The following is a 576,716-nucleotide window of genomic DNA, read 5'->3' as shown; positions in this document are numbered from 1 at the left end:
GAAGCAGGACTTATCTCCACCAGGATGTGAAATTTCTCATGGATGCGACCATGAAACAAGAGCCTGAGCTGTTGTTAAGGCAATGGAGTCCTTGTAATTAAAGGTTTGCATTTTCCTTGCAGATCTGGTTTGTCACTGGACTTCAGCACACAGAAACAATTATTTACATGTCCCATACAATTCCTTTTCAGCAGTAGATCATGGATCTGGGCCAAAGGGCAATGTACCAAATTTTGTCAGCCAGAGTTCAGTGCATATCTGCACTTCACCTTTCAGATAGCTATTTCTTTCACTTCCTCAAAAGGAAACATTGTCATTTACATCCCCTCCTACACCATTTTGTGTCTCTTCTGTTCACTTTGAGCCATGAAAGCAGCCAAATGTTATGATAGCAGAACTTGCCCAGAAGGGATACTTTGGTCATGAAGCTCTGGTGGATGTGGTCCCTTAGGTTAATACCTTCCTTTTTCATTCAGTATGTGTCTGGAAACCTACTGGCATGGGCTGGCCTATAATAGAGTAGCTACTCTGTTTCTTCAACTGGTCTCCTTTCTGCACTCATATAGAAATTCAGAAACAGCTTTGTACACTTCATTTTGGACTACAGCCCCATCCTCCTTTACTTTTAGAGACTTCTGCATTGTAATTTGAATATAGAATGCACAGTTAATTACTGTATAAATTAAGCACACAGAAATCAAGATGTGATGATCTGTATTATCAAATCAGGTATAAGATTAACAGCTATTATAAACCAAATAGAATATGTAGATAACTCTTACCATTTCAGTGTCTCATTTATAGAACCATTGATTCTCTGGGATGCAGTGAACATACAAATGGAGAACAAGTCGCTCATACTAAAAATTCAGTCCCATCCTTTGTCTTCTTTTCCATCAGACTGCTGCCTAAATAGACCAGAAATTTCCCATGGTTTATGACAATCTGGTATTTTATGCCTTATTTTTTGTCATTTCTTTTGCTTAACTAAATAGATTTTTTAGTAACAGTCGTTGCTAGGGGAAAAAAAAAAGACATTAAAAAAAGGTCATACAAAAATTTTAATTTTATTAACAATTTTTATATTACTATAGTGTCTGTCTCTCTTTTCTCTCCCTGAAGCAAAATAACAGCAAAATTAGTAAGGTTGATGTCATATCCCATCCCCAGCAGGACCACAAAGTCTGTGGTCAGCCTTTTTACATAAATACTCCTCAGGCTTCTGCTCAGACCACTCTCTGGGGAAGCAGGATTTAGGTCCCACATGAAGAAATGAGGATTACATGTAAGACTTCTACTGCCTAGATAATACTGATCATACAGTGTTGCATAAATTGTGGGTATCTTCTCTCCAATAAAGAGCCAAAACTACTTTGTACACTTTTGTCATATATACAAATAGTTTGTGAATAAATGAAACAAGATTTAGGAAGAAATTTGCCATTTGCAGTAAAAAAAGAAAAACTGCAGTTTACAAGCTGCAGCTGTGTCTTGTGTGCCATGCTAGTGAGGCATCTGAGACCAAGGGAAGATGTTTTCTAAGAACAAAGTTAATTATTCAGTAGCAGTTCTTAAAGCAATCAAAAAGAAAGGTGTAAGAGACTTTGGGGTTTTTTTAATACAAAAGAGCTGTTCTTTGAAGTACTGATCAAAGTAAAAAGAAAGACAAATCAATTAGGGATTGTTTTTTTTCAATATTATGCATAGGCTTTTGCTGAGACAGAACGGAGTATTTTCCCAAGCAGTAGCAGTACCCAGCAAGACAAATTATTTTATTAAAAAAAAAAAACGTCCACGTTGCTTGTTTTAGTATTCAGTATTTTTAACTTCGGGAAAATCCTTAAGTGAATTACTAATTTTTATGTTTTTGAAAGATAAGAACCAAGCACTATATGAATTGTTTTTTTTTTTTTATTTAAGTGAAATAAGCATAGCTGTAAGAGTGAAGAAAAAACTAAGCAAAGAAATACACAAAGAAAAGTAAGACAGAAGCAGGAAGCAATGAAAGTAATTAATATTGAGTGTTTGCTTTGTGTCCATGTTGAAGAGCACAAGCCATGAAGCAATATCCCATTTTATGAGGCACTGTGCAATCACAAAGGAAAAGGACAGGGTGTGCTCCAAGTAGTTCACTGTTTAAATATAGCACTGCAGATGACAGACGAGTATTGAGTAATGGAGGAGGACAAGGACAAGCAGTTCTGCACACCTAATGCCTGAGGTGGCTCTACCAAAGGATACTCCAGAGAGACTCATACTAGTGGTTTTGGGGAGCTCCCCTTGGCTGTGCTGGCCACGAGCTCACACTCCAAAGTTTTTGCTGGAAGATATGACAGAAGGGTGGTGGATGGCGAACATCTTTCAGGCCAGAAGAGGGATGATAAGAAGCGCTGGTTTTGAGGAAGGGCTTGTGAGTGAAGATAAGGTTTACGAAACAGAAAAGAAGGAGGCAATGGAGAGGTCCCAAAAACACGGCTGTGAGAGATAGAAATTATTTCTTTGCTCCTGGGTGATAAATGGAGGGCTCTCCCAGTTCAGATGTAACTTCCTCAGGTGAATGAACATCCATTTTCTTGGGGGCATCAAACAACAAGCTTGACAGGAAGTTGAAAGCTTATTGAAAGGAAGCAAATGGCATGAGAACAGCCATGGATTTTGTTTTCTTGACAACATATTTTGTGTCTTTCATTCAAGGTAAAACCTGACATTTCCAATTACCATTCTGTGTATGAGCCCATGACACACGCAAAGATAAAAATAAAACCAAAATACAGGGCTAATACTGTGCCACTCTATTTGCCACCCAAACAAAAGGTGTTTGCAGGATGAGCTGGCCACTGGAGCAGTGTGGGGTGGCCCCCATTTGGGATCCTACTCATACCCCACACTGCTCACAGGTCTAGGAGTGAGCTCACATGCAAAGACAGTAGATTGTCCTTAGAGGACTGCTAAAATGATCACCTCAAAGCTGAAGGCAGGACCTGATCTGCAGTCTACCTGTTGGGCCTGATTCAGAAGTTCTATTTGTGGTGTCTTTCCTCATTAGATTCAGAAGCTATTAAGAAAAATTATCTTTACTCTTGTTACATTTATGGAAATGCAGAGCGTGAAAATTTAGGTAATGTGCCCATGTCCACATGAGAACTGCTGGAAAAGCTGATAAACAGCTCAGTGCTGCCTTACACCCAGTCTCACCTCTAGAAAATGTCCACAGCTGGTTACCACTTCCAAGAGCAGGAATTGGCTGAGCAGTTCTGCCCTGTCTTGTCTTCAAGTTAGATTTGGATTAACATGGTTATGCCAAAAGAAAATGGTGTCTTTGAAAGCATTCTTTGAAAGGAACATGAAGAAAATGCCTTGTACACAAAAAAGGTCTAACTAAATAAAATCATTCAACTGTTTATGTCTGCTTGTCTCCCTTCAGCTGTGATGGAAAAAGAAGACCTCAGCTGGTTAATGTTAAGAGTCCATGAGAAGATCAAAAGAGTAGAGGAAAGGTTTAACTCCAGGAAGGGTCTTCCTACTACCTGTGCTGACATTACTCATGGTTATGTTTGGCTTTGGCTGGTGTAGTGCTGTCTCCTCTCTCTTTGAGATCTGAGGTAATCTGCTCCTTTGCAGTTCAGGTGGGGCAGCCATCCCATGTCCCATCTTGCTGGCTCACCCTGTGACTGCTGAGGTTTGGAAAGGAAGCATCTGCAGGGCATTAGCATCACCTGCTCTAGCTCACAGGTGATCAATCAACACAAGTGATCAATCCCCCACTGATTTAACAGAAAAGGGGTTGCTTCATCTTTCCAGTGCTGGTGTGCAGGAAGACACCTGTTCTCTGATTAAACTGAGCCCAGGGAAGCAGGCAGGCAGGCAGGCAGGCAGGGAGGGAGGAAGGAAGGAAGGAAGGAAAGAAAGAAGGAAGGAAGGAAAGAAAGAACAGGATACAAATATGTTTGCAGCCGCCAGGTTGGCTTACTTTAGCTTACATTCATTTTCAGTTATTTTTAGTTGCATATGCATTCCTGGGTCAGGGGTGTTCCTAAAACAACTTCACTAAGTGCAAAAGGAAGCCCACATTATGAGACGTATCAGAACCCAGTGTCTCCTGCTATGTAAGTTCCCTCTCAGCCTCTCCCTCTGACCCCAACAGTCTAAACCCACAACAAAAGCCATTTCTGGGGCTCCTCTGCCAGTACTGCAGTTTTTCCATGGACAAGGTGGCCCTGGTTTATGGCTCTATGTTCATGTTTCTCTACACACTGTTCACATGGCATTAACAACCTGGATTTATCATGCACTGATAAGCAAAGGTTGAGCCAAGAGCTTCCCTTGGCTCTAGCACCCCTCTGGGTTTGATGCCTGCAGTGATTCTGCATTGCTTTTAAGGTTATCAGAAAATCTCAGGGCTTTCTTCTGCTGTCATTCTTCTAAAGGCTGGCAATATTTCCAAGCTTCAGTTGTACAAAAGCCACCCCCCAAGCCAAGGCTGTTGCAAGGAGATCACATAGCATGTGGAGCGGGTAAAGGGAAGTCTAAAGCAGTGTATCCAAAAGCTAATTAAAGTGGACGTTGGGCATTAATGAGATTGTTTTCAAAACAGCAGTACATTTATTTGTACTTTTATGAAGAATCACCTGTATAAATTGCCTCATTACAAATTATTATGTACCCCTGTTTACATAGCAATATTTTTTCTTAAGAAGGCAATCTGCCTTTGAGCAAACAGATAAAACTCTTCTTTGACTAATTGTAAATCACCCTTCCACCATCCTTCTTTCTCCTGTTGCAGAGATCCTAACTCTGTCCTCTTTGTTATTAATAGATTTTTGCTGACTACTCCCAATGCCACAGAAATCATAGAGATATAAAATCAACTGTAAATTACAAAGTCTCTCCCTCAGCCATAAATGGACAATAATCTATTCATGGTAACCTCTGTGTAAAGTGGCTTTCAGGAGATTTTTTTTTCAGATTCCTCATAATATTTACACATTGAGTGCAGACAAGTATTAAACAGACCTTGCTTCAGTAGTGAGAGCACACCCTGCTGTAAGCCAGTGCCAGTTGAGTCCCACCGTGGGCAGGCTCGGCGTCAGCCAAGGCAGTGAGAGAGGTGACCCCGAGCTCCACTGAGCAGGGAAGGTGCTGTGAGCCAGGGAGCTCAGACCTCCATACCAACACATGGAATGACTGGCCAAGAGATTCTCCCTCTCCAGCCTCCCTGGGTGTGGAGCTTGCAGCTGGGATAAGGGAAGCCCGCAGTAGACTCAGCAAACGGTGGGAAAGCTTCGACACTGGGCACGTGCACTTTACCCGAAGTGGAGCAGCAAAAAACCAAGGCCTCGCACATGGTGAGGGGCTTGGCAGGTTTACAGACCCCTGCACAAAGCAACCCATGGAATGCACCATGCTTGAAGGGCAATAGCTGTGTTGAGGAACATGGCTGGGCCTTGGAGGGATGGTGCAAGATCCCTGGTACTGCCCAGAGGGACTCCTCACCAAGCAGGGCTGCTGGTGTGCTCCTTAGGGATTGGAGCCCAGCACCTCTGTGCTGCTGGGAGCCAACAGCCATGGAGAGGAATGAATCCTGTTTCCCTGCTGAGCAGACTGCCCACTGACTGTGCAAGGGTTTTCAGGGTCTCAGTGCGGAGAGGAAGGCATGGCACAGAGCAAGATCTAGGGTCTTCCTCAATTTCTTCTTTTATGAGGACCACATTTATGCTCAAGCTTGTATGTTTGCTGCCCCAAAAGCACCATGAGCTCAGCAAATTGTAGACTCAAAGAAGTGTTTACGTTGGAAAAGACCTCTAAGATCATTGAGTCCAACTGTTGACCCAGCACTGCTGAGTCCACCTCTAAACCATGTCCCTAAGTGCCATATCTACATGTCTACATGTCTTTTAAACAGCTCCAGCAATGGTAAGTGAACCACTTCTCTGGGTAGCCAGAGCTTGACAACCCTTTTGGTGAAGAAACTTTTCCTAATATCCAATCTCAACCTCTCCTGGCACAACTTGAGGTGATATTCTCTTATCTTGTCACTTGTTACCTGGGAGAAGAGATCAAAACCTACCTTGCTACAACCTCCATTCTGGTAGTTGTAGAGAGTGATAAGGTCTCCCCTGAGCCTCCTTTTCTCCAGGCTGAATACCCCCAACTCCCTGAGCTGCTTCTCATCAGACTTGTGCTTTAGAACAAATGAACCAGTCCTTGCTAGTAAGAGTCTCTCAGAGGGAGACACCAAGCCTCACCAACCAAGTGCTCCTTTAGGCAGTTTCATCTCTTCCAAACACTGCTAACTGCATACTCCAGACATCTTCCAGCATCCACTGGACTCAGTGTGAAAGCTGTGAGAGAGTCCTATGCCTTTCTCAGAGTGGCTGCTCCTGTTTGATCATCCCAAATAATTATGCTTCCTTAAAAAAGATCAGTCCATCTAAAACAAATGTCATGTTTCCCTGGTCTTCAAACTTCACTCAAGTCCCAGGCCACAAAACCATGAACCTTCTCTCTTTATGCCCCAGCAACTCTTCTGTGGACCACCTTTGGCTACCAGCAGGGACGGAAGAATGACCCCTCAACACCACCCTGCAGTGTCTGCTGGTGAAAGATGGAGGAACTTAGTTAACAACCACAGCCTGCACTGGGCAGCCAGTGGGTGTGAACCTGCCATGTCCCTGGAGAGAGAGAACAGCCCAGGCAGGTGACACTCACCAGTCCTACCTGGTGACATTTTGTGCCTTGTACAAAGTGTGATAGGCAAAGAACTCATCAGCCCAGCCCTTGGGGAGTCACCAGAGAGAGGTGGAGTCAAATTCCTGTTGGCAGGAGTGAAATGCAGCTTCTTGGAGTGTGGTCTGTGCTCTCCAGTGAGGAACAGTGAGGCTGCAGCTCCTGCAGCAGAAAATATTTGCCACTGGGTTCCTTGGGCATTCCTTATGAAGACCTATAATTAGATCTTTTTCTTCACATCAGATGCAGAGAATTTTGTTTCTGCTCTTATTTGTTCACCACTAAAAGGAAAAAAATAATAATAATAATAATAAAGGAAATGGGAAAATATAAGCTCTGTTTGGGACCACACTGCTTGGGTTTTTTAGGGATTTTTAAAAATTTTGGTCACTGACCCATAAATCAATTTTCCCTATAGGCTCTATATGCTCCTGAGGGCTATGCATCAGCACCCACCCATCACCTGGATAATGAGATCAACTGCTTAATTGAATCAAATTGACAGAAACATGTTCAGACATAATGGGAAGAGGTTTTGTATGAGGATGCATTACCAAGCCTCTTCCCTGCTTCCTTCCCACTGCAATCCACTGCTCCAGTGGTAATTCTGTAGCTCATGTCCTCACACCCGCCTTGCACTTCCTCTCAGCTTCTCCCCAGCCATTTTTTCCTGGGTTTCTTTCCTTCCCCCCGGGAGCCTAGGAGGCTTTAACAGCCTGCCCAGCTCCACCTCCTCTTCTGCTTGCTGCTTGCTCTCCCTCCTCCCCCTCATCTCCAGGCTTCTCAAAAGCTCAAGGCTTCTGCTTCCAGTATTTTGATTTCCTTTTCTTCCTCTTACAAGCTTCTGTCTCCGTTAGGCATTAAAGCAGCCCGTCCACCTCTTTTTGTAAGAGCAAGAAGTGTTTTTTTCATTTTTCCCTACTCCTCCCTCATCTTCAACAGCCAAGTGTATCCTTCGCTCAATGAGATTTTCTTCCTGTTTTTCTTTCCTTTGTCTTCTTATCGTTGGTGGAGGTGCTACTCTGCTTTCCTTTTATATCTGCTTATTTACATTCTTTTCTCCAGTTAAAATTATCACATTTGCACCAAATTTGAGATCTGTGATTTTCCTTAGTCTCTTCTCCTGAAAGGTTCATTGATATCTCAAAAATTAATATTTTTTCTCCTTCCCCGTTTCTTCATATCTATCAAAAGTACTCTAAAATTTTTGTCATTGCCACTTTTAACCAGGATTTTATTTCTGGCTCCTCCACTGCCTTCTCTGTGCTCAAACAAAGGCCATTCCATGATTGCAGTAATACTTCTGTAAATTCCTGGTAATTATCCTGTTTACTCATCCTTGCTGCTCAGGCTGCGTTTCCTTCTTGTTCAGAATAATTGTACATGTACATCTTCCTCCCCAACTGCTCATCTCCTGTCTTTGACCACAGCTCTCCCCAGTCAAAACCCTGCCCTGGATTTGCCTTTCATGTCATGATCATAGCTGCTGTCCTTGTCTGCAGAGCAGCCTCCATTGCTCTGTGTGCTGCAGCCGCCTGCCAAAGCACAGCCCTGGCACAAAGCTGTGCTCAGGGGTCCAAGGATCCCTTTTTGGTATTACAATGCATTTGTAGACAGCTTAGCATAAACACAGGGAAAACTGTGTTTATATTTTGAGAGAGGGATGTATAGTTAAATCTCTCTTTTATCATACCACATTCTCTTCCATATGTAAATTCAGATAAATGTGGTTTACAGGTTCTTAATTAACACTGAGGTTGAATTTTTGTAGTTTTCTCTTTAGGAATTCAGCTGGAAGATAAATCTTCAGATATCAGAAAGGGAGTGTTAGTTTATATCTCACATCCTTTTATAAACATGGGTTTCACACTGCTTCCTCCAGCTCTCCCAAAGCAGGATACAATACACAGGCTCTGTAACACCAGCAGGCTTAAAGGAGAGCATGGTGGTTTTTAACCTTGGATACCAGAGTCAGACATGCTGCACAGCAGGCAGGGCATGGGCAGCAGTACCTCCACTGCTTCAGGGAGGGCTCCTTCCAGATCTGTGCAGGTGCTCTGGCCTTGTCCTGCATCTGTGGGGACCACAGGTTGAGGTGCAAAGGAAGAATTGGTCTCGTACAGCCGCAGCACCTGGACCCTTCAGGGAGAGTGAGTTGGCAAATCCACAGCCCCAGGCTCCCCAAGGGCTCTGGGGAAAACTGGGGACAAAACCTCCTCTCTTGTGAAGAGAAGACAGGAAAAACTAGGAATTGTATATAAAAATTAATTTCTAACCTGGAAATATCAAAGCAGACAGAATTGTTTTATCTTCCACTAGTAGCAGATGCACCCAGATACAATGCTTCAAGAAGCTACCTGCCACCTCTGAGAGCCTTGGAAATACTAGTAGTAATTAAAAATGTATTTCAACTGTGCCTGCAATTTACAGCTGAATAGCTTTTGAAATATGGGATGAACAACAATAAATGCAGGTTTCCCTGCAGGGAAAGGGTGTCTTCATCAAGGGATGATGAGCACATTTGATGTTTCAGATTCCTTCTTTTAAAATGCCCAGTTGGGAAATTTGCCCAGATTGCTTTGTAAAACCAAAATAGTTCATCCACTTCAGGTAGAATTAATCTAAAATGTACTTGAGTATGAGAATAAAATCTAATTTGGAACAAATATATCTCTCTAACCTTTACAGTAATTCTAAAGAATGAAAATAGATAATAATTAATCTTAATAGTTTAGCCTGCAAAACAGAATCATTACATAATGGAATTTTAAAATATGTATTTTGGAAGCTTATGCATATGCTTACGAAACTACCACTATCCTCAAGACACTGACTATCCCCTCCTCCCCCAGAACTGCCCAAATGCCTTGCACCCACTTAACCAGGGTGCCAGTGCTTTTATCTTGACTGGAACAATGGATCTGCTCCTCCAGGGACCTCTCTATCAAGACTGAGGTCTTGATAACTCCCATAATTCTCAATTTCCCAGCCTCTCTTTATGCTATTTTACTACCACTTCAGCATAGAAAATGAAGCCTGCTGACATCCTGTGTGAAGGAAACACACTGCTGATCAACACTTCAAGAAAGACAAGAGCTACACAGGTGCTTAAGGCAGCCTCTTGGGGTTTAAGTTACACTGTGTCTCTGGAAATTAAAAAAAATAAAAATTCAAAAAGCAAAAATAATCAAAAAATCATACAAATCTAATCTCAAGTGAAATGCAAACAAGTCTTAGATTTTTGTGCATTTAAATTAGGAGGAGACATCCCACTCCCCTACAATGCATCTTGCATTTGAAATTATTTCTGGAACACCTGCCTTGTGGCACAGGCACCAGAGCCCACAAAACATTGCTGACACCCAACAGCAAACAAACACACTGGAACTGTAAAACCAAAAACCACAGCCCTAATGAGCCAGAGGAAGTGAGCACAAAGAAGAAAGGCATCACCAGCATCCCAGACTCCTGCAATGCTGAACAATGCTGTCTTTGTTACCAGTTGCTGTTTCATCCCTCCTTCCACTGGATTCAGAGGGATTCTCAGTAGGAGAACAGAGTTCTGTGCAGAGCAGAACCAAAATCGTCCTCCTTCTTGCCCACGGACCATTGCTGTGCTGTGGTTAAGAGAACAATTAGAACCTGAAGACAATTAAAGACTTGCAAAATGTGCTCAAATTTAGGTCTTGTCTCTAGAAGCAGAAAATTTGCTTATGAAGGAGAAGCACAGCACACCAGGTGAAAAAAACCACAAATAAATCCAGATCCTGAAAATCTTGTGCTTGATTTAAAACATATAAAAACTACAATTGTATTTTATTTTAAGAGGTTGGAAATCACATGCTCCACTGTTCTAAGGGTTAGGCATGCACTTTCCCCTCTCCCTCTTTCAATGGAAATTAAGTTTCATATAATGATAGAGCTCTTGGTGCTGTAATTTGAAAAAGAATCTTTTGAGGTGCAAGATGGTATTATCAGAAGTAGCAACATTACAATCATCCACACAGACCTGCTCACTAAAGTTGCTATTTGGTTCACCGAAAATGCTGAACATCATTATTTCCTTGGATAACCAGAGTTCCTTGTGAGACTTCAAGGAAAGTCTTCCCCCTCCCACCAGTCCCTTGCCACAATTTGGAGTTTGTCAATATATCACAATTTGAGTTTTGAGTTTCTGTGCTGAGATAATATTAAAAAAAATTACCCTCTATTTTTACTAAAATGAGTAAGAATTTCTCCTGGAATGTAATGCAGGCCCTATTTCCAAGAACTGCACTCTTTACCAGAAAGAAGAAAAGACTGATAAGGACTTGCTCCAAGGAGTCTTATCCTTTGCACATCCAATGAAAGGATAAAATACTGAAAATATTTCATATTAGAGCCAAAATTTCCATGAGGTATTTGTTGCCAAGAATACTCAGACTGAGTGCATCCCTTTTATTGTTCTTGGCACAAAGGGCACTTCCATTCTATTGCTATTGTTATTAGAGCAGTCTGAAACAAGACAAAGTTATACCAGGTCTATCTCTATGTTAATTGTCCCCAGCAATGCTGTTGCCATAGCAAGGTTATACATGGATTTCAGTGGGCACACACAAATTGAAACCTATTGGCTTTTGAACTCAGCTCGGCATGTTTTCATGTGCTGTGTCTGCTTTCTGGATTCCTTGCAAACTTCAGGAATTTCACAATCTCATTTTTCTGTACAATCAGTGTTTTTCTGATTGCATAAGAAAATAAGATATTAATTCACTACTTACTTTCTAATAGAGAAAAAAGAGTGAAAACGACAATGCCTACCATTTTGTCAAATGTGAAAAAAAATCCAAAACCTGATTTTTTTTATCCATTTGTAGCATTAATTTCTTTAAACAGTATGTTATTTTCAGAGACTAGGTACACCATGACTTGCAATTAAGATATTTGATTAAGGAGGTGCTACAGTCACCACAAATCAAATCTGTCTTTATACCCACACACATATATCTCTATAGCTATTCATCACCAACTATTTGAGTCAAAACATTTCACACATTACAAGGATTCTACAATGTGTTTTGTTTGTGTGCTGGTATGTGAAATACACACTGAAATTTTTTCGGCTTTCATTATGTGAAAAATTGCTATCTTTTCAACTTTAAAAGATTTTAGAGAGGACTTTTATCCAGCTTATAACTCTTTATAATTAAAAGCTGAAAATATCAAAATAGCAAATGGAAGAATATGCATGGTTAGAATTTAGATGATTGTATGCTTTAAAAATAAAATCTTGACAAGCTCCAAAAGCACTTTTAGGCAATGTGGACTATTAGTATTTCAACTATAGCAAACTGTGAAAATCTTATTGAAAAAATATTTACTAAAAGGTGTTTGCACTCTCTGTTTGGGGTTTGCACTCTCTAGTTCATAAAACAAGAAATTTACTCTTGTTCAACCTTGTGTCCAAGTCTCCCACTGCACAATGATTCATTTTCTCTGAAGTTAAGAAAACAGAAGAATTCTTTCACAAACAAAACCAAACATTAATTCTGAAGATAAATCCTCTTTCTTTGGAACTTAAGTCTGCAGAAAAAGAACACTATCAATTAGAGGTGAGCGGGAGAGCAATGGCTAGTCCCTTCTTCTCCAAGGTTTATGGAGGATATAAACATGGACATGCCATAAATTAAACAAGGTTAGTTTTCACTCCCAGTTTCTGTCATTTTTTTCCTTTTAGATTGGAAACCTTTTTCTCATCTTGCTAAGGGATTCCTGAAATGCAGATCACACCACTGTCTGAGTGCCAAATACAATACTGTCTCATAGGATTATCATCACTGGAGCCTGCCTTTCACCACCCTGAGCACTGGCACATACTGTACTGTTGTGGTTGTTTTCCCGTGGATTTTTTCCCTTGTTCCAAGTTATTGTATCCAAAACCATACTCTTGAAGGGCAGATTTGGCTTTGTCATATCTAGAAATGACTTCCCAGTAAGGCATTACACAGGCAAGGGCCAGCAACCAAGGACACCTTTTCTCCAGTGCTGAGGAATTTGGCCTCGAGCAGAGGGAGATGATGTGCAGCAGCAGCAGTGGGGATCAGACCACAGAGATGGACAAGGACTGGGAATCAAAACAGAAAAGGGTTGTGTTCTTTGACACCACCATCGCATAAATCCATCACGTCTCTATTTTGTTTAAACTGTCTGAGAAGTGTAGTCAAGTGTTTGGGTGACAAATTATGGGGAAGCACTGCTGTAGCTGTGAGCCCTTCCTCACCCCCTCCTTGCTGCACCCCCAAACCTCAGAGCTTGTGCAGTGACCACAGTGGCTTCCCCATGTTTAGCTCAGACATATAATGAGCACTCAATCAGGTGAACATCTCAGCCTCCTTCCTGAGCCACTGCCACCTCTGGGTGTCACACTGTCACTTGTGTGCAAACACAAGCCAATGCATCTCACTGAGAGCCCCTAAATTCATTGCAAGTGTGGAAAAGGAAAAGGCACATACAGCACAATATAAGTATGTAAGGGACGGGGTGACTACAGAGTGACAACCAAGGAGGACGCAAGAGCAATGTATCATTCAGTGATACCTTTTTTGAAGAACAGTCTTTAGGAGTGTGGCAACACCCAGAAAACCTCTTGAACAAGTGTTGCCTCGGCTGGAAGGACTCTGGCAGCTGCAGAACTCAAGACACATAGGGACACGGGTGTCAAAACTTGTGGAAACAGACCCACAGGCTACATTTGATTTTCTCTTTCAGAATCTTCAGAAAGATGGGTCACCAAAACTGCAGTTGCACAGAATGAAATTGAAAATGCCAAAATGTGTGCTTGGTACTGGACAGGATTTTACGAAAAAATGAATAGGATGTGGGATGTGCTGTCTGTATTGCATTATGTATCCTACCACCATTGTCCAGATGGGGGGCAGGCTAGAGGAAAATATATATCCCAACAGCTGTTACTGAATTCCCAGACAACGTAACAGCCTGGAAAATAGTCTAGAGTAGGAGGAAAGCTGTTTTTCTGGGAATGCTTTGTCACCCCAGTATAAACATGTTGGTTAGGGGTAATAAGCAAGGGAATAGATTTAAGGTGAAACCAAAGGGGACTGGAACTGGCAGTTTAAACCAGGAGGGGCTTTGGAGTGCCATCACCACATCACCGTCTGTGGAGCAGACAGGGGTGCTGAGTGGCAGCCCAACTTTAATGCAAATTCTGAGGGTTTTGCTCTGCACAAGGCAAGCAGAGCAATGACTGAATTGAAGCCTTCAGATAAGAAGAAAGGATCCCAAGTGAGAGATACTAAATCACAAAAAATATCCCTTGTTGTCAAGGGTTTGGGATTTAGAGTCTCACTTACTGAATAATTTTGCTTCCAATCTTGAACTAGATGACATGACTTCAGCTGGTGCTAGAAGTGAGGTCAGCAAATATTCAAAACATTTAAGCCTGCACTGTTAAGAAGCAATTTATCCTGTAATGCTGTGTGTCCATGCCATGAGGTGTATCATGTTTGCTTGTCAAGACTAGGGTGGGAGCACATTTGGATGAGTTCAGAGAGGAAAACCCTTCAGGCATCCTGCACCCAGCACACTTCATGATGTGGGCAGACAGCAGAGGCACATGGCAATGAAGAGCCAGGCAAACCTCTGAACACCTCACCAGGCTGCCTCTGAGTCCCCACAGGATTTTTGTAGCAATGTTTGGCACCTTCTGCACAAGAATGAGATGAGCAAAATTTCATATCCAGCATATGGATATGTATGGATGTTTTATGCATGAGTGCAAAATTTTGACAACTAAACTGAATATATCCACAACTCCCAGTAGAAAACTTTGTAGGTTGAAATGGGAATTATGTCACTGCTGTTTTTAAGTCCTACTTTAGTTAAGGTTCTCCATCAGTGCTCAGAAACTCAGAGAATTCCAACAGCTATCTTTAAAACTTTCGGTTTATTAGAAACTATACCTAAGCAACAGGGCTTCAGTTTTCTTGTAGGAGGTATTATGGGAGAAAAGAACTAAAAAGTCTGTGGGAAACCACATATGAGCATATAATCTGCTCAAAACACAACCTTCCAGCTGTTCTCACATCACATTAGATGGAGGGTTTTGGTATTTTCTGGTCTGTGAACTATAAATGTGTCAAAACTTTCTCACAAGATGCCCTATACCCAGTGCTCTATGGATGCAAGCCCAAAGGGGTATGAGTCCTGACAAAATACTTGCCTATTCTGACAGAGGCAGAAAAGCAACAAAAAAAAGATGGACTGGAAAAGCAAAAATTGTTGGTCTTTGTTACTGATAGTTATATCCACAGACCATCTAGGTATATTCAAAGGTATTTGATTTATCATGGAATTGTACTCCTTTGGTTATTTTGTTCTGCTGCTGAACGTTTTTCCCTTGAGAACAGCTCTCTAGAATCTGTCCCTAGAAAACAGCGAGCTATTTTTATCTCTGAGCTAGACAAAATAATTCTGCTGGGGGAAAATAAGGATGGCTGAGAGGCCACTTAACAGAAGGCAGGAGAGATGGGGTTCAAATTGCATATTTGGACAGGCTGTGAGCTCTGCTGTGTATACAGGTACCAGCACAGGGAAATCAGGGTTATGGCTGGTGTCTTGAAAACCCTCAGCACCAGAGACTGCTGAGGGGATAATTCACTGGCCATGCTGTGGTCTGCAAAAGCAGCAAAGAGGAGACTGACCTGTGCAGGAATGTAAAGGACACTGGGTCTTCCCAAACAAACAAGAAATGTTTTTATCCCTTTTATTTTATCCCTTCCTATTCTTTGAAAGCACAGAAATTAGACTAGCAGAAAATGGTTGCCACTAGTAACAAGGTGTTTTAACATGCTGATGGTTTTAATAGTAGTGAGAGCTGTTGAGCACAGTTTTATGGGGACATATATTCTGTCTGGAATAGAGCCACAGCCCTAGCATCAGCTCTGTGGGATTTGGAAAGACAAAAGGAAAGCCCATGCCTTTAGTCACTTCGTGAGACAATTTACATTTATCACCCCCTCCCCCATTGTGAGCTCCATCTCACCAGGAAGGGGAACAAGGAAGGAAGGAAGTGGAGGCTGAAACAGCAAGGGGTGGATGGTGAAGGAATGGTGCTGCAGTCTCTCACAGAGGTACAGCACCAGAGCTACTCACCACCACACACCTGGGGCTGGAAGCTGGTCCACCAGTATAGCTCCCCTGATCCCAGCTGTGCTGGGGAAGAGGACCAAAGACACGTCCCTTGATATGTCCTTGCATGGCTCTTCAGTGAAGGCCAGGGGCCCCAAAGGAGTGACAGAAGAAACATGCCACTCCAAACTCTTCAGGTGCTAAACAGGCAGGGTGCTTTGCTCTCAGCAAAGATTGGTTTGAGCTGTCTGCATTGGAGACACTTGAGCCATGCCAAACCCAGGAATTTGTCTGAATCTTCAAGAGCAAGGCCATAACCTTCCCAGTTTAATGAGGCACCATTCAGCAGCTCGAAGCCTCCCGGTACTGCCACGGGGTTATGTTGCTTCTGGGTACACTGATAGCCCTCTTGAAGCACAGCTAATGGGTTGCATCAGTTTCTCAGTTGCAAGCCCTGGTCTTCTGGGATGCTGACGTCCTCAGAAGAGAACAGTAGGAAAGGGAAAAAATGCAGGAGAACAGAAAAGGCTGGGGAAAGCGGAAGTCAGGGTTTCCATGAAAGAAGATTACATAGGTGACTGAGAAGGAACAAAATAGTCACAAAGAACTGAGGTCTGGCAGCTGCAAGGAAATCTGAAAATGCAGCTGGTCCCTTGTACAGCAGGAGATGCATTTGGGATGTTGCAGTATTAGTAACCACATGCTGAAGTAGGTCACTACATCAACAGCAGTTATTGCCTCTGCACCCAGCTCTGCTATTTGCACTGGCACAAGGAGCAGGCACCAGCGAGTAAGAGGGTGAAACACACTGTCAAACTTATCACACCCTCAGATGCTGTCCTCATCTCCAAGATCAGCCAGCCCTTCCTCTGGGTATGCCTGCACTGTTCATCAGTTCTGGGTCTAAGTTTGTGCTCAAGCCCAGCATCCTCTACCACCCGTGCTGTTTTGTGAATGCTGAACTCCAGACCTGCCTGGAGTGATGAAAGCTTCAGTACTTGCATTACGTTATCACATGCTTCCAAATTTTCCTTTACATAGTCTAGACAGACTGACATCAGCTGGATTGAATTAAAGTGGTCCACCATGAGACATCCTGAAACTTGGGTCTTCCTAAGCACAGCCCAGATGATTTATGTCTGAACTGCAGCTATGAAGATGAAAAGAAAATGGGTGGCTAATATGGTTGAAACTCTTTAACATGTCTTCAAATTCATGTTACAGCTAGCCCCCAAAAAATCATTGGTGTATGTGAGGGAATTTCTGTGCACAAGACACCTAGAGCCAGAAATGGGATGTGGTCTGGGTTCTGCAAACCCATACACTTCACAATGAATTTTCATAAGCATTCCCAGCTTTGATGGGAGTAGTAGAGGTCTGCTTTTTTTACCAAAGATAATCTGCACTTCCCCACAGGTTCTGCCACCTGAGGAATCCTGATCTGACCTCATTACAATTGTTCAAAACTATGCATAGAAAAAGGCAAATTGTGTCTCCTAGCACTGTTCCTGTGTCTTCTCTCTTTCCTATAGCCTTGCTCCCCATAAAAACAAATACAGAAACAAACAAACAAACAAAAAAACCCCAACCAAACAAAAAAAAAAAACTACACCCATCCTAAAACTCTATAACCATGTCAATGAATCCTCTAATACAGATGTTTTTACACATGCAGCAACTCCCTTCTGCTCATGGAATTCTATTCTGGGAAGCTGTCTAGCTTCCATCTTCATGGGCAGGGCTTGCCAGTTGCAGTTCTAACAGGAACCCCCTTTAAGTGGAAACAAGCTCCGATGTTCGGCTCCCATAGCAGCAAAAAGCTGCTTCCCTGCATGACTCTCTCATCTCCTGGGGTGCCTGCTGCCCAGACAGATTCCAGACAGCTGTCTCCAGCCTGCTGCTCCTGTTCACAGGCAGGGTCTGGCTCCCTCCCAAGCCTTGTCTTCTCTGACCCACGACTGCCAGCTCTGGGATTTTATTGCCAGGATCATGGTATTTGTTGTTTTTCTTACTGTCCCTGTTCCTAGACTGAGAAAACTTAATTGTCATTCAAAATTAAAATTAGATTCTGTTCTTCCTGAAGGCAAAGAGAATCTTGAAAAGTATTTTGTGACTTGCAAAGGTTGAAGGTATATATATATAATTTTTAAATATTTCTATTTTTTTGTAAGCCTATCTTGTGATGGTGAAAAGTGAGTAAACTTATTTACATGTTAATTAGCAACACTCCAGACATTAAATATTATTTCCTTGTCTGGCACTCCAGATATTCTGTAGCATTTTGGTAACGCAGGAGCTGCAATTCTGATGTGGTGGTATTTTACATTCTGTGCCCAAGAAAAAGTCCTACACAATGTAGGAAGGCAACAGCCTTGCAGACTCAGGTTTCAGGCCACCTTCTTTCAGGAAAGGAGTGCCTTGGGAGACGGGGAATGCTAAGCATCAGCAGGGAGGACACAGCAATCCTAATATCCTATCATGTGTGCCAGAGTTGTGCCCAACACAAGGACCCTCCTGCCCAGGCAGTGCTCAGCTGACCTGTTCACATGGGCCATGATCCCTTTACGTAGGTACTTACACAGCCCTGCACTAGACGCTGCTAGCAAGAAAAACATGGAGAAAGTAATTAAAAAAACAATTATTTCCAGTGCACATTGATAATATTGTTCTGCATTTTGAAAAATCAAGTTATTCAAATAATGAGGAAAAAAATATAAGTGGCTTTCACCTCCATTATCTTTCCTACCTTTGCCAAAAATGGAAGCTTTCAAATATTTAGTTTAATGAAAGAGTGTTTGCAAAAATAAAAGATGCATTTATAAAAATATCAACAAAATAAATCATGCAAAAACAATAGACTGCTTTGTGCTTCTCTTTTAAATTGAACATTTTTCAAAATTCCATTAGGTTTTGTTTCATTCAAATTGTTTCAAGTCCATGATCCCAGCAATTATGACCTCTTTTTAAAAGGAAAGGGATTTTCACATGCAGTGGAAATATGGAAGAGGAAGATGGATGTGAATAAACAGACTATATAAGTATTAAGCCAAATCAGAGGGATACAAACACCAGGGGATTATTAAGTCACCTGGTGTGATAGAAAGGTTCCCATTAGATACTGGACAATGAAGTGAAATTTATGTGCAGATGGAAGTAATTTATGCACATTTGTTACACAGAAGATCATTATTTATTGCTAATAAATGAGCACATTTTATATATCTAGTCAGTATTCAAATACTTAATATGTTTTAAGAGCACCTAGGGTATATTCTCTGTAGCACAAGTCACTGCACTCAGGAATTCTGTCAAATTACATGGAGCTGCAGTGAAAGGCTGGATCATAAAACAAAGACAGTAGCAAAGTAGATGGAACAATTTTAAAAAAATTAAAATTGACAAAAAATTCTGCCTCTTTCTCCTCTACTTCTTTCCACTTGTCCAGAAATAAGTATTGGGGTGTTTCAGCATCATTAATTTTATCATACAAGATGAGAAGATAAAAAGCTCCAAATGACATTATGGTCATAATGTACAGATTTTACAGTATCAAATACTAGCACTTTCTTTTTTTCATTTTGGATTTCACAGAGTTATAGAATTGCTTGGGTTGGAATGGACCTTAAAGATCATCTGGTTCCAATCCCCCTGTCACAGACAGGGACACCTTTCACTAGACCAAGTTGCTTAAAGCCCTATCCAACCTGTCATTGACCACAGCTCTCAACTGCATCCATCTGTCCAATTCCTTGTTCAGCAAACTGCCCACCCCTTCAAACTCACATCCCTCCAATTAAGAGATAAGGATGTCGTGTGGGACAGTGTCCAAAGCATTACAGAATTCCAGGCAGATGGCATTGCTTGGTCTTCCCTTGACCATTGCAGTCACTCCATCATAGCAGCCACCAGGTTGGTCAGGTGTGATTTGCCCTTAGTGATCTCTCAGATCACCTCTCTGTCTTGCATGTGCCTTAACATTCCACCAGGACCTGCTCTGTGTCTTTCCAGGCACAGAGGAAAGGCTCACCTATCTGTAATTCCCTGGGTCTTCTTTTCTCCCCTTTTTTTTAAATAGGAGTGTTATTTCTTTTTTCCAGTCTCCAGGAACTAAGCCTGACTGCCAAGACTTTTCAAATACGACAGAGAGTGGCTTGGCAATGACATGAGCCAGTGACATCCCTCAGGACCCTGGGATACATTTCAATACAGGAAAATTTGTCCCAGTATTGCATCTAATTAATTCTCTCCCTATTCTTTCTTTTTTTATGAGTAGTTAGGATGTCTTTAAAGGACCACTTCTCAAAACATCTTTTATCTGTACCTACTCATGGAGGATGTTGTTTGACAAGGTAAACCTCTGTAAGTCCCTGCCAACCTGAGTTATTTTGTGTTCCACAGGCACAACTTCCTGAGAAACTGATATATCTTTGGGGGGAAAATAATGTGGGCAGCTCTTAAAAGATCTGAGTTTCTTGAAAGATCTAGGAATGAAAAGCTAACTATTCCTTAGTATAGCCTAAGCTACAAAGTAGTGAGAATTTCTATGAAAAAACACACCTGACATTTACAACCACCACATTAAAGCCCACACATAATCAGCACTGAAGTGTTTCTGTACACTCACAGGATAAGGTTCTCTGTATTTTTTCCTGGGAAAAGTACTTAACTGGAAGGCATTTTATGACTGAGCTGTGTGACCCTTCCTGCTGAAGGCCTCTCAACAGCAGCGGGAACTGCACTTCAGTATTTCTCCCAAGAAAAAAAAATTGGATTTAAGATTTTCTGCCTCTGGTTTCTTCCTCTCTCAAACTGTCACTGTAAAAGAAAAATCAGATACCCATTCTTCTGGAAGAGCTGAATTCCCCTCACAACCTCCCAAGGCTGGTAGTGCTAAGTGGAGATTATACCATGACTTTTTAACATTAGTGGATTTACCATGAAGCAGAAGTCTACAGAAACCTTATTGTAAAGGGGTTTCTGGATGTGATAACCATTAGGAAGTACACAAGGAGGGATTTTAAGAATATATGTTCCAATGGCATTGGACAAATAAAACCTACAACAGAAGCCTCTTTAGGAGAACTGCTTTGGGGTCTGAGTGCATGTGTGCATGAGTACATACATACACTATTATTCATTACAAGCTTACATAATTATATATACACCATCTGTAGAATTTAGCCTTTGCTATAAATATTTGTATACTTAGGAAATCATTGCTATTTGGAACCTTACAATGGAGCTTGGGAAGAACAAAGAGTAAGCACAGGATAGGGGACCATGCCCTAACCCACACTTTCTGCTCTATTTCAAAACTTGCAGCGCTGGTCCAAAACTGTGGCACCAGTTCCCTTTATCATACCCTTAGAGGGGGAAATGTGTTGTGTCAGCTTCCTACACAATCTGATATGCACAGTTAATTCAGAAGTATATGTTCTGTTTTCACCACTTACCTTACAGAGACATGGGATGAGTTCAGTTATAAATGATTTTAACAGTTCTGGGATGTATAAAGTGGATAGTTGTTATTTCAACCACTTGGCCAGAAAGGAAAAAGAAATAACATAGAATCTTCATTTTAAAATGTTTATGAATTCATGGGGAGATGGAAAGAAACTTCTTTTTCAAAAATCCTTTGAAAAGGCATCTTGGATCACACAGACTCAAACACAAAAAACTGTCACACTGGGCTCTTTCAGTTTGGTTTCTTACCTCTCCTCCAGGAAATACCATCCATTTGAAAGCAGCATCTGATATTTTGAGTAATATCCACTGCTGCCAAAATGTGAAGTTAGGATATTATTATGTGTACATGTGAAGGTGCCCTCTCCATCTTCAGAGATCATCCTATAGCAAGGTGGTTTGACATGGGCAAGATGAGCCGATGAACAGGCTGTTCAGTTGCACAAGCAAAGTAACAAGTAATTAGAAATAGTGGATGGCACAGCAAAGGCAAAGTGAAGATTCTGAGGAGGTGGAAGGCAGCAGCCAGCTACACACAAGCCACACATACAAAAATAACACAAAAAACCCCACCCAACCAAACAAACAACCAAAAATCTACCTAAACAACAAAATCCCCACCTGTGTTTCAGAGGAAGAATTTCACCTCCTATCTATTCTGCAGTGATCAATTCTGTCTCTCTCCTCAAAATCAGCATGGGAAGGGAGGATGGGAGCAGGGGCAGGTGCAGAATATCTGCATCGTTGAAGCAGCAATGGGGAGAGAAACCCAGAATAATGAGAGCAGTTCAAGAGACTGGGATTTCCTTTGACACTATCATCTCTTAACTTCAACACTGTCAATGCTAGTCTTCTACAGTCTCAAATAAGGAGGTTGAAAGAAAACCAAAATGGAAGCTTTCTTAAAGCCTAGCAGAAAGTACAGGGACCCAGAGGCTTCTCTGTTTGGCTGCACACCTGTTTGAGTAAAAATGCATGAATGAAGGCCCACTTCTTCCATCTCTTATAATGTTGAGTACTGCTTAGCAGTTTCATGAGGAGCTTTACAATAAATAAATGGATAAATGATTCTGATCTTGGAATCAACCCTGGAAAACATTTTCAGGTCTCTTCACATAAAAAAAATGGTGGCAAGATTACCACCAGTGGTGGGGCTAATTTTATGAAGATATGTAAGTATTAACACTGAGAAGATATATATGTGTGTGTTTTATTTTTACAGTATGGAAAAATGGCTTTGCCTTGATTATGGATAAGATATGTTCCAAAATTCTCCTACATAGTCCTACCACAACATACACTGGATGCCTCATTATAGTTTGGGAATAAACCATCAAGAACACTCCAAGATTTGGAGTGACCACCTGAGCAGGTTCGCTACCACAGAAAACTGTGGGATGGGTTTGCCTCAGTCTTTTTGGTTAAGGCTGTCATGCTCACATAAAAGAAATAGTGAATGAAGAAGCATGGTGCTCCCTAAAAACTGTGATATTCAGGTATCTTTTCTCACTTAGGGAGTATTTATTGTACAAAGTCAAATGGTTCAAACTCTTATAACATGGTCCTCCATAACACAGAACTTCAAAGTTCATCCTGACAAGTGCGACAGAGGGGGCACTAAAATTTGTGTCTTTGAAGTCTAGGATTTCTAGGATGTACCTTCTTTCTTGGTATGAATTGCCTCATTTCCATGAGGTATTTCTAGTCACTCTTGTCAGTTCAGTCCTTTGCTTCCAGATTTCCTGTGTTTATAGACACAAGCAAAACCTTCAACCTTTGTTCATCCCCGAATCACTGGTTTTGACTCACTGATACAAATCAAAATTTTTGTGTTGGTCCATTGGGCCAAAAGGAAATAGAGGCACTTTCTGTGTTACTGGCTTCAGGGGCATGCAAACCTTGGGCTTGAAGTACAGCACTGAGCCAACACATATTACCATAACTCAGTTTTAAACAGTAAGAAGAGCCCAGGACTCTGCCTTGCTGAAGAAGCAGTAAGTGAAAAATTATTTGGGATTGGTGCTGGAATCCTCAAACCAGATTCACTCTGCCTTTTGCTTCTGATAGGCAAGGAAATACAGATTTTCACACAACATTCCCTACTCTTTCAATGCACAATCCAAGTACTGGAATTGCCTTCTGCAAATACAATGATGCTCTACATGAGGTTTGGGCATATTATTTTTGTTGTTTAAAGTTTGTTGGGCATATTTTTGTTGTTTAAAGACCAGCAACAGAGGGTTTAGGGACCAGTTGTACACTTAGATCCTTTTGATGCAAAAACTTTTATGTAACAATAGAATCCAGGAGAACTCCTGCAAGGCACTGCACTCTCATTTTATTAGCTTAGTCCTGAATAATGTATTTGTACAATGACTCAGAGGAAGGCACTGCCTCTTGAACGTAAAGACTACACCAGGCAACATGCTAGACCAATGGTCACCTCAACTGACATCCAGAGCCACTGTCCAACTCTTTTTGGCACTGTGACATTTTGAAGTTCAGTAATCTTTGAGTGACTGGTTGAAAATTCGGATCTGGTAATGGAAATAGCCCATATTATATTCTATAAAGGGAGCTCAAAAGGAAGGGAACCAGCAAGAGGCTAACACAAAATTCCTGTTTAATACGAGACCATCTGCTGACTAAAGCAGACTGGGCATTGTACACTGGATTTATTCTGGGCCTGCATTTTGTCAAGTCTCAGAATCAGCCCCATGTGACAGGATGCTGAAACCACGGAGTTAAATCAAGCAAATCGCACCTCTCAGACTGCTCAGTGTGGGCACAGCAACAGCCACATGGAGTCAGACCAGAGGTTTGTCTAATCCATTACGCTATTCCCCAACACCACACATATAGGTAGAGTACAAAAATACTATCGGCCTTTTTCATAAAATAAACCTATTCTTACCATGTTTAAAATTATCTAACTCAATATTGTGGCAATACTAAACACCTCTTTCCAACCTTCCTCAGATCTGGTCTACAGCTAGAAGGTTGAACAAAAGCCAAACCTGAAATTGGAAGAATTTTCTGCTTGCTTAGGTTCCTCAGATGACCACAGAGAGGTAGGTGGGAATAGCACATTTGAGAAGGAAAAAGATGACGGGAAACTGCACCACAGACAAGCCTGTCCTGGACTGCCACAAACTGCCATGAATACGATCATGAATTAAGCTGTTTTTGTTTCCCTGTGACCTGTTGGCTTTCACACCCCATCCTGTACTCAGAACTTTGGTGAGCTATTTCAGCTCATTACATCGCCAGAAAACCTGACTAAAGATTTCCCATTCTTAATTGACTTCACAAACTGAAATAGCTGAGTTAAGAATCTGTAAATGCAGCTGCCAGAGGAGTTCAGACTCCAGTGAAACTCCAACCCAACTGGCTAACAGGGTATCAACAAAATACACTATACCCCCAATAAAGCTCCCATTTCTGAACCAAGAAGTCAAAGCACAACCAAGAGAAAAATAGGCAAGTCTTACACACAGAGCTGCAAGAGTCACTGAACAGAGTTATAAGCTACTTCATTATATTTTGTTCTTACACAGAACATTTCAGGACGTGCCTCCAAACAAGGCAGTGCAAATTTAATACAGTGTCTCCCATGTTGTACCTCTGGCAGCCTTAACTCTCACCCTTGAAATCTGACCTAGCCTGTCCTGTGCCTGTTTAGGAGTTAAAAATCCGCACGAGCCAAATCCTTAATTTTGTCATCTTTCTACAGAGTCCAAAATACTAAAAAGCCCCTCAATCTAATAGTAGGAGCACTGAAATCACCTATACACTTTAAGAACTAGTAACAATGCACTTGTGTTTCTGAAGCAGCATTTCAAAATTGAAATACCCAGAGCCTCGGCATCTGGTAGCTCTCCAGCTTGCCTTACTGGGTTTTAAATCAACCCAGTTTTGCTTTTACAGTTAAGCAGGTATTATACCCAGAGGAACAGCACAACAATATGCACCCTTGAACTTTCATTTAATTCACTTCTGAATTGCGACGTGGCACTACTGCAGCCATCAGCAGACGGTCTAACATTATGTAAACAATTTCAAAAGCCAAATGGATGTAAAATAGATTAAGCATTAGCTTGGAAGGAGTTTGCAAAGAAAACACTACAAAATATACATGTTTTTAGAAGAAGGTGGCTACTTTAAGTTAACACTAGCTTTTACAAGCAGACTCTACACCGAGACATCAAGATGTCTTACTACCTTTGTTGAAGGCAGTCAACGAGGAGTCAAGAGACATCAGAAATTTTAAATCACCAAACAATTCTATAAGCAAGTTGTAAGGTTGCTCATTCCACCATTAAAACTGGTTAGTCCCATCTGCCAGGATAGTTGGGACTGTAAGATGTGTATTACCCAGCATTTCTTTGCTCTCCCACAAGTATAAAAAAATTAATGTAAAAATAGTCACTTTGTCCCTCACACACACCTTCACTCCTCACACACCAATTGCAAGGCATAAGAGCTAAAAAAAAAAAAAACTTTAATAAATCAATTTAAAGAGAGACTGCCTATCACATAGAATGACTACATGTTATTTTTCAGCCAAAATAATCAAGCTACATCATGAATTTTTCATCAGTCTACAGTGGAACCCATGAATGGTTTATAAAAATAATTATGTGCAAGTAATTATATTAAACTATTATCCATCATTAACCATCTCACAACCACAGGATGATGAGTGCTAGTTTGTTATCGAGATCAAGTCTTACTCTTTTTGCAGAGGCACTTCAGTGTGATATTTGTGTCACACAAGCTACTGACTTCTGGCTGTCAGCACCAATGCTGGATCACAGTTCACCTCCAGACACCTATATATTGCTTTGATAAGCAGGCACATTCTTCTCAAAGCCAGAGCTCACTGACACAGAGCACCTCAGTGGTGGTGCACTTCACCAGGAACCCATCCCTGTGCAGTTTCATTGAACTGAAACACCATTTGTTCTTTGACTTTTATTAAGTTCACTTAGGTTGACGAAATGAGCTTCCCTAAAGTAAACAGGGTTATAAAATATCAGGATGATTCTATCTTTAGGTGCTCCATAGAAACAAATACTTAGTTCAACTAGAAAACTTTAAAAATGACTTTAGATACAAAAGTGTAACAATTATACTGCGCGATACATCTTTATATATCACTAAGCTCGTGAAATTAAAATTAAAAAAGTTTTTGCACCATCAAAAACAGCCACAAGTCCCGAACCTCCATTCTTTACGCATCCTTTATCAGAGTAAACTGAAACTTGGGAATGCTTGGGATTCAAAATACCCTGAGCACATACTAGTGCAACACCACAAAGCATACATAATCCATCAGAAAAGGGGAAGGGGGGAAAGGAAAAAAAAATAGCAAGAATCAGATGGTGCTTTATTATACAAGCATGATAGTAAGTTCCTTTGGAAAATAACTTCTTGGGTGGACTTCTGGACCAGTGAGGTAGCCCAATGGGAGAGAAAAAAAAGTGGAAGTGGAACTTGGTCCCCACGCATGATACCTGCCAGGTGGCCCCACCCCGGGGCCCGGCAGGCCGCCCCCCGTGCGGCGGGGGGCCCGGCGCCGCCCGAGCGGGCCATAAAGTGCAGCAGCAGAACACGATCCAGACAAAAGCAATGTAAACAGGTGACTGATACCGGTCTCTTTGTCCGCACCGCGGCAAAGGTGAGGTGCGGGCAGCGGAGCCCCCGCAGGCTCAGGACGGTGCCACGGGGAAGCGGCGCACCAGCACCACGGGGGACAGGTCCACGCCGAGGATCCGCTGCGCCCGCCGCCGCGCCGCCGCCAGGCTCCGCTGGCTCCACACGTTGCCCCGCACACGGATGGTGGGGAACGCGGTGAGGAGGGGGGTAGCCGCCTTCCAGATCTCCTCCAGCGACTTGCCGCCGAACGGCTCCCAGGCTGCCGCCGCCGGGGTGCCCTGCTCGCCGTCCCCCTGCTCGCCCGACGGCTCCGGCGCCCCTACCGCCTCCTCCTGGGCGCGGGGGCCACCGGCCGCGGGCCGCTGCCTGCCCCGCTCCCTCCTGCGGCGCCGCCGCCGCCGCCGCCGCTTGGCGCTGCCGCCCGCCGCCCCGGCCCGGCGCTTGGCGTCGGCGGCCGGGAGGCGCCGCTTGCCGGCGCGGCGGCGGGGCCGCTCCGAGGGCGACGGCGGGTCTGGGACGACGGCGCGGCAGGAGGAGTATCCGTAGACGTCCTTACTGCGGAGGATGACCGGGGAGAACTCGTGCTTGAGGCTGCAAAGGAAGTTCCACAGCTCCGAGTCGGAGCTCATGAACTCCGTGGACTTGGGCATGAAGAGCTTGAGGGCGTCGCCCAGCGCCTTGGTGCCGGCGAAGGAGACCTGCGAGCGGGAGTACACAACTTTCTCCGCCTCCCCCTCCAGCCCCCAGGCGGCGGCCGCCGGTTCGCCGCCGGCTGCCCCTGCTGCCGCTGCCGCTGCCGCCGCCGCCGCCGCCGTCCCCGACGCCCGAGCTCCCGCGGCCGCCGCCGCGGCGCTCCCCGCCTCTGAGTTCATCTTCCCGGCTCCTCTCTCCAGCGCCGCCCGCTTCCTACTGCGGGTCATGGAGGCAGCGGGACGGTGTGGCGGGACAGACGCCGAGAAGGCAGAGCGGACGCAGCGCCGAAGGCAGGCTCCGGCCGCCGCCGGGCGCCCTCCGGGTGCGAGCCGCGATCGACGTCCGGCGTCCGGCACAAAATGGCGCTTTAAAGTCCCGGGCGGGGCCTGCGCGCGCCCGCCCCGCTGCGCCGCCCATTGGCCCGTTCGAAACGCGTCGGGCGAGCCCGGCCCCGCCCCTCCGGGGGTGGCGGCCGTGAGGGCGCGGGGCCCGGAGCCCCCGGTCCCGGAGCGTGTCCGCAGGCCCGGCCCCGGCGCCGCCCCGGGCCGTGATCCCCGCGTCTCCAGCGGGTGCCCCCTTCCCGCACGGAGGGGAGCGAGGCCCCCGCACGGCGCGGTGAGCGCGTGGCCGCGTCGCGCCTTGCTGGGAGGAGAGGATCCTCGCAGGGCGGCGCAGAAAGGTCGGGTGAAACGTGTTGGCGTAAGGATTTGGTTGGACACTTCGATGGGCAAACCCCTCGAAGGAGTCGCCGTGAAGGAACTGAGTCAAACAACAAAAACGGGCCAACAGACATAATACAGTGAAGTGCTTTACATGATATTAAATACGTCCATCCTGTTTTAGATGGGGTTTTTAGCACGAACCTGTAGCTTCGTCAGTCAACAGCATCATAAGTCACAGAACTGCAGAACACCTGGAGTTGGAAGGAACCTCTGGAGGTGTCTGGTCCAACCTCAGTGCTCAATCATAGCCACCTAAACCAGGTTACCCAGGACTGCATCTTGAATATCTCTGAGGATGGATGCTCCTCACTCTGCTCACCACTGATAGAACATGACAAACCAGAATGAAGCTGCATGAGAGGAAGTTCAGGTGTGATTCTAGAGGGTGGTCAGTCACTGAACAGCCTCCCCACTGAAACGGTCACAGCACCAACCCTTCCAGAGTTCAACAAGCATCTCAACTATGTTCTTTGTTTTATGATTTAGTTTTAGATATTCCTGTGAGGAGCTCACTTGGACTCGATGATCTTTATGGATGCTTCCAACCTCTCTGGGCAGTCTATGCCAGTGCTCAGTTACCCTCAGAGTGAGAAGGTGTTTCCTGGTGTTCGGAGGGAGCCTCCTGTGTTTCAGTTTGTGCCCATTGCCTCTGACTTTGTCAGTGGGCACTGCTGAGAAGAGGCTGGCTCCATCCTCAGTGCACCCTCCCTTCTGGTATCTGTATATCTTGATGAGATTCCCCTTGAGCCTTCTCCTCTCCAGGCTGAACAGGCTCACTCAGCCTTTCCTTACAGCAGAGGTGCTCCAGCCTCTCCGTCATCTTTGCAGCCCTCTGTTGGACTCTTTCCAGTGTATCCATGCCTCTTTTGTATCAAGGAACCCAAAACTGGACAGTGCTTTAGGGGTGGTCTCACCAGCACTGAATAAAGTGGGAGGATCTCTCTCTCAGGCTGCTGGCAGCACTTTGCCTCCTGCAGCCCAGGATAATATTCACCTTCCTTGTGGCAATGGTATGTTGCAGGCTCACGTTCAGCCTGGTATCCACTAAGACCCCAGATCCTTTTCTCCCAAGCTGCTTTCTGTCAACACTGAGATGCTTACCGCATCATTGGCATCGACTTGATATCCCAGCAAAGCAAATCCCAAATGAAGCAGTAAAAACTTGGGTTGGTTGAGTCCTTTGTGAGAGTCACCACCTTGCTGAGTCCACAGCATGGCACTGCTACATTTGCAGCTTTTGGAGCACAATTTTGTCAGTTGTTGAGAAGTCCCTTGTCCCTTTAGGTCATGCTTTCCAATACTTCAGATTGCTGTCACAGACAGAGTGTCTTGTTAGGTTCCTGAATTACTGCAACTAAGCCAGAGCTCTTTCCAGCACCCAAAACAGCAAGACGCCAGCAAGGGCAGAGGTGGTTTAACCTACTCTACAAATCTTATTTGGCATTTGATTAGACCCCTAACTAATTACTTTCTCTCAGCATGGGTAAAGGGAGAGGAATAACATTTTTCTTCATAGACAGTCTTTGTTCTGTAATTAATTTTCCAGATTAGAATAGGGAAATCTTTTATTCTCAACTCATCAAGAACCTAAATTAGAATGTCTAGAAATCCAGTCAAGTAAGAGACAGTAATTCTGCATCAGAAATTATTCCTTACTGCCAGTGGAAATTAACTCATTTTCTTCACAGGATAATTCAACTTGTGTTCACGGGAAACTCAAGAATATTAATCCAAATAGCCATTTAAAGTGGATATTAACAAAGTTATTTTAAATCTTCATGGGGACTGTCTCAAGGTACAGCCATATTCTAAACCAGCTTTGTAAATTACTCATGTTTTAAAAAGAAACCTTTCCCAAAATTATGGTGTTAGAGCCATTTTTAATGGGATCCGTTTCACAGTGTACTTTAGAATGCAGTCATGCAGCCAGATTGCTTTAACTGAGGGAACTGTGCTTCAAACCAGAGAACAAGAGCCTGGAGCTGGAAGGGACAGGCATCTGACAGGCAGCTGTGCTGCTCTTGGTCACACTCTGGCTGTTGGCTCACCACAACTTAGCAGAGGCTCACCACCTGCTGAACTACAGAAGCTGCCCCGGACTCACATGCTTGGTGGAGACAGCTATCATTCTGCAGCTCAACTGACAAATGGGCCCTCGTTAATCTGCAGAAACCCAGTTGCCCATTGGCCATACCATTTTCCCAAAATTACAAACATTTCTGGCATACGACTCAAAAAATTATTGGGGGGGAGGGGAGGAAGCTTCTCAAGCAAGCAGTAAATTAATCAGTACAACTGCAAGTGAAAAGACAGACGAGCACATTTTATCATGTAGTATTATTCATTACTTTTACTTTTTAAATTAATGGGTGGACAACACCCTTTTAAGGCATGGGACACAATCTTACTTTTACAACTTCATTATGAGTTTTCTGCAGCGTAACACTCTTCTACTACCCTACAAAGTTGTCTCAAGAAAGTCTATGGTAATTGCCTATCTTTTAGTAATTTCCAATAGCTCAGTGCAGTAATAACAATGATAATAAAATTAATAATCCTTTGGAAGTGCATAGTTCTTCATTTTAATAATACTGCTTCTTGTAAGCATTATCACTCACAATACTCTTGACTTACGTAAGTAAATATTGCCTTTCCTTAATACATGAATAAAAGGAAGAAGTAGATCAAAATGGCTTGACTAAGATGTGTAGACTCAGTTTTCCATAGATCTTTCAACAGTCGTTATTTTAAAAATACAGGAAATATCCACATTGGAGCAGAGAAGATTTTTAAAAACCCTGTAGTCTTTGTTTCCAATTATTTGTTATAATTTCTTTTCTGTATTGCATTCTTGAGGAGGAAGAGCAAAGTACCAATTGAGAAAGAGGTACACTAATTGCTGCACAATAGGCACTTTATTTTCTTTGACATTTCCTGCATGGTACCAAAAAAAAAAAAACGCAGTGGTAACTGCTAATTATTTTAAATGCTAGCAATCTTATCTGTACAAATGATCACACAGAGTCTTGCTGATGAGCCCTTAAATCCTGTATATTAAGTCACATCATTTCTGCTGATAGGACTTTTCCTTCAACATACTCAAGCTCATCTACCCAGGTTAGCAAGAGCAGTCTTACTGTCCAATGTCTTTAAAGATAAGCACTCTTTCCTAATACCTTTACTTTTGTTCTTGAGAGGTTACATTAACTGCAGCCTGCTTCAGTTAATTTGGTTCCCAAATGCCTATAGCACATTTTCAGGAAAGTTTGCGTGACAGCGATGCAAGCATGACTCCACATCCATTCACAACTAAGCTTCAGATGTTACTCAATAGTCATCAAGTTCCTAGGGCTGAAAAATGCCCAGGCAAGTATTGGCAAAATTCCTGAAAATACTTTCAAAGAGAGACAAAAGCAAATAATTTACAATAATTATTTCTCAGTCAGTTATAAGGGAGAAAAAAAAATCCATGGAATCACTGTCTGTAGAAACCACAGCTGCAGTAAAAAAGGAAAATAGGGTGTTAGGAATCATTATGGAAGGGATAGAAAGAAAAACAGAAGACAGCATTCTGCCGAGTGTGAGTCCATTGTGCCTCCACAAATCTTGAATGCTATGCATTTCTAGTCTTACCATCTCTAAAACAAAATAGCAATGATACAAAGAAGGGCAACTAGCATGAGTAGAAATATGGAACAGCTTCTCTATGAAAAGAGATTAAATAGGCTAAGACTCTTCAGCTTGAAAATGCAGATGGCTGAAGAAGAATATGATAAAGGTTTATACAACTGCGGCAGTACAAAGAAAACAGATAAAAAATTATTATGTCTTATTATGTTCATAATAAGGGGAGCACATGAAGGTATAAAGCAGAAAACTTTAAATGACCAAAAAGATATGTGTTGTTTTTTGTTGTTTTGTTTTTGTTTTTTCCCCCAGATGACTCATAATGAGTTTGTGGAGTTCATTTTTCAGCAAAGTTGTGGATTCCAAAATGGAAAAATATACCCCAGTACATTTGCAGTCATTACAGAGCACACCATTGAAAAGTATTTGACATGACTGGAACAAAAAAATCCATCAGCAGCCCTTGTACATGAAAACTGCGGGCTCAGAAAGGCTGTAAGCCAAAGGCTGGGAAAGAAAGGAAGAATATAACTGGGAAAGCAACTATCAGTGTTTCTATCATTCTCACACTCTTTCTCTAACCTTCCTCGAACAGTCAAGTCCGCTGGACTGGGTGGACCCAGGAGCTGGCCATCAAGGCGGGTTCTACTCTACGGACCTGTCAGAAGACAGAAGAAGGCGTTCCATCAATTAAATGTAGTATTTCTTTCCCAGAAGCTTGCAACAACCACAAGAACACATTTTTGTGCTTAATGGTAACAAAGCATTTGCAGAGAAAGAAACACAGAGGTTACAGTATCCATCAGCAGCTACGAGCCACGCTGGGGCAGAAGCACAGCAAGGAGCCGGAGGTAAGGCGTGTTCCACTGGCTCCGGTCATTACATGCTCATTTTTCGCTTTGTTCATTGCCTCTTTCAAAATGGAGACTGACTGCATGCAGAGGGCAGAAAAGGATATTTTTTTAAATAAGCTTTTCTTTTAATAGAATTAATTGACAATGAGAGAGGAAAACATCTCTAACAAGTTTAAGACTGATACATACACAAAAACCCCATAGCAATTGTAAAAGTAGAAGTACACAAAGGAGCATGCTTTGTGATACAAAAAAACACTCCTGGAAGATTCCTTAGCAGAGACTAATATTTTTCCAACATTCTGGGAAATAGTCTGTATGTGATGCACATAACCATGCAAACTGTACATCAGTCATCATTGCCCTGCTACCCATAAATACTGATAATAGCCTAGCTGTTTGTGTACTACAGCCATGATGGTCTCTTGGTCTATAACATTGACAGGTCTTTGTTTTTTATATCAAAAGTTAAAACTCTTCTTGCTAATCCTGTTTTTATAGAATTTTACTTTTCTCTTATTCCTTTCAGTCCATCTAAGCCATCTGTTAGACCACTTCTGTTGGCTTTGATTACATAATACTCCCAAATCTTCAGTCTTGAAGTAATTCACCGGAGGTTAAGTTTACTGTAGACAAAGTAACAGTACTCTAACCACTGTGTCATCTTTGGAAAGCCAGCGCAGAGTGAGAGAGCCACACTAGATCGTCTTCACCAATTCAGCTGCTAAGGCGAATAATGAAATAGTAGGACATAGTGTGGATAGATGATACAGGGTTTGAAAACTGCACAGGATAGACCAGGGGGAAAAAAAAATCTCCAAAATCCTTATTATTGAGTAAATGCTTCCACGAAATACATTATTTTGGAGTATCTACTCCAATTTCTTTTCTGTTCTTACCTATTTCATTCTAAGACAACTTTCAAATGGAATTTTAGAAGGCAGGTGGAGCTCTGCGGATCTCAGGCTGTAGGGAGTGCCTGGGGCCTTTCCTGAGGCCAGGGCAGTGGGAGGTGCTCTCGTAGCCTGCAGGACATGCTCCGTTGTTAAGAAACTGTCATCGTGAGAAGATGTCACCAGCTGTGCAGCAACATAAGTAAAAAATGGTTTTAAGGACAATTGTACATTCGAGTGAGTTGCATAGAGGTTGTAAAGTCTCCAGTCTCAGCGATGTTCGGAAAGCTGCTGCACACAGTCCTGAGCAGCCCTCACTGCTGTGAACAGTGGGGTCGGACTGGACTAGAGGATTTCAGAGATCCCTGCCGATCTCCACAATTATGTGAATCTATTATTCCTCTGATTGCAAAAAAAAAAAAGGAACTCCTTTTTTTCTATTTTTTTATTTTTTTATTATCTTTTCTGATAGTATAATTTCTGCTGGGACATTCTCCTTCTTCTATTTCTTCAGTCACATTCAGTCTAAATTATGTTTCCTACTGGACATCCTTCAAATGATAATCCTCATTTACAAACCAGATGTAGATTATGCGTTATTTTCCTATACAGGACTGACTGATAGGTTTTCAGTATTATTAAAGGTGTAAAATGGGTCAGTACTGATTCTTAAATATAATTCTAGCATAAGAAATATGCTACTCAAGAACATGGTTCTCACATATCACAGATCATGTCATCTTGTAGTATTGATCACATTGTTTCCTGAGGCACTCTATTTAAAGTACCACCACTGTTAAAACAAGTGTGAATTTCATTCACTTGTCTCAAAGTACACAAATTTTAAAGCCTATTACCAATTATTTTAAAACCTTATTAATTAAATATTATTTCTTGATTCCATGTGTCTGAACACATTAATTCATTATTTTTTTTGTTTTGTGATACCCTCCATTTTCCTTCCTACCAGATTTGTGCATAATCTTATGAGCTGACCAGACAAATTCACTCTAGAACAGAGAGTCACAATTGATTTGGTTTTGTTGTTGTTGTTGTCGTTGAACTTGCCACAGGATACAATGCAATGTTTATATTGGATTTGTGTTTTATGCTGGCCTAGGGAGGACACAATATACCCAGCATAAAGTCCATGAAGAGCAGTTACCTTTCAAAATGCTTTGAGTGAATTAAAGCAAGGGAGTTGATACTAGCTCAGCTTTGTACGTCATATGGATGTGGCTTCATTAAACAGATTGTTACAGCAACTTTACTCTGTCATTGGACCACTTTTTAGTCAGGCTCGTTCTTATTTATTCTCTTTGTCCGAATGAAAATTGCAAAACCTACTGCCCTCTGTGTTTGTTTTAATGGAAAGTGACAGAACCGGGTGTGTGTTATTTTTTTTTTCCATGTAGTCCTTGGCACTTTCACAGGGCAGAGGAGAGAGAGCTTTAGACAATTTAGGTGGAAAAGGTCTTGATCTCTCTGTTTCAGTGAAAGTCGCAAGCAGCCAATTATTATGTAGATTTAGCTGTTAGCATTAACACCTCCTTTTGAATCTCTCTTTTGTTCTCCGAGTTAGGCATGGGCTTCAAAAGCCTGGAAGACTTATCCCCGCCCAGCTCCCTTGCTCCTGGCAAGGGCCCTCTGTCCCCACTGCAGAGGGGTTTGTTTGGTGGTCCCTGTGGTTCGGATGCAGCTCTGGGAGCCAGCACAGACCTGGCGTAGGGAGCGTGGAGTTGCCGCCTTAGCTCCCATCACATGAGCTGAATATCTTTACTACACTGAGATGTCGCCCATCTGCTGGAAGTCTGCCATATTACTTTTTTAGTGGTATCATTTTCTTTTCCTTGAAAGTATTTTTAATGTTATTTAATGTAGGTTCAAAACTCCTTAAGTGTGATTTATATCAACTCCCCCAGATATCCTAAAAATTTATAGTTCCGTAGTACTTGGTTGACAGTATTTCTTACAATAACTTTAAAATTCTTGTGCATTCATGCCAGCACACAATAAATATCAAAACTGGATAATTTGAACACATTAATTATTTTGACCATTTTCGATAACATTGCTACAAAGAAAGAACAAAAATAGATTCAAAATATCTTACGAACTGGGCTTTTAGATTTCACGTTTTATAATCAAAGATTCTCTGTAGCTATAGATACCCTTCATTTCATTACAGGCGCAACGGCAGATACTAGGTTCTGACCCTGCACATGATCTGCATTATTATAAAGGCTCTCCACAAAAGAGGGGAATTCATTCATCCTCGGTGAACCTGCAACGGCTCCAGGTGGATCAGTAGCTTATTTAATAGAATTTTAAGATTATATTTCAGAAATGTAGTGGATTTTTAATGGGTTTGTTGTCACAGAGACATCTACGAACCTTATCAACCAGTAATTGAATTAAATACTTTCCAAAATATACAAGCGACTCAAACTTTCATTGTAAAGTCAAAAAGTTGTCAAAGTTAACAAGTAATCTTTATTTGATCCCCGCTCTCCTCAGCTATCTTTGGAAGGCTCCTCCAAATAAGAAATGGTTTAATCTTTTACTGCTTTAATTAAACCCGTGGTAAGCCATAATGTGGTCACTTACTCCAGTTTGTTTGGTTTATTTTATACAGGCTACTATTCAGTTTAAACTCAGTGAGCCATTGTTGCTCACATTTAGGAGTATCCACATACGGGTTACTATTGGTTTAATTAAAGCCATATAATTATCCAGAATTTTCACTTGTCTATTAGCATTCTCTTACATCTGCATTTTAAGTCCTAAGATTTCCACAGTGAACTCAAAGTCCCAAGGCATTGTCTGGAGGGAGCTGCTTAGTGCTCGGCATTTGCAATTCATGGTCTGAGCCATTCATTTTTCCCTTGCAGGCAGTGAGAACTGCAAATGGCCCATCGCTTTGGAAAAAGTGATCATTATTTGGAAGTGTAAATGAACATGCCAGAGGCTACCCTCAGGTTTTGTCTGAAACAAAGATGGGTGTCTCTGGTTTGTAGCAATGGATTGGACATGTCATAACGAGAAATACCACATTTATCCTCAACATTACATGATACATGCACCAGAATAATCTTCCTTTTCATATTCTTCATATTTTCCATTCATTTTCTAGCTTCTTCCTGATCCAGATTCTTCCTGGTTCTCCCTCCCTGACTGAAAGCTGTATCACTGGAATTCCTGCCCGTTCGCTTCCTGCCGAAATGAGATGGTATTTCCAAAAGCACCACTTCCTCCCACTGACAAATATAGTACAATCTCCTATACAGGTTTGCTTTGCTTTCTGAATGTTCTGTTTTGTTGCACAATGTTTGTAGAATTAAACAATTTAGTTACAAAGTGGAGAAGATGAGATGTAGATCTTAATATGTACAGACCATATACAATAGCAAAGGAAAAATAAATTAGGAGGAAAACAATAGAGAAAACTGGAAGGTTGAGACTCCAGGACTGATGTAACAATTATTGATAATGAGCCATTGCTGAAAATGGTTGCCAGACATAATCTCTATTTGCATATAATTTGAACCAGCACCAAAACAAAAAACAAAGACAACAAAAAAGTCCAGCTCACCAAGACAAAGATTGTAGAATGACTTTCCTCAGTGGCAGGCATTTCCTAGCACACTGTTCTTGTGCCAGGAGAGTTTTAAACATGTGAAGATGGAGAATTTTCCAGTTACACAGAAGTGGAAAGATTAGAAAGGGATTAAAATATTAACAAAGGAAGACAAATGGATTGCAAGAAAATGCCTCACCTGATAGCAAACTGAATCATACATTTTAAATCACTGAATTCTGATGTAGTGTAGCTGTCAGCATGGATATGGGCATTTCATTCACTTATCTCCACTGATTTCACAAAAATGTTATGCTTAGTTTAGATAGGAATCCTCTTGGAATCCTGATTACGGTGAAATTAAATCTATCACAGTTATAGATATATTTTAAGTAAAAAATAATAATTTCCTTACACCAATCTCTTCTTTAAATTAACCTACGGTTACATGACCTCCAGAGCAGAAGTGGAGAGATGTAACAAAAACAAATCGGTCATCGTTAAATCAGTTCATGATTGACTATGCAGCCTTCTCTCCCTCCTTATGGGCTATCTTCCAGTACATTAGCTTTTCCTGTAAGTTACTCACCACTTCATATTTGGGATCAAATCCCTATTTACTTCCACTGCAAACAGCATCTCCAGTTCCTGTTCCAGAGATACACCATTTAGTTACTGCTGGTTAAAAGGTATTATTTTCAGCAGCACGTCATGTGCTGATATTAAAGATGAACAAAGCTAGTGAAACTAGGTCAAAGACTATTCACTGGGAAACCATTTGGATATATAGCTACTGGTTATCTGGCACATCTGTGTTTGACTTTAACTCTATCACTTAACCCACTTGTCTCAAACTGTGGCTAATATAGTGTAGGACTCCCTTAGTATAACTCATTAGCACTGCTGCTTTTTGTAGAGCTCACTAATCAAGCATTGGTAGAAAAACATGAGCCATGGTCTCTCAAAAGTGTTGCAAGCCCTGAGCTGGTGCTTGCTTTAAATTTATCACCAAAATAACTATTCTGAAAATTCCGGTATCTATGGCAGAATAAAGTGTTTAGGAGTTTTGAAAATAACTTCAGGATAAAACTTCTCTTTCCTTTCCAAGCTTAGTTGACATGGAGATATACTTCACCAAGCCCAACAGTTTCTTCATTTAAAATGCAAATCTCTGTAAAGTGACAGGAACAATACTGGGGCCACTTCAGGCAGGCTGCTCCACCAGGAAGGCACGGACCACAGGAGCTGAGGGTTACAACACAGGCAGGAGTACTGCCTCACCCACGGGTGTCAGGAAGCTGTGTCAGTGAGTCCAGATCAGGAGGTCTGGAAGCAGGGTCAGCCTCAGGCCACTGATCAGCCAGGAGGTCTGTCATGATGCATCAGGTCTGAGGCCAAGCCAGGAAGCCAAGTCAAACCAGGGTGGCAAGGTCCAGGCCAGAAGAAGAAGGCTTGAGAGGAAGCGCAGACTCACCTGCAGGCAGAAAAGCTTTAACGTAAAAGCAGCTCCTAAGGGAAGGAGAGGCAGGCCCACTCTTCCTTTTCTTTGCAACAGCAAAGACCAGAAAAGAAGCTGAGCTGGACTCAGACAACCAAATTTTTTTTCAGCTGGGAGAAGCACTGAATAGACTAAATAGACTGAAGGTCCATCTGTGGTAGTGGTCAGCTGTAGAATTGGCTTCATGCTCTTGGTTTTGCTCTGTGGGCCAGTACTCTGAATGAACAAGAAGTTGTGCTCCTAGCTGTCTTCTATATGTTCTCCTCTAACACCCAGGTAAAGAGGCAGAAAAAAGAAAAACCAGCACCACTATGGCTGCAGCACTACAATTCTGTCCCTCTCCCCATCAACAATGTGAGAATTGACATCACCAACTTCTAAACTTTCACCTTTTTATTTTTGGAAGGAGACGTGGACTGTAACTACTGGCACACCCAACACCTTAGTACAGCTACCCCTAAAAGCCATCACCTGAAGAAATAGCTCCTACCATTCCCAAATTTTCCTCTCCATTCCCAAGGGTTGTTGGGGTCCTCCTTATTTCACTACGTGTATCACTACCCTTTTCAACTACTACTTCTGTCTGTCAAGCTAATGCCTGATTTTTTAACACAAACAGCCTCCACTCATCTTTCATTTCCTCTCCTAAAAAGTTCCTCTTGCATGCAGTTCCTTGTGTTCTCAATCCATTTTCATTTTATTCTTTGTCCCCTTTTTCATTTTTCATTCACCTGCTACCAAACCATGTCATTTCTTTCCACCTAGACCTAGAAAAGTTGTGAGTATGAAATTTAACATGGTAAAGAAGCAACTGGATGGTTTCTGTACAAGGATTGAGTGCATAGACTTCTAGTCTGTGAAAAACAGTCTTACAGGAAAGAAAACTGTGGAATGGTTGTCTGCTGTTTCTTGTAATACAAGGTCTAGAAGGCAAAACATCAAATTCTCAGGTGGCAAACAATAGACAACCTTCTATGCAGTGCATAATTGAGCTGTGGAAGTAATTACAATATTCCATGGGTTTCAAAAGCTTACATAGTCAAAAGAATGACTAGACAAATTAATGGTTAAAAATAATTTAACAAGTACTATTAAGAGAAATCCTACCACAGGATCAGGCTTTAGCCTGGATGTGCTAGTGAGAAGCTTGGTTGTCTCCCAGGATTACACCCAGAGGATAGCCTGGAGATGCCAATCCTCCTCCAGGTATATAAGTGGCAGTTGCTGTACTGGCAATGATGAAAATAATAATTAACATTACAGGGCTAGACAAAATTATAGTTCTGAAGGATACTTCAGCGAGGTGGCCTAGTTTGATGGTGGGAAGCATGGTAGAGACAGAGACCCAGAGTTCCCCTATAGCATGTGAAAACTAAACCCTATAAAGAAACTTGTGATATTTGTTTACAAACTTTGAACTTATTAATTTAAAAAGGAATAAATACTGGTAAAAGGCACCTGTCATCACTTATGCAACCCATTAGCAGGCCTCAAAGACTATAATTAGAAAAGGGGGAAAAAGAAGAAAATTGGATTCTTACCATAACCAGTTTTAACTGGGAATATGTTAATATAAGGTGGTACCTGCTGAACAAAGTAGTTTACCATCAGAAAATAGAAACCTATAAGGTTGAGAAAAATATCCAACTTGTCCTATCCTAATGCAGCAAGTGAAGTACACATACTTATTTTAGACATCTGAGTGCAATGCTGAAATGCCCATAGAAAATGCATGAATTTCCAATTAAAGAAAAAAGTGGCAATCTGGTTTCAGACGCTCTGAATTTGTATTTAAAATACACTAAAGCTGATAGTGTGCATGATCCAGGATTGTATTCCTGGATCTCTCCAGGCACTGATGTACATGTGCTCCTCCATTACCTAAGCATTAGGTGTACTGAGGTGACACAAAGGTATTCTGTATCCACTACAAGCAGAAGAAATATTAAATAATCACACTTCACCCAAGACAAAGGAAGATCACCATCAATATAAAACAAAGGGAGAACAAGAGACCTACCATTCTGAAGACATAGATGTCTGTCTCTTCCCTAAATATTTTTTGCCAGAATGAGGGCCAACCGTGGGCTGTACAGATGTTCACTCTGGTTACCTGTGGGAAACACAGGAAGATGCTGGAATCAGGCATCCTGAATGCCAGGACAGACAGATGTGTTCCACACCATCCATCTGTGCACAGTAAACCTCTCTACACTGAGTGTTGCTCTGAAAATAAGGCTACCCTTAGAGAAACTGTGCTTCAGTTAATGCCAAACAGCTGCAATCCAGTTTTGAGTTCAGTGTACATATTTGTAGACAGATGTTAACAGCTGGCTGTCTGCCTGCAAATACTCCAGTAACATCAAGGTTATTTTATTAACACTGAATAACTTAATGAATGGATTTGGTTTTGTGACATGGGGCTGCATGAGCACATGCAAGAAAGCCAAGCCATTGAATCCAAACCACAAACAAGCTACCTGTCATAAAACAAACATCAGACAAACAGTAATAACACAACTGACTGAGAAAGAATGGGAATATGCCCTCATCATTGCACGGTTCTATATTCCTTTACCATAGTCTAAAATGTTCTCATCTGAATTCTTACCATTTTTCACCACAAGGCTGTGAGCACAAGATATTCCCTGTCTGTGTTACATCCCTCCGTAGTTCCTGTGAGTCATCTACTTCCTAGATACCTGTTCTACATCACTGATGCCTTAATCCCAGCTCTGTGTATAGATTTCCTCCTTCTCCTGATAGACACCTTGGAGGTCACTGCAAGCAGCAGCAGCAGCTGAGAAGTCATTGGCTTCACTAGTGTAGTAGGCAGAACCCTCCTGCCTTCGGCCCAGCTCCATGGTCTCCCAGCACTGCAGAGTGGCTGAGTACAGTAAGAACTGTTCCTCCACATGGGACAGCTCATGCTCCCGTGCTGTCCCTGTGTCTAGCATGAACAGACTGAAGGCAGGAGAATGCCCTTGTCGAAAGCCTTTGGCTGAACATTTCAGCAAGTTACACCCACACCAACCAAACCAAGCCAAATGGCAGGTGTTTTCTCTTTCTAAAGGGAAACAACCAGCTTCTCTAGTTTCCTTTCTCTTTCTTTTCCCTAGGAGAAAACAAACTTTACAGCAGGCTTTGCTTTGTTGTAAGTCCACCATGTGGGTGCTGAAGAAACTATTTCCCAGCAGTTCCTTGTGCTGAGTTTCCCAGTGAGTTCCAGCTTTCCCTGATAGAAATAAGTTATTGCACTTGGGATTTCTTCATAACCAGTGAAGGGCCAAAAGCATCTGCAATTTAGCAAATACAATCTCCCATGGCCAGTGACTGAGGACAGGAGGCAGGGAGGGCTGTGCCACAACCAGCTTCAAAGGTGAACAGTTCATCCTTCTACCTATCCCCACAGATTTTCTGGAAATCTTTTAATCCAAGAAGGCTTTTTTGGTGTGGGTGGGGTGGTATTATTCTGAATATATTTTAAACTTATTAATAGAGGTCAAATATTTTAAAATTTTATCTTTCAACTTAGAGATAGATGTTTCTTTAAAAATTCCATTTGCTTCAGAAAAGCTTAGTATTGAAGGTAATTAGTATTGCTGACAGCATACCATTTAACTTCATACTGTTATTCAGAAACTGTGGCTTCTCCTTTTTAAAATATCATTTCCCATAAGTCAGCATGCAGTTCTACTGGTATGCTTTTAATTCTTTTCTTTGAATACAGTATAACTTGATCATCTTCTCATGTTACTGGAAAAGTATTTATAATGGTTTCATAGCCATTTGACTTCTTCTACTGAACTTAATATTTGCTGTATCCCTTTTGCTAATATCTTGACTGGAATATTTACGTCTGAATTTAATATTTTTTCCTGGAGTCTGCTTTCCTGTGACAATAAATCCAAGGATAATTATTATCTTATGAGCTTGAATAGAATCCATCCCATCAGCAATTTGCTGGTTCTCTGAGGGTTTTACTGAGTTTTACCATGCTACACAGTGATATTCTGGCAGATAATATTCTGACATAGATATCCCATTGTGTCTAATAACTGAAGTGACATTATATTTCATTTAAGAATTTTCAAAGACCTTTACCTGAGAAGCTGTGAGGAGAAAGTGGCTGCCCAAAAGCAGATGGTTTAAAGAAAAAGGCTTAGGTTTCCATCTGATGCCCAGCACCACATATGGCTGGCTCAGTATTCCTGGTATCATTCATGCCGAGCTTTGAGCTGTGATGGTTATCTGCAGCACACTGCAGGAGAAACAATAAAGTTGTTATGTTCCTTAAATGTATCCATTTGAGCTCAGAGAGGGGATATTGCAGGGCTTACAGAAATGTTTGACAAAATTATGGCTAGTGCCCTTGCTCCTGTGTACAAGGAAGGGAAACACTGCAGAAAATTAAGTCAGGAAGATGAAAAAAAAAAAATTGAAATTACAAGGAAGTCATCAAGACACACTGGTGGAAGATTATAGAAGTCAGGATGTGTGAACAGCCCCAGCATCAGCAGCCACCCTCTCAAGCAATGCATGTTCCTCAATGACAATTTCAGGCCGACCTTGTGTGTAGGTATTATTGCTCTGAAGATGTCAGAAACCTCACTGGTCCATGTGGCACCCCTGGATAGGTGAGTTTTTCTGGGCGCCCCCAGCCGTAACCCCCAGCAAGGGCAAGTTTGAAAAGTGTTTGGAGACCCCAGCTCCCATGTGAGCTCCTTAATCCAAGCTGTCTGCTCATCTCTGGCAAAGCCTTAGCTCAACACCTGAGGCAGCTCTGGCACAGCACCTTGAGCTCCCCCGTAGAGCCTGTCCTCAGCAAGAGAAGTCCTCCCTTTCCTGCCTTACTCCCCTCTGCCAAGAGTTGGACGTCCAGAACTGGATTTAGATGCTTACATGACATGATTTACATGGTGAGTTGGTGGGATGTGAAAGCTCTGCTAACGCTTGTTTTGGATGACACACATAGTTGACACACAAACAAATCAAAATCATTGTCACCAACTCTCTTCCAGAAACACACAAATACTTTGTATTGCCATACCCTAAGGATCTTTAATTACTTGGATATTAATGGCTGAAAACAGAACTAACCGTGGGTTAGGTTAACGATGGGTTAACGTGGTGGCTGGCATTTGGGTAACTCCGGTGAGTGACATTATTCTCCACAAGCCGTGGGTGAATCAGGGACAGGCGGAGGGAGGCAGAAATCCAGAGCCCTTCCCCCCTGTCACACGGCCGGGACAAAGCCCCCGTGATGCTCCTGCCGGCCCAGCAGGTGTCACCACAGCACCAGGGTCCCTCTGTTCCTGCGCATGACGCAATGCTGCCGCTGCTCGTGCGGCGGTGACGTCACACTCGCGGTCGGTGACGTCACACTCGCGGTCGGTGACGCAGCCATGGGGAGCGGGCAAATGGCACGGGTGGCTCCGGAGAACAAGCGTTTGTAGGAACCACTTGGCTTTGTGCCCTTTGGTCCGGCCACTGCCGCCCTAATCTGTGGCACTGCAGCAGGGCAGTGATGGCTGGGGAGGGTTGGGCACAAGGCACATGCCCAGGAAAGGTCACTCACTTCATGGCCTCGGCACAAAACTGGGGACAAGGGGCATGTCCCTGGGGTCAGCCGCAGGTCAGAGAGGTTAGGTAACACAGCTCGGCTACAGTGATGTCACAGAGGGTTTGTGGTCAGCTGAAAGGCTCATGGCAGCCAGTGTACTCCTCACAGATGTACTCCTCACCTCCAAAGGCTCTTCTAAATCCTCCTCCATGGGCTGAATCTGGACTTGTGTTCAATTTCCTAGCAAGCTTCACTGCCAAAAATTGCACATATATTTCTCCAAGCACATCAAATGCAAGACCTTCCCTTCTCTCTGGCTCCAGGACCTGTGATGGATTTGCTTATCGCAAACTCCACAGCGTTTCAACATACATAATTTGGTTAAATGAGATTATCAGGCTAACTCAGATTCAGACAGCTGGGTTTTTTTCCTAATCACTAGTGAAAAGAATCCTTGCTTTTTGTACTCCTCCTTTCATGGAATTAAGGCTGGAAAACAGGGTAATGCCGAGTTCCTTTGAAATGACTGCCAACACAAACACTACTACCATTGCATGTGCAACCTCTGTGCCCAAAATCAGATCCTTTCTGGACCTTCAGTGTTCTTTGCTCCACACTTTTCACCCCTTAACTACATAGAACCCTAAAATACATTTATTCCTGTGGCACCTCTTGATGGACCATGCATCACCTAAATAATTATTTTTTGCTAAGAATGCCTTTGATAGTCATTGGCCTCCATATATTTTATCTACCATGAGTTTCAGTGAGGTTAGTTCATGGTACTTACATCACTGATACCAGAGCATCTCACAAGCTAAATCTGGGATTTCAGATCAATCAGCTTTTGATGCGCCTTCACTCTTAGCAGATGGACACTGCTCTGAATATCTTGCTGTTTATCCAGGTGAAACTGACTTAACTCAGCCAACACTGTTCTCTCCTGAGCTTTTAACATGCCCAAGTCACACCATGGTCTTCTGGGTTGTTCCCCCTCACTGGCAAACCTCCTGGGTGAAACACTTGACTCCTAAACTCCCAGCAACACCTTTTCAAATGTCCCCTTCATCTACAGCCATTGTGATGCCAATTACTCGAAACAGAGTCAAAAATAATGAAAAGTAAGAATACAAGTATGGTTGCCACATCCAGTGCTTAGCCTGTCAAGATGAAGGAGTCACTAAATCCTTCTGGGGTTAATTTTTTTCACGGAAGTCTAAGAGGTCCCATTCACAGGTGTTGGAGCCCAAGAGACCATGTAGTCCTGTGCCAGCAGGTCACCCTTCCCCAGGGAAGCCCTGTAGCATTGATCCTCATGCATAAGGACCAGCTTCCCACTACATCTGCAGCCACCCCTCTGGGGCAGGCCCTACAGTGTCTGCTATCCCAATACCAGCAACTTTTGTGCCTCAAACCAGCTCTGCTATGTAGTATTTTATAATCACTCTTCTGGAGGGATTTTCAAAATGCAGTCTTCAGAGTCACTCATTCGTTTGGGATTGTTACACATCCCTAGTATCAATAACTCCTCTTTGGTATGGTCTTGCTCTCTTCCTCTGGATATAGCAGGACCTTCTACACATTTATTTTATTTTCTTCTCTTTAATGGAATCCAGGAAGGGTCCAAAGCTAACCTGGAGTATTCCAAATCATCTGAGATCAGAAAGGAAATACCATCCTAGGATCCTCCCATGTGTCCTTCATCTCTATACATTTATTCATGACTACTACACACTTTTAGGGTACTGTTGTACTTTGGAAAGACTGCAGCATCTGTTCGATCCAGGACTAGGTTACCCTCTTCAAGAAGGAAAATCACACCATCTCAGCTAAAACATTTTGTTATTGGAGACACAAGGGAAGAATACTGAGAAAGAACATCAGCTTCTCAGAGAACAATTGCTTCCTGCTGGGATGAAACAACAAGGCTCCTGCATGTCTACTTCATTATGTGAATTTAGGAAGACTTCCCGTACCTTCTGAAATACAACAAGGAAATTCTGAATGTTGTCCATGAAATTATTTTTGTGGGCTATGTCTGTTCAGTAGCTGACAGACAGCTAGGTGAACAATTATAAAGAGATCCAGCTCAACACCCTGCCAGTTTTCAGCCACACAGGTGCTGCAGGGAAGCTGGTCTAACTTGACCAAGATACTAGGAGTCTGTGTTCTACATGCCCTGTATAACATTATCTGGCCAACTGACATATTTTAACTGCAGAAATGGGAGACATTAAAGGTTTCTATCACACCTAAGTAGTGCAGCAGGTATCCAGATGATATGTGAGGTAGTGTGACTCTGAGTCATGGTGCAGAGAACTGACTGCTACATTCCCTTTGAGCTTTGGGGGGCAGAATTGCAGCCAGAAGTGTAGACCAAGGGAGAATAAGGCACATCTTACTTTGTGGAGGGTGTGAAGAGCAGGTTCTGACCAGCACTTTGCAGTGGTTACTGCTTTCCACAAATGACTGGAATACATCCCACCCAAACTGGGCTTAATTACCATATCCTTCCCTGCTGAATGGCTCAGGCTTCAGTCTGTGAAATACTAAAGAGGCTTTGCAAAACTTTGCTGGAGACACCTGGCTTTCCACTGCCAGAAGGAAAGTATGCATTTTATAGATAATGCATATTTGTGATGGTAACCCAGGGAAAACTAAAATACATGGGATGTCTGGCAATACCAGCCGTTTCATCTGGGCTGTGTTTCCATGTCTGTCTTTAACCACCCCTGGCTGACATAGAAAATGGGCAGTCATCTATATAGACCAGACTGATACATGATGAAACATTAATATCCACAGCATAATGCTGTCCTCATTTTGTGTGGAAGGACTGGCACTTCCCATGTGGAAATTTAGTACACAGCTTTTCTCAGCTTTCATTTCTAGCAAATAAATATATGAAGCAAATATATGAAGTTCCAGTACTGAAAGTGGCTTTTACTCATCATGGTTGTGCTTAATGGCAAGGTTTTGATTTGTCTGTAAAGACGGAAACTCTATATTCCAATCTGAGGACAGGTGTTTATTTAGCAAAGTTACCACTGTGATGAGGTACCATCTCCAGTGTATGGAGTGTTGTCACAGATGAAAGCCCAGCATCCCAACAGGATTCCCAGTCTCCTCCTGAAACAGACCTGCCCATAGGCTTCCTGTACAAGAGCATTCATTCAGCATTTTGGAATGCAATGCAGTCCCCAAAACCCCCTCAGATGTGGTGATCTGGACATTCTGCTAAGGCCACCTGTTAAAGTTTAAAGCTGCTGGAGAAGATTAAGGGTATGTTTCCAGACAAGACCAGGCTGGGAAGGAGCTTTCTTTGTAGCAAATTTTGTATTCAACTGAACTCCATGGAACAAACAGATCTCCTTAAATATCTTCTCAGTATTCCTGAGTATTATGACAGCAGCTCAATTAACATGTGGGGTGCCTGAAACTCTGGTAAGAAACATTTCTTTGTCTAAAGGATATGTTGCCTTAATATACAGGGAGAGGCAATGATAATTTAAAGGGAAAGGATTTTACATTATTTATTTATTTACAAGAACAAAAATATAGAAATCTTCTGATAAAAGTCTCCTATATAATGCAAATATACTTACCTCCTCACATACTGAAGGTTGCCCCAACAAATTAATATACAGCTGAGAAAATTTTCAAATATTAAGAGCAATAAATATCAGGACAGGAAGATAGCATGGCAACACAGTTCAGAGAGCTTGTCTAGAGAAACTGCATAATGTATCAGCAAATTTGACTCATTATTTTCTGCATCAGAAACTTTCAGAGGTTGAGGAATGCTTGTCCGTACCTTATACTAAAGAGCACTTAATATAATGCTATTAGACTAGAGGTCTTGTTGGTACTGGGAACTCCTTTTCATTATTTTTCTATTTCTGACCTCTTTCATTTCCTCTGTCATGCCCCAACACCACAAGATGATGCAATATTGCATCACCACCTAATACTGAGACCTCCCTCTGTCAGCAGCCATAAAAACTTGCAAGTTTCTCCACCCCTTAAGAATAATAAGTGATCTTAAAAATCTGTTTACACACACTCTGCTACCACAAGACCACATCTCTCTCTGACAAACCCATACACGTGTGAACAGACAAAAAAAAGGCATTCAAGCCAGTAAGAGGTATTATGTGAGTTTTACATCTCAGCTGATGTGTGTATGCATGTGGTACAGAGGAAACAGCTTGCACTCCCACCCCTGTGCTTTAAATACCTATTCTGAAGTACAACAGCCCAAGTCAGTAAAATGGGAGACAAAGTCTTCAGCAGATGTATCTCAGAAGGTTTCTGAACACCTGCTGTTTCCTGTTTGCAAGCTTAAGGTGTTTGAAGTGAAGAATTTTGTGCAAAATCTCAATCACCAGGAGCACCAATCCATTAGGAGAAAAGGAGAGAGTGGGTATTTCTTGGAGGAAATGGGAAGGAGACAGGAAAGACTCGACTTTTCCTTGTTAGAGATTTCCTGACTCTGCTCTGCCTACAGAGGTTCACAGCAATAATTTCTGGATCAGGCCACAAAGCTTCTTTCACAACCAGATCTTAAAAGATTCCCCTGGACCAAGATACTAGCTGGGAACCAAGCTCATGTATGAAACATCTCAGAGAGGACTTAACTGCCTACAGAGAGATGCAGAAAGAGTCCACCCTTAATTTGCTCTTCTGGATCCCCCTATTTCTCCAAAACATTCTCCTGCTTCCCCAAGCAATGACCCAGAATCAGCACCAGTAGAGCTGTCTTTCCCATGACATAAAGCTGTGAATGGAGGACAGATCTTCAAGCAACACTTATCTGTCAGTTACATCCCTTTCACAAGCAGCTACCATACCTAGAACATTATGCAAAAGCCAAACTAAAATTCAGCTCACTCCTCCTCTGCCTATTGGCAAGTTATAGCAAGAAGAAAAAAAACGTATTTTTGATACCAAAGTTACCATATGATCATGCATATGGACAAATCAATGACAATGATGTTAATAAAACTGATCACATATTTACACGATCAGTTTTCACAGCAGAGCTTTAATATAAAGGCAGTCTGTCAATTTATTTTAAATCCTCTCCTGAATGCATCATAAAGAGTTGACAACCCAATTAGAAAATTCCAGCTTATAAATTCTCCAAGAAAGGAGAAGGCTACCCATCATTCCATCAGGATGGACAATGTATCGTACAATGGGACTTTTCCATTTTCTTTACACAGAACAAAACTGAATGTAGCTTTTGCTGGGTTTAGGCAAGCAGGCTTTGACTTTGTTGTTACAAGGTCTACAAAGCTTCTGCATTTAATTTTTTTTACTCTGCTGGCAATATGGAAAATAAAAACCAACCCAAAGTATTAGATACTATTCCCTAAATTGCAATGAACCCAGTTAGTCAATGATAACAGAACATTAACATCCAACATGTGTCAGTATATAAAGTTGTTCCTGAACATTTAATGTGGCTGTTAATCGCAGTTCCTCTACTAAAAACATAAAAACTGATGTTTGACTGTGCAGAGGATACAAAAGATACCATCTTACATTTTTTTCAACCTCTAAAACTCATGGCAGGAATTTCTTGTCATTTTTTAATTACAGCTGGTAGATAAAGGAAATAATTGCTTTTTGACTGCACCCCACAAGATTATATTAGCAAAGTGATTGCTTCTTTGCATGACAAACTTTGATTAAAACAGCTTCATTTAAATATCAAATAGTGTTCTTCACCTTTGTTCATTAGGCTATGGTATTCCTGACTGTTTTAAAGTTCTATTTTTGCTATGGTAAAATACGCATTCCAATTTATTGTGCAGGCTATTCTTGACTACAAAAAAAAAAAAAACAAACCAACAAACCAACAAACCAAATGATTATTTATGGGAAAGGGTATAAGTCATTTGGAAATGAACAGGAATAAAATAATGTTAAAATGTGTATTTTTAAAGAATATACAACCTATAAGGAGAGGATCCTTGCCTACAGGAAAGTTTATATTACTTGATTTGTCAGAAAAAGCAATAAAAAAATTGAGCTGTATATACATGAGCTCAAGATTAACTGCAAAAATGTAACATTTTATTAACATACTAAACCCTTAAGAGAGCAAGATTTTCAGTTTACCAACCATTCTCATATATAATATGTAGACAATTTATTCTTTCATTACAAATAACAGTACACTGACTTATAGCTATTTAAAAAATGTTATACAATTCTGGCTGAAATCAACATGAAATGTGTCATTTGCTCTGGATGTAAATGATCCCCTCTATAATTGTCTCTTGACAAATGACACTCTTTTTATTCAGCTGCTCAAATCTCCATATGTTTGTGCATCCCCAAATAAAGTCCACGGATTTTAACAAGATTAGTCGCCAAACTGGCTACACTTGTGTTCCCAGAGTGATCCATCTGGGGATCCAGCCAAAAACAACAAAAAAGAACTTCCTATTTTGACAAGGCTTTTAAATGTCTTTTAAAGCATTCAGTAATGCTGTGCAAAGCTGAACTTCTTTGGCAGAAATTACTCATTGTATCAGGCAAAAGCAAACATGAAGTGTCTTCACTGTGTTTCCCTGATTCTGCACACACATCACATGCAAGTTGTTGAAGGTTTTTGCTTTGCTTTCATGTAAAAGGGAACTTGAGGCCAGTACAGTTATTATTATTCCTTACAGATGCAGTTCACTGTAATGTATATTAATTTTGAAACAGAAGTTTCTCTTTTCTGCTTCAGGCTGGTATGATTCTTAACACCATGCAATTGATTTTTTCAGTCAAAAGAATCCATCCATGCTATAACAAAAATTATCCAACTTTTTATAGCATCTGTACATGTAATGTACTAGTTATTTCCTTCTGATATTTTCTTTCTGTGGAAGTTAAGAATGTGTACCTAGAAAAATCATAATAATTTTTAGTCTTTGTGACAACTTCTGTTCTTGTAGAGTGCTCCCTGAAGGTTTAACCTTATGTCAGCATAGCTTTCAGTGTAAGTGCGTGTACTCTGTGCCATAGAGTTCACCTGTGAATCTCATTGCAAGATCTGGGTCAAAAAAAAAAGTGTCTCAAAATAATCACAGAAAGAGTTCTGCTGTTCACTCTGAACAAGAGCTGTGGAGACAGAAACACTCAGCTCCATTCAGAGCCAAACAGACAGCAGCCTGGATGGGGAAAGAGTGGTGAGGGGGAGTTGTTTGTTTGTTTGAATTGAATGTGAATGGATATGCCTGAGCTGCAGTTGGAGTCTGGCACCGTAAGGCTGCCAGATGAATTAATCTTCCTGCTGTGGGCAGCCTTGGCAAGGCCTTAGCTGGAATACTACTATGTCCAGTTTTGAGCAGTGCTTTCCAAAAACAATGTGGCCCAATTGGCAAGAACCTGGAGGCGAGCTACAGGAATCACAGGAGGTCTAAGTAACATGACCTAAAAAGGGAGATCCAGGACTGCCCCGTCTGGAGATGCAAAAATAGTAGAAAAAGTTAACACAGCAAACTAAAACAAGAAAGTACCTGGAGGGAAGACAGGAAGAAACTCCTCAAAATGAATAAGAGGAATAAGAAAAGCAAGATGCTCGGTCTGTAGGAGAAGATACTTAATCAGACAGCATGAAAATCTTCCCTAAGCAGAAGACCACCACGCTGGAGTAGGTTGCCATCTCCAGATGTATTTAAGGGCAGTTTTGACAAACTAATTTGTCTCTGCCCTGAGGTGTGGGGCTGAAGGAGCTGTCAGGCTGGCCGGGCAGGCGAGGGTCGCTGCTGGAGCGCCATGGGCGAGCCGGCCGTGGGGCCCTGGGCAAGGAACACCTCAGGAAGCCGAGCCCAAGGAGGTTTTGCTGCCTGTGCCGACACCAGGACACGTCCTGCGTGCCTTGTGCTGGCGACTAAGCCTCACCGCGGCCGTAGTGCTTTCAGCCCACCAGAGCGGGGTCTGTGCGCGCTCCGGCTGATGCGGCCGGAGGGCCGGGGGGCCTGGGCCGGGTGCCCGAGGCCGCGGCGGGGCCGGGCGGGGCGGGGAGGCCCCGCAGCCGGTTCCCTTTTTGCCCGGCGTGTGATTGGCGGCGGCTTCGGAGCTGCGTCTGCCGCCGGCTATGGAGCCTCCCTGCCGGCCCCCGGCCCGCGCCGCTTCCTGCTGAGGGAAACACCTGTCCGGAGCCGGGGCCGGGGCCGGGGCCGCCGCTGCGGTGAGTAGCTCCGTGCCGGGGGCAGCGGGGATCGCGGCGGATCCCGCCCCGGGCCGGCGCTGCCCGAGGCCCGGGCTCGCAGGTGGCGGCGCGGCTCCTCAGGGCTCCCCCGGCCCCGGCAGTCCCGGCGGGGCGGGCGCGGCGAGGCTCGCCCTCCCGCGGGCGGTGCCGGCCGCCATCTCTGGGCCCGGGCGGTGGGCCGGGGGCGGGAGGGAAGGAAGGAAGGAAGGAGGGAGGGAGGCGGCCCCGGCCCCGGTCCGCTGCTCCGTGAGCGGAGCCCCTTCCCGCAGGGGTGTGCGGCTGGCCGGGGGAGCCCTGCGGTCCCCGCCGCAGCCGGCATTGCTGAACCCCCCGTGCTGCCCCGTCCCTCGTGGCCTTGGTCCCGCCTCACGTCATGGCAGGACATAACAGGAGTTAAGGAGTTTGATGCCAAACCCGCTGAGGAAGTTGTTGGAGTGTTGGATGAAACAATGCGAAGTGAGGGATCAGAGTGGACGGTTCTCCCGAGTTTAAGAGCCGTGAGTCAGCTCTGCTGCAACGCGGCTTTTAAACAATAAGTAACTATTTCCTCGCCCGACACATTGCTTGTGTCTATCTGACACATTAGACCATGAAATCTTTCCACACCACAATCCCTCTGAAATAGTACCTAGAGGCACTCGGGACTTGTTGGCTGCTGGTGTAGATTAGATCACGCAGTTATCATTCAGTTTTGGAAAACCGGGCACAAGTTGACAGGACAGGCAATGTCTAAATAGCGAGTGTGTCCCGGCAGGAACAATAGCAGCGATCTCTGGGTTTTAAAACTCTGCGAAGTGTTGGTTCCAAGGTGGATTACTTTGAGATTACTAATAGATCACTTGTGTAACCCCAGTTAACTAGAACTTTGCCGAAATCCTTACCTAAATTTTCAGAACCAGCTAGGAGTTATTGTTTGTTCCAGGAGCCCTAAATAGATAACTGATACAGAAACTAAAGGTGGTGAAGGCAGGGCATCCTGAAAATGCTGCAGCTGTAATAGCAGTCTGACTCCTCAGCCTCTCGACCAAGCTGTATCTGCTGCTTCATATACTTTTGATGAGGAATGTGACTGCATTACCTGTTAAGTTTACTTGCTGATGGGACCCTGCACTGATTTATTTCCCATGAGATCTAGTAGTTGCTACAGGATCTGACAAAGAAACTGAGCCAAGTGGTATTTTGTTGTTGTGTTCACACTTGAAATGTTAGTGCTGTATCTTACCTGTGAAGTTCAGCACTGGATCGCTGCAGGTGTAGGGAAGATGTACTCCTGTCCAGCAAGTACAAAGTCTTCTCCTGCTACACAACAGTGTGGACAAGTACATGAAGTATGTGTTTGGAAAGCTTCGAGTCTTGTCATTGTAGTTTTGGGGTTGTAAAAATTTGTCTTTCAAGTGAACTTTGTCTAAACCTGTGAACGTAAACTTCAGTGCTGTATTTACATAATGCATGCACGAGGTAATTTTACAGTGGTAGAGAGTGCTTGTTTTCTTGAAAGTTTAGTTGACTGAGAAGGAGTTCACATGAAAGTGAAAAGAATAATTTTAAAATAAGGTCTTCACATGATGGATTAAAACAGAAGCAGGAGCTAATGTAGAATAAGCATGATGGCAACTGGCAGAATTCTAACATAATCTTAACAGAACAGTCAAGATCAACAGCTGTCCTAAATTTTTTATAGCCAAATAAGTAGTACATCATAATACCACACTGTCTTTTTAAAGCACCCTTCAGCCAGTTTTTTCAAATAATTTAATGACTTTATTCATTAGTGTATCTCCTAATCCTACTGTGAATCATGTTTCAGTCTCAGTTATGCTTAACTGTGTTGGCTCCATTCCCTTTCCTTCTCTTCCCTCGCTGCCCAACCACTCCTGCAAGTGTTGAGTTAGATAAAGGAACTGATCCAGCTGAAAATTAACCAAATTTTTTGCTGGTTTTGTTCTGATCAGATTGCTGACCTGAGTGAGAAGATAGAAACACAACTGGAGACAAAGACAAGACTGGTTGCTTGTCTTAGTTGCCTTTTACAGACCCATCTTTTCTTTCTCCATTGGACCCCGTCAGGATTTTTGGAGCAGTGTAGGACAGTTCTTGTAATATAGTGCTATTCAGGGTTGATGAGGCTCATTAAAATTAGAAATAAAACAGAGTGATTTTTTTCCCCCCTTTTTGGGGGGTGTTGTTGCAGTTATTGAAATGTCAACACTGCAAGTAAAGCTTAGGCATGACAAAGGTTTTAGGAACTGAATATGAAATGATTTTTCATTATAAACATCAAAGTTTTATGATTCATGTGCATGAGGAAATGTGTTGGTTTTGCCAACACATGGATTAGCAGGAAATGGATACAATTTGGTGTCACCATAAGAAGGGTGATTGCAGAGACAGATGAGAGACAGCTGTCGCTCCAAGATCTGCTTTCTGAAGCTGAGGAGAAGGGGTTGGAGCAGAACTGGAGATGGAGATTGGATCGGGCTGGACTGGACATGACAGGTGACAGCCCAAATGAATGCAGGAGAAAAGACAGCCTTGTATGGGCAAAGCAGCTACAGAATTACCACAAGAAGTATCAACATTCTGGTACACAAGAAGTACCAACATTTTGTGTTGTGTCTGATGCAGTTTGTGGGGCGAATATCTGAACCCATGAAGGGTTGCTCTGCCTGTCTTTATAAGTGGATGAGAGTGTGAAACAATTGCATTTGCTGAGAAGTATACAGGTTAGTTCTCTGCTGCATGAGGAAGAGATGCTGCCTTTGCTTGTCTTGATGGTCTTGGTCTATGGAGTAGTGGTAGAAGAGCTATTTGTATGTGTATGTGTTTGAAGAATTAATCCTTAGACGCATGATTCGTAGGAGCAGGCTGAGGATGTTTTAGACCAGGAAGCTTTCCTAGATCTGCAGAACCTGATGAAACTGAAATGACTCCAGGTTTACTTAATGGGGCAGCACAATGGCTTTTGCAGGAAGGACTCTTTGCAAAAAAATCGATATAGCCTGTTGGCATGAAAAAAACCTTAATGCTAGTTTCTTATGTCTAAATGAAGAGAAATACATGACTACATTGTATTTTAGAATTGAGATGAGAGAGGAATGCAGTGTGTAGTGCTGAGATGCCACAAAGGCTGTAGCTGGTGAATGCTGACAGGCTGCATGTGAGTGGAGGATGAGTTTTGGGGGTGTCTTGGCCGAGATGGGTAGATTTCATATCAGCAACAAAATGTTCAGGGTAACTTCACCACTACCTTGAGAAAATTAAAATACTATCTTTAAAAGATAGAGGGATCTGGGACAGAGAGTGTTTCCCTCAAACTGAATTCCTGAGAAAAATAGCCTCTAAGAAGAAAAGATCTTAGTTGACAGGCCAAGTAATACTCAGAGAGAGAAGAGCTGTGTCAGTGGTGGAGGGTATTTTCTGCTTTTTAACCTTGTCAGAGTGTTAATCAACCTGGGCATGTTAAAGGCAGGTAAGAGACTGGCAGATGTTTTTTTGCCAATACAGAGTGAGGGATTATTTTTCACATTATTGTTAAAAATGTGTCTTACAAATAGGAAACATGCATATGTTTTAAAAAAAGGGCACTTGACTGTTGATACACAATGTTTCAGTTGTTTCATACTTTTTTCCTCTTTTTCAAGAGTCATCATTTTTGCATGATATCTACCGCTGTAGGATTTGTGCTGCTTGTTGCTCTTCAAAATATCAATATGTCACTGGAAAAGTCATAAGGAAAAAAGATGAAATTAGAGGGTTTTCTGTCTATTCTTTCTGGTTTGTACATGTTTTCCTTAATGTTTTTTTTCCTGTGGGGACAATTTTTTTAGTAAAAGAACAGCACCTCAGGTTGTAGTTAACCAGAAGAATTAGGGGTGATAGTCTATGGCTTAATTTCTTCCTGAATCTAAAGTCGCCATTTCTAGTGGATTTCACTGTGTGTTTGTAATCGTAAATGAACGAGTTAAAGATATTTGGGGTAAGGCTACCCAGTTGTTCTGTGCTGAGGTTACCCTGCAAGATCCTTGGCATATACAATCTCTGTGAGATGCCTGTATGGAGACTGGCTTAAAAATCTCTAGTGAATTAAAGATGGGAGTCCTCAAATGGCTATCACCATGCAAATAAAATTTATGAGACGTTGCATATATTTAGTTGTCATTTATCTACTCTTTGTGTTTAATTCTTTTGTGAAGTAATCTCTCAAAAATATATTTGTTTTAAATACCTTGTAAATTTATTGCCCAGCTTATTCTTTGCTATTTTTAAAAGGCTCTAAACATGTTTTCTGTATGTGTGTGTTAAATTGATATAGAGTGGGTATGTTTTTACTGTTGTAACAGGAAAAACATTCTGACTTCTTTTAAAATGAGCAATCATATATATAATCAACTTGGTTAAAACTTCCTTCCTGGTAAGTGCAGCACTTCCTTTGCATCTGGATATGAGAGCGAGCAAGAAAAGCGGAACAGCTTAAACAAAGAAATATTTTGTGTGAAAGATCTTCCTTTAAAAAAGTAGGAACTACAAAAATTAAACAAATGAATAATCTTCAGCAATTCAGCCTTTGTTTTATAAGCAGGTAATATTTCCTTGTACTTTGTCAGGTGTAGTGGTGGTGTGTCCACAATTGCTGCTTTCTAGAGCTTAAAAGAAGAATTTTAGTTAGCATGCTATGTTGTTTGAGTTTAATCTTTTATATTTTTATCTGCTTTTTTATGATCTGCTAAGGCATCATGACACTGGCTTTACTTTTGTAGAGCAGTTAAAGATTTTATGTGTAGAAAGTTGCTTGGAAAACAAGTTCAGTATGTTGCTGTAACTTGGCTTGTGCAAGTGCACTCAATCAGCACTGAATATTTTCCACTTTAATACTGGTGAATGGAGATAAACTGAGCAACAATATTTTTTGTTTACTGAATGATGATAAGGTAGGCTACTCATGATTAATACTCTTTTACTGGTGTTTTATATGTGATTTGATGCATAGGGTAATAAATCAGCATCAGCTTGGGAGATTTTTCTTCCGTAGCAAACGAATAGTTCATATTGGCAGTGTGTATTTTGAAAGTGGATAGACATTATCAGTCTGGTGAATTGATTTATTTAAAAGAAGCTCATCTAAGGACATTTGCCTTGAATTTAGATGCAAGTTAAATATATCTTCAGAAATAGTCCCTGACTTTTGCATCCTAAGGGCTTTTTTTAGGTTGAAGTCCTGATTACTCATCCCTAAAAAGAGAGGCAGAGGAAACTGGGAATAGGTTCATGTCTGTCCAGACTGCAAATAAATTGTTTGTTTTGTTACAGACTGCATTCTATTCACATACAGTAGTGTGTCTTTTGATTTCTATGAAAACCTACTTATGTTAACATCCGTGGCATCAAAACAGATGAGGCGGTAGACGAATCAGTGCTTGATCAAATAGGAGCAAGAACTAATCAGTATGGAGGTTGCACATTCGAACTGCTTATCCTCAGTAAAATCTGGCCAGGATGTTTTAAACCTCTGTTTTAATGACTTAATCACAGGAGAGTTGGTTGGAAGTTTTTTTATTTATATTTGGTATTGAATTGAATAGATTACATCTGATGTGGTTTATGTAAATCAAGTATTTGGGACCAGAAATTAAGGGGAAGTGGGAAACATAAAAATATACATAGTAACTTAAAAAGTAAGAGTAAAGATAAATGTGAGAAAGTAATCAAGTAATTGTATGTTTTGCTAGATTTCTTCTGGCATGGAGGTGAGGGATCATGAACAGCCCGTTGTAATGAGAGAGGAAAACAAACGAAGGAGAAGAAGAATGAAACCTCATTGTACATCGAGTAGTTTTTCTTCAATGGAGCTGATACCCATTGAGTTCATTTTACCTACAAGCAATAAACATACTAAAGCACCAGAAATTGTATTACTTGAAATAGCTGGCAACTGTACGGTTGAGCAAATGAAGGCACAGATTTGGATGCGTGCAATAGAGATGAGTCAAACCACAGACTTCTACCATGCATTCACCCCAGATCAGTTTATTCTGCAGTATCAGAAGAAAGGGCAGTGGTATGAAATTTATGATAAACATCAAGTATTACAGACATTGGACTGCATACTGTACTGGAAAGTATTACAGAAAAAGGTAGGCAAGATCTATGTTGTCCAGAAACAAAAGCCATCAGAAGACGTCCAGGAATTTCAGCGGCAACTTAATGATTTAATTGGTTATGATGTCACTGATGTAAGCAATGTACATGATGATGAACTCGAATTTACTCGGCGCAGATTAGTCACTCCACGAATGATAGAGGTAGCCTGCAGAGATCCTAAATTATATGCAATGCACCCGTGGACTACATCTAAGCCACTCCCAGAATATTTATTTAAAAAGATCACTAATAATAACATTTTCCTAATCATACATAGGGGAACAACTAGTCAGAAAATTAAAGTGTCGATAGATGACACTCCAGATATGATTCTCCACAGCTTTTTCACAAAAATGGCAAAGAAAAAGTCTTTGATGGACATTCCTGAAGATCATAGTGAACTGGATTTTGTTCTCAGGATTTGTGGCAGAGATGAGTACATTACTGGAGAGACACCGATCAAAGATTTTCACTGGATAAGACAGTGCCTTAAGAATGGGGAAGAAATCCACCTTGTCCTTGACAATCCCCCAGACCCAAATGAAGATGAGGTTCAGAAAGAAGAATGGCCCTTGGTGGATGACTGTACAGGAGTTACAGGATATCATGAACAATTGACAATAGATGGAAAAGATCATGAGAGAGTCTTCACTATATCTTTGTGGGATTGTAATAGGAAATTTAGAGTGAAAATAATTGGCATTGATATCCCAGTTTTACCAAGAAATACTGATCTTACTGTGTTTGTGGAGGCTAACATTCAACATGGGCAGCAGCTCCTTTCACAGAGAAGAACTTCGTCAAAGCCTTTTACTGAGGAGGTTCTGTGGAATATATGGTTGGAGTTTGATATCAAAATCAAGGATTTGCCTAAAGGAGCACTTCTGAATCTTCAGATCTACTGCGGCAAATCACAGGGACCATCAAAGACAAACCTTCAGTCACATGAATCCTCCAACTCTGATGCAAAATGCAAAACCCAGCTTCTCTATTATGTAAATCTTTTGTTGATAGATCACCGTTTCTTGCTACGAAGTGGGGACTATGTGCTCCACATGTGGAAAATTCCAGGTAAGGGGGAGGAACAAGGAAGTATAAATGCAGACAAACTCACATCAGCAACTAACCCGGATAAAGAAAACTCAATGGCTATCTCTATTGTGCTGGACAAATATTGTCACCCAATTGCCTTGCCCAAGCACAGGATATCATCAGACCCCCAGGGGGACAGGACCCGAGCTGAAATGCCCAACCAGCTTCGCAAGCAACTTGAAGAGATCATAGCAACTGACCCACTTAATCCACTTTCTCCTGAGGACAAAGAACTGTTGTGGCACTTTAGATACGAGAGCATAAAGCACCCCAAGGCATATCCTAAGCTGCTTAGCTCCGTGAAATGGGGACAACAAGACATAGTGGCCAAAACATACCAGTTGCTAGCTAAAAGAGAGGCTTGGGATCAGAGCACTTTAGATGTTGGTCTCACAATGCAACTTCTGGACTGTAACTTTTCAGATGAAAATGTCCGAGCAATGGCAGTTCAAAAACTGGAAAGTTTAGAAGATGATGATGTTCTTCATTATCTTTTACAGCTTGTGCAGGTAAGGTGTATTTACATTCCTGAACTCTGACTTCCAGGAATATATTTGCAAACCCCATCATATTGGGTTTGAATCACACAGCACTGAAGAGTTGTTGACTGACTTTACTGATAGTTTAGAATGAGTGTAGATAGAAAGAAAGCAAATGCAGATGTTGACATGGGCAAGGCCTGAAGAAAGATTGGAGGTTAGGTTTTAGGTCAAGAGCACCAGTGTAATTACACAGTGTGTTGCAGCAACTTCAGTCCTATGCTGTTAAGGGAAGCAAATTTGTCTAGAAACTTCCCCCCCCCCCCCCCCCAAATTTTTAAAGTAGCTAAAGAGTTGATAGGACTTCATATTAAGATTAAGTGCTTCTGGGAACTTGGGTATAAAATTGTGGTTCTAATAACAAGGGATCACTGCTGTATCGATTTGAAGCACTTTGTATGCCCATCTACCAGATGAAACACTGGGAAGGTTTATATCAGTTACACAAGAGACTTGGTTTAGTTGCTTTTCTCAACACAGTGCCATCAGTTGGCAGTGGCAAAGTTTCCTCTGGTGTCTGATGTAACCTTGTGTTCTTCCTGGTAAGTACAGCCCCAGGAGCCAGGTGGGTCTGCAGGCCTTCTACACCTGCAGGGCTCTGCTCTGTGTGGAAAGGCTGTCATCCCCTCAGAACACGAAATAGTTTTTTCAAAGAATCAGAGGCCAGCATTCAAAATTAAAAGAAAAAAAAATTAAAAATGGATCTACTACATCTGTAGAAGCCACTTTTTATTTCTGCAGGTTCAGAGGGAGCCCAGAATCTCAGGAAAATAAAGTTAGTATTTCAGATTTTGCTGCACATTAGTAGTGTTTTAAACAAAGCCTTTCAAGCCTTGTCTTTGCTTGTCTGAAGATTAGGCAGAATTTATACTCTTCTGCATTAACCAAAGGAGTCGCTACGGTTACCTCATTGGGCCTCCCACATAGCTGCTGCTATATATATGCTTGGCTTGGGAGCTTTTGCTGTCTACATGTGGCTCAACAATTTTATTCACACTTTTTTTTTTGTATCTAAATTAGGAGTTTGGGGTGATGATGTTGTCAAAATGCCTGAAAAAATAGGGGAAATACTGGAGTTGTTTCCATTTTTTTTAAATAGCTTGTTTTCAGGAAGTACAAATCTGGTGAGTTTTATAAAGAATAAACCTTTCTAACAGTTAAATAAAATATTGTACCATAAAATCATAGCGCCTTAACTTCACTGTCATTTTTAGTAAGAGGTGTTGTAAGAAATCATGAGCTTACCATCCCTGAAAATGAAAAACATGCTAGATTCCAACTTTTACCTCTCTGCTGCTTTCCTTGTCTTTATTTCTTAGCTAACTATGGAACATAAGTGGTCAGCATTCTGCAGCAAAGTTTTGGTATGACAGTGTATTTAAAATCTACGTTTTTCACAGAATGGATGTCAGCCATTCCTCTGCTCCAGTGGACACATCTCTTCTGCAAATGGGTGTAATTTTCAAATGCACACCTTTTATGAAAGCTCTATGGCTTTTTTCACTCTGCACAGGATATTTGCATTTTATCCTCTGTAGAGCTAGAAATCAGCATTTTATTGAGGTTTATTTCAAATAGAGGCAGCCACACCATAAATCAACATATTGAGCTTTCTATAGTATCTGTTCTTCTCTGTACAGTTGATAAAGCATGGATAGTAGAGTTAAAATGCAACAAGCTTATTTTTAAGATAAACACCAGTGGCTGTACTGCATATATATATGGCAGTGAGTACAGATCTTCTTCTGAGTCCACAAGGAAAAGGCACACACAGGGACCTGGTAAAGTGCCAGCAGACATTTTTTAATGGCACAGCTTTTACTGTTGCTGTGCAAAACTTGATATGTGATTTTGTGAAGGAAAAAGGGCTGGGCTTTTAAAAATAAATATCTAAAACATCAGCTCAATAAGGATAGTCATAATACATTTTTAAATATTGTTTTATGTTAAAATATATTTGCAAGTTCAATAAGGAGGTAAAATTTGGAAGTAATGACCAGTTGTTTGGCTGTATTTCAGTTTTAACTTGTTTTTCAAGGTTATGCATACATTAAGCGTAGTGTATACCAGAATGAGATTTTATAACAGGCTTTCTTGGAACTGTAAGAAAATCCATTTGAATTTATGTGATAATTATTGCTTTTGGGCACCTTACTGCAGTGAAAATTAATTTTTATTAAAAACTCCTCATGCTTCATAACCTCATACACAAAGTAAAATGATCTATATATTGTTATATCTGTGAATAGTCATTGTCTTTTGTAAATAAGATGATGTTGTTTGGGGATATAAAACAGTACTGCAGAGACAGTCAAGACAGTTCTTGCAGAATTATGATACAGGAGAAGGGCAAGTCTGGTGCTTGGCTTTTTTGTCTGTCTGGTGCTTGGCTTTCTTGTCTGTCTCTTAGCCAGCAGCTAGAAAGAACGTGTCCTTGTGACATTTTTATAGGTTGCTTCATTCAGGAAGGTTGACTTGATTTTTTTTTTGTCTTTTGATTAAACCCACAGGACGATTTACATTTCAGAAATGGTGATGATATTTTAATAATAAAAATGCAACTGTACTTGTAAGAGTTTATAAAACTATGATTTATTCGATGAATTTAGCAGACCTTTGCTGATGGCTTTGTTGCCTCTTTGCAAGCTGCAGACCGAAGTGATCTTGAAAGAGCCATTGTATTCTGTTGAATAACTATTGCTAGAGGTTTGCATACTTTGTTGCTTCTGAAAGCTGAGCATACTACATGCACCCAGCTCTCTGCGCATCCCTTTGTTTTCCCTTAATCTCCCTACAGGCTGCTTCCTGGCACTCTATTTCCAGAACCTGAAGCCATTCACCAACCCCCTCAGTCCATGACAGGAATTTTGTGACTCTGATTCATAGATTGTATGCTTCTTATTTCTCTTTTGTTGCCATGGGATATAAGTGCATACTTTTTTCCACCATTAATCTGAATACAAACTCTCTATAAGCTTGAATTCCTCAAGCAGCGTGAAAGAAGCTGCTGGAAAAATGACTTGAAGTTGAGAAGTTCCCTGGTACTACCCAGAATCTGGAAGTGTGATGGTTTTCTAACAGTCCAATTCACTTGGTTATTGGGATGGAGGAGAGAATAACAGAAAAAAAATTCCAATGCTGACACTTGAAAACAGTTGTTGACTTTTCCTCCCCCACCCCATTTTTGGCAGTAGCTTGGAAATGTCTGTGGGCTTGGGTGGAGGGGAACAGCTTTTGAAAGAGAAAAAATACATTTGTTTTCACAGTCAGTAAAAAAAAAAAAAAGCTCTGGTGAAGTCTTCCTCTTAATTGTACTTCATTATTGTAGGATGTGTATCAGAGCTTTTATTCTGTCATTCATTTATGGAATAAGGCCAGATAAGTGCTCTGAAATCTGCTCCTGTATGCTGTTTTTTTCTGGGGAACCCAGCAGTGAATCCTGGTGCCCTGTCTGGAAAGTAGCAGATGTTCACTCAAACCAGTATTTTATTATTGAAACATTTTATTAAAGAGCTATTACAAATACATTATTCCATCTGTCAGTAATAATTTCAGACATTCTCAGTATCAGTCATACTGCAGAATGGTTTCTGATCTTACTGGGTTTTGCAAAGAATGATGTTGCTTTGGGCATGTTTTCAGGTTGGACTGTCTGGTTAGGTACTCCACACCTTGCATTGTCACATTAGTAATAAACCTGAAAAGAGCCTGTTGCAAACAAAATGTGCTTCTTGAATCTGACAGAGAAGCCTCAAAGAGACCTGCTTTGTTACACATTTTCTGCTCCTGCAGCAGTATTTTCTTTAGATGTTGTTAGTTAAGTGTAAGCAGTGGGATCTTAAATGTGCTAACAACATGTCTTCTATGTTTGTTTACTCAGGCTGTGAAATTTGAGCCATATCATGACAGCGCATTAGCCAGATTTTTGCTGAAGCGTGGTTTGAGAGTAAGTACTTCAAAATACACCAAAGTTGCACTAAAGTTGCTGGCTTTATTAAAACCCTTTGTCAAGAAGTTAATGCTAATTTGTAGTGTTTTTCTTTACCTGTAGAACAAAAGAATTGGTCACTTCTTGTTTTGGTTCTTGAGAAGCGAAATTGCCCAGTCCATGCACTACCAACAGAGGTTTGCAGTCATCCTTGAAGCCTACCTTAGGGGCTGTGGAAAAGCAATGCTGCACGATTTCATGAAGCAGGTTCAAGTAATTGAATTGCTGCATAAAGTCACAATGGAGATTAAATCAGTTTCTGCAGAAAAGTATGATGTTACTTCTCAAGGTATTTGCTAACAGGCAATTTTTGTTGTTAATATTGTTTTTTGTCTTTGGGTGTGAAAAACTAGGCAGCAAATTGTACTGTCCATTAAGAAAATTTGTGGATAAATTGCTGTCAAAGGGCATCATTTTTGCTTCCTCTAAAACGTGAGCATAAGTTAATGATGATTGAACCAGTAATAGATTTGTTTGCTCATTTCACCTCACAAGGGGAAGAGTATCAATGTTCTAGGCACCCAGTACTTTCCCAAGCTTTGGCTTATCTTCTTGAACCTCATGCCATGAAAGCTCTGGAAACTGGGAAACAGGTAAGTTCTTGTACATTAACTGAATGCCAGTCCTGAAGAAAGACACAAATATCAACTGGAAATTAAAAGTGACACTTTCCAAGAAATACAGCCTTCCTGTACACTCTCACTAGAAGATTTTTGGCAGGAAGGTCAGGGAGGAGTCCAGTGCAGCCTCTGTTATGCCATGGAAGTAGCTGGTGGATCAGGAGTGAATATACAGGGCATGTGTGTGAGGAGTCCTGTGAGACAGATGTGGTATTGTTATTTCCAGGTCTTGCAAGCACTGCTTTGGAAGCTACAGTAGAGTTATGCAATGCCTCTTTACCTCTAGGTTTTGCCTGCCTTTTTTCCCTTCCCTCCCAACTTTCTTAAAAGCTTGTTTATCTGCATTCCTGTTACTAGCTTGGTGTTGGAAGTAAGTGTGAGGAGACATATGACAATATTAAAATTCTAAAAGCTGTAGAGAGACCATCTTTTCCTGCATGTTCAGCCTGGTATGCTCCAGACCAGGAAGTCCTTGGACTGGAAAGCTTTTCCACTCTGGCCATGCAGAAATGACTGTGGTGGTGTTTCAGAAGAGATTTAAAGGAAATATGCATTTATTCTTCAATATACAGTGTAAAATCTGTTATGTTACCACATAGTGTGAGTTAAGGGACTTACTGAATTCCCATATAAAGCACTGTTTCTACACAAGTTCCTAAATTTTTCTTAAAAGATTCTATAACCTAAATGTATTTAGTCAGAATCCTGTATTTTGTAAAAAAACTATAGGACTTTGCAGATGTACATGTCTGTAAGAGCAGTGGATTCCATAATACATTATCTTTGAAGGATATGTGGGCAAAGAAGAAAAGCTTCAAGAGAAAGCAATCATATTAACACCCACCAGGTTTTGAAGTTAAAGAATCTTTGGATGTAATGTACAGCAGAACACTGAAAGATGACTTATATAATTGACATTTTCACTGAATAAGGATTCCTGAAATTGTGGAGTGTCCTAATAATGCTATATCTAATATAATTTATTCTCAGATTATTGAGGATGTAATTTTTTTCTATGGGCATCCTCTACTTCTTGTATTTTTAAAAATGCATATCCTAAAATTTATTCTGTAGGTTATTGCTTCTTTTTTGTCCCAACATTTCTAAGTTCATTGTTGTTCATATTTTCAGTCTGAATGCACTGTCCTTTGTTTCATTTAATTCTGTCATGCAGTCTCATTTTATTCTTGTATATATGTTTCTTCAGTGTTTGTGGATTTTCTGTAAAGAACAAATTCCTTCCTGCTAGGTCCATTCTATTCTAGTAGCAAAGATACTGTCAAACTGTTTCTTTCACTTTTCACTGCAATCTCTTTGTTTATATTTGAAGATAGCAAGTAATAATAAATTAATAAATTCTTAAGATAATAATTTTACATCTTGCATGGGATTATCAGCTTTCATCACCCTCTGAGCTAGATGATTTGTCTCCCAAGAAGGCAGCTGTTTCATCACTTAAAAATGCATAGCACCATGTTCACAAGCCAGATCAACTTGAAAAGTGTTTTAGCAATGCCTTTACTTGTGTTTTAGAGTCAGCTATTCCTAATCTTTTGTAGCTTCAGTTGGTTTGCTTACAGTTTTCAAATTAAGTTACATTGAGGACAACTGTAATAGCAAACTGTAAAAAGCAACTTTCCTAGATATTTGTCCAGGAAATCTATAGTTACATAATAGAAAGCTGTTTCATTATCCAAGTTACTACTTTAGGTGCTTTTGGGGACCAGGGGAGAGTTGTTAGGGTTGGTTGGTTGATTTGGTTTGGTTTTGTGTTGTTGTTCGTTTGGGTTTGAGATTTTTGAGGTGTTTTTTTGAATAGTGTCTGATTTTAAAGTCCACTTGTTAGCTCCTGTATATCACTGTCAGATTTATTTTCCCCCAGAAGAGATACCATGTTAGTTACCAGGCACTGCTAGTAGTTATTTTCTAAAACCCTCTAGGACAGATGTAGTATTTGTGTTCTGTGAGCTGTCAGCCAGTTCTTTTGCCTTGACTTCTGTAATTTGATAGCAGCATTTGAACTGTCCTGATTTTTTGTCTAATGTGCACTAAGAGCCCAAAAAGTCAAAGTGTCCTGGGCTGCATCAAAAATAGCATAGGCAGCAGGTCAAGGGAGATGAGTCTGTACCTCTACATGGCCCCTGTGACACTCCATGTGGAATACTGCATCCAGCTTTGGGCCACTCAGGATGGCAAAGACATGGATCTGCTGAAATGAGTCCAGAGTAGAGTTACAAAAACAATGACAGGGCTGGAGCACCTCTCCTGTGTGGAAAGGCTGATAGTGTTGGTGTTGTTCAGCATGGAGAAGGCTCAGGAGACCTAACATCAGCCTTCCAGTGCTTACAGGGGCTTTGTGATAAAGGTGGGGGGCAAACTTTTTAGTAGGGCCTTTAGTGATAGGACAAAGGTTAATAGTTTTAAACTAAAGGAGGACAGATTCTGACTAAAAAAGGCTTCTTTTTTTTTATGATGAAGGTGTTGGCACACTGGAACAGGTTGCCTAGAATGGTAGAAATGCCCCATGCTTGGAAATATTCAAGGTCAGGTTGGGTGGGGGCTCTGAGCAAGTTGAGTTGAAAATGTCCCTGCTCATTGCAGGGGGGTTGGACTAGATAGCCTTTAAAGGTCCTGTCCCACCCAAACTAATCCATGATTCTGTGATTATGATTCTGTTTTAACTATCCAGGTCCATGTTTAGCTTTATCGGTATGATTTTTTTTTTCTATCTAATTTTTATATCCAGAACTATTTGAACATGTATATACATCCTCTGCTGTGTAGCTACAGTTTCTTTAGGACAGTGTTCAGGTCTTTGTCCTAATGCAGGGTAATAGCCAGTGTATTGCTTATGCTGCTGACACTCACTAGCTGGGATGAACAAAATGCATTGTATATTCTATACTATTCTGAGTTGAAGACTCAGAAGCTTGAGGTTTTATTGATTAAAAGATGGCATTTAGATATGAACATTAAAATTGCTGTTCATATAAATATACAGCAAATTTTCTTCTTACAGGTATCTGAGAATGAGAAGGCTGCACTATGAAACCAGTTTTAGGAGCATAGGAAATTCAGTGTCTCTGTAGTTTGTCTCCTTATGGTTACGGAGTAATTGATTCTGGGAATTCAAAATCCATGAGTCTGTCTTCATTTCTTGTCAGTTAAGAGAGAAAATACTTTTTGGTGTGTTCTACTGTGTTGTTTTTTAAACAAAAGCTGACATTTTAATGTAAACTCTCACTGTGTAGTGTTTCTAATATTGGAGAGAAGGCACTTGACTTCTTTTGACTACTTTTACCTTTAGGTATCTGAAACATCCCTGACCATTGGTAGTGCAAATTAAAGAATTTTCCTCCATTCCTTGAATCAGGAGATCCAGGAGAAAAGCAGTTTAAAATGCCAGCTAAACTGAGCTTTTTAGCCAAAGTATAATGCTCAACAAGTTTGATTACCTGTAACCTTTTTGCCTGCCAGTGTTTGATTTCATTGTGTTTTCTTTCTTGTAATTGCAGTTATTGCACAGCTGAGACAAAAGCTTGAAAAATTACAGGGCAGCAAACTTCCAGAAAGTTTTAGAGTTCCATATGATCCTGGACTAAGAGCAGGAGCATTAGTAGTAAGTATATTCTGACTTTCTACAAATCATTAAAAAAAAATTATTTGCAAGTATGTGTCACTTGGTAAAAAGTTTTGCTAATATGTCAAAGGTCTTATTTTTGTGTGGATACAATGATATTGCATGCACTCTGTAGGTTTTTGTTCCTAGAGCTTTTATTACTTTTCTGAATGTAATGACATGCCACCATGTGCTAAAAAAATTGCAACCCATGAAATTCTAATCATTAAATGGCAATTATACTTTTTCCATTAGTTAAATACAAGTTTAACCAGGTAGCTGACTTCGTTGTTTTTTTTTTTTAATAATTAGATAACTGTATAAAACTTTTATCTGATTAAGGGGCTTTGGGATATTCAGTTTCCATTCTTCCAGTTACTTTCTCTGTCTTACCCTGATTCATACCTGTCACTGAAGTTTGGGTCCAGACCTTCATCATACTGTCAAAAATGTCTACCTCAGCTATTTCTGATTTTTCAGTATCTCTATGTTGGTTTTGTTAGAAATACATTAAGAAACACTTGGGTTTTTCTATATTGCTGCCTTCAGTTTTGTGATAAGATTGCAGGTGTGTATGTTGAGTCAGAGTTAAAAAAGGATTCATAAATCAGCAGATGAGCAGTGAGAGGAAATTGGATCATGCATCTGAAATGCAGTGTGAGGTCTGGGTAAAGAAGCACAGCCAAGATCCTTGGACTCACATGATGTGCAGCAAGGACCCTATAAGGAAAGAACCCCTCAATTTTCTCCTAGCTAAGGACAAACAAATCATCCAATTTAAGGAATTGCCAAATGTTCAGGTATTGTGTAGATATGGCCATGTTTCTGTTAAATAAACCTGTGCCTTGGGAGACAGGCTATGAGCTAGTCTGTCTTCAAGCTGAAGAGAATTAAACACCTCTCAGGTGAGCATGGCTGAAGCACTGTCAGCACAAAATCCAATTCAGACATTCCTTACTCAGAAATAATTTATAACCTCTAAAATACTATTTTCCTGTTTGTATATTCTGGGGTTTTTTTTGGTTTTTTTGGTACAGAAATCATCATCAGCTTGACAGAAAGTAGGTTCTAAAATAAAAGATTTCTCTGGATTTTCTAGTTTTCCTTCACTTAGGAAGTAGTCAGTTCTACCAGGATCTTCCTAGATGAACAAAACAGTAGATCTCTAAAGGAAGATATAAAGCTATGTCCAGAAATTGATGGGTTAGCTTTTTCCAAACATCTTGAATAAAAATGTTTGGTAAAACAAACCAAACTTTCATTTCATGTTTATTCTAACAAGTGCAATTTGTCCATAATCTTCAAAACCTAAAATTTTACAAGTCCAGACCAAATATTAGAAGCAAAATCAGAGTTTCTAATAAGTTCACAGGTTTAAAAACTTCTTTCCTTTTTGAAAGTAAAAACTATTTTGTTTTAGACTACAGAATTTCAGTAGATGAAACACGAATATACTAAAAATACTCCTATATTGTGATTTCTATTTGCTCTCAGTGATATGCACTTGTTTTTTTTAATTTTAGATGGCTTTATTATAAAGCCATATATACATATTTTATTTTTTCATTTATTTATATGTATTATATTTATTATCATTCAACAATGAATCAGGAATTCCAAAATAGAAAGCAAGACATACTAAAGTTGCATTAGCCATAATAACTGGAGAAAACATTTTAAATACTGCAGTTTCAGTACTGAATTTATCAGTATTGAAAATGTAATAAAACTAAATAGGGAATCTATTTTATCCTATGAATGATTGCATTAAATTACTTTCAAAAATGCCATTTCCCCCATGAATTTGAACAATTTACTAAGAGAATTGAATCAAGCAATCTGGAATGTAGTTGCTAGAAGTCAGAAAGGTGGGTGATGTGGTAAATTGCATCAGACAATGATTATGTTCTGGTTTTGCAAAGCACCTGTCAAAGTGCTGTTGTGAAGTACTGTATTTTCCAGTTTTGTCAGAATCTCTGTTCCTGTTTTAAATCTGTCTGAAGCTGATTTGCAAGCTCAATCCAGTTTTGGAGAGTCAAGATAAACTTTTTCCTTTATCATGAACGGTGGTTAAAAGTTGTGCAGGTTCAGGGAGGCTTTGTGGGGCAACTGAACTCCATCCTTTATACGTACTTTCAGTGTGTTGCTTGTGGTATGGCTGAGTGGAAGTTGGTAAACTATTCTGTAGCTGCTGTTAAAGAGGTTTCTTGGGCTGATGTTGGCATACAATGGCTAGCAAGCAGTAAACATATCTTTCACAGATAGAAAAATGTAAAGTAATGGCGTCTAAGAAGAAGCCCCTCTGGCTTGAATTTAAATGTGCAGATCCAACAGCTCTGTCAAATGAAACCATAGGCATCATCTTCAAACATGGAGATGACCTCCGTCAGGACATGCTAATTTTACAGGTATGATAGCTAAAGCTCATAAAGAATAACATGAATATTTTAAAATATTTTAAAATCATTTTACTTTTACAAAGCGTATATCTTGTCTTTTGCTGTTCATATGAAATGCGAGGTCTTTTGTATTTAAAACTCTGTATGGCAAGGCTGGTATCAACACTGGATCATCCTTTTGTACTACAGTTTTTTATGTTACTGTGTTATGGATTAACCCTGGTGGGATGGGAAAAGAGGAAAGGAAGAGTAAGAGCAAGAAAATTTGTGAGTTGAGCTAAAGGTGGTTTAATAAGCAAAGGAGAAGTGGAAGAACAAAGGAAGAAAACGAAACAAGTGGTGCTAAGGCAGTCGCTCACTACATCCCATGGGTGGACCAGTTCCCAGCCAGTCCCTGCACAGAAGATGGTTAACCTACATAACCCCTTCCTTTCTGTTTTATTGCTGAGCATGACATTGTTCAGCATGGAGTATTTCTTTGGTTGGCTCAGGTCATCTGCCTGGTTGTGTCCTCTCCCAGTCTCTTGTGCAGTCCAATCTAGTCCCAGTGTTGCAGGGTGAGAAACAGGCAGCCTTTGGCACTCAGCAGACCCTGTTCAGCTGGGACACTGGAACATCAGTGTATTCCCAGTACTGCTTTGGTCACCCCCTAAACCACAGCACAGTACAAGCTGCTCTGAGGGAAAGGAACCTCATCCCCATTCCCATACCCATACATCAGACATGTTACATACTGTTACCCTGGCTTTTCCTGCCATATGCTATACATATTTCAGTATTGGTGTTCTAGAATCTTACTGGCAAGATGGCCTGTTTCTCTGATGAAGTGTTTTTATTATTTATTTATTTATGCAATGGGTGAAATTAGCAAATTAAAAATCAGTAGCTAGCATTGTTCTAGTTAATGCATTCAATTTCATCTTATGTAGAAATCATACGATATATTTATTAATGCTTTATAGAAGAGTAGAGATTTCCTGGTCACAGAGCAGATGAAGAAATATAAACCCTGATTCTATAACTGATTATCTTGAATGGCTGCACACTTTCTGTATTTATCTCTTAATCAAATAGCAAAGTAAGTTTAGCCCCATCTTAGAAGTCTGGGTAGTGTTATTTGTATGAGTAATCTGTAATGTTCAAATAATTTGAAATAACTTGGCACATACATCTGTTTTTACTAGATTCTTCGAATTATGGAATCCATTTGGGAAGCAGAATCCTTGGACCTCTGTTTGTTGCCATATGGTTGCATTTCTACAGGGAACAAAATAGGTATGTGATCACACTGTGATTAGAAATTCAAAATACCATATTTACAGAGGGTGTGTATGGGAGAACTATTCTAACATGTACTGTAGACCTGAGGTAAATAGCACTTTATTTGCACTTTCTGTGAGCATTGCATCTCGGCAATGGCTTCTGCCCTTCCTTGAGCTGCAGCACCAGCCTTACTGGCTGTGATTCCTGTGCAATGGCTTGGCTTGTGCTGCAAGTCTCTCTTTAATAACAGTACTTAGTACAAAACAGCAGTGAAAGTGGGTGACTTATTCAAGATGTATTTTAATGTATTGATAGGAATAAAATAAAGAGCAAAACATTTATGTTTTTTCCTGACCTAAACTTTCATATCCTATACCACTTAGAAGCAGCAACATTACTTAACAGGATACTCAAGCAATATTTCTCACAGGGCATTAGTTTCTGCAACAGAGATGATCAGTTTTTCAGAACTTGTGGTGAAAGAAATCCCGATAAAATTAAGAATCTTTAATATACTTTTTAAATGTATGTACTTCCTCTCTAAAATCCATTGCCACATAAATTTTTTTAACATCTTTTTTGATTTCAGGATATCTCAGCAATGCAGGAAACTCAAACTCACTGAAGAAATACCTGTATTTTAGCATGACATAAGAGAGTTAATTTTCTTCTAATATAAATGTATTAAAATTGAATGATATTTATTGGTAGAATTTTAATAATAAAGGAAATAGAAAATTGTACATCAAAATGCCAACTAACTATAAATATAAGGAAAGTCAAGGGGTTTTCTCTCCTTTAGAGGTGTTAAACCTAATTTTTAGAGAGAATTTTAGCATCTGATTTAATTTTGTTTAAAATTATCTCAAGACAATGTAATGCATTGAAAAAATGAAGGAAGAAGGAGGAATTCTGCCAGTGATTCTAGCTTTTTCATACTTGAGTTACAGATTTCTCTTATTCTTTCATGAATTCTTAATTGATTCCCCATTCTTCTGTCTCGGGGAAATAATATTTGATTTCCCTATAGGCATGGGAGAGATGCAAGAATTTAGCATCCTTTCAGCGCCACAGTAGGGGTATGGTTGATCACATTAACACTCCTGCTTGGTTTGCTGAGAACACCTGCAGCCTAAATTAGTAATGCCCAATGTGGCACACTTCAATGCAAGCTTATGCTTGGAACAGAACCAAACAGTAGTGGCATGCAAATGTTCTTTCACAGTATTCACATGTGAATACTGTTTTTCCAGGCTGCTTCTTCCCTCCCTCTTATCATTTCCATGGAACTTGGGCAGTTTCTGTGTATTGACACAAGGACAGTACCCCATGATACACTGAGCACAGGGAAACAGGTGTCTTACATCCTCCTGCAGAGAGCATTCTCATTCTGTTAAAGACGTTGCATCCAGTTCACTTTGTAATTTTGGAAGCATCTGTCCTCTCCACTGCTCCTGCCAAGCAGACCTCTGTAGGATGAACTGTCTCTCTGTATCACTGGTAAAAGGTGATACCCTGCTCTCTCTCCCTTTGAAGTGTCCATATGTTCTTTGTTCTGTGAGGCAATTATCACTACTTACTGTGCAGCATCAATGCTGAAATTAAGAAGTTCAAGCTGGCTCTTAGAAGAGTTACCTGCCTTGGTACCACAGAGCCCCAGAAACACATGGCATGGTGCATTTCCTGCTGCACTCCCTCCCAGCTGAATGCAGCCCAGCTGAGAAATGCTATCCTCAGCTCCTCCTGAGCCAGCTCAGCTCCCCTGCCATCAAGGAGCTTTTGGCCGGTAGAGGGAGATTTGTGAGCACAGGCAGGGAAAGATTTTTTTACAGCTGGAATGGGAGCTGGAGCTCACACCCGGGAGAAAAACAGCAGCTTGACCAGCACAGACCAAAATGCAAAGCTTTTTAATTTGGTGGTCTTGGTGGTGGGTTTTGGAAGTCATACTTCCACAATAGTGTTGTGGCAAATATATGCAGGCCACTGTAAAGACAGAAGAAAATACCTCCAGGGGGTATTCAGCCATGAATTCAGCCGTGCAGAGAGGGCAGGAAGAGATTGCTGTGTTGTTACTCTGTTACAGAAAAATTTGCGCATAATTCGGTAATTGCAAAAGGGTGGGATTAAGAACTTGAAAGCTGAAATTGATCTGCTTCAGACAGAGTTAAATTGAAACCAACTCAGAAAGTGATTTGAATTGCTGTGGAAAGAAAGGGGTATTTCTGTTTGTTTTCTTATCTCTGAACTGGAGCTGAAGCTAGAAGACACTGTTGAACTCGAACCAGAGAAAGAAAATAAAATATTTCCAATCATCAGATAAATCCAATTAAAATCTGACTTTCTCCCATACAGTCATGCCCACTCTGGACTGCATTTGTTAGTCTTGGCTACAGGGCAGAGTTGTGTTGCAACCTCTCTTTCTGCATTTCCCTCTCTTCCTCTCTGTCACATGCCGTGCTGTCACACACAGGACAAGGCCCTGTTTTCTGCACCGTATTGCTGCAGTGCGCCAGTGTGCCTTAGCAAGGGTCTGTTCAGTTTGGGGACAGACCCCATAGCCCTGACAACCAGAGCTTTCCACCAGCAATCCCACTGCTGTGCCTTGCTGTGCACTGGTATTTCTGTGCTTTCTGTGTATGTGCACACTTAAGCTTAAATTGGATTTACTGCCGGAGGACCAGCTCTATTCCTCTGCCACAGCCCTGGCAACACTTGTATCCCTAGATTGCAACAAAACAAAAGCTTGTCTTCAGTTCTTCATATTTGTGAAGTTAGAGAGAAGCTGGGGAAAATGTGATTTGGGATCAGGACAGGAATGTTTCCTCTCCTTGGGAAAAGCCTTTATGCAGCGGGTCCCCACTCATCATGTGATATATCCGTAATAAAAGAAGGAGATTTGATGCCAGGCTCTTTATGAACTCTGGCTGGTTTCAGCTGGGAATGAACAGGAACCATTGTTCCTTGTCAAATAAATTTCTGCTCACAACCTATGAAGATCTACAGTTGATTTTTAAATATAGTTTGAAATTTAATTTTGAATGGTTTTAATACGCTTTGATAAAAATTTAATAACTTCTTCTAACCTTTTCCTTATTTTCTTTAGGAATGATTGAAATTGTGAAAGATGCTACAACAATTGCCAAAATTCAACAGAGTACAGTTGGAAACACTGGTGCATTTAAGGATGAAATATTAAACCAGTGGCTCAAGGAAAGATGCATGATTGAAGAGAAGGTGAGTTCTTTGAATTTTTTGGTAGGATTTTTAATTGCAGCCTATTAATTTAGGAGCATCGAGCCCATATGGGCTGTGCCCACTGGTTTGTGTTTGTTACTTTGTTTGAAAAATCCCTTCATTTTCCCTGCACTCAGCTGCGGGTGTCTGTGAATGAGCCTTCAGCATCCAGCTGGCAGCCAAACTCCCGAGAGACAGCATGCTTCTGAAATCACTCCTTTATCAATGGCAGTGAGAAGTGATACATGAGGAGCAGGTTGAGAGGACATCTAAGAACACTGAAAGTCAATGTGGTTTTAGAGCATTTAGGTACAGGTTTGGGTGCTCACAAGTCCTTTGCTTGTGTACATCCACTGACCTACTACAGCTTTCTGCCACATTTTTTTTCCTCAGAATGTGTGATTTGCTCTATGTTGCTTTTCTCTGCTGAAGGGTAGAGCCAGCATAGGGGGAGTGCAGTGCAGGGCTGTGATCTTGATCTGTGCTGTGCAGTGGTGTATTTTATGACAGTTTGCTTAAATGTTGATAGATATATTTCAACAGTAAGATACATAGTTTTGAGAATTATTGCATTTATTACCTAGCATTGAAGTATTTAACATCTCTAAGATTTATTTTTAGTTTCAGGAAGCTGTGGAAAGATTTGTTTATTCTTGTGCTGGATACTGTGTGGCAACCTTTGTACTTGGAATAGGAGACAGGCACAATGACAATATCATGATTACAGAAACAGGTGGGTTATTTTTTTTGAGAATTCCATAGATGTGCAGACTGTCTATACTTCACTAGATTTATGTTTCATTTTAATAAATAATGCATTTAACAATTAATGACTTTACAAGGTCAAGTCCTCCTGTAACAATGAAAAGTATTTTCACCCCTGTTTGCCTTCATACAGGTTGGACATATGTATCATTAATAATGCCATTATTTTCCAAGGAACAGTTTGATACAAACTAAGAAATGTAAACCAAATCTTTTTTCACTGTCTACATCTAAGTGTGAACGCTAAAAAAACTTCATAAAGCAGACAGCTGTTTTATCTGTCTGATGTGTGGATGTAGTTCTGACAGTGTTCAGTGGAACTGAATTCTGTCAGAATTCAGATATTGCTAGACAGTTTTCACTTTTTAGGAATGTAATAGCTTTGTGTACTGTTGTAAAAAAATTTAAAAAATAAGTGTACATGGAGATTATTTGTTTTCCAACTAAAATCTGTGGGATGGCTATATCCTCCTGAAGAAACTCGCAGGTTTTTTTGTACTGTAAACTTTGGGAGTTACTTCCATAGCTATACATTGCTTCATCCTTAACTTTACTTACCTATGGAAAGAACCCCAGGACAATCAGTAGGTATGGAGGAGTTTAATTTAGTCTAGGGAATTCATTTTTCATTTCATGATCCTCTCACTTCATAATTAGTCTCTGATAAGAGATGGAAAATAGATAGAAGGCTGGATATTTGATATTGATAATATTAAAGTTTTATCAGTTGAAGGCTAGAGAGAAGAAGTACCCTGAAGGCAGAAGTTAGCTAATTGAAGACTACAGTAAAAAGTTCAGCAGAAGCCCTTGAGGAAAAACAACCAAAAAATGTTTTGATTTCAGCATTATATATAATGTATTGTGGTGTGAGTTCCCACTGGCAGAACCATGAGGCACAGGTTGGTAGACAGGGAAGCAGAGAAAGAATTGTTGTTCTGTTGTGGTCATGAGCAGGTTTGCCTCAGAGTCTTTTAACAGGATCTGTCTTGAGCCTCAGGAGCCAGAAGGATCTCAGTCTGAGAGGTCTGCAGAGAGTCAGATTTGGTAGGCTGGGGGAACTTGAAAGCTGGCTTAAAATGTCAGATCACTGTTAAGTGATCACTTACAGATCACTGTTAAGTATCATCTTATATAATTTGATGTTTTATCTTTTTTTATGAATATGCCGCTGCTACAGGTCTCTGTTTTTAAGTAACCATACTCTTGTGTCCTGTCTGCCAGTGAAAGTAATAAAGTAATGTGGAGAGTAGCAGCACACTCTGGTCCTGTAGGTGTAGTGACCCTTAAAAGAAGAGGTTTTCTTTGTTTTTGTGGGAGCTGATGCCCTACTACTCCATCAAAGCTATCCAAAGGGTGACAGTGCAGACTTTGAACACACAGAGTGGTTTAGAATTCACTAATGAAGGTCTGTGAGGAGAAAGCATGTTCTAGTCAATGACATTTGCCAAGGAGATGGGTAGTGCCAGAATCCCATGGGTATTTGAAACAAAACCCTTGAGCCTTTTCCGTGTAGTGGTGCTCTGATTGTTACAGGTATGAGGCACGAGCTTTCCTGGTTGATTTTTGAAAAGCTGTGAGAATATGTTTAGATAATACAACAGTTCTGCCAGACTTTTAGCAACTGCCAAAGATAAATAAGAAATAATTTTGCTAAGAGGACAATTGTGTATTTCCCAAAAAAAAGAAAGTAGTCTTTTCTGCTGACCTTAAGAAAAATCATATATTAAAAAAAAAAAAGGGGTTGGAAGTACTGTCAATACATGTAAGTGTTCTTAGCAGTTTATTGTACTTGTCTAAATATGACTTCTTCTCTTCATGAAGGTAACCTTTTCCATATTGATTTTGGCCATATTCTTGGGAATTATAAAAGCTTTCTTGGAATTAATAAGGAGAGAGTTCCTTTCGTGCTGACTCCAGATTTTCTGTATGTCATGGGAACTTATGGAAAGAAGACAAGTCTCCATTTCCATAAATTTCAGGTATCTAACAGTGGCTATCTAGCTGCAAATCAATTAAGCAATGTTTTTCTTTTACCCTCTGAAATGAACATTACTGCCTTGGTTTTCAAAGATCTAGGCTCTTGGGTATTATCTTAATGAAATGTACTGAATCGTAATAACAATTCCAGGAAATTTTAGGCCCAACTAAGAGAAAAATTATCTGTATAATTATGGGAACTAAAATTCAAACATTCACAAAGGCACATTGAAAAAGCTTGTTAGCAGCAGACCAGATAAGCAGTTCTTTCTTTGTTTCTTGTCTTGATTGCAAGTACTTAGCAGAGGCCTTCAGTGTTTGTGCAATTAAAAGAAACTCATGGCTATAAGCAGAGCCTCTGTGGAGTATGAGCAGGTGTGAGGCATTCATCAGCTGGCTTTGCCAGTGTTATTCCCTCCTGATTCTGCCCTCGAGTTCTGGGGCTTGGACTGCTGCATCTGAGTAAAAGTCTGTAGTCTCTCAGATGCTGGTTTGTGAAGTGGATGGATAGATTTAACTCTGAAAGAAGCTAATGGTATTAAAAATCTGTTCTATTACTTCTATTTGAAACTGAGCTCTTTCAAACCAGTTATGATTATTTGAGCTAGTGTAAGACCTGGTCAAAGAAGAAGTTCAGTGTGCAGTTCCTATGTTGAATGAAATGATTGAGAATGTGGTTGGTCAGAGGTACATATATGTCTGAGGTGTTATTATTCCTGTAGTCATCTTTAGAGACTTCGAGTAAGGTGTCTGATTTAAAAGGCAGGTTCCTTATAATATGAAAAGAAAAAAATCTTCTGTAGAGTGAGTCAAAGCCAAAGCCTAACTTCCATGGTCTGGATTCCTTGTGGGTGAACCAGTCCCAGTATGGATTCTGGTTTTCTAACCTGATTACAGTTCTTCCTGTTGGATAGTGATTATGTCCCTTTGAACATGCACACTGTTGTATGGCAGATCTGTGTCCAACACATACACGCACCCACATACCCATCTCCCTTGTGATTGTCTGTGATGAGCAGTGGGAATTATCCTAAGATGATAACACCAGCTGGGTCCTCAGTGAAGTTATTTCAGCATCTTGTCTCCATTTGTGACTGCATCTCAGTGCTTTTATTCACTCATCCAAAAATGCATGTTCCCCATCTTCAGACTGGACACATCCTGCAGGCCTCCCTGCCAGGGATGGGGATCCACTTGGATCCTTTTGCAATTCCCTCATGGTGTTCTTAGGTTAGGGCAAACCACACTGTCCACCAGAGACAATGAAAAGGCAGAAGGCACGTGTGGAGAGGACCCCTTCAAAGAAGAACTAACGATCTTTGCTTGAAGTCACTGCCCAAACTTCTGAAAATAATTAAAAGAACCACATGCAATCTTTGAATCTTCTTTATGACAAGGACTGTGTTTATCACAGTGGAGGTGCTTTAAAGGAGATTTGTAGATCAAAAGATGTTAGGGTGGGGTTTACCATGGGAAGGGAATGCCGAGCCCATGCTCTCAGGGAAGCCTGTGATCTGTGCTGTGTACAGCAGTGATGCTGTTGCTGCAGCTGTAAGTCATGTGGGACTGAAACACTAGTCTGGGGTATGTCATTTCAAAAAAGACCTCTGTTCTGGAAGCAGAAAGTAGTTAAAAATTTGAAAGTGTGCTAATGGAGCATTGAAAGATATCTGCAGTGAGGTAAAGTTGTTTCCATATATATGGATCATCCAGCTCTTTAGAGAGTATCTGACCTTTACTTCAGCAACCCAAATACCAAAATCAGTCAGGAGTAAGTTTGGTCATAGCTTCTCTTCAATACATCATGCCTCCATCATGGAGTGCTGGGTTTGCCTAAATAAACTTTTTGTTCCTCTGATACTAATTTCGAAGTACTGCTACCATCCCACTAATGCAGATGGTTTAGGAATGCTGTGATAGCACCAAAGTCATTCCCACTAGTGTCCTTAGCCAGATAAAAGGTGATTAATGTGCTTTTACTGTTGTGAGCTGTGATGGTCATAGGAGACCTGGGCATATTAAGCAACATGGTTTAGGCACAGACAACAATAAACTGAACAAAAAATGTAAGTTCATGTACAGTTCTGCTGCAGTAGATACTGTTTATATACCACTATTGCAGTAGTATATTAAAAGTCTTTTCTGTCTCAAAGGCCAGTAAAAAGAAAGTTAAAATACTGCTATACAAATGAAAGAGTAACACAGAGCAAGATTTGCATCACATATTTTGCTGTGAAAAATGTACATTTTAATTATATGGCCAGGGTTTCAAAAAACCCCAGAATTGTAGTTTCATTTTTCAATTGACTTGTTTCATCGTGTTTCCTAATACAGAGGGATTCATTCAATCTGCCTCCTGACTCATTCATGTAATAATGGAAAAGCCTCAGCATTTATCCTTCATTAATTTTTAAGAACATCTCTCATTATTTTGTACTTGACTGCATTAAAACAGTTTGTACTTCAGAAGATTCCTTTGTTTTTTACAGTCTTTGGTGTTTTTAATAACTTAATAACTTACTTTTATAAAATTTTATTTCTTTGTTATCCACTGAACATAGTCCATGCAGTTGTGTTAGCCAGAGCTCGTATTGCAGATGCTGGAGAAGGTTAAAATGGCAAATAAATTTGACCAAAGTTCACTGCAGAAGAGTATAGTTCATTATTAGTGAACTTCTGAGGCTGTCAACTGGTAACTTTTCTGAGCTAGCAGTGAAGTTCCTTTCTATTAGTTCTTAATCTAATTTTGTTTTCCTTTTTGTTTGCATTTTTTATGTTGGTTTAATGAAAACTAGAGGCCAGAGGTTATTAATGACGTCACAGAAATGCTTACAAGGAAGCAATATTTAATGGGCTTTTCCCTCATCACGAACATGTATTTAAGCATAACTTAACCTGAGAAGAGAAGTGTTTTTCTGTTCCATCTATGAATTTTTCAGCTGCCCTAGTACTGCCCAGATTTCCCTTGCTGTGTCATTTCTTTTCCAGCCTTTGGCTGAAACCCATCAATGTTCTTATTTGTACACACACACAACTTTCTCACTTCTTACTTGTAGAAACCTTTGAGCAAGCCTCACCTAAGATCTTCATGGTCCTTTTTGAGCTTTGTCCACCTACTTATTATTGATTTGCCTAAAATTTTCAATTTGTCTTTGATAGTTTGTGTATTAAATTATGAACTCATTTTTATTCATTAGATTTAATTAATTCATTATTTTTTCATTGCTGACTTGATCATACAGAGATACGTATTTTCATTGCTAATCAAATTTTTCCATACCATTTCTTTACAAAATCTCATGTATTTGTTTGTCAAAGGTGACAGAAAGTGAAGGATACACAATTCATCACTGAGAAATACTTACTTGCAGTATACTGTACAGGGAAGGGATGGCCTATGTAACAGAACTTGGACACTTTATATGGTAAAAATGCCTGGATTTTAGTATAATAATAATTAGGACAGTATCAGGCTTTCACAATGATTATTCTTTTCTGTTTCCTATTAGGCAATAGGATTTTGGTTTCTCCTCAGCTTCTCTCATTTTGCCTATGGTGTTAGATGAGTTAGCAGCTTTTTTCTTAATCCCACAGTGAACATGTACATGTCCTTGACACATACCTATCATCTGGGTTATTTTTTGGTTCTCACTGCCTCTCTCAAAAGTGCAAAAATTCCTTTTCTTGGAAGATACTAATGCAAAACTACATTCAGTTCCTGTCTGAATAAATAACTGTAACAGGCAGATGCAGATTTTTAAAATCTTTTGAGTTCCTGGAAGGACTGCCTTTGAGATGCAGTGATACCAGGTTTTTCCTGACTGCATAATTGTTTTTCTGTCTCAGACACCCAAAGCAGTGAGATACATCATCCATACAGGCATGTAAAATCTCCTTTGATATAACTATAAAGACCTTTCATCTCTTTCAAGGGTAACAAAACACAGACTAACTTTTGTGACAAGATTTCTCTGTTTGAAGTTGATAATAGATAAGTTAATTTTTTTTATCTTTTATCCTACTATAATGGAGAGAAACTATTCTCTGTGATAAGGTGATAGTGTTTTCTATTGTAAATTGTGCTTTGACCATTGCATTTAATCTTTTGCTGTGGTAGAACTAAACTAACACTGGAGTTCATAAGTATGACCTTATTTCAGGGTAGAATTTATTTGGGAACAGAGTAAAAGATTTAATTTCCCAGGCAGTACTAAAAACAAAACTGTACAGGCACAACTTCAATACATCATCTTTCTTCCTTAGTATTTTCCTAACCTGTCTAGTTGGGTGTCCTGATATTGCTGATGCAAACAGTGATAGATGTTAAGATTATTTGTGCATTTCTTCCTATTTCAGAGGAAGAAAAAAAACATGCATCTTGTAAAAAATGTTCAGTGTTTTAGAGGGCTGATGGGATTTGTTGGAAGTTGACATTAAAATATTTGGATTTCCCAAGTATTATTCAAAAACTTAATGTACAGTTGCTGAAAGGTTAAATTGAATATTTAATTGGGTAAAAATTAGCATTGCTTCAGCTGTGGTTTGAATAATAACAACTTCTTGGAAATATGTTTCATATTTTTACATTTACTGCATTGCAGACCTAATTTCTAGTTGATTGATGATTGACGTCTTCATTGCATTGTTCTTATTTTTGCTGGTAAATGAGTTATAAATTTAATACAACCGAAATATAATTGAATAAACTGAATTATAATGAATTATTTCAGTTTATATATTAGTCGCTTAGGAGGAAATATTATTTTTAAAGCATTGCATGTTTTTCCAAGCTGCAGAAATGTCATTTTTCTAGAAGTTCTGTTGTTAAGCACAGATTATTTATACATGGAAATGAAAAGGCTATGAAAAACGCCCATGGAATCCAGAATGACAGTGCATAGCAATGGAAATCCTCCAGCAAGGCAGAGTGCCTGAAGACTAGAGCTGTCAGCTAGCAATTTCCTTAGACCACCAAGCCTGAAAATCTTCCCTGTTAAATAATCCATCTCCACTGTGAAGTTAACAGACATCTATAGAAAATGAAGAGCAATCCCCTGGAGGTGCTGCTTTGTTCAGTATCACTTGCCAGCCACAGTCTTTAAATGGGAGCATCCCAACAGGAAGGAAGACAGTGAATTATTGCTGTCTGTTTTAACAGCCACTGAAGGAGGTTATATGGTAGCCAAATTCTTTTGAAATTCTGGTGAGGCCAAGGTTTTATGCTTTAGTAATTAATGTAGTATCAAGAGGTTGTACACCCAAAACAGTTCTTGTTGCCCCAAGCTGTGGTGAATGAAGTTACACTGAGCAGCAGGTGCAGAAATTTGTGTCACATTTCAATTCAAATGGCTCCTGTTGGGTCTCCTGTCTCTCACATAACTGAGTAATTGAATGGCATTGGTTAATGAGAGTCCTGTGGAATTCCTACACCATCCCTCCCAGTTCATCTCCTCAGTTAACAAAAACCTCTTCTCTCTCACAGGACGTATGTGTGAAGGCTTATTTAGCTCTCCGACACCACACAAACCTGCTGATCATCCTGTTCTCCATGATGCTAATGACTGGAATGCCCCAATTAACCAGCAAAGAAGATATTGAATATATCAGGGATGCACTGACTGTCGGGAAAAGCGAAGAAGATGCCAAAAAGCATTTTCTTGATCAGATAGAGGTTTGCAGAGATAAGGGTTGGACGGTGCAGTTTAACTGGTTTTTGCATCTTGTGCTTGGAATCAAACAAGGAGTAGAAAAGCATTCTGCTTAATATTTTATGTAAATTAACTGTGGGTGTGAATAGGAGGTTAGTGAACCTACATGTTATTTATGAATTCTGAATAAATGAGCAGTCAAAATTGCATTTACTCTTCTGGCAGCTTAAATGGATCTTGTAAAAAGGCAGGACTTGACTCTGCCTCTCCAGGAGATCTTTCTGCAGATAAGATTTTTTTTTTTTTTTTAATTATTAATGACACTTCAAGTTGTTGGATTCTTTTAAGTAGTTGCTTTGCTTATGTGGCTTGGAGGTTTTTTTGTTTCTTTAGCAGTAACTTCAGACAAATATAAGAAGGAGGTTGAGTAAGATAATCTACCAACACTCTATGACCTTTCCTTAATTGTTTATGTGGGTCAAGTCCTTCAAAACCAGAAGAATTTATATAAAATCCATGGTTATAATGAAATCTCTGTAGACAATCCATATCTGTCTCAGGATAGTTTACAAAGATGTATTCTTCATCCACATCCTTCTCTTTTGTCCCTTCCTCAACATTTTGTCCTTTCTGGATTTTTTAATATGTTGTCAGTAGAAAAGAGCTTTGGCTCTGCCATTGGAGGAAATTGCCTTACTGTTACTGCAACCTCCTGACACAGACGAGCAATCTTGAGTGCCAGGAGAACTTCATAGTTACCTGGAAGTTCCTCAGATTTGAACATGGAATTCTGAAGGTTTAACTTTGAAAGATTTTTTTGTACTTTTTAGTGGGGAGCATCCGTATTATATTACGGGTTATAGTCTTAGTATAAAGTTATTAAAATTCCACCTGTATAGGGAAAGCTTTGTAGAAAAAGCAATGGTACTTCCTTATCCCCCAGAGAAAACTCCTTGTGTAATAGGTAATTGGCATTTTACCAAATATCTGAGAAACCCAAAGTTATTTATTCCTTGGTGATATATTTACAGGATATACCTAGAAGGAGTTAAATGTAATCTTTGAAGTTGTGTATATTTTGCTATTTATTTTTAAATTCCTGAAGAAACAATATTACTGAGAAGCTATTTATGGAAGAAAAAGAACCCCAACTTATCTTTAATTTCAATATTTAAACTTAAAAGAGGCAAAAATGGACAGTGTTAAGTAGAATTTTAACTCTCTACTGTAGATTACCTGCAAATCAAGTCTGCCTATGGTAGGAAAGGAAAAAACCATATAGCCTAAATTAATCTTTCATTTGAATTATCATGGTGTACTTTTTGCCAATTGATTTTTACCAAAGAAAGAAGATGGATACAATATTGCTTTTTTGCACTTGTGCCCATGTAATTTCTTCCTTCATTGTAGTGTTACATGGGTTTTACATTACATATAAATGATTAACTGAATTTTAAAATTCTGTTATCATTTGTTTTGATCATTTCACAGAACTGTTATGATTTTAACTACTGTTACCACTGAGTGCATTCTTGAAGGATTTTTAATAAGTGTACTGTAATTGGTGTCTCAGTTATGAGATGTAGCCAATCTGTTCTTGAAATGTAGATGTCTAAATGGTTACTGTGCACAAGTGTTTTTGATGTAGACTCCAGTTAAGGAAATCTCTAAGGTTAAAGTGTAGACTATTTTGTTATTCTGTTACATTATTATTCTGCGCAAGATAGGCTTTAGATCCTACTAAAATATAAACTAAATGGTGAATATTGTCTGTAAAATTATATTTTTAGATTTGTATTTTATAGATCTGAAATAAATTGATATGTTCTATTCATTTGATTATTATTCATGAGCAAGCAGCTTAGCCCAAAATACATGTAAATATTTTTATCCATTTTCTTAAAGACTACGTAATCTCAATAAGAAATCATAGTCAAAGTCCCACTCAGAGGAATTGTTTTAGTTCCATATTAATAACTCTGTATGATGTCAGATATCTTAAATATTAATAGCCTAAAGTATTAGAGTTGCAATTATTGTAATTGTAAAATGTGAATAGAATATTGCTACTTTCGAAGAGCACTTTATTCATTCCTGGTTTGTTCTAGGAAGAAAAATCTGGAAGATTTTAGTAAGTTCCTAGTTTTAAAAAACAAATAGATCTAGTGCTAGCATAGAGAAATAAGTGCTAATTACAGCTTCAAGGGAAATGGCACTCTTGAAGCAGCCTCCATTTGCAGGAAAACGTCTACAAGAGATCTACACACAGAGGAAGGTAGTTTAGTCCTGCACTAAACTTAGACTGATTTTTATCAGCAGTTTACAGTGTGCTATATTGAATTGTGTTTGTTGCAGACACCTGAAGCACCTCAGTTCCCAGACTTTTCATTGCTTTCCTTGCCCATGCAGACTATGGTTGGGCTGCCTGAGCTCTGCTAGGCTGCCTTGTGTCTCCTGGGCCAGCCTGACTCCTGGGAGATCCAAAGTAGCTGCCAGATCTCTTTGCCTACAGACCAGGCTGTGGGCACCAACATCTCCTTACAAATGGCTGCACAACTGTGCAGCTGATTATCAGCTGGGTTTTGTGTCCCTCTGGAAACCTCCACCCACCACTCACCTCGTTTTGTGGCAAGCCCTGACACAAGGAGGAACAATGAGAGGTGTGGTTTGAGGGAGTCCAGCCTCGGTGGGAAGAGGAGCTGCTTTTCAGGTGAAGACACATCAGGTGCTTTTCAGATGAGGACACAAGGACACATCTGCACGTTCCAGACAGAGCACAGCTGTTCCATTCCTGGCATTCCCAAGGCCTGGAGAGGTGGAGATTTGGCACCGATGCCACTGCTGAAGCAGGAGGTTGAACCACCGAGTCTCCCAGTGTATAAACTCACTGACCTTTCAGAATAACTGGTTTTTAAGGGTTATAAACCAGGAAATGTAAATTAGTCACTAACCTTTTTCAGAAGCTGTAACACAGCATGCAGAAAAAGAAAATTATTATATTTTCTTTGTAGGTCTCAATTTTTGTCGTTGTCTTGTATTAGGCTTAAGATTATTTTTTTAAATTATTTTAAGGGCTACTCTGAGGTCTGTTGTATTTTCTTGGTAGTCCCATTCACATTATGACTGCACCTAACAGTGGAAATTTGAATTTATTATTTGAGTCAGTGCCTCAGACTCAGTTGTGACTTGACATCTGCTTTGGCCCCAGCAAGGTCATTGAGATGTTGGTTAGTGAATATGTCCCCATATCCTAATTATGTTCCAGGACCTGAGCTCAAATGGAGCTCAGGTGTACAGTGTAATTATATTTAGATTTTCATTGAATACACTGGTTGCACTTGTTAGAAGTGCTTAATCTATCATTAGAGTATTGAGACTTAACATGTTTAGCAGATTTTTTTTCTAAAATGTGATCAATTACTTTAGAAAAATATCAATGGAAATTATGATTCTAGTATTTTTCTCATAAACCTTTTTCCTGACTATCAGTAGCATTCTGCAAATCCACATGAGTCCCAAGGATTATATAGATTTCAGACTCTGTGCTAATGACTTTATCATGTAGTTTGTGTAAAGTAGTCCTGAAAATAAAAAAAAATATTAAAATTAAAATTTGGGATACCATCTGCAGGGTCTGATGGACTCTTTGAGCATTCCAGAAACACTGAAGTTTCTGAAAAACACTCGTGCTTTCCTGAACCTTCTCATTGCAACTTACATAATATGTGTTAAAAACACCATTCCAGAAATAATGAATTCTCCTAGAGAGGGGTCAACAAGGAGAGATTCCTGCTGTGCTCACCCCACATGGCATTTGGAAGCTGGAATTGGTGCAAAAAGGTACTAATAGATTTAAAATCTTGTGACACACTGACAGAAAGTAAGATTCATGCTGGAGAAAACAGAAAGACCAACTGTTTGTCTGCAGTTACACAGTTAATAACAAGGACTGGCCAAAGATACAAATGCCATGGAGGTGTGTGCATCATTTTGTCTTCAGAGGAAAGGGGCACTAGTGACATGTTCTAGTCTGCTGCTACAAGGAGACAAGCACAAGGCCATGGCTTCTCCTGGCTTTTTGTGCATCATTGAGTCTCACACTCAGCAAAAGAGAGGCTGATGACCTGCCTGTTGATAATAAACAAGTGGACACTGGACAGGATAAATTCCTTCCTGTCCCTGGAATGGGGGTTTGTTGTTTCAGACGGTGCCCGGCAGCACTTGATGTGGCAAGAGCCCTCCACAGGCTGAGGTAGGCAGCGTGTGCCATTTCTCAGGTGTTCTCTTGGGGATGAAAAAGAAGAGACTGTCACTTTGGAAACAGCAGCAGCACTGCTAGGAACACGTGCCAGATAATTTTAGCTAACAAAAGATTCCTGTGCATGGCAGAAGTGCTGTACCTCGTAAGCGTGAGCACATCCCACAGCTGGGTGCAGTCACTCAGTGTTCAGCATTAGGAGTCACCATGTGCCTGTACTGGTCACATTCTTTACCAAAACCAGTTATCCTACAAAAACCTAAGAGGGCTATGGCTGTTTAATAACCTAAGAAATATGCTGCCACAATGCAGTTTGTGATAAAGAGTTCATTAGCAATTCAAGATATTACCAGAACTGAATTTTGCTCAATGTATTTACTGTTAAGCAACCTGAGAGTCAACAACAACATAATAATAGTAATAATAATAGTAATAATAATAATAAATTAGTCTAGTTCTTCTTCCCCAAAGCAACCAGCAAGTGTCTTGGACTGGCAGCAAACTCATCACATGAGGAAATTATTTCCCATCATGCTAGAAATACATTTTTCTCTGAAGTATTTGGAGCTGGTCCCTGTCAGGGACAGGATACTGGCCTGGACAGGCTCTGTCTCTGATGCAGGATGGCAGATCCTCTGCTCAGCTGTCAAATACCTGCATGAAAAATCTTGATGAAATAAACAGGTCTCCTCAGGAAATTATTTCCCTCCAGCCAAAGTTATTCTTCATTTTGATGACGTTCATGGCAGCATCTCTGTTTTACGAACCTGTTTCCTTTCAACAGCATATGATGTATTTTCCAAATCTTGTAAAACTAATTCTGCCTACCTGGAGAGAAGAATACCCAGAGATCTCAGTAACTTTAAAGCAGTCTGTAGCAAAAAAATTCCAGGCAGGGACATTTCAATCCAAGATGATGCTTCATGCAAAGGCAAGTAATTATAGGGAGATGCTAATTAGCTACACATTAATACTTCAGACGACAATCTTTGGAATTCCATCATTGCAGCAACACACAAAGTGTGGGTAAAGAGTGGCCTCTAACAAGACACTAAAAACCTCTTGCAAAGGTTTGAAGGTCCTGTGGAGATGGATACCAGCTTCATGGAGAAGAGGTGTCCACTGTGTGCAGCTGCAGCCCTCGCAGGAGAACGGGGATGGCAGCAGCAGCAGCTCAGGAAAAAGTGGGTGTAGAACCAGGGTTTAAGTGCCAGGATGAACTGTGTGCTCTGCAGGGTTTAGACCTCTTCGGACAGAGTATGTTACTGAAAGGCCTTTCACTACAGGAGTAGTGGTGTTATCAGGACTATTCTGTGAGAATAGTTTATAAAACATTAAGTTTACTCTTTATTTTAATTGGTAGGTAAAGACATAATATGAATGACTTTGCTGCTGCTCCTGCTGCTGCTCAGGATCTTCACCCTAATTCCTCATTTCTCTTCTCTTGTCGCTATTCCTCAGACCTCAAAATTTAAAACCAGAATAAACTGTCTGCATCTTACAGCCAGGAAATGCACAGCTGAATGTCAGCAAGATTACTACATGCCAAAAGTACCAATAGCTGGAGATGCTGTCAAACCTGCAGTGGGAGAAACTTGCTAAGAATTCTTCTGACTCTGACAAGGAAACAAACAGAAAAAGAAATGAGGAAAAGCTGTGTGTATATGCTTGAAGGTGCAAAGTACTGAAAGACTAAACTTTCTCAGGTTTAATGCTCTGTATTTACTCTCCTGACTACTATTATCAATAGGCTCACGGTAGAAAAGGAACTTTATAGTGAATACACATTTGACTGGAAAAGTGGATAAACCTTAATAAACTTAAGTGCAATAATAAGAGAAATACAGTCCTTTTTCAGAACGTTCAGGACTCAAAAAAAAAAGCAATAATGTCGGGCCACTACGGTCTAGTTGTCCCACCTGGTATCATGAATGCATGCTGTCCAACACTGTGATCAATTTAGCTAGCATCAGCAACTGCACTTTCTGAGAAGCAAGTTACTTGCTTTCAGTACTCCCTGTAAAGCAGTTCTTCAGAGAGCACCCTTTGGAATACCATCCTCACAAGGGATAGGCCTACAAGAAAAGATATATGGAAAAGTCTTTATCGTAATTGCAATATCCTAATTTAAAACGGCATCAAATATTATATATACAATCTTGTATATAATTGCTGTATATATCAAATATACAAGAAATATTTATTGGTGTTATTTACAAGATGAAGAGATTATAACATGAAGCTGAATCACAGAAAAATTATTAAATGCATTATTTTGTCAAAAAGGCTTAGAAATCTCAGTATAGCTCATAACAGCTTGCCAGGATTTGTTGTAATACAGCAGATGTCACATAGTTCACAGGAAGACCTCTGAAAAAGGACACCACAACCCTCGAAACTCAATTTAAACTGATTAGAAGTAGACAGCTTGATGGCATTCTTAGAGGGAGAAGCTCCATGAGTGTAGATGAGGGAAGAAACACCCATGTAGCAACATCTCCATTCAAAAAGGGAAAAGAAATATTTGTAGATAACAGAAATGTCACAAATCCACAAAGGGAATTATTTAGAAGACCTGTAAGTATTGCACGGAACCACAGAATCCCATAGGAAAAAAATACCATGATAAAGAGCTGAAAAAACCTACAACATTTGGAGAAGCCATTAATTCCCAAAGTGCTCAGTGCCTGCTATAAGACAAAATGAGATCAATGAGAGATACTGAATCTTTTAGAATAATCAGTCCTTAAAGAGGATATTGTAATTCTGGTTAATTTTCTGGAACAACAAAGTATTCTTGGCTACCAAAGGGCTATGGAAGGCAGAAACAGAGTTAGCTCTGGAGTATGGACTGCAGAACTGTACCTGGTCATCACAACCAACACCCTCAATCGTGTGGAGAAGGATGCTCAAAGACCTCTCAGAAGGTACACACAGGGAGAGTGGGCTGTGCACCTCCCCAGCAAGAATGGTCAAAAATAGCTAGAGATTGCTTCCTTTGTTCAAAACTGCAGAACCAGAACCCAAGGAGCTTGGCAGCAGTGCCCAGCACACCCAGCAGAGAACAGCAGGAGCTGTGCTGCTCTTTCTAAACTCAGAGGAAACCATTGACTGTGACAGCTGATTACTATGGTAAATCGTCAAACTCAATCAAACAACCTGAGAGCTGACAATTCAGCAAATCAGGCTGTGACAGAGCCCCACGAGGGGAGTGGTGTACAGTGAAGAAACATCAATCTTCAGTGCATTTTCATGTCTGCGTATGCCATTTGGACTCTACAAATTGCCAGGAGTTATGTGTTTCTTCTTAATTTATCATGTAGTTCTTCCTAAAATCTATGGTTTACAAAGCCTCATACCAAGATAAAAGGAGGAGTGTGTATTGCCCTCCAGCAACTAGTTTGTGTCTTGCACTTCTCTGAATGCTTTTTTATTAATGGAGAAAGGGCTCCATTGGAAGATGCAAACAAATACCTCCCTGGTAGATAAATATACTGGAGGGAGTTTATGACCTGAAGGAGGTTCATAGCTGTGAGTTGCCACATGACAGTGTTTGCTACTTAAGGGACCTGCACTGAAGTTATTAAAATAATAGTCAACAACAAACATCTGAGAGATTTAACAGGTCTGTACTGGGAGGATGTCTCAGACTTGCACAACATGCTCTCCAGATTTTTACTGGCCCAGTGGATGGAAAGCTGAGAAATACATAAAAATAGTCAATCATCTACCAAGCACAGCAAATTAGGGTTGTCAAGACCTTCCCCTAGTTTACTGAACTACTGAAAATAAGCAAAAGCTGTGATTTGTTTGTAATGCCAAGAATTATTAATCAACAGTTGTTCCCTGGAAGATAAGCTAGAAATGGTACTATGATAAGAAGTGTCAAATCACTTAAAATTTCTACAAGAATGGTCCGAATTGTGACAAGACTCCTAAGGAGATGATCTGTCCTTTCACAGTAATAAAATCAGCAGAACAACCTAATTTTTATGCACACAGAAGGGACACACAGGAAAAGAGGATAATACCATGCTCTTCATTGTGCAATATCCTGCCAGCAATACCAAAACTGCAAATGAAGACGTGTACAGTATTTATCCAGCCCTGAGAAACCTCCTGCTAAGCATATAGAAGAGAAAATTCCTATACAGCCAACCCAAGCACAAATGATTTTTCATGTTTTGGCTATAGCTACAACATCCAAAAGCAGCACTTGCTTTAGATGGAAAAGAAGATTTAAATGCCCAAGCAAAAGATTAAGGTACATTTTGAGAGTATTTTTACGAATAACTCCAAAATTCCTTTGCTTATGAGAATGTGTGTCAAGACACAAATAAATAGTCATATGGATTTTTTTAAGGAAGGGATATGAAATTAGAGAATTAAAGTCCTCCTCAATCTTTTTTTTCATGTGTCTTGAGCTGAGTTGTGAGCAGACCATGTATTTGAAATATTTTGTTAATAAAAAGCCTATTTAATTTAGATTATCCCCTGTGAATTTCCATTCCTTCACACAGACCAAATAAAAGCAGTGAAATCATGTTTACATTGGGATATTTGCCTTTTTTTCCCTAAATAAGTAATTTCTTTTATCCTCTTTCTAGCACTGCTATGTATGCAAAGCCTAAGTATAGAGTAAATTACCAGTTGAAAATTTAACTTCAACTTAATACAAACAGTAGATAACGGAGACCTTCTCATAGGCATGGCCTTCCAGGAAAAGGATCTTCAGATGCTCTTCTTGAACAGTGAATGTACCTGTGACCAATTTGAGGTGAAAATGTGATAAATAAAATTAATAAGATATAAGATACACCCATGATGTTGTTCCACTTCTTTGGGAGGTTCCTGGTGTTGCTGTTTCACAAGGGAAAGGAAGAGAAGAGGTGAAATTCTCACCGTGAGCATCAGGGCTCACCTTGCCTTTGGTCCCATAAACTTTTTGGATTGTAGGTAAGCCATGTGCTCAGTGCAGACGAGAGGCAAAGAGGGTTCTGTTGGGAACAGCTGCTGCCTTCTAGATTTCTGCTCTCAGCACAACTGGAGCACGTGTCCTTTAGGCAGCCAGGACAGCTTGTGTCACCAGGGGAGCAGGAACAGTGACAGCTACAGCCAGGATTCAACAGAACAAGCAGAGCAGAATTTTGGACACCAAGCTGTATATCAGAATAGCCAGCTTTGTAGGAATTCCACCAATGCCATGTCAGAGTAAATGAGCTCAGTTCAAGCTGCAAAACCACAGCACTGGGCTTGGGAGCACAATGTCCTGTACCCAGAGAAAATAAGAGCAGCAAGATTCAAAGCTGGAAATTCAAAGCTCACTTCAACCATGTCTTCTTGAGCTCCTGGAAAACAGCCTTAGTACATCTCTAGTCGCATCATCATGACAATTTTCCCAGCTTGTTGGCTAAACAGTACCAGTGCTAAATATAGACCTCTTTGGCATGCCAGCAGGAGCTTGCCAAACGTGAAGGAGGGTAATTTGTCCTTCCTGAGAAGACACATGCCACCCTCAGGCATATGGTACCAAGCCAGAAACAATTCACCCCAGAATGGCAAACAGCCCACTACTGGCCTTGGCCTGATGTGTTCCCACACTGCCACAGAATCATACTGGATACTGTAGTATGGAGCAGAACTGGGACATTCCAGGGCAGTGTTCTTCCCAGGTGGGAGTCTCTGTTGTAAGACAACTCAGTGAAGTGCAGAGTTAAAAAGTAAAACCATCATTAAAAATCCCCACAAAAGCAGGGAGTAATCTGATGAATCTTCACGCAATGTTTTAAGGTTCTAAACCCACCTATGAGACTGCTCCACTTTCGGCTACTTTTAATATAGAAATTGGTATGTACCAAAAACTCTGTGACAAACAGATTGTCACAACTGTCAGAGTGAGTCACAGTGAAATCAACTCCATTTGAGAGGAAGTTGGCTTATCCTTTAAAGAACAGGCCTGCAAATAAACAATGGTGGGAGATATATTTAATGTGATACTTCAATCAGAAAACTAGCTAAGCCAGAGGAAAAAAAAAGAAAAAAAACCCAACTTAGTTGTGGATCTCTTCTGATGGATTATATTCTCATAAAGTCAGGCAGACCAGCTCAGTTTTTAGTAGTTTAGACACCAACAAGGTCTAAGAACAGCCTTTAAACTGACACAGAAACATGACATTTCCATTTCTTTGGGACTTCTGAACTTTTCCCCAGAAAGAAACTAATCAGTTCCAGACTTACACTGGAAATGGATTATTTATTTAAATACTTCTGAGCAATAAAATGTTAGACCTTCATCCAACAGTGGAAGCTGGCCAAGCACAAAGTTCCATAGGCACACAGCTGCTTACAAGATAAGAACCAAGAACAGAGAAACACTGAGATCTGGAGAAGGTTAATTGCTCTGTTCTTCCAAATGCAACAATTATGCTCAGACACAACCAAAAGTAAGGAAGGAAATCAGCATTAATTAAAAGTAGACCTACCCATACACAGAGTGGAAGACTCTCTCCAGAGCTTCCCATGTAAGAAGCTTTACTAGATCTGCTCAAATTTCTTTTTTTCCAGTTGAAAAGGTGGATATGAAGAAGAATAACGTGCACTGAGACAACAGAAAGGCAACTGTATTGCCCATTGCCTTCTCCATGGGAGAGCCACCAAGATGTGCTAAGCAAAGAGCTTTCACTGGAGAAGTTTTTCCATTTCTAACTTATACCTGAGGAGTGTCTGCCACAAACAGCAGAGAAGAAGCAAGTTAGGAAGTTGGTTAATTACTCATGGAATCATTATCTCTCAAAGGGAAAATCAGAAATGTCGTTGAAGGAGCAAAGGGCAATGGGACCAACAAGTGAAAAGTTTAGGTGCCTGTGTGCAGGCTGAGAACTACTAGCTTAAATTACATTAGCTGAGATGTTTTGAAGAATCAAGAATTATGAACCTTCACTGTGGTAAATGCCTTTTGCTGCAAATGGCTTTGAAACTGTCCAGGTGTGGCAGAGACCTCATGCAGGTCTGGTCACACCAACTGGACTGTCCCTGAATCCTGGAAGTGGGCTGCTTCCATTTCTGTCAAGAGTCAGTTGAAGATCAGCATAGAAGTGTTCAGAATCAGGGAAGGTGATGGTCCAGGTAGAAAAGAAATAAAGAGTGAAGATCTATGGATTTGGGGATTTTTTTCCCCTTTACTTGTAGCAGTGAAAAAAAGAGATAGAGTTCTGTGGCCTATTTAATGTTTTTAACTACTCTTGAGCGTGGGCAATGTTCCCTTTAAAACCTTCTTGACGTGTACATGTACCCTGACTCTTAACTGAGTGCTCTTTGTCGAGAAAACAGCCATTAGACACTCACCCTTATCTCAAGAGTCAGACAATCAGTATTGTGGTGTCATGATGTGCTCATTGTCTTTAGGTTTCATGTGAACAAGCTGGATTCTTTGGAATAAAAGTGGCTTTTCTGTCCTGCTGTGTCAGGAAATAAAGACTTTTCTGACATATAAAACTATTTTCCTAAGGATAAGGTCATCTTACTGTGCCAAGGACACTCTTTTTAAGGCCATAAAATGAAGAAACTCCAAAAATGCACTGGTTTTTATTTATGTAAACAAATAGTTTTCAAGCTTTCTGTCTGGCCCAAGGCATTATTAATATTGAAATGAATACATAGTTGGCTTCCAAATAGGCCTGAAATCCCTGTAGCTCCTCTACACTCAATACAAAAACCCTAAAAAAATGCTAATTGTTGAAACTTCACTGCAGTATAACGGCTTAGCAGGAGGTTCTCATCTGTTTTCAAAACAGATTTCCAGAGAATTTTGGCCCTAGTTGGTTCTTTGAAACTCACAGATTTGTACAGTCAGGTTCCTTCTGTTTCATTGGAGAGTGAATAATCTTTTCTATGTTAGAGTTATTACCATTTTAGTAGCAGAGCTCAGCCTCATTTTGTAATTTCTTCTGGGTGAGTAATTCCTCCTCACCCAAGTAGTGCCATTGAGTTTCCATGTGAGCAAGAACTTGCAAGATCAGAACCTTTCACCCTCAGCACTGCCCCTTTTTTAGAAGGCAACTATTTTTATTCTTCAGCTTCCAGGCATAAAATGTTGACATCTAAACTGAGGAATGCCAATGGTTGAGACACAGAAAGAAAATAAAAGCCATCAATTAAATTATTTAGAATGTTTACGAGACATTGCACTATTAAGCAAGGATCTGTTTACACAATGGAGTTATTTTAAAATATCTACATGCTTTAAAAGTTCAAGTCTTGAAATGCTGCACAAATTTAAAATAAAATAATGTTTCATGCTTTACTGAGTAGTAGATATTTTAAAACAATAAACATTTCAAAAAAAATTCTAATACTTATTAGTCTGTCTCCAATAAAGTACATCCTTCCACAGGCCTTTAGAAGAACTCTTCTGACATCTCTGTATATTGATTAGCAGAAATTAAACCCTTCCAGGCACAAAATCCTTACCTGTTCCCTTCACTTGGCTACTATCACCAGTGACATCCCCAGGGGTCACCCTGTGTTAGGGTGCAGCTGTGTTGATGGCCTGGGTGGTGAGGCAGAGGGAAGCCTCAGCAGGTTTGCAGAAGATGCAAACCAGGGAGCAGTGGCTGGCACAGCAGAAGGCTGTGCTGCATTCAGCACACAGGACCTTGGCAGGATGAAGGCTCCCCAGTTGTACTGGTCATGCACATACAACACTGGGTCCAATCAAGGGCCACTAACATTGGTTAAGGGCTTGTAACATCTGACATAGAAGGAGAGGCTTAGAGAGCTGGGACTGCTCATCCTGGAGTCAGTCAGAACTGTTTAGTGGTGCCCGGGGACAGGGCAAGAGGCAACAGGCAGGATCTGAAATACACAGTCATCAGAGGTCCCTGCCAGCCTCAGCAGCTCCACAGTTCTATGGTTTTCTCTGTGTTTTAAAGACTATGAGACATTGTTCTTATCTCTTTCTCACCTCTCATTAACTTTCCACTTCACAGGAGGAAATAATTTGAATCCAGAAGGACCCCATATCATCTGTAGAGGTCAGCAGATTTCTGGCATCCTCAGTGAGCTTTGTACTGGTTCTGTATATGATGCACTGAAACACTGGCAGGACATGAAAGGTTTTCATTGCTTGTAAAATGTAGACATAATCAAAGCCTACTGTTTTCTGTGAATGTAAATCAGTGCTACTCTGATACAGTCAATACTGAGTCCACACTGTCCTCCAGCATTTAGAAGTGTTGTGCCACTTCCATGGCATGCAGGAGTGGGCCTATCTCTGTACCAAAGCTTCCCTTCACAAAGGGAGTGATGGGGTGCTGAAGGTTGGCTTCCCAGCTTTCACTGAGAGCATCTCCATGGCAGAAAGTTCACTGCTCTTTGGCTATTAAACACAAAAAATCTCAGTTACTAAGAAACCCAAATTTCCTTTGCATCTGGGCACATTAGAGCCCAGCACAGGATTTGGTGCAGTTCTCCAGGATGGCCCCTGCTGATGTGATGGGTTTTTTTTGTTTCAGGAGAGCCAGTACTGTCTCAGGGCAGCCAGAGCTGCTGTCTGTTTGCCCTCCTCTGCCCTTCCTCCCTGTTCCTATCCTCCTGACCTGACATCCAGCTGGGCCAATGTCAAGCAGGGAACAGTGCTGCTGACATCAGGTATGTGACACACAGAGGTGCAGGCAGAGAAAAGGCCTGCAAGGAGTCAGCCCTTCCTCCTGGTGTGTTATGGTGCTCCCTCTTCTCTGCATCTGTGTTGAAAGAGCAAGAAATGGTGGAGATTCTCAAAGACTTGTCTCCTTTCTGTAAGCACACACCAGATTTGCCAGATCTGGACATTCCCAGGACAGGCAAAGGAGACAAGTGCAACCCCAGCTCGTGTTCCTTCTCTGCCACCTCAGCTGCAGTGATGACTGGGCTTCTCCCTGTATCTTAATCCATTGATAAAGAAATTAATTCAGTGGAGAGGACCATAAAACCAGGCTTGCATTTTATGGATTAAGTAAAAGATCTCAGCCTGGTGAGTATCCCACTGGAAACTGGCCTGGGAAGTGGTGTGGCACTAATCACACACCGAGAATGTCTCTGTGTTCCCCATAATCATTATCCTATTTTAAAATAAGGATAAGATCAGCTGGACATTGCTGCCAGCTCCCACAGGACAATCTGGCCATGTAATGCAGTAAAAGAGGCTATCTGCTGTCTGCATCTTCTTCTTCTATTTCTGTTCAGGGAATCTGTGAAGCATCCATACTGAAGTCTTTCCAGACATATTTTGAGAAGGATAAAAAGCTGAGGAGTTTGAAAGATGACTGGTCCTGTCAGAAAAATGATTGGTCAAGGTGAATTTTCTCATCCAAGGATCCCTACGCTTCTGTGTTTGCATTCCCACTACATGACTTCACCATTACCTTCACAAAAAAAATATCAAAACAAGGACCTATTTATTACAGATAGACAAAGGGATGCTTCATGAGTGACTCTTACCTTTCAGATAGTTCTGGGCCAATTGCACTTCCCTTTCTTTCCTATGGAAAGGGCAGATCTGCTGTTTTGAATTTCTGTTTGTGTTTCTACCCTAGTGCCCCCGTTTTAGGAAAATTTAGAATGTTTACAGTGGCGCTACCAGTGAAATGTGGATTTTAAACACACGTGGCCATGAGAAGTGAACTCAGGAAAATGAGAAGGTGTGATTTTGAGAAGCATGCAGATCCATATGGACTTTGTAAGCTGTCCTGTCTGCACAAATCCATTTGAGCCCAGGGGTCCTAGGGTGCCTTAGCATCAAGACAGTTTTACAAATTGTGAAAAAAATTACTTGTTTTATTCTGAGAATCCAAACCTCAGAAGTATCTGACAGCCCAGATATGCTACCAGGCTCAAACCTGGAAAAGTAGGAAGGACTACTGACCTCAATGTCTGGGCTCAAGGCCACATTTTTTCCTTTTCCTATTTGTTTGAAGCCTATATTGGAGAATGGTGTGAGGTAAGAGTAGGGCATTTATGCAGATGTTATGGTGCAGAGTCTGTGGTGTTGTACTGCAGAGTCAGGGCTGGGGCATGTATTAAAATGTCCTTTAAACACCACTGCAAGGAAATATTGGAGAGGTCTGTTCAGTGGTGCCCTATTTATATGCAGAAGTGTCTGTGACACTTTATAAAGGACTGTCCTAGAACTGCAACTGTGTCTGGACATGAGAGTCCTTGGCTAGGTCTTATGGCAATGATCTAATGGTTTGTAGGGATGTGAGGGCATTGCCAAGTTGATGTTAACACAAAAATGAGTAAATAAGAGATCAAACTCTATCAAGTGAAAGTGATGTTAGGACAGAAAATTATGCTGACCTGGAAAGCACCATGCAAATTTTGGTAGATATATTGACTTAGGACCATGTCTTTGTGGAGGTAAGTTGTCCTTTTGGGGCAGGCTCCACAGCCAAATCTGTTCTTTTGTACATCATCAGCTTGAACCTCTCTGTTGCTCCACACATGTAACCACTGTCCTCAACAAATGGGTTCAGTATGAGCAAGGAGTACTTACATGACAAAACATGAAAAAGTTCTGTTGCAAAAGCACTTGAATCCAATAAAAGCATGCTTTGAAATAATAAGGGACATTGGGAAATTACATTCTGGCAAATGCACCAAGTGTGTGCATTTCCCATAGAACTGAATAAAAATAGATTGTGTCGAAAACAACGATGAAAAACTCATGGGAATGCATGTCTGGCACTGCTTATGTTCCACTCCTGGGGCTAAAGCTGGAATATTGAAAGTGTGGTGAAACTATAAATTTTACTTTAAAAATGTAAATATTTCTGTTTCTTATAAAAGTATAAAAAACAATCCCATACTTTCTTTGATGATCCATAAGTCTACACTAAATAGCCAGTCTTAATTCACTGCAAGTCAACTGAGTTAAGATACTTCCACTGCATTCTTAGACAGATTAATATTATGAGGTCTTTAGATTGTGCCAAAACAGGAACAGTAATGTCATATAGAGACAAATGCATATGTGTTTATATATGCACACACATACACTCATAGAGAGAAAAAAAAATACAGTCTTTCTCTTCTAGAATCTGTAAAGTTTTGATTACATTTTGATTATTTTTTAATCAAATGCACATCCACAAGTTTGTATAAACGAACTATCCTGAGACAAGCTGGAGACTTGACAGTCCAGTGCACAGCTCTGACACATTCACCTTTGTCCTTTAAGGTTTGAGTAAAGGTTCTTCTCTCAAAAGTAGCCCTTTCAGCTACAGGCACACCTTCCTTCACAGATCAGGCAATGCCTGAATCCATCTTGGCTGATGCCTTTGGGACACTAAAGTGTCTGTCATACAGTCCAGCAGTACCTACCCAAGCCCAGCTGTGTGTAGGTGTGCAGAGACACTCAAACTGAGGAACATGTTATGGTCAGACTGGTGGTTTTACTCATTAATGCTCTTTTCAATTTTCACCAAGACAAAAGTCTTCAGGAACATTACCACTACATTAGGACTCAAACCAAAGAAAATATTTCAGCTGGTGCCCTCTTTAACCAATACTTGTGTAGACGCTTTATTCTTCTTGCCAAGAATAGCTAATAATTTCCTCAAGAACATAATGACTAACAATTAAATCTATCAGGGAAGAAAACAAACCAAAACAAAACAACTAAACAACAAAACAGACAAACAAAAACAACCCCACACAATAAAACCCAAACCCACAAAACCAAAAAATAACCCAAACCAAAAGCCTAACAGTTAATGTTCACTGAAGAAGTTGCCTCTTCTCTAGAAGATATCACTTAGAACTACAGACTTCACAGCTCTGTCTCCCTCTTTCTGGAAATTAGCTCCTAAGAAACGGAAGTTAATTCTCTTAATAATATTTTTTAGGAACACTGGCAGTTAATGAGAAATGCAGGGCATGGAAATGTAGTGTTGCTTTCCATCCAACATCTATTTCTACTCATTTTTTCCCTGTTTTTGCTACAAGCAGATGATCTGAAGATTTCAGATCTACGCTCAGGACTAATAGAAGAAGATTTGCAGGGAGAAAGTTAATTTTTCAAAAATTATTGGATTCCCCATCTCCATCAAGGAAAACGAAGCAAATTTATCCATTCACTATCACTCCTTTTAATTTAAATAAAACCCAAGCATCCATGGCAGTGACTGCAGGTTTTTAAAAGCATATATGTATTATGATTTTTCCACTAGTGCTTCATATTTCAGAAGATCTAAGAATTACTGCATCTTTGGGGATATTTGTGTGTCCCTTTAGTGACATGAAAGAGTTTGATTTTCCAAGAGAAGATGTTGAGCCTCTCTGATAAACAAGACTGATGCTATTCTGCTCCATAAAGCTGCTGCTAGATTGATATCCTTCATCATTTTGATCATACAAGCCTCTTCTACTGAGCATGGTAACAAGTGCTTAGATAAAGGTTGAGAATTCTCCAAGTCTTTTCACCTCAAGACATTTCCTTTGGCTTATGAATAATTTCTGTGTCTGTTTTCTGCATGTCTCCATTTCTCCATATTCTTTTGAATATATGAACCCTAAATCTGTTCCCTTCTTTTACTGGTCTCGGGAGTGCTTTAAAGAGGGAAGATCTCCCAGGCCTATTTTTGATCTCCCTCCTGAAACAAGAAAAAACCTCATTAGCCCCTTTGTCTACAGAATTACACCAGAAATTGGAGCAAAGTTGTTGTTCTATTCTGATCACCAAACCCTTCTAGAAGCACTGCCTTCCAAGATAAAGTCCTTCCATTCTGCAGAAACATCTTGTACTCTTTCTTCTGGTGTCAATGACTTAATAAGGAGTTTGTAGAGTAAGATTTTCTTTAAATTTCTATTTTCTTCAAATTTTCTTCTTGTCCCCTGAGCTCAGCGACATCACTGTTCAACTGGGTTTTGTGTCTTCTAGAAGTTATATCAGAAATATTTATACTTGCTCCCATGTGATTGCAGATGTTGAACAGAAGCAGCCTGTTGTCATTTCCTGGAGAACTTCTTCATCTGATGATGATTTTCTGTTGATAACTATTTGGAGAAATATCTCTGTTGGCCATTTAACAGGTTGTCTTGACAGTGTATAATGCCATTTTTATAAAAAGTGTAGGGCATAAATAAAATCCTCAGAATAGATGAAGTCTACTGCATCTACACCATCATTATATTTCATTGCTTTTAAAATGAGAAGGTTTACTTTTAACTGCAAATTCATCACTCACTATATTGACTTTAGAAACTCTAGTCACATTTTTCTGAAATTGCAGGTGATTATGAGAGCCCAAATTGAGGCACATAATAATGAGCACTTTTCTAAGATAAAGTATCCTGTAGCTTCTGAATATCAAGGATGACAAAGAACAGATTTCAATAGAAATCAACAGCTGTTCATTTACTGAATAGTAACACTTCTAAACAAAGCTTGTAACAAGTCACAAAGCTCATACTCCCTGGAAAATAGAGTTTAGGGTTGAAAAGGACTATGGTAAGTGAAAAAGTGAGGGATTTGAGGTTAGAATATGGGATACTCTGCATTTCTTTTGTACATATTCTCTCGGTAGGTGAGGTGGATGGAACACTTGGATTCAGGATCAATGTAAGCCAACTAGAATTTGAATTGCTGATAATCTGATACTCCTCCTCCCGAGCCACGACTTTGGCTCTCTTTTCCCTGACAGCATGATGATTCATCTCAGTTCTAATCAGACATTTAATTTCACTGACTACATAGAACTACAAGTACCTAAAAAGCGATACAAGGGAGAGGAAATGAACACTTGTTCCTGGGTTAGCAGGTGCCATATTGCACAAGGAAACTCCTCAAACTGTGTGTCTGGTTAAACGAATTGTGAATTGGTACTGGAAGTGGCAGAGGATGATTCATTTACACTGCTTTGCTGCTCTTCTTTGCTGTTTCTTCAGGTGGTATCCTTCCATCCAAGTTTTGAACTTGGCCTTTCTGTTCACTCAGGGAAAACCCTCATTGACATAAATAACAATTTTACTTGAGTATGTAAATGGCTGCTTGTTTCTTGCCGTTCTAGATTTGCAGTAGGCACGGGAGGAGTTAAGTAGGGTGAATCTACAGAACAATAAGCACAGGCAGAGAAAAGGGTATGAGGTGGAGGAGATTCAATTGAAGGAATAATAATGAGAAATGTGTTTGAACTTTATTCATGCATTACAGGCACTAGTTTCTTATATTGTTTATAGAACTGGACGTTTTCCTGATAAATAGATTTCGGGTTGGTAATGGATTTTGTAATATGATAATGGTGACATATCATTCTAATGAGAACAGAAAAGTGTGAAACTATGGATCTACACAACTGCAAGTTTTGTTATTGCTGCAAAATTCATGGCTGAGTGATTGCCATTAAAAACAGTTAAAAAATTTCTGTGAGCAAGATTTTTCTAGGAAGCCAGAAGGACCTGAGAAGGAAAAAAAAGGAAGTCAATACATGTAACATTTTAAAGGTATTTTAGAAGAGCAGAAATTGGTACATGATTATTCTTATGAACTGTGGTTGTTTTAAACTTACAAACCAGCTATTGCTCCGTCAAGAGCCAGGAAGAAAAAAAACCATTACACTATAGCTAAAGAGATTTTGAAGTAAATATAAAACATGTCAGGATTTGAAGATGTATTCTGAACAGCATCTTTTGAGTCTTGCAGTATGAACAGTGCATCTTTACTTAAAATTTCAAAGGCCTGGACAAAAGATTTAAGTTAACATTAATCAAAGATATTTTAAACACAGGAAATATAAGGAGTAACATCTCCCAAACACAAACGTGAATTTTTCCTACTATGCTGCACTAGGCAGAGGGCCAGGCTTTGCCCCGTGTTTCTCCAGTACAATATGAACTTTTTCCATAGAGAACCACTGTGGGAATTACTAGGTTGCCAAATTGAGAGAGACCATTACAGATGATGAGATCAGGATCTCTTCTTTCTGGGCTAGCTGTGCAGCCAGCCCAAGGACACAGTAATAATAGTGCTCTTGCCTGACACGAGGTAACAAAGGACAGGATTTAAAAGCCTATACTCCACTAGTGTGCTTGCTAAAGTTACTTTTCCCCAGGAGAGAAAGGGCTTCATGCTGGCTTACACCCCTGATGTTAAGTGCACACTTCTGCCCCTCTGTATGCCACCTACAGCATTGCAGGCTTGGCCAGGTTCATCTGGAGATGGTGGTTGGAGAGCATGTCTTCAGAAGGATTGGGGAAAAATATTCCTATCAGGCAAAACATTGAAAGCCAGCAGAAAAAAAACAGGCTTGTAGTTGGATGTTGGATGGACTATGCTAGGTTGAGTTTACTAAATATACTAAGTTTAATAAATTTGCATTGACCCTGGTAAAGACAAAGCTTGAAATCTGACACTCCTCTGTTCTGCACTCCATTCATTGTCCTCCACATGATCAGAAAATATCTCATTCTTCCAGCTCTGACAAAGTATTCCCAACCACTGTATGAAGCATGCTGTCTGAAATTGTGGGAGGACAATTGCTACTTTTCACCTGTTAGTTTTTCTAAGCTAGTTTTTCACTGCTGCAAACCAGATGAAGGAACAAGAACGACATGCAAAGCAGGCAAGTGACGTGTTATGAAAAGTGCATCTGTTGGCTAGGAGGAAAGGAGATAACAAAGCCTTTGGGTTATTTCCTTGTAAAATAATTCTGAGGGGAATATTCTATCTAAGCCTTTTTCAGTACAGAAGGATTTCTGTAGGTTGTATATTCTCTTTCTTTTGAAGAAGATATTTACAGCTGAACTAGAATGGCACACAAAAATCAGTGGCATAATAATTGGAGAGGTGTGAACCAATACTCTCACTATCTAACTGTTCACTCTGCTAGACATAACACATATTTTCGACAGCTGTCCTCCTTATGAGGATTTAAAAGCAATTTAAATATCAATACAAGGTTTTTGGAACAGAAAGCATCTAAGGAAACCAGATGACACCGACCTGAACTACAAAGTTTGCTGCCATCCTTTGAGACACACCAAACTCAAGATAAGTTTCACTAGATACAAACATTTTGAAACATTTTTTAGAAAGAAGCATTCTTTAGAGTTCTGCCACTTAGGAATCTCTTATTCAAATTATCCCAGTTTTGCATACAAACATCAAAGGCTGACTCTTGAGGATGTCCTCAGAGAAGTGATCTCGTTTTAAGCCTGGGAGGATGGGAGTCTCTGACAAACTAGGGGAGCCCTTGATTAGATGGCAAAACACACTATGCTGCTGGTAAATTCCTAGAAAAAAAAAAAAAAACCTGCCTTGTCTGGCTAAGAGAAAATCTCAGGGACGAAAACTCCTCTAATCCTGTAAGACTCCATTAAATGGAATATTATATGCTCACAGGACACCTAGTGCCTGGAAGGCACTAATTACTAAACTTCCCTTCCTGGGGGCTTCCTCAAAGCTTAGATATGTCTCAGCCTGGTCACAAACAGATCAATCCTCTCAGTGGTGTGAGAAGGTTTTTAAGCTCCCAAACTTGTGAATGAGGCAATCTGGCATTTCTAGCTAGCCCACCCTCCAGAGTGACCAAGCTATGCACCTGACCATGATGTACAGGTGTCAGGTCTCCTGCTGCACTTGATTCTCAGCCATTGTAATGTATGTGGCTACATGCTGCACCAGCAGTGCTTTCAGCAGGCAGCTGCAGCCAGGGCATGCCAGCACTGGGGCATGGCACGAAGTGGGGATGTGCTGGCAGGGCTGGGAGCCCCCTGGACACTGCAGCAGTTCCTGGAGCCTGATGACAGAGCAATCTTCTGCAGTCCAGAGAGAACTCGTGGTCTGCCCCCGGATGACTTAGCTTGACTTTGAAGAGGTTCCTCAAGCAGGACAGTGCTAAACAACAGGGAATTTAACTTCAAATAAGTACTCTTACAATGGCCTGCAGAGTAAAAATAAGCCAAAAGATGTTGTTTGAAGGTATTCCACAGCTCCACCAGCAGAGGTGTCTTCTGCCTGCTGCAGGGCAGCAATATCACCCATGCAGGCATGGTAAACTCACTTCACTGATTTGCCTGGCCTATTGCACTTTGAAGATCCAACTTGTGAACCAAGCTCCATTTGAAAATACATACACAATCAGAACTGGATTCCATTTGGAAATTGATTCCGTTTAAAACTGGCTTTGAGATCCATATCTGTGCGAAAAGTGTCACAGAGATTGCTGTGTTTTGCTGTCACATTATTTTTTTGAGGTCAGGTCTTTCAGTATCCTGCTACTACAAACTCACATTTGACTGCTTATCTTACCCTGAGGCCTTACGAAGCTCATTGCAAGGCCATTTAAGTAATGCTGAATGTTTCATGAAATCAATTATCAAACAGCCATGTTGTCGCAGCCTTAGACATTTCAGCAGTTAATGCTCTTGATGCATAAAAATAAGATTCCAACAGATCTTTCTGGAACCCCAAAACATTGGCCAGTGTTCAGATGTGTGTGATAACAAACCAGGGGGGGATGCAGCTTTCATGCATTCCTTGGACCTCACTTTCAAGAAGTGTTCAGTGAAGCATTGAAAAACATGGCACCCGCAATTACTACTTACTCTACTTAAAACATTTGAGCTTCCTGGTGATGACAAGCAGCACCCACTTACCACTGTGCTAAGTAGTCTCTGCAGCATGGCTTGGAAGAGGGTCTATGCTGAGCCTCGGCATTCAGCAGCGCTTAAATTGAACTTCTTCCCCCATTTTTAAACAATTGTTTCGTTCTCCTGCTAAATTTTTCGTGGACCTTCACAACCAGCTGACAAAACAGGATGTTCTTGGTAGCACCACATCACCACCCCCAACCTAAATTATATAGATGAATATAAAACGGCAGCACTCCTATGCGTATGAACGATGTGGAGAAGAGCTTTAAGGCGGTGCATGACCGTGAGAAAGCACAGCAGTAACAGCTCTGAAATGCTACACGCACTGCGGTCCTTCCCCGAGCGGGGACATGTCCGCTCATCGGGAATCCCCGCCGGTCGCCAGCGCGGATGCCTGGACGCCCCCGCAGGGAGAAGGCGATCAAAGCTCGGGTCCCTGAGAGCCCGGGGGTGGCGGGAGCGCCCGGCGGGGCCGTGCCCGGCAGGGCAGCCCGTGCGGGGCCAGAGATGCTCTGCCCTGCGCTGCCCTGCCCGGCCCCGCCGTCCCCTCCGCGCCGCCTCCCGCGGGCTCCGCTCGGTGCGGGCGGGGCGCGGCGGCCGCAGTCCCCGGCGGGAGGTTGTCATGGTTTCCCGGGTCACATGTGCGAGAGGTTCCCCCGGCGCGGGGGGAGGAGGCGCCGCCGCCGAGGCTGCCAGAGCCGCTGCCCCCCGCGGGCCCGCCCCCCGCCCGCTCCCACCTGCGCCGCCGCCCGCCCCTTCCCGCTGCCCACGGGCGATCCGCCGGGCGAGCCTCGTCCCCCGGGCCGCCGACCCCCGGCCCCGGGCTCTCCCTCCCTCTCCTTCTCCTCCTCCTCCTCCTCCTCCTCCTCCTTCTTCTTCTCCTCCTTCTCCTCTCCCCTTCCCCTCTCCCTCCCCATTCCTGGCCGGGCTGCGCCCCCCCGGCCGGCCCCGGCATGAGCATCTCCATCCCGGCGGGGCTGACGGAGCTGCTGCAGGGCTTCACGGTAGAGGTGCTGCGGAGCCAGCCCGGGGACCTGCTGGAGTTCGCCCTCCAGTACTTCGGGCGCCTCAAGGAGGAGGCGGCGACGGCCAAGGCGGCGGCGGAGAAGGAGCCGAGCGGCCGCAAAGCGGGCACAGGCCATGACAGGAGCACCCAGGCACCGCGCCGGGGCCCCCCCGACGCCCGCGGGGTCAACTTCGCCGAGGAGCCCATGCAGACCGACTCCGAGAGCGGCGAGGACGAGCAGCCGCCGCCGCCGCCGCCGCCGCAGCAGTTCCCTGGTAAGGCTTGCCCGCCTCGCCGGGCCCGGCCGTGGGGGCGCGGGGGGGCTCCCGCAACCTCCCGGGCTCAGGTGTGCGGCCGGCGGGGATGGGGATGGGGATCGGGATGGGGATCGGGATCGGGATCGGGATCGGGATGGGGATGGGGATGGGGATGGGGATCGGGATGGGGATCGGGATCGGGATGGGGATGGGGATCGGGATGGGGATGCCGGCCGGCGGGGATGGGGATCCCGGGCAGCGGGGATGAGGATCCCCGCCCGAGCTCCCCGCGGGGGCTATAGGAGCGCGCTGGCCCCGGTGCCCGGACACGGGCAGCGGTGGCACCGCGGGCACAGACTCAAAGAGCGGAGCCCGCGGGAGGTTTCCCGTATCCCGCGGCAAACTTCAACCTCCCGGGCTTTCCCCGTTGCTCGGCGGTGCTGAGTGTTTGGAATACAGGTATCACCAGCTGCATCCCTTGTAGCGTACGAGCCTGTCATAGTCCAGCAAAGATCTATCTATATGTTTTATAAGAGCAAATCTGCATTCTGTAATTAGTGCAGGGGTATGTCCACCTTGAAAACACCTCTCATGGGCATGTTAATGTATTCCCGCACTTGGTTAAACATTTTACGTAGATGTACTTATATGTGTTTTAAAAAGTAGAGCACCATTCAAAACATAATTTCTTCCTGAAAGCCAGAGTGAATTCTTCTGCATTTAGAAGAGCTTGTGGAACAAGTGTTGCTGTGACAGCAAAGAACATTTGCAGTATCTTTGTGTTTGAAGGTAACACCAATCTACACGCAGCTAATGACACCTTATCTTTGTGTGGCTGACAGGCTTTATTTAGAGACCCTGTCAATCCATCTGCTGGTGTGGGTTATGGGATGGGTAGGAGCTGTTTCTGTCTCTGCACAGTGCTTTGTGTCATGAGCAGGCTGGCTGAAGGGTCAGTCAATATGGTGGGATGGAGAAGAGGAAAGCATCCAAGCATCTTTATCTTATTTTTTATGAGGATAGCTTGAAGTGTATGTCATCAGATCAAAGCAGTCATCCTTCCGAGTCGTGCTGGAGGTAGACTTACTTAGCAGAGTACAGAAGGCAGTTGTTGGCTAGTTGAATTTCAGTGAGGGTTTTGAAATTCTACCTTACGTGTGTTTCATGAGGAAATGTAGATAAACAAGTAGGCGTTTAAGAAGTGGGTAAGTTTTTAAAATGCTTCAAGTTGCCCCATAAGACAGTCGCCATTCTTTTCATCTGTTCTTTGCAGCTATACCCGTGTGTATTTAATGAGAAATTTGATGTGTCAATCAGGTTCTGCACACTTATGTGGCACTTTTAAACGCTAATGCTGATTATGTGAGATTAGTAGAAATTGGAAAACTTGCTGTCTTTGGAAACTAAAATGGTCATAATATGAAAGAAAAAAGTTATCTTAATTCACTAACACTAGATGTGTTTTTTCAAGCATTAATTATTCTATCACCAAACAATCTCATTGGTAAATGGAGGACTTGGAATATTGTATGGAGGGAAGTGCAGAAAAGTAGTTTTATTTCTTAGAATGTATGTGTTACATACCTTTAACTTTATAGGGTGCTCTAAGAAGCTTTCTAAGCTTTTCTAATGAGTACCAGTAATCAGGATTCTTTTGACAGTCTTTTCATTGTGATTGTGAAGTGGGAAAGTAATTATTGTCAATATTCTTATTAAGGGACATGCTAGAATCTCTTAATCTGACAAATTTATTTACTTATTTGACAAAACCCCTTTAAAATACCACATTTTTAAGCCTGGTGTATTTTGAACATTTAATTGTATTATGATTTGTAAATTCTGTCAGTTCATATAATTATTAATTAAAAGAAACAAAAAATGACAATATTTGTGAAGCCATGGGAAGATTAATAGGAAGTAACTCATGGTAAATGATTACTGATAATGTGCTTGTGTATGTGTGCATTGTGCAGGAGTGTGTATTTTAAATTCAAATTTTATGTCTGCCCTGAATATATTCTTCTAAGGTACACATAACAATGCATCCACTCAGCCTTTTGTTGATAACTGGAGGCATAAAGGCTTGTACTCAAATATTTGTTTAATGGGTTTAAATACCAATTTAAAAGTATATTTCTTGTATGCTTTTGCTTTCTGTTTCTAGTAGTAGCAATTTTTAAGAATTAAAGTTTGGGGGAAGTTTTTTTAATTTTTTCTTTTGCTTTTATGAATTATTTAACTTCTTCTGTACAGCGAATGTGTCCTGTTTGCATCTTTAGGAGAGGACAATGCATATGAAAAGTTGATAAGCAAATGTAAAATGAAAACCTCTGTGAAGAAGGTCAGACCTGGTGGGGGTATCTTTCCTTTGCTAAAGCCATACATTCAAAATGTCAAACTGACAGTATTCCTTAATTAATTCAATCAGAGCATTGTTGAACTCTCACTGTAAATTCTCCAAACCTATTTTTTCCCCTACCAAATGTTTCTAAATACCTAAAAGCACTGCAGTTGAACTCATTGTCAGTATTAGTTTTGTCCTTGAAATGTATTTTGGAAGGTACATGAGCATTATCCTGTTTCAGAAATGATGAGCTGAGGCATAAACTGTGTTAAAAAGAAAAAAAACGTGTACTTGGGATTAAGAGTTATATATGAACCTTGAATTAAACTCTATTCAGGTCTCTGCTGTGTCCATTAGCTCAGCTGCAGAAATCACATAAAGGTAAAAGCTGGTACCTTGTCTGGAGGATTTTGTTGTATTGGTGTCATAGTTTTTGAATTGGCACCTGGAGTTAAGGTGACCTCAGAAATTACATTCTTTATGTTAAGAGCACCAAGATTATCCCCTTTGGAACACAGGGTTTGATTTGGAAATGTTTTTTGGGTTTTCTAGCTGATCTGTTTGTTTGTTTGTTTTTTAAGTATTTAATTGTCCTACATGGGTGTAGTGGCATGAATCAGTTATGACAACTAATTCCTACTAAGAGTAATAGCACTCACTAAATGGAATAGGAAATAGACATAAAAATGAGCCCTATTTTTTGCAAATTTGTCCAACTTTAAGCAGGTCTGAAGTGCATATTAAGATTTATTATACTGTACCTGCAAAATTTGAAACTGCTCAGTAAATGATTTCGGTTTTTTACAGTGACTATGCTTTTCTTTTGGCATTACCACTTACATGTTGATTTGCAACTTATTTTGATGGGCAGTAACCCATGTAATTTGTAACAGTTGTTTTAAAATATCTGCCATAGATAAAAATTCACATTTCATCTAGCCTTAATGTGAATTCGTAGAGGAGTTTTTCAAGTAACTTTGCTGTTCTTTAAACTCAAAAATTGCAGTTCTGTATGTATAATTTGGCATGACATAGCCTCTGTTTATTTTTCTTTTGTTTGGTTCTACTTCAGTTTGTTTTGGTGTCTTTCTCAGACAGTGGTCTATTTTAACAGGAAAGTACTACAGCTGTCCCTCTCCTCCCCCATGTGCTTCTGTTGGTGTGTTGGTTGCTTTGAGTTCCTTCTTTGAAAACTTGAGCTAGAAAATGCAAGTCTGTATCTCAGCTTAACCCACTGATTGTGCCTAAATAATATGAGATCACTGTTTAGGTAAAACAAACATATTCTACCTTACAATAGCAATTTTAAAGGCATGTCTTTATTTTAGCTCATTTATTCAGTCTGAAGTGCTTTAGAGGTGTACTGCTCATAGAAATTTTGAAATAATAGGTAAATCGTAAAAACCAGAAAAAAACTTTGCATGCAACTACATTTGTGTCGTGTGTAGATAATGGGTAGTTTGGGGGAGTGGAAAGGATCAGTAAGAACAGGAGAACAACATAAAAATACATACAAATTGTGGTAGGATATCCTTAAATCAGGGCCTATATAGAAAAGTGTGTGAATTTCTTATAAATGTGTATATTCAAACTAAAATCTGCAGTATAATGGGTAATGGCTGAAATCACTACCATCTGATATGTACTTAGCCAACCTTAGAAATGAAGTTTTAATAATTTCTACGGTCACTCTTTTAAATACAGAAAGAAATAAAGCATCATTTGTATGGTTAGGAGGACAAACCTGACTGGACCCAGGCTGGAGCATCCTTACTGTGGATGCAATTTAGAAGAGAAGTTTCCAGCCACAGGCCAGTTCCTTGTGAGCAGGACATTGTTGGGCACTCCTTGGCAAGGCTTTGGGTCATATCTCCTTGCAATTTTCTAGACTATGCCTACTATCATTCAGAGAATAATGTGTGTAAATTTAAGTGTTCAGGGTGGGTGTTTGGCAAGAAGACAGATTCTGAGAGGGGAAAGAATTCCAGCTGCATCAGTTCAGTGCCTTGCTGGTCCAAGGGGCCTTGGTCAGGGCTTGGCTACTGCCTGCTCATCTCTGCTTGTGTACACAGTCACAAACCACAAAGCTCTCTGTCCTTCCTGTAAATCTTTAAAATAATGCAGAGTTTTGAAAAAATGGTTTCCAGTATTTTTGACAGGAGCAAGCTCAAACATTTTCTTTCTGCTAACATTTATTTTGGAGAGTAAACCCAAGCAAGTTGGCAGTTGTTCGTGGTTTGTTTGTTTTGTTTCTTTTTTAATTCCTTAATCTGACACAGATTCATTCAAGTTGAGAGATTTGTCATCAAAAAACTTTGTCTGACAAAATTATAAGCAACTAGAAATGTGAAGCTGTAATATGTACCATTTAGTAGCCTTTGTAGTAAGACTATGGCTCCTTCTCAGACATGTATCTACTTGTGATTGTAGATGAAAGGAATACTTTTGACACAACCATTGATTTTGACTCAACTTATTTTTTTTAAAAATAAGCATGTTTATATTAATAATTCCGTTGAAATTATACCAGCCTCCACTTAAAAGTATTTATGCATCCCTGCTCAAAATTAAGCATGCATGCATGGAGGCATCTCTGCTGGCTAATATTTTGTTAAAGTTTGTTAAAGTGTGTTGAAGAGAAGCAGGAGAAAATTCCAAAAACCTATGGACAAAAAAAATAGTAGAACTATATAAAAAATATTTGAATTTGTCTTCAGCTTCTTTTTCACTAAAGAAACAATGTACAGATGATTTTGGCTGACTGTTCAGCTTGGAAAAAGAGAACAGCATTAATTCAGTATGTATAGGAAGACACAGAATTTTGCTGGCATGGGTTTGTAGTGATAACATTATAAATTATAACTTATAAGCAACGTCACTGCTAACATTTGCACAGCAACACTCAGTCTCTTGTGGCATGTCTGTTCCAAAGGAAAACTTGCTTCCTCAGGAACTCTCTAGGAATATTGTTACACTTGCTGACTTCATTTCAGTTTCCCAAAGAAACCTTCTATTTTTTTGTTCCCTGTGTTTACTCCTCTTTATGCGTTTAAGTGAATGAAAAAAAAATACCCTATTTATTTTCCTGCTTGGTGAAGAGAATAAAGATTCATCTCTGGACATTGAGAGTGTGTGTTTTTAGAATGTACTCCTACAGCATAATGACCTAGTGCTTGCTACCTGCCCAGATGTGCTTCGTGCATCTGTCAGGAAGTTAAGCTTGGTTTAATACACGCATATCCCATGGTTTATTCCAAGTCTGTTATGCAAAAGTATTGCATTATGTTTTCTAGTTCTGTCCAGTTCCCTCAGTCTGTGTGAAATGTACCTAAACAGTCAAATCTCTGCAGACTTGTTGGCCTTAGCTGCTCCTGTAAATCTGGAACATATGGTGTGGAAATCACACATTTAGGTCACAAGGTACAGATTAATCAAGGTACAGGCTGCTGCTGCACTTCTGGTTTTCAAATATCAAAGATGACCTCTAGATAAGGAAATTTCATTTGCTGGGACACTGATGAAAGAAACAAGAAGGCGAGGTGGAAGGCAGGACATGGAAGAAGAAAAGGAGTCTCTGTGTGGTAAGGAAAATACAAAGGTAAAAACAAGAGGGAAGAGGAGATACAGAACTGAAGTAAGGGGAGAAAGATAAAAGAATAGACAGCACGCATGAGAGACCACAATAAATTCTCTGCCCTTATTTTTCTCTCCAGCTATAGCCCTCTGTCCCAAATTTATATCCTGAATTTTCTATTGTAATTCTGTTTGGCTTATAAATATAATTCAGAAGAGCATAAATGTGAACTTAAACAAAATCAGTAGTCAGTGCATTGTATGAATATGAATTTGGCCATCTGATGCTGAGAGATCTATTAAATGTTTTGACGTGGTCATCTCCCATATTACTATGTCTGTAGCCTTGCATTTTCATGAAAGTTTCAACTCAATTTTTTTTTTTTTAAATGGAGGATCCAGATTGGTTTTTGTTTGAAAAAATAATAGTAGTGGTCATCATGAAGAAAGCTAACAGGCACATGGGTACAGCTGCCATCTTCATGGCTAAGAGAACCAAGATGGTGCTGATGGAGAAATGAAATGTTGGACAGTACATAACAGACATGGTGCAATATCCCTACTTTTAATGCTTAATGCAAGTCACAGTGGTTATTACACCAATTATTATTTTAATGGAAATGCCTTAAAGTCATGCTGTAGCTGTTCCCACCCCAGGTTTGAACTCCTATTATGAGCTTCAAGCGAGTGTAATTATACAGAAAATCTGTGCTTTAAAAAGGTGAGCAATTTTTAAAAAGTGAATGAAGGAGGGAGAAGAGTTTGAGGAAAAAAAGCCAATTAAAATGGCTCAGTGATCTCTGCTGCTGGAATAGGTCTTGGCATACATAAATTAGAAGATATGATTTTACTAGGGATGATACATTTATCACATAGTCTCTTTGATATTGTTGGTTGTTTTGTGGATGTGGGTGCATAAAAGATGAACTCCCTGTATACATGAATTACTACATGCTGGATAAACCTGTCAAAAGAAATAAACTTGTCTATAATTAGATATTACTATAAACATCCATCAATTATGGTATTGTTTTGAAAGTATTCTTATAAGAATTCTAAAGGAAATATTAACTTTTGTTTTCCTTTTCTTTGGGACATTGGATGATGATACTGGTAAATCTAAATAGCTTTATATAGGGATTTTATACTGAAACCCCTTATCCTTTCAGGGAGCCCTTTTAGGCTAACCCTTCCACATGCTGGGTAGGTATGACAACCCATTTGCTGCATGGAACTGAACAGGATGTTTTGATCATGACAAGTAATTATAAACTTGGGGGTTTATTTAATCTTTTTCTTTATTGAATACATTTTTTTGGTCTGTAGATCAGTTTTCACTCATAGTACTAAATAAAACATTGTTAAAGAAGGTGAAATTTGGCTTTGAGTGTGCTTTGTTTTCTCTTAATTTTTTACTTTTCTGACTGGTGTTGTTGCACTTTTCCTTATAGAAAAACATCATGTTTGTCAATTTGGCTTTTCATTAAAAATTTGAGGAGCTCTGTTTCATTTTTTTGTGCACTTTGTGATAAAAATAGCAGAAGTACTCACACAGAATTTCTATTTGCAGTTTCTAGGCAATGTAATACAGGAATCCAGATTTAAGTTAATGCAGCAATTAACCCAGAAGACACACAGTCTTGGGGTTTCATCAAAAAGATGATGGTAATCAGATGTCCAGTGCCTCATTCAGCATTTCCAATGATACCATATCATACAAAAACGTGGGAGGTCTGAAATAAAGGGGGATGCAGACAGGCAAGGGTGCCTGAAGTGCATAGGAGTAAAATGCAGATTGTAGGTACAAGGTATCCTCAGAATGAAGTGTACAACAGCCTTATGGCAGTTTGCCAGACTTTCCATAAACAGCATCCCTTTAGCATTGCTGCTCAGAAAAGTAATTTGTGGAGCACAGATAACATAAGGATGTTTTAAAGAAAAGAACATTTTTTTAAAAATCCAAATTTTAATTTAATCCGCCTTGCCTTATTGTGCTATAACACTCTGGATAGTGGAAGGTAGAGTTGTAAAAAGCATGTGTAACAACAGAAAGTGTTTTTCACTCGTGTTTGACTCTTAAATTGCTTAATGAGATTAAGAAAAAAATCATCAGGGGATTTAAGAAAAAAATCATCAGGGGAAGAACTTAAAGCTGAGAGCTTGAAGCAGGTAAAGACTGATAATGAGAACAACTATCTTACACATACAGTTTCAGTTATATGACTGAAGTGGTTTCTGTAAAGCTGGGCTAAAAGGGACAATTAGTAAATATTATGAAGACTTCCTGAATCTCCATTCAGGAAGGTCTAGAAAATTGCTGTATAAAATAGATTTTAAAAGGAGAAGTAACCTGATCTTTCCTGCTCAGTCATTCCAGATACCATCCTGCTTGTATAAAGATTTTTATAACAGCATCAATCCCTTCTGAATCCCTGTGATGCAAATGTCAAACATGTTTTTATAAATAGTAGTAGTGTTTTCATATTAAACCTTTTTAGCAGACATTTCCTTAGTAAAGCATACCAGATAGGAAGCAAGCATACCTTGCTCAACATTGGAAAGAAAACATTCCTTGCAAAGCCTCAGTATAGACTATAAATAAAAGATGTACTGAATTCTTGGTGTTGGGATGAATACAAGCTGGAACCAAGTGTAAGCATTCAGACTTGCCTGCCCAAGCACACAGGCTGAAATTCTTGGTGTTTTTTCCCATTCTGATTTTAATGATAGTTTATAATGATAGTTTGTAGTGCTAATGTGAAAAACAAAATCCAATGCCATGAGTTATAAAGCATTTGTAAGTGTTGCAGGGTATGGGTTATCTTGAACTCAGGCTGTCCATGACAGCTTTGCTATGGCTTTTTTTGGATGACCTTGCTTATGAATATGTATTGTCACTGCACTGACCTGCTTCTTCTAATTTGTTTCCCATTATTTTTACCACTGAAATAGTTTCCCTTTAGATCCTCTCTCTGAAGCTGTCATGCTTTTCATTGATGCTGAAGAATTCCATCTTTGGGCCAGTAATTGCCTTTGCTAAAAAATGCAGACTAATACCACAAGTCCTTGAAATAAGTGTTGATCAAGAATTTTTGCTATTTAATATCTTGGAAATGAATGTCTAAAAGTAAGTAAATATGTTTAAGTATTCCTCCTGTTTTAACAATGGTTAATATGACAAAAAGTTTGTCTAATAGAGGGCTTGAATTGTCATGAGATTTCTTGTTCTCTTCCAAAACAATGTTTGCAACACTCATCACTTGATGTCAGAAACAATTACAATATGTGCTATAGACATCTATCAAAATTTTATTAAGAGTTCAAACAAATGTTTTCTACCATTGTAATAAACCCTTTTTTTCATCACAAACGAGTTTTGAAAATTGTATATTCTTAATAATTGATGATAATAAACATTAGAGGGAGAGGTTTAATTTTTGTCCCCAGTTGTGCCTAATTTCTACTGAAATTGAGAAGTTAGGATCCGGTAGCTTTATCGATCTGTTTCTTTATGAGTCTCTTTAGTACTAGACCCAGTCATCATTTTATCTTTAGTTCTATTTTTGGGGTTTTTATTTTTCAATTCTGAATGCATAGTGCTTTTTCTTCCAGCCATTTTGTTCAATAACTCTGAATAACATTCAGGCATCTGTCTCTAAAACCCATCTTTTAGCTGACAATTTACCTCTTTCTGCTGGTTTTAATAGGTAATCTAAAAGTGAGTAACTTTGATCTAGCCTTCATCACTACAATATTTAAGTATCTGTGAGGTAATTTAAATGCAAAATTAACAGCCTACTTTCCTTCCTGTTGCTTCAGCCTACAGGAAATATTGTCTAATGCCTAATGCACATATAAAAAACTGGTTTGAAAGAAGATAGATGGTTATTTATTCTTAGATACTACTAACTTCAATTCCTGTTAAAAATGCATCTGCAGTATTTTTCTGCATGTCTCCCTTGCTAATCTGTCAGTTTTCCCCTTCTATTGAAATGTAGCTGCTGCTGGCAGTTGAAGTGGGAGTAGATGTAGATTAATTTCCATTACCCATCTTGCAAAAAGAAGTAATTTGTTCTTCTGGTTTTGCCTTCTTATATCGGGAATAAAATGGAGTCACTGATTTAAGGGCACCCTAGTTTGCTGTCTGTCTGGAATAGATTGTCATATGAACTTGGCTCATCTGTAATTACTTCAGTTTATGGCTTAAAAAAAAAAATACAAAAAGAAGAGGAACAATGTCATGCTATCTTCAAATCCATCCTTCAAATTATTTCAATAAGTACAGACACAGGGTTTGGGAGGTATGGGGGGACTGGGAAGACTTGGGAGCTTAGCAAATCTAATCAAAGAATAGCTCAAGCCTGTAAGAGAAAGCTATGCTTTCCATGCAAATATGTAGGTGTTTGTCCTCTTTGACTCCCTAATAAAGCAGACTATTATTGCCTCTTCTAGCTTGGAGGTGACAGGACCAAGGTCCCTTTTTTTGGGGGCTGGGTTGTGGTCCCACCCTACTGATATGGGCACAAGCACGGCATCATTCCACTGCCATGGGGAAATTTAGCCATAAAGCAAAACTATTCTTGTTCTTATTATGAGCCTGGAGTTTTCTGTGCTTGCTAAGATGTGTTCAGCTTCTAAGAAAGCAGTTATTATTTGTGGTTGTGGTCAATACGTTGCCATCTGATGTCTCACCTTTGACATCTATTGCAATTTCCTTTTCAGTGAGTGTCTTTTTTTTAGTTTTATTAAAGTTTTGATGCTTGATTTGCTGAAGCTATTACACAGTTGCTTGTGAAAAACTAGTAAAACTGGCACATGCCTCCTTTGTTTCTTTAAATCATAGTGTGAAATTATTCCAGCATTGGTTGGTTGGTATGGGTTCAGTTCAGCTGGGCTGAAAACAATCCAGCTTGATGGCCTGGAAGAGGCAGTGGGTTTATGGCACAGAGTGTGTCTTGCACCCTTGCAATGCTGGGTCTGATTCAGGAAGCAGTGGATTCCTAAAGGTGCCCCACAGTGCTCAGGTGGAGGAAGCACCTGGCTAGATCACAGCCTTCTAGTACTGATATTGAGAATATCTAGTACTGATCAGCTGGCAGGCCAAGACTGAATTTATGTGACCTGTCCTTCATGGTAGGTACTAGTTTGATATCAGCTTCTATTTTTCCACATATTGCTAGAAACTTCTTTGCTTTGAGGCTTTTCTCATCGTTAAATTCAATTGAAAACTGTAGAGCAAGTTCAGTTTTTTCTTTTGTTAAGGAATTTGTGTATTACTTACAAAATGAAATTGCCTTTGCTTGTTTCCAGTGTTTGAATGGCTTCTGCTGAAACCAATCTAAAATTGGACAGATAAGGGTCTGTGGAAACACACCCTTTCTTTCTAAACATCAAGAAGAGAAATGTAATTGCTGTGACACTTGGAGCAGTTACCTGACTGACTGATGCTCAGAAAGTAGCAGGAGCCTGGTTATTGCTGAAAATACTTATGTGTATTACTTAGATGTTTTTGTTTTGTTTTCATTTGGAAAATGTACAAAGGTCAGAATATAAAGACATGTGCTGCTTTAAAAATGTAAAGACCGAGTCAATAGGATGCTCTTTTATTCCAGAATATATTCTGGAATAGATGTACACTTTTATTCTGGAAACACTATATTTACTTCTGGCTAGGAACTGACCTTGCAGAGCACAAGTTAAACATTCCAGGACAAAACAGTTTATAGAGCAATAGAACTACTTTTTTTTTTTTTAATGAAGGGATGAATTTAGCTTTCCCTTTAGCAGATGCCTTTAATTCAGTACATTTCAGGTATAATGTTCCCCCCCGCCAATGCCTTTCTTGCACAAATTGTGTTTTAGAGATTGAACAGTTGCAGTGTTTTCTAAGGATGACTTCTCCCTGTGTAGTTATTGTTTGATATGGGGTTCCATGTTCCTAGAGTGAGGATCAGATGTGTATAACTGATTGTGCTTGAGGAAGAGGAAAGAAGATTGAAATTTTGTAGTCTGTAGTTGGAAAGTAACACAAATTCCAGTTCTCACTGGAAAAAGTGAGGTGAAACTTGGCACTGGATACAAAACTGTCACTCTTCTCCTGTTTTTATCAAAATAAATTGTAATCATAATTCTGTGTTTAAAAAAGTACTTTTGGTGATCAGTAGTTTTGTTATCCAAGAGGATACGTATTACTTTTATTTGACTGTGTTTTCTATTGGTCAGATACAACATAATTTATGGAAGTGGTTTGATTTCTTAGTAATGCATTGTTTTAAAAGAAAAAAGGAGAGCTTTGAACTGGAGGCGTGGAACAAATGAAAGAGGCATGTTTATCAGAATTACTGGCATGTCTGTAAAACTGGATAGTGGTAATCTATAATACATACAGAAATTTGAGGGTCATGATACAGGAATACCTACTGTGTCTATGAAACTATATGCTTTAGTAAACACATATATATCTGTTTTTAGTGGAGTGACCTGATGAAGCTCTTGTAGTCCATCAAATTAGTGATAAAAACATTTTAAAATGATTATATACATTGTAGTGTGGTAACTGAGGATAACTTCCCATATCCTACCAGTCATAAGAGATACTTAAAAATTGTGGGAAAAAATTTATTTTAATACTCTGTGTGTCTAGATAAAATCCACAAGACAAAGGAATTTGAACTGAAGGTTAAGTTTTGGTCTATTCTAATCTCATCCCTTGATAACTATCCTTTAAGGAAGAAGAATGATCCACAAAATAAAAAGAGGGCTCTGTGAGTTAAGAAAAATTAGGTTAAGTCTTCATGTGTGTCACAGACTTGCTGTGTGCCTTTGAGTAGTTTGCATTAGTGCCTTTAACTCAGCGAAATGGAAGATTTGCTATTCCATACTTTCTAGGATCTTGTAGCAGTATGTATGTGAAGGACTGTGAAGGGCTCACGTGTCATTGTTTGCCTACAACACTTGAAAACAACTTCTGTGTCTTAGAGTCCAGGGCCTAACTGATGCTAGAATTTAAGAAATTTTAATCTGATGCTCTTTTTTTTTTTTATTGGCCAAAGATAAAAAATTACTCAGGAATATCTGAGCAATCAGCAAAGCCCTTGTAAATAGAAGATACCTATGTGGTTTGTTTAGGCTACAAAGATAGCCCTTAAAAATGTAATAAACTTGAGATTGCATTACTTGATATTCCAAACTCACACTGTCATTTACTAAATTGTTTCTGCAAAAGGTGCATGTGGCTGTTAGTGTGGGCTGCTGCCATATAACTATTACAGAATCCTATGTTCAGCCATGTGCTCTTCAGGTCACATTTAACATAAAGGTCATGCATTGACTCAGCCTATAAAGGGTGAATAAACTTCTGGTCTTAAGCCACTGTCTTTCCTTAAAAAAAAATAGTGGTCCATTTTTGTAACTTTATGGGCTCTTTGAAAAAAACACTTTTAGGACATAAAGTGTTCATCTATTTTTTTTCTTGTTGAAAATAATTTTAATCTCCTCATCTTTTCTTCTAGTAACCTAATGTGAGTGCTGGGAATGTAAGTGAAGAGCAATACGTATCCTGATTTATGAATTGAGTGTCCTTTAAATTCAGAAACTTCCTAAAGCGGTCTGTGTCAGTTTTGGGGTTATTTTCTTTCTTTCTTTTTTTTTTTTTTTTTTTTTTTTTTTTTTGAGAACGCAAGGTGGAAATGTTAGAAAATTCCAATTTAATTTACAAAAACGGATTGGGATTTTTTCTGGTAAGGGTTTAATGTAAAGCATGCATCCAGTAAGTTATAGTAGAAACTAGCCTATCTTTGTGGACACTTGAATATCCAGATCACTAGGCCAGTCTGCTTTTTAGCATGCTTGTTTGCACCTTGTCTTGGCTTCAAGAGAAGAATTTTTAGTGCTTGCCCTTGGAATATGGCATAGCCTGGAAAGTAGGACATTTTTTTTTTCAGAGGTGTGGGTTGCTAGTCTGCCATGTACCCAGCCAGGCAGGCTCATCCCTTGGTTTTTTGTTTTCCTTTTTAAATGCAGTCTGGACATTTTCTGTTTACCTGCTCTAAAAGAAATAGAATTTCTTGAAAGGCAGTGTAGGCTGGGGGAAGACTGTCAGGACAAGTAGTACTTTGTCATACACAGATTGAAACATTTCTGCCATTTCCCAAAGCAGAGAGTCTGAGCAAGATTCCAGATGATCTGCATCTGCTAACCTGCCTTTATTCTGGCTCTGTATATGCATGTTCAGTACCCAAATCTTGGATCATGTTCTCAGGTGGGTTAGTGTAAACAGACCATGTGAGAATGTGTGTTGGACTTCTTGGATGGGTCTACAGGGAAAGAGTCTTTGGGTCATGACCCATGACATTTGCTATGGTTGGTGTTGGCTGCATTTCAGGTAATGGTGTCATTAGCACATATGATTTTGCTATGGAATCCAAAGTGCAAGCATAGTAGGTTTTGTTTGGTTTTGGTTTGTTTTTTGGTTTGTTTTTGTTTTTTGTTTTTTTTCCAAAGGCCTCTGTTAGAAGACCATTATTTTATGCCAAGAATTATTTTGTTGCCTGATGACTAATGAGCCTGTTGGAGAGTTTTCCTATCAAGAGTCATGGAAACTTGGACCCTGGTAGGAATCTCACAGATAGTTACTGAAGGAAGTCAGGACAATGTTCTCAAGCATCCCTAGCCAGGGAAAGAACAGAATGGGTGTGAAAGTGACTGTAATGCCAAAGTTTACTTACAACAGATGTAACTTTTCAAGTGCTGCCCAAACTATGGAGCAAAATGGAGAAGTACTGAAAAATCCACTACTTGCCATTACTAGTCATTTCTGAATGTGATCCACAAGTAGTGGAGCTGAAAGATATAACAGGATTTAGTTTTACTTTGTGGAGTGCTTTTAATGCTACTGCAGTATCAAGACAAGAAATTATAGCAAATGGATCTTTGCATCTGTACTTTGACTACCCCTTTTGTCAGGGAATGTTGTTCAGTTGCTGCCAGTAATCTCTGTTTCACATTAACACAGCAGAAGGTGCTGAAAGAAATTGGTGTCTGCAGCTTCTTTTGCCACTCCTCAGCTCACTGGCATAAGTTGATTTGTTCAGAAATTGAAACTTAGGACAGAAAAGACATGTCCTATTAATCTATCCATAAGATCTGTTCAGCTGTGGGATCTCTTTGACCTCTCTGTTCTCTTGAAAAAATGAGTTATTTGTCCTCAAAGATTCCATAATGGAGGCACAGGTAGGAAGCAGTTTGAGAATGAAGACTAGATACATAAAGGGGCTCAAGTGGCAATATTTGGCATTATTATGCACAAATTACACCTTTGGGGCACAAAAATCTCCTCACCAAATCAAGGTATAGTCCTGGTATGTTCTGGGGATGTTCTGAGTTGGTACAGTGGAAGAGAAAAATTGAGTGTAGACCTGGAAAAAGATGCCAAATGAAGGCATTATACCATATATGTACTTTATTAGCTGCTGTTTGCCTCTTGGCACTGGGACAGTCACATGCAGCAGCTTGGACCTGTGTTTGATTGTGGTCATATAAAATGTATGTATGGTGATACAACAAAAGTTGTGTCATGACTAAGAGACAGAAACTGGGCAGTGCAACATGCTGTGCTGTAAATTGCAACACATTCTGCATGCCTACATTTGTGAGAAGAGAAAGAGTGACAACAGGGTACCATGTTTGGAAATTGAGAGCTCGCCATTCCAGGGGAAGTTTCAGGATCAGGATGGTGTGATCATGGAGATGGATCATTGGAGGTGCCATTTGTAAGATCCTCACTTCATTGTTGACAGCATGATATGTCAACATGGTGTTCCTTTGTGCCATTCTTTATCAATAGAGAGAACAATATTTTGTTTTATTGTAAGTCACAGTAGCTCATTGTTGATGGATTTTTGTCGTTATTTTGGTCGTTATTTTTTGTTGTATTTTGCTCCTTCAGTTGCTCTGGGAGATCTCACATGTCTTCAGCAGCACCTGACTGCATTGCTGCTGATGCAATATCAACAGGCCAGCATGCAGCTAACTCAAGATTAAGCCTGTGAAGTTTTTTGGAATCACGTCGGTATCACTGTCACCAGGAATTCTTTAGTGGATTTCTCTGTGCCCTTCCATGGCTCACGCAGACATTCATTAAGGTCAATCTGAATCACACCTGTGGTCTCTATAATTAGGACATCATCAGTGATCTAGTGGATGTGGATAGTGGTTCTGACTGTTGCAAAGGGAGGTAGATGCTTGTATTATTCAAGTTGAATCTGTACCTCACCCTCCCCTTGGATTCATGTTGTCCCACACTCGTGGAAGAGCAGACAAGAGCAGACACTGCCATGGTGTCCAAGGGCTGTGTTGAAGTGAGTGCAGGTGCCAGCACCAGCTGTGCTTCATTCACTCACCCCTGAGAGCTGTAAAGGGTGCTCTGGCCAACAGCTTCACTGTAATCCCCAACAGCTGCTTGCAGTAATTTAGCACTGCGCGTATATCAGAAGGGAACAGTGAAATATTTTGGATTTTGTCTTTTCTCCCATCTCTCTTCTACCTTTGACTCAGACTCCCAGATGTCTTCACTAGTATTTGTAGCCCAGGCTTTTGTTGCTCGTGTTGCCCAGGTCTGTAGCCTAAGGGTACAGGCATTAATTAAAAACAGAAAACCAAAACCCTGAAGTGTCCCAAATCTGTTCTCAGAAGCCGCAGTCAGACCTGTGGGATCTGAGCTTGGGGAAGGTGTCAGCCACCAAGTTAAGTGACTTCAATAGATGTGTTCTGAGCTGGTGTGAGGACACTGGGACTTGTTCATTTTGTTGTCTTTTCACTAACTGGTTTTGTTGGCTGTAAGACATTGGACAGTTGGTCTAATGTGGGAATTATGTTATTTGTAGTTAAACCAGTGGAACATCTGACTAGGAAATGGGTGGTAGGCTCTGCCTGTGGACTATTAGGTGTTTTGTTAGTCAGCATGCTGGGTTCAAGAAAGTACTATCCTGCCATCAGTATCACCCACAAGCTTCTTTTATGTGGTAGGAGTGAGAATAGAATATTTGTTAAGATCTCCTTTTTGACCATGGCTTTTCTAGGTAGATGCTTATATTTATTTTATTTGGTTGGGTTTTTTAATTTTTTTTTTTTCTGAAACAGCCATTCTTCTCATTATATTCAAGCCATAACACTTGGGGTTTGGGCTTTTAAAAATTTCTTTCTTTACAGTCACTGTGCTATCTGATGAGGTACATCTCTCAGCCTGTCTGTAAAACCAAGTGTGGAAAATGTATTCTGCCTCATTATCTGAAAGCTAACAAAATCTATTTTAGGTCTGAATAGCTGAGAATGAATTATCATGAATGCAAGAGAAACTCCCTTTAAATACGTAATGTTCTTAAAATATGCAAATTTTAAAATACGCATCAAATCCAAAATCTTAGATTTCACCAGGAAATGAATAAGCAGGCAATGCAGATTGCAAATTATACATATTCATATACTTCTTCATCAAGGTATTTTGTACCACACATTCCTGCCAAGGCAGTCCTAGGAACCAAGCAGAGTCTTTGTATAAAATCCTTGCTTTGGAAAGTTTTAATGGTGTTTGCTCATGTAGGATTTGTTGTAATAACCTAATAGCAAAGTGACAAAAACATGAAAAATAGTAGGAAAAGCTGAGTCTCAAAAGCTTTGAGGCTTTAGATTAAACATGGGTAGTATGAATGTGTATGGGAGAAAGCAGTTATGTTCACAATTGTCAAATGATATAAAATAGATTAGATAATTATAAACTCCACACAAAGGTGCACTCCTTCAGAGAAGAATACTGACATCTTCTCCAGCCCACTTCCATCAGTGTGATTGCAATTTTATTCCTTTGTAATAAATATATCTCGCAGGTACTGTACAGTCAAGAGACAAAGGGCATAGGCCAAAATTTCATAAAAAATAAACCTGTCAAACAAACCACCTCCCCTTCCCCCCCAAAGGACCTAAAGTACTGTTACGCAGTGGCTAAGGGAAGGAAATCAGGAGAACAAGTCATTCACATAAGATGTTCAGTACTCTAGTTTTCAGTTTGACAAAAATATTGTTTCAAGGGCAGGTACAGATTTTTTATTTTGTGAAATGGTGAACCTGAAGCAGTTATTTCAATTTGATCCTTTACAGGATCCCAGCTGATTTGGGTATTGCTGGTAGGGCTTTGGCAGGATGACCAGTTTCCTTGTGTTCTGATAGGGAACATGCATACATTAGTATATATGCTCCAGGCAGCAAAATTAGAAAGCAGAAAAGAACATGAAATGGATCTAAATGCCTATGCAGCAGTGTTAGAAAGCAAATAACCACAATATTCTTAAAATAGCTTGTGAAATTTCAAGTGAAAAGAATCCACTTAGAGATGGTAAGACAGTATGCATTACTGACATTTTGTGTCAGATGTTTTTGTACCAGTTTTAAGCTCTGCTCTGGCTATAGCACAATATCCCTTGGAGATGGTAATAAATTAGCAAACAAGGACATTACTGCAAGTGATGTTGGGTGTAGTGATCAGGTTAAAAAACCTCAACCTAACAAACAAAAAAAACCCCAACCCTCTCTGCTAGGGCAGAACTAGGCAGAAAATTGTACAAAACAGAATCTGTAGGTGGTGACCAGCTGAAGCAGGGCTGCAGGTCTTGGGTCTTGAGCCTCTGGGAAGGGTCTTTGTAGCCCAGGGCATGGCCTAGGGAGGCTCACCTCCCTCAAACACATTCCATTGGTATTTTTAGGTTCAGTTTTGCTTTCAAAAGGTGTTGTCTCTGCTGGGTAGACTTCTTCTCTCATACACACCACTACTTTTCATTCTATATCCTGAGTAATCTGGGGTTGAGGGCAGCAAGTGCTCCACACAAGTACACATCTTCAGCGTGTATGTAGACAAATTCTAACACAAATTAACCTTTTTACCCTGTGGTATTACAGAAGATTAAAAATATTGCTCTAAATGATTTATTTTTTTTTCCTCTTATCTAGATCACTGATTACTTTTAATCAGATAATGACCAAGTCACAAGCAATAACAAGGATGAATTGCTAAAGGCAAGCATGCTAAGTAACAGGATGCATATTTAGGATAGAAAAACTCTTCAATAGCTTCACTTTGTTGCTTTAACATGGGACATTAATCTGAAACAACAGATGTAAAATGAAAAAAAAGCGGAGAAAAAAAGCCTAAAATCTTAATCAAGTTGCTTGGGTGGGAAAAGATCAGTGTTTGATTACCAATAATGAACTGTGACAGCCCATTTCACTGTGTTGGACATTGATCTAACATATCAGGCAGACATTTATTTTTTTTTATTTTCAGTGTTTGTAATTACATACAGCATCAATTATTCACAAGAGCTGAAATCTCTTTAACTGATATAAGTAGGAGAGACTTATTTGCATCACACATCTGACAGGTTCAATAGACAACTTGCAGAGTAACTGCAGCCAGAGAGCTGGTTTCACTGGGGACCCTTCCCTGCCCCTGTGCAAGCACACAGGGCACAGGGGATAAACAGGAGGAGGCAGAGATGTGCACACACCTGCAGGGCTGTGTTCTTGTGTCCTGGGATGGCTGCTGTGACAGGAGTGTTGGAATGGGATGACAAGGCTCTTTAGGAAGGACAGGCAGGAGAGATGAGGGGAGGTGTCACCCTGGAGTGACAGTGACCAGCTGGAGTGCATGGAGCAAAGTCTGGGGGGAAAGGAACCAGCTGAGAGCCTGGGGGTCAGGATTAACAGGAGGGCTGGGAGAGGTGACATTGCAGGGGGCTCTGCCACAGCTGCCAGGCCAGGAAGCACAGGAGGCACTCTGTGGGTGTTCTCACATTCAGAAGTGCTGGTGTTCATGAGGGGCTTCATCCACCCCAGTATCTGTTGGAAGGACAACACCACAGAGCATAAGCAGTCCAGGAGATCCCTGGAATGCATTGGTTAACTCCTCCAGGAGACAGGGGAGCCAGCAAGAAGAGGTTCTCTGCTGGACCTTGTTCTCACCTACAAGCAGGATCTGGTGGGGAATGTCAATCTCCAGGGCAGCCTGGGCTGCAGTGACCATGAAGTGGTGGAGTTTGAGATCCTCGGGGTGGTGATAAGGGTGCACAGCCAGCTCAATACCCTGGACTTCAGCAGAGCAGATTTTGGCCTGTTCAGGGAAATGCTTGATAGAGTGCCATGGAAGAAAGTCCTGGAGGGAGAAGAAGCCTGAGAAAGGTGGTTGATATTCAAGAATTTTCTCCTTCAAGCTGAGGAGTGATGCATCCTAACAAAGAGGAAATCGGGTAAAAACACTAGGAAGCCTCTATGGATGAACAAAGAGCTTCTGGACAAACCCAAACACAAAAACTAAGCCTACAGCAGGTGGAAGCAAGGACAGGTAGCCTGAAAAGAATAGAGATTGTGTGAGCAGCCAGGAGTCAGGTTAGGAAAGCTGAAGCTCTGAAAGAGTTCAGTCTGCTCAGGGATGAAAAGGGCAACAAGGAAACTTCTATAGGTATGTTTGCAATGAAAGAATGACCAGGGAATATGTGGGTCTTCTCCAGAAGGAAATGGAAGACCTGATTATCTGTATGTGAAGGGCAAAGTACATAACAATTTATTTGTGTCAGTATTTGCTGGCAAATACTCCAGCCACAGCACCCAAGCTGCAGAAGATTTCAAGTCCCTGAAGGGACTGGGAGAATGAAGAACCACCCACTGGAGGAGGCCAGGTTCAATATATTCTGATAAACCTGAATGTCCACAAGTTAATGGGAGCTGATAAGATGCATCCATGGACTCCAGGGAAATTGTCCAAGGAAGTGGCTAGGCCACTATCCATCATATTTGAGAAGTCAGGGCAGTCAATGGAGTTTCCACTGGCTTGAAAAGGGAAAACATAAGCCCCTTTTTCTAAAAATGGAAAATAGAAGGAAGACATGGGGAACTACAGGCTAGTCATCTGCACCTCAGTGCCTGGCAAGATCATGGAGCAGATCACCTTGGAAATTATGCAAAGGTACAAGGAAAGTAAGGAGATGAGTGGTGACAGCCACATAGCTTCACTAAGGGCAAATAATTCCTGACAAACTCGGTGGCCTTCTACAGCTATGGAAAGAGCAGCTGATGTCATCTACCTTGGCTTGTACAAAGCATTTGACACTGTACTGCATTACATCCTTGTCTCTAAACTGGAGAGGCACGGATTTGACTACTCAGTGGATAATGAATGGATTGATAATAATGGCTGGATGCACTCCAAGAGCTGCGATCAACATCTCGATGTGCAAGAGGAGAGCAGTGAGGGCTGGGGCTCCTCAGGGCTCAGTGCTGGGCTCGGAGCTGTTGAACACCTTTGTCAGGGGCAGGCACGGAGCACAGCCCCAGCACGTCTGCCAAGAGCACCGAGCTGGGCACGGTGCTGTCACTCTGCAGGGAAGGGATCCAGAGGAGCCTGGAAAGGCTGGAGAGGTGGCTCTGGGAGAAAAGAACCTCGTGAAGTCCAGCACAGCTGGCTGCAGGCTGCTGCACCTGTGAAGCACAATCTCAAGGCAATCTGAAGCATGAGTGCAGGCTGGGCAGGAAATGGATTGAAAGCAACCCTGAGAAGGAAGACCTGGGATTGCTGGTGGATGAGAAACTCAACATGATCCCACAGTGTGTGCTGGCAGCCCAGAAAGCCAACTGGGTTTTAGGACCGCAACCTCATGTAAATTTTATTTTGCATATTAAACAAATGGGGATAGCAAGATATGCTGGTTTCTGTATATTTTAATCCTTTTATAGCTATATTGATGTCTGCAAAGACAGCAATAATTATGTATGTATTTTTTTTCGTACAGATGATTTTAAAATCTGTAGATGTAATTTTTAATTAAAAATAGATAAATTTCAGGGTGTCCTGTAAAATGAAGCAATTTTTTCTTGCCAATATCTACTTTTCTTGCAACAGCCAAATTAATCTAGCACATAAATGCTACCACTATGCTGTTTCTCCCTCATCTTTGGCTTCTCAGTCAGTCTACAGGATTCACTGAAAGCCTGCGTTGCCTTCATGCCTCACTGCCTGCATTCTGCTCTGTACCTGAATGCATGAGTCTGTGTGAACTCCATCTCCCCAGCTACAGAGCAGTCTCAACTCCTTAGGGAGCCCTTTCTTCCTCAAGGAAGGTGTACTTGCAATGCCTTCCAGCAATACACCTTTCTTTGGATGGAGCCAGATTCCTCTGTGTGCAGGTCCTGCCCTTTTAGGAACTGTGTGTATTCTTCACTGAGGTTGATCAGAGTTTTGGAGTGGGCTTCAGATATTCTTGAAATGTTAAGATTTATTTATTGGGAAACTTGGTGGCAGTGTAGCTGTCTAACCTGTCAGGTGCTTTGGCTGGCTGGTACATTCAGGAAGCATCTTTGATTGTGATTTACTTTTTTTCTTTGAGTAAAGGCCAAGCCTATGTGCTGCTGTTCTTCAATTTTATTTTTAATTTAAAAAAAATCTTATTCTGAGACTGATTTATTTGGTGAGGGAAATAATAAAACTACATTGTGTATTTAATCACTAAAATGTTATCATTGCTATTAAATTTCCACAAATTGAAATACAAATATTTTGAAAGCTAAGCTCTAACTACTGTATTGCCAGGACTGTTTGTTTGTCTTTCAAATAATAACTGTGTGTTTGCTGTGCTCATCCCTTCTCATTCCTCACAGCTGTCATAGCCTTTCAAAGAGAAAAGGCAAGAACCATTCTCCACAGACCTGGCAACTCCCTTCTTTGTCAGAGTAATTTCTTCAAATTGTCAGTGAGTTTGTCATGCTTTCCTTGAGATTTTGTGATGTCTTATCAGTGTGAAGTTGCATTAACATAATTGTATTTTCTTGTGTTGATCTCAGCCTCTGAAACAATCATTCTACCTGGATTAATCCTGAACTGAAGTTTCCTGTGATGGAGGGAAATTAGAGGGGCTCCAAATTACTCTTTACTATCTGTGGTGTCCCAGTCTATCATTGTCCTGGGTAATGGGGAATTAACCCCATTTCCTCCATTTGGGACATAAAAACATGAATCTGACTAAAGCACATATTGTAGAAAAGCATTCATTTAGATTTGATTTTGCTCTTGTTCTGATTGGGTCATTCTAATTAATAATCTGTTTGTGAAAGGAGAAAAATGAATAATAGTTAGAGTAATATAGGAATGTGATTGCAATAAGTATAATTCAAAATTGTTTTTCGAAGTTGAGACCTTTGAGAAGTAGGTAAGCTTGGAACTGAAAAGGTGAAACACATCCTGCCCATGATCCTCATCAGTGAAAATTCAGCCTGGGATTTTGAGGTATATGATGAAAAGACCATAGGTAAATCAGGAATAACTCTACTGAAAACACTAGAGTTAAATGGAATAAAATCAAACTGTGCTGAGAGCAGGTTCTCAGACTATTGTTCAAATTTGGACTAGGTTTGACCCACTGACCTCAGTGAGGTCCCTGAGAGTTTTAACGGAGTTCTGCTCTAAATAGGACAGAAAAAAAAGTATGAGTTGGGCATCATATTTGTTTCCTAAGCTCACCTGGGGCATTTGCACTTTAAACACAAGGAAGACACACTGTAGTGTGGATATTTCTCTTTGTCTAACCATTAAGCTACATTAACAGTATTCCTGCTTTGTAAATAAGGATGGGGTTTAGGAGGGCTGTGGAATGCCAAACTGGAAGGTTTTAAACATGTAATAACTTAGTTTAATTTTTGAGGAGTTTTTTGATTAATTTGTTATTTTTAAGGGGGTTTTGTCCTTTGCCATATGAAGAAATTGCAGTGGCTAGTTGGAAGTGAGACTTGTGGAAAATGTTTTAATTTTTAGTGACACTGAAGATTAATCACTAATCCCCTGCCAGCCCTTGTCACTTTGAGCAGGCATTCATTTTGGCTTTGTGTGTTTTTCTCTAGAAGAGCATTACCTTGAGTTGCTGTAAGTGTGGCAGCAGAGTGAGCAGTCTCCTGTTGGCCCAGAGCAGCTGAAGGGAGTGGAGTCTGCTCTTGATCATTTACCAATTATTTATATTTATTTGCTTAATCTGTATTGCCAAAGTATTTTAGAAGCTGTATTTCCATACAGTTCTCTGAACAAGGAATTTCAAACATATATTTCAGTTGCTAGCAAGGGACAAATTGTGGAATTCTCTCTTACATAGTGCTAAGAATCAAACTACTGGAGTATGTCACAAAAGTTTTTGCACTTTCAAATGGTAATTTAATCAAAACTTCATCAGGATACAGACCTCAGTCATTTCTCTCATGCACACCCTCCCCACCCTCTGAAAAGTTGTAATAGATTTTGATTGAAACAAAGTAGAACATGAAGAGTTACAGTCAATATTGGAGTGAGACCATGCTTTTAAACAACACTCCGTGTGCCCAGCTATGCATTATTTGTTGTGGTGCAGCACTCTTTCTGATACTGCAAAAAAGTATTAGATGTCATTGGACATGTTCTGAATTTATCTGTATGTCTGTTTATGCCTTTTTTTTGGGAAAAATCCCTGACTTTTGCAATGGTGAGGTTTTTGCAATCCATGAGTTTTGTTCCTTCTTTATGTTGCACAGGGGATGTGTGGCACGCTAAGTTGCTGGGGTTTTTTTTGTTTTCTTTTCTAGCAAGCTGTTTGAATTGAATCATTTTGAGCAACCAGCCCTCAGCACATAACCTATGTCACTATAACCTTTAAAATTAAGTGCATTTTTGCTGTCGAGTTAACTTCAATAACCACATAGGTATTGCCTCATGCCCATTCCTCTCCCATGTTTACTCCTGCTGGAAAGCTGGAGCTGTGAACTGGCGTGCATCAGCAGTGCTGCTTTTGGCATGTTCTTAGGGATGGGGTAACCCTCCCACAGGGCTGTCTGGGTTTCACACTGCAGGGAGCAGTCCTTGGGCAGCCTGCAGAGCACAGAGCCAGCTGCTCTCTGCTGGGAGTCCTGAGAACCTGCCTGGGACATGGCTGAGAGGAGAGAGGGGAGCAGTGTTGGGAGGCAGCAGAGGGGTGGGAATCACAATGCCTCAGCACCACTTCTACTTGTGTGTAGCTTGGGGCTTGAACCTGTGGATTTATTGCACAGGTTACAATAAACTGTGTTAGGTATAGAGTACAAATACAATATTCCCGTGTCCTGTGAATGGGATTTCAAAGCTGCCCTCATAATTCAGCTTGAATGGCAAGACTGTCTCTTGGCATCCCTGTCTCTCGGCATCCCTGTCTCTCTGGGTACCACTTCCACTTGAGCTGTGTGAATCAGGACAATCATCTCAGTCCAAACCTAAGAGTCAGCCTAACTCAGACCTCAGTAAGGATGGTGACTAAAAATAGATATCCAGGGAAGGTGGTCATCACAGACATAAGAAGGAGTGTTTTTTCCCTGGGAATCTCTCTGCTGCTCTTGATGCTGTGTGGCTCCAGGAGGAGCATTTAATATCCCTCATTGAATATTTCTGCCATTGATTTCTCCGTTTGTTTCTGGGCCAAGACTTTCCGCTCCTGACATGTTTGGAAGATAATTTAGCATTTGTTTTATGCCTCAAGCAAAATGCATCTTAGACTTTCTTTTGCCCACCTTACTATGCTTATCCTGCCAGACATTGCAATGACCTGGTTGACCACTCATCTAGTTTGTACTGACAACACCTAAACAGCTGAATTCCTGTAGGGCTGATTATTATCTGAAACCTTCTTGTATGCTAATGCTTCCACCTTTCTGGACAGCAGAAGTATATTGTGATTTGCAACCAGAAAAATAGAGAGTAGTTCAACTTGCTCCAAAGAACTTCCATAACAAAGAACTGTGGGTTCTGCTTTTAAATCTCCCAGTAACACATTTGGATGACCTCCATGAAATCCCAGTCTGGGCAGGAAGGCTTTGTCTGGTTGCTGCTGGAACACTGATTATTCACATAAGCTCAAAAATAATTGCTGATCAAGGTTATGACATTCTTGCAATTTTTTTTTCTAACAGTAAATAATATGTAAAATATGTTGCACAATAAACTAAGCCTCTTGTAGCCAAATAAGAGAGTGAATTTAGAATTACGTAGCTGAAAAAGAACTTTTTTCTTTGACAGTACCAGTAATTTGTTTCAAATTATGTTAGTTTTGTGCTACATTTTTTTTTGTTCACTTTTATTTTTTTTAAATGTGCTGAGGTAGCTGTCTATAGGAGTTAAATCTTTGTATCTACAGATTATATACAGAACTGACAGCCAAAGTGCTCCCCCAGATAGTTTGGGGAAGGCTTCTGAATGGGAGCAAAATATTATTTTATTCTGTCTTGTTAGAAATAGGTCAGATTCCATTTTTTTTTTTTTAATATGAGCACATCTGTTGAGACCTGCTGCAAATTTACTTGCTTGACGAAACAACTCAGTCATTTGATGGTGACAGTCATGTCTGATGTCCTGAAATGAATTTGGCCCATAAGAGTAGTTACAAAATAAACAGTTTTGAGGAATCAACCAGCCTCTGTATTATGAAAGAGCAGTTGCATAAAGTACGCTGTATTGATAAAAATGTGCCTACATTTTTTGTGGTTTTATTTAAAGAAAAATTGTTGGAGAGAATTAGAATTCATGTTTCAAAATAACTTTGCTGGTTATTTTACCCTTGTGCTCATCTACCTATCTATCTATCTATATTGGGGGTTTGTAGCAGCTTATTAACCAGAGATTTCCTTGCTCATGACTAGCACGCCAGACCTCTGTAGTCAGGTTTCCCAGTGTATTTTTTTGCCATTTGGACCTGTCATTCCTGTGTGTGCTTGTACAAACCATCTGTGACTGAGGTTCAGAAATTGTACCTTTGCTCTGGTTTTTTGCCCCCAAAGGAACAAGAAGTCAGTTTGCATCTCAGGCTGTTGTTACTGTCTCTTCTGTTTCTCAGCAATTCTTTTCTCTCGGCTTAGGTGTTCAATACATGATGCATAACCCCCCATGTAAAATTTAGCGGGATAAAATAAAAAAGGTTAATATTTTTCATTTTTCAGTTCTGTGTAAACATGAAGAGGAGTTTTTAAGGTTGAATATTAATAAGCACTGTAAGGGCATACATTTTTAATGTGGCTGCTGCCCACATTTGAAATTAGGTCATTCAGATTTTCTTCTTGCTGTTTATTCCAGCAGTTAATACATCACATGAAAGTAGAGTTCAAGACCAGTGGTTTTCACTAATTAGTAGGCTGAAGGTTGTATTTGGAAGGCAAAACATACAACTATTTATCTATTTTATCTCTAGTAACTCTTGAAAAAGCTTGTAAACCTAGAAATTAAATAGAGGCAAAGCCATGTGTTTTAAATTGTATTTTGCAGTCTCTCCCAGTTGGAAACAAGACAGGAGTCTGATTACAAATGTTTGCAGCATGCAGTTGGAGATGTGCCAGGATGGCACTATAAAACATTTGCACTGGGGTTTTGGTGGGGGTTGGCATTGTTATTGACTTACCCAAGGAGTTTTAAAGGTTAGTCAAAGCAAAAGTTGATCTTTTAATGGGATTACAAATTAGTCTTTTTCTCTATAGGAATATATTTAGTGCCAGATTTCCAATAGGTATATTTTGTAAAAATGAAGTAATTTTTTTTTACATACTTTTTAAATCCCTGATTGCATTATTGTTTGCAAGACGCCAATTTCTGCGCACTTAATAAATAATGGAGATGCAGATCTAAATGTTTCACATCCAGTCATGAACAGCAGTAAGGTACTCTTAGAGAGCCGAAAATGCTCTGGAGAGCTTTTTAGTTACTATGTACCATCTCTTGCAAAGCTACTTAAAAGCTGAAGTGTATAGGAATGGGTTTCTAAAAAGATACAAAAATAATGCTTAGGTGCCACTGTGAATGAAGTATAACACTGTTACATTTAAAGCAAGTTAGACTGCTACAAAAATAATCAAAATGTTGTCTTTTCTTTCAGCTCCAGCAGTAAACAGATTCACCAGACGCGCATCAGGTAAGATAAATGGAGTTCCATTTGTCTGCATGATAGTTGAAACATTATGCTGACAGTGATTGTCATGTAAAACCTAATATGACATTAGTCAAAGCTCTTTAAAGATTGGGCTAACCTCTAATTTGTTACCTGCTTTAGTGACAAATGTAGCCAAGGTTTCAGGTCATGGAACTTGCATGAACCTTTCTTGTTGCTGTGGAATTTATTAAAAACCTAAACTTCCCCCCCCCCGCCCCATCTTCAAAGAAAATAATTCCAGTTCTAGCATATCTGAAGGTTCAAAGCAAGAACTGAATGTAATCTGAATGTAAGCATGGTTACCTTGCTGACTTCACAGACAACCTGAGACTGCAATTTCGTGGTCAGCTATGCATGAGGAGGTGTACCACTGTGTTGGAAATGTCACTGTTTTCCAAACCCAGGCTGGTTTGTGTGCATGGTGTGTTGTGCTGTGCAGAGCTGGCAGATGGGGTCTGGAAGCACCATTTCCATGGTGCTGTGTTGTTGTGTTGGGTGTGCACCTGCCTCACCTAGTGCTGGTTTGTTTATTCTTCACGTTAACTTGCTTCTTGCTGGCTCAGAGGACTCTTTACCTTATTTCCATTATGCGCAACAGATCCCTCCAAATTATGTATCTGTAAAAGTTGATATTCTTGGCCTTTCCTTATTCTTCTGCTGTGTCATGTCCTTTAGGCTTGATCTTTGAGGATTATTTTCTTCTGAACTGTGAGGCCCAGAATTTGGATCTTATTTGTTTGAAGTACTATGAATCTGAAAATGTGACATTAAAATCACCATGAAATGTAATGAGACTCATGGCTGACTCATAAGAGTCAGGAGAGCAGGAGATGTGAGCTATTCCTAGTCATTTAACTATGCCATGCTTAGCATCCAAGTATAAAATGGTCTTTGTTTTCAACTTCAGGTAATTTTCAATAAATGTACTTCATAATGCAGTGTGTCCAGACTTCTAGTTACAACCTCAGTCAGGCAGTCCCTTGTAAAAATGTAAAAAATACTAGTGAAAGTCCTTAGCATTGCTGAGGAACTGCAGAGGAAAAAAGGAGGTTTGCAGGATTGGTGCATAGAATCCTAGAATCTACAATGGTTTGGGTTGGAAGGGACCTGAAAAATCACCCAGTTCCAACCCCCTGCCATGGGCAGGGACACCCTCCACTGTCCCAGGTTGCTCAGAGCCCCATCCAGCCTGGCCCTGGGCACTTCCAAGGATGGGACATCCACAGCTGGTCTGGGCCACCTGTGCCAGTGCCTGACCACTTTCACATACGTAGCACTAAGTAAAAATATGTAATGGATTATTCCCATGCTTTAAGTAATGAGAATACTTGATGAGGTACTGTAGCTTGAAATGAAAGGACTGATTTGTTAACTAGTGCTCAGTAACAGTGAGCAGGGCTCTGTGCAAATCACATTTCATGTTTTAAGGAGAGTTGTGCTGTGACTGATTGAGAGCTGACATTAATGAATGCCATCCTTCTAACAGATGTGTGATAAGCTTTTGCATTCAGAGAGTTTGACTGTTTGAAAAGCTAATACCTGCACACAAAAAGCCCCCAATCTGTTATTCTTAATATTTCTTTAATATCAAATTAACATTTATTTTTAAAAGGAAACTAAAAACATGTTGTAAGTCTGAAATTTTTGTGCAACTATTGAGGAAATAATTTCTGTGGGGAATTAATATTTCATGTATTTTGGTCTTGTTGTGCAGAGATGAAATAGCTTATTCAGAATAATGAGTCAGGTGCTGTAGCAAATCAGATGTAAATCATGTGAATGCATTTCAAGCTAGAACAAAATAATGCTGCAGTCCACTATGTGTACTATTTTATTAAGTTAGTGGTAGCTTTAATCGATAAAATAACTATTTTTCAAACAAGAAAGCATGTGAAAAGTGATAGTTCTTACTTTTCTTCTGAAATGCTAAATGACTGTTAGAGAAGCACAATACATTTAAGAAACTTGTTTGATAAAATATAAATTGAAAATATAAATCAGACTATGCTGATAAGATAAACATTTCACAGGGATGCTTGCAGTCCTAACCATATTTTTTAATACCTTTTTTAAAATTGAACAGTTGTCTGTGTAGATTAAGGCAATCAAGATGCCTTGCAAGGGGAAAAGCTAGATAGTTGCTGTTGGGTTTGGTGTTTTTCTAATGCTTGGTAGCTTAAAGGCCTTCTGTAGTCAAAGCTGATTCTCGTGTTTAGGAAATGCCACATGTATTATATAGGCAGACCAAATGAATTGTAGGGTTTTTTTTCTACGAATATGAGTTTCTCTTAATTTTAGGCTGCTTGGCTAGGAGTTATTTTAAAATTTCAAATGTACAATATTGTTGATGCTTGAGTGCTTTTGGAGATTTTTTTCTGGGGAATATTTCTGCAAGCTAGTGGTGAATATTTGGAGAGTTAGCTGTAGAATGTGGCTTCATGTTGCATCTGATTGATGATACTGCAGATTGATTCTGGGGCTGTGTGACTTGAGGGTGCCTTTTTGTCGTGCCTCTGCCCATAGGTTCTCTCTATTTCTCTTGCACAGACAGACCTAGGAGTTGTTCTGCCTGCCTGAGGGTGGATTGATTTAAAAGAAACAGAAATACACAGGATCCTGGTGCATTGATTTGCATTGGGTTTCCAACATTTCCTCACAGAGAACAATAATTCTCTGCGATGGGTATTTTGATGTTTCTTTGGGTGATGGTTAGTATTATACGTGGTTGCATAAGATATAGTTATTTTTCTTAACTGAGCTAGAAATTAGGCACCCAGAGTTTAATTGTTGAAGCACCTACTGAAAATAATACAGAACAGCATTTATTATTTAACAGCTGTTCCTGTTAACATGCTGAGAATGTATTAATGAACTGTCATTGGTTTGTAGAGGAAAAAAGCAGAAGTAAGCTAGGATAAATTAGCTGTTCTAGAATTCCAGTTCTTAAAATTTATTGCACTACCTAATTAGGTATCTCTGAGGTGTGTTTATTCCTATGTATGTATATATATGCAATGTGGGCTCTGTACATAAAATACATTTACAGTGCTGGTGACAGCTACTCATGGGCTAGTTTATAATGCACCCCATTGTTCTAGGCTATGTTCAAAGAATAATAGATATCACACTCTTAAAAAGAGGAGCTTAGCAAGAAGAGGCGATTAAAAATACTTTATAGAGTTAGAATGAACAATGAGACAGCTGCAAGTAGTTAATCCTTAATTTTTGCTTTCAAATCTGGTGGCACTAAGATGCCACCAGAAAGAGAAGAGGAGAAAGAAAAGAAAGAGAAAGGAAAACAACTGTTGAAGTGATCAAAAGACTTAGATGTGAAAAAAGGGGAGAATGAAGGGCACCCTTTAGTCCTTCAGATAGGGTGCAGGGGGCTCTGTGCAGCCTAATACAGGAGAAAATCTGGGAGCAAGTTTGCCAGAACAATTTATTCTTCTTCTTTGTGTAAGGTGTCATTAGGAAGAAAGTTACAAAATAAAAGTTTCAGTCTGCAGCATCCTGAACCATTGTGTGGACTGGATTAGCCATGCCCAGAGCAGCATTTATATAGATATAAATTTTTATATATATATATATATATATCACTGCTACTTTTCAGTTTAATAATTTCTACAGGAAGCATGACAATGTATTTAAGAAACATGGTGAATTTTACTGTATTTAGACTACAGGAGTCCTGTTAGTGAAGAAATGGCTAATTGCTTTCTGAAATTATGGAAGAGCATAGGTGAAATCAAATTAAATGGCTGAATATAAACTAGTATTTAGGAAGAGCAAATCAACATTGCTAGCCAAGAACAGAAAATGTCCCTAGGAACAATATTTCACTTGTGATTTTCAATCAACTCAACTATATTGAGTTTTCTTAAAAAGATTGGCACCCACTTTCTTGTGGCATATTAAAAAATGTTGGAGAAAGGCAGCATACTGAAATGAAGTGTTATTCCCTTTTATAGGGTAAGGCAGAAGCTGGGATTGTACCAAAAATAATGGTGTGGAATTAACTGTAAAGTCCCCTATGAAATGCTCAGGTAGGGTGCTGTGTTGCTGTAGAAGCATATCAAGTGACAGAAGAAAGAACTTTGCTGATGAACCAGTAATTCTGGTTCTTCAAGAAGAACTACTGGTTCTACTTCTTCTGAGCGATGAATAACCCCCGAAGTGAATTCCAGTGATGTTGGATTCACCTTTGTTTGTTAAACACATGTAGTTAATCCAAAATTTGAAGTGTGCAGTATGTCACATTTCTGAAATAAGCAAGGACATAGCTGACAGTATCTAATTTAGTATCTAATACTAAAACTCAGTTAAGCACTAAGGCTGCCATTGTCGTGGTGAGGAAAGCCAGAAGAAAAAGTGCTGTCAGAATTTGAGTGTATCTACATTGCATGAACAGAGCACGGTCAAGAAGGCATACTGTGCTTTGTCAGGGTACTTCTTACAATTACCATCACTGTAACACTCAAATCCTCTGCTGAATAACAATAAGGGAGTGGTGCACTGAGCTGCAGGCACCTTAGAGCCACTGGATCAGGGAGAATGCTGTGCTTCATCTATGACATATTCTATATGTTATAGAATATCCTGGGTTGGCAGGAAAGTACAACTCCTGTCCCAGCACAGGACGCCCCAAGAGTCAGACCATGTGCCCAAGAGCATTGTCCAGATGCTTTTTGAACTCCATCACACTCGGTGCTGTGACCATTTCCCTGGGGAACCTGTTCCATTGCCCAACCATCCTCTGAGTGAAGAAAGTTTTCCTAATGTCCAACCTAAACCTCCCTGGCACAGCTTCATTCCTTTCCTTTGGGTCCTGTCAGTGGTCACTCAAATGTAGAGATCAGTGGTTGCTCCTCTCCTTCCCCTTCTCAGGAAGCTGTAGACAGCTGTGAAGTCTACCCTGAGTCTCTCCAGGCTGAATAAGTCAAATTACTTCATCCACTCCTTGGCTTTCTCCTTCAGATCCTTCACCATCTTCATAGCCCTCCTTTGGACATTCTATAATAGCTTTAGGTCTTCATTGTGTTGAGGCACTGAAACCTGCCCCCAGCACTCGAGGTGAGGCTGCCCCAGTGCAGAGCAGAGGGGAGGGGACAATGCCCTCCCTTGCCCAGCTGGTGATGCTGTGCCTGAATCCCCCAGGACACGCATGGCCCTCCTGGCTGCCAGGGCACTGCTGCCTCTTTGACTCTTGGAAATGAAGAACTGAGCTCAGTGATCTGCCCCACAACACTTTTGGGTCTGTGGAAAATTAGTGATAAAAGCTGTTTCCCATGCAATCCATAATTAATTGATCCAGCTCACTTCCTTTAGTTCTTCTTGCACAGACTATTTGCTGTGCACTTCTTCTGCAAATGAGACAGTCACAGAAACAGGAGTATAATTTGCTCTTGTTTCCTCTTATATTTTCTAGCAATTTGAGAAAAGTTCCTGTAGAAAGATGAAGTATTAACATAGGCCTAGAGATGCTTAAAGAACACTCACATTTGCCTCTGCTCCTAATGTTTGATAAATATCATGTTGTTAAACTTGAGAGTATTTGTTCCTGTCCTGTTGTTTACCTTGCGATTTGTTGGTTTTTTTATGTGGATCTGAAGAGCATATGTGCTCAGGAGCTTTTCTGCCTCCTTCTGGGTTCAATTGTTTTGATTTTTCTAGTGACAGATTCTGCCCGTGAAATTTCTTCTTCTTCTCTCAGTTTCATTTTATGTATACAAAGACTCTTCCATACTACAGTGTATAGTTGGACAGTAGTATCCTTGTTCAAAAAAACCCACAATTTGGGATATCTGCACTACTTCAGGAAGTTTTTAAGTGGTTCATATTCAACTTTCATTTATTCCTATTTTAAAACTCCAGAATCTGAAGCATAGATTCTAGCAGTTTGTATCAAAATGTTTTCTTGTATACATGATCAGCAGAGGTTGAATTTGAATTTTTCAGAGCCCACTGATGGAACTGAGTTACAGAAATAGGCAAACTCTTGCAAATTAATCCCATGCCAGGTTTTAAATACAGCTATATTTAAGATGTTTTTGTCATAACACTTAAGGCTTAATGAAAGGAGAGATTTTGTAGATGCATACTATAAAGCAAAGTTTGAGGCTGGTGAAGGAAGGGAGGAAAAAAGGCAAGAAAAAGGAAAGAGGGAGATAGTAGGAATAAGTACATAAGCCTTGTGCTCTGTGATAGGTTGCTATAGGGAGGGCTCTCAATATTTGTCCCAAGAAGGTGGCAGGGAATGAAGGAAATAAACGAATAGTGATTGACCTAATTTTTACACACACAAATATTTAGGCTGTGCCTTGGGGAAAACTCTTGGACTAAATACTTAGTAAAGCAATAGACTAAACTGCACAGGAATGTTGTGTTATCCCAGAAGCTTTAAAGAAAGGGAACACCTTTTCTTGAAGGAATAAAGGTGTAATTCATACTGCAGCAGTGCATAGATGATTTAGATGATTTATTAAAATTTCGTCTGTATTTTCATGTTTGTTTAGATGTCTTTGCAATCACATATTTCTTAGCTGCATTTATAAACTGACTAAAATGTACACAGTAATAATTTTTAAATTTCACAAGTTGGTAAATCTGGATAGTAACTGTTGCTTTAGAAAATAGGGGAGTTGTGTTTTGAGTTCATAAATTACTGTGTATCCCCCTTTATGGGAAATTCTAGCTTTTCCTGCTGTCTTAGTGTTTGGAAAGCAACCTGCATGCAGTTTTGTATCAACAAAATTAGTCACTGAAGTTTTTTCAGCTGTTTGGGCTGGTCTTGTTTCAGACATATTAAACATAAACCAAAGATTGGTGTTGAAATATGAATCAAATTTATCTTTAGGGTCTGTTGCCCAGCCTGTTTGAGGAAGGGCTGAGATGTCCTAGCAAGGTATCAAGTTGTTAGAGTGTCTGACCCATGCCTTTAAACTCATTTTTGTACATAAGAAGGGTATGGGAAGGTGTCTTTATACATGGAGCCCTATGTGCAGCCAGCAGCGTGGCCTCATCTGTACCACTCTTTGGGAATGGTCCTGTGGGAACATTTGGGACTGTGCCAAGGACTGTGCTGGAGCCTGGTCCAGGTGAGTGAGTGTGGTGGAGGGAGCTGTTGTGGTGATGCCATTCTGAGCAGGAGGGAGCAGTTGGATAATGGTGGTTCTGAACTGGGGGGAGCAGTTGGATAATGGTGGTTCTGAACTGGGGGGAGCAGTTGGATAATGGTGGTTCTGAACTGGGGGAAGCAGTTGGATAATGGTGGTTCTGAACTGGGGGGAGCAGTTGGATAATGCTGGTTCTGAGCAGGAGGGAGCAGTTGGATAATGCTGGTTCTGGGCTGGGGGGAGAAGTTGGATAATGCTGGTTCTGGGCTGGGGGGAGCAGTTGGATAATGCTGGTTCTGAACTGGGGGGAGCAGTTGGATAATGCCGGTTCTGAGCAGGAGGGAGCAGTTGGATAATGCTGGTTCTGGGCTGGGGGGAGCAGTTGGATAATGCTGGTTCTGGGCTGGGGGGAGCAGTTGGATAATGCTGGTTCTGAGCTGGGGGAAGCAGTTGGATAATGCTGGTTCTGAACTGGGGGGAGCAGTTGGATAATGCTGGTTCTGAGCTGGGGGAAGCAGTTGGATAATGCTGGTTCTGAACTGGGGGGAGCAGTTGGATAATGCTGGTTCTGAACTGGGGGGAGCAGTTGGATAATGGTGGTTCTGGGCTGGAGGGAGCAGTTGGATAATGCTGGTTCTGAACTGGGGGGAGCGGTCAGGGCAACTGTGGTCAAGTTGAGCTCCATGCTGAGAATTTTTTGTGTGCGATTCACTCCCTCTTTTTTTAGCATTTTTTTATTAATATTGTTGCTGTTACTGTTCTTACCTTTTTGCTGTTTCCATTAAATTGCTCTAATCTCAACCCATGATCTTTACCTTTTGTGCCTCTAGTTCTCTCCTGCCCACTGCAGGGGGAAGAGAAATGAGTGAGCAGCAGCATGGTTTGGAGAGTCTCAGTGGGAGCATTAAATTCTTAAACCTCAACAGTCATACTGTGTTTTCAGTTTTAACCTGCTTCTAAGTTTGTATTCGTTGTTGATAATCTCAGAGATCCCAATAACACATAATCAGAGAAGTTAATAATCTTCCAATGCTTTTATCAGGATGCTCATAACTCATGATTTTGAAACAAATATAATAATGGTTATTTTTTTTTTTTGAATGAGAAGTTTTCCATGTTGGTGAAACAGAGAGGCAGGATTTTTACATGAATTTGGAGCAGTTGTGTATTGATAGTCATTATTTAGTAATTCAGATCTTTTTTTTCTCTAAAATGTTTCAGTATCTGTGTCTGTGGTAAGCTCCTCTTTGATTGCTGTGCTATATTGTTCCCATACTTGTGTGCTCCCTCCACTGTAACCGATGGAGCATGAATCTGTAGGCTGTTGTATCTGCTTACCAGTTTTCCAAAACAATTCCATTCCATCTGTGACTTCATGTGGTTTGACCTTCATGCTCTAGAAGATTTCTTCTGAAGGATAACAGATGAGTAAGACAAGGCATGTTTTACATAGCAAGTTGTTCAAGATGGAATAACAGTATTTGTTGCATTAATGTGAATGCATTCTTAAGGGGTTAAGGTGAATAATTCCTTTTCTTGTTCTAATAATAATTTTGTGTGAAAGTGAAAATGATTGAATTCTGGTGTCTTCAGAGTTATTGTGAAGAATTATAATGGGCATGCCAGAATGAAAAATTGCTACAATTTTTCTTTGCTGCAATGCCACAATCCATTCATGAGGAAAATTGTATGTATTTATTACATAGAGTAGGGAACAGAACTCCATGAAAAAATAAAAAAAATTGAACTTGTCAGAGGGAATATTAAATGGAAACGTTAAAGCCTTGTTTAGTTTTCTTGTTAAACCTGTGTTTGCATGGAAACACTAAACTCTTTCCCCTCTAGAAAAACAAGAAAATAATGAAAATGTAGATATTCACTTTCAAATAACCAGTCACAGAAGAGGAACCCCCATCAGCCTAAACTCAAAGCTTCAGTCAGTCTTTGAAACAGTCTTCCACTCTGAACATCAGCTACACACTGCCACAAAACTGGGAGTTTATATCCTTAACATTGTTTTGCATGCAGTCTAGTAAGTGATGAGTGTATCTTCTAAGGCACAAATTCAACACCTACTTGTCAGCCTTTTTCTCTCCTGCTATCACAGCCTGAGTTTTGGAAATACACCTTCTGATTGGAGCAGTACTGTAGCAAAACTGTGCTCTCTGAGCCGGGGACTTGGAACAATGAAAGGGGGAAGATAATTAATTTCTAGTCCCTCATATTCTTGCCACTGAGCAACAATTTTTTTTTGCTGGTGTGGATTTGGAGACTACTTTCACACCTATTCTAGTTGGTCCAGAGCTGACTCTTTTGTTCATTTTTTTGTCTATCCCATCATAATAATATATTGCATATAGTAATATACTAATATCAAAGATAGTTATGCAGGACACAAATTAATTTTTTCAGGTGTTTTCCTTACTGAGAAGATAAGCACTAACCTTATTCATTATTTTTAAAAAACAACCCCATTTATGCTATCCATTTGGGAATAAGTTCCTGGGGAGTGCCAGCCATCATGAGTTTGGGGTTTAGGCTAAAATAGATTGAAGGCAAAGAATCAGCTAACAGCAGACAAAAATGTGTGTGTATGTATTTATAAAGAACATAGCACAAATATATATATATATATATCTCCCTATATAACGCTTACCTACTGTTCTGTAGGATTTTTAGACATATCACAGAATCAATCACATTTTTTCCATGGTTAGTGTGAAGGAATGCTTCAAATGCAAAATAGCAAAGAAAGAAGAAGAGAAGTACTTACGCCTACTGTGTGGCATAATTACACTGAAAAAGATGAGATCCTAATCTAAAAGATCTTCTTGAGGTGTGCTCCTGGGATCAGTTCTTTTGTGAGTAATTACAGCAGAGAATGTAAATTGTCATTGTGGTTCAGTAGTGCCCAACAATATGAATATGTTATTGCGTGTTAGGGAAGAGTGTACATTTTGTTAATTGAATTTCTTAGCTGTGCGAATCAAACAGTGTAGGAAGAACAAGTATGGAGTGCCCCATGGTTTATCCTAATATGTATGTGACTTATTAGACCAGCACAGTTGGCTTCTTTAATATGCCATCCAGGAAATTGGTCTGTTGTGAGAATGAGGAAGGGAAAGTGGTACAGCTCTTATGGGTCAGTTCAAGAAACAGTCCACCTGTGAAAAATACCAAAATACTCCTGGAGAACTGTGGTCACGCAGCTGTCACAGTAGCAAAGCAGAGGCAGGAGCAACATAGGAGTGTGACAATGGCTGATACACTGGATTAGCCAGGGCCTGGAAGAGAGGAGTAGGAAGCCTATGCTTGATGCAGCCAGAAAGAACAATTAGGTGGGATTTCAAATCCTTTGAGGTACGCCTACCACCAAGTGCCCAGCAGCAGTGCTTGTTGGGTGTGAGACACCCTCACTGTCTGCGCTGTGCACATGCCCATCCCTGCAGAAAACCTGCCCTGAGAGGGAAGGAAGATTAAAACATGTGATGATATAAAAGCTGTGCTGCATAAAGGAGACAAAGACAGCCTGCTATTAGAGGCTGGTTTGCTGCAGTGTGACACAAATGTTAGCTATGTATATCACCGTGCTAACACTCTGCACCTGCTGATGCAATCCTGCAGCTCATGGTATCCTTACACCTGACTCTGAAGCTAGTTGCTCAAAAACTTCTGCACAAACTTGACTGTGGAATGGTCAAGAAAATGTCGATTTAAAGTTTAAAGCAATAGGAATAATTTAATTCCTGTCGATGCTCTGGCCCCCACAACAATGGAATATTACCATCACCAAACAGAACAAAAAAGCTGTCCTGAGAAATTTACATATAAAGCAATTAATTGAACTGCACACAACCTTTTGGTTTATGTTTTCCAGCGTTTTAAATTCGGTAAATCTGGCAAAATAGAGTGTGTAACTGTTTGTGTAGAGAGATGCTTTAAGTGGAACGTGAAGTTTGTGAATTTGTTAAAAAGGTATTAATTTGGAAAAAAATATTTGACAATAGATACAATGCACTAAGTAATAGTATTTGCTATAATTGCCTAAAAGCCATAAGCCATTTTGTCCCATACTATAATTCATTTATATATTCTAACTTTCTAAGTAGAATTTCTTACATGTTTTCTTTCTGAGTAGATATTGTGCAGACCAAGTGTCAGGGGTGCCAACTGGCTTTTCTTGACAGTTTTTGTGGTGATGATTTCCCAAATTATTTTTTAATTTTTATTTTTTATTTTGGTGATCAAGCTGGGGGGAAAACCAATTGAAATTGTGATATAGTGACACTTGTTTGAAATGCTTGGCTAGAATTGCAAATTTTTCAAGATTGCGTCAGCTTTATTTTCACCAAAAAAAAAGAGTAAAGCTTATCAAGTTACAGAATGCTTTTATTCTATTTAAAATCTCTTTTCTCCTGTACTTGGCACTGGCAAGGGCACAGCAGTGTGCAGCTTTGGACCCCTCACTACAACAAAGACAGAGGTGCTAGAGCGAGGCCAGAGAAGGGCAACCCAGCTGGGGAAGGGTCTGGAGCACAAGTCCTATAAGGGAGGAGCAGCTAAGGGTGCTGGGGGTGTTCAGCCTGGAGAAAAGGAGGCTCAGGAGAGACCTTGTTGGTTCTACAGCTGCCTGACAGGAGGCTGTGACCAGGTGGGGGTCAGTGTCTTCTCCCAGGTAACAAGTGGCAAGGGGAAATTACCTTCAGTTGCACTAAGGGAGTTATACATTGGATAATGGGAACAATTTATTCACCTATAGAGTGGTGGAGCATTGGAACAGGCTGCCCAGAAAAGTGATGGAGCCCCTATCCCTGCAGGTGTTCAAAGAATGAATTGATGTGGGACACTGGGATGTGTTTACTGGGTATGGTGGTACTAGGTCAGGAGGTCTTTTCCAACCTTAATGATTCCATGACTCTTTAGGTAACTGGATTTATATAATTTTGATTACTGAAAAATGCCAATACTACTCATAATTCTGGCATATCCATATATTTCTGACAAATAATTCTTAGGATGTACTAGTTTGTGGTTCACCTCTGACCATAATATTATTCTTATTAGGAGATGGAGGAAGTTTTTTCAGTATCTGTGACATTTTCAAAGCTGAAGCAAAATCTGTTTCAATGTTGGATGTCTTTTAGTTTAAGAGCTGTACATGCGACAAAATAGCTTTAAAATTTATCATTAAAAGCTTTGCATTAAGGTTGAATTATTAAGTAGAAAAAAACCCTGTACACCAAAAGTTAAAACTGACTGATCATGAGTTCCCGTTTCTATAATGAATTTTTAGACCTTGGTATTCAGGACTATGCCTTATTTTTTACAAGCACTAAATATGTCCCATCAGTTTGAATGAGAAAGGAAGTGCTCAGCTGGGTAGAGGTTGAGGTAGTAGCTAGTGGTTGTATTGTGCAAGAGAGGAAGCAAATTTCAGGGGGATTTCTGTTCATTTCACACTTCTCATGCAGGGCTCTTAAATCAAAACACAACATGACTGAGGGACTATTTGCAAAGCATTATTTATATGAGCAATTGGAATTGTCTCTATAGTTTGGTGGCACTCACCTCTGACAACTGGGTTTCTTAGTGCATTTATCATATGAGAGGTACCAGCAGGAACTCTGTATTTACTTCCCCATGCTGCCATTTTTAATGAATACTTCTTTTTAATGAGTTTTCTCTTAGTTCCTGGTGTTGGTTTCATGACTGCAAAGTTAAAACTACCACCACCCTTCCTTCCTGAGGTAAAATCCATGCACTTTAATGACTGGGTTGTGAAATTGCACATTGATGCAGGTGGGCAGAGTGTACATAAGTGGCTTAATGGAAAGGAATAATGTAACCCTGGGCTGGCTGGATTAATGGAAGCAATTTGTTACCAGTCATCAGGGATGTGCATGTACATCGTTTTTAACAACCAAATGTTTAGCATCACAACTTTTGGAGGGTTTTAACCTACATTTGTGTTCTGCAGAAAATGAACTGGCAGCGGCATGATTTCATGTTGTCCTTATTTTCGGGGGGGGGGGGGGGGGGGGAGGGGAGGTTTATGTCCAAAGAAAACTTACTATTCTGTTTTCCAGTTGAGCCATTAATCCTTTAGGTGGTACAGACACAGACATCTATTGGGAACTGCTTGTTGTATCTCTTTACCTTCTAACAGAGATACTAGGGGGGATAGATGCACCAGCATGAGGGAACAAAGCCTTTACCTCTGGTATATCTGTCCTTCTCTGTGTCCCACAGGCTACCCATGCTCTCTGTACAGAGCTTTTAGGTGGTGTCTCTATTTGTTATAGAGTGACATAGTCATTACCATGCTGCACCCTAATGGGTACATTATGTTAAAAACATTTACCTTTGTGTGGGCTTAAAAATATGCTGGCAGCCTTCTGCTGTACCCACTGAAACCTGTGGCAATATTTATACTTTTTAAAATGAAGGTTTGACTGATTTTTAAATTTTTTTAATTTTCAAAGGTGGGTATATTTTGCTGAGATATTATGAATGGGTTTATATGGTGGGGAAAATCTTAAAATTGCATCAGCGGTTCACTGAATTTTTTTACCTCCCCTCTTACACTGAGCCTTTTCTAAGCTTTTCAGTGGTGACAGCATAATAAAAAACATTTTATTTTGAACTGTTCTTGGAAAAGAATATAAAAGAAAATATGAAAAGCCTGTTTTTTACTAGGCGTTTTACAGTAGGAATTCATGTCTATTTTGTTCATGTTCTATGTTATTCATTCTATAGGTTTGTTATCATCAATAAATTATTGTGTTTTTCTGTGGGTGATACTCTACGTGCCCATTGACAGTGTCTCCACATCCTCTTCCTTACTGCAGATCACACATTATTTTTCCTTGGCATACCTTTAGGGACTTGATACCTGACCCTCCCTCCTCCTTGGAGGGAGGAATGGGTTACAGCACAAGCTGTAATAAGCTCAGAGAAGTGTTGGATCCTGCAGCCACTCTGCAGAGATGAACCACTTTCTGCTTAGGCAGATTTTCTTCTGCATGGTGCATCCTGTTCTTTTTGTTTGAAGTAGAAATGTCTTTATAATTTATGTTTATTGCTGTGAGACTTGAGAAGTTTAAATTCCAACTCCAATCCATATTAGAACTATTTTTATTGCTTAGAAAGTGATGTATTCCTGATGAATGCTCTATTTGCTGTCCTCTTAAATTCAGTAAGGGGAGGGATTAGGTGCCTGTGTCACACAGGAGTGAAGTGGAGAAAGCCACCAAGGTCTAGTTGAGAAGATGGTGACCAGTCAGAAGTTGGTCTTGATGATCTCAGAGGAATTTTCCAACCTGTTTCTGTGAAAACAGAAGTTTTTACCATAAAATAGTAATGAAGTCTGGTCCCTCTAATACTGGGGGGCATTGGGTTATAAACAGCAATAGCATGCTCAGAGCTGCAATCAGTAGCATTTTTGTCTTTTATGCATCTGTCTCTTTGCAGTTGCTGGAGCTTTTCCATATTTTGATGATCATTCTTCTGTATATCCCATTATTATCCAGACTTTTCAGTTTCTTCATATTATTGATGTCTCTTTTTGCATGTCTAAGATGGAAAACATTCACCAGACTTGAATGATCTATGCACTGGCCTGTGTGTACTGTGTAACTTTGAGAGCTTCAACTAGTTGTAAATAACTTTCCCTTTGCTTTACAGTTTGGCCCATTGAAAGGCCCCTGAGAGTATAAAAATCCCACGCTGATTTATAAGTGTTTACACTAAGTGTAGTACCTTCAAATTCATTTGTCACAGTCTTCCAAACGTGGCACTGTTTATTTTCAACACTTGTAGCTTTCCATTTTTATTGTTTTCTATTTCTTTATAATTACAATAGCTTTATTTAGCATAGCAGCAGTGGGTACCTCAGTAGTCTGATTCATTCAACTCAGTGTGGTTCATTCAGCCGGAATATTTTTGTTATCTCCTAGCTGTGCTGTTATCTTGGTAACTTTTACACTGAATGATTATTTAATCATTAAACCTGAAATTTCTAGAAGTCTCAAGGGAACTGTGTACAAATTAAATGAATCAGTTCTTTAGCACTGCTGCTTACACATGGAGCATTTATAAAATAATACAATTTCCGTGGGGTTCCTTCATCTTTCTCTATGGCCTTCATTATTCCCTCTAAGTTTGATCTCTAGAAGAACATTCTGTCACAAATAATTGTTTTGGCTGAAGAAGCTAGATGCCACTCTGTCTTACTCTAATGGTTCATTTATTCTTTAATAATTAACAGAGTTGTTGCTGAAAAGCAGCTGTAGGTACTTTGTTTCCTGGGAGAAAAGAACTGTAAGCCTGAATTCTAACACCTGGCAAAGTGAGATGTTAACTCTTTAATTTGTGCTGTAATTCTAGGAGCTTTTGTGAAAAGTGCTTACCTGGGATACAGGATTCCTTAGAATGTTGCTTTCAGTAAATGTGAATTGTTTGGTGCAGGTTAGTATTCAGTATTTTGCCCTTTCAAATTTAAATGCATTGCAGCTTACAGAGGGGAAATATTGTATTATCTCTTCTCTCATGAAGTGAAAATAGAAATAAAGATATTTCCTCCCATTCAGTGAGAATAATTTCACGTGTATATTATTTTCCTGAAAGTATGGATCTCTTCCATGCACAGCACAGTTTCAAGAGGAAATCGAGTTAGAAACATATTTTATGCTTAGTTTTCAAAATGGCAAGTGCACATTTTTTCAGAGGTTTTCTGATATGGATTCAGTTGCTGAGAAATTTCCTGTATTTGCACTCATGTGCTTTTTCCTGTTGTTTTACAGTTTAATTTTCTGCTGAAATGATGTGAGGTCATGGTTGTGTCGGGGAATGCAAGAGTTGGCCCCAGTGGAGATCCTGTGTATTAAGGCAAGAGACTAGGAGTTGGGGTTTGTGTAAGACAAGGAAGTCTGCAGAAAATGGAGAATACTGGAACAGGCTCTGGAATACAGCACCAAAGTATTTGTGGAGATGTGCTCAGCTTTTTCCAAATAATGTGGTGTAATTCTTAAAAATTTGTTGCAGAAGTCAGGAGGCCATTCATGCGATTTTCTTCTTTATGGGAAAAAGCTCAATCTTTCTTGATCAGCTACAGGTGGAGAAGGATGCTTTTGTCATCACAGTCATTTAGGTATGGAATAGACTGGGGAGTCCAGACCCACTGTCTTGTCAGTCTGAGGCTGTCTGAGGTCATATTGTCAAGTATTCATCAGTAAACTCCTCCTGCACACAGGTGTTAGTTTCCTGGGGTTCATATTTTTTCAAGTGCAGAGTAGTTTTAAGTAAACACTGAGAAAATGGAGTTAAGTGACCAGCATAAAAGAGTAATGCACTTTGGAACATCCTATTGGTGCTGATGACACCTCCTCCAGCCATTCTGCATCCTCTTGTAACAGTATAAAACAAAGAGGAGTGAAATGGCGCTGTGGAATTCTGTAAGATTCAGAGACAGAAGAAGAAATAAAACTGGTTTCACAATATGCAGGAAAAAGATAGATGTGCTTGTGTGTTTACCCATTCAGTCTTTTGAATACAGTAGTATTAAGTTCATAATGGTGCCAGATGTATGTGTATTAGAGGGGTGGAGGGTGTTTAGAAAGCTGAAAATAAAAAAATGCCCTTTTTTGTTTTTAAGTCCTCAGAGTGCACTCTCTGCATTTACCATTGACTAAGGACTTTGTGAGAAATATTAGTTTCAAGTAGTGACAGGTCATTAGCTGAATGAGTGGAGGCTTGGGATTTTTTTTCCTCTTAGAAAGATTAGTTCTGTGAGATCTCAATGCCTTTTTTATTGTTCTGAGTGGTAAGTAGTCATGCAGTTACAGACAACTTCTATTATTAAAATACAAGTGGGATAATCTATGTTTTCAGGGTGATAATTGTCCCTGTTCTTGGAATGATAATATTTGTAGCCCATCTTTTGGTTTGTTATGGTTTTCTGCACCATTACAGATGCAAGTGAGCATGTACTGATTGCTATGTGGGACTTGCTTTTCTACCTTGGTGCATAGTTACCAGTATTATTTCATTACAGCACTTTATATTTTGACTACTAAAAAGTAAAACAATATATATATTATTTCATAGTTTTGATTTGTCTTCTGAACTTCCTTTGGCTTTTTGAAAAGAATCCTGTCAGCAAAAAGTCTTGAATTTATTTTTTTGAATTGTTGAGAAAACAGATGTTCAAAATCAACCATTCCAAAACTTGGCAGAAATATTTTCCCTAATGTTTTTTGTCTACCTGTCTTCCTGTTATATCTGGAACCTGTTTAGTAAGTTTGGTTTATCATATTTCTTACACATGATGATATGAGCATGACTTACCCATTCAACCAAAGCCAACATACCTAAAATCAGCATGCAGAAATTCCAGAAGACAAGCTCTGTTAGCTTATCCTCCCATTTCATTTTGCCTAGCAGCCTGGGCCCAGGAGGAATGAGGAGCATCTCATTAGAGAGTACTTTGGAATGTAGAATGTAGGACACTTCTGGAAAGTGGGAAAGGTGGGTTTGAAGCTTCCTTCCCTTGGCCCCATAGGTTGAAAACCAAAGGTAGCTTTGCCATGGCAACCATTCTTTTCAAAAGGATGATTCCACCTCTTTTTTAGGTGCCTATTCTCAGCTTGCTGTTTTGAATCCCATATGGCTGCAGGGTTTTCTGTGAAGCATGTTTGAGATTGAATTTTGCACTCCCTTAGCTGCCCAGACTGAGCCTTCACTGGGTGTGGGATCACAGGCTTTGACACGTGCCTCTGCATAACTCTTGAATTTATGGCTTAGACATTATTCCAAAGGTTCCTAGGCGTGTTCTAGATTTGGACTTATGTGTACCTTCTCCATTTTGCTGGATGATAGATTATACTCTATGTCATACTATCATACTGTAATACCTACTATTGGCAGGTTTTTCGCCTTATCTTGGTCAAATCAGTTTAATCCCCTGGCAGGACAAATTTGTCAGAGTCAATATTTCTGGCTTTGTCTCTACTCTCCCTACAGCCACTCTTGTCTCCCCTTAATATAATATTTTTCTGCTTTCTTGAATCTTTTAATATCTTTAAGTGTCCAGTCATCAGTGATTATTTTCTTTGTCACTCCTAACCATTTTCTTCCCCTTACAACATCTTTTCTATATTTATGAAGATCTTGTTCTAGTCTTTAAACACTAGCACAAAAAACAGCCATAAATATGTGGTTTCACATAACAATCACCACTTTCTTGTGTCATTAGTCTGTGTAAGTCTTTGCAGGTCCTTGACACAGATTTTCTTGTATTTTCACTCCTGTTTTCCAGCTGCTGTCTACATAGCAGGTTCTTTTCCTTTCTTAAATACATTATCTGAGAGGTGCTACCACTGTCCCAGACAGTTTTTTTTTTAACCCTCTTAAATGGGCAAAGATTAGGTTACATTGTTCAGAATGTGGTTTTTTTAACAGCTGCAATTTATATTTGCTCACATTGTATGTAGGAGATGACATTTCTACCAGGAAAATAATTTAGTCTCTCTGATATCATCCTAATGCTGACTCCTCAATAAGAAAAAATATCTGTGATTGAGGTACTATGTGATCACATCACTGTACAGTTTGATATGAAGTACTAAATATGGCAGGAAGAGCTGGGTACAGTTCTGTTTCTATTCTGTAGTATTAGCAAATATAAAGTTGAAATGTATGCTAAGAGCTCTGTGCCTACTCAGACTTTGTCAAATATTTATACATATTTTATATATTTCCCAAATAACATACTGTAGCACTCTGAACTGCTGGACTTGCATGAGAATGGGAACAGAAGGTTACACAAGTCAACATCAGAGTACAGTATGTATAGTATGTTGCTATATGTTGTGCTATTCCTTATGCTATAGTGGGAAAGCTTGTGGAGTAAGTACTACAGTGCATGGTATATATTGGCAAACTCTTCCAGTGGCAGTATATCCTACATTTCTGATGATTTTTGTTGTTTAATAACTACTGTAGTGTTCTGGACACTGAGGTGTGTTTGTGCTGGTTTTCACTAGCCAGACAGATAAAACCAAGCATTTCCTGAGACACCAAGCAAAACTGTCTCCTACTATGAGCCAGAAACCTGGCTGAGATTGTTTGACTTTTTTAGCTCCATCATGATAAATTGCACAATTATTGGAAGAACTGAAATAGGACTAGAAAGAGGACTAAGTACTGTGGAAGTCCTTAGGGAAATTCTGTTAAAGCTCCTTTCTGGTGCCATATTTTAAAATAGGGAATTCTTTCAGCTCCTTGTGCTGAAGTTCAAATAGATAGTTTCTGTGAAGGAGCCTGCTTAATGATTCAAACCCCTGTGACTTCAGGGAGTAGTGTGCATCTCTGACCTAGCTATGTTTGTGCTGGCTGTGATCCAGAGTGCTTTGAAGCAGAGGAAGGTACTATGGTCTAACACATCACAGTTATCACTTTTACATACTAGATAATATTATACCTGTGCAAAGGTGTCCACACATGAATAACTCAACTGGGATAAAGTTATCCAAAAATGTCTTTTGGGAGGTTATCATGTTTCTTCTGCATAATGAAATAATGAGATGGTATTTCATAGCAATCAGTAGAATCTTGATGAAACTTCTGCTTCATTGCTAGAATTTTTGAAATAGGAATAAACCCCATGTGGACTTTTAAAGAGAATCCTTGGGAGCTTTAATGACTCACTATTGGCATGGACCACATTCAAGATGCTACACGTTTTATTAGATACTTCATGTTTTTCAGAAATGCTTGAGGAAATAGCTTGTAGTTCAGCACATTAGAAATAGCACTGGTAGCAGATGGCCAAGAGAAAATGCTGTAGAAAAGTTGATTGTGTGACTCTGATTTCTTGCAAGCATGTAGTGTAGGCTGAGCAAGGTCTTCCAGCTTCAAATGAAGGGTTTGCCATTGAGCTGTGTAGATGAGCACAACCCTGGTATTAGGTAGTGACTGTGACTGTGAAGAGAGTGTTTGGAGAACTGCAGTCTGAGCACTGGCAGCCAGAGGAGGTAACTGTCCTTCATGAGCAGCTGATCCTGAAACACACTGTCTTGGCAGTGCTCCCAAGACTCTGATTCAGTCAGTTCCTGCCTAATGAACTGGAGACCACCTTCCTGATAATTAAGAAGAAACAAGCTGCCTGGATTTTGTCCAGCTTCAGATTTTTATGCTGACATTCCGAGCACTTAGTTATTTGTGCTAGGTAGCTGGCTGCTCAAAAGTCATTGTCCCCTAAGTTGTATGGATTGGAGGGAAAATCTCTTTATTTTTGCTTTGTTACATCTGAGGAAATCTCTACAATGTGCATGTCTCTCTGATTGCCAGACTGCTTTTTCTGAGTATGCACACTTTTATTCTAGTTTTGATAGCATCTCTAATGTAAATGTTCTATGTCTAAAAGAGTAATAACACAGAATAGCAAGGTATCAGTCATTCTGTGTATTCACCTAATTATGCCTAGATAAATTTCAGTTTAGTGACCCCCTCAGGAGTAGGCACTTCACAGACTTCTTTCTGACAGTATCATGGGAAGTGATAGCCCCAGCAATCACACTTTGTTCCAAATTATTTTATATTTCTTGAAATAGTTCCAGGGTTTGGCACAAACGGTGGGTCTCGGCAGCAGAGCCAGTTGTTATTGCCTTATATCATGAGTGGAAATCAGATAAATTTTATCTCTCATTTCATTTTACACTCAGAGAGATGAGGGAGTTGAGTAACCTTTCTCTGGGCTGTTCTTCAGTCTTTATGTTTTCTTACAGCTTTTCAATTGTGTCTTCCATGTGGAAGATCTTTCCAGTCAAAACCAGTAAGATGGAAATACTACGGTACTTGGTAATTGTCTGAGACCACGACTGGTGGTTTCTCACTGCTACCACCCCAAAGGGTTGCTTTTGTGTGAATAAAAACTACTTATGGAGTTGGAGTTTTGGGGTGCAGGGCTGTCTTTCTAATTCTCCTTGTAGTGGTAGGATGAGATGTCAGAAAATAGATTTCCGTGTCAGAAACTTTGGAGGTCCAGTAGTATTTGTCTAGTCTAGTTTAGAAATACCACCTGCTCTGCAAGGAGTCTCTATGTACCATATTTCTCATTCAAGGGAAGTAAATTCTGGCAAAACAGGAAAAATCTCACACTCTTTTTAGGTCACCTTAGTAATTGTTGTACAGTTAAACTGGGGACATGATAGTATGTATGAGATAATGGGCACAGCTGCCATAGATAGGGATGTTTATAGGGGTGTATGGCACGCTGGTGTAGCTACAGCAGCTGGAAATGGTCTTTTTTCATGCTCCAGCCTGATAGTCATGCTTGCAAAACTGTAGTCTTGATTTGAACGGGATGAAAAAGGTATTTTCACAACTCTTCTTCTCTTGGAAAATTCTTTCTAATACAATTTAAGACTTGGGGGTTCTGTAGTTTGGGAAGAGTACATTGATTGGTTTTCCAGCCATGTTTTGAGTAAAATACATTATTCAGTGATTATATATGGATTTTCACTGATTTCTTTATTGATAGCTTTGTTTCCTGATGAGTCAAGTGAATGAGAGAGCATGACTAACATATTTTCTGATCTTACAATTACCAACTGTATGCTAATTTTCATTTTAGAATTCATTCATGGCTGAATTCATGCACAGCTGATTTTGAATATAAAGTATATTTACCAGGTGAAAACTAGAAAATTGACTTTACTTGGAGTGATGAGTTAGAAATTATCAAAGTTTACATCTGTCTTGCTGACAAAGCAATCCATCTAGAGTAGTGCACAGATTTCATATTTTCATAATACACTGTCTTTTTACAGTTCATTTTTCCTACAAATATTTTGTGTTGATGTATTTGGATTTGTTAGTGTTTGTGTCCATCTTGGGGAACTACACATGAAACATAACCCTCAGCTGCAAAAATCTGAAACAAAAAATAGTTTCACTTAGTTGAGCTTAGCAACCAGTGGAGAAATATGTACAGTACTATTTTTAATAGTACTATTACTATTTTTACAGTACTATTTTTAATGCCATAATTTTGTATGGATTGAAATATGTCCCTAAGAATTGTAGTAGGACTGCTTTTTGAGCAATGGTGTGAATATTGCATTCAGCAGTGGCACACAGCAAAACAGAGCATCTGAGTATGGCAAAGTAGCATGGACTGAGAACTGTTGGGATGTGGAATGAGCTGGAGAGGTAAAAGCATAGAATATGATTATTTTTTATATATATTATTATTATATTTTATTGAATCTGCACTATGATTATTGCAGAGTATTGCACACCAGCAGTGTGCAGTCATTCGGGATAATTAATGTGTGTGGTGCCAACCATTAGTCATGGTCCTGGTGCCTTAGGCAAAAGAGAGGGGGACCACAGACTGTCTCCTTGGAGTACACAACACGAATACAGAAGGTGTGCTATTGCATGAGCAGCCTGTCATCATCATCAGATGATGAATTCCTTTGTTTTTCAGGAAATATCTACTAAATGAAGAAGTGGGGGAAACCAGACTTGCAGCTTGTTGTAACTACTAGGACTCGTCTCAAAAGGGATAGGATTTGCTTCAACCAATAAACCACCTTTTAATTAATCTCACTTTAGTCTGGGTATGTAATATAGGTCACAAGAATCACTTTGTAAAAGTGACTGCTTCTCTCCATTGACTTAACTGGAATCCAGGTGACTTGTGCAAGTGATGGATGTCTCTGTAAAAGGCATCTCAGTTTTGGATGGTGGGATTCTCCTGTGCCAAACCCCAGTGTTCATGTAATAAAATTCAGTGAACCGTACTAATGTCAGATATGGTATTTTCAGAACCAAAATAAAATGTATCAGGTTTTTCCATGAGACATCTAGTGGTATGCACTTAGAAATGAATGTGTTACTGAAATAAGCAATAAAGGAAAGGAAATTCCTTATTTAAAACAGCAGATTCACAGCATTGTTATTTTCTTTGTGATCCAAATGAAGGCAAAACAAGTACAGATTTTTAGTCTGAAGAGTTTCTTTTCATAGATGATAAGAATAAATCCTTTTAGAATTTGGGCCTATGGGCACTAGTCAGGAGAAATTGCAGTTCTTAGATATATTGTCCATAACCATTGATAAACAAGGAATATTTAATGAAGGAACCTGCTGATGGTAGCTACTGAGACTGACTGAAATAGGTTTCTAGCACAGCAGAGTGATGTGCAGAGACACGAGCTGACCCAGAATAAATATCTCAGGAGCATAATCTCTTTCTGGACTGATCCTGCTACATGAAAAGGACTGATAAGGTGATTCAGGATGGGCATGGATGAGAAAAATTCGGTTTCTTTTGTGTGTTCTGGAGGACTGTTAAATGTTTAGCTAGGCTCCCTGAGACCTAGCCTAGTCAGTGCTGTCATAACAGTATCCAGGTTATTACATTATATTCCTGATTTGTTTTAACTCTTTTGACATAGAGGTAAAGACAGGATGTACCTGTACCTCAGGTTGAAACACTCTCCATATGCCCAGCAGCACACTATAGTGTAATACAGATTTTTTGCTCCCACGTACATATACGTGCACTAGGGCACAGCTGAAACAAAATAGTGATTTACATTATGATGGGTTATATGGTGCTTACTTGGCATGTTATTATTGTTGCTCTTTAAATAAGATCCCCCGAAGTTTTTTTCTGACAAGACTGTAGTAACTGTAGTACCATTAAACAGTCGTTAGAAAGGTTTTGTTTATGTAGAGTTAAAATATTATAGTTGTTCAAGAGATTGCAGACTTCCTTTTGTGGGCATTTGTAATTATTTGGGACCAAATCCAGTTTCCAGTAAACTGGATAGGAATTTCAGTCAGTTCCAGAGGGACTTGTGTCAAATTTCTTTAGGTTTTTGAAGATAACAAGTTTTATAAAATTGACATTTTAGATGAGTGCCTGATACAGTGGGGACCAAGACTTCCTTTGGGACTCTGCTTAATATGTGCAATAAAATACTTTACTATGAAATCTTTTTAATTGGATGTGGTAATGAAGAGGTTGATGGGTCTACCTGGTTACTAGTTCATAAGCAGTTTGTATAATAACATAGGAAGTGTGGGGATTAAACAAGAGGACACAAAATCTTAATCCACGAGCAACACTGTGGCTGACCTGGCACAGCAAAGATGTGGTGGGAGGACAGGGAGGAGGAAGAAGCTGTTGTATATCTAGGTTCAGATATTTCTGCTGTGACCCAGCTCTAGAGGGAATTGGACATATAGATGAGTAATAATAATAATAATAATAGGAAAAAGCTAGTGGGCTCCATTGTTATGCAGGCATTGTACAGACCACCAGACAGTTCACGTAGGTGGGGATTTTTATTGTCAGGGTATAGGCAATGGTGAAAAAGAGTGATTTTAATAAAGTCTACTGCTGGAAGTCAGTGAAGGAGAATACCAATGTGCTTTGCAAAGTACTTGTGACCAAATTTTGAGACAGTGGGAAAAGGAATCTAAAGGGGAGCTATTATATTTCATACCAACTCTAAGGGAGAAACTGTTAAAGAATTGGGAGAGAAAAGGCAGGTTGAAGTGAGAATTACCCTGACAGGACTTGCAGATTTCAGGAAGGGAAAGAGGTAAAAGAATTAGAACAACAGGTTTCAAAGGGGTGTGAGAGGACAGAGGGCATAACCTCTTTGTAAAGGACTTGGAGAGATGAAGTTAAGGAATTGTTTGTTCTCCAAAGAAAAAATATAGAGAGTAAAAATGCAAATTGAGACAGCACAGGAGAAGGACAAAAAGCATAGTAAAATAAATTTGTCTAAAATATAAGCAGCTCATTTATGTCAAACACAAGAAGGAACCATGTACAAAATTAAAACTAGTTTGAATTATTTAGAACAAATAGAAAAGAATAGCAAGGATGCAGAGAAAAAAAAAATCAAAAAAATATATCAAAGAAGCCAGGACCAAAAAATGTGTACAAGAAAACATTGTGTACAGTAAGTACATGAGGAGTAACAGAAATGTTTCTGGAAGTATATTTTTGGTAAGAGCATGTTCCAGGAAAGTGTTGCTCTACTGATTAACAGAAGCACACTGGTGTTCACAAGTGTTATTTTGAGTGTATGGAAAACAGCCTGGAACAGAGAAAGGACAAATCAGACAGTACTTAATGAGTTAGGTGTTCCCAGGTTAACTATGCCTCAGATTTGCTATACTTGGAAACTGGAAGAATTTCTAAATTAGTCTCAGCCCTGTTAGCAGTTACCAGTGGGAATCTGAAGAACAAAAATGAGTATGAAAAAAAATCCAGAAAAATAGAAAAACACATCCTTTAAAAGAGGCAGGAAGGAGCTATGGATGGAAGAGTCCTGTCACAGATTTTCAGATCATTTATGTTCCTAAAAAAATTACAGGCAAATATTCATTTTGTAAATACCAACAGGAAAGTAACAAACAGCAATCAGCATGGATTGTTGGAACTATCTAATACCCTGTAACAAGAGATTAAAATTTGTGCATAAAAGAAAAGGATCAGATGCCCTACATTTTCATTTTAAGAAACTTCTGAATGCTGTTTTACAAGAGTCCCCTATAAACAAGGAACATCAAGCAGTATTTATATGTAAGTTCCATGGGATACAGTTGCACAACTGGTTGGATAAAGTAAACCCCAAGCAGCTACTGCTGTTTCACTCAAGTGCATTCCAAAAGAGTTTATTTTAGACACTAGTATGTTTTTTCAGCAATAATCTGGATTACGTTTTAGAGAATGTGCTTATTAAATTTGCAGTTGTCACAAAGTTGAGAATTAATTGGAAAGATGCCAGAGAACATGATTAGAATTGAAAATTATTTTGAAATGGCTTTGAAAATCAAGTAATATTTAGTGGGTGTAAGGGTATGGTACTATACTTGGGCAGAATAGCCATAGACAGGCACAGGACAGATGGTTAAGCAGTGGATTTTGAAAATTATAAATGTCATAAATATTGCATGAGTAGACATAGTCAAGGTGTTGTAAAGAAGGCATGGATGGATGGAAAAAACATATAGCCTGTCAAATGTGTGGAGTAATTAATCTGATGTACTCAGTACTCTGCTCAGTTTAAGTACCAGGACCAGTTTTGAGAGTCACATTTCAATAAAGATACAAATAATTAGAGGGAGTTCAGGGCATGGCAATAAAGATAGTTAGAGAGCTGAAAAACAGGACTTGTAAGGAAAAAAAAAAATGAAGAACCAGAATTATTTAGCCTTGAAAATAAAGGGTAGGTAGGAACAAAAATTTTCAAGTATGTGAAAAACCCCAACAATTCACCCTGAACCAGCCAACCAACCATCTGAAGAAACACACCCTAAACCACCTTGAACCTACACAGGTAAAGGGTATGGTCTGATCTCTGCATCCTGTATGGATAGCTTAAATTGTAAGGGAAAGAATTAATTTAGACATTGAAAAAAAAAATCCTGACCATAAGGTGAGATACTTAGAACAATTTAGGTGAGAAATTGGTAAGTGTATTAGCAGTCTTTCAAAAGAGGGCAAGCATATCCAAAAATGATACAAGTGTAGCTTTGTTTCATCTGCAGTTTGGAGTTGCTCTGGACCCTCTCACAGAATGAATGTGTTACATTACTATGTATTATTGCTGTGCCCCACAATGCATCTTCTGTTCTGTGAATCTTGTGAAACACTATTTTAATTTGAATTAAGATTATCCTTTTTCTTTTATTTCAGTGTGTGCAGAAGCTTACAATCCTGATGAGGAAGAGGATGACGCAGAGTCTAGGGTACTTCATGCTTAGAGTCAAATACTTTTTCTATTCCCAGGCATTAAATTTAGGAGGAAAAATGTAGCCAGCTTTACCTTTCCTTTCCAAAAACATTGTTATTATAATATACTTTAGTAATCTCCTGGGGTTTTGTGTTAAAGGAACATTTAAAAATTCTCTGTAATAGTCACCCATGTAGGACTTGATGTGTTGTTCTTAATTACCAAACCTGTAGTACATAGTTAAGAAAAAATTCTTGTCTAATTATATTTACCCAGTGAGCACCTGCTTCTAAAAACTCTTACTTGGTGTCCTTATAATCTTTTTGGTAGTTTCCTTTCTCAAAAGGCAGATAAAAATTAAACTGTAAAATTCCTAAGATATTTCAAGGTACAATGTGACAAAAAATGAACTGTATTTATTTATTTTGTGTCACTAAGCTTTAAAGATGAAGTAGCATGAGTTTCAAGAGAATTTTGATTTTTTATATTCTACCTAATATTTTGGCTTGGAACACTGTCCAAAAAGCTTACCCTATAGTATTACAGCTCTACAGAGAATATCTTTTGAAGCCTATGAGTTGAACAACTTGATTGATACTCAGATGAACCAGACACTGGTAATTTAGTAAATCTCCAGCTCACTCAGATAGTGTCAAGTCTGTTGTTTACTCTGAAATTTCTGATATAAATTTAACACAGATACTATTTCACAAAATATTCTTTAGGAATTAGTCAGGGCAAATGGCTGAATGTAGCAGGGGTGCTTTTTATAAAACATGCATTCCCCAAATATGATTAGAGAGTAGTAATGTTTATGTAGCAGTAGTGTAGATAAAGGGGTCCAGAATGGCTTGCAGAAATGAACTGAATTCCACAGGTGTAAGTGTCTTGTGAGCTTAAATATAGCAGTGTTTCATTTGCTAATGCTGTGGGGATACCTTTTTATCACTGAGTGTTTATTCAAATCCTGAAGGTTTTGAAATGAGAGAGTTATGAATCATGGCCAAAATACTGTGTAAAATGTTTAGTTGAACTAGCTCAGTCCTTCAGCTAGTGCTACTATATGATAATCACTCTAAGAGCTTTTGTATTATTCTATCCCTCAGATTATTCACCCCAAAACAGATGATCAAAGAAACAGACTGCAGGAGGCATGCAAGGACATCCTTCTTTTTAAGAACCTAGACCCGGTAAGAAATTCTTGATAATGAACAATGTTTAGCAGTGTGTTAAGAATTGTTTCATTTGAGCTTTGGAACAGAAATTTACAGATTTGACTTTTGTAACCTCTTATGTATGCTTTCTTGACCATTGAATACTTTCCAGAAATGGCATTTTTTTTAACTGGTAGGTCATGTATAGAGTCTTTTGTTTACCATCATATTGAAATACATTAATATGAATCTGTACATTAATAAAAATGGATACATTAATTGTATTAATGATTGTATTTTCTAATTTTAAATATTCCTTTACATAGATATCTATAAACGCATCAGTTAACTGGAGTGTTTAAGTTTTCTCTATTAGTTACTTTTTAGCATCAAAAGGTGCTGAGTGTGCCATCAAAACTGAAAGTTACCCCCAAAGCCTTCAGTTTAGCTGTGGATGTAATTGAAAAAGTGAATTTAAAAACAGAGGGAAGCAGAAAGGTACCAGTGATGTGTTTACATTATTATTTCGCTTAATGTAGCTACCGTAAAAAAGCTTCAGGTAATTTTCTTCCAGGCAAATAATTTCTTTCTGTTTCATATAAAAACAAGCATGAGCTTCTAAGAAAGCTTAAATGCACTGAGTGAATGATCTGGATAAGACAAAGGTGATAATGCTACCAAAAAAGCACACAGAATTGTTTTAGGGAAAAGGTGAGTGTATCACTCACAGCATGCATACTGAGGTTGGGATGACACACAGCATCCCAAATGCTTTCTCAAGAGATTTGATACAGTGCTGTCAAGGGAGGGAGCATGCAGGAAAGAGAAACAATTATGTAGATTCTAAGTATGAGAACAGAAAGTTTAAAATTTGATTCGAGAGGGAGCTAATGGAAGGACCAGCCTGCAGCTCTGTTTGGAAGTCAGGTGCTGTTACAAAGAACTCACATTAATTTGTGCTGCAGGTTTCCAGCTCCTGCTTTTGTCTGCACAAAGACTGAACCCTCACCCTGGGTACTGTTCCCTTAGAAGCCCTGAGGAACAGTGAGCCACAAAGCCCCAGCGTAGCAAAAGCCTGGAGCTGCTGTTATGGAAGGGCATCAAGTCTCACTGTGGGTGCTAATACGTGTGCATTCTTGGGACAGTAGGGATCCTGACACAGAAGGTTTCTAACTCCCTCATGCTGTCTGTTTAATTGGTAGTTAATCAGCTGTTCCACTATACTTGTTCAGGCTAAAGCCATGCACACATTTACTCTTCCACTCCTGAATTATTTTTCCAAATAGCTTCAGGGAATCAAAGCCATTTGAGGGCATCTGCTCTGGATATGAAATTGCTTTATTATATATTTTCCTTATTGTTGGTGAGTCCTGGCTTCCACTTGCTGGACCATCATTACATTAGCCTACCAATGGCATTTTGACAGGCCCCTCTTGGTTAAGCTCTGAGCATTTCTCTCTTATGAGCCCTGCAACAAGATGGATTGTTGTGTTCTCCTAGAGCCTGCTGTGATGTTAATAGTGCTCACAGTATCACTCCTCTGGATGGGATCTGCTTTGCATTACCCTGAGAGCTAGATCTTCTGTCTCAGTAGTCAGCAGCCACTTGGCCTGCAGGGTAGGGGTCTGGTGGCTACATTGCAATGTTCTGGAGACATAGAGCATTAAACTGCTCCAGTGTGGGCACTTGGTGGACTTTTTTCAAGGATGAATTCTTCCAAGGAATACTGAGAGATTATTTCCTCTGTTTATGAAGCTCTTCTGAGGACTGTGCTTGCAGCCTTGATACTGATGTTTTGAACTATTATTTTCATTTCCTCTTTTGAGCCAGTTTCTTGTAATTGCTAATAGTTCCCACAATCTGTTCCAGTTGTTTAGCAGAAGAATTCTCAGCTGAGTTCTCCCTGTGTGGAGGTCTGCAATCCAAAGCCTCGAAATGCACTCTGGGGATCTCCCAAGTTTTGTTCACCCCCTTTTGCTCAGATTGTCCAGTGGATTAAGAACAATTCCTCCTGCTTGAAATCCATTATAGGCAGCATTCTGGAAATTGAATAAGATCATTTTTTTTAAAGGAGTTTTTCATTACAATAATTTTATTCAAAAAAGACACTGGAAAAGTACTGAGCTCTGAAGAGAGCAAAGATATTAAAATGTAGCCCTCTTAAGTCTGGCTTGTTCCTTCTGTGGAGCCAGGATCTGTAGTCTCTGGGGAACTTCTCCCACTCCTCCTTCTTGTTCTGCTTCTGAGCAGGGACTCAGGGGCTCTGTCACTGTAGATGCAGTAATTAAATATTCCTGTGCCTGCTCTCTTCCTCACTTCTGCCTCTCCATGAGAGATGCTGCAGTTTAAAGAGTGATGTATTAACAAAAACCTTATTCATCTTGAAGAGAGATAATATCTTCTGCTGCTAAAGCTCAAGTCTCTGGAACAAAAGTCAAGTTTTGTATTGATAGCATCTCCCACTCCCACTGTTGTATATTTTGGTTGTTTTTTTTTTTTCCTTGTATTGAACTTCAGCTTCTTTCTGCTGTAGGTCTGTGTATGAAAGTCACCATTTCAAAGGTCAGTTAGAGGGGAACAGGCAATGTAAAGGGCTTAATGGCTTTTCCCCATAGCCTTTTAGAGGGTGTCAAATACCATTTTCAAATACAGAATAGTGTGATCAGAATTGCATTCAGTACATGATGCTCAGTGAAGTCCACCTTTTTTAACACTTTATCCCACCCTTACACGCTGTATTTTAATTTGAATGGAAGGATAAGTTAAAGCTGTCACAAAAGCTGAAGGAGAAGTTGCAGTAGTTGGGAGTGACTTACAGTTCTCTGCTCGGGCATGTTAATTACAGAGGCCATTTGAAATGACAAGAACCATCACAAAAAAAGTTAAATGCAGCAGAACCATTTGAATGTAAGGCTAAACAAGAGAGGAGAAAAAGATAACCTTCAGACTCTGAGATAATTTAGGACTTGCTATACACACACAACCCTGTCTTGAGCCCTCGTTTAACTATAGTAGGTTTTGAATATCAGGTAAATTTGCACATATATATTTATAAATATCAGTATTTCACATATTGTCTGTGATTAAAAATACAATGTAAAGAAACACCAGTTCTCATACTTTTTCTGAGCAACATCCTTATGTTTTAAAGGCCAAATCTTACAGACTAAAGTCTGTGAAGTTACTTGAATTTTATGGAAACTTTCTTTAAATTTGTAGATTGATGAGGATCTGATGGTCAGTGAATGTGAGTTCATCAATGTATTACTTAGTTAACTCCCAAAAATAAAAATACTTTTAAAGAATTGACACTTTAGCAACTTTTTCCCTTTCTGGGGGCTCAATCATTTGCCATCTAGCTGCTGTCTCTCAGTATCAGTTTTACCTAGAGGGTTGCAGTTTTGGAAGAGCTACTTAAAGAGAAGAATATGAATTGAAATATGCATTTTCAACATGATGAGGGAAAGAGGTTTTGCAGAGGTGCTTGGCTACTTTTCTGAGGACCAGATCAGGAAAGAATCAGGAGACAGGCCTATTCAGATGTTTGTTTTCTTCTTCCCATGCTATATTAGATGAACTCATTCCTCTTCTAATGCATCTCTTCCTGTTCTTCTTCCCAGGAAAATCTCTTCCTCATAGAGCATTGTTCATTTTTTTCTCAGTTCCCTGTTTCCCCATTGCCAGAAACTATATTACTGTTTTGCTCCCAGGATTGCCATGATGTGCCAGGCTACTCTACCTGCACACACAAAGCATGGTACCAGACATCATCCTCTGTGCTCCAGGAGCTGGAGGTTACTGCAGTGGGCTCTGAAGCTGCTCTCTTTCCCTTCCACTTTCACTTTGTGTAAGCCAGCAAGGAGAAAACAAGATGATGACCAAATGTCTTCAGTCCTTACAGAGGATAAGCCTGAAGCTGCTGTCATTGACATTTCTCTCTGCTCAGCCTAACTACTGTTTTATCACCAGGAAGAATAGCAGCAGCAGCTCATCTACTGGCCAAGGAAGCCTTCTACATTTCCTTTTTACAATACAATTCAGAGTTGTTCTTTTGGTTTTGTCTCTTATGAGGAAAATGTGCTGGGGTGATTAACAACAGGCTATTTAGTTTGGGAATTATGACCCATAGGGCAACAGTTAAAAAACCTGAAGAACCTTTTATCAGAGCAAGGAGCTGGCTCAAGGGGCTGGTAGCATCAAAGCTGAGCCGTGCCCTTCCACTTAAAGTCTGAATCCTTTCTTTGGCAGAAATTCACAAGCAGTGTTAGATCATTCATTCTCTTTCAGAGAAGCTTAATATTGGAGAGCTTTGCCCTGCTAATGCTTGCACAGAATATATAAAATAGGTCTTGACCCTTTTCTGAAAAGTAATAAATTATACATATTGTTCACAAATATGCAAGAGCAATTTCTGGGCATATTGCCATTTAAGTACCTGGAGAATTACTGTAAGAGAGCACAAATATTGATTAATCAATTAGAATTGATTAACTTGAAGGAAGATGAAAGAGAACATAATGTAACTGTTTTATGAACAGTGGAATCTTATACTTAAAGCCAAATCATTCCTTGAAACCACTAACAGAAGATTCTCATGCTGCTCTTAGGTTCTTAAGAATTTTGGTGAAGCATTAGAACTACAGATTTTGGAGCAATTAATGGCAATATACACCCTACTCTCCTACCCCCCTCCCCCACATACATAAATATACATTTATGCATATATAAAATGTGTGTATAATACATATAACTGAGCCCAGAATGACTGGACGTGTTAATACTCTGCCCTCTCAGGTGACACAAAGGTGATGACACTGAGGTGCCCTTCCAGAGAAGGGCAGTGGAGCTGGGGAAGGGTCTGGAGCACAAGTCCTTTGAGGAGCAGCTGGGGGAGCTGGGGATATTCAATCTGGAGAAAAGGAGGTTCAGAGGTGACCTTGTCACTCTTATTGTGGCCAGGTGGGGGTCAGTCTGTTCTCCCAGGTAACAGAACCAGAGAGCTGACCTCAAATTGGCCAGGGGAGTTCAGATTGGGTGTTAGGAACCATTTCTTCGCTGAAAATGTTGCCAAGAATTGTGAGAGGCTGCTCAGGAAAATGTTTGGGTCACCGTCCCTGAAGGGGTTGAAAAGATTTGTAGTTGTGGCACTTGGTGTAGTTACAAAGTATGAAATGTGTTACTGAGCCTGACTGATGGGCATGTGCATGATATTTGAGAGCCAGAGTACTGATTTATCATGTAATTGTGCAGAAGAAGGTTAAGGTATATTCTCAAGGAAAATACTATTGCCTGAAAATATTGATTGTACATTGAAATACAAATTGGAGTCTTTGATGGTGAAGAAATGAATGCCTTTTCATTAGTTTACAAGTGAATATAACGCAAGGGAACTAAATATTTTTAATTGGATCAATATTGCTTCTAACATTTTTATCAGAGCTCCCCTGGAGTATATGTGCATGGTTTTGTTTTGAAAAACAAATGTGGAGAGGTCTAGACGTGAATTACGTAATTTATCTTCATCTCCAAGGTTCAGAGTTGTTGATTTAAATCTTTTTCTTCCCATGGTTTTCTTGCCTGTGTTTTGCTAACATTTTCTACTTTTCTCCCCCTCCCACACCCAGCTCCCTTCCTTTTCTGGTATTGTCTGCTTCACTGACTTCTTAATATAATGCTGAATATTAATTTGCTGATATTTCAAATTGAACAAAGACAGGAAAAGGTGGCCAGCACGATGCTCATTTTGTGAACTCAGAGACAAGAGAAGAACTGTGGATTCACTTTGTTCACATGATAATCTTTTAATGTTTTTAGAAGTCATATGGGATAGACAAGTCTCATTGCTACTATTTTGCTAAAGTGCAAGGAAATCTTCTGTATTGTGCAGGCTGTCTTGGATCTATAAAGGAAATTAACTGAGATTTTCTGTCTACTGGGGAGCTCTCCAGCAGCACACTCATCCTTTTGTGGGATTCCCAAGCATATACAATCCCAGCATACCATCCATTACTTTAGAGATCTAATGCACACATCTTGATAGCTGGATTTTACCAGCTCCTGAGAAGTGCCAGATTAGAATTGTCTCAGTTTGCTGTTAGATGTCACATCATTTTAATTTTAAAAATGTAGCTATGCCTTCTATCTCCTGAATAAGTTTTCTAAAAGTCAGGAAGGAAAATTTTCAGAAGTTACTTTGCACATTTGTCATTGTCACAACTGCCAGTGATGATCACTTCCTACTTTCCATTTTATCTACAGTACCTTCATTGATTCAGGTAGCATTTTGTCAAAAAACAAATATTTATATCAGCTGTTTAAACATTGATGCTTCTTGGAAACCCCAGTGTTTGAGTTTGGAAAAGAGAACTTCATCCTTTTTCCTTTAACAAAATAGCTCACAGTAAATTTATAAACTGATATTAAGGAGAGACATACCTGGCACAGCAGTAACAAAACTTTTATTGTTTGGCAGTTAAAAGAGGCTTTGGAATCTGGGAAGGGCATGCCATGGTCTACCAGCTCTTTAGAGTAAAAGCTGTCTTGCAAGGACATACAAGTGACTAGATTTTTAATCTGTGTGAGATTTATACTAAATAAAATCTCAATTATTCTTAATATCTATTTTCTAATTTTTGTCAAGAAATTTTGTGGAGATGTGCTTGCCATGATTGTTTTGTTGACTTGAGAGAAATTGAGGTTAACATACTATTTTCGAACAAAGCAACATGCACCTGGAGGACAGTACTTTGTGATACAAAGTCTGTGAGAGGAGAGTTGTGAGAGGAGAGTTGTAATTTTTCACTTGACCTACCCAGAGGGATAGAATCACACACTGTGTCAGGGGGATGTCCTTGGTAAACCGGTTATCATTCCTGTCTGGGGCTTTTTTCTTCTAAATCTCATCACATCTTTTGTAAGCACTTGTCAACATGCACAAAATTCTGTGCATTTCCAGTATGGAATGGCAATGCAACAGGCTTGGACACACCTTACTAGTACAGGTCTTATTGGGATCACAGGAGCATGGTGGGACAAGTCCTTGGACTCCACTGAGATGGATCTTTAGGAAGGACAGGAAGAGGAGACAAGTAGGTGGTGTTGCCCTCTGTATCAATGACCAGCTGGAATGCCCCTGGGGATGGATGAGGAGCTGGCAGAGAGCCTGTGGGTCAGGATTAAAGAGAGGGCAGGGACAGGTGCCATTACAGAGGGGGCTGCTACAGCTGCCCAACCAGGAAAACTGAGCATGAGATCCTCTGCACTGGGAGAGGATGCAGATTGGAGCAGCCTCACATTCACAGCGGCTCATCCTCATGGAGGATTTCAACCACTCCCAATATCTGTCAGAGGGACTACACAGCAGGTTGCAGGCAGTGCAGGGGATTCTTGGAATGCATTAACACCCTTCTCCAAGTGATGAAGGAGCCAGCAGGAAGAGGTGTTATGCTGGACTGTTGGGAAGTTAATTAAAGCATGGACAGAAGTAAATCTGGCCAAGGATGCTCAGAGTAAGAGAAAAAGCTTCTTTAGGTGTGTCAGTGCTAAAAAACAGCCTAGGAAAAATGTGGGTCCTCTCAGGAAGGGTACAGGTGACCTGTTTACCCAGGACATGAAAAAGGCTCAGGTACTTGTGACTTTTTTTGCCTCGGTTTTCACCAGCAAGTGCTGTAGCCACACTGCCCAAGTTGAAGAAGGTGGAAGCAGGAATGGGGAGAATGAAGAGCCACCCACTGTAGAATGACCCCAACAGGGCTCAGAAATGTCTAAGGAAACTGTAGGGGCATGAGTCCATGGGACCTGATGAGTTACATCCATGGGTCTTGAGGGAACTGTCCAAGGATGTGGCTAAGCCACTACCCATGAGAAATCATGGCTGTCCAGTGATTTAAAAAGAGGAAACATAACCCCCATTTTTACAAAAGGAAATGAAAAAGACCCAGGGAACTACAGGCCAGTCAGTCACAACCCCCCCCCCCCCAATCCTGTTTTCATTTTACATATATTTTTGGAGGTAGGACTGCTTCAAGGAAGAAAAGCATTTAGACTGCACCATTTTACAAAATACTAGAATAAATTGTTTATGAAATATATCTGCTTTTTAACTCTAAATTTACCTATCTTTATCTTTTCAAAATAACGACAGAGGGTGCCAGTAAATTGAGCCTCATTCTGGCAGAGATTCCAGAGGATTCACTTAGAACAACCTGGGCAAGCAAGTTATGTAATTCTCATTGTAAAAGCAGAAGCATATTCTTGGTTTGCTTATTGCAGTCTGCTTTGTCTTAATTTAAAGTGGAATATTTTAGAAAAGGGACTACTTGTCTTTAAGTTAGTCACAGTTTATTCAGGAAGTTAAAATAAACGTACAATGCTTCAGCAATTAATAAACTACTCTCAGGTGTATTAAATATCTTAAAGTATTTGAAATATTTTTAAAAGGGAATTGGATTTGTTAATTCTACTCTCTTTTATTAAAAAAAATGTAGATTTACATACTGGAAAAGTTGTGGTTTGGTGAGCTTGATTCATTGGAAAATGTTTTAACCAGAAATCCAAGATGAAGTGCGCTGAAGAAAGATTTTAATTATGTGTATTATTTCTCCATTACAGGAAATAACCATCTTTTTGGTTTAATCTTTTTTTTCCCCAAGATATCTTGAAAGTATTTTAAGTTCTGGGGTTTGATGTACATATAATAATTACATTTTTCTTGTATTGCTTGCTCTTAGATGATAAGAGGCCTCTAGCCTCCCATGAAGGGGGGAGCATTCTGTAAGTTCTCACTTGTTTTCAAAAGGCAGATGAAGGCTGTTGGTTGGGGAGCCACTTTGCCAATTCAGATGTAAAGCCAGAGGAAGGGAAGGTGCTGCTCCAAGTGTCTTAGACAAGCTGACATTAGGTCAGTTTTGCAGATTCTGTAGGAATTTCTTTTTGTTTACATAGAGAGGACTGAAAAGAATGAAAATATATTACCCATTCATTCAAGTGTGGAAATTTTTAAAAGGAAACTCCTGTACATAATTTTCAGTTTTTTCCAATGGCACCCACTCACACTTTTCTCAATTCTGAAATGAGCTGTAACATATTCAGTGATACCTGAAATGATCCATCTCTTTTCAAATACATACCTGTCTATACTAACAAAGGTACTAAGTAGAATCACAGTTAAATGATTCTTTGCTAGCCCTGGAGGGCTACATGATGTCTCCCTGTATTTTACCATGATCAAGTGTACTAAGGATGGATACTGCCATTCTGTTGCTCTCTGTGCCCACACACAGCCAACTCCGTGAAGGAAAATTTGTATTTAGCTTCCATTTTTTCAAAAAGGCTTGGATAACATGGTACTGCTGGTATTTTTAAAAGCTTTCAGTAAGTAAAAAAATTCAGCAGCATAAGGATGGAATTCATTACAACTAATTTATCTGTCTAAAAATTGTGTGTAACTGGGAGTTACAGTAGATCTCTCTGTCCTCAGAAGAAAGAAAGGGAAATCTCTAGAGAATGATTCTGAGCTATCTTGTATGGTTATCTCTGTCCATGGGCTGCAGACTCTGAAGGACTGACTGAGGCTGGTGTTCTTTGGAAAGGCAAATGCCATCCATCTTTCAGTGGCTGGAAATGCTGTGAACTACTGCAAAATGTGCATCTACAGGCTTCTTAAGTATATTGCAGGATAAACCAAAAATAAAATTTAAATTTTTAAGTTGTCTTTTTAGGATTCTTAATCCACAATGAGCTGTGCTTGGATTTTTTTAGATGTGAATAGTCAAATTTACATCAAATAAGACAAAATAACAATTTTGTTTTTGTGTTATTATTAGACAGTTGAAATTCAAATGATCACATTTCATTAGTCTCTTAAAATTTCTCTTTCAACAAAGTAGTTTTGTAACCATCTCTAAATTCCTACTTCCCAAAGAATCCAGCATTTACTTACTCAGCCAAAGCACTGAAGACCTTTATGGTTACATCTCACCCAACATTCTGCAGGCATCGTATAACTTAGACTTTCACAATACTTCCAAATAATTTTGAAACTAAATTCTCTAAGGAAGTTCTAAAGACAAAATCAGGTAAATGCATCATTTAGAATAATGGATATAGGGTTTTTTTCCAAGGGTGTAATGTTACCCAGTTGTATAGGGTGAAATTCTGTCTTTGCATGGTCATGAGCAATTTATGTTGTAAAGAAGATTTATTTTATCATTTGCAGTGACAAGTGGGAAGCCGTGCTCTGAACACTGGAAGAGGAAAAGCTAACACTGAATACTAAATAGAACTGTCTTTCTATTATTGATCCAAACAATTTTGTAGCATGAATATTTTCCACTGTTAACATTTTTTTATCTGCATATTGGGAAGCTGGCTAGGTAGTTAATTCAAAGAGTGAAATTTTAGAAGCAGATGATAATTTCTTGTCTTTGTGTTCTTTTAAACAGGAACAGATGTCTCAGGTGTTAGATGCAATGTTTGAAAAGATGGTTGAAGGAGGGGAACATGTAATTGATCAAGGGGATGATGGTGACAACTTCTACGTCATTGACAGGTGAATTGCTGTGTCTTACACAGCACAAAGCACTATGAAAATGTCCACTGAGAGAAGTCTGTCCTGTGAATTTGTACTTAACACTTACATCACAGCTTTGCTCCCAGTATTCAGTGACAGGACTTATGGGAATGCTTCAGAGCTGTGCCAGGAGAGGTTTAGATTTGACATTAGGAAGCATTTATTTACCAAATGAGTGGTCAAGCATTGGAAAAGCTTCCTAGAGTTTGATGGCCCAAGCCTGTCAGTGTTCAAGGGGCATTGGGACAATTCTTTTAATAAAATTCATTCACTTTGGGCAGCCCTGAAGTGGTCAGGTGGGCGAACAAAACAATTGTTTTAGGTCCCTTCTAACTGAAATATTAAATCAGATATTGGAAAAGTGTGTCCAGATTCTGTGCTGGAAAGACAATATTTTTCAGCCTTGTGAGATTACATCCCTTTTCATCTCTTGTCCAAAAGGCGACAGGGACTTCACAATATTCTGTCAGTCTTGTTGTTTTTAGGTGTCTGTGTCCCTTATCAATGAAATAACTGCACAGACTTTTGCATTCCATTCACATGATTCATCAATGCACATCATAAAAATATTCAGTACAGAGGAAAATGACAGCTCAGTATCAGTGGGCTTGGCAACTTCATGTTTCACAAGATATCAGTTTTTACTGCATTCCCAAAGCAAAAAACAATAGTTATTAAATTAAAGATGGAGAGAAGAAATGCACAATATATTAGAAAAATGCATATATTTATTTCATAATCTTATGTTGCTTTTTAGATACATTTCTTCTGTTTCCTGCATATCTGTTGTTTTGTTAGAAATTACTAGCTTAAAATATTTAAAATATTAAATAATTGTATAATTATTTCAGTGATCCTATCATAGCAATTTTTGCAAAGACTTGACATTTGTATTTAGTGTGGTTAAAATGAAATTAAGAAACAGATTCTAAGTTAGATCTTAATTTTTAATAAGTTCTGGTGATAAATAGATCACTGTACATCCATTCTGTCTTTAAACTGAGTTAATGTAAAAACTAATAACCCTATCCTTCCTTTTAAAGAGGGACCACTTTTATTATTTATAGATGTCATTGAGATGCCTTTACAAGGCATTTAGCACCATTTAAGCAAGCAAATGTGTATTTAAAATGCTTTATCTTTGGAATTAATGGTATAAAAAATATAGTGAGAGGCTGCTTAGCAAAGGTCAGGGCTGGATTCTACTCACTGTATTTATATATTTCATTAACAGAGGTACATATGATATTTATGTAAAATGTGATGGTGTTGGAAGGTGTGTTGGAACCTATGATAACCGAGGATGTTTTGGTGAGTTGGCCTTAATGTACAATACACCCAGAGCAGCTACAATTATAGCTACCTCTCCTGGTTCCATCTGGGGTTTGGTAAGTAGAGTACTTCTTTTCAACTATTTAAAAAAAAAATATTTTATGTAGATTTCACTAGCATGCTATGTCAGCATTAAAAAAAAAAAATCAGAAAGTTTAATTCTAGAAATCCTGAGAAATCCCAACACAATACTGTCTTTTTCCAGAATCCACAAATAAATATCTGAGGTTGAATAAAACACTGATTTAAAAAAAAAAAAATATATATATAAAAATAGCAATTTCCCAAATTGTAAACCACTGATAATTGTATGTTAATTTATTCCCCCACGTCTTGATGGGAAATGCCTTTGTTTCCAGACTAAAATTCCAATATGAGGTTATTTACTAGTGTTATACTACCTGGATCTTTGACAAGGGTAATCAAGTTTACCCCAAAAGTAAGCTGAGATGGCCATCATCTTCAGGACATACACATTGGTATGATCCCAGGACTGAAATGAAACATGTGGTTATTCACCAGTTTAATCCATGTGACTTTGGGATTGTTTAGCACACTCTAAGAGTGTTAAATTAAATTGGGTTGTGTTGGCCAGTAAGTCCCCCCAGTGAAGGCTTGCAGTGAATTTTCCCTCTGCCGGTCACCAAGGCACAGCCACACAAAGTTAAGAGAAGAAAACACCACGTGTGTAGTTTTTTCATCTGTCTGGTTCACTTTCATGGCTAAATCCTAAGGAATGCCTAGCTGGCTCTTTAGGGCAGCAGTTAGCCTTGTTCTGCTGAAACAGCAGAAAGTGGAGTGAGACCTAAGACCCAGACTCATGTATTTTGATTTTTACAAAACCCTAAAAGCCTCTTTGAGTACATATCAATTCGTATAGGACCTCAGGGTAATGAATAAATTTTTAAAATGAAATATTTAAATATTGAGGATTTTTGAAATATCCTAAATTACCCACTCAGTGTTCAGTGCTGAAAACTCTACCCTCTGTAGATGAATTCAGTATGTACCCTGCAGGGATTTCCGTAAAGATTTTCAGGTTAACTTTAGGAGCTCCTGGTTGACCTCTAGAGGAATCTTTCTCAACTGACAGTAGGGAGAGATCAGCCAGCTCTGTTGACAGCTGCACTGAATGACTAAACTTGAGTAATTTAATCCTATACAGCCAGTTCTAAAGTATTTTGTAGCACATATTTTCAGTTAATAAACTATTTTTTGTCTCTTTGTGTTTACAGGATAGGGTAACATTCCGGAGAATCATTGTAAAAAATAATGCCAAAAAGAGAAGAATGTATGAAAGTTTCATTGAGTCATTGCCATTCCTTAAATCTTTAGAAGTAAGATTTCTGTTGCATTATTTTAATGGCTGTATCAGAGGTACCTGATAAGATTCTGCTCCTGAACACTTTAAATTTGGCATTTGAAGTGTCTCCACAATAGAAGTTTGCATACTTCTGTTTCAGAAAAAGACTATATTTTAATTAAAAAAAAATAGAATAAATTATCATTATTCATATTGTATTTTAAAACATAAATTAACTTTACTTTCAGTTTCCCAAAACTTAGTTTTACTAGATATTAGCCAACCAAATTAAACAATGACTTGGGAAATTTAAAAATGTTTTCATTTATAAACTACTTTTTTACATGTATTTTTAGATGCATGCTTTTCTGAACATAATTTTTTAAGGATTCCAACAAAAATGGAAGCTTATAAGAATAGCTGTTAAATCTGTAATACACCCTTTGGAACACTATACAGCAGCCCTTTTATAAATGGTAATCATACAAGAAAACAAAGATACACTATTCTGTGCAAAGATTCACAGAAAGAAATATGAAAGGGATTTCTAAATATATACTATCATAATGTTAACCAAATATTTCTTACATTTTCTTTTTTTAAATGAAGGTATCTGAGCGTTTAAAAGTGGTTGATGTGATTGGTACCAAAGTGTACAAAGATGGAGAACAAATCATTGCTCAGGTACAGTTTCTTCCATTAGTTTTTCTTTCATAATAGACAACAGTAAAAATGGTATTTATAGACAGTGCATACTTTTAAACCCTATTTTTCTTTCTCACATAAACAAAATCAATTATTCTTAAATTTAACAGGTGGTTATTTTGTTTCAAAAGCTCCCTTTTCACTTTTGATACTTTCACTACCTCTGTGTTGGTATAAATAAAATAGTCAACATTTTTAGTGTACGTAGAAATTCAAACTTTGTAAGTGTGCTTCCAAGGAGGAACACTGAAGACTCACCTTGGTCTTGCTGCTAAAATATGGTCAACTTTTCAAGAAGACAGAAGTAAACTTTTCAGGATAGGCAACCATGATTGTCTTGCCCCAGGATAATTAGTGGATGCCACATAGCCCCTGGAGACTTTTTACACTGGAAACTTGCTAAGGGAAATAATTTGGCGGAAAGACAGAAGGGGATAAATGGTAGTAAAGATCCTAAAAATCTTCCACAACACTGGATTTCTCTGCTTTTTGTGTAAGGCACAGTCAGCTATGTCTTTACAAGAAAAGTCCTTGCTGTCAGTTCTGCATAGATGTTTTGACTGTTATGTGTCTAGAGTACAGTTTTCAAATTAAAAGTGGTTTCTTTTGCAACAGGTATCAAAAAGAGGAGCTTCAAGGCACTGGTTGCAAATATTTTGATGTTGCCATGAAACTATAAGGGAAATTTTACACCTTTTTTACTCACTTTATTTTCTTCTTTTGCAGGGTGACTTGGCTGATTCTTTCTTTATTGTGGAATCTGGAGAAGTAAGAATTATAATGACAAGGAAGGTAAACATCCCTAAAACAACAGCCTCTTTTATTTTATTTTTATTTTTTTATTTTTTTTGTCACTAACTTTGCTTATGAAATCCTGAATTTAGCAAATCTCTAATATTCTTTCTTTCTCTCTCTTTTTTTACGTGATATTTCAGGGTAAACAAGATCTAGAAGAGAATGGAGCAGTAGAAATAGCTCGATGCTCAAGAGGACAGTATTTTGGAGAACTTGCTCTTGTAACTAACAAACCCCGAGCTGCTTCTGCATTTGCTCTTGGCACTGTCAAATGTTTAGGTATTAGTAAATACTATTTTATATCTAATATCAAAATATATATAATCTATTTGGTTGTTTTTATTGTGACTCTGTCTTTGTCCAGAATATAAGATTTAAGGCTGTTTCAGTCATCACCTATTACTACACTATTATTATCACTGCATTTCTACTTATGTTATTTATATGCAAAAATTGCTTACAATTGATAGATACTATTACACACAATTTCTCCAAAATTTCTCTGATTGAATGGAAGTAAAAATTGTTTTAGGACTGTAAAGAGTATTGCTGCAAACTACTTATACCTATCAGACAAATGTCTAATACTCTGCAGAAACACCTCTGTGAGGTGTTTCTCTTCTCAGAAGACTGACTTATCTAAGAAATAATTCTGTTAAAAGTCCTGTGCCTTTTTATCCCCATGGCTTAAGCTTTTAACAAATTCTTTTGTCTTCACCAGCTGTTAATTTAGTCATCCCATCACAGTGTAGTCTCAGGCACAGGAAGAGTGAAGACTGTAGGAGTTGTGCTCATAGACAACCCTGGGCATCCATTGCTTTTGATGGTGTTTAGCTCCTAATTATGGGAAAACTGTAAACTGCAAAGATAGATTTGGCATTCCTGCATAATAATTTGATGACCAAGCCAGTAACCAAAAAGTTTCTCTACTTTTAAGAGTTCCTAACTCAAAACAGAAATGATCAGGCAATAGAGATCAAAGACATGACAGATGGGAAAGAATAAGAGGCAGTGGTGAGGAAGAGTGTTAATATCCATTATGGCTGAACAAGAAAGATCTCTGACACTTCCCAAACAGCAGAGATCTTGAACATTTCTCAGGAGACCAGAGATTACTGGCCAGCAGGTTGGAAGTATATGAATTTTCCTCCCTGGCCTATTGGCTAGAGCTATAGAGGATCACATTACAGGATCAGATAAAGAAAATATTCTGGTTGGCTGTGCACTGACATTGTGTGCGAATTACTGTCTTCAACTTTTTGCACATTTGCTGGCAAAATAAGTATTCATTACCATTTTGACTTTGGGTGGAAGCAAGTAAAAAGATCAAGGAAATAGGCTGTTAGAGCCCACATACAGCCAACAACATCACTTAAAGTTGTGGCTTTTTGAAATCTCACAGATCTTAAAACTTTTTTTTTTATTGGTGGAGGAATCCAGGACCCTCCAGACTTCTTCACAAGCTCTTGGGTAACATACATTTTACTATGAAAATATTTTCAAAATAAGGAACAGAGAAAGTTCAAGTTTATTTATGAAGTTTCAAGACAGCAGCGTGTTGGTTGATCTTGGTTTTGCTAAGTTAAGCAGTTCCCTCCTATGTGAACAATGTATACGCCTCAGTAGTATCTATTGTCATTTAAAATCTTACACTGGAATATCATAAATACTAGGATTAGTTGCTGATGAGCACATCACATTCTTTCTCTTTCTCTTCCTTTTTATCTTAGTTATGGATGTGCAGGCATTTGAAAGGCTTTTGGGACCTTGTATGGAAATTCTGAAAAGGAACATTGCGAACTATGAAGAGCAGCTAGTTGCTCTGTTTGGAACAAACATGGACATTGCTGACACCAGTGCATGAACTAAACATTGGAGCAACAAGATCTGTTATGAGAATATAGCACAGTAGTGGTTAGTCCACTGAGAAATTGTCTCTCTTCCTATAGATGCCAAGCATTTTCTGTGATTTTAAGAATGGGATTGGGGTTTTTTGGTTGGTTTGCTTTTGGTTGGGTGGTTCTTTCTGTTTGTTTTGTTGTTCTTTTATTTTTTAATTATGACAGTGGAAATACTAGTAAAGAAAATAGCAATTCAATAAATTGTGGGCTTGATTTTTAAAAGTGCACAGAATTTATGGTTCCATCTGATACAAGGGACAGCCTGTAGTAGCACAGCACCTTTGAAAGTCAAGTCCTTTAACACAGCATTTCCTTAAAGAATAGATTTTTTAAAAAACCCCAAATGATTAACTTGTTAAACCAGCTTCTGTCTTCAAAGAGGTTACATCATTTCTGGAAAGACTGTTAGTTTGAATGTGATATGTTGAAAGTATTAGTGCACACAAAGTGTTTATATGTATTAATACAGAAGATATACAGTAGATATTACTTTTTGACTATTACAGTTGTCATGATTTTATGTTGCATTTATCACAGATGTAGTGAATCACAAGATTAATCATAAGATAAAGCATGACAATGCGTTTTGTGTAACGCTCATGACCCAAATCTGTTTTCTAACATTTTGTAATTAGTTTTAAAGTCCTCTTTGTTTAATATGTCATGTTTCAGCACGACATTGTAGTATCTTATGCAATTTAGAGGACTTGCATATTTTTGCAATAAACTGCATTTTTTATTAATTACATGAATTCTGTACATGAGTGAGGACAGCTGACAAATTAACCTTAATGCTTTCAAAGCAAAGGCATGGGTCATTGTCATGTTCTACCTAATCATACATAACCTATATTATTTTCCTTCTCCCTCGTTTTATATTTATGCATTTTGTCTTCTCTATTTATGCTTGTTCTCTAGTTAATTTTTATTTTAGATCTCACCATTTTTACTGTTAAATCAGTTTCAAGTGAAATGATCTCTGTATATCTCTCTTCCTGCAGTCTAATTTTAGCTATCAAAGATCAGAGTCAATTACTGACGTGATTGATATCAAAAGCCATGCTAAACTAAGCTTGTCCTTGAAAATCCTTAACAGGAAGTGCAGAAATATTTTTCATTTGAAAGATCAGTACTTCCAAAGCTTTGCACACATCTGTCATTGTTAAAGCTAACATGTCTTGCTTTCAAAAACCTGTAGGTCATCATGAAATAATGTGTTCAGCCATAATAGCATGGGATACCTTCTGAGACTGAGGAGAGAGAATATCATCTTGATTATGAGCACAGGGCTCATTGCTTACAAAGGTCTGTGACTGGAAATTTCGGGCACAGTCCAATTTCAGTCCTTACTGACCTGCCTGTTGATGTTCTTGGACAGCCAGTGCTCATACTGGTGATAGGCAGCTCTACCAAAATGACACTGCAAGAGTTGTAGGAAGGCTGCTTGTGCCCTGATTCAAACACCTGAATTATAACATCCTTCCTTCTTAGATAATGACTTTTCTAATGCCATATATTTGTGTATGTTGATGTAATCATTATGCTACAGTAAATTATATGTTCTGACAATTAATACAATCATATCTGTATATGAAATTATGATTATATAATATGATAACAATATATAATTTATATCATATAGTATGGTATAAATTGTAAATCAGATTCCTAACAAAATACGATCTGAACAAAATTTACAAATGTAATTTTTTTTTTACATAGAATCCTGGTAGGAATAATTGCACATATGATAACTTGCCTTTGTACTTTTGATTTAAGGGAAAAAGAGAAGCCGGTTATACTAGAAGGAAATATCAGGTAACAAAATCTACACTCTTGTCATTCTGTTTGCTTAATCTCTAAAAGCTACCTATATTTTGCACTGGCTTGATGTGATTAAGAAAAATGCTAGAAATTACTTGTATGGCAGTAAATTACAATCAAGGCCATAAATGCCAGTCATGATATTTTCAATATTGTTGGTTATATTTAAAGTTTCCTTACAATAAACAACACTTTTATATATAAAATCTATGTTTATTGATATTGTTGTTGTCTTTTAATTCTATTATCATAAAGTTATAAGTGACTTATGTTCATTTATTTAAAAAAATCATAATTCTTAACACTTTCTTGTTGATCTTCATAAATGACATTACGTGGATGCTCTGTCTACTCAGAACACACATGTTGATGCATTAATTGTCACAATTACTTTATTTAATGATTTGCTTGTAGTTTAGAGCTGGGAAAAAGTTGTGGAGTAACAAATTTAGGATAATCAGGGACTCTGGGTTTTCTGGTTCCCAAAATACAGTTTCATGTCGCAGCAGTTTTATTTTGTTGCTTTGGGGCACTGGATGATTTCTGGAATTTTCTTTGTTGGTAAATTCAGGGGAGCTTAACCAACTGCAATATATTACCACTTTTTAAGTTTCATCCAAATAATTATATCCTTCATCTGTCAGCACTTGGAATTTCTCCTGGATCTCTTCATACGTACACTTCAAACATCCCAGGCTTCATGTTATAAATGTGGCGAGTGTTAATCCTAAGAATGAAATCATATCAAGTTACTGATTTTTTTAATAGACCTTTCAATAAAAAGTAGACAATTCTAAAAATTTTAAACAACACTGTCAGGTTTACCTTATTAGACTCTGTCCATTCTTAAGTTACCTGTGCTTCTGTTATTAAAGGTTTTTATTGAGTTTGTTGAAAGCATTCCCCTTAGTGAAGTGAGAAAATCCTAAGAGAAATCCTATATGAGGGGCATTCATGGGTTCATATGTTTTACTAACCAGAAGAGAATCCACATGACAGCAAATGGTTTTTTATAAATGCCTTACCCATGGGAAAAGCAATCTGACTGCAGCCCTGAAGCTGATCACAAGACACAAACCCTGAGGCAGACATGATTTCCTTGATCCTACTGCTGATGCCATCACTTTTTAAATGTCAAATGACATTGTGCCCATGAGATTCAATTCAAATTTTCCAAAATCATTCTGAAAATGATTCTGAAATCACTCCCTTCTGGATTTCCTGTTTAAGGTCCAGAAGTGACCAAATGTGGAAGTCTTGAGGCAAAGCTCTGAAAAGTTTTGTGAAACCATTTACAGCCTAAACCACTACCACTCCTTCTTCTTCCCTCATGTTGTCTTTTCTATTCAGTGAAGACTATTCTGCTCCTCTATTCTGCTCCCAGACTATTCCTCTGTGGAATGGTGGGCTGCTGGAATGGTGGGTTTAGGGGTTTTTTTGTTTGTTTTATTGTTTTTGTTTGTTTGTTTTTGGTTTTTTTTTGTTTTTTCTTTTGTTGGGTTTTTTGTGGTTTTTTGGTGTGTGTTTGTTTGGTTGTTTTTGTTTTGGTAGTTTGGTTTTGTTTTGCTTGAAATGTTTGGTGCTTTAAGCTTTCTGTAAGGTGACTCTGCAACAATTATGTCATGATTGTGCCATCTTGTAGTCCATCACACACTTGGATGACAAACATTATTATTTCTTCAATATCAAGAGTTCCCAGATACGCAAAATCAATATCTTCTGGTCATCCTCCACAGACCTGACAATTCTTAGTGTTCTTTTTTTCAGATGCTTACTACATCTGATAGTGTTTGCTGAACAAAATGCTTTGCTGGAAGTCAATTTGCCACAGCATGGACATTCTTACATGTTCTTGTTAAAATTTATATGTTAGTTCAAAGCTCTTTTTATCCGATCATACATGTGATGATTATAGGTGTGGGTGGGGTTTTTTTTGTTTTGGTTTTTTTTTTTTTTTTTTTTTTTTTTTTTGAGTTTCTAAGATACTTTCCTGTGTCTGTAGTTCTCAGCTATTACTCCAGGGAGGAACTGCCTCTTTGTATGCTGAGTCTGTACAGATCTGTGTTGTTGATTGTCTTATAAAATTTAGGCTCATTTTCAAATAATTCTAAGAGTTTTATTTCCTTTAGATACATACCAAGGCTGTTTCCAAGTTCTTAATCTACATTTTGGCTCAGGAAGATGCCTATCAGGCTGGACACTCACTTCATGAACTGAAAGGAAGCTGAATAATCTTGGTAGGGGCATGATAAGCCCAAAGAAAACTAGATTTTCACATTTTCTCTTCCTTCACACCATTTCTCACCCTCAAAATGATCTGTCTCCTGGTAACCAGGTGAAGAGCCAGTGGCAGTAGGGGGATATAAGGCAAGTGGAGTGACTGGCTGGTTCTGTGCTAGAACACAGTGGCCTGGTTGGCTGGGCAACCACTCTCCTTTCCTCATCCCCTTTGTCCCACCCCTGCCCCTTCTCTGATGGCAAATCAAAATGAGCTGGAGTGCAGTTCTGGCATTGCCTTGGTTGTGTGAATACAGTGGGTAGGGTTGGGTTCCTTCCAGAGAGCTGGTAGAGGCCTATGTGTGTATGGCAGAACAGAGAAAAGACAAAGACCAAACTGTTACATAAATGAAGCTTGCCTAATCAAGACCATATAAAAATTCTGACATTAGGTTCTAGGTCATTGTGATGGTATCTGCTGACTCAACCTTTTCTTACTGAGGTAAATTAAATTAGGACGGCCTAAAAATAGCAAAATCCATTATATGAATACTTTGTCATGTCTTCTTTGAAGGTGTTGGATTATTTCAGCTGAGCAGCTAGGAGGTTTTGGGAGAGGATAATGCTGTGTGCAGGTCTCTGTGGAGGACTGATTTCCTGGCAGACGAGTGAGCCTTTGGGACCTGCTCCCTCTGAAGATGCTGGAAACTCAGTTCTGATAAATATCTTATCTAGAAAAATCCATCCAATTTACCAAGAAGCTCTGTATTCTTTTTCTCTTTGTTGCTTTGTCCTTGTGGGCTCAGATGGAGTGCTTATCTTAAGCAACCTTAGCTAGATTGTACCATTGTTTTCTGGCTGCATCTCTATGGCTGTATCTATCATAGGAAATTTCATGTGCCTGAGACTGTTTGCTGGAACTCAGGCACTGAATGACCAATATTCATTTTGTTTTCCAGTATTTCTCTGGGCTCATTTATATAAGCTGTCTAGGAAGCTTTTTTTTCAGCTTTCCATATACAGATGACCAGCTGAGAATAGTCCTTGGCCTGTGGTGGTTCCCAAACTGTATCTGAAAATTATTAGCTATTGGCCTGTGCAAAAACTGTATGAGGGCTATTCTAAAATTAATCAGGTACAGTACAGATTATTGTATTCCAGTGCCCAGAAACACTCACTGGCATTTTAATTTACCAACCAGCATAGAGGAAACCTACAGTTTTTTGGTAATCTCTTCTTGACTTCTTTTCCTGCAAGGTTTGAGCTGCGATGGAGTAGTTTTTAATTTGTCACTCTTCTGTTTTGTTTTGTGATATGTGAAGCCTTTATTTTTTTCCTAATACTATTGTCAATTTTAGTCTTGCTATATCTTTATAGGTAAAAAGTTTAGCTGAAACTGGAGTCTGTGCCACAATGTCAGGAAATAAATTTCTCACTAATTCTTGGCCTGTCTTGGAAGGGAAAAAAATACTCTCTGCCCTATTATTTATTCTATTTCTCCTCAATTTTAGTCACTGAAGGAGGCAAGCGAAATTTCTCTTCTAGCACTCAAGAGAAAACTTCTTTCCTGGGAGCAACAAGTTTTCTTTTCCTTTGTTCTTCATTCCCAAGAGCACCTTCTGTGAGGAGATTGAAGATGCAAACTGTTGAGGTTGGTTGTCATTAGGAACGAGGACAGAGCCAGCCACTATTGCAGCTAGCCACAAATGGCCATTGGAAGAGGCCATTGGAAGAGGGAATGAGTCCAAAGAGCTTCAGGAGATACAAAAGTCATTGTGTGAGAAGACTTGATTGAGAGGCAGAATGGCAGCAGAACAGAGGCTGCCATGTTGGGTACGAGTAGCAGCTCTGCTGAGCAGGTTTATTCTGATGTCTGGGAGATTGTTTAGTTAATTACTGCAGGTGGATGTCTACATGCTGGTGTGAAAGCTCCTGTAGCAGGATTAAAGTAATGATACGCTGTATTTCAGAGAGTCAGCAGTAACAGCCGTGTTATAAGGGCAGGATTGACTTGGGACAGGAGGGATTAAATGTGGAGATAGGCACAAATACAATACTTAACATATATTTTACTAATACAACTCTGACTGAAATATTACTGATTTTAAAAATCTGCTTTGTGGCTTCTTGACTTTGTGCCTGGCAATTTTAAGAGGTAAATAGCCAAGATGCAAATTAATCAGTATTTTATAATTGCAGTCTCTCCTGTTTGTTTTGTGCTTCTTGGTAGCCACCTGTAATGTGACAATGACTCAAGACTAACACTTCCCAATCCCTCACCTTATTTCTACCTCTTACAACAGCAGAAGCAACTGAATCAGCAAAGCTACCTAGAGTGCCTGTGTTACACAGTATAGATTCATTCTGTGAGCACTTATTCATTTGGGCATGGAGCAAGGTGAGGTAGGGTGTGTGGAGGGGGAGTAATGATTTAATTAGAGACCAGGCATTCAGAGCAAGGAGTATGGCATTGACATAATCTTAATTCTGAAATTTAGATGATACATACTTGCCTTGAGCCAATGGGGTTAGTGAGTAAGCTTTGCTAATTTTGTGTGTCTTGCTGTCATCTTCTGCATAGACTACCTGTCCCTTTACTTAATTTCCTTCACATCCTCATTGAGTAAATGCTAACTTACTGTATGCAAAGGAAAGCTAGATTTTAAAATAAGAAACCTGTTAAATGTCTCTTTTCAGAATTTCAAAACAGCTCAGACATTCATATTTACAAGATTTTAATCTCAGTTCCTATGTAGGATTCATATTTTTGTACTTTCTGAGTATGTCATGGATTCCAGTGTGATACTGAGGCTCTAATTCAGCAATGGTATTTACTTGTCTAGACCTGTGTCTGGAATCTGGACCGGTGGATCTCAGAGGACTGGACTTCATGTCTAATGCTCATGCATTAAGTAGAGAACTGTGAATCTCCAAAGTAAATAGCAGAGAAGCTTTTTTTTTTTTTTTTTTTTTTTTTTTTTTGTGGTCCAAAAAGCACGTAGCAGGGTGGAAATGTGCTCCATAAGAAGATTCTTGTCCTTTAGGCCAACAGACTCCTTCTGAAAAAAGATGGAACTTGAGACAGGATTTACTACAATCTGTAGCTGCTCGATCCAGCCTCTGCCATTTCTGTCTTCCCCACTGTGGCAGAGGGAGCTTTCAGAAGAGCCCATGGTGAGTTTTACCTTGCAAGGGCTGTACCACAGGCACAGAAGGCAGTTTGCAGCAGAGACATCTGCATGCCCAGATCTTCTGCCCCTCCTCGATCTGGCGGTGCAGGGTCTGTGCTGAAACTCATTAAAAGCCCAAGAAGCTTAGATGTCTCTCCAAAGAGCCTAAAGGCTGTTTAGATGTGTAAACGAGATCAAAAGAGAAGGGCTAGAAAAACAGCCTTAAAATTAATTGTATTGTGGAGTGGTGTAAAAAAAGATGGTTTCTGGCTTACCAGTTTTCTATTTATTAGAATAATGTATTTTGGAGAAGGGATGCCATGAAAGCTTTTTTATATAAAGATGTATCAGTTATTTAGAAAAAGCCTGAATTGTAAATATAGGGAAAATGTGAGCTTGTGGGATAGACAGCTGATATTATAATAAACTGTCTAGTCACTTAATATTTGAATCTCACTATTATTTTAAAGATTATTTTCCTCAAGGTACATATTTAAATACTATTTTCAAATTGGGAGAATGATCTGTAAAAGTCATTAAGCAGGTTTGTTTTGTCATTAAGCACAGAAGATTTTGAGTTAAATTCCATGGGATTGGCTTTCCTACTTTTAAAGCTAAGGTTGCTCAGAGAGAGCAACAGTCTCCAGTTCATACTGCAGAAGATACTGAGTGTTTTTCAGAGTGATGTTTGTCTTCAAACAGTGCCTACAGATGGGAATTACTTCACTAACAGGCAAACTATTACTTTGTGGAAAAGGCAAATCTCAAACAGATATGCCAACGACATCTGCAGCCTAAGTGTGTTGTGCTGCCAAGTACAATCATGGTATAATTTTCTTTTTTACTTTTTAATTGTGTTACCTTTGTAGGTCTGGTAGGTTTGTGGGAACAATCCAGCATTCCCTCTAGCGGCCACTAACCAAACAGAGAACCATTTCTGTTTAACTTGTATTAACTCTTCCCCCCCCACTTATTTTCATGCATAGCTGTGTTAGCATGCCTGAAAGGCAGAACTGTTGCAGATACCAAATTATAGCAAAGGTTCTGAGACAGGATTTAAGACACGTTGTCATTTCTGGAATGATGTGACCACAGGATAAGAAAGAAGTGCATTTGTTGAGAAAAATTCCAACAGTTGCAAAACACTGTAACTGTCTTATCAGTTTCTAAAATGTTGTCTCCTTCTGAATTGTGTGTGTACTTGCTTTGTATCACATAATGTACAGTAATTAATCTATTTTGTGATGAATATCTCTCCGGAAGTCTTCTTCCGAGTTACTGGCAAGTGGGAAAAAGTCTTTATAGTAACGTTTAACCAGACCACACTGTTATTTTGGCAAAAAAATGTACGGGACTGTCTGGGAAACGTTACCGGACTGATAAACCTGCACGGATTTAATTTATTTTCTCCTCCCCACCCCAACTTGTATTTTGGGCCTAAGACCCCACCAGTGTCTTTTCAATGAAAGAGGCGAGGGACGAGGCCGGAGCAGAGGCCGAGCGCAGCTGCTGACTCACTCCCTGACCTTCAGCAGCCTCCTTTGCCCTCCGCGCCGCCGCCGTGCCGCAGGCCCAGGTCGAGCCCGCTCTGCAGAGCGCTGCTGGGGCGAGCCGGGGCCGTGAGGGCCGGGGCCGCGGGCGGGCGGGGGGCGCGGGCGGGCAGCGGCCGGGCCGGGTACACGTGTCCCGTGCCGCTTGTTTACTATCGCCGGGCCCGCGCGGGGCATCCTGGGGGCTGTCGTCTTATCGCGGACCTGTGGGCAGGCCCGGGCGGCGGTGGCGACTACAGCTCCCAGAATGCTTCTGGGCCCGCCGGCGGAGGCTTCGGCCAATCGGAGCGCAGCATGGCGGTGATTGATGTGCGGCTCGGTGCAATCCGCTGTGCAGAAGAGTCAAAACATGCCCGCCCTCCAGGGGGGACTCCTGACAGGCAGGCCAGCCAACCAATAGGAAGCTGTTTCGAATTGAGAAACGTCGCCTCTGGCCACTCAGCGCCCGGAAAGCTCCTGTAGGGGGCGGGACAAACCGAGCGGACGGGGCGGGGGGGCCAGCCGAGGGGAGCTCGGTAATGGCGACGGGTTCGGTAAGTGCTACAAAGTTTCGAGCTGCCGCTTTTGGGGGCTGTGAGGCTCCGGCGGGGGACGGGAGGGGTGCGGAATGTCGGAGAGCAGTAGTAGCGGCTGCAGGCCGAGCCGAGGAGGCCGTTGGGTCCAGTCTTTTAAGGGCGACAAGAACCTCGGACATTGTTTACTGTGCGCTTTCCCCGACCGGCCCCGCGGAGCCGCCAGCCTCCCGCAAGGCTGGGTTGAAACTCGCGGGGTGTGCCGGCCGTCTTCGGGCCCCTTCAAACCACGAAAACAAACGGAATAGGCGGGGTGTCCCCCCGCCTTGTTTTCCCCGGGGAGCGGCTGTCCGCCCCGGTCTGTCAGAGCGAGGGCGCTGTGCCCGCTGCGGGAACAGCGGCTGTGCGGCACGGGGAATGTTTGGGGTGTCCGTGGGTGCGGTGGGCCCCGCGGGGGGAGCGGCGGCCGGGGCGCGGGGGGCCCCCCCGGGCCGGTGTTACGCAGTTCGAATGAATGGGGCCGAGCGCGCCTGCGCCGTGCGGCCGCGGGTGTAAACAAGGTCACGTGACGGGCGGGAGGAGGCCCTGGGGGGTGTTTGTGAGGGGGAGCCTGCGGGGGGCTCATCCCGGGGCTAATCCCGGGGCTACTCCCGACCCCGAGCCGCCCTCCACCGCCGTCCGCATGGGCCAGCGGCGGGGCTGGGGCGGCGGGGGAGCGCGGCCCGCCCTGCGCCACCGACCAGGCCGCCCGGGCTTCGAAAACATGGTGAATCACGCTCTGCCTTGGCTGCGCGCTCTGGCATGGCCGGGGATGCGCAGCGAGGATTCCTGCTGATCAAAGCAGCTGCGCCAGGAAAAGTCCCTGGTGTAGATCCAGTCTTGCCAGTATGTTGTGTTTTGCTTGGAGAAGCTGTTCTCCAAATTAAAGTCCGTGCAGCTTATTGCTCAGGCGCAGACTTGGCCTGAAACGTCGTCAGTAGGTTGGGGCAAGAAAGGCAAACGGCAGAAGGGAAAAAACCACGGGAAGCACTTCCACCCAGGCATTCCTGCGCAGTGCGGTTTGGGTGGATGCTGCCCAGTTCCTGCTGAACCCTTTCTCAGCCACAGTCTTTATTTGCTTTTCTCCCAAATTTATTTTTCTCTCTCGGAAATGGACATGGTTCAATTAATAAAGTCTTTGTTAGTAGTGCAGTTTGTTTTAGCGTGACAAATTAACTTACTTTAAAGCACAAAATAATAATTCCATGTGGCCTCCAAGGACAGCTGCAGTAATTACAGTCCTGTGAAGCCTGGTTCTAGACAGCATCTGACACAACAAATTTTCAACATAAAGTTAAATTTGGAAAATCTTTACAATCTAATTAATGACCAATCCCTTTCATGTTCAAACCATTGAAAGGCTGAGAAGGATGTGATGTCCAAAGCAGGCTTTAAATAAAATAGAATAAAATAAAAAGTTGGGCACACTTAGTTTGTTTATAATTCTCTTTCAATTTCTTTGTAATTCATTTGGTAGAGGATTTTTGGCTTTTGTACATAGACAGCTTTGGTTTAGACAAATCTTGTGACTTGGAGGAATAATTAATTTCTCAAACAAGTATCTTTCTTGTCAGACTAGCAGTTTGTATCTGTACCTTATCTCTGACCTTCAGCGTGTTGGGGTACCAGGACACGTACTGTCAAGTCTTGGCACCTGGCAGGAAGGAAGGAGAAGGTAGCATTCTAGAAATAAATTTGCTTCTTCATTTTGGCAGGAAAATGGGAAAGGAAGAGAGGAAAAAAATAGAGGAAGAAAACACAAACAGGGCAGAAGGAGGGAAAGGAAAGACGTAGATAAGCCAGAAAAACAAGGAGTGGCTCTTCAGAGTTGATTAGTTGGAGATAATCTTCAAGGTCCTGACCTGTACTACTGAGGTCTGTTTTTTCTGTTCAGAAATAACTGAGCTATCTGCTCTTGCTGTGTTCCATAATTTTACTGTGCCTCATGGGTGACAGGGGTATAAATTGTGTTAAAGGTCTTTTTTGGAGGTGAAAATAATGTCACTGATAGTTTGAGTTGTATTTTCTCATTTCTGTGACCTTTCTTCCCAACCTTAAAATCAGAATAAGGTGACGTAGCTGTTCAGTAGTGCCATTTGAGTAGAATCAAGGGTCTTTTTATGTTTAGCATGCAAGTTTATATAAGTTTTGCATATATTTGAAAGATTAGGAGATCACAAGGGAAGAAATTTTCCAGTCAAAACCCTCCTGGACATGATCCTGTGCAACCTTCTGAAGTGAATCTACTTCAGCAGTGAAGGGGGCTGGACTAGATGACCTCCAGAGGTCCCTTCCAACCCAGTCATTCTATGATACTAAAATACTATACTTTTTTCAACTATTGTTGTTATTTCTCTGATGTAGCTTACTTTGTGGACATGCATATGGTAGACTTTTCAGGATTTCTTTCTTACTAAGCTGTGTTTTCTGCTCTTTCGTGAGTGACTCATGATTATTTTTTCAAGGACACTTCATTAAAGTAGAAGGTAATCATGTTATGGTAGCTTTAATTCATCCTTGTCTGAAAAAAAAAGTAGATAACCAAATTACTAAATATTGGATAACATCGTTTACAGATTACAGCTTTTAGAGACAGTGGTTGTATAGAATAAGCACACAGTTCTCTGCTGAAGATGATTTAAAATAGTGGATGTGGTATAAACATTACATTTGCTAGGATTTGGAGAAATGAAACTGAAGTGAAATCTTCCAGTAGAGGCTTCTTTATCTTTCCATTTGTGACACAACTAAGGATGTTAGGAGTCCAGTGTGCTTGAGACTCTTCCTGGAGGCCAGAGATGGGAAGGGCAGTGGAAAAGGCTCCTGCAGAAACACCAGTGCTGAAAGGGCAACTGGGGAAAATGTGGGCCTGATGCTAAATGGCAGAGGAGACCTGATCTCACAAGGTTGAGGACAGCATTTTTGCTTTGATCTTCATTTTCTAGGCCTGTTCCCAGGTTCCTCAAGTCCCTGGGTGTAGCAACGTGCCTCTGAGAGAGCAAAACACTTCTTTGTGGTAGGAGTGGAGCGAGTGAGGAGCGGCCGGTTCTGTGAGGCACACATGCACGAAGCAGTGGGACCATGTGGGATCCCTCCAGGCCAGTGCCAGTCGTAGGTCACAGAATATTTTGGGTTTGAAGGGGCCTTAAAAGTCATCTAGTTCCAAGCCCCCTGCAGTGGGTTTGTGAGGATGGTCTCCAAAAAGCAGCGGATTTGGTGGCAGGATGACTCCCAACAACTGGAAGAAAGAAAATGTCACACCAGGCTTCGAGGAGAATGTGGGGAAACTGCAGACTGGCCAGTCTTAGCCTTCAGGTATCTTATGGGGCAAATTCTCCTGACAGCCATGTCCATCCTGTTTGTAAGGCAAGAAGTTGTCTGGGAATAGCCAGGACAGATTAGCCAAAATCAAATCTTGTTTGATCCATCTGATTGCCTTTTGTGATTGGCTGAGTGGCTTAGGGTACCAAGTGAATGTTTTTTTTGTAGTCGAGGAGGTAACTCCAGACTCTACAAGGCAGTGGGCACAGGCTGTGGGATGTTCAAACTTGCATAAGGAACAGCTTCTTTACAGCAAAAATTGTTACTAGAACAAGGGAAGTGCCAGGGAGTCTCCATCCTTCAAGATAGCAGAAACTCAAGTGGCCAGGGCCCCAGGCAGCCTCTTGACTTCGGAGTTAGCTCTGTTTTCTGTAAGGATTGTACAAGATCATGTCTAGACACCCCTAAAATATGCTATGAAGTAATGAAGTAGGATATCAGATGCAACTTAAAACAGTTTGCATGTATACAAATTTATAACCTCTGTCTTTCTAAAGTCAGATACTTTGGAGCATCCTAACATGGTGTGGGAAGTGAAGACAAATCAAATGCCTAATGCAGTTCAGAAACTCCTTCTGGTAGTGGACAAGAGAACTTCAGGGATGAACGAGTCACTGGAGTTGCTGAAGTGTAATGAAAACCTGCCCTCTTCTCCTGGATATGCATCCTGTGATGAGCATATGGAACTTGGTAAATAATAAGATTTTTTTCAGAGGAAACTGTATGCTGAAGTTTGTTAGATTTCCTGTACTGAAATTATTAGAAGCTGACTGGATGAAATTGCTGATTTTTAATTTGAATAGGGCAGGGAAATGTGACATCTGACAGTCTGTGCAGTCACTTTTCCCTTTAACCCATTTCCACTTCTGACACACTGGCCTGTTGACTCAAATGTTTTCTTGAACTCAGAGCCACAAATTTCTGCTTCTAATCCCCAGAGGAGCAGGTTTTGTTTTTTTTTTTTGGCACAAGAAAAATAAACAGAAAGCTCAAGAGCTCCTCCTAAAGGGAAATAGTGTTGCTTTAGATCTGCTGCAAATAAAGATTCTGGGATAGAGGAACATTACTTCAGTTCTTAGATATTGGAGAAAACCAGGATATACTTTAGAAAGTATCAATATAATCTGTGAAATATTAACACATTTAATTGAAGTTATGGAGTGATAAAAAATAATGATACTTAGATACATGACAGTACGTAGCACAGACTTCTCTCAGCAAGCTGGGGTCTTTTCTGTTACTCTGTATGGGACAGGAAATTATTGTATATTGTGTATATTATTGATAGGAATTCATCCTACTGGGCTGTATACCCAGCTTTCATGATTTATTTAATCTGAGTTATTTAACTCTGGTTTCCTGGTGGAAACCTTTTACCTTGAACATGGTCTGATGTTGAATTTTTTAGTGTCATACCTTCAAGGGCAGATTAATGTAGTTGTCTTTTGTGGAATGTTTAGTATTTTAGTGAAGCATGTTGTTTTTTAATATTACTGCAGTATAGCTCCATGTAAACCGGTCAATCTAGTAAAAACTTTAAAATTAGATCTACATTTTTATCTAGTTGCCTACTTTGTTCTTGAATTTCTTGTGTGAATATATATAGAGATGTTACTATTTCTGTGGCCATTTTTATGAATAGGGTTTGTGAAATGTTGATAGTTTTTGATATGAGAAAATAAAATTTCTTTCTTGTGGTTCCTTTATTTCACCAGATTTGTAAGATTTGAGTAGACAAATTGAATAGACACCAAAGAATTGAGTGTAATTGTGGTATTTTGTGCATTTGTTTGTAGATGATCTTCCTGAATTACAGGCTGTGCAGACAGATTCTACCCCACCTGCACTTTTTCAGCTTGGTGCTGATGTTTCACATCAGGAATGTTCAAGGCCTTCATGGAGCCAACATACCTCAAACAGCAATCCAGAAAATGCTTATTCTTGTGAGAATGGGGTGAACTGGTTGACAGAATTAGCAAATATAGCCACAAGTCCTCAGAGTCCTTTGATGCAGTGCGCTTTTTATAACAGGTACTGACACTCATTTCAGTTTTGAATGATACTGATTTATAAACCTGTCTCCAAAATACTTCCTTCACTCTTTACACCCTCTGACTTTGAACTGGAGCCCTATCTTTTGGTCTGTTTATTTGTTCTGTGAAATTTGTTCTGAAAGTATGCACAGAAGTCATCTCAGAGCCTGGTGCAAAAGCTGCTTGGTTTCCAGCCATGCAGTGACATAGGATGATAGAAAGACATTGCCTATCCACAGCAGGCTCAGAAATTATGGACATTTACCTCGTGTGAAGCAGCAGATAAAAACTAAGAGGAATTTCTTATGTTGAATTCTTAAAGCATTCTAGTGCACAGACATCAGATTTATTTTTTCTATCTCAGGTTTGTGATCCTTAAATTCTGAAGGTTGTGAGCAGCAAGTTTGGGTTCTTGAAAATTTCTGGGCTTCACATTTTATTGTGAAGCCTTTCTTGGTTTATAATCAGAAAACTCAATGCAATACTGTTAATAGTAATGCAGTTGAGATTTAACAATTTGGACAGAGCAGATGTCTTTATATTCTCTTAAGAGCGGTGTGTTTGCTTCAAGATATTTGTAAAAACTTCAGCATTGTGCTAAGGAGATGCCACTGTGGAAGTAACACTGTCGTTTGGGTGCCATATAGAACCTATGCAGGCATTACACTGAGCATTCTCTTTGCCTGAGCTTGCACCCTTTAATCATCCTGTTGGAATACTGGTGTGTGGGAGGTTTGTTTGGTGTTCAGCTCATGCAAACGGAAATATTTGCAATAAAAGCATTTTAGAGTAATGGCAGCAAAGTCTCATGTTGTCTTAATCTTGAGATATTTTAAAATATGTGTTTCTGTTGTAGATCATCTCCTGTTCGCATAATAGCAACGAGCAAAAGTTTACATTCCTATGCACGTCCTCCACCAGGATCTTCAAACAATGATCCCAACTTCTCCAAGAATGATGTGGATGAAACACCAGTCAGACACGAAAGGGTGAGTTGTTATGAAACATTTTAAAATAAACAGGTATGAGTAATGGGTTAAGTTTCTTACAAGGGAAACTAGTTTAAAAAATCTGTTTAGTGTTAATACTACTGCTATTTAAGCTAGATTTTCTGTTGCTTTTCTTTTTACCACACAGGGTAGGTTTGTAGTGCTCCTTCATAATTTTTTGTGACAAGATCACTTTAAAATAAAGTTCTGCATCTATTGTGATTCCTTCTATAGCAAGTTTTAAAATGTTGTCTTGTTTGATGCCTCAGTAGGAAATAAGGATCCTCTCCTTTGAGATGCACAAAACCTGTCAGTCCTGTGTCTCCTTTTCCCGTATATTAATTTGTATCTGAAATTTGTCTGGTAACAACAGTGAATTTTCTCAAGTGATTTATCTACAACTGCGTTGAGCCTACAATTTTCCAGTAACTAGAACATAGAGTAATGTGCTTTAAATGATTCTGTAGGTGACCAGGGAATGATGAGGTGTAAAATGCTTACACGTGAGCATAAGATAATCCATAGGGATGAAATGAATCTCTCAGAATGAAACCCAGAAATGTCAGGATGCATCTCAGAAAAGGAGATGAAAGCAATCCATTCACATTTACTGCATTCCTTTGATCTTTGTGTTCATGTTACATTCCTATTAGTATTTAAGGCAAAATGATGCCACAAGTGCAAATCAGTGACTGTTTTAAGACATGTAAGACCAGCCCTAAAACTCTCTGCAGTAAAATACAAACACCATTTTCCCTTTTTTTTTTTTTTTTTTGAACAGGCAAATAGTGAATCAGAATCTGGCATTTTCTGCATGTCATCACTTTCAGATGATGATGATTTAGGATGGTGCCATTCCTGGCCCTCAACTGTCTGGCATTGTTTTCTAAAAGGTAAAATAACATGTGTCATGAAATGAGTATTTATTTTATCTTGCCTTTTTTTTTCTTATAACACAGAGGTTTTTACCTAACACTAATGTTCTTTTTTCCCTAAAAAAATCTGTTAGGCTCTCGTTTGTGCTTTCATAAAGGGCGCAATAAGGAATGGCAGGATGTTGAAGAGTTTGCAAGATCTGAAAGCTGTGGAAAAGAGGAAAATCTCCCAGTCAGTCCATACAAGGTAGCTGTTAATTCTAATAAATTCACTGCAAGACCTGTAGCAAATACTTAGTTTCTTATGTTACCCCAGTGCCTTTAATTACTGTCTCAGGAAAACAGGTTAACATTAATGTTGTTTAGAGCTGATCACTGTGCAGTTTGTGTATCTCACACAAAAGCACTTGATCTGAATTAACTTCTGTATGTTTTGAACATTATGCCATCTTTTTAATTTCTAGCAAGATAGAAATGCAAATTAAAATATTGTTATTTTTTTAATGCAGTGTATGATGATGAGTATACACCTAGAGTATACACAGGTATATGCTTTTCTTGGGGAAAATTTTTTGAACTTTTTGTGTGTTAACAGGACTATGGTTCCAATGGTTTGAAGTTGATTTCTCATGAAGAAAGCATTTCATGTGGTGAGTCAGTTCTGAAGCTGACTTTTGATCCTGGCACAGTGGAGGATGGCTTGCTTACCGTGGAATGCAGACTTGATCATCCATTCTATGTTAAAAATAAAGGTATGAAATACCTCGAGTACACTTGGTTGCATATTCAAATATTCTCAGAAAGTGATTGCAGATTTTGTTGGCGTCCCATACTGTTCAAGAAAGTGATAAAAGTTGTGGTGTAGAAACAATAAACTGTCTTTGCAAAGAAATCTGGAATATGAGCAAAAAACCCCTAAACCTGTAAAGCCATAAAGCTCCAGGAAGACTGCCTGTCTCTTAAGGAAATATTTCATTGAGTGTGCCAATGGAGCTCAGGAAAGCAGAAAAACTGGGGTGGGGGGAGTCAGGAAAACTGCAAATAAGGGAGGCTTTTCTCTTGCTAAAAATGGAAGTTCTGATGGTAAGTCTCCAGGTTTTGATTCATTTTTTGCTAGAATGAGATTTTATTTGAGATAAAAATAAACTGTTTGAAGTAAGAATTCCCTAAGTAAGAGTTTCTGATTTTTCTTTTGGGTGAAAGAAACGACATCAGAATATTTTTATAAAATTATGTAATTTCAAGATATATGATTGCTCCAATGAAGAACTGGAGAGATTGTCTGGCCGTTTGTCTAATTTAACTCTTTACCACTTCAGGTTGGTCATCTTTTTATCCAAGCTTGACTGTGGTACAGCATGGCATTCCATGCTGTGAAATGCATCTTGGAGATCTGTGTCTACCTCCTGGACACCCTGATGCCATTAACTTTGATGATTCAGGTGTTTTTGATACATTTAAAAGGTAATTTTTGGATAAAGTGGCCTCAGTGGTTCTTGTATTTCATGAGTAGGCACCTTAAGTCTGGAAGAATTTGAAGAATTATATAGAGGAAAGAGAATAGTTTTGGTAATATGAGATAAATTATAGGGAAAAATGAATACTCAATACTAGGAAAGCTGTGTAATTATGTGTTCTCCTAAAGTGCAAAGTAATGCCTTGGCGTGAAATAACTTTTTAGCCTCTTTTTATGATAGTTTAGTGCAGATTAGATAAAGCAGCAAAAATATATATATTATCTTTATAAATTCTCCAGGTAAAGTGGATTATGTTTGGAAAACCTAGCGCAATTTTCTGACAATAGTATGTCTGCCATCTCTTGTCTCATGCTTCATATGCAACATTATGTCTGAATTATCTGAGTAGTTTCTTAGTGGTAAATGCATGTGTAATAGAATAGAATACAGTATGTTCATTAGTTCTTATTATTTTTGTATATTTTGTTTTTTTGACATTCTTTTATATTAGATTAAAATTAGCTAAGAGTCTTTGGGGTTTTCTTGAGCTAGAACTTCAACCAGATAACTTTCAGAGGTCCTGTTCAACATAAATTACTCTAAGAATATAAGGAAATAGTAAAGATTTTCCCATAGTATTTTGAGATTTTAAGGTTTAGTAAAATACATCTTCTCCTATGATGTTAGTGCCTTTTTAGCATCTGTTTTTAATCCAGTTGCACTCTGGTTTTTTTTACAACAGAAAAAAAAAAGGAATTTAAGATGAAGATGCTCTTTGCAGTTCAAGCCCTGAGAGCTCTTGTATGATTTCAGTCTGGCATGGAGCGAGTTCAGATTGCTTGGCTGCACTCATTTGCTGTCTGGGTGTTTTTCTTAACTCCTATCCTGAACTGCACATGTAGAGAATTGTTGGAATCATGGTAGCTACATCTCACTGAAAAATCTGGATTTCTGGCTCCTTACTAATTTGCAGCCCAGCTGAATACTGTCTTGCACTTGAAATTCCTTATCTTTCTGGGCAAAAACGAGTGACTGAGAAAGGAGCATGCAGAAACTGCAGCTGTGATAACAGGACAGAAGAATTATAAACAAAATTCTGTTTCTGTGTTATGGGAAGGATATTAGGAATAGGAATGGTGCTGGTCTGTTGCAGAACAGAGAGGTCCTTTCTCCTTATGTGGTGATAGCCTGCAAGATGGTCAGCATTATCCCTTCTTTGCTGCTTTGTACTTTCCTGAGGGATGGTGGAGGCCACCGGTCTGGCTCTGCTCTTCTGCGTGTGGTTCTGTCCCGCGGGAGGAGCTACCTTTGCAGTACTTCCTTGATACTAGTTCTACTTGGTGTTTGCAAAAAAAGCGCTTCAAAACCCTTGTTTTGGCCATAAATCGTGCAGCTATAGCCACACTGAGCAGTAGGTAAGAGGAGCCTTAGCAAATACATCTTCTATGTTAATCTCGTGGTGGTAACTTAGTAGTTTAGATTTGTGATGGAGTAGCCCCTTCCGAAGAGTGTTTTTCCCACCCAGAGATGGTAACAGATAGTGTGTGGAGTTAAACGACTCCTTTAGTGATTAGAGGTTAATTGTAGTTGTTGGTCAGCTAAAAATTGCAAGAGTTGGTCGTATTTAGAGGTCTGGATTTTATGGAAACAAGTCACCTTAGGTGTTCAGCACCTCGAGGAGAAACGTCGCGGTTTTGTCACTAGAGGGCAGGCGTTTGTCAGCACCGCATCAAACAGTGCGGCATCCCGGGGCTCTGCGCAGGGCTTTAACCTCACCGGAAGGCCGCTGTGTAAAATAGTGTGTATTCAACTGCCTAGAGAGCTTATTTGTACAGGAGTGAATGTAATACAATTTATTTTAGTATAGTGGCTTCCATATTTGCCATTAGTATACATTTGCAAGTGAATTCATTGCATTTCTTCCCTTTCTGTACTTGTCATTCATTGATCAGGTTTGATTTATGGTAAGGGCAGAAGGAGAAAGAAAAAAGTGTGCTTAAAAAGACTATGAAGTCTGAAGACATTGTATAGTTAGCTGAAACATAGCTTAGAAAAGTACACAGCAAAATGTGTAAAGCTGCAGTCTTCATCACATTGAAGTAAACACTAACTTACCCGCCAAAGTCTTGCAGCTTTTTGCTTTTCACATTGACATCCACATCAAGCATAAGTCATTAGGCCACACTTAAGAGGGCAAAATATTAGAAATGTAGTAAAATTGAAGAGTGAACAGATATTTAGGGATTTTCTGTGAAAATTACTCGATGGCTTTATGATGTGTCTTTTCCCTGTAGTTATGATTTTACCCCGATGGACTCCTCTGCAGTGTATGTGCTCAGCAGCATGGCTCGCCAGCGTCGCGCTTCGCTGTCCTGTGGGGGATCGAACAATCAAGATGCTGAGAGATCAGAATGCAGTAGTAAAAACTGTGCCTCTGCTGCATCATCACACCTTTCCTCCAATCCTTTGTACAGCAAAGCTGGCAAAAGCCACAGCTCAGGGACTGCAAGTACTGTGAGTGCCACTTCTCCAAACAAGTGCAAAAGACCAATGAATGCCTTCATGCTTTTTGCCAAAAAATACAGAGTTGAATACACTCAGATGTATCCAGGGAAAGACAACAGGTAATGATACAAACTGTAGTTTTGTTGTTACTGGTGAGTTAGAAGAATATCTGTGTCCCAGTTTTAAATTTAAATATCCTAAATTTTGCATTTGAAATAAAATGTGTGTATGGTTTTAAGAAGTTTTGAAAGATGTTAATGTAAAGGATGGTTTATGGGTGGACTGTGAATATATACAGTACTCAGTGAACTCGATACAAACCGTTCTTGGCAAACTTACCTTCTGAGGAAACACTGGGGTAAAGCAACTGATGTACATGTATATGTGTGCACTGGAAGAGGCACAAATACAGAACTGTCACTGTTAACAGTGAGGACGTGCTCTGCTTGTGTGCTGTAATGGAAAAAAGGGAGTTTCTGGTTTTTCTAATTAAGTCTTGAGATACTATTGCAAATTGGTCATAAAAGTTACAAGCATTTATTTTCAGTCTGAATATCCTGTTGAAGAGTGGAGTACTGATAAGTTAGGATATCTCGAGGATCATAATCCAGACAGCACATTGCCAAATTCTGCTTGCCCCAAAGGCATTCAACAATCTGTTGAAACCTGCAGGAAGAGTTGTATGACTGTGTTTGGGGGACAGGTCTTCATTAGTTTGTTCTTTTGTTCTTAATCTCTAGCACGTTTGCTTCTAAACAGTTTTTATTAAGATTTCCATTGCATATCCTTTAAGTAATATTTGGTACTAATTGTGCATATGTAAATAGAAACCAAAACACACAAACATGGACTGATCTTATAATCAGATTTTTTACTGTACATAATTTTATACAAACTGTTACTGTAAGAATTGCACTGTGACGTAAATATTCTAGAACTAAATCTGGTAAAAATTAAAGATGGCAGGGCTTTGAAAGGGGTTCTACTATTTTATAATGTTCTAATAAGAAGGCTGTAACTGGTGCTGAAATATAAAATCCTGCCAGACAAATCCCAGCCAGTTTTGTGTGTCCTGACAATGATGTTGCATAATGTTTATAGTAAGTTCAGTGAAGCAGATCTGCTGCCTTCATGCTCATTGCGACTATCAGTGAGAAATGGAACAGAATGTCAGCCAGGGATGTTTATGATGGTTATATATTTAGTTGAAAATGCTGATTTCAAATGGATGCAGTGAACTGGAGCTGTGGCTGCATGGATGTGAAAATGAATATTTCAGTGAGCAAGCAGGACAGCGAGCAGGTTTACCTTGAAGGAAAGAGATGACAAAGTTACAAGTACAGTTCTAAATGCACTGCTCGCTGTCCTGCTTGGAAGGCAGTGCATTTGGGTGCAGTTCCATGACATCCATAAAACACAGGATGGCAGAAGTAGCATTACAGATAATTCATACAGGCATTCAGCTACTGTCACTCAAGTGTTGCTGAGGCATTCATTAATTTAGGTGATGAGAGGCAACTCTCATGTTTTTTAATCTAAGTTTGTGTCGTTTTCAGATTACTGTGTATATCTTAAAGTAGCCACTTCTGTACAGTGGAGTTCTTAAGTTTGCTGCTGTTATTTCCTTACAGGAGTAAGGAAGTACAGAACTTGAGGTGTCCTGAGTTAAATGGTCTGTTCTGAGACAAAGCAGCTCAGGGCATGTCAGCTAGACAGTGAGCTTGTGAGCATTCAAAGCACAAGTCGAGAGTCGTGCGATACTTCAATGGACTGCAAGATCATGTTTGAAAACCGGGTTAGGGCTGCACTTGTTTATTTTCCAGATACTCTTCACTGTAACACTGTAACTATAGTTGAACTTGGTTGTGTGGTCAGAAGTTCTTTGAGTAGTGGACCTTCTATAGATGAGGGAAATCATATATTTGTTTAAAGATTTAATGTTGCATTTTTATTTGGGAAGGTGATGGCTTTTACAGCAGACCTGTTTTCTCTGGGTCACCGTGTTCTTTCCTGAGGGTGTGAGTGATCCAGTACAAGCTGGTGACCCAGAGCAGACAGGTTTCTGGTGATGTGCCTCTGGATACTGTCAAAAGATGAAAAATCTACTAATTAAACTGGGTATGTTTGCTTCTGATGACAGACCAAAAATACTGTTTCTCGGTTTGGATAGAAAAACAGAAATTCCACCGCCAAAGAGACAGGCTGTGCAATTGGATTTGATGGCACTGGGATGTGGGGTCCCCTGGAGAAGTTTGCTCTGAAGAGTCACCAGAGCACGTGGCAGTGCAGGCTCAAGGGCTGTCTGGGCACTTTGGGATGCGGTCCCTGAGTCCTCTGCAGCTCAGGGAAACCTGAATGGTACCACATGGCCTTGCTGGAGTCAAATCCATTTTTTTTTGCTGTGGTGCAGAACAGCCTTCAGAATTGCTGTGTGTCATGTTATGGAAATAGTTGATGAGACTCTAATTGTCTTGATTCTATTGGAATATCTTCACTGCCAGCAAGGAACTTTATTGACAGGAGAAAGGACTTAGTTGTGTCCCCCTTTTTCTTAGAGCCAGTCACAGAACTCTCATTGCTGTAGTCTGAAGCCAAAGTGTACAAAGCACTTGGTAGCTTTAACAGTCATTGATAAAAGAGCTGTTGTTTAGAGATTTTCATTCAGCTGAAAGACAGAGTTAAAGCTTTAATGGGATATTGATCCAACATTTGGGAGTGCAGTTAAGCAATATGGCAGGATAGTACAGGGAAATGTTGTCAAAAGACCTAAGAGTTTATAAGGAGAGGAATTAATTCAGCTTCTGGAAATGGTGATAGATGTGTTAGAACAAATGGTTCCATTTGCACAGGAATGGGAACTTACCAGTATGTTCCACCCAGTATGGATTAAAGGTGGAGGAAGCTACAGATATTGATTAAATAGACATGGGGACTTGCAGTTAATCAAATATTTGGCTGAGGTCATATTCAGTTCATTGCTCTAATTATCAGAGAACATATTTTCAGCAAATCTGTCATATGATCTTCTAGTATGAAAGTAGAGCTAAAACAAATGTGAGTTACCATTTGGTGGTGGTTTTTGTAACATCTCTATTTGCTGGTTTATGCCAGTTGCTGTGTGTACACTCTTTGAAATGTTAAAATGTGCACTGACCCATACTCGGCTAACACAGAAGCCTCAGCTCTTTAACTACTAAAAGAACTATGATAAGACAATCACAAATATGAATATTAAACATTTTAAGATACAGCCGATTTCTTCCTTGTGTGCTAATTCCACAGTTAACTTACATCTTTCTTAAAGTGCTCGAATAGAAAACAAACCAAAAATAAAAATCCCGGTATTTCTTAGCAGTGTCCTGACCGTACTGTAAACATTTATCTTGCAGAGCCATAAGTGTGATACTTGGCGACAGGTGGAAGAAAATGAAAAATGAGGAAAGAAGGATGTACACACTAGAAGCCAAGGCCTTGGCGGAGGAGCAGAAGCGTTTAAATCCTGACTGTTGGAAAAGAAAACGAACAAATTCTGTATGTCTGTGAAGCCATCTTTTTCATTATGCTGTTACATGTGTTCAGATGTGTGGCTACAGTGTGTTTCGTTCAGAAGATATTCCTTAGTAGCTGAAATCTTCCTTTACTCGCTTGTGTTGTGTAACCTGCTTTTGGCAGTTTGGCAGGAGACAGATCAGGAGAGGGTCTGTCTGAATATTTTATGAGAGTTCTGTGGATTCTGTTGTGCTTAAAGTTAGTGTGCTTGTGAAATGCAAAGGAAGAGCACGTGGTCTTTCGCTCTGAAGTGAGTTCATAAGATTGTACCTAAACTTTTTTATCTTCCGTGAAAGCTTTTTCTTTACCTTTTTCTAGTTTTCTTACTGGTAATTTATATCAGCATATATGAAAATATTGAAGGAGCAAAGTAATTTTTCCCCACGAGTCCCTTTCATTTATTACTCTGTTCAGTTGTAAAATAAATACAGTAAATACACTACTCCTGTAGGAAAAGAAATTGTTTTCCACTTTGTAGAAAGCCATGAATCTTAAGAGTCTGCAGCAATGTTTTAGTAGTGGTGGATGTATTATGAAAGAGAAGGGCCTTAAAGCTGAAATATTGTGTAAAGCAAACATCAAAAAAACGAGATTCTGCTTGTTCAACTAGAAGAGTAGATTGGAAGGAAAGATCCACTGAGGTGCACAGAGTGCTTGCCAAGTTTTCTCATTTTATGACCGGGTATGAACTTGACGGGTGGTGTGGACTTGGTCTAGGAGGTTGGTAAAACCATCCATCCATGTGGTGTAAGATTTCATCCTCAAGTTACCCCCTTTTCCTTTGATGTGTAAATGAGGCTTCTTTCTCAAGAGCATATGCAAGTGTTGCCTTAAGACTGAATAAGAAATGCTCCAACACTGAGTTGCTTCTTTCTGCTGCACATACTTTGTGCAGTTTCCAGTCCCTTGTTGCAGAAGGTTCCACCAAATCCCAGCTGCTAGGAACAAGCTGTTTTCCTGTTCACTGCATTCCATTTTAATCAACAGTGACAGCTTCTGTTACATTTCCTTGTGGGTTTAGTTAAAATAATATTATTTATTTATTCTGCTCTTACACTACTGCAGTTTTGAGCTTTGCATGGTGAGATCACAAGCTCACCTGTGAGCCTCAAGCAACTCAGGCGTGTTTGTGTGTAGCTGAGTAGTGATGGTTTTGTCTCAGTAAGGCTTTTATGCCCTGCCTTGTTAGTAGGATTTTCCTTGTACCCACAGTCTTCAGGCCAAGAGAATAGGATCTGTAGAACCCATTACCTTAGTGTTACAGCAGGAAATACCGTTTATAATTGTTCTAGTTCAGTGAGCTGAACTGTTAGCAGTCTGGTAATCTTACTCAGTAATGACAGTAGGCTCCAGGCTATGACAGAGAAGTCGTGATGGTCTTTCGATAATCAGGGAACAAAACAGTCTGGTTTCACCTTTTTGTTTTCTTCTGAATAACTGACCAACAATTAGAAATACTTGTGGCTTTGAAAACAAGTGTTGTGCCCTGTGCTTGGTAATCGCTAACCTGGTTTTCTCTTCTCTTTTCTCAGGGCTCACAACAGCATTAAGCCAGAATATTCCTGTTAACTCTGTATTTTCAAAATGGCTATTGCTTGATGGCAAGAAGATGCAAGATCAAGGTCTTACTATTTGTTGTGACTATGTGTGACCATAAAATACTGGCACCATCATGGAAATGATCTGAGTGCAGATTTGCTTTTTAAAATAGAACATTAAGTAAGCTAAAAACTATCAGCATTTTAAACCAAATTGCCTTATTTTTCTTCCAAACTTCATTATGTATCAGGTAATATAGGCTTGAAAATGGATATCCTGTGGTGCTAAAGTACTTTAGAAAGAGGCGAAGGAGATATGTATAAATGTTTATTTTTAAAAAAAATGTACAAAAAGGGGAATTTTAAAATATGTAACAGCTGTTTATATACATTGATTCTTATTGCTGATTAATATGTATTGCACAACTGTATTATTAATTGCGATTCTGGGGCCTGGGATTTTTGAAATGGCAAAGTGTATTATCAGCTTCCAGCTTCCCAGCCTGCTCTGCTGCCAGCAAGTTACCAGAAGGTGTGGGAATGAAGGGTGTGGTGTGATGTAGCAAGGGAGCTGCTGCTTGGGATGCCACTTAGAAGACTTGTACCCACAAGGGACATATTTTTGCATCGGCTGGCACTAGTGAGAGCTGTCGTTTTGTGGTGGAAACAATGGCCCAAGACAGGATGAAACAAATAAATAGCATTATCTCAAGAAAAGTGGTGCTGTTGATATCATCACCATCATAGTTATAACTCTGTGTTTTGTCTTTGCCACATATTCTACAACATTTTATTTTGCCATAAGACATCTTTATGGTGGGGGCAAACTTTGCACTTAACTGTATGTGCAACACTTGCACTTTACTTTTTTTTCCTCTTCCAACTGTCTAAAATTAGAGCAGCTGTGTTAGATTACAATTGCTTCTGCTGTGAACATTTACAATCATGGCTTTTCCTGTACTAAACAGCGGTGCGTTGTTTCTTTTTTTAAGAATCACAACTGTAAATTTCAGTTTATGACACGTCTACATGATGTTGCCCCTAAGATTTTTGCACACTATATTCTTGTATATTATTTCAAATAAATTCATTAAAATTTGGTGTGGTGTATTTTATAAAATGAAGACTAATCATGAAGTCAGCCTGGCAGCAATGAGCACGTTCTGCATGGAAGTCTGTACATGAACCCATCCAAAGTATATTTTAATGCTTTACCATTAGGAAGCTAGTGAAGAATTTCAAATACTATTTTCAGGATTGGATAGTTAATGCTCTTTATTACAGTTTAAGCAAAAAGACTTGAAATCAATATAAATTATTTCTGAGCAAGTAGCAGAGCAATAGAGAAGCATTTAGGTTAGTTATAAATATTTTTCCTTGTGTTAAAATTAGTGACTTTTAGATGGAAACTGATGATTCAGACATTTCAAAAGTACAATTTTCTGAATATGGCTAAAATGTATTCAACTGTTTAAAACTCTACTTATAGGAAAAGAGCTGCTTCCTTATTTGAGATATTCAGCAATTACACTGTAATATTTGAGTTCTAATTTTATACTTTTCTGAATTCAAAAGGAATGCTTAAGAATGTTTCAATTAAATGCAGACTTACAGCACATAAAAGTTGTACAATTTCCTTACAATATTTCTGTATAATTAAGCTCCTGTAATGTGAACATAAAGCAAGAAGACAGAAGTTTCAGCCATGAAGGAGGTAAACATTTCATTGTAAAGCTGATGCACTTGGGGATAATTTACATGAACAGTGAATATGTGTGTGGCACCAGAGCCCCCAGCTGTGTTACCGTCCATTCCCTGGTGTGAGAGCATTGTCCAGGTGTGCTCACTGAAGGGCTGACATGGCTTTCTGCAGCAGCTGAACCATTATGGGATAGACTGGTGCAAACTCCTTTCCCTCTCTTGTTCTCACTGATTGAACATAAGCTTCCAGTGCACCACTAAAAAAAACAAAAAAAACCAAAAGAGTAGCTAAAGCGATTAAGTACTGTAAATTCAGAATCTGCAACAGAAATTAATTGCCTTCTTCCCTGTGCAAAATTTTGCTCAGATGGTCCTACTTGTCTGTGGAAGGAAGTGAGCAAGGAAGGCCTTGCAAAGCTCTATATAATTGTTCCACGATCTTTATCTTCTTTCTTGCACGTTTGGGGAGCAAACAAGTTAACATTTAAATAAGCAGCAGCATGTTGCAGATGGCTTGGAATGACAGCTCTGACGCTCAGACTCAGGCTCAGTGCTGCACTGGTAACCTTTAGAAAGGGAGAGAAGAATCTCCAGATGCTGCAGATGTTGAGGGAGCAACTTCCAGCATGAAAGGTGGGGCACTGGTGAGCACCTGCCATGCCCTGAGGTGATTCCTGGCACAGCCTTTTCAACTCCCACCGTCTGTCCTGGAAAATGCCTCGCTAGCCCCAGACAGGGCTTGGGCAAGGCATGGCCTGGCTCTCTTGTACGTTGTCACAGGATGTCACACACAGAGTCATCAAGTGGGAACTGCACAAATAAAACACTGCAAAGCTGGAAGGGGCAACTGTGGTGATGCTTTACAACACAGGGTCACCTTTCAGCCAACATTCTAGTACACAGGATTGTTGAGTGACTGCATATTTGTACAACAAACACTGTTAAGTGCTTGTCTGTTGAGATTCCAATTTACTAATTCATTAAGTAGGCCAAGCTAGTGTTGCCACACTTAAATACATCTTTGAATTTAATTTTCTTCTTTTCTGCTTCTATTTCTTCATGTAACTGATACAATCATCTTGGTGTTTCCTTCTAAAAATTGCTTATATTTGTGCTATTTACAGCAAAACTCTGACATTAAGATAATGAACAAACAACAGACCCCATTTTGGGTGGAGACTAATACAGCTCCTGGTATGTGGCTGTTCCTTTTCTAATACAGACTGTCACCACAGGCCTTCCAGCACGGTGCAGGCACCAGCCCACAGGGCAGCAGGGTCCTGCCACAAACGCAGTCACTGAGCAGGGAGTGGTTCTGAATTTTGTCTCCTGCATTCCTTTCTGGGAATGCAGGAAGCACCAGCACGGCTGCTCTGCCAGTGAGGGAAGCCACTGGCTTTTAGTCACATGGCAGGAACATTCCCAGTCCCACTGGGAGAAGGCAGATGGTTGTTATGCACATCTGGTGAAGGGGTGGGGGGCACAGGGGTCAAGGGAGATGGTAACACGGAGCAACCACAAAGTTGTGCCAATACATCCCACTGCTGTAGCATGGTGGGCTGTGGAGGCAGAGTTGTATTTCTGTTTGCTGCTCCTTCCAGCAAACAAGCCTTTGGCAGAACCCTGCGTTCCTGCACGAAGAGTTCACGGATTCGAAGGCAGCGCTGCTCCCTGCTATGTGCCTGCTGGCAGCTGGCAGCGCTAGGCAGTGAATCAGGCAAGGCTTAAGGAAAACAAAAGTACTGAAGAGTGATTCTCAGGCCATGTTTCACACACACAGGCTTCTCCTGGCATAAGATGGGTAAGAGAGGAGCAGCTAATATCCCTGTGTGATGCTGCAGCTCTGGGAAACCTCAGATGAGCCCACCGAACATGACGAACTAGAGGAGATGGTAGGAGCATGCAGGGTCACAATGCACTTGTGTGCCTGTGAGTAAAGCTGCTGCTACATCAGCAAGGGCTTGGCGCCCCTTCCTCGATGACTCGAACCCATCTGTGTCAGAGTGTTGCTGGGAATTTCCAGCAAAGTTCATTGATCAGCAAGTGGAAGATGCTCCTGAGGCCAAGAGCCTGTGCTCAGTTCTCTGGGGAGACGAGCCTGAGCTTTGGGTTCTGAGAAGCCAATGACAGCAATGGCAGCCTGGCCCCACGAGCTGCTCCTGGGACTGCTCCCACTCTTGCCAGCACTTCCCATCCCCAGCAATGCCGGAGCTGATCCATCAGTCTCACTGCCAGGGTGCACCAGAGGAGCTGGCTGTCCCCATGTGCCATCCCCACTAATGGAGCCTGACACGGAGAGGGTGAAGCGTGAAACCAAAGAACCCGAGGCAGCTTCACTTCTGAGCACACGGTGGGAATGAAACAGCACAGCACGAGGTGATTCCCACCACAGCTCCTGAGGTCCCTATGCAGATCCAGACTTCACAGTCCCTCTTTGCTGAAGCCCAGGACATACTGTCTAGGGGGGACAAAAAGGGATGGACTGGGGGGACACAAAAGAAGGATGGACTGGATTACTGGAGAGTCGAGATACTTCAGGAAAATAAAGTTACTGAGTACAGAAACAGCTCCTCATGTTGGCCCTGGTGCACTTGAGAGGTCTTCAATTATGCTAACAACTCACTCATGAGCTACTGCTGAGGGGTCCACAGTTGGTACAAATAACACTGTAGGGATTCACTCTGGATTTTTTGCACAGCAACAAACCATAACAGAAAAGCAATCCCTTGTTACAGGCAGAGAGACAGGGAAAGAAGATTTATTTCATCTAGCTAAAGTTGACTTTTTCCACCTGGTCAGCTCCCTGAAAGCCTTCAGCCTGCTCCTTCCCAATGGTCCCTGGGGAGCAGCACAGGGTCTACAGGGAAAGAGGCAACTAAAACACTGCTTGCTGCAGCCACAAAGTGCTTTGGGTGCAGCTCACTTCATTCCCAGCCAAAGCCATCAGCATCATGAACTGCAGAGAGATTAGGCACATCCACAGGTTTATCTTAAATCCCAAGATTTAGAGAGAGAAAGTGAGACTGGGGAAATGGGACAGCAAGAAATTGTGCTTTTTGGATAAACTGGCCTCTTGTAGCAATGAGGGACCAGCATGTAATGAGCAGACTGAGCAGCAGGTGGGAAATGCAGGCAGGGAAGGCTCAAGGATGACATCAAGGATGCCATCCTGATGAGTGGAGATGCTTTAGAAGAGTCAGAAATGTCTCACATTTCCACTCAGGTCAGCACTCAAGGGCTCTGGTCAGTGGTAATTGTTAGACATTTTAGATGTTTGTTATCCGCTACAAAGAATTGTCTCTTGTATTAAAAAGACAGTTGAGAAACTCCTGTGAGTTTTCCTGTGAATGTAACTGTAATTCATCTTGCTAAATCTCTCCCCTTCCACTCAGCAGTATCCCTGTCTTTTCCATTCTATACACTCCTCAAAGTTTGTTGGGCTCAAATAGTTTTTTGAAGTCATCAAAAGCTGAAAATAGAAAAAAAACCATATTGACCTGCTTAACTTAGAAAGCTCTAACACCTCTTGGTGAAGTTGTGGGCTGGCATCATTATCCAGATGGTAACACTGCTATCCCTTAACTGACTTATCTCCTTGCTTTGAAAAAGCCCTTGAAAAAGATTACAGAGATAACCAGATAGATGAAAGGGAGAAGCTTTACCCTAAAAGCAGCACCCAAAACCACTCAATGTGAGCCCTTGATAATCCTTTGCCAGACTGCTATTCCCATCAGATCAAACAAGATGGAATGAGATTTAGGCTACGCTAAGTGCCATACAGCAGTATTACAGCCCTACACCTTCCAGCAGCTTTTATCTTTTCTCCTTCTCTCTTGCCCCAAAAGAATCTGATTTAACTCACAAAACCAACTCCATCAGAGGCAGCTAGAAGGAGTTTTGCAGATCCCTTCTGCTGCACTTGTTCTTTTACTGTGGCTTTGCTTGCATTGTTTCAAAGAGGTGGGGTCGAACTTCACAAATATGGCCAACCTGAGAGCATCACAACTCTTACCCACTCCAAAGACAACCAGTAATATCAATACCACAAGGTGAATTCTCCAGCATTTTTCTAAAAGAAATCTTGTACAGCTTTACACTAAACAATGAAAACAAAAGCTTTCTGAATACTCCAAATGCATTCACTATTTTCCTGTGTCCCACACTTGCATCTCCAGTAGAAGGATTTAAATACTCTGAAGCTGAATGTTTGAAAAAGCCATTCACAATCAGTAGTTTGCCTGAAACCCTGAAAGAACAGTGTTTCTGGTAAAGCAAACTGGCCTGGAGAACTCCCTGCTCCTTGTGCCCACCCAGGGAAAGCCAGGAGCCTGCTCCCATACAGGCAGATGTAGGAAAGCAGCTGAGGGGAGGATGAAAAGCTGCTGCAGCTGCTAAAGGCTGGTACCAAAGAGGCAGCCACAGTCAGCTGGAGCTCCACACCCTACCAGGTGACAAAGGAATCATGGTCCAACTCAGGAAACTCCTTTGCATTGCTGCCTGTGGGAATGACACCATGGTGGCACGCCAGGAAGTCTGTCCATTCCTGGTAAGGAAAGGTCCAGGTAGTAAAATGGTACAAACCATGAATTCAGGGAAAAAGGCTGTTTGGAGTCCAGAGAATAATGGTGAGGCTGCTCCCGAGTGAGAGGGAGGAATGGGCTGGAACAGGTAACTAAAAGTACCATGGTCACAGAATAGACATGGTTCCAGAGGTTCATTTGGGATGGGAATTTTGTTTTACTGAAGACAGTCAACAAGTCCTCAGGGTGGGATTTCGGGACTGCAGCATACAGGGATATGGACAGTGCAGGAAGGTGCCTGTGGCAAAGCAAGATGATTGCTGCTGCATTCAGCCAGTGCAGCCTGCCTGAGCCAGGAGACTTGGAACATCACAGCAGCTGCTGGGAAGCCTACCTGACTCTAATTTGGGGAGATAATTGAGTTCAGGGGCTTTGTTAACACTTGAAATGCAGAATTTTCCATGACATTTTGGTAAACTTTTGCAGTCCTAGCTCAAATGCGCTTTTGTAAACTATGCTGGCAGTACAGGACTCAATTTAAATGCATGAATTTGCCACTAAAATCTTATATTTAAAAAAGCAGGCTCACTCCTGTTGAGGACAGTGTAAAAACACCAGTACCGAAGCAGCTGTGGAAAAATAAACAGTGCTATGAGTGAAAGCAGTATCATAAAGTCTCCAGCACAGAGGAGATCACAGCTTGTTTATATGCTGTCATATAAAAAGATGTAATACAGTTATATTATTGTTGTTTAAGATGGAAGAAACCCAGTTTATATAATATACAAAACATACTCTTGAAGGGATTAGACTAAATAATGCCCTAATTTCAGCATCTTCTAGTCTAATAAAGGACCTAAAACCTGTTCAGCAATCTGTTTCTATTTTAAAAGACAAGCTATGGTATACATTACAAATATTGTTTGTAAAAGAGAGCTATGGAAGGAGGGTTGGTGGGATGTTCTGCATATATTAATGCTTCATTAAAAATGCCATAAGAATTAAAGAAAAAAAAAATCCCTAAGTTTAAGATGCCCTCCCACATAAGGAAAAGGATTTTAAAGCACTTATTAAATTACTTCACTTGCATGAGCAAAACCATGAGCTTTCCTGGAAATCAGGACAAGCTGATTATATAAGACCCTGATACTTGTTCTTTAAAATGTTATTTCAACCCATGAAAATTTATATCTAGAGTTAAAAGAAACATAAAAAGTATTATTTGGGTTGTGGTTCTTGAGGGATCTTAATGTGTACCAATTACTGTAATTAATTAATTTTATATGGAATTGTGAATCCTAGTGCTACCCTCCTGGGCTCTGCCTTTGGTCAGATGGAGTTGGATTTACATTGTAAGCTTGAGAAGAGACTGGGAGCATCTTTCTGCTCAGTAGTGGGACTGCACTGTGTGCACTCCTGTCCTGATTTATCAGCAGGGCAGCTGGAGGACAATGGGGCCAGACTTTTCTTTAGTATTTTTGGTAAAAGTCTGTTTGCTCTGCAAACTTTAGGGCGAAGCAGAAAATGGAAAATCTACTGTGCAAGAGCACATCTGTGTGACACCACGTCTATTTAATCCACTGCTATAAAAATTACTGTAAAACCAAACAATAAAACCTCCACAAGCATTGCCTGTAGGACAAGAGAGGAGCAGGAGACATGTCTAGTTATTGCAGATTGCATAATGAAGAGATCAAAGGGCTGACAGAGATGCCTGAGTGCCACCCAGGGTTTGTGAATGACCAGCAGTGCTGCAGCCTCTGACCCAGCGTGGCCCCACTGCTCCTGGCAAAGCTGCTGGGTCCGTGCCCAGACACTGAACCCAAGGCACAGATGGGGCTTTCACAGTGCTCCCCAAGCTGCCATTTGTCCCTTCCCTGGGCAGATGAGTGCTCAGAACAACTCCCCAGCTCAGGATAGCAGCTCGTTCTGGAAATGAACCCTTCTCTGGGCCTGGCTCTCAACTCCGCTTCAGCAAGGGTGAGCTTGAATAAGGGGAATTAAAACACATTGTAATGGTAAAGGTAAGAATTTGGCCCTTGAATGGATAAACTGTCCTTCAGGCTGGCTCAAATCCTGACATGTCTAATAGGGTTTCTTTTACAGAAGAAAAGTTGAGTTTTCAAGCCTAATTTAAAAAGAAAAAGAAAAAGAAAATAATTGCCCTGGCCACTTAAAGAAGTGCTCCTCTCAACACAATCCCTGCTCAGGGAAGACACCTGCAGCAGGGTCATCTCACCTAACTTTAAATGTCTGCAGGGCAGCTGGCTGCCTGAGAGAGCTCCTGTGTCCCAGCCCACACTCCATTCACAGAACAGAGAAAATGGGAGCTTTCAGGACACAATGCAACTGACCTATTTTAGGTACCTGCTTCAGGATGAGATGAATCAGCCCCAGCAGAGCCTGCTTCTCTCTGTTGACTATAAAGGGAGTCTGGCAAATATACCTCTGGCCAGGTAAGTACCACCCCTCGTGCTGAATACAAGAGAAAGAAATGCAGAAATATGCTCAGAATGGGACTAATTCATACCATTCACACCACGTTGCAAGCAAAGCATTTAAGACCTACAGAGCGGAAGAAGCACTCCAATTAGCTTTAATATGAAGCTAGAAGGATGCTGGTAACACAAGGAAATTAATATCTAGGCAGCAGGTCCCTAGAGTAATTGCACAGTTGTTACAAAGGAAGTTGCAGAAAATTACCATTTACAAGGTTGCAGCAAACAGGTATTATCTTGATGTAGGCCAGTGCAGGGATCTGAAGGCTCCAGACACCCAAAGTTCAACTTGCACAGCAGAATGGCTACAGGTGGAAAAAGCCTGAAGAGGGTGACTGACAGAAGAACAAGATGCCTACAGTTCAACTTAGGTTCATATGAGACACAAAGAGCAGGCTCAGAAATCTTCCAGGAGAGTATTAAAGAAAATATGAGTGATCCATGGTCATACTAGTGACTGATGTCTGCTTGCCTGCCTTGCATATGGATAACTGGCCAAGCAAAATGACTAAAGGATTCAGTGGAAGGACTGAAAAGAAAACTTAAGTATTCCAGCTTCACTACTTGGTCTAATGCATGACACTGTCTCAGCCTAAAAGCCTCATCCCAAGGTTTGTTCCTTAACACTTCCATGGTCAGAACAATTTATCAGTGTCCGAACACGACCACCAGCAAACCCATTAACTGAATCAGTCCGGATGAAATTTAACTGTACACGAAGACAAAAGTGTGTTGTAGTTTAGGATGGCATTTTAAACTTGGGAAAAAGAATTGAAGAGAACAAAATCCCACCAGTTCTCAAATGATTTGCATTCTTGGCTTTTCCTACTAATTTGCGATTCAACACTGCCAGTGTTGCTAGTGCTATCAGCACAGAAATTACAATTAAAATATTCATAGCTGATTACATATCCAGCTCTGTCAGCCCTGTACCTATCACCTATGCCCCTGTAATTCAGTGTCACGGCTTGAGATTCAAGAAAAGCTAGTTTTGTAGACTAATCACAAGTATGATTTTCAAAAAATACACATACGAAGAGACACAGCTTGTATTTTAATATTTCAGAAATAAATCCTAGTAACGTCTACTGGTGATCAACTAGTATCTCCTCAACTGGCCCGATCACTACATGGGACTGTGTGGTGCTATCAGCTTCAGGAAGTGTAAATATTTATAGCAGACTCCTCTTGGCTGCTTTAGAAGTGTGGACAGAAAACAGTTGACTTTCTGAAGCACAGTCACTGTTGGCTGGAACGTAAAAGTCAGTTTTTATCACTCCAGCAAAAGCTGGCACCATCCACTCATGGTAGTTCAAGGACAGAGCTGGCTCCCAGGCCAGATGGAGCCCAGTGCAGCTACTTGTGACAGCCTTTCCCAGGTCACTGAGAAGATGGCTGGAAAATTTAGGGCTTTAGGAGCCAAATGATCATGAGTCTTGAATCCTGAGGATCCCCAGGTTGGTTTTGTCATGTTCATACAAATCTCCTCTCTTTAACATACTTCAAAACATTGCTTGATTTGAAAAATAAGACTCTTCATAACTGTTCCTATAACATATTAAGATGCAAAATAATACTTAGCTATGAAGTCACCTACCCTAGCAAGATTTCAAAAATCTGATGTAATTATGACTTTCTAAACATCACGGGCTGATTTCCTCAAGAATAACATTCCAAGTGTGTAACAAGGGTGCTCCAGTTTTAGATTTCTACCTCCATTTATACTGGTTAAACTTTCAGAGCTTCTCTTTCCTGACATAGATGGCAGGAGCCTTGACTTTCCAGCAGTTGAGAGAGAGAGGCAGCTTTGCAAGAACTCATTATTAATTTAAACCATCACTGTACATGGTTTACTTCCTTTACAAGAGGATTATGTGCTCCTTCCAAAGGTACTGGAGACTTTGAGTACAGGGGGGTGGAGGGGAGAGTTCAGTTTGTATTTCTGCCACTTTGCAACTCATCCCATGAGTGGAAAGAAGGTAATGGTATTTATGATACATCTCCTGAGGCACATTTTTTGTTACTTTTCAAGAGTCCTAGTGTGCAGATGAGTTACTGCTCCACTATCATAAATGTAGAGAAGAAAGAAGCATGATTGTTACCGTATGAGAGCAAGCCTGTCTTTTTCAGATGGATGATCATCGAGCCACTGGGAGTAGCGGGCAATGGACCACTCAGCTCTCTGTACAGAGAAACACAAACACCAATCACACGAAATGCAAAAAAGGAAACAGACACACCAATTTCAGTATCCAAGATGACATAATTGAAAGCCACATGAGGCTCTCAATACCACAGTGATGCAGCATGAGTAAAGAAATCAAAGACAATTAACAGGAATAGCCCAGTATGTTATTTGGGAACACAGAGGTGATCTCCTATACCAGCTGTTGGCCCATTTCTGGCAGGGTTTTTATCAAGATTTCCTGCATCTTACAAGAGAAGGCAATTTGCAGTCTGGGGAAAGATCTGCAACTTCTACAGTGAGCTGACAGAATACTAAAGAATTGAGAATCTAATATCAGGTTATAATATCCCTACTATCAATCATTCAATCAATTAATTTTGTAAACCAATTACCATAATACCTTTGCCACAATAAAAACAAAACCAAACATTAAATAAAATGTGCACTTGAATAATCTTTAACTAAAACAGCTAGGGCAAACTACAATGCTCATTTCACCTTAGGACATCTGAAAATAAAAGATGTTGATCTTATTACCTGGAAGGGTGATTTTAGCTCTGGTGGTGCTCTTGTAAATAAGAACTGAAGAATAATGCTGAATGGAATAACCTCTCCCAGAGCTGGGCTACTGGCAATATGCTCACTGGTCTGGAACAGCAGTGGTCTGGAAAAATGTAACAATATACTCATGAAATGAAGAAATAGCTTATTTTATGCATTAGAAAAGTGTCTCTATGCGGTGGCACTATTGCATTAGGATAGAACTATCGAGTTCTGCTCTGCATCTTGGGTTTCCAACACAGGTCCAGTTTGCAAAAATTTACAGCAGTTGCCTATTGTAATTAAACAACATAGGGCTGTGAATTTTGTATTTCAGTGAAAACATTTAAGGTAACTATAGAACTCGCTGTCATACAGAAGATGTACTGAGAGCAACACAAAAAAGTACAATTTGGCCAACATTTGCATGACAAAGGTTGTTAAATCATAGTTATACTGTGCATAAAATTTAAAAGAACTTTAATCTATTTCTAATTTGCTGGTGGGAGTTGCCAAAAAAGCTCTCAGTTCAATCAGAACTAACACGAGGTAATAAATCAGTTTTGAAATACAGTTTAGTCATACTGTGACTGCAACTCACCTGAATGACCTCAGCTGTCTGTAAGATTTTCCTAAGTCAGAGACTCGCCGACACAGCGGTGCTACTGCTAACTCCATCTACAAAAGCAAACAGCTCAATTTGAATTGGATTCTATCAAAACATTAACACCTGGTATTGAAGTAGCCTGTCTTTAAGCAGCAGTCCAAACTTGCAGTCTTCTCTCTGGTTGCTGAATTAAGACAAGAAGCTGTGTGTTCCTTCCATACTATGTTGCCCAAGCCAAGACTTCTGCCTGATTCTTGGCAACACAATAAGCACGTCGTGACAAATGATAGAGGCAGTCTGTGCATAACAACAGAAGGGGCCTCATGAGTTTTCTGAGACTAAAGCTTTGTTTCTTGCAGCAGGTTTATTTTGTTGGTGATGAGTTTCCTAATGAAGCACTCATGTCAATACCGCAAAAATCTGACCTTGGCCTGGGAAGAAAGCAAATCCAGGCAGGTCTCCACAAACCACTGCTAAAGCAGTAAAACTGCAGACACATTTCAGCTGGGTACCCTTTCCTTTGGTGAAGGACAAGGCTAAAAAGATTCCTTCCTGAACAGCAGGCCCCAAATTTTGGGGCACAAAACCTATACACATTAGATAGAAGGCAGCTGTGATCTGTTGGCAATGGGTCATATGGAATCATGGTCAAAAGAGTAAGAGCATTATTTTCATACTTATTTTCATACTTTTGGGTTTCTGAGTTAGAGCAGCCATCTTTAAAAACAAACAAGTTTAAAACACCTTTTGTTGCTGAAGCATGGGAGCTCTGCTTTTTTGAAGAGCCAGGCTCCACTTGGGTTCTTATTTCTAGATCCTGTCACAGGCTCTTCATTAACAGTAAGGACAGAGAAGTGAGAAAGAACAATTTCCCTTCTGGATCCCAGACTGAACATGAATATTACACAGTAAAATTTCAGTTAATGTGCACACCAATACAAACACCACCACTTAAAAAAAAATCTCGCAGGTAATCTTACTCAGACATGGATTAAGTCTTTTATTTTTTGCATTCCTGAAGTGTCAGCCAAATGAGGGATTTAGTCTCTGTTTTTTTAAAATCCCCAGCCTGAAAGACTATTCAGACTTTGATTTACACATAATGCACAATTAAACTAAGTTTCAAAGGACGACAGCTAAAATAAGTAACAAGATGAAAACCCACCATACAGTGAGTTTCCCTTGTAAGTAATATTGCTGAACGAGTTTCAAAGTGTTTGTGATATGACACTATTTACAGTGAGGTCTTTAATACTATTATATTATTCTTTCCAGCTGCAGTGTTTCCTCAGACAGGGATGGCTGCTGGGCCACCAGCTTCACCATGAGCACAGAACTATGCTGAGACTCCAGCATAAGCAAGAAACATGGTGCACTGAACTGTGAGGCCATAGTTCATCTAAACCCAGAAGAACTTTAATTAGTGAATAATGCAATTCAAGGCCCTATACTTCAGGCATTCCTCTTTAAAAGCAGGTGGCAGGATAGGAGTCATCTCACCTATTTCTCAACATCTACACGTTCTCTTCAAAGGCAGTGGAGAGAAACAGCCACTCCTGGGGGGGAGAGATGCACCTTTCACCGAGGTGGACACCTAGAACAGGTCAGGTGAATCATGTTTGTAGGAGTAAGCCCCTACACAACACTCAGGCAAAGCTGGGAAAGCCACAGGGCGCAGCCCCAGCATCTTGGCTTCCCCTGCAGACCAGGAGAGGTGGGTAGCTCTGGAAAGCAATGGGGAATGCCCCACAGAGCTTTCCTGTGGGCAGTGCACAGCCACTGCCCGAGCCCAGGGAGCTCAGAGTACATGCCCACATCAGGCACTTCCAAGCCACTTGAATGGAGTGGAGGTAGAAAGTCACTCACAGGAGAAGAAAGTGAATAAAAATCCAGGACGTGGAAATAAGGCTCCAGACCTGAGTCACAGCCTGGCTTCCTCTTGCCTGCTGCCCTTTTTTTGGTCCCCAAATCTTGAGGCTATGAAATGACCCCTCTCTACACCCTGAGGATGAGGTCACCTCTCCTGCATGCAGGTGGGAGGTCAATGTCCCTGTGGCTCAGGAGCCCCCAGCTGCTGAGCTGTGCTGAATCTGCTGGCACAAGGGAGTAAGGGCATGCTCCCAGGAAAGGCAGGCTCTGCAGGGAACTGCTGCAGGGAAGTGCTCCAATTCCAAGCTGCCATGAAGCTTACAGCAAGTTCAGCATGCTGTTTCCCCAGGTTCCCCAGGAGCACCAGTGGGAGCCAAGAGGCTGCTCTGCCACACAGGATCAGGAGCAAGCAGCCAAAAAGAGGAGCTAACTAAGTAAGCTTTGCTGCATCATGACACTAGAACCCTACAGATCCTGAAAAACAAATGGGAGCAAGACTGATTTCTCCAGAGCTTTGTTTCAGGCATCAGTATTGGCTGGGGGCAGCTGGAAACAACTGATATCTTGCAGGAGCTGGTGTCCCAGCTCTGGAGGGAGCTGTGGGCTTGTAGCTGTGAGGGACCAGGGAGAAGATAATTCCTTAAGGTTCTTTAGAGACTTTGATAACAGGCAACAATCTGCCAGTCTGACTTGTGGAAACAGAGATGCATGGATCAAACGGTAATCATGAGGGGGAAGAAATAACAGCATAGCAAAATATAATTTTGCTTAATAAGTTTTAAAAGATTCCTTCGCTCCTGGAACATAATATGAAGTAATGAGATGTTAAGTGAAACTTTCTACAGTTAACCAGTTCCTTATTGAAACAAATTCAAATGAATTCTCTTGAATATACTTCGTAGTCTCCATAAATTAAAATTTTCAGTCTTAAGTACTAAAGAAGAAAAATTACTTTGGAAAATTCTATTACTTCATCTTCAACCTTTATTCACTGTAGGAAATTATTAGTATTGCTAGAACTAGATAGATTTAATGGCAGCAGATGGTGGATTCGTGAAGTAATAGCTGCCAAAGAAAAATACTGTTTTTAAGCTTTGCAGCATACTATACTATCTCACATTGACTCATGAAGAGTGGGAATGAGCAAAAACTAAAGTGGTAAAAATGTACATAAACCACAGAAACTCTTCTTTTGAAAATTTACAACGCTAGTCTTTGTGTTCTAACCCAGTCTCTCTCCAGTAAAAAGTATAATTCACGTAATAACTAAGATTGTTTACTTTGCTTGAATTTTAGGTGTTTATCTGAGCCCAGCGACACAGTGGGATGCTACAGCATCCTTCTGCTGTCACAGTCATTTCTGAGGCCACTGAGGGGGGTTTATTGTCTCTGCTGAGCATTGTGCCAGCCCAGGAGCAAGTGCTGGGGAGGAACCATTCGGCTGGAACAGCTGCTGTTTTTAAGGTGCTGGAATTGGGCAGAGAACTGAGCGTGCATCGCTTCTTGGTTTGTGTTACCTGTCATCACCTGAAATGGCATCAACTGTTGATTCACACAGAGAGTTTATACTGCAGCAGCCTTTGCTGTGATACACAGCTGTAGTTTCAAAGCCTGTCAGCGAGCTCTTTACATCAGGGGATGTTTCTGGCTGTTGGCAGCCAGTACTTGTATCATGTGCGTGGCCTTTCACTCAGCCACGTCCTGTGGACTTTACATTTAAAAGGGTAAATTGTGTTTTTTGTTTCTTTTCCAAATTTCCCTTCCAAACTGCAAATCTGAAAATTCAAACATCCAGGTTAAATTCGGTGATAAATCCAGTGTTCAAGCAGTAATTTGCAACCACAGAGGCTTGATGTGATATAATCACTAACACAGAATCCAAGGGGAGCACTAGGAGATGAATGCGCTTGCCAAAAAGCAAGCAGCAGATAGAATAGTAGAAGGCCTAATGACCTTTTTCTTCTAGCTTTGTTCAAAACTCATTGCTTTTCCATGATTTATTCATGTTAGTTTTTGCTATGCTTCGCAGGACACAGTGGCAGGCTCCTGCCCAACATATGCTTCTTCTCAATGGCTCATGCTCTCTAAGCCCAAAAATGCAACATTATCTTTTCTTCTTATATGACTCTGGCATAGCCCATGGCTAGGTGGTCAATTATCTGTTGAACTATTCACTGGCTGGCCATATTGAAAAAAATACATCACATGCCTGGCTTCTCTAATTGGATTATGTTCAGCAACCCAAGGGTGAAGTTAATATGTAGTCTAGATACAGATAATGCATATATATTGAAGGGTGCTTTAAAAAAATCTATAGTGAAGTCATTGTTTAGTGCCTATTGTGATATTTTCAAGATCTCTCATTACTTAAACAGCTGTTTTTTCAGCTGGAAAATCTTAACATTAAATTTTTAGCAATTACATTTCCTCCTGGCCAAGATGAATTCCAAGTTTTTAAATGTTACCTCAGAATGCTTTTTTCTAGCCATTCACCAGGACAGAATGCTTTAACAAGCAAGGGAGCAGAAGAGCTGAACTATTATATGAAAGAAGCTGACCTTGAAGGGACGTGCAATTTGATTTCTCTCCAGTGTAGCAATGCCAAAATGGTTGATATTTAAGAAAATCCTTCAGCTGTGACACCTCTAAAATAACATACATCAGCATATAATTCCCTCTTTCCAGGAAGATAATTATCACTAAACATTAAATGAATTTTAGCTTTAGTAGTTTATGTCTTTATGACTACAACTGTGATCACAGCATCCTGCTGCTCTTGTTTCTCTGTAAGAAACTAGAAAGGAAATTTTTTAGGAAAAAATAATAAAAAGCACTTTTACACTTGTATCATCATGTTTGATCAAATGAATAAATCTGTCTACATTTTAAAAAACCCAAATGCCTAATAGTCTTACTTGTTTTTAATCCCACACAATGAATTTGGAAACCAGATTCTGACCACAGGCTAGCCATCAGATAGGAACAGCTCTTTCTCCTACTCTAGAATTTAGCATTGTAAACTTCTACCACAAAAACATTTTTCTAGGAAAATTAAATAAAACCCAAATATTTTGCAGTAATTTTTTTGAGAAAGACTTGAAGAATTGGTGGCAGCATTAACTGTACCCTATCAAAATTGTCTGAACACACTACTGAATAATGCCAAAAATCCCAAGCATAAATCATGCCTACATAAGAGATACAGGAAAGCATATAGAGAATAGTTACCAACTCAAGCAGGACCAATAAAAATAGTTCATTCTTTGCTGCACTGTCCAGCACTTCCACTGGGTTTTAGGAAGGCCTGAACTACAAGCCACAATCCCAAAGTGTGCCTAAGTGCTGTAACAACTCTGAATACCAAGCAAGTCAAAAGGTCCTCTGGAAAAGAACTTGCACTTCCCAGAAACAGAAGTGCTGAAAACCATCAGGGCTTGCTGGCTTGCTTGCCTCCAGGAGAACATTTTTTTCCAGTCTGACAAGTACTGAACTAAAAAGTGAAATTTGGTATTAAATATGTGAATATTGAATTATGTATGGGCACCTTGCAAATACAAAACTGAATAAAACAAGCTGCTTTGGGAGTATACAGGGATGAGCTGAAAAGTAATCTTGTACAATTGCTTGCATAAAAACTGAGAGCATGAAAAGAGCCAAACACAGCCTGTGACTGGAAATGTTTCAAATGAGACTCCCAAGGACCTGTGGCCCTGCACTCAATAACAACCTTGCAGTGCTGTGCACATTTCCTAGGGCTTGCAGTGTTCCTGTAAGCACTGATTTACATCAAATCACATTATTGATATTCAGGCATATTTCAAACCTATCATAGCCCTGTTTCCAGCTGCCACAGGAGCACACACCTAATCTGAGTGCTGAGAAATCTGTAGTGCACGGGACAGCCAAATGAGATACTGACACTGCAAACAGGGTAAGACAGAGAATTTAACAGCAGTAATTCCTAAAGTATGAGTAGCTGAACCTCACTCCAGAAAATTGGCTGTTATGCACCTCAGCAAACCCAGTTCTGAATGAAGAGAACCTGAAATTGGTTTTCTCCCTTCTGTGTGGACACCTGTTGTTTTGAGGCAACTTATCAGTAAAACACGTTTTCAGTGCAAAAATTTTCAAATCAGACTCTCAGCCAAAGCTATTCTTGCTGAGTATAAGGCAGCTCTGTGTGAGTGCCCTGAGAGAATGTGAAGAAGCATGATACCCAAAATCTGATGCAATCAGAGGTTATTTGATTCATTGCATGTGTGTTTATAATACAAACTCAAATTAATCAAAGCTTCTGGACAGATTTCTGCCCAGGTCTTTTGCTTGCAAGCAACCCCAAAATACCAGAAGGGGTTTTAGATCTCAAAAGTCAGTTCTGAGCAGGAACATGTAACCCTTTTTTGCATTGAGAAAATTCAAAATTACAAGACAGAGCACAAGTAAAAACAGTTTATAAAGAAACCTACTCCTACACACAGCATCTTTCCAGGCAGGTTGTTTCCTTTGGGCTTGGCTTTAGTCCAACAATGCAGTGCCTTTCTGGGACTGAAAACAACCCCTGCACACAGCACTTATGGCCACTTGGAAAAAATTATCCTTCTCATCAAACCAGCAGCTCAGCTAAATACCTGCTCCCTGCCCTCCTCAGCCAAAAGCAGCAGCAACTTCTCCTAGTCCTCATTAGGATTAAAGCTGCATTTACACCAGGACTCCTGGCTGGGTCAGAGCAACAACCATCTTCCTGCCAGGCTCCCAGGAGCTGGCATCGTGGGCACGTGCACAAAATCCACCAGGTTTTTGGGAGGAGCACACACATCCCAAAAGACATGGATATAAGGCAGCGTCCAATTACAAAATGTTTCAATCCTTTTTCTTCTATGCTGAGCAAGAGGATATAGTGTCCAGCCCACTCTGGACACTGCAGCCCCTGTGCAGCCCAGGACAGCCAGAGGAGCTCTGTGCAGAGACGCTTAAAGGCACAGAGTGAGTGCTGAGTTGGCTCCATGCAGCTGGTTGGACATGAGTTTCTTCTCTTAAGCCCATTTTTAAATGAGCCAAGAATACGGTGAAATGTGAAGAAAGAAAAACACAAGCCCCCAGATGCAGCAACAGCTGAAGGCAGGACACAGGAATTAATTCAAACCCTTTTTTTTTTATTCTGTGGCACAGAAGAAATCAGAATATTTATCCTTTCACAGTTGTCTATTCAGGAGTTATACTCAGCACAGTGGGGAAGACCATGTAAATTCCTCTACACTCTATGAAAACATCCATTTTTCACTTAAAAGGCAGCCCATGTCAGAATGGGAAAAATCAGTGTTTTGAAATTATAAACAAGTCATATTTTTAGATTATAACAGGTGCTGAGATCAGATGCTTTTACTGTACAATCAGGTGAAAATATTTTCCAAATTTATATGACTTACTTTAGTTAAAATTAGCATAAATTACTAGAATTATCTCTATTCCTTCCACAGGAAGAGCCAAGTGTCCTGTTTTTGCTTCCAATTTTATGCCATTGTCTTAAAAATAGGGAAGGGAATGGACCTCCTCGCTGAAAACAATTGAAAACTTTGCCTTAGTTTCTGTGGTTAAGGGCTGATTTGCTATTTTTGAGTAACAAATAAAAAAAATTTACTCAGGAGTACCTAACTCTCAAGCAAATGATACAAAGAAGCCACAAGAAGGAATGGAGGTGGCAGAAATTCCTCCCTTGCTGCCTTCCTCTCCTACCTCAACTACCTACCAGCCAAAAGCAGCACTTGGTGTGCAGACAGCTGGTGCTAATTCTCTTTTCCACTAGGATAATAACAAATGGCAGCCTCAGATTGCTCTGTGGATTCTTTGGTATGTTAACCATACAGTGGTACTGCTGACAAATTAAATTTTAATATAGTAGATAACACAGACAGGTAGTGGTTATGAATCTGGCGATTTCTTTTGTGGTTTAGTCCTGCAAGAGTTAGGTAAAGCTGAGAGGCAGGTCAGTCAGTTGGAGAATCCCACAAGACAACTGCCCTTCTGTTTCCAATAGGGCAGCTCTTCCCCAGGATATTGATACTTGTTCAGCTTGTCTCCTTCACTGCAAAGAGCTGAGTTAGCCATTAAACACAGTGGGCACTATGATATGCAGAGTGATTAAAGAAGTGACACACCATATTCCATTAGAAGAGAGGGAAAGAATGAAGTGAATGAATGGTGGCAAACGGCAGACATGCCGAAGAGGTCGGCCAAGTGGGACAACATGCCAAGATGCAGCTGAATTTAAATGCAACAGTCACCTGGACAGGAAGCTGTCAGACCTCACTGAATGTGCCTTACAGTGAGGAGGCATCTTCAGCTACTTAGTGGATGCATTTCTCAGGATGCAGTGTCTTATCAGAGAGGATGTTTATACCTGGAATGCACCAATCTCTACAACTGCCCATTTACACTTTGATGGGGACAAAAGCATTGATGCTTTTCAGTGAAATTAGTGAAACAGCACTAAAAAGCAGAAATCAGTATTGAGGGTACCTGTGCAAAATCCGCTGCCAGGCGCATCTTCCCACCTTCACCGAGGGGCCTTATGAGACTGGCATGGCGAAGGAAAAGTTCAATTGCTCTCTGAGCCATGGCTTCAGTGTTATCAAAGACAAAGTCAAAACACTCAAAATGTCTGAAGTAGTCGCTCATGACTCTTGCTATAAAACCCTGAAGCTCTTTCATGTAGAGAGAACAAGGGACATCTGGTTTTCCTGAGCTGGATAATGATCTGAAAAAAAAAAAAGGGAAAAAAAAATTAAAAGAAATAGGGGCAGCTAAATTTGTCTTTAAAACACAACCAAAACCTACTGGATTCTTTTAATTTTTTTTTTATTACCCCACCATGTCATGGCATGAATTGTAGAGTCTCATTTCTACTCAGAATACAGAGCATGTAGCTCTCTCTGAAACTATAGTCAAAAAGTATCTCTTTATGAGCCATTCCCACAAGAAGATCAAATAAGAAATAACAAGATACAGCGAAATACCCCACTCCTACCCAACTTGCAGAGCCTCCTTCAATTCGGAGCCTACACCTGAAATCCAGATCCTAAATTTGGATGTCCCAGTTGTTGATTCAAAACTCTAATAGTGGATCATAAAATACAGACATATGTCACAGTGTTACTAGTTTAGCCTGGCAATCCCAAACCTGTTCTCTGTGTAGAATTAGTATCCTGGATTCCTCCAAACCCAGGATTACAAAGTCAGTGTCACAGAAGCAGCACAGAAGCCCCTGGATACAAACCAATCCTCTTTCTCTTTGACTAACAGTCAGGTGCAAGAACTCTTCCAAACTTAGAAGAACACACAGGCTATCTAACAAAACTTAGCCTTTGGAAACTGTTCACCCACCAAGAGAGGTATTGTGCTACTGATGCCAAAAGAGGGTAAGGGTAGAATATTGTTTAAAAAAAAAGTCACAAAGAAAATTCAAAACATCTCTGACAAGATACTATTTACAGTGAATTTTCAAGATAGAAAACAGGACAACTGGTGATGACACAAGCAATGTCAGAACAGACACAACAACCAAAATACAATTTAGGAAGGTAGTCTCAATTATGCATCAGACTCAAGATCTTGGCATGTAAAGAATCCTGGAAATTTTAATGAAAACGCTACGGGAAAATAGCATAACATACTGAACCTGAGATGTAAATATTTTAAAAAGTTAATTTTATCTACTACATCAGAGGCTATATGCTTTGAGAAACAGGAATACTGACAGTTCTGAAGACTGTAAAAAAACCTCCACATTTTGAAAGCAAAAGGGCTTTTTAAAGCACAAAAATGGCCTCTTGTCAGCTTTCCTTTTCCATTTGAACTGAATTTTACTCAACAGATATGAATAAAAAAAGGGGGAGGGGAAGAAGACAGATGCTACCTGATTAATTTGTTTCTACAGATAGGTGTAATTCTGCTTCCTATGTTCATTAACCATAAAGCACTGCCTTCCCCTCAACAAACAAGCACTCTTGCTTCAAGGACATTATGGCAATAACAATCTATTATACACATGCAGGACATCTTACTAGAGCAATGGTAAATTTAAAAGGTATTTCTAGTTACCCAGAAAAATCTTCCTGGTGCATAGTGATGATAATAGCTTCCACTGAATCTCCAACAGAGTTCAGTAGCGGCTGAACAGCACTACCCATTAGATCATGGACTGCCTAAAATAGAATAAGGAAAAGGCAGAAGTAACGAAACAAAAACTAGAAGCATTTGCATTTTGACACCTCAAAAATGCCTTAGGAAACAGTTCATTTTATCAGAGCTTTTTATTATTCTGCATTAGAAAATACTAAATAAGAGAACCAAACCTAATGATAACACTTCTCTTTAACTGATTTTACCAGTAAAGTACAGAAATATAGCTGCTTGCTGCTTCTGTGTAAAAGCCTTCCTTCAAAAAGGTGTGCAGCAATTTGGCATTCCTGTACATGTACATGTTTTGGTGCACATTTAGCTCAGTTGCATATTCCCCAGACACAAGCTGCCCTTCATTCCCCTGCACACAACCCTCCCAGGTCAGTGCCCAGCAGGATGGACTTGGAGAGCTGTCATCCACAGAGGCTGCACTGCCATCCACATCCCCCTCCAGGAAAGTACCAGGTCACATAAAAATTATAATTTGATGTATCTGTCGGGGGAGGAAGGGGGTGATGAAGGATCCAGCTATTGCTGTGTGAATGCTGCAGAGAAAGACATTTATTTTCACAGTCAGATGACATCTATGTTCTGACTGTTATGAGAATATTCTGAATACAAGCACGACTCAAGCAGTGACTTGGCACAGGTAACACATATGTAGCTGCAGATACAATAAATTAGAAATGTCAGAATATTTGTATACCTGTTACTAAATATATTGATGCAAAGCAATATGTGGGAAATATGTGCCCATTTTAAGTGTAAGAAACAAAGGCAAGCTCAGCTCTATCCCTGAAGCATATGGACATTCAATTACCTTTAAGGCAGTTGTGACCGTTTGCTCAGCAGCTGCTGGAAATGAGCTCTGACTGGTAGTAACCTAGAAATTGTAAAGTAATTGTTAATAATCAGCATTCAACAAATTATTAGGATCCATAAAATTCACTGTCATACTGAGTTATCTTTAGTAATGAGTGCTTACATAGCTACAGATAACTATCAAGTGTGCTTTGTACAGACAGAATTTTCAATGCATCAGTATCAGTCCTTTGCTCTCAGATTTCCTATGGACTCTGCTTCTGCCTTGGCAAAGAAATGACTCAATGGAGTTAAGCTGAAATTTAGCTGAAGGGCTAATGGAATCAGAATAAAAATAACCAGTGCCTTCTCCCACTGCTAAGTATAGAATTCATGGAGAACTATACAAGCAGCTCTGTGGCAAATATTTGAAGGAATGGTTGTTCTTTCTCAGTATTATGGCTGTAATAGCACTATATGCTAAACAGTTGTTTATGCAGAGCTAAAACAGTATTAAACTTGAGAGTCAAGGAATGATCTGAAGGACTATTCTACCAATTTCCTTACAGCCCTGAATATGCTACACAATAGTATTTTTAAGCCAGATAAGTACTGAACTCAAAGACTGAATCATATCAGATCTCCCTCCAACACTAAGACACATGAGGTTCATTACTAAGTACATCAGAGAAAGCAGACTTAAAAGTTGATCTACCATCTGTTTGCAAAATCCAAGGAAATTTTACAGGCTTTTTAGCATTTTAAAAAATTCTTTGAACATATCTGGAGTCAGGAGTACTCATGATCTTTTTTTCTAATCAGAATTTAAATACGATTAACTGCAACTATCAATTTATCTGTTTGGTTTAGTTTACAAAGACTGCGTAACAACTGGCATCACTAAACCGGTAAATTGGAATTATTCACAACTCTGCTTAGTTCTGAAAAATTTCCAGGCCAGACTTTAGTCACAGTAATAATGTATGGAGATATTTGTAAGGTATTGCTTTTCTTGTTTTCACCTTTTCCTTCCCCTTTTCAGTTTAGCCACAACTGTGGGAAAACATTGAAGGTCCTCTGAAAAATATAAGCTTGGGCTGAGGCAGATGCAGCAAGGGGGCTATCAGGCTGATTAGTACAAAGACAGATAAGAAAAAACAAAAGAGTTTAATTGCTGTCAGATGTGATTATTCTGTATAAACGTATCTTTATTCTTCCAATATTGATGATTAGTCATATAGTGGTGCTTACATGGGCCAGCCCAGTCTCAAAGAGCTGTACAAATGCACAGCACGGTGCAGCTCTTAACACAAAATTGGGCTGTATTTGTCAAGAGTTCCCATCCACTAAATGGAGCTTATGCACAGGATAGAGCAAGAAGGTAACATTATGCCAAGAAGAGAAATGCCAAACGAAACCTACCTTCAGAACTGCCTGGTGCAGTTTGTACAGAGAGTTAACCACAGCCACGTTCCTCCTCTGGCCCTCTGTCAGTGGCCCAATCACCTGGCTGGCATCTCCTTGTGTAGACAGCTGCAATGATCACAGAAATTGCTGGTACCAACTCTTTGAATGGTGCATTTCCTCGAACTAAACTTTGACCAGAGCAGAAAGCCATAGGCCCTCACTACCCAATGTTCTTCCACTGAACTCTTGTCTCAATTCACAGAATTTCCATCTTCAGATTAAACAGACTGAACAACAGCAACAGGAACCCTGGGAGACTGTCTCAGCTCCCAAACCACAGCACTGAGACCCAGATCTCCTGGAGATACCTAGTCCCAGAAAAACTTCAACTCTGTAATCTGAGTCAGGTGAAATCACCTACCTGAGGAAGCCAAATAAACTACCAGCAGCTTTTTTCTATGACCAGTGTACATTTTTCTGTATGCCTCAGCCTGCGCTTCTGACAACCACTCAAACTTCTCCTTAAATGCTCTGCTTTTTCAAATAGATGGCTTAGAGCTTTGTATATATTAGAGGCTTATAAATCAACAGAAAAATAGAACTACAAGGACCAAAAGTGCTAGACCTGTCATTAAAGAGTTTTATATATTAATATTTCAGCAAAAATCAAACAAATATTTCTTCATATTTAAACTGCACAAAGCATGCATTTTTTATTATTATGACAAAAACTGAAGTTCCAGGATGATACATAAATAGCCATTAACTATGGAAAAGTCTCATAAGGATACCACAGCATATATTTGTAATTTAAAATATAATGAACTGCAATTAGTAAACAAACAAAAATTTTCTTGTGCTCTCAAAGCTGCAGAAATACGAAGAATTGACAAATAGTGATGTAAGTTCTAGAAGTACATCTAAACATTAAAGCAAGAATGCCTATTAATAAAAGGCTTTACTGAAATATACTTACCCAACTAGTTATTTATGTTTAAGGATACAGAATTATCCTCCAGGAAATCCCTGAAGATGACTAGCTCCAAAAGTCTCTCACTAAAAATATATTCAACTCACTGAGCAAAAGGTAAGGAGGTTTTCGTGGACCTAAACACAGTTGTAGGTCCTACAGAAAGCTCTTAAATTAAAACTGAGCATAGAGTAATAAGTATTTAAGAACAAAAGAAACAAACATAATATCAACACTTTAACTTAAGAAAAGCAGTGAATCCTTGCTACTGAAAGACTATTCCTGTACTTTCCACAGTTTCCACACAGCATAAACACAGACAGCAAACAAGCACAGTTATCTAGTATTTTCCACCACTGCTAATGAAGTTTTAGACAGGTTTTTGCAAGCACCCAGGAACTCTGATTTATTCACAGCACTATGGTGACACTATCCATTCATTTCTCTTTCTTCAAATTTAGGGATTATTTCAGGATAAATAGGTTTTCAAGGCCTTTGTAGAAGGAAAGATCTTTTCCAATATAGATTCAGTTGTTTGACATAAAAATGTATCTTTAAACTGCTTGACAAATACATTGTTGTGTCAGCATTTGCAGCCATGTGAGCCACAACATCCCTGTTTCCTTCTAGATACTTCTATTTGACAGAGCTGACTGGTTTTTACAATTCTGCTTCTCACATTTACAGCTTCACAGACTAATAACAAAACAGCTGTGCCAAGAAAGACCCTGTCCAACCTGCTGAACACCCTGCCAGACTCAAATAATCTTCTGCTCCACGTTTTCTTTTTTAAGTATTGCACAGAGTAATTTAAATTTTTGCACATATGCAATTATTTAACATATGCAATCATTTAACATATAAATATTAACATATTTAACTAAACCAGTAAAATTTTTCATCCCAGTTACTTAAATTTCAGTTCCTCAGAGTTGTAAAGGTTTCACAATTTCTTAGACATTGGACTCTATCTCTCCTGCTGGTGAAAAAGCTTAATTGGTAAGCAAAATCATTAAAGAGTACAAAAGTAACCCTTCTGCAATAACAAGGAATTCTTGCAGTCAGCAATAGTACACAACAGCTTCACAGGCAAAATTTGAAAATACCTTAAAAACAACTAATCTTTGTAGAACTGCTTACCATATTAAATTTCCTTTAACTAATCCACTTGAACTTTGACAGTTAGATGTACTGATCCCTTGTACATCCTAAAACCACTAAAACTAGAGCAAAGAGGCCTGAAAAACTTGACTCTTGTAACTAGCAGTTGGAACTGGGCAGCCCGGGGCTCTCTCATTTCTCATGAAGGTGTCTCTAGCACCCACATGGGCAGGTGTGTTCTACCATCTACAGACATCCCTCTTGCTGCCACCACAATGATTCTTCTCACTTTGCCTCAAGGCAAGAAAGTTCTGCACTCTGTCCAGTTTGGTTTGTGTACATACGCTGTGTCACAGGCAAGAGTCCAGATTTCAGAGAGTTTACCATTAGTCTAGTCATTCTAATGCCTCAGACTGAATTCTTTACACCCCCCATATCCATTATACAATCATGCTTGTAGTTAGGAAAATGTCATTATTGCATCTCCCTGGTTCTCCTTTTACTTTGGACATAAACCACCCCCCTCAGTTTCTTTGCCAACATACCGAGTTTTATCAATGACTTGCATTTATCACTGTCTTTAATACTGTGCTAGACACAGGTTATGCATTTAAACCCAGAGGTAATGTAACTCTTCCTCTGTTATCTGGCCACTGGGGAATGCAGTGTGTAAATAGGTTAAGTCAAGTAAGTGTGAAGCCTGTGAATGTCTGCTCAAGCTGTCTGAAAGATACAGTCCACAGGCCTTCTTTTTTGATGAGGGCACTGGAGAAAAAATCAGATGCTTTTTTAATCAGTCAGATATATCCTGAAATGCAGAATGCCAGGAAGGGTGAATTATGCTCATCAGAAGCAGGGGGGACAGAAGGGGTGACTTCATCCCAAATCAGAATCTATTTTGGGAAACAAGTAAAAGACTAAGTGCATCTGAAGGCCAGATCCCATCTCCAGGGAGCTGTCAGTCACCCTGGGAGTTAGTCTGGTTTAAGCCTGCTACCTGAAAACAAAGGAAAAGAAACGACGTTGAAGCCAGACCTGAATGAGCAGCAACAAGGACTGGAATTGTTCCACATTTCTGTATCTGCCTAAAGTACAGCAATTGATTTCACTTCAGTTGGTTAAATTGTTTCTGCTTTTACCTCAAGCCTGTCTACTATTTACAGTAATTTCATGGGCAGTAGCACAGGCACCCATTCCCCAGCAAGCATCAATTCTACAACGGGTGACACGTCAGTGTGAGCTCCCTTTGCCAAGAGGAGCCACGAGCACACTGCCAGCATGGGATGCTCATGAGGAAGAGTGAGGCAGAGAGGTGTCCTGCCAGGAAATATTAGCCAGGACTGTTGTACCATGCACCAGGCACTGGGACAAAGGCTGTGTCTCGTGGTGCCCTAAAAAATGTGAATGTGAGCTTCTGCCCCACGCAGCATTTAAAAGCAGAAAGGGCAGCTGGTTAAACTGAAATGAGAAAGAAACACTGGGAGATAGTGCCTTTCTGACATATATATGAGTGTTTTCTCTAAAGTAGGAGGTTGGAATGTGCAGGCTCAATCCAGCAGCTGACTAGCTATAGGGAAGCTGCACGGAAGAATTCTGGGGGGTTTTCAAATCTAATTCAACTGAATCTGAGACCTAAGCAGTAGACTCGTATCAGGCAGCCTACTGAACGAAAAAGGACAATTGTAGAAACCAATACACAAAAAATGTGCCATGAAGATGAGCAAGCTGACTTAATGTCATCTGACTTACTTCAGCCTGACATGGTCAAGAAGCTGTAAGCCATGACTGGCACTGTGCTCTCACTGAATTCCTAAATCCTTCTGAAAAATAGTTTCTTTTAGTTTGTATCCCTCAGTACACCTACATGGTTACACTGCTTCACCTCCAGAGATTGCAGGTGCCTCATGCTGGGTCAGTAAATTGCCCAGCGCAGAAAACCTCAGGAATGATTCACCTGACCACATGCAGAGAAGTAAGAACTTCAACTGAGTAAGTAATTCACCTAGGTTATTTTAAAACCCCTGCTTTGGGAAGAGAGTACATGCACCCTGTATGCACCTATTTTCCTTCACTAGCTATAAAGGGAATTCAAAGCAGTAGCAAAGTTCCCTAGTGATCATTTCAGATGCCTTCTCACCCTATAAATGTATTTGCAACCTTTTGCATAGACCTACTTTGAAAGTATGTCTTGGAAATAACCAAATTAAGTGTTCTGGATTTGACATATTTCTGTTTTTGATGCCTTAGAACAAACATGAAATTTGACAGCATGGATTTGATCTCTCATGTTGAGATGTGGAGTGATAAGATTGCTTTGGGATTAAATTCTTGTTTTCACCATGAAGCAATGAATGTAGAATTTAGATTAGGCCATGAATCAAATCATCAGTTCTCCCCTGGGTTATAAACAAAATGCTAACTGAGTTTGTCTTTTTCTTATAAGAAAGCTCAGACTATTGATACATCTTTTCCTGTATTTTTTTTTTTTTTTAGTGCTTCCAAGTGACTAATACTCCTCTCTTTCAACAGGTGGCAGCTCAGAAGAGACACTGATTTGAGAGCTGGTTTACTACTACTCCTTCCGTAGACTACGTATCTTCTGAAAAACTCCTGTTTCACACTTAGTAACTAAGATCTCCTGTGCGTCCTTATTGATAGTTTTGGAAAGCTCCATTTATCTGATTTCTCTGAAACAGCCTCAGCAAACCCATTTTCTTTAGAGCAGGAAACATCATAATTTAGGAGTATGGAGAAGATCCTAAAATAAGACTAAAGTAGGACTTCTCAACAAATCATTCAACCTAACTCCAGGACCTTGAGACTGAAGAGTGTTTTGATAGCACAAACTGAACTCCAGTTGACAAGCTGAGATTTTCAACAATAAATGCAGTCCTAATAGATGCAGCTGATGTTGCCATATCTCTGGCAGAAGGCAATCAATCCATCTGGCACTTGGCCTCCTGCCTGATCATAACAACTTATTATAAAGCACAGAATCCATTTAGAGAGTTTCTGAGTCAACAGGGCTTGGCCCTGGGATTTCTCCCATAAACTACAAATAATTGGGACGATTTACTATCAGGTTTAATGTTTTCCATACTGCAGAAGGAACCTTTTATAATGTTTTCACCTAAAACCCACAAAGGCTTAGTAGAATCAGTTTGCTAGTTTTTGTAAAAAAGCAACACTTAGCAGAAAAAATACAGAAGAATCTAAACTCTGTTAGCTATTCCACTTAATATATTAGCTGATTAGAGGATAATTTGCAAAAAGAAGAGACATAATTTAGAGGTTCGAAGTGTAGGATTTGAATGAGTGTGTCAGTGGAAATAAGATCCTTGACTGATGAGGATCAATTAATATGAATGCTCATCTTAAGAAAAAATAAAATTTAAGAATAAATAATAAGTAAGAATTTATGTTCTTGGAGTGCCTTCTAATTTTGTAAAAAAGAAATATTTTAAGACATGAGGAAAGGGAACAAGCTGTGAGTTCAGGCAATAATTTTAAATGTACATAATAACATGCATATTGCACCTTCAGGACATTCTTGCAGCTTCCAGAATATTTTTTTTTTTTGTTTCCTCATGAAAATGAAAATTGAATATTCTAGAAACATAGAAAAGGAGGTCTATGGTGAAGAAATTAAAAATCTTAGAGAAAATATAATCATTACTTTGGAAAGAAAAATTTGAAGGGACTGTTACATCCTTGACCAGGAAAAAAAGACTGAACATCCTGCTCATACTATTCGTGTTAGAAGAAGCAGCAATCATTGAACCATTTCCTCAGGGTTATTTCTGCTTTGTTTTGGTTTTTCTTCCTTAATATTTTCAAAAGCCAGAGAAATGGAAGAAAAACAGCAAATGTCTTTCTGTAACAGAAAAGACAGGATTTATCTCCAAGTCTTTGAATCATCTGAGAAGAAAAGCACTGTACAAGTAATCAAAAATGAGTAATGGCTCATAGTGTTTAAATAACGAGCTGCTTTAAAACAACTGTGATATCAGAAAGCACTTATAAAACCAGTTCCTTTAAGGAATCTCAGAGAATCCAAAACCTGAAACACTGGGAATGATATCTCAGCTGAAGAAAATTAAGCTGCTTCTATCATCCAGTCAGCCCAAGTCTGAGGAGGATTTCAAGGACAATGTGTGTTGATCCTGATACCTCTGACTGCAACAGTTTATTGCATTTTTCATGCTTGCCAAATTAATGACTGAATGATTAATCATATCTTGTATGTAATCCCATTAGCTCCTGGTTTCAACCAGCTACTGAGAATGCCCCTGCAAAGGTGTAGAGTAGACACATCCATCCCCAAGACACATGAGAGGTTTAACATGATAGGGTGATATTCACCTGCACATAAAAAATACAATCAACTTATTTAATTGCCATCTGCCCTTAGTAGTATCAGCATTAGCTGAGATTAGACTATCACCACCCCACACAAGATTTTAATTGAACTTTTCATGGTCCAACTCTTATAGAGCTGTTCCAAAATTGAAAAATTCCAAATCCTTCACCATGCATAGATCAACATTTAGCAAGTCTTTTTCTGAATCACAGAATTTAATTTGCTAAGAAATAACTTGGAGGTTACTATAACAAAATACTGCAAGGATTGTGTAATCACGTTCTTTCTCTACATGCTAGCAGAATAACATACTAGACCTAAATAAGTCTTTTAACCAATTTCCTAGCAAAATAAAATGAAAGTACACAGTACTCCCAAAATCAGACTTTCATGTTTGGATGATATTTTCTGGAGTTTAGCCAGTATAACTTAAAAAAAATAAAAATAAAAATCACACATTTGTTATGTGAGTCACGATCTAACCAGCAAAAGACAACATGAGAAAAATGAAAATCCTTCACGAAGTTATTTAATGTAACCATCTCCTCCAGCTTTTTAATTCCAGTTTTAAAGGTTTAAATGTTTTTAAAAGTGATTTATCAGACAGGTATTTCTAAGTATTCTCTGACCAATATAAGTACTTCCTAATGACTGTTTCAACAAAGCTCTTCTCATCTTTCCATCAAAAAATAAATTACAAAACCTTACCTGACTTTTGATTATTTTTAAATTAGACCTACTGCCATCTTTAGCTTTTATTACTGTACAGTGAAACAGCAATTACTCTGAAATTATTTTATTATATAATAGCCTCCCACATATTCTATTTAAATACCTATTAATGAATTCTTTTAATGTGCCAAACATTGAATTCATATTTTTGGGTTCTCTCATTTAAATAGCATGGATACAAGTTTTCATTGACAGTAATACCATGTCTTCAAGGTACTGGCATAATACAATTAATTCATGTATCTCAAAAAAGAAGTGGGGAAAATATAATCTTTCGCATTACTTACACCATTGTTACTGACCCGTTATTTACATAAACCTTTCCTGAGGTGTCATTTCACTACTGTTCCTGAGGATTTGTGAGCTTATTAGATTTCATACTTCCCTCCAAAGTTCACGATATTCGACATTTAGACAGGAGGACGAAATACATTCCCCTGGAACTGTCAGACAAATCTCATTGTTGGAATATGTCCTGAATAGTGATTCACCCGCAATGAAAGCTTACAATTCAATGTAACACCATCTAATAAGAGACATGGATTAATTCTTGTAAGATCACATAATAGAAAAGGCAATCAAAAACTCACTTTATGTCATTACAATAAGGATTCATCATGCTTTTCAATTCAAAACCATCACAGGCCTCATAAATTTGCTGAGGTTTAAATCTGATGCCAGAATTCCAGTGCATTTTTATCCCTTCACTGGGAGAATCTGGTTCCAGGAAATCTTTTCTCACTCTCTCTCCACCCTGCTCTCCACTACTTGATTGAATTATTCAGCTAGATGAATTTAACCATGTCACATAAGAGGATGGGTGAGAAAAAACCCAACACAGCTACCCTAAACCACACACTTGTGTCAATAAACATCAGCAAACATCCTAACAGAGATGCAGCTCACATCCATTTTCTTGCTACTCCAGCATATTTAATTTCAGGAATTTGTGCAAATTAACTGGGCCAAAAAATGTTTTTGGGTAGCATAAGGTACATTTCTCCCTGAAATATATATGACTAATGCTAACTCAATGAATGCTTTCCTCCATAAATGAGGTCTTTATTCTTTTCATTTCCCTAAAAGAAACCAGGATTACAGCCATCTTGTATCAACACTTTTCCTTTCCTGCAACATGTTATGGATATTTGTCTCGCCACTAGACAGACTGGGGTAAAATCAATGGAGAACTTGTTCAGTCCAGCCCCTCTCTGCCTTTTCCTAGTTAACCACTAATGATAGACTGAAAGGTTCAGGAAAATAATCCTATTTCCATGAAAACTCAGAGAAAACTAAGAATCAATCCTTCTCATCCAAGTGCTTTCTTATCGCAATATTTTAAGTTTTAAATCCCATCCTCCTTTGCACTTCTACTTTTTGTAATTTCACTGATCAAGCCAAGAGCTTCCAATACAGTCCCTGTGTCAGTTATAATACACTCAACCTTTTAAAGTCTGGGCAAAAATATGCAATTTATATTGCTTATCATCTAAATAACCCCCTGAAAACAGCTTATTTAAATCTTCATCACCCTGATCAATCATGACAGACACTTTCTCTTCTACATATGACAATACAAACATTCCTTGTAAAGACTGTCTCTTTCTCAGCTCGCTGTTTTAAGCTGAATGTTGGGTTTCTATTCCACCTGGCATTCTAGTCTTTTCCTTCCTCATTCTCTTTATTGCAACAATGTTTACAAGCCACCAAGGACAAGCATTAATAAAGTAGATATTGTTTTTAACAGCAGTAATATAAACCAAGATCAGAGCACATTTAATTGCATTCTCAGGAAGAGAGATCCTGGAAGATCTGTAAAGTCACGGAATGACCACATTACACCTTCAAAACTACATCACCAAAAACAAGCAGCAAACTTTCTTCTATTGACTATAATAAATCAGATGCACCATAAACCCACTAAGAAAGAAATTATGAAAAAAAATCAAGATTCATCTGCTACAAATACTTATGATGATAGGATGGATACTCAGAAAGTTGAGATCTATTTTAAACTTCAGTAATTACAAACTAGTTTTCAAAAATGCTCTAAGGAAAGGATCAGATTTTTTCAGAAAACTGCAAACAAAAACAATTTTTCTAGAGTAGTATGGGAAGAATATGGTCTGTTTTCTTACAGTCTGCCTCTAAACTCAAAAGCTCTCCCAAGTAAGCTACTAAAATACATTCTAAATAGCTAGTGAACTAGATAGATTTGATGGGAAGATATTAGTTCTGAGTATCCACTAAAATTTGAACATTGACAATATCATGGATAACTGCAAAAGATGAGGCCACCTAAGCACCAATAAAAAACACAACACTAGCTAGGAACGTAAGTAAATCAGAATTTGAATCTTGCATCTGCAAATCACAAGTTCAAATATAAACTGGAATGAAGGACAATGAGAGACAATTTGTCTTAGTTTCAGTCCTGGTGGTAAGTGGGCATTTATTAAAATCTTCATAACATGCATCAGTGACTATCTTACTTGAAGCCTCAGGAAGGAGACCTGTGACTGAAAAGGTCTGAGAAATGACAAAATGGATCTTTTAAAATGCTTCCTATAGAGACTGAGCACAATGGCAGGGCAATGCCCTGAGCTATACAAATTTTGTAGGCAATACTAAAAATAATTTAAGAACAACTGCAGCAGAGCTGACTTTCCATTGTATATATTTTGATGCTAATCTTATGTAATACATTTGGTGCTGATCAGCATTACAAAGATCAGTGCTCTAAAAATATCTGAACATGACAGATAGACGGATAGTCTTCAGCCTGTATCTCCATCCATTACATTCACTAAAAATAGAATATTAAATTACAGAAGGGCTTGGTTGCACCAGCATGCAAAAAGGTGTCATCTGAGTTGGCTCCAAGAAATACTTGGCTACTTTCAAGAAGAGCTGAACACTGAAGAGTTAATATCCAAGAGTTTTCTTTCACTTATCCATCACTATTTTAAGTTGCCAATTAGCCACAATGCCATGGACAACTATACTCTTTTCAAGGTCTAAAACTCTGGTAGAAACACCAAATGCTATATGAAAATAAGTCATGTACAGCTGACAAGCACTGCAGATAGAAAAACATGTTTTGGAAAGCATGTATTTTGAAGCTCTGGCAATCTAAGAAAATCTTAAGATCAAAAGCAATATTACTACAGAAGAAATCACATCTCCTAACTTTTGCCTTAGAGATTTATTTACAGCAGAAGGAAGTATGAATTCCAGATGCAAGAAAAAAATTACTCCAATCTGTCAGCACTTTAAGCTTCCTCTTGAACAGATTTTGCATCTCACTCTTGTTCAGTTTCAGTCACATATTGTCTACACCCACAGCTGTAAATTAAAGGGTGTAAATTAAAGGTCCCTGGATCTGGCACGTGATTGTACCACTAAGCTGGTAGGACACTCATTAGCAAGTTCTTGGCCTGGACCAACAGCTACCTTCCCCAGGTTGCAGCTGGAGCTCAGGAGAGGCAGTCCTGCAGACACTATTGCCAGGAGGGCTCTGGCAGCCAGGCACTGCTCTGGGGAAGGGGAGCTCTCCCCAGCTGGGAGGCACTGCCTGGCCCCACTGGCCACAGTGCCCAGGGGTGCTTCCAGGAACCTTCCACTCCCTAGTGCATCTGTTACCCTCCCATATCAGGGAGATGCTCACAGCTGGGATGGCAGATTAAGTCCTGAGTGTCAGTCACAAACCCTTCCTGACCTTGTCCTGCACAGTGAGAGAGGCAGACATTGACATAAACCCCAGGGCGACAGCGTGGAGCAACTCAACACACAGCCCCTCTGCAGCAAAAATCAACACTGCGTGCTGATCCTTGAAGTGAGGCCAACACTAATGGGAACAAGCCTCGATGATACCAATTTGCCTTCACACAAATGACACCAAGATCATTTACTCACTTACATTTACTGTTCTGAGGACAGTTACTTGTTTTCAACATCCATGCTCGCTTTGAAAAGCAAACCCAGACCATCTGGGGACAAGGAATCAGTGACTGGGGTATGCAAGTATATAGTGCTTGCCTCTGAAGAAGGGGTTGACACAACAGTGAATTGTTGCACTTTTCTACTTCTGCTTTTTTTGGTATTTACTTTCTTAAATTATAATGCACTAAAAAAATAAATCTGTCATCAAGCACATACCTCGACTCTTTATGACAGATAATACTTTACAATAACATTGTCCTAGTTACACAATCCCAGTACCAGTTAATTGGAAAATAGATCTCGGTACACCCTCAGAAGTTTAGAAATAATGCATATTAATTTTAATCAGAGAATTTTAATGTTAGAGTCACTTTACATGTAAACATTAAGCCAGAGTTAAATATTCCAAATTGTTTCACAACATCTGAAATCCAGTCTCACCATTGTATTCAAAAACAAGATTAGGCTAAATCAAAGCTTCCCAGTTACTTCCCAAGAAACCTTTTTCACCAACACATTACTGCTCCAGTGCTCTGCAACTGATGTACATTCTAGAACCATGCATAACCTTACATAACTCCAGTATTTACTTAAGTAAATATAAATAAATCTCAATATACTACTGAGATCCAGGACAGTGAGAAAGAGGCTGCCTACTCTGTATCACAGATATCATCAGCTGATGCTGACTTTTCCCTCAAAACAATCCAGAATCTTAAAACGTCATTCATCCAGAAAAAGCCACACAAATGTTCTTATGTCTGAACATTTACTTTTACATCTCATATTACTTTTGGGATCAGAATAACAAATTATTTCCCATTCTGTCTCGTGGCAAGTCCAGTAGTAGAGGTCACCAACAGGTGATTCAGTGTCCTGCCCTTTGAGGGTATTTGACCACTATTTGTACCTTGGTGCAGTGACTCTAACTTTTGATACACTTATGTATTCTCTTTAATCTCAAAATTTGCTTCTATTACTGGGTTTTTAGCATTTTAACTTTGAAATACATCAAATACACCAAGCATTGTCTTAATTTTTCTTAAGAAGACCAGGGAAGAATTTTTCAGAATGCCAGGAAGGACTGTGCTCTCTGCACAGTGCTTAAAAATTTCCAAGTGACAAATGTGATAATCACAAACACCACAACCATTGCCCAGGCTAAAATCCTGATGAGAAGCCAAGCCTCTGCCATGGGCTATAAAGGACAGTTTGGTAACTGAGGGAAAAAGTTTGTAGCTCTCCCAGAGCACTGCCCTCAGCCTGTATTTTGGACCTCTGCCTCATTCATCAGCTTTTGTGAGATATATGGCATCAGTTCAACCACACAGAGTTAAGAGAATAAAAAAAAAATATTCAAATTCTCTACTTCCTTCCTCCCTCATTACACCCACTCTCCATCTTAACCTTTTGAGGGCTTCCTCTCCATGACTGCTTACAAGTTTGACAGTGGAAAAGAGCTCCATTATATCATCTGCCTTCAGCCTCTTGCCTGCTGGAAAGATCCCTTTTCTTAGATAAACTTATTACTCCATAAAATACAATATTCCATATTTAGGAAACACTCCAATTATAGACAATCACAGCTCCCACTTATTTTAGCCTTTCTACCCTAACCTTAGAAAAAAATCTGGTTAGTTTAGAAGGCCATGCAGGTTCTTGCTTTGTCTGTACTTCCAAGCAGACATGAACTTTCTCTGCTTGTGCTCCAGGCTGAGTGACTATTGTGTTCAGCAAGCTGTCACAGCTGAACTGGTCAGCATGGACTGGAGTGGAGCTAAAACGAGCTCTGCCATCTGGCAACACAGAAGAGTGAGTTTGTGTCTGCCTAAATCATGTAAGCACACCATATCCTCATACAGAAATGTTTTTAAGACAGAAATTTGCCAGCATAATCGCCCCCACCTGCTCTGAAAAGCAAGTGGGCAACCTCATTTTTACAATCCTGCCTCTGCAAATGACTCTTTGCTTGTTTATTGGCCAAAGGACAACATTGTCTCTGATGATGTCTCTAGTGATGCCCTGTGGTGGGAGGAGTCAGCAAGACAACCTCCATCAGACAAGGCAGGAAGGATTGCTCTGGGACTCTGATCAAAATTAATAAAGACAGTCTGACAGGAAGACTATAGCTCTAGGGAGGAAACTGGTAGAGGTCTCTAGGTTCACAAAGCAGGAGAATCACACCTTCTCTAAACAACTGCATTTTCATGTTCACAGCACAACACATTTCATCTATGTGCACTTGGTGGGTGTGTTAGTGTATTTCAAATCCACCCACATGACAAGCTGAATAGAAACAGCACAAAAGTAAGAGAACACGCAGTACTTACATTCAGGTAACTGAAATCATCACTCTAAAACCAGAAAGAATGCAACAAAAGCCCCAACAACAAATATTGTTTCAAACAGTCCTGTGCTGGGAAGGGAATAGACTAGAGGACCAAAGAGTGCTCTTCCATTTTCAGTCTATATGGACAATGGATCTCGCAACTTATTTTTCAGATTGTTGGCAAAATTACATATCTTGTACACTTCCAGAGCCTTTAAATCTCAATGTTTCAAGACTTCTCTAGCAACAGTAAACAAAAATATAGTGATTGCAAAGTTGCAATATAGAGATTTTTAATTATAAGACAAACCATAACATTTCAAGTACATTCAAAATTTAGCTCAGTACATGAAAAAATTACAGGTAATCAACCGGGGAAACACAGTTTTGTTTCACTTTCAATCACTAGACTACCATCTTTTTAATTTTTCTATAAATAAATAAAGAATATGATATAAAGTAGAATATTAACAAAACCAAACATGAATTCAAAAGACTGCAATCAATGAGGCATCCTTTCCAAAAATTAACAGACCAAGTCTGTTCCCTTATTGCAGAAGATTACTGCAGAGTATTACTCTGGAGCAGTGGTCTTTGAGGTGGGGCACATGCACAATGATTAGGAAAGACAAAATTAGGGGGCATGACAAAAATATCAGAACTTCAACGGTACATGTATAAAAGTTACAAATAATAAAGTATACATTTAATAAGGGTTCACGCTTAAAAAGTTTATACCAATAGGAATGCATAACCAAAAATCCTAAGACTCCTGTACTAGAGGATCCTGCCACACAATTACTGCTGCCATGTCAAAGACATTTAAAAAAGATGTTGGTGAGTTTTAAGTTCTTTTTTACACTTCTCAACTATCAGTTAAACAAATGGGTAAAAGTATCTTCAGGAAGAAGGTTTATGCGCTCCTATCTTTTGTTAAGGAGCATGGATTCCCATAAACACCCCAAATTACTCAACTTTTTTTTGTTGCTGTTTTCAGGAAATGCAACTGACTGCCTTCTCACAAATTTCTTCCCTTCACTGTACTTATTGTAAATACTTGATGAAAGGGCTAATTTTCCTGATGTGGCCAGTTAAAGAAGAAAACAACATGTTGTATGCGTCAATCAAGACAGATGATTAAAGGTATTTGTAAATGGGAATGGATGACTCCTCTGGAACTGAAAAGAGGAGAAAGGTTAGGGTTCTTTTTCACCTCAGCTGTTTCACTTGCAAGAAAAAGTGGCCAGTGAATAAAATCTGGGTCAGTAAACAGACCTTTTGTTAAAATCTATGCACTGGATTACAAGGTGCAAATGCAGAAGAGGAAATTTTTTTTCTTATCCAAAACACGATGATCAGATTTATTAATATCTTTTCCAAACTGGAATGAGATGGATGTGGAAATTGTGACTAAACAGAAGTCTGGTGGTGTCTGCAATAGTTTTGAAGATGTCTGGCCTATCCGTTTTAAGGAACACATGAAGAAAAAGAAACAAAATTATAATGGCATGGAGAAAATATACCAAGCACCCTTTCTCAGCATCACAAAACACAAGACAGGTGGTGAAGATGAAAGCGAATACTCTTAAAGTAACAGAAATATTTTTTATATATAGTGCAATGTCGAGTTATCTCTTCAAACTCTGTATAGTAAGAATATCTGCAATTACTGAGTGAAATTAGGAAATAATTATGAATGCTGCATGGCATACACCAACCACATCAAGCATCAGCAAGGGATTGACTAAACATTCACCCAACAGCAGAGTGTATCTACACATTGCTACTTCCAGAGACTATATTCTCTGAACCAACTAACAAAAGAACAGGTCTCAGGTGCAGCAAGTGGGGAAAGCTGGAAAGGGTACAAAGCCACAAGTAACACAAACAAAAGTTCTGGATTTACAGGAAGACACTATTTTTTTTCTTAGTCTTTTTTGCTTTAATACTGTATGTACAGACTGATAGATGCTGCTTTCGTTCAAAGGCAACATCTTTGAACCTGGAGTAACATTTTTCTTGTTAACTGTCCATTTAAGGATACCTGCAGAAACAGTGATGAAATCTCAGTGAATTCCTTGTTTTGTGAAACTGAGTAAATAAAACCCCTGACATTGACAGCAGAATGTCTCAACCTTTTTAGAACTGCACATTTCAGCTTTTCACCTTTCAAATCCACCTCCAACATTACAACATTTAAAAAAATTAAATTAAATTAAAATTAAAATTACTTTTTAAAGTCTTCTGCCTCCATCTTCATTCACTGAGAATTCTGAGATAGTTTTGTTTACTTTTAATTTGACAGAGAACTCAATTTCAAATTCCTCCAGGAAATTAAATTTCCATCTCTAGCACTGCTCTACTATAGCTATCAGACATGAAGCATCTGAGCGGATATGTTCCATGCTCCCCTTCTCACTTTGGAGAGGAGGACTATTGTTGACTCCAAGCTATTGTTGGAGGCTGGATTGCAAGATTGAATTAAGACTGCATTCTTGGCTAAACCACTAAAACATAATGAAACAGTGCTGTCTGACATAGCTCCTCTTCTATATGTGGTGCACATTTCAGGCTCAATCTGTCTGCCCAAAAATAGGCACCAAAAAAAAAGGCTAAACTGTTCCAGATTATATCCAGGGGGCTGGCAAGCACGGTGCAGGACAAGTGGGAGAGCCATGCCCTGCTGGAGAGGCAGCTGGAGGGTAGGAATGATATTTCAGCACTTCAGAGATTACTGACACTTATACTTGGCAACTGCATTGAGCACTTCTGGTTTTTAGATTTGTAACAGCAAGGAAAGAAAGAAGTTTATAAAAAGGGTAGCTGTGCAGTACTCCTAATAATATTTTACAATCTGTAGGTATGTGCTTCAAGGACATTGATGTTCAGCCTGCCAGCTTGGCTAATCCCATCACTTAGCTTTTCAGTGTTTCAAGTTCGCATTTTCAGTTGTCAAATTCAAGAAGTTCAAGGGCTCACACTCCCTCTTTCCTCCTACATTCTTTAACTTTAAGGTTAGCTAACACAAAGCCACAAATCATATACTTATCAGCTTATTTCTAGGTATCTTGGTTTTTCCGGGGTTTCTTAAGAATTTCCCAGCAGTCTAATCTCAAAACAATGTTCATTTCCAAAGAATCCAGTGGCAGACTCTGTCAGAGATGATGAGCACAGCCCTGATACTTTCACAATTATAACTGAAAGGTCTTTTTTTTTTTCCAGCTGAATGCCACTATTTGACACTACACTCCATGACATATAGACAACAATGTATTATTTTACCTACGATGACTCTATTAAAAATCCTCATTTCTGTCATAAGCAAATTTCATTCTGAAAATATGAAGCCATGATTTGGTATCTTTAAAAGCAGACCCAACTTAAGCACTATGCTTTAAATAGCTAACAAAATAATGCTAACATTTGTTTTTATTTTAAAATTGAAAATATTCTTTATGGCCTTCATGACTGCTTCACCTACATTCCTTTTCCATACATCAAGTCTGCAAACTTCCAAGACAATTTATCCAATAGACAAGGTAAACAAAAGATGTGTTACTGCATTTCAGTTTTTTCAAAGCTGTTCTGAGACAGCATAAATGTAAAAGGTAAACAGAACCACACTAACTAAATTACTGCAATACTTTGTAGCCAATTGGTACAAAAAAATACTAGCAAGTATCTTTCTTTAAATAAAACATATAGTAAATGAATGTTATTAGAATCTGAGTCTGCTATCAGAATTAATGTTGTTTATTAAGCGAAAATCTTGTTTACAAATACAAGTAGTTAGTCATTTCTGGTGGGTCTTCATATTGCAAAAATTTATTTTCATCTCTTCATAAGAAAACTATTATAATTGCAGCAACAGTCCTCAAGAGAAAATTATTCATCTGAAATTTTTTTTGCTACAATGGCAACATTCACTGTACCATCCATAGGCTTTTTAAGGGTTTTACTGAAAGGATAAGGCTTTGGGGATCTTTCTTCTATTCAGGTTAACACTGGATACCACTGCATGGTAAATGATTGGAAGTACATGATAAATGCAAACAAATCAAAGGTCAGTTAAATACATGTCAAATGATAAATACATGGAAAAAATACCCAAAATTTCCTGCAAGTAGTGAAAAATTGTACTTGAATAGATTTTAATACCATAAAGATGATGTATCATGTAACTGATGTAGTATCAAATGTTAGTTATAAAGAACTGAATTCAACAGTCTTGATTTTGCTAAATGACAGCTACAATTCTGAGGTTTTAAAAATTAATATGGCAAATTCAATTTGCAGTTATACAGATAAATTTTACTGCTATCAATAGACTAAGTTTGTCCGAAGGCAGAATTTATTCAGATAATGTTCATAAATACAATGGAAAGTTAATTGGAAGGTTTTGTCTATCTAGATTGCTTAACTGTTATGTTCTAAATCTACAAAAGCCAGAACACTGTACGTGAAAAAAAATATTAGTTTTTAGAAATTTAAAATTACTTACAAGCTGCTCTGATTTTACACCGTAAAGCTGAATTGTCTTTGCCACGTTTTTGGCCACAGCTAAACTCAAGTCTGGATCAACAGCAGCCACATTTAGCTCACTGGAAACAAAGATTACAAATCTTAATTAAAAACTAAACAGTGCTGTATTGAATACTGTATTGAATCGATAAAGAATTAACTATGAATACAGAGTTACGTGACACGTCAATTTGGAGAGAGTAACACATACAAGCAAGTCTTTCCACGCACAGTAATTCAGTTTACAATTTAACAAGTCATTTGGGAATTTTATGTGCAGTGTTCCTATTCTCGTAAAAATGAGCAAGGTTTAGGAATGACACTTCAGTATGAAATCACTATTAGTAAGCCATTCAAAAATATTGACAGCAATTAACTACATTCAAGCTTTGGCAGCAGCCTTCAAACATTACAGGTGAATACACAGTCATTCAACTCTGGAATTACATGAGCTGTGCAGAAATACCCAGGGGATGTCTTAGCTTGACACAACTAATAAGCTGTGTTTTAGGCAATCCTTTATAGTCAAAGAGGCCCCCAAGGAATGACAGGGAACAAACGAAGAAGGAAAAGACTTTTAAATCACTTCCAGTATTTTTTGTTCATGAACATCCCCAGATCTCCAGAACGCAGCAGCTGGGGCTGCATCCAAAACTGCTCTGCAGAAGACAGGCAAGCACAAGAACTGTCATGTTGCTAATGGTGAGTTTAACCTCTCTCAAGAGCTGGAGAATCATTAGGCACCCCAACTTAGAATAATCTTCCCTGAGACCTCTCTAGGGCCCCAAACATTATTAGCTAAAGGTCACTCTGTAAAACTCAGCTGAAATTTCATAATTTTCATGCTGTTTTCCTTTCTCTTTTGAAAGGAGCGAAACGTATCAGTCACCACATCAACAGACATGTTCTGAGCATCTGTAACTCCCAGTCACAAGTACTGTGTCAATATTTAATATTTTATACACACACACATACTGTGAATACTGCCCATCTTTGTTCAGACTTTATTAAACAGAGTAGCTGTTACCAAAACCCTATGAGGGAAAGTGCATCATTGCTAATCTAGGTATATCATTCTACAGATTCTACCTAGAATAGTCATCTTTACCCATTATCTTGATGTTTTACTCTAACAAAGTATTTACACCAGGTATTATCACTTCCAACCAAGCAACTACTACTTCCCTTTGACACAGTCAGGATAATTAACATACCAGACATTTACAGTGTATGTAAAGTTTCTCTTCCTGATCTTTTATAAGCTTAAACATTAAAACTTATATTAAAACTTCATTTATTCCAGAAAACAAAATCAAGAAAATAAATAATAACATATATGATTTATTATAAATCATTAAATAAAGAGGTGCCTATCTCGCTGTAGTCAGCATTGGTGCAGCCTCACCTTGAACACCATGTCTAGCTCAAGGTCTCACAATTTAGGAAGAATGTGGTATTATCTGAATCTGTCCAGGGGAGGGCAAAAGATCTGGTGAAAGGACTGGAAGGCATGTCCTATGAGGGTTTGGCCTTTGGTCTAGTCTGGGGAAAAGGAGGGACACACTCATTGGCTTCTACAGCTTTCTAAGCAGAAGTGGAGAGGGAGGTGCTGAGCACTCCTCCCCAGGATCCAGTGAGAGGAGGTGTGGGAATGGTTCAAAGCTGCAGGAGGCAAGGTTCCAACTCAGCATTAAGGAATCATTTCCTTAACAAGAGGGTGGTCAAACCCTAGAACAGGCTTCTTAGAGAGGTGGTCAGTGCCCCAAGCCTATTAGTATTTAAGATGCATTTGGACAATGCTCTAAACATGTTTTAGCTTTTGGCCAGCTCTGAAGTGTTCATGCAGTTGGACTGGATTTATCATTGCAGGTTCCTTCCAACTGAAATATTCTGTTCTACTGTGTGTTATCCCATCCCATCCCATCCCATCCCATCCCATCCCATCCCATCCCATCCCATCCCATCCCATCCCACCCTACCCTATCCTAAACTCTGACTTGATTTTTGCACTGATCTACTTTATAATTAATGAGTATTCAACCTTTTACAGCTAAGGAAGTCTCCTTTCTAAAACTGTAACTTATGGAAAAGTACACGTTGAATATTACATTTACAATGCCTGATAAGTGCATACCTGGCTATCGTTTTAATGATGCTATCAAGCTCATCAGAAGAGGGAGGATTCCGACCTCCAGGAGGAAAGACAAGATTGATGGGGTCAAACAGTCGAGATAAGGATTTTGACAGATAGGCAGCTTCATACTGTTGCAGTGAATCTTTCAAGGCCTTTTCTGGACTTCGCATGTAAGAAAAAGTTACTACATTTTAAATTAAAATACACAATAGCATTAAATATTTCCAGACATACAAACTTTGCAATATTGAACCCGTTTTTCCTTTCTGCTTTTTAAACATATGCATATGAAAAAAATTCTTCGGATAAGTCTCCCACTGACTGCTCAAGAATATATCTAAGCCAATACAAATTCTCACATAAAATATTCATTTTATCTGACATAAGTCTATAAGTCCTAATAGGCTTGATAAGCCTGCTCCAGTTTGATCTTTCTGGTATCACTTAGATCATGTTTGCTCTATGATGTATAAACTAAGAACTGTGAATCATAAGAACTGAGCATTTGTCACACTCAAGTGATTGCACCTTCATTAGAAGAAAGCTACTGTTGTAACCACAATGCCTACAAAACTGAATTTTCCCCATTTTTTATTTTTTTTCACCCAAAGAGACAAAAAGAACTTGTTTAAAAGTCAGAGACTTTGTGAAAGACAAGAGAACCCAACACTGTTAGATATATGGCTTAATGAAAAGCCTACAGCTTTAAAACAGCATTAGAGCAGTAACTGCAAGAGGGGAAAAAAAGCCTTTAAAATTCTCCTGCACCGACAATTTGAATAACAGTAAGTTTTAAAAAAAATTCCGTTTTCTCACAGGGTGTAACAATTTATATTTTATAGGGTTACAGTTCACACTACGTACTCGTAATCTTCATTTTTTTGCATGAATATGTCCTGTGCATCTTCTTCCATTTGTTGCAGTTCAGCAAAAAGATCAGTAGTTCCACTTGTGCTAAAATTCCTCTGAATATTTTGACTATATTGTTGGAGGCGCTTCCACAAATCATTATAAAGTCTCAGTAATTTAGGGTATTCTCCTTCAAATGCTTGTTTCAAAAACATAGAGGCTGCAAAATAAAGCAGTAGCCAACAAACAGTGCTAAGTTCAAACTAACTTTTTATTCCTATGAACAACCTCTATCCTTGCATTTATATAAATGTTACACAATATTATCCTAAGTTTAATATTAATAATATAATATTTATAACTAATTTCAAAGTGAAATAACTGTAATAGTAAATGCACTTGACAAAGGATGCAAAGCACCAGTATAAAACCTGCAATTGGAAGACTGGATATGAACAACTTACTTTATTTTTTACAATATATGTTTGGTATCAAACTTAATTATTGTTATCATTTATTTAAGGCCAAAGCATAACTGGAACTCAAAATCTAGAGATTTGCTAACAATACCTTGATGGAGGATAACTGTGGGGCTGTGCAACTTTGAAGATAACAATTTAAAACAGACAAAGATAATTCCTATGAACCAAAGTCTTCAGAAATGTGATGAGGGAAGCATATGCTTTTATGCATACTTCTTAAAACAAGGTACTTAACATGCAATTCTAAACTTGTCAAAGAATGACAAAGCCAGCAGAAAAAGCAGCATTGTTTTCAGCCTTGAAAGGCTTACCACAAGTAACAGGAAATGAAACAAATGTACAACTGCTTTAGCAATTGTTAATCTTGATCTAACATCATTCATACTCCATAGATTTTCCATTTCATTGGGAGATTAGCACTGTTCCACTCATTTGTAGGTTTTTCAGGTTCCAAACATCTGCCCCATTTCACCTAGCCTGTGCTTTCAACTTAAATATATAATTTTCAATACTGGAGGATTCATATTTATTATCAAACACAGAGTTATTTTAGGTCATGAAGTTATGTTTACAAAGACAATCCCAACCTCACAAAAGCAGATCATGTCCTAATATCGAACCTTTTAAACTGCCATAAATTCCAATTTTTATACTATTTTTCTCATATCTTGTCTTCTTCTTATCTGCATGATAAAAGATATGACTGATGTCAGTGGATTCAGTCACCAGAAATTTTTGTTAAAAATGAACATTTTCATGCAGATGCCTTGCTTAAATTAAAAAGCCTATCTCCCCAAAAGTCAGCCGTAGCAAAATAAAAACATAATTGACATCAAAACCCCCCTATAAATGTTTATATAAAACACATTCTTAAAAACTGTAAGTAAAAAAATAGTTTTGAATAGCTGTTAGAGCTGACAAAATGTAAGAGTTCCCTCAGTTCTGTAGTGTTGGTTGGTGCCATTAACTGACATAATTTTACAATCTTAAACACAAATGCTGAGAACAGGTAGCACGTGTTCAGTTTGAGCACAGGAGGTTCAGGGTATGTACATACTGCTCTTATAGCAATGAGTAAGGCAAACAACAGTAAAATTAATATGTTTTAACACAAGATGCATACATTTTCTTTCAGGATCATCCAGTTACTTAGCAACCACTGAACATGAATCCACCAGCCAGTTCCTCTAAATTACACTGCTGCTATAAAGCCTGGAAGGACCAAATTTTGAAGGGCTAGTGCAATAGCTGAGATCACAAAGATGAATGCACATCTTATTCACTTCACCTCTATGTGCAAAAGATTAACTTTAAACACTCTATGCAAATGTGAAAGATGTATTTATGAAAGTACCAAAGTCATCTATGATCCAACTGCATGCTGCATTAGCATGTTCTGGTAATAGAACTGTCTTAAGTTAAAATGATTTGTATTTAATATTCCTTGATTGTATTGGCTATTTACATATTACACATCTAGAGAAAATTGTGTATGGTCAGAACCAGCTGTTTATTGCTATTTATATAAGACAATTTTAAAGTAATTAAAATCCTGTTTGCAACGGTATCCAAAAAATGGCTGAAATCTGATTTTTACAACCAATCAGTGTCTAACAAGAAAAGACTAAGAATTTATCTTTAAAATCAAATTACTAATTTTGAATTTGGCAAGCCCACTTGCTTTAGGAAGTATAATGCACCATTCCAAACATTTTTACCTCCACTCACAGTCAGAAAAATACTTTTTGTTATTAGATAACAACTACTTAATTAAACAAGAAAAATACTTCTTTCTGAAAATTCAACCATAGTTTAGGAGGATTCTGTCTGGTTACAAACCCAGAAGTTTTAAACACACAGACCTTGCTTGTGCTGAGTGAACCAGTACTATAGTTCTGGTAGAGGTGATACCAAGCAAAGGGCTTGCTGAAAAACAAGATTCAAAATAATTACAGAACACATTAAAAATCATTTATACTGAATACTTACAGTCTGTTGCTGACTGAAACTGAGAGGAAAGTGTCTGGGTTACTGCGGTCCAAAATTTGTACAAAATATCAAACTGGCCATCCTGAGAGGAAGGGACAAAAGGAATACAAGTTTCAAAACATAATCTTTTCATAGAATCTCAAGCAATGCAAATGCTTCTGGTCAAAGCTGCTCCTCATCACTGTGAATAGAAACAAAGTAAAATCTAAGAAGCTTCCCTCAAGTTTAGAGCTAGAAAAAGTATTGGAGAAAACAAAAATAAAAGCTTCAGTCTTGTCTCAAATTAAGTATTTTCCTCCAAGTCTGAGAGAAATGCTCCCAGCTCTCTAGGGGAGCACAGCTCAGGAGACGTGTCAGAAAATCTCTTTGCACTGCAGTGACCTCCCCATTCCCTGGGAGTTCTTGTGCAGGCTACAGCACAGCAATTATTTACTGCCACTACCACACACTGGCAAACTCCAACCAGGGACCAAAGGCACTGCGTGCTGCACACAGAGCAGCTCTGGTTCCCAAAAACATAAAACACACAAAAATACAGTGATCCTCACAGCTGACTCTTCACTGCCTGGTGCCAACAGGGCTTGCAGTCAGAAGTGGAAACAGGGTAGAACACCAAAGGGAATGTGCAGGGGCAGGCTGCTTCCCTGCTGCCCCTAACATCTGGCACTTCAGGTTAAGTATTAAAACATGATTTCTGATCCCTGTTTGTTTGAGGTAGAAAAAAAATGCCAGGAGATGAGGATGGGTATCCTGTCAAGCCTGCATGTTAAGATACCTGGAAGACTGTTCAGTGTTGTCATGGGAAGAGAAAACCTCCTCTGAACAGAACAATTTTTGTCTTTGCATGGTGTACATGTCATCCCTTGGCCCTACTTCTGCATTAACCAGTTTGACCAACCACTATAGGAATGATAACCAGAAAAGAAAAAAATGTCGATTTAACTTGTGCACCGCCCAGCAGTACCACAAAAAGGCAGAGATAATCTATTATATTTAAACTTTCGCTACTCCAAAATGAATTACTACTACTTAAAGATGATAAAGGGAGAAAAAAAGGTCCTTTTTCAATAGCAGTGGCAATAATGGGCAAAGCAATGAACGTCTTTACTATGTCATTCATTAACAGCTACCACATTCCTCTTGAAGATCTGCTCATTGAGAGACTGCAAGTTCAAGCTCCAGTTAAAACAAAAAAAAATAAATAAAAGAATTAATATAAAACCTGAAAATCGGTCAAAGGTATAATGATACATCTAAAAGTAATGATAAAAAATAGGAACACAAACTCTGAAATTACATTAGGAATTCATCCAGCTTTACTCCTTTTCTCTAAAGATAAAGAAGGATAAAGTTTCTGGGTCATGTGTCAAGAATCCAGAGAGAACATCTTTTATGCTGTTGGACTCATAAAATGTATGATAATTAACACTGAATGCTAAAATAAACTGGGATTATGGAATCTCATTTTTGACTTCTTGAGGACAATGATGGATTTAGAAACAGAAGTAATTTATTTTATAGCTAGGTTTGTATTTTCTGCAAAATTGTGCTTGACTTTCATAAATGGGCAAAGTAAAGCTGGAATATCAGAACATTATTCGGAAGGTTCATTGCATAAGATTTTCTTTGGTAAATTAAATCCTATAGCAAAAACATGAAATTACTTAATTCTTGATTTCACAGTTTCAAATTTAGAACATGAAAACTACTATAAAACAAATGGCCTTTCACCTCAAGTATAAATTAATTTGTTTTCATATTCTCTATCCCAACCTGGAACTAATGTTGTCTGTTGAGCATAGTAACTCAATTCAAATTCCAGTAACTCAATTCAAATTCTAAATAATCTAATGGAGGTGGAAAAATTCTTAGAGAGCACTTTCAAACAACTCTCTTTTTCATTAGTGTAATTACCATCTACATCTCTGTCTCAGCAGAAAACACAGTGATTAAAGAGTCCAGAAAACAAATATGGGTGTACCCCTCCATATCAACATCTCCATCTTAATTGTCAGGGTCAACATTGTGACAAGGGTAACATGGGATGACATTTTATGTTGTGGAAATACATAACTTTTCTATGTATCACTTTATACATATATACATGCACATTTGCATAGGTAGCCACAGACAAACCAATTAGCCTCTGCTCATTAGCTTGTGTCTTCTGATCTGGGAGAATGGTGTACAACAATTGTATCAGAATTTTGTAGTGAACAAGGCCCTCATGGCTCAGCTAGCCAACTGCATTATGTATGAGGAAAGACAGAAGGGAAAAGCTTCATGAAAAAGTCAAGTAATATTTCCTACTGACTGACTGCTCAGTCAAAAATTTTCAGGGGAAAAAAAATGAATGCCCTGTTTTTGAACAAACTAAAATCACTATCTACAGAGTGCTGGTTGCTTTTATAACATATGATAGGAGATCTCAGTTTGTCCAATGCTGAGATGCAGTCTCCCTGGAGGTGAAATATAGCTGCTGATTAATGGCACAGAGAAGACCACGTAAGAGTTTGTGGCAGGAACTAGAGAATACCATTGCCTACGTGTACACCAGGGGGTATTTAAGTGGGTGGACTGTAGCTACCAAAACTGGAATACAGCAAGGCATTAGCATTAGATACTTCTGAGGGAGTAAAAAAGTGCCATATGCAACCATGAGCATGCAGAAACAATTTATTTTGTTTAAATCTGTAATTTCTTTTGCTTACACATTAATTCAAGATATTACTTTTGAAAGTACATTTAAGTCTCTCACTGCTCGTTTTCTTAAATAATGTATTCTAATAAGGATTAGATTTGTTAGATTTATGAGAATTATAATTTAACTGCTTAAAATGCAACATGCAATTCCATCTGACAATAATCAATACTAGAAAATTACACAGAAAGGGCAGCAAAAGGAGTGTTTTTCTCCAGCAGGAAATTAAAGGAATATCTCTTCTACTGGACAACTTCTTCTAGGACTTAAAAAGAGAGGCAGGAGGAAGCTGGAAGAGGACAAGGCAGTTCTGCTTGCTTGAAATGTACACAGCAAATCTACTGGCTCATCTTAATGTAATGGAAAGTTTATAAGCCTTCCCCTGTGCTTCACATACAGCATTGTGAGCAGCAAACCACAGTATCAGAAAGTAATTGCTCTTTTGGGCCTTTTGCTTTCAGAAAACTAAAATCAAGTAGCTAAAATGACCTTCTTGTCATCTTCCCATTTGTAATTAATGAATACAGTCCTCCTCCACACCTACACCAAATATCCTCAGTGGTAGATAACGTATGGGAGCATTGGGTACATCCACATTAGGGATTCAATGTGTAGATAGGGCTCTTTTTGGTCTAAATCTGCCTTGTGTCTAATACTTGTCTTGCAGAATGCACTGAAATGTGCTAGCAGACTAACTTCCACTATTCAAGGAATACATTACCTCATAATTAATTTAAAAAGAACAACTTCTGCAATTAAATAGCTTTTTGCAGCATATAGTAATATATGTGTAAAATAACCCACAAGGATGTACTAATATTTCTATCAATTAATATTCTGAGACTTTAAATCAGGAATTTTCCATTTCTCTTGCTTCTGAAAATGAAATAGAACTGAGAGATGTTAAATTATTTACACCCCCTCCAAAATAAAAGTGCTTGCTTTGAAATCTAGTCACAAGCAGATTAACATCTTGTGATACAATCCCTTGTAGCAGGAGCAGCTGACAAGATGAGTAATGAACTGCATCCGATTATCTTTTCAGCTCTGTAGCAATCATTTTCCAACAGCTTCCTGTGCCATAACCAACAACACTGGAAAAAGGTCATTGTTCTGTCATGTTGTCCCCCCACCCAGTGCATGTGTTTAACAACACAGAGAGCACATAAACCTTTGGAAGCTACAAGGTGTTATTATCAGGCACAAAGCTGTTTCAGGTGCATACTGTGCACATAGAAAACCTACATAAAACATTGAGACACAACTGAAAGTCTCCCAGAAGTAAATTATTGCACTTTAGCATAAAATAAAACATTATTCCCTCTTGTCACGCGATACGTTTTTCCTTCAACAAAAGAACCTTAACTGTAATTGACGGTATCTAAAACTCAAGATAGGCAAGATTCAGGTTGACATGTACATATTTTCCCCATCGTGAAATATAACCAAATTAAATCTATGAACATTCAGTGCAAGCAATTGTAAGACTAAAACGGCAAAACAGAACTTTCCCCCCAAACCGGATCCATTAAACACAGCATTTTTGAATTAATGTACTGTCTGTTTCCAGCTTCATTTTGATCTCACAGCACAGAAAATCTGCACATAAATCATACTTTGTACCACTACAAAATGGTGGAGAAGTAAGATTAGCCACAGAACTGGCTATTTTCTAATAAATATCTGTCATGAAAATGCTCAAATGTCTAAAATACACTTACATAAACTAATACCTACCAACCCAAACTCTAAATTAAAAATACTGTCGCTGTTGTTCCTGTGACCAGTGACCACTTCATTCCCCAAAACTGAACAGCTGAGCAGGTACTTACATGATTTAGTAGCCCCCATGCAATTCCTTAGGTAGTGCAAGACAGTTTAGATCTGTCCTCCTCTTGTTAATTCTTCATTTTCAGAAATGAACTGAACAACTGCCCAGTAACATACACTAGAGTAACCCTCTGTTATTCTGGCCTGCTGGACAGCTGGCCACAACCAGGGGAATGGAAAGATACTTCTGAAAGATGTAAAGACTATTAGCACTTAGCTACTATCAAATATGTTATTTCTAGGTAACCTGCTTGCATCTGTGTAGAGTAAAATAGAAAAACACAACAACCAGACTGCACTCTGGCCCAGCCACTGTAATTTCCCCCTTTTTCACACTGTTTAAAAATTTGGTACACAGTCACACATACTATTCACAGAGGAATTACTTGATCATGGAAATTATACCCATAAATCAGACAAAATATGTCCAGCAGGCTAGACCACAAATAGTGATGTATTTTCTCAGCAGTGGGGCTCACTTTATTGTGCATGTGAATGGAACAAAGTTTATCCTTATTGAAATAACAGACGGAGGTAGTTTGACTTCCATGGTATATCTTATGTTAAACCAAAAATGTGTTTAAGTGCTTTGCTGAATCAGGGCCATAACTAGCAATCCACTAAAAATATTTTCACTTTGTGTGACTATTTAATTTCAACTATTACTATAAAGTCACTATTGTCAATACTCAGCACAAACAGTAAAACAGTGTGCAACTTTCCCATATACAGCAGGTTTTAGATGAAACATTTAAGATCGTATGATAGCATCACAGAGTCACAAAATGAACTAGGTTGGAAAAGACCTTTGAGATCATCAAGTCTACCCTATGAGTTAACACCACCTTGTCAACTAAACATAGCACTGAGTGCCACATCCAGTCTTTTTTTTTTAAACACCTCCAGGGATGCTGATTCCACCACCTCCTTGGGCAGCCCATTCCAATGGCCAGTCACTCTTCTTGTGAAGAACTTTTTCCCAACGTTCAGCCTAAACTTCCTCTGATGCAGCTTAATAACACTGCATAAGGGCAGTGCCGGGAGACATTTGGATAGTGCTATTTCTTTCTGCTCTCTGTCCCAGGAACTCCATAAGGTTCATGCCAGACCATTCCTCCACATTCCTCCAGTCTTCTGAGGTCCCTCTTGATGGCAGCATGACCCTCTGGAGCATCAGCCACTACTCCCAGTTTTGTGTCATCAGCAAACCTGCGCAGGGTACACTCTGGCCCATCATCCAGATCACTAATGAAAGTCTCAAAACGGAACTGGACCTGGTATTGGCCCACTGTGGGGGTACTCTACTGACCACATGCTACACTTTGCACCACTGATCACCACTTTCTGGGCCTGGTCATTCAGCTGAGCCATTCATGATTAATCCCACACTGATAAAAAGATGAGTTTGAGAACACAGTGTAACTGTGAGAGTCTGCAGACTCAGTCACCTTCTAAGCAATGACTGGTGGTAAGGAAGGGATTTAGATCAGTACTCTTTTACTGGTATGGAATGAATGGGGAGGAGGGATTTATACTTGTCTATTTTTTTTCAGTAGTCCTTTTATCTTTAGTGCATGGTATTACAGCACCTAAGCAGACTTGCTAATAGTGTGAAGCAATGCTATTATTCAGATTGATGCATTGACTGCATAGATTTGAAATTTAGATTCAATGTTCCCTGCTCGCAAGATTATAGAAGAAACTACAGACTGACACAATTCATGTGCTAAACCTTTTCTCACTCACATAAAAACGACTAGTTTTCCCAGTTCAAAAAATACAGCCCATTTGCACTAACAGCTACTAGTAAGTTAACAAACCATTGAACAGTAGTGAGCTGAGTACCAGTATCATCAAGGGACAGACATTAGAAGATCTGTATTCATTGGTACTATACAATAATATTAATGCTAAAGCCTTGAAAACTGATTTCAAGTCTCCTCAAACATAAAACCAACTTACTTCATTTTAAAAACCTATATCAAACCACTAATTAGCTTTGCTATTATTGAAATGAAATTAAATCTATTTTGCTCTGTTCTTATTATAACAACTATTTAGTATCTGACATTAAATCTAAATTCAAGGAATGAGAATGAATATACCACCCTTCTTCAGTATTAGACAAGAATATAAGAAGATGCTGAAGGGACATATATTTATTTTTACAAATGTCTCTATTTCCTCCACACTGTAAATTTAGAACTTAATGAGTATAATTTCCCATCTGTGAATTATCATATTTGTGTGTGTCTAAAATAGCTATTTTAACATTCAAATAATAAATGTGACCCACTGATTCTAAACTGGCTCCTACTTCACGACAACCACTTCCAACTAATTTTTCCCTGTAGAAATTTTGATAGTTTTGAGTAGAATGTGAAAACCATCTTTATTGTGATGCCTCTTTGAAATGTAAAACAATATAGTGAATATTACCATGCAGCTAGTTGCTGCAGGCTCCTGAAATCAGGCTTTGCATACTAATACATACAGTGTTTTCTATCTGTAATCAAACGCGCCGCCATGGAGAAATACGGGACTTGTGAATGTTGCTCTAAAAACAGAGACGTTTAAAGGACAGTCTAAATATTTTTTCCACCAACAAAGCAACAATGCAAATGATTTAACAATTTTGTACAGCAAGATCTTATGGGATAGAAATAAGGAAATCTATTTGCACTATTTCTATAGCAACGTAATTGTCAAATGTTAACTGTTAGACTGTGAACAAAAAGCCATCATCTTCAGTAATGCAATTAATCAGTAAAGAAAAGACAAATTCTAAGTGTGTCTTCAATAACCCTTTTCTATATCCTTAAATTAGTCAGGATTAAATTTCTTAAAATAAGAGTTAATTTAAATTTCTAATGTTGTTTACATTACACATTACAGGTTCAGAGATGTCAATAAATGACACAGTGATTTTAAAAATGACCTTGATTTTTTTGTTTTACTGCAGGGCACAGAATTTCATTACACTGGGTTGATCAGTTTATATCCAAGGTGTAATAGTTTGTAGACTTCCAGCAGTAGTGCAACATTTAAAAAAGGTCTCTTTATGGAAGTCACAAAAGAAACAAAAGCTGTTTTGCTTTATTTCTCAAAAACCTTCTTGACTAGAAAATAAAGACTCTGCATTTCATAGAATATTGGAATTTGTAAGTGTTTCCTCAGAAAAAACTAATTTGTAAGGAACAAAAATACCTAGATATCAAACAGTGCCCTATATCTTCAAAACTACTTAAAACATTAATTAATCCTCCCATATTCCTGCAAGATAACTATCAACTGGAAAAAAATGAACTTAGTATTCAGAAGCCAGTAATGACTCCAGGGATTTGACAGCTTTCTTCTACCCAGAGAAGTGATTTAGTATGTACAGCTTCAATTCAAACTATGCTTTCACCTTGACTATGCCATACCCCCTCCAAGGATGAAAGGATGGTAACAGGTTTGTTGCCAGGTCCATGCAGGCTGGACCTGTTCAGGTAAGATTGACAAGAATGATGATAAAAGGCAGCATGTCTGGTAAATGTATTTCTTCTCCAATGGCAAGCTGACTGAAAACCAACCAATTTAATAATTTGCAACGCCTTGGAATGCCTTTTGCAACTGCAGAGTGCTTGGAGTCAGGGCTTTGTGGTTTTCTGAACCCTAATCCTAGGTGGAACCCTAAATCTAAGCAAAGCAGTAAAAGCCTCATGGGGTTTTCAAGCAGAAAGATGTGGAAGGAGACATGCCGTGCAAGTCCTGTGTTCCACTTGGCATGGCTTTTGAAAGTGCAGAGTGCTTGGTGCTCTGGGTTTTGTGGTTTTCTGAATCCTAACCCTACGAGGAACCCTAACCCTTGGCAAAGCAGTAAAAGCAGCCTTAGGTTCAGGCTGGTGCCAAGCAGAAAGATGTAGAGGGAGCCATGTTGTGGCAGTCCTGTGCTCCCCCTGGTATGTCTTTTGTAGCTGCAAGGTCCCTGGAACTCTGGGCTTTGTGGTTTTCTGAACCCTAATGCTAGATGGAACCCTAAACCTGGGCAGAATCCTAACCCTAGGCAGAGGAGTAAAAGCCTCATGGGAGTGAGACTGGTGCTAAACAAAAAGATGTGGACAGAGCCATGTTGTGGCAGTCTTGTGTTCCCCTTGGAATGCCTTGTGTAGCTGCAGAGTGCTTGGAGCTTGTAGGCTTTGTGGTTATCTGTACCCTAACCCTAGGCATTAACCCTAACTCAAGGAATAACCCCAACCCAAGGTGGAGAGTAAAAGCCTCACAGAGGTGAGGCTGGTGCCAAGCAGAAATGCATGGAGGGAGCCATGTTGTGGTAGACTTGTGTTCCCCTTGGAATGCCTTGTGTAGCTGCAGAGTGCTTGGAGCTGCAGGCTTTGTGGTTTTCTGAACCCTCACCCTAGAAGGAACCCTAACCCTAGGTGTAACGCTAACGCTACATGTAACTGTAATCCTAGGTGGAGCAGTAAAAGCAGCCTTGGGCACCAGCAGGCTGTGCCAAGCAGAAAGATGTGGAGGGAGCCATGCTGTGGAAGTCTTGTGTTCCCCTTAGAATGCCTTTTGAAACTACAAAGTTCTTGGAGCTCTGGGCTTTGTGGTTTTCTGAACCCTAACCTTCGGTGTAACGGTAACCCGAGGCAGTGCAGTTAAAGCCTCATGGGTGTGAGGCTGGTGTCAAGCAGAAAGATGTGGAGGGAGCCATGCTGTGGCAGTCCTGCGTTCCCCTTGGCATGCCTTTTGTAGCTGCATGGTCCCTTACTGACGTGCAATTTGTACAAACACCACCAAACGAGAAGTGAAAAAGAACAAAGGTCATTATTAACTACTAACCTACACAACCTCCACACCATCCCTTTTCTTCACAGCTGCACATTTCTGTCAGAGAAACAGAATTAAAGCTCTACAGAAATCGTAGTGCCATTAGAAAACCATTGCACAGGCTCTCACCCTCCCATGTGAATTAGAATCAAATTACTTTTAGTATGGCTGTCTGGGAACACAGATCCATTCAAATGAGAATTGGGACTTTTAACTGGTATGATCTTCTTGGCTCTTTAAGAGTCCTCAAAAATCCTGCAAGTGAATTCAGCAGGGCAATTTCAGTTTGTAGATCTGAAACAAAAAGCGTCACAGATATTTTGGGAACCAAAAACCTGCTCATCCACCTGTGTTTAGATCTTCACAAAGTACCTCATTATTGCTTAAATAACAAACAGAAATCACAGAAGAAATGATGTGCAAGTAAGCCAATTCTGCTTATACAAAAATTACTGAAAAATAAATCATATACTTGTAATAATTGGTTAAAACCATACTATTTCCTGAATTCACAGAGGACAATAATTGGATTATCTTTCAAATTATTCCACTTAGAATTTTTTTAAAATTGCGTCACCTGAATGTGAATATGTGATGGTAGTTGCAAATAATTACAAAGCGGCAACATTTTAATGAGTTTGGACAGAAAGCACAAATAAGAAGGTGAAATATAAGTACACTCTGTCAATAAACATCTGTATTTTCCATTTATTTTCTTTATCTTATGTAATGCTGAGGACGTTTCTTTCTGTATCGTTAACACCTCATATTGCCAGTGTTGACAACTCAGGAAAAAAGCCTGCTTACTCACCAAACATTCATCAGCAGAAGCAATGATAAGAGCCCTCCACAAAGTACATAATAACACTCCCTACAACTCGCAGCTCCCTTTTTTACCCGCAGGCTTACGTAAACGACAGGGTTTGTGATGTGCCTTGGTTGCAAACAGAACACCCGAAGGCGAGCAAGGGCAGGGCTGCCTGTACCTTTCTGCCCAGTGGAGAGACCCCAGCTCATCCTTTCTACTGACCACCCCAACACACCCCCTTAAAAATTATTTGCTGCTTTTCAGGCTGCTTTTCTCTTTGCAGAACTGTTCCTTGATGCCTAGATAGGAGTGAAGGACTCAAAATAGATGAGGATCAAAGATCATTTTCAAGTCTTTTACATGGGGCTAAGAGGGACTCTTATCTCTAATTAGGAAGGTGGCTGTCACAGAAAGATATGTTCAGCTGTGATTTACACTGAAGTCGATAGTAGTTTAGACATTACAACAGCTGAGGAAGGATTAGTCACTACACATGGAAATAGAGAAGCAATAAAGCAGAATAAACTGAAGTAACCCATTAGCTCTCTGAAGGTGAATTAAGCAATTGAAAAAGGTGATATAAATAACCAGTCACAAGGTGAAGAAAAATATCAAATTAACATTATTTAAATTTTATTTGTAATTTTAATTTTTACCCTTAAAATTTTGACAGCATTAACCCAACCTTTTAAAAAATGTACACAATGAAAGCTCTATTCATTTTCCCCCAAAACTAGAAATCAGAACTCCATGAATTCTGAATTCTTTTAGTACTCTTCAACTAAAATCTAGTCATTAAAGACCATTTATTCTTACATGAAACCCACAAAATGTCCACTCAACTGTATTTCTCCTTTAAACAGTTAATATATCTGTTAAAAAATTAAATCTGCAATTTAAATATGTCAACATTAATAATGAATAGAGAGTTCATGACTAGTATGAAATGAAGCAGTTTTTAGAAGGTACTATGAGTGCATGATTTCTTTTCAGAATTGCCTCAATTTCATACTGCAACAAAGGAAAAATATCAAAGTCTAGATCTACAAAGAGAAGAAGTGAAAAAATGTGCAGTGTAAATTTAATGTCCAGAGTCTTCCATGATTCTCATTAAACCTGAGACTGTTACTTAACACTTGGCCACATCTAAAACTGGTAAAAACTGGAAGGGAATTCTCTAGGAGAAACCATAGGATAGAAGAAATGCAGGTGTTGTCATTGCCCTCTTGCTGAACTGCAGTATTTTAAAATTCCCAAGTTCTGTACCTCAGTTTCTTCATCTGTCAGGTTTTGTTTCTTTTTTTTTTTTTTTAACAGAGACTTTTTGTGTAACCTTTAATTAATTAGCTGGTGCTTTTAAAACTATATTTTTGGATACAACATGATACAACACTACTAAATATTATTATGGTAACAGGTAATTAGAAAGCTGGAAAGCACACGTTTGAGATCATAATGCAAAATTAGAAAAACTGCAGGCTGTGCTATCTGTGAAGAGAAAAGACTCAAAAAACCCCCAATGGAAAAAGAGAATGATGACTGAAAAAAAAAGGCAAGTAGCTTCCTTGCTATTAAAGGACTTGTGCTTTAAAAAGGCTGGATCTCCTCCTCTCTTATGCTTCCTAGGATGATACTTGCACTGCAGTAATCAAAACAAGGAAGCAGATGGACAGGCAAAGTGGTACTGCAGCTGCTGCAGAAGATGACTGTAATAATAATGTTGACATCAGTAACAGTAATTAGTGCACAGACTGTAGAGTGGATGATTCCTTTTCCTATCTTCTGGAGTGAGCATGCTGCTCTAGCAAACGGGTACAATGTTAGTACCTTTGGTTTGTTTTATTAATTTGCTCAGTTTATTAATGAAATTGAATACAATAAAGAAAATCCAACTTCTCTCCCTCTCCAGAACGCTTGCTGAGGAAAGCACATTTCAGTTTAACAAAAAATGGAATCTTCATTAGCAAATGGCAAAATACCAATTTCTAATTTATATCTAAACCAATTCATACTCTCCCATCTGTACTTACACTCCTGATTTCAGAAGCATGCAGCACGTGTCTGGTTCTGTCTGAACAAGAGCTCAACTCTTTGGTGTGACCCATGGGCAGCCTGGTGCCACATCTTTTTCAAGAGACACCAGAACAAATGGTTGACTGTGACAATGTCCAATAGAAACACGGTGCTGTACTGAACCATTTCAGGCAAGAAGCAAGTCAAGCATCTGTGCCATGAGCAGTACTGTGCCAAGCTGAGAGAGTTCTGCTAGCAGAACATCAGATAAGGATGTACCACTCCTCCCTAGCTGCCCCACTGAGAATGACTATGTCCAGCCTGGCACTATAATACTACACCAAAACACCCACAGAAGAGCAAAGTAATTGGAAGAGTGACAGCTGTGGAAAGATCCATAGATGCGTTTTATTTGCAAAATAAGACTTTTCACTTAGATGCAATCCTGAAGTATGAACTTTAAGGGAAAGAAGGGTAATCAGAGAAATCACGGAACATGCTTAGCATAAGACAACCCAGTAAGTTTTTTTAGTTTCTAATGAGTTTTCCTTACCCTGCTTCCACTGAAATTCATTCTCCCTGCTCATTTAGTTTCCAAGATGATAAAATATTTCCTTTGGCTTCCCTCTATTGTCAGCCTCAAAAACTGGAAAAACACCCATTTCAGTTGTTGAAAAACTCCTGTTCAAGTGATGCTTTACAAGAGGGAAGAGTGGAAGTGAGAAGGATGGGCACTGGGTAGGAGCCACTCATGAACATGAACAGATCATTTACCTAAGCTCCCTTTCCATCCAAAATCTTCCTTTCAGCATTTCTGGTCTGTCTCCAGGTTTCTATGTTTCTCCCTAAACACGCTGATCCACTGAAGGGCTGATCCACCCAGGCAGCAATAGGTATTTTTTGACAGATCAAAGTTTTTTTAATTAAGAAAATATGCTAAAAGTTTATAAACTTTTTGAAGGGGGCTGTGGATTTTATTTTTTTTGTTTGGTTGTTTTTTAGCTGTTGTGGTTTGCTTCTTTTTGCTTGTTTTAACACAGAAAGAGAAACTTCAAGTGCCTCACAGAAAAGCAATGCTCTCTGCAACATCTCCTGGAGGGGGGCTTAAGAGACAGATAAAGCCTGTATTTAACCTTATTTGCTTTCACTGTTGAGAAGACCATGTTTGCATATAAAGAGCTCTCTCAAGTTATTTCAAACACTAAGTCCATGTAATTAAAAATCCAGTTATACACTTGGAAAGAAATGTCAAGAGGAACACATCTTTTGTTTTTGCTCTCTTCTACTAAGGTAGATGAGACAGTTTCAGTAGTCCTGTTCCTACCACTGAAGGAGACCATTAATCAAGTTATTCCAAATATGAATAAAAAACAATGCAAATGAATGGAAAATAATAGGTACTCAAAAGAACAGCCATGATTATTTTTCAAGAGAGAAATTGTCAAGAAGTGAGAAACAGATGGCTGAAAATGATAGATGAAGACACATTCTCCTATGCAAACTAACAGATTTAATTAATTACTCAAATCACATGGTATTATGGAATGACATTAATGATCCATACAGTGGTGCCTTATCAGCTGCCTTTTAAAGAAAACAAAAGAAATTACAACAAAATGAACATGTTTACATCCTACAGATATAACCCACAGACCACAAATATATCCTTCAATGTTAGTTTGGGTTTCAACACTTTCTCATCAATTTAATAAAAAAAATTATGGAACTGTAAAATTGTAAACAAACTCATTCTCTCAACACATTTTTCTTAGGAGATTTACTAAAGTATATTCAGCTAAATTAAAACTTTACCTTAACTATCTCCTCTATGAAGCAGACATGTGACACAGGATCTCTTTTTTTTGCCAATACTTTCTGCAAATGCTGCACCTGTAAGAGAGAATTTATTGAGAGGGAAAGTGACATCTAAATTCTTACATCCAAAATTGAATGATGAGATGAACAGGAATTAGGTGCAGAGTACCTGTCCACAAGCAGCACAGATCTGATCCATGAGTTTCTCCATGTTTGTCCAGAGGGCTGCTCGAAAAGCTGCTGTGTTCCCAGGTGTTGGCATAGCAGCTCTACCAGGGCCACCTAAATGGTTTTTAAACATACACAGCACCACACTTCAGCTTCCACAAATGAAAATTAAAATATTGGACATATAGATCTCTATGCACTTTGACAGATACTGGGGTTTTTTAAGCCAAAGCAGCCTAAAATACCTTCAGAACAGAACTCTGTTAATGGCCTCAGTTGTCTCAACTGAGAAGCTGACTGAACTCTGATGTTCAGTGGGGATACTTCATGCTCATGACTGTTACCAATTCAGACCTCCACAGAAACACCACAGTAATGCCAATGAACAGTTTTGCAGGATGCAAGAGCAAAGTGAAGAGAGACAGAGCAGCTGAGAAAAATACAGCTATACCAGCTTAGGACTTAAATGCATAGACAAACTGCTAAAAAAAGTGATATTCCAGCTGAAGGGCATGCAGCTTCTAAACAACCACTTAACTTAAGAGAAGATGAATTTCTGTATTATGCCATTGGTTATAGTTCTGGATCCCTCCCTTGTTGCATGACTTTAAAAAAAAAATGAATGTTTGTAGCACCAAATCTGCCTGCTCACTGAATTCCTCGGTATTTTTTGGTATCTGAGCTAACTGGGAACTAAATGTTTAATAGTGCAACATTTCTTCATGTTGAATAGTCTGCTTTGAAACAATTTCCACCTGGCAAAAGCATAGCAATGTACTTGTAGGTTTCTTCCATTGATTGCAAATAATTTCAACCTGCAATCTTCCCACCAACACAAAGAAAGTAGAATTTGGAGTCATCTTTCCATGAGAAACAGCTAAGAAAATGCTATAAAGTTGTAACCTAATGAGGACAATTTTCTGGGCAAGTTAGGAAGGAGCAGCAGGGAGGAATAATGGAAAAGCCTCCAAGCCAAATATCAAGCAGACACGATTTTGCCAAATTAAATGTTTTAAAATTAAATGTTTTCTGAGATATGCCTAGTCCCACCCTCTACTGGCTAAAGCAAGCAGGGAAACGTTTCTAGAAAGGGCTTGGATGTGAGAGTTTCTTCCATTTTATAACATACTGTACTCCTATAAAAAAGAATCAATTGTCATTCTCTGCAAAACAAGTATCACACACCTCTTGTGACTGTTTGAGATGATTGGGTCAACACTTTGATATCCAGAGCATTCTTTATGTTCTCTTCCAGTGCTGTGCAGTATCCTTCCACCACATTAGCAATGGTATCCTTCAAAGTCCCAAGATTATGGAAAACCTGAAGAGCAGTTCCCACTTGAGTAGGATTCTGAAGAAAGAAGATATAAAAAAATAACAATTATCTTTAACTTTACTATTGAGATGTTTCATCTATGAGAAGACATCATTTCAGTGGGCAAGTTCATCTTTTAAGTTCAGACTGCTAATTCATTTTGTTTAAGTTACTGGCATCCTTACTGCATAACAGAGAACAGAGGGTGAAGGACAGGACTGTTCTCCTCTGATCTCTGAGCAATGCTTTGCTTAGATCCTTTTGGTGCTATCTTCTGCATATGAATGGAAAGAAAGGAACTGGAAGCACTGCTGGCAGTATCTAACCCGGGGTGGGTTATCAGCGACTGATCTTCAGTAATCCTGGGGTTAGTTACATCATAGCTGTATTCAGCTATGGTGTGGTTAGCAATGCTGCTTTAACTTGCAGGGCTTGTTACACCACTGTCAGTTAAGCCCCAAATAGTTAACTAAATGTGATACAGGCTTTTAAAAAGTACTAACAAAAGATAAGAAGAAGCAAGCAGGTCAAGCCCTTACTATGCAAAATTTAAGCTTGTATTTGTCCATTTCTATTTCTAAGGCTGACAATAACTTCATTTTCCTCACAGCAGAACTAAAAAATAAAGCAATGCAGTGATTATTTCCCCAAACTTGCAAAAAAACCCAACCAACCAACCAAACAAAAAATCCAAAACAAAACAAAAAAACCCCCAAAACAAACCCAAAAAAACCTCACATCCAGGTCCACTATTTAAGAGACCTCTGATAAAGATTGAATCTGATGATAATTCCACTAAGCAACATTAAACACTGGCATGGGTGCTATTTAGCAAGAGAAAAGCCTCAAATTCTCAAATTATTCCCTTTGAAAACTAAGCACTGTCATCTATACACTGAATACTGCTTTTTAAATTAACATTCACAAGCAATTAGTGGAGGGGGCAATCAACACATTTGAAATGAAGTCTTTTGTCATTTGTATTGAGTCACTTCTGCCAGCAGTAACGAACACGGTCTGACAGAAATGCTGGGAGTCAGACTGGACAAAAGCATCTGAGACCATCAGCACTTCCCATTGCAAAGCCCACTTCGGCTTTGGCCATGGTACAGCTACTGAGCTGAGGATGCACTTGCTGGTACATCCACCTATGGCAACAGGATTTCTGATCTGCTGGCAAACAACGTGGTCTCCTCAAACCCAATGTGTCAGAGGTCACATCCCTATAGCTGCACATTCGTGCCACTTTTTCTAGGGCTCCTACAAGATCACAACCACAGTTAAAGCAGAAAAAGCCAGATCCCATCTTCTTTCCCAGCTCCAATGAGGAGTTCCCAGGTTTAGTGGAAAGCAAAGGAATATTAGGCATGTATTATGGTTTGCAGACCTTATACTAACTGTACCGGTTTCTTTTTCCAAACAGTGTGGGAGTTAATGAGCATTCCCAGCATAGTATTACGGGTCTGGGACTTGTAGGTTTAGTTTTTTGACAACTGGGTATGCTGTAAAATTTCTAAGCATCCTGTGGGTGTGCTTGTGGAGGTGGGAAAGTAAGCCATAAAGACTGGAAGATTAATGGGATGTCAGAAAATGAAGAGTACTATAATGCAAGGAGGGAATTTGGGGACAGAATGAACAAGAGAAAGAAAATATAAATGGGAAGAGGACTGGGAATAGAATGAAAATACTCTGGCAGAAAGAAAGAGAATGAAACTGAAAGGAAGAAAAGGTAGAAAAGACACACCTCATTTACCAGCCTTTCCCAAACTGTTCTAATTTCTACAGACTACTTACACAGTTATGAAACCAGGTAGACAGTGAGTAATACAAAATCAATACCTTACTATTACTACAAGAGCACTCAACTAGATTTCAGTCAGGCTCTAATGTTCATATATTAAATAATAAAAATATAAAACAGCATCAAAAGGTGAGCTGGGCACTATCCACCCTTAAATAATCAATGGCCAGATACTTATTTTCCTGACAAACAGGCAATATAGGCACTCATAATTGCAGGCAAAAGAATCAATCTTCGAGCTCCCACATCACAGTTTAGCAAACTAACTCTGCAGCTAATGGGCAAGAAAGACACTAAAACATACTCCAAGAGAGCCTGAGCTGTATTTCAAAAGAACTGGTTTTAGCCAGAAGTTTCAAACCAAAACACTTAATTATGGAAACCCACTATTCAAAGTATCTTCCAAATCTAGTACCAAAATTAAAATCATAATGGAACAAAGATTATGCAGGTGGCCTATTTATTATTTGTTTTAAATTGTGGACATGGCCACAGACAGAGGGCTTCTAGCTCATGTATTCATCTTGTATGGAATTAAGAGACATATCAAATCCCTGACAATGCAGAACAAAGTGTATTATTTTATTTGATTCATACACAGTAATTTTCTCACCTCAGGAAACACTTTTTGTTTCATATGCCCCAGACAGGCTATGTAACAGTTCATTGTTGGTTTATGACTAATCCTAACAGAATGGAAATTTTTATGCACAGCTAGTTTCTAGGTTTAGACAGTATGTTAAAAAAAAATAAAGCCCCACTTGGGACAAAAATTATGTGAAAAGAAAATGCTGAAAAGCAGGATGGAAATGAATCATTATAATTTAAGGCTTGCATATACATCTCAAAATTAAACTGTTCATCCTTAATACACACTGGACAATAAGTTGACAGCCAGTATTTCAGAATTTGCTACTACTTATAGATTTTATTGATAAGAATTTTTTCTGTAATATTGTCCTTCTACCTGAGAAGCTTAAAGCTAGATAGTTCTGAGATTTGAAAGGCTGCCATAATTTTTATCAAGAGGAAAGCATGTATGTTTGAAGTTAAAAAGAACTCACGACAATAGTGATCTACAAAGGAAAATGGAATCATATCAGAGAATAATATTCAGAATAGCTATCCAACAGGAACAAGATGGAAAATAATATAATTACTTTTGAGATGGAATTTAATGAGTTCATTAGCATTATTTTATAACCAAGTTGTCTGCCACTGCAGGCAAAGACACTTAGCAATTTTAAAATGCTCTCCTTAGAATCTCTGTCTGTAAAAATCTGTACGCTTGGCATAAATTTCAAGCTACAGCAATCAAGAGAGTAGAGGGCAAAGAAAAACAGAAGAGCATTTAGTAAGTAATGTGTTAGCAATACAGTATTATCTAAGTGCATAAACACAAGAATACACAAGTGAAGTAAAAATATGACCCCACGAAGTGTAGGGCAACAATACCTACTCAAAAAGTAACTACAGTGATCTTCAGATTGCAAAAATTATTATGAATTAGTGAGTTAAGGAGAGATGGCATTAAACCCACCAATAATACCCTTCTCCATTCAAAGCACTTCTTCGTCTGGAAAGTCACAACATAGTATGTTACAGATACATGGAAACTAAATTCCACAAATGTAAGAGCTTAAGAAGACTCAGTGAGTAATCAGCTCAACATATGAAGAAAATAAAAGAAAAATAAACATCATCAAAAAACTACTTCTACCATGAAACAAGTCTCACAAATATTTTAAAACATCTAAGTTTCTCAGTATCCATCAGACATCACAGTTTGGTCAGAAGGTTGAAACCAGTCACCGCTTGAAAAAAAGACATGGGTATTTCAATTTATGCTTTTGCAAAACAGGTACTCATTCAGCAGAAACTATGAAGAGATGTTCACACCAAATGTATTTACTCATTTTCTCTATGAATGAGAATAATTCAGTTTATTGACATAATTTCTGATTAATTTTACCCCATCCCATTCCATTTGATTCTGTAGATGATCACAGACAAGTAAAAAAGTAAGTGTCATGCAGTCATTAGTATGAATGTGTTTTTGTGGTTTTTTTTCACAATTACATCATGTGGTTGCTTCAAAGAGCAGGTGACTGTACTTAAAAACCCAGGAGATGCTGTCCAGGCCAGCATGACAGTTGCAATCATTCTCAGAGCACAACCCCATTTGGTCACTTCCTTTCCCACAAAGATAACAACCCTGTTAAGACTAAACAGAAATTAAAGATGTAAATAAATATATCTTACATTTCTAATTTAAAAGTATCTCCCAGGATGGAACCAAACAATTTTGTTTTGTCAACTGCCAATAATGCAATTATTTTCTAAGGGCCAAGATTGTAGTGTTTTATTTTATGATTGCCACTAGTATTATCAGAATAATCTTCTGAAAGCATGGCTAAGGGAAGAGCAATAATCTTTTTCATCATTACAAATACAGCTTGAACAAGCAAACCTGCTCCTCACAAGGGAGTGGGGTGATGACACTGAGCTAATTTGGTGATAGGAAGGTTCCTAGCATAAGGCTGAATCAAAAAAAAGAATCTTGTATGACGGGCAAAACGAATGGTTCAAGTGCTACAAACACAGCTTCCAAACTTACATTCCACCTTCTCAGGGTACAGGATTCACTATGTGGATCATCTTCTCTACCTAGATCTGTCTTAGGGAATCTCACATCATTATTTCTTTATCCAGTACAAATCTGTCCTAAGATCCTGTGCCACAGGGTTTTCACCTGTGATGACTATCAACTTCCTTCTCAGAAATGTGTTAATTGGCAAAAATATTCATGGTCAGTACTATCTGAGAAAATTACTACTACTTTCATGAAGAAGCAGTGTTACAAATGTAATTAATTGTTAACTTGCAGTTAAATTTCCCAAGTACCTGCACCACCAATCATAAGAACAGCTCTCCAAGGAAATATTATTTTACAGTACAGTTTGGAAGGACCACATACAGAGAAGTCAAATTTGGATTAGTCCTTCACTTAGAAATTATGTTCCATAGTTACTAATGTAGAAAATGACATTTCTATTTTGCTTATTAAATCAGACCAGTGGCTCTGACTGAAAATCTTTATCATTCTGCAGAGAACAGATAACCCTGTTCAGGAGAAGCTGTTGCAGAAACCCAAAAGAAAATTTTCACTGCTGACAGACAGACAGATACATAACTCAACAGCTGTGATTTCAGTGTGCTGTCACATCATTACCTCTTATGCAAAACATACACCATGTCCCATACACAAGTAGCAAAAGTGTAGCACAGCTAAAAAATAATTATATACATTGCTTAGTTGCAGGAAGATCTGTAATTACTAGTAAGTCCAGGAACCACTTAAACAGAATGATCTGACAACATGGTGAGCAAGGAATACTACAGCATTCCCTAACCATAAATGGAAAAGGAATAATCAGCACTGAAACACAACAATCCCAGAACAGGATGCACACTGAAATAACCAAACTTGTAAACTAATGTATACTCTCTGACAAGGAATACAAAAGACTATTGTAGTCCTTACAGAGTAAGTGCAAAAACAGTTTCCAGATTATACTTCTGAGTATCTTTGACTGACATTTAGTATTGACTAATTTAATTTGACAAAAGATTTGCTATATTGGGAACTAGTTCACTTACTTTATAAGTTTACTTCATACAGCTCCTTTTGTGTGTAGGAGATAGCAGTTTGAATTTCCAACACAGCACAGCTTTACAAGGTCCAAAAAAGACTGTTGAGAGGCTAAAAATCCCCTGACAGATGCTCCTTTACAGTGTTTGCCCCTTCTCCCCTCTCACTACTATTACAACATTCTGCCTCCTTCCAATAATTTACTGATAAAAAACGTGACAAGTACTACTCGAAGACCAAATGATTGAGAAAGTTTTGCAAGCACTTGCAGCTACCCAGTTCTTAGTCATCTCTTACAGACACCAGAAGTGAAAAAATGGAAAGTAACCCCAGGAAAAGCTTCAGTTTAATTTAAAGAGCTCAAGCAGGTAAACAGCGAAGAAAACTTGGTGACCTAAGTCACAGTCAAGGCAAAATGACCTATTAAGAAGATTTAATAACTTAGTAAGAATGGTTGGAATTCTTGCTTTGAGGTATAACTCAGCTAATTTTAATTGTAGAAAAAGTAACAAAAAACTAAAAGTAGAAATTAAATGCCAATGAAATTCAGTTTCAGTCTAAAAACAGTATTTTATTCCCTTTCCAAATATCCATGCCTAAAAGAAATTAATTGATATATCACTACTCCTAAAAATGAACCTACTTAGGGAAGCTCATCTCTGTGTTCATTATCACCCCATCTGTCTTTTACTCTGCTGATCTCTAAAACCTGAGCATTAAATGAAAAGGTCAAATTGACAATGTAAAGCCAGAGAATACAAGTTTCTTTCTAATGATATCCCATATCTTCCTGTTTTGGCCTTTGCAGTGTTAGGGGGAGTGAGAGGTTAAAATGTTATGATTTATTATAGAAATATCATAGGTAATGAGCATAGGTAATACTGATGTAACACATTGACTAGATCAGAAAAGAACATTTAAGCCTTGAGAGGCAAGAGTCCCAAAGCCAAACATTTAAATATGCTTAGGTTTATAACATCTACCTTCTGTGAGCCCATGTTTGAATTACACCTCTTTTGGTAGAAGGACTTTCACATATAAGGGGAACAGCCACAAAGCAGTTATAAACCTCATCATGCCCTCAAATTGGGTTATCATTTTGTTTCTTAGAATAACAAGAAGGAAATAGCAAGAAGCATTGCACTACAAAGGTTGAGGAGGGAAAAAAAAAACAAAACAAAAAGAAACAGTAGCAATAAAATACTAGAAAGCAAAGAAACACGATTTTTCAACACAGCTAAATAGCTTGCCAAAACACTTATTCACCATAATAGTGTAATCAAAGCAACAGATGGCTAAGAGCTAATGGGACAGAGAGGCATCAGGAACTGTTGTAAAGAATTATCTCATGAAACATCAAGCAATGTTCCAAAGTTTACCAAGCCTCAGGCTATCAACGTGACAGCAATTTCAAAGAAAGTATCTGGTGATAGCATAGGGTTAAAATGTTTCCAAAATCATGGGAATTGTATAGATTCAGGGCATGGTAAGAAAAGTTGGGTCTGGTAGGCCTGGGAATGGGAACTAGGCCCTGGGAAAGGGAACTAAGCCCTGGGAACGAATTAGATCAGGTGAAACTGCACCTGCGTAATCATCATACGATAAATTATATTATTGTTTGGTAGTTGAATACAGTTATTGTTTAATTGTAACAAGAATCATGAGAAAAGGTGTTTGAGGGACCTGATGAAAATTATAAGAATTCATGCCTGGATAAGATCAATGTATACAATAGAACAATATGGGTTTAATAATTAATATATAGTTATATAACAAAAAGGGTATAAAAACATGTTCATCTCGAATCCATGTCGGAGTCAGATTTGGGTTTGTACCGCGGCTCCCAGAACTCTTCAATAAAAGCACCTGCATATAATCATCCTGTGATTATGTATTTCCACACTAACATTTTGGCATCCCAGATGGGACCTTGTGAGCGCTGCTGAGGACCCCACGACCCGACCGCACTCCAGCCGGCACAGAGGGATTCTCAGGGAGCCCGTCGGCACCGGGACCCTGCCGCTCACAACGTCCCCTGGAGAAAGGTAAGGTGCTTTTAATCTGGTCTGGTTGCCTGCCAGTTAGACATGGTGAAAGCTGCCTGTGGTTAGGCTAAGGAATTCCTGGTATTGCCTCGGCACCGTCCATCAGTCAGTCGAGAAAGCGTTGCAGGTTCGGCATCAGTGGTCTATTGTAGCTGTAACATGGAGAAGTTTAAGTGGATTTTGGGTGGCAATGCACCCATACTGCACACTTCTCCTTTGTTCTTATTTGGAAGGAAGGTAATTTTGGGCAAGAGTTACGTAAGGTCAAGTTGATTGATTATTGTAACACTTGGTGGCCAAAATATGTCTTGCATATAGAATAAAAAAAAATAAAAAAAGGAGATGAAAAAAAGGAAAACATGGCCAAAAAATGGGTCTTTGCAATCTGACATGATTTCACAGTTATTGATGTTTTGTAAACAGGAAGGGAGATTGGATGAAGTTCCATACGTTGGTTTGTTTTTCTATTTGCAGGAAAAACCAGAGTGGCTGGCTGAGTATGGGTTAATGATTGTTAAAGTACCTGAAAACAGTAAGTGCATGCATTGTATCCACGGTTAGTGTTGTTTAGAACACCTGGCATTGGATGAAAGTTTATATAGGAAAACGATATGTATGGTGAATTGCTGGTAGCCCTCATGGCATCAATGGAATCTGACCCTACCTCACCTGGCCCTATTTCACCTGACCCACTTACACCCCCCCTGCTGAAAGCCACCCTCCTCCCTCACTTACTCCTGCTCAGGGATACCCTCCTCCCTCACTTACTCCTGCTCAGGGATACCCTCCTCTCCCACCAATGCCTCCTTCGCCTGCTCCTGTCTTCCTGTACCCTCTCTGCCGTCTTCACCCATCCCTCCTTCCCCAGAAAATGACCAAGATGTAACTGTGATACAGAGACATGGGGAGGGTGCAAAAGGAGCAGATAGTAGTGGGAGCGATGAAGATAAACCACTAACCCTGATAGCTCATCGGACACGATCGAAATTAGCCCCGGCCTGGTCTAAAACAAGAGAGGGTTTATTAAGATTAGGCAGACAAAAGAGAACTGTAACTGCGCCTTTGAGAGAAGTAGTGGGAGTGTACGGACCAGTTTTTGTAAAGGTACTCTTTTCCCCAGGAGATTTAGTAATTTGGAAGCAGTCAGCTGCAACTTACAGAGAAAACCCTGATAAAGTGGCCAGAGTAGTGAAAGTGATTATGAAAACTCAAAATCCGGACCGGGATGACATCCAAATTATATTAGATACTCTAATGGACTCTAACAAAAAGGAAATGGTAGTTAGAGCAGCCAGGGAAAGGATGAGAGAAGAAATTCGCAATGGCCTAGTAACAGGGACTTTGGATTATAACTTTCCTACCGAGGACCCATTGTGGGATCCTAGTGGCCCATCTGGAATGGATATGATGGGGCGGGGGAAATATCGAGGATGGATCCAGGTGGAGGGGGATCAGGGTGCCATGCCTGGAGCTGTGAATTGGTCCAAATTACATGAGATCAGGCAAGAAAGGGGGGGAGTATCCAGCTGCCTTTTTGGAAGGACTTGGAGAAGCAGCCAGGAAATATACTGACCTCTGGGTAGATGCAGACAGGTGAAATTTCAGCTTGCTCTTGTCTTTCTTGGCCAGTCATGGGATGACACTGGGAGAGGGTTGCAGAGACTGGAAAGGAGGGGGAGTTAAGAAGTTTGGACAGGTTGCTTGAGGTCATTTGGAAGGTTTATAACAATAGAGAAAAAGAGGTTAACAAGTAGCAGGGGTGAAATCCCTTGGCAATAGTACAAGGAAATTCAAGAGGAGGTGCTAGAAGCAGCCAAGGCAGAATTATCCCACTTCTGAGGACAGACCAGCTAGATTGACTAACCCATAACAATTACAAATTTTATCCTACAAAGCATTATTTTAGAGTGTAGGAAGTGTATAAAGAATGGAAATGATACAAAGTTAAAAAAACTAGTCAGGCAACGTGGAAATGGGGGCTTCTGAGCAAAATCAAGCTTAAAATGCTTCTCTCACCTCTTACACAATTTGACCAATCTCTAAAGCCTTAACAGATAACAAACAAGTTCCCATCTGAAGATGTGGCTTCTCTATTAAAGACAACAGCTGTCCCTTTCTGATGAAGTTTACAGAGCAGAAGGCGAAACTGCAGCACCCCTCCTGTCCTTTTGCAACCCTGACTTGCACTTGCTGATTCAAGTCCAATTACTGAAGAACAGAAGTATAAGGACACAAAATATCATTATTGATTTTGGTATTTGGACAAAAGCTTGTCCAAAGATGTTGAAGATGTTTTCTTCCACCTCACAATATCATTATGTATGTGTTCACTCCATTAGATGGTTCAACAGAGCCATTACAAAACAGAAACATCAAGTTTCACTTTTAACTCAGTCTTAATAATTAAAATTAGGAATTAGCTGCTGAAGGGCTGTAACATGTTTTTTTTCTCTTTACAAAAAAAAAAAAATAATCCTATCTCAGAAAAAATTTCCTTTAAATTGTATGCTCTGAATGATTTAAATATCTACCAAAAGCCATCTGGGCTTTCTTGTTCTCCTTCAAGTCTTTGGAAGATAATAATTACCTATACAAGTGACAACATCACATTTCTGGAATCTGTGCATATGCTGTCAACAGCCCTGAAGTGCCCACAGGTATTTAAAAAGGAATGAACTTTAAGAAGCTGTTTTACTTTACATTGTTTTTAGCTAATATTTTCATACTCAACTACAGACACCCATCAAGGTCAGATTTGCTGTTGGATAGAATTTTAAAACATTTTTTTTTCTTCTTAATACAAAATTCAAATTCATTGTAGCACACACTTAGAGGAAAGTCTACAGATAATTTGGTGAAGAACTGTAGGTTGCCAGGACTGCTAGAGAAGCCCTAATCCACCTGCTTGCTCAAAGGTGGGCTTACCACACCAGGCTGCTCAGGAATGAGCCAGAAGACACTCTTCCTCCCATTTTCCCTTCCTAGTTCTTCTTACAGTTCCTGGAGAATGCAACAATGGATTTGTACACTCATTTTTATCAAGTTTTGCTGAGGCCAGCTTGAAAGAGAGCAAGTGCATGGATACACCCAAATATGTCTTCAATGCTGGCAGTGTTACCCACACCCTGACAGCAATCTAAGCCTTTCAAGTCCTCTTGTAAATTTGTCCCCTGGGAGAAGCATGACAAAACTGACCTCTTTTTGTTACAGATTCTACATTTATAGGAATAGATTGCATATTTCTAGGCTTAAAAAAAAAAACAACAAACCAAAAAACAAAACAACAGTCCCTTTACAAATGGGCAAAGCTATATCATACAGAAACTCTACTATGAAGGAAAAAAATCTGAAGTTCTCTGAAGAAAAATAAATACCGTACTTAGCTTTGCCTGCAATTAACATAGACACTGTGATCCAGTTCAGCCACTGAAAAAAGGCAATCCCCACCCCTCACTTCGGCTGTCAGCCAGCAATGCATCCTGAAACCTTCACACAAATGGGAACTTACTGGGGCTGCTGCCTGCAAAACAACAGAAGGGAGGCAAAAGAGAAGAATATGCAGCTGAGTGCACCTCTTCTTCCACACAGACATTATTCAACACCCAAGAACTGCAGTATTTTGATGCAAGATTTCTCCTTTCTAATGCCACATACTGTTCAGTTCCCTATGTTATTTGAAGCTTATCCAAAGCTTTTAATCTTTTTGTTACCATAAATATAACAACGTACAATAACGCAGAATTTCATGTGCCGCTGAGTAGCAGATCAAGAACACGATGAAGCATTGATTTTTTTTCTGAGAGGATTAAGACAGAGCAGATTTCTAACCTGAGAAAGAGGCAAAACGAATTATATTATCTTATTTAGATGAGTATCATGGCTAGTCGATCATATTTTTCACTCTGCTCTATGCAGATGTGGCTTATTAATGCTTTGTATGTTCTCCTTGGCTCACCTAATTGCATTACTGCAGAACCTGTTAACAATCAACAGTCAACAGTACAAACCACAAATAGAATTACAGTCTGGGAGAGGCGTTTAACAATAACATACTATCTTATCTGGAGAGAAAGAACCTCAGTGTAGCTTTAGTTTTGAAGAGACACAGATACACAAAGTAAAAATTTAAAAGGCTGGGATGGATTATACAGAGATCTAGCCAAAGTCCACATCATTCTCTGCTCAGTTGCATCCCCGGAATTTAGCAGAATTTCATATATGCTGTTCAACTGTGAGTATCTAAAGCAAATCAGAAATATTTTACATAAAACCCTTAAATGGACTTAGGACTTTGGAAGACAACTTTATTTAACCTCATTATATAAAGATTAAGCCCATGTAATCAAAACACTGCAACGTCTGATAAAGAAAAACCTTCATGGTTCCCATTTGAGTCTTACCTCAACTGTTTTCAACAAGATCTAATCTTAGCTTACCTTTCTGCATCTGTAGCAATGCAAACACCATTTCCTTATTTCACTGCTTACCTTATCCATCCTCCAGCCATTCTCAGTCTTGTACTCAGAACAGCTCTTTCCATACTTATCTTTCTCTTTGGAGTTACCTTCAAATCCTAAACTTAGTTTCCAGTTTCTGTACTGACACACAGTGTTCCCAGTCTCCTTCATTCTACCCCTGCACTATATTTTATTTACAAAGCCTTTCACAGCTGAGCAGTTCATAGCAGTGACCCAAGCCTCTCTGCATATAAATAGATGAATCAATCATCATATTTGCATTAAATACCTCAAAAGTACTAGAATCAGATACATTCTTGCCCTTGTAGGTATTAGCTAAACTTAGTGCAGTTTCAGTTTCTCACTGTGGTCAGAGCTGTCCAAGACATAACAGTTGACAGTTTTCCAGTCCAGAGAAAACACCTAAACAGATGGACAACCAGAACATAGAAACAGACTATGCAAAAGCCTCTAATTTAAAATAACTTCTGTCTGCAAAGAAAGCTGAACTCAATATTATTAAACATTCCTGTGTTTTCATGACGGATATTCTAGGAGGAGTCATTTTTTAATGATCACAAATGACATTTACAAATTGGTATGAAACCAAACTAAGTGTTTCATATTTCAAAATAACTAGTCTCAATAAGGAGATCTAAAACACAAGGTAATTTTTAATAGCTTTCTAAGGTATTCTGACTTTTTTTCATCCTCACACGCACACTGCATCACTACTAATTCCTCAGAATTCGTTATTACCTAAAATTTTTGGAACAGTAATGCCATCTGAATTCTTCAAAAAGCATTATCTAAGTTAATATGTATTTATAACATCAACTACAACGGAAGATTAAGTTTTCATGTTTAGTTGACAAGGGGCCAAATTAATTGATATGAATCTCTGAAGAAAAGGACCAGAAGTGAATTTAAAAATTATCCAGCTGATCCTCACATAAAATCATCACTAAAGAGAATACAAAGCTTTCGGCAAACAGCTAAGTGGTGATTCATAACAGAGTGAAGGGATATAAAACATTAATGACTTCTCAATTTTCACCTCTTACTTTACCATAAAAGACAGTTATATAAAAATATTGTTCAGATCAGATGCATTTTCAGGAATACCTATTTACAGAAACTGTTTATAAACCACTTTCTTGCACTATCATAAAAACAGAAGCAGAAATTATGAGATTAGCAGGGCCACAAAATAATAAATCCTTACAAATAAACACTGGAAAGTGAAGGCTATTTGTTGTGCTGCACTGAAAATTGCAATAAAGTACTTGCAAATACTCCATTATCCAGTCACAGATTTTCGGTTTAATTCTGCATTTATGAGTCACAAACACCTACACAGAAAAAAGAAAGAAAGAAAGAAAAAAAAACCCAGACACATAACCTGTCAATCCACTTTGATTAACCATTTAGAAAGGCTAGGAGCAGGGAAGAGTTTTAACTTATATAAAAATACCATGTCAGCTGGACATCAATTGCATTAAGCTTCCTAAATTACCTCTATACAGGGCAAGTGCACAATGGCAAAGTGATATAAAGCTTTCTGTATCACAGAGCAGACAAAGTCTGCACAATCCCATAATCTGTTTCTAATTCTGTATACATCCTTTAATAAATACACACAGACTCATCAAAATCTGAAAGATCAGAATCTCACAGGACAAAAGAGACTACCACCATGTCTATTATTGTCAAGGCTTTGTAACTCTGAAGTAGAAAGTTTATGACAAAATGTGAAAATACAACCTTTGTCAATTTTTGAAAAAAAAAAAATTTATCTAAATTTACACACTATGAAAAATAAATTTACTAGTTCAGAGCAATTTCTCCACCAAAAAGCCTTTTTCTCCCTTTATAATTCTTTAAGAACAGCAACATTTTTTATATTTAAAAGAAAAGTCTTCCTTATGTTCCTTCTCTGTTTATTAGATAATGCTTTCCAATACTTCCAGCAGCAACAAACATGACCACCAAACATTATAAAATATACACAGGAACTTCAGTGACCACAGAAAGATTAAATACTTCAGCATTTCAACTCACATTTTTGGAATATCCCCAGGAAGTGCCTTATTTAAATGATTAATCACTGGCATTCCAAATATTTCTTTTAACTCGGAAACCTTAATATTCATATAGATATGTAGATGTATGTACATTATTATGCATCAGCATAGTGCTGAAACAGACCAAAGTGAATCTATCAGTTGTAACATTACTAGCAGTACCAGGTTTGTGTCATTTTTTTGTCTTCTGCTCACTATACTAATAACAACAAAACCTCTTTGATGGTGTATTCTTTAGCAAGGGCATAAAGAATAAATATCAAGTGACTTGGGATCTAACACATTCATGTCATGCTTTGATTTTCCATCTGAAGAATATGCACCAACATCCACAACTGAAATGCATGCTAAAGATATATTTATTTAGTTATTGCTCTCTGCACCACCTTCTTTTGAGCTTTGTGAATAATTCATCTGCCTATGTCTTCTTTAAAAATCCAGAAAAACAATCAACAAAACATCTGGAAACACTTACAAGCTAAATTTTATAGCAAACATATCTCACCAACCATAAAGAACAATATTGCTACCACAGCATTATAACACATTATGTAACTTAGAAATTTTAGGTCCCAGATAAGAAGTTCATTGCAGGATATCTAATTGCAAGGCTGAGCCCAGAAATGCATTTTCCCCAAGTGAAAAGCAAAAATATATATTTTCCCCTCAATACTGCTCTATTCATTTCCTTTCTCTTCAACTCTGACCACAGAGGAGACACTAGAGTCTGACAAATACATGGACTTCTTAAGCATGAAAGATTCCCTTCCATTTGAAACTGTGTTCGTGACAGGTTTCCATAGTACCTTCTTGCAGCAATCACTGCTTCTGACTTCTATATTTCTATTTTAAAAAATAACTCTGAGTAGCAAAAGAGGAGGAGATAAAAAAATAATAATAAAAAAAAGAAAGCACAGACAGGGGGAATGCCTAACTAAACTGCCTCTGCATCACAGCCAGAGCAACAGCAGAAAGGAAGTGATACTAAAAGATGCTGCTTGCTGTCGCTTCTCTCTTTGCAGGTTTACCAGAGTATGGGAAAGCTTATTTTTAACATCAGTTTCAACCATGTGAATTTCTGGGTAAGAAGTAATAGCAACACAGTTAAGGAACAGTCTGTGAAACAGCAGTTCTTGCAATGACTTGAGCCTGGTTTTAAGTTATAGAAGAAGAAAATAAAATCTATTTACTAGCGTTCAGACTCAGCCATGTAAGACATGATTTTCAGCAAGTCACTGAGGCCTAAATTCTCAAAATGAGACAAGAGCAAACTTCCCAAATACACTGTCCACACTGGATTACAATTATTCTTCCCTTTGCCCCATCAATATCATATCCCTTGGTTCTACATCACCTTTATTATGCAGATCCAACCCTTAAGCACAAAATGAATAGCATGTCAAAGACCACCCAGTGCCATGCCTTAGACCTGAGCCTTCTGGCAGCAACGCAAAGCCCTTCAAGCTAAGGATGACCTCGGCCTTTGTCCCAACTTCCAGCAGTGTTTTAACACTTCTGTAGCACTTTCATTGTTTTCATAGCTTGTGCAGTTGAAGAAGCAATCATCCATGCCTAGGAAGAAGCCCCAGGTACTTACAGCCAGGAAAGGTAGTGGCTGGTGAACTCCAGCAAAACCAGCCCTTGAAAAACTGTAAATGTGTGCTAAGATTCAGTTTTGATACACTGACTGCAAATCAGTGTACCAAATCTCTGCTGCAAATCTCAGATCTTCAGCGCTTGATTCACCAAGTGCTTAATTCAGCTCACTTAGTTCACCCAGAAGACTGAAGAGGTTTTGTGAACCCCACTGCTGTACCTCACACCACACTCCCCACCACCACAACCCATACTGTACATGGCAAGATCTGTGAGCCTGCCACTTTATCAATCTGTGCACGACCTCTCCTTCTCTTGGCTTCTGTTCTTCACTTGCAAAACACTGATGTTGGCACTTCACCTCTGTCACAAAGCTGCTGTAGGGTAACGGCAACAGCAACAGTAAGGAATTCTGGTAACACAGATTATGGACTCATCTAAAGCAGAGAGACAGACCAAATTCAGGTAAACTTTCACTGAAAAAAGTCCCTCAGCTCAAAACGTAACAGACAGAATACCAGAGAACAGCAGCTCCAGTTTTGTATGCATACCTGGAAACAATGTGTAACAAATATGAAACCTGCCACAGCGAATTTCTGGAAGATGCATAGAAGTTTCTCAATCTTGGAAGCTGGTTTCCTTCTACTGGTAACCTGGGCAACATACATTATCTGAAGAGATGTTTATTGATTTATCATTAATAGCAAGAATTAACCTCATTAAATGTTGCAATTTTGTACTTTCTCTGAATTAACTGGTCCATTAAAAAACATGTAGATATTTGTAACAGCTTGTAAAAGACTTAAACCAAAGTTGACAGCTGAGCATGTCAGCTAAAAATTATATTTTCTTAGCAATGAATCAGTAAATAAAACCCCATAGACTGACAAAAAGTAAACACACTAAAAGATACATAAAACTATGCACAAGGTCTCTGTAGACATTAAGTTTCATGTGATATTAGATACGCCCTTTTTGAGAAAATTTAATTATTATTTTAGCTTTTACGTTATACATACATGATTTAGTACCTCTAGTTATCAAGCTAAATATAAAAAAGTTGCCTTCATTCTCTGGTCAGCCAGACATACTGAATAAAGACTAAAATGCCATTTCAATCGTGGACTGTTGCCAAAATGTGTAATGACTGAAATTCACAGATTTTTTTTTTTAATTGACGTTCTCAGGAATTCCCAGAAACAGATCCTAAGTATGCAATGCTGTACTTTATCTGTATTCAGACAAGCTCATACTAGGATCACTAGTAAGTCACACATATTTTTAATAACGCTGTCACACGCTAAACAAGTTAAGATGAAAACCACACAATTTCAGTTTGAATATAATGACATTATCTCCAGTGGAGAAAAGGTACAGCTCATGGAAAGGAGAGATGTGGGGGACAGACAACTGAAGGAAACTGTCTACTGTTCCTTTCAGTTTATTAATACAGTATGATGCTGTGTTACTGCAAGTGCTAAGTTCTGCAGTGCACTGAGTTTTTTATGTACAAATTTACACTGTGCCTTCACATTGCTCTGCAGCTCAACTTAATCTACACAAGTACTGTGTCCATCTTCACTCACCTCCAGTAAAACTAACTTTCAGGGGACAATATAGAAAGAAACTCAAAACCCATTAAGATACATGTGTTAACTACTATACACCAATATTATCTACCCATAACTTGCATTTAAATTCCTAAGATGTGATCCATACTCTACCATTTCTTTACATGACTATTATCTCTACATCTGCACACAAGCTTTTCAATGCAATCTTATATTAAGCAATTGAGTGGGTGCGGTGAATGGAACAAATATTTTGAGAGAAATTCCTGAGTGGATCTCTTCAAATTATTTGCAGTATCTTAGAAGAGCATTATCTCCCAAAAGGCTGACAGAGTTCCTTTGACTATTTCTGACATTGTGTACAGAGCATTTCTGAGAAATGCAGAGTCCCAGCAAGCCACAAACATATGCACTCCATTTCAACCTCATGCTCTAATTTAAAGGCTTTAGTAAATACCAACAGATAGTTTAAGCACACACATTTACACGTACTTCTGAAGATCTAGTATTATTTAAACACGTACTTTTACTTGGGACAATATACTATTCAGACTTGAATCTGGACAGCGCTCATCATTGAAGCATCCTTTTCACAAACACCATTCCTTGTTTCTGGAAGTATAAATACCTCCCTGCTCTATTTAACAAACGTAATACCCATTTTACCTGTCTAACAAGAAGTTATCTCTCAATTTTTTCTTTCCTAATTTGAAACCTGGTACTTTTTTCCTTCATAATTTTTTTTTTAAAGTTTCTTTGTCTACTCTTTACCACAAATGTTATTCATTATTCTTGTGGTTTGCTTATCACAGCCAGCCACTGATGTCCTTGTAGGTAAGAGGGCTCCAGGTTAAGAGTTACCTAAAAATGTCACCATTCAGATCTTCAGCATTCTGACAAACCACGAAGATTCAAAAGATTCCTCTTTTTTTTTTTTTTTTTGTCACTTGCAAAGCATGCTGCTGGTCTATACACGAGAGAGCAAACTGCTGGTGTTGAATGCCCTTCAACCCTATCAAGTAGTGCACCAACGGATTTACAAACTTATCAGTGTGTGAAATACAGTATTGAATTATCAACAAGGTGATTCACTTTGTTTACAGCAGCAAATATTTTCCATTACTGATATCCACTAAAAATGTGTGTTGTCAACTGTAAATCATAAAGCAAATGCAGGGTTGCCCAACCCTTCTGGTTGGGGAGGCCACTTGCCTTTGTGCAGGTACAAAGAAGGGCCATAGGCCACATCCCCTACCCTATGAAAACACTACAGCACACGCACACACACACACACACACACACACACACACACAGGTGGTGCCGTGTGTGTCAGAGATGTGACACTTGCTGGGGAGTTGGCACTACGGTATACTGAGGCTGGCCCTCAGCTGAGTTCTTATTTGAGCACCCACTGCAATCAGGATGCTGGATGATTAGTTCTAACATCACTTCCAGGAGACCATGTCTAAATTTACCACACAGATTGAAAAGATCTTTAGAAGGAGTTCAAGTTTACTTTTCTTCCATAAAACAACCGTTATCTACAGATGAAAATACAAACCATCCAGCAAAAATTTATCCAAACTGTTATTCATAAATCCAGTTTTCATTGCTCCTCACTTGACTACCTCTCAGGTTAATCCATATCCTTCTTGACATGTTGAATTCACCACTAGAACCCCCAGGGCTGAGTAGAGTACAAAGGTCACTCTACTGAGTAGAGCTAAGAGATTACTCCAGGTATACTTTTGTTTACACCTCCCAGTACAACATTTTTCTCCTTTGTACCTACCTGATATGGCTGACATTCAGCTTGTAATCCACTAAAACTTCAAAACCCCCTTCTCCAGCTCTCCTATCCACACAGCTGTTTCTGCTATATACCCATGCTTTTCTTCCCTTGCTCCTTTTCTTCATGCAGTACTTTACACTGTTCCTTTATAGCAGAATCCTATTTTTTTTTAAATCTATTTCACAAGATCGTTCTAATTCTGTCCTTACAAGACCTCTTAATCCTTCTTACATGAGTGCAGCCTGCAAATTTAATAAGTATATTCTGTATTCCATCATCCAGACGTGCTAGCCCTGGGGCAAATCCCTGCAGAACTTCACTGGATACAATTCTTCCATATTGGAAGAGAATCAGCATCATGAATGGTTCTTCAAACTGCTCTGCATTGATCTTGTAACAGTTTAAGATTATCCTTATTATTATTAAATTTAGATTATCCTCCTCAGTTTGAATTTGAAAATGCCCCTAGTAAATAAGTATTACAGACAAAATATCAGGCCCCACCTTTCACACCTCCATCCACTAAACCAAGCACCCTTTAAAAGAAGGAAACGAAGCTGGTCTGACAGAACCCACTCTAGAGAAACCTGCGCAGGTCATGAGGCTGACTCAGGACACGTGTGTTTATCAGGAAGTGCTGGGACACAAAGGAAGTGTGTGAATGTGGGCTATCTCCATACACCCAACAATTTTAAGGCATGTACACAGAAATGTATTGGGGGAGCATCGTGGAAGGCATTTGCCATAGGAAGCATGGCCCTTGCCCACGGCTTGGCACGCTGGGAGCTCTCAGAGGCACACACCAGTCTGGACCACTGTCCCCAGGGGCTACATGTGGCTTGCAAACTAAACATTGATTGCCACTACAGCACATCACCCTAAGCACAGGTATCAGCTGCTTAAAATATAACCCAAAGAACTGTGTTGAGGTGGAATATTCTGTGGAAGGAGAACGTTCTCTTTTGAACACTGCACAAAATTACCAGAAAAGTATTTCTCTTTTCCAGGAGAAAGTTACATACTCTCTTTCAGCATCTAATTTCTTTTTGAAATCCAAACTAGATAGCCTCTCAATGGTAAACCTTTAACTGTCAGTCGATACAAGTCTTCTTATAGTATTACATATTCCTGTGACACATTACCATTTTAAAATAGAATCTACTGTATTTTAACAGAGATGTTAGAAAGAAAACTTTAATTCAATCCATACATTTGGAAGGCCAAAAGATTTATTATTTCAGAAAGACATTTGCTTTCAAATCTATAAAATATTATTACAGCAACATAACTGGGAATGCCAAGTATTTGAAAGATTCTTTTACCCTTCAAGATGAGTTCCAAAATTACAGGTGTTGTACTTACTCCCAATTAGCCTAACTTCCAATTGATGGCACTCCCCAGTAACATGACTGCTTAGGGGGTAAAGGAACACTTCAATAGTTGTTTCATTGATATGTTTAGTTTTGGACTTCTGTCACCCATCATCTAATAGCCCATACTGCTCCTAATCATTGTAATAACCCCCAGTTTTCAGCTTTTCATTGCTGGCTGCTTTAATTGACCTTGATTATTCTAAGGAAGATGAATCGCACACAGAAAATGTAAAAGAATTCAAGAATACCCACAGTAATAAATGAAAACTGGGCAATTAATCTCCTGTAGGAAGCAGCTGAGCTCTTTTATCAGAGTGATAGCCTGGTCAGAAAATCAACTGCTGCTGCTGTGAAAGCAGCTCCTCCTCCAGCCGACAATCTGAACACTCTGCCATTGCATGTCTGTACAGTACCTGTACACAGGTATTGTCCCAATGCATCTATACTTCATTACATTGACTATAACAGGGAAAAACTGCTTTGCTATCTGTTGAAACATTAGCATTGCATTTTTCAGGAGCACATTTTCTCCCTTAAAAATCCAATCACATAACAGATACATTCATGGATAAATTAGCTAATCTTTTCAGGTGTTTTTAATTCTTCAAATCAAATTGCATCTCCTCTATAAAAATGTTCTTCAGTTCTTAAATATTATACAATCTTACTTACATAAGAGATTACATGTAATAATCATACTCGTTCTTGAGTCACATATATCATACTCCCCTTTCACCTTAAAATCTACAGTAACTCACAATTCAGAGTCCTTCTTAAGCAAAACTGTTTGATGGCCATTTATGTTTCCATTAATAAGAATGGAAACAACCTTAAACTAAAGGAGGAATGGTGTTAGTCATATGATTTCATTGCAAAGTTGGAGCAGTTGAAGACTACAGGTCCCTCTAGATCAGCAATAAAGTGTGCCAGAATTTACTACTTCCAGTCAAGTAATGTTAGTAATTCCTCACAACGTCTGTATCTAGCCCTGGATATTATATAAAGTTCTGAAGAGGTTTTAGCTCTTCACTAGTCTTTAAAAAAAAAAAATGTCCAAGCATGTTTTTTAAATAAAGCTATACAGCACTTTAAAATGCAACAAAACAAAAATACCCTGTCAAATAAAGCATTTAGATGCCCTCAAATTCAATAGAATTTATCTTCCACACCAGTTCCTATCAAACTCAATTACAGCTGATGTCAAGAAACTTTGTCCTCTGGTAAAATGCAAAAATAAAACCCACATATTTCCAAGAGTTTAGGGAGGGTTGTCCCCTCTTCTCTACCCAGCAAGTGTCTGAAACACTTTGTCTTCCCAAGGTGTTTAAAGCACTGTATCTGTGCCTTTGATATCTTATCTCAGATTCAGATGAATCAGAAATAAGCTAAAAATATTGGTTATCATTAAAAGAAAAACCATAATACAGTCTTTCATGTTTTACCATTTCAGAGTAAGAGCCTGAAATAGTATTCCACCCACACTCAAAAAATTGAAGATATGCAAAAACTCCCATGTGCAACTTTATTATCTATTATTGAGATGGGAAAATGACAACATTGGCAAAATTTTGCCATTTTTGGTAATAAAGTAGGAAAGCAAATGAATTGGCTTCAGTTCTGAATCTTCTAGTGAACAGCTGGGATGAAGGAAGCAAACAGCAGCATCCTAAAAGCCAAACTAAAAGAGTTGAGCCACGGCTTGAGAAAAGGTAAAAAGAATGCCTTACTCTCTCTTTGGCTTGATAGAAAAAGGGGGAAAAAAAGGAAAATATAATTGCAGTTAATGTAGTAATTCTGATGACATATTGATAGTTGTTACAAGGCTGGATTAACACAAATAACATAAATTCTTACCACTAAATTAAATACAAACTATGTGCTTCATTCCTTGAAAATAAAAATTGGCCTTTTTTTCCACTGAAAAGCCTTCTAGAGCTATTCACTATAACTACAGATTATATTCAACGCTGCCTTCAGCTACTTTTACCTTCCTTGCCCTCTCTCTCCTCTAGTTTATTTTTACTAATCCTCAACCAACAGGTACAAAACAACTCCTAATTATTCCAGTGAAAATTAAAGATAAGCGAAAATTCAAGATTACTTCTTAACTATAGTCTTCACTACTCACCAACATTTCTTCAAAAGGTTATGAATTCCAAAGAGAGTGTACTATGAAATATTTCTGAAGGACATGTAAAAAAAGATGCTTCCTTGAGAAAATCTACAGCAGTAGTGAATAGCAGGTGGGAAGGTCCAAAATAAAAGATAAGAGTACTACGGTTTTAGTGGATCTTTTTAGCCTTCATGTGTGTATATATGTGAAACTATGCATTCCACAAATCTACTCTTGCAGATTTTGAGAAAACAGGCATCTCTGCTTTGCTTTCCACATCCTCATACCATGTGCAGGTCTGTGGTAGAGCAGCAGTTAAATCAGTTCTCAAACTCAGGATACTCTTCCTGCAGCAGATCATAACTAATATTCCTCTCCAATGCATAACTGGGTTTTTTATTGCCCAGGAAGAAACAATCTCAAAGGTGGCCTAAGTGTATTTCTCCAAAGTTAGATCTAGCCAAAGAATAAGCAAACAGCAGCCAGAGTATTTTCAAGTTGTGTCAAAGTATTATGTTTTAGCAGAATTCCAGGGTGAAAGGTCTACACAAAAATCATCAGCAGTTAAATCACTTAAAACAGCTGTTAACACAGCATGCTTAAGCACAGCCCACTAAAAGGTTTGCTACTGAGTGCTCCTTTTGCACAGTTAGTTCTTTGGGGGTGGAAATATGTGGTATATTCTTAAACTTTTAGCAATTACAAGAAATAATAAACACTTCATTAGGAGTTCTGACTCCAGTACCAGTTGGTCTTCTTTTAGACCAACTGAGACAAATTCAGAATATTTAGAACACAAGAGGTTTACTGAAAAGCAACTAACAATTATTTAATACCAAAGCGCAATCAAAACATTCACACAACAAGCTGTGAAAGGGTCAAGATAGCAAAGACTGCTCTATGAGCTATACAGAACATACAGAATAAATGAACTGTAGAAACATGTCAGCTTTTTGCCACTCCTGAGCAAGCTGTCTTTTAACATCTCATTTTATGCAGAAACACAGAGGTAGCTTTAAGTCAAATAAACAACTACATACAGTTTAGCTTTTCAAGTTGTAAGATTAATGGGCAAATAAAGGTTTCTTGCTACACAAACACTACACCCCTCTAACCTCTACCTTACAGAGGGCAGTGACATACTGTAACCATGCTATCATCAGCAACCTCCCACAGCTTCCCAACCACCCCAGGTACACTTTCTGACCCTTCTGATAGATTCTAGATCCAGATTTTGATTTAAAAATGGGTATCTCTCCTACAGGTCTTCTATCTACTCACTAAGCCTGGAGAAAAATATTACCGCATCATTCACAGCTCAGGACAGGCTCAGAAGCACTGGTTCACTGTAGGAATAAAATTATGTATATTTGTTCCTAATGGGTAGTTGTCATCAAGAAGGCTTTAGATATTTTGCTTAGTCTTTACCCACCAGACCCTTAATATTCTTACTGACACTGATGCAAATATTAAAGCTCTAGAGAATCGGCTCTTTGTCATCAATTGGACCAAAAACTCACTGATTATAGTAATTTAGACTTGTTTTCTTTTCTGAATTAAATCCTGGTTCATGAGCCTCTTCCCTGGAGAGGGCTCTTTTAGCAAAATATACTAAATTGCTGGCATTTCTGTTCACTCCTCTGATTTAAAAGGGAGTGTCAGAGAAAAAGAAATTTTTTTAAAGGGTTTATTTTGAAGAGACTAAGTACACAATCTGAAAAGCATTCAAAAATATACCATTCTAGAATGATAGGCTACTATTTTTATTTTTTTGCAAATTTAAGTTATGGCAATGGTTCCTGTGCTCTGAATCCTCCACTTGCCTTATTGACTTGTGCTGTGTCTCTAGAGAGATGATGAATCCTTGTTTGCCCTCCTTGTTTGCTGACAAAGAACATAGCAGCATTGCAGAAATTATGGTTTCTTATTGATAATTTGAACTTTTGCTTGTTGAATCATTACATCAATGAAAATGCTTGTGTCTGTCTGCATACAAAATCTCAAGGGCAATAAAATATTCGTTAACCTTCTAAGGGATCAAAGGATGATTTTACAATATAAGAAAAAATCCTAAAATACATCAGTTTCTTCCCCAGGCCTAAGTGCTACACAGTCCTATTCATCCACTCCAAATTGGCAATGAGAACTGAAGGCCTAACTCTAATCCTGATCTAGTATTGTAAACTGTACTACATAAGGTATTATCTTTCATCCAGCAGGGATGATGATGATTGAACAAGTCTTGTAAAAAACGATCTTGATTGGCTCCAGCATCACTAAAGTACTGAATTTCATCCGTAAGCATTAAGATGACTCGCCAAGGAGATGTAATTTAAACATGGATTTACACCCTAAAACATAGGAAGCTTTTCATTAAAGAAAACTAAACCCAGCATTTTCAGAGCTAAGCCTTGTTTCTAATATAGATTTTAAATCTTAACATTGCATTTAAAAGGGCTCAAGAAGATACAAAAAAAAATCTATACCTCACGTAAAAAAATTTGCATTTGTTCAGAGTCAGATTCATTCTATTATATGGTTACAGACAAAAGAATACCTATTTGCCTAAACTTCATTCTGTCAGATAACCTATCCCAACAAAAACAACCAACACACTGCATGTTTACCATACATATTTTTTGACTCTTGCAGGAGTTTCTGACTTCAGAGCTCCAAATCGCTGGAGTCAAGTTAAATGAACCCTAGCTTAACCCCATACAAATGTTCCTACAATTCCTCAGAACACCTCTGAACTTAGTGGAATTGTTCTGACACCTAATATGATATCATTTTTACAAAAACTCTAGATCAGAGTTTCTTGGGTGATAAATACTTGTCTGGGTCATTTGCTAGACAGAGATCTAATTATGTTCAAGTGTTGTTAGCTTGCTTTTTCAAGCAAAAAAAAAAAAATAGGCAAAAAGATTTTGTCATAAAAGGGCATGATCTTTTCAGGGACTTGTATCAAAATAAACTCAAAGAGGCAGATCAAGTTTGAAAGGATTCCTAAAAGGGAAACATTTGGGCTAATAATAGCTATTTCCTGTGACAATGTCATTTGGATAAACATTGTGACATCACTTATGTCACGTATAAGCACATTGCTGAGGTTAACTTGCAGCAGTCAGCAACCAAGGATGAATTTTATATATATCCACACATTTAAGTGTATTTTAATGGTTATTTTAATGTGAACAAATTTGGCAAGAAGATATGAATTTCAGAACTCAAATTTGAAAACTTAAGTGCTTCTCTATTTATCTGAGTTAACAATGAGAGTTACTTAAGACAGGGAGCCTACTTGAAGAATATAAAAGAATTACCACATTACTTAGTTAAACTGTACTCTCTGCACACTTAGCTACACTGAAAAGTAATTTTTTACTGACCTCTTTGACAACATGTATGCTAGACAAGTTTTTACATTATGGATATATTAAAGCATAACAGAATTTTAATTTCAACATAATTCCACTGTTAAAATATTGTTATACGTAATAAATTGTGTCAGCAGTTAGTAAAGCAGACCTTTATAAACTCCTGATAAAAATCCATTACTTTGCTCCAGCCTAACTAGATGTCATATACAAATATGTCTTCACACTGTTGTAAAGGCCATCAATGCTTGTGAAGCAGATAATAAGCACTGAAATGTTATTGAAGATCTTATTGGGAAAAAAAAAAAAGTAAATTGCAGAATATACAAGAATACTTCTATGCAAATACCTTACTCCAATAACACCACTTGGACTTTCAGGACTTTGCTATTTTCAAGAAACTAAACACATCCTAGCATGTCCTCTTTCCTAAATGCAGGCACATGCAGTCTAATATATTCTCAGAAGTAAAAAAGTTGCTAGTGGTTAACAATTTTTCCTCTAATATTTATTACAAAAATAACAGCACTGCAATTTTTGTTACTCTCTTTTTGCATTCTCTGGCTCTGAGAAAGCAGAGCATGTGAGCATTAGAACTGATTGTACTTTTTTTTTTAAATTAACTGTAAAATGATTAACCAAAGCTCCACATGACAAGGAGTCTTGACTGTATTGTCAACACTCTACAACACACCAGTGATTTTATGTTGAGTGTGAATTAATGCTGGAATCTAAAAGGAACAAAGTTGCATCTTTCTTTAGAGAGACAGATGCCTGCACCTTTTCTGAGACACAGAGACCTCTTCAGAGATTTCTCAGATTTTAAATGGAAATACTGTCCAGACACATTACATTCTTAAAATTTACATTTTAAATGTGACTGTTTAAGAGATGTTCTGTATTAGCACCATCACTGGTCTAACGTTAATATTTAACAAATAATTTTTCTTACTTTTGTTACCTTTATATGAAACATGTAGAAATTGTTTAATACTCTGAAACCCTCTGTCGGACAACAAGTGTGTGACCTGGTTAGAGAACTGCAAAGGACTCAATTTTCTCTTCTCTGTATTCGCTGTCTTACATGCTTACGTATTTGCACAACTTGTTTACTTTATATACTGAATAACCTCAGTATTTAAATATTTATTCTTGTGACTGTGGGTTTATATTCCTAAAATTTCTTGTGATCTTTTCTTAAATTCTTCTAAATCTTATTACTGAGACAGAATGAGCACAGTTTAGGGTATTGTGAATTTGGCCACATTCCAAATTTACATAATTACATTAATATTTTCGACATCTTTCTCTTATGCTTTTTTGAAAAGCAGATGTATTTTCTTCAACATGTTGGGAGGAGACCAGAGGGCATGAGAGGCAACATGAAACTTTTAGATGCACACACTTTGACTCTAATTTTGGTCAGAAACTGTCTTCAACTATGTGACTTTTTAAAAAATGTTTCAGAGTAGATGATGTTAGTCCCATTTAATCACCTCACTTGGTTGTCAAGAGAATCAACTTCAGTAGCCCACAAAAATGTCTGTTGCTACTTCTTAAATGCATGTGTACAGCTACGTACAGAAGTAAAAATCTGGAATTATTAGAATAATAAGCTTTCATAACCATAAGTATTTTCATAAACACTGTATTACTGAAGAATTCTGCCAGATATTTACAGCTGATGTGTGACCCACCCTAGAATAGGTATTTTAGCTTCAGCATTGTCAAAAATTTACTTTTAAAAATCTATCTGATTTACAGGAGCTGTATATATGTAAGTGTTAACTCTGATCTTAAAATAACTATCAACGGTGGGGGCTGAAGAAGGAGGAAAGGAGTTCACTGATTCACTGCACATTATATTAAGGAGTAGCATTGTTCTCCATGAATGATACAGGTTGTAAATGTTTTCATTATCCAAGCTGTAGTACTTTAAGAACACATCTCTATTTTGCAATTGCAAGTTTATTAATTACAATATGCTGCACTAATTACGTCCAGAAGGTACCTTAATTACCAATCTATGTGAGAAAATTCCCAGAAATTTGAGTTGAAATGCAAACAATACATGAAGGAGTTTAAAGCTCTCCTATCGAAAAGTCATTAACACTGCAGGTATGCTGCACAGTCTGAAATTCTGAAATTAGCATCTCATACATTTCTGTTCTTCAAAACTGGACCATCAAACAGCACAGTAATATTTTAAGTCTTACTGCCACAAACTAATAACTTACTTACATTTGACTGCACAGCTAAATTACCTTTTGATATAAACAAGGAATTTTTAATACGGTGCTAAATAATCGCCAAGATGGCTTTGTCAGAAACAACTCATGCCAAACCAAAGTAATTTATTTCTGTGACAGAGAAAGTGTACCTTTGAATAGGAGATGTAACATGTTTTGATTTGAAGCAAGGCTGACACTATTTTAAGTGACTTTCCTAAGTAATTCAAGCAAACGTGTTCTAACAATGAACATAAAGAATAGGGTGGGATAACCCAAGTGTATGACATTCCAACACATGCGTCTCTCACTGACTGTCCTAATTCTGGCTCTATTCAACATTCTCATGGACCTAAAAAAGGCAGAAGAGAGGATAGCAAACCATCATGGTACACAGTTCATACAAGTGGACAGGTTTAGAATTCACAAAGCAAAGACACTGTAGTCTGGACAAACTGAAATGTCATATTAAGGCATATGGAATATGAACGCTACTCCCAATAACCATGAGGTACCTGGCTTCTACATATTTAAAAAAAAAACAACCCCAGAACTCTGTCTTTAATTGAAAACATGAATGAAGTTCCTGTATTCCAGGTGTGTAATTTTATCCCAGCTCAGGGGAATACAAAAGGGCTGCCTCTCAACAGTACTGGCTGACTGTGACAATGTGCCTCGTGCTCCAGTCTAAGCTTCACGTGTGATGTTGCTGCACAATTGGATGCTCTGTAAAATGTAGCACAGACCTGCTCAGGTTGGAAGGGTTCTTCAATGACACTAGTTAGTGTGAGAACTCCTTGTGACTTCAAAATAATAATGATACTCAGAGACAAAATTCAATACATTCTCAGTTAAAATAATATTCTTAGCACATATGTACAATTCCACACCATGACAGGTTTTCATGAATTCTATGTCAAAGTCTCTACTTGTATAAACAGTGGTTTTTGTCTCTAAAAGAGATGAGCTATTTGACATCAAAGAACCACTTGGGTCTAATGCACAAGTTAAGGACAATAATTAGAACTTTAATTTAGCCCAGCTTCTCCCAGATCCTATAAGAAAGTCACAAACACAGAGGTAGAAATGAACACTTAAACTTTGAGTAGTATTATCAGCTTTGCCAGACCTCCTCTTAATACTCATAGCCAAGGTAAAAACCTTCAGTATACATAAAAGATTCAAAAGGATTGTTGACAGAGATCCTTAACTAAAAGGGCCTTAGGAAAACTACTGCAACTAAGTAATTCCTCATCCATTATTAAAATTCAGTTGTTATCCCTCTAGTATTTTCTCTTGTATGAATGACACGTAAAGTGTGAACTTAACTACCATGAAATATAAATAAGTGTGGTACAGAAAATAATTTTTTTTCAGCATGCAAAATTCTCTAATAGAAACTGGAATACATAATAGTATAATGTGTGAAAAAAAAAGTTCTTCAGAACATTTAGCACTTTTACCTGAGGCACACTTTATTTACTAGTATAGGTTTCAAGAAAAAAAAGGGAGTGAATCACTTGTTCATAAAAATTGTATACAGATGCAGTGGAAAAAGTCTTTACAGGAGAAGTTTAATGTGCAAGAGGAATTATATGTAGGTGCAGTTACTTATCAAGATGTAGGATTAAGTTCACTCTTCCACATACCACCACATCAAGGCTCAAAGTATGAGGGATTCTCAGTGTAGGGAAAAAGATTTCAGTTGTGGATTAAAAAACTAATGTGAGCTCAAGCTGAAGCCTAACATTTTTTTAAAAGTTCTTATCACTTGTCCCAGAATTAGGAATGAAAGCCTCTGAACAGAACTAAAAACCATGCTAAATTTTCTTTTCTGAAAAGAAAATTCCAAAGATATTCTACAAAATTGTAAGATTTCTAAACTGAATAGAGAATATAAAACATATATATAGACCTAATTATTAACAAATCTCCACTTTAAAATAATATGCATGAGATCGATTTTCAGATGTTTACAGTCCAGGCCATTACTTCAATGACCCTCTTTAGTTTTGTCAGCAGTTTTGCCATGTCAAATCTCAGAGCAAAGATTATTTTATTTACATGGCGACACAATTTAAGATTCAATACTGTTCAGTCCAATGAAAGTTAACTAATTATCAAATCCCCTGTTTAGAATATAATTTCCAGCTCACAATACTTGTTATTCTTTGCACCTCACAGCTCACCATCTGATGAATTTAAGTCTGTGTCCAGCACTATACAAGTCAGACAACACCAGCACAAGGTTTCTTAGCTCACTGTAGAACTCAGTGAATTTATTAATTATACTATTTTATTTTTCTAACCTGCACTGAAGTAACATACACTTGGTACAGTGATGCTTTCCCACTGTGCTGTATATGAAAACACTGTCAGTGGGTCTTTATGAAGAATAAGATCTTCTATTAAGGAGAAAAATATCCTTGATCATGAGGTAGATTAAATTTAATTCTAAGGTGTGGCAGAATGCTGATCCTAAATCAAGGGGAGTGAATTCCCCAAAAGGATAGAAGAACAGGCTGTGGCTGCACAGCAAAAGAAAAAATCTTAAGTCTGTGGAAAGGTTGCTTGTATTTATTTGCAGACAATTTTGAAATTCAGATTCCTAGTGAGCATTTTAAAGGGGGATAAACCAAGAGTCAAGTAGACAATGAAAAAGCCTCATGCATTAACAGCTCATTTGGCAGAAAAAATCACAAACCTACAGCAAAAAGCAACCAAAACTGTCATACCACAAGTTTCTACTGGGTGAAACGTATGTGCTTGAGGATGGTGGTTTTCAATACGCTGTACACAAAAACTGTAATAATAAATACTGACCTAGATCTGAATTCAGGAAAATCCTTCATCTAACATTAATAACAAGGAACAAGGTGTCTCAGGTTTTTCTCCATTAAGTCGATACTTATATCCCAATAAACATAAGGATAACAACACTAAGCAGGAAAAGCCACATCTTCTATAATACTGATCAAGTACAAAAGACAACTGAATTTTTTTGGACAAGAAATCAATAGGATTTTAGAACAAATCTCCAGGAAAGAGTAAAACCTGCAGTGCAGGAGAACATATGGCATCCTCCCATCCTCCTTGCTGGTAACTCCTACTACAGCATACATTCCTTGCAAATGCATATGGATTTTAGCTTTGCTCATATACAGTGCTGGAGGAGGGAGGGGAAAAGACCGAAAGGAGTCAATCTTCAACCCTCCCTTCCTCCCTACTCTCGGAGGGGAAGACTTGCACAAAGCTCCATCTGAGCTCTGGAGAGGCACTGTGTATCAGCACCCAGTACCCTGTTACATGTGTGCTCTGTGACCAAGAGGAGCAGGATTAATCATTGCCCCTGCCAAGCTCGTGTTCCAGCAGAGCAAGAGGCAGAACAGCAGTGCAGCCTCGGCATGGCTCAGCAAACAGTACAAGGCATAGATTTTTGGAACTAACAGAACCAATTCTGCCTAGACAAAACACTCCCGTGACTATTTCTGCTACTATGTTATCACTATTAATCCTAAAATGTAGACTTCTAAAAATGCATGCCAGGTGCTTCCTGAGTAGTCCCATTGTCCCAACAGTATTTACTGAGGAATTCATCACTCCCTCCTCTTTCACAAGCCTTTCATTCCGTGTATGAGGAAACACTACGGCTCTGAAAAATGAATGAGGTGGACCAGCACATCCGGATTTTTTGCATGAGATGTCTCCAAAGATGACTATGTTTTCCTTTCTTCTGCAGTTCCAACATTGCTTACCCAGCAGAAATGCTGGGCCTGCTTCAAGATGTAAATTGCTGATTATTCAAGTAATTGCTCAAACAATCTTCACTGTACACAAAGAAATACCATGTTAAAGAGCTTGTAAAAACGTTGCTACCAAAACTGTTCAAAGTCCCTTAAATTAAAACTTGATGAATTATATTGCATTACAAAACAAGGTCAAGTTAAAAATGATACAGATTTGACTTCATAATTTTAATAAAGTATCACTATCATATAAACTGTTATGAAACCTAGAAAACTAAGCAGCAACACCAATGTCTCCCGGGTTTTTTTTGCCTTTTTTTTAACATTAATCTGTATTTTATGGTATTTGTTGCAGCTATCTTTTAAAAAAAACCTCAGACTACCAAACATAAAGCAGTCATAAGAAAAGCGGTAAAGGAAAAAAAAGACAGTTTAGATAGGATTCTCTGGGAAAGGCACTGAAAGAGGTCATGGCACAAAATTAATGTGCAAAATCAGACACAGTTTTTAGTTAAAGAAAGAAGTTTAGTGACTTTAATGACTAAACTATTTTCAGCTAAATATATAACACACATAGTTGTAATACTATCAAATAATTTACTTAAGCTAATTCTACCTTTTCCCAAGAATTTTAAGATGTAAAATAAAAGTCAGCAACTCCCAATTAAGTATTAAAATTTCAGCCAAAACCATTTTACTAAGCACCTGTATTACCATATGCTTCACATTAATAATACATGAATTATTGAAGACTGATTAAATATACATGTGTCTGTCTAAGCAGGTTTCTCCTCAAAATGCAGTCTCTTGCTTTCTTCTGTTTTCAATATTTGCTTAAAGTCAGTACATTTGAGCCTGTGTCTCATATCAACTAATTATGAATTCCTTACACCATGGTGTACTACCTGCCACCGAGGAAAGGGAAAAGTGAATGTTTCATGCTCCATTTACTGCTGACAACATCTCACTGGGGCTGTCTGCTTTGCAGACTACTCTGTGGAACATGTGTCCAGCAGATGTACAATTAATAGTCAGGAGTGCTAACACATCAACAAGAAATACCACAACCTTGGCCAAGCCACCCAAAGGCCTGAGCCAACACATCCTCTAGCAGCTGCAGGGGACGTTAACAGCAAAGGAGGTTGCAGTTCCCAGTTCTGCTGGGCTCACCTGTGCCATCAGCTGATCTGCAGTAGCATTTCAGACACAAATACAGGGCTCTCAGATACAAATACAGGGCTCTCAGATACAAATACAGGGCTCTCAGATATAAATACGGGGCTCTCGAAAGGCAGCTGGTGGGCTCAGCTGGGGTCACAGACTGGAAATCAACAGAGGTAATACAGCAAGATGTCCAGTGGGAGAGGACTTCTTAATTTGGATTAATTTTGATGGTATTTTGGAACCTAGGGAAAGGCAGTGTAATGTCATCCAGCTGAAGGATGGAGGACAGCTGTATGCTCTAACCATGGACATGTGGCTACTGCAGAGGAAGCTGCTGCCATTGCCACCACCCCAGTGGAGAAAGTCTGACAATCCAAATCTGGGAAACAATGACCACTTCATACCTCAGTTCTCTGTTTTAATATGATTTGAAGAAAATAAAAATCCAAAGGACAGGAAAAAATGTTCCCTAACCTCAAACTAATTGCATTTGAAGGTTTTAGAAAACAATAGTCGCTAACATATTGTAACACAGTACCTCCCCATGCTGCCTCATCACAAAAAGGAAAACCCGTGCATTTTGTTTGTTCTGCTAAAAGACACTTCATCATTTCAATATCTAGTACATAAAAATCTTTTTTAAGGCCTGAACCTCACCCTGAATGTTGCAGGAGTTCATCAGAACTGTCTGTGGAGTGAAATGCAGGTGAGACTGCTGCACAGCTGCACAGTCATGGGACAGCCCAGAGCTGGGGAGGCAGACTCCCAGCAAGAGCTGCTAACTGGGAAAGGTGGTGGATGGGAGGCAAGGGGCCCTTCCATGCCCAATAAGTGAGTCCCCTGTGCTCACCCCCACACCTGAAAACTTTCTGCTGAACAGAAATTAAAGAATTAAAACTTACATTTATTTTTCAATGTTTTTTTTCTACTTGACCTAAAAATATTTCCAGAAATGAATAATTACAGCTGAAGATATTACTGGGTGAGCAAATAGAAGCTTCCAAGATTTAAGAAAAAAAATGTTATTTTCATACAGGCGATAAAAGCATTTTCATGAAACAAGGCCAGTGTTGTTAAAAAGGGCCAGTGCTGTCGAAACATTAAAGCACAGAAACTTGAAAACTCAAATACTTGTCAAGAACCTACCTGTTTACTTTTTGTCATTTAGAACTTCTTTGTATTTGCCCAATTGTGGAATGAGGTTTGCTAGTATTTGCCTAAAAAACTTACTAAACACTTGGTGAGTAATTTTCTAAAAGATGTTGCAAAATTGAAAACTAAATGATTAATGAAAAAGAATCAATATTCAGATAGTAACATGTGACAGAGCGTCTTCCACACATTCACAACAGCAAGAAGTATTCTAATACTGAGCAGGAAAGCCTTAGATATTGCTCTTATTTTAAAATCCTTCTATTTTCTAAATGTTGCTATTGAACTTGCCCATATGTTCAGTAACTACAGCTCTCATGAGTCTTCTATATTAATGGTAGTTAAAATAGTCTTGGAATACAGATACTTGAAAAAAGTTACTATTTGAACTATATTAGCACAGTGCAGCTCCATTCTCTCAAAAACCTGTTTCACTGGAAAGAGAAACTATCACAACATGTTACCTCTTTGCCATTTTGCTTCTTTCTTTTTTCTTTTTTTTTATTTTACTTTCAGCACCATCCCGATTTCCTTATAAAAAATGTTTAAGCATAAAGTAACTTAAATGGAGAACATGTTGTACCTTAAATGAGGTACAAAAAATGAAAAGAGCCCAAGTACTGAAAAATCAGTCACACACTATCATTTCTACCTGCATGCACAAGGCTTCAGGTTATGGGCACTCAGATTCCTAATGGTTTGTTAACAAGATCTCCATATTTTCCCTCTACATCAATACTAGAGTAACACATCAATTTATCACAAAGAGATAAATAAAAAAATAAATAAATATTGCTAATGTTTTGACACTCAAAGCATATTTCCTCTGATGTAGCAACATGACCTGTTAAAGCCATGTGAAACATCTAATAAAACAGGTAGTCCAGCTGGCACGTTTCCTTGCCTTTCCTTCAATAATCATTTTTTGCTATAGTCACCTAATAACAGACTACATATACCATTTAAACTTTGCTGATCTTTTCTTTCTGGCTACAAGAAGTTTTGAAGTTTTCTTGTGCTCTACAAATGATTTCAATCAGAAAATGCAACTAAGACAATGCAACACAGTGAGATTAAACAATGACTGGACATGAAATTTAGAGATGACCAACAATACAGGTTTTTTATTATTGTAAAACATTTAATAAATGAGCCATTAACACAAAGAAATAATTAATGGTTCTCTTTCCCTATGGAATTGAAAACACCTTTTGCACCTGTATAATAAAATACAGAGCTAATACCTAAAGAATTATGTATAGAAACACCTTATTTTTACTTGCAATACTACTTTTGTTATAGTTGTTACTACTGCTCCTAAAATCACTTTAATATGTGTTATGCCAATATTCCACAACCCTTATTTAATGCACTTTCTTAGCCCTTGCATGAAGAGGTTGCAAGCTGCAAAGTAAAAGTGAACTATATTGAAGTCAGACATTCATTTTAGCTATTCCAAGATTCAAAAACATTCCATCATCTGTTCCTATGGAAACTGAAAGGATATTCTAGGTTATATCAGTATCAGCCGATTATGTTGACGAGCAATCTGTGGTTTATTTTAATCCATAGTTCAGAGGTATAAATTCATGCTTAGCGTGTAGCTTGGTGATTTTGAATTACTGAGGCGTGGTTAATGCTTCAGTTCCATTAGATCATACTTCAAGATAAAACAAACTCCTTTTAGACCAGAATAGTAAAGGGAAAATTTTATAAGGTTTCGTTAATCCCCATGAAGTTTACCATTCAGATGTAGGATATAACTAATACATACTTGGAAGATATTTTTTGCTTGTTAGATGAGCCATACACGGCTGCTTCACATCTTAATAGAATAGTTCAAGGAAAAAATAATTCAGGTTTATAGAAAACTCCTTCAGTAGTGCCATGCACCAGATGGCCAGATGAAGGAATCTGGTTTAGCAAGTTAACAAGATCATGAAAACCATAACCATAAGACCGAAGACGAAAAATAAAATTGAGTAATGCAACATGAGTATACTTCTACGACAGAGAAATTTAAAGGTCAGGACAGAGTAAACCTTGAGAAGACATTTAAACACATTAAGTGAAAATTCTCCATATGTATACAGAGCTACTCTAAAAGAATGGATAGAAACAGTATAAGTTAGTAGGATTTTAATTTAAAAGACTCAAATGCCATTGTGATCATTCACAACAAAAGCCAATATGACAGCTATAACATGTTGGAATAAGTCTTCTCTGTCTACATTAGAATTAGAAGAAGCAGTAAAATGGGTGGTTAACATGAATTTAAATAAAAAGCTTTGGATTCCATACTCCATTCTCCCTAAACAAAACTAGATGATTTGAAGTCAACTATAGATACGACCCTCATCTTATGCCAAACGTAGCAACCAGGTTCAAATTCTCCTCTTCACAGATAATACTTCAGTCTTCTTACTCTAGAGTCAAATAGTTGACTTCAAACTGAATAATCAGAAATGCCTTCTATTTCTGTATCATACTGTAGTCATCCACTTACAGTTACAAAATAACTGTCTCAGTCTAGTTTCCATCAGGATCTCCTGCACAGAATCAAGACAGTGGTACAATAAGGAAATACAGTAACTACTGTCTAAAGTAGTTACTAGTTACTTGCCTGAAGTGTTCTATATTGGTTACATTTTGGATGGTAATGAGGTTTGATTCCTAGCTTTCAAGAGAGAAATAAGTAATACAATAAAAAGAAAAAAAAATAAGCAATGATTACTTTTTTTACTTTTAAAAAAGCATATTCTAGAACCATTTCAACTCTAGTTATTCCAGGCTTTTTATGAGGGTAACCAACAGTATATGGATAAGAAGATGAACGGGTATGAGCCATACTGGAGGGGCTCTTTTATCTTTTTTTTTTTCTACTTTATTTGCTATTCTAATGACAATTTTGTAATTATGCACATCTATGCAGTTATGTGCAACTACATAACAGCAATCAATCCCACTGACATGCTGAAGTGCATAAGGGCTTGTATTATTTAAAAGGTATGACAAGATATGATAGCTAATATGAAAAAGCAGCAAAGGGTGGGCAAAAACATCTGGAAACTAAAATTGTGCTTTTGACTAGCACAGTACATCAGTGTGGGTAATCTAACAGATTCTAAGATAAATGAAATAAAGCTGAACATTATAGAGGCCTCTACACAACCACAGGGCACACAAAATGACATCCCACTACAACATTAGACTTTGTTCTACAGTCAAGCACATCTCCACAGAGCTGACAACTTTAGAAAAGCATATTCATGCACTTGCCAGTCCACTTCACAATGAAGCATTCATCTGAAGATGACACTAAACCAGCAAAAAACAGCAGGCATACTTTGATTTAAATTCAAGTGTTTAAATAACATGAACTAATCTAGAAAAAATGATGTTTCAGTGCAACACACACTCTTACTAAAGTAGACAGGATTGAAAGAAACTGAGAAAATCAAGATCACAGGAGCCTGTCCAGACAGTCATGCCCCAAGCACCATCCACACTTTTGGCAGTAATAATTACAAGCGATTTAAAAATGCAACATTATTATATTTTTCTATATTTCATCCTAAAAGTGACAAATGGAACCCAATGTCAACTGTTCTTAATATCTGAACATATCAAACACCTTGAAGTGCATTTGCACGACTGGAAAATGCTGCCATAGGATAGTAAATGCATGTATTGCTGAAGATCCTTGGCATGGGATTGAACACCTATGACTGATTTAAGAATAATTTCACCAATCTTGTCATAACCCTGCAAGCTGTGGTAGAGAAGCACTCAGCTCAGAGGGCCCTGAAATGACAGAAATTATACAACTTCTTGATATGTGTGTCTGGAAAACTGGTCAATTATGTACATACTTCCCCCTCCAGTCCCTTGAGGTATAAGAAGACCTATCAGAGATCCTTGACAAGAGATTAAATGCCGGTCTGTGAGAGATCTCAGATTAATTTCACCAATTTTGCCATAACACTGCAAGATGTACTACATAAGGACCTATCTTAGGGAGCCCTGAACTTAGATAAATTGAGGAACTCCTGGATAATCACCTCCAGACAACTGGTTAATTATGCACACCTTCATCCTCCCATGACTCTTCTCAGGTACTAAATAGCACTAGTCAAGAACACTTATGTATTTACATCTACTTAGTAATTTTTTAATGCAAATAAAAGCTGGACTTGGTCCAGAAGCAACAACTGAGAGGAAAGGTTCAGTATGAAAAAGAATGTCAAACAGAATAATTCACAGAACAAATTCTTCTCAATGAATTATTACATGAAAAACTCAAAATGCCCCCAAAATAACAACAGCATGAAGATGTTACACTGTGAATAACTAAGAAATTTTTGCTCAGATCGTACTGTTTACCTATTTATCCTGTGTATACATGTTCAGCATTTGAGTAAGTGTCAGAAGTAGAGTTTAGGATTTCTTTCTCTATGTTATGTCACCCTCTCATTTATTCTGCAAGGTTGTAATTAGCAAAGCTCTTCATTTTGTAGAAAAAAATAAATCTATATATTTTAAAAAAAACAGCACACCCAATTTAACAAAGGATACTTATTAGGCTTACACCCATGTTTTTCTTTCTCTAACACGATTAGGATATTTCATTACGTGATCACCAGAACAATTTTAATGACTTATCAGTGAATTTCACTCTCTCCACATCCATGCTATGCAGGTAAGTAGATCTGTCCATTGGACAATAAAAACTGGACCATAAAACATCACATAATTTCTCTAAAACCTAGAAAAACACCAAACAACAACAACAACAACAACAAGAAAAACCCCCCAAAAACCCAAAACAAACTAAACAAACAAAAAAACCCCCACAACTAGTCAGACATCTACAGATTCCCCCAGGGGACCAGGAAGGAAAATTTTTATTCTGTGGCCAAAGACACACAATGTTCCTGTAACACACAGAAGGATAAACTTTTTAAAGTACAAACCAAGGAAATCTGAATTCTGCTCTCACTTCTACACCACATCCTGCTAGACCTAAATAGATATTTATATTTTAATCAATCTTTAATGATACAATTGATACCTCACAACCTATATTGTAATTAACACAATCTCTATCAGTAAAGTCACAAGCAAGAACATAGGTTCCTAACACATCTGACACATGCAAAAATCCATCCTTCTTACAGAGACCCACAGCTGCTGTTTAAAGCACTGAACCTAGCTGAGAACTAAGGTTACCTTTTAAGGGGATGTAAATGCAGCCTTTTTCTGCACACACATGGCCTGGCTCCTAAAGCTACAAGTGTTGTCATTATCAGGGGGAGCTAAGTTTGGTTATCCCTGGCTGTAAGTCCCACACCAAGCATGGTGATGTACAGCAGGAAAGGTTTGAAGCATGAACTAAGTTGCAGAGAAAGTTTTCTCATTTTTAAGTATAGCAGATACAAAACTGTCTGGAAATACTGTTCTACCTGGAACTGAGTTATGATAATCTCAACAAATTTCTCTTTTCCCCAGTAATTTCTTATTATTCAGATCTGCTTTACATAATATTGCTGTTGAAAAAAGGGGTGAAGTGCTATCAAGAGCTAATCTAGATTCTTCAGCCTAGGGTTCAGCATGGGAGCAAAAAAAATGATAGGGATGTTTCAGGTGGTTGCAAGATGCATAAATATCTCTTTTTTTAAATTTTAAAGCAGAAAACATTGCTGGCCCTTCTGTTAGAAGGGTGGCTTTTAATCAAGTTCTTGATGTATCTCTGCTAAAACAATCTTTCCTGCTTCCTATGCTATCTGCCATTAGCTTGCTTAGAGCACGGAGAAAAGCTAGCAAGGCATTTAGGACTAGAAATAAAGATGGGATTAGAATACATTTTCTTTAAATTGTTCTGTGGGTCGTTAAAGACTATACATCTGAGCTATGTACACTAGGACAGCCTAAGAAAGCACACAGAACAATAAAAAACCTGCCTGCAGCCACTGGTACCCGTGTGGTCAGGTTTGCTATTATTTGCATTACTTTTGTCAACAACAGCAAAGAGAGCTTACTCTTTCTAAATGGATTAGGAAGGCAAGTGTGGTCTGCAGCTCTATGAGAACCTGTTAAGTCTGGACACACTGACAGACACTTCTAGTTTATACTCAGATAGCAGCCTGAAGATTCCACCAGGAACAGGAGTGGAAGGTTTCACTTCTAAAGCAGCCAATGGCTAATGACATGTTTCCAAAGGGGGAAGAGATTTCATTTTTTCTGAGAAATACACAAACACCTCAGTGATGGACATGCCATAAAAAACATGAATTACACTGAACAGAAAAAGACAATGTATTACTCAGGTATAAGTATCTGCTTTCATTTGCTGGACATGATTTGGGGTAATGTGTACACCGCTCATTAGCATGCGACTTCTACGTCATTAAATAAACAATAAAAATAACAAAAATTGTCTTTATCTAAAACAAAGAGGATATACAAAAATGATAAAAGGAACAGTTTAGGCTTTTTAGCTCTATTCTTTTTGTCAGAGTAACTTCTACCAGCATCTCTGATACAAAAAGATGAATTCTAGAGAGGACAGTCACCACATTCTAATGACTTTTGTTCACAAATAAATACTTCCAGTCTTACTTTTTAAAATGCATATCCACTTTCTGCTTCTCTTCTAGGTGGACACTGAACTACTCTAAAACAGAGACATAAGGGTAATCTTTCTTTTAAGGGATTGCTGAAAAGTGCTACATGAAATATAGAAATACAACTCCCTCTTATGTAGGCAACTGATCTCATGTATTATTTACACAGAAGATGAAAACAAGGGTGGAAACTAAAACTGCATTTGCAAATATGAGTATAAAGTAACTGAAGAACCACCTGGATAAATACAGATGCACTGTTCTCAAAGGTACAGACAGCTACCAGAATTCATACTGATAGGAAGATAGCTCATCTGAGGAATTCTGTAGTACCTAATGCAGGAGAAAGAATGAAGGTCCCATGTCCCATGTTTAAGGAAGTCTCAGGGGTTGGAAGGTGTAGGTGTAAATCAGCTTGTCAATAAAATATAGTAAGAGGAATCAAAGACATGCTATTCACTAGTCACATTTCAAATTCTAGATTTCTTGGACAGTGCCTGCATGCGTTTTTTCCAAAGCAAACTATTGTTATCAGCATTAAATTCACAAATCATATCCAACGACAAACCTGTGGTGCATAATCCAACACCTCCTCATGAAAACATCCCCATTTCTGATATGACTAAGCACTAATAATTTTCTTCCAAACACTCTGCTATTTGTTGGAAACAGGCCCCTGGCTAAAGCACAACAGGCATATACTTTAATAATCTCTTGATTACCTGGAGATAGCCTGGAACACCTAATAAATCTGTCTATTTTTCAGGTGGAGTGGATTGATTTCCCCAGGGTTTCTTTGTCAGCTCCATTTTTGCACTTAATATGAAGAGAAAATTATCAGAGAAGGTCAAATCTGACATGAAAAACTAGAAGGAGTTAACACTGATGAAGAATTTTGCTGCATTTAAAATAAATGTCCACTTGCTTTTTCTTAGGCCCTGTCTTTCATCAATCTTTATTTAATAACGTATATGCTTCATAGCTTGCAAAAAGTGCAATCACAGCTTGGCAAAATGCTCAAATAGCCAGAAATTTCAACACTGGAATAGTAATCAAGTGAAAAATGGGGTTTTTTTCCTACCACTTTGTTATCAGCAAATAGTCAAAGGTATTTACCACAACCATGACTTCTTACTGCAGAAAATTAGCTGAAATGACAGATCTAAGTAAAACTTTGAGACATACTGATAATTTTAATCCTCAATTGTTTAATCAAGCCAATTTATTCAATAGGTTTTGTATTCTGTATATGTTCTATTTTCATGTCAATCTTCAACAGTATCAAAAAATGCTATATTGACTTACAGAGAAGCTTAACACTTGGTAAGAAACAGCATCAAAATGTCTTGTTCTAAGCCTCTTTGCTCTCTAATTTAAGATCCAAATTTGATAGAAACTTGTACCAGATTTCTCCTCTTACTCTGGCAATAAGGATTTAAATTACTTTGTGTTTTGAGGAATATTAAAAAGTATAGACAAAAGAACATTAAATTTTACAAAGACAAGAAAATAGCACTAAAGATACTGAAAACAGTTAATAGATGTCACCAGATTATTAAGATGTCAATAATTACATTTAATAGGAATGAATGTAATTATACATTATATACATATTTTATACACATATAATTAATTATTTTATTTACCTCAATGTTTAAACTGTTCTTTAAAGTCCTAATGTAAATCTTTCAAATCTTTTCAATATATTTCTGCACAGCTTAAATGCAGAAATCTTCTTACAGTTTTAAGGAACTGCATTTTCCATATTTCTCTGTAAAGCTTAGCAACATTGGCATTGCTGTATATAGTTTGAATGCATCAAGCTTTTATGACAGTGTTTACCATTCACCTACTTTCTTCCAAATTACAGGATCAGATGCTGCAAAATTTTGTTCTTGCAAATACTGTGCAAGACCAGTTTTATCAATTTATTTGAATATAGTCATGTGTGAGATTTTCTCACATAAGATTTTTTTCTTGTTTAATTTACACTGGACAGTGCTACACAAAGCAAAAGAAAAAAATTTCAAGTTCTTTTACACCTTACTTTTGAAAGGAAGTAAAGAACAAAGTGTATTTTACCTGAGTCTCCACACCTTGCTCAAGCAACCTTTTAGCTTGGTTTTCCACCTCAAGACGAGCTCTTGCAATAAAAAGCAGGTCATTTTCAATTACTTCTATTCCAGACAGGTCTATCCCTTGAGAAAGATAATCTATAAAAGCAACAAAATATGGATAAGAATGACACAGGATAATGGAATATTTTAAGCATGCTAAAACATTTAAAAGTTACAGACAGTTCCAAGCGACGTTTTTGCATAAACACTGGACAATACAGTACATCAAAGTAATGTCTTACACCAGAAAAACTGAAAATCAGAGGATTATTACTTAAGAAAACCTGGATAATGAATACATTGAATTTACTTCAACACACTTCTCCAGACCCAGAGACTGATGAAGAACTGAAAAACATGAGTTGTAGGAGCTACACAATCAAAATCACAGGCCAAAAAGCAGCAAGAAGTCATATCCTTGTCCCAAAGAATTAACTAGATCATTAAACTTGTCTAATCAGATTTTGAATAAGAATAATTTGCTCAAAGATCTGAAATTAAAGATGCATTAAAAGGCTCAAATTATACTTCATATATTTAAATTGCAGTACTAAACATTTGGGATCCAACACAAAAGAAAGAGGAAAAGGAAAAGGAAAAGGAAAAGGAAAAGGAAAAGGAAAAGGAAAAGGAAAAGGAAAAGGAAAAGGAAAAGGAAAAGGAAAAGGAAAAGGAAAAGGAAAAGGAAAAGGAAAAGGAAAAGGAAAAGGAAAAGGAAAAGGATTTTTTCCCCCTTTTTAATCACAGAATTATCCTAAAAAATATTACCATTGTGGAAATCACCATCAGCCAGGTTGCTAGAGATTACCTGGCTGGACTGGCAACTGCAACAATAAATTCTATTCAGATTCAACTTTTCTTGATGATTTTTTCCTCTCCTTTTTTTTTCTTTCTGGATTTAAATTAATCCAATTCTCCACAACCAGGTAGCCTAGACCTTTACACTACTACTTATCACCAAGATAATGCAGGACTAGTCCCATTTACAGTGTTTTCAACATTTTGCTTAATGAAAGAGGTTTTCCACTGCTTTATTGGAAAGATCAAATAAAACTAACAAAATAACGGCCAAGGCATTCACACAGTATCAGATTCTTCTTTCATAAGATGATGCTCCACTATTTCTATTTATAACCAGTCCTGTCTGACTTCTTAATGAAGTTATTTTCTTTTTTAGTCCTCACAGTAAGTTTATTAAGGCAGAAACTTAAACATTTTAACTAGGATAACTGAACTTTTAAATCTTTGCCAAATAACCTTCCACTTTTGCAGCCATTTATTTTTGTTTATTCAAAATAAACAAATCTAATTCTCAGATCAATTTTAGCAATCACATGTTCACAACTGAACACAAAATTCCATGTGAATCATTTCACAGCTATGTAGAGAACATCCCTGTATCTGCACATGAAAAATACCATATAAGAAACCGAAACAAAAAGCTTACTGAAATACTGCATAAAGCTTAGTAAAGGCATGAAGAAATCATCTCTCTTAACAGTTCAGTACGTCAGACAGATTTTAGTCTAATAAGAATAGACCTGCAAATGCTTTTCCCTGCATGCATTTATTCAGAAATGGATGAGAGGGATCAAAGGTCAGCTGAGCAACAGGACAGCAGACAATTCATGCAACCCTGTGTGCTGGTGTCTGCAGAGCTGCTTTTGCCATGCACCACAGCAGCCACACTTACCCCTTACTTCCCTGCAACTTTTTGCTGCGACTAAGCTGCATCTCTACAGGTGGCCTGCCATACAAACCCATTAAAACTTATTTTGAATTCCCACAAGTTCCAATGAGCAAGTGTCCTGAATGAGAAGACTAATTTTCTGACCCCTTTCTTCTAGCTAAAAACAAAAAAAAAAAAGAGGAAAGCACTCTACTGCCATAGCAAAGTTTCTTGGCAACATGAGATTAAAAAAGGTGCAAATATTACCAAAATATTTATATATACCACAAATACAAGAACTGCTGTGTAGTTCACTTGTGGCATAAAGTCATAATCTGGAAGCCCAGGCTGCCTAAACAAAACAAAATTAAAATATGGTTATGATCTCCTAAATCCACAGAAAATCTGTGGAAGATGACTAAAAAAGATACCTTTTCTTCCTGCTGTGTTTTATCTCAGAATCTAAATTAAGTCACTTCAAGTGCTAAAAATCTAATCCTTCTGATGGTTTTAAGAAAAGAACAGAAAGACCATGCTGCTTTGGCTTCTCCAAATACCTCCATCTGTGTCTCCGACTGGCAGCCACCTCCAGCCAATCTGTTAAAATCTGCAGTTTTGCTCCAAATTATCTGCAATCCTAACAAAATGGGACAATGCATTTCACCAGGACTTCAGAACAGTGGGCTTTTCTGTAGGTTCAGTGGCTAGCTGTACTACTATAGATGCTCCTAGCTGCCATTCTAATAGTAAGGAAGCTGCAGCAATTACAGAGTTTTCAAAAGAAAAGCAGTTTTTGTAAGGACAGCAGGTCTATGTCAGAAACACCTGCAAGTGCTTTCCTGCCATTCTTATGTGAGAGCAGAAGCTGTAACACAGGCAGGGTATGTGCCTTTTGATAGTTTTTGTCACCTACACAGACAACATAATATTAGAAATCTCCACACTGTGTACCATCAACAGTGATGTTGCTGCCCTGGACAGCACAATGAAACCAAGCAGGACAGCTGACATAAAAGCAGCCAGATCATACCCAAAATACCTGTGCATTTAAGATACAATTTAAAATATTGCAGAGGAACTCACACGTTCCAGCCAGTCAATTTTAGTTAGTAAAGAAAGCCTGTCAAGTGAAACACAACAAAAATGCTATCAGTTATTAACTCGGGGAGTAGCAAATGTAGGATTTTGCTTCAGGCACTTACTCGTGTGATCATTTTTTCTATTTCTTGCCATGTGCAGTCAGTCAATAACACTGGTCATGATCAGAGGTGAGTGGGGCATGGACTGTAAGGTACTTGTGTCTTCTTGTCAGGAATTAACCAAAAACAGTGGCTCACTCCTCAGCTAGCACAGACTCTGGGGACTGGTGTACAGTTCAAAGCATGTCAGTTCTCCATCTGCTTTAACCTTAAAGCTCTGGAGTAAAACGATTACTGTATTAACTCTAAAAGATTCAGTGAGTATATATTTAAAACTGACATATCTCCCTTAAGTGATTTTAAAAGCACATATATTACATTCTGTTATCTTTGGGAAGATTTGTGCTTTTAACAAATTAGAATCTAAGTATCTAGTATCACCACATGCCAGGGCTGCAGCCCTGGAGCAGCCACCAAGGCATCACCCTCTCAGCAGCACCACAGGCTGCTCCAGCCACTTCTCAGCACAGCCAGGGAGCAAATTAGAGGAGCAAGCTATAGTCCTATAACCATTCCTGTACCTCTCATCCCTCTGATAATTCTGCCTCTTTATATAGGTTCGTGAACATAAAGACAAATCCTTAACTCTCTCATAGGGTGTTGGTATTGCTTCCCTTCTATCACACCCTATCAAGCTTGGAAAGCACAGCTGGAAATCACTTTCTAAGCATTTTAAATACAGACTGTCTGCTGAATCATTTTCTTGAACAAAAATATTGTATGTCAAGGCAGAGTGCACTAAGACCTAGGAATAAGTGACATATATAATCTACTTCAGCCTACCAAAGGGTTGGAACTTATTATTTTTTAATAAAACAAGCATTTTTGTCACTACAATTTTACATTTTCTTGATTTACTAAGCCTGAACAACTTTTTCTCATCTATTGTTGAGGTGCTGCTTGAAAATGCATTTTTAAAAGCAGTATTTCCCAGATAGTTATGTATGATAGAGGAGTTCATAGACAGACAAATCCAATATGCAGATAGTACATTATGCAGAAAAACAGTAGTTTGAGCAACACCGTTAGCTTTCCTTAATCTAAGTGACTCACCAACACAGATTATATTATGTGATCTCATTTTTTAACCTCAAATATTCTTAGAGATAATATAGAATCAAGATCAGAAATCAAAATTTTCTATAATCATTAACATATATTTTGAAAAAGAGATAACTATTAAGCTAGTACCCTTATGAGTGCCACAAAAACTGGATTACATTCTTTATGTAGACTGAATTGATTCTGAGCTTTTGCTAGAAATTAGAGAATCAACATGAGACTACTGAGAACAATCAGGTGCACTAACAAAGAGGAAAACAGAAGTCAGTAATAAACCAATGTGATTAAGCTGCATGACTCAAGAGGCTATTTGAGTCAAAAGAGAAACCCTTCTGCACTCTGAGAACCCACCTCAGTGACACTAATACAAAAGGGGGAAAAGGAAATTAGAACATCTGAAGTGGATTCCCCCAGGAGTAAACACCTAAGATCTGCAGACACACAACTTCCCTCAAATGCAATAATCCAGTGACAAATTAAGAGGTGTTCCTTGGGAGATTGGGAGGAGGGGGGAGAGTGTATTAATGGAAAATAAACCGTTCCTGAAATTTTAAATAAAATCATGGAATGATAAAATCACAGATCTTTGTTTCTTTGTTTGAGGAAGGATTGAGGCTTATTTCTCTTACATTGGTCAATTGTTTTACTAAGTTCTGCAGTCTTAGTTGCAGATAATGTTGGTTATATCTGTACCCTAAGAAGATACTGCCATTTTTCCACAGTAAAGAAAAACTACAGTTTCTGAAGAAACTCCTGATTTAAATTCCAAACAGTCGACAGGTCGAAATCACATCCAAGAGTTCTGCTGGGATTTAAATATGCAGAATATGAGAGGCTTTATCAAGAATACAAGAGATTCATCAAGAACTATCAGAGAAGACTCATGTGTACATTGGTAGAAGATGTTCATGAAACTGAACCTAAACTGCTATTGGCAATATTTGTTTCTGTTATCTTCCATGGTCTTAATGGAAATATTAGTTACAGCAGTAGCTACTGAACACGGAAGACATCCTGTCTGCCTCACCGGTATCTGAACCAACAACCCAGGATGCTTCTGGGACCAAATATGTCAATTAATTTGTTTTTGTCAATGCAGCTAATTTAAAACCAAAGTCCTGAGAAGAGAGTCTGAGATCCCAACATCTCAGCAGAAGACCAATGCTTTGGTCTTTCATCCTTTGGTGAAAGCAACCTAATGTTTTACAATTATCTCTAGTCTCTAGGTGGAATAAGCAAACACCCTACCTTAAAGAACAATGGTCTGCTGCTTGGAGATACTTAAATTTGCCATGCAATTGATGCATATAGAGCAAGTGGGAAATAGCAAAAGAAGGCAAATTTCTAAGTGTTCAAACTGGAAACTGATGCCTCCAAAAAGAAACTTTGCTTATGTTCTGTTTTAACCAGACTAATTCTCCACTTAAGCAGAAATGACTGCCCCACACTCTGCACCAGGCACCAAAGTACTTGCTGAAGCTTCATATCAAGCCTTTAAATCAAGTGAAAGGGATTCCACGACCTCTGCGATATCTTACAGCTATCATCTTATGCAACTTGAGCTCTTCAGAAAATGATGGTCATTTCTATCAAAACTGCACAGATTACAACGCCTTGTAAAGTGTTCAAAGTAAGAATGTAATTGCTCTATAGTAAATGCCATCCACAATGTCATATATTTTGAATATACTTTTTAAAATAATTGACTTCAAATACTAAATTATTAATTTTGATTTTTTTTTCAGCAGGTATTAGTAATTCCTTATTAAAGACGAAGATAAAAATTATTTTACTAAAATGCCACTTAGTTGCAAAACTCCTGGTATATTTCTTTCCTTTTCCTATATGGCAAAATTGCTGCAGGAGTTTCTTCAGTGAACAGAGAATAAAATCTGTCTGTGTCACTAGAGTTCCATTAAGTTCCTGTAAAATCTGGTCCTCATTTAAGCAATTTCTACCATCTTAAAAATTAACTACATGTATTCATAATACATAAGATCTCAGTTTTTAGCTGTTTGAGCAACACTAAGAGAGTGAAAACTGTCCTGAGTGGGGCCCCTTGGCTCTGTATCTGTTTGTTTTCTCTGACAGCACACTAACTCACTCTTGCTGCTCATGTCCAGAAAAGAAAATAGTAGACAAGCAGGTATAGTTTCTGATAGATGCTCCTAGTGATGGGGAACATGAAAAATAGAAACAGAGCAAAGCACTTCTCAGCTCTTCATTTCTGTCCAAGACTGGTTTCATTTTTTAAGTAATCAGGTCAACAGTACCAAAACCAAACTGGTGGGAAGCATACAAGGCAAAGAAAGCAAAACTGAACTGCTAATTTAAACACAGACAATTATCTTGTACTGTAAAACAGACCTGTCATTTATGTTATATGATTATAGAATGGTTTGGTCAGAAGGGGCCTTTAAAGAAAATGTAGTCCAACCCCTCTGGGCTGGACAGGGGCACCTTCCATGATATCATGTTGCTCAAAGCCCTGTTCATGTTCAGCCTGATCTTGAACACTTCCAGTGATGGAGCATCATCTTACCTGGTCAAAGCTTTACTTCAGAAGAAAACTGAAAACTCAACACACTAATTCAGAGACTATGTAGGCATGAAAAATTTGAACATTTTACAGCATGTTAAAACAAAGGGGAAAGTTTTAAGTGTAAAGGCAGGTTGGAATAAGAAAGAATGGCTTGTAATCCTGCACTTGGGATCAGCTTTGTTTCCTCCAAAAGATTGTTCCTTGTTTTCTTAACAGAACATGGTTTATGTTAAAATATTTAGTAGTGCTTTAATAATCATATATGTCCAATCCTACCTACAGAGGAAGCCTGCTACTTCTCTCCAGATTGTATACAAAAATATAAAAAAGCACACCCTGAATTGAGAACAATTCTGGGGGAGCACTGAGGAAGACTGACTAGCTATTTTTAAATTAAATTAGAGCTGCATTTAAGTTGTCTTGATGGAAGAGTTAATTCCTACTGCTCTCAGGGCTGGAAATCAGATGCCACGCAGGATCTGAAACTGATGGAAATGAGTTTGATATCTATTTTTATCATCATCACTGACTTAACAATGAGCACCAAATTTTGGAGACATTCCTGTGAAAATGCCATGATTCAGAAAATAGCTTAACACACCAAGACAAACACTACTTAGGTCTAATCACAAGTTATACCACACGACTCCCACACTCACTTAGGCCTAAAGCAAGAGCTGTTGAACTCCTTTAAGGTTCCCCCTCCCACACACCATTAGATCTCCCCCATCCCTCCCCCTCACCCTTGAGCACAGACTCACAACCTTACTACACCTGCTGCTTTCTGCAGTGCCTGGACTGCCAGGCTCCAAGGGGAGCAGGCAGCACCCCACATCCAGCTGGTGGCTGCTTGATGCCACTCTTAGTGACAGGACAGAATTAACCCTCTGTAAGTTTACGGGTGACAGCAAATTGAGGAAGGGCTCAGCACCCTGGACAGCAGAGCTGCCATTCTGAAGAACCTTAGCAACCTTGAGATAAGGACAGAAAAAAACCATTATGAAGTACAACAAAAGTGAGTTAAGCCCTGTTTGCCTGGGAAGGTGCAGCTCTGTCCACACAAGCAGGTTGGGTGCTCGCTGGCTGGAAAGAAGTTTTCAGAAACAGACCCAGTGGACAGAAAATTTAACTTAACCAGCAGTACATCCTTGGGGCAGAGGCAGCCAGCTGTGTACCAGACTGGGTGTACCCAGCAGGTCGAGGGAAGTCATTATTCTTATTATTTGGCACTTGTAAGGCCACTGTACTCCATGGCTCCCAGTACAACAGAGACAATGACAAATGAGTCCAACAGGGAACCACCACGACAGGGGACTGAAGCATGTGAGTGTGAGGAGAGGCTGAGAGAACTGAGTCTGTTAACCTTGAAAAGAAATGGTTAAGAAGAGCTCTAATTGCATCTTCTGCTACCTGACAGACAGACTTTTCTCAGAGGTGCACAAGAGACAAGAGATACAGTCTACAGCATGAGAAATTCTAGTTAGACATGGGGGAAGAATACTGTACTTATTGTTCCCTACACCTTACCCATGGAAGATATTAAGCTGCAGGAACATGCACATTATATTCTAATATAATTAAAATTAATAAACTGTAAAACATTAGCATCTAGAACTCTAAAAATCACCATAAGCTTCGTAAGATTGCCCTTGAAACAGGCTGATTTGAGAAAACTACTTCAAGAGCTTGCAAAACATTTTTAGTAACTAAAACTGCATTTTTTTTTCTAAATTATAAAATAGTCACAAAGAACTGTAACATTTGCACCATTCATCAACAGTACTTGGGTGGAGCTGAAATCAACTTCACCTCAAGTATTCTACCTGGTCTATGGCCTAGAAATCAGAAAATATTAGAAAGAAAATTTCTAGCACCAATGACCATAGATTGCAAACATAATCTAGGTTTGTAACATGAAACAAAAGTTACAGTAATGGGAAAAAAACCCCCAGTACCTATATAACTTACAGAGTCCACATTTTATTCTGACAATTAAAACTGTTCATCAAAAATCAACAGAAAAAAAACAGTTCACCACAATAAGATCACTTAATTTTAATTTACACACTGCACAGATAAGGAACTGCTCTTCAGTCTCCAATACATGGACTTTCAAAATTAAATTTATTCTGGCAACAATGCAATAATGCCTCTACAAGTCAATACTCCTCTTGGGCTTTTTTTGGAGCAAAGTAAAAATAAAACATGTTGCCAGTAAAAATCTAGTTGTCCTATTTTGGTTTTGAACAGACTTCATAGCATCACAGATGCAAAGCAAATGTACAGCATGTGTGAAAGAAATGAAAATAGAAAGGGGGACAGAAAGGTATAATATAGAACAGGAGAGAGATGTAGCCCAAGTGGGGCATTACAGAAGAAATGAACTTCAGCTTTGAAAGAGTAGAGAATAACAGAATGATGAAAAATGACACAGAATTATGAAGGAACATACTGAAAGGATACAAATAAAGATCAGTTCATACAGTTTGGTTTTATTAATCTGTACGAATAATTTAGTGCCATCACATGATTTCCACCTTGAAAAGTTCCTCCCCACCCCCACCTAAGCCCACAGCTTGGTACTGCTTGTTCATTACTAAGGTCAATGGCAATGCTCATTTCTGCTCATATTTCAGGAGAGCATCCAAAACAAAGAGGTGAATAAACCTTGTTTTTAATACATTTCATGCAGACAGTAATCCGGATTTTTACTGTCTTGAAAATATTTCTTGAAGTCTGAAGAGGTGAACAATAAGAAGTTATTGAAATGGAGCATCATATCAGTGCATAAAATGAAGCAGGATGAAAAGAATGCACTCTCACATTTATCAGAGATAACTGCATTGAAAATATATTGCAACTGCACCATAAACCATGTTTAAAAGAATTATGCCTTTCCAAATGGAGTGGATGAAGTAAACCATCTCTTTCCTGAACTAGGAAACTGAGGTAAGGACTCACCTAAATGAAGGTACGTGACCTTAGCTGTCTTCTGTTTGTCTAATTTGGCATCACAACCAAAGCCATGGAAGCTAGCAAAATAAGTTACAGCAGAGATATGCAAAATATAACCTAAATTTACATGCTGGCCTGAACACACCACTCTTTTTGGCAACTTTTACATATTATTAATATGTTATCATTCGACAGCTAAGTAGAATTCCTCAATATAGAGCATTATGTAAACCTGTGATGATTCAGTTTCCATCAGTACCATCCCATGTTGCAATAGACCATGCAATGATAAAAGAAAATTAAGGAAAATGATTATGTGTCTCAAGAATCTTAGTCAAAAATAACTTCTTTCAAACATCCCACCAGTTGCAGAGAAGGCAAAGATGGCTGACTCTTCGCTGAATCACTGCCTTTGAAGGAGAGCAGGGGAGATTTTGCTTCATTTGTGAGTTTTAATTAATGTCAATGGTTACTGACCTAATTTTTGAATGCTGTACACCTAGATAAAGGTATACATGGACAGCTACAGACTTAGAGGTCTACAAGTCTACAATTACCATACTAAGCTAGCTAGTTTGCATTTAATTTTTTCTTTTTGGTGATATATAGCCTACATTTTTTGAGTTTTATACCATTAGTTTTGGACTAATATGTGCATCCAAAAATGTATATTGCCCATGAGAAAACACAGGTAGTTTTAAACATGCATTTGTAAATGCCAGGAGATACTTTAGAATCAACAGAGCTACAGTGCTGTATAATCAAAGTAATTTTAAAAAATCATGCTATCTTGGCCCCTGCATAAGGGGGAATACTACTTTTTTTTTTTTACTACATATATATAAGCTGCAAATATTTCTTTCATATTCCTCTCTCCTTATGGGTCTCTCCTGCCTCTTTTCAACACCCACTATTCACCCTTTCATACTTACACCTTTAGGAAAACATTTCTACAAAAGCAGAACTGCATTTTCTTTAGTAACAGCTATGTTAACTCCCTCAGTACTCTACAAAATATATAATTTTTGTCTTCAATAAATGCATATTTAATTCCTCCCGCCCCTCACCTGTCATATCATCAATAACTTCCTGCAACTGGCTGCAGATTTACCTGTTTTTATCATCTTTAGAGTCAACAGATGTTGCACAGGTGATAAATCACACAGGTTTTATATACCTCAGATACTTTGTAGGAGAGCAAAGGGAACTTTGCATGTGTTATACAGATTGTTTCTGTAGATAACTTGAACATAACTGCAAAATTTTAAAACCTTGAAATGTATCTTATCTCCTACAGCACAGTCTTTTTGAAATTTAGAGATCAGGCTATGGAAGAAATCTGCCCAGTCTGCCAGAATTCTTGCCAATTCTTCTAGCAACAATAAAACTTAGCAACGGTATTAAAAAAAAAAATAGGCAGGAAAAGAATGTTGTTTAAAAGCCAAACTGAACCTAACAGTGTTCATATTCCAAACACTTGCATTTGAAGTTAGCCTTCACAGATGCCTGTCTTTTGACCTTTCAACTGGAATAGTATCTAACCACAACACAGACTGACAGCAGTTGCCTCTGATGATTCTTAAATACCTTCTATTTTGTACAGTTTGGGTAGTGGAATTGGGGAAAAAAAAATGTTTTAAAACCTTTCTTGTCCCCTCTACAACACTCACTGCAATTCGATTAAAAAGTTTTCTAGATACAAATTGATGAACTACCACTCTCACCCTTAGCACTTACTGAAATGTTTAGCTGTACCTGCACTAACAAGAACACTGGGAAGCTGAAGGAAACATCACATCCCTCCCAACCTACTCCACACAAGCAGCTGACACATCACACATTCAAATCATTGCCCAGCAGTGAACACCACTGGAAGGGAATTAGAGCAGCCTACCTGCACAGCTGCTCCTCAAACAGGGAACAAAAGGGAACAATGACCTACAGCACACTCCAGAACTGCCATTACACAGCTGTAGCACATACCTTTTCTGCTACCTGTAAAGGTTCTTTGGCAACTGTTGGTTCTTTTTTCTCTCATCTTTATATATATATATATATATATATATATATATGTATGTATGTATGTATGTATGTATATAAACAAATGGTACAGCACTGCTGGAGCAACTGACTCAAACGATATCTTTCATGTACACTGACCATGATTTTCTTCAAAAAACACATAGTGTTAATATTAGGAAGCACATGAATGTATGAAAGTTAAAATTACCATGGATTAAGATTTCACAAAAAGGTACTTGTCTTCTCAAAATGGCTAAGTATCAGCATAAAGAGAAGACATTGTTTTTATTCTATTATTTTGAAATGGATAAAAACGAAAAGCTAAGTCTTCTCTAATACAGTACCGATGACACATTTGAGTTCTACTATCATTAATGTCACAGAGACATAAAATTAAAAATCAGTATCTATTGTAGCCGAGTTCAAAGTAATGAGCTAAATGCTAAAAATATAAATCCCTTTTTTAAAAAGTTTGCATATCCAAGGAAGTAAACAATAAGTTCAGGCAAGTCTTTCAGTCATTAAAGGGAAAAATTGTTAACAGATGGGTGAAAACATTCAATTTAGCAAGTAACTGTTATTAAATAAATAATGCAGATATTTTCTTAGTAGAATTTCATAATTATCTATGAGCCAATTATTACCTACATCTGTCAGCCAATTGTATCTAATAATTAACACAAAAGACTTGAATGGACAAAAAATGTGCTGCTTGAAGAATAAAATACGTTTAGCAATTTAATACTTAAAAATAAAATTAAGAAAACATACAGATGCACTGTGTACCCATATAATTTTATCGTAGTTTTTATTACAGTTCTAATTCTAAATAATATTTATTCTGATAACAGATTTTTCTCAAGCCTTAAAAAGCATAATTTTTGACATACATTTACTGCTATAGTTATGAATAACTTCAAGATCAGGAAAGCTATTAATATTGTTCAAATTAAACAGCTTTTCCTTCAGGAGAAAAAAAAAACCAGGGAAGACCAAATTTTTCAATCATATACTGAACTTTCTAATAGGAACCCAATCCTGAAGAAATTATTACACTGCACCACAATTAAGATTCACATTTTTCCAACATCCAGAAATTGCATTTTGCCAAGAAAAAAAACAAAAAAAAATTAAAAAAAACCAAACAAACAAAAAAAAACCCACCTGAAAATAACTTCAGCAGAAAATTAAATGAAGATTTTCAAGGGTCACTGATATACTCAAAACTATTTATCACTGAAACACTGAAACTCAAAAAGCAGCAGCAAAGAGTCTTGACTGGAAACATTATTGTGGTATTACAGCATATCATACTACATGACAATATAATATCATATGACAACAATCATATTATTACAAGAATTGCATGCAATTCTAATATTTAAAACTTATTACTGTTAAATGTGTATCTCTGGGATATCTCAGCTAGCAGTATATAATCTCTACTACAGATGCTAAGAGACAAGCTGCTGGATGAGCTGTGGTCTTGGCTATTGGGTTCCATAACTTGATTTGGCTCTCAGGTTAACCAAGCTCCTGCCAAGCTCCAAGCTCCTTCCAACACAGGGTGCTGAGCCTAATTCATGGACAGCTTGGAAAGCACAAGCTCCATGGAGCAACAGTTTATGGTTTATATAATATAAATATATATACAGCAATACTGCAAGCAACAAGTATTGTAGGTATGTTATGTTCAATAATCCCCACTTTCTGTTTCTTTCCCATTAACAATAAAATAACTCCTAAAACTCATGGAAACATTTAGCCATCATTGTTTCCCATGGCAACGGAAACATGCACTGCATGGGGCAGCAACTTTGGGCTGTGAACCTGCCACCTGACAGTTCCATTCAGCACTTTTTTGGGCTTGTAATGGAAGGGGGTGACTGTTCACTGCGTACCTTTGCTCCTCCTGCAGTATTCATGATTCCATGTTCCTCCATCATAATTGCCCCTCAGCCATTTTAAATTCATTTATAGGGGGTGGTCACTGACAGCTGATGGACATCTCCACCCTCACCCTACCACAGGAGCCTTTGGATAATCTCGGGGTTAGCAAGTAATGGATTTACCCAACACCACATAACTAACTATGTCTCTGGCACAAGAATCCCAGCACAGAGTTACTGATGGACAGCAGGCACACTCCCTAACCCCAGCAGAGCCAGCACAGTGCTGAGCCTGAGCCTGACCCCCTCGCTACTTAATGACCCTAAACAATGTGCAACGAAAGAAGTCATAAGTTCTATCGACTGAGAAAAACAACAAGTCCCTGATCATTCTAAAATTCAAGTAAAACTTTTGTTTCGCTTCATTGATTTTATGACCTTCTTTGCCATTTTATTTGCAAACTAAGTACATGGAAAAAGAAACTTTTTTGTTAGAAAAAACACACAAGGAAAGCATTGCAAAATGAACATTTGTAGAAACTTAAGAAGTTTTGGGTAATTTGGGTACAGCTGCAAATTACTTTCTCTGTGTTGGACCCTCCAAAAAAAAAGAAGAAGAAAAAAAAGAAGTTAAATAAAAATTAGAAACGGCCAGTCAGGGAAAAGTTAGAAGTCCTAATTTCCTAAGTACATCACACAGAGACACATGTAAGGTGCCTTGCTTTTGTGGCTGGAAATGGCCAGAAAGCAAGAAGCAGTAAGAGCTGCTCCAGGATATGGGCCCCCCAAAACCAACTTTCACTAAAGCAGCCAGAGGCACCAGTAAACGGTCCCAGTATGAAGTTTGGCTTGACTGCAGTGCCCTTTAGAAGAGGAAGCAGTTTGGTTTTGTATGCTTGTGTACCTATTGGATTGCTGAAATGGTGAGAAAGTGGCAAACAGAAAAGCATCAGAAGGGCCGTTAGAAGTAAGGTCTAACTACTCCAAAAGCATCAGCAAGACACGGAAACACATTGAGGGTCAACACTAGTCAGTCATTTTCGGTATACAAAGCTTTTTTCAAGGCTTGAGAGCCTGAAATACCGAAAAATTCCAGCTACTGAGCATCTTAAATGAATAATGGCTGTCTTGGTACTTGCATAAGAGAAGACCTGCAGCATGGCAGAATGGACAGAACTCAGTGACAACTACCACAAATTGCTGCTTACAGCAGGACTCCTCTCACCACGTGAACCCTATTACATCTCTACTTTATAGCCTGTTCTGTTTTCTGATCCAATTAAAGTCATTGCAAGTAATTAAAAAGGCGGGATTAGCTGACTGCATTTCAGGAGACATTACACAGATCATATTTGTAAATAGAATGGCTTTTTAGGATTGGTTGAAGTAGAGGATCCTGGCAGAGGTTTGTGCTAGCAGTGACCTTTGAGAGGTAGAGTCACCACCAGATCAGCAGCCCTGGGTCCTCCCATGATGGCCAGCACAGCCACCAGCAGGCTGCTGGGACAGCTCCCATGGATCTCAAGCTCCTTCACCCTCCAAAAGCAAGCACTGAAGAGGGAATAAAGCTCTAGGACTACAAAAGTACAAGTACTCCAGATTTAACAGAACTTCCATTCGATTTACACAAATGATCTAACAATGAAATATGTAGTCTCTGCAAGGCACTGACTTTAAAAACCCATATATGTATACTATCATAAATGAGAATTCAAAATTAAATGCATTTTATAAGGCATTTCAGTAACTGCTTGGAAGCTGCTACTGCTTCCTATTTAAAGAAAAATGTATTTTGATTATGTCATATTATGTTATTAAATAATTTCAGAGGGAAAAGCAAGTCAGACCTATTTGTCACAAACTGGATGAAAACTGGATTTCAAAATGTCAAATCTTCCCAGAAAGCAACAATTCCAAGTTTCATCTTATAACTCTCCTGAAGATTCATTTTCAACCACAAAGTTAATTATGTTTGATCTGAATTCAGTGAGCAGCCTTAGGGATCAAGGCAAATTGCTGGAGTAAGGGAAAATCAGACAGGTCTTCAAAGTCATTCTAGGTAAGACAGAGCACTCCTTAGGAGCATAAGGCTTCAATAATAAAATTTTGTTTTTGATAACAGGAAATAGGAAAATAATTTCATTGGCTCATTTAGAGAATACCAGTTTTCCATCATCTCATATACAAGTAGTGGAGTGTAAGAAGAACAGAAAATAGAAGAGGGGTTGATGGGTGGGTATTTAAAAATAATTACTCAGACTTCATACGCTACAAGAAATGATGGAAAAATTCTGTATGAAGTCTGTTGCAAGGGTAAAAATAAGTAGAACACAATTCTCATTTTAGAAATAGAATGAGGTGAAAAAACTGAAATTGAGTATCAAAGACCTTGCAGCAACTAAGAGGAGGGATATCTGTGTGGGCTGACAGAGGGAATAAGTTAAAGTTTAAAAAATACACAAACCACCTAAAGTACATTTCTGAGAAAAGAAAAAACAGGAAAAGAAAAACTCCTTGGTTCTTGATACAGCAGAACATTTCAGAATACCTCTCCATGCTTCGTGTCTTTGAGGAGTCTAAGTACTGTTAGCATGTACATTCTTCATTCCACCTTCACTCTCCAAGTACTTACTCATGCTGCTGTGAGTCTCAGTCTCCCTCCCTCTTTGTCCCAAGTAAAACTGGAAAATATGTAGTCAGGAAAGAGGAAACAGAACATGAAGGGAGGAGAGAGGAATCTAACCTCTCTTTCCTTCTCTAGAAAACAACAAAGGGAAGCATCATCAACAACAGAGTTAAGAGCTAAAATCGGAGCCAGTCCTCAAGAAAGCATGGCATAGTTCTGTTTCCAAATAACACTGGTATGCATGTTTTATACTGTGTTTCTCTGAATTTAGCCCTGAACTACTACAGAGCTCTTGTTCTGCACTCACCAGGTTTTCAGAGTCCTGAAAACTAAATGGGATCTATAAAGTTCAGATTCTCAAACTTTACTGTGATAATAACGTCTAAAAATGTGGAAATACAAAAAAGTAGGATGAGATTTTTCCAATCCTACATTGTCACAAGCTAGCAATACAGTCATGGAGGCATAGTTCCCCTTTCCAGAGAACATTTGGCAGCTGAGACAGATCTTCAAAGGTATTTTTTGAACAAACAGGGGCATGGTATGACGAGTCTGGGACTGGTAACAAAGGATGCTATAGTATCCCCACTTCCAAGTGACATGCTTTATGGAGAAAGGTTAAGGAGCTGTTTTTCAGCTACACTTTTCTCACTGCCTCCTCCTGAAAGTGATTGCTGCTGGCTCCCCTCCAGCGAGGGCTTGAGAGGAATCAAACGATTCACTGGTGAGAACTGCACAGAGAGCCTGCAGGCAGAGGTAAGACAGAGAGCATCTTAATGGGGAAAAAACTGCAGATCAGAGATTTCTCTCAAGTAAGAGAAAACATACTGGAGACACTGAAGGGACTTGAGAATTACTGGATGCTACAGGATTAAATTACAGGAGTCTCCTATCCCCTTCCACACAATGAGGACAGGAAAAAAAAGAACCCCAAATATACACCTTTTAGCAGCATGCCACCAAACTGCATATCAAAAAAACTTCCAAACATCTCTTGTCAGAAGTATTTTCTTTTGCAAATCTGTTTAGAAATTGCTAACTACCTGACTCATCTCCATCACAGAAGAGCTATTTAATGGTGTATTGTCACCTGTTACCAAGTGTCCTTTGAACCCGGTTTGAGACTACAGAGCACAACATAAATCTGCTACAGCTTTTTGGCACTTCCTGCCAAGTACTTTCTCATACTCTGCAAAATTATGCAGACTATTAACCTTACATAAATTTTAAAAGTCTGGGTCTTCCCAAAGAACATGCAGAGGGCAGACTCATAAAAGTTCTTCAGAGGAGTGACCAGGACCAAAACAGACAATGAAGAACCATTAAAACCTCTACCTGAATTCAGGTACAGCAGTGCTATGCAATTCCTGTACAAGAAAATGTACTGAAAAAAAAAGTCTATGAAAAACAAAGGGTGCTGCAACACCTTAATAACTCTACAAAAGCTCTCCAGGAAGGAGAGACATAAACCTTAAGTCTCTCTGCTTCATCATAGCTGAGCATTTACAACAAAGAAACACCCAGGTCTTCACTGATTCAGAAATAAATTTACCAGATAATCCTAGATATTTCAGAATGAAACAGCACATCAACCCTAACAAACTTTATCTACAGCACAAGGTTCCTAGAAGATTCCAAAATATTTTTTGTAAGATTTATACTGTCAAATATTAATGTAAATATTTCTAAGAACTCTTAGCTTCTAGTTTCAATTTAATTATTTTATAGACTTACTTAATATGTTATTGCTTAATGTGCTTAAAATGTTTTGACTAGTTCAGTCAATGTTGAACAAAGAAAAAAGAGTGCAAATGACTTAAGAAAACTGTTCTTCATCTGGAAACAGTTTTCCAACACACAGTGATAGGTTTTCTGCCCATCTGTTAAACCAGCCCCATCAAATTGTTTTGAGGACAAAAAAGGGGGCTAGAAAAAAAAGATTCACAGTATTCATCATGACTCACCCAGTATTCTTCACTAGTTCTGCTTCTTAAATTGTAGAAACATTGATTCTATATTCCGTTCTTAATACATATTAAGTCCAGCTCTGGATTAAAAACTTTTCTTAGTGGACCATCCTGGGATGAAGTGAAAGTTCTACAGCATTTTTATGCAAAAAAAAGTGTAACTGTAGGAAAGGGCTTCTGCTGGTGCAATGTATCCCATTTCACTCCAGAGCTAACACAGCCTGACTTAGCAAAAAAATGCATTTGCACCACTATGTGTATGCTGAAAGGACTATCTGGAAGAGCCACGACAGCAAAACTTCTCTAGTGCAGCCCAGACTGGAGCTACCCAGGCACCTCAGCACAGAAAGAGCACAAGGGCAGGGCACTGCAGCGTGAGGCTCTGCAAGAGGCACTCACTTGGATTTCCAGCCAGCGCCTCGAGCACGCACCGCCAGGCACACAGCGAGCTGAGAATTAAGAATGATGCTGTCACACAGCAGTGCATGGGCTGCTGCTCAGCAAAAGTCTATTATAAGCAAGCTGATCTTCAGCACAGCTCACAGTGCGAGCAAACTGCTCTGCTGTGAATTAGTATTTCCTCAGTTTTCAGAGTAAACAAGCAAACAAACAGGAAAAAAACAACAGAAGTCCCAATAAACTACTGAACAATACCTAACATTTTGACATAGAGATACTGAGTGTGTGAAATTTTCTCAAGAAGGTCAAAGCATTTAACATGGGACACCTGGCTACAGACAGTTGCCTGGTTCTGTAGGTGAGCTGTTCTTCTCTTAATGGCAGTAGCAGTACAGACATCCAGTAAATGAACCCAGTATGTTAAAAACAATGCTGCAGCAAGTGAAAACAATTCAAACCCAATTCAAATTACTCCATTAAATGATTGCATAGGTCTCATAAAATGAAAGTACATTAAATAAACAGAAAAGATCAATAAGACCAAGAAACAACTGCATATTGGTCAAGGAACAAAACTGCAGATGTCTAATGCTTCACCCCAATTCACTGTTTCTGCTCACACAGGAGGGCTCCACTCCATGAATCTCTTCCACTCTGTCCCAGCACCTATACCAACTGCCACTCACTTTTGCTCTTCTCCCATCCTGTAAGTTTTAAAAATAGCATTAATACTATAGGTATTATATAGGTGTACTATATTTCTACTGGTTTATGACATTAAGCCCTAATTTTAAATTCAAAAAGTAACAATAGGTGCTTGGTGGATGGATGAAGGACGGAATTTTAAGTCAGCTTCTGACAGAAAGGGGATATTTTGTGCTGCTAAAACAGCTAATGAAGTATAAAAGAGTTTTAAAAATACAGAATAAGGAAATAATAATAAAAATTAGAGGTGTTCAGGAAAAAAAATTTAGCAAAATTTCTTCAACATACTATGTTCACAGAAGACTTCCAGCTCAAATATTAAAACAGTTGGAAGGCTTAAAGATTCTGCAGATCTTGGGATGGAATAAACTCTACAAAGAGAGAAAACACAGATGAAACCATTCTTTCACACAGGAAAGCTGCTCTGCCAATCAATTCTTATCATTCCAGTTAATCAGGGTTTGTCTTTTGCATTTTACGTTTTACTTGTTTTATTAAATTAAAATTATTAAAGGGCCTATGGAATCCAATGGTGTAAAGACATTTATGCTTTTTCAGATTTGTAACCTTATTTAAAAAATCCTCCGAGTTTATCACCTTTTATTAAACTCTTTCCGTAAGTAGTTACAGAAAATCAGTTATAAAGGATGACAAACTTTGCTAGCAAAATGACTGTGGTCAATTCTTGTCTCAGAGTCCATGCAAAATTAATTACTTTAATTTTCTCATCCACATTTAGAAAAATATATTTAAAACCCTAACAGACACCATGGCAATCTCAATCCACAGCATGCAGATCACACCAACAGCTATGTGCAATGCCAAAGGAATGCTATTACAATAGAGACTAAGCAAAGACTAATTGGTAAAACTTGTTTCCAGGAGTACTGCTCAGATTTCTGATTGTCCTTTTCACTTGTTATGTCCCATATTAAAAATTATTCTGTCATAGGCAAATATTCAACTGCTCCAGTTATGAGTCATTCCATTTACTCATTCTGAGCTCTGCCATAATGTCAACTTTCTCCTGCCCCTCTTTTGCTGAGTCTTCAGGGACCTCCAAGGAAACATAATATTTCAGACACCTATTTGTATATAACATGATTATACTACAGATTTTAAGAAAGGGAAGATATCGATCTGGTACCAGACCCCAAGTCTCTTGTGCTTCAGTTCCACATTGCTTCATGCTTCCAGTTTTTATTCCAGCTGCCATTGCTCCCTCCCTTCCACATCTCCCAGCCATGTCATCTCCTCCCCACCTCTGCACTCACACAAATCATTCTGCTGAAAATGACCCCAGTAGCTTTCAGCCACTGCTCAGCATCCTCACTCCTCTGGATACACCTATGCAAGGAACAAGCACCTGTGCATGGCAAAGATGCAAGGAGAAAAGAATCACAGGAGAACAATTTATATCAGTTAACCAGAGATGGAAGTCAGTCTTTAATCTACTGTGTGTAGGGAACTTCAGCAATAAAAAACAGAACTCTAAATTCCGTACCTGAATCTGTGAAGTTTTGGTTTGTACGGACACGAAGTTTTCATTATCTTACTCAGCAATTAGTACCTATTCTGATTTCCATTTACTCAATTAGCACTAATTAGCATATGCCTTCAACATATAAAAAAGTTAGTGCACGAATTAATTGTGGCAAAAGAACTCTAAAATTTCAAAGCAGAAATAAAAATTCTTTAGAGAACAAAGTGGAACAGAGCAACAAACTTGGAAAGAAGAAGCGTCAGACTATTGTATTGAAACAACTTTCAGTAAGAATAAACTGTTCGTGGGAAAAGTTTTCAAATGGCAATTAGACAAGTTCAGATTATTCAGATAACACTTGTTGACAGCATTTTTCCAAATGTTCAACCACTGCCTTTCCCGAAAGAACTTAGGTGGATCCTACATATATTCACAGTAATTCTGTTTGGTCATGTTTTAGAGGAAGAGGGATTGATTACTTGGCAAAGGAGAGGGATAATGATAGTGTCTTACAAGGCAGAGAAGAGCAGTGGTCAGTGCCCCCTGGAGCTCTCCCAGTCCGTGGAGCAGAGATCAGCGCTCACTCCGCCTCAGGTGAGCCAAGCTCTCCCCAGCCCGTGCCCAGTCCCACACTCAGCACTGAGCCTTTACTTGCCCTGGTGGCTGTGCAAGTTATTTACTGAATGATCTGAGTGTGCAGATTTCATCAGGATTAGGCCTCCTGTGCTCCTAACTGCTCCTAAGAAACTATCCAGTATTGATTCCAAGTATTGATCCAGTACATTTTAGCATGCTGGTTGTAGAGTAGAAACAAAATCCAGCACTATCCCCTTCCCTGGGGAGCTTTTTTTTCCCCCCCACATGTATAGCTTTAGTTTCTCCAAGCAGATAAAAGCCCTTACTAATCAGGAAGGGCTACGCTTGGTAAATGTAAACATTACAGATAAGTATTCTGGTGAAATAATCTTCTTAAATTCTATAAAAATATATTATTCAACCAAAGAGGATTCCCTTCTCCACTCCAATTACATATAACTAACGGGTGGCTTTTTTTTTACTCAAATATTTTACTCTGAGGGTGGAAGGGGACAGGGCTAAAGACTTCTACGGAGAACAGGTCAGGAATAACACAACTGGCCATGAAGGTGAGTGCAGAGGCAAGTGAGCATGACACACATCGGAACGTGGCAGAAAGGACGACAAGAACATCAGGTAAATAGAAAGCACCACCACCAAGAAACTGAATATAGCACTTCAGAAATTACAGCAGACACCTATTATAGACTAATTTTAATGAACTTGCAAAGACAGTATTTCAGACTAATTTAACCAAGGAAAGCTAAATGAAATCTCCCTGAAATAAAATAGGCTATACAGATGGAAGTCTAGTACTGTGGGTTTTACCTTTGGGAGTTGCAGCCTGCACAAGATTCTATTCTTTCATTACAAATCTGTTGTGTGGGGGGCGGAGGAGGAGTAACTGTGTTACAGGGATAAAAAGAATAGCACAATTGTTGTAAGAACATCTAGTTTTCTCTATGTATTTCCATCCATCACTATCCATCCTGAACTTCCCATCTATTTTTTCTCATTACCTTACCCTATACTATGTCAGTAAACAATATTTTAAAGTGGGGGGGGGGGGGGGAGGGGCGGGGGGGAAGCACTCCATAAATAAAACTCCCTGAACAGGACATCACAAATTCATTAGTGAAGATCATTAAACAGCGTTCATTTTAAGCGAACAGAGAAAACAAAGAGAGCTGATCAAGCTCCATCAGGAGAGTGAGGAGGACTGGCAGGAATAGCAGCTGCGCTCAAGCTCAGATTGGATTCATGTTGGCAGAACTGTGAAATAAAGGCTGCAACACACTGTGCTTTTATGAATCCTGCTTTCCCAATAAAAAGCATCCAATGAATTTAATGCTTATGTTTTGCCTTTCATAGGCTGTTTTACTTAGGATGGTTTCTATACAACTAAATTTATAAAAGTCCAAGACGCAATTACTTAAGACAAGCTGCTCTTTCTAACGGTGCCCTCTAACACGCTAACACAGCCTCATTCATCTGACTATCTCCAAGTGCTCCATAAATGCCAATTGAACAGATGCCACAAATCTGAAAAACATTACTGCTGGAAAATTTTCTGCTATCTGACTTGGTTACAATTGTCTGTTTTATTATACAGTAGAAAACGTCAGTGCAAGGAGAAGAGTCTAGTTTAAGCTATGCATTTAACAGCATTTTCCCTGTATCAATTTTAATAATACATTTTTCTACAGTCAATTATGCATGAGTCAGGTTGCCCCCTTACCAAGAAAAGAAAGCAATAAAAACTAAATAAAAAGACCGAGGAGTTTCTTAAGAATAAATTTTAAAACAAAAAATTATGTGAAACATATACAAAGACCTAAACTTCCAACAAATACAGAGGTATTTGAAAGACACATAAGTAAAAAAAATATCCTTCTCATTTTCAAAGAAATGTGAAAATATGCATTTAGGATTACATTTAATAGAAATTTATGCCTATTTTGCACTCTGGTCAAATAAAAAAACTTAAGTCATTTTATTTCACTGAATCTCTAATTTATGGGCATAGAATACAAGAAAGGAGAAAAAACCTAAAGAAAGAAAGGATGGAGAAATGTGTAGGAAGATCTCAAAGTACATAAATATAGTGTTGTTCATTGTGTTCCCATGAAGAAAGTACAAAAGTAGGTCACCTATTATATATTACAACAGAGCAATATAAACCAGTTTCTTCTGACTACCTTGGTAGGGAGAATGTTTTTGAGTATAACATTACATAATACATTGGTGCAACTACCACAACCTGCTTTAAGTAACACTTCAGAATTTGTGAAACTGATGAGCCAAAACTTTCACAGCTCAGACTTTCAAACCTGAAACTGGGGCTAGAAACAGAAGCTCAAGTCCATAAACTTCAAGATTTCAACGACTTCCTTTTTTCTGAGTAAGAATTCAGAGAACTTCTCTAAGAATGGGATCACTGCACTCATGCCTTCTCCAGTGGGATCACTTACACAGGGAAACCGAGCAGCATAACTATCTTCTTTCTACAGGTATGTATACCAGTCCTTTTCTCATTTACCCTCTTTCTGAACCAACCTCTTAACCCTGATTTCTGTGCTACTGTAGAACAGCAAACTATTATTTTATAAATCAAGCTTCAGATCAAAAGGAAGAAGAAAGTGTCATTCACTGCAATTCAGAGGCAGGTGAAAGGGCTGCAGTGCAATGTTCCAAGACAGAACTGCTTTTCCTTGTGCTTTTCTTACGTTCTGTCTAAGCAAGCTGCCAATTTATTTAATCCATCAATGAATGAAGGTAAAAAGGATTTGTCCAAGATGACACATAGTTATAAAGTAGAAACTGTAAGGCATCTTTGCCTGTTGAACTCCCATCAACACTAAAAATAAACTTCCCCAGACTAAAAAATGCTCTAATTGATTCAAAATCTAGCCTGGTTTGTTCAGTCTGAGATCAAAATCACTCTACTCAGAATTCAATGCATAACTACTCTAACTGCAAGTGTGGCATAACGTGATAAAAACTTTAAATAAACATAGAGAAAATCCTACCATCCATACATCTGTTTTATTCACATATTTAGAAATTACCAATAAGAAAATACTTACTTCTAATATTTACTATTTTGCTAGAAAGGCAACATGGTGCTTTATATTTCACCAGAGATATATATGTGTGCCTTGGTAATACAGAGAGAAGCACAGTTCATTATATTCACAATGGCAGAATTATAATTTTGTCTCTTATATTACCATGATCAACTACAAAAGCAGGTTTCTTTATAGTAAGCATCAGCTTACGGCAGATATCAGTGAATTAATTCCAGTAATTATGGGAACTAGTGCGTTAATTATTTTCTTTAATGTATCAAAGATCACATCTAGATTACAAACAGAAAGGAGAATGTTACTTCAACACCATTTCTTCAGTCATGCTTACTTTAATGTAAGTTCAAGCAAGGAAATCCTAAAAAGAGCCTGAGAAGATAAAATTTTTCAGATCATTTAAAAACCATGCACAACTACACACAGTGGTTTACACTCAGAGGTGTCCTTCAACTATGAGCAAAGTATCACTCTGTAGGCAATGATGAAGGACTACAGTCTATGTTTCAAACAAGTTAATTATTTTTTTTCAATCAACTGTAATTGTAAAACATCCTTTGAGCAGTGGCCACTTTTTCCTTGCTGCCATTTTCTGCACAAAGGTGATAGGGCACCATGGAGACTTGTATAATTTATTATTACAAAGGGAGAATTACTTAAAATTAGTTTAAGTATATTCCGTTAAAAATCTTGTCGTGAAATTGCAGAATTTGAGTCTATCCAGATTACGTTTTTCACAGTAATTTTTCATCTGGTCTTCAAAGCTATCAATATTTACACAGCCAATGATGCTCAGTTTTAAACAGTTAAGGAAAGGAAAACACCATATTCAGATGCAATTGCTACAGCACTTTCTCATGATATTTAAAAAAGCATTTGAAGCATGAAGCTTGGAAGCGAAATCAGTTTCCCTACTGCTTTTCAATCATCATGCAAGGGTGCAGTTTGTAAAGTTACTCACAAACCACAGAAATTGTATTTTTAAAATAACCTTTAGAAGGTAGCACTTGTCTACATTTCCCATCTTAAGATCTCACAGAAGTTTTAGCTACTATATTAAGCATCTTTATAAAGGGAAGAAGTTGAATACAAAGTAACTTGCCTGAAACAAATTTACACTTAGATGTAGCTACCATCCAAGTCCTCTGAACAGTATTGTAACAGAAATATTCTTTGTCTCCTACCTAATGCCACCTTAGAATTTTGCCCAATCCATCCATTCCCAGCTGATTAATTATTTTTGCCCCAGTTGTTTTTTTTCCCCCTTTGACATATTTCTACCCATGAGTAGAAGTGGAGAGTTAGGAAATCTACCAAAGTGGGAGAAGTGAAGAAAAGAACTTTCTTAGACTTTCAACTATAAATCTATAATTTCTTCAAACTTTAGGAACTGGTTTGGTTACACAAAGGAAAATCCCAAATCACAAAGAATTTTTTCACTGAAAAGGTGATCAGGCATTGGAATAGGCTTCCCAAGCAGATGGTCAAATCACAAACCTTAGAAGTACTCAGTAAACAACTGGACATGGCACTTAGTGCTATGGTTTAGTTGACACAGTGGTGTTTGGTCAAAGACTGAACTTGGTGATCTTGAAGGTCTTTCCCAACCTTAATGATTCTATAATTCTATTAAAAATATAAAAGAAGATAGGAATGCTATTACTTCATGGGTACAAAAATCTAAATTTTATCAGAGACTGAGATTTTAAGTAGATCTGTGTTCATCTATTCTACTTCCCAATGCCCACCCAGATAATAATACTGCTTCTGATACTCTTAAGCAGAATAAATGTTGAAAGAATAACTTCTGTTAAATGGAAGGGGGGGGGGGGGGGGGTGGGCAATTATCTCCACTGTCAAAATTAATGAAACCAGGGTCAAAATACCCATTCAAACTCAATATGTTCATTCAAACTACAGCTTGAACTGCATAATACCTGAAGCTTGAAAACAAGCAGCATGCCCATCCTTGGAAAAAAGGTTATTTTGGAAAGTCTCTGGGCTAAGGGTACATTTCCTCGAATTAACCATCCTTTCTTGGTGCCTTTTTGGAAGCAGGATTCCACTTTGAAGAATGCTCTATGCATTGGAGAATCTCCATTTGAAGAACTGAACAATTACATTGTTTCTGCTGCCAGAAATAGTGTAATTCGTAGCACTTCGATGAATCAAGTCATTTTTATAATCATTTTGTACTTTTTATATATATACACACATTCATACAAAATAGAACGATGGTACATCTATCACAGGAGTTATAGATAAGTACTCTGTGCACAGTGTTCAGCTGAACAAGTCAGGCTCACATGGAGCACTGCTTGTCAAGTGGCAGTGGTGACAGCAGTTTATTAATCAAGTTGAGCAATCACAGATTTCCTCAAGAGCTGCCTTGTGCCAGCTGAGTCAGCACCCCTAAATCCCAGCTTTAGTAGAGCACCTGGAACAGTGCTGAGAATGCCCTGGGTGGTGGACAGAGCAGGTATTTTGAATAGCCCTGTATGCATCAGCTGAACTGAACAGCAAGGAGTTGGGTACAGTAATTAAAACTATTTGGATATGATTTTCTTGTCCCAGAAGAAGTGTAACAGAATTTCCGCATTTAAAGTTCAAATATAATTCAAATATCAAAACAAATAAATAAATTACTAACTCAGTAGGAATTCAAAAGCCAAAACACAGTGAGAGGAACAAATTCTTCTGTTCAGAGGGTAAAACAACAGCTGCCTGCCTGCTTTCTCGAGCCTCTGACAAAGAACAGGCTGACCCAACCTGTGACCTGCTCATTGCTTTGATACCTAACAAGCACTTATTAGAAAACAGTAATCAATGGAAATTGGAAGCTATACATTAATCCCTGAATGTGTAATATTTGTCAAAAGAGAAACCAGCATCTTTGCATTATTTTGCGGGTGCTAGAATTACTTAAAAATAATAGAAGGTCAAGCTATAAAACTCAGCAACATCCACATTTATTTCTAACTGCTACTATTATTCCACCATGCCAGTAACCAATAATGCTATCCTAGAGTAGAATATTGCTGCCAATTTTACAAGCAAAAAATAAAAATAGGTTTTTCCAGAATTAAAACTGCATTTCTTTCCATTTATTCATTCATTCATTCATTCAACAGATGCATTAGCCAAGACTCTGCACAAAACCAGAATATTAAATTATATCAGCTGGATGTATTTCTAAAAGGAATCTAAAAAATTAAAAAGATTAGTGATTTGTGAATTCATTTCTTCAGTATCTACATCTAGCAGCTCTCAGCGATCTTCAAACGTACTTTGAAAATATAGATGCTTTCAGGCAAGCACAGAAAGAAAAATAAACTTTGCATCGTAATCACAGATTTAAACAAAGATTTAAAATTGCAGATTAGCAATTTTATGTGGACTCTCTACAATCCACAGCTCCCTCTGCAGCTGCTGGTTCATGGAATTTTTGGGATCAATCCCACTTCCATTCTCATTTCCTTGTGTTGTGGATCAAATCTACTCAAGGCAATTTTGTGCCCAGCTGATCACAGAATGCTATTCAGCCAACTGCCATACATGGCAATTGTACCCAGCAGAATTATACTGTGGTACCAAAGTGAAGAAATACTGATATTGCTGAAGAATTTCTTTCAAAACACCCAAAACTTAAAGCAAGGTTACAAGTCAAGCTCTTAGCAGTTTCGTACAAAAGCGACGATGAAATTCAACACTCAACATTCTCTGTCTATTTATAGCAAAAGATCATTAAGAAAATGAAGAAAGCTGATATAAATAAATCTGAAGAGCAGCTCAATCACCCTTGCAGGAATTCTCACAATTTCCCTGTCCTTGAGTGCGACTCCTTTAGTCCTCATCAAATATTCATGCAACTAACTCCATGCCTGGCTCTTCCTCAATAGATGTCTTTTCTTCTTCCTTCTGCCACATCACACACACACGTAAGCTGGCACTGGGAAGGATAAGAGAAGGGGAAATGCACCAATACAAGGTACCTAATATATTAAAGACAAATTATTTTCAGTATGGCACAACCCCAAGTACCACACATAAAAACATTATGTCCAGTTTGTTCTACTCACAATATTGACTTGGTTAACTGCTGTTAAACTGCATGGTACTGCTTGTTATGGGTTTTATTTATGAAGCATCTTTACACTTTATTTACCTTCCTAGTTGATGTTGAAAGCAGCAACTTCTCAATGTCAAATTATAAGTGAAATATTCTCCCAACAGAGTTTTGCATTTTTGCCCTGTGTTTAATAATCTTCCATGCATGCTGCAAGGCCTGTTTTCTTAGAGATGGGGGAGTGTCTAATTTTGAAAAGATGGATGATGAAGTAAGTTCTATAGTGCTTCATCAATACATTTTTAAAAATCTCATTAATTATTTGCATCTTCTGAAGGTTTGTTTTGCTCCCCCACTCCTCTCCCAATGCAGTTAAGGGCTTAAAGCAATTTAGATAGAAGTAAAGTTAGTGCAAGAAATAATTTATATTCTGACTTCGCCAATACATTACTTCAGAAAAAAATAAATTTATGTCTTTAGAGACAGATACATAAACTATTTTTTCCAGTCAAACCTCAGTTCTCTCCTTATTACTCCAAAGTATTTCCTTGGTTTAACTTTGTCAAGTCTAGTTAAGTCATTAAAAATCTGTGCTTAAAGATCTGCAAAGAGAATAAATGTGGAAAATTTCTACAGTCCATGCATTCTGCAAAAAGAAATTGATCTTGTATTACATAGACTGGACAGATTAATGAAATGCAGACTGCCTTTCCAGATCTGTGCTAGGCATCTAGGACATAACCAAACTGTTTTTCTACAAAACACAATAATGTGAACAGAAACTATGAAGCAGATACAGGATGTTCAGGCATTGTGGTCATGGACATTGCACAAGAAGCAGCTAAAATCCTTAGTTTAAGTGTTAATCCACACTATCTCTAACTGTTCATATAAATTCACTCTAGATTAAGGGCACTGAATACAAACTAAAACTCTGTCTAGTATCAATCTTTATTGCCCCAAAGTACACTGCAATAGCTGCTTTGCCTACAGGCTTCAAGATTACTGACAGTGGCTTTTATACTCTCACAAATGCTATCATCACAGCCTGTAACATTTATCAAGGTATGCACTCAACCAACAGTCCAAGTCCGAGTCCTTACACACAGATGCAGTCAAACACCACTCGAAAATCCCTGTTGAAAGTATTCTACCCTAGACCTGCACTGCTTATTGAGATAATGCAGCTTCAAGATTTCAGAGTGGGAGTATTGAACAGGGTATTAGCAAGGGTCCAATAAACAGGTAGATGCCTAGAATTTTTGATGGTGGCAAACGAAACAGGTTTCTGAAGACTATATAAAAAAAAATTAAAGGGAAATAAACCAACTGCCCCGGGGGGGAACAGAAAGCACTAAGTTTTTCTTTTACTTCAACAGCAAGGCAGCAGAAAAGATATTACAACATAAAGCAACTTCAAAGAAAAACATTTCAAGCCTAATGACCAGCAAGTTTAAAATAGTAACCACTTTCAAAAGGCAGGCTCTCCTTTCCTTTCATTCTTTCCTTATATTAAAACTAATTTGCTTGATTAATAAGATAAAATAATATTCTCCGTATCCAGCTGTCTCTCAGGGGGAATGAATTCTCACTGGGCACCATATCTACTGTGGAAAGAATGAGAACTAGAAAAGACCTCTACTTGTGTCAGAATGGCAATTTCTCTTTTAGAAAGACAGCATGGTAACAGGCAGTCAGTATGTAATAACTCACATGGTTTTCCTGTTGATGGGCTGCTGCTGTTGCTATTCTCCATTTTCCACATTTCTTCCAGGAGCTCCTGACCCAAGATACCATTTTGCAGAGCTGCTAGCCTACCTAGTAATAGTGAAGCTTCTCACTTTAAAAGTACCAGAAATAATGCACATGACATTTTTCTTTTTTTCCTGTTCCAGCTACACTTCATAGCTCCTATCACTGCACACAATTCATGCTACCTGTATGTCTAAATTGATTATACAGATCATCAGCGAAGGCTACTGAAGAATTTGACATGCTTTTTCTCCATAAACCTGTATTTGCTCATCATCCATCAGTGCAATAAAAATGTCTTCAACAACCAATTTAAGTTTCTCAAGATTTTATTAGTAAAATAAAGGTTAGGCTTCAAGCCTAGTGACTGCAAAGCCAGCTCCAGGCATCAACCATATACAATGCAAAACAGCATTCCCTTCCTCAGACACACCACTGACACCACTGCTCTCAGCCTTCTCCCAAAAAACACCAAATGAAAGCATTTTTCATACAAGCTGCAGTTTGCTTCAGTATTACAGTAAGTGATTTCAAAGACAACAATTATTCAGTGAGGTTAAAAATACTTTAGAAGATGGAAAAAAACTGAAACTATGGCACAAAAATCTTTGATATTTGAAAGCTTCACAGACAAAACTAGTTCTTCATGTGCATGTGTATGCATGCATTTTAGCACAGTTTAGGTATTTATTTTAGATTCTACAACTACAAGATATATTTATTTAAAAAAAAATGAAAATATGAAAGTGTTTATATTTATCTTTCATTTATCCATTTAAGAAAGAAAAAGGTGCTTTTCAATAATCAGTAAAAAATTAAACTATATTATGGATGCACATTTTGAAAATGAATGAACCCAAACAACAGAGGAAGAACAAAAATAAACTGAATATGATACCAACACAAATCTAAATGTAGATCAACATGCACATCAATCAAATGAATTTTTTTTTAGTAGAGGAAATGTGAAGCCAACACACTGCACTAAATTAGTTCAATTTCCATATTATTATGCATTTATCATTATAGCTTATTACTTTCTAACTTCTCTCACATGTCTTTTTATGGCACTACATAAACAGTTTTTCTCAGTTTCCCTGAACAACCTTGTAAAAACAACTGAAGAACCAAGGTGGCAAAGAGGGTACAACTAAGTAATTTATCATTTAAAAAATCAGACAACAAAACATACCACATATAATTTTTCAGATTTTGAGATTTAGAGAATTTAATTTGTGGAATATCACCACTGTCAGACTGATGTGGAGAACTTCCTACACTTGAACTGAACACAGGGGCTGACATCATTTTAACTGCTTATATCAGGCATTCACAACAAGGAGGGGACTCTAACTACTGTCCTTAGGTTTTATTCTGTTGCCTGAAGAAGGCAAAGTATGTTCCTGTCACATGCAGAGTTACTGTGTGTGGTCACTGAACTTTTGATTTTGAGGGCAGTAAGCCTATTGGATCCTTTTCACACACTTTTTGTAGGGCTTCTGAACTGAATCAGCCAAGTGGCTGCCTGAGTGAGACTGACACACATATGAAGTCACCCTGGTGTTAACCCTTACACTGCTGTGATAGCCTTAGAAAAAATAAAGGGACATGACAGATGATAGCTATTCATGTTGTGTTCACTCTTTACTTACAGGGCAATTAAGATCCTAAGATTTATCTCTTAATTTCAGCTAGAACAATGCTCGCTATTAGGCACACCACGTGGACACTTTGTCTTAATTAAGAGACAATGGTGCCACCCTTCTAGTTTACAAAATTACTAGAAACAAAGTCTATACAAGATCTCTGCTGAATAAAGAACACAAGAAAAATATCTTCCTGTCTTCTCACTGTGTTTTAAATTAGCAATTCCACTTAAAGGATATTCCAGCAGGAAGGTGTGTAACCAAACTCCTGCAGGGCAGCTAGTGCTGCTCCTGCTGCTGCATACCTGGCTACACGTGACTTTCCCAACAAGGGTATCTGATGGAGAATCCTGAACCAGATCCTAGAGTTTCAACCTTGCATGTTAACTTTAGCTGCCTCCCAATCCAAAGCAACACGACGAGCAAGGCAGAACACTTCCTGACATGTCTACACTGAGGCTGCTGTGCAGTGCACAAACACAGAGCTACCGGGAGCTGGGACTTGGAGGTGCTGGGCAGCAAAGCCACCCAGCAGCACTGAAAACTTCCTCCAACATACAAAATATCTTCACAAAAGAAAGGTAAGCAATCCCACGGCACTTCAAACCACAAGGCAGTATTCCCTCGTTCTACAGCCACGCAGCATCAGGACTCCAGCTCCAGAACATTTCAGCTACTCTGCTAAACCACCTTGCGACTTTGGGAACAAACGTTCTTTCAGACATGCTTTCACAAGGCTCACACAATGTGAGCAGATGCCTTTTTTATTTGTATGTTCAAAGCAATGTGAAAGATATGATGTCATAATTCCAAAAGCCTTTCCATAATAATGAAAATCCTCCCGAAAATTCAGTAACAATTATCAAGTTAGAACTAAGAATATTTTACAAAAGCAGAAACCTCACAAGTTCTCAGAATAGTCAAAGCACAGTTTTAATGAAGAAGAAACCAAATTCATAGCAATATTACAATTTTTAAAGAAAAATTTAAAAATACCTTGAAATTTATAGCCACTAATTAAACTTTTGCAAAAAACTACAACATACAGCACCGCTCATTATGAATGTTTATACTAGAGGACAAACCACCTCCACGGAGAAAAGCCGGAGTGAGACTGATGTTATTTAAATTACTGTTAAATTTACCAGCCATACTTCCCTCCCCAGCATAACTGTATACTGCTTTTTTTTTTCCCTTTCATTAAAATGCTTAAATAATTGTGCAATAATGCACTAGGACCATGATTTAGCTGTACCACTTAACCAGATTCATTGTTATGATACAAAAATGATGCTTCCCTACACGTGAGTGATAGCCAGCAATGGTTTTGCAATTCTTCTTTGATATCACCTCATTGTGCAAAACTAAAACAAGATACATTTTTGGTATTAATAGCTAAAGGGCATTCTCTAACTTACACATTTTCTCATGAGTACAGAACCTTCCAGTGCTGAAAAGGTCAACAGTTGCTCTAACATGGAATAATACTGAACAAATAACCTATGCCTAATAGTTATACAAACCCGAAAGAATCTTATAAGACATTCTTATTCCATAGCAAAAAGTAGTTAATTTTTCCGTAGTTAAGCTGCTATGCTATCATTAACTAGAAATCCTGAAAATTAATATGTACATATTATATAAAAAATATATAAACATATAAAATACATATACTGTTATATTATATATATCATTTATATATAATCTATTCTATGTCTTTTTTAAAATACTTGTCTTTGTGCTGCTTCCAGAGGTTTTTATCTTTGCAAATACAAGAGGAAGCACAGTGAACCAACATACAATTAATCTGGAAAATCCAGGTTTTTCCAGGGATGTAATTCCACAGTGGCAGAACTGAGATCAACAATGTCCAATGTGCAGGACTGTTTTCCATCAAGGGAAACATGAGCATTAGAAAAGTGGAAAAAAAAAACCCTTGCAAAACCCAACCTAAATAAGTCATTATAAAAATAACAAAACAAAGCAAGATGGCAATCAACAATAAGGGAGAAGAGAAAATAAACTTAAGGGTAACACACTGAATGGAAAATTAATTTTTTGGATGTCAGTCCTTGTGGCAGAAAAGGAGTAATAGCCTTAGAAGAGTTCTCTATAGATTAAAGAAATGAGAGTAAAGTACTTGAGCCAAAAGAAAGAAAAGACCATGTTAACATCTGAATCAGAATGGTACTATCTACAAATTCTAACAGAATTTTTGTCATCTACTCAGCATATCACTCTTAAATAATAATAAAAGCCTTTATGACTGGAGCTTGTGTATGGGTCAGGAGTCAAGATTTACATAAAAGCATGCTACAGCATGATCCAGAACCAGGAAGCTGTAATTTCAGTATCAAGTAGAAAACAGAACACATTTACAAATCCAGCATAACAAGGGCACATCAGTACAACGCCCACACCCAAACAGCTAGTATCCATTGCTTATTTTTCATTGATACTATAGAAGTTATTGGATTTTCAACAATATTCTAACCAAGTTCTTTGCAACTGACTATTGAGGAAACTGAGCTATAACAAGGTAAGAAACAAGTTTAGAATATAGATCACAAACTAAATGAAGCTAAAACAGATACAAATCACAAAATACTCAGAAAAGCTAGGTTAGAACTGGGCATGACACTCCTCCGAGTAGGTAAATGAAAGGTACAGAGGAGCTATCTAGCTGGAATTGTGCAATGCACCATGTAAGTAACACTGAACAACAATCCCAGGACAGGATATCCAAAAACACCCAATATTCATTTTCTAAAGCAACTTGAGCTCTAAAGACACTACCTGGCACTAAAAAATTCATATGAGTTAGGATCTCAAGTCTCTTGGTAATATGAAAACAGATGAGATTTTTAGACCCAGAAGCAGTAAAATTCTAAACAGTCATTAAATGAGCAGCAAGATTCAAACTAGAAAACACGATGTGCAGTACAAAGAAAGAAAGTGTTGTGGAAGCATTCAGGATGAAAAAAAGAGTAATGCAGAGAACAAGGGAAGCGAGCAGACACAGTCTCACAACTGTGCCAATAAAGATCTTCATGAAGATCCATGACATCTGGATACCAAAATAGTCTGCACTAGGTTTATATAAAGTTAAACTCTAAAACACATTAAAAGAATTCTAAAGCTCCAAAATCAAGGACTCTCATAGAAAAACATCAGAACAGGGTACTTCATTTGGCCTTTTGAGCCTAATGAGTACTTTTAAACAAACTAAGCTTATCTAAAACACTGCAGCTCAAGAAACTGATTCAGGGTGATCTTATAAACACAACAGCAGAGCTTTGACCTTCAGATCTAGAGATAACCTACCACTGTTTGGGAATGCAGAAACAGTCAATGTTGGGATATTACTTCCTCTGTGTAGAAAGTAAGACAGTAGATAAAAGACAGGAGAGGATCAACAAATATACAACTTGCAAATTTCTGGACTTCCTGCCATTAGCAAAACAGAAAAATATATTCTCACATACAACTATGACTCCTGAATTGAATTTAGAAGTATTACAGGGGTGTGTGTTATGGCAATTGCCATTATCTCTACCCCTGTGCACCCAGTGTCTCTCTACATGCACATGCCTCTACACCCTTGTGCTCCACTGTGATTCAAGCTCCTGCCTCTCTGCATTTCTTTTTCCCCCACATCAGACCCAGCAGCCTCAATCCTTCATAGTCTGTTCTCTGTTGCCATCTGAATCTCCCTCTCCCCTTGTGTTGCCATTCTCAATCCTAAGACCCTTCATCATCAGTCTGCTCATTTAGGACTCCTGCTGTTCCCTGATACTTCTACCTTGTCATTACCTTTTCACCCCACTTGTCACTACCCTAAAAGCCAAAATACCATTCAAATTCTTTCTCCCATCTGCACTGATATAGAAACAGGTATAAGAACAGCACATTTTCTGTTTATGCTGGGTGCCTGCACATGGCTCTTTTTGCCCACTCTTCTCTATCTACCCTTTGAGGATGAAGTCATCTGTTCACACCATCTTAACTAGCATCTGCACAGCAATGGCTTATAAGCATGTCTATCCATCCACCTACTCCTGATTGCCTCCATATGGTACAGCTTCTTTTCCTGATTTTGTCTCCAGAAAACTTAAGCTCAATATATGCTCACAACTCAGCTCCTTATCACTCCTCTCAAACACTTTTTGCAGATAAAACTTCTGCCAATATCACCTCCTGTCATATAGGTAGTCTTTTGTGACCCCTTTGACTGCTTTTGAACTGTATATTCATGCTATCCCCAAAATCCTGCTTCAATCTTCCTCCGTGTGTACATCTTTTTCTAACAGTACAACTCATCCAATACCTCCATCTTTGTTCAGGCACACACTGAAGAATTAGAAAGGGAGATGGAGATTCATCTGTTTAAATTTAGACAGGCTTCCTTACTTATCCTTAGTCATACTGGAAGTGAAGCAAGTAAATCTCTTTAAAATATTAGTATTTATGCTTTCATTTCAGGAATCCTCTTTATCACATCACCCTTAAGAGCTATGCCGGTATCACTGGTTTCAAGCTCTTGGGAGGCAGACAAAACAGAGGCAGCTCAAAGGGCTCAATCAGCTGCTACTCAGCATAGCCAGCTGGTACCTACTGATCTCTGCTCAAAGTTCCTGCAATCTTTATTTACATGGTTTCTGAAGTGCAAAGGAGGCTGGAACAGGAAGCATCCTAGATGGATATGAAGCCATTTTTAAAAATACATAAAGCATGCTGTTACCTAAAGATAAATAATATATTGGATGTCTAGCTGAAAGAAAAAGTAAGGAAATAAAGACATCTGAGTTACACAACTGCATTCTGTATTTGCATTAACAACCTAAAAACAGAGGACCCCATCAAAATTTGACCCAAACTACCACCTTAACACAGTTACTTATATAAGAACTCTACTTTAACATTCAGTACTTTATAACACCTTACCAAAAAAAAAGCCTTAAAAATCTTTCAAATCATGGTGAAAAAAAAGCCCCACACTCACTTGAGATTATAAACTATCTATAAGACATTTTATACTCGGATACTCTTAAACTATTTGTTTCAGCAAACCAATTTTGAAAAATACTATTTTGGTGTTTATACTGAAATTATTTCCAAGATTTATTTAGCACCAGTACTAATTAAAACAGATCCACTGCTCATCATGCGCTTGTGAGCATTGCTTATACTGATGGAAGAGATTCAGAAATAAGTTACAAAACAAAAAGTGAAAATAAAGACATCCCTTGTAAAGTGAAGGTCAAGAACATCATGCAAGAAAGACATGCTCACAGAAAACTGTCAAGTCTCTAGCAAAATTCATATGGAACATACGAGTTTTTTTAGAAGTTTACATTTCAACAAAATTAATAACCTCCACAACTATACATACATTGTACATAGTGATGGATCCTAAAAATAATTTTTTTCTGATCATGAACCAACTGAATTATCATGTCTGAATAATTATCAGAGTCTGAATAATCTCTGTGCATCCTAGCAAAAATTTTCCTAATATACATGTGGGTACCAAGTTGTCCTGAAATATAACTTATGCTAAAAAAAACTAGGTCCACTAGGACCACTTGCATGTAAACATGCACGGTGAAATCCAGTATGGCTAAAAGAGGCAGTATTATTTCAGAATGTTCTTAAGACAAGAAAAATCAACCAACCAAAACAAACAATAAATCAAACAAAAAATTCAAACACCTAAAAGGCTCAGAAATGGAAAGTAGGCAAATTCAAATATAGATTGTTGGAAGCTTTTAAAGTAATAACCGTTTAATCCCTTTTTTTTTTCTCAGTGCCATGTGGTTTCCAGTGTACACAAAGTAAAGAGTGAAAAGGTAAAAATAAAACAGGCGTACCCTTAATATATTCCAGAATTCATAAATCATTTGTAAATTTAGTCCTTTTATAAAAGAATCCTTATATAAATTGGGGGGAGGGAGGGCATCAATCCCATATATGAAGCACAATTTAAGCCCAACATCACTGACCAATCAAAATTAGTGAATGCACTGCATCTCTCTGCAGTGAGGAGAAGCGACAAGGTAGGCTGTCATTCTGCACAAGCTGCCCATCGCAAGCTTTCCTCTCAGAAGCACGGCTCTTCTTTTTTAGAAAGCGTGAATCTCAGTGGTGTCTCTGGAGACAAGAAGCCTTCAGTATGTTAAATTACTTTCATTATGTATTTTCAGATGCTTATTGATTCTACCGTAGGAAGAGTGGGAGACTGCAGCAGCCTGTAAACCAGAACTAAAGCAATTGTATACATTAGCAGTATGCTGAAACAATGGCACAGTACAGGCACAAATTTTCATTAAGGTCATTTTTTGAAGATATGCTTATTACCCTCTTTCCCTTCTACTCTGCTAACAAGTGAACAAAATGAATCCCTCCAACCTGGAACTGCTTCACCTGCATCGAGAATTTACCAAATCTTTAGTGGAGGTAAGACCTGTTCCTTATTATGATATGCAAAATAAGCAACATTAAACCAAATTAAAAATTGGAGAAAAAAGGCAAGAGATCAGATTCAGCTTATATTAAGCAGTAATATATTGTTATACTTAAAACCAGGAAATATTTAAATGCTATTTCCCCCTTCCCCATTAAAAATATAGTGATAGAAAAATGTTATTCTGTAGTAAAGTCTTATAGAATATTTAGGAACCTATTTTGTTTGTACAACATGAAGATAGTACAGTTTAAGCTCATACAGTATTGGGGAAAACAACCACATAAAGCAACTGGGAATATGCTTTTCCTCTCTCAGCAGTATTTCCAAATATTGGCAGTCAAATATGTTTCAGATTTATTCAGTTACTCTTTGAAGGATCAGATCGTCTGTAATTAGTGTATACTTATTGTTTTATGAAGGTTGGCTAATATGACTAATCTCTTATTGCTCAGGAAATTCCCCCCCTTTTTGTTGTTTTTTTTAAAAACTTATTTCTTTCGTTATCCTGTACATTCAAGCCATTTATTAAAAGCATGCATTTGCCAAACATTTATTTCAAGAAAGGAAAAGTGTAACAGTGTGCAAAATTTTAAAAAAGCATATTTTCTAAAAGGCTCATTAACTCTGTTCAGTTTCTCATTAAAAGACACGAGAGTTGCGTGTATAAACTACCTGCTCACCAGAGCTACAAAACTACATTTGCTAGCTTTAGTCACAGACACTCTGCATCCAACAGTTATTGCTTCTAGGCAGGATTTTTTGTAACCTGCAGTATCTGGAGAACAGGAAACTTGCCCAAAAAACCTAAATTCATGTAACATGACAGAAGAATATGATGTTACTGGCAAATAGATAGTAGGCTAACTGATTTTCTATGTAATCTATAATGCCCAATTTTAGAGATCCTTTATTCATGAAATAACTGATATTAGAAAATACATTCTTGCATTACTTTATTTTTTGAAATCATAAGCCCTACTTTTAACCTTTTTTTTCCTCCCCTTCACAAGGGCATGCAGCAACTAATTCAGTTTTACAACTGACAATATGAAGAATGCAGTTGACCGGGTATCTTTGTAGCTGTATGACCTACGAGCAGCAGGATGCATCCCTAAAATGTATTCTTAAGACATAAAGGAATTAAAAACAAAATATGGAACACACTTCCATTACCATTTGCGTGCATGACACTTCAGCAATATACATGGAAGACTAACACATCTGCTCAGATTTTCATTAAAAGAAGAGTGCAATGATTGATTCTTAAAATGGTGAGCATTTCTTAAAGAGGGATTTATAATTTAAAACCAGAATTGTGGAAACTACTGATGCATGAAGAGACAATGAAACATGAAATCCCAAAAGGAGAATATGCATACTTCACCAGCAAGCTGAATAAAGGTTTAACCAAGCTTTTTCTATACTACTCATTAAATAACTTACTTGTCATAATGACTAATGGATATTTTTCTCTCAATTTTATGATGTTATGTATTCTCCTTTAATCAAAATAAACCAAATTAGGTAACCCATGGTTACTCTCAAAGCACACGAACTGGATTTTATGATATATAGCAACTTCTTTCACTAAGCCATCACTCAAAAGTAATGAGCAGGAATATTACAGAAAGAAATACGCAACCATAAACTAAGGATGTCTACACACACTCTGAAAATAGAGATCAGAAATTACTTTTTTTTTAAACCTGGAAAATAAAAACAGGCTTCTACAAAATGCAACAGGGGAAGGAAATTAACATCACTTAAAAGAAGGTTTATTTGTTATTGCTGGCTTGAAACTCAGAACAGACACACAGAATATGCCCCGGTCTGTAGAAGTATCTGAGGCAATTAAGAAGTCCCCATGTTTAATCAGAACTTTTTGCTGCTGAACTGCAGGAACAAAAAAAAGGAAAACAAAAAAAACCCCAAAAAACCGCAAGAAATGAAGTAAGAGCTCAGCTACCACTCGATTTCCAGGTTACAGTGCGTGTCAAAAATCTCTCGGTGACAGCATGTGTCAGTTTGTGCCGAGCGGCTGCCGCGCCGTGCCAGGCCCCTGAGGCACAGAGAACAGGTAGGTGCCCCAGCAGTGCCCCAGCAGTGCCCCAGCTGTGACCCAGAGGTGCCCCAGCTGTGCCCCAGCTGTGCCCAGAGGTGCCCCAGCTGTGCCCTGGGCTCTGTCCAAGCAGTGCCAAGCAGCGTGGGGGGAACAAGCTCCTGTCCCCTGTCCTGTGCTCCCCTGCACCCAAAACTGAGGCAATGCAACAAGGAGGTGATGCTTAAGATATTCGTGATGACCAAACACGTCTAAGGTTTTCTGTTTCCACAAAATCTCCGTTGCTGTAATGTTAGGGTGAGACTGTCATTTGTTTTAGCAGATCTGTTTTTGATTTCTTCCTGGCTTTTGCTAATATAAAGAACTTAATTTATCCAGCAATACATTTGGAATGGTTTCTTGAAATCCATTCACAGCCAGGACAGCATGCAAAAGGAAATCATATTCCTGAGGGTTAATGTAAGACAGATAGAGGTTGCCTAAATTAGAAATTAAACAAAGCTTTTGAAATATTTCTTGTTTCATTTCACACCTGAGAGTAATACGTTCTAATTTACATCTTTTTTATTTAAGAGGCATATGTGAAATAACTGTTGAAGAATACCAAGAATTTTCATCATACAATTTGCAATTAATAGTATTGTTCAACTGAGGCTTTTCAGAACTGCAGATTAAATCCATTTGCATACTGTATCCCAAGTGTGCTTAATTCATACTTTCATTTTAAAAGAGCTCAATTTTGTTCACCTTAGTGCTATCTATTTTAATGTATTCAGAATAGAACAAAGCTTGACAGTCAGATTTATTTTCATGCCAAATATGTCCCCTCTTAAATTTAAAGCCACCTAAAAAAAAAAAACCTCCAGTATCCTAACAAGAAATGTAATAACCTCTCTTTTATTTATTCAATCAATTACAAACTCAAGAGCTGGCTGACAATATAAATAATACAAACATCAGGCATTACACGCAGACGCTATATTTAAAACTTACCCATATGTGTAAAACTAAGCAGATGAGACACAAAACAAAAATCAGCTAAATATAATAAAAACTTTTTTTATCCTTACTTATTCCTAAGATAAACATGCTATGTATGGAAATCTGTTGGGTATAATTGCAGTTTGTAAAAAAAAAAAACAAACAACCAAACCAATCAAAAACAAAACCTGAACGAGACAATTTTCTTTTTTACATATTATTTGCTAAATTATTCCCTTAAATATATTCTGGAAGAAAATTAAATCCTCTTCCATTCCAGGTAGGCACAGACTTCTTGAGAAACGGAACCTTCAAATCACAAAAAGGAAATGTAGTATTTTATAATAAACTTAGTTTCTCAAACAAACGTAAGTTGTGCATTTGGAATTGTATGTACTTACATAAAGTTGTTGTAGTGGCAAGCATCATACACACAGATGCACAGAAGATTAAAATAAACAGAAGGTTTAAACTCTGTAAAAATCTGGTGAATTACAGAATGTCACATTTCAGCCTGCAACGCTGCTGTAAACCTCATAAGAAAGGGGTGGATAAATTGGCATAAATAATTTAAACATCCTTTTTATGACACACAAGCAACAGCGCTCCATGTTCCTCTTTTTCCACAAGAGCTTTTTAAAATGATCTTGATCACTAATTTGTTAATACTTAACAATATTCTTCTAAAATGACCCTCAAAGCAATACAAAGGCTATGCACAAAGTATAGTTTACTCAACAAATGAGCCCTTTGTGAAAAACCACATCACTACAAACAAAGGCTTGCCTCCCTAAGTGGAAGCTTTTCACTAGTTTTTCTTTTTTCAAACAAATCCTGCTTTCTTTTTAAAAGCAAAGACCTTATTCCAGATCTTCAAGCTTTTGAGTCCATGCCAATTAAAGCTCTAAACATGCTGTAAATGAAGAGTTTGGTAAGAATATTGCTTTTCCTCCCTCCTCCTTCCCCAGCATTTATCAACAATAAGTGTTAAAAAAAGAAATCAAATAGTTCCATATTTTATTTCACCTTTCAGGAGAAAAACCAGCTGCAACAAAAGAATGTGTTTCCCCCCCATTCTGGAAGTCAACATGCAGTCCGAATCTAACATTACAGTTCGAGATGCCATTGATGACATCGATACCAACATGTACCAACCACTGTCATATCCATTAAGCTTTCAAGTTTCTCTCACTGGATTTTTGATGTTAGAAATTGTTTTGGGACTTGGCAGCAACCTCACCGTGCTGGTACTTTACTGTATGAAATCCAACTTAATCAATTCTGTCAGTAACATAATTACAATGAACCTTCATGTACTTGATGTAATAATTTGTGTGGGATGTATTCCTCTAACTATAGTTATCCTTCTGCTTTCACTGGAGAGTAACACTGCTCTCATCTGCTGCTTCCATGAGGCTTGTGTCTCTTTTGCAAGCGTTTCAACTGCAATCAACGTCTTCGCTATCACCCTGGACCGATACGACATCTCTGTAAAACCTGCCAATCGAATCCTGACCATGGGAAGGGCTGTGATATTAATGACATCAATATGGATCATTTCACTTTTTTCCTTTCTGATTCCTTTCATTGAAGTTAACTTTTTCAGTCTTCAAAGTGCAAGTACTTGGGAAAATAAGACACTTCTGTGTGTGAGTACAAACGAGTACCACACTGAACTAGGAATGTACTACCACATTCTTGTTCAGATTCCAATATTTTTCTTCACTGTAATAGTAATGCTAATCACATACACCAAAATACTCCAGGCCCTAAATATTCGGATCGGTACAAGATTTACAACGGGACAAAAGAAGAAAAACAGAAAGAAAAAAACTATTTCTTTGACCACTCAGCATGAGACTACGGATGTGTCCCACAGCAGTGCAGGAAAAAATGTCGTGTTTGGTGTCAGGACTTCTGTGTCTGTCATAATTGCTCTACGCCGAGCTGTAAAACGGCACCGGGAGCGACGAGAACGGCAGAAGAGAGTCTTCAGAATGTCCCTTCTGATTATCTCAACATTCCTTCTCTGCTGGACACCCATCTCAGTTTTAAACACCACTATCTTATGTTTGGGCCCAAGTGACCTTTTGGTAAAGTTGAGATTATGTTTTCTAGTAATGGCATATGGAACAACTATATTTCACCCTCTACTTTACGCATTCACGAGGCAAAAGTTTCAGAAAGTTCTGAAAAGTAAAATGAAAAAGCGAGTTGTTTCAATAGTGGAAGCAGATCCCATGCCAAATAATGCTGTAATACACAACTCATGGATAGAGCCTAAAAGAAACAAAAAGATTACCTTTGAAGACAGTGAAGTAAGGCAGAAATGTTTAGTACCTCAGGTTGTCACTGACTAGATTTCAGTATTCACCAAAACACATCAAACGGAATATTTGAACAAATTGTAAAAAATACTGCCAAATAAGAAAAACTTTTTTAACTACTGGCGAGACTGTATATTTTCAATATATATGTTAAATAGAGTAGGTCTTGTATATTCAATTTCTTCATTATGTAAGATATATGTTGCATGGCTGTTTGTTAGCATTAACACCATGTGTATATTTGTCAAAAATATTCAAGTCCTCTTTTTTTAGAAAATAAATAGCCTTAAAGAAGTGCAAACTTTTAAAAATATTTGTATGGCTCAGTTTCTCTGTAAATATAAAATAATTTTTAAGCAAAAATTGCACTTGGGAATACTTTTCTGTAGCACAAATTCACCATTTTGTACAATATGGTGTTTTTAAATTTAAATTTCATAAACAGTATTGATCAGAGGTCTTCTGAAGATTATGCAGCTACAACCTGGATGCATTTTTGACCTCATATTTAGATATCCCACTTATTTAAATGTTCTCCAGCATGCGACTGCCATGCACAGAAAAAGTCATTTACATTATGTCCCTCAGTGAGTGGTTCGGAAACCTTTTATATGGGAAAAAAAAAATCATGCTGGTCCAAAAACTGACAGTACTCTTAAGAAAAGTAAAAAGTTTTGCATACACAATCTCAGATCCACAATTTCTACATTAAGAATATACAACCTTGAATAATTACAAAGGACAGGCTAGAAGTAAAAGGCTAAATGAAGGGAAAAAGCATGCATGAGAAAATTATTTGGCTGACGCTAGAAGACAACCAATCAACAGAGTCAGTCCTGGGGAAAGGCTTTGATTTTTCACACTGACCTCTAGTGTGACACAAGGACCCTTCATACAGAAATTTTTCATTCATACCATCTATCTACATAGATATGACTGTTAAATGCCACAGCTAAAGTAGAAGATAACTTTTCTTGCCCTTGATAACTTTATTATTTTCCAGTGTGTTCAGTGCTAGCCATGCAATTGCCTTGTCACAAACCAATCACCAATGCTGCTAGCTACTGTATTCCTGCATTTTTGGGGCAGCCATGGCATGCTTTTGTTCTACATTGTCTGCTTCAATTTCATCTTAAACCTGCATTGAAGAATCAAGAAGCCTTATGAAATTATTATCATCCGTAGCACTGTAAGAATTAAGATATTCATCCAAACATACGTTTGTCAAGTTGTCTGCCCCCTGCCATACTTAAAAATTTCTTAATTTTAGTGGAACAGTGGCAGTGAGGGGGAAACAAAACAAAAAGCTGCAAAATCAATGAGCACGATTTCACCCCTTTTGTTACATAAACTGATCAGTGTCACCAGCTACCAGTATATTTAAAATTCTAATTCTCAATAACTATTATATTGAATAGCTGATCATACTCTTGAATATGAGAACTAGCTTGACTAAAGTATTACATAAAATAGATTTCTACAGCACTTTTCTGAAGTTGTGTACAAAAAAAAGCACAGTTTCAAGGGAACAAAAAGCTCTTTTCCACTACATGGCTAAATTATTAATTGTATGTGTACTGCCAAAACTGGTTTTGTGCTTTTAAAAAAATACTTGTAATGTACCTTAGTTTACTTGGGCTCATGCCTTAGCTTAGCAGAACAGAAGATTCAAAATATAACACTACATCTCCATTTTCTACAAAGAATAGCCACTTAAAATCATCCAAATTCTACCTAGAAATGTTATTACCTGATTGACGATAACTGGTTATGTGAAATTACTGTGTAACATATATTCAAACATATTTTCATATTTTCACTGGCTTTTTTTGTGGAAACTAGCCCAAAAATACCTTCATTCAATTCATTCAAAGCACATTTTTTTATCCAAGTTATCTCTGATTTCCTACAGAATTGAAATCCTACATCTTATTTGAGAGGTTGCAGACAGGAGTAAATGCAGGAAGCTTTTATTTTTCTAAACTCATATTGTCCACATTTATCACTTAAAAATAATGTTGTGGGAATAACTTCTGAAAAGAAATGCACCCAAAATATTTAAGAAGAAACTATTATTTTTTTTCATTTTTTGTACCTCTTCTTGATTTCCCTTTCAAGCTACCCTCTGTATTTTGAGCACTAGAAGGAGAAGGTGGGATGTGTAGGGTTAACACCATAACATGATTTCAGTAATTACTAATCTTCCAATAAAGCATTCTTAAATGAAAGATACTACTCATTCATTTAAAAAGTAGGAAAGGAGAAATGATAATGAATAGATTAGTAAGTCTACATCATGTCCTTATCTGAAAAATGCATTTAGAAAAGCTTTCAGACTTGAAAGGTTTCTTGACAACATAACCTTACTTTTTAAAATTAAATAAAACCTCAAGAATTACACATTTAGCGTTAAAAGCTCATTCATTAGAAAATCAGATGCAATGAAGCAGCACTTCACAGCAGAGGAAGAGCAGCCTAGGAATCACCCAAAGAGATTAAGCCCAGTTTTAAAGGTTATGTCGATCACACTCATTGAGTGCTTTTACGAATATAAGCAGGCTCATTTTTACTATTCTTCATCTTCATTAAATTTTTAAATAGGGGACTTACACTACATTGGAATACACTTCGAGGGTTGCAGAAGAAAATTCTGCACACAGCAGGAAGGAATACAAGTTACAATATGTGCCATCCCACATACACCCAGAAGCCATCATAGAACAGAACCATACATGATCTGTACCACATGACAGATTTAACACAAGACAAAATAAAGAGTAAATTGTGGAGACACACTAATATCCTACAGACACAAGAGGATTTCAGGAGTGATATGAAGGTGTGGGTGCTTGACAGATAGGCTGAAACAGAATGCAAAGAGGCAGCATCGCTGAAGAAAAAAGGGCAAATTGATGCCATAGTACTGTACAATACGAAGCCCACTACATTCTTAAAAATGATCTCACCACAGTGAATCATTAATTCAATTACATTTCACACCACTCAGCCTAAGGCAAGCAGTATTGTACAGGACTCCAAAAATATTAATTCCAGCAAACACATCTCAAAAACACAAGCAAGCACCAAAGATTTCCACACGTTTTCAGTCTCTAAAGTATTAGCTGGTATCTGACTATGTTGTTTTTTAACTGCAAACGCATTTCCATTCAATTTTACATTATAAAATTAGGTTATCCCACATAAAAATACCAACATAACAGAGTGCAGTGCCAGTATCTATTAGAATATTCAAGAAGCACACCTTCACATGCTAGTACATCACAAACCTGTGATGAAACAGAAATGCAAACACATCACAAATATCTAGTTTCTAGTATGCAACAATTTTTATGGGTTACAAGGCATGTAATCCACACTCGACTGGAGGTCCTGTTTACTTTATCAGTGCCAGTGGAATAGAATCACTTTTGTACTTTCTTAATATACTTGATTAAAAATGTATGCAGTTGAATGCACTTCAGATCAATTCACCTCCTTTCCTTGTTACATAAATACATACATGTATGTCATACATAATTATTATTTATCCACACACACCAAAAGTTGGGTTTAACATCAGCATCTATTTTATATTTATATGAAGGAGGTTTTGGGAAGAGTACCACTGAACTGGATGGACAGATACTATGACTCACCACATATAAAGTTAAACATCCTATCTTCCCCACCCTTGTTGGATTGTTTTCATTAAATTAAATAATACATTAAAAGGCTACAGAATTTACCCAGACAGATGAAAAAAATTTCTGTTGTGCTAACCATTAAATATACTATATTGCAGTGCACACAGTACTTCCTTTTAAATTGATGTATATGATAATCATCAAACTTCCTGGATAGCTGAATATTCTAGACTTACGTTTGTTTCCTATGAAAAAAAGTTTTATTTGCCAATTGTCATTAAACTCTTTTGCAAGAAGAGAATACAGCATTTTTTAGCAAAGTTTCAATGTAGTATTAAAAAAAATTGAATACGCTAAATCGCTCTTCTGCTACCCATTATTCAGGCAAAATACCTCCAACATATCTAAGAACAATCAGCTTCTGTCTTAAAAATTTCCAGCCTTAAAAGAGCCAGATTCCACTCCTATTTCACACATTCTGCCAGAATATCACTGAATGTAAATGTCTTACACCAAGAGGAAAGAAGAATCTGATTCTATAATTACTGTCTCTTTTTTTCTACCTCATAGAACACTTGTGCAATTCAAGAAGCAAAATTAAACCGAGGGTTTGGGGTTTGTTTTGGTGGGGGAAGGTAAAAAAAAACATAAAAGGTAAAAAAACCACATAGTTACTGACTAACAGGAAAAACAAAATCACTCAGAGCCAATAAGTGTTGAATAAGAAGGATGTGAAGAAGGTGAAGAGTACAGGTCCAGTGGAAAAGAGCAGAAGGCAGAAGGAAGTGCTCCAAGGCAGCTACAGCCATCAGGATGACAGAAAGGTGGAGGGCAACTTGCACTTGCTGGGGAAAAAATGCTAGCCTTATTTTTTTAGGCTACAACAGCCAAAAAAATAAAAACTTATCTTTGAATCACTGAGTGTGATATGTGGTTGTGCCAAAATTGCTGGAAGGAGAGAGGAGAGCAAGATGAATAGCAGTTCCAGAAAAGGTTTTTGATTTAACAAAATATACACAGAAAAAGTGACAAACTAAAAGTGTGCACTATTCTATTACCTCTTTTCCTACAGATAAAGTACAAAGTACACACAGAGTACAAGCATTACAAGAAAAAACCTTAAAGGTTAAGCATCTGCTCCCAGTGATGCTTTTTAAAATATGCTATTGAGCTTTCCTTTAGTCAGATAAGTTTAGTACATCTGGATGCTTTGAGTGTGTTTCACTACCACACTGTTTTCAACTACTGCTTCTTTACCACAATTTAATTATTTTTGTAGAGTAGTAAATTGAAGGAGATACATCATTAGACATCTTTATATTCTTTGCTAAAATTACACCTCAGTGATTGTTATAAATTGAAACAGAATGAGAGAAGTATGGGGAATTGTGAATTTATATAATATAATTTTCTTTACAGATTTCTGCATCATCTTGTTTTCCTATTTTATGAAGAAATTCTCACATAATGAAAATAAATTTACTTGAAATGAAAAAAACCAGAAGATTGATAGTGCAAGTTGTGTGATAGGTACACAACCTGAAATTATTAAACCTATTCTTTTTATAGTTTGAATGAATCGTATCCTTTGCATATAAGCATTTCTATAACCCCATTCTGATTCCTGACACTGCAGCCAGGCAAGCAGACAGGCAGACTGAGAGCACAAAGCTGTTGGCACAGAGCACACTCTGGTTTCCTTTCCAAGATGGGTTTTTGGAAATATACTTTTGGTTTCTGTTACCCTGATATCATCTCGAACTTCCTACCATGTATTGTAACAGTTTAACCTGATACTATATCTAATAAACAAATCAATGTCACTCCTGTAAAATCTGTCACTCTGGCTACATCAGACTGCTACTAACTTAGCTGTATTAACACAGTTTTACTTTTAACTGCACCAGGAACTCTCGCAATCTGTTGTGAGATTTTACTTCAAATTAAACTCGATTTCAATTCAATTAGCAGAGGGGAAAAAAAGCACAGTAACTTATTGCTACTCTGCACCATAGTTGTCTTCCAAATTTTATTTCAAGACATTTTTCATAAAGCCTTGTCACAAATAGAGAGAAGGAAGGATAACTAGGAGAAAAGGACATCTTCCCACATTAGTAAATTGTAACAAGTATCAGTGATACTTGTGTATTAGGCTGCATTTACAATGGGCTGAAAACACAATTAAGGCAAAAGAAAATGAGAAAGGAACACTATTTACCATGTATCATCACTAAACAAAAGGTGAGTGTGAGCACTGCTGTTGTAAAACACCTTAACAATAACGAGGAAGAATATTACTCCTGCTTAGAGCTCTAACAGCTCGTGAGATCTATCAATGAACAAGAACAAACAAAACAAAAGATGTGAACATCAGTTGATGAGAAGTTCAATACAAGCCAGAAATGTGCACTTGAAGCCCAGAAAGTCATCTGTACCCTTGGCCTCATCAGCATCAAAGGAATCTGGCCAGCAGGAAGAGGCAGGTGATGCTCCCTCTACTCTTCTCTCAAGAGACCCCACCTGGACTGCTGTGTCCAGCTCTGGGGCCTCAACCCATGAAACATGCTGAGCTGTCGGAGAGAGTCCAGAGGGCCATGGAGACATCAGAGGGCTGCAGCAAGTCTCCAGTGAAGACAGCTGAGAGCCTGGAGAAGAGAAGGCTGAGGAGACCTCAGAGCACCTTCCAGTACCAATGGGACTTACAGGAAGGCTTTTTTACAGGAGCAAGTCATGACAGGACAAGGGGAAATGGCTTCAAATTGAAAGAGGGCAAGTCTAGATCAGATATTGGGAATTAATTCTTTACTGTGAGGGTGGTGAGGCACAGGAACAGGCTGCTCATAGAAGATGTGAAACTTCCATCCCTGGAAGTATTCAAGGCCAGGTTGGATGGGGCTTTGAGCAACCTGGTCTAGTGGAAGGTGTCTAAGCTCATGACAGGGGATGAAAGTAGATGGTCTTTAAGATCCCGTTCCAAACTAAACCCTTCTGTGATTCTATGACGAGAAACTGTGGGTAAAGATTATATTATGAACATAGAACCTCTTAAAGTCAAAATTATTAAAATGGAGGTATACAGCTGATCTGCCCTTGCATCAAACAGGAATGAAGTACAAAAAAGTGCACATGAAGACACGTTAAAGATATCTTTTAAAAGATTAATGTATTCAGAAGCTTCTAATAAATCTTGCCTGAGTTTTACAGCATACAGTGAAGATTCCAGAGCAGTTTAAGCAAAGTAGAATAAAAGTGGAAATTTTTGGATTCAGTACTGGTTTTTTCTTGTGTCCCAAATTTTTTTCCAATCAAAAGTTTTTACAACTCTGGTTTTCAAATCCTATCTGCTAAAACTGAGCAAGGGGGAAATCTTTGAAATTGTAGACAACCTGGCAGAGAAACAGCATGTTCTCAAAATAATAGGATATTCCTTCTTTTAATGAGGTTAAGTTTCCACATTTTTCCCTCAGATTACATGAAAAGAGGTATGAGACCCTGCTGGTTTTCAGCTGAAGATCTACCTTTAAGACAACAAAGCCAGTAATCAGATTTAATGCCTGTGAATAACTGAAGGTTGGACCTGAAAGATAAACACATAAGACAATTGGACTATTTTATGTCTCACACAATAACTGAAAAGAGTTGATAAAATCCACAAAAATGTTTGTGAATTATTTGCATGAGTTGGGCAACAGAGAAAAAACTACTCCTGTGAAAACAGACTACTACTGAAGCTGTTTCCTATGAAGAATGAAAACTTACTCTACACCTCTCATTACTTTGTGTTACATACAGTAACATCTTCACTGATCTTTTAGGTAAGACAGTAGTAACTATAGTTAGAGGGATAACTAGTAACTGGTTACAGGGATAAATGGCTCCCATCCAAGGCCTGAACAAAGATTAGTCTTCAGTCTTCTTTTCACAGCTATTTGGCTAGACCTTTTCAACCAGAACTGGCTATACTTCAATTAGAAAGGAACAGAATAAAACTGGTTATTATGCTTTAGATTTGAACAACCAGGATTTACTTGAGGAATTACAACAAAATTGTGCATATAACCCAATTTTCCAATTATCTTATACTTCTGAATTTGCCAGGCCTCATTTTCCAGTCCTTAGCTCTTGCCATTTCTTTCCCCGTTAATCCAAGAGCCCTACTCTGGCCCTTTATTTTCTCCCCATGAATGCACCACTACAATCCTAATCTTCAAGAAGAAGAGCCCACTTAATCGCCTGCTGTGACATGTATAATTGCACTTATTCACAGGTAACCATAAAACTGTTTTTATCTGTAGAGCACAGCTCCCTACACCATTTGCACAAGTGCAGATTGTTTGACATAGCTGCCTGAATGCAAGAACAGAAACAACATTGGTAAAGCAATCCCAGCAAGGACACAGTCCAATTCCAAAGCTTTACACTTCGCTTACCCCTGTTCCTCTCCTCCAGCTCCCCTGGTAACAAAATCTTCTACTAAGAATGTAGAGCAACTGTGAGGTGAGGAAAATATGGCTTATTTAAATACCTGCTTTGGGGAAAAATAATTTAAAGGTAGGTTTAAGTCATCTAAATTTATGCACATAAATCTGTAGTGCATCTACACAATTTCTTTAATCAATTCAGTAAGCAAAACCCACAAATTTGTTTGACAACACATGTTTTCCATAAAAAGGTAATTGATTATCATTAATTCAGCTTTACAGCCCTGAATTCTTCTTTCAAGTGAATTCAACTTGGCTACTATTTTTTTAGAGTAGCTTCGTAACCACTTGCCATTGACATCAATAAAATATTGTCTCCTTCTGAATGCTGGAGCAACACAAGTTGGAGACTTTCTCCTTTCCTATTCTGTAAGGCATTACAAACTAATACCTCTGGAAACTTAGTACTTCTGTGTGACATCCTCTTTTCTAGTTGTTGTCCTTCCTTTGTCACTACGTTAGAACAGGCCTTCAGCCAGGAGCACCCTCCCTCTTGACTGCCAAAAAGCCAAAATTTCCCAATCCTATACTGTCTTCTCAGCAAGCTTTCAGCTTTCAAGTTAGGCTAAATACATTTGCCCCACCTACTGAACAGAAGATCCTCTGCAATGGAAAATTAAACTCTTTCAAAAATAAAACACTGAACACTGGGTCTATTCTCAGTTTGCCCTGTGCATCACAACTTGCCACTCTGGCAACAAGTGGCTTCCAAATCCAGGAAGTTTGTTGATTATAAGAGAACACAAAATAACATTTCCTGTGTTAAAAATGGGTGACTTTTAAGCACTGGATGCAGCGGACAAGTAGTCTAGGCTCCCAACATTGTTCTCCCATACATTTCAGAAACATGCAATGATTCAGTTTTTCTGGTTTAATTCAGTGGGTTGTGAAAATAACATCTCTTAGATTTTGTTAGCTGACTTTCAGATCTATATGCATTTACAGGTACTTCTACTGAAACTTCTCCTTCTATTATCCTCAACAAAATTTTCTGAAACTTATTTGCTACCAACATTATTTGATCTTATAGTAATCATTCTAATCCAGTGCTCACTTCTTTCCTTGGTCACCACAAGTCACCTGCCCATTTTATCCATTTCTATTCTCTCTCACTCCATTGCTGAACCTGTTTATTCAAAAAGAAATAAAAACCACTCCTTTTTCTCAGACACACAATGTTGAAGTATTATTTCTGAATAAACCATGCTCTTCTTCTGTTCAGCCATTGGGTTACACACTAATAAATGCTTCTGTCCCAGCAGAAAGACAAAGATCAAGATTAGAAACTGCTTCTCAGTGTTATTTCTTTCACCACTAAACAACTGATTTCACCATCGTAAATAGACAAAACAGATAAACAAAACTCAGCTGCCCTCAGCCAGCATCCCTAGAAAAGATGTGTGACATTTCTCCACACCTTCCCCGGGACAGGTGATCATCTATTGAACTAAAACCATCAAGTCTGATCACCTTAGAGAACACTAGTCTAGTTCTGGGAGAACTAACCTGCAGTTTACTATTGAATCTCCAAGTATATAAATACTCAGAAAGAGACAACAGAGAAAGTTATAAATGCCAATTCCTATCAGAGTTTCAGACAGTGTCTATGCATATTTAGTCAGAAACATAAAACTGCCATTTCCTTGCAGAACTTTCATGCAAAGTAGAAAAGCAATTGGATCTGTACTGTTTCAGATGTATCATTCCATCTGTAAATGGAGAACTATTTTTTTCAACAATAGAGAACTACTTTTTTCCATGCTAGTCATTTGTGTGCCAACTTAAGAGCCCTAATGCTTCATTGTTTACTTAAACTTTTATGCCTGTTGAAATAGAGTATGAATATACCATAAATTTAGAGATTACATGTCTCTGTTTTGTTGATATTCCTGCATTCGTTCATTGTTTGGAATTATGTCATTCAACTTGCCTTTCTCTTCATGATCATACACACACAGCTTTTGCTTTGTTTATGTAATATGTAAGAGATACTGAAAATTATTTCCAAAGTCCTGCCATCTACTCATACTCACTACAAGGTATTTACTACAAGTTGCAAAAAGATAATCTCTCAAAGACTCACCACTAATCTCTGTGGCCCTTCATTTCTCTCAGTCAAAAGTACTCTTTCAAATGTTTTTTTTTTTTATCTTTGGGCTGGTGATTTTTTTATTTTAACTAATACGGAGTTTTTAAAATCAGTGGACAAAAATTACTAGACTCAAAGGCAGACAGAGCTTGCAGGCAACTTTTGGTCTTGCTAGTTTTTGTGTGTCACATGGAAACAGAAACCCAGAGCTTTTCTTTCTACTTTTAATTATGCAGTTCTATTGAAAAAGTATGACTATCCAGTAAAAATACTTTGTCTCATAACTCAAAGATGCCCGAGGATCTGTACTAGTTACACAATCATAACTGCTTCAAAGCAATTAAAAATTAAAAAAATTACTCTGAGTTTGTATTTTCCCTGTACTTGTCTGAACACAAGCATTCATGAGTTATCTGTGTTGCTGGTTCTCTCACATCCTTCTGTATCTCCACTCTTATGACACACCTTAGCTAACAAAACCAAAAATACTTACTGTTCAAACACTCGAAAAGATCAAAGGGTAAAGCAAAAACAAAGTCCAAAACTTGTTGGAATGCCATCCTTCTAGTGGGGAACAAATATGCTTTAACAGCGAAACAGAAACAGGCTTGGGATAATTCCTATCTGCTCTACAGGGATACATTGAGAAAGAGAGTAGAAGGAGAAATTTGTAATTAGAGAAACAGAATATAACTACAGTTTTCATATTTTAGAAGTACACATTTAAATTCACCAATTGCAAAATAAACAAAGATTGGGGAAAAAAAATTAACTATGAGACCTGGCTTTTACATTTAAATCTATTAAAAAAAAAAAAGATAGGACAGTGTAATTGCCAAGATCTTCTTCCATCATTTCCCTTTTCATCACTCCTAGTCTTCATTTCCAACCAGCTCTTCTTTAAAAATTCCCACGTTCCTTTATTTCAGCATCAGGTGACACTACATGCTCTAGCTCCCAAAACCCCAGAACATCTGATGAATTACCTAAACAACTGGAAAGCACTGCAAAAAACCCACATGGTAATCTTAAGAAATAAGAAGTATTGGTTAACTTCAAATACTGAACTGAATGTGCTACCACTGCAAACACTATTTGTGCCTCATGTGTCTGTCCATACACACTTTAAATGCATAATAATTTATCAACTGCATGATGGGTGCAGTTAATCTGATATCCTGAAAATAATTCCTCTCCAAGCAGATAACACTTTGTGGCAGTCCATCATGTTCCCCCTCCCCTTCCTTACTTACTGTCCACTATCATTTCTTTCCCACTGGAGTTCTCTGAACCATCAGAAGTGAATAAATCAAGAGCTGTCAGGCCCTAGATTTTACTCAGTACCTGCTGAAGCCTAGCTTAATGTAACACTGGCCTACAAAACATCTATCCATTAGATCATACAGTAACAGTCATAACTGATCCTTATAATGAAATAGCAGCAATCAGATTTAGGGAACAGGTGACAGGGAGTTTGAAAGAGTAAAGCTTTCCAGGAATACAAGGAACAAAAGGTGTGGACATCTGTAACTAAAAAAGAAAAAAGCAAAAGATTGAAAATAATCTTTGATGGGCCTGGAATACAGATGAAAACTTTTAGCAATACTCCACATGCTACAGCAAAAGCAACTTGAACACACCATAATCAACTTCTGACACAGCCTTACTACTGAGCCATCAGTAACATACCTCTTAGGAACAGGTTAACACTACAATAGAAAGTGGAATACTAAATCCATTTGAAAACATATGACACACAGCCCTCCAACAAGGTCTATGTGCTTAAGACTAAATTTGCCAAATATTTATAATACAGCAAAATCAAATTTTTTGAGTAGTTACAGCTAAAAGACTAATCTCATCAATAGCAGAAATCAACTTAATGCTTACATGAAAAAATAGTTTCACTTAGTATAGCAAGCTTGAAATTTGTTTACAGTTGTTTAAAGGAAATTAGGCATGAAGAAATCCTAGCATTACAATTACAGTTGGATTCTTTTTCTTGAACTGTATGCATAAAGAAAATTAAATTCCAAACCCTGGTAATTTAAAGGCTATGTCAAAAAACAAAATTGCAATAGGATTTTTTTCTTGCATCAATTAAGACTTAAGTCTTTTCTCTCATGTGCCTGTAATTATTTAGTGTATTCCACTGAAATGGTCTGAAAAAGAAGAGATTAGGTAAAACATGCAAAGTATATATGTAAAATGCTTTGTCTAACATCAGGTTTCCAAGCTAGGAATCCTAGCTGCAGCAAAACACAATTCGATGGTAAAATCTGTATGCTGTGTCTGCCCTGCTGAAAGAGGATAAAGAGGTCTTACACCATTGGCCTCTTATTAATGAAAAATTGTATTAAGTTTCAAAAGTCATCCTATTACATGCACATTAATTTGGTATCTTACAGTCAACACTCCAAATTACTGAACATGTTACATACTACCAAGATTCTTCTTTATTTCAAAAGCCAACAAGAAAAAAATTGACCTTCCCAACAGAAAGGATTTGGGGTTTTTTTTGCCTGAATACTACTAATAAAAATTTGCACATCAAGTTTTTGCAAAATCTTCCATCGTATGGTAACAAAGCAAAACAAAAACCAACTCAACTGAAATGAACAACATGAAATTGGAGTGCATGGAGATAAAATTCAGCTACAGAAAGGCACAGTATTTTTTAGTCCAGACTATTTCAGTGAAGGTCTGTCAGTGTTACTGCTAACACCACCAGGGACAGAAGAAGAATGTTTTAGCAGGATATTTGCACTTCCTATGGATGCAGATGCACCACCTGAAGCAGTGGCACTAATGCAGATGGCTCTGAGCCAGTAATACAGTTCAGTTATTCTCAGCAAGACTGATTACCCCAGGCAAAGAGTCGTGCAATCAAAGCCATGTGATTTCTATTAATCAAATCAGTTCACTTACCCCTTCAGAACAATGCATTGTGCTACAGATATATGCTGTATTATTTTGGAGGACACTAAGTATTGCACAAGGCAGCAAATTGTAAGGCATCTAAGTCCCTAAGGACAGCACCATGAAAGCAACATTTCCCTCAAGTTAGATGTGTATTGATTCTTATGAGAAACTGTGCACGGCAGTATTAGCATCACCAAATCTGTCTGCTCTGGGTACTAGCAGTCAAAGACTTCACTGACATGACAGTAACCAAGTCCATCCTCGCTGTAGCAGCAGTCAACACAAGATCTGGCTTGGCAATCATACACTGTAAATTACTGCTTGGAATAGAAAAAAAAAAAATTCAATTCATCACTGAACAGGATACAGGAAGAAGGCGGCAGTGAAAGAGAGCTGCCACAATATCCGTGGCAGGTGTTCAGACAGTTTACCATTGCAAGTTAAGCAATACTTGTTTACAGATACATAACACATATTGAATGTTACTGCAAAAACAGTAGCAGCTAAAATGAAACAGCTTTTAGGCAACAATATTTAACCTGATTAACAAATATTGCAGTCAGCCAATCTGCAATCACTTCAGAATAAGTCACTGTGTATTAGCTAGACTACTTATGCTGTTTTAATAATTAATAAAGTACACTGTGAAAACCACAGGTAAAGGTAATTCCACCCTGCAATAGATAGGGCTAACGGGTATAAAATAAACTAATTTAATACTTGCTACTAAAATAACAAATTAAAACTGTTGTTTCCTGAATGCTAACTCGTAGTGCTTAGTATTTTGATAAACACAAAACAATATTCATCACTCATCCCAAATACTAAAAAACTGAAAGAGAAATAAAAAATAACATCTTTCTTACAAACAGTCGGACAGCTTTCCTTCTTTCCCAGCAAAGGGGAAAAAAAATCAGATACAGGACACTTCCAATCACATAGTCAGTATTACCTTCATTTTCCTGCTCACTGCATTCTCCTAGACCAGACTGACATAACAGCTTTTGAGGGTCAGATTTTGCAGCACTCAAGTAACACAATGAACTATGTGAAGTTTATGTGAATGTCAGCCACAGCCAGAAGAGAAGTAATTGTGTCAGAGGGTTGAGCTGAAGGTCTTTGAGGAGATTTATGTTTCTCATCTAACAGAATCATAAGAGGCTGAACTGAAGTGATGGCATGAAATTTCCAGTCATCCTGTCCTAATAATATTCCAGGTGGTATCTGGGAACAATGCCCAACAAACCAACTTGTGAAGAACATTTCACATCAAGCAGTCCAATTAAAAAAAAAACATCAGCAAACAAACAAACAAAACACAACTAAAAATTGGGGAAGGAGGGGAACATCTCCCAGAGACACAAAGGACTGGGAGCAAAACACCTCACAGAGTCCTTCTACTTCAAGGCAAAACATCCCTATCTAATTATCCCTGCTTATTGTAGAGGAGTTGAACTAGATTTGTTTTAAAGGTTACTTCCAACCCAAGCTATTCTATGACTATATGATTTCATTCCTGGTACATGCTTTGTCTAAAACACTTTTAAAAAGGCTTTAAATACCACTTCACAGCTCCCCTGAAATTATAATTTCTGGCAGAACTCTTTCCTAACATATTAGAAAAAAATATTCCTTTGCTTCATTTCAGGCCTACTACTTACTGCTTCAATCACAGTGCATATGGAGAGCCATTTACTCCCCTCCCATCTGAAAAACCTTTGTTTATCTGAGGAACATTACTCTCCCTCTCACACTCCTCCAAACCACAGCCACACACTTCCAGCTCCTCCACCCACCAACCATCCTAAAGACCTTATGTCACCACTGCTGCTGTGCTTAGGAGTTTCTCCAATTGACCTACACCTTCCCTCAGTGAGGTGCCTCAAAAGGCACTTGATACTCTGAAGCAGGAACAAAAGATTATTTTCAAGTGCCTTGCACACAACACACTTCCTTACAAAGATCAGTACAAACGTCATTGCCAACAATGTCAGACTGCTACAAAATAAATTAACACGTGCTTGCACTCAATTTGTGAGGAACAATCAACCCTCTCTGCAGAACTGTAATCCACACAGTCATTCCTCCTGTTCCCCCTTCTAACCATAACTATTTATTGTGAGGACTTAGTACTTGTCTGAAAGAGAAATAAAATCAGTTCAGGTAAGATGTATCTCCAATTTGCCAAGAATATTCTTCATTCTAATCCTGTTTCCCAACATACTTTCCATTCTTCTCTGCTTGATTATTGGTAGTAAATTTAATAAGGATATATGCCATATTACTCAAATCATTAATGAAAATACAAGCCAGCTGCAGAACACATTTTAACAACACCCTGCTAGATATATTGCTAGGTAAGTGAATAAAAGATGAAGGCTTTTGGGGTACAGCTTTCTCTGAACTTCTGCATTCACTGCAAGACATTTTCATCTAGATTCTATTGCCTATCCTGCTGGTGTGACACGGTGTCAAGAGCCCTCTTTAAATCAATGGTGTCAAGAGTCCTATTTAAATCAAACTACAAGACAGCCATTGATCTCTCTAGTCCCAAGGCCTGTTATGCTGCCAACAAAGAACATACGGTTGGTTAAACAGGATTCATTCTTGATAAATCTGTGTGTCCTACTATTTAACAGCACTTTTATATAGACTCCAACAAATACCTTATTTTTGCTAGAGTTCCTTTGCTTAAGGAAGTCAGGTTAGTTTGAATTGTCTGAAATAGGTGGCAGTAAGGTCTATTTTCAATAAAACAAGCTCTCCATTAGATTCTGGAATCTTATCTCTCCCCCCCCAGAATTCACAAAGACAACCACTAAGAACAAGGAGATTACTCTGAAAACCACCTGAGATATTAGGATAATATATTAGGATAAACATACATATTTTTCATATTTGTATTTATGAATATTATAAATCTTTATATACATTCACATGCTATTATATACATGTGTGTACACATATACATGCTATATATATGTACATAAAGAAACATGCTCTCTTCTCCATGAAATAGGCCCATCAGCAACAGAGGACAAGAAGGAAAAAATACTTTTTAGGCTTATAATATTTGGAAAGGTATTGCTCTAATTAGTGATATTTTCAAAGATGGGGAAAACACAGATCATATTGTCTTCCTCTATCAAGCACTATTTTGTATTAGCGTATGAAACAAACTGGGTGATGAGCTGCAGTACCACAGATAACTTCACAGTCTTTACAACAGTGTTCCCTTCCTGGGGAAACTTCAGGGTACTGTGAGTAGCAGTAATACCAGAAAAGTGCACTGAAACAGAGAAACCTGAATACTGGAAAAGACAAGGTCCCATAATGCAAACCACATTAAGACAGGCATTTTCCTCCTTCCATTACCTCTAATTCTACTCTAACAGACGTATCAGCTTTATCCAGGCTCTTTTCTTTTTTAAATCATGTATGATCCATATTGTTTACCCTAGAAAAGTGCTAAGTCAAATTTATTTCTAGCCTCCACAAGAATTCTTCATGTCCAAGATTACTGTTACTATTGTGCAGATGTCACTAGTTCTGGGGTACATTTCAGAAGATCAGGCTACCAACACCTATGTTATATCAACTACAAAGAGACTTTCCAGGCACAGCCAAATAATTTTTTTTCAAACTGTATTTCACCCACTATCATGCATTCCCTAATTTCAGTTTTCTCCAGACCAGAAACACTTCTTCATGAGCTGTATTTCTTTCAATTCCCCTTAAATCTTGTATTGGGATGTTAAGCCTAAAAAACTGGACCAGGTAAGTTTTGCTCCCTCCTTAGAAAGGATTTTGCTGGTTTTATCAAGAACAGAGTTAATTTTCTTCACTGTAAGTGATGGGGGCTATGTTTTGAATTTGTGCTGGAAATGGTATTGCTAGCACAGAGATGTTTTCATTATTGTTAAGCATGACTTAGACAGAGTTGAGTCCTTTTCTGCCTCTCACCCCACTCCACCAGTGAGGAGGCTGGGAGTGCACAAGGAGTTAGGAGGGGACACAGACAGGTCAGCTGAGCCCAACTAACCCAAGGGATACTTCATCCCATACAGTGTCATGCTCAGCATATAAAGCGGGGGAAGAAGGAGGAAGAGGGGAACATGTGGAGAGATGGTGTTTGTGTTCCAGTCTGATGGAGCCCTGCTTTCCAGGTACCACTGAACACCTGCCTGCCCATGAAAAGTGGTGAATTAACTCCTTGTTTTGCTCTTCTTGAATGCCTGGCTTTTGCTTTACCCATTAACCTGTCCTTATATCAGCCCAAGGGTTTTCTTACTTCACCCACCCAATTTTCTGCCCCACCCTATCTCCACTCAGAGATGAGCAAGCAAGAGGCTGCATGGCCTTGGCTGCTGGCTGGGGTTAAACCATAACAGGCACACAACACATACATAGTGTTTTCTCCATTTTAGCTACACTTCAATAACTGACAATATTGTGTTATTTCTTTAGCAGTATTTAGCTTTAAAGTAAGGTCATAATTCTATCTTTGCCCATCCTTTTTTAAGTTACCTGGAAGGCAATGTTTTCCTGGACTAATTTCTGTATTGAAGATACTTGAAATTGTAATTTAATAGACCCCTTCTCTTTCATTTTATGACTGCACAGATTAGTCACAGACTATGCCTGAGTTTACAAAAGAGCAAAATTGTGGCCAGTGCAAGAGCTTGTGTTAAAATACTATATACTCCGAAGAACGTTTGAGCAAACAGATTTACTTGCTGAGACATGAATTATAACACAAGCATATATAGAGATGAGGAATATATTATCATTAAAAGTAGTCTAGGCATTTAAATGAATAATGATGACATCATTTAGAAGTATTTAACCAGGAAAAGAGAGAAATATTTTGTTGTCCTGAGCTAGTTCTGTAACTGACAGATGGAATTAGCCTGTTCACATTTAAACTGGCAGGCTTAGCCTTTTGCTGCACAACTCAGAATATTTTCATCTCCATCTGATAAGTTACTGGCCACTGTTAAAGACAGTAATTTCTGAATATCCACAGGGAAGACAGCTCATATTTTAATGCCTGCAGAATTTCTTCTGTGAAAGGGAACTGTATATAATGTACCATTTTCTTGTCACATTCTGTTGTTTAATCTTGCTTAGGAACGTTTCTTTTTCACTTCATAAAATATTTCTATTTAAATACCACCAAGAAGCATCGTCAGGGCATATAATTCACAACATTAGGCACTGTGTGACATCTGAATATTGGCACTTGTTTTACCTATGCAAATGCTTAACTGGATTCTATAATAAAAAGAATTTGCACTAGAGAAGCAGCTAATTGCTTATTCTACTTTGCTAGACAACCCAAAGTATGCTGGAAGGTAGAAGAGTTGCAGAAGTCTGGGGTTCAATTTTATATAAATATATACATATACACACACACAAATCACTTCTAATCTCTGAAACTACATAGGAAATTAGATTTTCTTTTTACTGTGCCAAAGTGTGAAGTTAATTTCAAAGAATGTGAAACTCCAACACAGAGGTATTTCAGATCTACTTCATCTCCAAGTAGAGATACCAGTCAAAATATTACCAAATGCTTTCAGAGAAAGCATCTTCCTAACATCATACACTGAAGCTGAAGATCTGCATACTACTAGCAACTTTAGGCATCCAGAAAAAACCCACTTCTCTGTAAAAGCTACTGTTTCTTGTAGCTCCTCAAACTGACCCATATTTCTACCTAATTCAAATATTTTATATATTTACCATAGGCTTTATCATCACTGCAAAATAAACTTCAATACACAACTAAGTAAAAGTTGTCATTGAACTAACATAGATTAGCTACAGGAATATATGTTAAATAAATACCTAAATGTGCACATTTGTTCCTCCAAACATACACACAGAGTGTAGCTGTACATAAAAAAACTTGACAGTCATCTCAAGATTCTACCTGGAATGCCTTAGAAGTAATGGAAGATATCTTTTACCACAGCAAGTACAAAGCTTTCACAGTAATATCACAGGGCTGAGTTTGACAAAGCAGAAATTACTCTGCACCACATGTACAACAGAAAAGTAATAAACAATGGAATGATTTTTTCCTTGAACAAGAGATGAAAGGGATGTTCAGGAATATCTGCCTCAAACCACAGATCAGTATTCATCTTGGACATGAAAGCAAACCTCCGTGATACAGAGGTCCCTATCCAATACCAGGCTTTCACACCACTCATGTCTACCACCTATTTACTACCATCAGATGTTGCAGTATTTCCCCAGGCTTCCCACAGCTTTCATATCCCACCAACCACACTGCCAGTGCCCAGGGCAGCTCCCCACACTTCCCACCCTCCTGACATCACAGAGCACTACATCACATTTCCCATCCTTCTGAAGCACAGCACTGCCACAGCCTCACCCCAAGCCACCACAACCTGAGTGCTCTCCTGCCACACACCACCACCTCTCTGCTAGAGATCTCCCACCCATCCCAATGCTTTCCAAGCCCAGGAGCAGAGCACAGCACTTCCCCAGGCAGATCCCATATCCCAGGCTCCCTGCAGACACCACCTTCCCACTGACTCCCACAGCAGCACCCTGACCCACGCTGACTCCAGCCCCTGCGTGCTCTCCTTCCCTTGGAACAGGGCTACCTCACACCCAGCACTCCCTGCCTCTCCACATGGGACAGACACTTCCAGTTCCCTGCACCAGCATCTCCCCAGAGGGTGCTCCCATCCTCTCAGGTGCTGGGATGCATGGCCAGCTGGGAAGCAGGAAGAATTCAAACCAGCCAAGGTGGGCAGTAGAGCGTGACAAAGGACAGATAGCCAAAAATGAAGGAGGGATGCAGAAAGGTAAGAGAGAAGAAAGGAAGAGATACCAGGAAATAAGATGGAGAGAGAAATGACAGTAGACAAGACATTTTACCTGGCAATAAACCATCCAGAACTAAGGATTAAGAACCACAAGCCTTGGCAACCCCCACAGACTGTAGCATCAAATTCAAAAGGGTTGCCTAAGGGTACGCATTTCCCTTCATCTTTAACAATAATTACTAAGACTTTATCTGATAATCTTCAGGAAAATACCAAGTATTTGAAAACAAGAAACCCAAAAGACTGTGGTACTTTGACAAAAGAAAGTGCAAGCTCTTTTTTTTTTAAATGGTGAAACAAAAAAAAGTAGAAAGGAAGAAGAGTAGTAAAACATATTTTCTATCAAAGAAAAAAATCCTAAAAACTACATGAAACATCTCAGATTTTATCACTAAATTGTACTAATTTGTTTAATAGGAGCTTGCACTCAAATTAATTCCACAACACCTGCAATCCAGCCAGTTAACAGACAGTGTTATTTAATATATTCTGAAGACGTAATGGTAGAGCAAAATGGAAAGAAAAGTAAAAAGGATCAGAAAAAATATTCTACCTTACAATCATACAATTGGAGCTTAAGAGCTTCAATCAGACTGATATACTAAATAAATATATAAACTTTATGTTTCCAACATAGCATCTGCCATAAGACTAAGACATTAATAAAAATTTTTGATCACACAGTATAAAAAGAGAAGTGGTGACAAATATGCAAAATAAACTTCAGAATTATTCTGAATGTTTGATGGTTCAGCCCTCCCACAACCTAGTTTTGGAAGTTGGAATTTGAATACCATTAAACCAGAGGAGAAACAGCTGGCAAGATACCATACACAACACCACCAACTGATCTCCAAGACTAATGGGATGCTCCTCACTGCATCCTGCAGCACAGTGTGGAATTTCCCAAGCTAGCTCAAGTACAGAAAACATTCTAGCAATGTAACGTGTGCCTTCATGAGAACTACCTCATTATTCTCCCTAGAAGCCAATAAAATAAAGGGTAAATTAGTCAGTAATGCAGCAGATCACTTCCAGTATGTGAACTAGGTTAGGTATCTACATCACATCACCTATGGCTTTCATAAAAGTCACGGGGCCAGTGTCTTTCTTTTAGGGCATAAACTGTAATTTAAACTATGCCTTATCGTAGTGCAACATCTCCCAAAAGAGAGAGGGTGCCTCTGAGGGTGTTTTATAGAAACATAAACTAAAAAGAAATTACTTCATAAAAAAATTGTTGCCCAAAAGAACACAAGTTATTATCACAGAATTTTCACGTTATTAAATACCTGAATCTAGAGTAGTCACATGAAAAAATGTAAAGAATTAACAAGTCCTGTTCGTGCCAATTTAAATCAGGAAGTAGAAAGCAAGAACCACAGTAAAAAGTTTTGGGTGTTTCTTTAAGTCAAACATTAGCGTGAGTCATGTGAGCACAAGCTAAAAATGTATCTAAAAGTAATTAAGAAGGACTCACCAAGTTCATTGAGACTCTGGGCAGCTTTTGTTATCTCTCTGCTTCCTCCTTGCAGTTGTCCTTGAAGTCTCTTACTGAGATACAAGATGCGTATTATCCTCCGCAGCAAGTCACAGGCAGCCTGCAGGGAAATTGTGGCATTAGAGGATATTATCAGTACATTACAACCACATAATACCAGTACTCAAATGTGGAAACATCCTAACCAAAATAGGAAATGTGAATGTGCATAAAAACAAGGAACTTTAGAACACTGAAATCCCTTTGTTTCCAAAAATCTTCAATATGATTCTATGTTATATAGACCAAGATTTTCAGAAGCTGGTAATTACATTCATGGGGCTACTGAGATTACTCTGTCACTACCCACGCAAAAAACAAAGTAAACTCAGAATCCCATGACAGAGGCATGTTCTATTTCTAAATAGAAGTGAGCTGTATTTTACCCTGTGTATCTCTCCCCAATACTCCTCCCCTCTTTAAGCTTCAGCAAAGTTAAGAAGTTGGCTTTGCCAATCAAATACTCATCCAAAAAAAAAAAAGCAAAATGGAAGCACTTACTTCAGAAGACAATAAAATACTAAATTGCTATTACAGATACTGACTCTTATGGTAAGCATATATGTAAAAACTAATTCTCAGCAAAAGTTTCAGAAGGCCAGTTACCTTCATTCAGCCAACTGTGAGTTCACATTCTTTCATATGCTTATTAAAATACATGGCATTCTTGGTTAAACATAAGGAATACGGATGTGTACATAAATTTTTAGGAACCATATTCATGTGTGTTTTTGTTAACATCAAATTAGAGTAACAGGCATTGTTGACATCTAACTCAAATATAATAGTTCCATAACTTTTCATTGAACTAGTATCTTGAAATACATGCTATGGGAAGAGCAACACTCTGGAGAAGGTAACAACTAAAGCAGAATTCAGAAATGCAAATTGGATTTCAGCACAGTTATAGGTACAATCCAACATCTGCAATCAGATGTTACAAGGGTGGCAAGTGAGAAATTTGGAATAAGTATGACATGCTTGCTTAGAGTTATTTTCCCTGGGTACTGAAGGCAAAGTCTCCTGAAGTATTATCCTTACGGATATCAAAATTCATTTTTAATTATTTTTAAAAAATATTTAGTATCCAACAAGACTCAAAACCCCTTTTTCAGACTCAAGTTCATTTATTGAAAACTAATGTTGAAGTGCACATATGAAAACATATACTAATGAATAATTGCAACCAATATCCACAGCAGACTGTACAACCTGGCAGTCTCTTCCCTATGCCAGCACAAACGAACAAATCCACAAATATTTCTATTTCAATTTTATTAAGCATCTAGACAGAACAAAAAGGAAAAATTAGGAAAAAAACCCCGCTGAGGCAAATCAAGGAAAGCCCAATTACTCTCGCTGCTTTGGGCTCTCTATCACAGTCTGAAGTGCAAGCTTTCAAAGCCTTCTGTAACAACTTAACCACATGATTTCTATTACACTTAGTGAAAACTAAGTGGGGCTTAACCTGCTTTGAGAGATTAATGTATTAATTTTTATTAATTCATTTCTTTAATTAGAAAAATCTTGATCCGTATATTACTTTCATATCTGTGAACTAAATTTCTGCAAGATTAATCAAAAATAGCTTTTAATATAGTGCACCATGCTTCACCAAATAAGACGACAAAGAAGACTACTTTGCCTTCAACATTAATTACTCTCTAATCCAATTGTGTACCTCTGGCTAATGTTTTCCCCAGGGAATTCACCTTCTCTTATTTTCTAACCACTTTTTACTTTACACACCAGAAGTTTATTTGTTTTCTGTTGAATTGTTGCTTGCTTATTATTTCCTGTCCCAAGAAACAATCTTTTAAAAGAGAGTAAAAGATGGGAAAATTACATCCAGATACAAGAGAAAAAGAAAAAAAAAAAAAAAGTTTTAATTTCTGGCCCTGGGAATTAGTAGGGGGGAATGATCCAGACACTGAAGATGCACTCTAAATTTTGTAGTGAGTCCTTCTGCATTGTACCCTTCACAAAGATTCTGTTTCACTCAAGTATTTTCATTTATGTGAGCTGTCCAACTTAATAAAACTCCCAGTCACAGCAAAAGAATGCTATATGAAAGGACATGTGAGAGAAATAAAGAACTGTATCTAATGGTGGAGCTGTTCACAGATGCCAGATCCTCTAACCTGACTACCCTCATAACAGAAGTCTGAATTCAGGAAACATTCCCTCCCTAAATTTATCAAGTATGCTTTTCTAAAGGAGATGCTTTCATCCAAGACAGAACAAATTCTACTGTTCAAGCAAGAATTAATTTGGAAAAGGCCAGCGGTCCCAGTTAGACCAAGTCATTTCAAGTAAAATTAAAAATAAATCCTATTTTTTTTTGAGATTACATATTAGCAATCTCCTGAAATTTAAAATAACATGTCAACACTAACACAAATTATTGCTACAATTGGAGCCATTGAAAAGCCTCTTACTTCTAATCTCAAATAAATTTTAAGAAATTACTGAAAGAAGACTTAATTACAGAGTCACTTGAAAATGTACCAGTTTGTAGCTCATTTATGCAAGGTAATTAAATGTATGCATTTTGTTGTTTATAAAGCCTGAAGAAGGAGGACACAGTCCACTATCTTCAGACTACATTTATTATTTATTTATAGTAGCATCACAAAGACATCTGCTACTGCTAAATATTTTAAAGTAAGAATAACTTTAAAATGCAGAATTATTGGGGGTTTTAATAGTGTTTTGCTTTTATAAAGTTTTTCATACACCAAGACACTGAAACTAAGAGACCATGCAAAAACACTTAGAGAGCTGCACAGAAAAGAGCCCTCTGAAGGACAAACTCCCTGTCCACACATTTCAACTGTTAACCACTCCCACTTAGCTTATGAAGGACTATGGAAAGAGCCAGAAGAGGACAGTGTGATTCAAAGCAGGAAGTGAGCTTTTTTAGTCTGCTGCTGCTGCCTTGGGATGCCATGAAGCTCTAAGACCAGAGCAAGACAAAACACATACAAGTACACAGCAGAGATTTAGAATTCAGGACTAGATTTGAAGTTTAACAACAAACTTGCAGTGAGATTTTTATGAAAACGCCAGACTATATTAAAAACAATTAAGGATAGCAAAATCTAGCTTATGCAAGTCAAGTATTCCTTCAGTTAGCACACAGTCCCACAGCAATCAGTGCAGAGGTATTACAATAACACCATCACAAGAGGCACTGAAACATGGTGCATTTCAGCAAAACATACCTGCCATCCCTACAGATTTTGACAGAAGGCAACCTCTTTTACCAGCCACCTTTTTCTAGGAGCAATTTCATGTCATAAGCCCTGCCATCACCAGGAAGTGAATTGCTTGCTGTGCTGTGCCCTTCCTTCCTCAACAAATGAGTCCCCCAGGTAAAGGACACTTCAGCAGTGCATTTTTAGGAGGCTGGAGAGTTGAGATTTGACAATTCAGCTTCATTTATTATTCAGGTGTCCTGACCCTCAGCTCCTCCCAGTAATGTCGTGGAACATAAAGCACTCACAAAATATCTGCCAACACAAGAAAGGACAGCAGCTCCTGTGCTGAGACTCTCAGTCTCACTAGCAGAGAATCTGATAGACTCTCACTGGCAGAGAATCTGGAATCATCATCCCTCTTTCTACACAGATGCTGAAAGAGCAGCCTACCAGGCTCCCACTTACCCTACACCTCTTTTTTCTGACTTACAGCAAAAAAAATCAGATATTACAAATCCCCTGGCACAGCCTGAATAATGCTGACCTTGGATGGATGCTATTTCCACATCACAGGAAAACCCATGTAACCATGTAACAGCCAAGAGGAATCCAAGAAACATTTCCTAATTTCAGGGACTCATTCTCCTGCAGTCTGTCTTCGTGTAAGGGCAGGGTAGAAATTACCTTCATCTTCAGCCCCACATTCCCACAACTTTTTGTACATGCACAACACACATCAAAGAACAACAAAAAAACCTGCCACACGGAAGTCATGGTACTTTTGACCAGTGACAGAAACAGTAACATCTGGAGCTGAAAACAACAGAAGCACCTGGCCAAACTAGCTACACAGAGAGTTAAGAGCTCCCTGCTGAAGTTCACTGCTACTGAAAGTAACATAGAAAATAGAAGTTTAGCCAAGAGACAGTGCAGCTGCTCCACTCCACCAGTCCCCTGCCTAGAAACTGCATGAGTCTGCAGCTTTATCTACTCTACAATAGCAGTCATTTGCAGATGGCAATCTACTTGAGTGTATACTTACAGCTGAAAATTCAGGTAAACTTGCAAAGACAAATAGTTCAAACAACAAAACATTAATAGCTCATTAAACGTTTGTGGGGCTGGAGCTGTGCTGCATTTCAAACCATAATCTTAATAGAATGCAGACACATGACTACTGAAGATCTATGGAAAAGCTTTCTACTACTATAAAATTATCAGTGGAAGCATTTGACACTTATCTCACTATCACTGTGATAATCTCTGTCCTACTGCTATCCTCTAACAGATGCCTACATTCTTCTGTAGACTCCACTTACATATTTAGAAGGCAGGGACAACTATGCACCTGGGCTTACAAACTCCACAACCACAAATAGCTCCTTAACTTACATCCTGACTTTCAAAGAAATTTGAAAGAATTTTGGAAGAATTAATTCCCAAACTCTTTACTAAACTGCAGCAAAGCCTGCATTAACTTAGGGGTGAAAATCATCTTCTACACAACAGTACCATAACATTAAATAACAAAATAACACAAACAGTTATGAGAATTTAATTAATCTGTACTCAGATAACCCTCCCCTCTTCCCTTCATCTCTACAAAAACTCAATTAGCTAGCGCAAAGGTCAATTTCCTACTTTAAAATTTCCTACTTTCCTACTAAGCACCTCTCAGTAGCTCTTGAAGAGACACAAATACTGATTTCCAGAAAAATACTGACTATGAACTACAGGCTACTGGAGTAGAAAAAATGTACTCATGTCTGACAATTGTGAAATAACACGTGTTCAAAAAGGATTTTTTTTTAAGTATGATTTTTAATGCAACTTACTTGAAGTTTCGCTAGCTGAGCTGTGCGAGACACTATTTTGTTGTAGGGGTCAACAATTTTGGCTCTAATTCTAAAAATAAAAAGAAAAAATTATTTATAGCAGTGTTAATAAATAGCATTATAGAACATAAGAGCTTATACTTTCCAATTGCACAATGATTGTCATACCTATCAACAGTGCTTTGTAGAGCACCAATTCTAGTCTGCATCATTTGGAGGACACCTGCAAAAAAAGCAGATTTTTTACATGGAACACTCATCAGTTATAGAAAGAGTTTTTCTTCAAATCATAGCAACTATTGCAGACTACTTTAGCATAAACCAAAAACAGTTTCCCCCTTTATAACAGAGCATCGGAGAGACCAAAATTAATAAGCATATTGGGAAATAAACTGAACATGTTATTTACTGAATGTTATGGAAAATGCGTTGAAAGAAAACATAAACCCACAGAATAAATATCACTCCAAAATTAATCATTTGTGAAGTTTCAAATAATATTTAAAGGATGCTACTTTCTAAGAGAATGCTGATCAGGACTGCAGTTCAAATTATACAACCTGGTATAAACACCTGAACATGATATATAAAAATGGCACAAACTATTTAACACTATTTATTTAACATAGTGACTAGGACAAAGAGGACTGAGAAGAAAACCAATTCTATTTCAAGGTTTTCTTCCTGGGCATAAAGCATCTTTAGCAAAAAGTAAGGTATCAATGTCATTGTAAGGTCATCTAATTTAGGTTACAAGCAGAGCAAACCACTCTAATCATGTTTGCACCACATTAGTTTGTCAAAGCACAACAAGGAAACCCAACAAGAATGTCTGTTCTTTTGTTGGTAAATTGCAAACAAAGTAGTAGGGGACAGGAGTCATTTTTGCAATAGACAATCGGCCTGCTGAGAATTAATTAAGTTAGACAAACCCAGGCCTATGAAATCATTTTTGTTTCAGTTACTGTTAGCATTCTAACACATACTACATTTTTGTAAAGCCCTGTTTACAAGCATGCCATCATTAAATTAGATAAAACTGCAACACTATACAGTAAGAGGTAAGACAAAAACTACTGCTAATAGTTATATTCAGGTTGTCCTGTACTGTGAGTGTATCTCACTCATTTTGCATGTAAATTCTCATCTCCTCCATATTTCAGAACTATTAACTTATCTTAGTGACAGGTTCGTGTGTTCACGGTTATTTAGACATGGTATGGCATGCAACAAGGCATGAGGATGAAGATATGAGATACAGTGAAAAGCTGGCAAAATAGGCTGCATTGTCTACCCTGCATTGCAATAATGGGGGAGGGCCAATGCTGCAACATTGCTTCATCTATGGCTGTAATTTGCTATTAAACATACAACAGCCCTCCTCCCAGAGGGCAGAATAAGGATGGGTGAAAAGGCACTCACTCTCCTCTCTACACCTGCTGTGGAAGATACATGATGATACAATTTCTTAAAACATCTTAACAGGTAGCTCAAGGTATCTACTGAACTACCTATAGAAAGAAAAGAATATGTAGACTAGAGTTGTGTATCATTAAAAGAAGTGCACAGGCCTAAAAAAGAAAAGACTCTATAAGCTACATGTATCAATTTCAAATGTTTCATGAGATTGACTTTTACACATCCAAATGACTGTAACATGCTGTGAATTAGCTCCATAATCTTCACTTGCTAACTTACTTGATAAATATACCAAAAGCTATGCATTTCTATCTTCACAATCAAAAAATCAGTTGGCATTTATCTTTCCTTTTTCTAACAAATCTTGACTCAGTGTTTCCTTTAAGAGCATAACCCTAAGTAAATGGAATAATTTCAACAAATTCAAGGTGAATTGAAATTCATTTTTATTTTGCTGTATTAGTAAAACATGCATTATTTACCACACCTGCCTTAGAGAAATGCTTCCTAACTGATGGCTTTGAAGTACATGTTTTTTTCCTCAAAGCAATTTTAGGAAGGAATGCCTTCAGAAACAACCATCATTTCAGAAAACAGAATTCCACTGAGCACAAATTGCTGAAAATTTTTACTGGGATGTATTTATCAGTCACAAGATTGACTACACATTCCTGTCTACTTCCTATTTGGAGAACGAGCACATATTTCAGTCTTCTATGCTTGATTCTCCAGCTGTTTAAAAAGTTATTCAGGAGCTACCATTACTAGATTAAATAGCTATTTCTTTTAATTTTACAGCTCTACGCAATTACTGACACAAAAGAGTGTACCCAAGCAGTTCCAAAGACTAAGGATATAACTATCAGTAACCAGAAACTCTAGTTATGTCAAAACCTGCAAGCAGAAAAAGGAACAAAGTTAAAATACTAACCAAGTTACAATGGGGAAAAGGGGACATGCCATAGAGATTCTATGTTATAGAGGCAAATATCTGTTTGCACAAAAAAAAAAGCCACAATACCAAATCATATGACATTCTCAGCAAAGTGACAAAGAGCAGAATGGCAGGTTTAATGAGCTCCTGGCACAGGAATATACTGCAACCATTTTCTATGCAGAGTCAATGGTTCCTAAGCAAGGCCTTTGAAAATCAGCAATTTATGTTAAAATCCATGTCTCAAACACTGGAATAAAACAAAGGCATGTATTTAACTTAGTAGCCTTTTACTAGTAAAAAATATCTCAACATGGCTTAGATCATGTGTTATATCCTCTTTGGTTAAGATGTAAAAATTATGCAACACATGCATATATGCTATGCAACAGAAAATTGATGCTTATGGTAACAAATACCCACCAATATTGCAACAAATTTAGGCTCATTTAGAAAAAATATATTAAAAAAACAAAAAAGGCTTTATTGTTAAAGATGCTCAGAACATTATCTAAACACATATTCCCATGAAGCAGCTCCTCCAGCCAAATCTTCTCCTTGGAGCTCCATCTACTGACTTAAAAAAAAAAAAAAAAAAAAAAGCTGTCAGAAATCAGATCTGGAGCTTTAATATTAGGGGCCAAAGTTGGCAGTGAATGATGCAATGATGTCCCATGCACAAATCCTAATAGTGCATACTCCACTGTAAGGACAGCCAGCATAATGTAACAATATTTACCTTCCAGGGACTCAATTCCAGTTGCTTGGGCCAACAGATCTTCATGTCTTGCAACAACCTTAAAAAAAAGACAGAAATCAAAAGAGAAAAATGGGGACATAAGCCTAAAACAAGTACTAAATATAACACCATCATTCCTACATTAGTCATTAAGTATCTGCATCTCTACATTAGTCAGATAGAGGACAAAGCAGGTGCATCTTACAGAAGAAAGGGTTTTAAGAACACAAGGTGTTTTAATTCACAAAAGCAGCAAGCTCAGAATGAAAAGAGGGTCAGTGATCAATTAGCTGACATATTAATTAAAGCCAGCAGAGCAATCACATTTCAACACATCTTCATGTTTAATAATTGTAATGTGAACTTACCATAACAATGTATATTCATTTTTTTTCTATTGATGACATTTATAAATTACTTCCCAAAGAACTTACCAACTGGGGCAGGGGGAGGGAGGAAGCAGGTTTTGAAACTACACACAAACTCAGTGTTCTCAATGCAATGTCTACTACGGATTTATGATTTCTGCATAGAAAAAGTATTCTTCCATCCAAACTCAAAAGCTTTTCTGAAGGTGTAGAGGTATGTAAACACAGGTTTTATCTGCCTAGCTAAAGGTAAGTCTTAGGGTTTATGCTACCCTTTGGCACACAATGCAAGGGTGCAAGTTCTCCCTATCTTCTCACAACGCTGTGCTGAAATACGGCCTCAAGTGTTTATGATAGTTGACACAATGATTTGGAAAGAGTTTTCCTTCTCACAATGAAGAGTAAAACAGCACACAGGGATAAGACTACAAAAACTGACACAGTACATGGCTGCCTGGTAGGAGTGTGGAGTGTGGGCTTAACTCAGCTGTCAAACCCATGACTAGTTTAGCTGCAAGCTGTACCTTCAGTAACTGTTTGCAGAGGACACCAGACAATTTCACAAGTTACAAGTCAGATTACTAAATTCTTGACTAGCTTATATCAATCACCCCAGAATAACAGATATGCTTTAAACTTACTTGTAAATGCAGCTCTTTATCCAACTGACTAATACCTTGAGCAAGTTTAGCCAATTGCTCTGCTATCACAGCCTGATGGATGGACTGAGAAGTGTAAGCTTTCACATCAAAGTCTTCTCTGAAGAAATCAGCATAACATTCTGAAAAAGGATTTAGATTTTATATTCATGGTTCAGATGAATTAAATAGCATTTATAGCCCTACAGTGTACAGTTCTCTGACCTTCAATTTCTTGAACAGAACAGTGAATGTTCTCTACATCACATAATACAAACATCAGGAAAGACCACGATCATGAGAAACAAGTTTGGAACTGGTAACTGGGGTTCGAGTTTGTTTTGGGTTGGTTTTGTTGGTTTTGTTTTGTTTTGTTTTGTTGGTTTTTGCAAATGGTAATAAAGACACATTTCTTTATTCCCCACACCCTTCTCTTGAGCAGAATACACTAAAAAGTACCAATACCTTATTTTCTCAAACTTCACCGTGTCACCAGGATGAAGCTGTTGAGCCTGTACCCATAACGAAACACGTAAGTCAGCTGCTAGTCACTGACAAGTAGCATGAGGCAAAACTTCATAAAATCATACCGGATTTCGACAACGGTGTGAGTTTATAAAGCAATTATGAAACGATACTGCAATTATGACTCTGGATCAAGCGGGACCAGTGTTCCCAGACAGCCACTCTGAATTCAAACGAGCACCTTCGCCTCTTTTTCCAGCGCAATTATTTTCTCTTTGGGAGCAAGCGAGCCCCAGCGCACACTCCGCACACCGCAACCCCGCGGTCCCTCCCCGTGCCGGGGCGCTCGCTCCTCCGCCCCAACTTCCCGGGACTCATCGCCGCCGCCGCCACCGCGGAGCTCCCCCGCCCGCCCGGCCCAACGCCGCTCTCGCAGGGGCCGCTCCGCTCCGCCGCAGACGAGCCCCCCGTGCGGTCGTGCCGGCGGGGGCTGTGCCCGGCGCTGCCCCCCGAGCCCGCGGCCGCGCCTCACCGTCCGCCCGCAGCTCGGCGAGCGCCGGGGCGGGGGCGGCCCCCGCCTCCTCCATGCTGGCGGTGCCGGAGCCCGCGCGTCACTCCCGGACGCGGCGCGCAGCGATGATGGCGAAGGCGGGCGACGGAGCGGGCGGCGGCGGCGGCACGTGGTGAGCGGGGCCGCCGGGGATGGGCTGTGCCGGGGGAGCTGTGCCGTGAGGGGCCGTTCCGGGATGGGCCGTGACGGAATGGGCTGTGCGGGGTCGTACCGGGATGGGATGGGCTGTGCTGGGGGGAGCTTTGCTGCGGGAGCCGTGTCGTGAGGACCTGTGCCGGGGGAAGCTTTACCGGGAAGGGCCGTGCCGGGATGGACTGTGCTGGTGGGAGCTTTGCTGGGGGAGCTGTGCTTTGAGGGGCCGTGCGGGGGCAGCCGTGCCGGGATGGGCCGTACCGGGATGGGAAGGCTGTGAGGGGCTCTGAGGGGCCGTACCGGGATGGGAAGGCTGTGAGGGGCCCTGCGGTGATAACTGTGCCCTGAGGGGCCGTACCGGGATGGGAAGGCTGTGAGGGGCCCTGCGGTGATAACTGTGCCCTGAGGGGCCGTACCGGGAGGGATGTCCCCGGCATCCTGCGGGGAGCCGCGTCTGGCCGGGCGTTTCACCAGAAGGCAAGTGCTGCTTAAAATGTGGTCCTCTGCAGCATGGCCTGTGAGAAATAGCTGAATGACGATCGTGTCAGATGCCATTTGTGTTTCCAGATGCTGAGAGGACTGTTATTTATACATGATTGGTGACATCAGAGAAACTAAAGAATGTCAACTAAAAGATCCCATGGATTTGTTTAATTCTGGGCAAGTTGTGAAAATATGTGCCCCTATGGTCCGCTATTCTAAGTAAGTAACTGTCATGTCAGCTGTTTTCAGTGTATTTTCAAGTTTAGAAACTTGTTTCTCAAATTTATCTTGACTAAAAATGTATGATTACCTTCTTTTTTATTTAAAACACAGGTAGATGTGAGACATGTTTTCTTTTACATCTTTTCATCACAGATCTACACATAATACTCAAACATCCCCACAATACTGCATGTTAGAACAGCATTTTAGGATAGGTAACCAGAAAAATGCCTTAACTATTTACCTCTTAATCTTCATGTGTCTGCAGGTTGGCTTTCAGAACTTTGGTTAGGAAGTACAGTTGTGATTTGTGTTACACACCAATGATAGTGGCGGCTGATTTTGTGAGATCTGCAAAAGCCAGAGACAGTGAATTCACAACAAACAAAGGTACTATTTTTAAGAAACTGTTGCCTCGTCAGAATGTTTTATGTGATCACAGGCCAAATGGAATGAATTCAGTCACATAACTTGACATCTGTTAACAAGTTTGGTATACTGTCTCATTATAAAACCACATAAATATTCCAGGTGAGAGTAAGCACAATCCAATGAAATAGTGGGAAACCTTGTCTCTACCTGAAATCAAGGCCTCCAAAGTGATTTATATCTGTGGGGTCACATGTTTATATATGTGACCACACACAGCTGCTCCCTCACTCCTCCTTCATTCTCTCAGCAGCAAAGGGAGAGAATAGGAAGAGCAAATGCAAGAAAAATTCATTTGTCAAAATAAAGGCAGCTTTATATGCAAAGGAGATTAAAAGGGGAAGAAACAAACAAGTTATGCAAAGGTAGTCACTTCCTACTACCAGCCACTCTCCAAGCAGTAGCCGCTCTGAAACAAAAATTCTGTATCCCAATCCACTTTGTTACTTTCCCTGTCATTCCAATTTCCTTCCTGAGCTTGATGTTACACAATAGTAACAGAATAGTACAGAACACTTCTTGTTCTGTTTGGGTCAGCTGTCATAGCTTTGTCCACTATAAACATCTTGCCCACCCCAGTTTGTTTATTGGGGACAGGGGGAAGCAAAGTGAAAAAAACCAGGAAGTTTTGACACTGTGCACATATTTTGCAACGACAGCCAAAACAACCATGAATTATCAACACTGGTTTTATCACAAAATCCAAAACGCAGCACCACACAGGCTACGATAAATGAACTTCAAATAAATTTGACAAGTAACTCCATCACAGCTAGACCAGGTGACAAGATGACAGTAAGATTCTGTGTCTAGCAGTTGTTTCTAAAGGTGAAGAAAGCAATAGAGCAGCTCTTGATACAGTGGAGTTAAGGACTGACAAAAGAAGAAGGGTTTCTTATTATCCAAACTGGAAAGTGGAAGGGGCTGTTGGTGGATGACTCAAGATACGAGTGCAAGAAAGCACAAAAGAGTCTGGGAAGTTTTAATTGTGGTTGGGATTGAGGGGAGTAGCAAGGCTTCAGGCACGGTACAGAAACATAACCAGAACACCTATAAAAAGAAAGTATGAGGACTTGTACAGTGTCATGGCTGTAAAGAGATCTGAGGTATGTGGGAAGAGGTGATGAGAATAATGCAGACCTGTTGGCATGAAGTGGCTGCAGCAGAACTGTGTGACAAAGACTGAACGAGCATAGGCTGCAACTGGAGGAATGAAAAACACCACTAACGTGCAAGTAAGTTCAGCGTGTAGGGTCTATAAAGTGGGATTATTTAGTCTATTCAGGCCACAGAATTTGTGGTTTCATAAGTGTATATGTAATAGGGAAACTGTGCTGTGGTGCATTATTGAAATAGTACAGAGCAATTACAGAAAAAATTTGCATTGGAAAGCACAGGTAGACTTAGGAGTGGAATGCTACTTCAAGAAAGCATGAGTAACTCGTATGTAAAAATAAATGAGTAAGAACATAACTGGCTCCAATATATATGGCTCAAAGCTTCACAATTACTATTTTGCCCCATTTGAATTTGCTTCTGATCCACACAAAGTGTGGTGATATTAAAGTTCTACAGGTCAAGATATGGAGTGTGTTCTGGAGGGTGCTCAGGTAGGGAAAGATGATATGAAGTGTTTTAGTGTTGTATGCAACATCTTTTCCCTACTCAGTTCTTTTATTCTGTCCTTAATTTTTTTTACAGACGTGTAAAACATTCTGCCTCATGCTTTGACCAGATTATATTATATTTTTAGCATTTATACTTTTTGTGTGATTTTATGTGTAACTTAGTGGCTGTTTGGGAATTTTGTCTTCTAATGAGTGGAGTAGGTTTGCAATTTATGTTTTACATTTTCTTCTACATTAATGTTTCTTTGTTGTGTATTTCTCAGATAGAGGTAGGTGTTATTTGTGGCTGCTGCTAGGAAATTTTCTGTGGCTAGACTTACTATTTTTATTAATGCTTAACAAAGAGAAATTAGGCATGTGGTCTTATTCTAAAATATTATCTGTAACAAAGTAAATCTCTTCAGCCAGAGCACTGTATTAAAGGGACATTTTTGAAAATATGCATGTAATTTTTTTTTGTTTGCTGGATTTTTAGGTAAGTTCTAGAAGTGTCTCAGCTTGATTGAGAGGGTACTGGTGGCCTTTCTTTTTACTTAATCTCAACCGTTTCAGTAACTACTTATTTTCCTCTAAAACAGAAAATTGTTCAGAAAGCACTTGTGTTGTCTTCAGTACCATAAGTGCACTTGTTCTGTGCATTTGTTGGATCATCTCTTTCCATCAGTGCTCAGATATCACGCTGCTTCTTCTTAACTACAGCAATTGTTTATATGGAAAGTGAGTGCTAAGACTGCTTGAGATATTTGAGATGCCTTTAATGTCATGCAGTAGCTGTAAAAGAGGAGAGCATGTTCCAAATGACCATCTGGCTCTCTGCAGGGGCTTAGGAAATCACAAGTAGTTCAGCAGACCCAAGCTGGGGAGCACTGGCACTACAGTTTCTCACTTGAGACAAAGCTGCTAGACCTGCTTCTGCAAAAGTGTGCTCATTCCAACTCTGCATGCCACGCTGTGGATAGAAAACAGCCGTGTTGGCACAGAAAATGGAATTGATGGGCTGGGATGAGGAAGGGGGCAAAGCTTGTGGGTGTTTTAGTTCCTTCCCAAAAGGTTGGTTCTGTAAGCAAGTTTCCCACCCAGCAAGACAGACAGCTGTGTCAGCACAGCAAAGGGGCAGCTTGCACATGAGAAGGGGCAGGCTAGGAGGGGAATCATAAAGGCTGCTGAAAATTAGAGAATGCCTAGTTTCATAGATGGTATTTGTGAAACATTAGCAACAGACCAGTTTCAGTCAGAAAGTGTATGTTAAGCCAGAAACTGTGTAGGATACCTATATTTGTCTGAATTCCCACCTCTGTCAATAAACATAGACATCACTCAGTAAGTAATCCCTGGCCAGCTACCTTTGTTTATTTGTGATTGAGGGCTTACAGAATCACAAAACAGATGAGCTTGAAAGGACTTCTGTAGGTCATGTTATCCACCCACCCTGCTCATGCAGGGTCACCTAGAGCTGGTTGCCAGGACCATGGTCAGGCAGGTGTATAATATACAGAAAAAGCATTCAAAATTCAGAGCTCATTCTTTTTATTTTCTGGGAATTTTTAAATCTCTGAATATCTTTTCATTGGCACAGGTGATCACCCACTGATTGTTCAGTTTGCTGCTAAAGAAGCACAGATTTTGTGTGATGCTGCCCGTATCATCTGTCCTTTTGCAGATGGAATAGACCTAAACTGTGGCTGTCCTCAGAGGTAAAATTCTGAAAAAGCTGGGTAAATATGATTAAATAATTAAGAGACTAAAGACTGCTGTTCTTCCTTTTCATCCTAATTTCTATCTTAACCTAAAAATAGATTTCAGGAGAGTAAGAGCTTTTTAAACTGTCTTAAACCTGTCTATGTGGTAAGACACTGTTCTGAGTGCACCAAGATTCCTATCACCATGGTGGAACTGGGAAACCTATATGTATTTGCCAACTTGCCTTTTTTCATTTCTGAGTTACTGAATGTTGGCTCAGAAGTGTCCATCCCTTCTCAACAGCTGTTAAATGTGCACTACCAAAAACAGCTTGCTGCAAATAATTTGCAGAGTGTTTTGAATCATGATGTAGCAATTTCCAGGGTAATGAGGCAAGTCCATGATGTTTCAAACTTCTGCAAGTGCAGGATAGTCTTTAAAATAAAATTAATACAGATAAAGTACTGAAAATAATTTTTCCATCTTTTATTAAATTTATAAGTATAGTGAATTAGTGATGTACTTCTCACTTAAATTGATCAAGATTTTGACTTGTCAGTGAGACAGAGTAGTAAGATTCTTCCTGACTGGTTCAACTGAGAACCATTTATTTATTGCATGTTTGTCAGGCAGTCTTTTTCTGAATGAAGACCTGAAAAATGTGGGAAAGTGAAAGATAATATTACAGTACAAATAACTAATTCCTCTATTCTAATTAGGCTTTCTTGACTTAAAACTACAGTACTTGAGAACCCTTTTCTAGTGAGATCCAAGGCTTCTGCATGCAAGTACTAGGGTTTTTTTTTTAGCTAACTACAGTTAACTGTGTCAAACTGTCTGTTCCTTTTAGGCCAAAAATACATGCTTACTTCTGAATCCTTTGTTTCTTGTGCATATTAGTTTCAAAATAACAAAAGATTCTGAACTTTATGTGCCTTTATAAGAAAAATTAAAACTTCTGCTGTTAAGTGGAAGAAAAGGTTACATTTTGCCAGTCAAAATAGTGAGAACAGATTATCACTAAAATAATATCCTCACTTTCACTCACTTCAGAAAATCCTCCTTTTCAGTCTGAAAGACTGTAATCTGTTTAAAAGAAATCCATTACAAGGGGAAGGGGAAACATCAAATAATTTATTTTATGCATGCACTGTATATTAGATCTTAATTTATCTTCCCTAAGAGTCCATTCTGTGGACAGAAAATTGTACTTAAAGAGATTAGTGACTTGTCCAAAGTTCTAGTAGCACCATGGAGACTGAACCAGGATCTAAAAGCTGTATCAAACTGCAAACAAATAATTGATCTACAGCCAGTACTATCTTAACCACACATTCTGAAGATGATAAGGAAAGAAACTGATGTCTGTGACTTGCACTGATCTGCATTTCTTCAAATGTAGAATATGAACATTCTTTTTCTTTTAAAGATGGGCGATTTCAGAAGGTTATGGTGCTTGCTTAATAAATAAACCTGAGCTTGTTAAAGATATGGTGAGACATGTACGGAGTCAGATTGACAACCCTAAATTTTCAGTATCTATTAAAATAAGGTAGGTCAAATTTAAGTGCTCTTTGTGGTACATGGAAGAATCCTTTTTTTTTCCTTATAGAATTGAAATAGTAATACTATATGTAGTAACACATTATAGTAATTTCCTTACATGTGAAGACTGCTGAGATTTTTTCGACTTGGATATCTGGGGCAAGTAATACAAAACTTAGAACAAGCACAGCCTTTGATTACTTACCCAGATAACATACTGTAAACTGGAGTTCTCTTGCAATCCAGACAACATGAAAGCATAAGTTAAAAGATTAGAACTTGTATAAAAGGAAAGCAATGTATAGTCTGTATCATCACAAGGATTTGCTTTGTGAGCTATTAGAGAGCAGAGCCACACTTGTGGTTGGGTATAAGGGGATGGGTAACAAAACTGGGAACTGGTCCCACAGCTGCTGTAAGGAATACATTCTGGTTCCCTACATCAGCTTCTAAACTTCTGTAGACTTGTTTTGCATCTCTCTGTGTGCAGCCCAAAGAAGAGAAGGCTCCAGGGAGACCTTACAGCAGCCACCCAGTACCTAAAGGGCGTCCACAAGAAAGGTGGAGACAGACTTTGTACAAGGGCATGATGTAACAGGACAAGGGGGAATGGCTTCAAACTGAAAGAGGGCAGGGTTAGGTTAGATATTAGTAAGAAATTATTTGCTTTGGAAGTAAAGCCCTGGAGCATGTTGCCAGAGAAGTTGTGGATGCCCATCCCTGGAAGTTTGTAAGGCCAGGTTAGATGAGCTCTGAGCAGCCTCATCTAGTAGAAGATCCACTACCTCCCCTTAGCAGGGGCATTGGAACTGGATGGTCTTTAAGGTTGCTTCCACCTCAAACCATCCTATGATTCTATGAACATTCTTGATCCATTATTTAAACATATATCCTATGTGGATTTTGCTATTTGTCATTTAAGTTTCAACTCAGTTTCCACTCCTTCTGGAAATGGGAAGTATTACAAATATGATGTTTTTTTCCACAAAATATGCAAAATCATGGTGTTCATTTTAGATTTTTTGGGTACCCTTGCTCAATCTTTGTAAAATTTATCATGTATATTACAGAGTTGTGATATAATTGGGAAATGTTAAATTAAATACCAGCTTCTATACACTAAACTCATATATTTAAAAAAAAAATCAAACAAGGTTTTCCGACAGTAATATTGTCTTTATATTGTTATTTATGGAAATCTGTGATAATGCCTCCTTATGGAAGAGTGCTTTTTATATAGGCCAGGAAACTTGTTACCTACTACTTTCATTCCTTGCAATTTTAGGATCCATGAGGACTTAAAAAAAACAGTTGACCTGTGTCAAAAAGCTGAAGCAGCCGGAGTTTCATGGATTACAGTACATGGGAGAAGTATAGAAGAAAGGCATCAACCTGTACATTATGATGCAATTAAAATAATTAAACAAAGCATGTCTATACCTGTTGTGGCTAATGGAGACATTAAAACTTTAAAAGATGCTGAAAATGTTCATCACTTGACAGAAGCAGATGGTAAGATTAAACATACTCTATTTGCTAAGTAAATTTAGCAGATTTCAAGGTATTTATTTTGGATGTAAGTAGGACATGATTTGAGTGCTTTCTCTACTCGAGGAGATAAATGAAAGAGGATATTTTAGATGCCTTAAAAAGCTCATAAGGAGAATCACTGGTAATCATCAGAACACTGGAGCGCTGCTATTCAAAGCCACAAATAATTATTTCCAAGGCAAATTACAAAAGCTGTGTAATTAATTATGCTATCTCATCACTCAGAACTCAGGAGTTCAGAGGGACCTTCAGACATTCTGTCTCTTTATGGAGCTGATCCTCTTTTAAAGAACTGTAAACTTCCACTTGGAAATCTCTACTTCCTCCTCATGGGAGCAGATTTCTTACAGTAAGAACAGAGTGGAAAAGGGATATATTGTTAAGCCGTATGGTTAACTTCAAGGACACAGTGAGGAAATGCACTTTTATTTCAGTCATAAAATTTGGGGATTTTTTGCAGTTATTTAGTCACAATAGATTCCTGCAACTGTCTGTGGTTTCAAGACAGTATGGAAATTAGGTATATGTTCTGGAAAGGTAATCTGTGTCGACAGATTTTGTGTCTTTCAGCTAGAGAAAAACAGGAAAGAGAACAGGTTTCTGTCAGCACTGTTGCTGTTTAATAGCAGCAACAGAAAGTGAACCAAACTGCCATGCTGCTTACAGTGACTTTCCCCCCAAATACAGAGCAGGAAGGAAATGCTTAATATTAAAAAATATTCTTACAGCCCAGCTCACCTTCTTCAGTAGTAAAAATATTAAGTATTTGGTTTTTTCTGTCACTGACAATGAGAAAAGAAAATTTTCATTTTTGATCATTCTATTTTTTAAAAAAAGACTGAGTGTGATAGATTGTATGTTGATAGTTCAGGAAAACAGAATCCCTTAATCACAGAAAAATTACAATAGAACTTGTATGAGTTTATCGGACAGAATGAGATTAGAGTTGCAAATACACTGCACATTTGTTCAGAAAGATTTACTACAGATCAAGAGTCCTAAAATTTACTTAATTGAGCTGTGGAGCTTCTTAGTGGAAGAAGGACAATGAATAGACTGAGTTGCATTGGTCCCATTGTGTCTTTCCACCATAATTTTATGCTGTAAAGGCAATATATGTGTGTAGCAAATAAAAACAAAGTACTAATTAGTTGCAGTTTCAAAAGAAGGGAAGAAAGGTTTCTGTGTTTAGTTTCAAAATTATTGGAATGTATTGAGGTTTGCCTCTTTCAATGGATTTCTCTGATACAGCTGCAATACTCATCCCCATTGTTCTCCCATTACTATCTGCAGGCTTTGGGAGGTTATCCTAAGGACTGCTGTACAAAATCTACAGGAAGATTAGGATAAAATTCAAACTAGAATGTAACTTGCTGCTTTAATTTCCAATTTGAAGGTGTAATGGTGGCTAGAGGACTCTTGGCAAATCCAGCTATGTTTGCAGGATATGAAGAGACTCCTCTTCAGTGCATCCAGGACTGGGTTGACATTGCTCTTGAGCATGGAACTCCTTTTACGTGTTTTCACCACCACTTAATGTACATGATGGAGCACATAACTTCAAAACAAGAAAAGAAAGTTTTTAATGTTTTATCAAGTACCTCAGCAGTACTAGATTATCTGAGTGACCATTATGGTGTGTGTTAAATGAAAGTATGTTAGTCCTATGTAAACTTGTATTTTGCAATTGTCGATAAACTGTAGAAGTTTTGATTGGGTTTTTACCTTTTAGTCACATTTGTATATTGTGTAAGTATTTTCAGCATAGCAAAATGTCATTTAGGTGATACTTTATATTTTTATGTCCCCATTTTTCACTCTAGAGAATATTCAAGATTTTACAAATGTGGAATTCTATTTACAATGCACTACTACAGAGAGGATTGATTATTGCAAAACCCCTCTAATTTAGTTTTTAACCAGATAATTGCTTACAGCATTATGATTGCAAAACTAGGGCCTTTCTTTCATTAAACCTCCTAAAATCAGGACTACTTAGAGATAATGACAGTTTCAGACCAGAAGAATACAAAGGGAGCAACTACAGTTTTTGTTTTAGATAATGTAAACTAAAAGCCCATCATACTATAATTTTTTAAATTTGGTGTTTCTTTTGCAGCCTAAAACTTTGTAACTTACTTATAACTTAGAAAAATTTGGTACTTCTTATAGCAAAAGAAACAGAATAGATAAACAATTATAGGAAGAAGGAAAATGAAAAGGGAAAGAAGAAAAAAAGAAAATTAAGAGATAGTTTAAGTACAAACTTAGCTGAATCTAAAGAAGACTTCAATCTAACTAAATTCAGTTTTGTTTATCTACTGTAGAATAATTGTATACGAGATTAAATTCCTGTCATCTACCAAACCATAACTTTTTAGGTCAAAGAAGAGCTGACAGATTCTCTCAGTGGGGCTCTTGCAGTCCTTTCTGCCTGCGGGCATGTTGCTCATCAAAGCATGACATCCACTTGGCTTTGAATCATTATATAGGAGTGAAATGGTGAAAATTAGAACAAGATAATAACATTACACACCAGCTGCATTTGTTCTGCAAGGGAAATTTCACAAAACTCTACAGTACAATTATTTGTAATCAAATAATTTTTTTCTTTATATATTTACACAGACATTCATACCAAAAATTGCCGAGTTGTCTGATTGTGGTTGTTCTATGAATATACAGGTGAATAGTTCCAAATTTTCTAAATAAATTACTTGGTTTTATATGCAGTTGTAATTTTTTTTTTATTATACAGCAGTCTTGAGGAGAGAAGGTTGCTGTTGATGACACTCCCCAAATAATTTCATAGTTCAGGTATCTTAAATTACCACACTTTTTTAATGCAATAGCATAAAACACTTGATCATTTTCTCATAATGAATGTGTCTGGTTTAGGCATATAAACAAAAGCTTGAAAAGCATGATCCAAGTCATCAAGTCCAGTTCACTATTTAAGGCAGTAAAGTTACATAGCTCTCCTGATATGATCACCTTTCCCATGTGCTAACAAATGGAAAACTACAGACATACTTTGCTCTCTTAGGCTAATTGAGACAACCTCTGCAGCCATTTTTGGTGTGTCTCCATTCCTTCAGACAACTGTTTTTTCATTCTTCTGGGTTGTAATGTTTTCTTGACATTAGTTGGGCATAATTCATAGCATTCCAGGTAAATTCCCAGCAGTGTCTTCTGCAGTTAATGCTACTTCTATTACATCACTTTTCCTCCACTAATACTTGCCATGTAAATTATGAGCTCCCAGTTTTAGAGCAAGAGTTCTTACTTCCCAACTGCATGACTACGTATGTTGTGATGCCAAATTTCCAGTATCAAGTTCATCCAATTATGTTGCAACACAGTTCTCACTTCTGAAATGTCTCTGGCCTCCTCTGAAGTAAAACTGAATGCAACTGAATTGTAGAAGAAAAGGATTAATGGAAGTATTAACTAAACCCTTTGTTGCCATTTTTTTAAAGAGTTTTATGGTTTGGCTAGCAACTATTATATGTAGCAAACTGTCCCATTAGCCTCAAGGAGCAGAGGAGAAAAACGTATTACATATAATCAATACAAATTAAAGGCTTTCTTTATTTTTTTTCTGTTGTATTGGGAAAATTGAATTTTAGAGGACTGGAAGTACCTTGACCTATTTAGGAACTGAGTACTTGATGGTTTTGAAGGTAGCAGTTGTTGTGCCTGTGTGAGATTAATCACAGTGATTTCTGCCTGAAGTACAAGACCTAGGTTGCTGTTAATATTGGTAGTAATTATGGAGTGCTTGATCTGGCCTTTTATGCATCATAAAACTCAATGCAAGTTCGACATCTCTTTTCAAGGGTGAAATGAATTGTACACCTTCCATTCTGAATTTTGTCTGCATCTGAACACACTTCACTGTGTTTCCATAGAATAAACTGCAAAGCTGGAGTCTTTAAGCCATACTTTGAATACCATTCTGTTCCAATATACATAAATTGCTAAGGATGAGAGTTATTCAGCAACCAGTGTTGTTTTAAGAATATGGTCATATTTCTCACTGTAAGCAATTTGAATATGGAAAAATACTACTTTCCAGTTTAAAATCACTGGACATAGTCCTTCTCCTGACCTTTAACATCGCCAGGTGGTCAGTCTTTCTGTTTTCTAGTTTTTAAAAGTTGTAATGTCAAGTAACATAAGATACAAAGCACTGTTTCCTATTTTAGGTTCTTTGCCTCCCATAACTGATCCTGCTCTTTATGTTAAACCCCCCCTGCACAGCAATACCATATTCTCAAAATACCTCTCTGTTTTTGCAACTTCTCTCCTGCTGCAATAACCCCAGGACCCTCACACAGCCTATACAATTCCATTTTCTCTATTGCCTATGGTTAAATTACTTAGGTCTCTTGGGTTGATGGTTGGGCAAAAGCAGTGTGTGATGATAAGGCTGTCAGAGAAGCCAAAATAGAACAGAACAAGTTTAAATTTTCCTTTTGTTTCAGAAGAGAATTGGTTTCACTCCTCTCACCTGCTGTTAATAGAGAGGCATTTCCTATTTCTGCTTCTGAATACTTTGTCACCTCTCTGATGGAAGAGGAAGGAATTCCTTTTAACTGTAATGTTGCAAGGTTTGTGAATTTTTCCCCTAAAGCAACCAGCCATTATATATATTTTTTTTAATTTTTTTTTTTTTTGTATGGCATCGTATTCATCATGTGGTGGTTCAGTATAAGAGAGACAGCCTTGGATCAACAACCCATCTCCTACAGTTTCAGTTAGAATCCCTTCCAGGAGCAGCAGAGTGCACTCAACAGGAGAGGTCTCACAGATGGTTGCAGGAGACTTCTCTTTTCTTCAGATCTCATTTTAGGTTGGTGGGGAACATGCATCAGCTGCAGAGGAAGTGCACAGCAGTCACACTCATTGTGAGTCTTTCTGAGATCTTATGAAGCCTCTGAAGTGAAAAAGCAACTCCAAGTCTCTGGCATCAGGGACAAGTGAATACAGTCCTATCAGTATGAGGCTGTGCTAGTGGGAGAGCAGCTTATAATGCTAGAAAGAGGTGAGTAAGCAGCTCAGAAATGGAAACTGCTCTGTAATTAAAGTCAAGTCTTTATTCAGATTTTAACAGCTTCAGTGTAGTGGCTGTAGGCCAATAGCTAAAATATAATAACCAAAATATTCTAAGAGGCTGTGTTTTGTCTATAGTGCTGATTAAGTATGATTGTGAAAATGCGTTAGAAATAGTACTTAAACATGGGGCTATTCCTACTGTGTAGATTGGATTGAAATGACTCCTCATACCTCTCTCCAGTATTTCTTGCGCATAAACAATTATTTGGGATGTAACATTTCATCCAGACATTGCTTGGCAGCAACAAGGAAAATGTTGACACACTGGCTCCATCCCCAGGCTGCAGACCGGGGAAATTTTAAGTAAACAGTTTCAGATTGCGAGAAGCTGCGAACTGCTCTGCTCAAAACTGCTTATACAAGAACTTCCCACCCCGTGTCAGTTCCAATGGATTAGAGTTACAAAGACCTACTATTCACAGCATTTTATCTGTTTTATGTTGATGGAACTTAATTGGGAAAGAATTCCCCGAAGCAAGTAGTTGTGTCAAAGAGTGCTGGTGATGCCCAGGTAGACAAGGTAACTTCTTCCACTGACAGCACCTCAGCATCTGTTAGGATCAAAGGGAAAAAGTGATCGGAGGATGTCCTTATGCAGGGGCAAAGAAGGAGAGTTGCATGGAAATAATGTGTTTGGAGCCTCGTATGCTGATAAGCATTGTGTAGGACAGTAGGATATGTGAGAGATTGAAGGCCTTTTTGGTTCGTTGTGATAGATAGATAGATAGATAGATAGATAGATAGCCTTGAAACCCGATGCAGTCTAGTTACTATGTAAACAGATAGGTAGGTGGTTACTGATTGTTTAAGCTTGACTCAATAACCGGACGTCTCAGTAATTCCCAGGGAAACAAAGAGTACTGCGAGGTCAGCAAAGACGACGGAAGACACCATAACAACCGGAAGAACGTGTGCAAGGCCTATCACGTACCCGGAGACTGGAGGACTTAAGAGAGACGAACTCTAGGGAGGCGTGTGGCAGTTTTTCGGAGCTCGGACTCCCTGCCACCCAGCGCTGACATTTGCCTTTGTCTTTTATAATTAATAAATTCTCTAAAATTGAACCGGAATATGGCCCCTTGTGCTCATTCATAACAGGATAGAGCAGGGTTTTCTTGAAGGAATACTGTTTTTTTCATTAGGCCCAAACAGGCTTGTTTGATACTGCTTTGGGACTGTTGTTCGGTTGTTATTTTTTCTGTCTTTATGAATACTCTTTTCTGTTTTCCTTGAGAAAACGATATACTGGGACTTAATACATTAATGTAGTGTAACACATGGAGGAAGGAATGGATAAGACACACGCAGTATTTTAATTGAACTTTAGAAACTCATAATGCTGGAGAGCAGTTGAAGTCCCCAATCGATCAAGCTCGAGTCACGGAGCGGTGGGACGATCAGAGCAGGATTCCGCAGCAAAATGCTTACCACCATTCCCTAGACAGGAAAAACATAACGCTCATTTGAACCCTTCTCAGCGCGTAGATCCACGCGTTTCCCGTCAGAGGTGCAGCCCCTCGGTAACTCCGCGCCCGCCGTCGTTCTCGTTCCCCCGCTCCGCCGGCGGCACCGCACGTGTTCCCGGGCGGCCGGGAGCACCTCCGCCTCCTCGCCCCGGCCGGGCCGGCGGCAGCTCCGCGCCGCCCCCGCCGTGTCACTCAGCCCCGTCCCGGCCCACATCCCCCGGGCAGGGCGGAGGCGGCACCGTGTCCGCACAGACACCCCGTTTCCCCGCCCTGTGCCGGCGGGAGAAACTTGCCCGCGCTTCCGCAGCCCCGGCTGCGAGGCCCCGCTCCCGCCCCTTGGCCGCCATCAGCTCCGCTGGGTGCCGGCGCTGACGAGGTTTGAAGGGCGGGCGGGAGGATGAGGCGGCCCCGAGGCTCCGCGGCCGCGCAGGGAGCGGGAGGAACCGCGGGGGCTCCTCGGGGGCTCTGCCCGCCGGGCCGGGGCTGTCCCGGGTGTTGCTCGGGAGGGGAATTCAGAGCCGCCCTTTCCTCCGCAGGCCTCCGGGACGATGACTTTTCAGTGGACGGCAGTGGCTACCTTCCTGTACGGCGAAATCGGAGTCATTCTCGTGCTCTGCCTGCCGTTCATTTCTCCGCTGAGGTAGGAGGACTTCGGTGTGCTGAGTAGTACAGCTCTTCTCACCAGCTTGGCTTTGTTTTACGCCTCTGTTTTCATAAACACGTAGCTTTGCTGCATCCTAAACTAGTTAGTTGTGAAGGAAGCCGAAGGAATGCTGTTTGAGACTTGAGTATCGGGAGCTGCAAGAACCGCCAGCCTCTTTAAGGAGCTGTACGTTTTCTACGCAGTGCTGATTCATCCAAGAGCAGCGCTCGGGGTGTCCAAAGGAGCTCCCTGCTTTGCTGTAGCCGGTGGGATGGCTTCTCCCATAGAGGCAGCATATAGGAAGGCATCTGGCAGTAAGAAACGAGAGCTGAGTGCGGTTTTTTCAGCAGTTGTTTATCAGATTTGTGAGATGCAGCTTTATGTTTTGGTGTACACTAGGCATTGTGGGTGCTGAACAGATAAGACGTCAGCTGTTCAAAGCAAGCGGCAGACTGTGTGTAACGGCTGCAAGAAATTTGTGATCATTTGTTTAAAAAAACTGGACGTGATTCCAGCAGTCCTGAACTTTCTGCTTCAAACTCAAGGCCTGTGTAAAACTCTATAAAAACTCATGCAGAGATTAAGAAAATAGTACTGCTTCTGGAGCACAACACAAATATTAAGAAAATAATAAATTCTTGTAAAATAAGTGCACACAGTAAGGGAAAGAACCAAATATAATTTTTTACCCTTACTGAATGCAGAGGCCTGATTTACAGCACTATCTTGTTTCCTGTCAGTAGCTCTTCAAATTTCATAATAATGTTTCCCTACAAGAGAAGCAGACTTACGATTTCTTTTTAGAATATCAGAAAGTCTTAAAAGAAGAACCGAACCTACAAAAAAACCCCAATCCCCCCAAAACAGCAAGCAGAGTGAAACTTGAAAGCTTCTTCTTTTTTTTAAATGCTGCTGTCTCAGCAGTGCTCTGTAAGAAGTGTTAAGTGTTTGTTTCCTGCATCTTTAGAAATGTTTAAAATTATGTAGCTTTTACTGTCCTCCTAAGGAACGAGAATTGTTGAAAGTCTGGATTTAACTACTTAAACCTGTGGAAAGGTCTTGAAAATGACTGGCTTCTGCACAGCTGGTACCAATGATTGGGCATGTTTCCTCAGCTTGAGAAACTGAAACTGTTCTAAAATCTAATTCAGCTTCTGTTTTTTTACAGGTAGGCTTGCAAGGAGTTCAGCATTTCAACATACACTATTGAGTTGTTGTATTTCTTACTGTTTTCTAAGCAAAAGTTCAACTATGTAAGAGGAGAGGAGTATTATGGGAGCCATAATCATTAGGTTATTAATGGGTTATGTGAGGAAACTCGTTGCAAGAATTTCTGCAGGCTGATGTCACAAGCAGAATACTTTGGGAGTACTGAAATACGTTTCACTTAGGATGCAAACAGAGTTTGTGACTGAAAATTAAATTTGTAACATGCAGCTTTACCAAAATTTATTCCAGTACTAAACACAGTGCTATTAATTGTATGGAAAGGATGGATTTGTGTGCTTCCTTTGAAGCATTCAGCTGGTTATCTGAACAGTGGCTTCCAAGAGAATGAAATTACTTTATCCCTTGTGTGGTATATGCAATTAACTTCTTAACAAAACTTGCAGGAATCTCATGGGGTTAAAAATCAGATTTAGCTGCTGACAGTACCAGAGGGCAGCAGCTCTGCCTGACAAATCTTGGTGGCCTGGGAGCTGGTTCTGTCAGCAGTAAGGCATGCATGGTTGCTGACAGGTGGGAAGCTGCTGTTCTTGGAAGTTTTGATTTACTCAGTTGTCAGTCTTCAAATGGATCCGTTGTCTCTCTTGTGTGTGCACGTTTTTAAATTTTTTTTTCAAATTTGCTAATGAGCTTATAAGTTTCTAGGGAATAAGTAAATTGACAGTATAAATACAGAGAGACAGGTATGTTTTACTAGGTGTAGTACATCTATGATGGTGGCTAGTATTATAGTTTGGAAGTTTTGTATTTATATGACTTTTGTCACCAAAAGGAAAAGGTGTTCTAGTAAATGCAAGTGTCAATACTAGTTGAGGAAAAATAAATGTGAAAATAAAACACAGGAAGATTTTCCAGTAAAGCGATCCATATTTTAAGCCTGGTTATAACTTGGCTAGTTTAGTTGGCTTAGTATAATTTATCTAAGGTCCTACTTCAACGAATCACTTCTTAAGTGGAGGTCAGTATGGAGCTTGATAATTGCATGTTTAAAGAGTTAATGAATTAGCTTTGTGTTGTAGCTTGAAGTAAGCTTTTTGTTTTATATTGACTGTGGTGTCTGCTGTAAAGAATTCAGATTATACTAGAAGATTTAAAAGAGGTTTTTGCATGCCCAATGCTAAAGCATTTTAATTCTTTCTGGTGGAGAACTGGGAAGAAGTATAGGAGATGATGCTACAGTCTCATTTAAATTAAATTCATAATCGGTTGGAAACTGTGTCAGAGGGCAAATTTTAAGTCCCTGAGAAGTGTAAATAGTCTTAACAAAAGTAGGCAGTTTTACTTCATATAATCAGATGGTGAGTGGTATGTCTGTGTTACATCCCTGTGGCATGACTAGGTATTATTTCATTAGTGCAGTAGCACTGATTCTAACCTGCAGCAAAGGAAAGGAAAGTAGATGCTCTGCTATCACTCATTTCAATTCATTTGAGCACTTGAGATGTTCTTTCTTTGTGCTGCTAGTGTGACTTCTGCCACAGCCCTTCATGCAGCAATATCAAATAGACAACTAATTGTTTAAAAAAGAATTGCCAGTACCACCATTGGCCTCACCAGAGGTTGCTTCTCTAGTCAGCAGAATTATGCTTGGGAAAGAGGTTTTTACCCTTAACAAAATATGAACACAGGACTTGTCTTTTTTGTTGTGAATAAAAATAATGGGATGGGTTTTTCAGTCTTTACCCTATCTCTTGTTACAGTCAGGACTGAATACAGCATAATGCTAGCCAAAGTATAGGTTAAAATAAAACACATCTGCAGAGTACCTGCTATCATGCAAAAAATTTGTGAGTTGAACTAACTGTTTTTGCCTGTGCTAAAAACAAAAAATAAAAAAAAAGAAGTTGGATTACTGGAAGTTACCATATACCTAAATTATATTGCAATTAAAGCAGCCATTCAGAGACTTACACAAGTCTCTTATCAATAACAAGGCTCTCTTCTGTGGGGTTGTAATGCTCTTCTTTTAGTGCTTAATTATTTTTTAATAACACAATTCTATTTTACAGATGGCAGAAGATTTTTATGTTTCCTCTATGGAGCAAAGTGGCAGTATTTTGGAACAAGATGTTCCTTACAATAATAGTTCTATTGATCGTCTTGTTTCTTGGTAAGTGTTAGATAATTTCTTAACAAATGGGTAAAAGAAACCTGGTACATTGAGTTTATATCAGTAAACTAATGGAAAGGATTCAAGCCCAGTGTAAAAGTGAAAAGTTATACAAAGTAATGAAAGAGGAGAGGACTAATACTGCGTCCACTTCAGGAATCCAAATGCAATTGTAGTATACTGAGTGGATGAGAAAGAAAAATGGAGCTTAGTCTAGGCTGCTACTTTGTTTTCCTTTCTCACAGAGGTAAATGAACTTTTTAAAACCAGAATTTGGCTGAGCTGCACCTCATGCAGCAGATGGCACTCTTACTTGCTGTTTAAATAGAAAACCAGAGTATATCAAACCAGTGGGCTGTTTGAATACTTTTGCTCAGCACAGATAGATACAAAGCAGCTGCTGGCTACATTTATTATGGGTAGATCCTAGGGTCTGTGAAGTAAGAGTAAAGCTTTAATGGTTACCATATGCCTGACTGATTTAATTTAATGTCTGTCCTGACTACTGTGTGGTAGGCATCTCCTGTATTTCAGTGATGAAAGCAGTTCTTCTGTGTTTCAGGGATATTAAATAGTTCTCTGTGGATAAATGTTTCCAGTGCCTTAGAATATACATGCTACTTAATTCCATAAGTACTTGAAATACTTTTTAATACTGAAATAGGAAGAAAAAATGTGTGGTTCTTTTGGGAAATAGAAAAGGTAGAAAACTCTCAGAAAGCTGTGTGAAAGCAAATCTTGGGGTCGAGAAATGCAAGAATGCTCCAGCAGGCCTGTCCTGTTGTTTGTGTGCATATATATATATATATATAAATACAAGATAAGAAAAGATACATCCCAGGAAAACCCAACAGGTTTTGTTTTCTGCCGAGGGAAGCATACAGATTCACTTACATATATAACAATGTCAGACTAGGCTATAATACTATATTCTTAATATTTAAAGTACCAGATATGCAAATATAGTTTAAATTTTTAAGGTTATGCTTAGTTCTTAAATTTAGGTCTTCAGTAAATGGCTTAAGATTGAGAACTAATGTATTTCATTTACTCTGTTGAACTGCTGTTGAAAACTTTGACTAAAGTTTGCTTTTGAGTTGGTGATGATCATTGATTTTGTGGAAGGATAAAATTGGGCTAAAGGGAAGCAGTGAGGAGATACCTGCCCCACAGCATGAAGTGATAGGTTACTGCAGGTCTAGATTCTTCCTATAGCAAAGGAATATGCATTTGTTTGCTCCTAGTCTTCAATGCATTGTTTGAAGCTTCAATTTTTAACTGTCTAAATAACTTAGGCATATGAGAGAGACAGTAATAAGTGGTGATATTCACACATGCTTTTCTTTGGAATTAATTTTGCCTGCTTAGACAAATGCAGCAGCAATTTGAAAACACCTGGCCAAAATATTCTGCAAGAACATGTCATGAAATATGTATATTTATTGGTGTGCAGGAAGAGAATTAAGGTGCTGTACTGGTTGTAGGAATGTCTGATGTTTAAAGATTGTAATACAAACTCTTAACTGAGTTAGGTTTGGGGTTTATGTGGATGTAAGACCTAATTAATTATTTTGTCCTTTGAAAGGTGTTTGCACTGCACTGGCCCTTTTGCAGAACTATCAGGAGTATGTAATGGATGAAAGGAAGTTGAAAGATGTATGCAAGGCAGATGAAAGAAAGCTGAGTTGTAGCTTTCCTCCTTCATTCATTTTATGATCTTGTTCCAGTTAATAGTTACTGCTGATGTTACTACTGCTGCATTCCTGCAGTCTTCCTATTTTGATGGATGTTAGAGATATTTTTTTCTCCTCTATGATTGAAGCATAAAGTAGACACTTCTGTCATTACTAAATCACATGCATATCTTAAAAAAAAACTGTGTGAAGCAAATACTTGAGAAAATACTACTTCTTTTTGCTTCTCTTTCTATTTTCTTACTGTTTGTCCTCTGGGGAATTTTAGCTCAGTTGTCAGCAGTGGTATTTTGACACCATAGGGTCTTTGGTAACATCTGTAGAGTGAGTTGCTTTGGCCTCATCCCTGATTGCTGGCTACAAGTTTTTGAAATACTTGTTCAAGCATATTTTGGGCAATGGTTTTTCATATTTCTGGGAATGTGCTAGAGCACATAATGATTTATCAAGACTAATCTTTAAAATGTATGGATAACATAACTTACATCACTTTGTCCTATCACTGTTTGCTGGGCAGAAAATTGAAGTGCATCTTTCTAGAACTAAAGTCTCATTTAACATACATGCACACCCACAGATGTGAGTAAGAACAGACTGTTTTTGTTTGCAGATGCTGTTAGAGAAGTCAGGAAGTACTCATCTGTTCATGTGAATGAAAAGGCTTCAAATGTCAACAGCAATACCTTTGATCATATTCAGATGAAACTCTTTCGGTCACAAAGAAACCTGTATCTCTCAGGTTTTTCCTTATTTCTTTGGCTGTAAGTATAACATTTTCCTAATGTTTACATAGTATGTTGTTACAGGAACTACTGCACAAAGTAATTGTAAAATAAAGATCAGAAGGACAGTTTCATGAGATTAAAGAATTAATTGTGACCAGGTTGGCTACAAGGCAAGTAAGATTGGGGAAAATCATACCTTACAACTGTTGGAAGTTTGGAAGGATATGTGAGCAACACATGGAAAGAAACATTTTGAATGCTGGAGAAAACATGTATTTTGCAGAAAATTCATTGGGGAATTCTCACTCATTTCCTTCCTTAAACTTACACCCTTTGTTTTGCACATGGAAAACTGGAATTAAAAAACCCCTCAAAAACTGAAGTACTGTTAAATAACAATACCATCTGGCAAGCTGGTGTCATTGCACCCTGCTGTGTTAAGAAGCAAAGCTTGAGCCTGACCTGAGCCACTTCAGCTCAAGCTTGAGCTTAAGAATTGTAGGATAATATTCCAACTTTCAGGGAAAGTTTCAATTGCATTTTGGATCAAACACTTTGTGGCAACTTGCCTGCAATGGTTTTATGATCTTAAGTCTGGTATCTCCTTCAGGATGTTTAAGTACAGCTACTAAAACAGGGTAAAGGAAAGGGCAGTTCTGTACTGCCTGCCTGTAGCAACCAAGGCTACCTGTGGATCAGTAGCCACAGCAACCTGTAGATCTTATCAATTGGGCCAGGAGGCATGAAATCACTGGACACAGATAATGTGAACAAACAGAAACAGACGTGGTGGTCTGATGATTTCCTATTTGTACATTTTTGTGGTGGCTGGACAAGGAGTGTTCTTCAATGAGCTGCTTGACATTGCCTCAGTGCTCACGAGGAGCACAAAACAAGAAAATCACAGACTTATGACAAACTTCTTCCCCTTAGAGTGATGTGTGGCCATTTTAGCAGACCATTGAGCATAAAGAAGTGTCAAGGAAAAATGAATATGTAACTTGAGCAGAAAAGCTTTGGAAAATACAATGTGGCTGTAGCCTTGCTCAGTAGTAATAGGAATGCATCAAGTTCTTTGTCTTCCTACAGAAAGGTTAAGTAAATATGCACAAATATGTTCTAATCTCTGCTCCAAGAGGAATAGCTGGATTGTGTCCTATGCAAGGATTGGAAGCTGGTCTCTCAGGATCCTACTTACATTCAACTTCCAGGGAAGACAACTTGTCAAGTGAATAATCAAGTAATTATTTTATATAAGAGCTCTGCTCTTGAAGTGGTTTGCTTGAGGTTTTTTTGAGCTGCTGGCCTTTCACCAAGATTTAGGAGAAATAAGCATTCCTCCAGTAGCTGCTGGATTAAAGAACTTTTCTTAGTAGAGCTGTTTTGCCTATCCATGAGAAAACAATGTTTGTCAGAGAGGCAAGGGCAAAGTGTTCCTTGGGTTGCCTTACACTGCACTACTGTACCATCACCCAACCAACTTGAGACCCTGTCTAGTGTGAAAGGGTCATTAGTTCATTCTTTTTGTCGGTTTTGTTTCATTTTAGCACATCAGCCAATAGGAAAATTCCACAAGAATGGTATATGGAGATTCATAAAATGGAGGAGGCTGGCAGTTGCCACTTCTGGCAAGACAACAGCAGTTGTGGGGTTCAGTGATTGCAGAGTATTGGGTACAGATGAGGAAAATTACCTGTCAGTGGGGATATTGGTGCCAGCTGAGCCCCTCATTTGCAAACTGTGCAGAAAAGAGGAGGGTCGTAGACCCTGGAGACTGTCCCCTGGGTAGGACAAAGACACCCATCTGCTAGTCTGACCTTGTCCTCTCTTAGCCCATGCTGAACCAGAGAGGGACAAGAAGGGCTGAAAATTAAAGAAAATCTCAAGAAAACATGTGCCCACTGCTTATTGGCACCTTCTAGGAGAGTCAGCAGGGTATGTAGCATTGCCTCCAGTAGTGGAAAGTGCAGCTAGGGAATGTAAAAGCCAGTTGGGCATATAAAAGTCTGTGGCATCCTAGGATGGCAGAGAGTGTTGGGCAATGTCATTGCAAGGCTTAGCTTGAAAGAGCACGATTCTGGGGAGAATCCTGGTGACTGCAAAAAGGCAAAAAAAATTGCACCTATCTTTGAGAAGGACAAAAAAACAGGATGTAAGAAACTAGAGACTGGCCTCCCTAGAAAGGTTATGAAGCAAATCTTACTCAAAGACATCTTCAGGGACATGAAGGACATGATGACTTGGAACAGCTGTCACAGATTTACTTAGGGAAGGTGATCATCCTTGTTGCCTTCTGCAGTGAGATGAATGGCTGTGTGGATAAAGAGCAGAATATGCCTTTTGCAAGGCCTTTGACATAGTGTCTTTTAGTATCCTAAAAGTAACTGTGGAGGGACATAGGTTGGAGAAATGGAGAAAAAAGCAGGTGGAAAATTCCCTGGACCTTTGGGCTCAAAGGATAATAATGATGTGAATTTCAGATGGTGCTCCTCAGGGATTGGTACTGGGCTCAGTATTGTTTAATATCTTTATTGACAACATGGATGATAGGTGCTCTCAGATGGATGAGTGTGTTGTCAGCAAGCTGCTCGTGGTAGCAAATCAGAGTGGTTGACATCTTGGAGAGCAATGCTGCTTTTCAGAGGGAGCCAGAAAGGTTGAAGAAATGTGCTGACAGAAATCTCATGAAGCTTGGCAAAGACAAATGCAAAGTCTGACATTTTATTGGATAATCATACGCAGCATCTGGGCTGGGGACTGGCTGCATGGGTGGATAGGAAGCAGTTTTGCAGGAAAAATCCTGGGGATCCTGGTAGAGAGCCAATCATGTATTGAGCTTGTGATAGCAAGGATGTAGTTAGCAGGTCAAGGAAAGTGGGACACGTGGTGCTGCAGCTGCAGGACTTAAGTCCGGTTTTAATTCCCCAAAATACTGGAGTACTGCAGTAGAGTACAGAGAAAGTGGAGGCTGAAATATGTGACCCGTGAGGAAATTATGCAGCAGCTTTGCTTTCAGCCAGAAGAGACTTTGAAGGGAAAATCCTATTCATTTCTATGTATGTGTAGTAGTAAAAAAGATGGATCCAGTTCATCTCAGTGGATGCAAAAAGGAATGACAAGAGGTAACAGGAACCTGAGATGTTCTAACAGCAAAAGTACTGTTGCTGTCAAGAGCAGTTAAACACTGGAACAAGGACCCTGAAGGATGGTGAAATCTATCACTGAAGATGGTAGCAACTCAACTAGACAAGCCTCTGAGTAATCTGCTCAACCTGTCCTGCTTATCATGAGATGGAAGCCTCTTTAAACCCACATGATTCTGTGATTCTCTTTTAGTTATGATATTTTAATGACCTCTGTATCTGTAAGTTAATAAGCAATAGGAAATTTGCTGACCTGTGGAAAAATAGTGACATGGGGACCTTTACTTTTTTTATTAACCATTAAAAAAGAAAAGGAGCTTTCAATGAAAAAGCAAGGGAATGGAGGGAAGCATAACTTGAAGAGATCTGTTAATACTCTTCCAGTTATGCAAAAGTCAGTTACTTGGATTTTCAAATTTCTTTGAAGAGCAGCTGCATAGTTACATTGTAGGCATTAATTTAATTCAGTATTGTGTTGCCTTGATTCAGCAGCGTTTGAAAGACTTCAGGATGAATAATGAAAAGAGTGATGCAAAGAATCAAGGGAGGTATTTGCTAAGCTTAGAACTGAGCTGCCATATAAATGCTGACATCCATACATGTTCTGATTTAGCTGTATTGACAGTACTTTGAAGATTATTAAGCCCATACTGCTGATTTTATTATTGCAAGGCTGTTTATGAAGTTATATGATTTATTTTTTTTCCTTCACTGTACTCACTACCATAACTTGTTGCTTGACTCTTGCATTTGGAGAGTAATCCTGTTAAAAATACTGGGTCATGTAACAGTATTTAAACAGCCTTTAAACAATCAGGTCTCTGACCCTTTAATGACTGTGGGTATTTAGGATGAAGGAGGTTTTGTGTCTAGTAAAAATCAGAATGTCACTGGATGAAAATATTTTCAGTCTCTCTTATTGCTATTATTATCTGTCATCAGTGAGCCTGGTTGTTTCCTTGAAGTGCTCAAACAGCCCTCTTCTGGTTTTAGTTTTACATCTACTGCCAAGAGAGAAAAGGGCTTGTTTTGGTTCATTGGATTTTTTTGTTTGGTTTGATTTTTGTTGTTTTGGTTTTTGCTTATGGTTTGAGTTTTTTATTATTTGTGCTGTAAATTACAGTTCTGTTCACTGTTTTTTTTCACCAGTGTATTGAGACGTACTGTTACCCTTCTTACTCAGTTGGCAAAAGAGATGGCATCTCATGCAGCTCTGGAAACACAAGTAAATGATGCTACTGAAGCAGCCAAAAAATACATGGCCGAGAATGAAAGGCTGCAGGAGGTATCTTTGAGCTTCTTCAGTAACTTTCTTATCCAGCAAGTAGTTAGTACAACATACTCTGGGGATGGTTTGCTATGGAGTGCTTGTTCATTTTATTCCTTCTGGTTGAAAATATTTTTACAAGTTTTTACAATATGTGATTCAGAATACTGAAAGCAAATTATAGTAGCATCTTATTAACAAGGGGAACTGGAGTAAACCAAATAAGTGAAGTTCTGTCTTTCCAGTACAAATTTCATCAAAATAGTAATAGATTCTTAATACATCTCTCTGAATTTAGTCGTAACACAGTAGAGGGAGACACTAGTTTTATTCCTTTTATTGCAAACAATTGCCTGTTTAGATCAAGGCTGTGGCAGTTCAGGATGAAAAAGCCTTACGGTATAACTGTTTTCATTCTGACTGTTTCTTCTTAATAGGATTTTCTCCAGTCCTGAATGTGTATTCTAACTTGTAAAATTAATCTTTTGTATTTAATGTATTTTGTAGTCTATCCTTTTATGGTAAGCCAGCCTAATTTCAGAATACTTCCCGTTCTTAGTAGGACACTGTTGTAGTATTCATGAGGATGCTACCAAAAATTTCTTACTTAAAGAAACCACCAACAAATTGAAGAGATGTTGTTTTTATGCAATGAATGATTAGGCTGTGGTTCAGTACTTAACTATTGAGGACAGAAAGGCATCAAAGATAATTAAGATAAATGTATTAATTTTTTTTTGTAACTTTTAGTCTGACTTCTCTTTGAAGAGACTGAATCCCAAGTTGAGTTCAGACATCTAGACATAGGAAGGCTTTTAGAGTGCAGCAAATTGTCAAGACTAAATTCCCTGTGGGTGTGTACAGGTTTCCTTCCAGTTTGTCTAAAGCAGTGTCTATGGTTACTGGCACTGTCATTTTTTTGTAATGAATCTTCGTACAAAGGCTCTGGACAAAAAGTACTAGGAGGGGCACAAAAAATCCAGAGAGAAGTTGTAAAACAAGGATCACTAGACTGTGTTAGGTATTTCCCAAGTATAAAATTATTCCAAAATTTTGGGATTTGGTATTTTGTCAAAATGATCCAAATTCTTCCCTCAGCCATGGAATTTGTCTCTCTACTGCCTACGGGTACGATGTTTTTTCTTCTCTGTCCTGTTGGGGTTTTGCCAAAAGTCCTCTTTTTTTCTTCTGCTTTCACATTCTCTTAGCAACACATTCTCTTAGCTGCTTGTAAATGATAGCCAGAAACTGGAAACTGTAGTCCTGTCTGGTTTTATTTGTGTGTTTAATTGCATGGTTTGCAAAAACACAGGTAGTCACAAGTACAGGCAGCATGCTGTGGCTGGATCTTCATTGTGATGGACGTGGGAAGTATTCAGGATTGGAATATTTTAGCTTTATAGACATCCTATGGTTTAGGCTTCTCTGTGGCTTGGCCCCTGCATTTGTGTTTGTTTACAAGTGTGCTGCATTCCACCACTGGAGAGAAGTGAGAGCAATTATACTTAAGGCACTGTCTGCAAGTATAAATACTGTGAGTTTATTCTGGTGTTCAAGTTCTGCACTGTCACTTGTTTAGATGTTCCATGGAGCACAGGACTTAAGATAAAAGTTTATAGAAATAGTTATTTGCACACTAATAGAAAAGTGAGCATAAAGCAAAGAAGACGTAAGACTATGGTTTTGTTACCAGCAGTTGAATTTGATTAAATATCTTCTGGAATTTTTTTTTTCAGCTCTTTTTCTTAGATTGTTTACCAGTCTTTATAAACAGTCCTTTTTCTTCTTCATAAAATATTCTTTCCCCTTTGCTCCTGCCTGTGCCTGGTTAGCTCTGATATTGCTAGTTCACCTAACAGCTGTTTGTCTCAGTTTTCTTCTTCTTCCTGTTAAGCATTTACCACTTTTTTTGCCATTACAGAGATGATGTATGGTTAGATAATAGAAGCTTTATGAGAAAAGGAACTTGTTATGGGATCTATTCTTACACCTTAAAGAGAGTGCATAAGTATAGTAGTGCCAACATTTTTGGAGTACGGGGAATATATTGCTCTTGTGTCAAGTGTTTACAAGGCTCTTTCTGGATCCTTTCCTGGTTTTCATCTTGATTTTTGAAATTGGAAAATTGAATCTGAATATTGGAACTATTTTGAAGATTGAAGTAACTTCAGACCTACAGGGAGAGAATTAGAACCAGTTGCACATAAATGTGGCAGTGTTCTGTCACTGACAGTCCCAGTGTGCATCTTCTGAAAAATCCATTTTATAACCTAAATTAAAGTTGTATACTTGATGCAGACATGAAAAGTACTCTTACACAGGAGATAACACCATTCTTTTACAAGTATGCCATTACCTAAAACACTAAACTGGTTTATTTCCTTTTTAATTTTCTTTTTTCTTTTTTTTTTTAATTTGGGAGGGTTTATTTTCTGTAATGGCTATCTGCCTGTATCAGGTTGACATTTGGTAAAACTTAATGCTTTGCAAGATCAGGCCTGGCATTCTCTGGTTATTTTGCATTAGTATCAGACTAATGAAAATAAAATTAATTCTAGCAACTGTGGTTTCTAATAGGCCTTGAGTGGAAAAGGAAATGGTAAGAAGAAGGAGCCAACAGATGCAACTGAGGTGAAGTTGAAGGAGGAAGTTGAACATTTGAAAGCAGAGCTACAGAAGACATCAAATGGTGAGTATTAATTAGTTAGGACTTACTTCTTTTCAAATGAGAAAAAGATCATTTCAACACTGAATGTCAAAAAATACTCTTGGTGTAGCATGAGCTAACTTAATCTGATTCCAGAACACTTGGCATAGGGTTTCTTTACATTTGACTAGGAACTGTCAGAACGTGCTATTGCTATCCCAATATTTGAGTAAATGTGTTCATTATGAAAATACATAAGGTGTACTTGGAACATCTTAGTTAAGTTGTAATTATTAGTAAGTTAATAATAGATGGATTTAAATGGTGTTGACTTGTCTTCATCAATGACATTACCAGGATATGGAGTCATTTGCAGGTTGGTTATAGGCATCAGTTTGATCTTTCATGTCATACATAGCAGCCACTCTCCCTGTATAAAATGAGGAAGTATTGTGGTTGAGGTTTTTTTTGCTACCATAGGTTTTCTGTCAGACAGCAGAAAAATCCTTGACTGGTATTCTGAATGTATCTATGTTCTGCAGCTGAGATGTTAAGATGTTACCTTTTTTAATATTTCTTTTTGTTTGCAAAGAAACATACCTTGCAATTTGTAACATAATACTTTTGTTAGCAGCTTCCGTGTTTAGGGTTTAGGTTGTCAAAACTGCTTTACAGGCAGCCCAAATGGAGATAGAAGCAGATTTTACCTGTTTTGTTCTGTCTTACTGGATCTCTCAAGGTATGTGATGCCTGTGAACACCTGCTCATCTGGAATCAGTGTTTTTGAGATAACACTGCTTGTGATCTTGTAAACATTAATCAGATGTTCAGACTGTAACAAAAATACAAATTTTCTTGGTATGAGATAGCATGTTATCATCAAACACATAGCCTCACTATCATATTGCCTGGCACTGCTGCAATGCTGTAAGAATAAATTCTTCAGAAATACTTTATGAATCCTTTTTCACTGTCCACTGAGAATTCAAATAAAAAACATAAACCAGCTGTTTTATGCTGGGCTTGAAGCAACGAGAATCTTTAAATAGAGAGCCTCATTAGTTTACATTCTCAGCCATATTTGATGGTGGGTTTTCCCTCTCCTGCTGTTTCCTTGAAGGGGGGAAATGTGCCTTTGAAGTGACAGGATCATTGGAAAATTTAAATGCTTGTGTTTTATTTAAACTAACTGGTGGTATGTAACACTAACATAATGTAAGCATTTCAGTCTGGAATGCTAGAGAAAGCTAAGGAATAAATAGATTTACCTCACACTGCTTCAGCTTTATTCTCCCCGTGGGATGTCATTCATCCAAGACATGTATAAATTAAGGCATGCTTGAATCTTTTGTTCGGGTAAAAGTGGGAGAGAGAGGGTCTTTCTAGGGAGTGAATAGGAAAATATTTACAGCCCTTCTCCTGATGCCACCCCCCTCATTGCCAAAAACCCCATGGGTGGTATGGGAATTACCAAGGGCAGCTAGGTGGTGTTGAGGTATGTCTGTCTTATGTTTTTGTAAGTTTTCTTACGTGTTATTTTGAGCAAATTGATAGCCAGAAAGCTTGAAGTACTTGATAAGAGCAACCACATCTACAGAGTGTTAGAGAACATAAATGAAATCAACTGTTTTCTTTTGAAATTCCTGCAGCTGGGTAGGTGAATGTTGACTGTCACGTTCACAAATGTGAGCCAATGCATTACACAAAATGAAAGCTGAGATTGGAAAGTTTGTTTTGCCCCTTCTAAGCAATTTGTTACATGCTACTGAGCTCACATGACTAAAGTAACTTTTTCTTTGTGTCCTTAAGGTCCAATCCATGAAATATAAATAGTATAATAATGAAACAAGACAAAACTAGTATAAAAATAAAAATTTTACTGGTTTTAATTTTTGAGGCTTTCTTATTTTTTATTTTTCAGCTATAGTATTACTGAGAGTCACGAATTTGAAATTTTTCTTGTTTGGTTGGGGGCTTGTGTTTGGGCATTTTTTGCTGCTTGAAAGGAAAAACTTTTTTGGCTATTTTCAAAAGCAGTTTCAAATATCCATTGCTCTGGTCTGGAACACTTATTAAGCTGCTAATGCATGGTAATATGTTATTTTAGAGTAGGCCATGAGTTGAAAGGTGGGTTAAGTCAGTATAGTGGCAGCCAGGAGGAGTCCTAAATGTGCACCTGCTTCACATCTAAGAAAACAGTTTAGTGTCAGATTAGTGCTGTGATTTCAAAGGTCACGTAAATTTCCTGTAAAGTTTTGAATCAGTATTTATGACTGGCAGAGGAAATACTGTATGTCTCCTCTTTCTGAAATTCTGACTAAAATTATAGTGTAGACAGGTTATTGCAGACTTTCAGGAGACTCATCTCTAGTTCTTCAGCTTTCTACCTTTTACAGAAAACACAGACTGCTTTCTTTCTTGCTTGCTTAACAGTGAAATCCTAAGACTTTTTTTTCCCATGCTTCTGAACAGGTGGGGAGGAAGAATCAAAATACAAGATTGAGCAGTGAAATCAGTAAAATCTGAGGAAAGGTTGGAAATTAATTGAGTTTTCTATTACACTTAATACCTTTTTTTTTCTTTTTTGGAAATGAAGCAAAGAGGTCTAGTTCCTCACTACTCTACTGCAGACCCAGAGATTGTTGTCAGGGCTTTATAGACACCCAGCAGTGGGGCAAGCACTTTGAGAGCCTAAATCCATTTTTAGCATACTTAGACATGTAATAACATGACTAGTTAGAAACCTTCTGAGATGGTTTTTTTTGGATACGCTTATATATTATGAAAATGTCTCGTAGCTATCTAGAGATAAATGTACATAGTTGTAGCAATAGCAGTACAGATGTGAGACTTGTTTCTCCTGCTACACATTAGACATATTTCTAACAAAATATTGGTTCAGATAATTAAGGTTTTTGATACGGCTACTGGCCTAGGACCAATAGGTACTTCCTGGGGAAAGACATGCCATGATATTGTTTAATTTTGATGGTTTGGAAAGCTATTCAAAAAAGCCACAACAAAACAAATTACCTGCAACTGGGCATGGGGTTAGACCTGAGAGAAGCTTCATAAAGCCTTTTGTCCTTACAGTGGTCCTTGTGTTGGGGCAGTAACAGGGCTTCATGAAATATGCACTGGCTCATCAAAGTCATTTAGGCGCTTTTGAACTTCAGTTCAACTTCTTCTGAAAATACTCTGTTTATATATTGTTGTCATAGGCATATAGTGAGGCAGGAGGAAATTCTAATGGAACTTCCATGCATCCTTTAAAGAGGTTTCTTTTTTGTACAGACTGACAGGAGTGTTCTTTGTTTCATGGTTGTATGGTATTGTAGGAGACAGGAAGAGAGCAACAGTTCATGTGGAGGGCTGGTTTTGAAATTACTTCTGTTGGCTATTCTAGAAAGTATGCGTGCACAGCTGTATAGCTCTCACTTAAATGTGAAGATTACTACATGTTCAAAATGTGTTAAAAAACACAGACATTGGGGATACATTCCATAAAACTCTTGCTAGGCAGAGTTTAGTTTAGCCTTGGTGTTGCTGGGTAAGCTAGTGCCATGTATGAAAACTATGCTGAGCTTCACTGATATTTTCGATCCAGTTTCTAAAAACAAACAAGTTTAAAGAATTGACCACAGTCTTGTTATTTAGCCAGTGGCAGAGGGAAGTTGAGAAACAAGGTCTTACTTAACCTTACTTTGTACAAAACTGTGAGATGATAACCAAGGATGGGAGCCATTGCAGTGTCACGTGCAGCAGGAGTTGATACTTGTATTTGTTGACTGGAAGAGATGGCTGCAGGCAGCAGGCTTGGGTTTATTATACAAGGCTGTTTATGCCATCCAATGGTGCTGCAACGTGCCTTTTGTAACAAAATTTGGTTTGAGGTTGCAAAAGGTACTTGAAGCAAATTTGTAAATTTTTTGGCCCTGGCTTCTCATTTTAAATTCTGATTATTATATCTTAAGAAGAGAATTCAGAATTAATGTGGAGTTACTTGACTGGAGTTGTGTTCCCAGCCTTTACAGTGTATTTGTTGGCAAATCCCTTGTGCCGTCAGTGCCTAAATTCTTAAATGTGAATAGCTCTTTTTTTAACTTGAAAACTCTTAAGAGAAGGCTCATTTTTACTCTTCAACTAGCCCAAATCATTTGGGTTGTAAGCATGTATTGTGAGCAATGCTAATGTAAGTTCCAAATCGTTTCCTTAGTAGCAAGCACTGTAAGTCAAGTGATTTAGTCAGACCAGGACTAGTAGTTGTGCAAGGAAATGCCCGAAGAATTATTAGTTGTTTTTGTTGCTGTTTGGTTTTGGTGTTAGGTTCTCCATTGTTGTTGAAATGAGAAGATCATAGAAATGCTACAGCTACTGGGCCATGGTAATGGAGCTCCCCAGAGCAGTTTTATTCCTCATACTTAGAATTCAGGGCAATCTGAAGTAAACTGTCTCTCCTGGAATAGGATTCAGAGAATGTGGTGAAAGGACATGTTGTCTGTTTTTCCCAGACCATACATGTTACATTAGTGTATGGGCCTTCAGTCACACGTAAGTGTAAAGCGATGAAGTTTTCCACAAATGTCTTCCATTGAAACAATGTCCTAGGAATAGTCTGTTGATTTTTCTTGGAAGGAGAAGAAGTGGAAAAGGGTAGCCTACCTCTCATAGTAGTGAGGCTGGGTTCTGTGTTGGGAACTTAACTGATTATTCCTCTCAATGGGTGCATTAATGCAGAAGCAGCATCTTCACCTCCTGCCTGCTCATGCATTGACTTGGTGGGAGGTGTCAGCTGTGGGGGCTTGCTTGCTGCCAGTCCAGCTGTTGTGCTCCTGTGAGGCAAAGTAACAGGCCAGATGGAAGCCAGAAATAATAACTGAGTGTATTGTGCACACAAAGGATCTCCTGTTCCTGCTGGATCCGTGTTCCTATGATAGGATCCATATGACAAACAGTGTCCCTGATGAACTCGGCTGCTCTGCAGTGCTGGTGCAGCCAGAGGAGCTGGGCACTGGTGTGTGGGCACTGGTGCTTCACAAAACATCCAGGGAAACACTGCCCTGGGGAATTCACGTTGTCAAAGATGTGATGCTCCTTTTAATTGTGTGACCTCAACAGGAGTGAGTCTGGATTTGGTGGTTTGTTGATGTTTTGGGATTTTTGTCCATAGCCAACACAGGTGGAAAGGACAATCTGTTCTTTGCTTTTTCTTCTAGGGTTAGGTGAGGTATTTCTGTCATACATCTGTTTTGGTCAAAACATTAAAACAATGCAGTAGGTTATTTTCTTTCTTGACTTGGAGATACTTTTAGATATTTTGTTCATGTTTTAAAGATAAAGTAGTTTTTAGCTGCAACTAAAGTACTGTACTGCTACTTATAAATAACATTAAATAGTATTGGTTCAATAATATTGAATTATAACTTCTTCAGAAGTGAGATATTATTTTTACTATACTATGTACAAGAATGTTCAAACAAAAGATTTATCTTTCTAATTAGCAGATTCTTGGAGAAGTGAAATAGCATATGCATTTTTTGTCTACAACTTAAAATTTAGAAGTTTATCAAATTGTCACAAGTTTATTTTATTGATAACCAGATTTTACTATTGCATATTGTAAACAGTACCGAGATCAGAGAGAGAGTAAATGCATTGGGGTTTGACTTCTCACATGTGTGGAAATGAAAGTTATTACAAATACCAAAACCTTCAGAGAATCTGTATTGATGCTGTCAAGAATGACTTAAAGAATGAAGGAAAATTGTGTAAGAATATGGAAATGAAAGAAAGGAATCTAAGAAATTATGAGTTTTTAATCTTGTTGGAATCAATAGACAGAATTGTTACTGACTCCAGTGAATCAGAATTTCAGGATAGGTAAAAGTCCTGTTATAGGAAATCAATCCACTTGCAGAGTTCTGAAATGACAATTATTTGTCATCTGTACATTCAAATTAATTGTATTAAAATAACAAATTCTGCTTGAGGAGTTGTCCTTCTTGTATGTAGGAGAGTGGTCAAATGTCATTTCCTTATGCTTCAGGAACTAGCACCCAAAGAGAAATGTGGTTCATATCAGACTGCTTGTAACCCAGCACTTAACAAAAACCTCAATCTAGCTCCTCCTCTTCTCAGAACAGGCTTTTAGATGTGCTGCAATTCTTGAGTGCAAGGAGGTCTCTGGAAAAGAAGAATCTCTCTCAGGGCGTTCAGTCAAAGGATAGATTCACAGTTTTGGAATAAGGAAATTTTCAAATATTCTTTTTTTATTTGTACCATCAGATTTAGTTGTTTGGGTTTTTTAAGTGGCCATGTGAGGCAGCCTTACTCTAGGTCATTAACAATATTTCTTTGTTTTCACATGAATAGATCAAGATTTAGGCTATGCCAGTGGTGCTGCATCAGAGAAATCTAACGATCCCTGAGATAGCAGGGATCCTATAATAGAGGAATATGAAAATGTCTTAATGACCTTGCATAACAGCTTAGGACTAATGGCTTTATGACACTTTGTGCTGTTTATCCTGCATTGTAAAATAGCCCCTATGGAGTCCTAGGTTGTTTGGTACTGCAGCATAGATGTGCTTTCAGTTTGTGTTGAGATTGAGTAGAGTAATAATTACTTTTTTTCTTATGTTAAAAACGTGTTCAGAGTTGTTTATCCACCCACCACCATTTCTGCCTTTTCATCCATAAACTGATGCTGCCAATCAGTGAACTCAGGCATGGTAAAATTCAGAACAGGGTGAAAAGGCGAGATCTGTGCTCCTGTAATGATGTATCATCTCCCTCCTTACCATGTTTTGTAGATGATCTCAACTGCTGTGTGAGAATTTTGCTCAGTGTTTGAGTTCCCTCCTTTTTAAGAGGTCTGACAGTTTTGATTTTGGAGTTGCACAGTTTTGTTTTTCTAAATTGTCTCCTGCAATGTGACAGAACACTGTAGTTATCACCAGCTAGTCACCTCTTTCAGTTTATTGGTCTCATCCCTACCTTTCTTACAGGCCCTTCCTGTTCCTTGTGCTGATCTTTCTGAACATTTGCCATTGTTTTTCCACTCCCTGTCCTCAGCTTCTCTTCCTGTGTCCATCTGGGATGCTGTGTTTTAAATGCTAAGCTGTTTCAGAGGAAGGGCTGTTTACTGCAGTGGAGCCCGAATGTACATCTAGGGCTCTTGAGGAACTGCAAGAATACATGTAGTAATTAATACAACAATTCTGGTATTTTACAGCTTTCCATAAGGCAAAAACTGAAGTGGTTGCAGTTAAAAAGCAGTCTGAAGGCCTTAGAAGAGAATATGATCATCTGATGAAAGAATTTGAACAGCTTCAGGTAGGTGGCTCTGGATCACCATACAAGCACTGTGTTTGTTGGTATTTATTGTGCAAGGGAATTTACCAAAATCTTTAGGATGGCATAAAATTACAACTAGCAGTGTTCCTTTAACTTCTTCAATATAGTAGAATTTTATTCAAAGTTACTGGCATTTTCTTTCTTTGGTTGACAAAGCTCAGGTTATCGTTAGCTTCAGTTTTACTGTTACTTGGAAAATAAGATTCGGATGGCTTTCCATGTGATGATCAAACTGAAATACTGTAAGAAAATTACAGGTGAGTGTGTGGCGAGGGGATTGCATACACAATTTATTAATTTTATTTTGATTGCTCTTAAAACATGTTTTTACAGTTCTGGATTATAAATGTTGCAATGCTGTTGATAGACAAGGTTAAAAAAAAAAAACAGCAAACAGCCTAGGCTAAAAATAGGCTCCTATAAAACTGAAACTGAAGTACAAATAACATTTAAAAAAACAAACCATATTAAGCAAAAGTTCAGTTTGCTGTTTGATTGAGCTTATGTGTGTGGCTGTAATACCCTTAAGATATGCAGTAAGTATTTCTGGTAGAACTGGTAGTCTGTGCTTTTAAATTGTCTGACAGGCATTCATCTGCTCCATATCCAACATCTGTCTTGAGCAAAATTCAGTAAAAATGAAAGTTAGCCTATTTACAAATAGTGGTCTTGGGGAATAAAACAAATGATGATTAAAATTTTGGCGATCTGTTTTTCAGTAAGAGTTACACAGAATTCACAGAATCACTGGGTTGGAAGAGACCTTCAAGATCATCAAGTCCAACCCATGCCCTAAAACCTCACCTGAACCATGGCACCAAGTGCCACATCCAGTCTTTTTTTAAACACATCCAGGGATGGTGACTCCACCAGCTCTCCATGCAGACCATTCCAGTACTTTATCACTCTTTTCATAAAAAACTTTTTCCTAATATCCAACTTAATTTTCCCTTGATGCAGATTGAGACTCTGTCCTCTCATTCTGTCATTTGCTGCCTGGTGAAAGAGACCAACCCCACCTGACTGCAAACACCTTTCAGGGAGTTGTAGAGAGTGATGAGGTCAGCCCTGAGTCTCCTTTTCTCCAGGCTAAACAAACCCAGCTCCCTCAGCTGTTCTTCTCAGGGTTTGTGTTCCAAGCCCCTCACCAGCCTCGTTCCCTCCTCTGGATGCACTCAAGTGTCTCAAAGTCCTCCCTAAACTGAGGGGACAGAACTGGACACAGCACTCAAGGTGTGGCCTCACCAGTGCTGAGCACAGGGGAAGAATGACCTCCCTGCTCCTGCTGGCCACACCATTCCTGATCCAGGCCAGGGGCCATTGGCCTTCTTGGCCACCAGGGCACACTGCTGGCTCATGTTCAGTCACTGTTGACCACCACCCCTAGGTCCCTATCTGCCTGGACACTGTCCAGCCACACTGTCCCCAGCCTGTAACGGGGGGTTATTGTGACCAAAATGCAGGACTTGTCACTTGGACTTATTAAACTTCATCTTACTGGACTCTGCCCATCCATCCAACTGTTCCAGGTCTCTCTGCAGAGCCCTCCTCCCTTCCAACAGATTGACACATGATCCCAGCTTAGTGTCATCTGCAAATTTACTAATGAAAGACTCAAGACTCTCATCCACGTCATCAATAAAAAGATTTAACAGGACTGGCCCCAGCACAGACCCCTGAGGGACACCCCTGGTGCCTGATCCCAGCTGGATGCAGCACTGTTCACCACCACTCTCTGGGCCCGGCCATCCAGCAGTTCTGAACCCAGCACAGAGCGCTCCTGTCCAAGCTGTGGGAGACAGGGTCAAAGGCCTTGCTGAAGTCCAGGTACACAACATCCACAGCCTTTCCTGCATCCACCAGGCAGGTTACTTGGTCATAAAAGGAGATCAGGTTGGTCAAACACAACCTACCCCTCCTAAACCCACGCTGGCTGGGTCTGACACCCTGGCCATCCTCTAAGTGCTGTGTGGTGTCACTCAGTATAAACTGTTCCATTACCTTACCAGGTACTGAGGTCAGGCTGACTGGTCTATAATTACTAGGATCCTCCTTCCCACACTTTCTGTGAATGGGTGTCACATTGGCCAGCTCCCAGTCATCTGGAACCTTACCAGTGTCCCAGGACTGCTGGTAAATGATGGAGACTGGCTTTGCAAGCTCATGTGCCAACTCCCTCATCACTCTGGGGTGGATCCCATCTGGTCCCATAGATTTATGAACATCCAAGCTGCTCAGCAGTTCTCTGACTGCTTCCTCCTGGAAAACAGGGGGACTGTTCTGCTCCCTGACACCATCTGCCAATGCAGCAGGACAGTTATTCTGAGGAGAAGCCTCTTCCCACTAAAGACTGAGGCGAAGAAGGTGTTAAGAACTTCCACCCTCTCCTCATTAGCAGTTACTAAGTTCCCTCCCTCATCCAATAAAGAACAAAGGCTGGATTTATCCTTCATTTTCCCATTAATATATTGGTAAAAACATTTTTTATTATCTTTTACAGAAGTCGCCATTTTTTAGTTCAAACAGAGCTTTGGGCCTCCCTAATTTTTTTCCTACATACAGCAGCCCCCTTAAATACTTCTTGAGAGACCTGACCCTCCTTCCAAAGATGATACATCCTCTTTTTTTTCCTAAGTTCTTCCAAAATCTCCTTGCCCATCCAGGCTGGACATTTTCCTCATTGACTCATCATGGGCACAGTCTGTTCCCGTACCCTCAAGATATCTGTGTTGAAGCACACCCACCTTTCCTGAACTCCTTTATTTTTAAGGGCTGCTTCCCAAGGAACTCTCTGGATCAGTTTCCTAAATAGGCTGAAGTCTGCCCTCTGGAATTCCAATGTAAAAGTCTTAGTGACATTCCTCTTAATTTCACCACATATTGAGAATTCTATAATTTCATGATCGCTGTGCCCCAAGCAACCTCCAACCACCCCATATCCCACCAGCCCATCTCTATTTGCAAACAGCAGGTCTAAATTAGTCCTTCCCTTGGTGGGCTCACCCACCAGCTGCATCAAAAAGTTGTTCTCCATAAACTCTAAAAATTTTCTGGACTGCCTTTTTTTTGGCTGTAATAAGTTCCCAGCAGATGTCTGGCAAGTTGAAGTTGCCTACAAGGGCTGATGATCCTGAAACATTATCTAGCTGCTTATAGAATAAGTTGTCCACCTCTTCTTCCCAGTTGGGTGGATGATAACAGACTCCCAGGAGGATGTCAGCCTTGTTAGCCTTGCTTTTAATTCTTACCCCCAGGCATTCAACTTCATCATCATTAGTTTCAATACCTACGGTATCAAAAGTCTCCCTACTATAAAGGGCCACCCGTCCACCTCTTCTTCCTTTCCTGTCTCTTCTGAAGAGCTTGTAGACATCCAATGCAGCACCCCAGCTGTGTGAGTCATCCCACCACATTTCTGTGCTGGCAACTACATCATAGCTCTGCTGTTTCACCATGCCCTTCAGCTCTTCTTGCTTATTACCCATGCTGTGTGCATTGGTATACATGCACCTCAGCTGGGCTACTGATTTCACCCCTAACTCAGGCTCACCATCTTTGGGCCTGCTTCTAGACAGCCCAGCTGCAATCCCTTCCCCCTTCAAACCTGAAAGTTTAAAGCCCTCTCAACAATGTCTGCCAGTTCATGAGCTAAAAACCTTTTGCCCTTAACAGAGAGATGGATCTCGTCTGTTTCCAGCAAGGGCAGGTGCTGTAAAAGTTGCCCCGTGATAAAAAAAATCCAAAATTTTGCTGATTACACCAACTCTTGAGCCACATGTTAATGATGGGAGTTCTCCTATTCCTTTCACCATTTATCTCAGCCACCAAGTGGACTGAGGAGAAGACTACCTGTGCCCCTGTCTTATCAACCCAGTGCCCTAAAGTCTCTTAATTGCCCTGATATTTGTCTTTTCAATCTCATCACTGCCAGCCTGGAGTATCAGCAGTGGGTAATAATCAGAAGGCTGGATCAGTCTGGGGAGTCTCTCAGTGATATCCCATACCTGGGCCCCAGGGAGGTAGCACACCTCCCTGTGGGATGGATCCTGTCAACATATGGGGCCCTCTGTTCCCCTCAGGAGTCACCCACCACAACTGCCCTTCTTTTCTTTTTGATGTTAGAGGTGGTGATCCATCTTACAGATGAGTTGTAATGGGGAGGCTCACTGGCCAGATAATTTTTTTCTAAATCATCTGGCTGACTCTCTAGATTCAGGGGCTCATACCTATTCTGAAGTGGCACCTCACTAGGGGGTGGGAGTTGGGAGGAATTTTTATTACCTCTCTGAGCAGGGACCCATTTCCACTCCTCTTCATCCACCAGGTGTCCTCTTATTGGCTGACAGTGGGAGGCATAGGAGTCCTCTGACTCTTGTTGGACCTCCCTCAAAGAATGGAAGGGCTGAACTCCACCAGTCTATTTCACTTTCCCTGATACTCCTTAGTCTTTCAACGTTCTACCTAAGATCAACTATCAGTGAAAGGAGATTGTTCACCTGTTCACACCACAGGCAGGCTTCCTCCACAACATCCCCTGAAACCACTCATAGGCCCAAACCCTCCGGGCAGGAATGGGTCTGTACAGACACATCCATTTTGGAGGGTTCCACTTGGTTACATACACTTGTACTAACCACAGTTTTTGATTGTGTAACAAGCATTACTAACAGAAACCCCAAAACCAACCAGCCAACAGAAAGACTTCAAACAACACACAGCCAATCTTACTAGCAAGAAAACCTGCAACCCTGCCTGCTTGCCCTGCCTGCGCAAACTGCCGCACAAACTGACATGCCATGCCCCCAGAGACGTGCCACACCCGTTTGCCTGCTCCTGTTTGCCCACCCACTCCTGTTTGCCCCGTTTCTGTTAGCCCCACTCCTCTTTATCCATCTCCCTGTTTGCCTGCTCTTGTATGCCCATCCTCCTGTTTGCCCACCCACTCCTGTTTGCCCCACTCCTGTTTGCCCTGCTCCTATTTGCCCCGCTCCTGTTTGCCCATCCAGTCCTGTTTGCCCACTCCCCAGAGGCCTTCTATAAGCAGCCACTCAACAAGGAAGGAAGCCCCACTCTGTTCCTGTGTGACTCACAAGTTGTTCAGTCCTTATTCAGTTATTCAGTATTAATTTTTAAAAAATAAGCAGTTATAACCTGGTTATAATATTTTTCCTGTACTCTGTGAAACCATTTACTCATTCCTGGCCTCACCCTGTACTTCTGCAGAGATTGCTCAGCTGATCTCTGTGTTCAGTTCAAGACCACCATGCATGGCCTGTCCTTGTTGTGCTTCCCTGTGTAATGAGCCATAGTAGTCCTGCTGCATTTCTAACAGACTTGTGGTCTAAAACACGTCCTTACTATCTTCTGTTTATCTCTGAGTGGAAAGAACAGAAAGTACCGAGCACACAGTAGATGCAGCTCCCAAGGATAAATGAGTTGATAGCAGAAAATGTTTTCTGCTGAGTTTGCTGCATAGCTCAGCTGTAACACCAAAGGGAGCAGAACTAGACTGCACAGCCTTAACTGCTGGCAGCAGAAGCTCAGGTGTTCTGTGTGGTAGTGTTGATGGGACTACAGCTTAGAAGGGTGTATGGTGAACAAATCAGATTTGACTGCAGAGGGACAAAATGAGGCATTTGGAGTCCGTGGTTTCTGATCTTGCCAAACTTAAATTATTTTTAATCTGTATCTTTTCAGCAAAGTTTAAATAAAGAAGAAGATAAGAAAGACCTATAAGTGCATCTAAGAAGGATGGCATCTCTAGAGTTCTTGAATGAGAGAAGTCTTGTGCTGTTGATGTTCCTGATGCATACCTGAAACAAAACTTGATTTTTCTGAAAAGCACGTGCGTTGCAGGTCACTGTTCAGATTCCTCTAATACATTGGTTGCCAAAATGTTCTGTGTTGCAAATAAAATGTTAAGTGGCTTACCGGATTTACCGTGGAGATTGTCACTGCTCTCGTGAGGAGAAACTCAAAAATCTTTCAACTCCACCTGAAGCAACCTGTTTTCCAAGCTTTTTCCTCCCATAATGGTAACAGATCACCATTGCTTGTAGCATTTGAGTGCGGCTGTATATCACACTAGATCATAAAAACAATTACTTAAGCCTCCTCTGCAGCACCTATTTGGAGGGTTAAAAATTCAGTTCCCAGCAGGTTGAAGAAAGCTGAAAACTTCTTATCAGTGGAAAACTGAATGACAATCAGTCTAAGCAAAATAAGAAAGAAACATTGCATTTCTATATCCACCTCACTAGCTTCTGACTTTCACTTTAGCCACATGGATTTGAGTGTATTTTAACAAACAATATTTTGCATGCCTCTGGTTTATTCTTCTTTAATATATTGGGATATTTCAGTTTTGGGTTGGCTGGTATTAGCAGTCTTTATTTTTACGCTGTTTACATTGGTTTACTCCTTATGTATCACCTAACTTCTTTTGCCTTGCTAAGTAAAAAATCTTTTTAAATGTAGATAGTTTGGTTTGTTTTGTTTTGTTTTCATGGATACGATACCTCAAATAAATGTGCACTGTTTTCCATAAGATGTTTTTGGTATTCAGAAAGTTGTTTTGAGTTTGTTAGTTGGTTCTAGTTTATATTTGAAAGTTTGATATGTTTGTTATATTAAAGGGATTGTTTAAGTTCATGGTTTCTGGATTTATTCTTGTAAATCTCTCCCAGTATACTGTCTCATCATAGTTAATTGTTACATACACTAGGAATAAAATAGACTTCTAAATTGGTGATGTTTAACTTTTCTTGAAAATACAGTCTTCATAGTGGAAGTTTTGCTCTGGAAATAGGATATGTTTAACTTAGAATTTAAACAGCTTATCAAGTAGTATAAGGCATAATAACATACTATATTAAGTAAAAAGGTGTATGTTTTTAAAAAATACTTTATCCTTGCTGTAGTACAGAATGTGTTTTCAGAAATTCTGTGACACTCAAGAGTTTTTTTTATTCATATAAAAACATCCAGGAAAAGTTACAGATTTTTCATACCTGCATACATGTTTTGAAGATGTCGTTGAATGCATCTTTGGTCTTTTTTTTCCCCAACCCTTTCTGAAATACATAAAATTGTGGTGGAATGTTATCTCCAGTCAGATCCAAAGGCTGTGGTTGAAAGCCTTGGAAGTATAACGACGAGTGTTGGTTTTAATAACAGAACAAAAAAACTCACGTGTTTCTTACTTCAAGACACCAAACAAAAGCAAATAAACCTTGCTTATTTACTGTTATCTGCTCAGATTTCAAACACTTCTTTTGCTCATATAAGTAGATAATGGGGTAGAAACGTATAATGAAGGATGTGCACTGTGCTTTTCATCCTTAAAAATTCATCTTTAAACATAACATGGAATAAAAAATGTATGACTGTGAATGCGGTGATAGTACTGATAGGTCTCCTTGAGAAGGAACTGAATGCTTTACACAGTTCTTTGCTGTAGAGTATGACTGAAGTGTGAAGGAGAACTGGTATGCAGTGTTTCTTTGGGACTGGAATGAGGCTGGGTATTTTCAGACATGCAACATGGCATTCAACACTTAATAGATACATGCTGTAATACATTACGCAGAAAACCTTGATATTGGCCCACAGGGAAATGTTCCCTGCACTGGAGATTCCTTAACACACAGACTTTGTATTTTGCCTCTATTCACTTCTTCTGTCGTGTCTGTTACATGGATCCTTTGATCTGGTTTCTCTGTCACAGAGTATGACCATCATAATTTTGTATTTGTCTATTTTGGACACACATTTGACTGAGTTGCATTATCACACTTCCAGCTCTTTGGAGTCCCAGACTTGTTCTCAGAAAAATGATCTTCTGTTACTCACATCTAAATTGTTTTGTAGATTTTGCTATGTAGAACTCGATTCTTGGAAAGAACACGGGGTTTGTAAAATTTTAAGGCTAAATAATGTATCTGGAAATCCTAGTAGGTGGCAAATCCTTGTGAATACTTTGCATTTGTTTCACATTATATGCTTTCAGGGCTTGTGGGAATCCAGCTTGATCAACTAACTACAGTTCTCTCATTGGTATTATTTTAAGTTATGGTTGATATAAAGGGAAAAAAAATGAATCAAAAATTTCATGCTTTTATCTCCTGATCTTTCAGGCTGTTGGGTCACATTTTGGTCACATATGCCTGTGTTGTGGGAAAGAAGTTGAAAAAGTTAAATCTCCAGTAATACTGGTAGAATCAAAATAACTTCTGTACTTCTGTTGGACAGTTAATTTATTCTGAGTATGTCTCCAGAAGTAAGAATTTGGAGCTCTTTATACTCTAAATAATGTCAAAGCAATTGCCTGGTTGTTTTGGAGCCTTTTTTCTCTCTTTACAAAAGTAGAAAATGTGAATTTTCCATACTTCTGTTGGGAAGCATGGGAGAGATTATTCTAAAAATATCTGCACAAGTTTAACTGACAGTAGCTTTCAAAAAGAAATTGAGGGGGTGTTTCCATATTTTTTTCATAAACTCCTTTTTCTGCTGAGTCAAGAAAGCAGTGAGGTCATGGTAGGTGCATGAGAGCTGACCTGAATATTAATAGACCTGGCTACATGCTTTGGTGTTACCTTAAATGAAAGCACCTGCAGCTAGACAGGATGTTTTCTCCTGTTTTTATTTGTGCAACAAATGTGACAATACATCTTCCTTAATAACATAAATTGTGCAGAATCTTTACTGAAAATGTACCCTTGCATTAGCACTCCCTGTGTGTTTGCTGCCACAGTAGTCCCTGGCTACATAGCTTCATTGAAAAGACACTATGCTTTCCTAGCTTCTTGTAAAGGGTGAAAGCTCAGCTTTTCTCTCAGCATTGAAATAACTTTTTTTTTTTTCCAAATGTGAAGTTACTGTAAAAGTACTACATGCCTGCTTCAGTTCTCAAGTGTTCCTTGAAATTCTGAATTTACTCTTTAGGACAGAAGCCCTAATTTTGCCTTGCTTCTGGACAGTGCTTATCGCCTTGTCAGCTGTAATTTGGGTTCTGTTACAATCTAATACAAGTCATTTTACAGATAAATTGGAAAATCAGCTCTTAGTTATGTCATTCCTGTCCTTCAGTACTCTCTGCTGCCTATTGCTGCGTGCATTAATTGTGGAATGTCTGAAAACAGTTCTAGAACGGAGCATCCTCAGTTCAGGAATAATGTGGAATGTTATTTTTTTTCTCTTATAAAATGTAACACTTGTGCTTTGTTTATGAGGTAATGTACAAATAGGGACAAGCATTGCAAGGTATATTTGTGAGGAAAACAAGAGTCTCTCTAGTTTTGTGTCCACTCTGAAATGCAGCTGTGGTCCAAAGGAAGCTTTTCTACCACCTGCAAGGGCAAGTGTCCTGAAAAGATTTTGCTATTCCATCTCCAGCTTTGTGAGAGCTAAGCAGAGAGGGAAGCAGACTATACAGCCCAGGACTATATGTGCTAAAAGATTCCCTGCAGGACTGTGTGAAGGTGGTCTTGGTCTGCATGAAGTGCATCTGGGATGTTTGGATTCTCAAACATACTTGGATGCACCAGGGTTTAGCAAGTGGGAACCTCCCCACTGTGTTTAGTGACTAGTAGAAGTTAGATACTAGGTCTAGTCTGTCTGTTGGAAAGGAGGCAATGCCAAAAGCAGCTACCAGGGAACATAGTATGTGGGAAGGATCTCTCATACTAGTCTGGAAGTTGGACATCAGTTACTGGTGTCATAAAAGCAAGTCTGCAAGACTCTACATAAATAGCTGTTGCTTTAACCCTTTATCCTACTGCTTGAGGTCAGACTGTCCGTGTAGCCTGAATTGATTTGTTCTTATCTTTGAAAACACAGCCAGAAGAGGCAGTAGCTTTGGTGATAACTTTCGCAAGATAGTGTAATAACTTCTCACCTAGGTAGTGAGACCATATGCTACATAGTACAAGATAGTGTAATAACTTCTCACCTAGGTAGTGAGACCATATGCTACATAGTACTAAGTGTGAGGTTTAAATCCCTGTTCAAGTGACTGTGGAAGAAGAAGGTGCTAAACTACTCCCTTTGTGAGTTTAACAGGGTATGGAATGGACAATGTGAGAGAAAGGAAGAGAGGAACTCTTATTCTTGGCCAGTAAGGACAAAATCTTAGGCTTTGATTCTTCTCCAGGCATGACTTGGGCATTAGAGGTCTAAGGAAACAGTGCATACAATGAAGCAGGGGTCTTGAAAACAGGCTGTGTCTGTCCTAAGTTTGTTTCATACCAAGTACAAAGTGAACATGAACTAATTAGAAAATAATAGCAAATAATAAGGTAAACAAAAGGATTCAGAAGACTGATGCAGATTTCAAGCTAAAAAAAGAAAATAAACATCCCTCCCACCCAAAAAGCAACAAAAGATCCTCCACAAAAAAAACAAACAAAACAACACAACCAAATAAAAAAGCTAAAGTTGAAAAATTAAAAACTAAGAGCCTGCCTTCTAGCTTGAAAGGGAGGAGGAAGGGAGATGCATCCTGAGTGAGGTCAGCAACATCACAATTCAGAAACACGTTGCATCTGATTTGACACAGATGTGTCTCTGTGTATGGGATCCATTATGAGCTAGGGTTTACAGTCTTTAGCCTCTTCCTCAAATAATTGTGTTTTTTTTTCAAATTCTGGTAAATGCATTGTGTTACACAGATGGAGATTTTTTTTTTTCTTGAAACCTCTTGTCATTGAACTTCTGTCCTGCCAATATTCATGGTCCTACAGAGTTCTCATTTGTACAACATCTGCAGGTGCTCCTACCACATCTCACCTGAGGTGCTGAACCTTGGAGTACTGCTCAGGCAGACATGTGCTGCAGGAAACAAATTTGCAAGGAGTGTGAGTTACAGTCAATTCAAATTGTTCTGACTGTACCCTTCCTGCATTAATTATATTTTCAGTACTATGTATTTTCCTCTTGATGCCAAGCAGTTCTCCTCTAAAATCCTAGTTATATAAGTAATAATTGTAGTTTTGTGGATATTCTAGGAGGAAATAACAGGCAATACTCATACCACAGTTTATGTGGTAAGTGTAGGGCATCTGCATTGGGTTCCTGCAACTGATATTGCTGTTGTTCTTTGCTTTTATGATTAGCCTAGAAGCCATTATACCTGCTGGAGTAATTTCATTGTATTAATTTTAGAACTAAGATGATGTTACCACAACAGCTTTTTAAAGGTAGTTTTCAAAACTGCTTTTCATGGTGCTCCATTTTTATCTGGAGTGGATTCTAACCTAATACATTATTCGGTTTTGATGCCAGCTCAGTTTTCAGTATGTGCTTTAGAATATGTCTGTGTTTTCCAGTATTACTTCCATTTCCCCATACTATTATCTGCTAATGAGAAAATCCAAAAGCTTTCCCACCCCAGATTAAGTAATATTTACATCAGACCACTTTCCTTGTTCCTCTGGAACAAGGCAGCTTTTACTGACTCGAGTACCGTGCTTGCAGGTTTCTACAAAATGCTGGGACTTGTTTTGGGAATCTGGCTGCTTCACTGCAAGATACAACATTGCTCAGATCAAAAGAGTCCAACAGTTTACCCAGATTTCCTTACAGCGTAGCAGAGAATAAGTCATTTGCAGAATTAGGAAACCTGAACTGTGTTAACCCTACTAAAAATACTTCAGCAAATAGCTTCTTTGCATTTTAATAATGCTGGCTTCAACATATCTGAAGTTAGGGCTATACTTCATTGCTTTGAAACCAAGTCCATGCCTGTGTAGTTCATCGAACAAATACTTAGCTTGATGCTGTACCCTCAATGTGTGCCCTCTTTGGTTTTGGCTGAACACCGGCACCGATTCTTATTTCAGGAAGTCTCCCAGGTGAGGAGGACACGTGCTTTGCTTCACTATTGCAAGATCTTTGCTAGGTTGTCGTAAGGTAAAAGAGCTGAAAACCAACCAGCAGTATTCAGCATGCAGGACTGACTTTTTCATCCCCAGTCCTATCCATAATCCTAAATTATTGCAAGACTGCCAAGGAGCTCATTCCTAACGAGCCTCCTTCAGCAAAGCAGAAGCTGCAGCCCTGGGCCACCCTGTCCTTTCGGGTGTGACACAAAGAGCCTGCGGGGCCTGAGCCGCTCCATCCCACCGAGGCTCCTGCGTGAGCTCGGGGTGCTTTGGAGAGCAGGTGTGTATTAGGCAGGTATATCTATGCATGGAGACGACTCCCGAAACTTGGCTCACCGGGTGCAGCAGGGATTTGGGAACTCCGGGGAGGCCTCCGTGCGAGCCAAGCAATGTGCGAGAGTGGCTGGTCCTATCTCGCTCCCTCAGGCTCGCCTTAACAGCGAGCACTTTGGGCGGCCGCCGGCGGGCAGGTGGCTCCGGGGGCAGCTGCCGAGGGCCAGAGGCCATCACCTGTCGGCGGGGTTGGCGTGCGTGCAGCAAGCCCCGCTCCGCACGCCGAGAGCCATTCCCCCGACACCTGCCCGCGGGCCGCCGCCTTTGAAGTGCGGCCCCCGCCCGAGGGACGGGCGGCTCGGGGAGCGCCGGCCGGAGCGGGGCTGACGAGGGGGCACCGGGACGGCGATGGGGGGAGGGCGGACGGAGGCGTCGCCCGGGCCGGCCCGGAGCCGGGTCTCTCTGTTTCCCCGTAAATAAAGCGCCGGGCCGTGGGCGGCCGTATAAATGCGGCAGCGGCGGGGCCGGCTCGCCCTGCCCCAGGCCGGGGAGCGGGCGCGGGCAGAGCCGTCGGAGCCGCGGTTCAGGACGCGGACAGCGCTGCGGGGCCGCGGGCGCGGCGGGGCCGGGGCCGGCAGGGGGGGCCGCGCTCGCCGCCCGCCGGCTCAGGCGGGGCCATGGCCGCGGGCGGGCGGGCGGCCGAGCCGCCGACCGAGCTCAGCCACTACGTGGTGGCGCGGCCCATCTACAGCGAGCCCGGCTTCCAGGAGGAGAACGAGCGGCGGCCGCCTCTGCCGCCCACGCTCCGCGAGCGGACGCAGGCGGCCTGCAGGTGGGTCGGAGCGGCGGGGGGGAGCCGGGGGCGCGCCGTCCCGGAGCCCGCAAACTCCACCCGCCGAGGGATGAAGTGCCCCGCACTCCAAAGCGCGAGCGGACGCATCCCTGCTCCCCCGAGTATCGCAGCTGCCCGCGGGGTGCTTCTTCAGGGAGCGCGCTTTTGACACGAGTACGTGCCCCGTCCCTGTCCGGAAAGCAGGACTGTGACACTCACCGCCCCTTGCATTTAAACGTGCATCAGCTCAGCTCTCTGTCACTCTGGGGCTCTTGGGGGGCTCCAGTCGCAGCTCCGCGGGGTGCGTTCATCACTTCTTTTCTCGCAGATGTTCAAGGAAAAGGGCCTTTCAGATTGCCAAGTCCTTTCTGCCCATCCTGGAGTGGCTGCCCAACTACCGAGTGAAAGAGTGGCTGATCAGCGACATCATCTCGGGGCTCAGCACCGGCCTCGTTGCCACCCTGCAAGGTAAAGCCGGGCACGCCGGCGCTCCGCTCCCCAGCGCTCCCTGTAAGGGAGCCGGCTCAGCACAGGGATGTTGTGCAGATGGCATTACAAATCTGAGGCTTGTTATTTAATACTAGATATTAGGTATTATTTTGCAATAAATAATTTACGTTTTTAATTTATTCCTTTTTCTTTCCTTGGCTGGAAGATTTAAATTTCCTGTGGTGTGCTATAAAGGTGTATTTAACTTTTCTTCCAGGCGTTTTACTCAAAGAGTATTTATTTTGATTTTCAAAATTTTAATTACATTGTGATAAGTCAGGTAGGTTGTGTGGTCTTATTTCTCTTTCTTGGTTGACCAAGGCTATAGTTCTGCAACTGTCAACAAAAATCTAGCTATTCCCCTAAAATAATGCAACCTTGATATCTACTCCTCTTTAAAATTCATCTCATAAGGTTGTTCAGGTCTCTGCAGAAAACAACCTTCAAGGAGGTGGTGATGTATTCACATTTTTTGAAAAATTAAACTTGATGGATATTTAGAGTACATGGCTTGCAATATTAAGTTTTCCTTACTTCCTTATTCCATTTATTAGTAAAGATTTCAATAGATTAACAAACAGGAAAGTGGCAGAAATAAGCAGAAATTTGTTCAAATAAGCTACTTAAGGAAGACTCAGAGGGCAGAACCATCTTGCCTGAGGCAGCATTCGTCTAAGACAAGACTGACTATAACCCTGACACATCCACCACACACATTTCTTTAATCTCAGTAGAGTCCTTATACTATTTTCACAATTTTTTTCGGGACTACAGCAGGCAAAACTAGCTGTGTCAATTCCACGCTTTCCATCAATGGAAATTGTTTGCTGAACGGGACAAAGATTTACACTGGGAACAAAGAAAGCAGTTTACGCATTCCCGATTAGACACAAGCATTTCCTCCTGTCTGTTCCCTTGGAGCATGCTAGGAAGGCTGAGGCTGGCAGAAAGAAAAAAAAAAAAAAAAGCATTACAAACTTCTGCCCCAGGCAGGGGGTGACCTGAGAAATAAAGAAAGTGATTCTTTATCAAAGAAGAGTGTCAGAGCTGGAAAGTCTTTGCTGAAAGTAGTGGCACAGTTACAGGATCCTTGTACCTTTTTAAAATTAATTGGGCTAGATGGACCTTTCATGTTACTTGTAACAGCTATTGTGCTCATACTATAACCTCCTTATTTATTTTGTTTCAGTGGCCTGATTTCCCTTAATTAGAATCCATTTGTAAAACTTCTTTTAAATATACTGTCTGGTCTCCCACCTATGCATTAAAAAGAAGTAGAAAAAAAGGAAAAAAACACAAATTAATGCAAATCTACACCTAACTATATAATTTTTAAAATATCTGAAATTTTAGAACATGCATTATAGGAAAAACTGGCCAAAATATTTGCAGAAAAAAAGAGGCTTCTGGGATTTTCAGGTCTCTGAAGTCCTTAATTCCCAGTTTGCAGTCATCCCATCAGTCACAGTAGTATGTCCAGGACTTCAGTTGTTTGAACTCTGACAGGTTTTGGAGAATACTATACTCTGGCTAACTGAGATATGATTTTGAAGGCAGTTTTTCTTTTATTGCTTGCTGGATTTGACAGCTTGCACAGGTATGCAAAGGAAGAAGAACCAAGACTCTCAAATTCATGTGACTTACTATTGGAAGGTTAGTTTTTAAGCTGCTAGTGGGAAAAGAAGTGGTCCTATTTCCACAAGAGCTGAAGATACTGAAGCATATTTTTGTGCAGTAATTCAGAGTGTTGCGCTTGAAATTTGTCTGTAACTAGAACCTTCACATATCCTCCTTTTCTCTCAAGAGGCACACACTCTTGCAACAATATTCTCCACTTAAGTTCTCTATCTCAGCCTGTGTATTGGGCTACCTATGCAAATATAGGAACATCTTTCAGTACTTACTCATTCAGCTACCAGCATGGGATGTACAGTCATTTACAGTCATTGATACTCACATGTGTGCCTGCAACTGATTTACGGACAAAAAAAACATATTCTAAATTGCTTCTGGACCAAAGGAGTAAATCTTTCTGAAAGTCTATTCTAGACAAGATAGTAGATTGATGAGAGATTTTAAATGTGATATTTTGATGATCTGTCATTTCAGGTTTGGCATATGCTTTGCTGGTTGCAGTCCCTGTTGGATATGGTCTCTATTCTGCTTTTTTCCCCATCCTGACATACTTTTTCCTGGGAACATCAAGGCACATCTCAGTTGGTAACTGCATGTGTTCAAGTTACAGTGAATTATCTATAGCAAAATGTTAATCCTTACTGCAGACATTCGTATTTCATAAAATAGAACTACTTTCTGAAACAAATTGGCTGTGGTGAATATTAATATTGGTGGATCTCGGGAAATCAAGGCTTATTTCTTCTTTATTCAGGAAAGTGTGCATAATAGCTAACTTTGGGTATGCCCCTGCTTTTTGCTTGACTTTGTGCTGAAGTTTAAAGCTTGAGTTAGGCTACACTCTATGCAAGAAATGACAAGATCAAGGCCTCAGTGGGCAGTATGAGTGACAAACATTTTTTTCTATCAGCTGAAACTCAAGATGGCTAAAATAGAGCTCTTTCAGTCTTCTCTACAAGCCTTACTTGCTGCATCTGTTTTTTCATTACTGTGGACAGTATCTTCTTGCCTGTTGTGGAAACCCAGAACTTGTGTATCCTCTAGGTCCTCACATCAAGGCTGTGGGTAAACCTTGTTGATACTTTCTGAATACTTTCTTTAGAATATGAGGTTTGTTTCCTGTCAGTTCTCACATTTAAAATTCTCCTTACAGCTTGATCATTGAAGTTCCTTTTTCTTCATTCTAACAAAATCTAGTCTTTCCTTGTTCGTATCTACCAAAAACACATTGTTTTCCCCTCCCAGAACTTCAGCATGATACTACACTTTTTCATCAACTTTCTTCCCTGCTGCATCAAAAGTCTCTGTATGTTTTCTCAACTTTGTTAGCCCCTTCCTACCCTACCAAGCAGCTCACATTTGCTATTCAGGTCTGACTTGTTACATCTGCTTATGGTGGCATTCCTACTTTCTAGATTATCAAATACTCCTTTTTTATGCTTTTCCCAATGCTCTTATTCACTAAGTGTCCTCTAAGGTACCTGTAAAATTAACTTAACTTTCTTAAAGACATTTTGTGGCATTTTCATTTTCTTCATAATTTCAGTAAATAACTGCAACAAATATGATTACTTTTAGATTGTGTTTTGCTGACACAATGATCACTTTCTCTGTATCTTGCCCAAAGTATAGTTTCAGTCATCTTTGGCCAATGTAATAGCACAATACTACCAAAAGATGTGGTCCTACCCATTGGATCATGTTCCTGCCACAAATGTGGTGTTGAGATCCCTGATCATGTGGTATGCTGGATCAGCTGGAAACGGACCATGACAAAAAACACAAGCAAACAGAGAAACCCCAAAACTTAAAGAAATAAGAATTACTTTTACCTGGATTGGTGATCTTTGTTTTCTGGTTGTGATGCTGATACAAGGGAGATGGTTGGAGCATGTTGAACTTGTCCCTTTTGGCCTTGGTACACCCCTAAACTGGCTCAAGCAAAGCATGAAACTGCACTTGTATCTGTCTGTACAACATAAGTTACTTAAAGAAGGACCAGTATTTACAGAAGGAGCAGAAGTTTTGTCTAATGTAATGCAGTGCCTGCAGCTCTTGGCCCCCTAATCCTACCAATTCCAGTATTACATTGTTTTTCTGACCTAGAGTTTCTTGTCTAGTCTGATAAATGCTTTTTTTTCAATGTGTGTTAAACTTTAGTGTGTTCTGTTTGTCATTACAGGTCCATTCCCAGTAGTCAGTTTGATGGTGGGATCTGTTGTACTGAGCATGGCCCCTGATGAGAATTTTCTCATAGAAGGCAGTAATGCTACAGGAGCTAATGGCACTGGGACACTGATAGACACTGAATCCAGAGATGCAGAGAGAGTGCTGATTGCCAGTACTCTCACATTCCTGGTCGGAATTTTACAGGTAAAATAGGTGACTTGAAGACACAAGGCTGACACTGCTTTAATGTTAATGGCAGGAAAATACCCACTACAGCAGTCAGACATTTTCCTGTGGTAAAACACAAAAATGAAGGAAAGTTATCACAAACTTTTAAGAACTTCTTATTCTGTTTTAGAGTCACTGACAGCATGGCTGTGAGCACAGAGAACAGAATAGCCCTGTGACTGCAGACCAGACCTGCATGAATACTAATGGTTCATGTCCTGGAGCTTCTTTTCCCATATTTCTTCAGGTTTCCTTTATTTCCTTGGTTGGATGATACTAAGCTACATTAGGCTGAAGTGGGGGAAGTATGCTCCTAAGACTCTGCATCAACAAAGAAGAAGCAAAGCATAAGAAATCTCTAAATAAAATTGTACCTTTTTGTTATTTAACAAGCTGTTCTCCTTCTTGATTCTTCCAGGTTATATTTGGAGTTCTCCAGATCGGTTTCATTGTGAGGTACCTTGCAGATCCACTGGTTGGGGGATTCACAACTGCAGCTGCTTTTCAAGTGCTTGTGTCACAACTGAAAATAGTTCTGAATGTTTCAACTAAAAATTATAATGGTGTCCTTTCCATAATATATGTAAGTATGCCCTTCTAATCTGCTTTGATTTTATGACAGGTTTTTTTATACAGTTGCTTATCTTCTGCTTCCATTAGGGCATTCCTTTAGTTCTCACTTTCATGAAGATCTGCAGATGTCCATTTATAGCTGTGGGGCTCTAAGTAGCTGCCTTTGGGGTTCCCCAGACAGAAAGTCTAATTGCCATCTTGTAGTCTCTTTCAAGGACAGAGCACTTTTTCACATGGAGTTTAAATGTGATTATCCAGCAAAACAGTTTCTCACTTCTGGAGATTACAGTTTATCCCATCCCTTGCTTTCTCACTTCCTGTGAAGGACATTTGACCACTTATTAGCCCTGTCAGGTCATCTCCCAAAGCTGGCCAGTCCCAAGGGTTTTTACACTTAAACCAGCAGGTCATTCTGGTAAAGGGCATCATTCTCCATTTCACACTGTAGCCATGCATGTGACTACCTAAAGGATACAGATTCCCACCCTTTGGCCAAGTACCTATTGGTTAGCAAATGTGAGGCTGACTGTTACTGTCACAACTCCATTTGTTGATTTTATAGAAAATGCTCCAATAGAGAAATGTTTTGGCTGCATTACAGAAATACTGAATTCCTAGAGGTCATGTATGATGGAATAGTATCCTTTCCCAGGAAGATTTTTCAGAGTTGTGTCAGTGACTTCAGCATGAAACTATCCAGGTTCAGAGTACTTTAGATCTTCCATAGTACTTCATATTAGAATAGCAGATTTCTCAAAGAGGCTGTTCTAGAAAAAAAAATATTTGGAGATTTTACATGCCAGTTCTGGCAACCAGACTAGCAAAAATACAACAGACAATAGAGTAACAATAATAGGATGAATATAACTAAAAACAGCAAGGTAAAAATTAAATAAGAAATCTGTAGGACTATTTGTGAGGGTAAAAAGTTATCTTATGGGCCTTTTCAGAACTAATGAAACTCTTCCCCTCAGAACAAGGAAAGTTAGATGAGACAAAGTACTGTACAATAGACCTTACAGCAGACCTGGCAGAATGATGTACTTGTTAATCCGGCGTTTTTTTCCATCTTCTTGTTTATTGAGTGGATGGTATTTAGTATAATACACTTTTTTAAAGGGCTGCATGGTTTTTCCAGCTCCAGCAAGCCTGAGGGGGATGCTGACTTTTTAGGTTAAAGTTCAAAGCTTCTGTGTTCTTGCAGGTGAGCCAGGGCAATGTGTTTGCAGGCGCATGTAGAGCAAAGAAATTGTTATTTCTGGTCTGCTCAACCAGTGACTTGCTGCAATAGTGTTTTTTAACAAACTGCAAAACCAAGCATCCAACATTAGCACTGTTTCCCTGTGAAATGAAGCAGTGCAAGAGGTGGTCAGCCATTCTGATGGGATTCATGCCTGGGCAAGAAATGGCTTCAGTCACCCAAGGGAGGGCGTCTGATTCAGTGTTTCAGGAAGGCTTCTTCTTTAGCTTAGAAAACATAGCTGTTCAAGCACTTAGAGGTTGTATTTCCAAATCAAAGTCTGTTCAGAAGGGTGGGAGTGGTGCTGCTGCTGCAAACCTCCTCTTATGTTTTAACCAAAAGCTCATTATTAGGGGAGCTAACCGGGGTGCAAGAAGTCTGTTTCTAGCCCCTTTTCTACCAGATTGTTCTGCTACAGCTGCTTCACCAGCCCAGTGGTGAGTGCTCCAGTCTGGGGCTGAACTCTGCTGGGAGGGTTAATTTACTGTAGAGTGAAGTTTAGTGGCTGTTTTTCTGAAGTGCAGGACTCTCCACAGCCTGGTAGGACCTGTGTGTTCACACTCATTCTCTTGTTTGTCGGCTGTGGAAATAGGAACCATGTAAGGCACAGACCATGCATACTGGGCATGTAGTGAACCAGAGCTTTGTCCATGGGTCTGCTAGCTCCCTTTAGAAACATATTTGTTAAAGTGAAGAAGCTAAAGATCTTCCCTTCCTTGCTCTAGTACAGGCAGAGGTAAAACACAGGTAGAGAGTTAGCTCTTTTTACTTAGTATTAATTGACTAAAAATTGGGAAGCTGAAGACCTCTATGGGGGCAATTCTTGCAGTTAGGCTTTTTCCATTAAATTTGCTATTAAATCCATTTACTGATTCTGTAGCATCTTGATGATACATTTTCCTCAGGCTTCTCCAGGCTTGAATGAAGACGTCACTTGGCCTTCTCCAAAGCCCCATGCATCTGGATCATTTCATGAGTATTTGCAAATCCTTCAAGTGGACATGGGCATGTTTTATGTTGTCATTTTTATTTTTCAGACTCTTGTTGAAACATTTGAAAAAATTGGTACCACCAACATTGCAGATCTTATTGCTGGACTCCTCACCATTTTTGTCTGCATGGTAGTTAAAGAAATAAACGATCGGTTCAAACACAAGATACCCATACCTATACCAATAGAAGTTATTGTGGTAAGCAAAGGGCATAACAAAAGCTGAAAACAGATAAAATGGATGGGTCTAACTACATGAAAACAGGAAGTCTTTTCAAGTCTTAAATCTGTTGTTTTATTTTATTACAGACAATAATAGCCACTGGCATTTCATATGCTGCCGACTTGGAAAAAAAATACAATGCAGGCATTGTCAAGAGCATTCCAAGAGGGTGAGTGTCTTTGTTTTGGGGAAAAAGGTATTGTTTTAATTGGCTAAAAATTACTGTAGTAAGAGAAAATGCATAATAAGAAACATTGAGAGCTGTAACCTGAGTTTAGAACTCAGATCTGGAGATTTTCTGAGTTTTACTTCTGGCTCTATCAATTATGCCACCTAAATATGTTACCTAGCTTTTCTTCTTCTGTAAAATGGGCTTAGGAATGTCTATCTAATTCAGGAAGTCCATCTGAATATTAATTGCTTCCTGCTTATGAAGTGGCTGTAGAACTATGGAAAATGGCTTAAAAAAATAAGGAATTTTAATAAAGAAATTCTGCATGGACTTAATTTCTGTAATCCTGAGTTATCCCACTGTGGTTCATATTCATGTTGCTACTGTTATCCCAATCAACTTTGTCACTTCCATACTCACAGGAGCAAGGATGTTGAGGATTACATTGGTAGAGACTTCCACTTGAAAGATTCAGAGCACTTCACAGTAGTAACCTTCACATTCCATTTGGTGTTCAGGGCTTAATTAATTAAAATTTGTGGAAACACAGTAGGGGATAAAACACTTGTGAGATCCTACTGAAGAAGTATGTTAACAATAGTATGAAGTGTCATTAACATATTTATGTAATTCATCATATTATTCAATACATCCTTTATTAGATGCTTCAAAAAATGTAGTTTTTCACTTTGCTATCGTAAGGCCAAATCTCAGTCATGCTGAGAACAATGGGAGCTTTGTTGCTGACTAATAGCATCAGGATTTGGGCTGGGGTGAGCTAGATAAGCATGTTCTGTATGTCAGTGGGCTGTTTCCACCTTTTTATTAACTTGAAACACTATACTTCATATTATAAGCAACCTGTATGCCTCTGCCTCAAACTCCTTGACAGTACTGGTAAGAACAGAATTCAAAGTTGATAACACAAATATCTTTTCTAAATGCTAGATTTTTGCCTCCTGAGCCTCCAAATGTCAGCCTGTTTTCCCAGATGATTGCAGCCTCTTTTTCCATTGCTATTGTTGCTTATGCCATTGCTGTATCTGTGGGGAAGGTATATGCAACCAAGTATGACTATGCTATTGATGGAAACCAGGTATGTATAACTGAAATGGTTTATAAACACAGTGAATGTAAAATGTGCTGACTTATGTAGCCAGATGAAAGAAACACCATTCACACACATTTTTCAGACAAGCACTGAAGTCTGACAGGAGAAATTCTTTCAACTCTTGAAAAAAAAAATAGCTGAAATGACCACATAAAGATGAGCCAGATCCATCTTCAGCATGGACTTTTCGTACTGTTTTATTCCTTCTGTATTGGTTTAGTGACTGCAGTAGTTCTAAAGGGGGTGAACACTGTATAGGGCAATTTTCTGGTGATGTCAGGTTAACATGGCCTAGAAACCTACTTCCCATTTCCAACTTGTAAGGGATATTTTGAGGTGGGTTGCTTGGACAGATGAAGGCAATGTCAAGCTAAGAAGTTGCTCTGGACATCTTTATTTAGGCTTAGTCTTCAAGCAGGATTTGAATCAGCTGAACTTTACAGTTAATAAATTCTTGTACTTCTCGGCAGTTACATCAATATAACTGTACTTGTAACCTAACAGATCAGTCCTGCTGCTTCACAAAGTTAATGCCTACCAGCATATGAACATGCTGGAGTAGCTGTGTGAACTAAATGGCTGTGAACTGCTTTAAGCATTGGTTTCTAGGGGCACAAAGCTAGAATGTGACACGAGCTGTGTATCACAAACTTACAGGATTCCTGCATTTGTTCAATGTCTGCACCAGGGGTTATGTTGCTTGCCCATGGTGTGGAATTAAAATGTCAGAAAGCTTCCTTGTCCTGCATCTGTGCTGATTTTTAATTTTATCCTTTGAGTATATTGGAAAATGTCCTCACTACAACAAATAGATAAGCACTTTGTTTAATGAGTCCTTCATTTTGGTACAAATGGATTACATGAGGTTTGACTTTGGAAACACCGTTTTGCAGTATATAAGAAAATTATGCTTCTGTTTGTCAGTTTACAATCCTCAAAGGTTATATCTGTAACACTTGATCTTAAAGTTGACCAAAATGTTCCAAATTCCAGTTTAATAAGTATCAAAGAATAACACATAATCCTAGAAATGTGTTTATGCCGTTCTGTTGTTGAATATGTTGTTCTGCCAGCAGAGGTGTGCTTCAAAGATACTGATGAAATACTGTAGTAGAAGAATTCATTTAAAAAAGCGAAGTGTCTTCCTTTCAGTACTATGTTATGAATTTTACATGTAGCAAAGGTTAAATGCAGCCCAGGATGATGGGCAAATAGTTTATTTGATCTGGAGAAGCTAAAATAACATCATAAAAGCAGGTATTAAAATAATTTCGAAGGACTGGTTGATACTATTATCCACCAGTGTCTATACTGTATTCATAGATCCAGATTATTAATGCCTAAAAACATTAGGAACTATACCTCCAATATTTTCTCACAGCTCACAGTGGTTACATGGGAATAGGCATGAATAATTTAGGTCTGTTCCTGCTCTTGTAGTTGGAGCTAAATGAAAATTTACAAGAAATTTAATTTTGTAGCAAAGAAGGGAGACAGCCAAAACAAAATCTTAAATTATATTTTAAAAAGCTTGCAGTGAGTGAAAAGCTCCTGTGCCTGTGTCAGCTTGGTGGAAACAATATTTCTATGAATTATATGGGATTGGCTGGAGACAGCTCCCAAATTCTTTATTTCCCAGCAGAGGAATGGCCCAGATCCCAGGACATAAAGCTCCCAGGGTTCCTTGTCACTTGAGCAGAAAAACCAGCATCCATAGGTGCTGGCATCTGTGACCCTGGGGCAAATCTATGAAAATGCTGCCTGAGACTCAGCATGAGTTCATTGGGATGCTTAGAGTGAAAAACTTCTGATTCAGCAAACTAGAAGTTTTCAGTAAAACTGTGTTTTATTGCACAGTTCCTTAATAGTTCTACTAATAATACAATGCTTTGCATTAGTTAAAGGCTTGTCTAAAGTCAGACTGTTGTACTGATCAAAATAATTTGTTTAGCTGGTGGGAGTTAAATTTATTCTAGTACCCATTTATTGATGCAGTTATTCCAGTGTAATTCTTAGAAATCTTAGGTTTGGTAACATGGATGGAAGTAAGCTTTAAACACCTTTGTAGACAAGTATTCCACTTCAGGGGGAGAATATCAGCTTCTTTGTGTTGGTTTCCAAACAGAGGTAGTGGCACTGGCACAAGAGGCATTTGTGTAAGCATTTAACAGCTATTACTAATTCATGCTCTTCATAATATTGTTGTGCTACCTACTTTATCAACTACTGCAGAAGCTATTGTTTTACTCCATTGAAAAACTGTCTTCAGGCATCTTTATTACAGCATTATACAAATATCTTTCAGGAATTTATTGCCTTCGGGTTCAGCAACATTTTTTCAGGTGCCTTTTCTTGTTTCGTTGCAACTACTGCTCTTTCACGGACTGCAGTCCAAGAAAGTACTGGTGGAAAGACTCAGGTAATGACCTCTTCTTGCTAGTACTGTGCACAGGTAAATTTAATTTTGTGTACTGCACAGATTTCACCTTGAGATGAAAACAATCCTAAAACGATTGCGTTGCTTATGGAAAGCCACGGGTGTCTTAGCAGCTCTGCTCTAGTAGTGAATCATTTTTGTAGCTCTGCCAGAAGAGGGCAATCAAGTTTTACATAGCACGAGTTACCTTAGGGAGCAGAAATCTTTTAACTCTAGTTCCCCAGAATTTAATTTCCAGTTAGAAAACTGAGTTTGTCGCAGTAGGGTGTGGGAGGAAATCTCTCCCAGCTGGCCATGATATCTTTAAGCTCCCATATGCTGGCCTGAGCAGCTCTGCCGTTTGCCATTTAGCATCAGCCATGGAACATCTTTGTCATGTTGAGTAAACTATGTTGTTTTACCAAACTACAGTCGTGTGGTTCTTAACAGTAAAAAACTACAGGTTATCCAGCATCTCCTTCTCCAGCTTACAGACTGCTCTATTCATCTGTCTTTGTACCATAACCCCTCAAGAGCTACTACCCTGTGTTTGTTTAGATTTCCTGCTTAATTGAATTCCCTCTGTGTTGGCTGAAATGCATAATGGTTGCCCACACACGCGTAAACACGATGACACTTTGGCAGGTCTCCCTGCTCCCAAAGAAACGCAATGTGCAACTGTTTGTACCTTTTTCTTTGTAATCCTCAAAACAGATGATAGAATTGTAGTAAGTTCATTTCCTATAAATACTGTTCTTTGCAGGTTGCTGGTATCATCTCAGCTGGGATCGTTTTGATTTCTATTGTTGCCCTGGGGAAATTGCTAGAGCCCTTACAAAAGGTACTGTACTCTTCCTCTGCAGCACAGCCACATCACGTCCAAATGCTCAACTATGATGAGCAAGATTAATATCCCTCTTTAAACTGTGCTGACTGATTCCAGACAGGGCTGTGGTTTATAGTGTGTCACATTGAGCACTATCTTATTGTGCATCTTTGCTTCTGAATACCACTTTTTCATTATTTTTCTTCACAGTCTGTGTTGGCAGCTGTAGTCATAGCTAACCTGAAAGGGATGTTCATGCAAGTGTTTGATGTTCCCCGTCTATGGAGACAGAATAAAGTGGATGCTGTAAGTAACCTAATCTTTTTTTTTTTCTCCTGAATGTTTTTGTCCAGTTTTGGGGTTTTTTACCTTTCAGTGCCATCCAAGTTTCTCTTAACTACCACATAAACAAGATTTTGAGGAGTTAATATCAGAAAACCTTTATGTGCATCCTCAAAATGCAAATGCTGTGAGGTCAGTAAAAAATTCCCCATTTTTATGTCAGTATTCTGCTAATCTTTATTCCCTAAACCCTAAAGTAAGAGTGCCAATCAGGGTATTTCTGTGCAGTGATAATTCCTTCATATCCATTTCCATGGTTTACAGCAATCTTGTGTTGATATAGCTTGAAAAGCAGAATAAAGATGGCCTGTTGCCACCTTTACCATTCTGATTTTATCTTTTGTACTGTTTAAATGAGTCAGAAAAGATGACCTTTCCTTAATTTATGTGCATACATTTATGTTGTTACCACATGAACATCCCATTTGCCTGAATAATCTCAGTTAGTCCTCAGAAAATGTTTTCTTGTTGTGGCAAGACTAATCCAGGCTAGAATGTGGATTCATCTGGCATGCTAAGGGATGAGACTTTTCTTATGAATCACTGTATCTCTATAGGCTACTTGCTGACTTTTCCCACTGTGTATTCTGTGGAACAGACCTTCACTGTGGCTCTTGGGGCAGGAAAATATTTCATGGAAGACATTTTTTTCCATACAGTCCTTACTGTGCTTAGATTTTACAGTGTCATTGGGCAGTACCTGTCTTAGACAGATCTCAAATATTTTAGTCAGTCTCTTACTGATTTATAGACGAAAGACCCCACTGACTTTAGTGAGAAGTTCAAGCACTCAGCTTTTTAAAAATTTGGGTCTGCTGCATGGGCAGTGATGTAGGAAAGAATTGAGGAGTGCACTTCAACTGTTCTGCCTGAATATTCAGTGGAGATCTTACAGAAGTGCCATCAAGCTGTTAATATGAAATACCTTCTCTTTGCAACAGTTCTTTCTGATTCTTAGATGTCACTGAGGAATCCAGTTCCTTCCCTATATGTCTGCACAGGGGGCATCTTACAGTATTTTACCTCTTTGTAAAGTAAATCTGTTTCCAGTTTTTAAAGAAGATTAACAAAGATGGCCATCATGAGAAATAAGTAAATGCCATGTTTAACTATATCTCCTTTGATTTCACAAAAGGAATCAGATCCTTAAAAAATACTGTTGTGTTGAAAACCCTCTTATTTCCTAAACAGCTAACTATGTTTAATAAGATAATGATGGATTAAAGCATCTTGGAGGAAGAAGAAGACCTTTGTATGAAAGTCAGCTAATTGCTGGTGTGCTAAAATCAATTCCAAAGTTAAAATATGCTTCTCATATTATCTGGTCTAGTGTTTCTTTAGCATAACCAGGAGTCATAGGTCAAAATCAGAATACTTTACATTTGTTATTTCTTCTCTAGATGATCTGGGTTTTTACATGTATAGCATCTATCATTCTGGGACTTGATCTGGGATTACTTGCTGGCCTTTTGTTTGGATTGCTGACAGTTGTGCTGAGAGTTCAGTTGTAAGTAATACAGTATCAGAAATAATTCTTAGTTTTATATTATGAAAAAGGAAGATAATATGCTGAAAAACAAGATGATTTGTGGCAGAATATATGCTTAGGTTTACAAAAATTCTGAAATGAAAAAAATCTGTTTCTTTTAAAACAAGACACTCTTTGTGTGCTAACATTTAATTACACTGATAAGAGAAACTGCATTATTTTATCAGCATTTCATATGTTGGCCACTCTGGTGGTACTTAGCCATATGTTTTAGATGCACCCACATAGCTGAGTTCTGGAAGGGACAGGAACATTCTAGATCAAATATAAACATTTGTATGGCTTTTATAATTAATCAGTCATTATAGTAACTCAGCAGGTAATACTGCTACAGTATGCTGCACGTGCCAATAACCTTTTCACTTATTGCTTCTACAAGACTGGTTGTATGGCTGTAAAAGAAGAGCAAGAGAAAGCACGATAAAAAAAAAAAAATAAATTTGTGCTTCTGGCTGACTTGTTGCTGCTTGAGGAATATATGGTAGTGGAATAGTGAGAAAAGGTGGATTTGAAGAATCTTATTTCGTCATCTTGTTATTTTTCATTGATCTTTTAACTGAAAATACAACATAACTTCTTTCCTTCAGCTTGGAGTCCACAGAGTATGGTAACTAGTATTACCAAAGGATAGTTCTACTGTCAGCAAATGCCTAAAAATAAAGCCTTATAAAACTTGTTTCATGATTGTGGATTATGAAAATGAAATTTGAAGAAAAAATTTCAAAAAAATTTCCCAAATTCAATTTGGATAATGTTACCAAAATACAAAAGGGAGATGAGGCCTTACAAACTTGAGAACAATTTTCAACTGTTACATATATATCTGGAGACTTCAAAATATTTTGGTTTTGTTATTGACTGAAATAAAAATTAAAGATGTTGGACAAAAATATTTACATAATCTGAAAATAATTTAAATGTATTTCAGTTGATCTGAAATGGAAAAAAGCCATCAATTTATTTTCAGTGTAAAAAATTAGTTTTTTAAATTTCAAGCAAAGTAATCTGCTTTTAAAATATTCTTCTGGTTTGGGAATTCAACTGAACAAGTTGTTCACTTAGCTGTTAAATCAAAATGGTGCATTAAGTAGGCTGAGACCAAAGTACCTTGTTTTTATATAGGCCCTTTCACTACAGTGATGCAAAATAGCTGCAACACTTCTGCAAGTCTGTTAGTTTGGTATGAGTAAGGCAAAGTACAGGTGTCAAAGACACTTTGTGTAAAGCAATCCCTTCAATTCTGTGAGTGCCCAAACATGACATTTCCCTTCACTGCGTCTTTATTTCTGTTAGTCCTTCATGGGGAGGCTTTGGAAACATTCCTGGCACAGACATCTACAAGAAGGTCAAGGACTACAAAAATGTAAGTCATCACAGAGTTGTTTTCCTTCAGTCTACACGTCAGTGTAAGAAAAGGTTGTGCCTTGTATATTGTACACAACTTGAGTTTGGAAGTGGGGTCCTCAAAGATAACAAATTTCAGCAGCATCATCATCCAGATGGTTGGTCCATCTCGCATGCTGGGGCTGTAAGCTTCTAAAAATGGAATCCCCTCAATCACCAGCAAATTAATGCAATTTTTTTTTTAAATTAGATATGTAGTTGAACTGTTTGAACAGTGGAAGTGCTTCTTATTAGTCAAAATATGGCTCTTGCTGTTTAACCTTATATTCCTTGGCAACAGGTTATAGAACCAGAAGGTGTGAAGATTCTCAAGTTTTCAAGTCCAATTTTTTATGCTAACATCGATGGACTGAAAAGCAGCCTCAAATCCACAGTAAGTGATAAGTTACGGGTTGGAAGCTTCTTAACTATCGTTGAGATTTCCTCAGAATTATACCTGAGTTAAGTTAAATAATTTTGGTCCTTTTTCTGTAGGTGGGATTTGATGCAGTCAAGGTATATAATAAGAGACTCAAAGCACTGAGGAAAATACAAAAGCTAATCAAGAAGGGAAAATTAAAAGCTACTAAGGTAGGCCTTTTAAAAATTACTTATTTCTATTTTTTTCTCAAAGGATTACTGTTTGAGCTTTTTAGATAAGGCTTAATTATGAATTACTCTGTACTCATCTTTAAAATAGAGATGAAAAGTGTGACTTACTACATGGTAGTACAGTTTATAAGTAGCATACAGAATTTATAATACAAGTTAACTCATAGTTTTAATCACATAGACCCTAACTTAACTTAGAGTTTCTGAAGTTTCTAACTACCTGGACCCCCTGCAGATCAGGTCAGATCTTAATACATGGTTTAATGTATCAATATAACAATCATAATCTAGACTTAAAAATTACATTGAAGATGAGTCAACAATACTCAGAGAAAACAAAAGAAAGTGCAGGCATCCCTGGCCCCTGGGGGTGTCTCACTGTCAGCAGTTTTGGTCCAAATTTTCCACACAGGACTTGCCATAGACAGTACTCTGTGCACTGTTACCTTTTCTCTGATGGGGTCACCAACTACACCTGGTTGTCCACCTACCTGGGACCTTCAAGGCCAGCAAGGAAGGGAGAGATCAGCCCGGTGCCCAGGAACCTTGAGGCTGGTAGGGAGAGGAAGAAGAACTCAGTTTGCTCTAATAGGTTCACAGGACCTTCAGGGCCTGAGAATGAGGGAAAATTGAACATAGAGAGTGTTCAATTGGCCTGCTCTGTGGCCTGCTTGGCCATAGAGAATGGCTTCTTGCCTTAGAAAATGGCATTAGTTTGCTAACCACAGTACCAGGATTAGGAGCAGGGGATACTGGTCCCAAGTGTCTGTCTTGTCAATTCCTTCAACAGAAGGTACCACAGGTTGGTATTTTCTGTAACTCCCAAACTTTCCCCATGATTAAATTCTATATTCCATATATTATCTGCTCATTAGAATGGCATCATCAGTGAGCCTGGTATTAATAATGAAGCTTTTGAGACTGATGAGGAACCTGAAGACAACCAGGATCTTCAAGTTCCCACCAAAGAAGTAGAAATCCAGGTGGACTGGAATTCAGAACTCCCAGTCAAAGTAAACATCCCCAAGGTGCCCATTCACAGTCTCATTCTTGATTTTGGAGCAGTAACCTTCTTGGATATTGTTGCTGTGAGATCAATAAAAACGGTAAGGGTATTTTTTCTGATGTTCTGTGAAAATGAAACTAGTCAGTAGTATGTAAATCAAGAGCTGTTAGATGAAGTTAATTTCTGAGTTTTAAAAAGTATGTTGTTGAAAAATACCATCAAAATATAAATATGAAAAATACCAGCAAAAGATAGAATACTGGTGGTGTGTGTATTTTAACTGAGAAAAAATGTGCTAAAAGAACAATATGAAGGTTGCATAGTCAAAGACTCAACAAATTTAACTGCAAGATGTGGTCCCCTTATATGCATGTGTTATGAAATATTTTAGTTACATATTTTCTTTCCACATGCCTCCTGCTTTAATCTGGGCACGGGACGATGCTCACTCAACACAGAGGTAGTAAAAATTTCATCCTAACATCCCAGTTCAGTCTTTAGTCACAAGACTTATTTATTCATTCCTTCATTTATTCATTAATTCATTTTAATTATGAAGACATTCATTTCTTTGTACTGTTTTCGGTGGCAAGTATCAAGTGCTTCATCAACATTCATTAATTAATCTTCAAATTCACAGTACATAATAAGGAGATATTACTCCTTCCTAGAAAGAAGGAAAGGTGTAAAGATTAAGACCAAGTATTTCCATTATTTTTTGGTGCCCATGAGGAAATACAGCTCACTCAGCCCCACGTGGTCTCACTTGGAGAGATGATTGTTCGAATTTTGAGAACAGAATGACAACCTTAATTGGCAGTGATGCTTGTGCATGTAGAATGGGTAGTTCCACTCATATAGTTGAAGATAGGCCACTTCAGCATCAGGTACTTAGCTACTGGATCTTTAAGTACAGCAAAGTATTGCATTACCTTAATTATGATGAATAAACAAAGTGTTACTATATGGAATGGAGACAATTAGATAAAAATGAAGAGTACCTGCCTATGTATATACACAGATGTACAGACATATATGTATTTTGTCTTCTACAGACTTTACTTATTGATGTCCTTGTTGCAAACTTTTTTTTTAGATAATTAAAGAGTTTGAGAGAATTGATGTGAGAGTGTATTTTGCTTCATATCAAGGTAAGTATCCAAGTATTTCTATTTTCACTCATGCAAAGAATAAAATGAAGGTGAGAAGGGATCTCTAGATGTGTCTGTGGTAGCATCTGCACTAATAAATATGTGAACTGTAACACTGAAAAGCATTGTTGGTTCCGTTGGGACATAAAAAATGGTGGGGTGTAAAGGAAATATGGGAAATAAAAGTCAAGACAAAACTATAATTAATGGATTTGTTTGGCTGTACATTTGATTTCTGACAGTTGCAACCATGTATTTTAAGATTTATTTCTTAAATTACTTCACATTGTATAAACCTGTTATGACTTCCTTTTATTCAGACAACCTTATATCTCAGCTGGAACGGGGTGCCTTCTTTGACGACACTGTCAGAAAAGACATATTTTTTTTGACTGTCCATGATGCTGTGCTCTACATAAGGAATCAAATGACATACAGTGACAACCAGGATCCCATATTTGAGAAGGTAAGGATGTCTAGCAGTACCTTTCCCTTCCTTCCATCATCTAGCACTCATACTTGAAGTTTCCATGGCACATTTGAAAACTAGACCTAGAACTCTAGTACAAAAAAAGAGTGTAGTAAAATGGGCAGCTTCTATAGTACATGAATATTTTTCTAGATCAAAGGAAAAGTGTCAACTTCAGGATCTTGTTAGTGAAAATAACCTGAGAAATAGCACATATGGAAAACACTTCATGCTAAGACACATTTTCTAATTTCTGACTACTGGCATCTTAAGAAACTCATCAGCTGGAGGTTACATTTGGAACAGTATGTTTAATTGTTACAGAAGGAGTTTTCTTCAATGTGTCTGTAATACTTCTTTTGGAACCTCTGACACTATCCTGTGGAGATGGGTTCTCTAATTTCAGATTGTATGACAAATATTTCCTGCTTGGTTTAAGCCTGCTGGACTTCTGGATTGTTAGCTGCAATGAGCAATCATTCATTCCCTGCTCCTTTTCTCAACAGTCCATAGACAGAATTCTGATCAAAGCTCTAATCTCACTCTGCTTGGCATGGATGTGTACAGAAGCTGTTCCACAGTAGTGTTCATTCCTGCAGCCCTTCTCTGTGCATTTCCTCCTTCTATTCTGTGGAGTTTTTTTCAGATAACCAGAACACTCTGTAGTACTTAAAGATTTGCTACACTCTGTAGCATTTAAAGGGCCCTCATTAGGAAAATGGTCAATGTTCTCATTTCAACACAATTCCTTTCCCAGCAATCACTATTACAGTATCATTAATAAATTGCAATTAAAATTAATATTACTGATAATTAACTAGGATATTTATTTTTTATAACTTTTAGTACTAATTTTATTGTAGATATTAACATTTTATAATGCTATACAGCACTTTATTAAAGATAGATTTTATTATTTTTACAAAGCCATAACTAGTCATGTGAGCAGAGACAGGCCCAAAGGCTCTGAAATTTTTAAGTTCCTCTCAGATGAACTAAATAATCATCTTTGTCAAGGAAAGTTAACAACAGACTCTTCTAAGTTGTCAAAGTTATTTTAAGGTACTTCAGAGTAAAAAAATCAATGATGTGGACAACATGTAACTCATCATGTTTCTTAATTTCTTTCTACCAAGATTTCACTCATGCAGGAGTCTAAAGAACCCATAGAGATCACAGAAGCCAGCCAGCCTGATGATGAGCTTGATGTGCAAGAAGAGGTATGCACCTTAGAACTGTCTACCCCTCTGCCAGTAGCCTTGAGTTGTGCTGTGAGAGTATGGCCCCCAACAGGTACCTTCTCCATAAAAAAATACCCTCTCTGGATACTGAATGTCAGTGTTAAGTGCAGGAAGTCACATTTTTCTTGAGATGGTAGTAGATTATATCTGCTTAAGTATCTCCTCATCTCTCTTGCTATAGGACTACTTTTGCCTTACATGGGTTTATAAATAGATCTAATCACAAGCTGGGTGCCTAAAAGAAGACTTTGTAAGGCTTGAGGCACCAGAGTCCAAAATTATGATCAACCTTCCTCTCTCCTTCCTCCTTTTAATATAACAGACAGCTTCTTGCACAATCTGCACCATTTACAGAAGTTACTTTCTTTGTACTTTCAGTGAGTTTTTAGTTTACACGAACATGTAATTTTCCCAGATGGTATATACTGAGAACTAACCATGGGCTGTTTCTCTCCACCTTTCAAAACCCATTTCTCTAGGCTATGCGCCGACTTGCTTCCTGAAGGAGTGCTGGTACTGTCCTGCCTGTGAGCACACAGCAATATTCATGCACCAGTACTATCTATACCAGCATTTTCTGCTATGAAACCAATCTTTGCACTTTGCAAAACCCTGATTTGTCTGAATGATACAGATCTCTGTAACTCTCAAGATTTTAGCTAACCTTATCCCAGAAATATTCTGGACCTTGATTCTGCAAGCACTTTCTGCTATGATATATATTGATAAAAAAGAAAATCAGAAGACTGTTGTGAAATACGTACTCAGTTTTGGGACTAGTCAGGCAGAAGATGCACTGCATTTTATCAGTGTGTACAGGATGAAAAGCTGCTCTGTGGTCTGCCCAGGAGAGTGGAAGAGACAAAAATCTTTGGATGGCAAGCCTTTTGTTCAGTATTTGTACAAAGCCTAGTGAAAAGGAAGGAGTTCTAGCTGGCCAAGGGTTTGAATTCTAAAACATTAGCGTGATGTGCTGACAAGCCTTGAAAAATGTATCATGATAATGTTTTTCGAGCAATTCCTTAAATTGCTGCAGGTACTTAGATCACTGAAAGAGGTGACAGGTGAAACTGTCACATGAACAGGAAACAGCACTGAACTATGATAATACTTCAAATAGGAAAAGTTTCTAAAGACCCTTGGATATGGGTTCATTAGTTCTGTATTAATCCCATTGTAGCAAGTCTTGCACTACTATTAATGACTATCCCTTAAATGAAGGACAGACAGAAGATTATCTTGGCTAGGTTACATAATCTTCATCAAAAGGCAGATCATGACATAAATTAAGGAAAATCTTAGCCCCTGGGTACTTAATGAAATCTGTAAAACAGGCTGATACTGAGTGCAAGCAAGAAAGTCAGAATGTATTGAGGTTTGTTTTTTTTTAAATTGAATATAGGTGTATTTTTTGTTTAATGAATAGTTATATTTTTTATAGAATCTTTTTCTCTTAATATTCTACATCAAACTGCTGCTGTTCTTTTACATATGAAAGTTCATAATGCACAAGTGCAATAATTTACAAAAGATAAAGATTTGAGCTGCAAAACTTTAATTCTTAACTAATGTTCTTAATTTTCATGAAGAAATGTATTTTGATGAAAAACAGACTGCTACCTTAAATTTGTTAGCATTACAGTATTTTTTAAATGGGAAAAATCCCCTGCATTGTGAGGAAAGAGATAAAAACTGAGGTATAAGAAATGTCCAGGTATAAAATGCCTTTAAGTTAATGTGGAAAATTAACTGCAATATATTTAATTCTCCTTACTTGATTACATCAGAGAAATTTTCCCACATTACACTGCACAGAGATTTTTTGCTGCAGGTAGCAGTGGAAAAGCTAAGCATTAAATAAATTAGTCTGGCTTCAGGATCTGAGTGACTGTTAACTCTGTCAACATCAGTGGAAAAAAAAAATCCTATAAACTTCAGCCAGTTGGACAGTATCTTAACACGATAGGAAAAAGCACCAAACTGGCATCTGTATTCTCTAGTTAAGGCACAGACCTCAGCCTTCACAACAATGAAGTTTGTCAGTACAGACACTTGAACTTAGGTGATGTTGGTGCTCCAGTCCAAACCAGCAAACAGCAGGATTGTATTCACAATGGACATGGGCATCTCCACCATCTGAGAATGAGGCAAGTGTTCAAGACACAAATCAGACCACTCTGCACCTCTTCAGATGGAACCATTCATTTCTGTTGACACTAATGCTTCAGCCCAGCCTGTGATTTGACCGTTCATGCGACCTCTTGTCCCCTTGCCAGCTTCTCACAGGAGGTTGGCACTTCAGCCCACCTTGCTGGCCTGAAGTCCCCATCAGGAATTACCCCTAACTCCAGTTAACATGACTGCTGGAGCAGTTGCCAGTGCACAAGGCCAGTGACATGGTTTTTTAGAAGCTGTATTGCTTTTCTAAAACAGGTGTACGTTTTAAATAAAAAGTAAAGCATTCTACCTGGTAAGTGAGCTTCCAGCTAATTGCTACACAGGGCACATTCTACAGAAAAGATGGTAAAAAAATGGCAGCAGTGAACTTTTTTTTTTTCTCAAGAAAACATCTCCACTGTAAGTTTGGGTACTGATTTTTACTTGACAGATATGTCATTACATTATTTTTTGAACTTTCTCTAGTTGTGTGTACAACTATTTAAAAAGCAATGAAATACTCAATAGTCTTCCAGTTCGACATCTGGGATTGTGATAAAGTATGATGAAATGCACTTATTCTTGGCCTTTTATTTCTTCCAGGCATGGTTGTTCTTAATTTAACAGGCACAAAATATTGAACTTTCTCTGAAAAACAGCATTTCTCTCAAAGCCTACAGTGCTGTAGAAGAGGTAATATGCAGAAGGCATTCAAATGCCTAAGTGGTTATGTGCTCAATTTTACATGTATCCATCAAAATTAAGGATACCAAAATAATGGATTTTGCAATTAAGCTAAAATTCTCTAGTTTTCTACTAATTAAATCTTTAAGCAGTGTAACTAGATATGCTTATCTTTTTCCAGTAGCATGAAGAAGTGGTATTTTTGTATGCATTTTGAGTATTACTGTTCTGTCTTTGCATGTCAGATATTAAATCTGGAGATGTATTTTAAGTTTTTTTACACTTTTAAAAAGCTGCATTTGAAAAGTAATTGTACCCATTAACTAGAAAATAAAACTGTGCGTACTGAAAGTGTGCTCCTTGCGTCTGTTTTTGGGGGTTCCTTGTTTAGTTCTGTTTAAGTCTCCTCTTTGTGAATTCCTACTACGGGGAGATAAAGCATATTATGAAGGGATCTGTGTCATGCTTCCCTTGGGTTGGAGGATCATCAAAGACAAAAGGGAAAACCTGTTCCCTCTGCCTTGTACGGGTAAGACAAGAAATGTAATACTTTAATGGCAGCCTTTAAATGTAAGGACTATAAAGATAATGAGAGACATTGTCTGTAGGGGCACAAGACCCCAGTCCAGGAGGCTTTTAGTGAGACAATCACCAATCTGAAATGTATGGAGTCGAGTTACCTGTACTTTAGGGTTGTGGAAGGACTGCTGCAGGCCATATTCTGCTTATGACTTCGTTTTATTTTTCTTTCTTTCCTTTCTTCAGAAACACTCAGCATCGCACTGAATTACACAGGAATTACAAAATGCTAAACGTAACGTTAAGTCCCCCCCTGAGCTAGTAAGCTCTGCTCCTGTGAAGCTTCTGAATGCTCTGTCACTTGTACAGCGTGTCAGGAATCTGCCATTTCCACTTCAAACTTAAGGCTGACCATCAGCAGCCGACAGCACGATGCGCCGCCACATCTCTGCCGTGCGTTTGAAGGCTGCACCGCACAGGCGGCCGGACGGGGCCTCCGCGGCTTCCGAACCGAGACCCAGCCCACTCATGTTTTCACTCCATCCTACCCCCCAACACCAGGGGCGGACGCCTCCCAGTTTCAACTAGCAGCGGCTCTGCACCCCGGGGCCTGCAGGCGCCGTGGGGCTGCCGTATTCCCCTCCTGCCGCGGTGTGAGGAGATCCCGCTTCCCCCGCTCCGCTCCCGCCGCGGTGTGAGGAGATCCCGCTTCCCCCGCTCCGCTCCCGCCGCGGTGTGAGGAGATCCCGCTTCCCCCGCTCCGCTCCCGCCGCGGTGTGAGGAGATCCCGCTTCCCCCGCTCCGCTCCCGCCGCGGTGAGAGCCGGCCCCGCTTCCCCCGCTCCGCTCCCACGGCGGTGAGAGCCGGCCCCGCTTCCCCCGCTCCGCTCCCGCCGCGGTGAGAACCGGGCCGGAGCGCTCGGCCGAGGCCCAGCGAGCGCGGCGCCGCCGCCTGAGCCCCGCCCGCGGCCCCGCCGCTTCCGGCCGCGCCCTTCCGCTCCCACAGCGCCCCGCGCCGCATCATGGACCACAATGGTGAGCAGGGGGAGGCCGGGGGCTCGTCCGTGCCCGGCTCGCCGCGCCCGCGCCCGCCGCCGGACGGGGAGCGGCCGAGCGGGGCCAGCGGGCGCGGGACGGCGCAGGGGCGGCGGCGGCGGGCTCGGCCCGGCCCCCGAGGCTGCCGGCGGGGCTCGGATGCGCCGCGGGGCCTGCTCCCTGTCCGGGCAGGCGCGGCGGCCCCGGTGCCACCTTCGGCTCGGCGGCGCCCGGCGCTGCCCGCGCCCCGAGGGCGCTCGGTCGGGCTGAGGGGCCGCTGCCGGCGGGATTCCCCGTTCCGGGCGGAGCGGAGCGGCGGTCCCTGACTGCGCCGGCCGGGCCGGAGTGCCCGGGCCCGGCAGCCCCGGATGCAGCCCGTGGCGTCCCGGAGGTGGGGGAGAGACGCTCGATTGCTCGCGGCGTTTCCCGACATCGGTGCCCATAATGTGTTGCCCGGTTACACTGTTGTGGCCCGAGAGGAAACTTCCTTGTGTGCTTAAATTTGATTTCATGGTTTAAATGTCGTTCTCCGGTGAGCGCGCTGGCGTAGCTGTGATCCTTTGCTAATTAGTGTGGGGGCGTAGTGCCGTGAATAAATGAATGGACGTGAGCTTTTTGCTGGGGTGGCTTTGGAGGTTTTTTACTTTCCCTTACAAAAGGGCGCTTTATGACTCTGTCCGTATAAAGTATTTTAGCTGTATTTGTGAATTTTAAAAAAGCTTGAAATGCAAAAATTAAGTTGATGAAGGTGCATTTCAGTAGATTGCATCACCTCGAATTAGAGCTTCTTTAAGTAATCTTAACAAGTTTGGTATATTTGTCATAGCTTTTTCTGGACATAAATCCTGCAAGTTATGCTCATGCAGACTGAAATTTATTTTCCTTCTGTGAAGCATAAGTGACTGTAGTTTGAGTTAGTTGAGCAGATAACTCATGTGGATATTCCTGGCTTGAAAGGGTACAAGGAGGAAAAGTGACATAACCTATTGGCCTTTCAGTGGACTAACTAATACACAAGTTTTTGATTTCTAAAATTTGTTTTAGCTGTCCCTATATGCAAATGGACTGCGTTGCTGCAGAGGCTGTTTGTGGTTTCTGATCCTGTGGTTTTGTGTATTCTGGTAGAAAACAGAATTTCCCAACATGTGGGAAACAAGCAGTTTTACCTCTGATGTCTTGGCCCAGCACTACCTGGGGAAGCCTGATGACATAGCTGAGTGTTTGCAGGTTCATCTGGGCAGCTGAACGAAAGAACAAATGACCAGAAGTAAAAACAACCTTTATTGCTTTTGCCATATTTTGCATATTGCCTTTTAGAGTGAAACTGTCAATTGTAGTGCTAAGAGGAGTTTGATCTCTCTGAGGAAATGGAGGGCTTTTGATTTGGAGGTACAGGATGGTCAGGGCACAGTCCCAGTTTGAAACAGACACATTTCCCAGCCTTGGTGCTAGCTGTTAAAAAGCTGAGAACAATCCCATTTTTTCTTGTTTTTCTTTCTACTTGTTGCATTGTGTGTAGTGGTTATATGCTTTGAGAGACAGTAGTTGGTGAGGCATTGTGCAGAATTACATTAATGGGCCCTAATTTCAGTGCCCAGTGCTCCTGCACTGCAATCCTTTGTGGCCTCAGCACTCATTCCAGGGCTGGAGTTCCCTGTGGAACCACAGGGCTGTAAATGCTCGGGTCTCACCCCTTCCAGCCTGAACGTGCCCTGCTTTGAAACACCTGTGGCATTTACAGGTAAAATCCCAGTGAGCTGGGAAGATTTGTGAAGGACATGACTTTGTTTTTGTATGGATGAGGTGCTCTGTGGTGGTTTCAGGTAAACTTGCTGGAGGCTGAGGGAGTTGCACCTCCTCACTGGTGTTGATTTATTGCATTACCTGGTCTTTGTTATCTCTGGGAGCCTGCTGATGCCTGTGTCAGGCTATTTCTTGTTTTGCTCACCCTGCTCTTTAGATTTAAACCTGGTTAAGGAGAATTTTGTATGTAGCTGAGAACAATAATTTTCAGTTTAGGAAAACTAGCTACATATTCCTAAGTATCAATACTTTAGTGATAATTTATTATAAACCTCTAAGTGATATGTCAAGATGTTAATATATAAACTACTTTCTACTTTAATAAACAACATACATTAATTGTACAAATTATCTTTTCACATAAGAAATTTTGTGTAGTCGAGGTAGTACAAAGAATTGATTCTCCAGTGCTCTTCACACTGTGAGAAGAGCTATAGGTTTAATGTATGTTTTGTGGAAAAATGTATGACTAGCTAGGTTATTTAAATAGCTTTATTTTTAAGCTAGGTGTCCTAAGAACATTGGGTTCCCAATACAGTTTTGTGACATGACTTCTGGAATAAATTGTATGCAATGATACCTATTTTCTAGTGATTAAATTTTGGTACATTGTATGAGTCTTAAGCAAGCTCTAAAAATTGTTTTTCTTAAAAATTTTCTGTAAATATTAAGCCTCTTTAGAGACTACTAGACAAATGAAAAATTAGATAATTTTTAAAAATTTTCTTTCCTAGACAATGATTTGCAAGGAACAAATAGTTCAGGATCATTGGGTGGTCTTGATGTCCGTAGAAGAATCCCTATAAAGCTTATTTCAAAACAGACCAATAAAACCAAACCTGCACCTCGAACTCCGAGAAATATGAACAGAATGCCTTCAAAGACACAAGCTGGTGATGAAGGTAAATTCATATAAATTCCCTGTAGTAGGGAAGTATATTATTCTAGAGCGTTGTTTGAGACTTTACTCAGAGACTTAAGAGTCTGGGGCTCTGTCCAAGTGCAAAACTGAGTGTCAAATCTGCAAGTAAGTACTGCTGCACTGTAGGGCTTCAGTAGTGCCCAGTTCCAAAACAGGCTGTCTTACTATTTTGGCTCTACCTTTCTTAGAATGGGCTCAGCAGATTGGCAGTGTTGTGGCATTGTTTGATGATTTCAGTATAAATGACCCATGCTCTTAATAGCAGCTGGTGTCAATGAAGAAAGTGTTGTGGTTGGCTCGTGTCTTTCTTCTCTTTCTCCTTTCTACAGAAGAATTTGATTATAACAAAGAGGAACGATACGAATGTAAAGGAGGTGAAATGTTTGGCAATCAAAGGAGATTTCCTGGACCCATTTTTTGGGATTATAAGGTAAAGTCATGCATCTTTGCCTGTGTTTCATACCAAGCTGTAGGTAGTCCTGGTAGATACTTTGTTTATTAAAAGTTTTTCATCTATTTTTGTCTGACTAAAAATACATCCTCTGCTTTCTCGCCTGTTTGTGGTGTTCTTGCTTCATTTTCAGCTAATTCAGAAATAATGGCTATGTTGATGATAGTTGAAATGAGAAGCTTTAGTGATGTTGGGGTTTGTTTTCTTATCCCCTTCTCTGTCCTACTAGATAAACTTGCTGGGGGAAAAGGATGATACACCAGTCCATTTCTGTGATAAATGTGGATTGCCCATCAAAATGTATGGACGCATGGTGAGTGAAATTACCAGTGGAAGATGCAGCCATTGTTTCCCTTTAGATAAAATTAGGTTTTGCTGTGTCTGTATGAGGCTTCTAGAGATTACTGATTTCAGCAGGCATCCGACTAAATAGCAGAATAGTACCAGGATGGAACTGGAGGCCCTTCACTGCTTGGGTGCTTTTGTTCCATCTATCTGACTGATTTTGCTTTACCCCCTGATTCTATAAAGTAAGCCTGAAAATGTTAAACAAAAAACAGAACACCATCACAAAGGAAAAGACCTTCAAGTTCTGGGGTTTTGACCTTACACTGCTTAGATTTGAAAGTAAGCTTTTTATCTCAATTGAAGACTTGAAGTGAAGTTAGAAAACACTTCTATGTACCTTTAAAAATCCCTGAGATTAATTTGAATTTCTAAGTGTGATGTAACAGGCTTCAGCATCTGACTTAATGGCAGTTAATGCTTTTAAAACTTTGCTTCCTTGCCAGCAAGACAAGTGTAATCAGATTGCATATGCAGCTTCTGTGAAAGTTCAGTGTTGGTAATAGTGCAAGACTCAAACTTTTGCCAGTGTTTTTTTACCAACACTTAAGCCCAAAAAAACCCCAAACTCAGCACAAACAGTTCTAGAAGGTTTCTGTGCAAAGAAGTCGTAAATTGTTAACCACTGCTATGTTTATATTCACCTCATAGGTAACTTAGTTGCTTCAGTTATTATAAACTGTGCACTGGAGGGAGGAACTGTATTCTGCAGAATGACATAGACATTTATACACGATGTCTTAACAGCAATTTTTTATTTCTAGATACCTTGCAAGCATGTTTTCTGCTATGACTGTGCTATACTACATGAGAAAAAGGGAGACAAAATGTGTCCAGGGTAAGTTATCTCATTATTTTTCATTTAAGGAAATGGAAGAAAGTAACTTAAATATCTTACTTCAGATACTGTATTAACATGGCTCTTACTTATGTACATTTAGCAGAGGCACTAGAGTATACTCTGAACTTTCTAGTTCCTATTCCATATTTTGGGACTGTAAGAGATCAGTGTTTACTTTGTTGTTTTTGGGTAGGTAACCTGTTATTGGTCTAATTTGAAAACTAATAGCAGTTTGATTTACTTAGTGAAAATGACCCCTGTTGTGCCTTAATGCACAGAAGAAATTTCTGTGAGAGATGCTACTTTAAAAATTCTGCCTCCTGAAATTTTTATGTTCTTTCTTAGTTACATTTTGAGATTTAAAAGCTAGGTGAACTTCAAAATCATTGAAATGGATGGACTACAGTGGGGCGAAACTGTCAGTTCTAATCTGGCTAATTATGTTAACAAGGAGGAATGCACGTCGAGCTGTCTGCGATGACAATAAATCAATATTCTCTTTTTATTTAGCTGTAACGAACCCGTGCAGCGAATTGAGCAGTGTGTACGAGGGTCTCTGTTCATGTGTAGCATTGTTCAAGGATGCAAGAGAACTTACCTGTCGCAGAGAGACTTACAAGCTCACATCAACCACCGTCACATGAGAGCTGGGAAGCCTGTCACTCGTCCTCCCATTGAACCCGTACATCCTCCTATTGCCCCGCCGCCGGCCGAAATTCCCGAGCGTTTCATAATGCCCCCTGAGAAACATCACATGAGCCACATTCCGCCCAAGCAGCACATCATGATGCCACCCCCTCCTCTGCAGCACGTGCCGCACGAGCATTATAACCAGCCCCACGAAGACATCCGTGCTCCTCCTGCCGAGATGTCCATGGCCCCGCCGCCGCCCCGCCCGGTCAGTCAGGACACCTTCCGCATCTCAACGAGGAAACACAGCAACTTGATAACCGTCCCCATCCAGGATGATTCCAACTCAGGTGCTCGAGAACCGCCTCCGCCAGCGCCCGCACCTGCTCACCATCATCCTGAGTACCAGGGGCAGCCAGTGGTGTCGCACCCTCATCACATTATGCCTCCCCAGCAGCACTATGCGCCGCCGCCGCCGCCTCCGCCGCCCATCAGCCACCCGCTGCAGCACCCTCCGCAGGCCGCGGGCACCCCTCACATGGTGTACAGCCAGGCTCCTCCGCCTCCAATGACCTCTGCCCCGCCTCCCATCACCCCGCCTCCCGGACACATCATTGCCCAGATGCCGCCCTACATGAACCATCCTCCTCCGGGACCTCCTCCTCAGCACGGAGGCCCACCTGTAAATGTAAACGCACCCCCTCCCCATCACTATAATCCCAACTCTTTGCCACAGTTCAGTGAAGATCAAGGAACTCTTAGTCCCCCTTTCACACAGCCTGGGGGAATGAGTCCCGGGATATGGCCAGCTCCTAGGGGGCCGCCTCCACCTCCAAGGATGCAAGGGCCTCCTGCTCAGGCCCCACTTCCTGGACCACATCACCCTGATCAAGCCAGATACAGACCCTATTACCAATGATACAAGCAACTGTATGAATAGAGAATGCCGTGAAGAGGATAGAACTAAATACAGAAGCCTTTTAATTAATTGTTTTGGGGTTATTTTGTTGTGGTTTTTTTAAGAATACTGTCATTTTGACTGTAAGACGTTTTGAGGTTTGAATCTTAAATGATTTTTAAGCCTTGGCCGTAGGACTCTTAACTTCAAATACTCTGTAGTGCTAAAATAAGTGGCTTAGTAGACCACAGTTGCATTTTAACAGAACTTCTGTCGCTAGTGTGGCTAAATTGTCCTAAGATGATCACTTGTAATATTATTTCCTGGAGAAGATGAACACGTGTTGTACCATTCTGAATATTGTTTTTGTTAAATGCAGTGTTTTTGTTAACCTGTGTACAATAATTAAATTGAAATATGGTTGTAAATGTGGTGAGTTTTTATATTAAGTTAACGTACACATAGTTCTGGGACAACATTTCAACACATATGCATACCTTCCAAACAGCAGTGTAGTGAAATTTTAAAGGAATTTAATACTTTAATATTTCTCCTCCTGCCATTTGTCATTACTCATAAGCATTTCAGGCTGTAATGAATTGTTGGCACTAGAAATCAGACATTATCAGACAGAATTCTGCATTTACCACATTCCAGCTTTTCTGTTTTTTTCTTTATGCATCAAAATGAATCTATCAAAGATACAGCTTTGGGCATGACCTGAAACCATGTACCATGGGGGTTTGTTTGTTTTTTGGTTGGTTGGTTGGTATTTGTGGGGGGGTTTTTTGGGCTTTTGGAGTTTGTTTTAAAGCTAGTTTTGATTCAGAAGGTTCTGTTGACATGTAAGCTACTCAATGGAGTTGAATTCAAACTACTGTGTTTACCTATGGCTGTGTTTGTGTGGAAGTGGCTGTGAACTGGCTTGCCATGTCCATGAAAGCAGCTTCTTCTAGGTGGGGAAGTCACCTTTTCCTCTCTGGCTTTATATGATGTGTATAGTAGGAAAACTTCCCATTTGGATAACATGAGACAAGTGGTCTGAAATCCCATGTGTAGAAATAAAAAGGTACATGTCATTTATCTGTTTTGATTTTGTGATACAAGTTTGATTGAACAGAGAGTCATTAGGTGTTTTGCTTTTCTCAAAAACTAGCAATATAAGCAGGCTTTTAGGTCTGTTTTGGTCCAAAATTTATGTTTTATAAGAATGCTTTTAAAGAGAAACATAATATAAAATGAGAGGGTTCCTTTTTAGTGCAGCTGGTAGCAGAAGCAGACACTAAGAAGACAGTACTGTCTGTTGGTTGGAGTGCTTATCTTTGCATTTCTGATCAGTATTTGCACTGAACCATTGTTTTTCCAAATGCCACGTTTCTGGCAGTGGTGCTTTTAGATTTTTTTCCCAAAACTTTGGGATTTTTCTAAAGTTTGTAGTATCCTACTGTTCTCAAATAATCTGAGCCATCTTAAAGCCTCAGTGTTACTTTTTATTTTGTAAACATTCTTTTCTGGAATCATAAGTGCTAAATTTATGGAAGAGCTGTGACAGTGCAACATTCCAGATTTTGTATTTATATGTCTAAGCTTTATATTTTAAATTGTTGGAGCAAGGGCTCTTTAGATTTATTCTGTTCTTGACTGCCATTGATTTCCTTGTGACCATGGCCAAATCTTTTGGACTGCCTTTCAAGTAAATACTTCTTTAGAGATGGGTTACAAATAAATTCTGGGGTATGCAAATGGCCAGTAAGTGTCAACTGCTTGAAAATCTGCTTAGCTGTAACATACTTCTTTCTAAGAGAGAGTTATTTGGTTTGGTTGCTCTGAAAACTTAAGTAATTTTAAATAAAATACAGTGGTGAAGAAAAAGAGGCTTGTGATAGTGTGCTATGAAATGGGCTGGTTGAAAATTTACTGTTTCTATAAATGTGAAGGCAAAAATGGCTCTGCCAGCATTCTTTTCCTTCAGTAACCAACAACCACATGAGGAGCTTTTGAGGACCCCTTCCTGTCACGGTGAAGTTGACTGGGAGGAAGCACATTTATGTTACAGCACCTGACTTCATCGGGGAGGAAATCTGCATGTCTGATTCTTGTGCTTTGACTCTGCCAAGCCAAGCTCAAGCCCCACACAGCTCTGATACAGGACCTGAAGGCTCCAGGTGCCAGCTCGCTGCCCGAGGGAGGGCTGTGCATCCACTGCACCAGTGCTCTGTGTTTGGGAAAATCAGATATTCTGGAATGAGCTCCTGTCAGTCACAGGTGATGAAGAAATGAGGCACCTCTTTCCATCCTGCTAGGTTTTTGAAGTAAGTCAGGTTGCAAATGTCTGTTGCATATTCTCCTGTCTCTTGACCCAGATGAAGAGTTCAGAATATTTCTGGGTCCAAAGCTGTTCTTGAAGTTACTGTTAAAGTGCTTTCCTGAAAATGCTGAGGCAGATGAACTGATTAAGGGAAAGCAGCAGTTTTTGCTCTATCAAGAAGCACAAAAGATAAATGTATCTCTTTTTCACTGTGAGAATTTTTTTCCCTGTATTTGAAACAAAAGTGACATATGTCATACAAACGATGTATTACCCAAAAAATCAGTGGGATTCCCTTGAGCTGGTTAGTGACCATGGACCAAAAGTCTGTGATAGAGAACTTAACTGAAAAGTCATCCTATATAGGCAGGTCTTAAACTTGAGTCAAATTTCTATGATGTCTTGTAAGAGGAAGACTAAAATATATTTTTATTTATTAAATCTGGATTAGATTATATATATAAATCTACTACCTAAGTAACTAAGGGCACTGCTGATGTTGTCATATTTACAAAGTTTAAAAATGCTTGCTCTGGTTGAAACACTGTGTTAACTGTCTTTTTAATTTTTTATGGGTTTAGTATATGTTTTAGGGTGATTTTTCTTTGATTTTTTGGTTGGGTTGCTTTTTTGTTTATTTTTTTAAGTACCTGGTTATTTCACTGAGAGGTTAAAAAAATCATATGTTGTATTTAACTGTGCAATTGACAGTGTTAGAAATTATGAGATGTGTTTTCTTTGGATTTCTTCTTACTGTAAAGACAAAACATTTGAATTTAATTAATTTATTTTGAATAAATATCCTTGTCTGTGGCAGTGACCTCCTTCCAAAGCATTGCCAAGCAGATTTCAGTTTTAAAGAGAACTCTGGCATTTAAATTCATCAGCCATTGCAGGTTCCTCTAACAATGTCACATAAGAAATGAAGAAGTGTGATGATGGTTTGTGTTCACCATAGAAAGAATGAAAGGATACCAGCAGATGGCCTGAAAACATCTGTGATTTAGATGCTTGTCTCCTTACACTTTATCCTTGATTCCATCTCTAACTTTGCTTAAGGAGTTGCCTGCAGCCATGCATACTTTATAACCAGGGGACCAATTGTGTGAACTATACTTTCTCTTTGTGGTGGGTTTTTTTAATACTGTTAACATATTGACTGGTTACTTATATGTGATAAGTCATAGTTTTCATGTTTTTTTAAAAAGAAATATTAATCCTGTGAATTATTTTTTAAAAAATCTGATCCAAGAGAATTATAAAACCTTACTGGATGAATTTTCCACTTCTATTCACTTCCTGCTCTCAAAGACTGTCAAAAAATGTTTGTTAAAAACTGAGGTGGAAGTAACTCCACTATTGCCTAATTCCACTTTTGAATTTGCACACATAGCAAGGGAGAAAAACTGTCTTTCCCTTAGCTGAAGTCAAGTGTTCTCAAAAACACATTTGTGCGTTCCCTGTGGATCAAGTCTGAACACACCTTTCTCTTAAACTGTTTTCTGCTCCATAAAACTTGTGTCTGATTTTGAATTGTTTCTCTCTGTGCATTGCTGAGCTGCTGACAAAAGCAGGCAGAGGTTCACAGCAGAAGGTCCTGTCAAACCTGGGGAACTGAAGAAGCACGGTGGATTGGAGCTGGAATGGAATATTGAATGTATGGGAAATAAGTTTGAAACTTCTCATGTTTGACACAGAGTCCAATGAAGCAGAGAAATGTGCAAGGTTTGGATTAATTTTCATTCTGATTAAATTTCTAAAGTAAACATCAGTATTATACTAGTTGTATTTCCCTTCATATTTATTTTATGGTGTTAAAAACAATCCTTAGCAATTCATAATTTATCTTGATACAGTAACTGTCCCTTCACAATTGTGAATTTTTGCACTGTGTTCAGATATATTATGCTCACATTAGTGATTCACACTGACCAGTTTCTAAACTGAACTGGCTGCATTTGTTTGGGCAATGTGAGTGAAAATAATGATGTTTAAATCCCCTTTGAGTCTTGACTCAGCCATGACATACCAACTTTATAAATTTTCCCTACTCTAAATTGGATCTCTTTAGTCTCTTGAGTATGAGGCATTAATTTGTTGGTGATTTTTATTTTTTAAAATTTATTTTCAGTGTAGACTCAGTTCATGAGTGCAAGAGAATAAAATATTTTAAAACGCAGCATATGTCCAGAAATGTGTGGGTGGAATAGCAGCAGGAAGCTGGTAAATTAACTCAGTCATTATGAAACTTTAGTGGGTAATTTTGATAACACAGTTCAAGTGATCCTTGAGTGCCTGTAAGACTCATTGTAATCCACTTCTGGTAATGGGAAAAGTGATAATGTCTGAAGGGGGGCAGGAATGTTTCCATTTTTATGTAGCACTGTTTCACAAAAGAATTTCAATATAAATGCTTAGGAAAAATAAACCAAATGAGTAGCTAAATAGAAGTATGAGTCAATCATTTTTATTTGCAAAAACCAATACTTGAACACACCTACAAGATAATTCATGGTGAACTATTTCCTCCACTAAATAAAATCCCGTAAGTGCTGATGATTGTTCTTCAACTTGTTCTTTGCCATTTCTGGGTCAGATAAACTTTCATCTTCTTAGGAAGCAGAAGGGAGCAATACACACAGACTAAGAAAACAAATTCTCCACATTCAGCATGGGGATGAGGAATAGAGAGCTGAGTAGCATTTCAGTAAAGAAGTGCTTAGGGACACTTCTTCCTTAACAGGAAGTCAGTTTGAAATTGAAAAAAAAAAAAAAGCAGATTTGCATGTTATAATCCTCTCTCCATTGGGCCTAAAACCTTGAATAAATATTTTCAATATTTTGTTTCTGTATTTCACACTGCACCACAAAGTGAAAATCAGGCTTGAGAGTAGGCTTGAGCATTGCTGGCTCTGTGGCTTCTCCATTTTCCATCACTCTTGCTGGCTGTAAAATTGTTATTTAGTTACAAAGCATCAGCGCTGCGCTAAAGGGAGATAGGTTCTGGATATGTGATGAGGAATTAACATGATAGCTGTCAGCTCTCCAAAAAGCAATTTGCCTTTTTGCTTAATTCCTGAGTAAAATAGTAAAACACTGTATATGCTAGTGCACTAACTGAGTAGCAACAGCACCCAATGCAGGATGTTTAGAAACCTAAATAGCCAGGTTTCTGAACATCCCTGTCTCAAAAATAAAGCAGTACGTCTGTATCACCATAGTATCCCACAAGATGTTATAATCTTCATGAGGGTAAACTGCCCAGAAAATGCTGGTATTGGAATAACAGAATTGCAGAAATAACCAGTACCTGGAGGAAATATCTCACAAAGCATCAGAAGTACAATTGCTGCTGGTGTCAACATTGAAAAATAAGGAGTAGGGTGACTTAAGAACATGGCAAGTAGCTGGGGGGGATGGATGTGTGACGTGGGAGTGCCAAGATCTCTGGCCAAGGCTGTCTATATACCATGTCCATTTAAGAAATGGTGAATAGTTTTGGAAGGGTGATTTATCCTCTGTGGCACTGTGCTGTGTCAGAAGAGTCATTAGTGTAGAAATGAATTGTTCTGAGATGTACAACTTAGAAAATGATATTTTTTATTAACCTGAAGCCTGTCCAAAAATCCCATAATGGTTTTGCAGTGTAGTATGTGGTATTCCACCAGATACTGCACTTCATATATTGATTTTGATAGGGATGTTTGCCTGGGTCTCTATAGGTGCATATGAGCACAGGACTGAAAAAAGCAGCTTGAGTGTGACAGTTCAGATTACACTGGTATGGTGTTGTATCATGATTTTCATGAACATGTTTTAAGTCTTATCTTAAAAGCAGTTTGGATTTTTCTCCGCTTGTTCTAGCTGGAAAGGATCTCACCATTTTAAAAATTGGGGAACCATCTTCCGTATCTTGTTCACGTTTAAGTTTAGCCAGTTCATTTTTCTCCCCTGACAGGAAAATATTATTTTTTTATCTCGCATAACTTTTCCTCTCTCCTAGATTGAATCTCTGTATCTATTTCTCTTTTCGCCAGTCCTTAGGTATAGGCTCTCCATTTTACAAAGATCCTAGTAACCATTTTCTTCATTAACATTTGATTTCATCTTTCTTGAACTGAAGAGCTCAGTCCTGAAGTTCAGAGTACTTTGAGTGAAATTTCCCTTGGGCATTGCACAGTATCACAGAATCACAGAATGCGCTGGGTTGGAAGGAACTCACAAGGATCACCAAGGCCAGCTCCTGGTCCTGCACAGCACCATCCCTGCAAGTGACCCCATGTGCCTGAGAGCATTGTCCAAACACTTCCAGAACTCTGTCGGGCTGGTGCTGTGATCGCTATAATATCCAACCTAAACCTCCCCTGACACAGCTCCAGGCCATGCCCTCAGGTGCTGTCTCTGTCACCACAGAGCAGAGATCAGTGCCTGCCCCTCCTCTTCCCCCCATGGGGAAGCTGTGACTGCACTGAGGTCTCCCCTCGGTCTCCTCCAGGCTGAACAGACCCAGTGCCCTCAGCCACTCCTCACACGGCTTCTCCTCAAGGCCCTTCACCATCCTTGTTGCCCTTCTTTGGACACTCTCTAACAGTTTAATACTGTTCTTATACTGTGGTGACCAAGTAACTTTCTTGTTCTGGAAAGATCTATTGTGTTATACTCTATGTTTTTTGGAATACTGCATTAGAAGGGCATTTAGCAAAGTGTGCTAATTGTACTGTCATCAGGTCCTACTGTGCTGATTATCTGGCACATGACACGTTTGACAGTGAATCTGCTGTGGCACGCTCAGAAGAGCAGTGGGTTGGAACAGCTGCTCACCATCTGTGTGGTGTCTGCAGGAAGCAGCATCTCTGTGATGCCACCAAGGCCCATGTCTCCCACACCAGGTCAGGCACACGATCACCCACTGCAGAACCACAGCTTGTTATTCATCTGCAATGCATGAGTGTTTCCTGAAAGCTGAATTTGTCTACTTCTGTCTTCAAGCTCAACTAATTCTTTCTGTATTCAAGATCTCCTCAATTTTAATACTGACTTTCATCTTGGTTCATTAGCAGAGTTCATCAGATAATTCCAGATTTAAAAAAAAATTAAAAAATATGAAAATACTTAACATTTTGTTTTTAACATCTGCATAGTCTGAAGCTAAAAATTGTAGTTCTGGTTTGCACAGAACACCTTCTCCTTCCCTTAAGCTCTTCTTCAAGTCCAAATGCACATTTCTAGCCACCCCAGCTTGACTGAAAGTCAAAACTAGGTTTTGAAAACTAAACAGTCTTATGATTTCAGACTGCTGTGTCTTTCAGACTCCAGGAATGGTTCCATTTTCCTCTAGGCTGAAGATTTTTATACCTCTAACACTTATTATGTGAAATTCAAAGTTCTGTCACTTTGGGCATTGGGTGTTCTTCTCTGAAAGATGTGATGTAGCTCATCTTCAAGCCTTAGATTTCCAGCAGGGCTTAACTGATGGCAGTTGTGCAGACTGGGGTGTGCAGAACAGTATCAGAGTAGACTCTTTAAGCTGAAGCCCTCTCCCCATGTGTCCACAGATCCAGGCAACTCAGCCTGCCCACCTGGCAGCTCCACACCCACACACCCACCTGGCTCCTCCAGCCAAGTTCTGGGGCCAGTGTCTGTGCATGGGCTGGGTCTCACTGACCATGAGCTACCCTGGTGGTGCATGGACAAATGCAGCCATACAGTCACTGAAACCATGGTGGTTCACTATATATGTACATACAGCGGCTCACTATAAATGTATCCTCCCTTGTGCACTTTACACAAGCCCAATCCAAATCAATGAATCATGTTTTGATCTGAAAATCCTGTGTCTTTCCTGAGCAATCTCCATAATTAGGTACCTTAGTTGCTATGTACACTGTGCTTATGCTTGTGGTAGCAAGCTGTGAACAAGTTTAACTCAGTCCACTAAATATCTTACAAACCTTCAAGAAAACTTTATACAAGTTATATACATGCTGAAGATAAAATATCTGTCCTAACTATTACTCTGCAGTATCCAATACAAGATTTCAAATATTTATGGATTCCCAAGTAACTGTACATGTCGTCTACAAACTGTGGTATGAAATAAGAAAATCTGTGTGATTTTAGCCTCCATATATATACATAAATACATTTATATATACAGAGACATATAAAGACTAACAAGCCCATTGTAAAACCTGGAACATAACCATATGTAGTAAATCCTTCTTAAGGTATTTGAAAGTACCCTTCTGTCTTCATGCTCATCACAGCATCCACATTCATCCTCTGTGACATTGTGTTGCTGGAGGATATTATCCTTAGGAAGTTAAGTCTAAAATTTTGTTTCTGTTGGAATCTGTAGGGAATAAAAAAATATAAATTCCACATTCTGTATGGAATAGCCAGGGTAGGTGTCATCTGATAAATGATATGTAAGTATTTGATCCCCTAAAGCATTTGGGTCTGACATTTCCTCCTTACAGGGTTGCCTTGTGCTGGATACCTCCCTTCTCTCTAAGTCTGTGATGAAAGGCTGCAAGTATCCCTTCTTTGTCTCTGTCTCCAGATTCTCCTTCTGCCCGAGACATTTAGATAAACTGGACTAATATTGACTTCTCTGCCACAGGGGCATCCTACCAGTGACTTTATCATGGAGGAGCTGTGGTGAACAGGTGAGGAGGCCAGGTGAGACAGCCTGGTGAGGCAGCCTGTGCCTGCCTTCCCTCTGCTCCGTGCACACCACAAGGTGCGTGAGTTGAGCCCCATCCCTCTTACTCCAGTAAGGCTTTGCTCTAAGTCAAATCCCATCAATAAACTGGTGGCTTTCTGCCCTGGGCTGACACAAGAGCTAAGGTATGAAGAGGCTTTTGTTATCCGACCTAGGTGTTCCCATGAGCAGCTTTTTGGGGCTGCATTTTGTACATCTGCAGGGCCTTTGCCAGAGCCTTACTGTGCACTCCCGGCTGCGCAGTCCATTCCTGGGGATGACAACACAGTCACTGCTTCTACCCTTCTCCTGCAATGAGCACAAGAAGTTGTGGGTTACGAAATGGATTGCTTTTCTTTTTCTATTTCTCCTTTTTCACATTAAAGGTTTTGATTTTTAAATTTCGGGCACATCCCTGGGAAGTTGATACAGAAGAAAGGTAGCTGTCAGGCCACCTATCAGGCTTTTATGACCCCACCACATCTCTGGGTCAGTGCAGAAGATCTGGAACAGTCCAGCTAAGTGGAATTAGACAGTTTCCACATGAGCAGCATTCTGGGTCTGGTACATTTAAATACATTTATTGTATGCAGGATCCTTTCTTGCTCTTGGTTTAAAAACACTGCTAGAAAAGGCATCACCAAATCTGGCAGTACTAATTTATCCACACGACTTTAGCACTCCTTTTAAAGACAGACAGGGCTGGAAAGCCTAAATACAAGCATCATAAAGACTGTCTTTCAAGGGCCACTGCAGCAAATTGAGCAGTCTCTGCCGGATGGGTGGTCACAGAGGACTGCTGGTGGATGGGTACTGTGCTCTTCCCAAAGAAGGGACTTGAAGTCCACATCTAGGCCAGCCAGCAGTGGGAATTATTCACTCCTTTTACAAATGGTTTTCCACACACCTGAACCAGGAGTCACTCTTGCTCTTCAATTTGATTGGAGACCAGTGGAATTTTAATGACTATCTTTTTGAAAATAATGACAGTGTAGCACACACAGCTATAGCTGTGCAGAGCTCTGCTGGGAGCCTGGCAATAATGGAAAGGCACTAAAGTAATGAAAGATGAAGACTGTAGTGTTACCTCAGTAAGCTTTATTTTGGGGGAGCTGGCTATGTCTTTCTTCAGCAAAATGTGTAAAACCGCATCATGAATGGTGAGGAAAAACATGGATGGCTTAATCTCTTCATCAAAAAATGCACTCCTCTCCAGTTTGTCCAGGAGGCCCTCTGTGAGGGAACAAAATCAAAGCACAAGTCACCTGCAGGCCTTAAAAAGGAAGAAATTGTGTATCCTGAGCATGCCCACTGAGTGAACTTGGGAGTTGCTGGTATAATGAACTGTTTTATTTATTAGAACTGATGACTTTACAGATGTCAAGAGGATGGGACATAAATGCCCATCAGTAGTTCCCTGCTCTATGCCCGGCAGGAAGGAATTTGAGTCTCTTTTCATATTTAATGCCTAGCCCAGGGTGTATGATAGTGGTTCCTGCAGCCCAGAGCTGCACAGCACAGCAGTGGCCATAGGTAAAAGGAGCCACCACACGTGGTCCCAGCCTTTTGGGGACAGCATGGGAGGGACAACACCTCCACTTAGTGGGACCTGTTTGCTACCCAAGACTGTAAGTAAAACTGGGGTGATCCTCCACAGCCATGCTCAGTGGTCAGCAGGGGAGGCAGTGGGACGAGGCACCTGTGGTGATGCCAATGCAAAGAAAAGTACTCACCATATGCCCCAGCAATGTAAATGTCAATGTCAAGCCGGATAAATTCTTTCAAAATCTGTTAAACCAGAAGGAGGCACCATTTAGATTCTGCTGGGCTTGCTGATTACCTATACTGTAATTACTATAATTACCTTACTATAATTACATTATAGTGATTAGCCACAGCAAAAATACCAACCACTCTATGATATTTAAGATCTATGGTGGTAAGTGGCTCTAGATTCAAATTCTGTTGCACATAGAGGCAGGACAACCTCTTCACATGGCTGCGGACCGGGGTGGCCAAGCCTTTTGAAAAGAGGCAGTATTGAAAATGTTTATCTCACAGAAAAGTAGGTGATCCTTCATAGGCTGTATGGCTTTGTTGTATCTACATGATGAATGATGAAACAAATAAATTAGTTCACAATCTTCTGGAGGAGATTTTTATAACTGGGAGCTTGAGCAGAACTACTGTTCCCTCTGCCACGGTGGGATTTTAGTTCCTGTGAAAATAGATTTACACACCCTCAGTGTCTCTAGACAGCTAACTGTAGCTGCTACTGTTGAAAATGTTGTGCCTTTTGCTTTGTTCAAGGTCATCTGGGGAAGCAAAAGCAGGAGCAGAAATGGAACTCCAGTGTTCCAACTCTAACTAGGTGTTTAAAGCCGTATTTCATATCTACATTTCTCTAGAGCTTCCCAAAATCTTACTAGGTGAAGAAAGGGTAACACAGCCAACACTTTAATTCCAAGACAATTTATATTAATTATTTAAACTATTTCCTAAACATTTCTATAGAAAATGTACATTCAAATTCACATAAACTCAAAGTTTTCCACTGGCCTTCCAGTCCATGTAGGAATGCCTTTAAGAAGCAGACTGCAAACACAGAATAGAATCATGGAATGGTTTTGGTTGGAAGGAACATAAAAAATCATCTTGTTTCAAACTCCTGCCGTGGAGTGGGACACTTTACACTGGAGCAAGTTGCTCAGAGCATCATCCAGCTCACCACTGAAGAGTTTCAGGGATAGTGAATCCACAGCTTCTCTGGACAACCCGTTCCAGTATTTCACCACCCTCATAACAAAAGATTTCTTCTAATCTGGACCTGGCCTCTTTCATTTTAAAGTTACTGCCTCTTGTCCTGTCACTGTATGTCCCTGTAAGAAGTCCTCCATGCTTTTTTATATGCTCCCTTTAAGTATTGAAAGGCCATATGGAGATCTCCTCATAGCCTTCTCTTCTCTAGGCTGAACAACTCCAACTCTCTCAGCCTTTCCTCATAGGAGAGTTGCTCCAGCCCTCTCATCCTTTCCATGGCTCTCATCTGGACCTGTTCTAAGTTGTCCATGTCTTTCCTGTGTTGACCACCCGCAGGTGGTCACAGTACCTTGGGTGAAGTCTCATGAGAGAGGAGTAGAATCTCCTATGAGAGTGGGGAAGAATCAGCCCAGGATGTGATTGGTTTTCTGGCACATTGCTGGGTCATGTCCAACTTTTCATCCACCATCTCCTCCTCTGCAGGACTGTTCTCAATCCATTCATTCCCCCGTCTGTATTGATAATGGGGATTGCCCTTACCCACGTGCAGCACCTTGCACTTGGCCTTGTTGAACTTCATGAGGTTCAGATGTCCCCACTCCTGTCCAGGTCCCTCTGGGACCATCCCTTTGCTCATGTGTATCCCTCAAGTGTAACTGCATTTGTAAGTTTTTCCTTCATATAGTCACTGTTTTTCTTGTGAATTGTGATTACCTTTCGGAGGACTGTCATGGCAGAAAAATCGAGGAAGGACACTGATGAGAAATCCAGAATGATGCTGTGGATGTTGACCTGGGGCACAGTGATGCCTGGGGGGAGGTCAGTGGCCCAGTTGATCCGAACAGGCAAGTCTGTCATGACGGTGGGCTGGTCCAGCTCCTCCACCCTGTTGTTGTCTAACTCTTCCTCTGACTCATATGTAGGGCTAGCCATACAAATCAAGCCTTTCTGTGTTGACATAAAAAAATACCATAATTAGTTCTCTTCTTTAACACCCAGCCCAGAGTAGTGGTACTTCTCACACAAGGGAAGAGTAATGGCAACACACATCTGATCTTCCCATGAGACAGATCAGGACCCACCTGGAAAGTTCTGTCTCTCCTTTGTCTGGAGAAGTATGGGAATTATTTAATCACTATTATAATCACTTAATGATGGCTTTTTATTGTTTCCTGAAGCCAAATGTCAGATACATTTTAATTCAGTAATTTTGGAACAAGTCAACAAAAGGCATGCAGGATTTGAGGTGGGAGAAAACCAGCTTTATCATACCATTAATGCAGAAAGCTATTCACCTCTGCAGGATCTGATCCTGCTATTTGTTGCCAAACAAAGGTCCAGTGGACACATACAAGCTCTGCCCATGGTAAATCTGTAGGTCTCTAACTGTGACTGCCCTTTAAAATCTTGGGTTTTAAATGTGTTTATGTCATGAAGTGGCAACTTGGGGAATAGTGTATCTAATTAAGAAGAGCCTAATTATGAAGCCCTTCTCTGCCATGTAAAACCAGGGAGCTTGGTGGCTTAACTCCCCCCTCAGTCCCAGGGGGTTGCCTTACATACCGGTGTCACTTGCAGCTCTCCTTTCTTCAGCATCTTCCTAATCTTCCTCAGAGCTTTATTGCGTTTCCTCAGGACTCTCAGAGGGTTGAAGCCAACCTGCAAAAACAGCACTTTGAATAATTAAATGAAGAAACACCTCTGTGGCACCAGAGGAAGGACAAAGCACCTTATATGGTTCATTACAGTCACAATGACCATAGTTTGTGCTCGATGCTGTCTACCACTTTTCACAAATTCAAACAAGGGCTCTTTCTAGGTTGAAAGGATGTCTGTGGGAATGGCTACAAATGAGGCAGGGCTATCTGCACTGCTTTAGGACACCAGAATGGACAGCATAATAGCACTGACAGTGCTTAGCACAGGCCAGTAACTCCAGTAGTCTGGCACTGTGCTGGCATGTCCTACTCATCTGCACTGTGAGGTGGTCACCCAGACCACCAAGATCAGAGAGCTCATGGTTTGTATCTGCTTTGTGCTACCTGACTGCACTGTGGGTCATTCACCCACTCCTTTTTTTGGAAGAAGAGAGTCAGATGTTATCATGTTGGCTGCGTATGTTACTTGAACCTCTGAGCTGGTCTTAACAGAATTAGATGGCAGGTAAATTAGGCTAATAATAAAATTAGTGAATTCCTGCAAGTGTTCTGCCTCATCCATCTAGTACATAGAGGAGGACTGTGTTAGAAGTATCTGTATTCGTAGAGAAAGAGTGGTGTGAACATCTGCACTCACAGAAAAAAAACTTCAGGCTCTTGTGAGGGGAAAGCCAAGCACATGGAGAACCAAATGTGTCACATTCCCTCATTCCTCTGTCAGTTCCAGTCCCTCACGTGAAGAATGAGCTGCTCATTACCAGTGCTCAGGGGAGTCACTGCTTATCAGCTCCCCACTAAGAGCAGCAGGAAGGGGAGGTTGTGGTGCAAGTTGTGCTCAGGCTGGGGATGGTGAGCCTCATTCACACAGTGAGGGCTCAGGAGTCCTGGATCTCTGTGCTGGTAATGGAAAGACTGGCTGCATTCACTAGTTTGTTATGAAATATGTTAAGACCTCTTTGATAGTATGATTCCATTTGGCATTCTTCTGAGTGTTGTGGTTACATTCTTGGGGCAAGATGACTAAACTAGAATCTATTGTGTGTAAAGAATACAAGAGCAAATAAAATAAAATAAATAAAATTAATTTTCCTTTATATTATTTAGGTTTGCACTCCTTAAAATATGTATTGTTATGGTATAAGTATAAATATGGTATAAACATTGCTATGGTGTAAGTTCAGCATGAGTCAGGCTGTTCTCCTTCTCAGAGGTATGTGCATACATGCTATATTACAGTAGTGGCAACAGTATAGTGAAAATTCACCCTGGAACTGTGGAATGACTGCATATATAGTAATTACTGGGAAACTGTATCCACCTTAATGTGTCACACAATTCATATGTTCAGAACAGCCCCAGACACTTACAGCAGTGATGAGTTTCTCTCTGAAGAATTCAATATTAGCAAAGAAGATTGGAGAGGAGCATTTGAAAATCTTTACTCCCTCTGGCTCATAGATCTGTAAAATGAAGCAAAAGTAGCAGTAGCAATGTTTGCTATAGAAGCACAAGTGCAGCAGGTGGTAAAAGAAATGAGACATTTCTTACATCAGTGTAATCCTTCCTGTTTCTGTAGATGTTGCTTCTTCCAACATTGGCCAAAACAGTGCAGCTTGGACTGTGAACAAACATGCACACAATTATTGTTGTCCCATATTGAAACTTGGGGGATGGGAAGGATCAAATGAAACCATCTCAGCTGGGGTGGCAAACTGAAGCAAGCCCAACATCCAAAAGTTTATGCCTGTAAATTATTTTTCCATGCACGGTTGCTGGACAGACCAAGGCACAGACAGGGCTGTTGCCCTTCTCTGTACAGAGGGAGAAAATTTATAACAGGAGGCCCTGGGATATCATTGCATTCAACAAGAACTCACAACTGGGAGCGGATCACCACTGTCAGCAGCTGGAATGCCACAGCTGTTGCTAGTCCAATGTCCAGGCCAAGAAAGACAGCAGCTAAGAAAGTCACCACCCATATAACCTGTAACGAGACAGTGGATGGCAACATTACAAGCATGTCAAGAACCTGGGTCATGAGCTCAGGATGGGAGCAGGAACAAATCCCAGATCTGGTCCAGGATGTCCATCTGCTTTTGGTGAGGTTTTTTTTCTTGTAAAACGGGGTCAGAGTCACCAACCAGCACCAGGGAATGTTTCTAGGGATAACTAGTTCTAGACAATAAAGGCTTAAAATGGGACAGGTGGTTCACTAAATGCTCAATGAAAATCCAGCAGAAAGGCAAGATTAGAAGTAAATCAGAAATGTGGTAAAGCTGAGAGTTGTAGATGAGCAAATATAGGTGCTGTGAGTGTACATGACTGATTAAATGACTAGATAATACCGAATAACTTTTAGCCACAGAGCTCAAAGCATTTTCATGGGGCAAATAACTGTTTGACAGCTGGGAAAAATGAGGCCTGGAACCATCTGTGAGCCTAAATTTTCTGAGAGGTAACAAGTCCTGCCCTCTAGCTGCAAGTTTTACCATTTGGAGTAAACCCTTCAAGACCCAGTTTTCATTGGTTTCTTGCTGTGTATCTTCCATATAACACATTGTGTTATTGTGAGAAAGTGTCCTTGAATGCTTAGTCACTGCAGTAGATACTTGGATATTTTCTGTTATTTAGGCATTTTCTGTAACTGACTTCTCTGTTTGACTTTATATAATGCACTACTTTAATAGATTTTGATGAAATGGATGAAAATGAAGTTAAGAGTGAGAATTGACTCAAAACAAATAGAACAAAATGGAAAACATAAGCAAGGGGTATGCCAGTAAAAAAGGCATGCAACTATTGCACTTTCTATTTAGTGAAGTAAAACAGGGGTAAAAAAAGAAAATTTGTATGATAGATTACTTTTTTAGAGCACTTAACTTCTGATGCTTGTGAAACTCAACTTACACAGTCATACTTGTCCTTTCTCCAGAGGATGCTTACTTCCTTGAACTGCATGAGCATTCCTTTCAAGTTGCCAAGGGCCAAAGATGCAAGGACTGACTGTTAAAAAAAACAAAACACACGTTCCATGTTTAAGCAAGCAGAGAAAATGTAGAATATTAGGAATTAAAAAATCATACATATAGGGTCAAAGTGCAGCTGAAAGGCCAGGGAGCTGCTCCCAGGGTACACTGCTACTGGAACATCCTTAGCCATGGCACAGTGCAAGTGTCTAACTTGAGGCTGTAAATCCCACTTATGTTTGGCACCTGAAAGTTGGTGCTGTGGTTTTTGGTGTTTGGGTACTTGTATTCCCTTTGAGGGACCAGATGTAGTAGTCCTCTCTGGCATAATGTGGGAAGAAGAACCAAGATTTCCAAACCCTATTTGGCTCCCACTGAAGTCTATGAACAGTCACAGTGTGCTCATAGAGCAGCCCTGTCTTTGGGAAGCAGGAGGAAGCATTAGATGAAACCAGTGAATACCTTCTGTAATGGTGCCAGGAGAAACCCAATGGCCAAGATCACAACCAAAACAATGACAGATGAGATAATGCCAGCAATCTGCATGAGAGAACAATTCCACAATGAGTAAGTGCCCACAGGCATTATGGTTAGCTCAGAAAAAAAGAGCTGTCTTTCATTAAGTGCCATCATGTCTTCCATACCTGGGTTTTGCCTCCTGTGCTCTCCTGCACACCTGATCTTGACAGAGCAGTGCTGGAGGCAAATCCCTTGAAGGATCCACCAACTATATTACCCAGCCCAAAAGCAATTAGATCCTGAAATAAAAATAAAGGAGATTGCTCTTAAGAGCTGGTTCATGACAATTATTCACAAGGCAAGGCTTTCCCAAAAATGTCTTATTTCCCATTGATAAATGCACTATACTAATCTCTGTGTTATTTGACTACCTGGTTGCCATCTATTGGGTAGTCATGCTTGATGGAATACACTTTAGCCACGGAGAAGGCTACTGCAAACCCAACAATTGCAATGGAAAAGCCATCACCAATACACTTCTGGAGGATGCTTATATCAGGTGCAACAGGTGCTTGAAACCTGAAAGACAAAAAACTCTACTCCTTAAGGAGATACCAAAGGGTCTTTTGCAGATCCTAGGAAGAATCAATCTCTGGACTTTTTTTTCCCCTTCTTTTTTTTTCCACAGTGAACTGAAATCTGAAGAAAGAAGACTCTTGATCAGAAATAGTTGCTCCTCTGCAAACTTCACCTACTAACACCCCTGGGACTACAGAGACCACCCCGGACTCACTCAGCTGTCCTAGTAAATATCTTCCTCCCTCTTTCTAACTTAACATATGCCTCCTGATTCTTTATGCCAAGATTCTGGCATAGCCAGATGAAGTCTATATATAGATATATATTCTATATGTGGAGGAATAATCTCTATTTGGATAAAGTGCTGGATGGGCAGATGCTGAGTCCTCTAGAGGATAATGGTGCTGAGGAGATGCTGGTGGCTGGTAATGGGACCAGGCAGGAGAATTGTGCAGGGTCCTGGTGGCTTCCCAGGGGCTGATGGTGGCTGCTGAACCATGCATGTACTATGAGGGAAATGGAGCAGCTCAGGAGTGAGTAGTTCAATAAAAAGGACATACATCAACCTCCTGCTCACCAGCCGTCTCAGCAAGTGAAGGACAAAATTATTTCATGTCTCAGTGTACTCTTTGATAAGTAGAAGATGTGCTCCAGAGTGCAACTTTTGTGTACTGAAAGTATGTCATATCATTGAGAGAAAAATGTTTGTTTACATACTGAGAGAGGATGAAGCAGATCATTTTAATCAGAAACATAGCTGAACTCATTTAACACTGCCAAACTAAAGAGAACGTTTTGCTCCACTGCTGAATTATAAGTCACTTACCCTTCCTCTAGTTTTCCAACGACAGCTACTTTAAATTTTTCTTCAAAGTTGACAAAATAGGAAATCAGTGCTGCTAAGACTGTCTGAAAGATAATAAACCACACTTCCATTAGGTACATTAGAGCATGAGTGTGAAGAAGCTATTAAACACCATTACCTTCCTTCTCTTACACACCACCCAGCCTCATCACTCATGGCAGAATTATGCCCCAAGTTTCCACAACCCTATTCTGGTCAGACATCATTCCTGAATGACCTTACAGGTATGAGTTTACTTTCATAAACCACACAGATTGTAAGAGAATATCTTACAACAGAGATCATCCCACCCAGTAAACCAGGTGTATTCTAACTGGGTGCTGTAATGACTCTGTGAGAAAACAAGGGCTGCTTGAGTCTATACAACATCCAGGATTTTAGGGGCTTGCTGCTCCTGTGAGGCTTCCTCCACCCCTCTGCTGCTCAGAGTGGGCAAAACCTTCTGCTGCTGGAGGGCAAAATAATTTTGTATGTGGCCACAGGTGTCCAGGGCTTCAGTGGCTGCTTGCAGGTGTGGTGCAGAGGGGCCTCAGCTGTGAGACTGCAGCTGGCTGGTGTCAGAGCCAATTCTGTCCAAGGAAATAAATTCATAAGTTGTAACACCACAGACATGTTCAGTTAAGAACAGCTAGGTGGAAGTAAAACATCCCACAATAGCTCCTGAATGTTGTATATTTTTCTTTATAGGTAAAATGATATTGCATCATTTAATGGATAACAGGAGAAGAAATAGTTAAAACTCTGCTTCCCATGTTGTAACATGGAGCAATTGCAAAGTCAAAGGAAGTGACTCACCACAAGGAGTTCGATCGGGATTGGAGCTGGTAACTTTTCCTTGTATCGATCGTTCATTTCTTTCACCACAAACACGATAAGCAAGACAACCAGGGATGTGACAAGGTCAGCAACGTTTGTTTTTGTGATCTGGCTGAAAACGCTCTCCAGAGTCTGCAGAATCAGGAGGAAATGTGGTGCTTTAGAAAGAGTCATGCCCTGGCACAGTATCCTATCCCTTCCAGAAGAACCTGTATCCGAATGGCTCTAAGAATTGTACTGTTTGGAATTTATTCTCTGTGGCATGATGTGGACTGCAAGCTCCCATGAATGTATGTGCATCTGCCAAATGATGGAAGCAAGCACAGAAGACCCTTTCCACTAACTTGTGACCCTCTCCTCCAGATTTGCCCCTGAGGGAGGGTTGGAACAACAGGTGTGTCCATGATAGGAAATGTGATCAATGGCATTGCTGGGCACATGCCTTTCTCCACTCTTTCCTTCCTGTCCTTCTCTCTCCTCTATCATCCAACAGCTCTCATGGAGCCATATACAGATTAAATATGTATAATATCAGCCCGGTAAAAATGAATAATTAAATCCTGAAGGCAGAGTTGAATGCTTAATTGAAATATGCCAACGCAAAATACTAAATATTATGTAATTATCCCAATGGGGTGTAACTTGGTGCTTGGTAATAAATTTAGAGATTGGTCAAATACTGATAACCTGTCTCTCATTTTTCTTTCATTTTTCTTCCTGCTCTGCAGTTTTTATCCTGAATTATTATTACTGCCTTGTCATACCCAGTCAGAACTACATCACAGGTACATCAATAATATCAGAAAATAATGAACACCTAGCACTTACATAAATGATGCCAAAGGGTTTATTAAATCCGGGGACAGGTAGCTGAAACATGAATTTCAGTTGAGATACCAAAACATGGACAGCTGCAGCAGTTGTGAAACCACTGATTAATGATTGTGATAGATAAATAACAATGAATCCAAACTGGAAAATTCCCAGAAGCAACTGAAAAACAAAATGAGCACAGGTCAGCGGGATTCATTTGTGGTTTTGAGCAATCTTTGAAAGAAAGAGAGTCATATTTAATGAGAGCAAAGATTTTCACCTAATCCCACCCATCCAGAGATAAAGGAATGTACTGTCACCAGACTTGTAAAAAAAGTTGACATTTAGCAACAGAGGGCATGATACTAATAAGAGTAATTAGTACAGCAGTTAAAGCCCATTCCTTTTATTTTATAGCTAAAATATACATCCTTATTTCCAGGGTTTTAATTTCCTGTACTTTCATATGGTATGAGTGTTTCACAAAGCAACAAATATATTAGTATGTTAGGAAGGGAGAAACTGTAGGAATTCTTTGTTAGGGAGTAAGGATAAATGGGTATTTTTAAAAAAACAAATCCAAATATTTTACTATTACAAGGCAGAGCTTTTACTCCCCTTGGTGCATCTGCATCATTCGCATTACTTTCACAGCTACTTTTTTCCTATCCAGCAGATTGGTTTTTACTGCAGGTACAGGTTGCAGCTATCTGGGCTGTGGGCTCAGGCTTGTACAAAACCAAGGATTTCACAGCACTTGTGAGTGCCTTGTCACTGGAGGGAACAGATGTCTCCTAATCAGTGAGCCAGGGTCAGTTACATGGAAAGTGGAAGAGGATTACTTTGGTGACTACAAGAGCAGAAACCAGAGAGGAAGGTCAGGCCACCCTCCATCTGCTCACACAGGTGCGCACACACACACACACACACACACACACACACACACATACACACACACACATTTACCAACCTGAAAAACCCCAGAAAGGAAGGTTACAGATGCAGCCACCATCACCCTCTCATCATCTATTGCTGAGGTATTTGCAGAATTGCCAATTCCAGTGCTGTCATCGGGGACCAGCCTGGTGACAACTCCTCCCACCATGAGGCTCAGGACGGGGAAGGGACCTGAGCAGCACAAGGCACTTGTTAAAACATCTGAAGAGGCAGCATGTACTTCTTCATCAGTGAGGAGGGTAAGTGGTGTGCCTGAACTTACCCACTGAGATATGTCTCGATGTGCCAAAGATAAAATAGACCAGGACAGGGAAGAATGCTGCATAGAGTCCATAACTGGGAGGGACATTCACCAGCAAAGCAAAAGCCAGACCTGTAAAGACAGAAGCCCAGGGAAGGTGACGTGTGTGTTGCAGGCTGAAGCCAGCAGTGTCTTGGCACCTGGCTTAGCAGGTTGTGTCAGACATTTCCCAAAGGTACCTTGCAGCACAGCCACGAGCCCTGTGTTGATGCCAGAGACAATGTCACTCAGGATCCACTCCCTGAAGCGGTACGCTGGCAGCCAGGAAACAACTGGAAACAAACCCAAAGCAATTTTTTTGACCCTTTGTGAGGAGCAGCTGCAAAGGCACAGGGGGACAAAAATTTGTCAATGAACAGTTCAGCTGAATCACAGCCTGTTTCAGAGAGGTGAGGAAAGGGGAAGGATTCAGGTTTTGTCTGCCAGAAGTCAAAATCTCACCCAGACACAGCCCTGATCAGCTTGCATTGCCATCTGTGCTTCGAGGTATATCCAGTGGCCTTCAGAGGTCCTTTCCAACCCAAATCCTCATAGAAAATGGCTTGGGCTGGAAAGGAACCTCTGTGGCCATCTAATCCAACCCCCCACCCCAGTAATCAGACATGCCACCCACTGGTTTCTCAGATCCCTGTCCAATCTGACATTGAACATTTCCAGGGACAGGGCATCCACTGCCTCTCTGGGCAATCTGTGCCATTACCTCACCACCCTCTTCATAAAAAAAAAAATAAATTCTTCCTTATAGCCAGTCCAAATCTACCCTCTTTTACTTTAAAACTATCATCCCTTGTCCTGCTGCAAGAGTCCATGGTAAAAAGCCTGAGTATATCTTTCTTACAAGACTCCTTTAAGTACTGAAAGGGTGCAGCAAGGTCTTCCTAGAGTACGTGCTGCCAAGGACCCAGAAAAAAAGAAGCTACCTTAGATACAGGTAGGAAGACTTCTAAGGGTAACAGCAGTCAAAATCCATTAGAAAAATCTGACATTGAATTTAGTTAATGAATTTTCACTTGCTATGTTGAAATGGGAGATGGACACTGTCAAGTTGGAGTTAATGCTGTCCAAGAGCAGCCAGAACTTTTTCTTAGATCTATTAAAAAAAAAAAATCTCCTTACCTAAAATAGAGTTTCAGATTATCCCAAAAGGTTTTATGATATCTGTGCAATTTCTCATGCTCTTCGTTGAATGCATTCTCCGAGTATACAGGTCTGGCTATAACATAGTGGTTACCCACAGGTTCAACCATTTCTCCTGAAATGTCAGGATAGGATGGTTACTTGTGCGTGCTCCTCTCTGCCCCAGGCACTTAAAAACCTGAAATGAAGAACAGGGTTAGCCCTTTATGTACTGTGGGACAGGTAGCCATAGCATAGCTGAGTGAGCTCCAAACTGAGCGTTACCACCTTTGAAGATCAAAAGAGGGATGGTTGAGATACCCGCTTCACTTTGCCAAGGTGATCTCCTGCCCTGCTCTCCTCCCACTTCAGAGCAGTGTTTCACTGGAGCATGAAGTATTTCTTTCTAAAGATGCAGCCAAAAAGTGCACAAGATGGTTTTTGAGTTAATTCATCTCTCACTCAGCCATGCACAATCAAAAACTTCCTCCCTCAAAGGAGATTAATTTCCTAAAGAACAAACAAGCAGATCCCAAGCAGTTTCTCTTTGTGGCACTGCTGGGAGGGCTGGGAGCTCACTGCAACCCACATATGAGGGGCAAGGCAGAGCCCAGGCAGGGCTCAGCCATCCTCTCTTGGATTCACAGACAATGCTGAATGTATTGGGTTGGGTTTGTGTGACAAGGAGATTGGGCTCATTAGTAAAAATAGTATATTTGTAAGATTTATTTCCACAGATTTTCTGGACTGCTTCTCCTCTGCTTCATGTTCATGAACAGTTGTTGCAATGTTTTACCTGAATGCTATTTTCTGCCTTGTCCCAACCCACATTTCCATGTCTGTCCTGAAGAGAAACTGTCCTGGGTCACTCCAGAAATGACCCCTGGAGCCCACATTACACATTAATCTGCCCATCACTCACTTCAGTCAATACCACTGGGTATTTTGCAGCAATTAATTGATGCCATCACTGTGCTGCTCACTGTGCTGTTACGTTTCTCATTACACCACACATTCTTCCCACATGAAATTCACCTAAAACCTGTACTATCTAAAAATATTTCTTTCAGTTGAGGTCACCATTAAATATTTAATATAGTACTAGCCCCGGACAGAAGCTGTGGAACTTGCTCTCTGTAGCAGCAGTTGGACTAGACGATCACTTTAAGATCCTTCCAACTGGAACTAATCAGTTCGATCCTGCTCTATTTTGTTTTGACTCCGAGATGAAGATGTACTCTAGGACACAAGTTGTCTTTTGGGACACTGATAATAGAGGTTTTTTATTTAATGCTCCATGATGCCATGGTGTTGGCTGGTGGTCTCTTGGCAGGTGCCTGACCAGCACCAGTTCCTTGCCCAGGTCTATCATCTGACTCTTGTTGAAATACCCTAATTTCTATTTTCTAATTCATACCTCTGAGTACTCAACAATTGGAGATATCACAGCACAGATTTTAATATGGCACAAAGCTATTTGCATAGTTATGAACAGATGAAAAGCTTTTAATCTCTATTCTGGCACTGAAATGTGAATCCCATCCTGAAACTTTGCTACAGCTAGAGCCTATTATTGACATATTTTAAGTGATTTCACTTTAGTTTCCTTGTTGTTCATTCTGTGGAAATTCATAGACATGTGTAGACATCCAAACAATGTCAGTGAACCTCTTAGATATTTTGTTGACATACTATTCTTGCACAAAAGATTCACTGCTTTGGCAATGGGCTAAACATTTTTACTCTCTGTTTAACATAAAAAAAAATAGATAAAAAATAATATTTTCCAAAACCTGGCAGGCAATCAAGCAGGCAAATGCTCAAAATTTAAGTTCATTCAAAAAACTAATCCCAAGCCAGTTAAAATCATACTCTGATCTGTAATTTTACACTACTCTCCTCTGCTCTGTTGGTATCAGAGCTCCAAACCTGAGGCTGATAAAATTTCAGTGAAAAAGTTAGTTAGTTCAGTTTATTCCTTGATAAATCATGGTTACTTAGATTTGCAAGAAGTTGTTTTATCTATTAAAGGTTTTTAAATTGCTGTTTCCTAGTCTCTGTGTCTGCCTTTTAGACTTCATGTCACAAAGAGGAATATTGCTGTTAAGTCCTGTGGAATAGTTTTATCCATTACATTATAGGGCACAAGATGTACTATTTGTACCCTTTGAAAAGTTCATAGGCCATAAAAATAAATAAGTGTATGAGTGACTCTTTCATTTTGGATTTTCCTCAGTGCTGCAGCTGCTGTACCTTCTGAGAGTACTTCAGTTGTCCCTCCTGCCCCTTGCTCAGCCATTCTTCTTCCTTCAGGCCAAATTTACTGCCCCAATCTCAGGGAGCATACAATAGCTTCTTTACAACTCTCTTAGCATCCTTTGGTTTATTTGTGCTGTTCTTATTGAAGGTGCAAGTGTTTTGCAGGTGATTTTTACCTCCCGAATGGACCCTCAAATTATGGGGCCGATGGCTTAGAGCTGCAGGGGGAGAGCAGGAGCCTTGCCAAGCTGAAATCTGCATTAAACACCACAGTGCTGTGCTTCAGTGAGGTTTAACCCAGCCAGCCCAAACCCCTGCAGTGCAGTGGAAGGTGCCTTCAGCCTGTTCCCTGGCAAGTAAACAGGACCACATGGAGCAGCACCTTGCTGCAGGTAGATGAGCACTGCTGCCAGGCAGGCTTCTCCTGCCTTCTTCCCTCTTCCAAGGCTCTGTCAGCAGCTGTCAGACACCACAAATGCAGCCCAGTATTGCCTTCCTCTTTCTCAGTCTTATTTTCTTCCCATATATCTTTAAAAATATGGGATGTTCTCAGTACAGGGAGGTTTTTGTATTGGTCAGAGACATTACTTATTTTAGATGTTTTAAAGAAAAGGAGGGTATTGTGAAAAGTACCAGCATGGGGAAGGCCAATGTCCTCCACAGATTTCCTAGAAGAGAACTCTGTACTCCAGTAACCCACACTGCCTCTCTAGAGTGCCTTGGGCTCCATGGGGGACAAGACCAATTCTTCTGATGACTTCTATGAGGTGTCCACCCACACAAGAGGAGCACCAGCACAGACCAAGCTTACACTGCATAGCTATTAAGTGACAACTTTCAGTCACTCTTGACCAAGACTAGATCAGAAATGAAACTCCAGACAAACATTCTGGTTGAGTTTTAATCCATATAGCCTCTGGTGCTGTTGTCATGGTCAGCAATTAACAGCATTGCCATTTCTCATAAGTAAAAATCCTCAACTCCACTGCTAATCCCTTAGCTCTGTGAAATCTTGGAAATGCATATTTTCATGTATGCCATTTCGTTGAGAGGATTAACAAAGGGATATTTACACAAAAATATGTAATTTTAATTGAATAATTAAATATTAATATGGTCCATCTCACTTTTAAATCTATGTATACCCACTCACAAACTGAACTTCTCTGCAATATAAACAGTTGAAAAATACAAAGAAATTCCACAAAGAAAACTTTCGTATTTTACAAAAAAACAAAACACATGACAATAAGCATTTCATTTATAAGGATTACTTCACATATCCCATACCTATAATGACAATTTAAAGTTTTACCTGGTATATCTTCCAGGAACCTCTTCAGAAAGAACTACACCAGGATTTTTTGGATAATCCTGAAACTTTACAGGCAGTGCAGGTATCTTGTGCTCTTCTTCACTTCAGAACCTCCCTAAATACCACCAGTACTTTAATAACTAACTTCAGTTAACTTTTACAAGAAAAGGAAGATTTAACTGTGGCCTTGACCATTGAGCTTATCCTCAGGAGGGGTGATAAGGAGTAATTTCTTAAAGTTCTCTGTTATATTGCTTAACTTTGTTGAACTGTTTCTGATTGGTCTGCAGAGATCATATGGGAAAATAGAGATGAATAAGAAGGACTATCTGTTGCAATCCTCTGTTGTTGCTGAGCTGAAGTGGGGAGTGTTGGACAGAGCTCAGCTATGATACCCTTCATTTCTGAAGAAGCCTAAGTCATTGATGAGGGAGATGGGCTGCTGATCATGCCAGCTCTGAGTAAAACTTGCCTCCCTGGACCTTCCTCCAAAGCATCTTTAATAGTCCCTACCATTGTCTTTCCAGAAGCAAGTTCTGGATTCTCAGATTATTGCCAAAAATAATCTTTGCAGGGATTTCCGAAGGGCAGCTGTGACTTGGTGGAGCTGACAGCTGTGCCAGCCCATGACAGACAGTGGAAAGGCACAGACCATGGGTCTGGCCTCATGCTGTGGCATGGGTGGGTTGGACTGAACCTCAGGTTCCTGCTGCCCTCCACTGCCCAAAGAGCAGCCAGGGAGGATCACCCTCCCTAGGCCAAAGTGAACCTTCGATAAACATTTCCCTGAGATACCTAAAACCACTTAAAGAGATACAGGACATAGAATTTTGAGACCTCAGGTAACAACCTTAGCTCCAGGTGCCTGTGTTCATGGCAGCAGTGAACCTTCAGAGCTGAGGTACTGAGAACTCTGCAGCATTGAAGTGCCCTGATGAAAACCACCCTTACAACCCTTTGCTTAGGTCCCACTGACATGGACACCTCGCACTGCTTCAGCTGCTGATTCCCATGTTATTAGGAAGGGCATGGTTTGCCAGGCTCCTTAGGGTACCCTTCTGCTCTGCAAGTCAGAGCTTGACTTAGCCTCTGGGGATTTGAAGTTGAAGACTCTGTCCCTGAAGAAAGTTCTCCTCATCTGGTGAAAGGTCACAACATAAGGATGGACACCCTTACTGCTCTGCAGGATCAGTCACACACTTGGGTCTAGAAGAGGCAGGAGGAGCCTGGGATTCTGTCCTCAGGTGGCTTGCCCACATTTCAGTCAATTATTAGTCCAAGAAATGATGGAGTGAGCAGGACCCCAATACCCAATCTCACAAAGGTGAGACCTCTGTTAGGCCATTCAGCAGGATTTATTTATTGTGCTTTAGCCCCCTGAGACACCTCAGGTTCTTTTGAAAGTTACAACTACACTTCTAACCAAGACCATAAGCCCATCTAGTCAGTAGAGATCCTGGGTCATTTCCTCAACTGTTGTACCTTCTCTGTACCAGCAAGACCCTGTTTTGGTACTTGCTGTTGGCTTAGGGGATTAACTGCAGTTTGTGAAACCACCCTGTGGTTGCTTTTTTTTTTTTTTTTTAATAACTTATTACCATTAAAATAACAAACATTAAAAAAGCTGTAGAACCATAAACGATAAAAAACCCCATAAAAACCATAAAACCGTTTAACAGCTTTCGGTTTCCCTCCTCATGTGGTGTGATCATAGAAGTGCTTTAAAATTTTAAATACTTTGTGTTCAGGATACATCACAAGAATCCTAAACATAAACCAGAGAACAGCTTTTTAAAGACTAGGTTTAAATGCAGGAGGGTCCCTTGGCTCTAAAGAAGTCAGGAGGATCTTCAGCTTGGTTTCATCACATCCACCTGCAAGTGCTTTGCTCTTGGACTATTTCCACTAATTCACTGAAGCAATAAGGTGGTATGTGGAATGACAAAGGGAATAAACACTGGCTTTTCTGTTAGCAGCAGTACTGTTAAAAGCATGAATTTCCTCTGATGGTGCAGAAGAGGTTTCATACACACAGGCCAAACAGGAGGCTGGTTGCATGTGTCCCACATTGCATAAGTTCAGCTGTGCAAACTCTTTATGTCTTTATACCAGATACTCAAAAAACAGCTAAACTAACTAGGAAAGTGTGGCCTTTTCTACCTAGGCAGAGCAGAGGAGGAGGAAATGAAAATTCCTGATTGCTCTGTCTCTCAGGCAGCCCCATAAACACATAGAGTTCAGAGATGCAAATCACTCCCAACCTGATCCTTTGCCAAGCCTCAAGCACTCTCAGCTTCCCTTTGTTTTCATGGGAGCTGAATACCACCCACAGCTCTTGAAAACGCCTTGGTGAGCTGAGCTCTGAAGGGCTTTTAGTGTGCTGCCTCCTACCCTGGCCAGGATGGAGAGAGAAGAGTAAGTGACTGGAGGGAGATAAAGCAGCAGCAAATTCAATGACTTACTGCATAAAGAAGCTATTTTTCACAGAGAAAGAAGAAAACAGTTCTGCTGGAGATGCAGAATTTGTCTTGTGAAGAGCTTAACGTATTTTTTCAGTGTTAAATAAACACCAGTATCAATACTGGAGATTAGCTGGCTGAGAATGTGGATAACAGCATCAGCCCATACAGATTTCTAGTGTTTCCCAATGTTTTCCTTCACCACGTGCTGTATAAAACTTCTGCTCTCCTGCATAGCTTTCTGGCAACATCCTGTCTTCTGGCTAGGTTCTGCCCAAAACCTTGAAGTAAATATTGCTCACAATACCATCTGCTATGGTGCTAGAGGTGCAAAACACCTCAAACTCAAGTTCTTACAACTATTTAAAAAATTATGCTCTGTTCTACTTGGACAGTTTAGCACGTAAATGTATTTTGCTCAGTGGTAAGTGCAGCAGGCAGTTTGGCCATGCACCTCTTGTTCAGTGCCAGTTCCTCTCTCCTCTTTTGGAGGAAAGACAGGGACCCAGCTTCTGAATGGCATCCTTAGGAAGCTTTGAAGCCCCCACTGGGGACATCCAAGACAGAAATGGAAAAATGCTTGGCCCTGAGAGGCCTTAATGGAAAGGAGAGGTGTCCCTTATACTCACAGACTCAGGATACTGATGCCAGAAGGAAGCATAATGTCATTTCACTTTCCACTTCTTACAGTCTCTAGTACCTTGGGTTTTTTACAGAAAGTTTCTTTTACTAGCACCATGAAGCCCAACTCAAATCAGTCACGTTACTGTGTCAAATTCAGTGGTGACACCTAGAATTAGGATGAGGATGAGTAAGTTTAGTCAAGATGCAAATATCAGGCAAACAATAAAGGAAAGGGCAGTGAGGTAGGGTGGGAAGAGATCGGTTCCATTAACAATGACATTACCTGATTGCTCAGGTTTATTGAGACCCATAGAAAAAGAGGGTTGGAATTTTGCTTAGTGCCTCAGGAAGAGCACACTGCTGACACACTGCTAGAATTTGAATCATTGAAAGTTATTACTCCTTTGTATAGAGCACACTACAACCAGGAGCACCCAGTGCTGTTATTGCAGTGTATGGTGAAGTGGCACTGGAAATTTCCAATTAAAGATTGGTGCCATATTCACATATCTCTCACCTTTTATTCGCCCTTCTTTTATTACACTTCTGTAATTTTATTCTCTTTTTTATGGAGTCTACAGTTACTGTGCCCTGAAAGCCATCAATCATGGCCTCAGTACTGGGTGTTTATAGGATTCCATTATACCATAATGAAGAGTGCAAACACAAAATCCTGCACATTGCTTTTCAGAACACAGAAAGCTTTGACATCCTTCTCTGCCAACATTAAAAATAGTGCTTGATTCTTCAATATAAAAGTATCATATTTTAATCCAGGGCTATTTTCCCTCTTATGAACTTTCTGTATTTTGCTTAAGATGTTAATAATTTGTTTTCATTTAAAGCTGTCTCTTTTAATATAAGGAAGAAAATTAATTAAGTGATCTCTCACATCAAAGACAACCAACTAATTAGACTTGTCAAATCAGCATTTGACTCTACTTTCACAGTTACTGAATCTAGCAATACGCGAGGCTGGGAATCACAGGGATGGGAGGAAGCACAATCACAGAGCTGGTGATGGGTGAGTCAGGGAATCTGTAGTGTCACAGCCAGATACTGCTACAGATACTGGTACAGGGAGTGCTACACAAACATGGAGTTATGTTTAACACAGACTGTAATGAGTGTTCAGATGTCTGAAATAAAGCAGAGACACGGATTGCCTCATTTTGTGCTGTGCTGGAATGGGAGGTCCAGCCCTGCCACTCCACCCTGACTGCTGGCTACAGGGACACCTGCCCCAGGGATGCTTGTTTGCAAGCAAGGAGTTTTCAGCCATGTGAAAATGTAAAAACATCCTATGTTCCACCAGGCCAAAGGAGAAACACTGCAGGATGTATTATCCACCTCAAGCTTGCATACAGTGTCTATATTCCTCCTCTAGGCATATCCCATCTCTGGGAAGCCAGGGTCAAGATAATGATCTTTGAAGATCACAACAGTGGTTGCCTGAATTTCAATTGATCACAAAATATTTCTGTTAAATAGGAACAAGATCAAACTATCATGAAAGCAAAGGCAAAACCAAAGCAATTATAAATGGCCAAAATGCTACCTGGCAGAATATGACAAAAAACTTCCATGAATGGGTGTTAGCACCATATTTCACAGGTGAGCCCTGGCCACTGTTCCCAGTTTCTTTCCTGCAGTCCAGCTGAGCACACTTTTACTTGCTTATCCATTTCGAAATGACCTTAAAATAAACTGTTAAAAATAACCTAAACAAATAATATATTTCTAGGTAGCTGGTGGAACATTAGAATATATTCAAACACTGTCAGAAACATCTCCTTGTAATCATTTCTATTTTGTACTCTAGGTCTCCCTGTGTGATGTACCTTTGCAGATACCACTGCAATAAAACACTGCACTATCTCCAGATACTTTAGACTGTGCCATTCCTTAAACTGTGTGAATTATGCCTGGAGTTTCCTCAGGTAACAGCAACATGGAAAAATGTCTTTCCCAATATTTCACCAGGTCTCTTATCAGTTCCTGCATTCCTATCAGTGTCAGCTTGTTTTGCAAGAATGTGCAAAATGAAATTATCTGGGGTTTTGCTCATGGAGCAACCTTACTGTGTTCATCTAGCAGAGGGATTCACCTACCTGCAGGCTCCAAGGCTCCACAGGTCTGGGGTCTACAATCCTCCACTTCATCATCAAGTGTTGGTTCCAGAGCTATCCAGGTGTGCATAGCCCCTTTGAAATCACAACTAGATTTGGGAATTTTATGCTGAACTTACTTTTATTAACAGCCTGCTCTTCTCCTGGAATTTTAAAACAACAAGTGGCCATGGGATACGGAGTGTTTTGTCTTTTGATCTTACATCAGGATGGTTTCAGATTATTTAAGGAGCCTCACTTTCCTGAATATTTCGGTAATTGTCAGGAGAGGGAATCCCAGTTCCTGCATTGCAACGATTTGCCACTGTCATTACTCAAAATTCTTGTTATTTTTCAATTTACTGTTAACATACTTAACTTCTTCCATTTGTTGGGCTCATAAACATTTCCATACAGATCTTTCAAGCACACCTTGAAGTCTTTCATAGAGAAGTCTGTTTTTCTTACTCATGTCACAAAGATACTTAGAAGTAAGACACCAGGTTCAAAGACCACATGCTGAAGATCAGGAGTTTAGATTAATTTCCAGATTACTGCTAGCAAACTTTCACTTCTTTAAAGTTTGCTTGCCTATGTCATACAGGTACCACATTCTTTAAAACCATATTAAAATACATTAAGCAGTAAACAGTCTTAAATATATATTTTAAAATACTATTATAATAAATACAAATATGACAAATTAAGGGTAACATTCAAGAGCTGAGTTCAATTGTAAGAAGAAGTTAAACATATTTCTGTTTGTCTCTTTTATTCCCAATCTACAAACGATATCTCTCATGTTATTGAAAAGCCCCACAGTACCCTCTGTTGCATTCACACTCCTGAATATACTTCCTATCTGCTTGTTTCAGATTGACACAGGAAGAAATCTTTATACACATCAGCAGCTGGTCTGACCTGTCTACTCAAGAGGAGGCAGAAGTAGGAAAGTTGTTAAATATAATGTAATCCCAGCTGTAGCACTCCTTATTAACAGTGCTCATTTGAGGAGGTTAACAAGCATGACAACTGAGAGATGCAGGGGAAAAAACAACACAAAGGAACAAACAACCACAAAGGCAGCATTTGAATGAATTTTCATGTATCACTTGTTGAAGCAATGTGTGTATTTCTGTGCTCACTGTCCTAAACTCACCAGCTCTGGGACTCTTGGGTTCATCCACATCTCTCATTCAGCCCAGCCCTGACCCCCAGTTTTTTTCTTGCCCCACTCAATGCTTGTAGCTCATACTTGGGCCTCTGCTTGTATGAGGGGAAGCCTTGGTGCTCACGGGGCTTAGCTGTGACTTGTATACAGCCAATGGTTTCAGCCTATTTATTTTTTTTTTTTTAGCTGTTTTTCTTCAGTAAATAAAGAGGTTTATTCGCTCACTGGAGCAAATCTGAAGGAAATGTGGCCACCTAGAACTGTTATCAGGCCCACAGTTGTCTCTGGTCCCCAGAGAGGCCACGACTGTAGTTTTTACCTACAACATTTTTAATAAAAAGAGCTGCATTTCCTCCAGCTGGGATAAAAATATGCAAAGCCACAAATCCCAAAGCCAGGTGTGCAAAGTCATTTTACAAACAGTGGACAGTAACAGCAAAAGGAAAATCTTCCAGTGCTTGGGTGGTGGCACCTTCTTTTGCAGCAGCCTCTGGGGAATAAATGCTGGCCACAGCACCTGGTGCCAGGGCTGGTGCTCCCCTTGGATCCTCAAAAGGCTGCTTAGGGCTGTAATAATGCCAGATCAAACAAGCCAAAAATACTGTGACTAATCAGTTTAGGATAAAGGCCCTCTCGGAAAGGATAGCTGCTCCAGGAAATGAGTTTCTTTCTCAATAGCTGGCATCATTCCCAGTGAACCACCAACAGGGCTCTGAGCATTGGGCTCAAAAGTGAAAATAAGAGTGCTTTGGGTGAAAATAAAGAGGGAATCTCACCCATGCTAAACTTCATACAAAAACACTTAAAAATAAGGCAATAAGAAACTGGTCAGTCTGAAGGGCAGCACTGGGATAGGGGAAAACAACCATATTCCTGAACACAAGTCCCTTGAAAACAAGAATTTGGGGAACTGGAGGAGGGGAAAGAGGAACTGCCCTTTCTTACCAGCCAGTTATCAAAGTCTATGAGGAAGGTAATTTAGAGCAGGCAAAAGGTGGATAAAATAAGAGCAGGAGTTCCAGCAGGGTTCTTCCTTGAAAGGCAATGGAGCAAAGGCTCCTTGAGATGGGAACCAGCAGCACCTGGAAGTTGCTACAAGCACAACTGTGTGGTTATCCTGGCTGAGGCAAGCAGAGTCTGCTGGATGGAAACCTGCAGATGGAGCTCTGGGGAGGTACTTTTGCAAAGAAACGACAGACAGGTAAACAATCCTTATCAAACTCTCCTTCACATCTTGAAAATGTCTTGCCAGTCTTATTTCTCAAGATGTTTGTATGAAAAAAAGTCATGCAGTCCTTTTGTTTGGAGTGAATGTATTCGGATGGTCCAGTCGAGTTGTCAATGGATGTCAAAATGCCATTTTGCTCATCAAAATGCCATAAACTTTTGTGTTTCTGGGGCTTAGAGCTCAGTCCTGAAACAATATTACAAACTGCCACCAAGTCTGAGGATAGTCCTGTCATATCCCTTACAAAGGCACTGTAAGTTTACAATAATAATTACAACTAACTTTTAAAGCTTTATGGTTATAAATACTGTAGTATTATTTCATATCATAGTGGCTTTCATGAAAAATGCTTTCAAATTTAGTATTCTTTTTATTATATGCTTTTATGATTAAAAGTTAATTATTTTTTACCTATTGGCTGCACTTGCATAGTGTAATATTTTCCAAGGTCTTCTGTGGAAAGGCTTTTTAATTTATAACTTGGGATGGGCCTAAAATAAAACCCATGTATCTAAGTACATCTGATAAAGACAAGTTGGTTGCTGTCTAAGTCATAATCAGGACAACCGCAATTAGATATCCGCTGTCCTAGAAAAACAACCACACAAATGTGTGTATTCCCTCCTTTAGTTGAATCATTCTGTTTCATGAGCCAATCCAGCCCTTTATTTACTCAGCTGCCTTTGTCAGATTGAAAGATTGAAAGAGCTCTGGGGAGTTGGATGACAGCTTGGTTTGGACAGGCAGGATTCTCCATCAGGATAAGGTGGGCAGGGACTGATGCCTGAGTTAGGGATGCAAGGTATGGTGCAGCACTACTGGTCCTATTGGCACTAGCTTCTGATTAACAAGCACAATAAATAAATGACACACACAGTATTTTGCAGGCACTCATGATGTTCTAAAGTGATGCGTTGCTGCAGTTCGGGTTGCAAAGGCTGCACTGCCCAGATCACCCTGGGTCCTGAAGGGCTCTAAGCAGCCCACAGTGGGAAGAGACCTCCTGCTGTTAGTGCTGGCATCCTGAGAAGCATCCTGCCTCATCTCTTGGGTGTGAAGTGAGGATTTGCCAAAAGGATTTCCACCTCCACAAGAACCACTCTGCCTTCCTCATGTACTTTAAGGTGCTCTTTACGTTTCTACAACAATTTTCTTCCACTTGAAGGTAAGTATTCCTTAATTCTAAACAACTGGGTTTTGTTCAAATGACTAAACTCCAACTTTCCATAGTGAGACATACCAGCAATTAATGGAAATTATCAGGGTGAAGCAAGGGAGACAGGGCACATTTAGGAGAGTGCAGGTGAAAATACCCAACTGCAGATGGGTGAGATGGCTGAGGCAACCAGAAGAGCCAGCTTGCTGGGGAGGCTGATAGGATGCAAGAAAATATAAATTAACCTATGAAGGTCTCACCCTGGCACAGAGGGTTGCCTGTGTGCTCTTGTGGAAGGGAGACCATTCTGCAAGCCTCCTTTTAATGGCTTACCAATCAGCCTTGCAGAGGAAGAAGAGCAGGGAGATGTCCCCATCATCCTCTTCCCAGTTTTTCCTCTCCTTCTATCAACCCACAGGAGAGCAGAAACAGCTGAGCACTTGTTCTGGGCTGGAAAGAGAAGATTCTGAGCTTCATTTAGCTTTATGAGCTTAAAAAAAAAATTCTTCAGGACAGTAGATGTCTTCTCTTGCTAACTGCTTACACATTGGAAAATGAAACTGTTGTGTATACACGAGACCATTGAAAGGCAAGATTTTTCCAAACTGGTGTAACCCAATTGCAGGACATTGTGCTCAGCCTTGACTGCCTGGTGCACCACAGAGCATTTTGTTAATATTTAAACTCAGTTTTTGAGTCTTATCCCAGAAGCCGTGGTAAGGATTTTGGCAGGGATGTGTAAGCAGGACCGTGGTGGGTCTGAGCTGCTGAATAGCAGCACTCACACGTGCTCCTGCCAGCCAGGAACTTGGAAGGTCTGCAGGGTGAAGTCAAAGCAAGTGAAGGGGGCATGTCCCAGGGAGCTGCAGTCAGCACAGCAGCACTGTGAAGCTATCACATGAGAATTGACCTTTACAACCTCGCCAGGAGAGTGAGGAGAGCCTTGCCAGGAAGGAGCACTGGGGTGCAAACAGGAGCCCAGCACATACTGTACCATGGCTGCAACCTGCTTGTCCTTGTCCCCACAACGAGAGAGCAGTGGGAGTAGCAGGGGGGGCCAGAGACTCAGATGGGGGAGGCAGGGGGGAGCAGAGGGGAGCAGCTTTGATGGAGTGCTAAGAGTGGAGGGCTGAGGTCACACATGTGTGACATCCTATGCCCTGGTGTACCTTGTACTCAAAAAAAAAACCCCCAAACAACTTGTTTAGTTTTCGTATGCTGAAGGCAGGTTGGAGAGGATAAGAGCATGATGTCTGTGGCAGAGGAATGAGGTGTCAGCAAAATGCATAGAAAGGATAAATGACATGTGCAGAGTAAGGACTGTCTGCTCAAGGCACCAACAAATTCATGTCTAAGTTTTCAACAGAAGAGATTGAGGATGAGTACCCCAGGCACTCTACTCTGACTACAGAGCTACAGAACACTCTTTTTCTTAAGAAGAAATATATAAAGCTCTCCTCTCAGTTCCTGGACACATATGTACCTATGTCTGCCTGTGCCAGAGTATTTATGTATATGTGTATGCAAACGAATACTAAAAAGAATTCCAATTCAACCAACTAAACAAAATTAACAACAATGAAAGCACAATGGCTTTAGACTGGCCTGGTCATACAGGAAAATGAGTTGGGGCTCTTGTGACCACTATAAACCATTCTTTTTATGCAAGCTGACATTTTATGATAGTGCTATACATATATAGATAGTATTTTCCCCAACAGTCTCAGAGTACAGCATATTAAATGCTATTAAACTCCTTTATACCTGGCTAGCATTTGAAAACTGATCCAAAATGCAATTTTTACTCAAGAATTACTTGTATATCTATGCTGATAACCCTTAGACTCTATTTGAAGACTAAGTGTTTGCAGATATGCCCCTCATTTATTCACTCAATTTTTTGAAGATAATACCTCAATTAACAGAACAGTAACTTGACTAGAAGAATAATTAATGCTTGTTTAAGTGTCATTTTTATTACTAAAGCCTCATTCTACAGTTAAACATTGCCTTAGCTATCTCACTATTAATGTATGAATAATGTAAGTACACTTGTCACTTTATAGGACCTTCCATTCAAGATTCCTGTATTGCTTTATGACTGTTAGTGTGACCCTTTCCTTAGTAGACAAACATCTGATATTTGCTTTGCTTAAAATAAACTGACACATGTAAAATTTACTCAGTGCCATATCAAAGGATGTTATATTGATAGATATTTCTGAAACTTCCTTTGCAAGGATATCTTGTCCTCTGACAGTTAAATGCAGCACTTGTCAAAGGCAGATACCAGCTCATGGCAATTGACATTCTTCACTTTTCTGGAATTAAAATTACCTGGACTAGGAGAAGCCTTCTGGAAGCCCAACCAAACCTTGAATTAATTTTAGGGGGAAAATAGTGTCTTTATATTTTCTCTTACTTCTGCTTTGAGTCTGCAGCAGATCCTTGAGACTATTCTAGGTCTTAAAATCTGTGGATTGAAAAGCCTTGCCCTAGAAATCTGCTCCTGCCTTCAGGCAGGGCAGCAAGCTGTGAAAAGAAGAATGGGGATATTGCTGGCTTAAGAGCTACTGCTCTGGTGTCACAGTCATAGTGGGACTGGATTACTGACATGATTTTCCATCTTCCTCACTACCAACCTGCTCAAAATCACCACTGTGTCCCTCAGGAGTCTGCAATGATTTGCTCTGTGACCGATTAGCTGGCACAGGGCAAGCAGCCATGGGTTGTGCTTCACCTGGGTGCCCTGGGAGTTCAGGTCCTATTGTCTGTGTGCTGCTGTTCACAAAGATGTCCTGTCACATGTCTTCCTTAATTGTTTCCCAACAATGTCTCTTTAATCTATTTTAGTTATTGACTAGGCCACCAGTAAGAATACCAGAACTTCAAGAACTGTGGTTGACATTGTTTGGGAGGGCTATGAGGGGCACTGCAGGTATTGGTTATTATCTTGTTAGACATTAATATGACTGTACTCCACAAATATGTTAAGAATGCAGCCAAACAAAAGGCTCATGTATCTCTGTGCAAAGGACACTTTGAGGAGCAGTTCCTGGTCTTCCGGGCTCTCAATACTAGAAACAAAAAAAAGGTAAATTAAACTGCTATAGAGAACAAAATTCAAAATCAAAAAGGGAGTCCTTTTTCCCTGAGTGACCAAGACAAGGTGATTCTCCTGCTCTAAAATGTCATTGAGGCCAATAGTCCAACAGGAATTTAGCAAGCAAATATTGACTGCTGCACTGCTCCATGCTGTGCTGCAGGCCTTTGCATTAAAATCCAATGCATAAAATCTGCTTCAGGATGAACTCTGGGATGGTTTCAAACTAAATGGTCCGGGTATTTATAAGAGTACGACAAAGGAAAAATGCCTTCCTTTTTTTGCCAGATTTTTTGTTCAAAATGTCCACATTTCAACTTACCTCACTTGCTCCATGCTGTGAGCCTCAAGGCTGCAGACCTGCTAAGGAGAAACCAAAAAGAAGTCAGACATTTGATCTCCTGATTTCTTATCATCACTTTATGAAAGTGCCAAGAAACAAACACTGGTCAAAGTAAACTGTTAAGATTGCAAAATAAGGCATCCCAAATTAGGACGTGACAGAATTTGGATGTTTTATGAAAAATTTTCAGGCTGTTAGGAGCCCATCTTCCCATGGTGCTGTCTACTGGAGGTGCTTTGTGAGTATCTGTCACTCCACCGGTCTGCACAGCCACTCCACAGGAGTCTCACAGGTGCAGGTGTTGCCATTCAAAGTCCAGTGATTTGACTCCTATCCTTGGTGTGTAATGGTAGGTGCCTCTAGTGGGAAGTTTGAAAAATTTAAGGGCTTCAGGACCAGAATATGAATTTCCAATATGTGTCTACTTTGGGTTGTGACAGAGCACTGTGAATTCTCAGCAAAAACTTTTGCTGAGCTGGAAGTGGTCTCCTTGGTCAGCTCAGTCAGGGAAGCTGGGGATTGAAGGGGCTGTGGGTCCTGCTCCCCCCTCCAGCACCCTGCCATCTCTGCTGTGCATTGCATGTCTGTTCTGTGCCTTGAAGCAGAGGTCCTAATGTGTAGCTTGACTCAGGAACAGCTGGAAAAGGAACCATAAGAAGAAGGGAAATAGTGGAAATTCGGCAATTACCAGTGAAGACAGACACTGTGGGTCTGCTAAGCAATTTTCCAAGTAAATTCTAGCTTTAGGGTTTAGCTCTCCCCTTAGTGTAGTCAGGTCACAGTTTAACAGCATAAATCAGGTTGGAGGAGCAATAGCAAAGCAAAAGTTTGAAATGCCTCTCTGCTACAAGGTTTCCCCCAAAAGCACTGTATATGACGTTTGTGGTGGCAACAGAGTGCACAGCCCATAACCCCAAACCTTCCCCTGCCTTGGTGTCTTTCAGGGTTTTCAAGTTCTCTCAGCTTCCACTGGAGGGAGTGAAGTAATTTTAGAGTAAAGCAGAGTAACAGTTTCTTTCAACTATGGACATTGGCAATCTGGTACTGAGCTACAGCGTAGTTACTCTAAATTTAGCTCAAAATGCAAAAAGAGGCAAGTCACCTTAGAGGCTGCTGCAGTGACAGAAATGGTTGTAATAATACCTCCAACGAGCCATGAAAACATCCCTCTAGAACAAATGGGTAGAGAAGGTGGATTGATTTTTAACCCATGATTTAACCCATGCTGAATTAATGTCTGAGTGTTTATAAGGGCATTAGAGGGAGAAAAAAATCTCAGAAATAGATCCCTTAAGCCTGCAGAAGCAGTGGATCTTGAGCCCTCATACGGTCTTACAGTGTACTTTAGGCTACTGCTTGGTGACACTGGGATGTTGAAGCATCTGGTATCCCAGCAGGGCAGTGAGGACAAATCTGCCCAGCAGCTGTCACAGGAGCATTACCTTCCTGGTACTGCTTCTTGGATTTTGCTTGAAATCAGCCTCAAAAATCCTCAAACATCCACAGACATTCTCTTTCTAAAGAAGCTGAGCCTTGCTGAGCTTATCCAGGCATTTCTGTCACCCTGAAGCTATGTTTGGGAGTATGGCAGCACTTCACTCTCACTCACATAGGCATACCTGAAATGGATGAAGAAAACATCCTTGTGTTATCACCACTGTTTTGAGCGCAAATCCAAAACACAGCCCCATACAAGCTACTATGAAGACACTTTTCCAGCCAAAACCACTACCATGTACTACTACATGTTAAATTAGACCTCTTGCCTCTATTCTTGTTCACTTTGTGAAAAAAAATCATGCTGGTTTGATTTGGTTTAACCTTTTCTTTTTTATCCCTGTATCTTTCTTTTTCTATCCTTCCTTTTCTTATACTTATGCACAAGTAGTTTCAGGCAACGTTTGGCTTGATGTTGTTTTACTACCTGAAACTTAGATTTCTTCATTGCTGAAACACCATCCCTTAGGGCAGAGAATGGTCATAAATCATGCTAGATTGTTGGAATATTATTTAACCTCTTCTTCCTCTATCCTATATATCCTCACAAGAATGTGTGTATAAAGTTTCTGCTTATAAGCTGCAGGTAAAGGCTGCTAGGTTGTTAGGACTTAATTAAATTCATCCTGGATTCAGAGAAGCAACCTCTGACTCTTTTCAGAGATCTGGACTCAGTCTTGCTGAGTGTGAAAGGATTTACTTTATTTTTAACTGAAAGAGAAAGAGAGCCAAGGGAATACAAGACTAATGTAACACTTCTATATAAATTTTAGCACCTTTAAGGCAATATAGAGATAAGCAAGGTTGAACAGACATTTTATAGGAACAAATTGTACCCAACTGATAAAATGTTCTCTTTGACAGAGTAACCAGCCCAGGGTAGATCCAAAGCAGATACGAAATTTTCTGATTATGTTACTAGAGTGGAGGAATAGGTAGCCAGCAGCATTCTAAAATCTTCTTGGGACTCCTAAAGAGCAGGTTATATAGTCTTGTGGATGGCTGGACAGGTGCACAGAAAAAAGACACAGCATATGTGTTCCAACTTGTGCCTGTTCCCTCCACGCCTGCATTTTCTTGCTTACACTGGATACAGGCCTTTAGATGCAGACCTACAAGCACAGAACAGAGGGAAGCCATCCCCTCTTGTCCTGCTGCCTCTTGCAGCTGTTGGCCTCCATTGCTGCCAGGGCGCACTGCTTGCTCATGGTCAGCTTGGTGTCCACCAGCCCCATTTCTCCAGAGCAAGATCACTTTCTCCCCAGGTAGGAACTCAGCCCACACTGTGGCATGGGGTTGGTGCCTCCCGGGAGCACAGCCTGGTTCTAATGTCCTATATTAATAGATTGTAACACAGGAAGACAAGAAAACAGTAATATTGATATAACTAATCTTTATCAATTACAGTTCTTAAAGGGCAAACTGCAGATCAGCATGGGGTGTGCACTTTGGTTTTCACAGTATCAGTTGATCTGCTGTGCTCGTGCTGTACAGTGCCTACAACCTCAACGCTGCAGTGAATGAGGGTGCAGGTGTTTATCACCCTGTTATCACTGAGAAACTTCCAAACTGCACAATGTCATTATGCTTCAGGGAGAACTTTGACTTTCATAAAGCCAAGATGACATAACAATGGAGATTATTTCTGAGACTTTCTGTAGGAGCCAAGAAAACGTCACTGGTTTCTGGTGCAAAATTTCCTTCTAGCCACACTTCCTCCTGCTTGCTCAGGGGGTCTAAAGGTCAGGTCCTGAATTAGGAGAGCAGAGCATGAGAAAACCTATCCCCAGAGGAGAGGTGTACCATTTCTTTGATGTAATACATACCTTGAGGGGTGTCTGTGAGTGAATTGTGTATCTGACAGAGCCCTTGGAATTGAAGAAAATTAAATAGTGCACAGTTGCTTTGTTTTTAATGGCCTTGTTTGAGGAGAAGTTGAGATTTTAGTTAACATGAAAACTTGTGTGGAAACTCTGTCCCAGTTTACATTTGCATGTTTTCCAACAATGGAACAAATTAATTTTACAGATGTCTAAGAAACAGCAAATATTGGTAGTTTTTGGTTTGATTTTTATTGCAAAGCTGAAAATGTAACTGGAATCTTAAAACAAATGAAAGTGGTGTGTTTTTGTTTTACATTGAATATTAACTGTCACTTTATGATCAGCTCTGATATGAACACTTATAAAGAACTTTTAATTGGCATGACATTGAGCACATAAAAAGGGAAACATCAACCATATATCTTTCTAATTATCATGGCAAAGACCTTGAATTATAGGCACTAGGTAATTTTATCCTGCAGTGAATCATTTTTTGCATAACCTTCTAGAAAGAACACCAACTTCTTCCCGTGAACAAACCAGGATCTCATATACAGCATTGGCCTCATCTGTAATCTACTTTCTAATTAAGTCAGATTTTCACAAGTGTAATGGGCCAGGAACAGAATTTTACAAGGGTACAAGAAGTTACTGATATGCAAACTCACGCACTGCTATTGTAAAATAATTGCTACCCAGAAGAAAATCTCATGGCAGGAAATTGGAGGGAAGGACACCAGACAAGGACCTCCCACTGGCTTTCTGCAATACAAATGTGACATATCAAGTTAAGCACACTGATGACTAAAGGGAGGTTCATCTCTGCCTCCTTTGAGGGGCAGCAATACAGCTGTGTCCCAGGGATGCCAAGGGCAGGACCCAACCGATCAACCTGAGATGCTCAAGTTCTCCAGGTCTCTGGATGCCCTCCCTCATTAATGGGATGAGCTTTTTTCTCATCAGCTTTGACTGTATCAAAATTAGATGTTTACTGTACGTCACCTGTGTCCCCTCTCTGCTCAGCTCATGGCAGCACTTGAGCTGGCCATTGGAGGGCAATCCTTGACACCCACCTTGGGATAGGGTGAGTGACCCTCTCAATTTGCCAAACTTTCTGCATGTCCCATAGGATCCCAGAAGACAAGTTTTCTATTAGACCTGCTAAACCAACCCTGACAGCTGCAGCAAGTCCCACAATGATTGCTTGCTTTCTCTGTGTAGTAAAAGCAGAGGCAGGAATCCTTGAAGGCCCCAAGGAAGATTGCCTTGGCCTTGGTGAATACATGTAACACAGGCAGATAGAATCTCCTGGGTGCTTATTTTCAAAGACAGCTCCCGACCATGAAGGGAATTTGGATACTTGCTTTAGGAGGATGGCTTCTCTAGGTGGCTAACATTTAAATGCAAAGAAGTATCACTCCCTCAGGTGAGGCAGCTGGATTCCACCTCACACACAAGCCACTGCCAGGAGCAAGGTGCTGGGTGTTTAACCACGGTATGTGGCAAGGTCTTCAGTACCTAATGGTTCAGCTTGGACCAGTGCCCTTTTCTGGGCTTACCAGGTGGTGTGAGAGAGCCCAAATGTGTCCTGTCACTAGCACCAGCTGTGGTGCCCTTTGTAGGGTCTTCTCTTCAGCTTGAAAATGCTTCAAGCTCCCTGACCCCTTCTTGCCTACGTGTGCTCCTTTAGAGATCCAACTGGAATGTTCTGACCGCTTAACTCTCCTGCTAGCATCTGAGAGCCACAGATCTTTGTAAAATACCTGCACAACAGAGCACATACCAGGCCTCCTGATATGCTTCGTCCTGCCTTTTCAATGAATCTGAGGTATGCTGCTATTTTGCACCAGTTTCACTCACCTTCTCTCCTATTTATACTACATATTTATGTAGAACCTCAAGCAGAGATCATTGACTTGCTGTAGGTTTCTCTGTACTTCTCATCTAGCTTTACTGCTTGAGTGATAGGAAGCTTTTCTGTGCACAGCAGTAAGCTGAGCAGTCTGAAAAGCAGTACAGTGCCTGCTCTGAACAAGGATGCAAAACAAAATGCCACCCCTGTCTCTTTCTGGGAACACTTTGCCCTGCCTCTCACAAAAAGAGGAGTTTACCAAAAGGATTTACCAAAGAGAGGAAGAATAATCTGAAAATGTATTTTCCTAATTACAGCTTTCCAAGGTACAAGACACTGATGGTCACCATCCAGTCCTTGAATGGAATGTGAGTAGGTATTTTAGTTCTGTTTTCTCAAGTCAGATCCACAGTTATAGTCTGTATAGATGGAAAATCTAGATGCATACAAACAAATATGTGTGCTTAGGTACGTACATAAAATATCAGTATTTAATGGAAGAAAATATTCAGTATTTCAAAGAAATAGAATGCTCTACTTCTCTCTAACACATCCTTGCAGCTCTGCTAGTAATGCAGCCATATTGCCCTCTGCTGACTCCAGCCTCTGCTGGCAGCTTTCCTCTAACTCCAGGTCAGAGCCAACTCTTATTCTCAGAGCAAATAACCATGATGCAGGCTTTTCCCTGACAGAGAATTGCAGGATGGTTGAGGTTGGAAGGCACCTCTGAAGGTATCTGATCCAATCCTTTTCTCAGGCAGGCTGCCTAGAGCTGGTGTCCCAGTATCATGTCTGGATGACTTTTGAGGAGCTCTAAGGAGAGAGACTCCACAAGTTCTGTAGGCAGCCTGTACCAGTGCTCAGTCACCCTCACAGAAAAGTAAATGTTTGGAAGGAACCTCTTGTGTTTCACTTGGTGCTCACTATCTCTGGTTCTGCCACTGGGCACCAACTGAGAAGAGCCCAACTCCATCCTCTGTGCACCCTCCCTTCAGGTATTTGTTTACCTTGATGAGATCCCCCTGAGCCTTCTCTTCTCCAGGCTGAACAATCCCACCTCACTCAGCCTTTCCTTACAGAAGAGGGGCTCCAGCCCCTCTGTCATCTCCATGGCTCTTTGCTAAACTATCTCCAGTATGTCTGTATCTGCCCTGTAATGGAGAGCCCAGAGCTGAACACAGCTATGTGGTGCTGAGCAGATGGGAAGGACCATCTGCCTTCTCTTTCTGGCAAGATTCCTCCTCATGCAGCTGGAAACCTGGGAGCCTGCTTTGCTGCGAGGGGATGTTTCATGAATACTCCTGGATGCTATAAAAAGTGGGAGTGTAAACAGGTACTGTAACCTCAGTGCTCATGAAAGGAGTGCCACAACTAAAGCAAGGTGAGGTAGAGTCATGCCAGGAGGAAGGGAACAAAAAGCACTCAGGTGTCCATGGTTTTAAAAGTACCACAGTACTACAGGCAATACACTGTCTTTATGGTCTTTATTACTCAGAGATGTAAAACCTCAAAAAAGAATTTTAACAATCTCCAAACTTCAGCAGAGTACCCAGGCAGGTTCAGAACATTTCTCCCAGTCACCATGACCCTAAGGGACATGCAGTTAATGGGCAGGGCTGTTCAGAGGTGACTACTAGGGCTGAGGTGAAGAGGATGAAGGGATCTAACCCCTTTGCCTTCCCACTGTCCCCATCCACTACTGCACACTTTAATGCTTCCTGCATTCCCCCAGGCCCCCTACCCCTTCTTGCCTGAGTGCTGAAGCAATAACCACATAAGCTGCCTTCCCTTTGGTGGCCACAGTATTCATCTGTACTGAGTATATCCACAGTAACTGGAAGCACCATTCAGAGCTTCCAGTCATTTCTTGTTGCAGGAGATGGTCTTTGTTCATTGCTTGCAGTAACAACATTCTCATGGTGTTCAGATTTGTGTCTGAAAAAAACCTGTAATTTCCCTAGAAATACTCATGTACTGCCTGTGCAGAGAGGAGAGCCCCAGTAGCCCAATGTCCACCAAGGCTGGGAGCCCACAGAGAATTAAAACATGTTAGCTGAGTACTTTCAGTTAGCTACAGTCACAGCAGTTTCGGGTTTTATTCTCTTTGGTTGGCTCATTTGTGATGGTGGGAGGAAATGATGGGGACATGATGCTTTCTCATTAAAATCACAGAATATTCTAAGTTGGAAGGGACCCACAAGGATCATCAAGACCACCTCAAGTGAATGACCCATATGGGGATCAAACCCACAACCCTGGCATTATTAGCACCATGCTCTAACCAACAGGGGTTGAATTATAAAAATATTGGGCACATACAGTCTCCAGCATTGCTGAAGGGCTCATCAGAGAAATCCTTATGAAAAACGGTAGACGAGGAATCCTGCCTGCTGAATAGGGCTTTTCCTTTTTCCCTGGCCGTGTTGGAAATAGCAGAACGCTGCCCCCTGATGGAAATACTGACATATGCAAGAAATTAGTACATCTAGAAAACCTGAGAACTCTTTTTCACGGAAAATATTTCCAATTTCAGGCAAGGTGGGAAATCAGTAGTATGATCTATGCTGCATATAAATTACCTAAAGCCACATTTAAGCATATGTATATATCATTTACATGATATCATATATATTATGATATATATAATATCATGTATGTTATATACCACATTTAGGTTTTTATGTATATCCTAAATTAAAATATTATGTATATCCTAAATTAAGTAGAATTCACTGTAGAAGGAAAATTATTTTGGCACATTGCTATTCTCCCACAGGCAATGAAGGATTTAAGTTTTAAAATACTGATACACTGAGGTGCAAATAACAGAGGCATTCAGGGGGTGCAAGCTATTATTCTACAAGAAAATACAATCTATTTTACAGAAGAAAACATAAATTCCGGAAAAATATACAGAGCATTAAATTAAACCGTGCTAATTATAAAAGCATGTCAATATTCTAGTTCAAATCTTTTCTTGATTAAATAGATTTGGAAAAATTATTCCAAGACACTTGAAAATATTTCCAAAATTAAGTATCTTATATTACATATTTTTCAATGTTTTAAAAATTGAATTTACGTGCATTTCACTGCCACAGAGTCACAGAATCAGTCAGATTGGAAGGGACCACAGTGGGTCATCTAGTCTTGACCTCCATGGTCAAGCAGGGTTATCCCAGTGCACATTGCACAGGATTGCATCCAGAAGGTTCTCGAATATCTCCAGCGAGGGACACCCCAAAACCTCTCTGAGCACTGGCACTCTGTTACAGTGCACAGTCACCTGCACGGTAAAGATGTTCTTCCTCATATTCAAGTGGAACTTCCTGTGCATCACTTTCTGCCCATTGCCTCTTGTCCTGTTGCTTGGCACCACTGAGGACAGGCTGGCTCCAATTTCTTGGCATCCCCCTTTAGATACTTGTATACATTGATGAGGTCCTTTCTTAGTCACCTCTTCTCAAGAAGAAATTTCTTCTAGAGAATCTTCTAGCTCGAGAATAGTTCAATTTTTTCCTGATTAAATAAATTGAAAACAATTATTCTGAGTATTTCCAAAATTATCTTAAATTTTACATTTTTTAATATTATAAAAATGAACGGGCATTTCACTGTCAATTAGATGGAAGAGGTTTCCATCTGAAACATGTAATTTCCCTTTCTCTGTGCTCTTGTGTTGTTCTGATGCAGTCAATCTGGGACCAGGGGCTGCTTTGCTCACCCCAGGGTTCACTTTGCTGCCAGGAGGGTCTGTGAGCTCCCAGGTACCAGCACAGATTAGGATCTAACCTACTTGAGAGGAGCTCTGCTGAGAAGGACCTGTGAGTTCTGGTGGGTGACAAGTCGATTATGAACTGGCAGTGTGCCCTTGTGGCCAGGATGACTGACCAGGGTTGTCCTGGGGTGCATCAGGAACAGTGTAGCCAGCAGGTTCAGGGAGGTCATCCTCCTCCTTTACTGGACCCAAGTGGTATGCTGTGTTCAGTTCCAGGCTCCTCAGCACAAGAGAAACAAGGAACTGCTAGAGAGGGTCCAGCAGAAGTCACAAAGATGATTATGGGACTGCAACATCTGTCTTAAGAGGAGAGGCTGAGGGAGCTGGGCCTGCTTAGTCAAGAGAAGACTGAGAAGGGATATCATCAATACATACAAATGGGAAGTTGAATGTGAATGAGCAGTGCCCTGGCAGCCAGGAGGACCAACCATGTCCTTGGGGGCATCACCAGCTGGGAAGGGAGGGGATTGTCCCACTTTGCTCCGTGCTGGGCCGGCCTCACTTCAAATCCCAGGAGCAGTTTTGGGCATCATAATATAAAAAAAGACATGAAATTATTAGAGAGCATCCAAAGGAGGCCTTGAGGATGCTGAGAGGTCTGATGGAGAAGCCTTATGAAGATTTATGAGGCCTTATGATGTCACTTGGTGCGTTCAGCCTGGCAGAGACTGATGGAAGACCTTACTGTGGTCTTGAACATCCTCAGGAGGGAAATCAAGAGGGGCAGGTACCAATCTCTTCATTCTTGTGATCAGTGACAGAACTCAAGGAAACATCATGAAGCTGAGTTGGGGGGGGGTTGAGATTGGATATTAGAAAAAGTTTCTTCACCCAAAGGGTGGCTGAGCACTGAACAGGCTCCCCAGGGCAGTGGTCACAGCACCAGCCTGACAGAATTCAGAAAGTGTTTGGACAGTGCTCTCAGGCACAGGGTGTGACTCTTGGGGTGTCCCGTACAGGGCCAGGAGTTGGATCCTGATAGGCCCTTTCTAACTCAGCGTATTCTGTGATTCTCTGATTCTATAAATATCTCAAAGACTGGTACCAAGAGGATGTGCCAGGCTCTTTTCAGCGGTGCCGGCGACAGGAAGAGTAGCACCGGCCACGAGCTGAAACACAAGAAGTTCCACCTCAACACGAGGAAGAACTTCCCTCCGTGAGGGTGGCGGAGCACTGGAACAGCTGCCCAGGGCGGTGGCGGGTCCCCTCAGTGGGGACATTCCAAACCCGCCCGGACGTGCTCCCGTGTCCCCCGCCGCAGGGTCCCAGCTCAGGCCGGGCTGGACGAGGCCGCGCCCGGTGCTCGCTCCCAGCCCTGGGGCCCCTGGCCCCGCCCCGCCCGGCACTGCGCCTGCGCCTGCGCGCGTCCGCGGAGTCCTTGAGCGGCCGGGGCGCGGCGGCACCGCCGACATGCAGCGCTGGGGCCGCGTCTCCTGCGCGCTCGCTCGGGTACGGCACCGGCGGGGCGAGGGCAAGGGAGGGGAGGAGGGGCGGAAGGCGCCCCGGGCAGTTCGGGCCTGGGCTTTCTTCAGATTCCTCAGCCCGCCGGGGGCGTGCGTGAGGGCGGGCGGGGCCGGAGCGGCGCCTTGAGGCGGTCGCGGGCCTTGGCCGCGCTCCGCTGACCCCTTCCCTCGCCGCTCGGCCGGGCGGAGGGGACGCGGCGGCCCTCAGGGTCCGTGAGGGGCAGGGAGCAGCCTGCCTGCTGCCGTGTGCCTTGTCGGTGCTGGTGCCCCGGTGTCCCGGCCCGCGGGAGGCCGCGGTGGCTGCAAAAAGCGCCGTCGTCAGCCGGCCCCGGCTCTTCGGACTGCGGTGCTGGGGGTCTTCGGAAATGCTTCCAGGGACATCCTCTAATCCAGTTAGAGTGATCGGCCCTTGATGTGTTTGTAGCAGCTGTTCTGTGCAGTGCCATTACTATTATGTAAAGGTTAAAAAACTTGCCCTCCCGAACCTCGTATGCGATACAGCTGCCTGTTCCTAGGAAGTGGCTGAAGGGGTTAGTTACATAACAAGACTCTACATAAACTCCTGTGGTTGTCTAATTTATGTCATTATGTGGTTTGAGAGCCCCGTATAAAGAGTTGAGAGTTTTGTAGTTAGAGGCAGCCTGAGGTGAGAGTGACCTGAGGGCAGGTGTGGTGACAGACTGAGGTGCCAGAGCCAGGTGAGTGGCAGATCAGCTTCTGCCTCTCATTGCAGTCAGTGCCCACTGTGCTTCAGTCGTGCTGTTCCTGTTTTGGTTAACTGCTGACAGTAGCTGTGTGTTCGTCTGTGTGTGACTGATTTTCCCTCAAGGATAGACATAAACCTTTTTTTTCCCTCCATTTCTAGAGAAGCCATTTTGATCGGATTCATCATGGTGTTCAGGGAGTTTGTGCTGTGCCACAAAGGTCCTATGCTGATCAAGGTAACTTCTTATGAGAAACCTTTTTTTGGACAAAGAAAACCTATCAACCCAAACCCCTACGAGGAACAAAACAGTACTTCAAATTCAGAAACCAGTCTTCCAGGTGAAAGCCATGTCAGGGTGGAGATTTAGATTAAAATTCTGGTTTATTTGCATAATTTGATTTCAGGATCACGCTGTAAATAAAAGTTGAACTTCACCATCACTGTTGTTATGTTAATTAATATTCTGAAAGAGACAGTGGTTGTAAAATAGGAACTTGGTACAAAGTTCATAGCTCCCACTGCTTTATAATCAATAGAGGTTGCACAGATACCTATTGCAGTCATGTTTTCCCCTTTATAAATTTGTGGCATTCAGTAAGCCTTTATGTTTTGTGCTAATCATCAATAGAAACTGTGTTGGAAAAAATGTTATAATAAACTATCAAAACATGCTGGCTTTAGTTCTTAGAGGCTTTAGAACAAGAAGGATGGGAAATTCATTTTCTTGATGTCATTTTACCTTATTTTCCTTGTGAAATTTAATGTTGGTTATTTTTCTTGTGGAATGAATACCTTTGCACAGCCTTTCCCTGTGTCCAGAAAGTTACTTTCAGATATGAGGTGCAGCTTCCTTATCTAGTCCTGTATAATCAATCTGCGTAATTCTTGTTATGCAATTATTTTGCTGAAAAAACAATAACTCAGCTGTTCTGTGTTTCAGTTGATGCTGATGTCACAGTTATTGGCTCTGGGCCTGGAGGATATGTTGCTGCTATCAAAGCAGCTCAGCTTGGATTTAAGGTGAGACCTCACTCAGGTAGCAGAAGACTTATCCAGGTGAACTTGAAACTTGTCTGTGTGCTACTGTAATTCTTCTGTCACATCTTGGGCCACCAGATGCTGTTGACATCTTTTGTTAATCTTTCCTTACCTTGCTTACCCAGATTAGGCAGAATGTGAAATGGAGTTCCCTGCTACTGACAGAGCTGCTTAGGACAGCTTAGTTTTGGTTGGAACTGATAATTGAGGTGGGCTTACACTCTTGTGAGACAGAAGGTGGGAAAACGTTGCTAGGAAGGAATTTTTATCTCAACAGAGGGAAAAATGAAGAGATAATAACTGACAAAAAGATCACTGGAAAACTATTCTGAAGAACAGACTGAGGGAACTCAGAAGGGGAAAAAGCCATATTCAGCTGATCTGCTTTTTGAATGTGATTACCAGAGTTCTACTGCCATGTGAGAATTTTAGAGGCAAAAATATGTGTGTAGAAGTACTGTAGTATCTTAGCTAAATTTCTGTTCATCTCTGTTGTTCTCCCTGTTGCCTTTGAACTTCTTTTGGAAGAGGCAGTTTGTGTCTGACATATGCTAGTGGTGTTTCATTTAATTAAGTATTGTGAGAGTTGTATGTGTATCATATATTTCAGGTGGTTTTAAACTTACAGAAATGCAGAATGTGACTTCAGGTTTGTTTTTTTGTTTTTTTTGCCTTCACCTCTTAGTATGAGACCAGTTGACACTCTTGGCACTGCATTATTTGGTCATAATGGTCTGGAACGCTGAGGAGGTGATGCTAGCTGTCTTGAGCATGTTTCTGCTGTTTGATATGTCACAATGTTTCCGAATTACCTAAAATAGACTTCCTGTCTGAAATGAGCTGGTTTGACCACCTGGTAAGACAAGAACTCGTGGTGATGAGTTCCAGTGAAGTGCAGGAATGGGGGCCTACACAGTGTGTAGTCTTCATCTTTCAGTATTTTCAGAACTTGGCTGTACAAGGCCCTGAGCCACCTGATACATGGTAGAACCACAGAGTGGTTTGGGTTGGAAGGGATGTTAAAGCTGTCCTTGTTCCAACTCCCCTGCCATGGGCAGGGACACCTTCCACTAGAACATGTTACTCAGAGACCTCTCCAGCCTGCCCTTGAGCATTTAGGGATGGGGCATCCACAGCTTCCCTGGGCTACCTATTCCTGTGCCTCACCACCCTCACAGTAAAGAATTCCTTCCTAGGAGCTGATCTAAATCTATGCCCTTTCAGCTTAAGGCTGTTTCACTAAATGTCCTTTGTGAAAAGTCCCTCCCCCTTTAGATACTGGAAGGCTGATGTAAAGTCTCCCCAGAGCCTTCTCAGCATGTCTTCACAGGAGAGCTGCTCCAGCACTGTTATCAACTTGGTGGTCTCCTCTGGACTTGCTCCAGCAGGTCCACGTCTGTCTTGTGCTGGGGGCCCCAGAGCTGGACACAGTACTCCAGATGGGGTCTCATGAGAGCAGAGTACAGGGGAGGAATCACCTCCCTCAATGTCTTTGGTGTTGACTGTGTTTGGAGAAGGAGGTTTGGCTATATGGCTTTCAGAGGAGGTCCCTTCAAACTAAATTTGTCTTATAATTCTGAGTGTTGTCCCTCATTGGTCAGTACTCCCACAGCTGGGTGTCAGTAACATTTTTTGGGTATCTTTTAGCCTTCTAATGTGCAACTGTACCAAAATGTAAATGTTTGAGATTCCATTAAGTTGTACATCTGCCTGTGACCTAGTGCAAAATAATTGAATTGTCTTTACGCATCTTTGTGAATTGCTATTTTGTCATAATAAGTACTCTTGCTTCTGGATGTATGTGGTTACTTGGCTAGCAACCTGAGATTAAAAGGTGCTCAGTGCTACAGGTTTTAATGAAGATTGTGGCCTTCTGCCATGTGAGTTCATGTTTGATTATTCTAAAGCTATTTTTGTGGCTGGCTGTAAAGTAGCTTTTCTTGGAACAGTACTGTCCTTGAATCCTTGGTATCTGTGATTAACAATAGGATTCTGTACACAAGAGTGTTAAAAAGTGTCCTGGATTCTATTTTTTATCATAGTAAAAAATAATTCTGTTGCACTGTTTCACAGCTAGTTAGAGAGGTGAAAATGCTTAGGTGAAAATGCATACTTATGTATGTCACCATTATTGTTGAATAATGTGTTATGTTTTTGGTGTCCTTGAGGAATGTAAGGAGATGTTTTTAGCAGACTGGCAAGAAGATTGTATAATTACACCATCCATAGAAGAACCTGATTCAGCTCTACTGAATTACTTAAATGACAACTTTAGTGCTATTTCTGCTAGGACAAGCATTGAATCCTTGTATCACCCCCACAGCATCCCATGTTATTGCCAGTAGTGTTCTCTGGATATTGGCTTTCCAAAAGCTTTGCTTGGCCTTGTCAGTGAAGTTTATATAAAATGGATGAGGCCGATCATCCTTACTGGGTAAAGGTAGGAGCAGTCAGGTGCTGTTTGATCCATGGTACAGCTTTTAAAGCCCTTGTATTGTGTTTCATGTATTCATGTGCTTAAAAAGAGGAAGGGGACATAGAAGGTAAGCATGTCTGAGAATGTTCCTGTGATTTGATTAGGTGAATTCTGCTCTTCATGTTACCATCACCCCTACCTTAGCACAAAAGCAGCAGTTTAAACAAATTGCAAAAGGCTTTCACCTAGGTAGTTGCCTCTCAGTGGACTGGAACTCTCAAGAGTGTGAACCAAGGAACAATTACTTTGAATATGTGTTTGCCTTCGAAAGAAAGAGATGCCAATTCCTTTGCTTCTACAAAAATGGTTTGTGATACTCTCTCCCCTACTCTCTCTCCCAGTGGTCTGTTTTTATATAAAGTTTTGGCAGTTGTTTTTGTCCTTTGCACACTTTGATGTCAGTTTAATGAGAAGGAGATGAAATATTTTCCGTCCCTGTTGGTATTGACCTTATTTTTGTTTGGTTTTGCTGTACTTGATTTTTGTTTTCTTTCTTTATAGGTGTTGATAAAACTATACAGCAGTGGGAGGAAATATTGTTAGTGGCTTGGGGGGTTCTGTTGTTTTGTTTGCTTTGAAGAAAATATTGCCTCATGGGATTTTAATATATGCTAGTTCACTTACCAGTTGTTTTCATGAATCTTCACATGATCTACATGTTTTACTTTTTGCAGTTTTTTCTGTAATTGTTAGGGGGACATCTTTAACTGAGTGTTGTATTTATTATTTACTTTGTAGATGTTTGTAGTAGGATAGCATTTGTCTGAAAGTATGAGTGGTGCAGTGGCTGTCATTTGGTAGAGAATTTGGTTGCAAAGAGCTATTTTGTGGATTTTAAGTTAACAAAACGATGAGGGAAGGGAAATGTGAGCCGTAAAATAAATCTAGGGATGAAATTAATGGGACATTTGTAGAGGTAGAATTATTAGACAAGTAGGTGAATATCTGTTATCAGTTCTAAACTGTGCAATAGCCTGTAAGGAAACAGGGACATAACATTACTAAAAAATTCTTTTTTTTTCTCTGTTCTTTTTCCTCAGACTGTCTGTGTAGAAAAAAATGCAACGTTAGGGGGAACCTGTTTGAATGTTGGTTGTATTCCATCCAAGGTAAGTGTGTGTAGTTTGTCATAGCTTTCTTAAAAATAGCTGACATGATGTGTTTCACTTGGAAGGAGTTTCTCAGGATGGATGTACTTGTACAGAATGGCCTGGAGGATGAGGCTGGTGGTGCTTGTGTGGGGTGATGTGGAGATGTGGAGAGAAAGAGCTGAGTCCAACACATGCAATCTGAAAGAAAGGAGAAGCAAGAAGACATTAATAAGAGCTTAATATTTGCATTGCCAATCCAGCTAAAAGTAATTTTAGACCTTGGCCTTTGTAAGAACAGTGCTGTTGCTGGAGAATCTGCTTCACTAGCACCCAGCAGATGAAGGAACACACTGCTAGTGCTGGGTTTGTGATGGCTGTAGTAATAGAAATTCTTAACAAGATCTCTCTTTACTGTATTGATGTTTCTAATCCTTTTACTCAAGAGGTTCCTTTAGCATGGGAGGAGAAATACACAGTCTAAATACTAAGTTAAAAAGTTTTAATAATTTTTCTAAACATTTTAGTAATAATTTTAATGAAGTTCAGAGTATCTTAGTCTATTGAAGCACCACTCAAAAATGTTAATCCACACAATGTTACCTTGTAAGTTTGAAACTCTGCTAGATCTATTTAACTAACTTCTCAAGTCCCTTTCTATTTTTTTATCCTTTAGAGTTCTTATAAAAATACTGTTGAAACCATGGCTGAACTTGAATGCTATCTAGAATTCGTTTGAATGGCAATAAACTTGAGAAGTGGATACGTAGGCTGTGTACACCAAGGCAATAACAAATGATTCAAATATTCCTTTCCAGAAAATGATCCAAGATAATACATTGGCTGTGGATTTTTTTTTTTTTTTCTTTTCTAGTTGCTGAAGTCTTAAGTGGTGGTTGCATCTTTTAAGTAATGTGGATGATACAGATTTGGGGCTGTGACAATTACATGAAGTAGAGAAATTACTTTTAAAGTAATGGATAAAAATGATAAAAGTGTAATTATCTTATTTTGATAGTGTTAGTTTTACTCTAGCATATGTAGATAAGGCAAGTATTTCAAAATACCCTTCAAGTCTTTTGCTGTGCCTGCTTTAGATTTAAGTCTGTGCAAACTCACACCATTGTCCTTGCAAAGATACAGATAATTTCATATTTGGAGTGGCTATAAGAAATAACTAATTTTCTTAGTAAGATATTGCGTTAACTATATTGTTATTTCTAATAAAAATGCAATGATCGAGGTTCTGAATTTGAAGCTACTAATCTATGGCCATCTGTATAAAAACTACTCTGATTTTGTCTATGAATTTGGAATATCCATGTACCTGAGCCAGCTCCAAGCCATCCAGCTTCAGCTTGGCTGGCTATGCAGTTACAGAAACTTCAGCACAAACCTCAAAATTTAACTCACATATGTCTACACAGGTTAAAATCTTAACAGGTATTTTTTTGTAGATTTTCCTTATCCTGTTTTGCTGGGTCCATCCATCTTCTCTTTGGTCATCAGTCAGAATTACTTTCCTCTACTTGATCTGTTCCTTTTTTTTTTTAATATCTCTGTGCAGTAATTACCAATTTCTGTGGTGAAATGAGCAAAAAGGATGGGTATGGATTTAACTGTTTTCTGTTTCTGTGTAAAATATGTAACTTGTTGAATGTTTCAGTAGGAGCTACTGTGTACAATTTCTGTGACTGAAATACACCTTTTCAAATATGTACATGTCCAACTTAATAGTGAGAACATTTTGCAAAAAGTGTAATTCTTTTTCCTTATAATAAATAACTTATTCTTGTGAATGTATGTCCACATTCTCATTTTTGTGTGTCTATTTTAGGCCTTGCTGAACAACTCACATCTGTATCACTTGGCCCATGGAAAAGATTTTGCTAATAGAGGAATTGAAAGTGAGTGAAGTGCTCTCATGTCTGTTATATGAGTGATGATTTCCACCAAGAAGTAAATTTAATCTTTCAAATCTCATTAGTATGGTCTTCTGCTCTGAAAATTTTTGGTGTTATAAATAATATTCTTTATCTGTCATTTGGAGGCTTAGGGACATGTCTGCTCTTTGAATTCTGAATAATGGATTGCTAAGTTATAGTGGAAAAGTGCAATACTGATTTTCAGCATAGCAGTTGTTGAATGTGGCCTTTTGGCAGGGCCATTCAACACATATTTCTGTGCCAGCTGTTAACAGTGTTGAGGTTAGCCCCTTAACATTAACACACTGCAATACCTGGTGTAAGTTGTTTTGTTTTAACCATAGTTTCAGGAATCCGTTTGAACCTAGAGAAGATGATGGAACAGAAGAGTAGTGCAGTGAAGGCCTTAACAGGTGGAATTGCTCATTTATTTAAACAAAACAAGGTTAGTTTGGATTCTCTACTGAGGTATATTCATTTTTTTGATCTGAATTTCTTACATTTTACATTTTCATATTGCCATATAAATTAGAATAACTGATATGACCAAAGCAGAATTTGAATGCCTCTCTTCTAGAAAACTTTTAAACGTCCCAGTGCTTTCATTCTTAATCTGCTTAAAGAAATAGTATACAGTTACTTTGTGATTTGTACCAGGTAGTGATGCTGAGATGTTTTAGCAGCATCTCTAAGAATTAGTGAGATTCAGGTGAAATGTAGCCTAACTTACATATTTGAACCTGACTTCACTGTGCTCTGATTGCTAAAGGTTGTACATGTATCTGGGTTTGGAAAAATAACGGGCAAAAACCAAGTCACTGCAACTAAAGAAGATGGCAGCACACAGGTTATCAATACAAAGAACATACTCATAGCCACAGGCTCAGAAGTTGCACCCTTCCCTGGAATTACTGTACGTACTGGAACTTAATTGTACTTCCTTTTTAGTGTCTCATAGCCACAGATTTTAATGTGTAATAATGGCTTGCACTTGATTGCACTTCATGTTCTGTGTGTTCTGTATATAATATGTAAAAGAGATTGTAAACATCCCTCTATGCATTTCTTTGTCATTAGATTGATGAAGATAACATTGTGTCATCTACTGGTGCGCTGTCACTGAAAAAAGTTCCTGAAAAGATGGTTGTCATTGGTGCAGGAGTTATTGGTGTGGAACTGGTGAGAGGATATTTAAACCCTTGACCTTTAATTTGTGAAGGAAAAAGATGTAGTTCTTTGTCGTATTTGATGGTTTTGCTATGATTTAACAGTTCAGTGAGTTGTAGTGAATCTGTTCAGATTTCATAGCCTGCTTGCTCAGTTTTCTACCAGAAAAGCTGGGATAAGTGTTGGGTCAGTACTTCTGCAGCTGGTAAGATAAGCAGAGAAAAGAGAGGAACATACAGGGCCTTGCCTATTTATTTTTCTCTTTTGGAGGAGTATGGATGTGAGGGAATGCAAGAACAGTCAGGATAAATTCTTATTTAGTAGTTAATCTTAAGAGATGTTTAATGTTATCTGATGGTATGTATTCTATCAACCAAAAGCGTGGAGACTTTGTAGTTCATTGTGGTCTGAGTCCTTTTCCCTCACACCTACACTTTTCAAAAAGAATTTATATTTCCTGGTCTTGCCGCTGCTTGAAGCTGTGCCCATCTGCCAAATGGCTGCTTAGCCTGCTGATCATTAAGCTGGGAAAGAGTAAGCAAAGTGAAAATCTGTGTTGGGTACATGTGGGTCACTGCAGGAAATAGGATGTGCATTGGTTTTGTTGGTGAGGCTGATGATCGTGGTTAAGTGTTTATTTATAAAATATAGACAGGAGCAGCAGTGGCTCCTTTTTGTTGCATAAAATTTCCTTAATGTGATATTGTTTTGATTAATTAGTAGTGGTATTAGAGCACAACAAGCAATTCCCTTTGGGTTTTCCTTTCAGATTCTTTGATTTTGAATTTCTTCTATATCTGTAATGTAAAACATCCTTGAATTAGATTTAGTTATTTCATTAGCTATTTCTTTAAAATATGACCTGAATTTGGTCATGGAAGTTTTGAGTCTGCAAATAAACAATGATATGTTTAAAAAAACCAATAAATTGTTTAAGTCTTTTCCTGGAAAGGCTGGAGAAAGTTGAACTTGTTTTATTTTATGCTGTTGTGTCTGTAGAAACTGATCAGTTTGCTGTTATATGTTATCCTGCTTTAGAAGAGTTTACAGTCTGTTGTTAATATTAGAGTAAAAGCATCTGAAATTTGGTTTTCAAAATTTCTTTTTACCTGTGTTGTTGTGGCTGCAGGGTTCAGTTTGGCAGCGCCTTGGTGCAGATGTGACAGCTGTTGAGTTCATGGGCCATGTTGGTGGAATGGGAATTGACATGGAGATCTCTAAAAACTTCCAACGTATTCTTCAGAAGCAGGGGTTCAAATTTAAACTGAACACCAAAGTTACTGGTGCTACCAAGAGACCAGATGGAAAAATAGATGTAGCGTAAGTGTTTTAACATAAAACTAAAGGAATGTAAAATACATTCTTCCTCCCAGTCAATCAAACCTATTTAAAAATACAGTCTGATATTTTTGAGCAGGAATGGAAAATAATTCTTTAGTGCAATTAAATGTTTGTCCCCCTTTGTAACTTACAGAGCTCATGATTTTGGGTTTATTAAGTCCTAAGTTGCTTATACAGGAGAGGTTCCATTGACTTGAAGGCTTGCTGGCATAAAACCATTGTCATAATGGGATCAGTAATAAAAACAGAACTCTGAATCATTCTTTTCATGGAAGAGATTTGCTTCTGGTATAATTAGCATAAATACTATGATTGTTCATACAGTCATTTCCAAGCCATTAACTTTTGGCTACATACTGGAAAGTCATATTGTCTTAGGGTAATCATGGCAGAGATATTGTTCTTGAACAGAAATAAATGAAACTCCCCAAAGAGTCTATTTTAATGGTCATAGTTAAGACCTTTGAAGTTTTATACGTGAACAGTTCATACAGAAACGCATAAAACAAATTTGCTTTGTAAAAGTCCATATGTATGCACTAGTTCTGTTTGTGTTAATGGCTTCTCTATGCAAAAGCTAGTTAAAAAATGCTTGATGTTACTTCACATAAATAAGATTAAATGTTTTTTTCACTGGAGACTTCATATGGTGACTGTTGCTTGCTGAATCACTGTAGCTTGGGATAGTCTGTCATCGATCTGTAAAGGTGTGCAGTGCAGGTTTACAGTCTACCTGGACTGTAGAGGTCCAGGATTTGGGTTTCTTTGCATGCCATGCTAAGGCTAGTTGGGTCTCTCATGTAGTATGTTTCTACTTTTAGAGTATCTTGGTTCAGAGTATTTTTTTGGAACACCCTTCCAATTACCCTCACTTTCCATGCTTTGGTTCTTGTGCTTTCAGAGTATGTGAACCGAACTTGTTCTGGGTGCAATTAAACACAAGATGCACTAGAGGGATGCATGGGATGCACAGCAGCTGTTAACAGGTGTTTGGTTCCTGGGCCAGAAGAAAGTCTACTCAGAATGTATACTTACACATACATATGTATACTTGGGGTGGCAAGTACTCGGCAGCAATTACTTTGCTGTATGGATTTGATCTTAGCAGGTCATGCTACTTGCTGTTGAAAATACACCCTGAATTTCTCTCTTAACAATAGTTAAGAAATGGAGTAAGAGGTGTTGCCCCTTCCTCCCTCTTCTACTGCTGAACTCTTGCAAGGAGGAAGCATGGGGCAGGCTGAATGAAGTGCTTTGGGTGCCAGACCCAGCCAGGGGGTCACCATCTTGGGTCATATTAGTTACTAGCCAGAGAGAGAGAAGGCTGCAAGTTTACAGCTTAGCATTTTTGCTTCTTATTTTGCTCTAGTGTTGAAGCTGCTGCTGGTGGCAAGGCAGAAGTAATAACTTGTGATGTGCTCCTAGTTTGCATCGGTAGGCGTCCTTTTACAAAAAATCTAGGTCTTGAGGAAATTGGAATTGAACTTGATAAGAGGGGAAGAATTCCAGTCAACAACAGATTCCAAACCAAGATTCCAAAGTAAGTAAGATTATTTTTTTCCCTTTTTTTAATGCAGAACACTTATTTTTAAAGTTTAACTTACTAAAGCACCTCTGGTTTTTAATAGCAAAACATATATTCACACGTACCTCTTGAAGTGAGGTCGTTCTGTGGAAACTGCTAAAATCAAGTATTTTAATCTGTCTTGATTAGGGTTTTCAGTAACGTGTTTCAAACAGACTGTTATGTAAGGTAGCCCAGGTGTGCTAGGATGTTTTTAAACAGTGTCTTGTTCTGTTTCATTGGTCTGATAGCATCTATGCTATTGGTGATGTAGTTGCTGGACCTATGCTGGCCCACAAAGCTGAGGATGAAGGCATTCTTTGTGTAGAAGGCATGGCTGGAGGAGCAGTTCATATTGACTATAACTGTGTTCCCTCTGTGATCTATACTCACCCTGAAGTGGCCTGGGTTGGCAAGTCAGAAGAACAGTTGAAAGAAGAGGTACTGATTTTCTTTTCTGACAAAAACTATTTTCCCATCTTGGGCCTGGTTTCACTCTCTAGTTGTTTACCTAGCTACTTGTCCAAATTTCTGCATTTGAATTTATTGCTTATAGGGTGTGAGTGAATGATGCTCTTGTGCATGCCGCTCTCCTAAGAGCTCTAATTCTCTTTGATGACTTGCATTCTGTGATACTAATAATTGCTTGTTTGCAAATCAGTCTTTTTTAGTACACTCTTACACCACTTAGGGTGATTGTTCATGTATGTTCCTCTGTGTCTCCTGTTGTCGTTCTGTATTGATTTTCCTCATGTATGTAACAGTTGCTTACCTTGTTCTTGTTGGTCATTAACTCAGTGACACATCTATTTTGCAGGGTGTAGAATACAAAATTGGGAAATTTCCATTTGCTGCAAACAGTAGAGCAAAGACAAATGCTGACACAGATGGCATGGTGAAGATACTTAGTCAAAAGTCAACAGACAGGATGTTGGGTGCTCACATTTTAGGCTCAGTAAGTACCATCAATTGTGCTTTCTTGGCCTTGTAGTTCTTTTTATATAGTGTTGCATAGTTGTTGGGTTAGAAGTGATGGTTGTAAACAGGAAGGTTTGAGTTCACCATACTTTTTTTTTTTTTTTACAGTTCTGTTCTGCACCCCTGCCCTCCTTCCCACTTTTTAGTTACTTTGGTGTAATTAAAAAAAGAAAAGATCCAGCTTGTTTTTTTCCTCTTGAATTGCTATGGTTATTTGGTTTCTTTGACCAGTTTTGTATGGTGAGGTTTTTTGATAGTGGTGTTTGTTGTGGGGGTTCTTTTTGTTTTGTTTTTATGAATGCTGCCAAATACTTCAGAGAACAGCAGAAATTGTTGATTCAACTTTTGGAAGTTGAGGGAGCTGAAAAGACTGTGTGGCTTTTTCACTGGTGTTTTCTTTGTTTCCTTCTCTCCATCTAAAGACTTCAGCAAAGGTGGTAATCTTATGCTACACTCACCAAATCTGGGGTCAGTAATTTGTGGAACTTAAGAGTAAAAAAACCTTTGGGATCTCCCCTTTTTGAGGTTTTTTGGTCAAATTTAGACCCTGATCTTTCTCTGTTGTGTTTCTTTGCGGTAAATATTTTTCTTTCTCAAAACATGTTTGCAGAAATACTTCCATACATTTTTGTGTATAGCTTTCTTTAAGAGAAACAGCAAACTGCTATCAGTAAGATTCTATGCTAGTTACTTTCTCTTGCAATTGCAGTAATTTAGAAACCAACATGCTTTAAAGGAAGCACAGCTTGGTCTGTCTCATACCAAAAAATCTAATTTTCTTCATTGGGAAAGGACTGGGGAGAAATCTTATGGTTGTGGATCTGGGTGCTAAAATGTGAGAGGAGATTTAACTATTTTTGACTCCTCAAAGATATATTCCCTTAGTAAACATGCATAAATGAAGCAAATAAAAGTGAGAGTGTAGGTGTAGTGACATGATTTTCTTTATCTAGTTATCTATTTAACTTTTCAGGGGAGCATTGAAGTTTTGAATAGGTTTCCTTCCGTGGAAAAATGCCCACCTTTTGCACAACTCTCAGGAATGAGAGAATAAATACTCCCATTAATGTTTACAGTCACCAATAGATTACATGACTTACATTAGAACACAGGTGAAGTGCTGGTTAAAGCATAACTTTTCTTTTTTAGCAGAAAATGCTTATTTATAAGCTGTTACTGATTCAGCAGAACCTGGATAAAAACTTGTGCTAATTGCAAATACCATTAAATTACAGGGTGCTGGTGAAATGGTGAATGAAGCTGCCCTTGCTATGGAATATGGAGCATCTTGTGAAGATGTAGCCAGAGTTTGCCATGCCCATCCAGTAAGTGTTTCCTAAAGGGACTGTTCTACACCATTGCACAGACGTGCTGTTACTCCATGTAGCTGTTAATGACTTGTAATTTTTGTGTTTGCTCTCTGCAGACGGTGTCAGAAGCCTTCAGGGAAGCAAACCTAGCAGCATCCTTTGGCAAAGCTATCAACTTCTAAAATAAAAGAGCAGCTCTTTGTACATATATAGTACATCTCTGAAAATGGACTGTGGGCCCTTAAGGAAGGCTGAGTCTGAAGATTTTAAGACTGACTTAAGTGAATATCTTAATTTTAAACATCAGATATTTAAACAAGTAGAGTTTGGAACAAGTGGAATTATCCAGTGTCTGTAAATTAAATACTTAAAATTACATGTTTATTTACACAATGAATGTTGCAGAAAAGCAGCCTGACAGAACTCTTTTCTTTTTCAAAACCAAACATTTTGCTGCTGCATGGGATTATCAGGTGTGCTGGTCAAAACTCTGGATAATTGTCCAGCATACCTTGTGTTTTCTTATCTGAAGTAGTGATACAGTAAATCAGTTGAATGCTGGCACTTAAAATGCCACTGTCACTTCCGCACAAAAATGTGTTTCCTTCTGAAGGGATTAACTTTGGTATTTAACCTACTTCTTACATATGAGTACCAAAACTTGCTTTGACCTAGTAGTGTCGGGATGTTGGGAGAAGAGGGGCTCATGTAGATCAATTAAAATGATACTCACTTTTTAAAGAGAAAATTACTCCGTGTGATTCTCCATGTCATGTTTTCATATTGAAAACTCATAAGGGGAAGAATTGAGTGCTGATTGAGAAATGTAAGATTGAAGACAAATTCATGGTACTGCTACCTAATCTTTTTTGGTTTTATAACTTCCATTGTCCAGCTCTCTTAAACTTGAAATGCTAAAACTGGGTAGTGAAGCAGTGTTTGCTGTCAAGTGCTATGACATAGAGAGTTACTCTGCACCTTCCACATATAAGGGCTGCAGTGTCAGCTCTCCACACAATTAAGACATACTTTATTATTTTCTGTTTTCTATTTTGTTCTCTCTGTCTCTTCTGTAGCAAGAGAGCTTAATAAATATTTGACATGGCTGGAGAGTCTTCTTGGATTTTGTTTGCTCATTGGATCCTTGTACTGTCTAGGTTGTTGATTATGTGAGGAAACTCACTAACAGATGGCATCTTTGGAAGATCTTTAACATGTATATGGAGCATGCCCAAATCCAGTACCTCATTTTAACTTCTCTTCCCAGGTGCCGTTATTTTCTTTTGCCAGGCTCTTCTGCCTTGAAGAAAAGCTTAATACCTGCTGGTATTGTGCATGTCTTTTTTCATTACGCCAATGGAATGAAAAGTGCACATTCAGAAAGTGGTGCTAAAGCTACTTGGTTTTGTGTATAGACAAGATGGTTGTATCTTTATAGCTTCTTATTCAAGTCTTGATCCATTATCCATAGTGAGTGATGGAGACGGATGCCAGCATTACCATACCAGTTAATCAGCAAAACACCAGTGATACTCTTCTTCATTGAGATTTATTTTCTTAACTCCTACTTTAAATGTAGATGGGGTTAAAGCATGACACCTCATTAAGCTTATCACCATCTGATTCATGGGTATGCTGGGTTAGTGAATTCATGTGGATCTGCTTCAGGTGTTTGTAGGAAGCTGCTGAATGGAAAGCAAAGACAACAAGGCAGAAAAGATTGATTCTTCCAATAGATCTTGGCATTTCAGAATCACTTCTAGCTTAACACAGGTAAATGGTAAGTGTTAATCATGTGATTTGCAAGTCCTTCCCAAAAGCCTTGCTCTTTCAGAAAGCTTTGTGTCTACTCCTTCTAACTCCTGAATACTTGCAGCAGTCTTACTGTAATTCATTCTTGAGGTTCATCAGCTACAAAAGTTTGTATCTCATGTAAAATGAAGTTTGAAAAACCAGGGAAACTTAAAATCAACGATATTACTAAGTCTGTACTGGAGACTATAGTTTTCCAGATGCTTAAAAATAAAAATCAAGGCCTTAAAATTAATATTGTTACTTCTCACTGTTGTTCCCATTCTAGTTAAGTGTACAAAAGAGTGTAAAAGTGAAATGAGCTGCTGGGCTACCTGTCAGTGATCTCATGGCCCTTAGGCCCAAGTGCTGCCAAACTGGCATTTTTCACTCAGCTGCACTCAGCAGCTTGTGTACTGGCAGTGAACAATGCATGATGCTGCCGTGATGATCAGTTTCTTCAAAGGACTTCTTTTTTTTTTTTTGTTTTGGTGTTTGCAACCTCTGGAGCTTAGGGGTAATTATTTATTTAACCATAATGCCCTTCATTTTGCTTAGGTGCTGCTGTATCCTGCTGTAGTTGTCCTGATTTTGATGTTAGTCAAGGTTAGATAAGGTGTTGGTTAAAGAACATCGATAGAAGCCTGGGGTCAGAGTTAGCAGTCCAGATGTGCAAACACATGGCAGTTTTGGCTGCTGACTTGTGTAGCTGATGAATGTAGCTGTGAATCAGTTTGTGCCATCCTGTACAGCTCTCTGAAGGTGCACTGTAATACAGAGAACTTTGAGCTGAAGTTAGGGTGAACTGGATGCTATTCTTGCACATCATTTGTGTCAGGCACAGGCTGTCCTTAGAGCTGTCTGTGTACTGACTCACCTGTACTGTCAGGTGCCATCTGAACTTCCCAGAAAGGCCTAATCTTCCTGAAATGTTTCTACTGTAATGCATGCCACATGAGGAACCAACAAGAGGAGCTTGAGGCTTTGTCCCAGTCCCATACATTTGACATCATTGGTATAAGTGAAACCTAGTGGGCTAAATCCCATGAGTGGCATGTCTATTGAGGGGTCAGGAGGGCTAGGCAAGGCAGAAGAGGCAGAGGAGAGGCACTGTATGTAATTAATAGAAGGGTTAGAATGTTGGCAATGGCACCTTTAAGAGCCTCTGGGTAAAGAATCAAGGGGCAAACAAATAATGCAGGTGTCATTGTGGAAGCCTACCATAAACTTCCTGGCCACAATGATGATGATGCAGATGAATTATTCTTTGAGGAACTACGGCATGCTTCCAGATCAACTCTCCTTGACCTTATGGGGAACTCCAACTTTACCCAAAATTAACAGGGAGCATTATACCTGGGCCAGAAGATGCCTAAAAACCTGGATGATAACTTTATGGGACAGGTTCTAAAGGAGATGACTTGGAGAAAGGCCCTCCTAATCTACTGCATGGTAATAGAGTGGATCTCATAAGTGAAGTTGAGACTGGTGGCCATCTTGGCCACAGCAACTACAAAGGGATCAAGTTTAAAATCCCTGGTGGCAGGAGGAAAAGTGCCAGCAAAACCCCAGCCCTGGACAGGAGAGCAGAACTTCAGGCTGCTCAGGGAAATTAGTAAGGTCCCCTGGGAAAATGCTTTCTCAGGTGCTGAGGTTTATCAGTGCTGGTCACTTTTTAAACATCACCTCCTAAGGGCCCAGGAGCAGGCACGTTGTAGTGTGGGAAGTCAAGCAAGTGAGGCAGAAGGCCAGCTTAGCTGAACAGGAATCTTCTCTTGGAAACAAGATAAAAAAGAAAGGTGTAGGCCCAGTGGAAGCATGGTCAGGTGTCCAGGGAACAATACAGAGATGCTGCTGGCCCCTGCAGGGAGAAAATCCATGTGGCCAAAGCTCAACTGAATTTGAAGTTACCAAAACTGTGGGGGACAACAAAAAGAGTTTTTTCAAATATACTAATATCAAAACACTTAACATTGTCCTGTTGCAGGATGAGGATGGTCATGTCACAAACAGGGTCAGGGAAAAGGCAGAGGTCTTTAACATGGTCTTTGCCTCTGTCTTCAACACGGATGATGGGCCAAGGGGCTCTCAGTGCCCTGAGCTGGAGGACTATGAATTGTGCAGGATGTGCTGCAGCTGGATCCCTACAAAGTCTATGGGGCCCTTATGGGATTCATGCAAGAATCCTCAGGGACCTGCTGTCTGTTTATTTTTTTTAAGCAGTTTTGGTAATCTGGAGAGGTCCCAGGTGACTGGAAACTGGTGAAAGTTGTCTCTGATTTTCAAGAAGGGCAAGGGGGACCCCAGGAATGGCAGTCAGGGGTCTGTCAGTCTCACTCTAATGCCTGGTGGAGTTATGGAGAAGATTATTCTGGGAGGTATCAAAAACACCAGAAAGACAATGCAGCCATTGGTCATAGCCAGCATGCCTTCCTGAGGAAATTCCTGCTTATCAAACCTGATTTCCTTTTATGACAGGATAACCTATATAGCTGGTTAAGGGAAGCCACTTGATGTACCCTTTTTGGATTTCAGCAAAGTTTTTGATACTGTCTCTCACAGGATCCTTCTGGACAGGATATCCAGCACACAGCTGGATAAACACATCATTAACTCACAGGCTGGGCACAAAGGGTGACAGTGAGTGGGGTGACATCAGAGTGGGGACCTGTCAGTGGTGGGGTTCCACAGGGCATCTTCAGCCCTGTGCTCTTCATCTTCATTAATGACTTGAAGGCAGGACAGGAATGAGTAAGCAAGTAAATAAACAAGTTTGCAAATGTTACAAAACAGGGAGGAGCTGTTGACCTCCTCCAAGGCAGAGAGGTCCTGCACAGAGACAGAAGTGGGGAATGAGAGGCTGGAAAGCAACTCTGTGGAAAGGGACCTGGGGCTCCTGGATGATGGCAAGTTGAACATGAGTCAGGTGCCCTGGCAGCCAGGAGGGCCATGCGTGTCCTGGGGGATTCAGGCACAGCATCACCAGCTGGGCAAGGGAGGGCATTGTCCCCTCCCCTCTGCTCTGCACTGGGGCAGCCTCACCTCGAGTGCTGGGGGCAGGTTTGGGCACCACAATATAAAAAACACATTAAAATATTAGAGAGTGTCCAAAGAAGGGCAACAAGGATGGTGAAGGGCCTTGAGGAGAAGCCGTGTGAGGAGTGGCTGAGGGCACTGGGTCTGTTCAGCCTGGAGGAGACCGAGGGGAGACCTCAGTGCAGTCACAGCTTCCCCATGGGGGGAAGAGGAGGGGCAGGCACTGATCTCTGCTCTGTGGTGACAGAGACAGCACCTGAGGGCATGGCCTGGAGCTGTGTCAGGGGAGGTTTAGGTTGGATATTAGAATAAGGCTCTTCACCAAAGAGGGTGGTGGGGCACTGGAAGAGACTCCCCAGGGAAGCAGTCACAGCACCAGCCTGACAGAGTTCTAGGAGTCTGGACAATGCTCTCAGCCACAGGCTGTGACTCTTGGGGTGTTCTGTGCAGGGCCGGGAGTTGGACTCAATGACCCCTGTGGGTTCCTTCCAACTGTGCTTATTTTGTGATTCTGAGCTTGGTTTACCATATGAATTTGGTGCATTCATACTTTCAGTGCTCATCTCTGTTTTCACTCTACCTATCAAGTGTTTCATAATCAGGGACATGAAAGTAGTCTTAAGCCTAAATGGGTATCATGAAGGGGGTACACAATCCTTTTTGGTGCTGTAGCATAACTAATTGCATGTGGATGGCATTTCTTCATTCACTGATAATTTGGTTTGAGTCACCATGTTATATTTCATAGTAATAGGAACCCTTCTTTAGAATTGCATAGTTCAAGCCAAGATTTTATTAGGTCTCTAACCAGTTTAAGAACAAGACTTGCTAAAGGATTAATTGATATACCATTACAGCTACTGCAACTAGGAAAGGAACTTAATGAGTCATAGTAGGTACATATATTGATACAAAAGTACGGTTTATTTTCAACACCAAAAAGTTATTTTTCTTTGGTTCTGTGGCTTTTAAGTCAACATAAAACCTGTTCACCTTATCAGGTCTTAGTGTAATGTCAAAAAGAACTAGTGTAATACTTGTAAAACCCACCCTGAACACAGGCACTTCCCACTCCTGTTTATAAGCAAGTGCTATAAACAGCAACCTTCTGGCTGATTGTCTGTAAGAGGGAGCGAACTGTCTCTTCCAGCTGCACCAACTGCTTGGCTTTGTCTTCCAGAACTTTTTGATTGTTTTCATACATATTTTCCAAATCTGTAGGCAAAGGAAGGCAAAAAATCAAGCTTAACTGGTGGTGGTTTAATGCATGTAAATCACTATAGTTATGGATAAACTGCTATTTGAATTTATTTCTATTGTGGAAGATACTCTGATTGTGGAATAAAACCAAAAACAAACAAGAAAAAAACCCAAAATCAACAAAATGGCACCTTTTTGTTTCTTTAACATAGGGACGTAAAGGGACAAGGAAGTTATTTTCCAAAGGTTAAAATCCAAAAGTATATTTTGAGGGTTAAAATAATGGTCATTGTTTGCTTTATGGTGGCTTTTACAGAACAGTGAAGTGTTTTGGCTTGTGATGATTAAGACTACTCAGCAAGTCACAGTAACTGTGCAAGAGTAGCAAAGAGGGGAACAATGAGTTTTTGTCCTGGCAAGACCAAAAGAAAAATTTAATTCTGTCTCTGGTAGCAAGGGGCAGACTGCCTCATCCCAATTCAATCAACTTTGTCAATAGTAAATATTAAATTAATCTGTAAACTGGAACCCCCAGTGTCCTGTCCTGTCCCATTAGCTTTTGTTTTTAGAGCTTTCCAGGGTGTGGTGAGGGGAGTACTGTTTGGAGATGGGGGTCTTGCTGGAAGAGGTGTCCTAGTCCTGAGCAGAGTAGTTTTGTTCCTTCCCTGTGGTGTTTCTGGGGGCAGTGAGAGGTGCCATACCAGAAGTTTGTGTCTCACCTGCAAGTTTCAGCTTATTCTATATAAATCTTCCCTTTAAAAGATTGTACTATGTCCATAAGAATAAGGAAAGCAGATCAAGCCTCAGCAACAAATAAGTACCTTTTCTTTTCCCCTTCTGCTGATGAATAATAGCTGGTTTAACAGTGTGAAATTGCTTCATGTTCTAAGGTGTCAAATTACCTCCTCAGAACAGCCTTACCTTTGAGCAGCTGTAGTTTGCTGTTTGCTTGAGCCAACAAGGCTTTAGCTTCATCTTGCAACACGCCTGCTTTCCTCCTGGCCTCGGCCGACTCCTCTGTCTTCTTGGCAATGAGTTCCTCCACAGTTCTGTACTTGCCACTCAGCTCGTTGTTGAGGACCTGTCCCGAGTCCAAGCACAAGATGGAGCTCATGCAAAGCCAGTACAGCAGGAGCTGGCTTTTCCTCCCTCTGCCCTTTACCAACCCGGGTGCAAGGAGACACTGCCGGGAGCTCACTTAATAAAAGCAGAAACAGTGTCACAGTATTTCCTCTCCAAGACTAAGAGCTGTGGTGAAGACTCATCAGGTGCTCTTTTGCAGATCTGTGGCTGATTTACAGCTTCAGTACCAGCACTTGGCCGAGATTTATGGGATTCAGCTACAGGGTTCTGTACCTAATGGAAGCCATGACCCCTAGAGCTGCTGGAAAGCTGGACATGGCACTGCTCCTGGATGAGTGGCTGCATCTGGGGAGGAATACCCTTGCTACCCTTCCAGCAACAAGAACTGAACTAGCTGCCCAGTTGGTGTTGGTGAAGGTGCTGGGAAAGTCTAGAGGTTGGTTTCTCAGCTGAGCTTTTTGTTGTGCGGTTAAGATTAAGAAGTCCTATGGCCCAACTAAATCCAACCATTAAACAAGATAACAAACCATAGCAGCACTGGAATTCTCTTGTGTTTACTTGACAGCACCTGAATTACTACTTAGTGTTTGGATATTGTTGAGTTGATGGATAATGCAGCTCTCCTGTCAGAAAATGGCTCTCTGGAGAGTGATACGCTAACTACAGACAAGAGATGGGAGCAATGAAACTTCCTTAGCAGATTGGTCAATTGTTTTGTTAATGAACATTCTTTTGCTATTACAAAAGTGTGTAGCAAACACTGGGAGCAATGCCATATGTTCAGAGAAAATCTTGAATTTCTGATATTTAGCAATTACTGCACTTTTATGTTAAGATAATTATTTTTCCTGATGCTTGGTTCTGTATATGCCAGGTTCTGGTTTGTTTGTCCTGAATCTATTATTGTCATAGAACCATAAGTATTCTATACAAGTGGAGGAAAAAACTTCCAGTTCTCCTGTGAGAGATAGTAAAGCTGAGGAACAGAAACCTACCTGTGAATGGGTGACAGGTTTCCTGCAGCTATTCAGAACCTGAAAACTTCCCAATACATCTCTCTCAGGATCTGATACCAAAGTAAAAAGTAGCTATCTTTGGTAAGAGCATAAATGTTGGAATATTTTCTAACCCCAGAATATGAACAATAAATGTGATGGATCACATGTATTCACTGATCTCCCTTTAGCCAAACCTGAGGGAGTTTGCTGGCTTCTCTTTAGGATTGCTCCTGAGCTTCTCACCTTTTTAACTTCTTCAGCATTTTGTTTTGCACTAATAATTTTGTCTTCTATATTTCCCACGTTCCCTGAATTTGTAGCAGCCTTTTGCCTAAGGTCTTCAACACTCTTCTCTAGCTCAAGCAGACGTAAGGTTGCATTGTTCAGTGTTTCTGCAGATGCTGCATTTTCAGATTCAATCTAAGAGAAAGAAGAATGAGAATTAGATTTTCAAAAGACAATGGGTATAATACTAAACTTTCTCCATAGACCATGCTCAACTATCTAGTTTATGTCCATAGATCTGAGTTAAAAGCAGTGTTTTAGTTTTGCTAAAAATGGCCCATTGCAGTCAGGGTGAAAAAGCTCAGTGCTTGAGAATGGTACATATGAGGCTTCAAAATCATTAAGGAACATGGTCAAAAACTATTTGATTGCATTATACACAAGAGTTGACTAGTCTGCTGACAAAACTTCAGACATTTGACTCTGTCATGTGGTAATGGACTTGTGAAGCTTCTAAACTGGCCAAGCTTCATAAGTATAGATAGCACTGTGGTCTTGTGAGGGCTTTGAGATGAAGTCTGCAAATAGTTTATCCGACAGGATTGCAGCACTTGGCACTTCAATCCAGCATTTGTTTGTTTTAGTCTGGTGCTGCAGTGATGGATGACACTGAGGACACCAATACACAACCAGTGAGGTGGACAGGTGTGGATTGCCAGGGATCTTGTCACACCTGCAGGTTTAGAGGGCTACAGTCCTGCTCATTTACCTTGGCTGGTGCAGAATATGGGGGGAGAAAAACCTTGTTGTTGTTGTTGTTGTTGTTGTTGTTGTTGTGTGGTTTGGTTTGTTTATGAGCAAATAGTCCTTCCACCCCCCCCACCCCCTGTCCCACTCATTCAAATGTTGATGTGAAGGCAGGAATGATTTAGATGCACTTTTACTGCAGCTTTTGCTTTGCACTGCCTGAGAGCTTTCCCTAGACAGGCTTGTATCAGTTTCTAAGCATCAGACATGGTGCTGTTTCTGTTATTTTAAGAAATACTCATAAAGAACTCACTGAAGTCAGCAGGTCTTGAGTTCCTTTAATATCTTCATCAGCTTGTTTGATAGCTTTTTCAGCTGCATTTTGAGCTTTTTCAGCTTCTTCCAGTGCTGCTTTCACCATGTCTGCAGTGACTTTAACATCTGTTGCACCTTTGCTGTGGAGCAAGACTGTTAATGCTAAAAATGCTCTTACTTTGGAACTGGAAAAAGAACATATGCTGCAATGGGCTGGTTTTGCCCCTTAAGGAAGGAATGAGAATTTACATCAGGGAAAGTTAAACTGCATTTCCTGATGCAATGAGATGAAACAGGGCTGCATACCTGGCTCTTTTAGCTTCCTCCAGTAGCATTTCTGCTCTGGCAATGTCTCCAGCACTCTGCTGCAGAATGACCTCAACATCAGAAAGGCTTTCTACACGCTCACGAATATCTTCTGTCAGGGCCTGCAGCTGCTGGGGTGTGCTTGGCATCTCCATGTTCAGCACTTCATTAGCCACTGCCTCAATGCTGTCCAGGTCAGCACTGTCTTCTAGCAGATGGACACAAATGACAAAGATGTGAGTAAAACCTTCCCTCTGTCATATTACACTCAAAATTTTTGTTCAGCTGCTTCCTTAAGAAGGAAAATCATGGGAAAACTTCCTCCCCCAGATTTATGGAAAATCAAAGCGTTAAAACTACTTCCCAAGGCGAAAATTCCCTCTCAGGAGAGGCCCAGCATGTGTATAGGCTCTGCTGGCACAGCTCTCTTGGAAGCCATTTGAAGATCTTGCACCACTCTGGGGGGGACCCAAGCCCAGCAAAAACAAAACCAGCAGCTGCACGTAGATGTATTTGTGCTCCCAGTACAGTCAGCCCTGAGCAAACAGGCAAGGAATGGGCTGCTGGCAAACAAGGCTCTCATTTAACCTTTACCTGCTTTCTTACAGAGAGAGAAATGCAGTTTCTGACTTCCTTCCCCTTTAATACTACTTTGTCTTTCTAGCCAGAATTTACAGATATAGTTGGCAAAGTACAGCAGTGCAACAGCCTCAGCTTAAATACACACAAGAACATGTCACAGTTTGCTCTCACTTTCTTATTATCTTGGTTTTCTCTTAGTTTTTCTCATGTTTCCAGATTTCATCACAGACGCTGTCTGTCTAGGGGAATGATGACAAGACAACTGTTGCACTAACCCTTGGAAGATAATACAGGTATTTCACAAACCCAGACTTAAAATATAATTAAAATGTAACATTCTTACGCATTAGGAAGTCTCTAATCTGTTTAATAAGATTTCTCAGATCTTCATTGCTTCTGTCCACTTGTTCTTTCGTAGCATTAGTTTTGAGCAAAACTGCTTGTGCATTTTGTTTTGCTTCATCTGCTCTCTGTTTTGCCTCAGAAACCTAAAGAGAGGAAAATGGAAGGCTTGCTTGCTTATCTTCTTATGCTTTAGGGCTCATTTTAAAACAATTCATCTGGAGTCAGAAGTAATAGTAACAAGGTATGTTTTTTCTCATAAAACTCACAGAACTCTTGGAAGCTGGCCCTGATCCATACCACCACAGCTAGTTTAAACAACTCAGGCTGATGTTTAGTTATCTATGAAGATTCACTTTAGCAAGCTCCCTTTCTGAAGATATTTACAAGCATGATGAAGTTACACAACTCAAAAGAAGTATTTTTCTACAGAAAACCAAAGTTTTTTCTACAAAAAATTGACATACTTTGTCAATTAGTGTCTGTGCTACAACAGACAGATTTTTTTCCCCCTTTGCTACTATCTTAACAATTGATTTGGCATATTACCATTCTGGAGAGTTGCTCAACTTCTGCTAATGCGCTGAGGATGTCTCTGTCAAAATCCATAGCCTTCTGCCAGGCATTGTGAGCTACAGTCACCAGCCCATCACAGCCAGGGCCTCCACACTTCTTCTTCCCTTCATCTGTCCTGCAGGTCAAACCCCCGCACTCGGACTCAGCGCAGGAGGCTCCTGGAGCAGTGCCACACGTCTGCAGGGACACAGGAGACAAGGGAAGCAGCCACAGCCTGATTTCCATTGCTAGGCTGTGTGGGGGCTGGAGCAGGACACTATTCTACCACATTTCAGAGTAAACTAATTTTTTTTTTAAGAAGTGAAATTATTTCTATCAGCAGCATTGCACTGAGAATTATCCACTGCTTGGTCAGTGGTTTGGAAATAAAGTTACACAGGAGTTGGTTTAACCAGAGGGAAAATTAGAAAATTCCCTGTTCTTGTGAGGTTCTTTTACCTTTCCTTCTTCCCCCCCCCCCCCCCACCCCCTCTTCTCTTTTTGCCAAATGAGAGTCACTAACTCAGGTTTTACAGCCAAAAAACCTCCCTGGGAAAACCTAGGGGCTGAGCCAAGTTAGCTGCAGCTGTCTCCTGTGAAGTGTAAATGAGTCCCTCTTACCTGTTTGGCATGTAACCCAGCAGTAGCTAGAAAGCAGAAAGATGTGTGTGTGTGTGTGTGTGTGTGTGTGTCTCAGGCTTACACCTCCAAGCAGCTCAGTATTTACTGCCTTGATAAACATCTACCCAATATTTCAGGTCTTAAGAACAGTCAGGGCAGGAATGTAGGGGAAGGGATACTAAACAAAAAGATGTCTCTTTCTTCCCTCCAGAGGAAAAAACGAGGGCTGAGGGAGTGGGAGGGATGACTGGTTGTAAAGGACAAGGGACAATCAGCATGTGAAGAACTCTACCACAGGCCTGGCCTGCCCAGGGGAGTTAATGAGCAGTGCCCTGCAGCCCGCCTTCACCCAGGGTTGTTTAGGGATTGTTCAACTGAACGCAGCTGGCCAACATCAAAGAGAAACTGAGGGAGCACCCAGCCTCTCCCAAGAAGAAGCAACGCTTAATCACATTTATAGATGAGCAAGCACCTTCAACAGAGAAAAATGCCCTTTTGACTCCAGCTCCCTGCAAGTTCTGCTTTGTCTCGAGCAGGAGGATGAGCCTGGGGTGATGCTGAGGCCCGTGGGTGTGAGCAGAAGAGCAGCCTGGCTGGGCACTGTACAGGCACAGGAGCTGCAGGAGGGAAGAGGGGAGCCTAGGGAAAGCAAACACTGAACTTGGGGCAGGCTTAAGAGGATGGCTCTCAGCCCAGAGGATTTGCCACACTTTTCTGCACATGGGAACTCCATCCCTCACAAAGAACGTTGGATTAGAACAGGGGTGATGCAAAAACAGGTGCTGTGTTGGGGCTGGGAAGAGTGGGAGGGAGACCAACACGAAAGGCTGGTCCTTGAAAGCCGGTAGCATCAGAGCCCACCAGTTAAACAACCCAGTTCTAGCCCACAAAACCTTGCTCAACCAAGCAAGGTGCATTTTTCATGGACCATCCACACATCTCACACTGTCACACACTACAGCTCCTCCCCACCCGTTGCTTCATCACAAACCCCACTCTATTTTTGCTAGGGGTTTTATCCCAGTGATTCTCAGCTGTGTACCTTCTCAGCCACCTCAGAGAGATCCAGGCTCTGCAGCTTGCCAGCGAGTTCATCCAGAAGGCGTGACTGCTCCTCTTGTTTAGCCTTGAACTGGGCCTCCTTCTCATTGATCAATTCTTCCACTTCCTGCCTCCTTCGCGCTGACAGCTCCACGGCGCTGTCGGGATCAACAGTGGAGGCATTGACCCTCTCCTCTGCCTCCAGAGACATCTGGAAATACTTGGTGATACTATCTAAGGCTCCTGCAGAAATCAGAAGGAGCTGATGAGAACGCTGTGAAGTAACCCAAAGGAATGTATATTATAGATGTTAGCAGGGTTAGTGATACGCCACATCACATTAAATGAAAGGATGACAGAATTTGGCCTCTTGCAGAAAAAAAATTTGCTTTTTTGCTTGGTGGACAGTGTATCAAGCTGGACTTTGAAGTTAAGCCTTTCTCTGCCCCTGGTGACTGAATTCTGCTTGCCCTAAGGGCAAAAGGAGATACGGCCTTTTAAGGTTTTTAGGGGAACTGTATGTTTTTTAAGGATTCCCTTATCCCATTAATTCTTATTGCTTGCCCTGGGATGTCTGGCTTATGAAGTCACTGCTTGGAAATTGGGCAGAGCTTTCCTAAGAAACAACTGCTTGATGAAAGATGCTGATTTATGGAACTGTTGATTATGGGCAACTCCTGGAGAGGCCTTGTGTGGTGTGAGGGACCCTGTGGGGTTGGCTTTACTCTGCTCCTTGGGCCAGCTTTCCTTTGCAGAATGCCAAAAGTCAGGGGCTCCCCTGTTCTACATTCTACTCGCCTCACTCTGAAATCTCCCACGTTCACTAGAAATAAGCTCAGACTTCCTTCAAACCAGAAAATTTTTAAGAAAAATTAGAAATACTTTCTTTGAAGTAGGCATAATTTGGTGACATTCCTCTTTCTCCAGCAAATTTTGATTCTTGGCCCATTTCAGTGTGCCAATGGACATGCAAGGCTTGGGTGGCTCAGAAACTGGGCCCTTTACCACAAGCCCTTATTTTTCATCCAGAAGCAGCAACTTAACAGACTGAGGGAAGCAAGGGGGATGTCCAGGCATATCTTGAAATATGTGGTGCACTTTTTTCTGTTGTGTCTCATCTACAATGTGCTCAGCATGATACCTTAAGACAATTCTGTTCCCCAGGAATTTGGGCCAGCTTTGCAATGTGCAGAGGAAGAGAGAGAGGGTGAGGGGGGCAAAAATTCCTGCTGCATCAGCAACTCTGCTAATGCACAGAAAGAACCCGTCCTTGAAGAATTGTATTTTATTACAAGTTAGAAGATTAATCTGGTACTTAAACCTATGCACTGATTAAATCTTTGGCCACCCTGCTACTTTCTCCCCCTCCCTGTGACACTTACCCCGAACATCAGAGATCTTGATGAACTCTAGCTGCTCTGCAAGTTCTTTCACAACGTGGTCGAGACTTTTGGCATCTGTCTCCAGTGCACTCAGGTCTGTGTCTGTGCTATTGCTCTTTGCTGCTAAGGCTGACAGGTTTTCTTCTATGTCAGCTATCTTAACTGTAACATCTGCTGTCAGCTTTCTGTAAAACAAGCACAGGACTCAGCACAGGGAGGAAGAAGGGTCATACTTCACTAGAGCATGGTGGCTAGAGCTTCTCCCATGGCAGGACCTGTCCTCCCTCAGTGGAGCTCCAAATGATTTGTAACAACACGCCTACCTAAAATACTGTTTTGTTTCCTTTATTCTACAAAACTACTTTTTAATCTACAGCCACACTTATAAACCCAAAGCGCCAAATTGCTCAGAAAACAGCTGCTTTGTGTAAGATTAACTGGAGGGAGATTCCAGAGGACTGGTGTAATGCTCTTATATCATGGCAACTGCATAGGTCAGAGTTGACTACTATGATCCATACATAATTTGCTTCCCATCCCACACAGCTCAAATGTAGTTTTGATTCCTATGAGCTCTTCGGGAAGATTTGAACTTCAGGAAGCAGGGAGGGGGAAACCTTAGCTTTAACACAATGGATTCTTTAAACTCTTCTGTAAAGATCCCTCCTCACCAGGGTTTTGAAGGACAACCTCCTGCTCTAAGCATTCATTCAGTGAGACAGGGAACAGACTTTAGCTAGTGGGATAACCCTAAAAGGAAAAGCAAGTTAGTATTACATGTCAAAGCTGCTGTGGAACAGAAGTGGGCATAGGAAGTTATTCCCATGCATGGTGATCCCATCAAGCCAAGCATTTCCTCATTCTGAAAGAATCAAGGCAGTATTTGAGATCTAAGATCAATTTGCAGCTCTTTCAATAGGCCAACAGCTTGCTGTTTTCCAGGACTCCTCCAAAGCCCAGTACTTTTCTATACAGCCAGAGAGGAGCAAGAACAGATACACATAAGGCATGTTAGGGAAAAGCAGCTCCTCAGCTGCTCTGACCTCCCGCAATACAGAGTCCAGAAGCAGTAGCAACCCCCAGCTCTCCAGCAGGAGGGAGGGGAGCTGTAGGACACAAACTATTCCTAATTGAGACATTTGTGCTTTATTCCTTGCCCCTTCTCTTCGTGCAGCTCCCTTTACAACGCACAAGCAAGCTGGAGCAGTTGCAGGCAGGACTAGAAAGCCTCTGTAATCCTGCTTAATGTTAGGCGGCCCCATCCCCACACTACCATCTTTTGTATGCTTAGCCCTAAAAGAAAATACTCCGAGAAAAGTGGAAACAATCCTTGTTATAAACCTGGTGCTTCCCCCCACACATGCCCAAAGTGTGGAAAGAAGCCCAAGTTTCCAATTCATCAGCTACGCTCGGAAATCCAGGAATTTAATCTCTCCCCCTCTTCATTCTCTCACATAATAGCAGTGTTTGTCCTTTGCCCTGGGGCAGCACAAGGCAAGCATGAGTGGCTCCCTGGTAATTAGCTGCCTGGAGAGCAGTGAGAGCAGGACAACCCCAGCCCAGCACTGCTGGCAGCTTCAGTGCTCCTGCCTGCCCCTGCCAGGTTTCTGCCCCTGGGACGGGCACTGCCTGCCCGTGCTGAGCACGGCGAGGTGCTCCAGCAGCCCAGGAGCCACAGCACCCTGGCCCAGCCAGAGGAGTGGAACCAGAGCCCCCCAGCCCAGCATGGGGACATCAGTCACTCAAGTAAATCCCAGCTCACTGGAACTCTCTCCCACTCCTTCCCATGACAAACTTATCCATGTAACTACAGCTGTACTCACTCTGCTTCCTCGAAGAGATTCCCTATGTTCTTCAGGGGCTCGGCCGCTGGATTTTGAGCGATGATGGTTTTAATTTCAGTGAGCTTCTCCTCTAGTGTGTTGAGTGTCTGCTGGTATGGGCCAGTGACTCCAGTGATTTTGAGGGTATTAGCCCTGTCCAAGAACTGCTGGGTCCTATTAGCCAGCTCGCTGATGATGACATCCCAGAGGGCAAAGCACTGGTGGCACGGCACGCAGTCAGGGAAGAAGCCTGAGTAGCCCCGGGAGCACTTGTCACAGTGCAGCCCTTCCACCCCTTCATTGCAGATGCACTGCCCAGTGGCACGGTCACACTGTGGGGTCTGGATGCCACGAGGGTTGCAATCACATGCTGGGAGGAGAAAAGGGCACATGTGAAGGCCATGGAGAAGGAAATGACTGTGATGCTGGCAGGATGGAAAAAAAAATCAGTTATAATGAAGTGGTGAAACAAATACAGACATGATCAATGCCTGAATTATAAAAAGCTAAATATGGATATATCACTTGTGCATGGAGGAAGCAAATGTGAGCGAGAAAGGGAAAAGATATGGGGAAATAACTCTAGGGGAGACCACGATTTGCGCATCTTGGAAATAAGAATAGTAACGGAGCAAGGATGGACATCACTTGTTGCCATGCTCAGATGTCAGCTGGATAGCAACTGAGAACAAAGATCCCAGTTTCTCTCCTGCAATGAAGAGTGAGTAAAGCAAGGCTCTCAGGACAGGAAAAATGGCAGGCAGGCACATAGGAGAGGGTTTAAGAGTAAACCATGAGTGAAAAAGGAAAATTGAACTAGGAACAACCATTTACTGTCTCCTAGAGCAGAAGAGTAACAGTCAGGTGAGGAATCCTGCAGGTCAAAACCCAGCTACCTTTCCCTGCCCCTCCCACAAACAGCACACTAAAAGGAGATAACTGATTACACAGCACTTGGTTAAGTGGAGGAGCTCTCTTCTGTAAGTTGCTGTGAGTGCTAAAAACTGAATTGGCTTCCAAGAACAGGACAAACCTATGGACACAAACCTTGTGAGATCTTCTAGGCAGAGGTACAGGGACTGGCTCAGAAAATGCTCCTGCTGTGGATGTTTTCCAGTGGGAAAACATTCACAACTCACACTGAGGAGCCTGGCACTGGGCTGACATTTTGAATATACAGAAAATCATGAAAAAATCTGGCAGCAAAAAGTAGAATAGAGCAAAGAATGTGGTCATGGGCAGCCCTGTAGTGTTAGAGGTGTTAACGATCAAGAGCCTACACACTTTGTCACCCTTAATGTCACCCTCAACAGAAATGAAGACACTTAACAGATTTATAATATTTTTTAAATTATTTCAAATAAAATATTATTTTTAAAAAAAAAATATTTTGAGCACCAACTTCAGAGATAGTATTCACACCTTCATGAAATGCACTTCTTTGGCACTAACCCACCGCAGAGAGAAGTTACTCAATTAACTTAGTGATGCACTGTCACTGCTGAAAGCACAGACATGCTTTGTACATAATAATGCCATCAGGAGAAGCGCTTCCATGCAGTGAGACTGCCACTTGACCTCCTTAATTACACAGAAAGCAGCAGCAGCAGAGGACACCACCAACAGGCAAAGCTTTTAATAAAGAGATGGCAGCGTGCAACAAAAAGAGAGGCCTTGAAAATATGCACATCATTTACCTATCATTATGGCAGAGTGCACCCAAACAGGTCCAGCACATGTTCCTTAACAGGAAAAGGACTGGCACACCTGATAAAACCCCTCACTTCCATATCCATTTACCAGGCATTCTTGAAGGAGGTTAAATGGCTCAAAAGGGCCCATAAATCAATTCACACACCCAAAGCAAGTGCCCCCTTGAAAACAGGGCAAAACACAAAGCTGTTTTCAAGACTGTACATTGTTTGCTTCAATGACAGAACACAGTGGTGGTCTCCAGTTCAGAAATTGCACAAAGAGCCTCGGCAGAACAAATCACTCCTCAATAAAATGACTTTCTTGTACAACGTGAATATGACAGGCAAGAGACAAAAATAACTTCTGCTGCCTGCACAATTGAGCAAAACGGTCATTTGTTCTTTGAATTATACCCTGACACAAGAGATTGTTTTTACTTTACATTGAAAGTGCTTAAGTAGTCAAGTCACCATGGAATATGTTCCCTGCAGGCAAGCCGTTGAGTTCCTGCTGTTTGAAGGTCAGTTAACCCTTCTGTCAACTAATAAGGCCCTCAGTATAATGATGAATTGTCCAAATTCCTCTGTATAGAAAGAGGCTAAATGGCATGTGGTTTTTCTCAAAGATCCTGAGGTCTGATCAAGTTACATGAATACTTGCTGCTGGCAAATCAGATCACTATATTTACTTGCGGATTTAAAAGGCTTAATGTGAGAAAAAAAAACCCCTAACCCCATGTTGGTAATTCTACTCCTGAATACCTGCATGTTCAGGAAAAGCAGATGACATGGCCTTAGTAGCATTTACATGGTAAAGTGGATTCCAAAATCTCTGGAACAAGAAAATACTAGGGAAGAAGAGAAAATAATTTAGGTACTAACGTACTGTTTGAAAAGTGAAAACCCAAACTCCACAGCTGCCTCTGTTGGGGGATGATAACAGCAAAGAAGTAATTTATTCTAAATGCAGCATAACAGCTGGAAGAATCCAGTCCTACAAAACTCCCAAAGAGAGCTTTGCAGGACCATGAGAAAATTGTACAAGGCAGCTAAAAACATTCCTGTGTGTTATTTCTCCATTTTAAGAAGCAGACAATCCTGGCTCTGAATTACCTCAGTCCCCTGAATGAAATGTATATAAAATGGCTTTCAAAAGTGCTGGTTTAATACTGTCCTCCCTCTTCTTCATTTTCTTCCCAAGACATTAACCATATACAGGACCATGCCAGCTTTCACCCCTAACCATCTCTAACACCTCTAGATGAGTCCTGGATTAGTCCTGTACCTTGTGCCCTGGACACCACCACCAGACATTTTACACCCCAGCAAGGAGTGCATTCAAGGCCATTGAAGAAGAGCACCTTCCCTTTATGCCATGGTGGGGATCAAACCCTCTACTCACTTCAGTTTTGGCCAGTTCTCAAGAAAAGGAAAGCAAGCCCAAGCCAAGATCATATAAAGCCTTCTAGGTAGTGAGGAGCACCTTGAACACTGCAGTCCACCAGGCAAATAACTCAGCAGTGCCAGCTTTCACCTCTGCCTCATGCAATGCCTGCCTGCCAAGAACCAGTAAGCTTCAGTCTCTGTGACTGAAGGGCATGACTTCATCCTAAAGGAACAAAAACACAGTGACAGTGGCAGGATGTATGTGAAAGGAAAGGAGGACCTCCAAGCTGATCTGGAAAAGACTGGCACAGGATTGGCAAATAGGTCATGGAAGAACAACTGAGTTATGCATCCATCATTCATGATGAAGGGTGCACATGCACCAAAAAAAATCCTGTGACATTCAATTATCATTGCCAGTGAAATGGGATGTGAATATCAGAGATACCTTGATTCCTACCACCTGCTAGAAACAGATCAAACACCATGTCAGAACCATCCAGCATATCATGCCCAGTATCATGTTTGACCAAAGTACCCCACCATCACTTCTAGCTACAGCAGAGTTCATGTTCCTCCAATACCTCCTTTGTTATGTCCAGCTATTCCTATGGCCACTGTGTGGCTCAGAAGCAGTCCAGTACTGAGACTGCTTTTACAGCAGTTTTGCCTCTGCTGTGCCCAAACAGGCTAACTCAAACACAACCATCAAAGTATTGCTTTGCTCAGGAGATTTTGGCTCCAACCAGCACACTCCTAAATCTGATGTAAGACCTGAGTAATACAACACATCCTGTGTTAACATATGTCTGGTTAATATGAAATTTTCAAGAGCAAGAAACACACAGGCACATCTAGGGATGCAGAAATATTTCAGATGTGGCTCAGTAGCTACCAACAGCTTTATACTCTATTATCATAGTATATGTGGTATAGGAAAAGACAAAGTCCTGTAAACTCCTTTTATGTGGCTTCCCTATACTTACATGACAGGAAACTATGGAAGTAGTTCATTTTGCACTGCAAAAATCAAATGGATGTTGAGCTTACTTCAAGATACTTGGATGCCTTGACCACTTTGAGTTGGAAATGCCTTCAAGACAAATGCTTGATTACTCCCCCTTCATGCAGACAGATGGCCCAAATCCAAGGTGAAGGGCTGAAAAGTTAACACAGACATGGCTGCTTGCATTGAAGATCAGTGTTAGACAGGCTTCAAATGTGGAAGCAGAGCAGGACATTGCAGTACCTCCCATAGCAAACACAGTGGAGGAAAAGAAGTCTTTTGAAATCACTGGCCCAAGATTTAAGGGTTTTTAAAGGAGCATTTACCAAATTAAACAATAGGCTTCTGTTTTGAAATGTCATTTTGGAACTGGGCGTATTGTTTTCTTTAACTGAGTGTGTAACTCAATCAGCAATTCTTCTGTGGCATACTTCAACTTCAGGCAAATCATATTTTTGACAGGAAAAGTTTTAGCCAAATTCTTCAGTCAAGATCTGCTGATTAGCAGATTATGAGTATAAAGGATTGTAGCTGTATCTGTTTACAAATGCATGTGCACGTATGTGCATGCACACACTGAATATCCATGGGTAATCTTTGTATAACCTCCATCAGTGCATTTCTCCTCCTCCTTTTTCCACATCCCAAAGACAGAAGTAACATTCAAACACGTACAATAAATGCAGTCATCTAAAAACCTAAGAGGAGAAATCCAAAAGAAGTGAATAACTAGCCTGAGAGGTTCGCTTTAAGCTCAAAAGGATCTATGAATGGCTTTATCTTTCACCTATTCTGACAGCTCTGCTATCTTTTCCTCTGATTTTAAATATTTGGAACTCACTTCCATTTAAACTACTGTAATTAAATATGCAAAATATTTGTACATCATTTAATTGAAACTCAGGTGTGTCAGAGCACTTGATACCAAAACAGAGGTGATAGAATGGATACTGAATGGGCTGTATGAAGACCACTATCAGTGTTCAATTCTCTACTGGGGGATGCCAGGAGCAACAAATGTTGTACACCAACCTACGCCAAATAGAAATAATTTTTCCAGAAATATTTTCTCTATTGTTTGAGACTGGGGGTGGCGAGCATCAAATGTTTAACTCCTCCACAGAAAAAACACAAAGGTTTTGTTCAAACATGATTTCCTGGCATCATTTCCCAGTGGTAGTGAGACACTGTGATAAGAAAACCATTCAACAATTTGTAAGGGTGGAAGTTTTGCAGAGCTAGCAAATTTCTTCTGAATAATCAGCTATTGATTCAAGTTACCCTGCAAACATAGTGCTAACTCCTCAGCATTATGATTTTCAGTAGGAATGTTAAGATAAGATCCCAGCCTTAAATTACTGGAGTTTTGCTACATCTTAACGTGCTAGCAGTCCATGCCAAAAGGATAGTTTTCTGGAGGCAATCAGTACACATTACAATATTTTATGACTCTAGGTCAATTAAAATTATGAAACTCAAAGTGAAAGTTATATTTGCTTTAGTATAGAATTTGTCTGACTTCCTTTAGACCCTTCTCACGGAAGGAAACAAAGACATACGGTAGCCTTCTCTCAACACCAAAAACACCTCCTATAAAAGCAGCCTATGTGACTAGTTTAAGACCCAGGTGTTAAAATTTAAGACTAGAAAACTTATTCTTAAATGGCTATAGGGTAATTTTCAGTGAACAGCTGTTTCTGTGCCAGCCCCATAACACAGACTAAAAACAGAAAAATAACATTCTTGCCAATGTATGCAGTGTGTATTTGACTAAAAACATGACTATTTTCACCGTAGTTTAATTAAATTCTGTAATTTTACAATAGGAATTGATACTCATGTCCAACACAGGACACGCTTCTTGTGAAGGGGCTATAGCAACACCACCTAACTTCTAATCTCACACAGTACCTCCTTCCTACTAACTGCACTCTGGTGTGTTTATTCAATTTATTACAACAATAATGACAGTAAAATTATCATCTCCTTCATATTAGATGAAACATAAACTTTAACTACCTACTATGCAAAGGCATTGTTTGAGCTGCATCTGCAGCCACTCCACATCTCAGGCTTCCCAGGAGCCTGGAGCCTTCTGCTGGAGATGTGCTTTGCAGGTTGAAGCTGGTGCAGAACTCAGCATGTGGCATCCTGCACTTTAGTTGCCAGGCTTTGGAAAAGCTCCAGCAGAATGCCTGGGAGACTTGAATTTGATGAACTCTGTAGTGCTATTATTTACTGCCTTAGGGAGGATTTTTATGCACACACACACACGTTCACACGCAGGCTCATGCAGAGCTGCAGACAGCTCCAGGCTGAAGCAATGGCAGAAGAGTCCTGCCAAGGCTCACAGCACAGCTCCTGCCCACTGTAATCCTCCCAGGGACCTGCATGAGGCCAAAAGAAATGCTGGGCTCTTCCCCATCCTCTATGCCTCTGCTGTGCTTGTTTCAGGCATTATGTTGAATTCAGCAAGAAAATGTTGTGCTTTTTCAAAGCACAGGGAGTAAGCAGTCTCTAAAGACAGCCCACAAGCTCTCTGTGGTGTGTGATCCCCAGTGGACATTTGTGGGTGCTGAAGTGCACCCAGTGCTGTGGGTTCAAGATGCTGTCCAAATACAGGCACCCACCTGAGTTTGCCCCAGCAGTGTGGTACCAGTGTGATCTCTGTGGACACACAGACAGGAGACAGGGGATGACACTTTCCCTCCACGGCAGGGGACACAGACTGTAAATCACAGCACCCAGACCAGGTACAAAAACCTGCCTTCCCTGGCTTCTGTGCCACCATGTCTGATCTTACCAAGGTTTCTAGAAACGACGTCACAGGAAACTCTTGCAATGGGGATGGAAGGGAAGAGTGCCCTGAAGCCCAGTTTCCAGTGGAGTGTATACTTGGACCCTGGGCCACAACTCACTGCTGCTACAAGTGCCTGAGAGCCCATGGAGAACTGCAGCCCCAGGCCTGTCCCAGATGGGCCATTTTGCACATCTCCACACAGCTATGTCCAGAGCTTATTTGCAGGCACTTGGAATTTTTTTTGTATTGTAAAGGTAGTCAAAGCACCGTGAGCAGTATGGTCCCCATTTCTCATCAGGAGCTTGTGTTTCTTGATGCCAACAACCTGAAGACCTCTTGTGAAGAGATCACACATCACTGTCCTAGGAATCCTGTGGTTTCCAACCTTGAGAAGAAGTAACTTGCCCTAGAGAGTGGAGGATTCCCACACTGGAATCCTTGGGAGCAATATTCCCCCCTCTGCATCAGCTCGGTGAAGACTGTGTCCACACTCACACTCGCATGGTTCCGAGCTTTTCCTCTTCCCCATACAGATTAATTTCTATTTTGCTCCTGAATGCAGCACAAAATGTGGCCATACTGGCTGCTTGGGCCAGCAGGAACATGCCAAGTGGCAAATGCCATGGCAAGAGTCCACATGTTCCCTACAACTGGAGCAGACTTCTTTGTGACCAAGCCTTGTCTCAGTTCCAGCTTCACTTTGGCTGCAAGCCAGATCTCAGCTATTTTCCAGGAACATTGCTCAGCAGCTCCTTAAACAGCACAGTTTTCCAGTTCGCTTGCAACACGCTTCCCCCTGAGAACTGCTACCTGCCCACGCAGCAGCTGCAGGTCTGCCAGCCTGAACATCACCACTCACTCCCTGGGCCTAAATGAGGGCTGAGAAGTCAATTGTCTTCTTGCCAAGGAAAGATAGGAGACCGGCAGGAGGCACTGACCCCATCACACTGAGGAGAGTCTGCAGCACCACCCGGCTGGATGTGTTCCAGGAGCGAGCACATGCTTGGAGCCTGTCCAGAGCATCACGCCTCAGGCTGCCACTGCTCAGCCCTGGGCAGCAGCTCGCCCCACCTGCCACAGAGACCTCCTGTTGGATGTAATCATGAAGGAAAATCTGCCTTTCCACTCGAGAGAGTCCCCTCTATCACTAGGGCATGGAAGGGATGGCAGGCTGGAAGGGGAGAGTGGATCTTGCACGGTAAAAACAGGCTCTGAAGAAGATTTTCTCTCTTCAGAAACATTAAAATAGGTTTTCACTTGTTCAGAACACAGCAGAAACTCCACGAGAGATCAGAAATTATGGTATGCTGCAAAATCCTGCTAACAAGGTATGCATATGGACTCCATCAATAAACCCTGATGGAGACAACTGATGCCAAGAAACAATCCCTGCCTTGGAGCCAGTAGGGTCAGCACACCCCTTACTATGTCAGAAAACACACAGCCTCTTGAAAGGCAGCCTTTCCCCCAAGAAACCCAATATGTTCTCAGGAACTGGGACAATTCCCCAGTCCTTTCATCTGCTGCAGTAACCAAGTAGCTGTGACCTGCCTATCTAACAAGATAATGGGATCTAAGGTATCTCTATTGTAAGGGAATTATTAAAGACCACAGCAAGCACATTCCTCCCTGCAGGAAAAAATACCTTAATCTATTGCAAACACTCCTGGCAAAGGCTCCTATTTGAACAGATCAGAGATACAAGTTTGTTCTGGTCTGGACAATGTTTGAAGTTTCTTTCCCAGCTAATGAACAGGCTTGTTTATAATGAAAGGACAGAGGCCATCCAGTTATCTAAACAACCTACTCCGTGGTGCTCTGTTCTGCACCACTTAGCTATGGCTAATCTACTGCATGGTCTCCGGTTTCTCCTTTCTTTTCATCTGAAATATAAGGAAAGTCTTCTACTAAACAAAAAACCTCCAGTCTCTGTAAGAAGACACAAGGGACAGTGGTCTTTGGCTACATACAATGTAAAGGCAAAGGAAACTGGTTTCCAGACCAATTCTCAAACTCAGATGTTTGTGATATGTTTTCTTATCATGCTTCTTACCTGACAGCAATGCAACCTTACCCTTAAGGAAGAATTGCTTCTAAACAGAGAGGTTTGTTTCTAAGTAAAGGTCAGACAAGAAAAACACAGACAAGCAGAGGGCTGGGCTCCTGCCCCATGTCCCATCCCGCAAGGTACCAAAACCCCAGGGCTAGCCCCACCACGCCTTTTTCCCTCTTTTCCAAGGCTCGAGTGGGCTGCTCCTGGCAGGGGTGTCCCAGTGAACCAGGGTGTGATGGTATGCCCAGCCACACAGACATTTCCAAAAGGAGCAGGTGGAGCAGGCACCAGGGTTGGACTCACCTAAGCACTCCACGCTTGGGTCACCCCAGAAGAGCTCCTGGCACTCCCGGCAGGTCCGGCCTCCGAAACCCGGCATGCAGTGGCACTGCCCTGTGAACTGCCAAAGCCAAAAAAACAAACCCATCAGGAGACGCAGCAGATGCGAGCCCCTCCAGAGCTCAACCCCGCAGCAGAGCAGAGGCCATCCTCGGGCACAAGCCCCTGCCCCCTCACCTCGTTGCAGGCGGGGCCGAGGGAGCGCTCGGGGTCGCAGTGGCACGGCTCGCAGCCCGTGCCGCTGGCCAGCCGCCACGTCTGGGGGGCACAGCGGTCACAGGTCTGCCCCACCACGTTGGGCAGGCAGCGGCACTGCCCCGTGGCCACCTCGCAGCGGCAGCTCTCCGAGCCCTCGCAGTCCTCCCGGACCGTGCCCAGGTAGTTGCAGACGCACTCTGTGGGGACAAGAGCGTGGCACCTCCGTGTCAGCCTGTGGAGAGCTAGGCTGAAAGGGCAGTGTAGGAGGGAATCTTCCCCAGTGACTTGCAGCTGTACTGATTGTCAAGGAGTGAGAGCGTCTGTGCCAGCCCAGTCAGTCTGGGAGATATAAGAGTGGGTTAGCTGGCCACCAGTTATAGGGACTTGCAGTTGGAGCTTGAGGCTGAGAGCCTGCTGGCTGTGCTGCGAGGATGTAAGGGACATGTGGTTCTCTAAGGGGCAGATATGCTGAGAGGATGTTGAGTAAGGGATAATCAGGGTTAGGGGATCAGGAAAGGGACAGCTTGGGTTTAGCCAGTCAAGCAAAATGAAAGAAAGAATCAGTACCATGTGAAGCTGCCTATAAGAAAACAAACCAGTACCATGTGAAGCTGCCTATAAGAAAAGGAGTTAGAGTACCATGAGAGAGAGGTCCATGAAAGAAGGAGTGGGAGTTGTGAGGAAAGAAGTTCGTTCAGAGAAGAAGGCATGCAGAGTTTGTTACTAAAGTACTGGTGGTGATAACAGCTGTGTCAGTCTCAACACATTCACTGCAAAATCAGCCTACCCCTCTGCTACCAGACTGCCCAAACTGCACATCTAGTTTATTCTCTGAGTCTGCAGAGGTGTGGGCAGATGCTGGCATGTCCCAGTGCCCATGGCCAGGCCTGGCTAACCCACCGCTGAATGATAACCAGCATTGCTCAAGCATCCTACAGCTGGCCATCTCTGCAGCTTCTGCCCCAGCTCACAGGTGGCCACAGGAGTCCCTCATTCAAGCAGCCCAGCCCTCCCTGCTCTCCTCCATTCCTCCCTCTGTACAACCAAAGCTCCTTAGTCAGCTGTAGTGGCAGATCTGCTTGAAGTGGCCAACAGCACGCTCCTCTGCTCAGTGACCTGCTTGTACTGCTGGGCTGTGCCTGGTGCCACAGGAGAGGTGGGTCTGCCTCCCCACCACCCATTTCAGCTTCCTGTCACGGCCCTCATTCCCACTGCCCAAACACACCTGCAGGGACCTGGTGTAAACAAAAACCAAACCCCTCCCCCACCACTTTATCTCTGGAGAAGAGATAAACAGAGACCGGTATCAAGATGGTTAAGAAGCCCCCCTCCTGCAAAATCCTCCTTCTTTCAGCAAATGTAAATGCTGTCTCATCCTCCCTCTCAAATGGAAAGGGCCACCCTCCTGGCCAGGAGCCCCACCCAGCTGCAGGACAGCTACAGGCAAGTCCAGCTAGAAGTAATAAGGTTTTTCCTCCACCCCAATGCTCCCAGGTAAAAAGCATTTAGGTGTCCACTGCTGGTGCTGCAGCCGTGTCTCCCACTCACTTCTGCAGTCCTGCTGCAGGGCACTCCCATAGTAGCCCTCTCTGCAGAGCTGGCAGTTTTCACCCTCGGTGTGGTACAGGCACTTCACACATGCTCCAGTCCTCTTGTCGCAGGCAGCTGGGTCTGTGGTGTCGATGTTGTTGTTGCACTGGCACGGCTGGCAAGCACCACCAACCTCATCGGGGCTCCCAAAGAAGCCAGATGCACATTCATCACATCGACTGCCTGTGTGAACAGACATTTGGGAATTGCCATCACCACTCCCTGGTATGCAGCCCCGTAACTGGCAAGGCAATAAAGACCATTACTGGGGAGGCATTAAGTGGATCATGCTTAAAGAAACAGAGACAGCACTTGGTGAGACCCTGGTAACTTAGTGCAGAGCATGGATGGTACCACCAAGGCACACTGCTCATCCCCTCGGTTCCAGTGCTGTCCTGTCCACCCTTTGCTGAGCACCTCACCACACTGCTGGAGACGAGGTTCATGGTCGTGCTGGCATCACCCATACAAGCCACTCTGCCCTGGCACCTTCCAAATGAGGAAATCCCCAGCAACAACCCACTGATGCTGGTGCTGTGGTCACATGTAACCCATATGAACATACCCCTCTTCCCTGAGAGGTTCGGCCCAACCAGCCACCCCTCCATACTCCCACCAAGTACCTATGTATCCCACGCTACAGACACACACGACTTGCAGTGTGATTGGATCCTGGTAACAGCCGCTGGCAAACTGGCGTCCACTCTCGGGGCCATCAGGGCAAGGGCAGGGGCGGCAGTGGTCACCTGATCCCAGGATGGGGTCTCCATAGTAGCCAGCCTGGCACCTGCACGACAGGGTACACAGCATGCAGCGTCTGCAGGCAAGCACACTGCAGCCTTGCAGTAACTAAGCTCAGATTCTCTACCACTGAGAAGAAGCAAAGGGCAGAAACATCCTTATGGCTCCCCCTTACCACTCACACTCCTAGCACCTGTGTCCACAGACACAAATTTGCCTGGTTTACACCAGCATAGGAGCAGGAGACCCAAGGTTGGATGTCAGCCCTGCCACTGCAAGGTCTCTTAGAAGGCTTGCAATGGCTCGCTAAAGGCCGGGGGTCCTGCAACACACTCTTGGTCACTTATGCAGGCACTGCTGTGAGGTGCAAGGCTGTGGGCAGGGAAGAGGAGATCCCCATCAATCTCCAGGACCGCAAGTGCTTCTCTGACTCCCCGGGCCCAGGGACTTTCCCTGTGGCTTAAACTGCCTGAGCAGCAGCACCAGAAGGGAACAGCTGCCGCACCCACCCTGCTGCGGGGAAGGACAGGGGCCAGGGAAGGGGCACGCGTTCCATACCTCTCACAGTTGTGCCCTGTCGTGTGGTCCCGGCAGCTCAGGCACTCCCCGGTGTAGGGGTTGCAGTCATCAGCGTGGCCATTGCAGTGGCAGGGCTGGCAGCTGGGGAAGCCCCAGAAGCTGGGCAGGCAGCGGTCGCACTGCCGCCCGTACACGCCGGGGAAGCAGTGGCACTGGCCCGTCTCCACATCGCAGAAGGCGTTGTAGGAGCCTCGGGCGTGGCACTCGCATGCTGCAAGGAGAGCGGGAGAGGGGCTGAGTTTCCATAAACTCAGGGCCCCAACCAGAGCACAGCCCAGAGCCAAGGGTTTAACATACGTCGGCATCCGCTCGGCCCAAACCCAAAGGTGCCAGGGGCGCATCTGTCGCACTGTCTTCCAACAACGTTGGGACGGCACTGGCACTGTCCTCCATTGGGGTCACACACCGAACTCAGGGAGCCCTGCGGGTCACACTGGCATGCTGAGCAGAGGAAAACAATGGAGAGAGTGAGCACCGTGGACACGAATCCCCTGCCTCATCCCACACACAAGACTTGTCCATGCACACTGCTCTGCCTGCAAGCGCCGTCCAGCTCCCAGGCGCAGTTTGCCCTACAAGTAGATGGTGACGTACATAACGCAGTCTCGTGCAGCAGTGCAGAAATGCTGAATATTATGTTCTTGCAGACATCTGTCATGGGAGTTTTCACAACACTCCTGCTGTTTTCCAAACACCGGTATCTCTGGAAAGTTTCCCAAGCACTGTTCGTGACCACGTCTTCGCCCGAGCCTCCCACTGTGAATATGTCCAGCGATTTGCAGTACGGCATGAGAACAAGCTACAAAACAATTTTACAATGACAAAGTGTCATTACTTATAAGTAGCCTCCACCAAAATTGTGACTATTCAGTATTATCCCAGTTTCTAACTTTTTTGGCTAAAAAGCAAACAGCCAGACAGAATTTGGAAGGTAAATGACAGTATTTCTCTAGTGTTGGTGCAATATTTCTGGTATCTGACAAATTCTTACCAAATCTACCATATTCTATCCATTCTAAAGAAGAAGATTGACACTGACATTGATTTTCATGACCTACATGACACACATTAGCCTCCCCAAAGAAACTATAGGTCTATGGACTAGCTGCAGTCCTGCAAAATACCTCAAAAGCCTCTTAGCAGTAGAACAACTCACATACTTTGAGGAACTTTAAAAGAAACCTATGCTGCATTACATTGTTCAGTTGAAATCTGACTTCAGCTGTAAGGAACAACACTGCAAAATACTACTTTGAATTTACACAGACACATGCCAGGGGAGATCCAAATTTCCAGGCTTTTAAGAGCATCCCTGAAATGAATTCTGCTCACAGAGTCAATGAGTGTGTACGGGTTCTCTGTCTCTGTATCCACTGAGGAGTACTGGGGCAGCTCCAGACGGATGGTGTAGTTCAGCCCCTTCTCAAAGCACACGGGCCGTGGGAGAACAACGTATCTGCATGAGGAACAGGAAACAGTCCATACTTCAAACATACGGCACCATAAAAGCGTTCAGGTGCCCCTATAAAGTAATCAAGATAACAGAAAGCAGCCAAGACCTGACAGAACAAAAGCCGTGATGTGAGAGAGACGGTTTGGAGGCTTGTGGAAGTCAGAACTGGAAAAGGTTATCATCAAGGCAAAGAGTCAAACCAATGTTCACTTACAGGCTGTGCAAACACCTCCCCCTCCCTCTACTCAGTGAACAAACGGAAAGAAAATGAGAATAAACTTAAAAGCTTTGAGTCTACAGACACACTACTAAATATGGTTTTTATAACCCATTGGAAATTAATTTTCACCTATTTTTCATAGACATTACAGCAAACTGAAAATGTGACATTATTGTACTTCAGTTTTTTAATGTTTTGATTTATTTTTTTTCCTCTCCTTTTGTCCATCCAGTTATACCAACCTGGATCCAGGTGACAATGAGACCACTTGATTATCATCATCAGGAACTGTGTTGCCACACCGGCTACCTGTGGGAATCTTGCCTGGGCGCGAGACACTGATCACAGCTTTCTCCCACTGATCAGGCAACTAGGGAAAAAAAATTCTTGTCAGTATCAAATAATACTCATAAACTCCTGGAAGCATCCAGAGCTCAGGCCAGGAAAAGTGTGAGCAAACAGGGTGGTCACTGTGCTTCAGGGAGGATGGGGCTACAGTTGCAGCATCAATGGGGCATCCACCAGCTGCAGGTGTGGGCTGAGAGTAAGGAGCACATGGCCAGCACCCCCATCTGCATCATGGCATCACCAAGGGGTTTGGTGACCTCCTGTCCTCTCACCTCTGCTCCTGTACCTGAGTATTCACTGCAGTTAGTTGCTGCCAAACTGCAGGCAAGGAGATGGAGGGATTTTTCTCTTTCCCTTCACTCTGAGAATTATCAAAGCCAACTGCTTGCAAACTCTTGGCTGCAGGCATTCAACATCCAAGATGGGCAATCTGCTTCCTGAGGCACACGATATCCATCTGGCTAATAACAAATTTATAGTCTAACCTGTCTTGGTGGGGCTTGTCACTTTTTAATTTGCTCATTGAACAGGTGCTGAAACAATGCAATGGTGAAACAAACTCTAAAGCAAATAGTACTAGAAATAGTCAACACCATTTTGGATTTTCACATATCTCAGACATTTAACTAAGCACCTGTCCTTGTCTCTGAGCCCTGATGACTCCTTAAAGTGCTAGGCTCATGTCAGTTGTGCACCAGGCAGGACAGCCAGCACCTGCTGGGAGGCAGCAGTGCCCATACTCACAGACCCACCTGCGGCTCATAGCGGATCAGAACATCATACTCCATGGAGTAGGGGATGTTGTCAATGTGGAATTCCAGGTACGCCCCCTCCGGGACTCTCACAAATCCTATGCCTGTCCATGACGGTGTGCGGTCTGGAGTGTACTGGCGCTCTATTATGTCCACTCCCTACAAAACAGGGAGCAGATTATTTCAATACTGATCTGTTTAATTTGCAAGTCCCACAGGAGTGCATGAAGTGTGGGGTTCTGCTGATGGGTGACTTCTGGATTGCAGTATCCACTGTTTGCACCCCAGACAACACAAATTCTATTTTAAATCCATATATGTGCACACCATTGCCCTTTCACTTGACAACATAAGAGAGATAAAGCAAAACAAGACTGCACAACTCTTCATTTATTTCTCTGCTATGGTGCAGAATTAAATTTAAAAACTTGCTGTGAATAACTAATTCACCAGCTATGACATCCCATTCACCATACAGATCTCCACATTGTACTTGTAGCAGTAGGGTTTAGTGCAATGGCACATCACTGTTCCATTAACCCCCAAGCCTGAGTGCTAATTTCTTCCTGACTACACTAGGGTGTTTCAAACCAGACTGCTGCTCAAAATAACATTGGAAAAGCAGATCATGGCTTTAATGAGTAGCATGTCACTAAAGAACAGAGATCCTAATTATTGATAGGTTTTAACTAGCCAAATCAACACGTGGTCACCCTTTTCAGTCTGAGGTATCAGGGTTTTTTATCTGATTTTCATATAAAGCAAAAAAGAGGAAAATGGTAACAAAAAATAGAAACAGGTGCTCAAATTTCCTGTTTCAAATCTGTCTGTATCCACAAATAGTTCTCTCTATAGAACAACATCCTGTTGCATTTCTAAGGAAGCTGCTTCATTAGAAAGGGATAAAATGCAAGGAAATGTCTACATATATACGTATCACTTCAGGATGTCTCCTCGTGTACTCTCACACTCTGAATAGAGCCTGGCTGCAAGTTACTAGCCTTTGGCTTCACACAAAGATCAGAGGTCCCCAGAAAGAATGGCAGGCAGGACATGAGCACGGGCATGCAGATGTAGGAGCACAGGGGCTTGGCACTGCCTGTCAATCCCTGCAACTCTGCATTTTGTCGTGTGTTGGGCCCCTACACGGGAATTCAGAGTTTTATTCTATCATCAGATTCGTGAGAAAGCTTTTCAGTATTGGTATTTTAAAAAATTGTTTGTTCTGAAGGTTTTAAAAAACAAACCAGCAGCACTTCCCCTTGCTCTGTTTGGCAGGGTGGATTTCTGTGCTGGGCTCCTCCATCCCTCAGCCTTGGAAGGGCCTCAGGTACAGCCTCTCCAGCTGGGTGGACACAAATGCACCAAAAACCCTGTGCCAGCTTATGTGCCCTCTGCTGTGGCACAACTTCTGCTCTGTGCTGTCTTCCCTTTCTGCAGTTATATGAGAGTAAAAATCCTCTGCCTTGGCTGAAACTGCAAAGTGGCTGCATTTTGCTCAAAATAAATAAATAAAGGCACTGAGTGCGCTGACTGTAGGCAGACAAGGATATGCTGCTTTAGAGATTATAATATAATATAGATATTAATATAACATAATACAATATAATACAATACAATATACTATTATTTCCATCTCCCTAACTCCTTGCTGGAGGCAAAAGTGATTGATATAATCACCTAGCTGCTGTTAATGAAATGAAAGCAAGGCTGTGTGATGAGCAGCAGAAAGAGCCAGAGACCCTGCTGTACCATGCCAGCAGACAAAGCAAGCTGGAGGCAACCTCACTTACAAAAAGTTTTTTGCACAACCAATATGGTTTTAGTCACTAAAAGAAGATATGTTACTGAGGTACAGAAACAATAAAAAACTGTGGCACTGTGCTTAAATGTGTGCTTTGTTCACTCCCAGTGCAGTGGGACCAAAGAGAAGAGGCAGTGTCTGTGTCCCACCTCTCTTGAGATAAGAGAAGTGGAGGTGGTGGGTACACATGCAGTAGGGTACAGAGAGGGATGGTGACAGAAAACTAACTGTGTACAGTCATTATCAAAAAAATAGGTTTAAAAAGAAAAATTGCAATTCCTTCCCCCTAAATTACTCCATTATTTATTGATACTAGGATTAAAAAGCTACAGGTCAATGGTTTTTTGATACATTTCAGTTTTGTGTTTTCCACATTTTAATTGCAAAACACACAGGGTATAAAAGGCACTTCCAAGACCCAACTGGTGAAAAAACTTTTCCACACCTCTCCAGATACTCCAGACCACTGAAATGGCTACTCACAGGACCCAAGTCAGCTTCCTCTGCCTCGTAGATGTAATGATCAAGTGAAATGAAGTAATAGCCAGGCTCCACCTGGTTGCACTGACGTCCAAACATGTGGGGTCGGCATTCACACTGGCCAGATTCACTTGAGCAGCTAAAATGGAAGAGCAATGAATTTACAACAGATCTTAGATATGCTGAGACAGTGTTGGAGCTATCTTCTGCTTTGACATTTTAAATTACACAGGAGAAGAACCACTTCTGAACACAGCAGACAGGAGATGCTCTTGGGCTCTGCAGCTGGGCCACCTGCACTACTAACATGGCAGCACAGTCACAGGTAAAGACCTGGCTCAACCCAGCTATCACTCTGCAAAACAACATCCAGGCTCAGGCTGGAAGCTAGCATGGACCAGGACCATTTCTAGTAGGCAGTTTGCAAGTAGTTTCCTCTGTCTGGATGGCAAGAGGATTTCGTGCTACGGATGCAGTGGTTCCCTGGGACACAGAAGCTCTGAGAGCTTTACTTGCTACCAGACATAGCCAACAGACACATCTGCCCTGAAGCCAAGGGCAGCCTTTGGCTCCAAGCTTGCAAGCCACACAGACAGCAAATCTGTTTGTATGGTCTCAGGCAGAGCAAGAACAGACATGACCCTACAAGCCCCAGGATGCTGAGCTGCCCTCACTTGCTGCAAAGCATCCAGACAGGTCACCATCAGCAGCTGCATAGGGGGGAAACCATCCCTGGCTGCTTTAGAGGAGGACAAACACAGCCAGTGACATGGGGCAGAAGGTCTGTCCAGAGTGACACTTTCATAATGAGCCTTTTTCTTTGCTCAGTACAGCTCTATCCCCAAACTGCCTTCAGCTCTTTTATTGTCCCCAGAATGCCTGCCCTGCATCCTTGAGGATGAACCCTTGAGCGTGTTGCAATTTTGCACACACCCAATCACACTTTTCAAAGGAAGGTTTTCTTCTGGTCCATCAAAATACGACTATTTCTTTAACTCTGAGTGGGATTTAGAAACATTTTCTAAAGGTAAATGCCTCTGGTTTCCATGAACAGTCTCCATGCTCCTCAAAACTCCAGACAAAGAGTAATTTTTAACTTAGGCTGTTTTTGTAGTTGCAGAGATTCACTTAAGTGTTCACTCTGAGATTCCAGAAGTACCTTAGCTGTCCCAGAAAAGGAGCTGGGAAGTTTCTCCTCCAGGGAGACAATAACTCCACCACCTGGAGTTACACCACAGGGATGAATTTTGGGTGAGGCACAGCATCCCACACCTTGAGCGAGAGCCAGAAAGCAGCAATTCAGCAGCTGAGGAGAGAAGCCCCAAGGAGGGCAAAACTCCCCTTCCCAATGATATGAGAGAGCAAAGTCAGGAGCCAGAGCTGGGCTTTTCAGCTTTCCTGTGGTTGGAGGAAAGCACAGCTGCTGCCTGCCCCTGCCAGGATGCTGCATGTCCCCTCCCCACAGGGTTTTGCAATCGCTGGGCTCAGTGCATGGGAAACAGGCTGGGCCATGGCTGGGCTGTTACCCCAAAGCCCTGGAAGCAGCTGTGCTGGGGCAGCTGTTGTGAGCTGTGTGGTGTAACCCATCTGTGCACAGGGAGCAAGCATGGGGGAGTAAATAATCCCTAACATCCACACTGCTGTTTGCCAAGGGCTAATAATTCACTCGGGGGAGCAGACAGGGGAGACAGCCCGTGGGACATTCCCACGGCAATCCCTGGTGCAGATGGGGTGTCCGTAGGCTGTGACGACCTATGAGAGTCACCAAGATGAGTCCCACACTCCCCCAGTGTGGTCCCATGGGCTTCAGTGGGAAACAGTTCCTTGACCCCCTTGGGAAACTTCTGTGGTCTAGACAAAAGCATGACATTTCAAAGGGTTTGTGGAAGGAAGAGGAGGGGGGGTGGAAAGCAAAACGTGCTGCTGTTGACAAACCAGGGGTTTGACACACACCTAGCACACAGAGAACTGCTCTGGTCAGAGGAGCAGTCTGGCTAGCCAGCACCCCACTGACAGGGCATTTAAGCCAACACTTTCCATGCTGATTCTGATGGATGCATATTCAAAACGTACAATTTTCTCTAAAAAGTGTCCCTCTCCCCGGAAGGCACTTGCAGGTCCACATCCCACCCCACGCAGCACCACTGGGGCAACAGAGCAGTACTGTGCAGCTAGCATGCTTCCCCTAGCACCACTGGGCAGACAGATAGGCCAAAAGGTGATTTGGGAGCAAAGCAAACCAGCCTGTCCATGTCACTGCCCCATTTCTGCTTTCATCCTGTAAGAGCAAAACTTTGACATGGACCATACCCTGGGTTACAGCCAAGGCAGAGCTTAATCCACATCTGGTTCCTACCCTGGCTGACAAAGGCAGAGCTACACTAAATGCAGTTTTACATATTCACTTGCACCAGTGGCACAAACAGAGGTTACTCAGCACAGAAAAGACATGGATGGCCCTGTCACCCTTGCTGCAATCAAGATCTTCTGAAGCAGAAAGATGGGTATCAAACACCCTCCCCCAGGGCACACTGAGCCCTAGATGCTGTGGCTGCAAAAACATGGAAGTGGGTGAATGATTACAGGAAAGTAGCTGGGCTGAGACTCACTTGTTGTTCAGTGCTCCTCCCTGGTCACAGTCACACGGCCGGCATCCATCCATGTCATTGCTCAGGCCCCAGTGCTCAGGCTGCAGGAGGAAACACCACCAGCACTGTAACCTGCTGCAGACTTGGTTCCATCTAACCCAAAGGCATACTTTTAAACACTCAGCACCAGCTATTCCAGACTGCCCCACGACCCATGAATCCTGCTCCCCTGGCTGTGGGTCTATACCCACAAGCACCAACACCACTTCCCTTCCCTCTCTCCTCCCACCTTGTTGACTTTTTCAAGGGCAAGAAAGCCACACATGGGGCAGTGGGTATTTGTGTAGCCCACTGCCCTTCTAGTCTGCAACTTGCTTACTGGATAGACAGACAGACTCATCGCAGTTCACTGCTAGATAAGAGTTTCTCAGTGTTTGTACAAACACATCCAGTTATCTGACAGTGTGTTTTTATAACACTCCAGCACACATAAACACTACATGGAAATGCATGCGTATGAAATAATCCCTGTCTAAAATAATGGCCTGTTTAGAAAGCAATTTTTTGGTAGCACTGTTTCCCTGACCATTTAATCTTTCACCCCAGCAAGGAGTTCAGCAGATTTGGCCCAGAACCCTTATTTTCAGAACTACCACAGGTATCCTAATGTCTCACTTCTTATGGTCCCAGGAATTGGACTGGATGGTCCTGTCTGCCTTGACATACAACCCAGCTTCCCAAAACACAGCACACTTCATGGCTCCTGACATCCCAAGGTGCCCTCTACAGCCTGAATGCCAGGCATGGGCTAGCAGGCAGTCAGAGACAGTGGCCAGCACCTTGCTCCATGCTTCCCACACTCCAGCCTCCCTCACACCAGTGTCTCCTAATTTATTTTACAGTAAACTACTTGCCAGACATTGATTGCACTGCTTTCCTGTCACCAGACGCTTACAATAGCAGTTTCCTGTCTCCGAATCACACGGATTCCCCCCGGGGTGGGTACCCAGAGGATTACATGCACAAGCTAGATTGGAAAATACAAATAGGCAGGTCAAAAGCAGGACTGGAGTAGTATTTTGGACAGTGTTCAACTTAAATATATACATTAAAGTTTCCCCTGAACTCGCCATTACAGAAATTAATTTCATTCTTTTCCCACCACCCATCCCAGTAAAACTTCCCTGGCCTAGAGACTTATAATTGAAAAGAAATAAAGAGGATTATGCTATTTCCACTGAATACACTAGAAGGATCAAATGGCAAACTGCATTTTAAGGGCTGGTGGACTCCAAGCTACATCAAATCTACAGTAATGTTTTTCCTTTAGCCAAAACACAAAAAAAAAAAAAAGAAAAAAAAAACCCATCCCACTGACCAACATCTCCTGGCACGAACAGCTCCTCAAAGAGCTTTTGATCACACATAAAGGAACATATGTTTTTACTCACACTGACAGCCTGCTGGGTCATCAGCACTCAGGCCATAGAAACCTTCTTTGCAGAGGTCACAGCGCTCCCCCTCGACAAATAATTTACAACGGCACTGTCCAGCAATGAGGCCAGTGGAGAAATCAGTGTAGCGGTCGCAGATCCCACCATTCTGGGAGCCAGCTGGGTCACAGTTGCAAGCTAAGAAAGAAGCATGGCATGTGTTTTATTAACTGCTAAAAAATTAAAGGCCAAGTCTCACACTGAATTACTGAAACTCGGCTGCTGTGTGGAAAGACTGTCACTACTGCAAGTATTACACAGGATGTGGGTCGGGCACACAAGCACCAGGTACGTTCCCAGGTTCTCAAAGAGAAAACAACACCCAGCCAGACTCACTCAAGACCTCCAAGACAACCACCCTTGCTCAGGGATCCCGAGGCCATCCCCACCCTGCGGAGCGGGGTGCACTTACGCTCACAGACGTCGGGGTCCCGCAGGTCTCTCTCGGGGTGCTGGAAGTAGAAGGGCTTGCACTGCTCGCAGTTGCGTCCCACGGTGTTGTGCTGGCAGTCGTCACACACTCCCCCGCTGCTGTTGCCCGTCGTCAGGTACACAGCCATGTCAAAGTGGCACTGGCTGGAGTGGCCATTGCAGTCGCACTCTGTGACAAGGACAGAAAACAGAGTAAGAGTCCTGGGGGAAGTGCAACTCTGCAGAAAAGGCACACCGGTGTCAACCAAAGAACAGGAAGGGTTTTGCACAGGAGCCCAAGTAACAGCACGTAATGCTCAAGGCACCCAGTTCTGCATTTTACTCCAACTCACTTTTGCACGCGTTACTATTGCGACCTTCAGCGGGGCGCCAGGGTAAGTCGTGGTAGAAATCCAAACACTGCTCACAGTTTAATCCTTTGGTGTTATGTCTGCACATGCAGTGACCGTGAACCTGTAATTGAAATTAAAAAGTAAGAAAAAAAAGAATAAAAAAAAGAGTTGGTTGTAAATGAAAAGGGAAAAAAATGCAAACCATTCTACAATGGATGCAAAATAAAGCTAGCACATAATGGGCATATACTGCTGGAGACTTTAATCCATGTAACTACATTTAGAAAAGGCATAAAGGGCCATAGGAACGCCCTTCATCTGCCCAAGTGTCCTCATACAGATTTGTCTGTCTTTCCTTTCTGGAACTAGTGCCTGAATAAATGCTTTCAGAAATAAACAAGGAAAGCACAGTTCCACCCCAATAATCACAGAAGCCTCTTGGAACTGAAAGTTAGCTGTTTATTAGCTGTTAATTAGCTATTAACATGCATCTATTTATATCAGCAGGTCACTAGCCCAGTGCCCACTTTCCAGCCCTGCCTTGGTTCTCAAAGCAAAGTAAAGAGCCAGTTTGGATGGGTTTATCCATCAGCCCCAAGCTTTGCCTTTGCTTTGTGTACTGAACGAGCACCAGGCAGACCAAGACTGGTTGTGTGACAGCTGCTGCCACAGACCACTGGCACTACCAGCACCGCAGCCATGATGTCAAAGGCAAAGCTTGGGTGGAGACACCAACCCAAACACAGGGCAATGGAGCATACCCAGCTTGGCATCCTGCAGCCCGGGACAACCCACACAGCCATCCCACATGCTTACACATCTCCAACCACTTAATAACTCACCCATTAACAGGGTGCTATTACAGCTTGTCATGCAAAAATCGTGGGGAAAAATAGACCCCAGAAGTGATGTGGCACTTGTGCAGCAGCATACCATGGAGGCAGTCAGGGTTTTCCTTCAGGGCCTGTGTTTATTAGGGCTACAACCTCCACTTCTCAGCTGGTAACAACTAATACAAACACAGGTTATGTTTGATTCACAGGTGTTTCAGCCTTTGATGCCTCTATTGCACTTCAGTTTTAAGGTAACCAAGTCAACTCATACACTGGTCTCTGACCTAATAAGGTTACACTCCCTTTCTTCATTCCTACCATTCAGTTTCATCAGCTCTTTAACATAATTAGAAAAGGAATGTTAAACCAATTACCATCTAATCTGAGATCCGTGTTCAATTAATACCGATAGTGACAGATACATTTGCCAAGGAGGAACAATTATAACAGTTTTGTTGTTTGAAAATCAAGCGTTCAGAGGTGAGGGACAGAGTATCATCTTTACATTTGTGTTCAAATCGCTTAAGAGAGGTACAGAGGAGAGAAGCTTTATGCAGAAAAGTGTGAATATTTACCATTCCTTCCACTTCCTCATCCAAGCCCTCCACGGGTGCACACTCGCTGGCGTGTCCGTAGCAGAAGCAGTTCCCACGAACCACCATGTCATAGATGGCATAGTAGTACTTCTCTCGGATCTCCATCCTGGAGTCCAACAGGTTATCTCCCAGAGTGTGCAGCTTGACAAATTTGACTCTCAGATTTGTGATCTTTAATAGGTCTGCAGAGGACATGCACAAAAAAACCCCACAAAAGCCTAACCAGCCAGCTCATTTTGGAATTATTTAGCCAATATTATATTGAATGGAAGGAAGCCAGGAGTGACTTCCTAAGCACGCTTCCTATGGGCAGATTAGATCAGATTTAATTTCAGCACCTACACATCATTTCATACTCCCCAAATTAAAAAAATAAAAACAACATTATTTTACTGTGGGTTGATAACTGTATAAATAAGTTTAAGCATAATTTAAAACAATGGTCTATTTTGTTATAGACATGCGCAGGCATATACACAAACATTACAGACAAGGAGAAAAGCACCACCTAAAAGACACTGGTTCTTTGGGGTTTTAAAATACAAGATGGGTAAGGACTTGATACCAAGAAACTGCTCCCAAGTGGACCAGGAGCCATTAGTTATGAAACTTTCAGAAAAAGTCTTAGCTGGAAACAAAGACAAATAATTCTTCTTTTATATATATATATGCCCAACTTTCCTAGCAAATATAATTAGTTACATTCTGTGGAAAGAAGTAGCACCCCATCACTGACCAAACACAAAGAAATTCTTCAGGGATAATCCATGGGAATACAAAATTGCAGTGATTAATACCACCCACATGTTTGCTTTGATATTGTGAATCCTCTGTAATTTCTTATAGCCTTGAACTGGGCTTGACAAAGTACTTCAAGCCCATGAAAGCAGTTTCCCCTTTAAAATGTTGAGTAAAGAAAAAATAAACCCCAACATTAAACTCATAGCAACCAGCAGACACTCCTCTACTTCACATATTTCCTTTTGCTCCAGGTAGCTTTACACTGAGGGACACGAACCCAACCTGAGAATGCATATTAAATCAGAGGTCAGCTTAAGGTTGAGCCCTGCAGTTCCCTCAGGCCAAACGCCCCAGGAGGTTTCTCTTAAAGCCACACTGAGCAACAGATCTCTGTACCTCTGCATTCATGGATTACCATGACCATGCACAAACACTACAGCAAGCTGTGGTTTATGACCACACCTGTGTGGTCCAGCCATGCAGTGCTGCCATGGCCAACTGCTCCAAAGTCATGACTTTGTTCTGAAAAATAAAACATGACCCCATTGATTTTAGCTAGAAATGCACAATGAAATAAGTACCTTTGTAGCTCTGTTTGTTTGCTTTCTGAATACTGTACAATTACAGGATCACATTCCAAAGTTTCTCTTAGCAACTGCGTGTATTTTGGGGAAAGGGGGTCATTAATGAAAATAAATCCCTGATCAATTAAGAAAAGAACCAACTTCAATGACATGTACAAGAACAATCCCTTGAGCTCACAACACTGATCTTTATTTCCCAGCACATCACTGTCTGAGCCAGGAAAAGGAGCCATACACAAAGGTGTTCATATAACTTCAAAACAGCTACTGGGGCTAATACATGACTTTGTTAATGGATTACTGGTTTTTGTAAGCAAGTAAGTACTGAAATGCTCTCAAATCAGCCTGAAAGGTAACTGCATACATACTCTGAATCCTTGGACTGTATGGATCTTCAATTCGAAAAGCAGGATCTAGAACACGATATATTACCTGGAGGAAAAATCAAACAACGAAAGACTGAGCTTCAAAAGTAAGAGAACTTGAATTTGTAAGGAAAAAGTCTACACAATAAACTTATCAGAAAAAAATGTCTCTGACCTCTCCCTCTGTTGAAGGTTCAATGTCAGAGTATCGGGAATCACAAATTATATCATCCACTTTCTTCATGGGTCCAGTTGAAATCCCAGGAAATGAGCTCTCACAGTCATATGCAAAATATCTGTAAACTTGCCAAGTGTCTCCAAAGTCAGATGATCTTTCAATCAACATTGCAGCAGGACGGAATGTCTAATAGTAACAAAAACAAAAGATTTAATTTGGTTAATTATTACTTGCATTTACATCGAGTCTTACTAGTGTGAGCAATCCACATGTCTGGATTTTAATCTCTCTCCCTGCACAGACTATTTCCAATATGTGGAAATATTGGAAATGCTTTTCTGATGATTTTCCACTTTCTTTTCAGAGGGAGATACATGAAATAACACACATCAAACCATAGACTACCCGTCTTCAAAAGATGACACTCAGTGGCCAACTGCTTAAACACACCTAAAATAAACAAGAAAACTTGGAAATTTTTTTAATTCCAAACCCTTTCTGAAAATTGGGGATTAAAGTAAGGCTTGACAGAGACATAAGGATTTTTTTTCCCACAGCTTGTGGAAAGCAGCAGAGCCTTCTTCCTTGCTGTACCTCTTTGCCTGATCTTGTACAAAGACCTATTGGGCCTCCTCTCCTACCATAGGGAGCAGGAGGCCACTGCCAGTGCTTGCCATTCAGCTCTGAATGTTGCTGCTGAGCAGGGACCTCTGATGCTCAGAGAAACCCAGTGTTTCCTCTCTTTGTCTGACCACACGACCTTGTGCAGCATCTCTGACATCCAGTGCCAGCTGTCCCCTGTGCCTTAAGAAAACCTTCTTAATGGAGATTGAGAGATTCAGCTTCATCCACTCATGCTGCATTTGACTGCCCCAGTCCCCAGTGACCCTCCTGCAGCTGGTATTGCCCATACTCTGGCAGGCTGCATTTGCTTCACACAAACCAGTGTCCTTCTCACCTACACATATCCAGCTCTAGAACAACGAACTAATGACATTTTGAAAAGATGTTTAATCCCTCTGACCTAAAACAAGTAATTTTTTCATTTTTGTGCTGCCTTTCAAAAACCAGATATTTGTTTAACCCTGGCTTGTACCTACCAAGAAATGCCAACAATGTCTTCTTCAGTTTTATGTATTCAGAGAAGGACCTCCCAGAGCCAAGCACAAAAGCATTTCAGTCACAGCTGGAAAGAAATTTTCTCTCTGCTTCCTGGCTGAAAATATCACCCAACTTAGAAACTAGTATCTCACCCACCAAAAAAATTTAGCAACCCAGAAGTAAGGCAGCTCAACTGTCTACCACACAAAGTCCACAAGGCATCATTAAAACTATCTTTCCCCTGCAGTCTTCCTCCTGACAGCAGACCAAGCCCCAGCACTGGGGTACAATGGCTGTGGCACCCACATCACGTCAGGGCTTTTTGGGGGTCCCTCACTGCTGACTTCAGTAGAAATACCACCTTCCACCTCAACCACCACTTTAAGGCACAGGGAGAAACCCTAGCTGATGCCACAGGAAAGAGGAACCAGCTGTCCTAGAAAGCTGATGTGTAAAAATGAAGAGATTAATGTGTCCACATGGGAAGAGCATTTAGGGTGTACAGGACATGAGCTACCATTCCAAGACATCTGTTTGTAAAAAAACAAAGACACTTTGTGTACAGATGTTCCTTCTTCCTGAAGACCTTTCCATTTGCCAAATGAAAACTGATACCATGGCCAACTTTTTTCAGGAAGAAAACCCTTGCTACTATATGATTTAGCTAACAATCTTCTAGAATACAATCACCAGAGACAAACTAACACAAAACCCAGCTTCAGCATGACTCCTTCTTCAGTCTCACTGGAGTTCAAACACAAGTCGGAACTCAGCCTTTCTGCATGACTTCAGCACTGGTTAATGGTTGGCAGCTCCAAAAAATTCAGGCCAAACAGTTCAAATCTCAAATCCCAAATATCAAATAGATGGGAAGGACTATGAGACCTCTCATTTCCTCATGTTTTAGAGTTCGGGGTAAGGCTGTGACTTCCTTACCTTGAAGGTCATAATGAGATGAGTGAAATGAAACTCAGCCTCCAGGTCCAGCTGGATAGTCACATTTTCCAAACCTGCAGGGGCAGAGAAAAAAAGGTGTTTAGCAAACAAGGACACCTGCCAGTCTCTACACCTAAGTTTTGCCAAAGCTCTTCACTCTGTTGGCATGAGACTGTTTTCTTTACCACTTGGTTCTGTTGTGAAAAAGGAATATGATGATTTAGCCCGAGGTACAGGGGGAGACACCAAGAACCTTCTAAAGAATATCACACTTGGGATTCCTAAGCATGATCAGCACAAACACACCACACCCAGAGCATGAGCCTGCAGTGCTATTTGAGACAGAATCGTGGCTGGCATTGCTGGATTTGGGGCAAGGATGGGACCACCACAAGCCAGTACCAAAGCTCCCAGTACAGCTGGGGATGCTGAGCCCAGACCTGTGTGGTGGCCACAGGCTGTTCTCCCACACCCCCAGCCTCTCCGGCAGCAGCAGCAGCACAAGATTCTGCACCCCTAACACCCCCAGTCTCACTGATGTCTGGTGGGGGCCATTTCCCACCATTTTTCACTCACACTGGACTCTCCCATCCACAAGAACAGCTCCTTTATGACCTGATTTTGAGACACTCCTAAAGCTGCTATCACAGCACTGCTTTGCAATCCCAAGGGTTAAGAAAATGGCGAGAGGAAAAAGGTTTTTCAAACTGCTGTATGACTACCTGTGGTCAAGGACTCTACACAGAAAGGAAGAAAAACAGCTGGAAATACTATTTTGCCTTGTGAAAAGAACTCTCGAAACAGCTGGATACTAATTATACTGTAGTCAGAAATAAAAATTAAAATCAAGATTTACAGAGAGGAGAAAGGGTAAGAAATGAAAATAATAAAACAATAAGGCACTTAAATTTTTGACCAGCTGTAACCTTCTGTGAAGCATGCAGCAATGGTCCCTTATGCTGTATGCCTGAATAGACAAAAACATGAATTGGACAGAAAGAATCATTTGTTTTTTATTGTTGAAGGACATTTTCATGACCTTATGAGCTAAGAAACTTTTCTGTGTGAATGCTGCCAAGCCTATTGCAAAAAACATGAATTATCTGGAATGCTGGAAGAGAGCTGCTGGAGGCAAGCAGCTTGCTAGGCTGACCTAAATGGTTAAAAAAGATTTAGTGAAAACCTTTCTTTAACAGGCAGCAAAACTGTTATAAATATTACCTTTTTCTTTTTTCATATACAATAAGGCTGCTACTGCCAATGCATTTGTAGAAATCCCATCTTGCCCAGCTGGCTTTAAGGCTTCAGGGTAGGACTGCTGTTTGAGAAGCCCTTGCTGCCTTGTTTTGTGTATGAAGGCATGCCAAAAGCATAACAAGAAGAGTAAAACAGGCGGAGGAAGGATTAAAAGAAGAAAACAAAAACCCCACCAAACTAATATGCAATTTTTGTTTTTAACGAGCTGGCTTGTTTCTGCTGTTCATTTTACTGTTTGGCAAACGGCACAAAAATTCAGGGAGCTCAGGAGGGACAAGGCAGCTTGTAGGGTAAGAGATATCCTTGGCTTTACTGTCCTGGGGTAGGAAAAGGAAATCGGAGGTCTGCGGGCAGGGCAACAGGCTCCAGCTCTGCTCCCAAAGCCGCCGGTTCCAGGCTGCAGCCCCGAGGAGCGGGGGAGCCCTGGTGCGCTGCCTTGGCAGCGCTGCCCTGCGAGATTCGCTCCTGCAAGGCTGCTCAGATCCTGCTGCCCAAAGAAGAGGAGGATCTGAGGCCAGCGTGGAAAACTCTTCTCTTCAGGAAAGGATTCTTGCGGAATGCTTGGACGGCTGTTTCCAACACTCCTGGAGGACTCGGGGAGGAGGGGGGTTTGTTACAGATGAAGGACAGCTCCAGGGCACACAAAAGCAGCCAGTTTTACTCATCTGCTCCTCGCACAGCATGATCCTTCACAGAGCAGTAATCACCAGGCCAGAGATAACAGCAAACCCACAGGTACCCTTAAACAAAAGGAGGGAAAGCAGCTCCCAGCCCCGGAAATTGCTCCGGACAAACCGCATACCATTTTCCGACTGCCACCAGAGCTTCAGGCGATTTGGAGCGAATGTGGTGACGACATTTTCAATGCGATGACTGTCGGGATTGAGAGTATCGTGGAAGGGATCCTCCGAGTCACATATGAAGCATTTTTTGTCCTCCTGAAACAACACGATAATCAGCATTACTGATTTTATCCATGGGGCAATAGTTGCTTCCTGCAGATAAGGGTATTTTCCATCCATATCACATTCCACTCATTTTGCCTGCAGGAGTCAAAGATATTTTTTTTGTTGAAACGCTAAGTGTTTTTGCCTTTATGAATTAATGCAAATTGCCAAATGGAAAATATGCCAGGAATTCCATAAACTTCATTTTTAGGGGAAGTGTGTTTCCAATGAAAATTGCAGTTTCAGGAAATCTCTTCCAGTGCACGTATTCTCCAGTGAATTCAAAACCAATCACAGCATCTACAGAAAATATTGCTGAGTTGCTTCTGTAAAAATGCACACATGCAAAAAACGGCATCTTAACATGTGTGAAATAACTCTGGCTTTTGGAAAATGCCTCGGAGGTGCAAGTTGCCTGCATTAGGGTTACCTCCCGTGAGCTCAGTGCACATCAAGGGGCCCTTAGTGGTTTAGCCCTTTTCTCTGAATTCAGCTTGTCAAACTCCTACCCAAACCTTGCATCTTCAGCTAATATTGCAACCCCAAACTGTGTACATAAAGTCCATTTGCACACACTACAAGGTCTGCCCAAGCAAAACCAGCTCAGAACAAGTCTGGCATATGCTGCTTGGGAAAACTGGAAGCTTCTTCATCAGGGGAAGAAAACCCCATCGCGGCCATTACTACAGACAGTGCTATTTTTGCATTGTCCTTCTACCTAAAACCACCGCTTTCTGATTGTAAGGTGGGATGCAAACTGAACCAGGAGGGAGGGTTCCTGCCCAGACCAGCAGGTGTGGGCAGATGAGGGAGAGTAGCTCAGGGGATGGCGGTGAAGGAGCCCCAGCACACCATCAATTCATCCCTGTCGAAATCTACACAGGCATCATTCCTGCAGCACGTTTATGGAGACAAATGTAATTCAGCCAAGAATGTGAGAGCTGGCAGGTCTGCACCACACAGGCTTTCCATTTCAGTTTCCATTTCCATTTCCAGTTCTGGCTTCAGTGGCTCCTCCTGAGCTCAGGGCTTCACCTCCCATGAGCCCTCAAACACTCCTCCAGCAGAAAGAATGGCGAGAGCAGGGGTCCCAGGGAAGACCTTCCCTTCTGGCTGCTCCAGGCTTCTCTTCCCCACCACTTCATGTCACAACTTGACCCTCCTCTGACCAAAGCTGAATCCTAGAAGACCTAATTCTTCCAAGCACTCAGAGCAGCCATGCCCCATGTTACTGAGAGGATACGGGCACCTTCCACGATGTTTTCAATACCACACACTATGGTTCTGAACAACCAGGGACATCCGAAATGCTGAACCGGGACTGGGAGATCACGAATATGGGCACATGGGAACTTCTGAAGTGATGCTTTTTACAATAGCACTTCAATATTTTTTGAGACAAGAAAATGTAACAAAGCACCCTTGTTATTTTGTTCTACCAGAGATACTTATGTTGTTAAAGTCAATCCCAACACACACTGAAAATGTTCAGTGAAGCTAAATTACACGTCAAAGCGTTACCTCTATTAGACAACTTATACGGTAAAACTTCAGGTGGGGAAAGGATGAGGGGAGACTTGGTAATTTCAGGGCACAAATGGGTCAAGTGCTACAGCCCCTCCTGCTTCCCGTGGTTTTCCTTCCAAGTGCCAGAATCCGGCCCTATTGTCTCCACAGTAATTCGTCCGGTAAGAGATTATCCCGTTGCTTTCAGTTCAACAGAGTTACACGTATAACTGATAGGTTATTCTTCTCCACCATCCTTTCTGTCTCAGAGATTTTAAGTTTGGTGAGCTGCTTTTGGCTTTAAAAAGCAACAGCTCACCAGATGTGCTGAGACAACCTTATTTGCATCCTTTCTCTCCGAGACAGTACACATGAAATTACATTAGGTGGCTGTGGACAAAACATTGCCGGGTCCTACAGCCCATTCTGCTTTAGAGGAAGCTGTCTAGACGGCTCTGAGCGAGCCTGGAAATAAAGCATTAATTGAACTTACGGCGGCACATTCTTCCTTATTGGCCTCGATCAGAAAAGGGGAGGTTCGGGAGCCGAAAGCCGAGGGGGATACCCTGGACCCGGGGTGCGGGGTCCCGCACGGGGCTGGGCGCTGCCCGTGGGCATGCACCCCGCACAGTCCCGCACGGTCCCCGCACAGTCCCGCACCCCGCACAGTCCCGCACAGTCCCGCACCCCGCACAGTCCCCGCACAGTCCCGCACCCCGCACAGTCCCTGCAAAGTCCCCGCACAGTCCCGCACAGTCTCCGCGCAGCCCCGGTGCACCCCGCGATGCCCGCCCGCTCCCGGCGCTCACCTGGAGGTGGCTGACGATGCAGTAGGGCTCGGGCTGGCGGAGGCCGCAGGTGGAGGAGGCGGAGAGGCGAGCGGCGCGGCCGATGAGCAGGTCGCCGGTGGCGGGGTAGCAGCTGCCCTCGGCGCAGCCATAGCTGTACTCGGGCTCCTGTGCTGCCGCGGGCCACAGCGCTGCGCGGCCGCGGAGGGAGAGAGGGGGACAGAGGGTGAGCGAGGGGAGCAGGAGCGCGGCCGGGCTGGGCGCCCCGAGCCGCCCGGGCGGGCGCTGCAGAGCCGCGTCCAGCCCCCCCCGACGGCGGCCGGAGCGGAGCGGGAGTTACCGAGGCAGCAGCAGAGGTACAGCGGGAGACGGCCCATGGCGAGCGGCGGGACGGGACTGGACAGGATGGGATGAGATGGTATGGCACGGCACGGGACGGCACGGCACGGCACGGGACGCGGCTGCCCCTCCTCGCGCCGCCGAAAGCCGCTGCTCCCGCTGCTCCACGCAGGCGCTGCCGTTCCCGACCGTGGCCCCGCGCCGCCGGGTGCCCCCCGGCCTTCCTCCTCCTCCGCCCCTCCGCATCCGCGGGGCTGGGCTGAGCCCCTCCCGCCCGGCCCCTCGCCCCGGGGGCGGGGGAGCACAGCCGTCGAGGAAGGGCAGCTCAGTCGGGGTGGTAGGCAAGGGGAGAGCGGGCTGAAGAGTTCTTGTCCCGATATAGCCAGGGAGCCCCAAGAGAGGCAGCGGGTACTTCAGCCTGCCGCAGGTTGTGCTCTTCCCGCTGTTCCCCAGTGTTGGGAGCGGGCTCTGGGCAGGGTGTGACAATCGGAAGGGGGTGGCGGACAGGTGAGGGGAGTCACCGATTGGATACCCCCCCTCCCTGCCC

The 576,716-nt window shown here is 39.9% G+C and overlaps 12 protein-coding genes across 24 annotated transcripts; 8 read left to right on the top strand and 4 right to left on the bottom strand.

Moving 5' to 3' along the window:
• Positions 1 to 25,504: 25,504 nt before the first annotated feature.
• Positions 25,505 to 27,896, bottom strand: CCDC71L (coiled-coil domain containing 71 like). Of its 2 annotated transcripts, XM_062490805.1 has the most exons (3): positions 27,373 to 27,896; positions 27,323 to 27,335; positions 25,505 to 27,281 (listed from the first exon to the last, which is right to left on the bottom strand). In XM_062490805.1, exons 1-3 carry the CDS (start codon positions 27,891 to 27,893, stop codon positions 27,027 to 27,029), a joined length of 789 nt encoding a protein of 262 aa, XP_062346789.1. In that variant the 5' UTR covers positions 27,894 to 27,896; the 3' UTR covers positions 25,505 to 27,026. The 2 variants fall into 2 exon arrangements, with proteins under 2 accessions (XP_062346789.1, XP_062346788.1); XM_062490804.1 differs by having other exon boundaries at positions 25,505 to 27,896.
• A 30,454-nt stretch (positions 27,897 to 58,350) lies between these two features.
• PIK3CG (phosphatidylinositol-4,5-bisphosphate 3-kinase catalytic subunit gamma) lies at positions 58,351 to 85,273 on the top strand. The gene is made up of 10 exons (XM_062490802.1): positions 58,351 to 60,351; positions 64,262 to 64,327; positions 64,433 to 64,658; positions 68,505 to 68,608; positions 70,870 to 71,016; positions 72,192 to 72,282; positions 75,374 to 75,504; positions 76,126 to 76,237; positions 78,091 to 78,248; positions 83,729 to 85,273. Exons 1-10 carry the CDS (start codon positions 58,351 to 58,353, stop codon positions 84,008 to 84,010), a joined length of 3,318 nt encoding a protein of 1,105 aa, XP_062346786.1. The 3' UTR covers positions 84,011 to 85,273.
• Positions 85,274 to 107,732: 22,459 nt separating this feature from the next.
• On the top strand, positions 107,733 to 180,555 carry PRKAR2B (protein kinase cAMP-dependent type II regulatory subunit beta). Its single transcript, XM_062490801.1, has 11 exons — positions 107,733 to 108,060; positions 135,904 to 135,939; positions 162,796 to 162,848; positions 163,939 to 164,022; positions 174,429 to 174,535; positions 175,791 to 175,944; positions 177,124 to 177,225; positions 177,801 to 177,875; positions 178,623 to 178,688; positions 178,832 to 178,970; positions 180,422 to 180,555. Exons 1-11 carry the CDS (start codon positions 107,733 to 107,735, stop codon positions 180,553 to 180,555), a joined length of 1,278 nt encoding a protein of 425 aa, XP_062346785.1.
• Positions 180,556 to 189,849: 9,294 nt separating this feature from the next.
• On the top strand, positions 189,850 to 207,270 carry HBP1 (HMG-box transcription factor 1). 7 transcript variants are annotated; one of them, XM_062491608.1, is made up of 11 exons: positions 189,850 to 189,886; positions 193,723 to 193,915; positions 195,022 to 195,256; positions 196,115 to 196,247; positions 197,029 to 197,140; positions 197,257 to 197,369; positions 197,718 to 197,874; positions 198,442 to 198,586; positions 200,874 to 201,203; positions 204,474 to 204,615; positions 206,166 to 207,270. In XM_062491608.1, exons 1-11 carry the CDS (start codon positions 189,872 to 189,874, stop codon positions 206,181 to 206,183), a joined length of 1,593 nt encoding a protein of 530 aa, XP_062347592.1. In that variant the 5' UTR covers positions 189,850 to 189,871; the 3' UTR covers positions 206,184 to 207,270. The 7 variants fall into 7 exon arrangements, with proteins under 7 accessions (XP_062347592.1, XP_062347596.1, XP_062347595.1 ...); XM_062491612.1 differs by having other exon boundaries at positions 189,861 to 189,886; positions 193,727 to 193,915; XM_062491611.1 differs by lacking the exon at positions 189,850 to 189,886 and adding an exon at positions 190,614 to 190,631 and having other exon boundaries at positions 193,727 to 193,915.
• A 78-nt stretch (positions 207,271 to 207,348) lies between these two features.
• On the bottom strand, positions 207,349 to 387,446 carry COG5 (component of oligomeric golgi complex 5). The gene is made up of 22 exons (XM_062491605.1): positions 387,392 to 387,446; positions 386,398 to 386,537; positions 385,389 to 385,446; positions 382,465 to 382,519; positions 382,297 to 382,366; positions 377,202 to 377,322; positions 312,214 to 312,344; positions 269,228 to 269,393; positions 268,044 to 268,156; positions 267,872 to 267,949; positions 253,890 to 253,971; positions 251,434 to 251,638; positions 250,570 to 250,731; positions 248,416 to 248,515; positions 230,496 to 230,606; positions 229,093 to 229,155; positions 228,192 to 228,295; positions 226,611 to 226,848; positions 218,220 to 218,296; positions 217,616 to 217,742; positions 216,993 to 217,072; positions 207,349 to 208,129 (listed from the first exon to the last, which is right to left on the bottom strand). Exons 1-22 carry the CDS (start codon positions 387,444 to 387,446, stop codon positions 208,015 to 208,017), a joined length of 2,451 nt encoding a protein of 816 aa, XP_062347589.1. The 3' UTR covers positions 207,349 to 208,014.
• GPR22 (G protein-coupled receptor 22) lies at positions 354,382 to 355,755 on the top strand. The gene has a single exon (XM_062490800.1). The coding sequence runs from the start codon at positions 354,454 to 354,456 to the stop codon at positions 355,753 to 355,755; it is 1,302 nt and encodes a 433-aa protein (XP_062346784.1). The 5' UTR covers positions 354,382 to 354,453.
• Positions 387,447 to 388,128: 682 nt separating the features above from the next.
• Positions 388,129 to 429,128, top strand: DUS4L (dihydrouridine synthase 4 like). Of its 3 annotated transcripts, XM_062490797.1 has the most exons (13): positions 388,129 to 388,264; positions 388,536 to 388,657; positions 391,901 to 392,018; positions 393,434 to 393,556; positions 394,835 to 395,061; positions 395,333 to 395,334; positions 402,221 to 402,324; positions 405,564 to 405,664; positions 407,969 to 408,119; positions 412,376 to 412,511; positions 415,071 to 415,182; positions 422,375 to 422,475; positions 428,194 to 429,128. In XM_062490797.1, the coding sequence occupies exons 1-13, from the start codon at positions 388,155 to 388,157 to the stop codon at positions 428,230 to 428,232; spliced, it is 1,446 nt and encodes a 481-aa protein (XP_062346781.1). In that variant the 5' UTR covers positions 388,129 to 388,154; the 3' UTR covers positions 428,233 to 429,128. The 3 variants fall into 3 exon arrangements, with proteins under 3 accessions (XP_062346781.1, XP_062346782.1, XP_062346783.1); XM_062490799.1 differs by lacking the exons at positions 388,129 to 388,264; positions 388,536 to 388,657; positions 391,901 to 392,018; ... (1 more) ...; positions 394,835 to 395,061; positions 395,333 to 395,334 and adding an exon at positions 402,031 to 402,060; XM_062490798.1 differs by lacking the exons at positions 395,333 to 395,334; positions 402,221 to 402,324; positions 405,564 to 405,664; ... (3 more) ...; positions 422,375 to 422,475; positions 428,194 to 429,128 and adding an exon at positions 396,497 to 396,747.
• A 6,197-nt stretch (positions 429,129 to 435,325) lies between these two features.
• Positions 435,326 to 455,809, top strand: SLC26A4 (solute carrier family 26 member 4). Its single transcript, XM_062490796.1, has 20 exons — positions 435,326 to 435,480; positions 435,809 to 435,948; positions 438,079 to 438,189; positions 439,787 to 439,977; positions 440,420 to 440,584; positions 442,852 to 443,004; positions 443,115 to 443,197; positions 444,149 to 444,296; positions 446,617 to 446,730; positions 447,491 to 447,568; positions 447,764 to 447,859; positions 449,296 to 449,402; positions 450,738 to 450,807; positions 451,129 to 451,221; positions 451,323 to 451,418; positions 452,315 to 452,545; positions 453,542 to 453,596; positions 453,917 to 454,062; positions 455,202 to 455,285; positions 455,786 to 455,809. Exons 1-20 carry the CDS (start codon positions 435,326 to 435,328, stop codon positions 455,807 to 455,809), a joined length of 2,340 nt encoding a protein of 779 aa, XP_062346780.1.
• Positions 455,810 to 459,687: 3,878 nt separating this feature from the next.
• Positions 459,688 to 466,597, top strand: CBLL1 (Cbl proto-oncogene like 1). Of its 2 annotated transcripts, none has more exons than XM_062490795.1 (6): positions 459,688 to 459,700; positions 462,238 to 462,405; positions 462,758 to 462,855; positions 463,106 to 463,189; positions 463,986 to 464,059; positions 464,573 to 466,597. In XM_062490795.1, the coding sequence occupies exons 1-6, from the start codon at positions 459,688 to 459,690 to the stop codon at positions 465,609 to 465,611; spliced, it is 1,476 nt and encodes a 491-aa protein (XP_062346779.1). In that variant the 3' UTR covers positions 465,612 to 466,597. The 2 variants fall into 2 exon arrangements, with proteins under 2 accessions (XP_062346779.1, XP_062346778.1); XM_062490794.1 differs by having other exon boundaries at positions 462,755 to 462,855.
• Positions 466,598 to 474,226: 7,629 nt separating this feature from the next.
• Positions 474,227 to 488,113, bottom strand: SLC26A3 (solute carrier family 26 member 3). The gene is made up of 20 exons (XM_062490793.1): positions 487,892 to 488,113; positions 486,955 to 487,094; positions 486,737 to 486,847; positions 486,488 to 486,645; positions 485,533 to 485,697; positions 484,684 to 484,836; positions 483,850 to 483,932; positions 482,876 to 483,023; positions 482,630 to 482,743; positions 482,448 to 482,525; positions 481,927 to 482,022; positions 480,897 to 481,003; positions 480,568 to 480,637; positions 480,387 to 480,479; positions 478,925 to 479,020; positions 478,076 to 478,309; positions 476,335 to 476,389; positions 475,689 to 475,834; positions 474,845 to 474,910; positions 474,227 to 474,250 (listed from the first exon to the last, which is right to left on the bottom strand). Exons 1-20 carry the CDS (start codon positions 488,020 to 488,022, stop codon positions 474,227 to 474,229), a joined length of 2,268 nt encoding a protein of 755 aa, XP_062346777.1. The 5' UTR covers positions 488,023 to 488,113.
• Positions 488,114 to 514,001: 25,888 nt separating this feature from the next.
• DLD (dihydrolipoamide dehydrogenase) lies at positions 514,002 to 528,768 on the top strand. 3 transcript variants are annotated; one of them, XM_062491601.1, is made up of 14 exons: positions 514,002 to 514,056; positions 514,936 to 515,011; positions 515,717 to 515,796; positions 519,331 to 519,399; positions 521,216 to 521,285; positions 521,648 to 521,748; positions 522,073 to 522,216; positions 522,381 to 522,482; positions 523,600 to 523,790; positions 525,181 to 525,351; positions 525,627 to 525,816; positions 526,193 to 526,330; positions 527,589 to 527,678; positions 527,780 to 528,768. In XM_062491601.1, the coding sequence occupies exons 1-14, from the start codon at positions 514,018 to 514,020 to the stop codon at positions 527,843 to 527,845; spliced, it is 1,527 nt and encodes a 508-aa protein (XP_062347585.1). In that variant the 5' UTR covers positions 514,002 to 514,017; the 3' UTR covers positions 527,846 to 528,768. The 3 variants fall into 3 exon arrangements, with proteins under 3 accessions (XP_062347585.1, XP_062347587.1, XP_062347588.1); XM_062491603.1 differs by lacking the exon at positions 519,331 to 519,399 and having other exon boundaries at positions 514,016 to 514,056; XM_062491604.1 differs by lacking the exon at positions 522,073 to 522,216 and having other exon boundaries at positions 514,016 to 514,056.
• A 4,800-nt stretch (positions 528,769 to 533,568) lies between these two features.
• LAMB1 (laminin subunit beta 1) lies at positions 533,569 to 576,207 on the bottom strand. Its single transcript, XM_062490792.1, has 33 exons — positions 576,171 to 576,207; positions 575,852 to 576,021; positions 573,392 to 573,527; positions 571,333 to 571,406; positions 569,293 to 569,481; positions 569,121 to 569,184; positions 567,407 to 567,609; positions 565,999 to 566,119; positions 565,647 to 565,835; positions 565,193 to 565,372; positions 564,656 to 564,768; positions 563,763 to 563,842; positions 561,157 to 561,292; positions 558,870 to 559,028; positions 558,012 to 558,139; positions 557,429 to 557,552; positions 556,691 to 556,895; positions 556,394 to 556,537; positions 556,076 to 556,307; positions 555,400 to 555,563; positions 554,735 to 554,959; positions 553,166 to 553,383; positions 552,953 to 553,049; positions 543,711 to 544,080; positions 541,888 to 542,072; positions 540,507 to 540,748; positions 538,838 to 539,041; positions 538,290 to 538,434; positions 537,365 to 537,572; positions 537,057 to 537,198; positions 536,015 to 536,191; positions 534,612 to 534,771; positions 533,569 to 533,705 (listed from the first exon to the last, which is right to left on the bottom strand). Exons 1-33 carry the CDS (start codon positions 576,205 to 576,207, stop codon positions 533,569 to 533,571), a joined length of 5,358 nt encoding a protein of 1,785 aa, XP_062346776.1.
• Between the last annotated feature and the right edge of the window lie 509 nt (positions 576,208 to 576,716).

This window comes from Cinclus cinclus, chromosome 4, assembly GCF_963662255.1.
Source record: "Cinclus cinclus chromosome 4, bCinCin1.1, whole genome shotgun sequence".
Lineage (NCBI taxonomy): Eukaryota > Metazoa > Chordata > Aves > Passeriformes > Cinclidae > Cinclus > Cinclus cinclus.
The sequence above is the reverse complement of the archived record's forward strand: the minus strand, read 5'-3'. Positions and strand labels throughout refer to the sequence as shown.

Bases quoted from the DNA above. Each gene is read 5' to 3' on its own strand.
- CCDC71L (XM_062490804.1), bottom strand. From the start codon at position 27,893: ATGACCCGCAGTAGGAAGCGGGCGGCGCTGGAGAGAGGAGCCGGGAAG.
- SLC26A4 (XM_062490796.1), top strand. From the start codon at position 435,326: ATGGCCGCGGGCGGGCGGGCGGCCGAGCCGCCGACCGAGCTCAGCCAC. The intron at 435,949-438,078 runs GTAAAGCCGGGC...CTGTCATTTCAG, and splicing joins CCTCGTTGCCACCCTGCAAG to GTTTGGCATATGCTTTGCTG. The intron at 453,597-453,916 runs GTAAGTATCCAA...CCTTTTATTCAG, and splicing joins GTATTTTGCTTCATATCAAG to ACAACCTTATATCTCAGCTG.
- DUS4L (XM_062490797.1), top strand. From the start codon at position 388,155: ATGATTGGTGACATCAGAGAAACTAAAGAATGTCAACTAAAAGATCCC. The intron at 405,665-407,968 runs GTAAGTGTTAGA...TTTTGTTTGCAG, and splicing joins ATTGATCGTCTTGTTTCTTG to ATGCTGTTAGAGAAGTCAGG. The intron at 422,476-428,193 runs GTAGGTGGCTCT...GTATCTTTTCAG, and splicing joins AAGAATTTGAACAGCTTCAG to CAAAGTTTAAATAAAGAAGA.
- SLC26A3 (XM_062490793.1), bottom strand. From the start codon at position 488,022: ATGGTTGAACCTGTGGGTAACCACTATGTTATAGCCAGACCTGTATAC. The intron at 483,933-484,683 runs GTGAGTCACTTC...ATTATCTTTCAG, and splicing joins TCCCGATCGAACTCCTTGTG to ACAGTCTTAGCAGCACTGAT. The intron at 476,390-478,075 runs GTAATCACAATT...CTGGTTTAACAG, and splicing joins CCATGACAGTCCTCCGAAAG to ATTTTGAAAGAATTTATCCG.
- PRKAR2B (XM_062490801.1), top strand. From the start codon at position 107,733: ATGAGCATCTCCATCCCGGCGGGGCTGACGGAGCTGCTGCAGGGCTTC. The intron at 162,849-163,938 runs GTACTTCATGCT...TCTATCCCTCAG, and splicing joins AGGATGACGCAGAGTCTAGG to ATTATTCACCCCAAAACAGA. The intron at 164,023-174,428 runs GTAAGAAATTCT...TCTTTTAAACAG, and splicing joins TTTTTAAGAACCTAGACCCG to GAACAGATGTCTCAGGTGTT.
- COG5 (XM_062491605.1), bottom strand. From the start codon at position 387,446: ATGGAGGAGGCGGGGGCCGCCCCCGCCCCGGCGCTCGCCGAGCTGCGG. The intron at 229,156-230,495 runs GTAGGTTTCGTT...TACAATTTCTAG, and splicing joins TGCACCAGGCAGTTCTGAAG to GTTACTACCAGTCAGAGCTC. The intron at 208,130-216,992 runs GTAACAATCATG...TGTTTTTTTTAG, and splicing joins GACAGGCTTGCTCTCATACG to TGGTGCACTGGAAGCTTATG.
- LAMB1 (XM_062490792.1), bottom strand. From the start codon at position 576,207: ATGGGCCGTCTCCCGCTGTACCTCTGCTGCTGCCTCG. The intron at 571,407-573,391 runs GTATGCGGTTTG...CTGCCCCTGCAG, and splicing joins CTGGTGGCAGTCGGAAAATG to GTTTGGAAAATGTGACTATC. The intron at 536,192-537,056 runs GTGAGTTCTTTA...TCTTTCTCTTAG, and splicing joins CTCAAGACCTGCTGACTTCA to ATTGAATCTGAAAATGCAGC.
- CBLL1 (XM_062490794.1), top strand. The intron at 462,856-463,105 runs GTAAAGTCATGC...CTGTCCTACTAG, and splicing joins CCATTTTTTGGGATTATAAG to ATAAACTTGCTGGGGGAAAA. The intron at 464,060-464,572 runs GTAAGTTATCTC...CTTTTTATTTAG, and splicing joins GGAGACAAAATGTGTCCAGG to CTGTAACGAACCCGTGCAGC.
- HBP1 (XM_062491606.1), top strand. From the start codon at position 190,667: ATGGCCGGGGATGCGCAGCGAGGATTCCTGCTGATCAAAGCAGCTGCG. The intron at 197,875-198,441 runs GTATGAAATACC...TTACCACTTCAG, and splicing joins ATTCTATGTTAAAAATAAAG to GTTGGTCATCTTTTTATCCA. The intron at 201,204-204,473 runs GTAATGATACAA...TTTATCTTGCAG, and splicing joins TATCCAGGGAAAGACAACAG to AGCCATAAGTGTGATACTTG.
- DLD (XM_062491601.1), top strand. From the start codon at position 514,018: ATGCAGCGCTGGGGCCGCGTCTCCTGCGCGCTCGCTCGG. The intron at 515,012-515,716 runs GTAACTTCTTAT...TCTGTGTTTCAG, and splicing joins AAGGTCCTATGCTGATCAAG to TTGATGCTGATGTCACAGTT. The intron at 522,483-523,599 runs GTGAGAGGATAT...TTGTGGCTGCAG, and splicing joins GAGTTATTGGTGTGGAACTG to GGTTCAGTTTGGCAGCGCCT.
- GPR22 (XM_062490800.1), top strand. From the start codon at position 354,454: ATGTGTTTCCCCCCCATTCTGGAAGTCAACATGCAGTCCGAATCTAAC.
- PIK3CG (XM_062490802.1), top strand. From the start codon at position 58,351: ATGGAGGTGAGGGATCATGAACAGCCCGTTGTAATGAGAGAGGAAAAC. The intron at 64,328-64,432 runs GTAAGTACTTCA...CTTTACCTGTAG, and splicing joins TGCTGAAGCGTGGTTTGAGA to AACAAAAGAATTGGTCACTT. The intron at 75,505-76,125 runs GTGAGTTCTTTG...ATTTATTTTTAG, and splicing joins GATGCATGATTGAAGAGAAG to TTTCAGGAAGCTGTGGAAAG.